Source organism: Gouania willdenowi, chromosome 22, assembly GCF_900634775.1.
Source record: "Gouania willdenowi chromosome 22, fGouWil2.1, whole genome shotgun sequence".
NCBI classification, from domain to species: Eukaryota; Metazoa; Chordata; class Actinopteri; order Blenniiformes; family Gobiesocidae; genus Gouania; species Gouania willdenowi.
Window position 1 is genome coordinate 30,188,709 of NC_041065.1, and position 576,716 is coordinate 30,765,424.

The 576,716-nt window shown below is 35.9% G+C and overlaps 19 protein-coding genes and 2 long non-coding RNA genes across 39 annotated transcripts in view; 11 read left to right on the forward strand and 10 right to left on the reverse strand.

Moving 5' to 3' along the window:
• Positions 1-5,996: 5,996 nt before the first annotated feature.
• On the forward strand, positions 5,997-7,493 carry dio3a (iodothyronine deiodinase 3a). The gene has a single exon (XM_028437893.1). The coding sequence runs from the start codon at positions 6,053-6,055 to the stop codon at positions 6,854-6,856; it is 804 nt and encodes a 267-aa protein (XP_028293694.1). The 5' UTR covers positions 5,997-6,052; the 3' UTR covers positions 6,857-7,493.
• Positions 7,494-22,708: 15,215 nt separating this feature from the next.
• Positions 22,709-41,305, reverse strand: dlk1 (delta like non-canonical Notch ligand 1). The gene is made up of 6 exons (XM_028438110.1): positions 41,180-41,305; positions 40,737-40,825; positions 40,524-40,587; positions 36,799-36,929; positions 34,442-34,583; positions 22,709-23,864 (listed from the first exon to the last, which is right to left on the reverse strand). The coding sequence occupies exons 2-6, from the start codon at positions 40,795-40,797 to the stop codon at positions 23,090-23,092; spliced, it is 1,173 nt and encodes a 390-aa protein (XP_028293911.1). The 5' UTR covers positions 40,798-40,825; positions 41,180-41,305; the 3' UTR covers positions 22,709-23,089.
• A 21,449-nt stretch (positions 41,306-62,754) lies between these two features.
• On the reverse strand, positions 62,755-196,772 carry wdr25 (WD repeat domain 25). Of its 2 annotated transcripts, none has more exons than XM_028438683.1 (7): positions 196,715-196,772; positions 194,361-195,079; positions 181,447-181,594; positions 164,289-164,419; positions 162,623-162,793; positions 161,245-161,385; positions 62,755-62,802 (listed from the first exon to the last, which is right to left on the reverse strand). In XM_028438683.1, the coding sequence occupies exons 2-7, from the start codon at positions 195,057-195,059 to the stop codon at positions 62,791-62,793; spliced, it is 1,302 nt and encodes a 433-aa protein (XP_028294484.1). In that variant the 5' UTR covers positions 195,060-195,079; positions 196,715-196,772; the 3' UTR covers positions 62,755-62,790. The 2 variants fall into 2 exon arrangements, with proteins under 2 accessions (XP_028294484.1, XP_028294483.1); XM_028438682.1 differs by lacking the exon at positions 62,755-62,802 and adding an exon at positions 157,957-158,321.
• begain (brain-enriched guanylate kinase-associated) lies at positions 90,110-154,027 on the forward strand. Of its 4 annotated transcripts, XR_003672874.1 has the most exons (8): positions 90,110-90,202; positions 115,059-115,242; positions 118,957-119,118; positions 120,518-120,584; positions 137,802-137,909; positions 143,649-143,732; positions 149,541-153,784; positions 154,008-154,027. XR_003672874.1 is itself a non-coding variant. In XM_028438679.1 (7 exons), the coding sequence occupies exons 2-7, from the start codon at positions 115,172-115,174 to the stop codon at positions 151,071-151,073; spliced, it is 2,025 nt and encodes a 674-aa protein (XP_028294480.1). In that variant the 5' UTR covers positions 90,110-90,202; positions 115,059-115,171; the 3' UTR covers positions 151,074-153,981. The 4 variants fall into 4 exon arrangements, 3 of the variants coding, with proteins under 3 accessions (XP_028294480.1, XP_028294482.1, XP_028294481.1); XM_028438679.1 differs by lacking the exon at positions 154,008-154,027 and having other exon boundaries at positions 149,541-153,981; XM_028438680.1 differs by lacking the exon at positions 154,008-154,027 and having other exon boundaries at positions 90,131-90,202; positions 115,070-115,242; positions 149,541-153,981.
• A 279-nt stretch (positions 196,773-197,051) lies between the features above and the next one.
• Positions 197,052-207,648, forward strand: wars1 (tryptophanyl-tRNA synthetase 1). Its single transcript, XM_028437740.1, has 11 exons — positions 197,052-197,212; positions 197,324-197,468; positions 198,328-198,541; positions 199,769-199,877; positions 202,103-202,222; positions 202,950-203,132; positions 205,286-205,386; positions 205,497-205,609; positions 205,851-206,024; positions 206,106-206,246; positions 207,402-207,648. Exons 2-11 carry the CDS (start codon positions 197,373-197,375, stop codon positions 207,558-207,560), a joined length of 1,410 nt encoding a protein of 469 aa, XP_028293541.1. The 5' UTR covers positions 197,052-197,212; positions 197,324-197,372; the 3' UTR covers positions 207,561-207,648.
• Positions 207,649-209,563: 1,915 nt separating this feature from the next.
• slc25a29l (solute carrier family 25 member 29-like) lies at positions 209,564-218,950 on the forward strand. Its single transcript, XM_028438870.1, has 4 exons — positions 209,564-209,780; positions 213,140-213,183; positions 215,261-215,344; positions 217,189-218,950. The coding sequence occupies exons 1-4, from the start codon at positions 209,747-209,749 to the stop codon at positions 217,936-217,938; spliced, it is 912 nt and encodes a 303-aa protein (XP_028294671.1). The 5' UTR covers positions 209,564-209,746; the 3' UTR covers positions 217,939-218,950.
• Positions 218,951-220,059: 1,109 nt separating this feature from the next.
• fancm (FA complementation group M) lies at positions 220,060-276,884 on the reverse strand. 2 transcript variants are annotated; one of them, XM_028437671.1, is made up of 24 exons: positions 276,006-276,884; positions 274,743-274,915; positions 273,294-273,371; positions 273,044-273,202; positions 250,157-250,288; positions 248,789-248,921; positions 247,694-247,786; positions 247,499-247,603; positions 246,235-246,413; positions 243,363-243,569; positions 242,362-242,602; positions 242,134-242,282; positions 241,052-241,216; positions 230,228-231,914; positions 230,068-230,150; positions 228,907-228,975; positions 228,633-228,746; positions 227,292-227,457; positions 227,124-227,230; positions 225,945-226,357; positions 224,849-224,942; positions 223,783-224,107; positions 222,335-222,629; positions 220,060-220,374 (listed from the first exon to the last, which is right to left on the reverse strand). In XM_028437671.1, exons 1-24 carry the CDS (start codon positions 276,664-276,666, stop codon positions 220,248-220,250), a joined length of 5,955 nt encoding a protein of 1,984 aa, XP_028293472.1. In that variant the 5' UTR covers positions 276,667-276,884; the 3' UTR covers positions 220,060-220,247. The 2 variants fall into 2 exon arrangements, with proteins under 2 accessions (XP_028293472.1, XP_028293473.1); XM_028437672.1 differs by lacking the exons at positions 230,068-230,150; positions 230,228-231,914 and having other exon boundaries at positions 276,006-276,666.
• On the forward strand, positions 257,889-267,786 carry soul3 (heme-binding protein soul3). Of its 2 annotated transcripts, XR_003672796.1 has the most exons (6): positions 257,889-258,426; positions 261,993-262,084; positions 263,811-263,952; positions 264,028-264,211; positions 264,503-265,590; positions 265,626-267,786. XR_003672796.1 is itself a non-coding variant. In XM_028437674.1 (5 exons), the coding sequence occupies exons 1-5, from the start codon at positions 258,204-258,206 to the stop codon at positions 264,672-264,674; spliced, it is 813 nt and encodes a 270-aa protein (XP_028293475.1). In that variant the 5' UTR covers positions 257,889-258,203; the 3' UTR covers positions 264,675-267,786. The 2 variants fall into 2 exon arrangements, 1 of the variants encoding a protein (XP_028293475.1); XM_028437674.1 differs by having other exon boundaries at positions 264,503-267,786.
• A 75-nt stretch (positions 276,885-276,959) lies between the features above and the next one.
• On the forward strand, positions 276,960-281,847 carry iqcc (IQ motif containing C). The gene is made up of 5 exons (XM_028437706.1): positions 276,960-277,057; positions 277,729-277,872; positions 277,948-278,215; positions 280,491-280,612; positions 281,780-281,847. The coding sequence occupies exons 1-5, from the start codon at positions 277,016-277,018 to the stop codon at positions 281,813-281,815; spliced, it is 612 nt and encodes a 203-aa protein (XP_028293507.1). The 5' UTR covers positions 276,960-277,015; the 3' UTR covers positions 281,816-281,847.
• Positions 281,848-283,253: 1,406 nt separating this feature from the next.
• Positions 283,254-291,066, forward strand: dcdc2b (doublecortin domain containing 2B). Of its 2 annotated transcripts, none has more exons than XM_028437704.1 (13): positions 283,254-283,346; positions 283,448-283,735; positions 283,806-283,860; positions 285,961-286,031; positions 287,401-287,532; positions 287,617-287,751; positions 287,859-287,895; positions 287,993-288,076; positions 288,954-289,092; positions 289,177-289,286; positions 290,209-290,280; positions 290,502-290,579; positions 290,666-291,066. In XM_028437704.1, the coding sequence occupies exons 2-13, from the start codon at positions 283,464-283,466 to the stop codon at positions 290,753-290,755; spliced, it is 1,275 nt and encodes a 424-aa protein (XP_028293505.1). In that variant the 5' UTR covers positions 283,254-283,346; positions 283,448-283,463; the 3' UTR covers positions 290,756-291,066. The 2 variants fall into 2 exon arrangements, with proteins under 2 accessions (XP_028293505.1, XP_028293506.1); XM_028437705.1 differs by having other exon boundaries at positions 287,993-288,058.
• tmem234 (transmembrane protein 234) lies at positions 291,019-294,657 on the reverse strand. Its single transcript, XM_028437708.1, has 6 exons — positions 294,554-294,657; positions 293,146-293,297; positions 292,991-293,057; positions 292,594-292,686; positions 292,375-292,505; positions 291,019-291,404 (listed from the first exon to the last, which is right to left on the reverse strand). The coding sequence occupies exons 1-5, from the start codon at positions 294,564-294,566 to the stop codon at positions 292,423-292,425; spliced, it is 408 nt and encodes a 135-aa protein (XP_028293509.1). The 5' UTR covers positions 294,567-294,657; the 3' UTR covers positions 291,019-291,404; positions 292,375-292,422.
• Positions 294,658-298,254: 3,597 nt separating this feature from the next.
• On the reverse strand, positions 298,255-309,956 carry ncmap (non-compact myelin associated protein). Its single transcript, XM_028437707.1, has 4 exons — positions 309,278-309,956; positions 301,426-301,532; positions 299,833-299,917; positions 298,255-298,992 (listed from the first exon to the last, which is right to left on the reverse strand). The coding sequence occupies exons 2-4, from the start codon at positions 301,517-301,519 to the stop codon at positions 298,719-298,721; spliced, it is 453 nt and encodes a 150-aa protein (XP_028293508.1). The 5' UTR covers positions 301,520-301,532; positions 309,278-309,956; the 3' UTR covers positions 298,255-298,718.
• A 6,476-nt stretch (positions 309,957-316,432) lies between these two features.
• On the reverse strand, positions 316,433-365,029 carry rcan3 (regulator of calcineurin 3). Of its 3 annotated transcripts, none has more exons than XM_028438864.1 (5): positions 364,896-365,029; positions 362,172-362,438; positions 323,103-323,276; positions 321,881-322,052; positions 316,433-318,869 (listed from the first exon to the last, which is right to left on the reverse strand). In XM_028438864.1, the coding sequence occupies exons 2-5, from the start codon at positions 362,379-362,381 to the stop codon at positions 318,715-318,717; spliced, it is 711 nt and encodes a 236-aa protein (XP_028294665.1). In that variant the 5' UTR covers positions 362,382-362,438; positions 364,896-365,029; the 3' UTR covers positions 316,433-318,714. The 3 variants fall into 3 exon arrangements, with proteins under 3 accessions (XP_028294665.1, XP_028294667.1, XP_028294666.1); XM_028438865.1 differs by having other exon boundaries at positions 318,715-318,869; positions 364,901-364,987; XM_028438866.1 differs by lacking the exons at positions 362,172-362,438; positions 364,896-365,029 and adding an exon at positions 344,908-345,170.
• Positions 337,935-342,719, reverse strand: LOC114456840 (uncharacterized). The gene is made up of 3 exons (XR_003672890.1): positions 342,545-342,719; positions 340,407-340,410; positions 337,935-337,947 (listed from the first exon to the last, which is right to left on the reverse strand). It is a non-coding gene; the product is annotated as an uncharacterized LOC114456840 (long non-coding RNA).
• A 2,156-nt stretch (positions 365,030-367,185) lies between the features above and the next one.
• On the reverse strand, positions 367,186-373,988 carry nipal3 (NIPA like domain containing 3). The gene is made up of 11 exons (XM_028438101.1): positions 373,756-373,988; positions 373,197-373,265; positions 372,801-372,972; positions 372,549-372,608; positions 371,429-371,574; positions 370,030-370,126; positions 369,753-369,888; positions 368,809-368,897; positions 368,663-368,726; positions 367,910-368,004; positions 367,186-367,837 (listed from the first exon to the last, which is right to left on the reverse strand). The coding sequence occupies exons 1-11, from the start codon at positions 373,792-373,794 to the stop codon at positions 367,662-367,664; spliced, it is 1,143 nt and encodes a 380-aa protein (XP_028293902.1). The 5' UTR covers positions 373,795-373,988; the 3' UTR covers positions 367,186-367,661.
• A 30,137-nt stretch (positions 373,989-404,125) lies between these two features.
• On the forward strand, positions 404,126-419,911 carry grhl3 (grainyhead-like transcription factor 3). The gene is made up of 15 exons (XM_028438929.1): positions 404,126-404,344; positions 405,659-405,833; positions 405,947-406,002; positions 408,772-409,048; positions 409,785-410,024; positions 411,827-411,938; positions 412,991-413,085; positions 414,459-414,617; positions 414,706-414,781; positions 415,816-415,943; positions 416,592-416,617; positions 416,706-416,791; positions 417,428-417,513; positions 417,593-417,657; positions 418,968-419,911. Exons 1-15 carry the CDS (start codon positions 404,328-404,330, stop codon positions 419,083-419,085), a joined length of 1,716 nt encoding a protein of 571 aa, XP_028294730.1. The 5' UTR covers positions 404,126-404,327; the 3' UTR covers positions 419,086-419,911.
• A 3,038-nt stretch (positions 419,912-422,949) lies between these two features.
• On the forward strand, positions 422,950-429,334 carry cldn23l (claudin 23-like). 4 transcript variants are annotated; one of them, XM_028438432.1, is made up of 3 exons: positions 422,950-423,338; positions 424,461-424,513; positions 428,298-429,334. In XM_028438432.1, exon 3 carries the CDS (start codon positions 428,397-428,399, stop codon positions 429,150-429,152), a length of 756 nt encoding a protein of 251 aa, XP_028294233.1. In that variant the 5' UTR covers positions 422,950-423,338; positions 424,461-424,513; positions 428,298-428,396; the 3' UTR covers positions 429,153-429,334. The 4 variants fall into 4 exon arrangements, with proteins under 4 accessions (XP_028294233.1, XP_028294232.1, XP_028294230.1 ...); XM_028438431.1 differs by having other exon boundaries at positions 428,303-429,334; XM_028438429.1 differs by lacking the exon at positions 424,461-424,513.
• A 2,552-nt stretch (positions 429,335-431,886) lies between these two features.
• cnksr1 (connector enhancer of kinase suppressor of Ras 1) lies at positions 431,887-476,830 on the reverse strand. 3 transcript variants are annotated; one of them, XM_028438757.1, is made up of 21 exons: positions 476,634-476,830; positions 472,612-472,769; positions 467,192-467,394; positions 465,593-465,677; positions 454,247-454,288; positions 454,045-454,164; positions 451,270-451,329; positions 449,794-449,862; positions 449,598-449,720; positions 447,746-447,870; positions 444,437-444,576; positions 442,973-443,115; positions 441,798-441,831; positions 441,216-441,391; positions 440,055-440,128; positions 439,674-439,745; positions 438,459-438,529; positions 435,486-435,547; positions 435,283-435,376; positions 433,963-434,144; positions 431,887-432,691 (listed from the first exon to the last, which is right to left on the reverse strand). In XM_028438757.1, the coding sequence occupies exons 1-21, from the start codon at positions 476,683-476,685 to the stop codon at positions 432,275-432,277; spliced, it is 2,502 nt and encodes an 833-aa protein (XP_028294558.1). In that variant the 5' UTR covers positions 476,686-476,830; the 3' UTR covers positions 431,887-432,274. The 3 variants fall into 3 exon arrangements, with proteins under 3 accessions (XP_028294558.1, XP_028294557.1, XP_028294559.1); XM_028438756.1 differs by having other exon boundaries at positions 442,973-443,118; positions 476,634-476,829; XM_028438758.1 differs by lacking the exons at positions 465,593-465,677; positions 467,192-467,394; positions 472,612-472,769; positions 476,634-476,830 and adding an exon at positions 459,386-459,510 and having other exon boundaries at positions 442,973-443,118.
• LOC114456781 (uncharacterized) lies at positions 459,328-472,920 on the forward strand. Its single transcript, XR_003672880.1, has 2 exons — positions 459,328-459,464; positions 472,538-472,920. It is a non-coding gene; the product is annotated as an uncharacterized LOC114456781 (long non-coding RNA).
• Positions 476,831-481,532: 4,702 nt separating the features above from the next.
• LOC114456777 (TOG array regulator of axonemal microtubules protein 1-like) lies at positions 481,533-489,864 on the reverse strand. Its single transcript, XM_028438755.1, has 18 exons — positions 489,766-489,864; positions 487,711-488,784; positions 486,818-486,878; positions 486,434-486,553; positions 485,893-486,283; positions 485,695-485,783; positions 485,518-485,604; positions 484,823-485,002; positions 484,549-484,660; positions 484,334-484,439; positions 484,015-484,250; positions 483,756-483,914; positions 483,376-483,502; positions 483,152-483,267; positions 482,907-483,078; positions 482,564-482,783; positions 482,392-482,478; positions 481,533-482,032 (listed from the first exon to the last, which is right to left on the reverse strand). The coding sequence occupies exons 2-18, from the start codon at positions 488,752-488,754 to the stop codon at positions 481,812-481,814; spliced, it is 3,528 nt and encodes a 1,175-aa protein (XP_028294556.1). The 5' UTR covers positions 488,755-488,784; positions 489,766-489,864; the 3' UTR covers positions 481,533-481,811.
• Positions 489,865-507,000: 17,136 nt separating this feature from the next.
• Positions 507,001-576,716, forward strand: part of rps6ka1 (ribosomal protein S6 kinase a, polypeptide 1) — a 78,571-nt gene continuing 8,855 nt past the window's right edge. Inside the window, exons 1-14 of one of the 5 annotated variants that reach the window (XM_028438761.1) lie at positions 507,001-507,630; positions 526,929-526,973; positions 561,729-561,782; positions 568,254-568,370; positions 568,459-568,540; positions 570,219-570,299; positions 570,397-570,476; positions 570,558-570,664; positions 572,448-572,485; positions 573,407-573,546; positions 575,758-575,828; positions 575,906-575,994; positions 576,072-576,136; positions 576,211-576,313. In XM_028438761.1, coding sequence (XP_028294562.1) covers positions 507,568-507,630; positions 526,929-526,973; positions 561,729-561,782; positions 568,254-568,370; positions 568,459-568,540; positions 570,219-570,299; positions 570,397-570,476; positions 570,558-570,664; positions 572,448-572,485; positions 573,407-573,546; positions 575,758-575,828; positions 575,906-575,994; positions 576,072-576,136; positions 576,211-576,313 — 1,135 coding nt within the window. In that variant the 5' untranslated portion in view covers positions 507,001-507,567. Of the gene's footprint in view, positions 507,631-526,928; positions 526,974-561,017; positions 561,105-561,728; positions 561,783-564,327; positions 564,564-568,253; positions 568,371-568,458; positions 568,541-570,218; positions 570,300-570,396; positions 570,477-570,557; positions 570,665-572,447; positions 572,486-573,406; positions 573,547-575,757; positions 575,829-575,905; positions 575,995-576,071; positions 576,137-576,210; positions 576,314-576,716 lie in introns of those variants that run through there. The other 4 variants (XM_028438759.1, XM_028438763.1, XM_028438764.1 and 1 more) reach the window with 4 other exon arrangements.

Consider the following 576,716-nt stretch of genomic DNA (forward strand, 5'->3'; position numbering starts at 1 on the left):
AAAGGTCACAGGGGGTCTGCTGGTGTCTGTCTCCAGCTCTTAATAAATTTTCCATGTTGTCTTGTTCAGTAGTTTTTAAATTAATGGCTGCAAAATTACATCCATGGGTTTGTTTAATGTCCTATTTTAATGTATATATAAAGCTCAGATTAGTACCTCATTAAAGTTGAGGAAAAAAAACCTAGAAAAAGTGAGTTAGCGTTGTATTTCTACCATGTGCTGTTTGAGTCATCACTATATGACATCTCTCTGCGTTTGGTTTACTGACACCCTGCAGTCAAATATGGCCTGGATTTACTGTAACAGCAGATTAGTGCTTAACCAATACATCATGTGCTGAAAAGTAGTGGAATGCTTTTGTTGAACAGAGCCCACCACCACAGCAGTGACTGGCTTTTGGCCAGTAATGGCTAATATGAATGAGCAGATGCTGGATCGCTGCAGAGCACAAAGACACTGGGAACATAATGCATGAGCCTGACTCATTATGGTTAATCCCTGTGTTGAAAAACCTCAGATGAAGATGAATGTGATTCTCTTGATCAAACGTTTAGTTTCTAGTCCTGTGTAACCAACCTACGACGCTGGTGATGAAGATCTTTCCAAAAAAAAAAAAGATATGTTTTCCTTTTACATTTGGAATCGATTCTTCACTGAATTCAAAAGTTTAATGAGGTGTATGAATTATTTTGAATTTTAACTCTAATATCAGAGGTGAAAGTAACAGATTACAAGTACTCGTGCTACTGTAATTGAGTTGGTTTTTTTGGATACTCGTTCTTTTTTGAATATATTTCTAAATCAGTAATTTTACTTGTAATTAAAGCTGATATCCGGAGTTTCTGAGAAATCTATGTTTATGTATGATTCTTTTGAAATGTGAAAAAAATACCTAACTAGTTTTTTACTATGGTCTACTGCCGGTGGTCATTCATATACATTAATGTATATAAGTCCCTCCTTCATCCTATAGAGCCCTATACAAATGGAAACGATCGCCGACTGTGCCCAGCCAATGGGCTTTGACTTCCTGTTTTTGAGACTGTCAATCAAAGTGAATGTGGAACTGTGCACGGAAACAAGGCCACACGTCACAACAGCAAACAGGTAAATATGATTTTAGCTTTTACCTGACCCATAGATCTATATTAATGCGACCCGATGCAACCTTGTTATGTTCCGCGATACGTGTGCAGAAAGGTAGAGGCGTGGCTTCTGGTAGATTGCAGAGGCAGGGGGAGGAAGTGAGGATGTTTAGGGCGGGACATCGAGGCACTTCTCAGAAACTCCAGATATCAGCTTTAAGAATGTTTTGAAAGAAATGAAGTCATTTGTTACATTTCTCAGAGGTGAAAGTAATGGATTTTAAGTACTCATGTTACTGTAACTGAGTTGCTTGTATGGGTACTTGTACTTTTTTTTTAATCAATCTCTAAATCATTAATTTTACTTGTACTTAAGTATGTTTTAAAAGATGTAAAGTAATTTGTTACATTTCTACACCCAACCTTTACTGAGTCAATTATTGTTTTTGGTTTTAAAATGATCAACGGACATTGTGAAACTACAAAAAAAAATGACATGACCAGACAACAGCGTTAGGGTTAGTGTTAGCCGACCAATCAGATTAAACCAGGAGTCACCAACACGGTGCCTGTGGGCCCCAGATAGCCCTCATAGATCATGTGAGGTGCCTTCAGGAGCTCTAGTCACCAATGAACTCCATCTAAAATCTGATTTACTCTCCAGGATTCAAACTCACAAATATAAATACATATGAAAGAGATAGTACAGTAAATACGGCTGATAAAGTTTTTATATATATATATATATATTTATAAGTTGTATTTTTTTAAAAAGCAAGTTGGGTTTTCTGTAAAAAGAAATTCATGAAAATTAAACAATTGGAGAAATTAAGTGTTTCATGATGAAATCTCGACATTTTATACCTTTTTAAGTTACTGCTAACCTTCCTTATTATCTTACTATCTAAATACAGTGAAACGATGAAAATGTTTTATTTAAGAAGTGCTTTTCTAACTTGTAGCCCTTTTGGAATATTCAGTAAAATCTCACAGTTTCAGAAAGGTTGGTGACCCCTGGTTTAAACATAATGCACTGCGGCAAAAACAGCATTGAATGGAAGTTATTTTCTCAGTTATAGTTCATAAATGTAGCTGTACTTAGAGGAGGTTTCATGCCAGGGATTTTCAGTTAGTGATTAAAAATCCAGTGAATGCACAAAATGACTCCAAAAGCTCACAAAACAGCAAAAATACACAAAATGAATCAAAAACACCTACAAAGTTGTGAATAAATTGTACAAAATGGCAACAAAAAACTTTAAAATAAAATAAAAAACACTCAAAAAGAAAAACTGACAACACATATTCATAAAATAACTGATAACATACAAAAAACAGCAACAAAAATACACAGAAAGACAAAGAATATACAAAACGACAACACAATGATCTCAAAAACACACACACAAAAAAACAAAAAAATACACATAATAACTCAAAGAACACACAATAACACAAAATGAGAGTTAAATATAAAAAATGACAACAAAAGTACACAAAAACCAACAAAAACAGATTAAACCCTTTATTTTGTAGACCCACATGCTATGATCAACGTTGTCCAATAATAAGTAACACAATGACACCAATAGCTTAACAATGCAGATGTTAAAAATCTTCATACTTTCCTTTTTCTTCTAGAATTAAGTATGAAAATTATTTCCAGTAAGCAACAAAGGAGGACAAACAAAACCAAACCAAGATGTGTTTTTTTAAACGCTCAACTTTTTAGGTCAATTTCTTGTAAAAAAAAAAAACCTGTAACTGACAATGGTAATTTTTCCCATAATCTGAATTGTAGTGGTTTGGTCACGTCTCGTTTCCATAGACGTGAAGCTATCGACGCCTTAAGAAGTAAGAGTTTTGCAAAAATTAAAACTTTTATTTCTTTATAATTCAAAGAAAATAAAAAACATATTACTCAGTATTCATTAGTCACTTTTTTGTTGTCTGAATTAAATCAAAAGGTTGAAGCTCACACTAATGAAGATGTCTGATTTACGTTATAGCGCCACCTAAAGGCTTTAAGCATTTACAACATAGTTTGGTTCTTTGGGACGGTCCTGGTAGAGTTGATAAAGTATAACAGACAAAAGCAACTGGTGGCCCGGGGGCCACATGTGGCCCTGAGGCATTTTTTTGCAGCCTCCAAAGCAAATCGCCAAAAATTGTAATTCAATAAGTTTGAAGGAATATGAAGCCCATCATAATACACTCTCGAAACACACAAATTGTCAGAAAAGTACACAAAAATACACAAAATTACCCATAAAACATAAAATGACAACAAAGACAGACTCAACAACCACTTAAACAAACAAAATGACTACAAAAACACACAAAACGTTACAGAATAGCTCTAAAGACACACAAACTATCAAAAAAATTACACAAAATGCACAAAACAACAACAAAAATACAGAAAGTGACCCCAAATACACACAAATCCACAACAAAAATGCAGAAAATTACAGAAAATACACACAATTTAAAAAAAACACACACATAATGACCCCTTAAACACACAACAATGACTGAGAAACTGAGAAAACATCAAAACCACAAAGTCAAAAAAAGACAAAACCCTTTTTCCCCAGTATTAATGTTCAGATTGGTCATTATTCTAATTGCTGACATGAATGTTGTTATTGTGGCCCTCGGATCAGATATAACCACATTTTCGTGGCCCTCGCTGTGATAGAGTTGCCCATCCCTGATGTATAAGAACAATGCCGAATGGCCTGGAAACTCTTTAGAAACGACTGTCACGTTTCTTTGTGGGTGTAACTTTACTTTGGCATCAGCCATAACTCTCATTTATATCAGTTACATTTTAAAACAAGTCCAAAAACAACTCATATTGTTAAATAAGTAGAGCTTTATCTGATGCAGCTCCCACTATATACTTCTTTGAGTGAAGTCTTTGTATTTCAGATCATTGTTTATCCAGTGATGGAAGTCATTTAGTAAATTACTGGTAGTAATTTCTTGCAGTAACAGAACTGGGTCAAAAGTTTGTTTTTCCAGGTGGTATTGTTGGGAAATGGCCTCAGGCTGAAAGGGTTAAATAAAGTACAGAACAATCAGAACATGTTCCTGCATATCTTTACAGGCTGATTGTTTTCTTCCTGTGTTGATAAAGTACTTCACATCATGTGTAATTATTTTTACAGTCTACGTTGTTTTCTTTGTTGATTTATTGCATTATTATGCTTGTTAAGTTAGGAATAATAACCCTTTTATCTGATTTTTTATTTGTCTAAGTCTGATAAAGACAAGGATTTAAAAAAAACTTGTTTTGGGGGGAAAATGTGTCCGTTCACTTTTCTACATCTTTAAACTTGGAATAAATGAACTGTTTAAGTCATATAATATAATCCATAAAGCACATTTAGATCAGCTTTATTAGCAGTCTAAAAGAGAGATCAATCATTATTTGATTTTTCTCAGGTTATGTAATCGAAACAACGAGCACAATTTTTGCTTTTTAATTGATCAAAGATCATTGGAGCTTTGGCCACCTTTGGCCACCCCTCTGTTCCATCCGTGTTACTGGGATTTTCCTGCTTTCCTGCTCCATTATACAGACGGGTAACTAGTGGCCCCCCGGGGACCTCATTCTATATTTGTGTGTTCCCAAGATTATACACACACAGAAAAAGAATCCAAAAACACACAATGACAGAAAAATACACAAAACAACAGCAAAAAAACCCGCAAAATTACTCCAAATACACACATTATGACAACAAATACACACAAAATTTTACAAAACCACAAAATAAAAAAGAGAAATGCTTTCAAAAATAGAATACAACAACAAAAACGCACGGAATGACTTGCAAAACACAAATTCTGACAGCAAAAATAGACTAAATGATAACAATAATACACTAAATGACACACAAAATGTCAACAAACTTATGCAAAACGATGACAGAAATAAATAAATAAATAAAAAACAACTTCAAAAACCAAATATGACAACAAAAAATGCACAAAACGACAGAAAAATAGACAAAATGATGAAAGAAATACACAGAAATGATTTCAAAATCAGAATACAACAACAAAAAGGCACAAAATGACTAGTGAAACACAAATTGTTACAATTTAAAGGACAAAATGAAAATTTTACAAAATTACAATTCAAACACAAACATTCTTTTTCTTTCCTGTTTAATGCTCAGATACTGACATAAATGTCAATAATGGATTTAAAAATCATATTTTTGTGGCCCTTGTTGTGGTGAAACTTACCCATAGAGAATAAAACCCTTTGGGGCCATTTTGTTGGTTTGATAGAAGCAGAAAATATGAAGTCAGTGGTTTAACAAAAAATATAAGAAGGTTTGTGAGAATCTTCAGCAACAAACAAACGCACAATGAATTAAGACATTAGATATTAAACAGGAGCAAATGTTCAGGTTTGTCCATTTTTATTTTACTTTTTTATTATTTTGCTAATAAGCCAAAAAGCATTTTAAAAGTAATTGTTTTTCCGCTCAATTGTTTCTTTATTTTCTAATTTAATAATAAAACAAGAAGAGACAATGGGTTAAAATGTTCTTCTAAAAGTCAGACTGTGTTTGAGAATCATTGTGTGATATAAACCCAAATATTATTGCCATTCCTGGATGTTTTATGGTATCTTGTGAGTTGATGAATAACTTACTTTATCATTTGGTTTTAAATGGTGTGTAACTAGGATTCCGTGGCTCTGCTGTAGATTGTCACCCTTGGCTTTTGGCTGTGCCTCTCTAAGCTTTTGGAGTTGACAGAAGGTAATCCCCACCATGTGAGGCCTCGGCCCCACTTTGGAGGCGGGGTGTGATTCATTCAAATCTGCCGGTGCTATAAAAAGAGGAGAAGTTGCAAGTAACCCAACTTCAACCCTGCACTGTGCACCGGGGCTGAGCGCACAGGGGCCACCGGCACCGGGGCCACCGCCACTGTATAATAAAGTGATGATGAATAACACTATGAAAGCAGTGAAAAACGCACTCATTTGTCTGGTCCTGTTGCCCCGCTTCATGGTGGCGGCTGTCATGTTCTGGCTGCTGGACTTTTTATGCATCAGGAGACGTGTTTTCATCAGGATGAGGGCGCAGGAGCCATCCGACCCCTCTGATCCAGATCCTCCTGTGTGCATATCAGACTCCAACCGCCTGTTCAGCCTGGAGTCCATGAAGGCGGTGTGGCACGGACACAAGCTGGACTTCCTCAAAGCGGCGCACCTCGGACACGGGGCGCCCAACACGGACGTGGTGGAGCTGCAGGACCGGCGGAGGAGTCGCATCCTGGACTTCGCCAAACGGAACCGACCGCTGGTGCTGAACTTCGGCAGCTGCACCTGACCCCCGTTCATGGCGCGACTCAAGGCGTTCCGCGGGGTCGTGCAGGAGAACGCGGACATCGCAGACTCCGTGCTGGTCTACATCGAGGAAGCGCATCCCACGGACGGCTGGGTGAGCACCGACGCGCCCTATCAGATCCCCACGCACCGGTGTCTGGAGGACCGGCTGAGCGCAGCGCAGCTTATGCGCCTGGAGGTGCCCGGGTGCGCGGTGGTGGCTGACAGCATGGACAACTCTTCCAACGCCGCGTACGGAGCGTATTTCGACCGACTTTACATCCTGTACGAGGGGAAGATAGTTTACCAGGGCGGCAGAGGACCGGAGGGCTACCGGATCTCAGAGCTCAGAGACTGGCTGAACCAGTACAGAGCGACGCTGGAAACATCCAACAACACACGGGTCATTCATGTTTAAATTTATTATTCACAGAGCTGCTATGACAACAACCAGGGTTGGGGTCCATTACATTTTTAAGCGCCCAATTGATAGTTAATTACAGTTATGACGTAATTATAATTGTAATTTAAACTGAAAGTCGATTATCTTCCGATAATCGACTTTCGAATCGAATTGTATAAAAACTATAATTTACATTTCATTTAAACGCAAACCGGAGGATGTTAAAGTTTTATGACTTACAGCAGTGGTTCCCAATATTTTTTGTCCCATGTACCCCCTTTGCATTTTTGTCAAATCACGTGTACCCCCTCTTCATAATTTCATATATTTTTTCATTTGTGGAACAGTGGGCTCACCTAAACTCCTAACTGTGTCTTGAACATTGGTTCCCTATAAGGCTTAATCTACAAATTCCAAACAATGAGTGTAATTCAAAGTATTTATTTTTTAATGACCATGTGATCACTTCAATAGTAAGTTTACGGTCTCCTTTATAAAATGTAACTAATTATTCTCTCCTATTTTTAAATAATGATAAAATGACCTCTACAACATAAAATAATTATGTTTAATTAACTTACTAGAAAATATAGTGTCATATTGAGCAATAGTAGTGATTTTGTGGTGAATTTGTCCAAAAAAAAAAAAAAAAGCCTAAAAAGGAACTCTACTCAGAACATTTCCAGATTATATTAAAATTAATTAAATAATTCAGAGTATACCCTGGAATATATTCATGTACCCTCAGGGGTACACATTCCCATGTTTGGGAACCACTGGCTTACAGCACATGTATCAAAGTCAAGGCCCGGGGACCAAATTTGGTCCTTTGGAGTATCGAATTTGGACCACAGGAGATGGTAAAAAATCAAAGAGAAAATTTGAATCGTGCATGAGGGAAAAATAGTTACCAGTACGGCAGAGGAGCTCAGAGCTCAGAGACTAGAGCAACGCTGGAAACATCCAACAACAAACGGGTCGCTATTATTTTTCCAAGAGCTGCTATGACAAGAACCAGGGTTGGGCTCAATTACAATTGTAATGGGGTAATTGATAATCAATTACAGTTATGATGTAATTAAAACTGTAAATGACATGAAAATTCTATAAAAAAAACTATCATTTACATTTTAACCAAACGCAAACCTGTGGAAATATGTTACAGTTCTATGGCTTTCACATTTGTGTCAAACTTAAGACCCAGGGACCAAATCCGGCCCTTTGGGACATCAATTGGGCCCACAGGAAACAGTAAAACATTACAGAGAAAACATGATTTGTGTGAATGAAGGAAAGATAGTTTACCAGGGTGTTTACAGGTCATTCAGGTTTAGATTGATTCTTTTTCCAAGAGCTGCTATGACAAGAACCAGGGTTGGGGTCCAGTACAATTGTAATGGCGTAATTGATAATAAATTATAATTGTAATTGTAATTGAAATTGAAAAGAGATTATCTTCAGATAATCTAGTTTGTAATTGGAATTTGTCAAGAAAAATCTATAAAAACTAACATTTACATTTTAATCAAATGCAAACCTGTGGGGGACCATGTTACAGTTCTACAGCATATATCAATGTGTCAAACTAGAGGCCCGGGGGCCAAATGCGGCCCTTTGGAGCATTCAATTCGGCTCGCAGGAAATGATCAAAAAATGACAGAGAAAACATGAATTGTGTGAATGAAACTCAATATGAGGGAAAGACGATCGAAACATCCAACAACAAACGGGTCATTCATGTTTAGATCAATTTTCTTTCCAAGAGCTGCTATGACAAGAAATAGGGTTGGGGTCAATTATAATTGTAATCGCGTAATTGATAATTAATTATTTACCTTACATTAATTAATGACATAATTGTAATTGTAAGAAATCTGTTGCTGTTGTTAGAGCTACAGGCGATATGGACCAAAACTCATATCTCGATAGTTTTTCTCAAAATGGCGATATACGATAAAAATCTCGATATTTTTAACTCAATAAAATCTGCAGAAAGACAATTCTGGGTTAAATTTGCTAATGCCAGAAAGCCACACTGGCACATTTATTAACAAACAGCTGCACAATAAGTGCCACTTTTGCCTTTTTCCCCTCTAAGGGACAGCACGTGTGAGTGAGTTCTGTAGTGTGGCTTGTTTATGGGAAGGTCTGTGTTAGGATGCACTCAGAAATCCTTCTAACTGTGCTTTTAATGCTGTTCTGAGACGTAGCGAAAGCAGCAACTCCTAAAATGAGTATTTTAATACAAAACAAGCTATAAGATAAATAAAAAAGATGGATATTCAATGTTGTAATTTTTAATATTGCCAAAATAGAAAACTTGATATATCTTGAATCTCGATTAATTGCCCAGGCCTAGCTGTTGTAATCGCAATTGAATTGTAATTGTCATGAAAATTCTATAAAAACTATTATTTACATTTATTTCACTGCAAACCTGAAGAACCATGTTACAGTTCTATGGCTTACACATACATAGTTTACAATTAACAAAATGTGTTTTTAATATCAACTTTTCTCACTACCTGTCAGTTCTACTGAGAATCATTTTATCATTTTAGAAAAAAAATAATTATTTTCATGGATAAGGAAGAGATGAGAAACAAATGAGGTGATAAATAGTATTTTTAGTGTATTTTACAGCTGATTTAAGACATGGATCTAAACCGTGAGTTGAAGATATGGGTTTGAAGATGTAATTATAATTGAAAAATGTATTTGACCCCAACCCTGACAAGAACCTAACATGCTGCATATTTTCAGTGTTTTAACTTCATTTTAGATAGACCTTTATCCTTCAGTAATGTGTTATATCTATATTTATTATTATTATTTCTATAACGTTGGTTTAAAGTTTTGTCTGATTTTTCTTTTCTCAGTGGAAATGGATTCATGGTTAAAACGTCTATTGATCCTGAGGTTTTGCACATCACTCTGCTCTTCAGTGTTGTTGTGAAGTTCAGTTTCTAAACGGTATTTGGGGAACTGATACTGATGTTTGTCATATACTGAAGATCAGAGTGAAGCTGCTACATTCTCCTCTCTGCTGTGCACACTGCAAAAATGTTTTGTAAATCATTCGTTTTATGGATCTATTTTTCATTATCAAATAAAAATGCTTTGGTTTACTTCTTTTTTTTAAAAAAAAAAAAAAAAAAAAACAAGCATTCGTGGTGAAAGCTTGAACTTGATTGTTTCTTATTTATTATTCCTGCATCTTCTCGAGGTTTCACTGTTTAGAAAGATCAAAAAAGATGGAATGTTCAATATCCTACGCAATAAAGCTCGTCCGACTTCTCCTGAATTCCAGGAATATTCCCCCTTTAAACCTCTCAGTGGGATAAAAGCAGAACTGTTTTAAAGAATACATGCAATAAGTCACCATTTTGTTTCACGTAAATGACTGAAAAGCATTTTAAAATGGCACATATTGGCTCATTTTATGGAGATTGTTTCTATTTTAAAAAATCAATTCATTTTATGGTGTGGAAACAAATGAATCTCCATTAATTTGGGAATTCTTCATTTTTCAGTCTAAATCCATATTATATAGTCATCTTAAAGATGTAAATCATTGTTTTAATCAGAAATAATATGGGTTAAAAGTGACCAAAAATGGTGGAAAAGGTGGTGAAATGTGATTTTAAAAAAACACTGAAATTGGTTAAACATTGCAAATTAGAGTGGCCAAAAAGAGACAAAAAAAAGTTCAAAAATGGGTTCAAAGTGTCAATATATATATAGTGGGAGTGGGAGGTTGGGGTAATGTAATTCAAAAAGTAGGAACAATATTTAAACTGGCAAAAAGTGAGCGACAAATCGTGAATGTGGTTAAATTGGCAAAAAAAAAAGCATGAAATATGGTGAAAAGAGGTTGAAAGTGACAATAATGGGTCACCATGTGTGACATTAGGTGATAAAAGGGTTTTTAAGTGCTGAAAATGTCTTGAAAGTGGAAAAAATGTGCAGAAAAGGCAAAAAAAATTTGATGGAGAAGTGGCAGGGATGGGAGTAATGTAGCAAAAATTCAACAAAAGGAGCAAAAATATGGCAATAAAAAGTGATGAAAATTGTCTAAATCAGGGCAAGTTTGGTGTAGTTGAAAACCAGAAAACGGGTTAAAAAAAAAAAAGAAGCAAAACTGGGCTCAAATTGTACAAAAAATATTCTGTTTCTTGAAAACATCTGGCAACTCCCTCCCTGTGTCTTGTGACCCCAAGATTGAGAACCCCTGGTCTAAATAGTCAATTTTCCCAAGGCTTTGACTCACATTACAGTTTGTGCTGCTTGTCTGCTTAGTCACCAGCCTTTAAAAGTTCACAGTGATTATTGGTGTTTGGTTAATGCTGTAAAAGAGAAGCCCCTTTGACCTCTTAACCTTAAATGAGGATAATCACTCTTATCCTATTATGTTGAGTGAGATGTCCACCTGTAAGGGTCTAAACATGCAAATGTTTTCAGGGCTTAGCGCACCAATCCTAGGAATGAGAAACAACAGTGTTGGGAACTTAAACCCACACAACTCAAGTACCAGCAACTGCTCTTCTGATCTAAGAATGACCAAAAGAGTTCATTATGGAAGCAGATTTGGGCCAATTTTGATGAAGAACTTACTTTGGGCAAATCATGGAATAAAGTTGAAAAGTCGAGAATAAAGTTGAAATGTTGAGATTAAAGTTGAAATTTTGAGAATAAAGTTGAAATATATTGTAATGTTGAGATTAAAGTTGACATTTCAAGAATAAAGTCGAAATGTCAAATTTAAAGTTGGAATTTTGAGATTAAAGTTAAAATTTAATGTCGGAATTAAAGTCGAAATTTCAAGAATAAAGTTGAAATGTCAAGATTAAAGTTGAAATTTTGAGAATAAAGTTAAAATTTAATGTCGGAATTAAAGTCGAAATTTCAAGAATAAAGTTGAAATGTCAAGATTAAAGTTGGAATTTTGAGATTAAAGTTGAAATTTAATGTCGGAATAAAAGTCGAAATTTCAAGAATAAAGTTGAAATGTCAAGATTAAAGTTGAAATTTTAAGAATAAAGTTGAAATATAATGTCGGAATTAAAGTAGAAATTTTGAGAATAAAGTTTAAATATAATATTGAAATTAAAGTTGAATTTTCAAAAATGAACCCCAATATCGCGATAATAGTCGAAGGTCTGCTAATTAAGTCCAATCTACAGAAGCTGACTAGGGCCAATTCACCATATGACAACAAACAGCTGATTGTGGCCGTCTACAAAATGCCGTGTATTGATGAATGCGTTAAACTATACCTCAAATTTGGGTTTAATAACAAAGAGATCATTTTTGTTTTAGCTCATAAACACCGCGTTGTAATCTCTTTAACGATTTTGAAGAGATATTTCCAAAAAATTAATCCGTACAGATGGAAATGACAGTCAAGTTTTGAAGTAGTGGAGCATTCAGTCCCATTTGTGGCTATTGAGGAGCTACGGAAACTGTTTGATGGAGACTGTTGTCGTATATGATGAATTGGCCCTAGTTAACTTCCGTAGATTTGACTATAATGGCAAATTTGTATCACAATATTGTTTTTTGAGTTTATTTTCAAAATTTTGGCTTTAATATTGTCTTTTCGACTTTAATCTCAACATTATATTTCAACTTCATTTTTGACATTTTGACTTGTTCTTGATTTTCCCAAAATTATTTTCTCCATCATAATTGTTCCTAATCCGCTTCCGTACATCCAGTCTAAAAATTATAAAAAATGCAACAAATATGTGTTTGGTTGTTTTTTACTTAATGAATCACAGAAAATACACATCATGTACGCAACAGTCGTTTGGTTGGATGGTGGCTTCTATTCTTGAAAGGTTCTCTGTCTTACTATCACAGTCAAAAACATGAGACAACGGATGCATTTTTTTTTTCGACCTTTGCTGTGCAGGACACCATACAGATACTACGGCACATCTTTTTTAACCACAAGAACAGTGAGTTGAACCTCCATTTGTCCTCCTTCCTCCTCTCTCACACAAGCTGAGAACAGAAGGGCCTGCAGGAATCAACGACTTCACTGTGAGCCTTCCCCCTGCTTGCCAAGAATCAGCCAGAGACTCTGCTTTTGCCCTAAGAATTAACAATGAACATTTTAAAAGTGGACACAGATTTGTGACACAAATATATTTTTTCTTACGCTGTCATTAACTCTTTTATTCACAGGAAACCATGGAAATTCTTAGAATACGGTTACATACAGTAAAGTTACAGTTTAAGTGTTCCTAATGATTATTCCCCAGTAACATTGAAGCAACATATCTTGTTTAGTGTGAAACAAAGCAATCTCGATTGGCTGCCGCAAAAACGTTAACCAATGATAATCGCTTAAACCCATCTACAGTATGTCATCACCATTATAAGACCAGGCACAAAATTAAAAACTTGGGATTTGAACGGTTTGGGTCACTGAGTCACCCCATCGCCAATAGACCTTTTTCACACTTCTGCATTTTAAACCGGAAGTGGTGTGCAACAACTTCCTGTGGCTATAGCTTTAGCGTTAGACAGTAACAAAAATGCACATTCTCGGCGTGATTGTTTTTGTTCTGTTCATGGTTGTTTTTGTTCTGTCCATAGTTGTTTTTGTTCTGTCCATAGTTGTTTTTGTTCTGTCCATGGTTGTTTTTGTTCTGTTCCTGGTTGTTTTTGTTCTGTCCATAGTTGTTTTTGTTCTGTCCATGGTTGTTTTTGTTCTGTTCCTGGTTGTTTTTGTTCTGTTCATGGTTGTTTTTGTTCTGTTCATGGTTGTTTTTGTTCTGTTCATGGTTGTTTTTGTTCTGTTCATGGTTGTTTTTGTTCTGTCCATGGTTGTTTTTGTTCTGTCCATGGTTGTTTTTGTTCTGTTCATGGTTGTTTTTGTTCTGTTCATGGTTGTTTTTGTTCTGTCCATGGTTGTTTTTGTTCTGTTCATGGTTGTTTTTGTTCTCTTTAATAGTTGTTTTTGTTCTGTTCATGGTTGTTTTTGTTCTGTTCATGGTTGTTTTTGTTCTGTTCCTGGTTGTTTTTGTTCTCTTTAATAGTTGTTTTTGTTCTGTTCCTGGTTGTTTTTGTTCTCTTTAATAGTTGTTTTTGTTCTGTTCCTGGTTGTTTTTGTTCTGTTCATGGTTGTTTTTGTTCTGTTGATGGTTGTTTTTGTTCTGTTCCTGGTTGTTTTTGTTCTCTTTAATAGTTGTTTTTGTTCTGTTCATGGTTGTTTTTGTTCTGTTCATGGTTGTTTTTGTTCTGTTCCTGGTTGTTTTTGTTCTGTTCCTGGTTGTTTTTGTTCTCTTTAATAGTTGTTTTTGTTCTGTTCCTGGTTGTTTTTGTTCTGTTCATGGTTGTTTTTGTTCTGTCCATGGTTGTTTTTGTTCTGTTCATGGTTGTTTTTGTTCTGTTCATGGTTGTTTTTGTTCTGTTCCTGGTTGTTTTTGTTCTGTCCATGGTTGTTTTTGTTCTGCTCATGGTTGTTTTTGTTCTGTTCATGGTTGTTTTTGTTCTGTTCATGGTTGTTTTTGTTCTGCTCATGGTTGTTTTTGTTCTGTTCCTGGTTGTTTTTGTTCTGTTCATGGTTGTTTTTGTTCTGTTCATGGTTGTTTTTGTTCTGCTCATGGTTGTTTTTGTTCTGTTCCTGGTTGTTTTTGTTCTGTCCATGGTTGTTTTTGTTCTGTCCATGGTTGTTTTTGTTCTGTTCCTGGTTGTTTTTGTTCTGTTCCTGGTTGTTTTTGTTCTGTCCATGGTTGTTTTTGTTCTGTTCCTGGTTGCTCTTGTGGAGCAAGAAAACAGCCATACCTGTCTAACCACACTTTTCCGACGAACCCAGACCAAAGGAGGCAGTGGATCTAAGCAGTTAGCAGGGATGAGGGTCTGGAATCTTCATTCTACACAACACCGGCACATTTTGTCAGCAGATCCAGTCGTCATCAGACACCTTAAAAGTGGAGCTGTTCCATCTTTCTTTCCCTGGAATAATTTTATCACACCACCGTAGAGCGAGTCCGCCTTCGAGAGGGCTCAGAAACGGCAGCTTGTCCTCTCACAGTAAGCTAGCTATGCTAAAGCTATGGAGCTGCTACGACACATCCACCCACAGATAAATAAGAATGTATCAGAATGTTAAAATATAATTTAAAAGTCTATAACATGCCTCTCTTTAAACATTCCAAATATTTTAGCTGACTAAATTAGGTTTATTGATTACAATGTTTATATTTCATATGTTGTAGATAGCGGTTAGTTCACAAAGCTACTTCTTTTCTTATCTTGTGGATATATTCTTCATGGAAGAACTTATACCCCTTATCAAGTTTATTTGTTCGGGTAGTCGCCGCTGCGATTGCCTCTGCATTAGCGAACGAAAAAGCTGGCAAGTTGAGCAACGCTGTTGAAAAAACAAGAGCCATTTTCCCTTTGAACCGCAATAACAGGAAGTGACTCGGCACCAGGAGGCGCTACTTCCGGTTGTCGTGAGAAAGGTCTATTGGGCCTAAAAGTACATACAGTCACATAGTTCTCATCTCCATATTGATCTTATCATAGTTTTCTCTCACACACACACACACACACACACACACACACACGCATGCACGCACACAATGAAACCGTGCTCTGTTTCATTTCTTTCTCCTACGAACCTTTTACTTTTAAAGTGTATATACTCGAGCATTTATCTTTAGTTTAGTTTAGTTTTAGTTATTGTGTAAATAGGTTTAACTTGTTTGATTAATAAATGTTTATACTTTTACTATTTGTTACTATTTAGGGTGTGAATGACAAGAATTCACACCCTAAATGACAAGTTATTACTTAAGTGACCAAAGACACTTAAATCTCTATCTTTGTTGGCACCTCATTTAAATTTTTCTAATATTAATAACAAATAATATTATAATTCTTATCACTCTTTGTCAACCCTTTACAGCTGCATAAACTGTCTTTAAATAATAAAAATGAATTAACATGAACGTTTTGATGAGTTTTATCATGAGAAACACCCAAAAAGGTTTTTTTTTTTTCTATTGTATTTTGCAGACTTACATGTGCCACTCTGTGAATTCATGAAATAAACTTTTATACATGGCTTGATTTAAAAAAAAAAAAAAAAAAAAAAAAGTAATTGATGTCCAAAATCCAATGTCTGTAATAGAAACTATTCCTTGCACGTAATTGTAATTTCAGCACCTCAATATATACAACAATAGCTATTCTCTATTCAGAATGTGAGTTTATGAAAAACAAAAGGGAAAAATTAACTATTAAAAGGAAGGAAAACTGGCTAATGGGATAACTTTGGCTTCCTGGATGTTTTCTAGGAATTACTAGAACTCAAATCTGGCAACAGAATGGAATTCTTTAGACGAAAGCAGTGATTGCAACTGTTACGACCCATAAAGAGGTCTAGGAGTATGGAAGATGTAGCATAATAAAGCCCAGATGTAAAACAGAGGTTTAATGAATTAAAAGAAAGACTGTAAACTCAAAAGAAACACAAATAACCTTCAGAAACTAAACTAATCCAACTGACTAACACAACTAACGCTAACCGGATAACTCACACACAGAATTAGAATCCTTTAGTGTCATTTATTACATGCAAAAAAGTACAAAGAAACTGTGCAATGAGCAACTATCTCTCTATAAAAGCAAGAAATATCTGTCTGTCTGTGTGTCTGTCTGTGTGTCTGTCTGTATGTCTGTGTGTGTGTGCGTGCGTGTGTCTGTTCCTCAAATATCTCTGCAGATCAGGATCAGACTGACCTGAGAGTTTCAACATGGCTGCTGCTTGGTTCATGGGTGTGCAACTTCGAATTTGTTTGGACGCCCCACCCCCACACCCCACCTCCTGAGTCGATGGACTCAGTGATGATGTCATCAGTCCTACCTCCCACAGTGATGATGTCATCAATCCTACCTCTACAGTGATGATGTCCCACCTTCACACAACCTCAACCAAAAATGATTCTGATAACAATAAAAACACAGGTTTTGTTTCTTGTTTTGTTCATCCAATTACGAGAACTCAAATCTGGCAACATAATGAAATTCTTTAACCAAAAGCAACAAATGCAACTTTGTAAGTGTAAAGGTTTTTTTCCAGAATCTGAATTTTTATATATACATTATACCTAAAAAAAAAAAAAATGTGCAAATCCTATTTTGTGCAATGAGCAACTATAAACATATAATAGCAACAAACTGTACATAAATATAAATAAGTGACAAAATAGGTATAACATGTGAGTATTTACAGTAGCATTTGAAAAAAAATGACGATTATTTTCTCAAGAACCAAACATCAACCAAAAATGATTCTGATAACAAAAGAAACACAGGTTTTGTTCTACTTGTTCTTCCTAGAACTGAAATCTTGCAACAGAATGGAATTCTTTAAGCAAAAGCAGTGAGTGCAGCTTTGTACAATGAAATTGCACGCGCAATTACATATTGTGCAATGAGCAACTATAAATATAAAATAACAACAAACTTTTTTTTATTTATTTATTGAACAAGTACAAATACAAACAAAAAGGCACATTTCACATTAATACAGATTATAGACAAAGCTGAAAGAGAAAACAAAAAAAACAACACAAAAAAAAAAAAAAAAAAAAAATATATATATATATATATATATATATATGTATTTTTTTTCATAAATGAAACAAGTCTAGAGGCATTTCTGCCATAAAAAGATAAATAATTGGCAAAATGTTGAAACAGTCCTCCTGAAAATAATAACAAACTGCATGATAAAAACAAGACAGTTGTACTACCTTGATGTGTACATAAATATAAATAAATATATAAATACAAAATAGGTATAAAAATGTGAGTATTTACAGTAGTGGCCATTACAATGAAAGAAAAATCAAGACAAAGGGTTTTAATGACAAAATAAGTAAAAATACCACCAGTTTTCTTAGTTGTTCTGTTCATCCAAACAAAGGATGAGATTGTACAGAACAAGCTGCAGATTGTACTGTAACCATCATCTGGAAACCATTGAAAACACAAACACAGAGTACTTATGTATAGTGGTGATGTAGGGCCTCCTACCTGACATTACAGTCCCTATAGAACCTTCTGGAGTCTTTCTGAGGGGGGAAACGAATGAAGGACAGATGGGAACAAAAGGTTAAAGGTCGGGAGCGATTGAGGATGGAAGTTTGCTGCTCTGCTTTGTTTTATCATTTCAAAGAAGAAGAAGAAGAAGAAGAAGAAGAAGAAGAAGAAGAAGAAGAAGAAGAAGAAGAAGAAGAAGAAGAAGAAGAATTGGTGCAATGGGGTTTTCTTTTTTTAAGCATCGAAGGTGACATGAGGGACCCCCTTCCTTTCCTTTCCTTTTCCCCCTCAGGGTCATAACTCCATAAATATCTAGTGGTTGTGGTGAGGAACCATGCAGGGGCCCCAGCACACACAATAAGCTTTCTATGAAACCAGCATACCACCCTCTGACACACAGACTCCTTCCTTAGCAATACAAAAAACCTCAAGCTGTCCCCCCCCCAACATGCTCAAAATGTACCTTTTTTTTTACTTAATAAAAATGAAAGAAAGCATCACTTCGAACTCCCAACGTGCTGCATATCATTTTCCTCTGCTTTCTAGAGTCGCCTATAGCTGCTGCCAGACTGTCACAGGTTTGTGCAGGAACACAGCAGGAGTCTCAAACACATTTCCAAGGCTTTCGCTTGAATGAGAAAAGGTGGAAAAACAACTGAAAAAACTGTAGTTTTGAAGCAAATGATGACTGAAATAGCACAGCGAGGATCGAGTGGGAAAAAACTGACTCTTTGCTTGTTATGGTTTGATGAAAAAAACTATAGAAAAGACATGAGGATATAGCTTTACTGATACAAACTGTTCCTATAGGCCACCTGTGTGAAACTCATGGCCCGAGGGCCAAATCCGGCCCTTTGGAGCAACCAATTCGGCCCGCAGTAGAAAGTAAAAATTACAGAGAAAACATGAATATTTGCAGGGGCATGATTACAATCATTTTTTTTTCTAATTGTTAAACAGTTGAAAAGAACACAAAATTCAATTTCCCTGAAATTATGACATAATAAAGCCCTTAAATAGAAATCGATCACAAAATCTAGGAAATTTAAACCCTTGCTATAGGCTTTGTTATTACTTATAAGACAACAGAAAACAATGCATTTCTAAACATTCTGCTAATGTATGTACATGCATGTTCCTGCTAAGATGAGCGTGTATAGAGAGGATCAGACAAGACCTAATGCAGTTTTATTTCTCTCAACTCCATGTAATAATAATGCATCGCCTTAAAGCTTTTCTCTCTCCCAGCTGGAGCAGCTCTTCTCTTTGAGATGTATGACACCCTGTGGTCACATTCTGTGACTACAAAATATATAATAATTTTGTTGAATCATATATATATATATATATATATACATATATATATGATTCAACAAAATTATTTTTAGGTTGGTTCAATATATATATACTGTATATTTGAATATTTTAGATATACTCACTTTTTGATTTTTTTTTTTTTACAAAGAATGCCACAAGATCCCCCAAATTACACCCTATTTGCAGCAGCTGGCATTCTTTCCATCCTTATAAAAATTTAGCAGATTTCAGATGGGAAAAGACTACATTATTGTGCCCTACATTGATCTTCCACGTGCAACATATCAGTCCATTCCGGACCTTCACTTAAAGGTCACATGTCATGCTATTTTTCACCCATCTCCATTTGTTCTAAGAACCCCAAAAACATAGTATTTGATGTTGATTTTCCAAAACTCACCTGTTTTCCAGAGTTTTAGCCTCTGAAAAGTCACTTTCTGAGTAACTCTACACAAACAGGCTGATTTGCGTCCCAATTATGCATATTCATGAGTGGGCGTGTCTATAGACGGGACACGGACTACCTCCTCCCCGCACGGTGACGTAGGGCCAGAGGACGGCCCACCCTCCTACCACCATCTCCATAGCTGAGCTCATGCTGCTTTATAAACATAAGACACAACGTGGGGGCGGGTGTTCACCGGTACATACATAGACTGTAGAAAATACATACAGCGCATTGCGTGAAGGACGCTGACATACTCACCTTCGTGGGCGTGTCTGATTACATGTCAATCAGGGCAGAGAGCTTCCTGGAGGTGTGGCTTCTCCAGCTCAGTGCGCGTCAAATTCGTCATCAAAGTGGGAACGTGTCATCAAATCACCCTCTAACTAACGATTGAGGGAATCAATGAAAAAAACATGTGCATGTGTATGAAGCCCTAATAGCACTTTATGATGTTTAAAGCACAGAAAAGTTGATTTAGCGTATAACATGGGCCCCTTAAAAAAAATTGGGATTTTGTGTAATTTAGGGGAAATTTGTTGTATCAGTGAAAAAAATTTGTATTTTTAAAATATTGAGTATATGTATATTGTTATAGAGAAGGCATCCAATTTTGGCCACAGGAGAAACTAATAAGTGAGAAGACAAGTTTGTGTATTAAGAGGCTCCAAATACACAAATTTATTTAAACTTCCCCATATTTGCAGTGGCTAAAATTCACATGTCATTCATCATTTCTAATCTCAGGACCCTCAATTTGTTCAAAATCCTACAATTTTACTATTCCACGAAAATTCCCCAAATTAAACCAATTATTGCTTAAATATTGTTGAGGCCTTACATACTTTATGCATCATTTATACCAGACATAGGCAACTATAGCGGTCCGGGGGCCACATACGGCCCTCAGTCTAATTTTAATGTGGCCCCCAAAGTAACGTGAAAAATACACAAAACAAAAGCAAGACTACAGAAAGAAATACAAAGAATTACAGTCATTGCAGGAAAATACAGTAAAACACACAAAAAAAAAATAAATACTCCAAAAATGACAAAATTACAGAAAATAACAACAGAAGTACAAAATGCCTCATAACGAGCAAGACAACAAACATACACAGAACGACTGAAAAACACACAAAATTACTATAAAAACTCAATGTTAAAGCTCAGATTGGTCATATTGTTGATAACGTGGTCCTCCGATCGAACAAACATATTTTTGTGGCCCCGCTGTAATCCTACTAATAATCCACAAGGTGGAGACAGAGACTAGAGTTTAGATGAAGTTTTATTGTGGATGGAGTGACAATCATTTATGTGCAAACAATAAGTTCACTGAAGCAGCTTTCTCCATGTAATCACACTTTTATTAGTTATTTTAAAACAACGACTATAGCACGTGTCAAACTCAAGGCCCGGGGGCCAAATCAGGGCCCTTTAGAGCAGCAGAAAGCAAAATAAGTCAGAGAAACCATGAGTCATTGTGTAAACTACCTACTAATTGAATTGTAGACATCTCCAAAATAATACACAAATTCAATGAAACTTATGATGGCAGTCATTTGTAATCTGAAATTGTCAAAAACAACAAAATTTTCTTCAAATTATTTCACAAAATTTTCCCAAATTACATGAAAATTCATCACAAAATCAAATAAATTTAAAGTGATGATCATGCAGGGACTGAAAACGGTCACTTGTTGCTTTGTTATTACTTGAAAATACTCATTTTCCCGCCTAAGATTGCAACCCACTTAAAATAAACTGCTCCGTATTTGGCCCCTGAACTAAAATGAGTTTGACACCCCTGAATTATAGGGTTAAAACTACAATATAGAATAACTTTCAGATTTCACCTGTCAGAAATTGGAATATTTAACATTTGAGTCATTCTAAAAATGTCATTTTATACAAATACACAATATTCCCACCCAGCAGGTGAGTAAAGGTGCATGAATCTCACTGTACCAGCACCACCAGGGACTAGAAGAGACATTATCAAAGGGAAATACATTGTTTTGCACATTGCCAATAATGTATGTGCATGCTGACTCCCACTAACACTATAATAGCTTTAGACAGATGTACAGTATTGATAGAAATGGACTTTCAACCCAAACTGATCGCACGGCCTCATCTCACGCTTGAGAGAAACCAGTAACGACAGCCATTGTCAGAGTAGATGTCATGGTGCACGTGCAGCTGCTTCCACTGTGAAATCTTTATCACACAGGAAGTTGCACCCATAATAGGATACAACCTGAAGAAAAAGCCCAATTGACTTAAAACACAAACATTTAGATCTTTACAAACAAAAGCTTGAATGAGAAGCCACCAGAAAACGCTTCAGATTTAGAATCAAGGAGTTTTACGTTAAAGTTTCATTTATTTACATTTTTTTCAGGAAATTGTCAGTCTTCCTCAGAGGCGTCTGCCAATCCTTTGATGCGTCTTTTGATGAGTTATTTCTGGGCTTGGCCAAATATGTCTGAATAAATGAAAAAGACTGGTTTGTTTTGGCTTTTCACAATAAAACACTGACATAAACCTGTAGAAGCCCATGTGAAAATAAATACTTTAATGTCCAAACGCAATGTTTGAGTTGTCATGGTTTCCTCAGAAAAATACAGATTTATATATATATACATGTATAGATACGTGGAGGGCGTTGAATGTTGGCCAAAAATGATTAAAGTTTAAAGTTAGCAATATGTTCCCTAATAAAAGAAAATTATTTAACACTTTACTTGAAGTTTTAGACACAAGGCTGTCATTGAGTGTCATTGGTTACCCTAACAACACTAGATCCCTCCCCCTAACCTAAAAAATGCCAACATAGCTCCAAACGTGTCATAATTTAGTGAACAGTGTCATAATCTAGCAAACGACACCTAATGATGGCCTTTGTGACACCTTATTCATGCTAATGACAGAGTAATATCAGCCTTATGTATGAAACTTCAATTGTTACCGATTCAATTTTGCAACATGTTCCCCAATAAAAAAAAATAAAAAAAAAATATAATACACACAGCACCTTACGAGTTTAACGTTTACTTTTTATTTTATATAATATGCAGTTCTTCAAATTCAACTCAGAGTTAGATGTGACTTTCTGAGGTAAATAACACTGAAATAATTAACAAAGAGATGAGGTTACAAAAAATGGACGGTTTTTCGGAATGCTTCACTTAATATACATAACATTGGAATGTGAGAGTACATGTTTATTATTATCATTATTATTATCTGCATGTTGGAGACAACATTCACAATCCTGTGTCATATTTTTACATTTGTTTTAACTCATGTCACAGTCAGATTAGTCCAGCAGCGTCACCCGTCCTTTTTTGTTTGTTGTTTATTTATAGGCTCCGCCTCCTTCCACAGGGACTAAAGAACATGGACAGTTGACTCCATCAGATGGAGGTGTAGTGTCTCCCAAAGCTCGTGAGTCTAATCTTTTCCGGTAAGATGATGTGAACCGAGTGTTCCGGCTCTTCCTGGCTGGTGCCGCCGGTTTCTCTCAGCAGGTGTTCTCTCTGCTGCCTAACGAGCTGGTTGTACTTGGCGTTGGCGAGCCACGTTTCACAGCGGCCAAAGAACACGATACCCGTGGTGCCCACGATGACCAGGCAGGTGAGCAGGGCCAGCATGCCAAAGCAGATGAGCTGCCCCCTGCTGACCAGGACCCCCGACGGGTGCACCGTCTCCTTCAGGGTGATCTTCAGCAGGTCTCGCTCCGGTGGTCGGAGGAGTTTGTGGAAGGCGTGAGCGGGTAGGGAGTAGTGCTGAGGGGCCAGGGCCAACACTCGGTGGTCTATGGCCTTGGGTCTGCTCCTCGGTCTGTGCTGCACGGAACACGTGGGGCCCGAGAAGCCTTTCTGGCAAACGCAGCGGAACGTTCCTTCGGGTTGACCAACGCAGGCTGCCTGGTTGGCGCAGGGCCGGCCGGCGCAGGGGGTCAGGGCGCTGGTGTCGTTACAAGTGAAACCAGTAAAGCCCAGGGGACAGACGCAGGTGAAAGCTAGGCCGTGGTCAGTGCAGTTGCCGGCGTTCAGGCAGGGATTAGGTTGGCAGCTGTCAGCGCTGATCTCACAGAAGTCCCCGGAAAATCCACCGGGACATAAACAGGAAATGGAAGCTGCTGAGTCGTCAGAATCCACACAAGTGCCTCCGTTCTGACAAGGAGACCTGGAGGACAGAGCAGCACGGTGAGAATCTACAGCAGATGTAATGGGTAACGTTCCCCATGTGGAGCACTAGCTTAGTAGCCTTTAGCACGTGTCAAACTCAAGGCCCGGGGGCCAAATCCAGCTCTTTAGAGCATCCAATGTGGCCAACAGGAGACAGTAAAAATTACACAGAAAATATGACTGATTGTGTAAATCACCAAATCTTTCAGTTGTTATTGAAATAACTTGTTTTCTCCAAATTTTTCTACAAAATCTCAGCAAATTCAATAAAAATTGGTAAAACAAAATAATAAATCAAGACATTTAAGTCTCTGTCACTTTTTGTTTAGATATTGTTGATACCTTCCCATACTTTGTCTAATTTATAAATGGAAGTGCAAACTTGGGCACAGTAATTGTTCACGTCAATGAGCTTTTATTTTGGTACTTCTGATGAATTTGCATATTAGCTAAATATTAAGCTTCATCCGTGACATTTAGATTTAAAATTTTGATTTTACATTTAGATTTAACATTTAACACAGACACATTTTAATAATAAGAAAAATTATCACAAATATTGCTGTAAATATGGTCAAAAGTGCCATTAAAAAATTCACATACGTTTTTTAAATGTGGTTTGTTGCTAAATGTTGCTATTTATTCTAGCATGCACAACTTTACAATCGGCACCCCATAGAAATTATTAGTTTTCCTGCCTAAAACCTGCGGCCCATATGAAATCAAACTGGTCCGTATTTGGCCCTTTAACTAAAATGAGTTTGACAGCCCAGCTTTAGCATATCTTATTCATGGACTATAACACAGCAGTTTTATACAATGAACCGAGTCAATCCTGCAGGGGTATATTTTAACGTCTTAGTAAGACATTTTTTATACATGCATAAAGGAGTCCTGGCTGTGTGACCTGGTTTTATTCTCAAAGGAACCATTACTCTTTGGATTGGAAGATTTCACACATTTTAGCACACCTTAGTCTCTCTCTCTCTCTCTCCTTTAAAGAAGATTAAAATACCAAAGAAATAAGCTTTTACATCATTTTCTTAGGATGAATTTGAAGGTGCAACCTCTCGATAACTTTTGGATAAACTTCAGGCCACATTTGTCAAACTCATGGCCCGGGGGCCAAATACCGCCCATGGAGCATCCAATTCGACCCACAGGAGAAAGTAAAAATGACAGAGAAAACATAAATCATTGTGTAAATGAAACTCAACACTCCTGGTGCTTATATCGCAATATCTGGCAAACAGGAAATTTGGCACTTGGTGGATGTTTGCGCTCCCTGAGTGTTCTTGATTAAATTAGTTTCACACATCAGCTCTAAAAGACTTCAACGCTCTTAATTTGTCAACACAATTTGATTGTCTTGGCAATCACGATCAGCTACAGAAGGTGACTTTGATGCATTGGTGAGCACACAAACTACCCTTACCAACAACAAGCTAAACGTTACAAATGAGCAATTTTCTACACAAAGATGGAGATTAAGGTCAAGTTATTTGTTTGAGCCTCTGCAGTCACCAGCTAGTGGCCCGAAGGTGCTGTGGTGGTTAAGATAGAAGGTTTAGGGTTGATTCAAGGAGGACTCGTCTGTGTGGCGTTCACCATGAGTCCCCGACATACACATTTTGATAGACTGATTGGAGGTCAAGCCTTGAAGCCCAAAATTTGATGAAGCAATTGTTCATGTTGGAGTTAAACTTGCAAGCGGCAATTTCAACTTTTGTGAGTAAATTCTCCAGTTTTTGAAAGAAATACCTCAGATTTCTTATCTATGAGGCCTACACAGTGGCTGTGTTTGAAATCACATACTAACGTACTACTCATTCTAAGTCTGACTTCAATATATGGGGCAAGTATGCACAGTGGGCACACTAGTCACACTCAACCGCCCCATGATGCATTACAAGCAGAATGTAAAATTGTCCTCCAATCAGCTTCAACCAAAAAACAAGCATCCACTTTTCAAAACAAAAGCATGTCTTGTCTTCCATTATTTTATTATTTTTTTTAACCCTTTTTTAAATAGGGCTCTTGTTTTGAAGTTAACCAAAAATTTGGTCAGTAGCACAATGGAGGGTCTCCGAAAATCTCCAAAATGTCGGCATGAAATGTGTATACGTGAGTTTTATGGATCAAATGAGCACATGTTGATATTGTACTTGGTCACTTTCTCACTTAAAATGTTTTCAGGACTTTCAAAGGTGGAGAATCAACAGATATTTAGCCTCAGTGTGATTCACATTTTTGTCATTGTAGGGTCGAAATAACCTGGCAAGAGCCAGATTGATGTGTAGCCCTCCCTCTAACTCGAGTTCTCCACATCGAGCTGCGTCTGGCAAATCCTTTCAGAACCAGAGAGGGACAAGAACAGAATGCTTGAAGCTGATTGGGCGAAGCACCTGTCCACCATGATTTATTTTAGCCAATCACACGGTAACAAATGATGTCGTCATGCGCCGCAGAGACGCTGCTACAACAACAACAAGGCTCCGCTTTTGCCATCTTCATCATCCAAAAATGCACAAAGCGCCTCTTGCTGTTGTTCTTTCAAAAAAGAAATGCTGGATTTTTCTAAACCTGAGTTTATAGCAACTTCCACACTTTCATCCTCCTGCGTCAACATCTTTCTATTTTGATTCGAAGCTATGCTAATAGTGTTAGCCCAGCTAATTCCTCTCCCCGCAACTGAGCATGCACCAGTTTTGCTACGGCGCTTCTGCCTTCGTCACACCAGGATATCCCGCCCTAAACCACAACACTGCCTCATGATTGGTTCGAATCGGTTTGGTTCGGGTTCGAAAAGCAAAGGCAGGAACAGCACAAGATGGATTCTGGTGTTTGTAAACACCAGAATCCATCTTGCAGGTAAGGTTAGGTTCGAAACATCTTGTGAAACTTGGAAGTATACTTCAGTCATACTAACCATACGTATCATATACAGTAGACAGTATATACTCAGTTTGTAGTGCACAGTACGGAGTGTGGCATTTCAAACACAGCCTATGTCTTTATCTGTGCTTTAAAAACTAAAGTTAGCTATTGCCTCTAGCAGCTTTAACTTCTAGGTTTAACTTGACAATACAACGGTTCTGATAAGTATCTAAGCATTTTTGAAAGCTGAAGATAAAGCTGTGAAAAAGAAGTTTGAAGCCATTGATTCTCTACAGTACATTAAACCTGAAACAAAGGATGGGCTCCAATCAATAAGGCAGCCTCCAAAACAATGTTTATCGACACTGAGACATCGATTTCAGTGTAAAACATGATTGTTCATTAGCTACAGATTTCATTAAAACACAATTAGTAGAGCGTAGTTTTTTTAAGACACTAAATAAGGCTGCAGGAAAGTGGATGCGGTTGGTCCTCCTGTGATAAAAGGTTAAGTTTTTATTTGAAAAGAAAAACAAAATCCAGGCCTCTTAAAGCAGTAAATGGATTTACACAACTGTGTATCTTACAGTCAAAAGAATAATAGCTCCAGGATGGTTTTTGGACATTTCTTTGCCTCGCAGAGCAGCAGATTAATGAAACTGCAGAAAAATCTTTTCATAGGAGATGGTTCCAGTAAAGCAGTGGTTGGCACGTGAGCCACCAATAGAATATTCCACATTAGAAATGTCATTCAAATCCAGAGCACACAGTGGTGAGTTAGAGAAAGTGAAGGAGTCTCTCAATCAGCTGGATCCCTTGAGGATCCCCATCGGCTCATATTCCAGTAACTGTCAGGAGAAGGCTAGCTCCAGGGATCAAACATGTCAGAAGCTCAGTACACAGAGAGATCCATCTGCAGTGTTGTTTCCATTGTTGCCTCATTAAGCAGTTTTTCAGAAAACCGCACTTTACCCGAGACCGTGTGTCAGTTAATACCAAAGTCCCAAAGGCTCGATGTCATGTTAAAGTGTTGCTTAACAACGCAGAAACTGGAACCAGAAAAGTGCCCTCCAGTGGCCCACACCATGATAAATGGTTCCAGTGCTCACGGGTCATGAATAAATCTTCCATTTGACAAATGTATGTAATTTCAACAGTAATGTTCGTCTAAAGACCTGTTGTGATAAATGGCTTTCTCTGGCCGTTACTGAACCTTCATAAAATAGTTACTTCCTAGCATATGATGTTTGCAGAGGTGAGGATTTGGGGAGCTTTTGTGAAAGAAATGAAAGGTTTTTTGTTACAAACTTAACTTTGATGCATATATGTTAAGGTATGTTAAGAAAATCCACTTTGGTGTCCTGACATGTTTCGACTGACAACTGCCAGTCTTCGTCAGAGGCGTCTGCTGATCGCGTTGATGTTTCCTTCAAATTTCACGTGATAGGATTAATTATCTTGCTGGAATTACTTAGTGGAAGTCAGGGAAACTTCAAAAGAAACATCAAAGCAGACGAAGACTGGCAGTTGTCAGTCGAAACATGTCAGGAGACCAAAGTGGATTTTTTAAGTATTCTAAATAAATGTAAACATAGCACATTATTAAAAAAGAAGATACAAAAAAATCTTGTTGGCATTATCTTTGGTGCGTTTGAATAAAAACGAAGAGCACTCGGAGAGCGCAAACCTCCGTCACGTCAAATCTCCTGTTTGCCAGATATTGTCAGTTATCTGGATCAGTGATCTTGATCATGGTCATTCACACTTTTAAGGTTCAGAAGACGTGTCTATCCCCATTGATAACGATACAGTAGGTCCACAATGAATGGACACCCCAAATCGCGATGAAATGCGCAATCCAAATCCAATTGGGATGAAACTCAGTTTGGTCATTGAGGAACCAACTCGACATACCTCAGTAAAATTTGGTCAATTATGAACCGAGAAATGAAATATGGAAATTTTACCATTGATGAGAGAGATTTTTGAAACTGATCCAGAATCAGTTTATTGATCAGAATCCCCTCCAAAATGTAAATCTTCTATGGCCTAATGTCTATCCAGTTATTGTGAGATTGAAAATCATATCACCTTAAAATTTGCCCTAAGAGACAAACAGGACATTTCGATAACCATTAATAACCCATACAGTAGTACCACATGTATGCCCCCCAATTAAAAAAAAAGAATTGAATTGAAATATGCCATTCTTTGGATCTAATCCAAACCCTTACCCTCAGTTGTTTCAGGTTGGTTTCTCTTTTATTCCACTGGATCAAATTTCATGAAGATCAGTCAATTACAAACCAAGATGTACATTTTTGAAATTTTGCCAATGATAAGATTTTTTTCATTTTTCAAACTGATCTTTAATCAGTATATTGATCTGCATCTCTTCCAAAATGTAATGGAATCTTCCATGGCCTAAGGTCTAACTAAAAGTTAAAGTGAGATTTAAAATCATCTTAAAATTTGTCCTAAAAAGACCAAAAAAATGAAGAACTTCTTTCTTCGGTAATTAAATCCTTTTTAAAGGAGAGAGACAATCATAGGCGGAATTTGAGATTCTTGTCGAGGGGGGGCAGCAAAAAATAAATAAAAATAAAATAAAATATATAGAACGTCTCGAGTTTTGCTTCACAAGCGGTAAAATCAGCTAAAGGCTGACCAACCCAGAACTACGCTTTGCTGCTACAGACTCCTCACTGACCACAGACTCAACAGAACTAAGGTACGCTGGATCCCAAAATTCTAATTGGGCCTAATGTAACTACAGCCACATGGTTCATCTCTACTCTGATCTTAGCATAGCTACTGTAGCGCATATACACTAAACCACTGTTTTCTCTTTCTTTTAGTAAGCTTTTAACTTGTAAATTGTATATCCACTTAGCTTAGTGAGCGTAGCGCTCTTTTAGATTTATTGTGCAAGTAGGTTTAACTCTTGATCAATAAATGTTCATACTTTCATATGTGATTCATGTTCCAAAATAATATGGTTTGTTATTAAAGTCTAAATAGTAGAATAGAAGAATTCACAACCCTGGATGACAAAATATTAATAACTAATTAAGTGACTTAGGACACTTTAAACGATCTTAAGTGGCAAATTATGTAATCATAATAGTAATTAATATAAATTATTATCACTCCTTGTCAAAACGGTTCATTGGAAAATTCTATCACCATTAATAACCCATACAGTAGGTCCAAATGTATGGGCAACCCATTCTTTCAAAAATTGTGATGAAATGTGCAAATTCAGATCTGATCCAGATGAAACTCAGTCGAATAATTAAGAAATCAACCGACGTAACTGAGGTAACATTCATAGAAAATAGTCAATTGTGGACTGAGATATTAATATTTTATAACTTGGTCAATAGATGAGAAATAGGGATGTTTTGTATTATTTAAATTGATCTAGAATCAGTAAATTGATCTGGATCCCATCCAAAATATAATAGAAATCCTCCATGGCCTGCGGTCTATCTTTACTTTAGATTTTGTCAAAATATGTTAAGTACTTTAGATGTAATCCAGCTAACAGACGAACATTGAGTGAAAATATTATTACCTCAAGACTTGCATGTGTGAAATAGTTGAAAAATGAACAAAAAATGAATACAAATCAGCATCTATAACCTTTTACATCTGCTTATGGTGTTTATGAGAAGCATAGAGCATGAATTTAAAGGTTGTCAGTCCATCACAGTGAGAAACCACACACACACACACACACTCTTTTAATGGTAACGCCTTGTAGCAACTATGATCTTATCACATCCTGATGGTGGGGGCGTCGCCTTTATGCAGTGTATACACCTGACGGACTAATCTACGTGCTGTGTTTTGTATGGACAGCTTTATCCACCAACAACTCCTATTTTCCACTTTCCTAAGCACATTCCAATACTTTTTATCCTTATCTGCACCTTAATCTCAGCACGGCAGGAAATGAGTGAATTATCAGCTGCAGAAAGATCTAAAGCAGGGGTGTCAAACTCATTTTAGCTCAGGGGCCAACTTGTTTGATCTTAAGTGGGTCACAGATTACAGGCGGAAAAATTTACAATTTCAACATTATTGTGACCAAGTTTGCACTTCCATAAGAATTGTGTAAAATATATAAGGTACCAACAATATCATTGATAAACCTACATTCTCTCTAAATTTCCTCGATTTTTTTGACCATTTTTTATTTAATTTGTAGATATTTTTCAGGATTTTTTTGGGAGGGGGATGGGAGTTCGTTCTTTCTTTCTTCTGACAAACATCTACAGCTGGTTCAGAACGCTGCAGCTCAGGTCTGAACCAGAACAAAGAGATCAGAACACATTAGTCCAGTTTTAAAGTCTTTACACTGGCTCCCAGTCAGCCTCAGAATAGACTTTAAAGTTCTGCTGCTGGTGTATAAATGTGTGAATGGGTTTGGTCCAGAATACATCAGTGACATGTTAGTCAGGTATGAACCCAGCAGGTCTCTCAGATCTATGGACACAGGTCAGATAGTGGAGCCCAGAGCTCACAGTAAACATGATGTTGTTTTTAGTTGTTATGCTGCAAAGAAATGAAACAAAATGCCAGCAGAGGTGAAGTCAGCATCACATGTGAATCCAAGTTAAAGGCTTTTCTTTGTTCTACTGTTTAGGACTGAGAGGGAGATTTTTAATCATATTACTATATGTTTATATGTTTTTACTGCTAATTTTAAATGTTTTCACTGTTGATTTAATGTTCTTATTGATTTTTAAGCTGTGCAATGTTGTCTGTTGGACTTTTTGATCATGTAAAGCACATTGAATTGCCTTGTGTATGAAATGTGCTACACAAATACATTTGCCTTGCAGCCATTTCAGATTAAAAATGACTGCCACCATGTGATAGAATCACGGGAAAAGTCTAAGTCAGGGGTGCCCAACCCTGGTCCTCAAGGGCCTAAAACATGCTGGATAGGGGCCCTTAAGGACCAGGGTTGGGCATCCCTGCAAATATTATAAAAGTTTTGGGAATTTGTTGGTAATTTACACAATATTTAATGTTTTCTTTGTCATTGTTTCTTCTCCTGCGGGGCCAAATTGGGCGTTTTGAAGGGCCAGATGTGAGTTTGACACATGATCTAAACTGAACTCCCTATCTATATATGTTTTTAGAGGCCATTTATGTGTGTAAATCTATTTACCATTTAAAAATGGTAATATGGTACATATTTAAAACATAAAATGGTACATATTTACCATTTAAAAATGGTAAATATGTACAAATAACATTAGAATATATTTGTTTTCATTGTAAACATTTATAAAATAATCCAAAAAGTACCATAAAAAACAACTATTTAATCTAAACTGAACTCCCTATCAATATGTTTTTAAAGCCCATTTATGTGTGTAAATATGTACAAATAACATATTAGAATATCTTTGTTTTCACTGTAAACATTTACAACAAAATCCAAAAAGTAGCATAAAAAACTATATATTTATACACATATTTTTTTGCAGAAGATTCCAAACAACACTTGCGTCTCGCTTGGCAAAAGGAAGAAGAGTTTCACCGTTTTATTCTCCCAACCCTATGAAGTGAAGGGGATGCGTTTGATCTTGACTTTAATAAAAAAAAAAAAAAAAAAGAAAAAGCGACCGTCTCTGCAGTGGGAATCAGCTTATGATGCAGCTCAGGTACAAACTGCTTCCCTGCCTGCTACTCTATAAAGACGTCCATTTGTCAATCAGGGCGGCACAAATAGCAGAGCATAATGTGATACTCTACGTGAAATTCCTGCTCACTACATCAGAGGATTGCTGTGCGTGACACGGGAGTTGAATATATTTAAATTTATTTTACTTGTTTTATGACCGACAAGGATGTTTCATATCAAATGTTGCTTTTATCGAGACATCTGCTTTATCTGAGACTGATGCAGTGTGTGTGGTCTCCACAGTCGACTTTTATTAAACCCTGAGCTCAAAGCCTCGCAGGTGGTGATTTCTTTCTTTTAAACCACAAATGTCAAACTCAAGGCTCGTGGGCCAGGTTCAGCCCACCAGAGCATCTAGTCCGGCCCACAGGAAGTAAAAATATACAGCAAAAAAACAGGACTTTTTGTAAATGACCATATAAATCGTAAATAAAATACAACAAGGCTCATTTACAGTAAAATTTTGTCAAATTACATTGCAAATTTCCAGAAAACTGGATGCAAAGTCAAGGAATTTTGACCAACTGCAAAACATTCAGGATTTTGTTTGAATTTGTGTTTTTTCCTCTCACAAAAACAACATTTTTTTTTTTTGATCCGGCCAAACTGGGTCGTATGTGGGCCTTCCAACTAAAATAAGCTTTAGCCCATCGATTAAAGAGAAAAAGAAAAGCCCACTTCCTGTGTAAAAAGACTTGTTAATGTGTTAATAGGTGGCCGTAGGAAGAAAAAAATTGTGTAATGTGGTGTAAATTCCCCGATGGCGTGACATCATCATCACACATTATATATATCCTTAGGGCATTCTGAATGTATTCATGTGGTGGTAATTAATTATTGCCTGTAATACATACAAGACACACAAATAGACCAATTTATATTCAAAGCATTACATTAATACTGATCACATTTCTAACTTAGGGTGTCAGACTTTCCGTGATCGCAGAAAACAAACGAAAAAAACAAACAAAAATCAATCAGACCCTATTTTCATTTAAAATCAACTTGACATGGGGAAACGCCTCCCATGCATTTTTGGGTCAATATCACATTTAGACGCTATGTTTTTGTTTTTTTTTTTACCGGAAAACAGGTCTTTGAATGTCTAGAAAGTTTGATAAATGGACAAATATGTCAAATTCAACCCATAACTCGTGACCCCATGTATACTACACCATACAGTATATACAACAATATGTATACTACACGATGCACGACACACAATTTAGCCAAGACTTGGCCTGATCCCAAAAACAGACGCACAAGTGAAAAATCAGCTCAAGATGGGCCAAAAATCGCACAGTGTTTGCCCGCCTTAAAGCTGAAGTACTGTATGTAGAATCCTCTCTCCACTCCGTATCAAAAACCGAAACCTAACCTCCCTTACCGGTATCTTTTGTGAACGCTGTTAGTGCCTTTTTTCTCTCAATAGAAACTAGTAACAAATGTAGGGACTTAATCTTGTTTTGTTAGAGATTTTCTGGTGTTTTAAAGGCTGTGTAACTGTTGTGCATAACGCTGCACTGGAGACTTCTGCTGGAACGTCCGTCATTACACTTTTACTACCGATGGTACATGAAAGCGCCTTACTTCAGTCGAGTAGCCAATAGTAATGTCCAAAAACAGCCCATGGAGCAAATGTGTTTGTAGACAGTCATGCTCCTGAATTTCTAAACTTCATTTACAGAGCCAGGAGAAGGAGAATAGAGTCACTGTCCACTCAGAACACTTTGGATTACAATATGCTCAAAGATAATTGATTTTTGATCAAATGACGCCAAAAAAAAAAAAAAAAAAACTTACATACTGCAGCTTTAATGTGACGCAAAAATGTATAAACCCTAAAATGGAATTCGGGGAACTTTAAAACTGAAAATGGGAGACCCAACTGGCTGCAACATGAGACTAATGTGTTAACTTCTAGCCTTAGAAACAACAGTGAATAGTGAGTGAGGTTCTAACAAACCCTTTGAGAGCAAAACAAAAGCCAGGTTTACCCATTGGAGTGGCAGCGCGTCTTCTTTATCTGGCAGTCGTCTCCAGTGTAACCATTAGGGCAGATGCACAGGTAACCACCCTCTCCTGTGTCAATGCACGTGGCATTAGCAGCGCACGGCCTTGCTGAGCACAGGTGAGTGTCTGTTGGTGGCGAGAAAAGGAAAAAAAAGCTGTTTTTAGATTTTCCGTTCTCACTCTACCGTCTTTCTCTGCTTTTCTCTCACTCTCCATCTCTCGCTCTCTCTCTACCACCAAGAAACGATAATGAGAACGTATCCAACAGAGCACATATGCTCCAACATGAGACATGCAGTATGTGTGTCAGGCTCAAACATAATTGCATAATTGATGATTAATTACAATTACGCCATGATTATAATTGAAAAACTATTTTGCTGTTTTAATTGTAATTTAAATGTAATCAAGTTCAGATAATTGACTTTGCAATGGTAATTCTATTAAAAAAACTGTCGATAACAATTTAATTAAATGCAAACCACAGGTTTACGTTTAATTTAATTGAAAATTTACAGTTTTTAAATAATTTCAATTACCATTACAATACAACCTTATTAGAGTTCTATGGCTCACACATATGTAGTTAATTATTAAAATATGTTTCATTTCAAGTTTTCCCACTGCCTGGCAGTTATTTTAAGATTTTTTTTACCATTTAAAAAAAAAAAATTAAATCAATTGGTATACAGAAACATAAAAAGGCTCAGACGCTGCCACAGAAAAGTATTAATACCAATATTTTCATTGATTTGAAAGCCTAACAAGGTAACCGAGAGATTAAAAAACCATTTAGATCAGGGTGTCAAACTTATTTTAGTTCAGGGGCCGAAAACGGACCATTTTGTGGTAAATTCAACATTAATGTGCACTGGTTTGCACTTCCACTAATAAATGATATATAAATCATACATAAGTGATAAAGTATATCAGTCCCTGCAGGATCTTCACTTAAATTTTGGAAATCTGGGGAAAACTTTGTGAAATAATTTGGGGAAAATTGTCAAATAATTTGGGGAAAATTGTCAAATAATTTGAGGAAAATTGTCAAATAATTTGAGGAAAATTGTCAAATAATTTGAGGAAAATTTGTCAGATTTTGGGAAAAATTTAGAGCTCTTTCAACAATTTGAGATTAAACATTTTAATTGAAATTTTGAATTTGGAGGGGGCGAGATATCTACAAATGAATTAGCTGGTAATTTATAAAATGTTTTACGTTTTTCTTTATCATTTTTACTTCCTCGAGTGTGCTGAATTTGATGCTCTAAAGGGCAATAATTGTCCTTTTAATTGCAATTGAAAAAAACTCCTGTCAACGTAATTGAGTTGCATTTGAACATGGATAATTGAAGACGTAGTTGTAATTGAAAAATGTAATTGACCCCAACCCTGACAAGAACCTAACATGCTCAGTAATGTGTTATCTATATATATTTATTCATTATTATTTCTATAACGCTGGTTTAAAGTTTGTCAGATTATTTGAATTAGGGTTAGTTATTAAAGGCTCAGCAATTGGGATTAATTGTAATTGACTTTCAGGGGGGGGTAAAATATATGTACTTTGGTCACCGTAATTGAGTTGCAATTGAACAATTGAAGAATGTAATTGACTCCAACCCTAACAAGAACTTAACAATGCTGCATATTTTTAGTGTTATAACTTCATTTCAGATTGACATTTATCCATCAGTAATGGGTTAACTACATTTATTTCTTATTTTTATTCATATTTCTATAATGCTGGTTTAAAGTTTGTCAAATTTTTTTTTATGGGAATATTTATTAAAGGCTCAGTAATTGCGATTAATTGCAATTTAACTTTTTCAGGGGGAAAAACAATTGTAATTTTAATTGTAAAATCATTCCTGTCAACATGATCATAATTGAGTTGTAATTGAAGACGTAATTGTAATTGACTCTAACCCTGATGTGTGTTTGTGTGGAGTCAAATGTTTCTTTTTCTGTTCAAGTTCTTACTTCAGATTTTAACACGTGCTTTTTAACACTTGGCAACTATTTTCATTCCAAAACTGCAGGAACTGTTAAGGAGCGCCATTCAATCACAGCAGGCACAAACGTTACTTTTACAGCACTCTAATGATTAGGATTTTTGTCAAATATCCATTATTACTATTATTACTACACTAGTTGGCAATTTGCAGCTTCACATCATTTTGTTCACACGTCTACCGTTGCCTGTTTGAAAGACAAAGTTGACTGTTCTTTTCTCCTGAGGCTCCACTTGGAGACAACCCTCTCTTTATTCTGTGACTCACTACAAAGACGGAGAAGTCAGAGGGTGCAGGAGAAGAAGCAGATGTGAGATGACACCCACCTTGGTCACACAGGCTGCCCACCCATCCTTCCTCACACACGCACTGCCAGGCTTTCTCACATGTGCCGTGCAGGCAGCCAGGGAACGTCACGCACCGGTCGCAGTCGTCCCCCTGCCACCCGGGTTTACACCTCAAACAGAAGAAGAAAAAAGTAACACATGTTGCGCCTCCTTTCCTCCTCAGAAAACAATGAATTTTAATCAAAACGACCATGTTATTTTAGTTTGAGTCTAGTTTCAGTTCACTACACTCGACTGAATCCTGTGGATCAGGGGCGTAAAACTCATTTTAGTTTATAGTAAATAAAAACGGACTGGTTTGAGTTTAAGAGGGCCACAGACTTCTGGCAGAACAAAACAAAGCATTTCAACCTTAATGAGCTGCAATTTGCACTTCCACGTAGGGCTGGGCAAAAAAATTGATTTGATTGATATATCGAATTTGTAGATAAAAACAATTTTTATGTTGCAAATTCAAGTTTTTTTTCTGTGCTCGTGGTTTACCATAGCCTACCGTTTGAGTAGGCTATTTGTGTGCCACAGGCATGTTGAATTTTTTATTCGTACTATGCTGAGATGCAAAGGGATGAATGTATTATTTTTTTATACAACAATTGTAATGTTAGATGTTATAAAATACATAGTTGAAATAGTTGAATAACAAAGCCTCATTTACTTTTTATTTAGGGATTGTTCTATTTAAACATTTTAACTCTTGAGGACAATCACAGCAATAAAGCTGCACTTTTGACAATATATCTGATGTCTGCAGTCATTTTTAAGTGCATTATTTTTTTAGGCTAAATCGCCCAGCCCTACTTCCACGTATAAATGATATGTAAAATATGTAAAACATTGACAATAACCAAGTAACAAGTGACAGATATTACTCACTGCAACATCCTATTTCCTTGATTATTTGACCAATATTAATTTAGGGAAATTTGGTGGAATTATTTGGGGAAAATGGCACGATTTTGAAAAAAATTGAGTTAATGAATATGATTCACCTTGAGCTCTATTAATTCTCCCACTGCACAATAGACTGTATATTTGATTTCTCTATCTTTTCTACCTTGCAAATATCTTTATTACTTTTTAAATTATTATAATTATTGTTATTATGCTTTTCTTTGTGTGCACAGCGAAGTAGGAATTTCATTGTACAGTGAAACATGCTTCCTTACTGTGCACGTGACAATAAACACTTTGAATATTTGAATCTTAAAAAAAAAAATGACTGCCACTTCAGGGTTTTTTTTTGGCTTTTCCCTTGGAAAGCCTCTAAAGAGTAGGGATTTTTAAATAGTGCATAAATATATACATTTTTAGACATGTTTTTTTTTAAGAAAGTAAATGTCTATTGAACATTCGGACATTTTTTTTTAAATATTCCAGTAGCCTTTACTTTTCAAAAAAGTACAACAGAGTAATTAGCCCTTCAAATAAAACATGCATTCCAAAAACAACTAAAGTACATTAAAGGGGAGGTATGATGAAAAAAAAAAAATCACTTTATAATGGTTTTGTTACAGTGATATACATCTCTTTAGCCTCATTCAGAGGGACAAAGTTGAAAAAGTTCTGTTTCCTCCTCCCTTGTTATTCCACATGTTGTAAAAAGTCCGCTTTAAATGGGCGAGTTGGATTTTGCCCACGATGGCAGGTGACGTCACCTAACACACCTCCTAGAATGTGAGCTCCTCCCTCTCCAACTATCTAACAGCTAAAACAAACACTGCTGTTTAATATAGAATATAAATATTATACTATATTGCCATATACCTGTATGTAAAAGCCATATATGTGCACACCCAAACTGCACTACTTTTTCTGCTGCCGATCGTGTTGGGAGTCACTGCTTGGAGCCACGGACCAATTGTTTACACACATCAGCTGTTAGCACTCCATGCTAATGCTACACCAGCCTATGCAGCGAGACCCGGTGTAGTGTAAGGAGGAAACAATGGGGATGTTTACGGATTTGTGGCTCACAGCGTTAACAACGGACTCCGTTGGGGAATTAGACGGCTTCCAACTTTTACGCGGTGACGGACGATGGTAAGGAGAGAGTCTGGCTGTGTTTGTGTGCGGAAAGGAGGAGCTGCTACTGCTGCTGCTGCTGCTGCTGCTCTGGTTCTGCAGCAAAGCAGACACTTTTCTGACTCAAAATCACTGCATGTTGTTTGATTGCGTCACTGAGCCACACGCTACTATTAGGCCTTGTTTTTAACTCACTCCAACGGAAGCCGAATGTGGCTTTTTTTGCAATATTCGGCCGAATATATTCGTTTACTGAATATTCGGTGCATCCCAACTAAAGTGTGGGGGGGGGGGGTAAACTGGATGCACTAAAGGGCCGAACTTGGCACCCCGGGCCTCAAATTTGACACCTGTGTGTAGATCGAGGATGGATTGAGAAAACAAAACAATATCCAAGTGAATTTGCAGTTTTCAAAGGGTTTAAAACATGTCATCTATAATACAATTCTACTTTGTAAAAACAGTGGAAGCATTTTTGTAACACCTCAACGTTAACAACTATTTGAATTTAGTCTTCATTGAGTTGTATTAAAATTAAAATGGTTGAAACATAACATGTTTGATAAAGCAGGGTCTGTGCTTTCAGTAAAATTGGGTTAGATTGAACAGAACAAGCAGATGGAGATGATGGATAGAGTGCAAGAATTTAATCATTTTTTCAAATTAAAATACATTTCACTGCTCAGGCAAGGTCACCCTAACACAATCAAATGTTTCAATAAAACTTGTTCTGGGTTGTAATTGTGTTTCCGTGATGGTTGTAACATGATCATTTCATGCTCTGATGATTTCATGGAAATAAATAAGGTTAAAGAAGCCCACAGGACACGCCTCCATCACAGATCTGTATACCCTAGACAACAACATTTTGCCCTATATAGAGCATAATTATTAAATGAATGAGCGATTAATCATAACACACGTTTTAAAGAATCTCATTATGTTAATATGTTGAATGAAACAGTATTGAGTGCCTCCTGAATGGATTTATTAATAAAGTTTTATTTGTCATTTTTTCAGTTCCTGTTCTAATACAAATAATTTCCATCTTTATTGTGTGTGTTTTGTGTGTTTTGTTATTTATTTTTATTATTCAGTATATTTTCTCTCATTATGTGTGTTTTTGTTGTCATTTGGTATTATTTAAATTATTCTATCTCAGTGTGTGTGTTTTTGGTGTCGTTTGGTTGTTTCTTATGTTGTTTTGTATGTTTCTGTGTTATTTTTTTATGTATTTTGTAGTGATCTTGTGTGTTTTTCTCATTAAGTGCGTCTTTGTTGTCGTTTTTTTTGTGTTGCTGGTAATAGTAGATCCTTTTCTCTTCCAGTGTGTGTTTTTGGTGTCATTTTGTTGTCTGTTCTTTTTATTATTCAGTTTATCTTGTCTTATTTTTGTGTTGTTGTTGGTATTATTTAAATTATTCTATGTCAGTGTGTGTGTGTGTGTTTGGTTGTTTATGTCGTTTTGTATGTTTCTGTGTTATCTTTGCATATTTTGAAGTGACCTTGTGTGTTTTTCCCTCATTTATTGTGTCTTTCATTTTGTGTGTTGCTGGTAATATTGAGTATTACTATCATTTTTAACTAAAAATAAACATGAAACCACATTTTTAATGGATTCATTTGTGATTTTTCCCCCCTCTCTAGTGTACTGCTATTTGAGAAACACTGCCTTTGTATACCTGCACTTCCCTGGTTTCTCACAAAACCCATTTTCAGAGCTGCACCCTGGGCTGCATTCCCAACCTTTGGGAGAAAGAAAGAGAGGAAAGAACAAGAGGAACAACCATCATGTTTGGATCCACAAAGAAATGAAAAATGTATCCATGAAGAGTTTTGCTCGTCATCATCAGCTGAGTCATATCTGATTTTGTCATTGCAGTGACTCGTCTTACCTTGAACGATTCCTGCAAAAAGCAGCAGCAGGATTAGGAGCACGGTGTGAGGGAGATGCATCGTAATGTGGAGAAAGACGCTCTTTGTCCTGCAAAAAAAAAAAAATGTGGATCAGTGTAAATAAGACGCGCGCACAAAGGGATACTCATGGAAAGAAGATGCGACATGTGATTTCTATCTCATTACAGTCTAAAAGTTTAATTTGCACACACACAAACAATAAATCTAAGGTTGGATTTCAAAGTAAAGTCCATAAAGTGCTGCTTTCATCAATCATTATCAGACTAAAACACAAAGTGAACCCTCGTGCAAACCAAAGCCAGTTCGATAATTGCGCAAACTGGCACACCTGAGCCATCTGCGTTTGGTGCCCATTACGCACAGACAGACGTTTTAAAAATGCAGCCCATTTGCAGACCAAGTTGATTAAAGATCAGATCACCTTTAAGTGGAAGTCTCTCCCGCGCTCTGAGTCCAAACAGCTGTGCTCATGTTGAAGTGAGGAGGTTCTTTGTTTAAATCCGTGGAGGAGCTGATGTGGACGGGACTGGAACTGAAACTGGGAATGCTTCTGCTGCTGCTGCATCGTCCGTCGTCCCAGCCGCACGCGCACGCTCACGCTCCTCCCACCCAATAATAAAGCACAATGCACGCGCAACAGTAGTGTGACCCCACAGGAGACGTGTGCATGTGCAGGAGCACTGGACTGGATTTAGATTTACACTAAGAAGACTTAAAACAACACCGAAATATTGGAGTTCCAGTAATTTAATATTAATTTGATATCAATTTAATTTACTGTAATTTAATTTAATTTACTGTAATTTAATTTTATTTAATTTAATTTTATTTATGGAAGCCAATTTCTACCAGTAATTTAAAAAAAACTAGGAAAATATTAATATTAATAAAATAAAATAACATAAAATAGTTAAGTCATTATTATTAGATACTAAGTGAGATAATATACTAAGTCATAATTGTGACAATTATCACAATAATTTCGACATAAATCATAATAATTGTCATTCATATGACAAGTACCTAAATTACAAATTACAATTATCATAAGCATTATGACACTTATCACAATAATTGTCATAATTATGATGAGTATCATAATTATGAATCTCATAATTATGACTTAGTATCTCTTAATTATGACTTAAGAATGTATTATTATTATTATTTTATTTTATTTTCCTATCTTATTGTTTTCAGTTTATTTCTAAGTCATAATTGTGAGATACAAACTCATAATTATGATTAGTTATTATACTTGTCATAATTATGACTTAGTATCTCATAATTATGAGACAGTATTTCATAATCATGACTATATTATATTATAATTATGAGATACTATCTCATTATTATGAGATAATAAGTCATAAGAATGACAATTATCATAGTAATTGTCATAATTATGACAAGTATCATAACAAATCTCACAATTATGACTTAGTAGTCTCATAATTATGAGATACTATCTCATGATTATAATTTAAGATTAAGACTAATTGTTCCTTGGTGCTTCCGGAGAATAACGACAAAGATAGTGTGTAAGAACGTGGCCTATTTCTAAGGGAAAATTCCCCAAACTTCCTCAGACCAACCTGTCATATATAATAATAACCTGCTCTATTTTTAGTCCACTCTTTGCTGCCCACAGTTTCTTTTCAGACAACTGCGTCTCCCTCTCTTCTGAGAAAGTACGTGACTTTATCTGAGAGCCTAAGATCACACCTCATCTGATTGTTCTTCAGCTTTACACAGCGTCACCAGTAAATTGTGCATCGGTGTTTGAAATAGTCTCCAAGAGAATAATGAGCGTGCACAGGATGCAGCATGAGCTCAGACGCCGACGTGTCCGCCAAAGACAAATCGAGCTTGAGTGTTGCTTTTTTTTTTGGATAATTAACTGCAGCACAAAAATAAACCCAGAGTCGTTATTCCAGAAGCTGATTCTCTTTTCTCATCATAGACTATAAGCCCTGTTCTCAAAAAGATGAATGTTAGGAGAATTTGGGGGCAACAGTGGGGAACCAAGCTTATTTAGTCAACTTGGGTATACAGTATATGCTGATTCAGAATATCAATGTTCCCATGTTGTATTTTGAGCCCTTTACCTCTTAAATTAGAAATCAGTAACAAAAATCTTAAAACCAAAAAACACAATGTGCAAATAACACAATAGAATTATATAGAACAGAACAAGAATTACTCCATGAGCAAAAATGCAATGTAACGTTGTGGCTGCAAATACCTTCTCCTTTCATCTGGATAATTGTAAATTGTATACATTAATTTAACTGGATAATGGGTTACATTACAGGCAACAGCCTTGGTAACATTAAACTTATATTTTAAGCTATAACTTTTTCACCTCCCATGCATTCTTATACGTGTTTCTGTTTTATATATTCTCTTGTTTTCACGCTGCTCCCAACTTGTCTCTCTCTCTCAGCAGGCATAGTTACAGATTTTAATATTAATATTTGATTAAGAGAAAACATGCAGTGATTTAAAAGGGTGTGGTTTAAATATATTATACCTTTTTAAATTATTATTATTACTATTATTATTATTATTATTAATATTTGGTACCCCTCCAGAAGATGGCGCCCTAGGCGGCCGCCCGGGTTGCATAGCAGCAAGGCCGGCCCTGCATAAGCAGTTTTAAATGGTAAATTTGAGCATGAATGTCTTGAAATTCAGCTTGGGAACATAGATGTTCAGAATCAACACTAAAACCAACACATTTCCTGCTTTTATCCCAATTTGACGCCACCCGCTATAGTTCCAGCAATATTTTTGAGAATCAGGCCTAGTCTGTAAGCCAGACACGGTGTAACTAAACCAGGTGGATGGATTTGAGACTTAAGAGTGGAAGTGTGTGCATACATGACTGCAGATAGGCACCAAATCAATGTTTTTTCCTCCAGTTGAACAGAATGGAAAGAATAAACACAAAGCTGCAGCCACTGGCTGGATGAAAACAAGGATTTATGGCCACAAGCTGCCACAGACACAGAGCACAATTGAGAGGAAGAAAAATGGACGACTCTGCTCGGATCCGATTTAAACTTTGGAAAGGTCTCTGGCCTCATATTCTTCAGCTGACTTTAGCTGCTGCGTTAATTCTCCAAAGCCTCCGGAGACAGAGCTCACGGCTATGGTTGAACATTACAGTGGTGGTCATGTCACGTGTGTCCCATTACGCTGTTACCAATAAGCTCCTCAGACCTTTTAGATGAAATGTTTTCTGTATTAAAGTGATGGAGGATTCATTGATTCATCCTTTTCAGCTCATCTCTGATCTGATCTGATATCTGCTCCCCTTCAAGGTGCACTGAGTTTAAATTGAACAATATAGACATAAGAGCGTGAGTGACTCCATGTGTTGCCTTGGTACTGGAACACAGAGATTTATACTTAGAGTAAATATAAATTTGTAGCTGCTGCACTATTTTTCCCTAAAACTCACAGCCCTCAACACCAAAACACATTATATGGTTTCAATTAATCAGACAAACATTTTTTAGGAAGTGTATTTTGATCTCCTGACATGTTTCAAATGTCAACTCCCAGCTTTCTTCAGAGGTGTCTGCTGATCGCTTTGATCTGCCTTTGATTTCCGAGTAATAATTTCCGAGTAATAAGTTCTTTTTGTCTTCTTTTTTAATAATATGTTTAGGTTTCATTTATTCAGACAACTTCTTTTCAGGAAATTTTTGATCTCCTGACATATTTTGATTGTCAACTGACAGTCTTCTTCAGCGGTGTCTGCTAAGCTAATCACTTTGATGTTTTCTTGACTTCTGCGTCATAATTCTAGCAAGTTTATTTTGTCTTCCTTTTGAATAATATGTTAAGGTTTCATTTATTTGGACAACTTCTTTCAGGAAATTTACTTTGATCTCCTGACGTGTTTCAACTGTCCACTGCCAGTCCTCGTCAGCTTTGATGTTTCCTTTGAAGTTTCCTTGACTTCCACTTAGTAATTCCAGCAAGATTATTAATTTTTATTATGTGAAATTTGAAGAAATTTACAAGGAAACATCAAAGCGATCAGCAGACGCCTCTGACGAAGACTGGCAGTTGTCAGTCGAAACAGGTCAGGAGATCAAAGTAAACGTTGATGTGTCCTTGACTTCCTGAAAAAAATTTGTCTGAATAACTGAAAGCTTAACATATTATTCAAAAGGAACTTGCGGGAATTATTATGCGAAAGTCAAGGACACATCAAAGCAATCAGCAGATGCCTCTGAAGAAGACTGGCAGTTAACAGTTGAAACATGTCAGGAGATCAAAGTACATTTCCTGAAAAAATGTATGTGAATAAATAAGCCCATTTCATATTCAAAAAGAAGGCTAAAATAACTGGCTGGAATTATTACGCGAAAGTCAAGGACACATTAAAGCAATCAGCAGACGCCTCTGAAGAAGACTGGCAGTTGGCAGTTGAGACATGTCAGGAGATCAAAGTAAATTTCCTGAAAAACATACATCTGAATGAAATCTTAATATATTATTGAAAAATAAGACAAAAACAACTTGCTTGAATTACCAAGAATCATTCTCTATCTCACTGAGTAGCTTCACTAATTGACTAAGCCTGTGTGCAAGTCAGCAGCTGTTAGCATTTATAGGCAGATTTCAAACTGCTGTCAAAAAAAAAATTCAGTTATTAAGACAAAAAGTCCAAAAATACACATTTTGCATATAGACAGTATGGACATGTTGGTAATAAACAATTATGTTTTAAAATGACATTTTTACCTTTACTGATTGTTCGGACAAATGCAAAATTCAAAATGTAATTTTTTAGATAAAATTCTAATATTTTTCAAATTTCATGCCTCCAAAATTTTAGTCATTCTTTTATATGAACTTTGAAAATGTATTTAAGCCAGCCATACCTGGCCCCTATACAGTATATGTTCCATTCACTCGTTAAATGCTTCTATGTCTTTGATGTCTTGTCTACTAAACTAAAATACCCATGTGGTATTTACTTTTGTCTACATTTGCATTTTTATGGCAGGCAGATTTTTTTTTTATGTCCTGTATTTAAAATTAATTTCCGTTGTGCAGCTCATGCATGAACAGGGAAGGGGAATTTCCCTCGGTGCGCTGCATTGAATAACATGAGTCTGAAATGTAGAAACATTACACGCTGTGGAGCCGCATTATGGGCATCGGTATTACCACTATGCCTCATTTTATTTCCCAGCCACTTGAGACTAAAATAATTCAATCATCATTCCCAGCACGTGTGTGCACACAGCGAGGCAAAGTCCATCTGCAGAGTTAGAAATCCATGTTTACACCAGACAATGCTGCACATTTTGGACACGAATCATTTGATCGCAGCGTTCAGCAGACAAATGTTGAGTAGAACAACCTGAACACAGCTGCAAAGAAAAACGACACGATGTACCTCCACATCCACCAACATTTAGCTGGATCATTAGACCCCAAGGATCATTAGGCTTTGAGTTCATGCCAGGTGGAGACAAAGCTGAGTTGTTATGCGTCAGGAGTCCAAATCTCAATATGTCACGCAGCAAGTAAAACACCTGCTAAAGAACATGAGAACAATAGCAGGTGGAGGATTTATCCAAATTGTTGTCTCTGATCATTTATGGCAACAAGAAATCCATCCATCATCATATCTTCTGCATTATTTCACAGAGGGTTCATCAATGCTGGGCAAATGCTTAGCTAATGCTAGGTTAATGCTTAGCTAATGCTAAGTTAATGCTTTGGTAATGCAATTGCTAGGATAATGCTAATGCAAGTCAAATGTTAAGCTAATGCTAGGTTAATGCTTAGCTAATGCTAAGTTAATGCTTAGCTAATGCTAAGTTAATGCTTAGGTAATGCAATTGCTTAGCTAATGCTAGGTTAATGCATAGTTAATGCAATTGCTAGGATAATACTAATGCAAGTCAAATGTTAAGCTAATGCTAGGTTAATGCTTAGCTATTGCTAGCTTAATGCTTAGTTAAGACAATTGCTTGGCTAATGCTAACACTAAGTAAATGCTAGACTAATGCTAACACTAAGTAAATGCTAGGCTAATGCGAGTTGGTGTTATTGCTAGGTTAATGCTAGGCTAATGCTAGATTCAAGCTAGGTAATGCTAGGTAATGCTAGCTAATGCTAATATTAGGCTAACGCTAGGCAAATGCTCGCAAATGCTAGCAAATGCTAATGTTAATGCAAGGTTAAAGCTAATGTTCGCTAGTGTTAATGTTAGATTAATGCTAATGCTAGCTGTTAGGTATTTGCAAGTTTCTTTTTGTTATATTATATATTTATGACTTTAAGACATTGTTCTTTTTATTTATTGGTTATAAGGTAGTTTTTGTTGTGATTAAATTACCTCTTCTTTATTTTTGTTACTGTTTTCCAATTTGGGGATTTATTTTTCAGGCGCTTGAAAAGCCTACGGCTCCGCCTATAAATAGGCTGGGCCTGGAGTGCACTCTCTCTCTCATTCACTTGCAGACGCGGAGCTGGGCGGAGGTCTGTTCCTGCTCCTCCACCTGCGCTTCTCTTTTTGGGGGTTTAGGTATGTTTTGTTTGTTTCTGATGGGACCGGCTGTCCTGTTTTCGTTTTCAGTTGATTTTCAGGAGTAGATTGGGTTTTTTTCTTTCTTAGTTTGGATGTGGTACTGGCTTCTACGGCCCTGTATAGGGTTGGCCCAGTACCGCATCTTTTTCTTCTTTTTGGCCGGCCCACCAGGTAAACTTAATGCTAATGCTTATGCTAGCTAATGCTAGTTTGTGCTAATGCTAGGCTAATGCTAATGCAGTGTTCAATGACGTGACCTGCATCCTCACTTGCATTTTCTTCAAGAAATGCAAATATTTCTCCTTGCATTTATTTTCCATTAACAACAACAATAATATATAATTCATTTATATGAGGATATATGCGCTGCAGTTTGCACAGCGACAAGTACTAAATCATGTTTAGAAATTTCAGGAAAATCCATTAAATATAAGACACTAGCTATTTGTTTCTGTCTGTTTGGGCTCTGTGTGTAATTTCCCAAACTTCTAAACACAGACACTAATGAGCATCTAAGGAGAAGTGTGTGTGTGCTTTCAAGGCTGAGTGGTTGGTTTAACTGCACAGCGAGGTCAAAGGTCAATGCTAAAATCATGCTCCAGCTTCCGTGGGGGATTTGGAACCTCATTTTTCTTCAGCATGAGCATCACTTATTAATGGTGGCTGCAGCTAGAGAGGAGACTGTGTTTCCTGCCCTGGGATAGCACAACAACCTGGGATAGCCCAACAAAGACCAAGACCGGACCACCTCAGCCTTCAATCATTACAGACAAACACAAAAACACACATAAAAAGGTCTAACAGTCCATTTTTAAAAGACATTTATACCAGTGCTTCCAGAGCTGAGATGTGCAGCGAGTGACACTGTTTGCAATGTTGACCAGTAGAAGCACATTGTCATTTTAAGAGTCATTTAGCAAACGAATAAACCTATACAATAAAGATTAGAGCCTGACATTTTTAATTATTTTATTGAATTCATTGGTGTCATTTTATTTATTTTTGTTTAATGTACATTTTGAAAAATCTTTAATTTTATACAGATGCCTTTGTGGAAAATAAATGAAGTTCCAATAGGCACAGGACATGAAAGAGGGCAGATACCAGTGAAACTGAAAAAATGAATTCCCCATGCTGGACAATTTACCTCATGTTCTCCTATGTGCAATACAGTATGTAAATTCATCTCAGGTTATATTTATTTATTTATCTTTTTGCTGAGTGTACCTGTTCTTTCCTTGTTTTGCACCTTCACTAATAAAGTTTTGGCTAATTTGTTTTTGTTTAATTTTATTTCATTCAATCTGACTCTGAGACAAGCACAAGAATTCCATTGTAAATGTTCTTTTTAACGTGTACTTATGGCAATAAACTCTATTCTATTCAATTCTATTCAGTAGTGCAAGTGACATGAGATGTTTACTGAATTTATTACAAAAAAATAAGCGCGGGGGGTGAAACTAACTCGTAACTTTTACTTTGAGTACTATTTAATTGCGCTACTTTTTACTTGTACTTGATTCATTTATGCATGACTTACTGGTACTTGTACTTGAGTGCAACTTCAATCAACTAACAGTACTATATGTGAGTGCTCCTTCCACGCCTGAGCAACACGTGACCAGGAATGGCTGGCGAAGAGGATTTAATACGATGGCATTATGGGAAGGCTGCAGCGATAACCTTTGAGGAAGATAAAGAAAAAAGACGTAACTAATTCATTCCTTTTTTTTTTTCATTTTGTGTTTCACTAATCAGTGTTTACACTGTTCAGTATCTCTGGTTTTATGTGTTTGACTGTTGGATGTTGTCATAATTACACTTGTATAAATGAAAGAGGTTGCGTTGCACAAATTAGCTTCTTGGGTACAGTAAAGAGTTAATAGAGATTAACATGATGGGCCAAATTAACACTGAGCCATCTATCGTAAATCAAGCTTATCCCTAATTAAATACCTTTCTAGGTCTTTTTTACTCTTGCATTACTTCTGTACTATGTTGTGTAAATGCATTAGATTATAACCTAATATTCATTGTTAACTTTCTGCTGGAGAAAAAGAGTGCTAATGTTGCTGTCTTTCAATAAACTACTCTTCCAGTTCAAAAGGGAGCTTTTTGTTATTGTGCAGCAACCCTCAACTTAGCTTTTACCATTCACCAAAAAGAAGAAAAACCTTTTTTACCTCGAGGGTCTTGGAGCAGAAGTAGGCTTGTCTAGTCTGTGTTTGTTTTTTTCTTTCTTTCTTCTTCTTCTTTTAACAGCAGCCTTTAAAAAACATTTTTGAGAAAAACAAGTTCCCAAGCCAAAGAGAAGGAGTCACATTTAAACCTTAAAGTAATAAACCCTAATGAACCCTATTTGGAGGCTCTGTTAAACGATGGTGTATGATAGGTTTAGTCAGATAATGTTTATCATAAGTCAGACTTGGGCAAGTGGCAGTCCCTAAAGTAAAGACACAAAACGACACCAAAAACATCCAAAAATTACAAAAAAAAACGACACAAAAATGGCTCAAAGGAACAACACAAATACATTTACGACAAAAACACCTAAGATGACTACAAACCAGTGGTTCCCAACCCTTTTTGGGTCATGACCCCATTTTTATTTCACAAATGTCTGCTGACCCCAGGGACTTTTTTTCTTCTCTAAAATGACTTATTTTGATCATATTTGTTATACGGTGTTACAAATACACAGTAGCAAGGATTAGTGCACAAAGTCACAATGTGCGCCAGCTGAGATGTTTTTATACTGCATTTTATTTGAACTAGATTTATTAATGAGAAAGTGAAAGTGTAGAATACAGTTGTTTTGAGATTGTGCGTGGTGTTTTAATTGAAAATTAAATATTATTATTTAAGCTCTTTGAGTTTCCTGCCTCTTCCTGCACTGTATGTACATTTCTGTGATTTTATATATTGTTTTATAATTGTGCAAAATAGATAAATAAATAAAAAATACAAATAAATACATTTAAAATAAAAAAATATAATCTTAATCAGTATTTTTTAATTTATTTTATTATTGCTAGACATTTCAGGTGACCTTAAGGTTAAAACAAAATTCTGCTATAAATGTACACAAACATAACAGAAAAATAAACAAAATGAAAACAAAAATCCACTAAATGGATCACAACATACAATGCAACAAAAATACATAGAATTTAAAAAATAACTATGTACAAAACAATCAGCAGCCAGTGAAAATAAACTGCATTATGAGTGCCACTATATACATTTAAGTATTCATGTTTCTTTAAAAAGTTTTTATTTTAGTTGACTGCAGAAATACATTAAAATGGTAAAAATATGAACATTTAATTTAAAAACAATGTTGTAACAATGCCTAAAAGGTACAATATGGAACTTTGGGTGTGTCGGAGAAGTATATATATATATAAAGTATATTCTCATAACTTAATAAATAAACTTAACTCAGATGAAAATTGGATTCCTGGAACTGTTTGAAAATTAGAAAGAATAGCGACCCGATATCCATTTAGTATTAAAAACTCCTCAATTTCTTCTTCTTTTCAGATACTCTTTCATCTTCATTTCCCCTGAGTCAGCAGCAGCTTTCCTTTTGTGCAGTTCAGGTTTTTCAACACCCGATAAATATCTCCATGTTTGTTTGTTTTTTCCTAACTCATTTTACAACTTCATTTCAGCTCCTATTGTCTGTTTTGCGCCATTTTGTTTGTCTTCTCCAATACCAAACCATAGCAATCACGCTAACGTAAGCACGTAGCCAATTGTTGTATGACACGTCACAACATAGTGTTCATGGGAAATGTAGGATTAATACAACCAGCAGCGTTGCCAGATATGCATTACGTTTCAAAATCAAAACACACACAAAACCCCTCAAATTTCTTGAAGTAAAAACAGCCCAATCTGGCAACAATGACTCGTCGCATCGTTTCTCAAGCCTGTCGATTCAAACAGACGCAGTGGTATTTGTTTAGTTTTTCACCAGCTGCAATTAACAGGTTGGTGGGTGTTAACATAAAGCCCTGGATGGCAGGCACAAAGTAAATATCTAGATTCTGTTTGCCTGGCTGTTTTCTTACTGTGATGTATCGCCCTGAGGGAAACACTGCACGGCCTTTGTTGCAGCACAAACACAAGTTTTTTTCTCCCACATACAGTAACTATGCTCACACTATCTGAGATCTGCTGGGGACCAAAACTAAGTGATGACATTTGTGGAATCTGCCATCTGCTTCTCCAGAGGGGAGCCACTATAGATATGTTAACTAAATTTCAGTAATGGTGATAGCCTTGCCATTATCTCCATAGCAACCACAGCCTCATTAGCAGTGCAGCGCAGAGGTCAAGTCTGATGGGCAGCAGCGATCACTCAAACAAAGAAGGAAAGAAAGAAAAAAGAAAGGGAGCGGCAGAGGAAGAGACGGGAATCAGGGGGTAATGGTGAATTTAGAGGAAGTGCTTTACCTGTTTCCATCTGCACCTGATGTCAAGTTATTCCTGTCTTGTTACCACGGTAACTGTAAAATGACACCAACGCCTCCTGCTGTTGTCCTTCGCTATAGCTTTGTCTCATAATATCAACGTAAAAAGATTTTTCTGGGCACTATGATTTCCTTTCACAGTGTGTATACAGTGTGGATGCGTGTGTGCTGTCTTCCACCCTTTGTATGTAAAAAAAACAAAAACAAGACTATAGAGTGCTATACACAAAAATTCTTTTCCAAAAAAAATTAGAGCAAATCAGAAATCACGCATGATCAAATGAGATCTAACAAAAACAAAGAAGAAGAAACGTATTGAAGTTTGACGTCAAAATGAGTATTATTGGGATTTATCATGAGACAGTATGAAAAGATGGAGTACTTGAACACTTTAATGTGTCACTTTAGCAAAGCATGTCAAACTTTCTCTCTTCTGTCCACCATAACAACAACTTTTTGTCATAAAGCCATATCACTCCGCTAGCTGTTACCACGAGCAGCCTTAAAGGGAAAAATGAGCCATAAAATATTGTATAGTAGGGTATAGTTTTAACCTCAAAAGATGGACGCATTGAAAACAACGCAAACAAAAACTCTTAATTACCTTACATGGTAAAAAGAAAAACTGTATTTACCAAAATAAATGTCATTTTACCCACTTTTTTTTCCATTAGATGAAATGTTCTCATTTTAAACACTAAAAAACTAGACTATATCTTACCACAAAATAAAACAACAGGAAAATGCACACACAACATCACCAATGATGGTACTCGTGGAACTATATTTGACGGAAACATCCATCCTGAACCAAAAAAATCGACTTCTTTGGTCCTCTTTCAGCTCACGTCTTGATTGGCTACATTTTGTTCCAGGTCACAATTCACAGATGAGTCATGAGTCGTCAGCTTTCCCCACACACACACACACCAGGAGCTTTGAACACAATAACGTCCCAGACCTGTTTCATAACAGATTATCAAATTCACTCTGAAAAAATCTCAGACCACAGCATCATCTGATAGGATAATCTTATAAAACAGAAGATAATCTGGTGTTTGCCATCCTTTGGTCAGGAAAGGGGAAAAAAGTGGCAAAAACAGCCCAACTGCCTAACATGTCCCTTAACTTTTAACAGAATAGTACCTAGTTTATAACATGAACGCATGGATCGGTTCAAAAACAAAGATGACAGTTACTTTGCAATCTCAACCAAGTTTTATAAATCCACATGAAGAAATCTATGAAGAAATCCTCCTGGATATGCTAAAAGATTTATACCTTTTGCTCAGGTCAATTATTTGACTTTTCCTCTACATATTCATGTTTTTTTTTATACAAGACAAGTGAAGCCCTCAGCTTCCTCCTGTGTGTGTGTGTGTGTGTGTGTGTGTGTGTGTGTGTGTGTGTGTGTGTGTGTGTGTGTGTGTGTGTGTGTGTGTGTGTGCGTGTGTGTGTGTGTGTGTGGGAGAGAGAGACTCTGGGGAAAATGAAGCTTTTGTTTTTGATGACACGAGGCTCAGAGGAAAACGGTCCAGGCGTTCCTGAGCGCCGACAGCGTGGAGGTATAAACTAATAAACACCTGACAGACACGTTAGGTAAACAGCTTCTAACATGTGCCAGTTTCATTCATTCATCCGTGTGTTTGTTTTCCCCATGCAGGCACGGGTTAAACACACAACTCTGCTCTACAAAACAAACGCTCCCATTTCAGTCACACATGCTCTTTGCTTCAATGTGAAGCTTCTTCATGTGTTGTGTTGTGGAGTTTATTATTGACACAGTTGTGTATTTATTTACAGATATTTGCTGGATAGGATGATGGAGATTACTGTGAAAGCAGTGTTTGTTCACACCACTCTTTGATTCCCATCCATTAGCCTCCTCTTCTTTTCCCTTTGCCAAGCTTATGACGAGTAACGGAGGAAGAAAAATAAATCCAAATCAGGAATGATTACAGATAATCCACTATTTTTCTGTCTCTACCCAGAAAGCATAAGTCGTCACAAATGTTTTCCTGACTTCGTTCTCTGTTTATTCACTGATGTTTGCTCCATCCTTGGAGGCTCTATTCACTGCTTCTTCTTTGTTGTATTTCTGCTTTTGTTTTAGCTTTCCCTGCTTGACTCACACACTCTATTCTCTATTCTCCTTTTTTGACATCCAAGACAATATATACAGTATGATAATATGTACAGTATATAATAAACACCTGAGCTCTTTCTGTATGAAGATTGCATGTATCCTTGCTTGTGTGGTTTAAAGATAGAAAAGGTAACCACTAGAATGCAATAATAGACACATTTCAGAATAATCAGGGTTAAAAACATACACTATCTTTACACTTTTAGTAATAATTGCTGATTAACAAAAATAGATTAGATTAGATTATGTTTTATTAATTCCACAACGGGGAAAATTTCACTTTCAGCAGCAGAGGATAAAGATTAGAAGCGAGAATTAACAATAGTGCAATAGAGTAATGTTTAACAGGAAAAATGAATGAATAATATCACATGTGATAAGAATGAATATGTGATGGTTTTTTTTGTTTTCAACAAAACGTCGGATAATATTGCACATGATAAGAGCTGTTTTGTATGCGGAAATAATTGTTTAGTGATCCTTTTTATAATACTGTAAGTGTGTGCGTGTGCGTGTGCGTGTGTGTGTGTGTGTGTGTGTGTGTGTGTGTGTGTGTGTGTGTGTGTGTGTGTGTGTGTGTGATAGGGGGATGGAGTAGAGGAGAGGGGAAGAGAATGAACAGCAATGACTGTTATAATTATAATAGTTACAATGATGGTTTTGTGCTAATAATAGACAAATACGTGGGGGAAAGGAACAATATACAGTATTTATATGCAAATTAAATATTAGAATAAAACTGACAGAAGAGAGGAAAAAAAAAAAAGTAAATGCAGTTTCTAATATTTATATTTTACCCAGAAATACACATTTACACATTTGTTCCGACTTTAGCCATCTTTGGTTTCTTATCTTCAAAGCAAGCAATCTAAACCCTAAGTGTCACCCAAAGGTTCAATCAGTAATCAGTAAAGTAGCATATTTTATTGGTCTTGGCACAAATTGACCATAATTTACTAGCAGGGGTTCACAAGTGTTGTTCATCATTGCTTGTCAATCTTCTGAGTGTCTGAGTGTTTCCTCAGATGTTCAGCTGTGCTCGTTGGCTCATGTCTGCCTGCGTGTTTATTCTCATCTATTTCAGTTCTCCCCACGAAACACAGACATTTAGAAAAGGCAAGGCCAATGTATTTGTAGAGCGCATTTCATGCACAAGGCAACTCAATGTGCTTTACATGATCAAAAAGTGCAACAGAAAATATTCAACAGCTTAAAATCTATAAGAACAATAAAGTCGGCAACAAAAAAAAAAAAAAAAAAAAAACATTTAAAATCATCAACAAACATATTACATCAACAACAAGGTTAGATGTTTTTGCATTGGATAGAAATTCCAACCCACTGGAAAAAATAAAGTGAAATGATAACGATGATATTATGCTGATCTATGAGTAATTCATGTGTGAAACTCATGGCCCGGGGGCCAAATCCAGCCCTTTGAAGCATCCAATTTGGCCCGCAGGAGAAAGTAAAAAATCTATAGAAAACATGAATCATTGTGTAAATGAAACTCAATACGCCTGGTGCTTATATCAAATATTTGTAGTCATTTTTAGTGTTAAACTGTTGAAAAAACTCAAAACTCTTACAAAAATCCTTCAATTTACCTCAAATTGTTACATTATATTTCACTTAATTAAATAGAAATTGGTCACAAAATCTAGGAAATTTAAAGTAAAGACCCTGTTGGGAGTGATATCTGCCGCTTATTGTTTGGATATTGTCAGTTTCTTACGTATTTTGTATTTTATGTATACGTAGAAGTACAAACTAAAGCATAAAATCTGTGGCCCACTTGAGATCAAACTGCTAAATGATTGGCCAATAAAAGGTCAATAAATCAAATGTGCATCTTTTAATCTTTGCGTGTGAAGAATAATGTAGCAAAAATACATTAAAAGGAGCAAAAATATGGCAAAAAATGTGTTGAAAATAGGTTGAAAAAATGTTTGGTGTAGTTGCAGAAAAAAGTTAAAAATAAGCAACAATGGGCTCAAATTGTTCAAAAATATTGTTAGTTTCTTTAAGCAACTGGGCGACCCATTGTTCTATGAATCTGTGAAAAACACATTTATTTATTTATCTGAATAATATCCACTGTTATCTAGGAAGTTTATTATGATTTGCTCCATAGTATATAGTCATCTTATATATGTAAATCAGAAATAAAATGGAATTAAAGTGACCAGAAATGGTGGAAGATGTGATAAAATGGGATTTTAAAAACTTCAAAAAATTAAAAAATGAAAATTAGAGTGGGCAAAAATGGACAGAAAATGTGGTTTAAAAAAAGGTTCAAAGTGTCAATATTGGAACAATTAGTTTAAACTGGCAAATAATGGTTATGACAAATCATGAATGTGGTTAAATTGGCAAAAAATAAGCATGAAATATGGTGAAAAGAGGTTAAAAGTGACAATAATGGGTTAAGATAGTGACGTTAGGTGGAAAAAGTGATGGAAAGAGTTTATAAGTGATGAAAATGTTTGATTGATGAAATATGCAGAAAAGCATTGAAATTTAATGGAGAAGTGGCAGAAATGGGAGTAATGTAGCATAAATACATAAAAAAGGAGCAAAAATATGTCAAAAAAAAATTAGGAAAATAGGTTAAAATATGACAAGTTTGGTATAGTTGCAGAAGAATTTTCTCAAAATGTTTAAAAAATATATTAGTTTCTTAGAGGCATTTGGCGACCCCCTCCTAGTGTCTTACGACCCCAAGGTTGAGAACCCCTGATGTATAGGACATAATTAATAATTTTTTATTTTCTTTAATTAAAATATTCAATGGATGGAACATTTCTAACAATTATCAAAAATAATTAACATTTGAGGTTTTGATTAACAGTGTTCTTGCCTTCTCATCCGTCCTAGTGCAATCTATTGATAAATGTATTGATACTGGCCAAGAGTCGTCCTTTAATCATTGATTATCTGCTGTGAAGATGACCTTTACATTGGCTCCGTGCTCTGCATTGAGCTGCTGACAAAGGAGGTGATGGAATTATTCCTCCCCTCAAAAATAATTGAATTTGGCCTCAACAGGAACCTGTGGCTGCCTCCTCAAGGTTAGGGTTGTGTTGATATTGCTTCTCTGCAGTGGCTCTGACTACATCCATTCAATGAATTATTCATATTCACACACACAGCTAAAGAGGCTGGAGCTGGGAGAGATCAACTCTGCCAACCCTGATCAAGCTACAGTAAATAAAGTGTTATTTAGAAAAAGCGGTGCTGCTTGTTGAGGATTCACTTATATTCACTGGCTTTTCTTTTTTTTTTTTCCTTTTTACTAAATACGCAATAAATTCCCCTTCTGACAGATTTGCACCTAAAGTAGTGAAGTTTGTCGACATTTAAAGATCACAGTCGTGACCTTTGTAGACGTTTCCATCTCACACAGCGAGGATGAAAGTGTGTTCATGTAACAAGCTCTCCCGTCATGTAACAAGATGACTTTTGCAGCATTTAAAGCACAAGTATCAAACTCAAGGCCTGGGGGCCAAATCTGACCGCTTTAGAGCATCCAATCCGGCCCACAGCAGAAAGCAACAAAAGTCAAAGAAATCTTGAATTATTGTGTAAATTAACAACTAATTTAATTCAGTTATAGATATCTCAACTAGATTACGCATTTCCAATCTGAAATTGTTAAAAGAACTCTTAATTCTTCCAAAATCCAGCAATTTTCTTCACATTATATTCACAAATGAAATCTAAATGTTAAATCTAAATCTAAATATTAAATCTAATCTAAATGTTAAATCTAAATCTAAATGTTAAATCTAATCTCAATCTTAATTTAATATTTAACATTTACATTTGGATTTAATATTTAACCTTTAGATTTAACATTTAGATTTAACATTGACATTACAGTTAATTTCACAAATTTTGCTGTAAATCTGGTCAAGAGATCAATGTTAAATCTAAATTTTAATTTAATATTTAACATTTACTGTACATTTAGACTCAACATTTCAATTTGGATTTAACATTTAGGTTTAACATTTAGATTATATTTTTATGAGAAAAGAAAATATCACAATTTTTACAAATATTGCTGTAAATCTAGTCACAAGTAAGCAAAAAGTTGCTGTTTATTTTAACATGCGCAACTTTACAACGGGTGCCCCATAACGCCATTTAAACTCAAGTTCTGGGGGCCAAAGTCAACCTTTTAGAGCATTCAGTTTGGTCCACAGCAGAAAGGAAAAAAGTCAGAGAAACCATGAATTATTGTGTAAATTACAGTTGGTAATTCAGTTGTAGATATCTCAGATATGTCCAAAATAATATACAAATTCAATGAAACTACACAATATTATCACAAACTCCCCATGCTTATATCACAATAGCAGTCATTTTTTTAATTTAAATTGTTAAAAGAACTCTAAATTCTTCCAAAATCCTGCAATTTTCTTCACATTATTCCACAAAATGTCCCCAAATTAAATTAAAATGTTAAATCTACTGTAAATGTTGAATCTAAATATTAAATATAAATGTTAAGTGTAAATGTTTATTGGATATTAAATATTTAGATGTAACATTTACATTTAGATTTAATAATTAACATTTAGCTGTAACATTGACAATACATTTTTATGAAAAAAGCAAACTTTGCAAATTGTGCTGTAAATCTGGTCAAAAGATTTATTTATTTATTTCTTTATTTAAGAAATAAATAAATAAATCTTTGCAAATTTTGCTGTAAATCTGGTCAAAAGATCAATGTTAAATCTAAATTTTAATGATATATTCAAATGTTGTATCTAAATGTTAAACCTAAATCTAATTGTTAACTCTAAATGTTAAATCTAAATGCTAAATGTTAAATCTAAATGTTAAATGTTAAATCTCAATTTTGAATCTAAATCCAAATGTTATATCTAAATCTAAATGTGAAATCTAAATCTAATTGTTCAATCTAAATGATAAAAATCTAAATCCAAATGTTAAATCTAAATCTAAATGTTAAATTTAAATGTTAATTTGATATTTAAGATTTAGATTTAGACTGTTATAAAGATGTATTAATTTATTTATTAGATTACTAATTTTCCTGCATAAAATCTGTGGCCCACTTAAAATAAACTGCTCTGTATTTGCCCCCTGAACTAAAATGAGTATGACTCCCCTGCTACAAAGGCTGTAAAAAAGAATTAAGGTAATCCAAAATATGATAGAAACACAATTTTGTACAATCATGCATCTATCTAATCATATTATTTCAGTCTGATTATAAAACTACAAACAAGTCCTTCATGTCGAGTCTTCAAAATGTTAAAACCAGAACAAGTTTTTTAAGGATGGTGAAGATTAGGTTTCAGGAGACCACAGACTTGTTTTAAATTCAAAGTAAAAGCTGCAGCAGACGAAGAAAATTCCCCCTGAATCTGAGCTTATGCTCAATGTCAGTCGCTACCTCTCAGGAATTTTCTCTCTCCAACAATTCCTCTCAGACGTGCCAAGAAATCCAAAAGATGATAAAAAAAAAAGGGGGATGTGCATGATAAAAACAGGAGGATGGCTCAGGATGTGAGGAACTGACAAACGACAAAAGGAAGTAGATGAGATGAGGATGAAGGAGAGGACGAGGAAGAGGACACAGTGTGTGTTAGCCTAGTTTATTAAAGCAGAGCTGCACGGATTGCAGTGAAAATCCTACAGCTAACAATCCAGAGGCAGCAGCAGAAACTCACGTATAACCCAGACAGTGCAACATACTGTAAATAACTCACATTAGTGGATCTCAGTCTTTTCCTGCTGTACCACAGTTTTAAAAATGTAACATTCCCAGGGTAAAAATGGACTATTCTTCTTCAAAACTCACAAAAATAGCATAAAATGTTATAAATGTTAAACTTGTATTTTATTTTTCAAGCTCAATGTTCAGTATGGGGTGTCAATTGTAAAGTTGCACATGCAATAAAGTGTTGCAACTTTTTACAACATTTGGCAACAAACCTGGTTTAAAAAACGTGTGAAATTTCTTATGTTATTTTTGACCAGATTTATAACAATTTTTTCGTGAAAATGTGTATGTCAACGTAATGTTACTGTTAAATCTAAATGTTAAATGTTAAATCTAAATGTTGAATCTAAATGTTAAATCTGAATCCAAAAATGAAATATAAATCTGAATGTTAAATCGAATACCAAATATTAAATGTAAATCTAAATCTGAATTTTATATTTAAAATTCAGATTTAGACTTAACATTTAGATTTAACATTGACATTACATTTTCACAAGAAAAGTAAATATCACAAATTTCCGTGACGAAAAAAATTCACATGACACATGTTTTTAAAATGTGGTTTGTTGCTAAATGTTGCAAAAATTTGCTGTTTATTTTAGCATTCACAACTTTACAATCAGCACACCATAAGGCCGTTCCCTGTTTCATTTAGCTTTGTGCTCATACTTATTATTTCCCTTTAGAAAAGGTGGGACGATATATTCAGAAATGTTGCGTGGAAAATACCCTTTCCAAAAATATCATATTGTATCGTTATCGCGAGCCCATGTAGCATCTATTGTATCGTATCGTCCCACCCCTACCTTTTAAACATGCTTATGGAAAAAGCGTGAATTAATTAATGAATTTGCCTCATAAACTACAGTTAGCTTGAATAATTGCTGGTTTTCAATTTGACAAAAACAGTAAGCTTTACCATTAAATAAATTCCTATTTCCTATTGTTACAAAATGTTTTATCAAGTTTAATTAAAATGTATTTAGTTAATTTTTGGCATGAGAGATCCACATTCATTCCAAAAAAGCCGAACCACTATTAAAAACACTGTAATGGATTTAAAAAAGAACAGATTGAGGTTTCTTCCTGTTGAAGGGAATGTTTTCCTTCTAATTGCTCATGCGGACATATGTTACATTTTAATTTTTCAATCTTGCCTTAATGTATTTCTGTGCGGTAATGTAAAAGGAAAACTGTGAACGGAGAAAGCCAAACTCCTCAGCTATCTTTCTTCTTCGTCGGTTTCCATGTGGGTTGATTGCACGTATTTATGGATCATTTGCGACGTGCAGATGAAGTGCTTCATACTTAATGTGACTTTTCTTCCTTAAACGCTTCCTTCAAATCAAGAAGAGTGATCAACCCCAATTTAGGAAAAACTTTTATCCCCTAGAGACGATGGGAAACGTGTTTCATGAAGAGATTTTGGACGTTTGTATCCTGTACATCTTCCTTAACAGAGGACTTGTTGGGCCAAAACCCAATCACAAATGTCATAGAAAATGACAGAGAAACACACGAAACTGTAAGAAATACACAGAAAATAATAATAATAATCATACATTTTATTGAAATCAGCGCCTTTCAGGTCACTTTACAGTGCATAATAAAACCACAACAGTACATAGTAATAAAACGAATGAGTGGGTTTTGAGTCCGGCTTTGAATTGTGAGAATGAGTCCATGTTCCTGAGATCCAGAGGTGGTGAGTTCCAGAGCAGGGGAGCAGAGTGGCTGAAAGCTCTGCTCCCCATGGAGGTAAGGCGGGCTGGGGGAGTGGACAGAGGAATGGAGGAAGAGGATCTGAGGGAGCGAGATGGAGTGTGGACGTGGATGAAATCGGGCGACACGCAAACCGACAGAAAACACTAAAATGACTCCTAAAAACACGCAAAAGGGCAACAAAAACAAAAAAAAATTACTCCAATGACACAAATTCTGACAGAATAATCAGAACAAAATGACTCCAATAACAAACAAAACTACAATAAAAAAAAAAACCACAGACAACAGAAATGAAAAAAAAATGACTACAATAACAAACAGAAATATATTCGCAAGCGGCGGTAAACTGCAAATCAAAGTTTGTATGTGCAAATGGCAGCATTTTTAAAAAATTAAAATTTTCAAAAGGTTTTGGCCAAAATGCAAGTTATCAAAAATCTCTAGATAACTTTTGATGTCTCACTTGTCTGGATGATCTCCAGCGATTTAAAGATAGTCAGTGAAACGCCCTAGGAGGAGTGCGTTAAAATACGTTTGCCCCATATTTAATTCTCTTCACGCAAACGCGTCAATGTCCGTTTTTCCACGTTGAGCTGGTTTAGGGCCGGGAGTTTATTAACGGAGTCACGTTTGACGCAAATCCGACTTCGTATGTGCAAATGGGAGCATTTCAAATAAAAAAAAAATTAGGCCAAGATTCATGGCTCCGCCCTGCAAACACCGTAAAAGTTATCAAAAATCCATGGCTAACTTTTAACGCCCTACGAAAAGTTTCCTGTGACATTTGTCTCATATTAAATTCTCTTTACTCTGTAGGGGGCAATAACGCGCCAATGTCCGTTTTTCCACGTTGAGCTGGTTTAGGGCCAGGAGTTTATTAACTGAGTCACAAATCTGACTTCGTATGTGCAAATGGGAGCATTTTTCAAAAATTTTATATTTTGTCATTTTTGCCCAAAATTCACAGCTCCGCCCTGCAAACACTGTAAAAGTTATCAAAAATTCATGGATCGCTTTCAGTGTCCCACTTAATTTTTTCGTGTATTTCTATTGTGCTTTTGTGTGTGTCATTTTGTGTGTTTTTCCAAGTCATATTGTGCATTCTCTTTTGGGGCCTCACAAAATTACACCCAGGACCACAAGATGCCCATGCTTGGTCTATTACAAACCCTAGTTTTGCCATGATATTGAAATCATTTTGGCAGAAAGAACACTTATACACATACGTATATACTGTATGTTAGAGGACCATGAGGCTTTGTGGTTATTTTCTACTGCTCTGCAATCATGTTTTCCTCACAGTGAGGGGTGTGTATCTGTGCCAGTGCCTCCCACTGGGTGGTCTTTGAATGCTGCTTCAGTGCTGGTGCTGAAACAGGCAGAATCAAATACAAATGTTAACAAACTTGTGTCAACAGACAAAAATTAACCAACATGTCGCTTCATCTATAGCTCAAATGTTTAAAAAACAAAACCCTCTCACATCCTTACTGCACTGAAAATAATGTGTTTTTCTTAATAGCTGTATTAATTTAAGCCTCATTTTATAGTACCCATAATGCTTTTCTCTGGGTTTTTTATATAGTCCATATATCATAATTAATACGACCAGATTGCTTTGTATGCATGACGTTTGAAGTCGGCTTTACAATGCAAATCATTTCCTTTAGGTTCACGTGTTGCGATTAGATGGAGAAGCTTAGATTGACATGTGATCTAATTAGATTTTCTGTAAAGTTCTGTTGCTTAGAAACAAGCAGCCTTGTGTGCAAACGCCTTGTCAACCCCAATAATAAGATAGTACAGCCGAGACGGTCGTGCTGGGTTTAAATCATACCTGTGAGAGAGAGAAAGGTGTCGGAGCGCCAAGGGATTAATTACAAACCCTGCTTATAGATTTAAATTAAATAATATTTTCTTTTTTCATTCACACAGTGATGAATACGTCTTATAAGAGTATGAACTGTAAACAAGTTAGCCTAAAATTCAGAGTGCAAGCAATACTGCTGTAAAGAATAAAGAACAATGAAAAGGTATTGTGATTGTTAGATAGGAATGAGTCTTGTTTTTATATAGTGTAGGCCTCAAAAGATATACAGTATAAAAAGAAGAATTTTCTTCTGAAAAATAGAATTTACTCACAAACAAAGGTTGAAATTGCTGCTCACGAGATTGTCTTTCACAAACAATGGGTTTCTTGACAAATGGTCATGTGACTTGAACTTTGGAAAATTTTCCTGCATTGCATTGTGGGATTGGGAATCAAGTAGAAGAACGCAAAGACAGCGACTTCATTATTTACCGTGATTTCTTGTGTTTCATCGCCCGACAAGAAAGACAGTGATTTGCCTGATGCCTTTTTTTTTTTTAGTTCTGGTTAGTTTATCGCGTTTCCTGTGATATGGCATCTCTCTGTGAGGCATTCAATTTCAGCCACAATATCAACATCCACCATTGTTTTGGCACAACTTTCAATCCATGAAAACACCAGAAACATATATTTATACATATTCATCAGCCTGAAACTGTGAAATACAACTTGCTATACAACTAATGACAAGGCTGAGATTGAGATGATGCACATAACTCTGCAATGTTGCAATGGACAGTCTAACAAAGGCCAATGTGTGATTTGTGGCAATGCATGGAGGCTCCTGACTTCTGGTCTATTTATGTTCTTGTTTCCAATGTTGTCATGCTGTTTTAAGATTTTTTCACGTACCCCCTCTGACATTTTGTGTACCTCTGTGTACCCTGAGTATAGGTTGATGGCAGGTGGAGCATTGCCCCCCCCCCCCTCTAAGTGGCCAAAAAGTTTTCATTACAGTAATGTACATGTACTGCTTTGATTGTAACATATTGCTGTTAGTTTCATGTCACAGATGTTAGTTCTATCTCAGGTGTGTAGTATCAGTTTTCAGTGAAATGGTCCCAAACTTTTGAGACTTTAGGTTGGTTCTTCTTCTGTTGTGCAATTCTTCTACACAATGTAAATGGTGAAGCGACACTGCACCCAGCAGTTCATGCATGGTACTGCAGCAAAAATGAAGCAGAAAGCGGTCTGACTTTATCATGAATTTACAACATTAAACGACACGTCAACTCAAATTTTTGGACTCAACATCATCAATTATGTTACTCATCATTTTTGCATTATTGTATATGTTACACACATTGTGATTGGTGCGAATCTCGAGACGGTCTATATATTAAATTCTATTTTTTCTTTTGACCCCTCCCTGGCAAGAATCTCAAATTCTGCCTATGCCCGTACCCCACTTTGGGAACCTTGGCTTTAGATGAAATACAGGAACAGTTTCAAAAAAAAAAAAAACTAAAATTTGTTATTATATATTCAGCTTTAAATAGATTACGCATTATTGATTTGTTACATACACAGTACAGTTTTGATGAAGCTCAGATTTTTTAAGTACACACTGTGCTGTTTGCTACTATTTATCTATCTATCTATAAAGCAAGAAACCTCTGTGTGTGTGTGTGTGTGTGTGTGTGTGCGTGCGTGCGTGCGTGCGTGCGTGCGTGCGTGCGTGTGTGTCTCAAACATCTCTGCGAATCAGGCTCAGATTGACCTGAGACTTTCAACATGGCTGCTGCTTGGTTCAAGGGCGTGCAACGTCAAATTTGTTTGGTATGTGTGTGTGTATGTAATTCAGAACTAAATTTACATTAGGAATTGAGTGTTTATAAGGTCAGTATAAAAAGGATTTAACTTTTATTCTGAATTGAAGAGGAATTAAAGTTCCCATGTAAACCATCCATGAAAAAGCTACTTAACCTATAACTTCTCTATAGCAAGGCATACCTTCTACGGGCACTGCACTAGTGTAGTCAGTCAGGAAATGTGATTACATCCCAAATATATCTTTATTATCACATCATCACTAACAATCTCCACGTCTCTGAGCTTCACTGTGTTAAACTGGATTTTTCCTGGAAACATGAGCACATGATGACCCCTTTCTACTGCTGCTGCTTTTATTCCACAGTAACACCACTGTTATAATCCGATGGGAAGGATGTCAAAGATATGTCTTCACTCTCCATGTAGATGTTACTCTCATTTCAGCACGGGGATGTCTAAAAAGTAGGTTACATGATAGCTCTTTCCTGTGTCTTTGAGCTTCTATTCGGGCTCTTGAGGTTTTGTCCAATTATGTTTGTGCACGCTCCGAGGACTTGAGCTGTTGAAGGCAAAAGGGAAAAAAAGCTGCTGCACCGTGACACGTCCTTGTAGAATAAATATGACTTGTTTTTATCGAGAGTTTCATCAGAATCAATCGAACAGGGAAGCTACTCGTGCACGTACAGGGATTTGCTGTGAGGTGTTACTGTGTGTTACTGGTTGTGTGTCACTTCTGTTCCAGGTCATCTCTGCAAAAATGACCTTAAAGGAAGTATCCCACCTCCTCTGATTAATCAAAGCATCCACATGTGCTGTGATGAAGAGCCCCGGAGTAATTTGAAGAAAAAGGTCAGAGTTCTGAGCGTGTTTCTCAGTGGGATCTACATTAAAGGAAAGATTAATGATCTGCAGCAGAAAAATCCCACCTACAACACCATTTCATCCTGACTCCGCAGTGTGAAGGCTGAAAAAAACTAAATGGAATGATTGGATTTTTGTTTGAGGGAGTGTTTTCTAGCTCTATTCAGCAAAACAGAACCGTGTTAGCAACAATGTACCTCTAATTTGAGACGTGACATGGCCCAGAGCCCAGTGGTGCATCTGTTCTTCCAGATGGTTAACAAGATAACAGCATGGACTTTTCTCTCTTTTTTTTTTTTTTTTTTTATCTGGGGACTCCCATTATTGTTGCTGGTTCTGCAGTTGAATCCTCAGGTCATCATTCTAAGGCAATCCCATTCTTTGGCCTTTGACCAAAACCCAACCAAGCAAATCTGCAGCCTCACCCCAATCATACAGTCTGATCTACAATGGCACAGGTGTCAAACTCAAGACCAGGGGGCCAAATATGACCGTTTAGTGCATCAAATCCGGCTTGCTCAAGAAATGAGAAATGATGGAAAAACATGAAACATTTAAAATTAGGGTTGGGCATCGGTTGGGTTTTATCCGATACCGGTGCCTACTTGGTATTTTTTAAATGGTTCCAGTGCTAAACGGGTACTTGAAAAAATGAAACCTCACACTTTGTCAAAAAACAAAACCCTTTTATTTTCAAGGCCAAATTGAACACAATATTAACTTCAAGAATATCTCTCCAAATAGGGCGACCGTGGCTCAGGTGGTAGAGGGTCGTCTTCTGATCGAGAGGTTGGGGGTTCAATCCCAGTACCTGACTATGTGTCAAAGTGTCCTTTGGCAAGAGACTAAACCCTAAGATGCTCCCAGTGGTCGACTAGCGCCTTGCATGGCAGTCCTGTCCCATTGGTGTGTGAATGTGAGAGTGATTGGGTGAATGACCTGATATGTAAGGCGATTTGGGACTGCTTCAGTGTGGGGATAAAGCGCTATATAAATCAAGTCCATTTTTACCAAATAACATATGGGAATAATAAATAAACAACATTTGAATAATATAATATAAAATAAAACAATACACTATCAAACAATATAATACTGGGGATGAATATTGTTATATCATGATTTTATTTGTCAAGAATCATTAATAGCCCCTGTAAAAAAAAATAAAAAATTATTTCAATAGTTTTTTAAAGCTATAGGGAGCCATTGTAAAAGAGTCAAAAAGCCACAGGTCACAGCAGACCCCTGAGCTAGCCTGCAATAAAGCTGCATAAGCTAAGCTTGTGTAAATGCAAAACTGTGCCTTTTAAATCTGATGTTAAAACTTAGGTTCTGTCAACAAACACAACTTGTTATGAGCTTAACATTAAGCAGAAAGTCAGCAGACACTGAGTTGAAGGACATAACTTATATGTTGTTGGCACACGTTGAATGGCAATGGTGTTTGCTAGCTTGCCTAGTTGATATGCAACATTTACAGTTGGCATTAATTTACTAGACTTACCCGAAGATGAAAGTCTGCTGTCGTCATCTGTGATGATGTCCGTCGTACTCACTGGCAGGGCTGAGAGCGGGACTCAATTTGTCCGGGTGGGCCGACACCGGCTGTTGTTGACCCGCTTAGCTCCGGGTCACGTAGGTTATCAAACACGGTGCATTGTTCGACTTCAAAGTAAACTCCATGTGTGCCTTTTTATCCTCTCGCTATCAGTTATGAGCAACAGGTGTGCTGAATCTGTTGATGAGTAACGGCACTGATGTCACGATCAACAGCCGGTGGGGGCGGGGCACCCAAATGTTCGTTCTTATTCGGTCTGGTTAGTACCGTTTACATCGGAACCGGTGCCATATTGGTACCCAACCCTATTTAAAATGGTAAATGGGCTTTTCACCCATTAACAGTCTAATGGGACTGAGCTGCCATGCAAGGCGCTAGTTGACTACTGGGAGCAATTTAGGGCTCAGTGTCCTTATCAAGGACACTTCGGCACATAGACGGGTATAGACTGGGATTGAACGCCAAACCTCAAATTTCCTCTCTTTGTAGCACAATCCAAAAGAATACGCATATCTCTTTGACAGCTGTGTGTTGGATCAAAAAGACCAACAGATGCAAGGAAAAAAAAGTCTGCACAACTAGGAAGTTAGCTCCCAATTTTAATTTAACTTACACCCAAAAATGTGACGTTTCGGGCTGGACGCCCTTCATCAGACATGAATGTAGCATTAGGTCACCTGTTTTTGTAGTGTGCTTGATTAAACAAGGCAGTCACATGATACATATCGGCGTTAATAAATGGACATTTGTTTACACATATTTACAATTGCCATTTATACTTACTATATACACAATATATATATTTTATCTTTCAATCTGATTTTTACATCCAGTTGTCCGACACCAGCATGGGGTCCAAGTCATGTCTTCCCTTTTCGTTGGAAATTTGGAACACAACATCATCTTCAATGAAAGTTTGAACCCACACCGCGTGAACATTATGAACTGGAGGAAGTACATCGATGATATTTTTTTTGTCTACTCAACAGCTTAAGGATTTCCACAGTTTTATAAACACAAACAATTATAACCTTAAATTCACCATGGAACACAATGCCAATCAAAAGAGGGGAACACAGTTGGCTCTAACCTATTCAGAAAAAGTACTGACAGGAACTCTATTCTTCATGGACGCTCTTTCCAGCCAGTGCCCTGGTCAGACGCTTCAAGGAAATACAACATATGGACGAATGGATTTCCAGAGCCCGTAAAAAATTTGACTCCGTTTCTCAAATGGATCGCTTACAGCATATAAAAAATTAAAAAAAACAGACTCCAAAGTTACCTGCATTATTGAATATTCCCCTCTAAGCAAATACTTCAAATGCATAATCAATAAACACTGGCATGTCATTCAATCAGATCCAAACTTGAAAGATCTCTCCAAACCGCATCGCATTGTCTTAAAAAGACCACCCAATTTAAAGAATATGCTGGTAAGAGCGGATTTAGCTTCACTCACCCAACCTGATTTTCTTTCACAAGTACCACAAGGAAATTATTGCTGTGGCCACTGCACTCAATGCAATTTCACTCAAAAAACAAAAACGTTCAACCATTACAGGACGAGAAAAAACTTTTCATATCAGAGGGGCTATCACATGGAGTACCAGCAATGTAATATATACACTGAAGTGCCCTTGTGGCCTCGCAATCATCAGAAAAACAACAAGAGCTTTAAAAAATCAGAATCTCCGAACACCCCTCAAATATCCACAATCAAGATCAAAGAAGTCCTGTGGCAATCCATTTCACCCAAGCGCAACATAATGCCAGTACTTAAATACACTGGTATCGAACAAGTCTACTTTCCCAAAAGAGGTGGTGACATCAACGCTCTCCTGTGTCACGGCAAATTTGCGGTTGACCTCATTTGGAGACATGATTTATTGCTCTGGTTGAGTGATGGAGTCCAAGCGAGGCATTGATGATTTTATAAAAAAGGTTTATTATAAAACTAAGTAAAAAAGAGTACAAAGATGGACAAAAATTAGTGACCGCCCGGCCAGGCGATCCGAAGACAGAGACCCGCTCTGTCTAACAGTTTCACAGCTTAAGCTTTTATACAGATAACATAAGAAGTTCCACCCTGAGATAAGGAGAAGGAGGGAGTCAGATGCCCAACAGTGGAAATATTTGAGGATGATGAAGACGTGTATATTATGAGGAAGATTGGGCGCCACTCTTATCTATCCTTGATAGTGTGTGTGTTCGTGTATATCTGCATGTGAGTTTGAGTTTTGGCCTTCAGCAGAGACTCTGTGTTGCACTGAGTACAATACGATCTGTACTGTTTAATCTAACATGATTCAGCTGTTCAAAAGTGCAAAGAGTAATGGAGTCATCATGTATTAAAACATGACAAATTGTACACATGAACATACATTTGACGATATGATGATGAATATAAAAATTGCCATAACACCTGTTAAGGAGAGAAGCATTCTGGATCTTCACCTTAGATGTTCTCAATCCTAAGGGTCTCAATGAAGAATTCGACTTGGGACCTTTCTTATAATCTACGTTCATTGTAAGCATTCATACTCCTGTGTTATGTTGTCTCTTTTCTGGTGGACCATCACTGCAGTGTTTATGTTTATATTGTAATTCACTCATCTGTTTCTGTATTTTTAACTATGGTCCCCACATTGGTCACTACACCATATTAAGATCAGTCTAGGACACGCCTACATAACAAAATATAACATTTCCATACTATATGATGGATACCCTGCTAACTGCTAACTACGCAGTTGTGCAAATTTGCTCTCTTTCCCACAAAAAAATCTTTGGTCCACTTAAGCTCAAACTGCTCGTTATTTGGCCCCTGAACTAAAATAAGTTGAACACCTCTGTACTATGGTGATGTTTCTCTAACGCTCAACATCAAATATTGTCCATCATAAGTTTGAACCCAAGATCGAGGCTGTGTTGTAAATGTCATAGTAACATACTACTCATACTAAGTCTGACGTCAACATTACTATGTAGTGCGTACACATTAGATAGTATGAAAAGATTGAGTATGCGAGAAATACATAGATGTAGTATTTTAGGACATTTTTTAAGTATGCACAGTGGGCACACTAGTCATACTCAACCGCCCCATGATGCGTTGCGACTGCAATGTAAAATGGAACTGGGACCAGCTTCAAGCTAAAAGTCAAACATCCCCTTTTCAAAACAAAAGCATCTCTTCTGGTGTTCCATTAGTTTTTAACACTTTTATAAATAGGGCTCTTGTTTTGAAGTTAACCGGAAGTTTGGTCATGGGAGGGTCACAATGGGGTCCTACACACTGTTGTTCTCGGGCCCTAATTATCTGACCTCAGTTGTAAATCAACTATGATTACAACAGCAATTACAATTATAATTGACCCCAACCTTGACTGAAATCAATGGAAAATATCAAAAACATTTGAGTGAACTGATTATTCTGTCTCTTTTTTCTACCCGTGTCCACTTGAAGGACGTTTAACACTGCTTTGATGAGGTGCAGAAAACAAAGCCTCTTCCTCCTCAATTATTAATCATCACACATTTTTCAAAACATCATCATTCAACAACTGTTTTTCTAATTTGTACAATCACAACATATAAAGTCTATTTTAGACAGAGCCCTGCCCACTCACAGTATATGAAACAAGATAATTGGTCCCGTGTGGCTTCACATAGCCGTAATACACCATATGCACACAGAGACTCGTCTGTAGCCATGGTAACTGGGAGTTTTCACCAATACCCCAATTTTTATTTGAGCCAACATACGTCGATAAAGCCATAGAGCTACGTGATCCCAGTGTGAGTCCATTATCCACTTCCCCTGAAAGCTCCCCCTGCTCATGGTGTCATTCTTCCCTTTGTCCAATAAAGCTTTTATGAGGAACTCACCTCTGTACACGTCCATGCACAAAGCAAATAGGCACCAAAGAAAGCTATTTATTTCTAGAATGTTAGTGGAAAGTAACATGGACATGAATGAAGACTGATGGCTTCAGATGGAAAGCAGAGCACGGAGATATCAGGCTTCAAAGCAAAAGATTGATGATAGACATGTACAAAGCCCAGTCTGCAGTGGAAAAAAGAGGCAAAGCAAAACAGATATAAACAGAAATAAAAAGAAAGTTATGGAAAAATAAAAAATAAAACATGGTTGATTTTTACGTTTTCTTTTTATTTCTTTGTTTTTGTTTTTTTTTTTTGCTTTTTGATAAATGTATTTATTTGTTCAAAACAAAATTAAGTGTTTTCTTTTGTTTTTTGTTTATTCATTTATTTGTTTCTTAATACATTTATTTATTTGTTCAGAACAAAATCATGCATTAATAGTATGTTTTCTTTTCTTTTCGTTTATTTAGTCATTTGCTTTTTGTTAAATTGTTCGTTACGACAGATTTTCTGGGGTTGACTGTGACTATTTTTTAACCCACAACCTAAACCATACAGTACATGCCACAGAACATTTAAGTTATTTATTTCATTGCAATAAAAAAAAATTGCTCTACATGTAGTTTTGACCTTCGAAATGATGTGCAGACAAGCTGAAAAAAAACAAAAAAAACCAGAATGTCTCGTCCACTTACTGATTCTTTTGTTTGCAGAAAATAAAGTTTGTGTAATTCATGAAAAGAACAATGAAACTTTTATTTCTTTGAAAGGCAGTGAACTGTCTTCTGCTTTGTTGAGCTCGCACTCACTCATGCATCGTCTATGAATACTCCCACTGCCTCCAAAATGAGACAATTTGTCTCCTCTAGATTCTCATCACAACGTTTTCATCACCACCCTTCATTTATTTCCCTCTTCTTAATGCACGGAGATTCAAAAATCATGTTCAGGCATATGAATGAACCGTTACGGCACCCAAACACTGATTGCAATGTACATTCGTTATCACGCCACATTTACTTTTCCATCTAACAAAGATGAATTCCCCGGCTATCAAGTGTGCTGTCTCTCCTACATTATGTCAACAGCCTTTCTCCCTCTCTGAGTGACAGCACCATATATGGCGACAATATACTGAAGACAAAACAACACCAAGGGGTTGCTAGGTTCACTGAATATATTGTTTTAGATGTCATGCATTTTGAAAAGCCCTCGTTCACTGTAAAAGTGTGGGTGGAACACACGCATGCATGGCCTCAACCTGCAACAATGATGAGTTTTTTTGTAGCATGTGTAACCTTGTGCACACATTCATCCTTTAAACAGATCGAAGATGTAGATTCCATCACATACACAAGTTAGGTCTGCAATGTGTCATATTGTGAACACGTCTACACTAAAAATACTGACTGTTCTTATGAGGAAATTCAACCACATGCATGAAAAATCATAAGGTTATGCACAAAGGTCCATTCCCATGCCAGATTGGCTCAGGTGCAAAAACAGGCAAATAGTCCTGAAGGTGGCACTACAGCCTCTGAAGTGCCATATTTTTTTTGAAAATTTATGAAAAAATCAATGAAATTTGAACATTTAAATTGTAAGTCCACTCTAAAACGACTTTTTTCAACTAAATACATATGATTAGGTATTATATGGCATAATGTAATTCATTGATCCTTGTCCCACTTTTCAAATTTTAGTCAAAGTATTTAAATTTAGCGTTTTTAGTTGTAAAATGTCAGAGTGATCAAAACCTTTTGGACCAAATTATTAATCATGCTTAATCTTTTTGAAGCTGCACGGTATAATGAGAAAAATCAATAAATAAACTGTACTTGTATTTCATATAAAGGTTGTTCTCATTCACATACTGATGCAGAAGTGACATTTCTAATGTTTTCATGGATTAAAAGTTGTGACAAAACAATGGTTTTTCATGGAAACATCTGAATACAACAGAAATGTAATGCCTATCGCCGTGACGTCAAATCACGGGCAACGCGATAAACTAACCACAACTAAAAAATTCATCAAGTATAAATCACTGTCCTCCTCGTGTGCCAAAAAAAACACATGAAATAACGGTAAAGAATGACGTAAAAGCACAAGTACAGCCTAAACCAAGTTTTTTCTGCTGAATCCACATATGATTAAATATGAAGTAATGTATAGTTTATTAATCCTAGTCACACTCTTCAAATTATAGTCAAAGTATTTAAATTTAGCGTTTTTAGTTGTAAAATGTCAGACTGCCCTCTATGGGTTGAATGCTGCTATTACACGTTCATTTTGCTATTGGCTGAGAGTAGATCAGTGATGTCACTAACCGTCACTTTTGGCCCCGCCCCTCCTATAAAAGATGGGAGGAGGGACTAGGTTTCCTCCTCTCCGTTAGCATTGATTGACAGCGCCAGTGCAGAACAGTGCAGCACTTTGGGGGTGGGGCTGCTGTGACTGGGCGTGTCTTAACTACTCTAGGAGCCACGCCCATAATCAAGGCATTTTTACTCTTGATTTTTACCCTAGTGACAGATCAGCAAAAAAACCTGGGTGTGTACCTACTTTAAGCTCATTGTAAATTATGACGTCCATCACTTTGTTTATTCAAAAACTGTTAAACTTATTAAAACTTCTCTGACAATTTTTTTTTACTCAATTGACACCAAAGTAATTTTTGATTTATTGAAAATTTAATTTACACAGCATCAAAATAGTATTGTAAATATATACTATCCACTTTCTTTGCTAAATACATTTTCAATGTTCATTTTAAAAACATGACAACATTTTGGAGTCATTATACACTGTAAAAAAAGATACCACATATTTATTCAATAAAACTGATCAATATTATTAAATCTAACTATGTTAAAAGTTGAGTTAATATTACTCAAATTAGACTCTTTAAAATGAGAAGATTTATATAAAGCAATAATAATAAGAAAACAAAATATTAGGTATATAAATAAAAGAAATGACCAAATGACTAAAAGGTAGTGACGTAAATATTTAAATGTAATGAATAAAAACATATAATTGAGTAATATTGAACTTTATATTCAGTATATATATATATATATATATATATATATTTTTTTTTTTTTTTAATTATTCCTTAATAAAGTTAATTAAATGCTTGGGAAATAGAATTTTATTTCAAAACCTGGATTTTTTTTTACATCATTTTGAATTTTGCTCTTTTGGGAACAGTTGGAGTCAATGCAAAAATGGCATTTTTAAACATCAGTTTTTTTTTCCTCATGGAGCAAATTAATTATTTATTTTAAAAAAAAAATCCATGCTGTCTTGATGCAATTTGTGTATTTTCACATTTTTGGCTGTTTATAATCTTCTTTTAAACACTAACAGCTGCTGTCTTGAACACAGGTGACTGACTTGTGATGCTGCACATGACGTTTCCATGTATTCATTAATACAGTAAAATAGAGCATTATCTCTTTGCCAGAAACTGATGTAAAATTCACATTATGATGGCATATTTTTTGCTCCTCCATCTTCCCACACTCTCCTTGTTGCTCAGAATTGCCTAATGTTGCCTAAAATTGCCTATTGCACCTGTTTTTTTTATCACCAGTTGCTCAAACCAACCATGTCAGTGCAAAGGCAGCTTGTTTATATGCTAATAAATGGCCTGACAGACGGATTATTGAAAAACACAGAGATAAAGAAACTTTAAACCAATTACGTGTGTGTTTTGTGGCGTTGGTGCCTTTGGGTTATTAATTTCTAATGAAGGTCTGACAGAAACACACCTGACCATAAAATATAACATTTTAAAGGTAGAAAAAAGCCCCACAGGGCAGAGATGGATTTTTAAGTAAAGAACTGGTTTTATTTATGGATGTGTTTGCAGGAGTTCCCCCTGAGCTCAGCTCTGAGTTATACAGGTTTTGTGATAAACCTCACTCATCTTTATTATTGTTTAAACATTTTCTAAGCTGTAGAACATCACATAGCAGCAAATGGATGTGTGTAAAAACAGAAAATATTCTCTTTAGGCTTCATTTCTCTTGGACATTTTGAATCAAAATGTCTCCTAAAAGACACTTAGAGGATGTTGTGGAACAGGACTTTCACATCACGTAAGAGCAGGTGATGTATGTGCAGTAAACGTGTCATATCATCTTTTAGGTGCAGCATAATCTCTGAGAATGATTCCATAAGCACTGAGTTGAATTCACAAAGCAATTCAACCTAGTGAAGGATATACAGTATCCTCAGTCTAATTGTGCTTCAACATTATTGAACAAAAAAGACCAATAATACACAACACAACAGCAAAAAATAACAAAATTACTCACAAAATACACAAAAAGACTACAGGAATATACAAAATGACAACAAACAGACGTAAAATGATTAAAAATTACAGAACGACAAACCAAAAAAACAAATATAACACAAAAAAATGAACAAAATGACGAAAAAAAACACACAAAATTACTCAAAATAAAACGTACAAAAGGACAAAAACAAGACAATAGAACGACGACCAAAATAAACAAAAATAACATGTACAAAATGACAACACAAACACGGCAACTGTAATGCACAAAATGACTTCAAAAACACACACCAAAAAAACCCAAAACACACAAAAATGACTCCAAATCACATAAAATAACAACAAAAGCAAAGTTGTTCATTCCTGTATTAATGTTTGTTTTAAATGTTGACATGAATGTTGATTACTGTATGTGGCCCTCGGATCAGAAAATCACATTTTAAGGGAAACATGTTTCGTTACTGTGCACATGATAATAAACACTTTGAATCTCTTGAATTTCAAAAAATAAATGTAAAATTTTACATGAAATTTAAAAAGAAAAGATAAAGATAGTGACTTTTTTTTTTTTTTTCAAAGAAATCTTTCATTAACAGCAAGATGAACCAAGTCAGTTTCTACAGTTTGATTCGATTTAAACTAAATGCAAAACATTGAGGATGTGAATTAAAACACGACGCAGTGGCTTTACCTCAAACAGCCACTAGAGGGAGGTATTGCATACATAAACAGCAGACGTTGTACAGTATGTGCAGATGTATGGACACATGATTGTAATTAAAGTGCAGCTCAGCACCTAAAACATCATTTATTCCAATGTATCTGCCTCTAGCCTTCTTTTATCCACTCTTTCAATTAAAAATGATTTTCCATCAGGACCAGTGTTGACATAGAGATGAAAAAAAAAAGATGAGTTGTCTTTTCTGTCAGGTTTAATACAACAACACTCCTGTAAGGTCGGATCCTGCTGCTGACAATATTTCTATAGGTGTCTGTTTTATTGCCTTGGCATTTTGAAGAAGACAAATATATTATATATATATATATATATATATACAGATCACTCTCCTCCACACCAATGGATTCAGACGACACACACACACCACAGTTTCCATGACAACATCATCTTGTTGACAGCAATTAGATACATGGGTCATCAAATGCTCATCTGAAAGCCAATTAATCAAAAAGTTAAAGAAATATCACTGCGGCTCTAAAACAAAAAAGCCGTTTTGACATGAAGTGAAATTATTTACAAGTATTTATTTATTTTTCATAAACAGTGATGGAGGGAGGGGGGGGTGGGGGGGGGGGGTCATTCTGCCCCCGGCCAGGTTAATATATGGAGGGTAGGCTTTAAATATGTATGGCCTACAGCCAGAGGTGAAAGTAATGGATTACAAGTACTCACGTTACTGTAATTTAGGCGCTTTTATGGGTACTCATACTATTTTGAGTATATTTCTAAATCAGTAATATTACTTTTTAGAACAGCAAAAACACAAAAAAAAAAAAAAAAAACCTACAAAATAGGAGAAAAATATTAAAATAACAAATGAATCACTTAAAATGACGGAAAAAAAATACATAAAACAACAAAAACTCAAAAATTACTCCATAAACACACAAAACAACATAAAACAGACACAAATATAATATATATATAAATAATTGTACATTTTGACAAACCTTTTATTTTATACCGATGCCTTTGTGGAAAATAAAAGAAGTTCAAATTGTGAAATAATTGGCCACATTCGGCCCTCGGTCTAATTTTATTCGGCCCCCAAAGTAAACATATACAAAATGACAGAAAATACACAAACAAGAGCAAGAATACATTAAAAAAACACAATGAATTACAACATTGCAGGAAAATACAGTTTAAAGGCAAGAGGAATCTCCAAAAAACACACAAAACTGCTACAAAAATGAAATTATGAAATTAAAGTAAAATGACAACAAAAAGACAAGAAAAACATGAAAAATGACTCCACAAACAAGCAAAACGACAACAAAAATACACAAAAATTACTCCAAAAAACATATTTTACAGGAAAAATACACAAAACGACTACAGAAAATCACAAAATGCCTCACGTCAAGCAAACCAACAACAAACATACACAGAATGACAGAAAAACACACAAAATTACTGTTTAAAACTATTTTTTCTTTCCTGTATCAATGCTCAGATCGCTCATTATTCTAAGTGCAGACATGAATGTTGATCATGTGACCCCTCCGATCAAACAAACACATTTTTGTGGCCCCGCTGAGATAAAAGTTGCAAGGTTTGAAGACAATATTGTTATGATCAGCAGGTCTAAAGCTTACAGTAGACATCTTCATATCTATAAAGTTTATATAGAAAGTTGAAAGGATTAAAATGAGGCATCTGAAATCTTTTACATCAGATATGAAAGCTCTGGGTGAATCAGACGATACTGCCAGAATATATTTGGTGGGCAGGAATGTGCATTATTCAAAGAGCTGAAGGATGCTTGTGCTGCTGCATATGATTAAAGTTATTGAATTATATTAGTTTGACTGCCAGAAAAAATCAGAAATGCTGTGAATCTTTTCTTTTTGAATGCAACGTGTGAAGATGAAAGAAACGTATCTCTTTTGGTGGTTGAATGAATGAAAAGGAAAGAAGCAAACTTGCATTTGACGTTGCAAGACTTTTTTTTATGTAATATACAACGACATATTATTCAATCTAATGCTGACATTATTCCTTTTAAATTCATCAATTTAGCCTATTTTCAATGCTGATATGGTTGTTTCAAACTAAAAACAGCTTTTGACATTTAGACAAAAACCTAAAAAGAACCTAAAACAGGAGCATCAAACTGATTTTAATCCCAAATACAGAGCAGTTTGATAGTTTGATAATGGGCCACAGACTAAAGACGGGAAAACGAGTAATTTCAACATTATAGTGGTCTAGTTTACACCTCTACGTATACGTCAAATGTAAAATATGTAAGAAATCATCAATATCCAAACAATAAGTGACCAATATTAAAGGGCAAATATTGTTGTGTTTCATTTACACAATAATTTACTTTCTCTTGTAGGCCGAATTGGATGATCCAAAGGGCCAGATCTGGCCCCTGGGCCTTGAGTTTGACACATATGACCTAAAGTAGTGGTTCTCAAACTTTTTTAGCTCAAGTACCCCCTTTCTCTCATGTCTGAATCCAAGTACCCCGTTTGTCCGTCTACAATGTTTTGCTTAAAAACAATTATAGAGCATAATGATGGAATGAACGAGTGATAACACACATTTTAAATAATCTCATTTAGTAAATAAGTGGAAAAAAAAACAATATTTCGTGCAGTGGTTTTGGATCATGACCCCATTTTGATATCAAGAATTTCTGGAGACCCTAAAGAAAAGAAAGGAAAAAAAAAAAAAAAAAGGACAATTAGAACATTTAAAAGATCAATTTTAATTTCTCAGAAATTTCAGGTGATCCAAACACCCCACATGGGGTCCCAACCCCAAGGTTGAAAAACACTGATTTAGTGGCTACTGAATAAATGTATTCTATAGTTTGTATCATTTCCGGTCATAAAACGCCTGGTGTGGGACCAAGACTGATACTTTATTTGTTAATTTTCCACTCTCTCTCTTTCAAGTAACCCCTGTAGTGCCGCCGCGTACCCCTAGGGGTACACCGACCCCCATTTGAGAAACACTGACCTAAAGGACAAGCAATCCACAGATGTTTCATATGTGACCAACTGATCTTTGGCCACGTTGGCTGGCTGCTGCGTCAATATCTCTGACCTGGTTTTCCAGCTGATGTCCAACACTAGAGTCAATAAACAAAGTCATTATAGATGATGCTCACAGCCACACCACTGGTGTTGTTCTATATACTGTTTTAAAATGCAAACATTTCAACTGACATAATCAATAACTAGTTATCTGGTCAACTTGTAAATGACTATCAGGCTCTGGCCTCTTTAGAGGCTCACTGTCTGCTCAGCTGGAGCAGTTTAAGTGTGTCACCGTCCGACAGCTCGGCTCCACGGTTGGGGGGTACGACAACTAGGGCAAACCACTGAAACTGGGCATAGCCAGACAGGAAACCATTGAAGTGAGCCTGACATGGTTCACTTGTGTGTGTCCGTGTCAGACAATGGTCTCAGGCTCGAGTCTGTCCAGAAAGGATCACCGAGGACTGCGAGGCAGAAAGCAAAAGGTATGGCTACTTTGGAGCGCAGGTCAAGATCGCGAGTGGTATTAAGTCGACAGGATCGCGGCTCGTGCTCTTCAACTTCGTCTTGCCCTGTGTTCTCAGGATCCTACAGCGACCACGAGGAAGAGCCTCAAATGCGTCGTAAATCGTCTCCTTTACTCCAAGGCTCTCTTAGCAGCCTCCTCACGAACAAAGGTTCTCCATCCAGCCTTCAGGGTTCTCTTCCTTCACTGTTAAGTCTCCAAGGATCTGCGTCAAGCCTTCGAAGAGCATCAGCCAACAATAAGGAATCGGTTACTCACATGAAGAGACGGTCAATAGCCAGTCTGGATGATTACACCAGAGATCAAAGTGTAAGTCCTGGTCTACTAAGCCGCAATGGCAGCTCTAGTGATGACGATGGCAGTTGGGATACAAATAGCTGGAGTTCAGGAGCCACTTGTCTATTTCGAAGCCCAATAAAGAAGGACACCAATGAAGAAACTGATGGATCAAATGAAAAAACTCCAAAAGCTGAAGAAGAAGAAGTAATATATCAAAATCTTATGTTCTTACACCCTGGTAGTAAAAATGAATGCAACAAAGACTTTGACCCCAGCAAGACATGCAACCCACCAAGGAAAGAGTCAAAATTAAAGAGTGCATTCAAATCCTTGAGCAGGAACATTTCTTCCATTTCACCTCAAGACCAGGATGAAAAGACTGAGGACAGACGCAAGTTCTCCCAGTTTTTGAACGAGGTTACTTGTAGAGTGGTAAAGTTTAATGACACATTCACTTCTGGTCAAAAACATTCTACTCTTCGTCATCAGCCTTTGTCTCCTCCACCGCCACCACCACCCCCATCAACACCAGCTCAACTACCACGACGTTTAGTTCCCAAAAAAGCTTCTGCACCATTTACGCCAGCGACAAACTTGTGGAGCAGCCCAACCAACTCAAATATCAGGACCGTCAAGGAGCAGAACTTAACAGATTTTACCATGTCCATCCACCAATGGGCGAGGACGTTGCCCAGCTGCAAGATCATAGAGCCTGAAGATGTGTTGGGGAACGTAGAAAGCTGCTTATACTTAGAACAAAACCTACAGCCATGCACTCAGATTCAGTTGCAGTCATCCACTGGGAGAGTTTATCTCGAGACTGACATCGATAGGCTGAGAAAACTTGACGAACTGGTGGCCAATGGCACCCTTGGAAAACACAGGAATGAAAAAGTACAGGATAAAAGTATGGACAAGGCTAACGATACAGAAAATAGGATTTTGTGGGAGAGGAATGGTGGTGTGGTATTGGAAAACAAAACTACCAGAAAAGGGAACCAATGGGAAAGGGACAGACTGGATTTTAAAGTGAAGGAAAAGGACAATGGGAGAAAAGAAACGCCTTGCTGGGAAAAAGAGAGAAAGTTGCAAAGAGGGAGGGAGAAGGAAAAGAAGACGGTTCCTCAAAGTAACGAGACCCTTCCTTCCGTAGCGACAATGGCTACAAGTAGATGGAATGATCCCTGCCCCGTTCCTAACTGGCAAGAAGGAAACCCTAGAATGTCCTTTAGATCATCCTCATTACCCAGATCTGCTAACATCACTGTGAGTATACTACTGTCCATTCTTATAAAAGATAGTCAGAGGTTAAATTCAAACATCTGGAAAGACACACAACATATCACCCCAGTCCTCAGAGAGACCTGGGAGATACCAAAACAGAAATTCTGCCCCATACTGCATGCACAGGCTGAAGTGTATCATTTTACCGGTTGTTAGAGCTACTATCTATACCAAGGAGCAAATATTTATTCCTAGTTATCCTTTTTTGGAGTTTAATATTTATTTATTTCCTACTGCTTATTTACAAGTTTATAAATATTGTTTTTTAATTATGCATAGCTCCTGTTATGAACATATACATAGGCTACATCTGAATGAGGTAACCTTTTAAAAATTATTAATCAAACAATAAATAAATAATAAAAATACAACTGGTTTCCATGTGTTTCTGAGCAGTGGGAACTAATCACTGGTAAATAAAGCCCAATAAAACTCTGTAAAACAATAACCAGCAATACATAAACAAAGAATAACAGCACTGCCAGAAAATACAGTAAAAGACGAGAGTAAAACACAGAAAACGCTCCAAAAACACACAAAGCCACCACAAAAAAGAACAAAATGAAAACAAAAGTACACAAAAAGACACAAAAAACATGAAAAATAACTTCCTAACACACAGTACAAACAAAGAAGCAAAGTTAAAATAAAAATACACAAAAATAACTCCCAAAAAATACAAAAGGACAATAGAAATGCACGAAATGCCTCACAACAAGCAATACAACAACAAACATACACAGAATGAGAGAAAAACACACAAAATGACTGTAAAAACGTATATTTGTTCTTTCCTGTATTAATGCTCAGATCGCTCATTATTCCAAATGCTGACATGAATGTTGATCACGTGACCCCTCCGATCAAACAAACACGTGATAAAAGTTGCCTACCTCTGGTCTGTGTAGAGTTTGATGTTAAAAATATGCACTATTGCACAGAATATACTCCACTTTTATGTCATTTGGGAGATCAGAGCAATGTGCAGTTGAAGAAATACATTCATTGAGGAGCAGAATATAAAGGCTTTCTGCATCTATGTGTCATGTTTCCTCATCCTGCAGCACGAGTAGACGGAGATCACTGGAAACGAGGAACCAAATGAATAAGATTAGACAATCCTCTGATAATTTCACTCGGGCTTTGATACATCAGATTGCATCACACTCTTCCTCGTCAGTTGAATATTACCATTCTCCGACCTATTAGATGTGAATCATTCATGTTTGATGTTTTGCCTAATCCCATTCGGCACATCCGTCAATTGCCATACACACAACAAAGTCTACGCGCACCATGTTGAGGAAGATGTGAGTAAGTGATGTGCACTATAGTCTGTTGAATGTGCACAGCACATCAATGCTAAAAATGATTTTTTTCAAGTATAGACTCCAAATCAAAGCATGACCTTTAAGATGAATTACTCCTTTTACACTGAATGTATGGTTTCATCAGAGGGATGTTTTGAAAGGAGAGAGCTGCGGTACCGGCCTATAGTACTGCTCATTTAAATGCATTAGCATCTTTGTGCCCCCGACACATTCAACAACGAAACTGCAAGAGGAAAGCGTTTGTCCCTTTTGGCACTTGAAATTAAATACATTTTCACCTTATTTACTGCTTATGTGATGGCAGTGAAAAACTGAAATTTGGCCAGGGTCTGAAAATGACGACCTTGTCCGACTATGAAGGGTAGCTAATACATAAATAATTTAAACATATTTCCTTTATCCTCCCCTTTTTGAGTGTGCTCTGCTCTTGAGCCCGAGGCTTGAAAAATGACGCGGTACCACATCCTTTCACAACCTCCTGGTCTGCTGAGCTCATACCTGAGGCTCATTTATACTGCATTTACAAACGGAAATGAATGTTCAAACCTTTTAGTTCTGCCCTCGTGCCTCTGCATGTCTCTTATACACAGTATGTACTGCTGTTATACAAATATCTAACCTGGAGACGTTTGTTGCAAAACTCTGGACGGTAGGTAGAGATGTAACGATTCACTCAACTCCCGATACGATTCGATTCACGATACTGGGTTCACGATACAATTCTCTCACGATTTATTTTACAAAATGGGACTGTAGACAAATTTTTTTTTTTAGGAAAAAAACTAGAAAATACTGTATTATTTTCCTTTTATATTTCATTGTCAAAAGAATCCCTTGATAAACTATTCAAAACAATGCAATTTAACTAAAAATAAATCTTGAATGAAATAAATAAAGGAATAATACAAATGAAAATGAAGCCTATTAATTTAAATTCTGGTTCTATAATAAACAATGCAAAACTGCATAATAGTTATTTTTCTTTTTAAAAGTGCAACTGAAAATGTATTTTGTGCCTTAACAATTGGACTTTAAAAAAAAAAAAACCGTGATTACACTGATTTATGTCATATTTGTTTAAACCAGCAGAGGGCGCTGGTAACACAGTGGTCGGTTGGCATGCAGAAATTCTTGCAGTGAAGAAGAGAAGCTATGCTAGCAGACAGAGCTAATAGAAAAACCTGACTTTTACATATATTCAAGTAATATTACAGATATTCTTTCGGTGCTAAAGGGGCAATGAATCATTTATTAACATATTTAAGAGTAGAAGGCGGCCAGAAAGAAAGTATAAGCAGACTCCGCCCGCCGCCTACTCTTGTGGAAAAAAGTACTGCGATTCAATTTTCAGAAAATCGATATCAACCGTGACACCTATGAATCGATTTTTAACTGCCTTACGATTAATCGTTACATCCCTAACGGTAGGGTATACCCTATTATTGATTAGCATCGATATTAACATTATGATGGGCAAAATTGTGGTCTCCATAAACCAGTGCTTCTCAATCTATCCATAAAGTCATCAAAAATAATGGTCAATTGTTCTATGAATCTGTGATAACCACATTTATTTATTTGGAGAATATCCACTGTTATCCAGGATGTTTATTATAATTTGCACAATAGTATATAGTCATCTTAAAGATGTAAACACTTGTTTTAATCAGAAATAAAATGGGTTAACTGACAAAAAATGGCAGAAAAGATTTTAAAAACCACAGAAATTGGTTAAAAGTTGCAAATTAGAGTGGCCAAAAACAGACAGAAAAAGTGGTAAAAAGGGTTCAAAGTGTTAGAAATAGCAGAAATAGGATAATGTAATTTAAAAAGTGGGAACAATTACTTTAAACTGGCAAATAATTGGGCATGACAAATCATGAATGTGGTTAAATTGGCAAAAAAATAAGCATGAAATATGTTGGAAAGAGGTTAAAAGTGACAATAATGGGTAACATATGTGACATTGGGTGAGAAAAGGGTTTATAAGTGCTGAAAATGTCTTGAAAGTGGAAAAAATTAGCAGAAAAGCCATTGAAATTTGACAAAGAAGTGGCAGAAATGGAAGAAGTTTGGTGTAGTTGCAGAAAATGGATCAAATAAAGCAAAAATGTGCTCGCATTGTTAAAAAAAATTCTTAGTGTCTTGAAAGCATCTGGTCAGTGTCTTGCGACCCCAAAGGGGTCCTGACACTAAGGTTGAGAACCCCTGCCCGAGGCTAAAGTCAGTCTTCAAAAAGTTTGTATGAAGTGAATTCAGAGAGTGGACAAAAGGCTGCGTTCATGTTTGTGTCCTATTTAACTTGGAGCCAAGAAGGCAAACATCATTTCAAAGTAAAGTAGTCGTGAGCATCCAACGCTTTCCTCCCACAGTCCAAATAATAGCTTTACTAGTGTTTCATAATTGGGCAAAACAGAGAAAACTGGTTTCTAGGACAGCCATTGACTTACTGCATATATGAGGATTAGCCAGAGGAATGCACCTTTAAAGAATATCCAGAATATTTATCTTTTTTATTAAAAAAAAAAAAAAAAAAGAAGAAGAAAAAAGGAGACTGTGTTACAGAAACAACTATAGGATGACAGGATGGAAAGGGCTGCAGGGCGAGATATTTCATCATTAGCAAACCATCCTTTTTTTCTTCTTTACAGTATTCTCAGAGCCGAGAACTATGGCTCTTGTTTCTATCATGAATTATTTGACATAAGTCTTTGATGCATGAGACCCTTATTGTAAATAAAACCCATTTGAATGTAGTGGGTGATGATTATTGTGACAGAGCATACACAATATTTCATGTATTGCAGAGGCACTAAAACTAGTGGTAAAATGTCAGATTTCTTTCCAGGGAAAATGTTTTGCTGTAATATATTTATATTGCTCTGGTGTTAGGAACACAACTTTATTTTTGAAGTAAATTTAAGCTTTTCTGAGTTCAAACTGTTCATTCTTACCCTCGTCAAGGAGGTAATATTTTCACTGACATCCGAAGCACTAAAGACCAACTTTTAACCAAAGATAAACCTTAGGCCATATAAGATTATATTAAATATTGGAGGGCATCCGGATCAATATACAGATTCTAGATCAGTTTGTAATTGACCGAGATATATAACATTTTAATCAGTTGTGTTGGGTTGATTCATCAATTAGTCCACTCAGTTTCACCTGAAACGGATCAAACCTTTAAAGCAGACATGGGCAACTGGTGGCCCAGGGGCCACATGAGGCCCTTGGTCTAATTGTGTGCGGCCCTCAAGACAAAATTGTAATTCATGAGGTTGTAAGTTATATGTAAACAAAGGAAACACAGAAAATGACAGCAAAATGCACAAAATGCCAACAAAATTGCATAAATGACGACAATAAAACAAAAGATATACTAAAACACACATAATGACTTGAAAAACACACAAAAGGTCAACAAAAATGTGCCATATTGACAAGAAAAAAGACTAAATGAATGAAAAAACACCAAGAAAACCCACACAAAAGAATTTTCCTTTTTTTTCTGTATTATGATTAATACATTGCGCCATCACTGCGTTAATTACGCATCTGATCAGCTAAGTCTGGCCTGACATCAATGCTACATGAGAGTTTGACAGCGAAAACATGGAGAGAAAGACACAGTAGCTCACTGTAGCTGTGCGTCTGAAGCGACATCCATGGAGGTCCGTGCACAACGACCCTCTGGCTCTGCACCACAGCGGACACACGTACAGTACCAGACTACACACAGGCTTCAGACATACAGCTTTTTCTCTCCCTCACACACACTTTATTTTCTCATTCAATTATCTGAACTAAATTACAATTCAGTTACAACAGCAACTAATAGAATAGATAATTTTCAACAATAGATCACAAGGTTGGCTGGAGCTGTTTGAAAGCACACTCAAACATGCATGCACACACACACACACACACACACACACACACACACACACACACGATTGTTTCTAACTTTGTAAAGTTCCTGATGATGAGCATGTGTATTTGTTGGCTGCAAAGAGTGCACGTGCATGCTTGCTCGTGTCGATTTCGTAGAAGGGAGTGAGTGCACACAGGGTAATTGGTTCTGCATCAAAGAATTAGGCCTCAGTGAGAAATGTAAATGTTAAATCCTCCAGTGAAAACATTACCATGCAAATTGCATGTGTAACAAACCAACATGCCCAAACAAGGCACGATCCTCGCCCTTTAATCTGCACGGGCGTGTTTGCACATGAAGCAACAAAACAGAAGTGGAATGAAATCCTTACTTAATTTCTGAATTTTCTGTAATATTTTATAAATCAGAATCAGAATCTGAAATATTTTATTAATCCCAGGGGCAAATTACTTAAATAAATTATTCATGAAATAATCACAAACAGGCTTCTTCACTTTTCTCTGATGTTTAAACAGCAAAGTGGTAGATTAGATTAAATTAAATTAAATTAAATTAAATTAAATTAAATTAAATTAAATTAGATTAGATTAGATTAGATTAGATTAAATTAAATTAAATTAAATTAGATTAGATTGTACTTTATTAATCCCACAACAGGGAAATTACCTTGTTATAGCTGTGAAGAAATCAAACAAATAAAGAAATACACAATTTACCTAATATGCAGAAAAGAATACACATGCACAACCAGTTCATACATACAAAGAGTCAAGAGATTATATTTTTTGACATTGTTTTGTTTCTTCATTACAGTATATGTGTTTTAAACTCTGGGACTCAGTGTAGCCTCGTCCCTGAAAACTATCACTAAAATTAATAACATCATCACTATCGCCGGGTGATTTATACCCAATATACAGTATTATACCCAATAAAAAGTTATTATTATCAAAATATGACAATGCATGACAAATTACAGTATTTTATTTTCAACTATGCCATGCCTAACAAATAGAAAAAATACCATAGGTTGACTTTAATGATAATAATCAAAATTACTGAAAAATTAGGAACGTAAGAAGAACAATTTAGAAAAAAAAATAATAACAATGAAACTGTAAACCTGGTCTTTGGTACACCCAATTCTCCATTTTTCATAAAATATGACTAAAATATTTGTATCACCACGCAAATTTCCTTGGAAATCACCACTTTGTGATATTTATTTACAACCACTGGACTAAATAAAAATAGCATGGAAACTTTTACTGACTTTATTCCTTAGATGCAGTCATTACAAACAGTGTAATAATGGGACACTATCACTATCATGTGTGCCTTTAGTTCAGGGGCCAAACGCAGGGCAGTTTCATCTCAAGTGGGGCATAGATTTTATGCGAGAAAACAATTAATTTCAACATTATTGTGCCCTAGTTTACACTTCTTTGTATACATAAAATACAAAACGTGTAAGAAACTGACAATATCCAAGCAAAAAGTGACAGATCGCAGTCCCAACACGATATTCACTTTAAATTTCCTAGATTTTGTGACCAATTTCTGTTTAGTCAAGGGAAATTTAGATTTTTATCAATAGTTTAACATTAAAAATGACCGCAATCGTGCAATATAAGCACCAGGAAAACTATGGGTAAGGGAATTTCCACATCTTCTAAAACATCAGAGAAGATGCTGAAGCTACTGTACAGCGGACTTTTCTGATGCATATCCTGAGTTTTGTTGAAATGCACAATGTCTGGTCAAATATTAACCCAATATACATCATCAAGACAATATATTGTACAAGGATACAAACAATATTTTGATTTTGTCATGTCTGTGTTCTATAAATGATATGGAGGTGGGGTGGCACTATTCATAAAATAAAACATTGAGATGGAGATTATAGAATCGATGAGTTTAACCGTGGAAGAAGTGATGGAATGTATAACAGTGAAAATTATAAATCCAGAGGGACGTAAGATAATAATCTGTTGTTTGTATCGTGCACCTGACTGTAAAATAGACATATTTAATGAGAAACTAACTAAAATGATAGAAGAAATTAAAAATAAGAGATTACTGATATGTGGAGACTGCAATATAAACATTTTAAACCCTTTAAAAAATACACACATTGAAGACTTTACTAATTACATGTACACAAATGGATTAAAACCTCTCATAACGAAACCAACCAGAATTAATAAACACAGCTCAACACTGATAGACAACATCTTCACAAACATACAAAACACAGATCTAACGAGTGGTATATTAATAAATGACATCTCTGATCACCATACAATGTGGTGTGCCACAGGGTTCAATTTTAGGGCCAAAACTGTTCATTTTATACATAAACGACATTTTCAAAGTCTCAAATTGCCTCAAACTAAACCTTGCTATGAGCATTGCTGTGTTTTGGCCACGGTGGAAAGGAGCAACAGCTGTCAGACAGTCCATCAAACACAATCCTGGATCTGATCGGTTCTTTTTGCTCGGTCACGGTGTATTCTGGCAATGTGCCAAAGGCTGCAGGAGCAGCAGGGGGTGGGGCTCAATGAGTCTGTTTTTTTTCACACAAACTTAGTTTCCTGTAACGCTGTCCTTACATAGTGACAGCATTAGCAAATATGTCAAAAAGTCACTTTTATACAAGTTACGGACTGCACCTTTAAGTGTATGGCATTTCTGGATGTGTGATATATATTGATTGCATATATCCCTCAAAGCCATATCTTGACTCTGGAACTGCATCCATAATATGCATAAGAAAATATGAAAGTATAACCTCAACTTTCTCAATAAACTTCATTTTCATCCCATTCATATTTCTGTTAACCTCCATTGCCTCCCACCCATTCACTCCATTTCTGCAGTACACAGCGTTTTCCCATCGCACTGTTAATCTGTCATTCCTTTGCTCTGCACATACACCCTCCCCCCCAACCCCATCCGCCTTGTTTCACTTAATGCTCTCGATACTGATATGGTAGGGAGCAGGAAATAATGGATATATTTGTTCACGCTCAGAGTGTGTAAACAGCAGATAAGAAGCCCTCCACAACACGCTGATAAATCTGTGTGATAAACATAATCTAATCATTTCACCCGCTTTTCTTTTCATCCCACCAGGAGTCTGATGGAGAAATGCCTCATCACAAGAGGTAAGGCTTATATCCCATCACACCTTTTCTCTCCCTCTCCCCCTCTCTCGCTCTTTCCCTCCGTCACTATCAAACTCCTCCTCTTCCCACACACCTCCTCCAGCTTCATTCAATCCCCAGCTCCATCTCTCATATATTCTCCCCCCCCCCTCTCTCTCTCTCTCTCTAACTCCCTCTGCCTCCTCCTCTTCTAGTCTCCAGTCAGAATTACAGTCCTTTTTCTTAGAGGATGCACAGGCACACGAGTGTAGTGAGTCTATCTTCTGAAAAATGAGGCGAAAAGCGTATAAACGGTAAGGAAAAGCAAGAAGAAAGGAAAAGTGCATGCCATGTATTTACCAGTGTGTTACAGTTGGTTTTTTCCCACTACTATTGTGTGGTTTTCTTGTTCTCTCTGTGTTGTTGTTGTGGCATCGTTGACAGCTGTGCTCCCAACAGTACAGTGTGTTTGGATGGCACAGGTTGTGCAGCGTGTTTGAGTAAAACTGAGCCGATGCTTGTGTGTCGGTGACTCACTGCAGAGGAAAGATGTGAGCATGTGATCGAGCTTGGGTCGTATCAGCTGTCATTTAGATTTTTACTACTGTCGACAACAGAAAAATGAGTTGTCAAATCCTTTCCTTCCAAATTCATTCATGGAGTGAGATGATAGAACAGAGGCAAATATCGCTGAGCAAGCAGATTAAGAGAAAGTACAGTAAGTTGTTCTGGTTTTTAAAACTTTTCTTTTATAGATTCAAAGGAAAAGAGTTAGTAAGAAAGTCAAATTCATTGTGATTATAACATGATCAAAATCTGAAGCATTCATTAGATCAGAGGTTCTCAACCTTGGGGTCGCCAGACTAAGAATATTTTTGAACAATTTGAGCCCATTTTTTGCTCATTGATTTTTATCACTTTTTCTTGCCATATTTTTGCTCTTTTTAATGCATTTTTTCTACATTACTCTCATTTCTGCACATTTTTCCACTTTCAAGACATTTTCAGCACTAATAAACCCTTTCCACCACTTTTCCCACCTAATGTCGCATATGTTGACCCATTATTGTCACTTTTAATCTCTTTCACCATATTTAATTTGTCAACTTAACCACATTTACGATTTGTCATGCCCGTTATTTGCCCATTTCTGTCATCTTTAATATAATGTTGACATTTTGAACTCTTCTTACAACTTTTTGCATCTGTTTTTGGCCTCACTAAATTGCAACTTTTTAACCCATTTCTGTGGGTTTTTAAAAATCCCATTTCACCAACTTATTACCCATTTTATTTCTAATTAAAACAAGGATTTGCATCTTTAAGATGACTATATACTATGGCGCAAATAATAATCAACTTCCTGGATAACAGTGGATATTATTCAAATTCAAATAAATAAATAAATAAATAAATAAATAAATAAATAAATAAATAAATAAATAAATGTGGTTATAACACATTGATATAACAATGGACCCTCATCAAGGTTGAGAACCTCTGCTTTAGATCTCTAAGTGAAGCTTCAAATAAGAAGGAAAAACATTGATTTTTTGACGTGATTCTTTCTTTCCTGCTAAAAGCTAACTGCAGCTCAGATAAGGTTCGTGTCCAGAGGGAAACTTTAATGCCTTTGAGGTTTCACACTTCCTGTAGCAAAGAGAGGGAGTTTTAATTAATGTTTTCTTTTTTAAGGAAAAGTTGACAATATTAGCTAACCCCTTCAGGCATGATTAGTCATGTGAGCTTGTTATTAATGCATCCTTTCTTCAACCATTGTTTCCAAAATGTTTGTGTGTGACTTTGTGAACACACAAATCATCCAGAAAATGAAAATAATTAAATCCTGATCCTAAGGGCAACTCAAACTCTAGCTGGAGCAACTTGGCAGAACATAATGTACTATTATAGATAATTACAGGCTGTTGGGTTCATTGGCTTATTGAAATAATAAGTAAACTACTCAAATTTATTCAGCTTGTGTTTATTTTTTGAGCTTTTAACATCTTTTTATAATTAGTATATGTGACATGATGCTTTTAGGAATTTATCGTGTGTTTTGTCAGCATTGAGTGCAAATGTCAGCGTAAAGTACGTGTTATGATTGTTGATTTTTGCAATTTCGAGCCATAGACTTCCTCTTTAAAAAGGCGTAAAACTTCTTTCTGTAAAGAGATATTGTTCCCCTCCCCCCATTACACTGTCAGATTATTTCCGAGGTGCATTCTGGGATACACTGGCACTAACCCACGTGTCAAACTCATGGCCCGGGGGCCAAATCCGGCCCATTGGCGCATCCAAGTCGGCCCGCAGGAGAAAGTAAAAATGACAGAGAAAACATAAATCGTGAATAGTTGCAGGGAGTCACAGTTTTGGCTTAAATCACATGATTGCAGTCATTTTTAATGTGAAACAGTTGAAAAAACTCAAAATTCTTACAAAATCCTTCAACTTTCCTCAAATGATGGCATAATATTTCCCTTAATTAAATAGAAATCGGTCACAAACTCTAGTAAATTTAAAGTGAAGATCCTGTTGGGACTCTTATTTATCACTTATTGCTTGAATATTGTCATATCATATCCTATTAAGTATTTAAACCACCTAACTAGTATGACAGCTGATTAGCTGTTCCTTGCTTGTTTTTCAATCTGATTCATACAATGTATGTATTTTGTGTTTGTTTCAGCTGCTGCAACAGCTTAATTTCCTGAAAAGGCTTATTTAATCCATCCATCCATCCATCATCTATCTATCTATCTATCTATCTACCTCTCCATCCATCTATCCATCCTCTATCCATCATCCATCTATCCATCATCTATCTATCCATCATCTATCCATCCATCTATCCATCATCTATCTATCTGTCATCTATCTATCTATCTATCTATCTATCTATCTATCCATCATCTATCTATCTATCCATCATCTATCCATCCATCTATCCATCATCTATCTATCTATCTATCTATCTATCTATCTATCTATCTATCTATCCATCATCTATCTATCTATCTATCTATCTATCTATCTATCTATCTATCCATCATCTATCTATCCATCATCTATCTATCTATCTATCTCTTACTATTTTTAAGCAAACCAGTTGAATGTAGATGATGAAGTTGCAATTTTTCTCCTTTAAAAGCTCTTTTGAAGACATTTTTTAAAAATCAGCTTCTGTTGGTGAAACAGAAGGATTAGAAGTTTATCAGTTTAGAGCACAACCCTTATTTTAAGAAAAGTAATGTTTTTTGAATCTGTACAAAAGTGCTGCCTATAGAAGACGTATTAGACTCAATCTACGATGACCTTTACCTGTCTTATTTTAATGCTACTGGCTTAAATCTCTATGTAACTTTACCAGTTTGCCCAAAGATGAACAGACTGAGCAGAATATACCTCAAGTTACTTTGCTTATTTTTCCTTTTTTGTTCCATACACTGAGCACGTCGCCTTCAGAAGCAGATGCTGTTCAAAGTCTCCCTTCAGGTTAGCCCAGAGCAGTTTACAACCTCCCTGCTCTTCCATTCTTCTCCCCTAATTATGTCCAAGACAGCAGGATGAGGGATTTACGCAGACGTCGTTGATAAGGGATGGACGACACATACAGGTAGAAGATGAGGGATGTGCTTCCCAGCTCAAGGGGTTCGCTTTTGTCGAGAGAGCGCCAGCGTATCTCTGTTCTTAAATGACGCCCCTGTGAATCACTTATCTGAATCCCAAGACTCTTCCCTACACTCTCTGACGTCCCACCTCAGCGCCCTCGTTGCTCCCTGGACTATTGGTGATACGGCTGTCTGCCACCATCACCGCTACGTCAGCTCAGCCGAGTAGCACCGCAGCGGCATTCCACAGAGGGAATGGGAAGTCTGTTTCATGCAGTCCTGTTTGTTTCTTAGTTATAATTCAGAAAATTAAGCCTAATCTTAGGTTTAACCCTTTAACACCTGTAATATTAACATCTCCACATAGGCATTTTTGTTTATTTTGTCTATAAAATGATAAATGTCTTATGATGAAGTGATTTTACACTTTAGACTTCCAATATTTGGCAGGATTTTTATGTTTTATCAATGTAATATCAAGAAGAATGAAGAAAAAAACAAAAATTAAATAGAATTTTTGAGATTAAGTAGGAAAAAAACTATGAAAGCTCATAGATTTTTTTCAACAAATACAGAAAATTTAAAATGTATAAAACTATTTACAATAAATAAAAAAAAAAGCTGAAACACTTCCTTTGCGGGCTTTTTTTTTTTACAAAGTAGGAAACGTGAATACCGTAATGTTTGTAGGTTGTCAGTAAAGCGCCACAATGTTAGCTTTCAGAAACAGAATAAAATTTCTCGCGACGTGGTCGGTGTTAAAGGGTCGAACATAAAACTTCGCTCAATTGACTTCATTCGTCAAGATTTATTATCGTTATACTAATTTTTCTTGGTGTTTGGCTGCGTTGTAAATGTCCCACTAACGTACTACTCATACTAAGTCTGACGTCAAAATGAGTATGTAGTGCGTTCACATTAGATAGTATGCAAAGATTGAGTATGCGAGAAGTAACCCACTATATACTATATCTGGACATTTTTGAAGTATGCACGGTGGGCACATTAGTCATATTGTGTATTATATACTATAAGTGTGATTAGTATGATAAGCGTTCCCACTGTAGTGTACTCCCAAGTTTCCCAAGATGCATTTGGAACCTACAACGTTAAAAACCTGAATCACACTGAGGCTAAATATATCTGTTGATTCTCCACCTTTGAAAGTTCTGAAAACATTTTAAGTAGAATATCAACATGTGCTCATTTGATTCATAAAACTTGCGGAAAGACATTTTATATCGACATTTCAGAGATTTTCAAAGACTCGCCATTGGTAGACAAGAAGTGATGCTTTTATTTTGAAAAGGGATGTTTGACTTTTCGCTGGAAGCCGGTACCAGGACGATTTTACATTTTGTTCGCAATGCATCATGGGACGGTTGAGTATGACTAGTGTGCCCACCGTGCATATTTAAAAAATGTCTTATTATAGTATATAATCTAATATATATATAGATTCAAGCTAAATCAAGTTTTCCATTTTGGCAATATAGAAAATTATGATATTGCCTATATATATATATATATATATATATATATATATATATATATATATATATATATATATATATATATATATATATATATATATATATATATATAATCACTTATTATGTTTTAAAACACTTAACACTTTAAGGAATAGCTTCTTTCACTACTTCTCAGAACAGCATTAAAATCACAGTTAGATGTATTACTGAGTGCATCCTAACCCAGACCTTCCCCTAAACAAGCCACAGTACAGAACTCACTCACACGTGCTGTCCTTTATGGGAGAAAAAGCCAAAAGTGGCACATTTTGTGCAGCTGTTTGTTAATAAATGTGCCTGTGTGGCATTTTGCATCAGCAAATTTAACCCACAATTGTTTTTCTGGTCAGACTTGATTTGAATTAAAATTATCGAGATTAATATCGTAAATCACCGTTTTGAGAAAATGACTTTTTGCCCAGCCCTAACAATATATCCGAGTATTTATGGCATACTCAGTCTTTCCATACTATCTGATGTGAACGCACTAAATGCTAATTAAGTAGTCTTTGTCTTGGTCTCAGAGCATTCTTGTCTCGAGCAGGTCTTGGCCTTGGATGGTTTGGTCTTGATTCCAACACTACAAAATACATTTTCCGATGTTAATAGCTACATGTTAGCCAACTGTAGACCTCCTGCACCCAATACACCTCAATAAATATTTCATCACACCCTGGAGTGGCGTGCACGTTGCGCCGCTGTAGGTTCAGCCGCTCCGAGCCCCCCTAGCTCCTCACCTCCTGCCGTGTCATGCATGGTAAAATTCCAGATGAATCTGCTCTGTGACGATAAAGAGAAAAGGCTTGAAGGTGAAATTCTCTTCTTTTCAAAGGGACGTCATGGCTGATTATTTGCCTTTGTGCTCTAAATTATATGCTTTCATTGAACCACTGTACCACAGAACAGAGACGGTTTTGTTTTATTTTGAAGGTAAAACTACTATTTCCTTAACGTCCTAATCCAAATCAGTGGGGGTCGTTTTTAACAGTAATGTAATTGAATTCCTCCCATTTAATGAATGGTTTGATTTATGAATTTAATCTGAAAACAATATGATTTCCTGGACGATCAAATCAAATCAAATCAAACGCTGTCAAAGACCTGCATAGTAATGCAAGCAAGCTCACAATTAAATATGCATGATTACTATTCCTGTAGTTTAATCAATCACCTTAATAGAGAGACAATGTTGTATTTGTCCATTGTCTTGTTAACGGCTGTCCTTTAATATATGGTAGTTGTAAAAGTGTTTTACTTTAATTACCGCAGAGCAATCAGTCAGCTGCACACACAACTGTATTCTGGATTATTCAACTCCGTAATCTGTAACACATTGTTAGGTATTTGCAAGTTTCTTTGTGTTTATTATATTATACATTTATATGACTTTAAGACATTGTTCTTTTTATTTCTTGGTTCTACGGTAGTTTTTGGTGTGATTAAATTACCTTTTTTATTTTTATACTGTTTTCCAATTTGGGGATTTTTTGTTTCAGGCGCTTGAAAAGCCTACGGCTCCGCCTATAAATAGGCTGGGCCTGGAGTGCACGCTCTCTCTCTTTTTGGGGTTTAGGTATGTTTTGTTTGTTTCTGATGGGACCGGCTGTCCTGTTTTCAGGAGTAGATTGGGTTTTCTTTCTTAGTTTGGATGTGGTACTGGCTTCTACGGCCCTGTATAGGGTTGGCCCAGTACTGCATCTTTTTCTTCTTTTTGGCCGGCCCACCAGGTAAACTTTGTTTAAAGTTCATTAGTTTAAGGATATGGGATGGTTTGGGATTTTTTGTGTCCTTTATTTGTGTTTAACATTATTCTGTTCTTCAGGTTCCTGAGCTTTCTTCTTTTTTTTTTTTTTTTTTTTTATTTTTTTTGTATTTATTTTATTTTAAAAAGAATTGTACATTTTGACAAACCTTTTATTTTATACAGATGCCTTTGTGGAAAATAAATTAAGTTTCAATTGTGCAATATTTTGTCTCTTCCTTTTTAAGTTTATACATGAGATGTTTACTGTATGCAAGGCAACCGTGGCAACAACATTTATTACCATGGGGGGGGTAACTAGCAACTTTTACTTTGAGTATTTTTTAATTGAGCTACTTTTTACGTGTAGTTGAGTATTTTATGTACAGTATGGGCGATCCCATCTTGTTTTCATCCTGGTTTTAAGTCCACGTATTTGACTCCTGTTGTCGTGGCAACCACTGTAGGGATTGAACTCCTTCTTCTTCTCCTGACTTTTATGAACAGAAATGCTTAAAACTCAGGCTGTGCTTGCAGCACACAAAGGTAATGTAAAAGATCTCTTCATTTTTCTTCTACAGTCTGACCCTGGTTGGTCATTTTCTGTGTAATAAAAAGGTGGAGAACACAAAGAGCTGCTTTAGCTGCAAAGACATAAACACCATCGTCTGTTTATTGCTAGAAAAATTGGTCAAAAGGGAGAGAGAGGTAGTTGTTTTAAAACCTCTTTAACTGTAAAATAGGTTTTGCAAAAATAAATAAATACAGTAGGAAGGTTCTGGGAAATTTTAGTGCTAAAAAAAAGTAGATTTTCAGTTAATATTTTTAAAATATTCTTTGTTGCCTTTTCCCACCTGTACTAAAGCACCTCCAATTAAAACTAAAGTTTGATCCAAATAATTTATTCCATCAGTTATTAGGTTGTAAAATGTTGGCTTTCTTAAATACCTAATTTTAACAACATATAGGATTACTAATTTCTGGGAATTTTCAAAGTTGGAAACTTTACATGAGAAATTAACAGGAATTTATGGAAATAAATTGGAATAAATGTGGAATTTACAAAATTAAAGGTTGGCCTTTAATTGTTAAATATGGTTTGGAGAATATATTTTGAGAATAGGAAAAGGCCGGAAAGGGTTTAAAACAGGACTTCTGTTGTTTTTAAAGGTGGGTTCTGTCATTTTATTACATTTTTAAATCAGGATTCAAGCACGAGTAATATTTTATTCAACATTGACAGATTTTTTTTTGTTAAAGAATTGATTTTTCAATCAAATAATTTAAGTTCTACTTTCAAATACTGTAAATCTGTTGAAATGTGGATTATTTGGCATTGATGATAATATTTTTTGGGCATAATACAGTCATTTAAAATAACTCCAAATTTCCAGTTGTTTTCCCACAAAAAGTTTGTATTTTTGAATATTTCTATTTTTTTGTCGCTTATACGTTCCTGTGGAAATTTACCAGAAACAACCTAAATATTTTACGGTAACTTTTCTGCTCCTTTGCAACCCAAAGGTTTTTTTTGTTTTTTATTTGTTTGAAGAGGACGGTGCACATCGATGAACTAATGTAAAAATAACATATGGTAAATGGGTCAGAGTTAGCAAAAATGCTCATTTTCATCTGTTGTCCCTGAGCAGGTCACAAAACAAACATTATTCACAAGGCTTAAAGTACATAAATACAATACAATCACTCAATCAACAATACAAAGTGCATGAATATTATATATATATATAAGAGTTACAGTTAAAGTGCTTAAGTTAAGGTGTGTATGAGTTATTGTGCACAAGTGATGTAATGATTATACTTTTACCAATGTTTTTTTTTTCTAAAAGTTGCTCATTCTTTGATTAATTGTCTTTGCTGATCCCTGTTGACGACTGTGATGATTTAATACAACTTTAATTGACGTGATTGATAGATTTAGTCTATAACACATCAACAAAAACGTTTTACTGAAAATAATTGAGGGCTACAATATATAGCCATTTGTAAAATGTTTAATCCTTTATAAAAATGTTTGCTCAAGACGTTAAAAAGCTTTTAGAAGTAACCGTCACTACACGTTGTTACATTTTCTGTTACTTACAAGAAACGTCCAATTTAGGGCAAACAAAGAGTTTAAGCTCTACCTACTGTGCACTGCTAAAGCTTAGCGTCTTCCTTTTTGTATGTAAAAAAAAAAAAAAAAAGCTAATTTTCTCTCTTTTTCTAAACCAGAAAATGTGCAACTTGGAGTTAATCTGAAGAGCTTGTTAAAAAAAGCACAGTAACGTCAAGCTCTTCTCTCAGGGGAATGAAGTCTTCGTAGAAAACCTTTTTTTTTTCTTTTCTTTTATTGGATTGACTTTTGTAGCCTGATGATTTTTGTTGAGTTTTACCTCCATGAAACTTTAAATGCGTTGTAGCTTGAGGGCACCAAGTTTTCAGCGGCGCTCACTGCATTCATTTTTTACCCAGAAAGAATGCAAACAAATCCAATGTTTAACTTGAAACCAGTGAGATTTTGGTATTTCTTTAGGCAGAGCAGAATGTAAGAAATCTACATGTAGAATTTGCTGGATTTGTGCTATAAAAAAAACACACTGAGGTTAAATATTTACTGTACTGTACTGTGTTTTTTTTCACCGGTTTGATAAGACACCAGTGAACACAGCATTAAATAAAGGCAGTTGCTATCCGTACAGTTGCCCCATCAATATACTGACATTCTATCCGTACGCAGCGCCCCTATTTGACCAGTTTAGGTCATGTGATAGGTCAGTCATTGGCCAGTTTAGGTTACGTAACTAAGACTAAACCTTACCCTAAAACCAATCCTAACCCTAAAAAATTGTTAACACACTACGTACTTGTACTTCGGTAACCGTCCCAATAGCACTGAGGGTTGTCTGTACGACAACCATACAAATAGACACTTGTGGATTTGATCTGGCAACAAATGGTAAATGGTAAATGGACTTTATCCCCACACTGAAGCAGTCCCAAATCGCCTTACATATCAGGTCATTCACCCAATCACTCTCACATTCACACACCAATGGGACAGGACTGCCATGCAAGGCGCTAGTCGACCACTGGGAGCAACTTAGGGTTCAGAGTCTTGCCCAAGGACACTTCGACACATAGTCAGATACTGGGATCGAACCCCCAACCTCTCGATCAGAAGATGACCTACTACCACCTGAGCCACGGTCGCCCGTAACAAGGAAAAAACAAGTAACAAGGAAAAAGCAGAATCCAAAACTTTACGAGTGAAATTGTCAAAAGGCCCATGCATAGAAAAGGCTAAACCTTAAATAAATAAAGAAGATCATTTAGATAATCTGAAGTTAATGATCTCGATCAGGGCTGGCAAACTCCAGTCCTCGAGGGCCAGATTCCTGAGACTTTTAGAAGTGTCCCTGCTCCAACACGCCTGAATCAAATGAATGCCTCGTAATGCTTCTGCAGAGCTTGATGACAATGCATTGGTTTCATCCAGGTGTGTTGGAGACATCTACAAGTCTCAGAAATCCTGGCCCCGAGGACTGGAGTTCGCCAGCCCTGATCTAGATTAATTATTTCAATTATGAGATCACAAGATGTTGGAAGTTCACGAGTATACACAAACTTCAGCCATAGGAACAACTAGAACCAGCAGAATATGACACATTTAGTCTGGACACGATTTGTGTCACAACACCTCATACGACTTTAACACTGACAATGAGCTGAGGAAATGACAAATCCTGACTGCTCTTAAATGGCTTTTAAATAATGTAACTCAAACAAAACCCTTAGTATTATGTGATTTTTTGATAGAGTTTGCAATTACAATTAAATGTAGTGTGTGGAATTGTGAGACTGGAATGGAAACAACAATGATTTCCCCCCTCCACTCCCTGACTGTTTTAAATCCACTGGCTGTAGAGAAATTGATAACACTTTACTTGTTTTACACATAAGGCTGACATTACGCTGTCATTAGCATAAATAAGGTGTCATGAAGGCTGTCATTAAGTGTCGTTCACTAAATCATGACACCTTTGGAGCTATGTTGGCATTTTTTGGTTTAGGTGGAAGGATTGAGTGGGTTATGATTAGGTGCATTGATAATTTATCTCGATGAAACCCCCTGAATGGTGATAGGACCGATCCAGTTTGGAATAGGGAATCAAAGGCAGGACACGGGCCTACGCATGTCATTCAAAGTTTCTCCATACCGTGCACATTCATCAAAAAAGTTTGTGAAAGTGTATCAGTACAGAGTGTGTGTAGTGTGTGTGTGTAATATGTCCAGAGACCAATAGTAGTGGGTAGACGGACTGCAGTCGGTCACCACCGTGCCCGGTTGACAAGCCCTGAAGATCGACTATGTGGAGGTAAAATGGGAATGAGTATGGGGTGTGAGTGTGTGGTGTGCAGTAATCAGTAATGTGATGTGTCAGCAGTGTGGTGAATGTGGGACAAGGGGTCAGTGTTGTTCGCTGAATTATGACACCTTTGGAGCTATGTTGGCATGTTTTGGGTTAGGTGGAGGGATCTAGGGTTACGGGTTACGGGTTAGGGGTTATGTATGGTTAAGGATAGGGTTCGGGCCTGATTTTATCATGAATTTACAACAATAAACGGTGCGTTGACGCTAATTTTTGTAGTCAATATGATCAATTATGTTACTAATCATTTTTGCATTACTGACGTGAAAAAAATGTAAAAAAAAAAAAAACTTACATACTGCAGCTTTAGGAGATTAAAAAGTGTTGCATAATATTAAAAAAGAGATCATGTCAGAGTCCCATATCTCCAGAATTACTGTAAGTTTGTATTCATGAGGACACTCATTAATAGTTTGGGAAAAAGCTGGTTGAGTTTGTTGAACAATCTAAACTTTTTCAACGGCCTTCCCTCGCAAGCGTTCTTCTGCTGAAGTCCAAATCTGATGTATAGCTCTTATCAAAAGTGGAATGCTTAGATCTAAGTCTTTTCTCTTGTGACAGACGATGACCTAGCAAATGCAAAGATAGATTGGTCGCTGCAGCATGACAAAGATGGATCGGACTTTGCAGAACTATTAGCTGCTCGAATCACAAAGTAGTGAGAGCAGTTTGGCAGCAGCGACTAACAGATGGGGCTAAAATGTACTTCCCTTTATAGGTGAAGTTTGTTGCCTTTAAAATTAGGCTTAAAGCTCCATTAACTAATGGAATATATAAAAATGTGTGGTTTTTACCTGTTAGATCTGTTAAGGCAATAATGCAAAAAATCTACCACTATGTTATGACTGCAGACATGTGAAATGAGAGTCATTATTGATTAACATTTCTCAAAACAAGAAGAAGGGAACTGGTGAAAGTGTCATTCTCACTGGTTAAATTGGTTCTATTCAGGTCAGGTGGTTTTTACGCCACATGCTCCCGGTAACATGTAATCCAGTATAACCTGTCTCATGGTTGGGTAATCAGCGACTAAACCGACACCCAACTACCCGACACATGGTGACTAGTGAGGAGGGCTACTGGGAGTCATGGCAGAATGAAATAAAAATCTGTCTTTAAGGTCTGTGGTGGACCATCCCTAGAGAAGATACGCGACACCCACAAGAGCGAAGGTAAATATACCTACCTACCGGTCAGCCGCTGCAACAAGCAAGATGACAGCATGTCTCAGCTAGTCCTTGCCCGCTGGCTAACACCTTACTTGTCGAGAAAGTGTTTCCAGTAACTGCAAAAGCTGGTCTCACTTCAAACCAATTGCACGTAATTCCTATGAAATAAGGTCACAGAAAGCTGCAGGAACGACTCTAGAACAACCATCATGTGTCAACCAGAGTGAAGGCAAAGGTTTACTCTGCAATAGTGTTGTCAACTCTGCTATACGGCGCCGAGACCTGGACTATCTACCTTACACAAGTGATCAGGCTACATGGATACATGTTGAGACACCTGTACTATGCATATAATGGGAAGATAGAAATGAAATGTACAGCACTACCATTTATGGCCGACATCCTGATACAGAAAAATCTAAGGTGACTTGGCCATGTGCAGAGGATGGACCGGTGCCGCCTTCCAAGACAGCTAATGTACTCTCAAAGATGTGAAGAAAAAAGAAATCAAGGGAGGCCCTGACTGAGATTCAAGGATACAGTAAAAAGAAACATGAAACATGAAAATATAAACACAGACAGATGGCAAGCACACGGCACAGGACCGGCCTGCCTGGAGGAGAAGTATCGTGACGAGACCTCAACCACAGGACAGTCATCGTCGACCCACCGACAAACTGCAATGATGATTCTAGAGGTGGATGAAATGAATGTTTGTACAAAGCTGATCAAAGATTACACCAGGCAGTAAAATGGAGACACAGATGGTACTGTGTAGATCTATAGTGATATTGAGGTTTTGAAATCAAGCACCTTTACATCAACCTGGCAATGAACTAAAAAGGCTAGGATGAAAAATGTACATAAATGTTCATGAATATGTATTGTCCCTTTTATTAATAAATAAACATGAAATACATTAAATTGTGCCTCACAAACCCACATTTCCTGAGGTATAAACACCCAACACAATCTTATGAAGAAACATGACGCTGTCACAAAAAAAAATTCTACTTTTGTGCATGTCGACCATTGTTAATTTTGATAGGAAATTTGATTTAGTTTTAGTCTTTTGACTATAACACCCCTAAATTTTAGTAGTCATCAATGTAGTCATCCGGACTATTTCAGTTATAGTCTTGTTTTAGTCAACTAAATGACTTTAATATTTTAGACAACAAAATTTAGGGCTCTATTCTCCCATGTGCGTAAGTCCAAAAAGCTGCGCAGTTTTTGTTTGTGGCTGTGTGCTATTCTCCCCCTGTACTTAAGTCAGACACTACGCGCCTCCATCTCAGTTGCGCACTCTGGGTGGAGCAGCCCTGAAATGTGGGTGTTCCCATTCAAATCTGGCTTTACGCGCATTCTCCGGTGTGCGTAAGTCCTTTTCCTCTTACACGCTTCTAACCCTGGAATAAGTGCAGAGCACCGATAAAGTGAAACATTACATTGCACTAGAAATATGGACTTCGTTACATTTGAAGCCACGCGGACTCGTGCGTCATGCAGCAGCAGCTGTGATCACTCAGCTGCTGCTGCACGATTAATGAAAACTCTGACAGACGCAGACTTCTGTCCACGTTGGTCACAGTGTTTCAACTATTTTCATACTATGTCCAAATTAAAGTCACAGTTTGATCCAATACAGAATGAAACAAACTGTCATACACGGATGAGGATGGACCAGAAACTGTTCCCACGCATATCTTAATGAGGCTCAGCTTTAAACTATTTATATTTAAAACTGCTGATTATGGAAGCTAATAGTTCTGTTTCACTGCAAACATCCCTGTATTAAAACAGGACGCTCTGCGGCCACGTTATTTCCTCATATCTCGAGCGCATCTAACTCAGTCACGCTTTACAGCAATGATGATGATCAAGGAGGGAGATTTTAACTGTGACTCGGACAGAAGAATGGACGCATCAGGAGCCTGGACTGCAGAATACACGCAAGAGAGAAGTGCGTAACTGCAAGCGCTCAAAACAACGCTTAAGTCCAGACGGAAGAATAAAGCCCTCAATGAGTAGTGATTAACCTGATATTGGATGGTACTAATATTTGTGAATACGCGCTAGCCAGATTTTATTGTGATCAAGTTCTGATTGGATGGTTTTTTTATAGTCAACAAAAACATCATTGTAATTAGATTTTGTTTCTTTAATTATTCATAGTCTAATTATTGTCACAAAAACTATAACGAACATTTTTAGTCAACAAATTTAACAGAATTTACACATTTTTTCGTGCTGTGGGATGCGATTTTAAAACTTGTGCGACTGGAAGGTATTTCCTACAATTACAATTACTTACTAGAACATTTCATAATATAATATAGTTAAGGTGATAAATCACACTGACATATATTGGTTTGAAACTAGTAAAGTAAGAAAAATAAAATGTATCATGAACACGAAAAATATGAGGAAATCGTGTTGGTATTTTGTCACAATTTCCCATGAGTCTGGGCTGAAATACTAAAATAGTGACTTTTACTGTGGTGTGCCTTTTGTATCCAATCAGTGAAAATCAAGACTGAATCTCAAATTTTCAAGCATATGAACACACACATCTATTATATGACTGTTACTGCTTTGACTGACGCGCTGCTCAAAAGACCAGGTATACACGAGTAGCATGACGAAGCTCCATGTGTGCTTATGCGACAGGGGACCTCATTCGGTCTCCGTTAATTTATCCCCATGAGCTTTTTGTAGTTGTTACAAGCACTGACTTCCAACCAATTAACTCGAAAGACTGTGTTGACTTCAACCTGCAACTTCCATGTCAAACTTGTCACTGACGCATAACAAACACTGCAGTTGTGTGTGAAGCTTGCGACCCGTGTTTTGTTCATCAGTTACAAGGCCAACATGACCTAGCTTCCTGCCTCCCACTTAAGGTTGATTTTCTTTTGATATGCAGATAGAAATCCCCCCCTTCAGTTTGGCGCACACGCCTTCAGGCTCCAAATTGTGTTGACGAGTCATCATTGCTCTGGTGGCGTATTCCACAGAGCTGCTCTGTGGCCGCTGGTGGTGGAGCATGCTCAAGAGAATGTCGTATTTCTGCAGTCTTGCATCAGAAAATAAACACACACAAGTTATGGTTTGTGTTGTGTTGTGAAAACCAAATTAAAAGAAACTCGCTCATGTCAGGTCATTTTGGGCTTTTAGGTTATTAAAAACCAAACTACCGGAACATAGCTGCTACTTACAAAGTGGTCAATTTAAACTCATCAAAGGCCAAACTTAATGGAGTAACTGTTATTCAACTACCCTGTGACCTGTGTGCACGCCACTTACACTAGGCTTGATTATCTAAAAGATTGCCGGAACTAGCGGTTAGCTAAAACAGATAACATGTTGGTTTTAGACAATTTTGATGTCACAGTTTGAAACTGCTCATGAACATGGTTAGCTTAGAGATTATTTAATACTCGTGCCAACAACTGTGCAGAACCTTGTCGGAAAACTCAACTATGATGTACAGCACTATGCAGGTGTAAAAAACTGAGTAATATCAGTAAACAACCTGTCTCCATGAACACAAATGAATGATTTTATTCACAAGAATTACTAATATCATTAATGATTACCTTTGCACAATACTGTATGTTGCATTGTGGGGGTATGTGCTCCGCAGAGTTTTTTTCTGTAATGTAATGTAATGCACTTTAAGGACATTTGAAATTGATTTGACAAAAATTTTACCAAATAAAGTGACATTATCACACTGAATATCACCTGTTTGTTTCTAAAATACTGAAGATTGGCCAAAATCTACTGTTTTGTCAGCAATTTTGATTTTCAATTTAAAAGATGCTCAAGTTACAGCTTGGTAACATTGATATTCTGAATCAGCATATATACTGTATACCCAAGTTGACCAAACTTGTTTCCCCACTTTTGCACCCAAATGCTCCTAACTTTCACCTTTTTGAGAATAGGGCCTAGTCTATCTCTTGGATAAGTAAAGCTAATAAAAGTGCACTAATGATATTAAAGCTGATATCCGGAGTTTCTGAGAAATCTATGTTTATTAATGATTATTTTGAAATGCGCAAAAAATATCTAACTAGTCTTTTACTGTGGTCTACTGCTGGTGGTCATTCATATACATTAATGTATATAAGTCCCTCCTTCATCCTACAGACCCCTATATAAATGGAAACGATCGCCGAGTGCACCCAGCCAATAGGCTTTGACTTGATGTTTTTGAGAGTAAATATGATTTTGGCTCTCACCTGACGCATAGATCTATATCAATGTGACACGATGTGACCTTGCTATGTTCCGCGATGCGTGTGTAGAAAAGTAGAGGCGTGGCTTCTGGTAGATTGGCAGAGGCAGTGGGAGGAAGTGGAGCTGTTTAGGGCGGGACATTGAGACGTTTCTCAGAAACTCCGGATATCAGCTTTAAAGAACTAAATTACAGATCGGAATCTCACCACATTCGGAGAACATCAACCAAAGTTTTAATGGTGAGGGAAAGCAGATTAAGCAATTGTAAACAGATGAAAGAATGAGGAGAACACGTAAACTCCACCACAAAAGATCTTTTAGTTCAACCCTTGCCATCAAATTTAGGGGCTTCATGGAAGGAGCCAGAAGAGCAGACCATTACACTGCCAGTGCTTTGGATACATTGGCTTTCTGCTCAAACTGAAGCATACTGTAACCTTTCCCACTGTGATACGTCGATAAGAAATTACCTGGATTTCATGCTTCCATATAACTTAGAAATACAAAGAGTGTTTACAAAGTGTGCTTCTACGGAAACACCCGAATATGGCCAAAAACGTAGTAAGGTCATATATTGGAAAAACAGCGAAACAAACAGGAAAACAAAGCAAAAAAAAAATCAGAGTAAGAATGAAATAAAAACACTTATTGAATAAATTTTTCCACTTCACATTCTTCTACGTGATTCCAACAGAATGCACAAAATCAAGTATTTGTTGAACTGCCACTAGGAGGGAAATTAAAAAAAAGCCTTGACTATAGGCGTTACTGAGGTAACAGTGAGACACGCCCAGCTACTTTCAGTAACCGCCCCCTCCCCTGCTACCCCGCACACAGAATTAAAACCCATCACAACTGCTAAGCTAACGAGCTAAACATGAGCGAGTCCGACAGTACGTACACTTTAGCCCACAGAGAGGTCATTTGAGGTGTCAATCCAACCTACGTGCTACAGTTTTCAAGGAGGCAAGGTTTTATAGGAGAGGCGGGGCCAACAGTTAAAGTGATGACGCAGGGGTTCCAAGAGCTTATCGTTCAACCAATAGCAAAATTCCGTTTTAGTCGCCGGCATTCAACCCTTAAGGCTGGGATACACTGTACGATTTTTTTCAATCGTTGCACTCAGCTCCAGCTCAAACTGTGCAACTCATGTGCAGAGCCCGAATGTGCGCAGCTCACGATTCATGTTCTCACACTGTACGGACCGACACTCTGACCCAATCTGACTGCTCACACTGTACGTTCATACACGACACGTCGGGGTCTGGTTTCCGGAGATGCAACGTACAAATTAGAAGAAGAAAAATAACTCTGAAGTGTGGCCATTAAAACAGACGAAGAAGAAAAACCCAGAAGTGGAGAGACACTCGCAAATCTCAGCAAAAAAGAGCTTTAAAAAAGGAAAGACGGTGATGTGATGAACCAGGAGCTGGTTGGACAGACGTGGGCTGTACAGTCCGTCTGTTCTACAGTGGTCCTACAGTGTTCGCGCATGCGCAGTGTGAGAGTTTACGGTAAGCCAGTCCGTGGCACTGCTTCAACTGTGAGGTATACCCTCACGAGGAGCTCACGAGGAGCGACTGGATTTCAAACATGTTTGATTTCCTTACGACCTACGATTGCTGATCGGGAGCTGGTTGTGAGGTGTTAATCGCTTCTCGTGACCGCATGTACAGTATACTACACGATGCAAGACACACGATTTAGCAGAGACTAACACGATCCCACAAAATAGACGCACAAGCCAAAAATCACACAGTGTATGCCCGCCTTTAGTGGACAGTATACTGGACATTTTACAGTTAAATAAAAAATTAAAATACTTTATGTACTACTTAATACCCAAATACTCATGTATTCAGCAGAAAAAAAGTGTACTTACTCTTTAAGTCTATTCTAAGTATTTGCTTTCACTTGGAATCTTTCACTTTACACTGGGAGCTGCTTTGTTGTCCTTTGTGTGCTGCTTTCCACACCAAAGAATAAATGTGGTTATTAATGTTTAATATCTTTATTTGGTCTGTGTGAATAGTTCCAGGCAGACAGTAGTTATTTATGGCTCATGGTCTTATGCTCATTACTAATAAATCAATCTATGATGTAAATCACAGCTGGTTGTGACCTTTACTGGTTTTCTGCATTAAGGGTTTGGTTTAATATTTAACTTTAACAGATAGTTTGTGCCTGTGGTTTTAGAATGGACGTCAGCGTTGACAAATACATTTGATGTAGATTCTCCAAAAATGATTAACGTTAGTTAATGCATTATTAAGCATTAATAAACAGTTTAATAATGTGTAATTTATTATTATTATTATTACCTAGCATTAATTTAACAGATCCGGTAAAAATAATGAATATGCAGTTAATTAATGGCTACTGGGCTAAAACAATATCAGATATTAATAAAAGTTACTTTACGTAATTAGTTATCCTTATGTATGCATTAAATAACATAGGACAGTTTGCCAATGGAAATTAAAGAGTGTATAGATATCAAGGAATTTAAAATTAAATCAAAAGAAAATATCTTTAAGTTGTATAACAATTTTAAAAGTGTGTAATATGTCTTTGTGTGTGTGTGTGTGTGTGTGTATTTAATCAAAATCAACAATATGATAAATTAATATATTACCAGCAGCAATGGCTGGAAAACAGGATGTTGAAAATTGGTTATTTGTAACTGTAATCAATAAGTTTATACTTCCACCCACTTCCGTTCGAACACAAAAATGTATGTAGTAATATTTGTAATTGTTTATTGTAATATTGCTTTTTACATTATTGCATTTGTGTTAAATAAAACAGTATATCAATATTAGTAAAATGTAATAACGTCTCAAGTAATCATTTACTTGTGGTGTTTATTAAGTAAGGCGTTACATAACATTAGCGACCTGACAAAAACCATAATATATGTATCGGAGCGCCTGATACGCATTATTTAATATAGTTAATTAATACTTAATAATGCATTAACTAACCTGAATAACGGGTCCCTTATTGTTAAGTGTTACTGAAATGAATAATCATTTGTTTATTTTATTTATTTAGTTGTTCAGTGGATCCCCATTTGCTTCCACCGTGGGGTCCATAAAAAAAAGATTCTAGTACATATAAGAACAGAAAAATTAAAGACAGTTAAAAATATACAGAAACATTACATAAAAAAGTACATCACGACATATGTTTATTACACCAACAAATACATTAAAAAGACATGATATACACTTTAAGATTGGTAAAAATATAATTTTTAAAGATTTTTTAAATATACGTAAAGTTGACATGTCTTTCATGTCAATTGTTGCATAAGTTAAAAGCTAATAATAATAATAATAGTAATTGCGAAAATTGCTGCAAAAACTTTTGAGTCGGTATATTCTTTAAAGTGTTAAAGTGGATTAAATATGTAATACTTATGTAAGATTGCTGAATAAAGGAAAGTAGGTTTATTTTACATCTCTGTAGCAGTTTGTATGTTTCCTTTTCATTAAAAAAGCAGCAGTAACTGCATATGAAACGCTTCTGCGAGCATTTAGATTCAGCTCTTCTTCTGGATTGTGTTGATTTTGATAAGCAACACTTGAATCAGCCAGATCTGTTGTTTATCCCCCCCACCCCCAACCCCCCGGGTGGTTTTTGGGATATGGTACAGATGCATCGGCCCAGTGGACACACACTGTGTGTGTGTGTGCGTGTGTGTGTGGATACACTTGATAGAGCCACTCCTCCTTAAAAAAAAACCCAAGTGACTATTTCTGTCTCTTTTCTCACTCTTTCCTTCTGTTAGTTGCTGATAAGAAGCAACAGCCACCGTGCTAACACGGTTTCCACCAACTGCCATTGTTTCCCCAGCCAATGGGGGACTAAATGGAAGAAGTCGTGCAACCATTAGGAAATGCGACAGGCTACAAAACATTCATTCTGGTTTACTTTTAAATGCTACCCTGACACTTTTTTATTTATTTCTTCTACAAAGTCACACATTTGCACTGTTGGTGACCCCAGTATATATTTACACAATGGTGCTTATGTGGTTCTAAAGAATCCGTGTATCATTCGTTCATTCGTTTTTCATTATGTAACAAAAACATGAAAAACTAAAAAAAACACTCATTATTTGATATTTGTTTCCAAAACCAAAATGAAAAAACTGAAAATGCATTTTTTGTACCGAAGCAAAAGAGCTTGAATTTGAAAAACAAGGCGTTTTCCGTTTTTCATTTTGATTTTGGAAAGAAAAATCAAATAATGAGTGTTTTTTTTTGTTTTTCATGTTTTTGTTACATAATGAAAAACAAATGAACGAATGATACACGGATTGTAAAGGGTGAGTGGCTTCAGGTATTGAAACGTTTGTCCTCTAAATGCCGTTGTGAGGATCTGCTGGAAAAGATAACATCTTTTAAACTGTACCCATATTTCATCTAATAGTTGTTCCCCTCCACCACTGATGTCAGTGCGACCCCAAAGACGCGTCCCAAGTCACCGATTGAAAGGTGGGCCAAAATCATGGCAAATGATGGTTTTGTGGAAAACACCCAAAGCTGGTAAAAATGTCTAGTCCCACAGAACCAAAATGGCGTTGAGCGAATCACGAGCAGTTTCGCAAAAAATAAAAGCGATATTTCTAAATGTCGACAAAGCATAATTGCGTTTTGAACGTGTTTCCATTGAATGTTGTTTTGGGGAAATGTCATCGCTGCAGAAAGACGGACGCTCAGAGCTTCCTGTTGTCAGAGTGTGTGCATGTGTGTGTGCGTGTGTGTGTGTGTGTGCATGTGTGTGTGTGTATGTGTGTGTGTGAGTGTGTGTGTGGCCCTTTAACTGCGAATAAATGCACTGCAACCTGCGGCTCTGGACTCATGTGGCTCTTTGTAAAAAAATAAATAAATAATGAATTGTTATTTCTTACAGAGGGTGTTGATGATTAATGACATTAACATCAAATAAAATTATGATAAAACAATTGGTTAACCTAAAAATAAATCACATTGTGCAATAACTCTGTCACCTTCCTACTTCAACTCCTACAACCTCTACTGACCATCAACTTTCCTGCACCTGTGGCTAACCTTAAGTTTTATATCCCTTGTAAGATAACTAAAGTAACAAAAAGACTGTTTTGGAAGAAAATAAAGATTGCATTTGTGTGGGGAAAGATGTATTTAATTGCCGACATGCCGCCTTAATATGCATGCTTGATATGTTGCAAGAAATTAGCAATTAACATTATTTTAACTGTATAGAATTTTATACACTGTATTGTCTTCATTCCGGAAGGATTTTAATCCAGGCGAGATGAGGCAAAACGGCTCTATTGAGAGTAAAGGTTACAGACCCCTGCGCTAGCCGCTTGACCAGTGTGCGGAGTGCAGATCGATTATAAGCTGTATGTCGTTTTGAATGATGAAAGTAAAAGTTGACGCTGTTGAATTAAATCAATGACTGCTGTGAAATAAGGGAGTTAACCCCGAAGCTAAGGATAGCTTCAGCCCCGAGAGCGAAGTTAGACTCCCCTGTGTCTTCTGACCACGGTCTGAAGACGAGACACAGGAAAGGTTAACGTTTCTTAGAACACTTTGTATTCTTTTATTGTTTCACGTCTAATGTGGCAGTAATCATTTTAAAGTATAATGCAAAGACATGGTTGGACCTGGACCAGGTACGTCACGTTCTGTGATGTCTGTTTGCAAAAAATATCGCTTTTGCGACACATTTCAACATCTAAAATTTCAGCACATGAAAGAGTGAAACCTTTTTAGCGATATTTGAGTGTTTCTGTTGCTTCCATTATCAGTTTTTATTGCGCTATTTAGTTTTTGCGTATTTACAGGGGTAATGCAAACACAGCTACTGTCTTTCTTGTTTCCATTACCCTTGGAAATGGGCAAAATCTAAATAGTGCAATAAAAACTTATAATGGAATCATCTAAATTTTGAAAAGGCACTCAAATATCGCTACGCTTTCGTGAGGAGGAATTTCAGACATTTCGATGTTCAAATGTGTCGCAAAAGCGCTATGGAAACAACTTTTCCGCAAATACATGTCACAGAACGTGACGTAGCTGGTCACATGACCACTGCTCTCCGAGTAAACATGACGCGGTACGTGTAGACAGAAGGGGACCCAGACAATTCTTAGCGTTACACTTAAAAATTATTCCTGCGACATTAAACGTGAAACAACAAAGGAATGCGGAGTGTCATAAGGAGGTTTGGAGCGTCCGTGTTCCTCGCGAAGAATGAGATTTTACTGGAGTTACGAGACTCCTCCCCAAAACAACCTTCAAAGTGCAATAATACTTTTTCGACATTTAGAAATATTGCTTTTATTTTGCGAAAATCTGTAATGGAAACCCAGTGACTGTCTGAAGGAATGGTTTTCCTTTATTACGGTACTTCCTTCTTGCGTCCTCTGCAGTTAACTTTTCACAAACAGAAAACCAGCCCCCCCACTGTTGGATCGAACCATTAGCTGCTAATGTGGTGCACAGAAAAAGCCCAGCGCGTCTCCAGTCAGTGGGAGCATCTGAACCGGCGAGAAAACAATACAGTAATTGTTGAGTAAATTACAAATTGATTCAGTTGTAAATATCTCAGTCCTTCCAAACTCACCCGTTTAATCAAACTCCACAGTATTTGCACAGACTTGCTATTTTCCTGTGCTTTTATCAGACGACTGCATTCATTTTGAATTTCAAATTGTGAAAAGCACCAAATTATTTTCTAAAATCCTGTTATTTCTCACTAAAAATCCCACAAAAGAACTAAAAATCATGCAGGGATTGGGCTAACAACTACTGTACATCTGTTGGACTCATGATCATTCTAAACATTTAGTTAATGTCCTCCCAGGTGCTAAAATATGGCAGTATGGTCGATATAATTATCAATAAAAGGCATCTAATGCTCACTGGTGGCATGTTATTAAGTTTCTTGAAGAGCAGGGGAGCAGAGTTCAAGCCCCCGTGTTGCAGAGCGGTGATGAGGGATGGAATTGGAAACACACACACTTTGATCATAACACTGATTTATTGAGCTAAAACCTCTGGCGGGCAGCTGCTCAATAACTCACTGTTCCATACGCTCCTTCGGGCTGTGCCGGCCGCTTTTATTGGTGGCCAATGAAATGGAGACATGAACAATTACACGATGAAGGCTGTTCTTATGATAATGATCATGGTTTAATTTATCCGTACGTCGTTTTCTTTCATTTGTATTCACGGGTTTATTTTTTATTTTTATGTAGAAAATCATGCAATATTTATTAGACTGTTTTTGCATTTTTCAACCATATGGTTTGTACGTTGAAATGAAGGTGCACGGACTCAGACAACGTGATTAAATTAATAAAAGACCAAAGTTTTTCTGGCTTCACACCAAACAGACTGATTTCTTAACGTGGACAAAATCGCAGCTTTTTACTCAACTAAATGCACGGTTGGGGTCAATTACAGTATAATTGTAATTGCATCATTGATAGTTATTGTTCAATTATGGCGTAGTCATAATTGAAATTGGAAAATTCCGTTGTTAAATTGTAATTGAGTTCAGATAGTTGACTTTGTAATTGTAAATTCCATGAAAAGTCTTTAAAAATTGTCAATTATAATTCAACACAAAACTGAGGAACCATGTTACAGTTCTATGTACAGTTCTACACATTTGAATTTGAATTTAATGATTACATAAAAGGGACAATGCACATTAATTAACAAACATTCTGTAAATGAGCCAGATTTACACAAAAGAGGCTAGTTTTCATCTCATTCTAAAATGTAACTAGAATATAAAAAAGTATTAAAAACAGAGAGAATACAACAAATAACAATATTTACTGTTAAAACAAAGCACCAGGGAATATTATAAGTTCAGACAAAATGTACAAAAACATAAATAAAATAATAATAAAATAAACGGCTTAGTTAAATAAAATACATCTGGAGTTAACAATTATTAAAATACGTTTTATATCAAGATTTTCCATATTTGACCATTCAAAAAAACTGAAATCTAGGTGTATACTGACAGAAAAAAGGCTGAAACACCAACACCAAAACATATTAGGAAGCCTAACAAGATAACCAAGAGATAGGGAATAAATTAGATGATAAATATTTGTTTTTAGTGTATTTTACACTTTTATTACGTTATTTATTTCAGGCTCAGTAATTGTGATTAATTGTAATTTAACTTTAGTAACTGACAACATTATTATAATTGACTTTCTAAGGATAAAAAAAACAAAAAACAATTGTAATTTAATTTTAATTGTAAAAAAAATGCTGGCCACTGTAATCAAACATGGATAATTGAATGTAATTGTAACTAAAAATTGTAATTGACCCCCCTCCAGCCCTGACTAAATGTGGCAACAAAATCTGTGGAACTTCAAAGCTGTTTTTTTTTTTTTTTATCCCTCTGTTCTCTTGCCAGGGTCGTCACAGATAGCCAACTATCTGTCTCCCCCAGGCCAGACCTAATGCCCTGAGTATTGGCTTGTGGTTAGAGTTCAAGCTTCAGCCGCAGCGTTCAGCCGTCGAGAAAATATGAAAAAAATATATATTGGCAAAACTGCCCTCAAATCCCAGAGAAATGGTTGCAAACATCCAAAAAGAAGGTAAGATGAGTTAAACCCTGCAGCGTGTCAATTATAAACATCTTCCTCCATTGATTCCACCTTTATTTTAGTGAGTTTTAAACAATAATGTGCATGAGATTCGTGTTTTAAAAGCATTCTGTGCAAGCATTCATCTTCATTTCCTCTCATATTTCAGCAAATCAAATACTGTGTGTCCTGAAAACAGAACAATGTGCACTCAGACTTCATTAAAGTAGCCTTACCTAATGTTAAGAATTCAAAACAATGTCTACATTTTAGATACCCTGAATGAAATGGCAAAAAATTACAAAAAATACACAAAATGACAGAAAAATAAACAGAAAGACTCTAAAAACAAACAAAACTGCAACAAAAATACACAAAACAACAAGAAAATCACACGGAATTACTCCAGAAATGCACAACACAGAAAATGACACAAAACTGCAGTACACAAAATGATAACAAAATTACTCTAAAAACACACAAGATAGCCAAGAAAAAAAGACAAAAAACACACACACAAAATGACAGAAAAAATAAACAAAACAGCAAAAAAAATACACAAAACAAGAAAACCATACGCAATTACTCCAAATATGCACAAAACTATGAAAAAAAATAACATAAAAACACAAAACAAAAAATATATAAATGGAAGTAACAGAAAATACATTAAAAATGTCTATATATATATATATATATATATATATATATATATATATATATATATATATATATATATATACAGTATATACGGCTAATAACACACTAAACAACAAATAAAATACACTGAATAACAGAAAAACATACATGACAAAAAATACACAAAACAACAAAAATATACAAAAAAAACAGGTAATAACAGAACACAAACTAAAATACACAGAACGGCAATAAAAATATATGAAATAAAAACAAACAATAGACAAAATGATGACATAAATAAAGAAAACGACAACAAAAACCCACAAAAAAAGTTGTTATTTCCTGTATTAATTAAGAAGTTATTTATTTATTCTAAATGTTGATAATGTGGCCCTCGAATCAAACAATGACATTTTTGTCTGTGTTGAATAACACGAGTCAGGCTATTAACAGCTTTTATCGTCAGCAAATTTAGTTTGTAAGTTATGTATTAATTAATATGGTAGCATATGTGTATTTCTGACTGACTTTAACACGTTAGTCGTTTAAATCTGTTTGTATTTTGTTAAATAGTCAATGATGCGTAGCTACAGTATGTACACAGCTTGTCATGCAATAGCAGGAAAAGGAACAATAAGTGATCATTAAAGTATATATTGAACATTAGAGTCTGTGAAGCTTTCAGTGAGTAAAATGTTCAGTCTATTCCAGAGCTGAGAGGAAGTTGCAGTCTACACTCACTAGTCACTAAAGCCATAGGCTGTCTGTGTGGATCTATTGACCCATAGTGTGATCATCCATCTGCTGTTGTGCTGAATCCCCTCAGAGCTCACGCTACATCGTCTCATGCCTTTCATTAGCATCTGTTGCTATGGCCAACACTGTGAGTGATGTTATGCTCCATAGACGAGGCTGCATCTCACATCTAAAGAATCCGTGTCTCATTCATTCATTCGTTTTTCATTATGTAACAAAAACATGAAAAACGAAAAAAAAAACACTCATTATTTGATATTTGTTTCCAAAACCGGACGTGTACTCTCATCCGACGCTAACAGCTATGCTAACGGCAGTTCGGCATGAACTGTGCATCCGAAACGTGTCCTTTTCACTTTAGCTGGTGTTGGGCACAGAACCTCCTCATGGACATTTCAGAGGATTTAGAGACTCCGACGTGTTGCAAAGCTAAAGATACTGTATCTCGGAATGTGTAACGCTTCACTTCCGGGTCACGTATTTTGGAGAAAACAAATAAAGGTGTTCGTTTTTCGTTTTCTGTACCGAAGCAAAAGGGCTTGAATTAGAAAAACAAGGCATTTTCATTTTTTTCATTTTGGTTTTGGAAACAAATATCGGATGAGTGTTTTTTTATGTTTTTGTTACATAATGAAAAACAAATGAACGAATGATACACGCATTCTAAAGCCAGAGTCTGCATGATGTTGGCTACTGTTGTGAACTCGTGGAACTATGCTGTGCTTCGTTTAAAGCAAGGGTTCTCAACCTTGGGGTCAGGAGACACTGGGAGGGGGTCGCCAGATGCTTTCAAGAAACTAAGAATGTTTTTTTATAACAATTTGATCCCATTTTTGTTTATTTTCACCCTTTTTCTGCAACGACACCAAACTTCCCATTTTTTTAACCTATTTTCATCACTTTTTCTTGCCATATTTTTGCTCCTTTTAATGTATTTTTGCAACATTACTCCCATTTCTGCCACTTCTTCATCACATTTCACTGCCTTTTCTGCACATTTTTTCAACTTTCAAGACATTTTTTCAGCACTTATAAACCCTTTCCACCACTTTTCCACCTAATGTCACACATGTTGACCCATTATTGTCACTTTTAACCTTTTTTCGCCATATTTCATTCTTATTTTTTGCCAATTTAACCACAAAAAACCTTTGTCATGCCCAGTTTAAACTATGTAGTCCTACTTTTTAACTTACATTACCCCATTTCTGCCACTTTTAAGCCAACACTGACACTTTGAACTCTTTTTTCTGTCTGTTTTTGGTCAATATAGCCCATGTTATTTCTGATAAAAACAAGGATTTACATCTTTAAGATGACTATAAACTATGGCCCAAATAATAATAAACTTCCTGGACAATAGTGGACATTATTCAGATAAATAAATAAATGTGATTATTACAGATTCATAGAACAATGGACCATCATTTTGTTGACTTCATGGATGGACCCAGAAAATCTCTCCCCTTCATTCCCCATTTCTGCCACTTTTAATCCAATATTGACACTTTGAACCCTTTTTTTAACACTTTTTTTGTCCGTTTTGTCCACTCTAATTTTGCAACTTTTTTTAGTCACTTTTAACCCATTTAATGTCTGATTAAAACAAGGATTTACATCTTTAAGATGACTATAAACTATGGCCTAAATAATAATGAACTTGCTGGATAACAGTGGATATTATTCACATAAATGTGGTTATCACAGATTCATAGAACATAGAACCCTTTATTCCCCCTTACAGATGGCCCTGTCTCCACATGACTGTTCTTCAATGTTTACGTCTATGTTTAACCACCTTCAGCTACAGTGGGGGGTCCCCGGTTTCTGGAACCTTTATTTTGGGGGTTGCGAGCTGAAAAAGGTTGAGAACCACTGGTTTAAAGTAGCCACTTGTCCAGCTTTAGTCTCGCACAAAAGACACACTTCATTCTACATTCTCACCTCTTCTTTCTGAGAGTTGGTCAGGGTCTGTGTCTGGGGGGCAAAAATCTCTTCCTGCTCTTTCACAGATTCAATAAGTGGTTGTGTAATGAAATTCACCATTACACTAATGGGAGTTCCTTTATCCAGCGGTCCCCTGCTTCTCTGAATGCCAAATGATTAGTATTCCATCTCCATCCATCTCTCCCCCGCCTCCCCTCCCCACTGGGATCTCAGCCTCCCGTTCCTTTGAACCTCTCTTGAATCAAACTCCGACTCTATTTGATTCCCTTTTTCTCCCACTCATAAAACCTCACCTCACCTGGGGAAAGTTTCTTTAAGTCCCTGTGCATGTGTTCAACTTTGAAAGTAACCAATGATGTGTTTGTTCAAATCCTGTCGCAGCTCATTCCACGACCACAAAGACGAGCTGCGTAAACGCCTGTCGTACACCGCCCACAAACTAGAGATGGTAGAGACAGAGTTTGACTCCACGAGGCAGTATCTGGAGACGGAGCTGCGCCGGGCCAAGGAGGAGCTGGACAAATTCACCGAGAAGTTACGCAGGTGTGTATTAGTTACATGAGGATATGATACTCTCTTGCCCTGCCTCCAAACTTTCCAAAGTCTCCCACACTAGATCATAACTCACGTAATCTTAAGCATTGATCACATCAGATCTGTCTGTGTTTATTTACAAACATTAATACCATCCAATGGGTTAATCAATGGTAATTGAATGTTTAAAAAATGCAAAATGCATGCTTTATATTTGACTATATCTGTAACACATTAAGTCAACTAAAATCTTAAATTGTATCATTTAGTTCAGCGGTCCCAAACCTTTTTTGGGTTTAATGTCGGACAATATTTTCTCGGACCGGCCTTTAAGATGTGGCCAAAAACAAAAAAAAAAAACTGTTATTTTCTAAATATAATAATTAACGTGAATCCACCGTGTATACAACTTTATTAGTAGCGTCAAGGTTAAACATGCCTTCAACATAAGATATGCCACAAAAACAAATATAAAGTGAATGAAAAATACAGCTCACTATAAATGCTAAATCAGTGGGAGCTCTGCAACGAGACGGTCCCATCGCAGGCATGGTGCGTGGGAATTACCTGTCGCAATAAATCCATATTTCAGGTAGGACTCCTAGCATTGTCTGTTAAATGCAGCTTTATTTTTCTGTCTCCTGACTAGTTCTTTTACCCTGCGCAAAGACGCTTGTTTTATGTTAATTTTGCTATCTCGAAGGTTCCACTTTAGCAGTAATTTACCGGCCGGAACATCCCCTTTAAGATGTGCTTAAAGGGGTTGCCCCGGGCGGTGACCGTCAAGAGTGAGGATAAATAGATATAGCAGAGAGAATCCGGTAATTTATAATAATAATAAAAACAATAAATACAATGGAAATAATGTAAATTATGTATTCTTTCTTTGCGACCCGGTACCAATTGACCCACGGACCGGTACAGGTCCGCGGCCCGGGGGTTGGGGACCTCTGATTTAGTTGACTAAAATGAACACAGTTGTGGGTCCTCAGGTAGGTGTGTCAGAATAGTTATTCTACAGCAAGAAACGGCGAGTAAAAAAGAACAATGTTATCAACCTGAATGCTAATTATTTTTAGATTTAAAACATGCTGTGATTCGTTTCTAATCGCTCATCTTCCCTTTGCAGTCAGACATAAACACAACATGAATGTTTTCTTAATATTTCAGCTCAGCAGAATTGGTTTCACTGTCATCCTCAAGTCTGAGTCAGACCTTAAAATATCCCACAAATCCCCTCTGAGACTCTCCGTCAGTGCCCTTATCCTCTAAATAATTCATTTCTTCTTCTAAATTTATGCAGCGATTTCCGGTGCTCGAGGTTCCTGAGCAGTAAAACACTCTTCCTTCGTCATGTGTTGTGTCACCTAAACAGTTGTCACACGTCACCTTTCTTTTTTTTTTTCAGGATCCAGAGTAGTTACGCGGCACTTCAGAGGATCAACCAGGATTTGGAGGAAAAGATGCACAGGACGGTAAGAATACGTCACTGGAGTCAGGGGTGGACTGGCATCTGGCATAACGGGCATCGTCCCGGTGGGCCGTCGACCAAAAACAGTCCGCTACGGTTTTTTTGACGAGTGAGTAAAGGCAGATATGGTAACAGGAGGCCCAAAATGGTCCAAAAGTGCCAAGAAAAAAGTGTAAAGTGACTAAAATGGACCAAAATCAGTAAAGAGTCGTCAAAAAATTGGGAAATAACGAGGAACCAGGTGGTATGTAATGGAAAAGGGTAACTTAAATGGGCAAAATGTGGCTAACAATAGAGAATAAGGGCAAAAATGTGGAACAAAAAGAGGCAAAATGTAGGAAGAAAGGAAGCAAGTGGTATTTACTGGACAAAAGTTGGCTTATTTGGTTGAAAAGTGGGGAAAAAAAATAAAGAAAGGGCAAAAATTGGAACAAAGTGTCAAAAAAAAAGGAATATTTATTGGCAAAAGGAAGCACATCACTAATAATTTGTCACATATATGCATTGGTTCTTGGGTGACACGCTTTTTAAACCCACATACATAACTGTATGTGGGAATGTAAAAAAAAAAACCTGATCTCTGTTTTAATTTAAGGTATAAAGATTATTCTTTCTTGGGATATAAAACCATTTTTCTTTATGAGACTTCTTCATTTTTATTTTGGACCGCAACTTTGGGTCACTTCACCACTTGTGAATATTCAAACTTCTTTACACGAGGCCATGTAGCTAACCTCTACATCATTTATTGTTTATTTGTTTTTCACTAGTAACATAAAAAAAAAACAAACATTTATTTTTGATTTATTATGAACAAATTTCTCATGTTTTAAAAATTCTCTTTTTTTAGTTTTCGGAAATATTTGAGAATGAAGTGCATGGGATGACCTGAAAATATGTTGAAATGAGATGGAATGACCCATTTGAAAAAAAACAACCATGCTTTTATTCGACTTTAACTCTGAACATACTTAATTACTTTCAGTTTGACCTTTTCAATGCAGTAGGAATATAAAAATAAGATAAACAGTAGCATAAATAGAACCAATCTTTCCTATTTAAAGTGCAAATAGAACGTCACAACAATCAAAGCCATTCTAAAATCTAAACCAAATCATTGCATCATCATCATGACATTCTCCAAAAAAATATCTGTGCGTGAACTTTGCATAAACAGTTATTTTTACAATACATATAAATAACTTTTGCTCCTTTTTCTGAGCGTGTGACATTTATTTAGAAAAAGACATTTACAGTGACATTTATTTATGTTTGTTATCATCAAACAAAGCCACATAAAGACCTTGCATTTTCTCCTCTGAATATAAACACTCTGGTGACCTTCATTCAAAGCTCTGTTGCTGCGTTTCCAGCCTCTACGTGGGAATATTAGCAGAATTCTAAAGCGTCACAGAGTCCTCACTAAACACTCGTTATGAAAAATGCAGAAAGGTCAGAAAAACACACAAACACAAACTGCCACACGAAGCTTGACCTCAAACATGACTTTTTCTAGGAAATCTTCAATCAAGGTTGTTTTTTTTTTTTCCTTCTTTGAATCAAGTCGTGTTTGCTGAACATTTGCTTTGCAACACGACAAAGACAACCTGGTTGTCGTGGCAACAGCTGCTCTGAACTCCGTCCACATACATGTACCCAGATCGTAAGTTTCAAATTCAACATAGTGATTAACGACAAAATGTGAGCAAAAAGAAGTCGAGCGGAATCAACAAAGACTTAAACACATTAGATCTGAACATCTGTATCCTTTTGAATGAATTCATCATTATCTAGGTTTTGTTGCTACGAATGTCGTTTGCTTCCGATGTTTTATTTGACAAATTAAATATTGCTTTGTGTCGACCTGTCATGGCCAGAAATGCTAAACCTCCAGGAACATCAGTCACTGTTGCTATGGAGATAAAGTCAAGGCTTTACCACAGACCTTTACTCTGTACATCAGGATTTATTCAACATCGACTCAAGCCATGAGAGCAAATTTCATATTTTCTAAGCAGATGTGGATCGTGTTTAAAGAGTTTGAGGAAGTGTTTAGGATCAAACAACATCCAGAACACAGATCTAAGTTTGTAATAAATCATCATCCAATTAATGACAAAATAATAATAGTGTAATTCCATGTAATTTCAATACATTTTCAGGACATTCCACGCACTTTGCTCTCAAAACATTCTTAAAGGGGCATAGGGCAGGATCTACAAATCAGACTTGATAGTGACACATGGTGGTTAGGGTAACTGCAGTCATCAGCCCAGAGCCACGGGGGTGCGCATCAACTGTTTACAACTGATAGGACTGTGACAAGACGATGGATACCCGACCAAAGCCTGACGGGATCCGACGGCACCGGAAGACTCGGGTTCGGACAGATATTTAGAACTGGTGGTCGAGTTCGGTCACGTAGTGTTGTTTGCGCGCAGCGTTCTTTCTTTCCCGCTGCAGCAGCTGATGTAGCCCTGAAGAACGCAGCTTTAACTGAAACAGTGAGAGCTGTGATCCACGGTGCAGGGAGGACAATCGTAAAGGAATACACCGTTTTTGCACAATAACATGGATTATCCTTATCTTTGATATATGGATTATGTACATAGATACGACGGGTCTCTTGCGTGCACGGCGCCACTGTTTGTGTTTCACTTTCTCTACCCGTGCGCTGATCTGATGTTGACATTAATAAAATTGGTGGTTACCACTAAAGCAAACGTAAATATGTCATTTCTGGTGCAAGAATGCGTATCAGCATCATTTGACGTCACATCCGCAGAACTGCGCGGGAAATTTGTGCCCAGAACAGCAGTGCAAAATGTATCACACAATCTGTTCAAGGCAATGTGTGGGCTCGTTCTCTTTGGTTTAGGGCGCATCATCGTCCATTAGCATTAAAAGACTTCAAATGAATATTCATTTTTTCTGAAATCCTGCCCTACGCTCCTTTAAATCTTTACCACTTATTCAATAGGCTCTACATTTTTTATCTGATCGGACACAAGTGAAAAAGAAATAAATAATAAAAGATTATAGTACACAGAGGAAAGCTACAATGGCCTCATGTAAAGAAGTTTAAATATTCACAAGTGGTGAAATGACCCAAAGTTGAGGCCCAAAATAAAAATGAAGAAGTTTTTTTTACATTCCCACATACAGTTATGGGACAATGAAAACAGTAAAATAATTTTTTTTTTTTTTTTTTGGATCACCCAAGAACCAATGCATATATGTGACTAATAATTAGTGATGTGAACAGTCTATGTTCATAGCTCTAAGCTGATCTAATCACAGGGAGCTGAGGCATATGCTAAGTTGTTTACTAAAGGACCAAACATGTTCCAGACCTACATCACAAAAAACGTTTTCCAATTTTGAGGATGTATAGCAGATATTTTTATATATTCTGAGAGAGTATATACAGTATATAGGGCTGTATTACTATGCCACATTTCACTTTCCAATGTGATGTAGTTCCTGAGATATTGGAAGCTGAAAATGAAAAAAAAATAAGAACGCACGACTATCAACACATACAGTACCCCCCCTCGCTAAATTGGCCATATCTCGAAAAGTATTCAAACGATCAAGCTAGAAATGTACAGTGTTCCTATTGAATAATTAGGAAATACTTGATAAGAATGTTTTAGCCTGAAGTGCGTGGGCAATTTGTTGAAATGTAAAATGACCCAATAACAAGAGAACTCATAGAGCGCAAAACTCTGCCAAATGGCAAATCTCGTCTTTGGCGTCTGGATCAGTGACCCTGATCCTGGTACCATTCACACTTTAAAGGTGCAGTCTGCAACTCTTATAAAAGTGACTTCTTGTCATATTAGCTAAAGCTGTCACTATGTAAGGACAGCTTTACATGAAACTCGTAGTTTGTGTGAAAAAACAGGCTCATTGAGCCCCGCCCCCTGCTGCTTCTGCAGCTTTTGGCAGATTGCCAGAATGCACCGTGACCGAGCAAAAAGAACCAATCAGAGCCAGGATTGCATTTGGTGGGCTGTCTAACAGCTGTTGCTCACAAGCCCCGCCCCTTTCCCGGAGCTAGAGCGCCGTCTTTTATACAGTGTATGGTCTGGAGGAATAGAAGATGGAATTGGTGACTTTTCTGCTTGAGAGATAATTACTGCTGCTTGATTTACATTATGTTTGATTTGGAATTGTTACACTAGAACTCTGTAGTCCATGTGTTTGTTCATGTGCGCGTAGCAGACTCCGTGTGGCTGCTGTGAGTGACACTGAGTTGTTGTTGCTGCTGTTGAGGCTTGTGCACATAGAGAGAGAGATGCGCTGCAGCATGTTATATTACTGTGATGTTGCTGTCGGACTAACGTTAGCTTGTTAGCTCCTCTGAGGGAGGGACTTTGGTAAGTTTGGAGACAGGGCAAGAGAGCAGCGGGGAGGGAGGGGGAGAGAGGGATCTGACAGTTGCGGACTGCACCTTTAAATGCTTGGAAGAAATTCATATCCCTATTAATAACCATACAGTAGGTCTAAATGTACAGTATATGCATGGACATCCCTATTCTTTCTGAAAAAAAAAGCAATACAATTCCAAATTTGGATCCAATTGAAGTAATTGAGGAACTAACTCAACTCTGAGTCCAATTTCATAAAGGTCGGTCAATCACGAACAAGAATATGAATTGTTTGATTTCTCCAATGACGAGAGATATGGATTTTTAGATTCTTTAAAACTAATCCAGAATCAGTATATTGATCAGGATTCCTTCTGAAATGTGTTGGAATCTTCCATGGAGTAATGTATATCTTTAATTAAAATCTGTTAAGTACTAAACAAATAAAAAAAAAAAAAACGTCTGAAGATTTGACCTCCTTGGTGTAGGTAATAAATGATTTTGATGGACACAGGTAAACCACACTCTCAGTTTTTTTCTCAATAATCGATTTCACTGCACAGATCTGCTTTCAATTCTCTCAAAGCAATCACATGATCAGCAGCACGCAGCTCGATCAATGTTCAAAGTAATTCGTCCACGCTGTCATATACGAAGCTGTTAGAAAACTGTTAGAGTTAAACGCCGTCCTGGTCCCTTTAGCAATCACACCAGACTCTGAGCTATTTCACATCACATCTCCTACCTGATCAGAGCCGAGGATCAGTTACAGTTTGGCTCTCCCTCGTCACTAGTGCTGCACTCCCAACAAATTAAATCATTCAGTAAAAAGTAGGAAAAAATGCCTGGTCATAATTCTGGAAGGCAAACCATTTGGGGTTGCGAGACACTGGGAGGGTGTCACCAGAGGCCTTCAAGAAACTAAGAATATTTTTTTAACATTTTGAGCCCATTTTTGCTTATTTTTTTTTACCTTTTTTCTGCAACTACACCAAACTCGCCATATTTTAACCTATTTTCTTCACTTTTTATTGCCCAATTTTTGCTCCTTTTAATGCATTTTTGCGACACTATTCCCATTGCTGACACTTCTCCATCAAATTTCAATACCTTTTCTGCACATTTTTGCACTTTAAAGACATTTTCAGCACCTATAAACCCTTTAAATCACTTTTTTCACCTAATGTCACATATGTTGACCCATTATTATCACTTTTAACCTATTTTCACCATATTTCATGCTTATTTTTGCCCGATTAACCACGTTCACCATTTGTCATGCCCATTATTTTCCATTTTAAATGAATTGTTCCTACTTTTTAAATAACAATACCCAAACCCCCCTTCCCCAGTTCTGCCACTTTAAACCATTTCTGTGGTTTTTAAAATCCCATTTCACCACCATTTTCACAATTTTTGGTCACTTTTAACCCCTTTTATTTCTAATTAAAACAATAATTTACATCTTTAATATGACTATATACTATTTTACAAATAATAAGTACAAGTAAAATTACTGATTTAGAAATATACTCAAAAAAGTAGCCATAAAGCAACACAATTAAAGTGACGTGAGTACTTATAATCCATTACTTTCAACTACAGACATTGTAAAAATACAGAAATATTCCTTCACTTCACATAATGTATAAAACAGTGTTCAGCACGACTAAAGATCACCTGTCTCTGATTATTATGATGTTTGATGTGCGATTCTTTGACTCTGGTCACGTGGGATTAGAATCTGAGAGGTTGTCTTTGTGGTAGAGAGTTGGTTCATCATATTAGTTGTCATGGCAGTCAAGAGTACGTGTGAAGTTTTTTTTATTCACTCAGACTTCATTGAGACTTCCATTCCTTTTGATGTTGTGTCATGCAATGCCATTACAAGGTCTGGCAGGGGGAGGTGGGGTAGGTGGGCTTAGAATGTCTCTTTGTAGAAGACAGCGCAGGCACTGTCATAGGCAGCTCCAATCAAATCAGACAAGTAATTAAAAGTACTAAGAGCGCATGAAGGGCCCATTTCTCTCATCTGGACTTAAGCGCTTAATTCTCTGGTCCAGGCTCCTGACACGCCCACTGCACGTAAATCAACCAAAAGCACTTAGTCTGTGAATGAAGGCGGTCTGAAGCAAAGGACAATCACGGAACATGGAGTTTCCCCAACGTTTGTAAATGTCATTGATAAAGCACACTTTTAATTTGGAAGGCCTTCGTTGATAAACAATGTAACAGGTTGATTTGATCAGATTATTGATCAGATTACTGCAGTGTGAGGATCGGACACATTTTTCTGTCTGAGCCACAGTTATATATTAATGCCAGATTAATGTTTGTTTGTGTGGAAAGCCTGATTTTATTAACTTCGTACATTCCTGCATTCAGAAATGACCAGTGTGCATTAGTCATCATCATCAATGTTTCACTTGTTATTTACTCTTGTAGTGTGATCAAACTATGGCTTTACGTTGTACACAGTGTTAAAATAGTTGAGCATCAGTCTTACGTCTGTCAGAGTTTCATTGTAATGAGCTGCAGCAGCTGACGCGCACACCGCAGCACACAGCTGATCAGCTCCGCGACGCTGCTCTCACCCCCTCCCAAGAAAAGTAGTGGATAAAACAGATCAAATATAATGAAATAACCTCAATCTAAAAAAAGTGGATGAAGAGAAAAAATGTTTATCTTGTTAGGATGACGTTATATTGACAGAATAATGCAAATATTGACAAGAAAATGTGCTCAATAACACGTAATCACTCACAAACCACACAAAATGATGCAAAAGACATACAAAACAACCACGTAAACACACAAAAATAACGAATAAAAACACACAAAACAACATAGGTACAAAATAACTCCTGACAACTATCAACTAAATTAAATAAAATGATAAAAAAATACAAAAAACAACAACAAAATTACACAACAGAACAGAGAATTACACAAATCGACAACAAATATACACAAAATGACAGAATATTACAAAAATATTAAAAAAAAAAAAAATACACTCATAAATCACACAAAATGACGCAAAAGCTAAACAAATCCACCACTTAAACACACAAAATGACTACAAAAAACACACAAAACAACAAGACAGGTTCAAAATAACCCCTAAGACATAAAACATATCAACTAAATTACATAAAATGACAGAAAAATACACAAATCAACAACAAAAATGCAGAGAACGAGAGTAAAATGCACAAAATGACAACAACACATCAAATAATAAAAAACAGAAATTACAACAAAAATTCCCAAAATACAACAAAATGCTCAGAATAGTCATTATTCTAAATGCTGCCATGCATGTTGATATTGTGGCCCATGGATTAGATACAACCACATTATTGTGACCCACTGTAACAAAAGTTGTGCGGGCCAAAGCATTTTAATTTGTTATTACGGGTAAACATTGCCATGAAATATAATAAAAACATAACATAAAAGTTTGAGCAACAATAAAAGTATTTAGTTGTTCCATCAGTGTTTGTAGAGGGGATTTTATATGTGCTTGTTTAAAGCATAAAGCAGCAGGAAAGGCTTTGTGTGTTTTTGTTTTTTAATGAAATAAAGTGGGAGCAAATTTACAGCTTTCCTTTAATTTACTGCAGACGTACAGCTTCATCAGGCTGTTTAGCGTTCAGAGGATTTTACCAACACAACGCTGACGCAAGCAGGAAATATACATTTACATTTAACTGTGAGTCAGAGAAGCTTTTTTTATGGAGGCGCTGCAGAAATGATGAAACTCAAAGATCAGAGTGAGCACATGATCGCAATGAATAAGAAATAATAAGAAATCATTGATCCTCTTCAATATTAATACTACTGCATTAGTAAGTGCACATCTATCCTTTACTGGATTGATTTGGTTTTCTTGTGCAATTATACAAACACGTTTTATTTTATTTTTACACAAATAGACAGAGTTGGACACCAGGTGCATTTAACGCTCCAGGCGCTGTCCGTGGTGCTGGAGGTCTTTATCTTTGCTCTTCTCATACTGTACATCTCATCGACAGTGTTGGCTAATGATTAACTAACAGCTGCCAGAAACTAAATATCTCATTGAATAACTATTTTTCTAATTTAGATAATGACCTTAAAAACAGCCCAGTTTTGGATTTTTAATGATTCAACCAGCTGCTACTAGCACTAGCTGTAAATGTACGCCAGATTATGAGTCAGAAACCATGATCATTCACATTTTAAAGGCTTGGAAAATATTTATATCCGCATTAATATATATAAATATAACATATAAGTTATTGCATTAATAAGCAGTTAATTCATGTCTAGCACAGAGTTAATTAAAACATCATTAAAGGTCACATGTCATGCTATTTTTCATCCAAATCCATTTGTTCTAAGAACCACAAAAAGTAAGTAAGTAAGTAAGTAATATTTATTTATATAGCACCTTTTACAGACAGGAGTCACAAAGTGCTTCACAATGCATACAGTGCATACAATACAATACAAATTACAGTTGCAGTCACAAAAATATGATGGTCATAAAACAACCCTTTATCACTGGAATTTTTTAAATGCTTTCTGAAACAGATAGGTTTTCAGTTGGCTCTTAAAAGCATCAACGGAATCAAGCAGACGCAGCGAAAACGGAAGATCGTTCCAGAGCGTTGGCGCGACCGCCTGGAAGGAGCGATCTCCTCTGGTCTTGTAACGGGTACGGGGGACCATGAGCAGGTTCTGATCCTGGGACCTCAGCCTCCGGGAGGGGGTATAAGGACACAACAAGTCTCTAATGTAGGAGGGAGCCTGACCATGCAAGGCTCTGAAGGTCAGCACCAGAATTTTAAAATTGAAACGGAAAGTGACTGGAAGCCAATGAAGGGCTTTTAGAATGGGAGTAATATGGGCCCTTAGTATTTGAGGTTTATTTTCCCAAAATCGCCTGTTTTCCAGAGTTTTAGCCTCTGAAAAGTCACTTTCTGAGCAACTTCGCGTCCTACTTATGCATATTCATGAGTGGGCGTGTCCATAGACAGGACACTGACTTCCTCCTCCCCGCACGGTGACGTAGGGCCCGAGGACGGCCCGCCTTGCTATTCTGGCATAAAAATATATACACGTAGTGCATGTGGAAGATCATTAATAAATCATTAATAATCCAAAACAGCAGGTATTTACCAAACCTTGTCAAGGAGACGTGTGAGAAAAGCAAAGCTAAAGACCTTCAGCACCATGGAGAGCACCCACAGCAGTAGATGTAAGTCCAATAAAGTATTGATATGCACTTACTCATGTAGAAGCATTAATATTAACTGGGATCAGTACATTTACCTCATGTTATGTATTACTCAAAGGAGTAATATTTTCACCAACATTTATTTATTTGTTTGTCTGTCTGTTAGGAGGATTATGTCAAAAATACTAAACAAATTTTGACAATATTTTAGCTAAAGATTGGAATTATTCATTACATTTTTGAGGGGATTGGGATCAATATACACTTTCTGGATCAGTTTCCGAAATTCAAAAGTATAATTTATTACTAAAGGGAAAAAAAAAAGCTGAATGAAAGTTTTTTTTCTTCTTGCATATGGTAAAATAATGTATATTTTTGGCACCACATCAACATCAAACAACTCCAAAAACATACAAAAAATAGAAAAATATATACATGATTCATAAAACACACAAATCGACAACAAAAATTCAGAAAATGACAAAAAAAAAATGCCTCGGTGTGTTGGAGCGTGTGTTCTTCGCTCCAACAGTCAAACTAAATTCCTTGTGCTGTTTTTAAAGTGTAGTGGGTGAATATAATCCTTTATGATTCTGAATAATATATGAAAAGCATTAGAAAACTTGTAATCACATACAAAGCAACCACTTAAACACACAACATGACTACAGAAAACACACAAAACAACAACACAGGTTCCAAATAATTCCTAAGGCACACAAAATTACCCCAAAAATGACAGAAAATGACAGAAAAATACAGTAAACAACAACAAAATTACAGAAAATGGTAAAGAAATAGACAAATCGACATCAATAATAAAGAAAATGACAGAGAAATACATAAATCGGCAACAAAAGTACAGGAAATGACAGTAAAATGCACAAAATCAAATGATGATAAAATCACACTAAAGAAAACACAAATGACAATAAAAATTCCCAAAATATAATAGAAAACCATTTGTTCTTTCCTGTATAAATGCTCGGTTTTGTCATTATTGTAATTGCTGCCATGAATGTCAATATTTATATTTTTATTGGTTATTATGGGTGACGTTGTCAGGAAATAATATCATTAAAGCATAACATAAGTTTATTATTAGGTGTTACATTAGTGTTTTTAGAAAGGACTTTAATACATGCTTGTTTATACCATAAAGCATTGCTCATTTACATATTGATAAATAATGACATCATAAAGAAAATCTGAACGTTTCATAATGAAAATGACTTTTAGGGACGATAAAAAGTGACACCAAAGCCTGAGTTAGAGCAGAATTTATTGTTAGATTTTTTTTTATGAGTTGCTTTCATAATGAAAACATTTGGCAGTGACGATATAATGAACAAAGTCCTGTTTAATCTTTGTTTGTCACTGGAAACAGCGTTAGATGAATTACAGCGCTGAGTCACAGACGTGTGCGGTGAAGCCTGTTGTGTGTGTGTGTGTAAGACACACCTCTTCACTGAGCTGCACACAGCCAGCCTGTCTGATGTGCACTAATTACAGCTATTAACAATGCACTAAATCATAGCTCCTCAGTATGGAGTGCAACTCACTCAGAGGAGGCGGAAAAACACTAAAAACAACTATAAACATACAGTATATTATTTAAAAAGTGGCACTATTGATAAATTGTAAAAATACAAATGGATGTCCAACAGATACAAGGTTTACATTGAAATAAATCAAATTATTTACATGAATTTCAAATCAAATAGAATATAATAAAATGATCACAAATAAAAAAACAATTTTGAAATTAATCAGAAATGTATATTACATGAAATACAAATAAATTACAATTCATAAATGTATTATTAGTGGGATAATTAAACAGAATTAACATTTTAAGGAACTACCGCATTTTTTGTAAATGAATGAATTATTCATAGGAATGTAAAATTAAATAGAATTGACTGAAATAATTACAAATCAAAAAAATAATTTAGAAATTCATCAGAAATGTAGATTTGCATAAAATACAAATAAATTACAATTATTGTCAAATTAAATAGAATTTATTTAAATAATTAAAAATTTAAATAGTTTAGAATTTTTTCAGAAATGTAGATTTACATGAAATACAAGTACATTACAATTAATAAATGCATTATTAGTGGGAAAAGTAAACAGAACAATTTATGGAACTATTTTTTGTAAATGAATGAATAATTCATATGAATGTATAATTAGATACAATTTATAAAAAATAATCACAAATAAAAATAATTTTTAAATGTATCAGAAATACAAATACAATTACAATTAGTACATTCATTAGTGGGATAATTAAACAGACAAATAAATTTTTTGTAAATTAATTAATTATTAATATGAATGGAAAATTAAATCGATTTTTTTTAAATAATCACAAATAAAAAATATTTTATGAATTCATCAGAAATTAAGATTTGTATAAAATACAAATACATTAAAATTAATTATTAATGGGATAATTAAACAGAACAATTATTCATATGTAAAATTAAATAGAATTGGTTAAAATAATCAGGAATAAAAATATTTCAGAAATTTATCAGAAATGTAGATTTATATGAACTACAAATACATTACAATTAATAAATACATTATTAGTGGGATAATTAATCAGAAAAAAATTAAGGAACTATTTTTGTAAATGTATGAATTATATTATTCTTATAAACATAACAAATTAAATAGAATTTATAAAAAATAATCACAAATAAAAATACTTTGGAAATTCATCATAAATGTGGATTTACATGAGATACAAAAACATTACAATTAGAATCATTAAATGCATCATTAGTGGGATAATTAAATGTAAGGAACTATTTTTCTCAATGAATGAATGAATGAAGGAACTGGGATGTTGTAAATAGTTAAATTTGATATACAGTATGGCTGCTAATGCAGCAGATGGTTTATTTTATTTTATTTTTTATTTATTTCTTTATTTAAGTAGGGACAGTACATATTAATGAACATTCAAAAAAATGTAAATATGCCAGATTATAATTTCCATCATTTATCCTCTTCATTGATAAACGGAGGGAAACTGTTGTTCCTCCTTTAACAATAGAATAATGTTTGTAACAGAAAAGCGTTTGTTTTCTGCTTTTTTTTTTTTTTTGTTTCTCTTCCTTCTGTGAAACTTTTTCCTCAGTAATTGCATCTCAAGGGGTTCAGACTTTGTTTGTTGCCCGGTAAGAACAGAGAAAACCGTGGGAAAAAGAGGTAAACAAACTATGTTGGCTTTTTCCTTCTAGGATTAGTAAAATCACAATCAGAAAAAAAATAAATCCATAATATAGTGCACTGTACACAGTGTCAGACGGTATCATAATTAAATTACATATACTATCTACTGGTAGAAAACAAATGGTAAATAAACATGTAATTTAAGATGAGAAATCTCAAATAAAATGGCCAGGTAATTAAAATGAAAGGTTTTCTTTTCTTATTCACGTTCATTACCGTTAGGTGTGTTTTGTGTTTGCCTGTATGTAAATGTAACACTAGAAGAGTAAGTGCACAGCTGTGTGTGTGTGTGTGTGTGTGTGTGTGTGTGTGTGTGTGTGTACCATATCACTGCAATTAAAGTTCAAGTTCATCACTTAAAGCCTATCAGGACAAACTCATTTCTGTTCCTTTTAATTCATTAGGTATGAATTATCCTCTAAGTGCTGTGTGACAGCTCGGGAAATAATAAATGGGGGAAAACACATGAAATATTTACACTGTTTTCCTCATAATGAAGAGAATAATTATCACAGCCGAATAGAAATGTCACATATGGAAATGTTCTATGAATCTGTGATAACCACATTTACTTATTTATCTGAATAATATCCACTGTTATCCAGGAAGTTCATTATTATTTGCTCCATAGTATATAGTCATCTTAAAGATGTAAATAATTATAATAATTGTTTTAATTAGAAATAAAATGGGTTAAAAGTGACCAAAAACGATGGAAAAGGTGGTGAAATGGGATTTTAAAAACCCACAGAAGGTGGTTAAAAGTATCAAATCATAGTGGACAAAAATGGACATAAAAAGTGGTTTAAAAAAAAAAAAAAAGGGGTTCAAAGTGTCAATATTGGCTTAAAAGTGGTAGAAATGGGGGGATGGGGGTAATTTAAAAAGTAGGAACAATAGTTTAAACTGGCAAATAACGGACATGACAAACAGTGAATATGGTTGAATTGGCAAAAATAAGCTTGAAATATGGTGAAAAGAGGTTAAAAGTGACAATAATGGGTCAACAAATGTGACATTAGGTGGAAAAGGCTTTGAAATGTGATGGAGAAGTGTCAGAAATGGGAGTAATGTAGCAAAAAATGCATTAAAAGGTGCAAAAATATGGCAAGAAAAAGTGATGGTGTAGTTTGGTGTGGTTGCAGAAAAATGGGTAAAAAAAATTTGCAAAAATGGGCTCAAATTGTCATAAAAAGCAATTACCGTACTTAAAAATGGTCGTGTGATTAGGTGATGTACTACATAATGACAGTGTGTTGAATCAGCAATATCATCCGCTTTTAACAGCTTTTTTTTGTAAACTTGTACATATGTTTTTTTATAATTACACTATATATTTGCAATTTCATTTATCAAATCAGTTCATTTAACATTTTTGTGATTTTCACAGTGAAAAAGACCCATTTTTTTTTCTACTTTGGTGTTTTTGTGATATTTTAAGTCCAGATTATGTTTATACAGTATGTTATAATGAACAGTTAAAAGGGAATTCATACAGCTGAAGTTGTGCTGAAGAAAACAACACCAAAAAAGGCAAGTGAAACAGTTTTTATGGTGAGCTATGAAAATAATTAAGTAAATGCACTGCATATTTGAGTTAAATTATGGTTGATATCACTGATATTACATATGTTTTTTAACATCTTTCCCTAGCTAACAGTCTCAGCTCCTGTTCACTTAGTTTATTAAAAACTGCTGCAAATCTTTTTATTTGTGCACACCAGCCCAACACTGTATACGTATCATTAGTTGCAATATAATCTACTGACTGAGATGTGGTCCCCAATACATTTTTTTAGTGAATCAAATTAAAATATAAGTGTGACAGACTTTTATTTGAGCTATTAAAAAAAAAGGCCAGCGTTGACGAGGTTGTCAGCTTAGTCGGAGTGAAAACACAAAATAATGAGCTTGAAAAAAAGAAAGCAGCGGGAGGGGAGCGATAAATCTCAACAGCTGATTAATGAGGCCATAACAGAACTGGATTTGAAAATGCCGAACTGTTGCTTAAACTGACAATAATTGCCAGCTATTAGATTGTCACTGTGCGACTGTGTCTCCCAACAATCACTGACGTTGAAAGATGGGGAGAAAGAACAGATGCGTGGGAGGGAGAGCGAGGGCGTCATTTATCAGCCAGAACTTTAGGTCAGTTACTACAATTAACTTTGGTCACAGCAGGGGCCACAACGACGTGATTTCATCTTATCTGAGGGGCCACATTATCAACATGTATGTCAGCATTGAAATTAAATTATCATTTTGTGTATTTTTGCTGTCATTTTGTGTGTTTTTGAGTCATTTTGTGTATCATTGTTGTCATTTAGGTATTATTGATGTTATTTTGTGTGTATTTGAGTCATTTTGTGTATTATTATTGTAATTTTGTGTGCTTTTGAGTCATTTTGTGTATTATTGTCATTTTGAGTATTTTTGAGTCATTCTGTGTGTTTCTGAGTCATTTTGTGTATTATTGTCATTTTGAGTATTTTTGAGTCATTCTGTGTGTTTCTGAGTCATTTTGTGTATTATTGTTGCCATTTTGTATATTTTCGTTGTCATTTTGTGTGTTTCTGAGTCATTTTGTGTATAATCATTGTCATTTGGATACATTATCATTGTCATTTGAGTATTATTGTTTTCATTTTGTGCGTTTTTGAGCAATTTTGCCCATTATTGTTCTCGTTTTGTGTATTTTTGTTGTCATTGTGTTTGTTTTTGGAGTAATTTTTGTTGTTTGTTGCATTTTTTTTGTCAATTTGTTTATTTATTTCTGTTTTTTATGTTACAAAACAGTGAGTGGAGGGTCCTTGAAAAGTTTTCTACCCTGCAATGGGTTTCTCCCTGGATCCAAAAGTTTTCAGTTTGATACATTGTGTACGTTGTATAGAACACTTCCTCAAATGTCAGACTATGACCTGATATTTATTAAAGTCCTCATCTCTTACGGCGAGTTTAGCAATAACGCTGCAGTAAATCTGATGCTCAGTTGCCATTAACAACCAACTCATAGCAATGACATTTCTAAAAACCTATGAAATCATTATAAAATATATGAAGAAGATTTATAATAAAGGTATCCTCCACTGTTTTTACAAATGTGGCCTAAAAACTTTGACATGACCTTATTAGAAGATCTAACAAAACGCATTATTCTGCACCATATTCATATTATTAACTTTAAAAAAAGCGTTTTTAAAAGTTTTCCTGATTATTTACAGCAACTAAAAATCTGCTAAATGATGTAAAAATCAGGCTGAATGTTTCACTCCAATAGAAAATATTGGGACGTTTACAGGCAGTGGGGCCGTGTGACATCATCAGTCACGTGATTTCAAGATGGCGGAACACAGGCTTTAAAACCCATTTTTAAAAGTTAAAAAATAAAAACAAATATGGTGCAAAATAATGCGTTTTGTTAGGCAGAGATTAAATATATTTCAAAGATTTTAGGCCACATTTGTAAAAACAGTGGAGGATCCTTTTAACACTTTATTAACGTCGAATACAAAACTCAATACTTTTAATATGCATGATGACTAACACATTCCTTACTGGAAAAAAACATGTTCTGTTTGGTTATACTGTACATTAACTTGTGGTTTCAAAGTGGAACTAAAAGAGAATTGGGTTTTAATCCAAACATTTTCTTTACTTATATTTTTCTTAATTCAAATCATAATTCCTCTGAAGTCAATGTTGACTTCACTGGCGTTCGTTCAATATGCAGATTAATTCTCAGGGACAGAACGAACTGCCTGCTTTGCACACAGAGCCATGAAAGAACATTAGTCTCATTTCACAGCATTGACATGTGCATTATAAAAGCATTGAAAACCAGTTTGTTGGAGGGGCTTTTTTTTTGATGTTAAAGATTGGAAATGTCAGGTACGAAGCCAGATATTCATTGTTGGGAAATCATTAAATATCCACTACACGTGTCCATACACTCTATTAATCCCTTCAACAGTCAATTTATATTTTTTTGATAATAATGACGAAAAATAAGGAAATATTTCTCCTGGTTTTTCTTTCTTTTTTCCATCCTCTCTCTCTCTCTGTATGTCACTTTCCCTTCCTGCCAGGGTAATTGATATGATATGAGCTGGAGCAAGTGTAATCTTCTTTTAATTAAGACCTGCCACTGGCACCAGCTTTAGACTGATAGTGACTTACAGCTCCCTTCATCTCATTCTCTGCTCCTCCTCTATCATCTTTGTTTTTACCGCCGTTGTTTCTGCAACTTTAGATTCTTTATCCTCGTCCTCAATAATACGGTCCTCCTCTGGACCGCATTATAATACCACCGACTGTCGCACTGGCCCATAGTAATGTTGCTAATATTATTTTGTCAAATCGTTCTCTTCCTCTGCAGTCCCAGCATCATGAAGACGAGAAACGAGCCCTTAGTCGGGAAATCATTGTCCTCAACAACCACGTCATGGAGGCCAAGATCACCATCAATAAACTCAGAGAGGACAATGTGAGTATCTGTGAACTTTGGACATATTTCTGCTCACTGCTGTTCTTGGACTCAAATGAAGGATGTTGTTGTTAATTAAAATGTCGCTGCCCTTTTCTTCTTCTTCTTCTGAGGAAATACTACTTTCCATGCGCGAACAATCAACAAATTTTGCACAAAGTTCTTGTCCCATCCCAGACTGAATTAGCTGCAAAAACAGGCCAACAGTTCTAAAGGTGGCGCTACAGCAAACCTCTGAAGTACATCATTTTGAAAATTCACAACAAATCAACCATATGTGCTACAGCTTTGGAACATTCACCAAAATTTAGCCCAAATACCAAATGCCACTTTTTATATTTAAACCTATTACAAATTCTGAAATCCTTCACTGTTTTTTTTCCATAAAATTTCTCTTGCTCAGTGTAAACAAACATGTACTGAATTCAATGTTTATTTTAAAAACTACAAAAAAAAAAAATATATATATATATATATATATATATAATGGTAAGATTGTTTGAAAAAAATTTAAAAATTTGAACTCAAAAATTTAAATTTTTTACAGAATTTTGAATTTCACTCTCAAGTGAACAATGTTAAAATAGAATTTTTTTATTTTATTTTTTTTTTTTAAAACATCAGTTTTTCTCTTATGGTGCCAATAAATCATTGTTGAAGACATAAAAATGTAGCACCGACACTAAAGATACATTTGTATACTGTATATATTGCAAATTCTTAAATCCATCACTGTTTTTTTTCTCCCAAAAACTGTAAAACTTCTACATGTTTTTTTTAATTGACACCAAACTTGCTACAGCTCATCTTCAAACTGTCCTACACAAACCATCCACACAGATTTTATCCTACAGTGCATCAAAATGTTTCAAATTGTAAGATGATGTTTGGAAAATATCTGAATTTTATCTCAAAAACTGAATTTTACAGCATTTTGAATTTTACTCACATGTGAACAAATGCAGCCAATGTAAAAATGACATTTCATTTTTAAACATCAGTTTTTTTTTTTTTTTATGGAGCCAATAAATCATTGTTAAAAAAAAATAAATAAATTGCATCTAACAACATGGAGATGTTGGTAATTTAATTATTTTCTTCTTAATAACTGAATTTGAACTAATTTTTAAACGCTAACAGCTGCCGTCTTGCACACAGGCTTTGTCCCTTTGTGAAGCTACATGTAACATTTCAATTTGCTTGTCTCTTGTAACAAAAAATGCAAGTTAAAGCCTTAACTCTGGGTTTTTCAACCTTGGGGTTGTGACCCCATGTGGCGTAGCCTGAATTGTCTAGTAATAATAAAATGTAAAAAATTACCAATTTAAATGATATACTGTATATATACAGTATATATATTTGTTTTTTTTTTTTGGTTTTTTTTAATTTGCACAATTAAAAAATAACAGTCTGACTAAATCTGGTATATTTTCTGTATTTATATTAATGTACACTGCCCCCGTAAAATAATCCAATAAATAAAAAATAAATAAATAAATCTAAAAAGAACTGTACTGTATACTTTCAATTTCTCAAATATAAATCTAGTTAAAATAAAATGTAGTATAGAAATATCTGAGCTTGTGCATATTGTCACTTTGTGCACTAATACTTATTCATCTGTATTTGTAACACAGTATTACAAATATGATTTTTTTTAAACTAATTTCAGAGAAAAAAGTGTATAATATAAATACGGGGTCACGACCTAAAAAAAGTTAGGAACCACTGCTTTAACTGATGTAAAATGCACATTAGAATGCCATTGTTTTTTCATCTTCCTACACTTGATTTGCCTAAAAATGCCTGGCAACAACCATTGCTAAAATTTGGCCTCTGTTTCAACATTCCTGTGCAATGTGAATTATGAGGTTAATTTTTACCTTTTTTACAGTTTGACTAAATGTGTTTGTAGCCTAAGGCTTGAAGGCACAGCCTGCAGCACTTTCACACTTTTCTTCTTTTCTTAGATGGAACAACACTCAGTTTTAGAAGTCAAAATAACTTTTCCACCCAATGAGTGTTTCCTCGTGGGGGAAACATGCGTTCCTGTCACTTTGGCAGCTTTCTGACTTCACTCTATCTTGCTAAAAGTGGCACTGATTGTATTCCTGTAACATCCTGGATATTTGTGCTTCCAGGTGCCACAGTAGATAGAGGCATTAGCTCTAAGCCAGCGGCTGTTTAACAGTGATTATGGTGAAATCAATGGAACTCCCTGGGGCGGCCGGGCTGAGCTCAGGGGTGGCGTCGGTCGGCTGCGTCACTTTCTTTGAAGTGATTTGAGAGGTTTTTTTTACATTTTTTTGCAAAGATTCGTGTTGGGGACATTATCATTCCGTGGTTGACGGCAGCGCTGAGCGGTTCAGAGCTTGAAGAACATTTTGACATCTGGAAGGTCTTATTGGAGCCAAAGTTCAGAGCCAGCAAGTTACTGGTTAAACATGCACATGCACTATTCTGAATAGGAAATACAGTGTTTTTGGTTTTGCAGTTAAGGAATAAACTATAGGGCTGTCACTTTAACACGTTAATTGTGATTATTGTAATTAATGACAGGAAAAAATAACATGCGGAAAAAAATAACGCTGTTAGTCTGGTTTTTTTTGCACTCCACCCCCCCACCCTCCCCTCCTTTTAAAAAGGTCTCCGAGAGGCTCTCGACATCCGCTCATAGAATATCCATGTCAAATTACCGCCCGATTCAACGAGCATTAACGTAGGAGCAGTCATTTGAAGAATGGGGCCCCCGGGGGCCGCCTGCTGTCACCGTGGCACATATGGAGTAATGGGCCCCATTCATATATTGATATGTGTCAATGATTTGGTACCACCAACTGTTGCAATATTTGACCCACAAATAAATGAGAAAACAACTTTAATGGAAATTGCCTAAAATGGGGGATGGGCACCCGGGCCCCTCATCAAATAATGTGAGGCATAATCGTAATCTACGTTGAAATAGCTTTGAAATGATATATCACATGACTATGTTGCCTATGTTCCCATAAATTTGGAAATTACCAGTATTTCAAAAAAAAGGGCTCCGAGCGTTTCCTCATATGAATTCATAGAGTATTTATACCAAACTGCATTATGATCTAACGAGAACTAACGGAGGAGTAGTCATTTGAAAAATGGGGTCGACCTGGTACGCCCCTGACACGTACGGGGTAATGGGCCCCATTTATATATTGGTATGTGCCAATGATTCGGTACCACAACCGTCGTAATATTTGACTCACAAATAAATGAGAAAGACTTTTGTTTTTTTCTTTTCAAATCAAAAACCAGGCTCTGAGCGTCAATGCGTACACATCTATAGATTATAGCTACCAAATATCAGAGGAGTAGTGATTTGAACTAGTGTACACATCAACGAAAAGAAGAAGAACAATGTGAGGGCGTTTTGAGTCTGGTAGCCCGGCCTAAAAACAAGAGCACATCGAGCCCAAACCCCTTCTTTACCGGATATCGTCAGTTCTGTAGTTCAGTGATTCTGATCATGGTATTATGGTCATTCACACTTTAAAACCTTCTATCCCCATTAATAACCATACAATAGGTCAGCCCAATTTTTGTTGTGCAATTTAAATTATTGAAAAACCAATTTGACATAATTGAGTCAAATTTAATCAGTGAAACAAGAACCAAAATATGAATTTTTGAAATTTCACCAATGATGAAAGACAGGGATTTTTTTTTAAGATAATTAAAACTGATCCAGATTGAGTATATTGAAGGAATCTTCGATGGACAAAGATCTATCTTTGGTTAAAATGTTGTCAAAATCCATTAAGTACTTTTGACGTAATTCAGCTAACAGCCAAACAAACAAATAAATAAATAAACGGCAGTAAAAATGTATTACCTCCAACTTCACATCTCTGTAAAATAATCTATTCTTCCCCACCCTTTCTATTTCCTACCTTGAGTCTCTCCTCCCTGCTCCCTTTCCCCTCCCCCTCCACCTAGGTGTAACACTGCTCTCCCTTTTTATATCCTCCCTATAATAAAAGATTTCTTACCCTTCCTTAGGGAGGGCTGGTGATGGTCACAATTAAGCAATAAAATAAATCAATTTATTTTATTGCAATAACAAAACATACATTGTTGTCTCATAATGGTTGCACTTCTTGCAGTGTTGACCTTTGACAGCATGTGCAGAGAAGTAAAAAAATTAAATTACCTCCAGAGCAAAAGTTTACCTCAGCAAACATTATTTTTCATCTGGAATGGAGCAGTTAAGGCATCACATATTACCATACGATGCTAATTAAAACGTCTCCCGTCAACACATCCAAAATTCAATTTCTCACATTTTTTTTTTCCCAACTTAAACTAAACTCAGCTGTAATTTCACTTTCCGATTGAACCAAATGACACGTTACGCACAAAATAAGACATCACAAAGGCCTGTGAGGTCTGTTTTTAGGGGCTGCCTTTAGATCCACAGGGGGTCCCCAGTGACTGCAGGATGAAAATGAAACGATCAAAAAGCAGTCGCTGCAAACTGCCAGGGGAGCAAAAACTGTCAACCAACAGCCTTTAATGTGGAGAGAAGTGCTGTCTGTGCTCTGACGGAAAGAAGGGAGAGGATAATTAATCTAAACCAGCTGGAAAACAACACACACCCACACACACACGAGAAAACAACTAAACCAAAATGCTGTACACCTGTAGAGCCGCCTGAATTGATGGCTAATGGGAAAAAGGATTTAGGAAAAGAGTTAAATCAACCTTAAATAACTCTTTTAGCTGAAAGTTCAGACAGATCAACGTACTACAAACCAGCACAGCCTGGAAAGGGCAGATAATACAGAAAAAAAGTCCATATATACCAACAGCAAAGATCCAAAATAAGCCTTTATATCATAGAGGTATAACATGTATATACAGTGTAGCTTCTACAAATGGGATCCTTTCATTGCAGTTATATTTTGTTGTCATTAAGGCTCCTCAGCCTGTAGATTTATCTCAATGTGCGACAGAAAAAATCAAAAGGTTGTTTTTTTATCTGCGCTTTTTAAATCATATGATTATTCTTCAAAGTGAACACACAAGATGACTCAAAAACACACAAAAACACAGAAAAAATACACAAATTTACTCAAAAAACAAACAACACCTACAAATACACACAAAAAAAATTAAATACATATAAAATTCCACAATGAATACACATTAATGACTCCAAAATGGCTACAATTACGCACAAAAAGGGGGAAGAAGCACAAAACTAAAGAGAAATTTACAAAATAACTACAAAAATACACAAAACTGCAAAGATATACAAATGTACTCAAAAAACACAAATCACACCTACAAAAAGAAATACTTTAAAAATAAATGAAATGACACTAAAAAGACACATAAAAGATGTCAAAAACACATACAATGGCTGCATAAGCACAAAACTAGAGAAAAACCAAAACCACACAAAATGACTACAAAAAACACAAAAAAAAACCAACAAAAATACACTAAACTACTCCGAAAAACACACACAATAGCTCATAAAGCACAAAACTAAAAACAAATATATACAAAATGACTCCAAAAACACATAAAACAACAACAAAATTATAGAAAAATATACAAAGACCCTTTGTGCTTTTGGTCATTATTCTAAACGCTGACATGAATGTTGGTCATGTGACCCTCGGATCAGACGATCACATTTTTGTGACCTCGCTGTGATAAAAGTGTCCCATTTCTGCCTTACATTTTCTCTTCCAGGACCTTTACAGGAAAGACTGTAACCTGGCAGCGCAGCTACTTCAATGCTCCAAATCTCACTACAGGACACACAAAATGTCTGAGGTGAGCGCACCAACATCACTGATTGATTAATATGCTTTCTATCATATGAGGGAGCATCTGGAATTCATGTCCCAGCAGCATTTTAGTGAAGAAATGGATCTCAGCCATTAAAAACACTGCATAGATTTAATTAGGTGGCTATTTTAGTTCAGGCTGTGAATAAATTATTATTTAATTGAACATTTTTACAGTGAATTATTAGGACAACATGTTTTTAATTGAATGTGTTTTTCCTATTTGTAAGCAAGTCTCAAGCTATTTATCCACAAAAATAAATGTGTTAATGCACACGCTACCATTAGCATTATTTATATGGCCCTTAGCCATAGAAATAAAGCCACCAAACCACTTATCAGGGAAACTTAATTAGTGCTCTAATGAAGTTCCAACTTTTTTGATCTATTCCTTCTGTTACGGCGTGAGATAGTGTGCTATTAAAAGCCTGGGTGAGAGGTTGTCACAATAAGACGGAGCCTTGGAGCTCTTCAGTCAGACTGATGAAGGTCTGCTGTCTGAAGTGCCATCTGTCTCCGTCCTCTGCATAATGAATGAAAGGAGCACCTGATGCACGCAGGAGAAAAACAACACTCAACACACGCCTAATTGAACGTAGATGGATAAATCCAAACTTCGACTTACATCATTACTACCCCTTCATGTGCCACAACAAGCTAAGGACAACACTGCATAGATCACGCTGACACATGTGCGTAATTAGAGACTGAACAAGCTTAAAAGCAAAAGATGTAAGAGCCACTAATGTGTTCTTTATCTGAATAATATCCACTGTTATTCAGGACAGTCGTTATTATTTGTGCAATATTAAATAGTCATCTTAAAGATGTAAATCATTGTTTTAATCAGAAATTAGTGACCAAAAACGGTGGAAAAGGCAGAGAAATGGGATTTTGTTTAAAAAAAACACAGAAATTGGCTAAAAGTTGCAAAGTAGAGTGGACAAAACATACAGAAAAGTGGTAACAAGGGTTCAAAATGTAAATATTGGAACTATTAGTTTAAACTAATAATTGGCATGATAAATCATGAAATAAAGCATGAAATAGGGTGAAAAGTAACAATAATGGGTCAAAATATTTGGCATTAGGTGGAAAAAGTGGTGGAAAGGGTTTAAAAGTGCTGAAAATGTCTTGAAAAATGTGCAGAAAAGGTAATGAAATCAAAGTGGCAAAGTGGCACTTTGATGGCCACTTCAAAGTGGCCATCAAAGGAGCATAAAAGGAGCACTTTGCTCCTTTTAATGTAACAAAAATGCATTAAAAGGAGCAAAAATATGGAAAGAAAATGTGATGAAAATAGGTTAAAATATGACAAGTTTAGTACAGTTGCAGAAAAAGGGTAAACATAAGCAAAAAGGGTCTGAAATTGTTTACAAAAATCTTGATTAATGTTAATGCTAAAGGCTTAGCAGGACACTTGCTGTGCTAATGTGGTAAAGCTTAGAAACTGAAAACAATAAATTGCTCTTTACATTCAAAGCTGTGCAAACAAACCTTAAGGATCAGATTTTATGAAATTTCAAAAGAAGAAAAGAAGGAATGTGATATAATCTGTTCATTGTGTAATAACTGGAGTTTGCTTCCACAGAAAAGAATATACCTGCGATTTCAAATGAGTTCACAAAAATGTCAAATGGTACTTGTTCCATTTTGCTGAAAATCAATTTCCACTCATGTTAAAAAGATCCTTCAGCAAAAAAACCCGCATCTACTGTATGTTTAATGGGCAAATAGTAAAACCTTTAGTACTGGATGGGGACAGTAGTTTACCTTCATAGTGAGGATAGTAGAGGGAAAACGAGAGTGACGAACATCACAGACTAACCTTGTTACATGAATTTAATTTAATGAGATAATATGAGACATTTTATATCGTTTGTGTCAGTAAAGGCTTCACCTATCCTTGCCGAATCTGTCATGAAACCTTTCCCACAATGCAATGCACAGACTTTCCCAAAGTTGAAGTCATTTAACCATTTGTCGTGGAGGTGAAAACAATCTTGCGAGAGGCAATTTCAACCTTCAGTAAGGTGTGGATTTATCATTGAAACTTTTTTTTGATCAAAATAATCTTTTTGTATTTGGGTCATATTATGGGGAGGGAATTTGTGTCTTTATTATTAAATCCCAACAATACTAATGTTTTTAAAGAAAAAAAAAAAAAACTCCAATCAAAAAAGTATTTTTGGGGTGTCAAATATTTGTTTACATTTAAACCCTTTTTTCCTTGATTATTAAGTAATTAATACATTTTTTTAATTGAAGGTGATCAAACTCCATAAATTCCTCCCATTTTGCAGAAAAAAAATCTTTGATTTATTGATCTATGTCACAGTGGTTCCCAAACTGGGGTACACGCGTTCAAGTACCCCTAGGGGTACTTGAACGCCTCTCAGGCGGTACACAGAAACATTTGTCAGTTTATTTTATAGATAGATAGATAGATAGATAGATAGATAGATAGATAGATAGATAGATAGATAGATAGATCTTAAATTACATTTTCCTTCTCCTAATTTAAAAAGTGATATAATTAGAGGAAGTCTTTTATTTCTTACTCAGAATAAAATTCTTTTTTACTTTTTTAACCTTACTACATCCATATGTTTACAAACAACTTCAGACATTACAAGTACAACTCAATTACAATAACGTGAGTAATTGTAATCAATTACTTTCACCTCTGCTGAGGTATACAGGTATTAATCTGCATAAAACAGACCAACCAACACCTGTTTACTGCAGAAAAGCCAACAACTAGAGCCTGGGGCGATAGAAAGTGGTGTCCCAGCCTGATGGTTTCTCTGTCATATCACATGGATGGCTGGGCCTGGGGGGGGGGGGGGGGGGGGTCACTTACCTGGGGAACAGATGGCACCAGGCGCCACTTTGGAATGAAGACAGAGACAGTTTAATGCTTTGGGGCAGCGTTGTACTGAGACACCTTTGATCCAGACATCCACGCGGAACTTACTCTGACACGTACCCCCGACCCAAGCTCTTTGCTGCAGGCCATGTGCTCTTTTTCAGTGGCCTCTTCCAGCATGATAATGCCCAAATCCTAAATATATCAGGAACGATCCGAGTACAACTATACATTGTTTGAGGTTTGGATTTTGAGGACCGTTGAGATGAGCTATACAAAATAATCTGAACCATGTAGACTGCATTCAGTTCTCGGTATACCCTTAATACTGTTGCACAGACGACAGTACAAGAGACGCAAGACTGCGGAGTTTCTTAGCTTTGTTGGCGTTAATTTTAGTTTAAATAAAAACACCGGATGGAAAACTAAAGCCCAGTTGTGCACACATTGTCCAAGAAAGAGCTTGCCGATCACCGTAGCTTTTACAGCCTCCGCTACCACCTCTATGCTAAACATGTAGCAGCTAGTTATCTGCCACAATAATGTAATTAATTTAAATTAAAATAGCTCAAGTTGAGGACTTTTCTCAGCAATTTTTTGGTGAGATTAAAAAAGAAATTCATTAGATTAATCAATTACAGAGTATAATAATATTGGTTTTTTTGTTAAATCTCTTGACAGCACTAATTGAAACCATCATTGACTCAACCCGATTCTCAAAAAGATTGCTTGAACTAGCGGTTAGCAGCAAAACAGTAGATTTTGGTCAGTCTTTAGCATTTTACAAACAAACATGGCCTGATTCTCAAAAAGATTTTTAGAACTAACGGTTAGCGGCAAATTAGGGTAAAAGCAGGAAACATGTTGGTTTCAGACCCTTTTGATGTGCTAATTCCTAATATCCATGTTCCCAAGCTGAATTTCAAGTCCTTGATACTCAAATTCACCGTTTAAAATTGATTATGGACAAATATTGAACAAAATCTGCTGTTTTGGCAGCAATTTTAATTTTCAGTTTAAGAGGTAAAGGGCTCAAGTTACAGCTTGAAAACATTGATATTCTGAATCAGTATATATACACAATATCACCATTTTTACCCCCAAATGCTCCTAACATTCACCTTTTAGAGAATCACGCCAAGTCTATCAGGGGATTTTATTCTTCATTAATAACAGGTTTCTTCTAATTCCTCAGGATATCTACGATGTAAAACATCATGTTGGAATTTGTAGCATTTAGAAGAAAAAAGCATTTCAGGCAGGTGATTAAAAAGTGCCCGATCAAGCATTACATGAAATGACTTCTGTGCATGAAACGGATTTTGTAGATGCGTGGAATGTCACGTGGATTCGCGCTGCAGGACTATGTGACTGCTAATTAAGATCTGCCGCTGATAGCAGCTAATGCTGAGCTAGCGTACTCCAAGCAAACACTGTAAATTATCTCACACTCTCACAGCCTCACCTACTTTCCATTTCTATTCCCTCCGGAGAGAGAAGAGCTGCTATAAATAGCCCAGACTTAAAATATGCAGGTTATTATATGCAAAGGCGAGTTTCTATTTCTTAACAAGCCAAACTGGTTTTCTTTTCTTTTTAAAAGCTTTCTTTTTTCCCCTCCCAGCTGGAGACATGGAGCACTTGTTTAATTTTAATCCAAGTTGCTCCCTGCAGACTTCGTTTGTGTTTGATGATAGACAGAAGAAAGCGAGGCTGAATAAAATAGAGTTAGCGGGCGAGAGGTTTTGGGTTACGAAAGAAGCGACGCAAAGATGGAAAGATAAAAGAAAAGGAGAAGAAAGAGATCCCAGTGTGGCAGAGACATTTTCTACTAACCCCAAGCAGCCTTAATAAGCCCCAAAAAGCATCTTTTGACGAACGAGAATCGTTTCTCCAGTTTCCACAAATATCAGTCAATTAATGAAATTACGCATTTTAGAAATAAACTATTGGAATGCGGGAAAAAAAAGAGAAAAAACATGAGACTGAATTGGGTGCAATGGGATGAATTAATAGCTTGTGTTTAGGCGTGATAATCTATTATGTACAGTGGACCGTGTTGACTGCAAACTGGTGAAAATTTGTCCTTTTTTATTTTTCCTACAAATTGCACGTGGTGTGACGCATAGAAAATTAGATACTGTAAGACAAAAGATCCAGAGGCAACGTCTGAAAGCATTCCCAGAGGTGACAAATCACACAAAATAAAATCAAATATACAGATTTAAACTAAATGTCTTAGCCACAATTTAACGTAACAAATGTGATACAAATGCAAATATAGACTGGAATAGATATACCTTTACTACCATCTGCCTTATAATGTCTAGGTCCCACTTTTTCCTTTTAATCTGACTTAAAGCTACAGGGGATGATAATTCATTTTATCAGATAAAGTGCAAATTAGAGTGGCCAAAACAGACAGAAAAAGTGGTTAAAAGGGTTAAAAGTGTCAATATTGGGAAAAATTGTAGAAACAATTAGTTTAAACCTGCAAATAATTGACAAATTGTGAATGTGGTTGAATTGGCAAATTATGAGATAGAAAGTTACAATTTTGAGATAGTAATAATAATGAAAAAGGAGAAAGAAAGTCATAGTTATGAGATAAAGTCACAATTATGAGATAGAAAGTCATTATTATGAGAAAGGAGAAAGAAATTCTTAATTATGAGAAAAAAAATTTATAGAAAATGACTCATGTAACAAACACAAAAACACACAAAATGAGAGAAAAATAAACAAAACAGCAACAAAACACACAAATAAACTCCAAAAATACAAAATAACATAAATAGAGAAAATGACTGATGTAACACAAATCAAACACAAAATGAGAGAAAAATATACAAAACCACAACAAAAACACACAAACCCTTCGTCAAGCTCATTTCAAATCTATCTATTTTTCTTTCTTTCATTCAGCTGCCGTTGGAGTTTCAGGAACGCATCAGTTCCCACATGGACAAGCACAGCCAGAATAGTGGTGTCACGATGGCAATGTGTCACTCCAATTACTCCGACACCGTGCCCACAACCATAATTGCCAAGGTCTTGGAAAAGCCTGAACCGGAAAGCAGTCGCCCTTTAACACGAACACCCAGCCCTCAGACGCAGGAAGTGGACTTTCTGAGTGGAAGAGGAAGCACAGATCAACTGAACCGCCGTGTTGCATACAAGACCTCCGACCTGTACTGCAGCGACACGGCTCTCTACTGCCCTGAGCGATGGCAGGATACCGACCGCAGGCAGAGTGTCGACCTCCACGGCCCTGCTCTGCTCCAGCTTCACGCCCAAAACTCTACCGACAGCAACCCTGATGAAGAAGCATTTCCTTCTGGAAGCTTCTCGCATCACGAACCCCCATCCTCTTTCCAACACCTTGAAGAGTTTGGCACGTGTAGCCTCCCGTTCTCCAGCTCCTACTCAAGCTTCAGCCTCGCATCAGATGACAAGGGGGTGATCGGTAGCGAGGGTGGACGCACTGCCATGAGCACCTTATCCTCCTCCCATCAGGGTCTTTACATGGACTGGCGAGAAGGTAGCTGCGGGGACTATGGACAAAAAAGTATGTCTTCTTATGATAAAGACAGCCCAAGGTTCTCCAAGTCCCTCAGTATCCAGCACATGGTGAGTCCTAAGAGCCCCCAAAAGGGCAACTCGCCCTCGTACACAAGGACAGCGTCATGCTTCAGTGACCCATACCAGTCCAGCACCCCTCGCCTGGCCTCCTCACGGAGCATGGGCTCCACAACTGGCCTGGCCCAGGTTCACCACCCAGCCGTGGATAGCCGAGACGAGGTTAACATCACTGAGGATGACCTGAGCAGCCGCTGGAGGCAGCTCAGCGTAGAAGACATCAACACGTTCTCATCCTCTTACCAAAACCTCCCAGGCCGGGTCTCTCCATACAGTTTCTCAGAACGACACTTCGCCATGGGTCCCCCGAGTAAACTCAAGGGCTCACACTACAGCAGCTTCCAAGAAGGAGATGACGTCTTCCACAGCCGTGCTTTGGACCCGTGTTTCACTGTGAGCTCCCCGTCAAGCAGCCACAGCCCCAAACCCAAACCTAAGGATAAAACCTCCGCGCTGTATCGAGCTAAGAATGGCAGCCCGGACCCTGAATGCGGTCTGTTCCTCTCAGGGAGCTCTAAAGACAAGGAGGTCAGCGAGGGCGCCTCGGCCTCAACCATTGCCAAGAAGGAATACGGGAACCTGAGCGTGGACAGCTCACCCGAGTCCTTACAACAAAGCTCACTGGAAGCTTCAAGTCTACAACACTACCCAAGCCCGAGACCGAGCGTCCGACCTCGCCCAAGCTCCAGCTCCGCCCTTTGCGTGGGTCCAGCACTCCCAAAGAAGAACTCTCCAAGATACCAAAAATTTGGCAGCACAGGACTAACGAGGAAGGACAGTTTGACCAAGGCACAGCTCTACGGGACACTGCTTAACTGAGAGCGTTCTAATGTTCTGCATGCTGAAAACTACTCCTAACCTATTGTACAGGATCGTTTGTCTCCTTTCAACGACAAACAAACACAAAACTAATGTGATAGAATGTTCAAGTATCGTTGTTTTATGTATCTTAGCCAAGGCACGTTTCATGGAGTCTGCAAAAAATCTGTTATTCTACGTCTCAATACAGTGTAGCCATCTGAAAACATTCCCTGACCCAAATATTAACAAATACCCAGTTACTGGCTTTTCTTTTCTTTTCTGTTACTGGTGGTTACGTTCTACTGGAACTCTGCTGCTCTGATATATTCCGTACTAATGAGAGACTGAATCGGGTACAATGGGATGAATTAATAGCTTGTGTTTAGGCGTGATAATCTATTATGTACAGTGGACCGTGTTGACTGCAAACTGGTGAAAATTTGTCCTTTTTTATTTTTCCTACAAATTGCACGTGGTGTGACGCATAGAAAATTAGATACTGTAAGACAAAAGATCCAGAGGCAACGTCTGAAAGCATTCCCAGAGGTGACAAATCACACAAAATAAAATCAAATATACAGATTTAAACTAAATGTCTTAGCCACAATTTAACGTAACAAATGTGATACATATGCAAATATAGACTGGAATAGATATACCTTTACTACCATCTGCCTTATAATGTCTAGGTCCCACTTTTTCCTTTTAATCTGACTTAAAGCTACAGGGGATGATAATTCATTTTATCAGATAAAGTGCAAATTAGAGTGGCCAAAACAGACAGAAAAAGTGGTTAAAAGGGTTAAAAGTGTCAATATTGGGAAAAATAGTAGTTAGTTTAAACCTGCAAATAACAGGCATGACAAATTGTGAATGTGGTTGAATTGGCAAAAATAAGCATGTAATATGGTAAAAAGAGGTTAAAAGTGACAATAATGGGTCAACATATGTAACATTAGATGGGAAAAGTGGTGGAAAGGGTTTATAAGTGCCAAAAATGTCTTGAAAGTGGAAATTATTTGCAGTAAAGGCATTGAAATTTGATGGCGAAGTGCCAGAAATGGGAGTAATTAAGCAAAAATGCATTAAAAGCATGGTGAGAAAAGGTAATGTAAATAGGTTAAACATGGCACATTGTGTGTAGTAAAAATAAGCAAAAATTGGCTCAAATTGTTCAGAAAATATTCTTAGTTTCTTGGAGGCATCTGGCGACCCCCTCCCAGTGTCTCGTGACCCTGGGTCTAAACCATTAAACACTAAAACCTGCTTCAGATTCATTGCCCGGGAGCCAAATCTGCATCAAACTCGGCCCATATAACAGGTAAAAGTAAATATTGTGTAAATTACCAACTAATTCGGTTTCTCAGACCTCCAAAATCACAAATTTAATGAAACTCTACAACATATGCAGGGCTTACAGTTTTATATGCTTTTATTACATTAATACATTAAGTCATTTATAATCAAAACTGTACATTTTTCATAAATCCTGCAATTTCTCACGAACAATCTCACAAAATTCCCCTAAAAATTTGAGAAGAACAAAGAATTTAGAAGTGAAGGGACTGATACCTGCCATTTATCGCTTGATATATGGAAGGGGAACTTATGGCACAATAACGTTTAAAAAGCTTTTTCTCCGTCTTAAAATATTTGGTCATAATGGTAAGGCTGATAGGTATAAAGTAGACAATAAATACTAACGGTAGATTAAATTACAAAATAGAATAGTTGGAAAAAATAGACAATTACTGGGCATTATCATTCACATTCAGCACAAACTGTACACAAACAAGTTACTCTTACAATAACGTGCAATAACTTTAGCTGGAGTATTTTTGTATTATTATTATTATTAAAGGTAGATTAAAAAACTTCAGGGTTGTTTGCGTCAACGGTAGCTGCTGTTAAACACGGACACTGCTAACATTTGCCTTAATCTCATTCAGAGGTCTCCACAGCATCTAAAAGCCATCCGTGTACATACTGTGTTTCGATGGTATAGATACTGTGCGTGCACACGCTACTGCTCCTGTCGTGTCCGATAACGTGTGCGACTTCACGCACACAATCACAGGCTGTTCCGTGCGGACAAGTATCGACGTGGTTTTGCAGTAGTCGGAAAACTTGACGCGTGCAATTGAATTCCCACCTTGATTAGAAATAATAACATTAACTTGGAATGTAGGAACTATATTAAAAAACTACCAAAATAAAAGCATTTTTTAATAATTAATTAAAACTTCTCAAAGACCCTTTTGTGTATGAAACCATTTCTGCCACTATGAAAAAAAAACCTCCACGGCAAGTCAACATTATGAGTTAGTAAATTCATAATTATGAGAAAGAAAGTCACAAATATGAGTTAGAAAGCGGTAATATTTGATAAAAAAGTCACACTTATGAGATAGAAAATTATGATTATGAGAAAGAAAGTCATAGGTATAAAAAAAGAATGTCAAAATTATGAGAAAGGAGAAAGAAAGTCTTAATTGTGACAAAGAAAGTCATAATTTTGAGATAGAAAAACCATAATGAGATTGAAAGTCACAATTATGAGGTAGAAAGTCATAATTATGAGAAAGAAGAAAGAAAGTCTCAATTATGAGAAAGAAAGTCATAATTATGAGAAAGGAGAAAGAAAGTCATAATTATGAAAAAGAAAGTCATAATTTTGAGATAGAAAAGCCATAATTATGAGATTGAAAGTTACAATTATGAAGTAGAAAGTCATAATTATGAGAAAGAAGAAAGAAAGTCTTAATTATGACAAAGAAAGTCTTAATTATGACAAAGAAAGTCTTAATTTTGAGATAGAAAGTCATAATTATGAGAAAGGAGAAATAAAGTCATAATTATGAAAAAGAAAGTCATAATTTTGAGATAGAAAAGCCATAATTTTGAGATAGAAAAGCCATAATTATGAGATTAAAAATCACAATTATGAGATAGAAAGTCATAATTATGAGAAAGGAGAAATAAATTAAAAATGATGAGAACAAGAACAAGTCATAATTATGAGAGAATTTTGAGATAGTCATAATAATGAGAAAGAAAGTCAATATTATGAGAGAGAAAGTCATAATTATGAGCTACAAACAGCATTTGCAGCAGTCTACTGACCATTCTTAAACTTTGAAAAAAACATATTTTGGCTGTTTTTCCAGTTCTTCTGTCACAATTTTGTATGTTTCTTTGCAAATTTACATTAAAAATAATTTTCTCATAATTATGAGTTTCTTTTTTCAGTGGCGGAAACGGGCTTCCATACATTTGAGAGTACTTAGAAAAAAAAAAAAGAAAAGACAAACATAGGCTAACTGCTAATTACGAACAGAAATGTACATTCACTGTGTTGATTTAGACGAGCATGCATAATAGTAATGGTTGTAAGCACTGTGAGAAGCATGTATATCAAACATACACAGGTACGGCTAAAGCCTGTCCTCCTGTTGAATGCTGACTTTTATATACTATTTATTCTGGTGAGACACTATATAATTTATATAAGGGGGGGAGGGGGGGTCTGTAGCCCTGCCCTCCTGCTGCCATCTGCTACTCCAGCATGAAATGGTAGAAAATAATGATTTTGTTTTTGTGCAGCCGTGTGGTTTCCTTCAGCCTCTGTTGAATCAGGATCCTGGTTTTTGTTTTCCCCAATGCTGTAACTCTACCTCCTCCATTCCTGCAGATACTGTATGTGACATAATCAGGCTATATAATGGTGTTCAGTGCAGGTATTAACAGGGTAAATACATGAAATGTATAACAATGGGAGATACTAACGTATGGTGTTTTTTTAGTTGAATGGGCACAATATATAAAGAAATATAGAAATAAATGAACACATTTATCAAAATATGACTATTTTCAATCTAATTTGAGTTGATGACATAATTATTGAAGGTTTTTACCCTGAATGATGATGACGATGATGATGATGATCCATCCCACCCTACCTTCAGTCCAGGGCAGATGTTTAGATGTCCACACATTTGTCTGATGCATGGTTGTATAATTTTACTGTATGTTTAGTTACTGAATAAAGGACGCCATTGGGAAATACGTTATTATATTTATCTATCTATTCATCTAACTTGTGATCATTAATGGCTCTTTTGTAGATACCAGAAATGGGGGGGGGGGTGGGGGGTACATTAATGAAAAAAAGACCATCTTAACATTAATACAGGAACAAACAAAGGGTTTGTGTATTTTTGGAGTAATTTTGTGTTTTAGTTGTTGTTTTGTTTATGTGCTTTTTGTCAGTTTTTGTTGTTGTTTTGTGTTTTCAGTCTTGTTTTGTGTTTTTCTTTCCTTTGTATTTTTTGTTCTCCTTTTGGTGTCTCTCACTGTATATTTTTGGTGTTTTGTGTACTTTTGTTGTCGTTTTGCATATTTTTGTTGTCGTTTTGTGTTTTTCTGTCATTTTTGTTGCTGATTTGTGTTTTTTTCTGTCATTTTTGTATATTTGTGTTGTCAATGTGTGTATTTTTTCTTGTTGTATTGTTAGTTTTTTTGTATATTTTTTGTCTTTTTGTGTTTTTTTATTATTGTTTTCTAGTTTTTTGTAATTTTTTGCTGTTGCTTTGTGTTCTCAATCTTGTTTTGTGTGTTTCTGTATTCAATGTTAGGTATTTTTGTTTCTGTAAGAATGTATTTGTGCTGTTTTGTGTATTTTTGTTGTATTTTTGTATCTTTTTGTTACTGATTTGTGTGTTTTTCTGTATTTTTTGTTAATTTCAATTGTCGTTTTGTGTATTTTTTCTTGATGCATTGTGAGTTTTTCTGTCATATTTGTATGTTTTTGTCATTTTGTGTTTTTTTGTGCTTTTTGTGTATTTTTGTCACTTTTTGTTGATGCTTTGCGTGTTTCCGTTCTTGTTTTGTTATATTTTTGTGTATTTATGTTGTCCTTTTTGCATATTTTTCTGTAATTTGCATTTTCTTTGCTGTTTTGTGCGTGTGGTTTTTTTTCTACAGTTTTTTGTGTATTTTTCTGTTGATTTGTGTGTTTTTTCCAAGTAATTATTGTGCATTTTTTGGGGGGGCCGCAAAGAATTAGATCGAGGGCTCACGTTCAGAGTTGTGGTTTCTGTTTTCTCAGGACAGAAGCAAAGTAAGTAAAAAAGAACAGTTCCCATTAATCTAGGACCTCAGTGACGTATGATCCCCAATATCAAAAAGAACTATTAGAAATGAATAAAATATGATTTTTTTTTTGTTTGTTTGTTTTTGAGCCTTTTTTCTGTTTAAACTGAACTCTTTCTTCAACACATCGTTCTTCTGAATAGTTTGTATTTGTGTTTTCCATCCTAGTGTTTCTGTAAATACTGTAGTAATTCTGTACGGAGGTCACATACTCAGACTGTGCCATTAGAAAATTACCAGGGTTTTTTTCTTTTTTTATCTATGGAGCCTCAGTGTTTCATTGCAACAAAAAAAAAACATCCAACAAACAGCACTGGTTTTCAAGAGAATGTGTATTGAAGCAATTATTTTGCTTCTAATATTGCCTTGCGGCTCTTTGGAGGAAGTTAAACAGTAAATCTCAGTTAATAGCCAAGGTACAAACAACTCTAGGGGAAGAAAAAACTACTCATCCACCAGATTTTCTCTCTAAAATAATCAGCAGTGTATTTTAAGGGCCTTGCCAGATGCAGAATAAAGATCCGACGTAGTGTTTGACAGTCCTCTGTGGTTGACGGCTTGGATTTTTGGAAGAACCTGGCAACGCTTTGACAGAGAGTGTCATTTTTTTTCTCCCTAGGCTGACAGTGTGAAAGGAAATGTCATAACGGAGCCAGAGAGAACAAAACGTGGGAAAGAGAAAAGTGACGCGTGTGCAGAATGTGGAATAAAAGTGCTTTTGATTAGTTCATGCCCACAGAGATTGTTTCATTTTGTTTTGACAAAAAAAATATAAAAAACTTTAAAAGCTCGGGATGATGACAAAGCTTGAAGATTTATTTTGAGTAGAATGATGAAGGGCTTTGTCACGCACATCATTTGGATGAGTGTCTCATCTGATTTGAACTCATTTACTTGATTTTATTTTATTTTTTTTTTAAAAACCTGCTTTTCCTACTTTTAAACCCTGTCTCACAGGTGTCAAACTCAAGACGCACGGGCCAAATCCAGCTCACCAAATCCGTGTATCATTTATTTGATATTTGTTTCCAAAACCAAAATGAAAAAACGGAAAATGCCTTGTTTTTCAAATTCAAATCTCTTTTGCGTTGGTACAGAAAACAAAAAATGGAAAACGAACACCTTTATTCATTTTCTCCATTACCGATTTGCCAAAGTACGTGACCTGGAAGTGAAGCGTTACACATTCAGAGATATCTTTAGCTCTGCAACACTTAGGAGTCTCCAAATCCTACGAAATGTCCGTGAGGAGGTTCTGTGCCCAACACCAGCTAAAGTGAAAAGGAAACGTTTCGGATGCACAGTTGGAAGCAGCGATCTTGTCATGCCGAACTGCCGTTAGCATAGCCGTTAGCGTCGGATGAGAGTACACTTCCAGTTTACATAATTCCAGTTTTCCCAGTCATTTTATCTTTCAAATTAGCAAACTTAAGATGCTGTGATGGGTTAAAAATGGACCACAGGCCTTATCTTTGACACATGCATTAGTCAGTTGGTATTTTAACACATAACTCCAAATCATCATCTATTACACCTTGATGAATGTATATACAGTCATTTACACATGGAAGTGTCAAAAATAGGACACAATAATACAGTATTTTCTGGTTCACTAGAGGTTGAACTGGGTCCTTTGTGGCTTTTGAACTAAAATGACTTTGACACAACGGCTCGATTTGATCAGCACTGACCAAAACAAACCAACAGGAGTTACTGATCTGGATATAATCTGATAAAATCCACTGAAAAGTTTCAACTTTTTTTATTCTTTCCTGCTTCTAATACATCAAAAAAACAGATTAAAGCTTATTCCCTCTTGTATTCCACTACATAGAGAGAGTCTTCCTGCAGGTGATTCTAATGTTATGGTTGATGAGTTTGAAAGTCTCTCGGTTAGTGCCAAACCTTGACCTCACCAGACCAGTCGCAGGTTGCTACAGTGGCAGGCAGGACGGGATGCTGACACACACACAGACACGGCTGGCTGTGGGCGTGCAGCGTGTGCAGCGAGCGAGCGTTGTTGTAGTCATAGAAGTGGGCGGAGCCACCGGAGCTCCCCGAGGCCAGGACAGTGCCATCCAGAGAGAAGCCACATTGCACCGCGTATCCCTCCACCTGACACAGAACCATAGCAACCGCTATATCAACCATTCCCAACCATTTGGAAGCATTACAACACAACTGGTGGCGAGGGGGTCTAACCACATTTCCAATTTTAACTTGTGATTTCAATCAACTATTATTAAAAAAAAAAAAAAAAAAAAAAAGAGGCCACATGTATCAAGATTTGCCTGGAAAATAAATCCAGAAACGTTCCACGCACAAGCATATTGAGATGTAGGATATACAAAATATTACTGAAAAATTATAATAATTAGGCCAATTGAGCAACATGCAAAACAGAGATGATACAATACACAGGGGATATATACTGTACAAACATACACAATATGCAAATGTATTAAATATTTATAATTAGTAATAATATTGGCAAAATAGAATTAGCAGCAACTAGGATAGTCCAAAACAAGCATGTGGTGCGTTTTCATTGGTCGGAGGTGAAGACGTGGATGACTCAGATTACCCCAAGACAAATATAAATTGACTGTATATGTAACTCATAACAAAGCTGTATTTTCACATCTGTCACAGATGCGTACATGCTTGTAAATGTAAGAGTGGTATTTTATGGATAGCAACAAACATTTTACATTTAAATTCAAACATGCAAGTAAATAAAAGAGGATATCAAAGAATTTGACTGATGTTTAAGTATCTTTTTAATGTTTTAAATGACACAATGAGACAGGAGAAGATATGTGGCATGTGTCAGTCACCACGAATTGGTGCCAAAAGCATCAATGGAGTAGAAACGTAGAAACTTTGCATTGGAAAAGGGTGTTTTTGTTTATAACTGACAGCACACACCTTGAATGTTCTAATCTTATTTTATTGTAAAACACTGACAAACCATGAAACATTACAAACGTGTTGTTTTAACTGCATATGAGGGAGTCATGTCAAGTATAAATAAGCCGTTTAGAACATTGCTGTCCAAAATACTAAATCATATCGGTTCCTTTAGTCTTTCATTTTTCACATTTTAAAAACAAACTCAACTTGTGCAACAGGTTACACTGCAGAGTTGTTTAGAGCTAAAGTGCACAGCAGTATTTTGGTTTCACAAATAAAGACAAGGTTTGAGGTAGATGATAGAAAATAAAAAAATAAAAATCTACAGGACAAATAAACGAAACATTTTTAGAGTTTTAGGTCTCCATGTTGTGCAAAAAGAAAAAAAAATGTCTAAATGCAGCAGCTTTGTGGATATTTAAACGTAAAAAAAAAAAAAATCAACCTTCCAACAGCTTACAGGATCAAAACTCCTAAAAGTCAAACATTCTTAAAAAAACAAAAAGTAAAGTGCATGATTGAAAAGAATGAACATGTCACAGGTAAGTTGTTCTCAGACTTATTGCAGTCACTTTGCAGTTTTTTCTTCATATCCAATGCCATGAATGCCATCATTTTCCTTATAGTCGCTTTGCTGCGGACCACTGGCTCTTTGCTTTTTGCTCAGCTAGCTTTAGCTTTAGCTTGATTGCTAGCTCAAAATGCTGCATACTCAGCGGTGTGGTGGTTTCTTAAATTGTGAATGAGGTCACGTTTTGTTTGCAGCTCCACCACGACTTATTTCCGCGTTACACAAATTACAAACCTTTGCTCTCTTTTTTTGTGTCCTACTGCCAAACTGTGGACATGCTAGGTTGATAATGCTCCGGTGTTGTTAAGCCACCAGTAGGAGACGCATATGCACACATGACCTGGTGGGTGGGCGGGGCCTGTCAGTCATCTCACAGCACAAGGAGACAGTGGTCGACTTTAAGACCTTTGCAGAGGTGGAAAACATCAGCGTAAAAGATCGGTTTCATATGAAAGGATCGGCCGATCCCCCAAAATCAGGGAAATCGGCGCCGTGCATCCTTAGTCATACATGTGGCCTCTGGACTTAAAGACAAAAAGTATTTTTATTCCGTCACACACAAAGTTTTACTGTTGAGTACTCAGATTTTATTTTTACATAAAGCTCTGATTCCAAAGTTGTTCTCATTGTAAATATGTCGGTTGTGTGTATTTTTTGCTGACTGTCTTTTTCCCTCAAATAGGAAAAACAGGGGTTGCAGAAAATTTCAAGCTGCATTTTGGATATAATTTGGCATGGCCAAAATGCCGCTTTCTAAACTTTTATTTTACAAAAATGAGAAATAATAATAATTAAAAAAAAAAATAATATTGATGCATTTGTTTTCATTCTTTATTTGTGAAGCAAAAACACTCCCACACACAGTTTTGCGGTCAAATAGTTTTTCATCAACAAAGATTTGTCACACATTTGTTACTCTTCAATGTGAATTTTTGTCATTTTTGATATCATAAGTATTTCGCATCGTGAGCCCTATATCGTATTTCATATTGTATCGTGGGTTTTTATTCCTACTGTTAGGTATTTTAATGTAAAGCTATTCCAAAGTTGCTTTCATTGTAAATAGGTCAGTTTTTTCCCTCCAGTAGGAAAACGCCACCATGGTGAAATGTATCTTTTGTAACGTTTGATTTGTACAACTGTCTCAGAGTGTCGGTTTAAATCGCTGACACATGAAAACACTGCGTAGTGAAGAGTTGTGACTTACGGGTTTGCTCCACGTCTATGCTTTCAATCAATAACTTAGATGTCACCCGATCAGCTATGGACCCTCCCCTCTCCCAGTGTTTGTGTGTAATCTATGGCCATATAGTGCTCTGTTTACCTCCCTCATGGAAATATTGGATTACACTTAAAGTGTTAGTTTTTGAGGGGCTGATGACGGCTACAGACGTTCCACTGCTGATTGTGAATTCATATGAACGCTTTGGTTCCATACATGCTTTCAAACAGCACTGTGAAATTTGGTCAATTAATTCCCGACGTGTCTGCACATACAAACGCTTTACTCTGAAAGGATTACCGTAAATCCCGGGGCTCCCTGAGGGTACTGACCTTGTGTCCTTCAAAGCGCCGTCTCTTGTTCATTCTATACGGCTGCTGGGAGGAGAACATGGCAACGTAGTTCCCATTGGTCTGAGCAACAAAGGCGTCCTGCTGCGGGTGGAGAGCCAGGCTCGGGCACGTGTAACGCTCCTGGTGGTCCAATGAGTGGAAAAAATATATTCATTTATTGACCTTTTCCTGCCTTTTCAACCCACATAGGCAGCTGCATGCTAACGATTCAACTCTTCCAAACGTCTCTGGAGAGACTGACAGCTTTGATCAAAAAATATTGCAAAATTAAACACAATTATTCAAATTTCTGTTCCAAATGAAAAGCTAAGGTTATACAGAAGTGTGGAAATGTCTGTAAATAGACTCAACCATATATAAGACACATGTGTCAAACTCAAATCTGGCTCTTTGGAGCATGCAATTTAGCCCTGAGCAGAAAGTTAAAAAAAATAAAAGAGAAAACATGAATCATTGTGGAAACTACCAAACAATTTAATTGTAGATATCTCAGTCTTTTCACATAGAAAAATATACAATATTTGCAGGACTCACATTATTCAATTATTTTTAATTGTTGGATCAACTCTTCATTTTTCCAAAATCCTGCAATTTCCTGCAAAATTTCCCCAAATTAAAGAAAAAATTGTCACAAAATCAAAGAAGAAGTTAAGTGAAGATCCTGCAGAGACTGATATCTGTCACTTATTGCTTGGATATTGTCAGTATCTCCACTCCGTTACCACAAAAAGGTAACGGAGTGGAGAAAACATGACAGTCATCACACACTGAGGTACAACTCAATGCTTCCTATTCTAATACCTAATGTCCTACATTGTTACTTTAAAAATTGACATCAAAAAGTTGTTCTGGGGTTTCCATGGATACCTTTGATGATAACAGAGTGGAAAGCAAAAGGAAAAGTGTGGAAAATCGTCAGTCAAACCTACAGAACTACAAAGCTAGGATTTTTCTATTTTATTAAGCAATACACACTTGATTTTTTGTGAAAACAATACGTTAAAAAGTATCGGACCACAACATATTTTTCCCCAAATGTGCCCCTAATGAGAATTTTGCCCAAAATCCATTTAGAATTGAAAAAAGCATGATGTTGTTTGTATCTGCCATACTAGGTTTGGTTAATTACTTTATCTAAGATTGAAGAGCTTGCCTTTGTACCAGTAAGAACTAAATATTGCCATTCATTGATTCAATTCAGATTTGATTAATACTATATGCATCAATTATGTCAATAAAAATGAACAATTGCTATTTAAAAGTTTTCTCACTTTATGGTATTTTGCAAAGCTCCCTTAAACGTATTCTCAGTGCACACTACGTGTGTGTTAGCTCATCTTGCACACAGAGTTCTTACATGGTAGATCTGGTTGGAGAGCTTTGCGGTGGTCTGGAAGTCCCAGGCGATGAGTGTGCGGTCTGCAGAGTCCATGCTCACGCAGTCAGAGCTGGTGATGAAGTCAACACCGCCTCTCAAAAACAGGATGTCCAAGGTTTGCTGGATCGGTGCTTTGTAAACTTTCACCGTCTGTAAACACGTGCAGAATTTAGCATTTACATACAAAAAGCCACACATTTGCATCATTAGTGAGAATACAGGAGGCATCTTCACTATTGTCATCCGTTTTTTCTTTAGTCTACGTTAACTCCTTCTACAGTGTTTGTCCAATTTTGACAAATAAGCTATCAAAACGTTCAGGAAGGTTCCGAGATTTATGCTTATACTTTTAAAATTTAATGCTATTGCTAGGCGACTGTTATTGCGAGGATAATGCTAAGGCTCGGCCAATGTTAATGCTAGGTTAGTGCTAATGCTAAGCTATTGCTATTGCTAGGCTAATGTTAGGTTAGTGCTAATGCTAGCCTAATGCTCCTGCTAGGCTAATGCTAATAGTATGTTAGTGTTAATGCTAGGCTAATGCTAGGTTAATGCTAATAGAGGGTTAGTGTTAATGCAAGGGTAATGATAGGTTAATGCTAGGCTAATGCTAGGTTAATGCTAATAGAGGGTTAGTGTTAATGCAAGGGTAATGATAGGTTAATGCTAATATTAGACTAATGCTAAAGCTAGTTAATACTATGCTATGCTATGCTATGCTATGCTATGCTATGCTATGCTATGCTTATTTATTGCTAATGCTAGTTAATGCTAATCCAAGCTAATGCTAAGCTAATGCAGTGCAACGAGGACCAACACCTGCATCCTCACTTGCATTTTCTTCAGGAAATGCAAATATTCTACTTTGTTTTAACTTTACTTTAATATTATCAATATCAAAACTAAAACACACTTTTGGAGGCACCTAAAAAGCACCTACAGAGCCAGAAATGTGACTTTTAAACTCCTTCTCTTGTTTGGCTTTAAATGCAGAGAAAAGTTGCAAATGAATGATTCCTGCACTTCTTCACGAGTCCATTTTATTGCTAAGAGTGATTTAGTGCTTGATGAGCATGTCTGGGTTTGCGGTGAGATTTAGTCACACCTCAGAGTATCACAGCAGCTGTCTGGTATCAGCAAGAAACATTAGGCAGGAGCATTTAACGAAAGGACTGTTTTACACTTCGCACAAAGAGCAAAGACACTTCGAGTGCCTGAAAAGTATTAAATCTCTAAACCTGCCGGGAATCCAAGGCTCTCTGGCTCGTTACTAACGGAACAGGATTATAATTTTTAAAAGTCCATTAAGCTTAATAGCGTATTAGGTGGCAGCTCCTTGGAACAATTTAGGCAGCATGAAGGAAATTTTAATTAGCTTCAAGCGTTTACTGATAAAAACCAGCAGTGTTACTTCAGCGGGCTAATCGAGGGAAATATAACATGGGGTTTGTTTTGCAAAGCAAAATGTAGAGTTGTTTTACACATCGGTCTCTAAATACTGGATGAAGAAAACGAAGAAGAAGATGACGACGAAGAAGACTAGAGCAAAGACGTACTGTTTGGATTTATTGAGGTCAAATCCCAGCGGGTGAACCAGAGTCAATAAAAATGAAGTATGTACAGTAGTGAGGTTAATTAGTTTGACCTTGCAGCTGCGTGAGTCCCAGGCCTTCACTGCTGAACTGTAGCCTCCGCACAGGAAAACGTCAGGGCTGCTGGGGTGCAGGGCCACACACATCACCTTGAACTGGTTGTCCAGTTTCACCACCTGTTGCCCTGGAGACGACAAGACATGAAGAGAGGAAAAAAAACCTGATGATCACCCAAAAAAAAAGATTACATTCCAACCACAGACGACAAACTGTATCTACCGTAATTTCCGCTCCATAAGCCGCTACTTTTTTCCCACGCTTTGAATCCTGGAGCTTAAACAATGACTCGGCTAATTTGTGGACTTTTTTCTGGTTTTCAAGCTTCACGTCACCATAAAAATTGAGCTCCGTCACATTAGACCAGGTGGACTAATGAAAATGTCATTTTGTCACACACAGCCTCATCATGGCAGAGACAGAGAAATGTAGCGTGGATGAAGTAAAAGTCAGCTGTTCTGATCTATGCTCTGTCTACAGTAAAAGTCAGTCAGTTTGTAACTGAAAGAAGCAATAATCACCACGTTAGATTTGTTTGGAAGCGATCGCGTCCGTATTCTGACTCAGAGTCCAGACTCAGTGCGATCGCGGTAGTTCACGGTAAGAAAAACAGAGGGAGCCAAATACATTTAAAATAAACAAATTGATTGAGATTCACTACTTTATTGTCATATATACTTCAGTGCACACAGCCAGGGTCTGGAACACACAGACATCATCAGTTCTCAGATGAATATACAGTATGTGCTATTAGTTTAACTTTACAATAACGCTACAATGATTTGGTCAGCTGACATGAATCTGAGTCACTGCACCATCTACATTTATGTCACCGACGTCAAGTTCTGGGCAGTAACCCGGATCCACGGCCATGATGGCGGTAATCGGAGGTAAACAATACATGTTGTAGGCAATCAGAGGTAAGCACTGTGATATATAAACCACATAAAAGCTCCTCAAAATGTGCTATAGATGCAAAGGCATACAGGGAAGTACTTGGTCCACAGGAAAGGGCACGATATTTGGAAAAGTGTAATGGTGGTGCAGATCCATGAGTCGGCTCCCTTGTTCCTGGATCAATGACATATTTCTGTGCCATATTTCCTCCTTGTTTCTGTCATTAGACTGTAAATGTACTCGTCTGCTGCTGCCATGGCTGTATGTTGCTGCATGGAGCGATCGGAAAACCTCTTTACTCCACGACCACTAGCCTGCCTGAAAAGTAACTTCCGTGAATGTGAACCATTGTTGATTAGGCCTAAAATTAATCAGAAATCAGAAAGGATTTTATTCGCCAGGTACCGTTTAAAAATGCGACCGCCTTCATCGAGTAGCAGAAGAGAATTAAGTTAAAGTCCAAATTACACGTAATAGCCTACGTGTGTCAAAATCATTTCCCAAATTATTCATAAGGAATTTATAAATTGTGCAAAATATATTTAATTGGCCACATTGTTTTAACTTATTATTATTTTTTTATTTTCATTTAAATATCTTTTTTATTATTCTTTATCCCTCTTTTCTTTCAATTTTATTGACGCACGCACGCACGCACGCACGCACGCACGCACGCACGCACGCACACACGCACACACGCACACACGCACACACGCACACACGCACACACACACACACACACACACACACACACACACACACACTATTATAATGTGATTGTCTCTAGAAAGAAAAACAGAAGAACAAAAAAAAAAGTATGTTCATGTTGTTTACTAAAACATGCCAGTTAAAAAATAAATAAATAAATAATAGGCTGCTTTTTTTTTTTTTTAATCTCCCTCTCGCCACTGGAGGGTGCTGAAGCAGAGTGTGTGTGTGTGTGTGTGTGTGTGCGTGTGTGTGTGTGTGTGCGTGTGTGTGTGTGTGTGTGTCCCAAGACCGTCTTAGCTAATCATCTCAGCTACACAATAATTTTCCTGGGTATGTTTACTTTTCCATAACCTTTAACTAGCCACACCTTTTTAATTGCACAAATTTTATCTGGACATGCCCACATATACAGCCAGTGCCAAGACATTCCTGCACGTACACATAGTTTGATGCCAGAAACATTCCTGACCAAATATTTTCTCCAACAGAGTGAGGAGGAGACTTCATGTGGAGAAGGAAACTCATCAGTTGAACCACGGAAATCTCCAGCAAACGTAATTTAAGTCTAGCAGCCCGCATGCCTGCCCATTCTGATTGGCAGAGTCGTCTGAAAGCCACCCTCATCAGCCAATAGAGTGCAGCCTATGTTAAGATGTGGCCTTTGTATGGATTGGAATACGGTCAATATAGTGGTGCGCTTTATAGTCCAGAAATTACGGTACTGGCTGTGAATGAGCGTGAGGTTTTGGTGGTTTTTTGAGTAGCTAGTTAATAGTATGGATTACATGCTACCACTCAGAAATACCATCACACAACATAACATCAACTATTATTTATTTGCTGATGACTTTCTTTCCCAAGACCGTCTTAGCTAATCAACTTAGTTACACAATAATTTTCCTGGATATGTTTGCTTTTCCATAACCTTTAACCAGCCACACCTTTTTAATTGCACAACTTTTATCTGGACATGCCCACATATACAGCCAGTGCCAAGACATTCCTGCATGTACATGTAGTTTGGTACCAGAAACATTCCTATCCCATAGACCAGTGGTGTCCAACCCGTCGATCGCAATCGACCGGTCGATCTTTGAAACATTCCCTGTAGATCGCTTCTCCCGTGTGTGAAAGTAGGTGATTGCTGAGACACCTCATCCACACAGTTGCGCCGGTCAGAGAGCACACAGCCACAGCATGATAACATTGATGAACTGTTCATTAGTTCACGAATGTAAATGATAAACGATGTGATGAGATGGTATTTTCCATATGAGCGTCGAACATTTGCGGGGTGTGACCTTAGATTTCCATTGGAATGCGTAGCTGCACCGAAACTGCTCCACTGCGTGACTTCAGCGCAATCTGCAGTCCAGAAATCCCCACCGCCTCCGGTTCTGCTGCGCATCTGTTGCTGCAAGCAGAAGGCAGCAAGGACTCAGGAGTTCCCACTGATTCACGTGTAATCACGCGATACATGTGTGATTAAACCATGTATAAATGCAATATTTATATGTGAAAAACAATTTTAAAAGTGCTTGGATCGGGCCAACCATGGCATCAACAGAAAGGTCTGGTCCCCCGTAGTCCGAATATGTGCTTAGTTTTCGGGTAGAATCCGAATTATGTCCGCGAGAGCCAAAACGCATAAATTTATTGCCGAATAAAAGAATGTTAATTTTTTCGAAAATGTGGTATCAGCGGACAGGTTTTAACCCCCTGAGTCTGAATATGTGCTCGGTTTTCGGACAGAGTCCAAAATGGGCCCGTTAGAGGTCCCGAAAGGTCGGTGTTTACCCCCTTGAACACGAAGTATTTTATTTTGAAAATAATCCAGATATTTTATTCTCTGTCTATGTACTACTCTCTGTCCCGCACAGGCTTATTTTGTTAACTTGCTGCAGCACAGCTCCAGCATGTGTGCTGCGTGATTGCTGCAGAGGGCAGCAGCGTGACTCAGCAGTGATGGTGCTGTGCTGTGCTGGAACAGATTCGCATGCGGTGGAAATTGACACATTGATCAGCTGCGTTGCTGTTTCTTAGCAGTTACGGTGCCGTTACGCATCCAGTGGAAATCCAGGGTGACAGAAAATATTATCACCCGTACATTCCGCGGTGGGCGCACGGTTGCTTAGTGGTTAGCACGTCCGCCTCACAGCAAGAAGGTCCTGGGTTCAAGCCCTGGGGTGGACTTGGGTCCTTTCTGTGTGGAGTTTGCATGTTCTCCCCGTGCTGCGTGGGTTTCCTCCGGGTACTCCGGCTTCTTCCCACAATCCAAAAACATGACCGTAAGGTTGATTGGAGTCTCTAAATTGCCCATAGGAGTGAATGAGAGAGTGAATGGTTGTCTGTGTTGCCCTGTGATGGACTGGCGCCCTGTGAGAGCCAGAAATTGGCACCGGCAGACCCCCGCGACCCTGTTAAACGGGAATAAGCGGGTATGAAAATGGATGGATGGATGGACCTTCCCGCGGTCAGGACCCCTTAGCGGCTGAACACAACGATGTAAAAAACAATAAGATGCCTGAACGAAATCACCGGAACACAAATGAAACATAGGAAATGTATAATAATTGCAAAAAGATAAATAAATAAATAAATAAAAAACACAAATACATTATGGCTGATTAATGTTTCTGTCGATCCAGTCCTTGTATTCTTTCAGCGTAACAGGCACAATAAATTGACCAATAGGATCAAATGATACAGCCAGTTTAATATGCTAGTTACAGATAGCATTTTGGATTCATTATTTTTAAATGTTAGACCAAAGCATTTTATGTATAATAAAAAGCATTTTTTTACACTTCATTGGGTAGATCTTGCCATCATAACGGGACACACTTTATTACAGCACCATTTTTAATCCAACAGCCCAGAAACATTAAAAAAGTATGTGTAATGTATGTGATTTTTGTTTTAAATCCCAACTGTCTAATCTTTTCTTCCACTGCAGCTACTTTAGTGTGCAAAAACAACAACAACAACAAAAAAAACGCCTCCTCGAACACACACGTCTTTAAGTGCAGCAGGCTGTGTGACTAACAGCCAGCGTGTGTGTGCTTTTTAATCAGAGAGAACAGGTTGACAGTGTAATAAATTAAGGCTAAATGTAACGTGCAAAGACAGAGGCTTGATTAAAGGTTTGGGCTCCTGCAGCTATTAGGACTAAAGTTAACACAGCATGAAACTTATCTTTTGTCAATAATGGAACACACAGTGAGGATCCTATATCGACGCGTGGCAAACACTGCATGAAATTAAAGTGTGCAGTCGACTTTAGTGATTGGAATAAAAAGTAAATGACACAAAAAGATCATTTTACAATTTACAACTTTATTAAATCCAAACTAATTAACCTGAAAGAAATCCGTCTTTTTCCCAAGATGGAAAGTATAACCTTTTTGTGACTTATCTAAATCTGTGTAACGATGTTAAGAATAAAGATTGGGGTATAAAACAATGCATTGGCTGAAGGCTGCTTAGCCAAAAAAAAAAAAAATTTTAAAATGTTGCACTGTAACACAAAATGAGAACACAGAGGGGCTTCCAGTTAAAAAGGCCCGACATGTTGTGACTAAAAACGACTTCCCGAGGAGAACAACGCAGTCAGACTATTAACCAGACACTCAATCACAGGAGAAACCTTACTGTTGTACAGCTTTTTATTTTAATTTATCCAACAAACAATTATTGTAGTAAACACAAACTTTACAACAAAGATATGATCATACAAACACTTGTTTCTTACAAGTGATTTATTGTTTTAAAGCTGCTAACTGATGATAAAGATACAGGCCCACATTTATCAACCGATCGCACATTCAGATCTGAGCGTACGACGTGTTTTACGACGTATTTATCAATTCTGACGCGAGTGTCAGATCTCGCGTCAGGTCTGACCTTGTGTACTCAAATCTGATTGTGTGGATTTATGGTATAGCACAGCCTAATGTGACTGAGACTGAAAATAATTATTAAACAAACCTCAGCTGTCATTGAAGCATAACCAGAGACACTTTCAGGACAGATCTAAATGGATTATATAAAAAATTTTTTTAAAAAAAGCCCACGTTATTACTAATACCACTTTATTGGAATACTGCATAACCCCACTGGTAACTGCTACCGTCCAAGCAGGAGCGTATGGGTTCACCCAGTGCGCACACACGCACACGCATAATCGGTAATGTGATGAATTATAGGTGAAATTGGCTGATGGCAAAATAAACAGAGAAGGAACAAATTTAGTCATTTCTTCGATCATTAATTTATTTTAATGTGATATTTACTGCCTCAAGCATGCGTACAACTGAGGTTGATATAAACGTTATAATTCTGTGTCTTTCCAGGATCTCTGCTGTGAAGTTGTTCTCAGTGCACACAGGGGGGCAGACGTCACATGCTAAGTAGCTGATTATCTTCCACAGAGCGTTTAAATAAGCTCCTTTAAGATGGCGCCGCGGATGGCTGCTGTGGTGTGTTGGTGCGCACTTTTTTGTCTTGTTTTTGTTGTAAAATCCGCAACTGGCTTCTCTTATTCAAGAGAAGAGCTCTTGAATGTCAGGGCAACAACCCCGAGAGATTTATTCCCCACTTTCATCGCTTCCTCTGTGGATTTACTGGACATTTTACTCAAAGGTGCGCTCACCTTTGCTCACGCAGTGAAGCGCCGGAGGAGAGGAAAAAGAGCCGGTGCGCTTGTGCGCCTCCGCCAGCGCGGCCGACGCACACCGTTACCGGGGATATTCGTCTCTAACGTGCGCTCACTGTGTAACAAAGTGGACGAACTCCAGCTGCTGTTGGGTAGAAACAGAGACTTCTCCTCATCTTCTGTTCTGTGCTTCACGGAAACGTGGCTGTGTGGAGCGGTACCGGACTCTGCGCTGCAGTTGGCCGGCTTCCAACTTCACAGAGCGGACCGAGACGCGGAGCTCACCGGGAAGAAGAAAGGTGGAGGAATCTGCTTTTATGTGAACAGTAACTGGTGTAACGACGTGACAGTGATCCTCCAGCACTGCTCTCCTCACCTGGAATCCTTTATTATCAACAGCAAACCCTTCTATTCTCCCCGTGAGTTCGCTTCATTCATCCTGGTTGGCGTGTACATCCCACCGTCAGCTGATGTGCGCGAGGCACAGCGCACACTCGCCGACCAGATCCTGTGCATGGAGCGGACCTACCCGGACTCTTTTATCATTGTGCTTGGTGACTTTAATAAAGGGGACCTCTCACACCAGCTCCCCAAATATAGACAATTAATTAAATGTCCGACCAGAGAGGAGAAGACACTGGATCACTGTTACACCACACTAAGCAGTGCTTATCACGCCGTTTCCCGTGCTGCACTGGGCCAATCGGACCATTTGATGGTCCATCTGATTCCTTCATACAGACAGAGGCTGAAGCTCTGTAAACCTGTGGTGAAGGAATCTAAACAATGGACCAGTGAAGCAGTGGAGAAACTCCAGGAGTGTTTGGACTGGACTGACTGGGATGTTTTCAGGTCTGCGAACAGTTCTCTGGATGAGTTTACAGACGCTGTGACGTCCTACATCAGCTTCTGTGAGGACAGCTGTATTCCATCAAAGACCAGGGTGAGTTATAACAATGACAAACCCTGGTTCACAGCTAAGCTCAGAGGGCTGAGGACAGACAAAGAGGTCGCTTTCAGGAGTGGAGACAGAGCCAGGTACAGAGAGTCGAAGTACACGTTTGAAAAGGAGGTGAGAAAAGCCAAACGTTTGTACTCAGAGAAGCTACAATATCAGTTCTCTGCAAATGACTCGGCTTCTGTCTGGAGAGGGCTCAGGCAAATTACAAACTACAAGCCCAGAGCCCCTGCTGCTGCTAACGACCTCTGCCTGGCCAACAGTCTGAATGAGTTCTATTGTAGATTTGACAGACAATGGGACAGACCTGACTCCAACCCCCCTCACACCTCTGACCAGCCTCACTCCAACACCTTCACCCCCCACATCAAAGCTACAGTTTCACCCCAGCTGCCTACAGAGGCTCTCTCCCCTATCTTCCCCCCCTCCTCCCCCCCTCCTACAGAGACACCTTTCTCCATCAAAGAGAGAGATGTGAATAGACTTTTCAGGAGACAAAACCCCCGTAAGGCTTGTGGACCGGACTCTGTCTCTCCCTCTACCTTGAAGCACTGTGCTGATCAGCTGTCTCCAGTGTTCACAGACATTTTTAACACCTCACTGGAGACATGCACCGTACCAGCCTGTTTTAAGGCCTCCACCATCGTTCCTGTCCCTAAAAAGCTGAGGATCACAGGACTTAATGACTACAGACCCATCGCTCTGACATCTGTGGTCATGAAGTCCTTTGAACGCCTCATGCTCTCCCACATCAAGGACATCACCGACCCCCACCTGGACCCCCTGCAGTTTGCCTATAGATCCAACAGGTCAGTAGACGATGCTGTAAACCTGGCTCTCCACTTCATCCTCCAGCACCTGGACTCCCCAGGCTCCTACGCCAGGATCCTGTTTGTGGACTTCAGCTCTGCTTTTAATACAATAATCCCAGCTCTCCTTCAGGACAAGCTTTCCCAGCTGAACGTGCCAGACTCCACCTGCAGGTGGATCACAGACTTCCTGTCTGACAGGAAGCAGCACGTGAAGCTGGGAAAAACCATCTCTGCTCCCCGGACCATCAGCACTGGATCTCCTCAGGGCTGTGTTCTTTCTCCTCTGCTCTTCTCCCTGTACACCAACAGCTGCACCTCCTCTCACCAGTCGGTCAAACTCCTGAAGTTTGCAGACGACACGACCATCATCGGTCTCATCGCTGATGGAGACGAGTCCGACTACAGGTGGGAGACAGACCGGCTGGTGTCCTGGTGCAGCCAGAACAACCTGGAGCTCAATGCTTTAAAGACAGTGGAGATGATAGCAGACTTCAGGAAGAACCCAGCCCCCCTCACCCCCCTCACCCTGGGAGACTCTACAGTGAGCTCTGTAGAGTACTTCTGCTTCCTGGGGACCATCATCACTCAGGACCTCAAGTGGGAGCTGAACATCAGCTCCCTTATCAAAAAAGCTCAGCAGAGGATGTACTTTTTGCGGCAGCTGAAGAAGTTCAGTCTGCCAACAAAGATGATGGTGAACTTCTACAGCTCCATCATCCAGTCCATCCTCTGCTCCTCCATCACCATCTGGTACGCTGCAGCTACGGCCAAGGACAAGGCCAGACTGCAGCGTATCATCCACTCTGCAGAGAAGGTCATCGGCTGCAATCTGCCCTCCCTCCAGGACCTGTACGCCTCCAGGATTTTGAGGCGTGCAGGAAAGATTGTGGCCGACCCCTCCCACCCCGGTCATAAACTGTTTCAATCTCTCCCTTCTGGTAGGAGGTTTCGGTCCATCAGGACCAGAACCTCCAGACACAAAAACAGCTTCTTTCCCTCTGCCACCATCCACATGAACACACCCCAAGTCACCCACTGAACCCCCCCCCCCCCCCCCCCCACCCGATCACCACCTCCACCAGCTTGATACCTGCTGCACTGTATATATATATATTTATATTTATCCTATTTATCCTTTATTCTCTATCTATCCTTTATTTATCCCTCATCCTTTATATTTATCATTATTATTATTATTATTGTTGCTGGGTTGTGCTTTGTTGTTCTGTTTTTATTTCTTTTATTTCTTTTTGTTGCTTGTTTTGTGCACCAACCACCAAGTCAAATTCCTTGTACTGTCCTCAAAACTGTACATGGCAAATAAAACATTTCTGATTTCTGATTCTGATTAATTCCAGTTTCCACACATTGAAAAAGTACATCTTTGTTTTGCTCCACCTCAGATGAGACGATGCTGGTTTTCATCTCTGAAAAGCTGGTTTCCTTGTTTTACCTCAGTGGGCGGGGCCTCCAAAACAGGAGCAAGTAACATGTTAATAACAATCGAATTCAGCCGTTGCATTTATCGACACCCGTTCATTTGTATACTGGGATTGGTCAGACACAAATGTTTCATAAATCACACGTTGGTCTTGTCGCATGACCAAATGTTAGCTCAAATTTGCACTTGTTTTGTCACAAAGTTGATAAATGAGGGCCATAGTGTAATGCATCATAGATCATTGAATGAAAGATGTGAAAGGTTAAAATTGACAATTACATTTTTGTTATGATCTTCACTGTAAACACTCTTTCTGACATTGTTGGAAACGTTTTACCCCTTGCATTGTGGGATGTGGAGTCCCATAGACTGATGCATAGATGTGTTTTTACTTCATTCTTTCCATTCTTACTAATATGTATTATTTCATAACTATAATAAATTATTGTCGCCAGTAGCTTTAATTTGAGTCATTTTCGCCTCCTTCCTCCAGATAAACTGGTATGAACTCATGTGGACCAGCACACTGTGTGGTTGCTGCATCCATTGTCTCATGAAGTGCTTAAAACTTTTCAGATTAAACAGCCACACAGCGACCAGCACTCAGCGCCCCGACAGGCAGAGGGACGGTTCTAAAGACAGGAGCTGTGTGAAATCCTGCACGGGGTGCCAGACTAAGATGGAGACAGATGGGCTAAAGCACAAAAGCAGCAATGCAGATATTATTGTAGGTTATCAACACTTTCAATTAGGGATGTAACGATTAATCGTAAGGCAGTTAAAAATTGAATCATAGGTATCATGGTTCACATCGATACTGTGAAAATTGAATCGCAGTACTTTTTCTAAACAGCAGAGGGCTGTTTAATAATATATATATATATATATATATATATATATATATATATATATATATATATATATATATATATATATATATATATATTTATCCTTCTCTTGTCCAGAAGTGTAGGCGGTGGGCGGAATCTGCTACTACTTTCTTTCTGGCCGCCTTCTACTCTTAAACATGATCATAAATCATTTCTTACCCCTTTAGCACCGAAAGAATATCTGTAATATTACGTGAATATCTGTAAAAGTCACATTTTTCTATTAGCTCTGTCTGCTAGCACATAGCATCTCTTCTTCACTGCAAGAATATCTGCATGCACACACACACACACACACACACACACAAGACGACTACATATAATGGTAGATAAGTGAAAAATATCTAAACCGACAACCAAAATACACAAAAAAAACTCCAAAAAGAAGCAAAACGACATATAACACACAAAACAAAATATACAGAATAACAGAAAAACACACAAAAAACAACATAAAATAAAGAAATGACCAAAAAACATATAGTTTACACAAAACAAAAACAATTAAAACTGTGAAAAACCCTTTGATCTTTCCTGTATTAATGCTCAAATTGGTCATTATTCCAAATGCTGACACAAATCTCTGATCTATAAAATATATTCTCAGTTTCTTAATATTTTTCTACTTCATTGTGATGCACCTGTGTATGTATATTACACACAGACAACACTGGGCCCTTCGAGTTCACACAATTCTCTTCTCGTGTCCGACTTCCATCTTTCTGCCGTCTTCTCATCACCGAGCTGCATAATATAAATGTATAGAAATTGGATTTTCCTCCTCCAAACTGACAATCCACTTTCCTAAGAACAGTCATGAGACTGGAATCACAGCGACTTCACACAAAGGTCATCGAGATACAATTACTTTGCTTTCCTTCTCGATACGTCTTCTGTCTATGATTTTCTCTTCTCACAATCATCCGCTGTTTTTTTTCTTCTATAAACCTTCTCCATATGCAGCCATCAGCCATTGCTATTCAACTGTGACAGCCTGCGTGTGGCCATGTGGGAGTCAGTGGGTATAAGACTGTAGGAATTGATTTAAACAGAGAAACAACTGCAAAGACGAGGATAAAAAGTAGGTCCTGCATACCATTGTGAATGCATGAGCATTAGGGGTGTAAGGATTCATCCATTAGATCGGTGAATCGATTTATATGCCTTCAATCCAACTACATTGATCTGTGCTCGGCTAGTTAGCCTTCCTGATGACACTAATCAATCTAAAGGTAATCAATTGATTGTATTGATAAAAGGAAATAAAGTATCATTAGCGTTAGCTCTGCAGAAGCCTCAGCCATCATGTTAAAAGGAAAAGAATCAATTTGGTTGTAGGGCTGCACAATTAATTGAGTTTTAATCGCGATTACGATTTTGGTTGCAACGATTAAACAGATCTGATCATCTGCCATATTTACATTTGAAATATGGGTTCTGTAATAATGTATTTATTTTTATTAGCCTTTGGTCCATTTTAAATTCTGTGGTTATTTTTTTTATCATTTCTTTAGAATAATTCTTATTTAAAGCTTAATTTTAATAAACTGTACACACATTGTTTGTTTAAAATTACTGTAATATAAACAAGATTTTTTTCCCCTAACATGAAAAATAATTGTGATTATAATCATGATTACAATATTGATCAAAATAATCGTGATTATCATTTTGGCCATAATCGTGCAGCCCTACTTGGTTGCACTTCGTTGTTTTATATTAATATTGTATTATTCTTAAGTTGAAAAAACAAAGCAGAAGAGTCAGGTAAAGCTGTTTATTGAAAATGTATTGAGTATTGAAAATCAGACAATAAAAAGTGTTGGATGGACTTTATTCAAATAAAATGTGAATACATTTGACATTAAATGTTGTTTGCTTGTTTGTTTATGTCCATAATTAATTTATAGATGATTAACTTACGAGAAACAACAGGAATCTATTAAACCTCAACTGTATCCAATAGGGCTGGGCAAAAATCTATTTGATCGATTAATCGAATTTGTAGGTAAAAACGATTTTTATTTTGCAAATTTGAGTTTAAAAAAAATATGATTTATTTATTTGTTTTGTGTTCACCCTTTGAGTACACTATATGTGTGCCACAGACATGTTAAATTTTTTATTCGCACTATGCTGAGATGCTCAGGGAAGAGTTTATTATTTTGTTAATTATAATGTTATATGCTATAAAATATGTAGTTATCTGATTTCTTAATCAGAAAATCTACGCTACTGTGAAGTTGCTGTTGCACTTTTGCTTAAATCTGGTTAAAGCTTGAAATTGTTGAATGACAGAACATAATTTACTTATTATTTTGGAATCGTTCTATGCATTTCAACTCTTGAGGACAATCACAGCAATTACGTTGCACTTTGACAATATATCTGATGTCTGCAGTCATTTTTAAGTGCATTAAAAAAAAAAAAATTGTAAATTGAATTGAAAATCGAAATTTTTTTTTTTTTTTTTTTTTTTTTTTTTTTAAAGGCAAAATCGCTCAGCCCTAGTATCCAGGTATTTATTTCCCTCACACTGGTTGAACTATGATTTTGGCAAAAAAGTTACTGAATCGATTTCAAGTTCTAAATGAACCAATTTCATCCATGAATCAAATCGGCTACAACGAATCACGATTCGATTTGTTGCTAAAATGAATCTTTACACCCCTAATCAGAGGTGAAAGTAATGGATTACAAGTACTCACGTTACTGTAATTGAGTTGTTTTGAAAGAAGTAATTTGTTACATTTCTCCATCCAACCGTTACTGAGTAAATTAAAGTTTTTTTTAATTTCCGTTTCATGGTCTCTTCATAAGTTTATAACGGCACATTGAGCATCATCCGTGTATTCTTAGTCGTGCCTTTTCTGATCAACTCTCAGCCACTCTCTTGAGCTATGGTTGTGCTTTTATCTATACTGTTTTAGAGTTCATAAATGTAGCTATATTTAGAGGCTGAGAATTTTTTTTTTTTTAATTTTAAATTAAATTAATTGCTGTTATTTTATTTATTATGACAAACCTTTTATTTTATACAGATGTCTTTGTGAGAAAAAAAAAATTCCAATTGTGCAAGATTTGGTCTTTTCCTTTTGTAGCTTATAGATATTTACTGTATGCAAGGGAACTGCGTCAAGATTTATAACCAAAAATAAGCATGAGTACTAATTAATTGAGCTACTTTTTACTTATACTTCAGTATTTTATGTAGGACTAATTTATACTTGTACTTTAGTGCAATTTCTATCAAATAATAGTACTTCTACTTGAGTAAGATATATCAGTACTCTTTATACCTCTGTCCCTAATGAGCACAGATACCATCTCAATATGTTTTCTCAAAATGGTGATATAGGATATAAATCTCGATATTTTGAACTCAAAGTATTACCAGAAAGACAGTTCTGGCTTAAATTTGCTGATGAAAAAAGCCACAATTATTAACACAAAAAGCTGCACAATATGTGCCACTTTTGGCCTTTTCTCCTCTAAGGGACAGCACGTGTGAGTGAGTTCTGTAGTGTAGCTTGTTTAGGGGAAGGTCTGGGTTAGGACGTACCCAGAAATCCATCTAACTGTGCTTTTCATACTCGTCTGAGAAGTAATGAAAGCAGCGACTCCTAAAACAAGTATTTTAATACAAAACAACCTATAAAAATATACATCACTGTTTGACTGTACTCTATGAATAATATTGAATACTTGTATAATGTGATTTGTACTGTGTGATTGTATGAATTAAAACAAGTTAAAAAAAAATATTGATGTGTCTCGACATAGGCAATAATGTCATTTTCTATATCGCCAAAATAGAAAACTTGATATATCTTGAATCACGATACATCGCCCAGCACTAATAGAGACATTCTATTTCTCTGTAAACACAACAATTAGCGCAGCAGCTGTTGAGGTCACATGTTCGACTAGACTCTCAGTCATCATTAAAAAGGCTGCACAACACAGCTACAAGCCGAGCTCAATTAAACAACAGGAGTTCAGCAGCTTCTCAATTAAAGCGAAGAGGCTGGAGACAACAACAACAACAACAACTGTGGAGAAGATAAAGATCTGGGGTCTGACATGACAAACACTACACTCGTTTCAGCATCTCATCGCCTTGTGTAAACCTACACGCGGCTCCAATGGTGTGTGTGCTTCATTAACTATTCAAACCTCCATGTCATAACTCTGCTAACGCTCCGGCGTAGCCATGTTGTGTCACATAAATCCCCTGGAAACGCGGCTCCTGACCATTTCTGTGTTATGATCTGGGGTCCATACCCGTAATTATGTCAGTTCTTCTTTAAGGAACCATGAGGGTGATTATGCATGCAGCTTATTCCTCATGCACTTTTCAATATGAGAGGATAATTGGTTTTTAGCTCTGGGACGTTAAATCTGGGCTGAAAAATTCCCAACTTGGAATATAACGTGGAGCCAAATGGAACTAGTTTATTTCACAAAAGGAATGCGGCTTTATTGGTTTCCAAGTGTGCACACATGAACACAGACGTTTGAGGAGAAATTATGCAAAATATATATAAGGCATACAAGTGTGTTTTTTTTCTTTGAAAATGTCCTTCTGCCAAAAGTAATAATGCATTAAACTAAATTCTACAATAAATTAATGACACGGTCAAGGCTGTAACATTTTAATCAAAAATATTTAACTTTTTCTCTCATTTTAGTAAATACTGCATATTTACTGTTTTTCCTGCTGAAAAAAAATCGAGGTTCTCGTGATAAAAAAGTCCATACAAACATAAAAAGGGTTTGAAACTATTGAAAATATAATAATACTCTTTATGTATTATACTGTATGGATAGGTCTGAATTAGTTGAAAAGATCTGATGCGGTGGGAAGAAAAAAATAAATAAAAAATCATGGAGTACATTTTTATTGCACTTTTATGAGACAGACCATTTGTGTACACGAGGTTTACAAGTGTATGTACATTTAAATCAGTGTACAAGGATTAAAATCATCCCAGTCCATTCCAAATGTCAGTTAATTTTCCTTTTTTTCAATGTTGTCAAAAAATTAAGGGGTAATGTTAGTTGGGGGACTATAGTCGCACAAAAATTGTTTCTTTTTGCCAAAAGTTGTATTTTATGAGGTTGGGGAATGGACTGGCATGGTTCTAAGACCTTAAATAAAAGTCTGCCATGTATATTGATGATGCTATGGACAATCTTGAGCAAAATTATTATTAATCCGTAAGTCAAAATATTTTTGACTGCTATTTTGTCACTTTTTGTCATCTTGATGGCTAAAATAGATTTAGACAAATTGTTTTTTTTTTAAGATGTCTCACATCATTGTCAACATTTTGGAATCAGACATGATATAAACAAATGTTTTGACGTAAAGTTATTTGACAATTATGTGTTTTCGGTAAATCGCTAAAATCTTCATCACTAAAATGCACTCAAAAACACCCCTGTCACTAATTCCGGTGACCACAAGAATCATTTTCTTACTTCTTATAAATCATACTTTGATAAAAAATACAGTTGTGTTTTGTTCTACCATGTGGAGGGTTATCTCCCCATATAAGGCCCTTTTGAGGTATGTCTGTTAACCCATGAGGGCTACATGTGAGACCAACGCTTCTACATATGGATAGTCCCAGTTTAATGAAGCCCAATGAAGCTCAGAAGCTAATAAAGTATACGACCCAACAGAAACTGTGTTTGGTTATGGGCTAGCCAAAGCTCCAGTATAAGGTCATTGCAGCTGCTCCCGTTACGTATCCGTTATTGATCCTCTTCCCTAAGCCGCCTGTGTGTTTAATGGGCTCACCCAGCTATTATCCCCAGGCCGTATTGGCAATATTGACGGGCGTGCTGAGAGGGGAAGTGCAAACAACAGCAAGTCATCACTGCTGAAGATGTAGCCGCTATGGGAGCTTAAAAGTAATGTCTTTTTTTGTTTTGTTTTTTTTGGTATGTCGATTTGTGGGCTAAAAGAGAAAGAATCTCTTTGTTATTAAACCCAACTTTGAAGTGTAGTTTAAAACACGATCTGCTGTTTGTTGTCATGTGGTGAATTGGCCCTCTTCAGCTTCCATAGATTGGACTTTATTAGCAAACCTCGGACTTTTATCACGATATTGTATTTTGAGTTAAATTTTTAAATTTCGACTTTAATCTCGACATTATATTTCAATTTTATTCTCCATCTTTAACCTTATTTTCTCCATCACAATTGGCTGTAATCTGCTTCTGTAGTAGTATCACCCAAAAAGGGTGGGGCAAAAAAAAATCCCAAAAATGTGATAAACAGTGCCGTAAAACATGGTAATGTATGCTACAGATGCTCGTTTCCGATAAAGACGTAGGGGTTCAAGACAAAAACAGAAACAAACAGAAACAGATCGAAAAAGCCGAATGTGGACATGCGGTCATGTGACAGGAATTTGCTGAAAAAAGTTGAACAAAAATGGCGTCAAACAAAGAAACATAAGAAATCACGGTAACAAGTAAGGAAAAAACACTTTTCCATTTCGGTGCCGTCTTCTCGTTCTTCTTCAGGACTTCAAATCCCATAATGCAATGTGCAATTTCAATTCCTACACCAAAACTGATCTAATTTGTCCAACTGAGGCTCAGACACTAAAACTGCGGGGGGGGTTTTGTGCACAAAGAAATACAGTATATCTAACAAAATTGAATACAAATTTGTGGAAAATGATGTTACCTGCTCACCATAGATACACAAGAAGAAAAGTGAGTTTACAGCAAATTCCAATGAAACAGAGTCTTTCAAAGCAGGTATTGTGACTCACCCGTCTCCGCATCAGTGATCACAACCGTGTTGTCAAAAGAGCCAGTGAGGAAGCGTCTCCCACAGGGGGTCCAACAGGCATCACGCACGGCTCCCGAATGGCAGGTGTAAGCCCTGAGGCATCGCCCGCTCTCAGCTCCGTCCCACACCTGCCAAACAGAAAAAAATTTCAATGCCAAACAGGCTTTCTAACTTCTATTATTAAAGTGTGATATAGGACATCAAATATATTCTAATCATTTAAAAAGTCTGTCAAAAGAAAGTGCAGAGTTTTGCTTGAAAAACCCATCAGTGGGAGACGATTTTAGAGTTCATCAGAACCACAGTTTGTATTTGTATTATTTTGATCTCCATTAGCTGTAACAAGCACAGCTACTCTTCCTATTGTCAACCCAGCATGCTGCTTACAAAACAATATTTACACCAGTTTTTAAAGCACCACAAAGTGATATAATTTCAATTAAAACCCCCACACACGCACACAAAAGTACAAATGTACAAAGGACCGAGTATATACAGTACTAACATTGCATATAAGTACATGAGAGATGACCTAACACCTTGTGGTAGTTTATTGTCTTGGACAAATTGTCCTGGACTAATTAAAACAACAGCCTCCTTCACAAGGAAACAATTGACCCAAGTTTGTATTAAAACAACAATAACACTAAAAAGCAACCGAGAGTAACTAAACCCCTGCTTTCTGCTGAGCTGCCATTAAAAGGGAAACACACAGCCTTACAGACACCACTCAGGGGCAAACAGCCCTGCTCTCCCACCACCTCACGCACATAACGATAGGACGTACACACACGTAAAGACAGAAGGGAATACACACATAGAATAGATGTGTCTGTAAATACACACATAGCTTGATGAACCCTCTGATCAGACCAGAATCTGCTCTTTATAGAAGCACAGAGTCAAAAACATCACCGCTACAGCAGCTGTTTCACACGGAACACAGTGGACTTCCTCATTGAGGCTGTCAATCAATGCTCACAGAGGGCTGTGATTGGAGGAAACCATCCTCCCTCCTCTCAGTTTTTATGGGAAGGGCGGGGCCAACAGTGAAAGTGATGACTCAAGGGAATCCAAATAATATGTTTCAGCCAATAGCAAAATTAAAATGTAATAGTCAGCATTCAAACCTTAGAGGTCAGTAACTGACATTTTACAACTAAATGCGCAAAATTTTAAAAATATTTTTACTAAAATGTTATGAGTGGGACTAGGATTAAAGGTGCAGTCTGCAACTCTCATAAAAGTGACCTTTTGTCATATTTGTTAAGCTGTCACTATGTAAGGACAGCTTTACATGAAACAAGTAGTTTGTGAGAAAAAAACAGGCTCATTGTTTTCACCTTTATTTTGGTTAGGATAGATAGGAACTAATCACCAGTAAAAAGCCCAGTAAAAGTCTGGAAAACAATCACCATGAATAAATAGTTGTTCCCTGGTAAAGATATGTAGTTCTAACAACAGATAAAATAATAAACTGGTGATATTACAGCCTGTGAATGCAGTACGGGAACGCATTGACTCCGCCTCCGGGTCCTAGTGCCAGCCGTCCAGTGAAGCCTGTTCTGTTTACCGAGGTCTGTAGTCTGCATGTTTATGCCTCCGTCCATACACTCTTTTCATTATATCCATGTCTTTTAAGGCTCTTATTAAATAGTGTAGGCTGGAGTCCGGGCCACCGCCATCTTGGATTATGTCGTCAACAGCGCATCATCGCCGCAAGTCGCGCAAGTGCAAAATGATCTGAATTAACTTAAAGCGGCTTTAACCAAGTTAAGTGTTTACAAGAAAGAGGAATGATCTAATTCGGAATTAATAAACCAGCCACCTGATTTGGAATTAACTTTAATTCGGAATAAAATTAGCATTAGGAATTGTGTGTTTACAAGTTCAGGTTGAAGAGGAATTAACTTTTATTCCACTTTAAAGAGGAATTAAAGCTCACATGTAAACATGGTCAGTATACTTTAGCTTAGAAAAGACTTACCAAATGGAAAAGCTTTTGTTTTTTTTACCCTAATATTTTCTTTTAAATATTACCCTGATAAAAACAAAGAATTGTGCACATTTTATCTAGAGGCTGTATTGTAGATGTTTCAATGGCCACTACTTCCTCTATGATGGAAAAGGTAGCAAATGGTGTGCTAATAACAAACTTTTTTCTTTCAAGAAAAAAGACAAACCACCTTTATTTTTAATCTAACAAAGCTGTTATTCTTTTTGTACTTCATTCTACAGGAAATTGCACCGATAACCAGGATATAATAATGAGCTGGATGAGGTGTTAAGCCAAGCATGATCTTTCATTTTTAACATGTTTTTTTTTAAAGCTGGCATAAATTCTGTCAAAATTTAAAAGTGAAGCTTTGAAACCCAGTAAGTGGTTTTCTCACAGACTGCTGGGGTTTAGCTTGTCTCTAATGATGAGCGAAGGTTCCCTGCCATTGCCACAGCTTGAGGTGGAAAATGAAAAGATCTGCAGGACAGTGCGGATCCCTCTCTTCTTGTCTTTGTGTTGCATTATTAAACATGACTCCTACACACAGCATTGAACATACACCAAAAAGGCACTTGGATGTAGCTGCCATAAAGACTGTGGTGAAGAGACGGACACGGGTAAGTGAAATCCATGGAAAAGCAGTTTATGTGACTGGATTAGGGTTGCAAAGGGGCATTTAACTGATGCTGATATATTATTATATTTTTTCTCCAACTAGATTTAACATCCCTTTTAATTGCCAACCTTCAATTTTGAAAGTTTCATGTTAATTCCCATGAAAAGTTTGAGAACTCCCAGAATTTTGCAAACCTCGTTGAAATGTTATGTTTTTTTTTTTTTGTTTTTTTTTTATTGTGTCACTTTGAATGAATGCTATTATTTGTGTTTGGGTATGATACAGTTATTTAAAATTACTCCCAAGTTCCCTTTAGTTCCAATAAATAATTCTATTAATAATAATTAGTATATTTACCTCCACCAAGGAGGTAATATTTTAACCAAAGATTAGACCTTACATTATGGAAGATTCCAATACATTTTGGAGAGATATGGGATCAATATACTGATTCTAAAGCAATCTGAAAAATACCTCAGTTTGTAACTGACTGATGGTTATGATATTTGACTATATTGGATTGGTTTCTCAATTCTCCACCACATTTAATCTTGATGGGAACCCCCTGCATATTTCATCGCAATTTTTCCCATGGGGGTGCCCAAATATTTGTATCTGTATGGTTATTAATCGTAGGGATGTCCCGATACAACTTTTTTACTTCCGATACGATACCAATATTGCAGCCTTGCTTATTGGCCGATATCTATGCGATACGATATCAGCACAAATTATTTTTCACTGTCAGTATATGGTGGGAACAACGGAGGGTGGGGACAAAAACAACAAAAACTTATGAGATTTTAGATGCAGTTCGGTAAAATCCGATATTCGTTTTCTGGACCGATATCCAATATCAATATCGGATCGGGACACCCCTTAATGGGGTTAGAAATGTCTTCCAAGCCTTTGAAGTGTGAATCACTGATCCAGATAACTGCCAACATCTGGCAAAAAGGAGATTTGAAGCTTGGTGGAGGTTTGCACTCTCTGGTGCTCTTGTTTTAAATATTTCCAAAATTCCAGAGCTTAAAGGTGCTTTCACACCTATAATCCGGTGGTCTCCGGTGTGCGCTTCAGGCGGTGAATCTGCAACATTGTTGCATTTTATTTTGGTCCGGTCCACTTTCACACATGCTCTTTGCCAAGCGCACCAAACTTTCCAAACAACGTCATGCAAAACGGTTGGTCACCTATTGGACAGAATACAACTCTTCTGTCAGAAAAATGCATTTTCCAAAGGAAATCCTCAAACAAACCCCCCAAAAACGTAATTAATAATATTTCAAAATGACCCATAAACACAATGGGTGTGGAAATGTTTGTGATGTGTATGTATGCGTGTTGCTGCAGGACGGAGGAACACTGGCTGTGTGAGTATGTGTGTTCGTGTGTGCATGCTCGTTGTCGTGACAACAGTTTGTGTGACTGCTGTGTGCCGGATGTAAAATGTGTGAAGATGTGAGAATGAATGCACAGGTGAAACATAGAGCAGTCAGGTGTGCAGCCATTGCTGACTATGTGAACAGTTTGGGGAAGAGAGAGAAGTGAAATAAATGAATGATGTGAAAGTAATACGGAAGAGAGTGGGGAATTGTTTGTGACGTGTTAGTTTGTGTGCTGACAAAGTGGGTCTGAAAATGGATGGATGGATTGATGGATGGATGTTTGTGTGTGTGCTGCCTGCTGGAGTGCCGGGTTGCGAGTGTGCGCGTGGCTGTTGCCGCAACGACAGTTTGTGTGACTGTTGTGTTCCGCTGCTGCCCAGTCACTGATGGAGTTGCTCCATCACAATTGCGCTTCCACGTAAAGTCCTATATTTGGTCCTGGTTTGCTTTCTCACATGGTTAAAAACCGCACCATGCTTCACTTGAGGCGAACCGAGACCCACATTTTATAGAGGACCAGAGTTTGCTTGTTTGCTCCGCACCCGACTTTGAGTGAGCTTTCACATATCGCAAAAAGGCCAGACTATCCGAGGAAGCGACGCATGGTGCGGATCAAAGAGGTACATTGTGTGTAAACACCCTAAGTTTCCGTGGAAATTTACTGGAAATGTTCCAGACCTTTTGCAACCATAAACTAGATGAGGAGATGACAAAAAAGTGTGGAGGATTAAAAGCAGAAAATCACTCTCACTTCACAATATTTATTTCCTCCCTGTGATTAGTGGCTTGGGGAAACACTACCATCTTAAGGTATTGGAATTTCAAACTAACAAAAAAAAAAAAAATTACAAAAATGGACTTAAGAAGAAAAACGTAAAAGTAAATTGTCTATACATGTTAATACAAAACTGTTTAATCTATATTGCACACAAAGTTGCCGTAAACTAACCCAAAACAGGACTTATGGATTCACTGTTAAAAAAAAAAAAGTGCAAGTGTTTTTGCATCCCCTTTAATTTCACTGGCCACTACACAGACATGCCGAGCGGATCCGTGCAAACAACTCATGGGGGTAATCGGCTTCTTGAATGACTCTGGGTAATTAAAAATAAATTGGTATTCGTGTTATCAACCTGAAACTGCTGCTTTACACCTGCTGTAGCTATGGAGACAACAGCCACACACAGGAAGGCATAATAATGGCCTGACAGACAGGGTGAAGTCGGAAGCCTGAAGGATGTCGCGAAGAAGCACAAGCACAAAGCAGCGCGCATCAGGGCTTTATTGATTATGGCCCTTCAGTGTCTGCAGCCACAGAGAAGAACAATAGCTGCAGTCAGCCTGAGTGCCAACACCTATAATGGAAACAGCCATAGTGGATGTGACAGGATGTCATAATTCAAGAAATGAAACAATGCCACACTAGCTAAAATGAGAGGGATTTTCACATCCGGAGTTAGGGTCAAATACATTTTTCAGTTACAATTACGTTTTCAATTACCCATGTTCAGTTACAACTCAATTACGATTACAGTAACCAGCACTTCTTTAAATTACAATAAAATAAAAAAAATAAAAAATGTATCCTCAAAAAGTCAATTACAAGTACGTTAGCAACTACTAAAGTTCAATCACATTTACCAACACAAAAAAAAATAACCTAACAAAAGTGAAAGCTGATATCCGGAGTTTCTGAGAAACGTCTCGATGTCCCGCCCTCAACAGCTCCACTTCCTCCCCTGCCTCTGCCAATCTACGGCTCTACTTTTCTACATGCGCATCGCAGAACAAAACGAGGTCGCATCGGGTCCCATTGACATAGATCTATGGGTCAGGTAAGAGCCAAAATCCTATTTACCTGTTTTCTCTTGTGACTGCAAACTGTTTCCGTGTACAGTTCTGCATTCACTTTGATTGACAGTCTTCGCTACAGGAAGTCGAAGCCTATTGGCTGGGCAATCACAGGGCTTTTTTACATTTGTATAGGGGTCTGTAGGACAAATGCGGGACTTATATACATTAATGTACAGTATATGAATGACTATCGGTAGTAAACCATCGTAAAAGACTAGTTGGGTAGTCTTGTGTGAGCATCTCAGGTCCTAAATCAGCTGTAAAACACACAAAAAGATATCTATCATCTTTCCTATCTGTTGGTTACTTTGTTAGGGTTGCTATTCAATGAAAATGTAGGTTTTCATATTTTTGGTGTGGGCATCATTATATGTGTCAGTATACCCATATATATATATATATATATAAAAAATGTTTTTTAAATGCTCAAATGTGGAAAAGCTTGATATGAAACACATATGTGTAGAACTGTATTATGATTCCCCAGTATTGTGTTAAATTACACACTTTTGTGTGTGAACACAGCACAACTGCCAAAAATAATAATAAAATAGGATGCAGGATTATTTGTTTTATTTTTTAAATAAAAGTAGATAATACAATTAATAATGCAGCATCCATCATTCAGCATTCATGTGGCTTCAATTGTAATCGATTCAAAACTTCCAGGGCAACATAATGTTTCACCTTCTCGTGGCGCTGCACTTATTCCAGGTTCAGAAGCGCGTAAGAGGAAAATAACTTAAGTCACCGGGGGCAGGACAGCGCACAGCCAGAAACAGCGCCACCTCACAGCTTTTTTGACTTGCGCGCATGGGGGGAAAAAAGCCCAGTATCAATACAGTGGTTCTCAAACCTTTTCTGTTCTGTGGAGACATCGAAGAGGGTGACGCAACACTCAGCATAAGTATAATCATGGTGGCCGCGAACAAAGGGAATGGGTGACTGCTCACACCTAGAACTGATATTTGGGATCAACATATCTAAGCTTAAGCTCAATACGAGCTTATCTCAAAGCCTAAGGCATGCCAGTGCATCCACAACCAATGTGTATGCAAGAGCCGCTATTGTGAACTCAGGCACCACCCCAGGCCCCAAAGGTAAGCCAGGCTGGCAGCAGTAATAGGAGCTAAGGAGGCCCAGGCCACCACACCCTTCCGAGATTCCAGGCCGAGAAGCAGCAAGCACTCCCACACACCAAAGAAAGCCCCAGAGAGTCGTTGGGCCCAACGAACCCCGCCACTATTCCAACTCCCCCACCCCGAGGCCCCCGTCAAGTGCAATAAAAAGAAAGGGGATGGACTGGGAGCTACTCTCATGGATATAGGTGTATGTGATGTATGTGGTGCATTGATTTGAAAAATAAGGATCTTCTCATGGATGAAAGTCTACGGACTATTACAGAAATAAGGAACACTCTCAAGAAGGTGGAGGAGGACCTTAAAACCAAGACAGACCAGTGCACCCAACTGGTGAAGGAGAAAGCTGAAGATTTGAAAGTAATTAAGGCATTAGAGGAAACTCACAAAGAGCGATCAACTGACCCTGCTACAGACCGCCCTGGATGAAGCAGAGAAAAAGCTTAAAGCCCAAAATCTGCAAATGGAACAAGAGCGGTGTGAGCACACAAACCAGTGCACCCGACTGGTGATGGAGAAGACTAAAGCTGTCAAAGTCACTGAGGATTTAAAGGAAGCTGTCTGCCAAAAAAAAAGCCAATTCCAACAACAACTGACCCTGTTACAGACTTCCCAGGATAGAACTGTGAAAGAACTTCACGCCCAAAATGTGCAAATGAAAAAAGAGCAGTCTGAGAACGCCAAGACTATTTCTACCCTGATGGTCGCCCTCGCTCAGACAAAGAAAGCCTTAAAGGACGCACAAGCCAATGCTGGCCAGCAGGAGCACAGCCTCTTAAAGAACACACACAAATCCAAGGACAAGGAGGAGGACAAGAAAAAGGAGGAAGCTTCAAGTACGAAAGCACGGTGGAAAAAATTCAAGCCCTGGCTAAAAGATTTAAGAATCTGAAGAACAAAAAACTAAACAATCCAACATTTTTGCAACCTGAAGCACATAGCACCACAATTTACACACTCCAGTACAGTATGTGGTGATATGCACCTATTCAAGTTGGATGCAACACGCCAATAACCAAGAAAGAAGAAGAAGAAAACAAACCATCACCACATGTTAAGGCAAGGCAGGCAAGGCAAATTTATTTGCATAGCGCATTTCATACACAAGGCAACTAACTCAATGTGCTTTACATGATAAAACATTCAATTGTTTAAAATCAATAAGAACTTTTAAAATTATCAGTCAAATCATCAACAAACACATTACATCAACAACATAACCAAAAATCTCCCTCTCAATCATATGCAGTAGAGAAAAAAAGTGCCTTTAACTTTGATTTAAAAATGTTCACATGTGATGCTGACTTCAGCTCTGCTGCAGTTTGTTCCACTTCTTTGCAGCATAACAACTAAAAGCAGCATCACCATGTTTATTGTGAGCTCTGGGCTCCACTATCTGACCTGTGTCTATAGATCTGAGAGACCTGCTGGGTTCATACCTGACTAACATGTCACTGATGTATTCTGGACCAAACCCATTCACAGATTTATACACCAGCAGCAGAACTTTAAAGTCTATTCTGAGGCTGACTGGGAGCCAGTGTAAAGACTTTAAAACTGGACTAATGTGCTCTGACACCAGAACCACCTCCGTTTACATGCTGATGCTTTAACATGATGCCCTCTAAACCTCTCTATACTATGGAAAATGCACTAATAAATACATTAAATGAGGATGAATTGAATTGTACTGTGTTGAAATGAGTTATTGATTGTTATTATTCTATAAATACTGACAATTCCAACTTTGTTTTTTGTTAAATGAGTAACATGTTTAGAAAAGGTTTGCATTTATCAAAGTGTCATGTTAGCTGCACTGGAAATGACCCTAATGATGTCAACAATAATGGTAATACAAAACTTTGACAAAGAAAAAACATTTGTATATTTAATGAGTGGTTCAGTCCTGAAATTGTGGGTTAATGACGTTTCTGGGCATAGCTGGTATAGGGTACCTTGGGCACCATCTTCATTTGTTACCTCAACCTCGTAGGTTATGTTTTGTGATTAATTTGTCTGTAAAGAGTCTTAGTCAAAAACTAAAGGACACATTTTTGGATAGATTTTGATAGAATTTATAGGAAATATCCAACATAAGATAAGGAACATGTGATTTGATTATGGGGATGATCTGAATCAATCACTGATGCTGCAGCAGTTCCAAAAAATATGATAAATCTCTGTCCCTATAGACATTAAAATCTACATATAGTCAAACTTCAATGAGTTGGTTCCTTGGGATATTCCATATTCTAATAGTATTTTTAAAACACACAAAAATAATTGGCAGTAGCTATCTGTACTAGGGATCGACCGATACCGATTTTTTGCACTTAACACTGTCAGCTGGCTCGGCTCAGCCGGGGAGATTGAAGCTGAGAAGAGTTTGATGAAATGGTAAACCTGTAAAAGTACTTTTTGCTTCATTAAAAAAACAAGTATGGGTCCTAATTGAGGTAAATAATTCTAAGTTGATGATATTAATATAAATTATTAAATAATTGTTTTACGAAAACAAAAATATTTTAAATAATTTTCTTTGATCACTTAATTAACCTCTTGGTTACAGATTAGAGTAAGATTGGATTAAAGAAGCGGAGAAGAAATGGCCCATCTCTGCTGCTCTCCACCATCTGGTCCAAACAGTCCGGCCTTCTTCCCAGGTGCATCCTTGCTGTGGCACTTGTATGATATGCAAATAAACTCATTCATATTTAAATCACTAATTATTCAAAGCTCTCAAAGGATATTGGTGGAGCATACGAGTCTATACTGGGGGGGGTAATATTTCAGCATCTGGCCGACAGACAGATAACAGAATTGTTTGACCTTTCCAATATAAAACGAAGAAATTGTTTTCCAGGTGGGGAAGAGGAGGAGAAAGAAAAAAAGAAAGAGGCAAGGTTAAGAAGCCCCAGGGGTCCTGACATACATTCAACTGACATTGACAGATTTGATTCTTAAGAGAGTGGCTTGTAGTACATTTATAAATGGAGACTGCAGGGTGAATATCATGTCCCAACACTATGTCATTTACACTGAGCGTCAGGTGGATGGTTATCGCTTCCACGACTCCCTCCACGTACTGTACTTACTTAGAAGCTGTCAAAAACAGCACTGATACATTCTGTTTTAAACAGTTAGATGAGCAGTACACCATCTGTTAACAAGTGCACTCAGAGAGCACGAACCTCAGCCCAGCCACAGCTGATTTAAGTCTGTTTAAAACTAAGACCAATTTAACCAGCCACAAATCAGGAGTGGACAGCTTTGTAAACTGGTGTGATGCTCACCAACAGTAGAGATGCTGGTGGATCCCAGGTCTATTAGGAACCATAGGCCAGTAGCTACACATGGCAGTAACATTGAGCAGGTGAACTCACAAATATCTAGGCGTTCACATTGACGGTGATTTAAGATGGCACACCAAGTAGAAAGCGTTTGTGCCCGTATCCACCAGCGGATGCACTTTCTCCGAGTGTTTGGTGTATGCCAGAATATTACAATGATTTTTCATCATTAAATCTGTTTTACGGTGTGGCGTCACCAGCTGGTTCAACAAATTAACCGTTAAACTGAAAACAATACTAAACCTGTCAATGCAGGCAAGATCATTGGCAGGGCAGTACCTGTTACCCCACAAGTCTTGTTTGAACAATCAGTCAGACTAGCAAACAATGTTGTAAGTGTCTATTTGTACGGTTGCCGTACGGACAACCCCCGGTGCTACACAGTTACCGAAGTACATGTACGGAGCATTTTAGGGTTAGGGTTAGGATTAGGTTTAGGGTAAGGTTTAGTCTTAGTCATGTGACCCAAACTGACCAATGACTGACCTATCACGTGACCTAAATGGGTCAAATAGGGGCGCTGCGTACGGATAGAATGTCGGTATATTGATACGGCAACCGTACAGATAGCCACTGCCAACGATGTTTTAGTAGATAGTTCTCATGTACTACACTTAGAAGATGTCTTACTTAACTCAGGTAGTAGGTACAGAGTTTCTATCTGTAAACACAGTCAGTACAAACATTATTTTATCCCACTGTCAGTGAAGCTTATGAATGAGCAGATTTCCCAGGATGGGCAGAAGTCAGGCATTACTGTATTGTACTGTACTGAGTACTTGTATGCACTTTATCTGTTTCTTGGCAATGTAATTTAATGTATATTAATTCCTTTTATTGTTTTTTTTTTTTTTTACTATGTGAATGATTGAATGTTTTAATTGTGCAGTAGACCCTCTGTCCAACACAAATTTGTCCCTATGGAGATAAAGACACTTGACGCTCTAAATCTCCCCTTTGCCAGACATTGTCAGTTATCTGGATCAGTGATCCTGATCCTGGTACCATGATCATTCACATGTTAAAGGCTTGGAAGAAGTGATTGAATTAGGTTGAACAGTTGTTGAAGGAGCAGTCGAGATATTAGAAGTTCATGAAATATCGGCAGAACGTATTTTCAAAATGTTAAAGTCTTGCAATAATGATGTCGGCTCCGAGGTACTTAGCGTACTAATAGTATTTTTTTTTTCTAGTAGCTTGAAGATTTACACACTACACAAGTACAATAGGTAATGATTATGGCTGAATGATTAATTGCATTCGCGACAATATCGCAATATGATCAAATTAGATCTCCTAACCACAAAGACTGCATTTTTGGAAAAGATTAAAAAAAGTTCTGGCCATGTGACTTGCAGGCGGATGGAAATGTAAACGCTGCTTTAACCTGTTGTGCAATGGGCTCAGGCTTGACAGACACCGACACCGCACAGGGTTTAGTACCAAAGAGGAGCAGCACGTCAGGTGTGTGGAATTATTTTGGCTATAAAAAGAAGAAGATGCTGCGCTCCCCCGTTAGGCGACGTGTCTCGCTCCAAGGGCCACAACCAATTTGCGGTGTGCGCGCTTGTGGAGGGGCTGCGGGGTCCGTCGCTCAGAACCTAAATACCACCCTGCACCGGCGGATGCGGTGGTGTGGACCCTGGCCCCCCTAAAAAACAATCCTGTTTCAATAACTTACAAGAAAATATAGTTTGTTATTGAGCAATTGTAATATTACTTTGTGGTGAATGTGTCCAAAAAAAATATCTTAAAAGAGAACTAGGAACATTTCCCGATTATTTTTTCAATGAATTGTTAAATCATACTGAGAACCCGCTGCAATGTGCTCCTGTACCCCTAGGGGTATGCGTACCCGTGTTTGGAAACCACTGTCTGTCACAGAATAATAAATAAATAAATGTATAAATAAAATAAATATGTACCTTTCTTGACAGAGCTAGGGCTGCACAATTAATCAAACTGTAATCATGATCACAATTTTGATTGCCGCGATTAAATTAACCTGATCATCGGCGATATTTACATTTAAAATGTGGGCCCTGCTGCATATGTAATGAAGCACTTTCTTAACCATTAGTCAGTGACAGCTTTGAATAATTTGGTGGATTGATGAGAGCTGTAATTGTTTCCAATGAGTTGCATTTCATGATAGCTCTCTGTAATAGTGTATTTATTCAGTTAACCCTTGGTACATTTTAAATTATTGAGTTAATTTCTTTATACATATATATAATTTTTATTTAACTTTGCACTGTAAACTGTTCATACATTGTTTTGTTTTTTTAAAGTCGTGCAAAAGAAATACAGAATTTACCCTAACATGATAAATAGTTACTATAATTGTGATTACAATATTGATAAAATATAATCGTGATTATCATTTTGGCCATAATCGTGCATCTCTAGGCGAAGGTCATAAAAATATTTCTAAAAACAACTTCAATTCCAAAATACCAAATGAAATATTTTGAACTAATAGGGCCAAATACCTTTGTTTTCAATGCATTTAGAAATTCACAGTGAATGGTTTTGGAGCTGCTATTACCTTAAAAGTCTTATCCATGGAGGCAGACAGCAGCAAATGGCTGAGATGGGGCACTGGACACCACTGTATTGTGTTGACTGGGCCATGATGGCCTCCCAGGCTCATCAGAAGCCTCCTAGGAAGCTCTGCTGTGGCGGCGCTGGACTTTTGATCAAGGTATGGCTTCAGTCTTGGCGATGCCTCCAAAAGCACTGGGCTCTCCCTGGTCTGACCCCCTTCATGCTGTGGCTCCTGTAACTCCAATGTAGCTGAAAGTCTTTGTCTCTTAGGTATGTACGGTCTGACAACAGATGAGGAGGCAGATGTGTGTCTTTTTACGAGGTTCGACCCCTGTGGCGTCCATCCGTGTGCCTGCAGATGCACATTATTTCCCTCAGGTGAAGGTAGACATGCTGCTGCACTCTCTTCATCAACATTAGAACATTTCCTCTCTACATCAACACAACTGCTTTGCTGGAAGTCAAGACATGAGCTAGCCATGCTTCTTCCAGTAATAACTCCAAGTGGTCCAAACACAGCTGGATCAGGGGCAGAAATCCAGGGATCTGATGTTGTGTTGGAGTCATTACACACTGTAATGCTTCTTTGGTTAGCTTGGCAGGTCACATTTTGAACAGTTGCTAATAATGTCTCATGTCTTGCACTCAAGGAATCATCTTCTGACTCTTCTGAATCCTCATAGGCAACTAATGAAGACATGTTCAGAACTTCATCTCTCACTGGGAAAAGGAGACAAGCAGCAGGTTTAGTGAATGAAACACAATACTGACATCTAGTGGTTCATTAATTCCATACATCTAATGATGTTTAAAAAAAACACACACACACACACTTTCACCTACAGGAATAACACCCAGTTACAATTTTTATTAAAAACAATAATTTTGTATAACAGCATCAGTGATATAATGCAATGCATTGAGCCCTGATTGCAATGCATTGTGGGATGTGGAGTCCACGTCCATAGACAACATAGAAGTGTTTTTTTTTACTTCATTCTTATTGAGATTTCTTCACCAGACAGAGGACAGTGATTCTCTTGACACCATTTTTTTTCCCTTCTCATTTGTTCCCTGTATTCCCCGCAAAATATTTGCACTCCCCGAGACATTTAATTTAGGGATACACCGATGTGGTTTTTTAGGGCCGATACCAATTTTTTTTCTCATCAGCTTTAGCCGATGACCGAGACGGACTGACGATTTTCTTGAGCCGATACTACTTTTGCTCCCTCAATTTACATCATAAAAATTACATGATTATAACAAATGGGATGTCTCAATTTTTTTTAAAAAAAGAAACATTTATTGAAATGAACAAAGGTGAGGTAGAACGACAACAAGTAAAAAATATTTAACAAATATTAAAAACAGGTGATGTAGAACAAGAACAAGTAAAAAATGTTTCTGCTCTCTGTTTGAAGAACAGATATGTAGCGACAGGGCCATCTATAAAGGGGGATAAAGGGGAGAGTTGTATTTATCCATAAAGTCAACAAAATGATGGTCCATTGTTCTATGAACCAGTGATAACCACATTTATTTTTCATCTAAATAATATCTAGTTATCCAGGATGTTTATTATTGTGTACAATAGTATAGTCATCATAAAGATGTAAATCTTTTTTAATCAGAAATAAAATGAGTTAAAAGTAACCATTTCCCAACTAAAATGGTGGGAAATGTGGTGAAATGGGATTTTAAAAACCACAAAAATTGGTTAAAAGCAAATTAGTGGCCAAAAATAGAAACGGTGGTAAAAAGGGTTCAAAGTGTCAATATTGGCTTAAAAGTAGGAACAATTAGTTTAAACTGGCAAATAATGGAGATGACAAAGCGTGAATGTGATTAAATTGGCAAAAAAAAAGCATGAATTATGGTTAAAGAGGTTAGAAGTGACAATAATGGGTCAACATATGGAACATTAGGTGGTGGTGGAAATGGATTATAAGTGCTGAGAATGTCTTGACATTGGAAAAATGTGGAGAAAATAAATTGAAATTTGATGGAGACGTGTCAGAAAAGGGAGTAATGCAGCAAAAATGCATTAAAAGGAGCAAAATTGTGGAATGAAAAAGTGATAATAGGTTAAAATAAGGAAAGTTTTGTGTAGTTGCAGAAAAAGGGTTAAAAAGTGACAGTAACAGCCTGTTAGTTAACAGTTAAAAGGAAAACCTTTGAAAAAAAAGCGGATATTTTGCGAAATACTGGTGTCACAAATTAGCTAAAAACAAAAAACACAATTACGATGTCTGTTTTGAAGCCGGATACAGACTATAAACAGAGTAAACGCTAACAAAGCAGTTCGCATTGTTTTAAGCATCCAAATACCGTAAAAGTAATGTATTTATTTACCTAGTCCATGTTTGCCTTTATTTGTGCTTCAGCTTCTCTGACCCGCGCTACTTTAAAATGTCTCCTTTCAGAATAAGATTTTTATCACGGTTCAGGCGCGCGTTCTTCAATGAGTTTAGCGCCTACGCGCTTTTATTTCGAAACCACCGGCAAATAGAGTATTGACAGTTTCCTGCGTTCGGTCCTTAGCGTGTATGTGTATAAAAACATATGCGAGTTAGTCAATTATGTTGAAATTTAATTGATAAATAAGTAATATATATTATTTTCTGTTTATATTCACTCCAAGTAATTCCTTTCGGTGTTGTGTTTTTGTGATTAGTCATTTTGTTTCTAGGAACCCTCGAACGACTAGAGTTTCCGGGGGAGGGATTTGGAGGATACAGGACAACCCACACAGGCTGATGCAAGTATAGTGAGTAGTGTCTGTCGTAGCACATTTTTACAGCAAAACGAGCACGCAGCACATCTCTTTCTGAACTAAACTGGATATATAAGGTAAATACCACCTTTTTTATTTTCATTATTATTGTCTATGAGTTGTGGCAGCGTAAAGTTCATGAATATAAATATAGATAAGGGTTGTCTCACACATGGGAGTCTTCACAGGTGCTGTGGTGTACTTTCGATTTGTGACTGTTTTCCTGGAGCAGTGAAGATGACAGCATCGACCAAGACTCCGATGGAGCTTTACCAGAGCCTGAATGAAGTGGGAGAAAAAATCAGGACTCTGAAAACAGCTAATGCTGAAAAGGTGGGTGAGCTTAAAACACACTATTTATTTTTTTTATTTTTTAATAAACATGTACTGAAATGTGTCCAGGGTGTCACATTTAAATAAATCAATTGTGTGAATGAAACTCATCATTTGCAAGGGGCTCACAGTTTTGCCAGTGTTTATAATGCATGATTGTAGTCATTTTTTTTTTTTTTTTTTTTTTTTATGTTAAGTTATTGAGAAAAAACCCCTCAGAATTCTTACAAAATCTTTCAATTTTCCTCAAATTATGACATAATATTTCCCTTAATTAAATAGAAATTGGTCACAAAATTCTAGGAAATATAAAGTAAAGACCCTGCTCGCACTGATACATCACTGATAACTTGGGCGTTGTCAGTTTCTTACATAGAAGCGCTATCGTGTCACTATTGAGTCTTATTTTTATTCTGCTCTAAGGTCCTTTAATCATATCTGAAAAAATCTAATTTTACTTAAATATAATAGTTTTTTTTAGGATTTTTTTCCCCTCTCCTCTTTGTCAACCATTGTGTCCAGTTAAAGCTACGAGGACCGTATTAATATTATTATTATTATCGGATAAAAACATTGTTAGCCTCATACATCAATAAACTAAAGATCATTTACTTGGGGGGGGCAAAAAAAAAAGGTTGAAAGTAATTCCAGCAAGATTCTTTTTTGAATAATATGTTAAGGTATAGGTTTCATTTACAACAGTTGTCTGAATAAATGAAACCATAACATATCAAGGTTGTTAATGCAGGTAAGAATGAAAGTAAAAGCACTTCTCTGACAGTGGAGATCAAAACTAACTTTCATTTGGCGTTTCAACATTTTTTTATCTGCTGAGTGACATCTGTGTTTGATTCGCCAGGCTGAAATTGAAGCTGCTCTTCAGCTTTTGCTGAAGTTGAAAGTGGACTACAAAGGGGCGACGGGTCAGGATTACCAAGCAGGGAGTCCACCAGCAGAAAACATGGACGAATCTGGCAACCGGTCGATCGCGGACGGAGCCGACGATGACACGGTCGATCCGTGGAACGTTTCCACCACCAGCGCCAAAGGAGTAGATTACGACAAACTCATCGGTAGGGCTGGGCGATAGGGACCAAAACTCATATCTCAATTTTTTTTTCTCAAAATGGCAATATACGGTATAAATCTTGATATTTTTAACTTAAAGTCTGACCAGAAAGACAATTCTGGGTTAAATTTGCTGATGAAAATCCCCACACAGGCACATTTATTAACAAACCGCTGCACGATATTTGGCTTTTTCTCCTTTAAAGGACACATAAGTGAAATACAATTTTTATTTTATATCTGAAGGACAATAAATTGAAAAAGTGTCCTATGAACAGTGACACTATTTTAGTGCAACATTTCTGTAAATAAGTGTCAACATACCAATGCAAATTAATCTGTAATAGTGCTTTCTGTAAACAAAAAATAAGGTCTTTCTTACCAGTGACATCATTATAGTGTAATATTCCAGTAAACAAAATATTGGTTCCTTCAACAAACAGTGACAACATTTCTGTGAAGACGTACCTTCACATTTTAGTGAAAAAGCAGAAAAGGTTTTGGAAAAAAAAAAAAATCGATACTTAGCGGGAGCATATCAATAATCGATCGTGCGGAAAAATATCGCGATATATCGCCGTATCGAGATGTTGTCACACTCCTATTCAATAAGTTAACCACTTTAAGTTGCAGCTGCAGCCGTGTCACTGTGGCGGAGAGGAAGAGGCTACTACCTCGGCTCTTCACTCAGCGAGGGACAGGGCAGGGAAGGGGGAGGTCTATGCAAATCTAGGGACCCCCCCAAAAAAAACAAAAAAAAACAGAGCGCTCTCACATAACTAATTTTTACAGGGTATTAAACCTCTTCTGTTGCTTAAATCATGTTTTGTTTTGAACAAAAACCAGCACAGATATGTCATTTAGACCAGAGGGAACTGTTTTAAAAGGTGAAAATGTTTCATAATGTGATTGAATGAATGACAAGTTAAAAAATATATATGATATAGTCATTTTCTATATCGCCAAAATACGATTTATTGCCCAGCCCTATTCATTGCTAAAGATTATTTCACCTTAATTTTCTCTATAGGATAATTTTGCCTTGAAAAATCAACGTTAGACATGTTGTTGAAAGTGTGTGTGTGTGTGGGTGTGTGTGGGTGGGTGGGTGTGTGTTTGTGGGTGTGTGTGTTTGTGTGTGGGTGTGTGGGTGTGTGTGTGTGTGTGTGTGTGTGTGTGTGTGTGTGTGTGTGTGTGTGTGTGTGTGTGTGTGTGTGTGTGTGTGTTTTTAGTGAGGTTTGGCAGCAGCAAAATTGACAAGGAGCTGGTGGACAGGATAGAAAAAGTCTTGGGACAGAAACCTCATCGCTTCCTGAGAAGAGGAATCTTCTTCTCTCACAGGTCGGTTTTCAGGAAATGATGTCATCTTGATCTTGTCATACTTCTAAGTAATTTCAGTTTTACTGCATTCTACAGAATAGATGACTTACAGATGATTATTCATAGGGTTGCACAATTCCTTCTTTAGAATTAACAAGAATTCACACATTTGAAGGTTGACCATTAACAGGAATGTTAAATATACTTGGGGAAACCGTATTTTAAACTTAAAAAAAACCATTTAATGCAAATATACATGTCTCACTACGGACCAGCAGATACAGCCTAAGACATCAATTTAAAGTTTATTTGACCAAAAGCAAGATTATTAGTTAAACGAAGATGTCTGTGTGTTTTAAGGGTTAAATTATGGAATACTGTTGATAAAGAAATAAAAATAAGTGACACACTATTTAATTAAAAAAAAAATGTTGTTAAATGTTGTATATAAAAGAAAGTACATGTGAAACTAAATAAACTGAAAATTGAAACTAAAAAATCGGCGGAGGTCATTCTGAAACTGAAAGGGTTTTGAACAGGAATTATGTTATTTTTATAGGTGATTGCATCATTTTATTTCATTTGCAAATAAAGGCAAGGCGAATTTATTTGTATTGCGCATGTCATACACAAGTATCAGGATCCTTTTATTGTCATTGTACATAGTACAACAAAATTGCTCATGCACCCACACAACATTCAAGTACAGTTAAAGATTCAAGCCAGAACGGACACAGTTATCATAAAAACAAGATAAGATGTAGTAAAAGTCTGTCAATAAAAGGTTAATCAGTATAAAAGTTAATCATCATAAAAGTGAATCACAATAAAAATTAATCAGCATAGAAGTGCATTGGTATAAAAAGTTAATCAATATAAAAGTGAATGAGGTATAAAAAGTTCATCAGTATAAAAGTGCATGGTATAAAATAAACACACACAGGTTCAAAATGCCGCTTTAATGACAAGTGGCTTTAAAACCCAGTCTAGTTATTTACATTTTCTTTTAGATCAAAGCTCACATGTTCCAGTCAATTTTGATTTCTGGATTATTGTCCACTGTTATTAAATGTTGTTAGAATTGTGTTACAATAAATTTAGGACTATGTTGATATTTTTGTTTTCTTTCCACATTAATAAACACATTTGAAGAATGTTCTTGATTATTATAAATTTTTTCCTTATTGTGCATTAATAACTGACATCAATGCCTTTAATTGTAAAATAATATATTTTCCCTTTGGTCTGTATTTCCATCATAAGTTTAGTCTTAAATTGTATTTAAGGTGGTATTAAAAAGGTCTTAAAAAGTCTTAAATATAACTTCCTTCTACCTGTAGTCACCCTGGAGTAATATTTGAGCCAACATTGATGTCCAATCAAATAATTGAAGTTAAATTGAAATAATTGTAAAGTTCTACTTACATTTTTTTTTTTTTTTTTTTATTGGAATATTTTGCATGGGTACTAATATTTATGTTTGGATGTGGTATAGTTATTTCAATGATATATAATATCATGTTTCTATGTAGTTAAAGTGTTACTGCATTCTACAGAATAGTTGACTAAATAATAGATATAGGATCATTTTTCATAGGGTTGCAAAATTTTAAGGAATTTTCTGAATTTGGAAACTTTCTTTAGAATATATGGGAATAAACAGGACATTGGCCATTAACAGGAATGTTAAATATACTTGGGGAAACCATATTTTAGCATAATTTTAACAAGTATACATAAGAATAGTAGGAGGTGATTCTGAAGCTGAAAGGAACGTTTTGTTGTTTTTAAAGGTGAATTATGTCATTTTATTTTCATTTTTAAATAAAGGATGAACCGGATGAGTAATATTTCAGTCTACATTGATGTTCAATCAAATAATTCATTGTAGTTAAATTTTAATCATTTTAAAGTTATTCTTACAAAAAAAATCAGTTTTTATTAAACATGATGTTTTTTTTAATTGTATTATTCTGCGTTGGTACCAATATTTATGTTTGTTTGTGCTACAGTTATTTCAGATTACTCACAATTTCTGGTCAATTCTAGTCAACATTTCTCATGACAAGATTCTATTTTTGATTATTACCCAAATTTCTGCCCTATTGCAACTTTAATTGTGAAATACCTCGTAGGAATTCCTTCACTAAATATGACTGGGTGTTGAATTACTTGAGTCACAACTTGGTGAGGTTCCCACTAAGAGTGACGCACCTAACCAACCATCATGTTTGTCCCTCTGACAGAGACATGCACCAGGTGTTGGATGCGTACGAGAAGCAAAAGGCTTTTTATCTCTATACTGGCAGAGGTCCGTCATCAGAGGCCATGCACATGGGTCACCTCATTCCCTTCATTTTTACAAAGTAAGTCCAATAAACAAATCCCACTACAGAACCAACTGAGTATTCACATAGAAGCTTCACTGCTAACCAGAAGGTCAAAAAAACTAGAACTAATCTCTACCAGCAAGTTCATTTTGTCTTTTTTTGTTTTTTATAGTATGTTAAGGTTTCTTTTATTCAGACAACTTTTTTCAGGAAATATACTTAAACTGTCAACTGCCAGTCTTCTTCACAGGCATCTGCTGATCGCTTTGAAGTTTTCTTTGATGTTTTTTCTGACTTCTGTATAATAATTCCCAACAAGTTCATTTTGTCAATATGTTAAGATGTTAATATATTATTAACATATTATTCAAAAAAAACAAAATCAAGCAATCAACTGCCCATCTTCTTCAAAGGGGTCTGCTGATCACTTTGATGTTTTTTTTGATGTTTTTTTGACTTTCGTGTAATAATGCCAGCAAGTTAATTTTGTCTATAATATGTTAAGATGTTAATATGTCAACATATTATTCAAAAAGAAGACAAAATGAATTTGCTGGAATTATTACGCAGAAGTCAAGCAAACATAAACGCGATTAGCTTAGCAGATGCCTCTGAGGAAGACTGATAGTGATCAAACATCGAAGCAATCATCAGACACTTCTGAAGAAAACTGGCAGATGGCAGTCGAATTATGTCAGGAGATCAAACCGTAACATATTAGAACTAATCCCGAGTGTTTCCAATTATCTCACTTTTTGTCCAGGTGGCTCCAGGATGTGTTCGACATCCCACTCGTGATCCAGATGACCGACGATGAGAAGTATCTGTGGAAGGATCTCACGCTGGAGCAGTGTCACCACTACGCCGTAGAAAACGCCAAGGACATCATCGCATGTGGCTTCGACATCAACAAAACATTCATCTTCTCAGACCTCGACTACATGGGGTAAAAAATCTAACTGTGAACTGTCTTCGTCCTGTCACTCTCTGGAAAACCCATATGTTTGAAAACACATCGTGAGAAAGAGACAAGTTATTATTGTTATCCTTTTTTCCTTCCGTCACAGAATTTTGGCGCGTTTTAACTCCTTCAGCGTTTGACCAATTTTGACAATTAAAGATCTCAAAACGCGTCAAAAAGTCAGCACAGCGACGCTTGTACTTTTGTGATTTGTAACTTTTATCAGTTTAGTTTAATACATTTTTTTTGTTTAAAAATGTCCACATTAATTTCCATTGGGAATTTCAGCGTTTTAAGATTTAATGGCTTCAACTTTGAACTTCAGCTGTTTAGCCATTCTTCATCGGATTTCAACCATTCAGCTTTTAGAATATTTAGGCTGTCTCTAGGCTAATGCTAATGTTACTTAATGCCAGGCTAATTTTAATGCTAATACTTGCTAATACTAATTCTAGCCAATTATAACGCTGAGTTAATGCTAATATTAACTAGTGCTAATGCTAGCTAGTGTTAATGCTAGGTTAAGGGTAGCTAGTGCTGATATTTGGTTAATGCTATCAAATTGAAATGCTAGGCTAATGTTAAGGCTAATGTTAATGCTCGGTTAATGTCAATGCTAGGCTAATGCTAGGTAATGTTATTGTTAGGATAATGCTAGGTTAATGCTAGCTAATGTTAATGTTAGTTCATGATAATGCTAGCTAATGTCATTGATAGTTTAATGCTATTGTTAGTTAATGCTAGTTAGTGCTAATGCTAGCTAGTGCTAATGCTACGTTAATGATAGCTAGTGCTGATGTTAATGCTAGGTTAATGTTAATGCTAGCTAATGTAATTACTAGGTTAATGTTAGACTAATGCTAGATTATTGCTAATTCTAGTGAATGTTAATTTTATTTTAATGCTAGGCTAATTTTGTCCTCACTTACATTTTCTTCAGGAAATGCAAATATTCTAGTTGCACTGGTTTCAAACCGTTTTGGGATCGTGACCCCATTTTGATATCACAAGTTTCTAGGGATGTAACGATTAATCGTAAGGCAGTTAAAAATTGATTCATAGGTATCATGGTTCACATCGATGCTGTGAAAATGGAATCGCAGTACTTTTCTTATCCAGAAGTGTTGGCGGCGGACGAAATCTACTAATACTTTCTTTCTGGCCGCCTTCTACTCTTAAACATATTCATAAATGATTCCTTACCCCTTTAGCACCGAAAGAATATCTGTAATATTACGTGAATATCTGTAAAAGTCACGTTTTTCTATTAGCTCTGTCTGCTAGCATAGCATCTCTTCTTCACTGCAAGATATCTGCATGCCAACCGACCACTGGGTTACCAGCGCCCTCTGCTGGTCCAAACAAATATCGGACGCAAATACAGTGCAAACTGTTTTTTTTTTTTTTAAAAAAAAGTACAATTGTTAAGGCACAAAATACATTTTCAGTTGCACTTTTAAAAATAGAAAGAACTATTATACAGTTTTGTATTGTTTACTATAGAACCGGAATTTAAATTAATAGGCTTCTTCTTCATTCATATTATTTTTTTATTTATTTAATTCAAGATTTATTTTTAGTTAAATTGCATTGTTTTGAATAGTTTATCAAGGGATTCTTTTGACAATGAAAAATAAAAGGAAAAATAGTACAGTATTTTCCCAAAATTTTCATTTTTGTACAGTCCCATTTTGTAAAATAAATCATGAGAGAATCGTATCGTGAATCGTATCGGGAGTTGAGTGAATCGTTACATCCCTACAAGTTTCTGATGACCCCCCCCCCCCCCCCCCAAAAAAAACTGCTTTTTTCCTTTCGAGAATTAGTTTTTGATTATGTCTGTAGCCAGGATTAGTTAACAAGTTGTCAGCTCAGATATGTTTTACATTTTACATGCATTTAATTTGAACAAAATTTATATTTGAGAAAGTGAAAGTACGTAATACAGTTGTTTAAGACTTTGTTGTTTTCAATTGAAAAGTAATAATAATTTACAAATTAAGTTAAACATGATTTAATAATTATTGTTGTATCAATTACCAGACATTTCCAGGTGATCCCACATGGGGTCACAACCTCAACGTTGAAAAACACCGAGTTAATGGATGGCACACAACTGACTTAATGATTTTTCTCAGATCATCTCCTGAGTTCTACAGGAACGTGGTGAAGATTCAGAAGCATGTAACGTTTAACCAGGTCAAAGGCATATTCGGCTTCACCGAGAGCGACTGCATTGGTAAGAAGAAGTGAAAACATTCTGATCTGTTTTCTTTTCTTTTCACTGACTCTCGAGTTTAACTGTTTGAATTCTTCCTGATTCTTTTCTTTTCTTTTTCCTCTGCTTAGGAAAGATCAGCTTCCCAGCCATCCAAGCAGCTCCATCCTTCAGTAACTCTTTCCCACAGATATTCGGAGGCAAACAGGATGTGCAGTGTCTGATTCCCTGTGCCATAGACCAGGTCAGAACACCATACCGCAAGTGTTTTTCAACCTTGGGGTTGGGTCCCCAAAAAGAAATGCAGATAGACAGAAAATGTGTCACAACTTTGACCCAATACGGTAAAACAAACATGATTGTGGAATTCTTGATATCAAAATGGGGTCATGATCCAAAAGAAAGTTGGAAGCCACTGCCATACCGTGTTCAGACGAAATGTTTTTGCAGTGTCCAATTTCACGTTCCCTTGTCCCCCAAACCAGGACCCGTACTTCCGAATGACCCGCGACGTCGCTCCGAGGATCGGCTACCCCAAACCAGCCTTACTGCACTCTACCTTCTTCCCCGCCCTGCAGGGGGCGCAGACAAAAATGAGCGCCAGCGATGCCAACTCCTCCATCTTTCTCACGGACACACCCAAACAGATCAAAAACAAGGTGCCTCTGATTTAACTCCTCCCCAATACGTCCTTTCTCATTTGGTACTTAACTAACCTGGTTTGGTAACAATCCTCACAGGTTAACAAGCACGCGTTCTCTGGTGGGAAGGACACCGTGGAGGAGCACAGGCAGCACGGTGGAGACCCAGACGTGGACGTCTCCTTCATGTACTTGACCTTCTTCCTCGAGGACGATGAACAGTTGGAAAAGATCAAGCAGGTAAGGACGATGAGAGGAACGGATTTTACAAACCTTACATCAGTTCATTCTGTTTCTTATCCTTTTTGTTTTTTATTTTTTACAGGAATCCTCCACTGTTTTTTTCAAATGTGGCCTAAAACCTTTGAAATGTACTCATTAGGAGATATATGTCAAACTAAACACATTACTTTACACAATATTTGTTTCGTTAACTTTTAAAAATGGGACTACTTTATAGTTTTAGAGCGTGTGTTCCGCCATCTTGAAATCACATGGTTGATGATGTCACACGGCCCCACTTCCTGTAAACATCCCATTGTTTCCTATTGGAGTAAAAGATTTAGCAGCTTTTTAGATCATTTAGCAGCTTAGCAGGGAGATTTAAGGTCCCTTAGGCAAGGGCAAGGCAAATGTATTTGCATAGCACATTTCATACACAAGACAATTCAATGTGCTTTACATGATTACATGGATTAATGATTTAAAAATCACAAAATGAATCACAACGTTCTTCACATTTGGTTATTCTTCCTCCTCAATGTGAAAGACTTTGCCAGCCAGGTCTGGTACTGTTTCATTAGGTAAGCAGATCACTTTAGGAGAGCTCTTCTTCTCTGCTTCATTGTCTAGTACCAAACCGCAGAGTTGGAACTGCCGCCCCCTGCGATCATAAATTATTTTTGGGGTTACAACTGTTTTTATCCTTAAATAAGAGAGGGTAACATCGGCATCTTTAACTTTTCATGATTATTTAGAGCAACCAAAAGCAGCACAAGTTGTCATTTTGACTGAAAAAGTTTCTCAATGATCTAAAAAGCAACTAAATTATGTAAAAAGTTGCTCAGTGATCTTAAAAAGCAGGATGAATGCTTCACTCCAGTAGAAAACAATGGGATGTTTACAGGCAGTTGAGCCGTGTGACATCATCAATCACGTGATTTCAAAATGGAGGAACACAGGCTCTAAAACTGTAAAGTAGGCACTAAAACGAATATGGTGCAAAAATAATGCATATTGTTATGCATTGATTTTCTAATAAGTACATTTCAAAGGTTTTAGGCCACATTTGTAAAAACAGTTGAGGATCCCTTTAACATAACTTCTGATCTAAAGCTACTTTAGAGTTTTTCTGCTCTTAACCTAATCTTAACCATTCCTTTCCGTCCGCTGCAGGACTACAGAAGTGGGGCCCTTTTGACCGGAGAACTGAAGAAAATTTTGATCGACACTCTGCAGCCGATGATCTCCGAGCACCAGGAACGACGCACACAAGTCACAGACGAGATGGTGCAGCAGTTCATGACCCCCCGACCTTTAAACTTCCGTTATTAGCTAGCTTACCCACATCTTTAAATGTTCTGTGATTAATGTCAGTACAAGAGCAGATTAACAAATTAAATGAATCCAGTGTTGTCCATTATCAAATAATCAAGAATAATGACGTGCTATTAAATGTGTATGTGGGTTTTTTTGTTGGCTTTTTTTCAGTTTGCAGCTTTCCATGAAATAAGCCTTCAATAAATACATTTATGAGACATTTGTACATTGTACATTTTTATAAAATAATCACATGATTATTATCACAGTAAACTGTTTTGTAAACAGATTAAATGTTACTGCATAATCATCACTTGATAGATTTATAATTTATCAGCAATAGTAGTTGGATGATTAAATATTTAAACAGGCCAAGGTGACGCAATATAGGATGGAAATGATGCAATTACAGTAAGTGTTTAGACATAAGGGATTTTTGCATCAGGGTGTTTCTACAAAGTTGACATATGAATATTTTGAAAGTATTTCACAACTACAGCGAATTTAAGCTGCACTGTTAAGGTTTATCTGACACAATCATCAAAATCAAATGGCGTTTTCCTTGAGGAAGACTTACAGTTTATCCATGAGGCTTTTTTATTTTTGATCTGACTAATAAGTTAATTATTCAAGATTTTTCAAAGTTCCTTTTTCAACTGGAGGAAACTGAAACCAACAATATTAGTAATGACTTGTTGCAGTTTCTTAGCTTTACAAACAATGTTTTTTTTTTTGTTTTTTTTAAATAATGAATATTCTATACAAGTAAACTATCTGTTTGTGGTGTTTAAATGTTGCATTATATTGATTTATACATTAAAATAGAGAATAAAGTCAAAACGTTGAGATTTAAGTTAAAATTTTGAGAATAAAGGTAAAATAATGATGAGATTCAAGTCAAAATGCCAAATATAAAGTATTAAAGTCGAAATTTCGAGGATAAAGTTGGAATAAAATTTCGAGGTTAAAGTCGAAATGTCAAGATTTATTTAGAAATTTTGAGAATAAAGTTGAAATCTAATGTCGAGATTAATGTTGAAATTTTGAAAATAAAGTTTAAATCTAATGTTGAGATTAAAGTCGAAATCTCGAGAATAAAGTTTAAATATAAAATGGACTTGATTTACTGTATATAGCGCCTAATCCCTACACTGAAATAGTCCCAAAGCACTTTACATATCAGCTCATTCACACTCCAATGGGACAGATTACGTTTAAATAATGTCAAGATTAAAGTTGAAAATTCGAGAAGAAAGTTGAAATATAATGTAAAGATTAAAGACGAAGCGTCGAGAATAAAGTTGAAATGTCGAGATTGAAATTGAAATTTCGAGAATAAAGTTGAAATGTCGAAATTAAAGTTGAAATATAATGTCGAGATTAAAGTGGAAATTTCAAGACTAAAATTGAAATATGTTGAGATCAAAGTTGAAATTTTGTGATTAAAGTTGAAATTTCGAGAATAAAGTTCAAATACCAGTATGTTAAGATTAAAGTCAAAATGTCAAGATTAAAGTTGAAATATAATTTCAATATTAAAGTCGAAATTTGGAAAATTAACTCAAAATTTCGACTTCAGTCTCTACTTTATGTTTCAACTTGTATTATCGACATTATACTTCAACTTTATTCTCCAAATTTCAATTTTATTCTCGACATTTCCGTTATTCTTGATTCCCCCAAAATAATTTTCCCCATCATCCGCTTCCGTAGTATTTAATTCTGTACATAATCAAGAGAGGTGAACTTGGCGTGAGGTCGTGGAATCACAACGTGTGGAAACGCAGCAGCAGCAGCAGCAGCAGCAGCAGCAGCAGCAGAGACGGTGACGATAACATTGTTGATTTTGACGGTGGCGGAGGGGGGCTGACCCCCCCTCCCTAGAGAAGCAGCCAATGAGCGTGAGGGGTGGACGGCCGCGACTGGGGGCGTTGTCCGCCTCCGTCTCTTCCTATTGGTCCTCCTGAAATGGAGAAACTCTGTTTGCTCAGCTCTAGTTGGAGCCCCGCCCCCCAAGCAGCACAGAAATAGAAAAGTTTGGAAGAAAGAGCGCCTGGCTGCACGTTAGCTTCATCTGTTACCAGGAGAACACCGACTAAAACACGGTCGTTGTGAATAATATATATTTATATATAAACAAAACCTTGGACAACTCTGCCTAAATCTGTGAGAAACCCGTTTAACGAGTCTTCTTTGAGGGAATGGCACTGGACTTCGCTGCAGGTTGTATTGGAGGTGAGTGATGTGGCGTTTAGCATTAGCATTAGCTACCTCCCTGCTTGTTTCAGTCGTCAAGAGTGTCAACTTTAACCATTATTTCATTACTTTACACTTAATTAAACACGCACAAAAAACTGTCCAGAATTACGCATTTATAACCAGGAATGAGAAAATGTGACTTTTTTTAAAAAAAATTTTTAAGTTGAAGTGGGAAGTATCCCGTCACATTTCCATGTTTACGCTGATGAACATTCATCATTCCAGTGCAGGGAGGGGTCACCCTAAAGGCATGTGATTAATTTAAGTCAACACACTAACGAGTTAGCTTTAGCTTTAGGATCCATGCGATAAAACTTTTAAAAAGTCAGCTTTTTAGTCTCACACCAAGGCCAGAACATCACAGATGGTAGAATTATAGTGACCTCATCACACACACTATGTATTATTAATAATAATATACAAACCTCTACCCCTGTATCATAAATACAGTAGTAGGGATGTGCATTGCCATTGATCTGACGATAGGATTCACGATTTGCATGTCACGATACGAGATATCCCGATGTTACCACAATGAATCACATCCACAGTCTAGTCACAAAGGGAAATATCATATTACATTCTGTGGAAGTCACTATTTTTTGTCATTCAGTTTTTAAAATATTGCTGAATAGAAAAAGTCCATTTGTTAGATTTTTCTCTGACCAAAATAATGCAAATCATCACGTCATTTCTGCATATATTTGCACTTAAAATTGAGTATAATTAATATGTTAAGAAACTAGGGGTGTACGTTGCCATTAATCTGAACGATACGGTTCACGATTTGCATGTCATGATGATATATCCCGATACAATATATGTCGCAATATCAATAAGTACAAAATGGTATGAAACACAATTTATATTAGTTTTTTTTAACCTGTGTGAACAAGTTATAACAAAGACCTCCTACATTACACCCAATTACTTAGTGCCCCCCTTTGTTTAATTAATGCCACCATGATTACAATCCACGTGTAATATGCATGTTTGTATTTGTATGTGTGTTTTAAGTTTGTATTTCTTGTTTGATTTTGAATATTTTCATTTGTCTTTTGATATAGTTTTTTGTGTATGTTTTCCGGCTGATATCGGGCCGATATTTTTTTTGTGCTAAATAAATAAATGGTAACTAACTGTAATTCAAGAACCAATATAAAAAACAAGTATATTTATTAAACTACCAACTTACATTTTTTCAAAAAAAAAGTTAAACTTTTGCTTCTACAACAGATTCTGATTTTAAGTTGTTTAATTCTTTTTTTTTTTTTTTAAAAGTAATCACATACATCTATAAAAGTGCCCAGTATGTTTCATGAAAATATAATGCGATTGACTTTCAGCTAAAATGCATTGAGGACTGAGGTAGTTTAATAAGGTCTACGTGCTATGCATATGTTAGCGCAAGATTATTCCCAATTTTGGTTAATTCCAATAAATAAATCCCATTAAAAGTTTCTATTTTTGAAGCATACGTTCCTGTGGAAATGTAACTACTGAATCTTTGTTCTAATCCCAACCAAACTCAGTGTAAAATTTAACTGACCTTTCTCACCGTAGCATGAAGAACAGACACGACTGTTATTGCTTTAGTCACTTTTTTCCAGAAGAGGTTAAGCCTAAACTAAATTATGAACTAAATGCAAATCACAAATGATGTTCCAGGCTGGACTAAAGTCCTTTTTTATGTTCCTAAGCTACCAACAGGGTCATCACCCCCGGTCGAGTTTGTGAAGTAAACGCAACAAGTGATACCAAAAAAAAAGTCCAAAAACACTTAAAATGTGAGAAAGATATAGAAAATGACAAAAATACACGCAAAACACAGAACAGAAATACACAAATTCCCCCGATTTCTTGTCGTTATTCAAAATGCTGACATTAATGTTGATAATTAGGGGTGTTGAAAAAAAAATCAATTCAGCGATATATCGCGATATTACATCGCACGATTCTATTTTTTTTTAAAAAAACAATCTAAAAAAAAAAAGTAGTAACTTTCTGCATTTATTTGTTGTTCTAAGCACATACCTCAGTTAAGTTGCACTAAAGTCAAAGTTGGCTTAAAAGCCACAGGCAGGTTATGTTATTTTTTTATTTTAAGTTGTTGGCACATGGCACGTTAAAGCCATTGTTTTGAGTGTAAAATATATTTTATACATAATATTCTCATGAAGGTGTACACATTTACATATTAGTTGTTCCTTAAGTCATATATAAAAAAAAGTAAATCGCAATAATCGCCTTATACACTAATATCGAGATGTATTGTATTGTATCGGAATACGAATCGTATCGCCAGATGTCAGGCAATATATACACCCCTGTTGATAATATATCACGTTTGATAAGTTCTTCCATCATGTTTCCAGAATGTTTGAGGGTACTGATGTGGAAGTGGAATCAGAGCAAGTAATAACGAAAGTGAGAAGAGAAGTTCAAGAAGAAGCAGAATCACATCATGCCACCAAGCATATGATATCGTTTTAGTTCCTGCAGTCAGGTGGTGAGACTGTTGTACAATGTACGTGGTTGTGGACTCAATGGCATAAGTCAAGGTCGGGGACCAGTGAAGCTTTCGTCACTGAATATCAGTGCAGTGACCAAACCAATATTTAGCTGTGACTGTTTAGGAGTCTGATTTCATGGCAGATCAATGATGGAACTGCTTTGTATTCATTCCCTCAAGTAAACACACAAAATGACTACAAAATTACACAAGAGGACTACAGAAATAGACAAAGATAATGAGAAAATACACAAAAGGACAGCAAGAATACACAGGATGACTCCAAAATATTCAAAGATAACAGAACGACTGAAAAACATTGCATTAGAAAACACACCAAATGAGAAGAAGTAAACAGAATGACAAAAATACAAAAAGTACTCAAAAACACAAAATGACTTCAGCAATGCATAGGGTGACTACAAAATATACAAAAATATCAGCAAACAAAAAAAACTCACAGAATGACAGAAAAATATACAATATGACAACAAAATAACCTAAAACGATGTAGAAATCACTTCAACCACACAAAACCACAACAAAAAAACGAGGAAATAATACACAGAATATCAAAAGTACTCAAAAAAACAAAACAAATGAGGAACAAATATACAAAACAATGAGGAAATAAAACAAACGGAACAACAAGAAGAATACACAGACTGATAGAAAAAATTTAATGATTTTAAAAACTCAAAACTACAACAAAAACTGTCTCGTGATAATGCTCAGATTGGTCATTATTTTAATTTCTAAATGAGTCACTGTTCACAGTAATTCAATTGTGTATTTTATTTTGTTTTTTTTTTTTTTTCCCAAGGTGCTGCTGGTGTTTTAGTTGGACATCCATTTGACACTGTCAAGGTTGGTTCTAGTTTCTCTGCATTTTCCTCTTGTTTCAGTGACAAAGGTTACAATTATTACATTATTCAATAGAATTTGGATGCTATGATGACAATAATAAACTAATAATGAGCTGAATGATGCATGTGTGTTATTTTCTGTGGATAAACATGATTTTGTTGATTTAAATGTAATAATCTAAATACGGCAGGGGGAAAAATCTCTCTCTCTCTCTCTCTCTCTATATATATATATATATATATATATATACACGCACACACACACAGTAGAGCGACATAGTAATCAATGTCAATGCACAAACAATTGACAAAAATAAAGTTGAAGTTTGAATGGAATATGGTTCTATTATCTGCATATGGCAAGAAACAGCCGGAGGGAATCGACTAAACATTATTTTTAGGTATTTTAGTGATCAACAGTTTGAGTTATATTAGAAGTATTAGTTAATAATGACCTGTACATCTGGGATCTCTCCTTTAGCTGGCTTCACCTAACCACATATTCTCCGTCAGAGAGCACCTGTACTACGAAGCAGGATATAAACATGTTCACTTAAGCGTCAGACCAATCACAATCATGGGGAAACTTACGTCACAATTGATTAATAATTCTTTAAAAATAGGAAAAATGAAAATCCATAATTCAGAGCAAAAACAATGGGCAGTTCATTTTCCAAGAGAGCTGATTTGGTGTTAAGCCTAAGTTACCATGGTGATTTATCCCTGTAAGAAGTTAGCCAGCGTTGTTGCACAAACTGAATAAATTTCAGGGGCGGCGGCGTCTTTAACAGCTACAGTGACGCTGTGTTTTTAGATGAGGGAGAAATAAAATTAAAAAAAAACCTCCATGGAAATGTGACCTAAGTAAGTACGGTCATGGTCTTTCTTTTCTCTCACTCTCTTTGGTTCTAGTACCAAAGCTAAAAGATCTCATGGTTGTTGTAATATTATTATTAGTTTTTTACTTTATTTTGATTGTTTCAGATCCTTCAACATATTTCAACAATTTTCATCATATCTTCTGCATGATTTCACAGAGGGTTCTTTGGCTAGGCTAGTGCTAATGCTAGGCAAATGCTAAGCTATTGCTTGTTAATGCTTGTAAATTGTTATGTTAGCAGCTAGGATAATGCTAATGCTAAACTAATGCTAGCAAATATGGATGCTAGCAAATAATTAATGCTAGTTAATGTTTAGCTAATTTTAGGTTAATGTAATTGCTAGGTTAATGATAATATTAAATTAGTGCTTGCACATTTTAATGCTAAGCTAATGCTAAAGTTGGCTGATGCTAGCTTGTGTTGATGCTAGACTAATGTTGGTTAATACTAATGCAAGCTAATATTAGTTAATGCTATTTAGTGGTAATGCTAGCTAATGCTGATATGAGCTCATGCTTGGTAGTGTTAGGTTAATGCTAAATTGAATCTAGTAAAAACTAATGCTAGCTAATGCTTACTTTATTGTTAGGTTAAAGGTTTAGTGTTAATGCGAGGCTAATGCTAGTGAATACTCATGCTAGTTAAGTCTTGTTATTTTAATGTTGTGTTAATGCTAGCTAGTGCTAATGGTAATTCATGGTAATGCTAGAGTAATGCTAGCTAATGCTAATGTTAGGTTAATGCTAGCAAATTTTAATGTTAGCTAATTCTAGCTAGTGCCAATGCTAGGTTTTGCTGATGTTAGGTTAATGTTAGCTAATGCTAGCTAGTGTCAATGCTAGGTTTTGCTAGCTAGTGCTAATGCTGATATAAGGTTAATGCTCGCAAATTCTAGTGTTAGGTTAATGTTAGCTAATGCTAGCTAATGCTGATCTTAGGTTAATGCTAGCTAATTCAATTAAACTTTATTTATGTACCGCAAAATACAACAGTCATCTCAAAGCGCTGAACAAAATCTAAAGTCCAGAGTAAGAAAGAAAGAACCCAACAAGATCCACATTAGCTAATGCAGCGTTGAAGGACCCCGGCCAGCACCTGCCCCCTCATTTGTATTTTCTAGAGGAAATGAAAACGTCTCAGTGAGACTTGGTGTTTGTTTGTTTTCTGTGACTGAAACACGAGCTCTGTCGTCCACAGGTGAGGCTTCAGGTTCAGAATGTGGACAGGCCTTTGTACCGCGGAACGTTCCACTGCTTCCAGTCCATTGTACGGCAGGAGTCGGTAAGACCATGACTCATCTAATTGTGTTGCTTTATTTCTCTTATTAAGCAAGACTTTACGCTTGAAGTTTTCACAATGCACCGACTGTTGCTCAATGGTTAAACAACAGCTTGCTTAATAAAGCGGTTGGAGTTCCATTCCAGAACAAGAGCCAACCGGTTCCTAACACGGTGTGTAGGGGGTGGCAGCACGTTGGAGGCGTGTCTCTCGTTCAGGGTCAGAGCGGTTCTATTTCCTGTGGGGGCTAAATAAAGCTGTGGACACAGTGTCGTGTGTCTGTGGCCTTCACGTGTTGGATTTTAGTCCACGCACATTTAGATGTTAGCGCAGGAAGTCGAGAACATAAGAAACAAAATGTTATGGACAATAAACATTAAGACAAGGACAATGTGGGATTTCAAAGCAGTTTATGCTCTGTTTTTAATGTTTTTTTCTTTAATAAGATTCAGGTTTTGGCTTCAATTTACAATTATTTTCTCTTTCTTTTGAATGAATTAGAGCAGACATAGGCAACTGGCTGCCCAAGGGCCACATTCGGCCCTCGGTCTAATTTTATGCGGCCCCTAAAAAAGTAAATGTACAAAATGACACAAAATGACACAAAAACAAAAGCAAGAATACACTAAAAAAAATCAAAGAATTACAAAATTGCAGGAAAACAGAGTAAAAGACAAGAAAGAAAAAAACACACAAAACCGCTACAAAACGACAACACTAACACACACAATTACACCAAAAACTGCAAATTGACAACACAAATACACAATATGACTCCAAAAGGACTACAGAAATACACAATGCCTCACAACAAGCAATACATCAACAAACATACACAGAATGACAGAAAAACACACAATTACTGTAAAAATGTTTTATTCTTTCCTGTATTAATGCACAGCTTGGTCATTAATCTGAATGCTGACATGAATGTTGATCATGTGACCCTGCTGTAATAAAAGTTGTCTAACACTAAAGTATTTATTTTGGAAGATGTGAACAAGTAAAGTTATTATCTCTTCATTTTAATTATGTAAGCATTGTTGGGTTCAATTACATTTTAAAATTATGTCATCAATTATCCATGCTCAATTACATTCCAATTACGATCACGTTGACCAGCATTTTTTCTAAAAGCAATTAAAATAACAAATTATTTTCCCCCTGATATCAATTGCAATTACGTTCTCAATGACTAAAGTCCAATTACAATTATTGAGCCATTAATAAATAAAGCCATAACACCTATGCTTCCTGTTGTGTTAGCTTTCTGTTAGCATTTCTCATGTTGAACAGGTTGGTTTTTGAGCCGCTTTTTAAATAATCTGTAAAATGCACTAAAAAAAATCTGATTTGTTTTTAATCTATTGGTTTCCTTGTTAGACTTCCTAATTAATGAAAATATTGGTATTAATATTTTTGGTTTGGGCATCTGAGCCTTTGTCCTTTCAGTACAGTATAACCCCTAGATTAAAATTTGAAATAGAAAAATTATCGTCAACAGGTAAACTTGATATGAAACATATTTGAATAATAATTTACTACGTATTTTATGTGTAAGCCATAGAACTGTAACATAATTCCCCAGTTTTACATTTAATTACATTATAAATGAGAGTTTTTAGAAAACATTTACACCAATTACAATTATATAACTGTCACTTTGAAATGTTTTGGTGTCTTTTGATGATTTGAAAAATAAAACGTGACAATATGAATATTGATCTGATCAGGGAATGAGCATTTATGCTTATTTACACTGTATATGAACACATTTATACTCAATTTTAATTGCAAAAATGAATGAAATTATCATTTGAAATGTCTAAAAAGTATCTACTCTCCAGGGTCTCGGTCTCTACAAAGGCATCGGTTCTCCTATGATGGGACTGACTTTCATCAACGCCATCGTGTTTGGCGTCCAGGGCAACGCGATGCGTAAACTGGGCAAAGACACTCCCCTCAACCAGTTCCTGGCCGGAGCGTCGGCCGGAGCCATCCAGTGCGTGATCTGCTGCCCCATGGAACTGGCCAAGACACGCATGCAGATGCAGGGAACCGGGGAGAAGAAGTCCAAGAGGAAACTCTACAAGAACTCTCTGGACTGCCTGGTGCGGATCTACCGCAGGGAGGGGATCCGTGGGATCAACCGCGGGATGGTCACCACGCTGCTGCGCGAGACCCCGGGTTTCGGCGTCTACTTCCTGGCGTACGACATTCTGACGCGTTCGCTGGGCTGCGAGCCCGATGACCCCTACATGATCCCCAAGCTGCTGTTCGCCGGCGGCATGTCGGGCATCGCCTCGTGGCTCTCCACGTACCCCGTGGACGTGATCAAGTCACGCCTGCAGGCGGATGGGGTGGGCGGGGTCAACCAGTACAGCAGCATCATGGACTGCATCAGGCAGAGTTTAAAAAAGGAGGGGTGGAGGGTGTTCACGCGCGGACTCACGTCCACGCTGCTGCGCGCGTTCCCCGTCAATGCCACCACCTTCGCCACCGTGACTTTGTTCCTGCTGTACATGCGCGAGGGGGAGGAGTGTAGGATCCAGGACTGTGAGACGCAGTCTGTGCAGCTGCAGCCCACCAGCCTGTGAGAATCTAATCCTCCCTCCAAAATATATACATGTGTGTTAACGTACAAAAATCAGGAACGGGAAAATAGGTTTTTACCGCACTGTAGCACCAGCGAAAGGTTCACGCACCTATGTGGTATTTAAATATTATATATATATATATTCTAAAGATAAAGCTGCACTTGTAAATATTGGACTGTTTTTAAACAACGTGTGTGTGTGTTTTATGTAATTATGGTAAAATAAGAGTCGTCAGTTACTGTATCAAAGCGATGGTTACAATACAAACGTCCCTTAGAAGTCCAAGATTAAAGAAATATGCCAAACCTCCACTTATTATTATTTTATAAACTGAATGAATCTCACTTGCTCGTGCTTTTGCACTTTAATTCTCTGTAATCGGTTTGTTATTATGGTGCATTTCAAAGTCAACACTGCAGTTTGTTTTGTGTGTGCAACGGTTACAGTTCTAAAAGGAAAATGCCCTACATATCTGCATTACTGAGCGTTACGTTGTCTTTGAGCTTTAAACAAACAAAAGGATTGTAATTTCACTTGTTATTCCCTGTCCAAAAATATTTTGTTGCTGCTGCTGTGATGTCATGAAACGGACGAATACGTTACAGATCAATGAGTCCACGTGTTTTTAGTGCTTTAACTATTTACTGCTGATGGAAGTGAAAAACCTCGTGTCCAGAAAAAGCACCTTATGGTTTGACAGTGAGTGCAAGTATACTAAACATTATGTATTTAGATTAATGTTACATTTGAGGGTTTTAATATCATGAAATACCTTAAATAATTCAACATTTTCAGGCTTTTTTTTAAAACCATATCTTGAGTACTATAGTTGAGTATCATTTTTGTCCACAAGGGGGTGCAACACGACCAGTATTTAACACTTCCCAGGCTAAACTGCCCTCTTATACCACTGTTGCACGTGTGTTTGAAATTTCCTATGTTCCCTGAACGGTGCACATCTCTACTGTTATGCTGCAGGCTTTGGTCCTGCAGCATTGTGTACATACTGTGAATGTTGGGTTTTTTTTTTTTTTTTTGTAGGTTTAAACCTTTAGATTTACTTTAATTTCAAAACTGTATTATGGGTTTGTCTTTTATTTGTCACATAATTCTTTGTCAGAAATACTGCTTGATGATTTGTTTTCTGTACAGTTTACTGCATTAAAATATTGAATATATGAAAGACTCCTTTTTAAATATATTCTCTATATATATACACACACACATTAAAATGCTTATGTATTTAGTGATCAAGTAACCTAAACTTCTAAGTAACAAGAACATAAAAAAAACAAGTGAAAAATGTTTTTAAAACCACCTGAATGTAAGAAATCTGCCAAATCTGGCAACAACATTGTGGTATGCAATAGAAAATAGTAATATGTTTGACAGAATGGTATTAAAATTTTACTATTTTAGTTCATACATTATTTAATTTAAAGCAGAGGCGTCAAATTTATCTTCGTTCATAAAACCACCCAGTTCGATCTCAAGTTTAAACCAACAATGCATTTCATTTTTCAGAGCAAAGGGAGCCAATTACATTACAATTACTTCTATCCCAAATTTGATTTTCAGAATAAAAGTCAAAAACCTTTAAAACATCCCCGATGTTAAGCAATTAATCAAAACTCAATGATTTTGCAAAATTTGCCAGATTTCTGTGCGATAATTTGAGGGAATTTTCCTGGTTTTAGAAAAATAATTAGCGATAAGTGTCTTAAAAGTATTAACATTTCAAGCAATAGTTAATCTAGTTTTTGTTCCTAAACAGACATTTTTGAGAGCAAAGGTAGTTTTATTCACTTTACGAGCCAAAGTAACACAAATTATATCTTCTATCCCAAGTTTGATTTTCAGAATAAAAGTCAAAAACCTTTGTTAGTTGTTTATGGATGAATAAATACTGTATTTGTTAATAACACTATAATAAATACTGACCTCTTGTGGATGTTTGAGGAAGATAACGAGATACACAACAATTTAGAAAAATAGGTGTTTATTAACAAAAGAAATGACAAATATTACAGGTTTGTATGTTACATTTAATCATAATTACAGTTATAGTGGTGTAAATCAATAATTGATTGACATCTTATGATAATAACTTAATGCACTGATGCAACTGGTGAGTTGAAATGAATTACGCATAATTTAAGTATTTATAATACTTAAATTTTAGCGGCATGTTATTTATTTTAAATTGTTTGTACCAGTACTTTAACTGGGAAAAAAGGGATGGAGTGTAAAAAGCTGCTAAAGTGAATATAGTGCAGATGGATGGATGGATGGATGGATGGATGCGTGCACTAACTGGTTTTTGCAGCCTTTGGCGTGCTGATGAGGAACGAGTCACACGAGTAGCGCAGAAAACGGTACATTTCTTCAGCTCTGGATCGACTCATACGTCCTCGTTGCTGGATCTCTTCTACAGAGCTGCAGAAAATAAAGTAGAGGATGTAAATTAAAAAAAAATCATAAATGTTTTCCCTGCTTCGTTCACTGAATAAAAATCATTCAACTTCCAAAAGAAATATGTGTTCAAAGACAAATAGGGACAAGTTGAGACATGTTTTATCAAAATTCACTTTTTACTATTGTAATTATAAACTAGGCAAAACCTGTATTCACAAGGGGAATACGTGTGTGGCAATTGATAATTGGCAAAAATGACAACCTGTATGCTGATTTGTTGACAAGTTATATAATGCATGAAAAACAGAGGACTGACCTCGACCTTAAATATGACCTTGAGCAAAGTTCAAGGTCACACATTAAAAGGAAATGATGTTCAATGGTACCAGTCTGAGCACTGTATCTTAATTTGTGGACAAGTAACAGGGTAAAAAGTGTTTTTTTTTTGTGACATCATAAACTTTGACCTCTACCGATATTTTTTACTGGTAGGTCACACATTGAAAGGAAATGTTGTTCAATGGTACCAGTCTGAGCACTGTAAATTGTGGCCAATTTGTAAGGAAAAAAGCATTTTTGTAGTTTTTTTTTTACCTTGAGCAAAAGTCAAGGTCACACATTGAAAGGAAATGTTGTTCAATGGTACCAGTCTGAGCACTGTAAATTGTGGCCAATTTATAAGGAAAAAAGCATTTTTTTAGTTTTTTTTTTTTACCTTGAGCAAAAGTCAAGGTCACACATTGAAAGGAAATGTTGTTCAATGGTACCAGTCTGAGCACTGTTTCTCAATTTGTGGCCAAGTTACTGGAGAAAAGTTTTTTTTTTTTTTTTTTTGAGCTTGAGCAAAGATCAAGGTCACAAATTGAAATGGTCTTTTTTTTTTTTTTTTTGTGACGTCATGAACTTTGACCCCATTGATCTTTTTACTGGTAGGTCGTACAGCTTCGGTCCAATTAAATAAAATACTCCACTTGAGATGAGCTTTTCATAAATGTAAGTTTTGAACATGTACGATAAATATTGTTTGAAAAATGGAACATTTGGCTTTTGACACTTGATGCAACCTTGACCTTGACCTTGACATTTTGGCTCTAAAATGGTCGACTGCACATCTTTGACATTGCCCTTATGAGATGACATACGTGTCATTAATGCTGCATTAATAGCGTAGGAGGAGACCCAGGACAAACGAGCTGCGGAACAAAAATAATAAAAACTCCAACAATAACAATGTGAAAATTGCTGGAAATTTCTTTTATTTATTTTAGATCAATAAATTTAACATCATTTGCTCAGGAAAAATGTCACTAAATGTTAAATTTGCTCCTCTTAAGTTTAATATATATCCACTGTTACTTAAGAACATTATTTTTATTTGCTCCATAGTATATAGTCATCTTAAAGATGTAAATCCTTGTTTTAATTAGAAAAATGGGTTAAAAGTGACCAAATGGTAGCAAAGGTGGTAAAATTGGATTTTAAAAACCACAGGAATTGGTTAAAAGTTGCAAATTAGAGTGGACAAAAACAGACAGAAAATGTGGTAAAAAGGGTTCAACAAAATGTCAATATTGGCTTAAAGTGGCAGAAATAGGGTGTGTGGGTAATGTCATTTAACTGGCAAATAATGGGCATGACAAATCATGAATGTGGTTAAATTGGCAAAAAAAGGCATGAAATATGGTGAAAAGAGGTTAAAAGTGACAATAATGGAAAAACATATGTGACATGTGCCAAAAATGTCTGGATAGTCGAAAAAATGCACAGAAAAGGTATTGAAATTTGATGGAAAAGTGGCAGAAATAGATTAAAAGTGATGAAAAAAGGTTAAAATATGGTACGTTTGGTGTAGTTGCTGAAAAAGGGTCAAAATAATAAAACATGACATGACCTAGTGTCTCGCGATGAAGTAAAAACACTTCTATGCATTAGTCTATGGGAGTGAACTCCACATCCCACAATGCATTGCTGTGCAGCGTACCTGTTGATGAGCTGAGCCACTGACAGGAAGTTGTGGCTCATGTTGAGCGCTTGAATGTAGTTGATGGAGGGCAGGCTGAGATAGAGCTGCAGGGCCTGCTGCCTGTGCTGACCTTTGACCTGTAGCGGCACAGCGATGCCCTGACCTTTCCTCTGCTCCAGCCGAGCCAGCTCCACCAGCAGGGCGGCGCTCTGCTCCTCGCCGTCGCTCCACAGCAGACGCACGCCCGCGCTCACCAGCGCCGCCACAGTGCTGTCGTAGAAACGCGTGGGCTGGAACGGTCGTGACGCGCCTCCTAAACGGGTCACCATCGTAGAATATCAGCACGTTATTAAAAATATCACTGGAACCAGCGATTAGCGGCACATTGGGGAAAAAGCAGGAAACATGTTGGTTTTATTAAAATGTAGTATTTTTAGAAAATACTAAATGAAAGAAAAATATCCAAAATGGCAACAGAAATACACAAAACGCCAAAAATGTTGAACAGTAAAAATGCAAAAAAATTAACAAAAGCTCACAAAATAGGACAAAAATACAAATATAAGAACCAAAACACTCAAAATGACAACAAAAATACATAAAACAAAAAATATAAGACTATAAAAATGACTACATACACACAGAATGACTTGCACATTTAAGAATTGGACATTTTGACAAACCTTTTATTTTTACAGACTTTTTTTGAGTCTATTTCTTAATCAGTCATTTCACTTGTACTTAAGTACATTTTAAAAGAAGTCATTCATTACATTTCTACACCCAACCTATTACTGATTAAATTGTTATTTTTTGTATTAAATTCATCAACGGACATTGTGAAACTACAAAAAAATCAAATAAACAGACAACAATCAAATGCATTACATCATAGCCGACCAATCAGATTAAACGTGTATGTGTACGACACTAAAACAGCATTGAATGATGGGTATTTTCTCAGTTTTACAGTTAATAAATGTAGCCATACTTTTTTTTTTATTTTTTTATTTTGAATTAAATGTATTGGTGTTTTGTTTTATTAAAAAAAAGAATTGTACATTTTGACAAACCTTTTATTTTGTACAAATGCCTTTTTGGAAAATAAATTAAGTTTCAATTGTAGTAGATTTGGTCTCTTCCTTTTTAATTTTATACATGAGATGTTTACTGTATGCAAGGGAACCATGGCAACAACATTTATTACCAAAAATAAACATGTAGGGGTGAAAGTAACTATTAACTTTTACTTTGAGTTCTATTTAATTGAGCTACTTTTTACTTGTACTTGACTATTTTATGTATGACTTACTTGTACTTGAGTACAATTTCAATCAAGTAACAGTACTTGTACTTGGTTCCCCACTTTTACCCCCAAATGCTTTTAACTTTCACCTTTTTGTGAATCAGTTTGAATTTTTTACAGTAATTCTGCTGTTACGTCACTTTGCTTTGATCACTCGTACCTGTTTTGTTGCGCTCTCTCTCCACTATGAGGCACACCCGGTCGAACGAGGCCTGCAGGGCGCTGACTCGCTCCGACAGGCGCTTACGGTTCTGCGCGGCCGCCAGAGCCGCCTGGCTGTGCCGCTCCACCGCCATGCGGCTGCTGACGATGAAGTAGCTGCCGTCCAGCGAGCAAACGTGCACTGAGGCGCCGTGGCGCTGCCGCAGACTCGTCATCAGGTCCACGGCGCTGCTGAGACAACGGCTGTCCACCAGGATACAAACAGTAGAAGAAGAAGAGGACGATGACTCGCTGACTGACGCTGAGGAGGTCGTCGGGATTTCCTGAAAAAACACATTTATGTAATAAAAATTCATTTTGTTTTCTTTTTGAATAATATGTTAAGGTTTCATTTATTCAGACAACTTTCAATTTCAGGAATTTGACTTTGATCCTTTCTCATTCTCTTTTCATCAAAGCGATAAGCAGACGCCTCTGAGGAAGACCGACAGTTGACAGTCGAAACATGTCAGGAGATCAAAGTAAACTTCCTGAAAAAAGTTGTCTGAATAAATTAAACCATAACATATTAAACAGGAACTTGTTGCCCAACTAGAGAAAGAGTTGGAGTTTAGGAAAAGTTAATAACTATTTGTATATAAATCATCAGTTACATTACTATGTAAAATTGTATTGTTCCTTGTATTCCTTTTCCTTATGTTTGATCCCAACTCTAACACACTCACTTTTACCACCTGTATGGGTGTAAAATTCATTAACAGAAAAACCTGATGTGAAACATATTGTGTTAATTGTTAACTACATACTGTATGTGTAAGTCATAGAACTGTAACATGCATCCACAGTAAATTGTAATTTACTTTTCTTTTTTTTTAAATAGAATTTCAATGTCAATTGCAATTACAAAGTCAATTATTTGAACTCAATTGCAATTCAATTACGATTATAACGGCAACAGGTATTTTCAACTACAATTAAAAATGAGTTTTTTTATGTCCTTGGTTGCTAAGAAGCTTTTATCTTACTTGATGACTCGTTGAGGAATGCGTGCACTCTGTTCATACCTGAGGCGGTTTCTTCGAGGAAAGACATTTGTCTGATTCTGCAAAATCCAGCTCGTTGGAGAGCGAGTGCTGATTTTCCAACGCGTAACGACACCTGTGGGAGGAGAACACGTTCAGTGCTGGTGTCTGTGGCTGTGTTGTAAATGTCATACTAACGTACTACTCACACTAAGTCTGACCTCAAAATTAGTTTATAGTTCACATTACATAGATTGAGTACATGTGCAATACAGTTGGCACACTAGACATATTCAACTGTCCCATGATGCATTGTGAGCGGAAAGTAAATTTGTCCTGGGACCGGCTTCAAGCTAAAAAATCAAACATCCCCCTTTCAAAATAAAAGCATCTCTTTTTGTCTTCCATTAGTTTTTTAACGCTTTTGTAAATAGGGCTCTTGTTTTGAAGTTATCTGAAAGTTTTGTCAGTTGCACAATGGAGGGTCTGCGAAAATCTATTAAATGTGTTTACGTGAGTTTTATGGATGAAATGAGCACATGTTGATATTCTACTTGGTCACTTTGTCACTTTAAATGTTTTCAGAACTTTCAAAGATGGAGAAACCACAGAAATATTTAGCCTTAGTGTGATTCAGGTAGTATATATATATATATATTTCAGTGGGAACAGTCAAACCATCCACTTTTATAAATGTATTTGGTTCCTTTTTTTCAAGAATTTAAGAACTTAGAATCAGAATCTGTTGTAGAACCAAAAGTTGAAAAATCTAATTTGACACTTTGATAAACATATTCCACTTGTCTTTTGATATTGGTACTTGTATTACAGTTAGTTACAATTACTTGTTCTCGCAAGTTGAAAAAAAAAAAAAAAAAAAAGAAAGAAATTGTATTTCATACTTTGTTTTTTACTGTGAAATTTCTAATGATTGATATTGCGATATATCGCAATGCATATCGCATTGTTTAGTATCGGGATATATAGCATTGTGAATCATATCGTATCTTCAGCTTCATGGTAATGCACACCCCTAATAGCAGACAGTATATACTCATTGAGTTTGTAGTGTATAGTACGTTAGTGTGACATTTCCAACACAGCCTGTGTGTTTTGGTTTCTATGACGATGTTTTTACCTTTCATTTATCTGCACTTCTCTCCTCGTGTGTATCTGTGCTTCAGTGATCAAACACAATTTGGATGATGCTGAAGAAGCAGCTTCCTGTTGTTGTGCGAGTCTTTTCTCCTTCCCGCTTCCTTCCGTCTCGTCTTCACTGGAGTCATGGATGTGAATGATGCGGCTACGTTTGACTGCAGCTTTCTGCTGCGGCTCGCGTTCAGCGCCTGCTCTGTCGTTAGTTCTGGCGTTAGTTCTGACTCTGTGGAGGAAAACGCGGCGTCGGGTTGCGTATTGCTTCCTGCCATCGGCGTCCGAGGCCTCGGGCATGAGTTCCACGGCTTCAGGCTCTGTCTCGCTAATGTTCGGCTCCTCCTCATCGCTGCCGACCACGAAGCTGTCCTCTGCGTACGTCTCATCCAACTCCAGCACCTGATGCCATCAAATCACTGATTAGCCTCAAAAGACTTGTTTTTAAAATCAAAGGGTACCTTGTTGTGAAATAGTTATTTAACAAAAAACATGTTTAATGTATTACCAATATTATTACTTTTTTATTTTATAAAAAAAACACATTAAAAGGACTTTTTAGAACAATTTCACACGTAATCACTACTACATTTCTCCTAACAGGGGATGCTATGGTACAAACCGCATCCCCACCAAGTTGTTCCCTCTTGTTAGAACGCCGTTGTCAGTGGCGCATCATCCTGTTCTTTCACACAGCTTTCTGTGCAATAGATAACCATATTTTTGCACTCCCGACTACTCAGCCATGGCTCGTTTCTGCTGCTGACAACAGACCTGTCTTTTAGGCTAATTCTGCATGCTGAGTCAGCACAGGGACGCATACAAGAAGCAGGCAGTTACTGAGAAATGTGATATTTAATCCTCTCATAAACTGGATGCTGCATTTTTATCACTGAGGGAGGGGTTACACACGGCTGCTTCACGCCAAGAGCCAACAGAAAAACTACACTTCCCATAATGTAAACAGACCTGTTATGCCTCCCACAATGCACCATGCCGATCAACGAAAAGTACGTCATATCCTGTCCAAAATGGCGGCTCTCCATAGTTTATGCCCCATGGTTTTTTTTTTTTTTTATAAAAAGGTGTACATATTTGTTTATTGGTAATACATCAAACACATTTTTGTTATATACATTTTCACTACAGGTATCCTTTTTTTTCATACCTGTGAGAAAACGTCCATTCTGTGATGGTTTCTGTACGACATTTTGTATTTGCCGTGGCCTGCAGGGCTTCTCACTGACTTCAGGTAGACCCCATGCATCTCCGAGTCTGACGCAGAGGGGATGATTACTCAACTTTCACAGTATGTGTGTGTGTGTGTGTGTCCTACCGTTCAGTCCTTGCGAGAGGTGCGTGTTGTTGTCGACAACGAAGCCTTTGAGGAAGCGCTCGTGTTCTTCTTTCTCCTCTTCATCAGATGAAACATCAGCTCCGTCCTCATCCTCAGACAGAACCGCTTCCTCATCCAGGAACTCACGGCCTTTCCCGCACACAGTCTATCGACACAGCAACCATGGAAACAGACTCAAAGGACAGGAAACAACTGAAACAGTCGACTCTTGTACACATTCATGCAGAAATTCATTTGCAGCAGATGAATTTGCAACTTAATGGATTTCAGAATGAAGACGATTCAAAGGTTGGAGAACTGACGCAACGTCAGAATCTAAAATGAACATGTTTGTGCGCCTTTATTTTTTCATACAGATCTAAGGAAGCTAAAGTATAAAAAATATCTACAGAGAGCTCAGCTTGTTTCCTCCTTCCTGAGCTTTTTAGAATCAAATCAGTTTAACAATATTTACAGAGCAGCGTATCCAAATATTGCTGATTACATCCATTAAATTATGATCATAGTTTACCCAAAAAATAATGATTTCATTTAATTAAGACTATGGTTATAATTTGATGAACATATTCAGCAATACTTGGATTAAATTAATTAAATTTAAAAAAATATAATTTATTTTATTTTATTATAACTATGGTCATAATTAGATGGCCATAATCAGCAATTAGATTAAACTAGATATATTAAAATGTATTTAATTTGATGTTATTTATTTTATTTTAATTATAAACTATAATCATATGATAGACATAATCAACAATACTTGGATTCAATTAATTTCATTTAAATGTATTTAATTCAATTATATTAATTAAATTTAAATGTAATTAATTGATATAATTAAATTACATTTGATTTATTTTATTTCATTTTAATTTATTTTTATTTTATTTTTGTATGACTATGGTCATAATTTGATGGACATAATCAGCAATACTTGGATTCAATTAATTACATTTAAATGTATTTAATTTAACAATTTAATTAAATTTATTTTATTTTACTTTATTTTATTTATGGCTATGGTCATAATTTGATGGACATAATCAACAATACTTGGATTAAATTATTTACATTAAAATAAGTAATTTATTTAATTTGCACTATATTCTCATGGCATTTTCCATAATAAATTTAAGAGTTAAAAACAAAAAACCCTGTCCAACAATGAGAACCCTCCAGCTATAACATACACTTTCCCTACATGTATCTAATAAAGTGGCCAACAAAGAGAATACCTGATTGAGATAAAACAAAAACAAAATGACAGTAACACAATAGACAGCGTCGTCACCACATGTATCCTGTGGCCTCACAGACCTTGGCCTGGGCTGTTTGCTGCTGTTCCCCTCTGTGTGTCCGTCTTCTACGTGTGAACGTGGACTCGTTTTGGAAATCATCATCAGAATCCGCCTCCGCCTCGGTTTCCTCGGACTGCAACAGAGAAGAATTAATAAGTCCAACACTGTACTCCATCAATTAAATAATGAGCGCCTGCAGAAAGCGTTATAACTATAAGTAATGCAAGAAGCAAAAACACGTAATGGCATTATGAGAAGAAAACCAAGTGAGTGTTAAAAAGGAAAAAGCCTACTGTGTTGAGCGCTGTGGTGCGTTTCCTGCTCACTGCCACTGGGGAGTCCAGGTCACTGGTGAGCTTGGACTAAAGGAGAACCACACATTAACAATGAGACGTGTTTACAAAACCACTGAGAGATTCTATTTGTGCATTTATGATGTCGTTTTGTATGTCTTTCTGTCTTTATGTTGTCATGTTGTATATTTTTCTGTCATTTTGTGTATTTATGTTGTTGTTTTGTATATTTCTCTTTCAATTTGTGCATTTATGTTGTCATTTTTGCATATTTTTCTGTAATTTTGAGTATTTGTATTGTAATTTCGTCTCTTTTTTTCTTATTTTGTGTGTATTTGAAGCTTTTTTTTTGTTTTTTTTGAGTCAGTAACTGTGCCTGTTGTCGCATTGTCATTTTATTCCGTATTTTTGTTGTATTTTATATTTTTCCATCATTTCGGTTTTTTTGCATTTGTCTTGTGTATTTTGTGAGTGTTTTTGTGCATTTTTTTTTGTCATTTTTGTGTATTTTTCTCTCATTTTGTGTGTTTGTTGAAGTTTTTGTGTTTTTTGAGTCAATATGTGTGTTTCTGTTGTCGTATTGTGTGTTTGCGGAGTCATTCTCCATATTTTTGTTGTGTTTTATAGTTTTCTATCATTCTGGGTCTTTTTGTATTCATCTTCTGTGCTTTGCGATTAATTCTGTGCATTTTTGCTGTCATACTGTGTTTTTGGAGTAATTTTTGTGTATTTTCTATGTCATTTTGTGTGTTTGTTGTTGTTTTGAATATCTTTCTGACATTTTGTTTATTTTTGCTGTTGCTTTGTGTTCTTTCCTTCCATTTTGTGTATTTTTTTGAATAGTTTTTTTTTGCATTTAACCTTGGGGTGCACAAAATGTAAGACTGAAGGCTGCATGTGGCCCCTGGAGCTGCCAGTTGCCTTTGTCTGCTGTAGCTGATACATGCAGTTACTGTAAATGTCACTGATCTCTAGTTATGGTACAAGTTTATTTCCACAAAGAATAAATATAAACACAAAAGTTTAGTTCTATCTAAAGATTCTGGACAATAAAACTGAGCTTTCGTCCACCGATTTGAACAACTCTGTCGTCTTGTAGCTTTAGTTTTGTGACAAACCTTGAACATGTTGACGATTATGAAGCTATACACCATCGCTTACCACTTCGGGTGATGATAAGAGGTTGTTCTTGTTCCAATGTCTTCTTTTATGACGCACCTCATCTTCACTGTCACTCTTGCATTCTTTTAAGAAAGAGAGTGAGAATCAAGAGCAAGGGACAATAAAAAAGAAAAGAGAAGAACTGAGAGCAGAACCAGACCTGTAGGACAAGGTGAGTCTTTCACCTCGATCGTCTCTCCTCTCCCTGTGCTTGAGCCACTTTCTGATTGTCTTCCTTCAAAGCTGGTACAAGCATGTCTATCATGCCTGGTCATAAGTGCCCGTTTTACTCCAGCTGTTGTAATCGGAGATGGTAGTGACACCCCACAATCTGACGGAACGGTCCCACTGGCCGGTCGAGGTATCCTTGGTCGTGGAAGACCGATACAGGGCGTGGAGGAGTTTGTGGCAACTGGTAAAAACAAAGATGAAATATCTTCCTCTTTATCGAGTGCAGACACTGTGAGAACCTTAGCAGGAACTTCTTCAACCTCAGCTTCTTCTTCCTCCTTTTCTTCTTCTTCAGAGTCCTCCAGTAAGTAGCCAAGGTCAAAGTTGACAGAAAACAAGTCATGTGAGGCATCAGACGACCTTGACGGGCCTTTAAGACGTTTGTCTATCTCTGATTGGTGCATCACAGTTTTAATATGTAAATCAGGTTTTGCCTTTGAGGAGTAATCAGTCGAATCAGCGTTTGATGTTGTGTTTCTTGCGCATGCCACTTCCTTATCTTGACTTGTGTTTGACCTGTGTGTCCTAAACTCTGGCTCAGCGGTGCTGTGCGAGTCTGTGTTGTTGTGTCTGTGTAAAGTGATATCATCTTTAACTTTTGCATTAGGGGAACTACTGGGTGTGGGGACATCTGGAATGGTCATCTGCAGGAATACTTCGTCATCTCCGAATAGGTCAATGCTTTCATCCATGCAAACTGGAGAGAGCTGCTTTTCAGGTTCTTCAACCTTTATATTTTCACTGCTGTTGTTGTTCTCCTTTGTTATGCAATCATTGGGTCTCTTGATGGTAATGTGTTCATCGGTTTCATGTGTAATGCGCTCTTTGTTGTTTATCTCCCTGATGGCATCCACTTCCTCCTCCTCATCAAAAACCTCGTCCCATGTCGGACTGTTGGCACAATCGGAAGACACTTTGTGGCTTTTCTCGTGTGAATTCGGCCCAACAGGATCTACAATCATCTCTGCTTCATCATCGTCGTCTTCGTCACACAAGTCAAAGCTGACTGGGAACAGCTGATGGTGCGGCCGAGGAGAGGCCAGAACCGCTTCATCCATGTCTAAGATGTCGGCGAGAGGCGGTGGAGAACGGGACAGGAGTTCCTCCACGTTGGCCAGAATGAGTTTTACACTCTCGCTTCCTTCTTGGAGGAGTTTGTCAGGGCAAGACTGCGATGCTAAGTCCCATTTTGGAAGGTAGAACATTGCATTTAGCTCACCATCTTCTTCTGCGACAGAATACTCTTTAGTTTTAATCCTCTTTGCACTTTCATCATGGATTCCCTGCCAGTCTGTGTTTAACAGAGACGTACAGATGTCTTTCGGTGATAGATGCGTTGTCATATCTTGATGTGTTCTTTCAAAATCATCTTCAGCAAGCGTACAGTCTTTCGTCGTTGCTGATGGAGATGTTATCTTGGCTATTTGTGCATTTTCTTGATCTTTTTCCTCTTCAATACTCAATAGTTCCGTCCAAGAGTGATGAGAAGGTTTTAGTTGGTTCTTCTTAATTGACTTAAGCCTAATTTTTGTGGCTTTCAGCTTCTTTTGTCCACTTGTCAAGGAGTTGTCTTTGTTCCGATAGCGAAGAAGCTCTTGTTCGTAACGGCACTCTCCCTTAACACAAAGACCAGGTTGCATAAGTGAAAAAAAAACTAAAACTAAGTGTTAGTAAGTACTATTCAAACCACCTGGGATGAGTAATTCATTTTATAACAGATGTAGCATTACAGGGGCCACTTTACGGTTCACACAGGCAAACTAATCAGGATATGCCCGACGACACGCAAGAAAAGAAAACAGAAAACTACAAACTAATTTCTCCCCAGGAAGGCAACTTTTAAGGGCAGACGCTTGAGTTTAATCCCCCAAAATTAAAACATTCTTCAATAAGCCCTTTGATCCACCTCTACCAACAAGCGCACACACGTCGGAACAATCGAAGCACCTGTCATGTGGGGGAAGCGCAGCAGGCTTGAAGTGATTCATCTAAAGTGGCATCCAGCATGGGTCGACAGGGTGCCATCGAGCCTAGAACATGTTCACTGAACCAAAAGCAGAGAGAAGGAACACATGCTCCACGCTGGGGGATGAGATAAAAGCCGCGGTTCCGCTCGGTCACACACAAAAGCAGAACTTATCGCTTTGCTTTTAAAGCTGTGCACTTGAGGTTGGAATGAATTTTCAAATCCACTGTCAGAGTTTTTCATGGCCTGTAATTCCAGGCTTTTATAATATTTGCTGTATTATTAATGAAAGGACACAGACTTTAAGATAGTCAGCGTTTTACCCTAATTAGCCTGCAATAGAAGGAAAAAGCTTTAACCTTTTATAAGACATTACATTACATGGAATTAAAGTGAATCACTGCTCTTTCATAAAATACACTTAAAGTTTCCAGCTTAATGTGCCGAACAACAAAGGGAATACACTCACTGGTGTCAATTAATGCTTTTATAATCTTTGATTGTTCGGTTCGGTACCCATAAACCAGTCTAGTTATTCAGGTCTGATCTCTGGTAGGAACAAGATATTTTCACCACAGACAATATCTGCCTTGATCACCTTGACATTCTCGCTGATTCCTCGCCACTGTTCGTCTGATAATAAGAAGATTCTAATACAAAGGCATCTTTCATTTTGTTTTTCTTTGAAAGAAGGAGGGAAAGGACAGAAAAAAACAGGGAAAAATACAAAAACAAAAAACAAAACTAAAGCATCTAAATTTAATTCCAAGAAGAAGAAAAAAAAAAGAAAACAGAAAAAGAAAAAACTATGAAAAATAAAAGTAAAGGATTCAAGTGAAATAAATAATAATGAGAACATTAGGGGGAAAAAAAACAAAGAATACTGATTCTTCGTCACCATTTGTCTGGTATTAAAAAGAATCTAATACAAAAGTTACTTTCATTTCATTAAAAAAATAAATAAATTTACACACATACATATATATATATGAAAAAAATAAAATAAAAAACACAATTTAAAATAAACATAAGGAAAATAAAAGAATCTAAATTCAGTTAAAAGAAAAGAAAAAGAAAAAAACTATGAAAAATAAGAAAAAGCAATTAAAATTAAATATAAATAATGAAAAAATAAGGGTAAAATAACAACAAAAAAAAAACACAAAAGCATCTAAATGCAGTTCAAAGAAAAAAAAAAAGAAAGAGAAAAAACTATTTCAAACAAAAATGATGAAAAATAACACAAAAATAAGGATCAACAGTTGAACAGTATATTGATCCGAATCCCAACCAATATTCAATGGAATCTTCCATAGAATAAAGTCTATCTTTGACGAGATCCTGCTAATAAACAAACGCATGTATAAATATTACATCAATGGAGGCGGAACTACAAAAAGTTCTTTATGTACATTTTAAAGAAAAGTTTTTAAGAAACTGACAATAGTTTTCCTCCAGCTATCCTTTATAACTTTATTTTGAAATAAGATTCCAATGCAAGCCAGCAGTAGATTTTTTTGGGGGGGAAAAAAACAACAACCTAATAACAGGGAATTTCAGAGTTCACAATAATGTTTTTGTTTTGTTGCCAAAAATGAATAAATGGGACTTGATTCTCTCAGGATTAACCTTAATCCCTGCTGTTAATACCCATTGTTCACAATCTAGTGACTGCACACAATAAAATAACCTTTACTGTCTGAGTGGAGACAATGCTGCTGATCCTGATGATACACATGTCTCAGGTATATTTTTAAATTACACATTAAGACAAAGAAAGAGTGTGACAGTTCCTCCCACGATAGTTACAGGATTTTGATGCTTGGAAACACAAGGAAAGCCTCACAGAATCTACTTCCTGACGCCCATAATTACACAGTAAACAACTTATGACCATGTGGTATTTTCACTTCTTTTCTACATCTGTTTTCTGATCTGCTGATTAGATCTTCCAAGTCTAGTTGCAGTACATCTAGGTCATCATGACCTGACCAACTTCAAGCTTCCTGGTCTTATGTAACGGTTCCCTCAACCGTTACATAAGACCGTGGAATGAGGCCTGCGCTCAAGTCTGCACGCTGTAAAGAAACAGAAGCAGTGAGTAGAAAAATATAGGTATTCAATAGATAATTGCCTTGAGAAGTAAAAGCTTATTAAAAAAAACTGACAAAGGTGTTTGAAAAGCTCAAGCGAAATTATGTTGGGGCCGTCATTTATGAGGTTTTTTTCTCTAATGTCTGTGATGGAGAGACAGACAGAGTGAGGTCAAAGGTCGTCTGTGCTGCTCTCCAACAGAATAAAGCCAATGATCTTGGAGGCAACACATTCAATTATATTAAGAGAAAAATCTCAAAAACACATAATTACAACTCCTCATTAATAATTTATTGTACTTTGAAAAAAAGGCCAAATCAAAACTTATGAAATTTAAAGATATTGATTATTATACAATAACACAGATAATGATCAAAGCAAAAAGAAATACTCTTCCAGAAGGCGTACAAAAATACTTCTCACTGCAGACCAGCAAATACAGCCGAAAAGATCAATTTATGTTTATTCAACCAAAAGCAAGATTAGTAGTTAAACAAAGATGTCCGTCTGTTCTAGAGGCTAGTTTGTGTGTAAATGTATTGTTGTTTTGTATGTTTTTGATGTAATATTGTGCATTTTAGTTTTCCTTTTGTGTGGAATTGGAGTCATTTTGTAAATTTTTAATGTTATTTTGTGCAATTTTGTGTTTTTGTTGTCGTTTTGTGAGTTTTTGACATAATTTCATGCATTTTAGTAGTCATTTTGTGTATTTCTGATGTAATTCTGTGTGTTTTTGAAAGAATTTTTAAATTTTTATCTAATTTGATGTTTTTTGTTGGTGTTTTGTGTTTTTTGGAGTCAATCCGTGTATTTTAGTTGTCCTTTTGTGTGTAATTGGAGTAATTTTGTATATTTTCAATGTTGTTCTGTGAGATTTTGGGGTCATGGGGTAATTTAATGTGTTTTTGTTGTTGTTTTGTGTTTTAACGTAATTCTGTGTATTTTAGTTGTCATTGTGTGTGGAATTTGAGTAATTTTGTATATTGTCAATGTTATTTTGTGCAATTTTGGGGTCATGGGCTAATTTTGTGTGTTTTTGTTGTCGTTTAGTGAGTTTTTGATATAATGTCATGCATTTTAGTAGTCGTTTTGTGTATTTCTGATGTAATTCTGTGTGTTTTTGAAAGCATTTTTAAATTTTTATCTAATTTGATAGTTTTTGTTGCTGTTTTGTGTTTTTTTGGAGTCAATCCGTGTATTTTAGTTGTCGTTTTGAGTAAAATTAATTTGGTATTTTTTCAATGTTGTTCTGTGAGATTTTCGGGTCATGGGGTGATTTCATGTGTTTTTGTTCTTGTTTGATGTTTTTAATGTAATGGTGTGTGGAATTTGAGTGATTTTGTATATTTTCAATATTGTTTTGTCCAATTTTGTGATCATTTTGTGTATTTCTGATGTAATTTTGTGTGTTTTTGGAGGTATTTTGTGTACTGTTCTCTAATTTTATGTTTTTTTGTTGCCATTTTGAAGTTATTCTGTCTATTTTGTGTATTTTAGTTGTCATTTTGTGTAGAATTGTAGTAATTTTGTACATTTTCAGTGTTGTTTTAAGGCATTTCTGATGTAAATCTATGTGTTTTTGAAAGCGTTTTGTAAACATTTCTGTAATTTAATGTTTTTTTGTTGCTGTGTTGTGTTTTTTGGAGTCAATCCGTGTATTTTAGTTGTCCTCTTGTGTGTCCTCTGATGTCATTTTGTGGTTTGTTGGAATCTTTTTGTGTTTTTAGAGGCATTACATATATAAATTAATAAAACAGTATGATTGAGTGTTTTTGGTGTCATTTTGTATGTTTTTTCAGTCATTTTATGTATATTTGTAGTCATCTTGTGTGTTTTTGCATTGAATTTGTGCATTTTTGCTGTTCATTTGTGTATTTTTCTGCCATTTCTCAACAATGGACTCCACAGGATCTCTGAAGGTGTGCACTGGTATCTGGAACTAATGTTAACATCTTTTAGGACAAAGATCTGAAGACATGTTGGGCTTGAATGAGATACAGGTTTTCGGAAGTCATTTCTGCACTTCGAGTTGTTTTATTTTCCAATCATCAAGTCATTCTTCAAACATTTCTGCTTTGAGTCACAAAGACACACATAATGCAAAGCATCAGATACTATAGCCTTGGGCAGCTTTCTGTCTTCTCTTAGCACACTGTGGTGCAGTTAAGTAAAGGAACACATGACTTGTGATCAAAATAGGCTTTTGTGGTTTCGTTATGATACAAACAAAACCTAAAATTGCCAAATTAGCCTCACAGCAGCAAGGACGTCCTTCCAGGCCTGCAGCGGTTCAGGCCCAACTGCAACCAAACTACAATGTACCTTTTATTCTGATGCTGCTCTAACAGGACGAGAAGAATAACTGCTCAGATATTTGAAGGGGGTAAACATCTCGCAGTGTTTCTCAAACTTTTTCAGACCAAGGACCACTTAACCAATTAAAGGACGATCCCGGACCTAACACTGACTTTCAAAAATCGGTGTATTTCATGCTCGCCTGTTTTTCCTCTTTACCGCATATTCAAAGGACAAATGCCTAAGAGTGGAAATAGTGTAATGGATCTTAGCTATAAAACTGTTCAAACCAGACAACATGGTTTAAAACAGAAATAGGCAACGGGGACCACACGCGGCTTACACTCTAATATTGTGCGGCCCACAATGTAAATGCGCAATATAACTCCAAAAGCACACAAAATGACAGAGAAACACAACAAACTAAAACAAAAATACACAAAAAGCAACAAGTATAACAGGAAAGAAAAGAAAAATACGCAAAACGATCACAGAAATACATAAAACGGCAACAGAAATGCACAAAAACAACTAATAACACGCTAAACACCAACTAAAATATACAGAATGGCAGAAAAAACAACTGAACACAAAAATAACAGAAAAATACACAAAAAACAAGGTACACAAAAATTAAACAATAAAAAAAAGCAAAAAAACAAAAGATACAGAAAATAACTGAAAAATACACAAAAGGACAACAAAAATACACAAAAATAACTAAGAACAAACTAAACGCCAACCAAAATATACAGAATGGCAGAAAAATATACAAAGCTGAACACAACAACAAAAACACACAAAATGACTCCAAAAACACACAAAATGTTAACATGACACACAAACAAACACAAAAATACACAAAAAACAACAAAATACACGAAAATCAAACAATATAAAAAGCAAAAACTAAAATACAAAAAACAATAGAGATACAGAAAATAACAGAAAAATATACAAAACAACAACAGAAATACACAAAACGAAAACAAAAATATACAAAAATTACTAAAAACAAACACCAACCAAAATAAAGAAAATGGCAGAAAAACATAAAACTGAACACAACAACAAAATACTGTACACAAAATTACTCTAAAAATACACAAAAAGACAACATAATTACAGAAAAATAGACAAAAAAACAACAAACACAAAAATAAAATAAAATATAAAAAAACAAAACCAAAAATACACATAACAACAAAGATACATAAAATAACAGGAAAAATATACAAAAGAACAACAGAAGTACACAAAATGACTTCAAAAACTCACAAAAACATAACAAAAACACAAAATCACAACAAAAAGAGGCAAAAATTGCTGATAAATCTACACAAAACAACAGATACATAAAATAACAGAAAAATATACAAAACAACAATAGAAATACACAAAAATTACTAATAATTTAATAAAACACTTTAGCCTAAATACAAAGAATGGCAGATAAATACATAAAATGACAACAAAAACCGTTTTCTTAAAGTATTAATGCTCAGATTGGTCATTATTCTAAATACTGACTTATTGAATCTCAGATCAAACAAATCATGTTTTTGTGGCCCCTGCTGTGATAAAACTTGTCTGTGTCTGGTTATAAAAAGACTTCATGAACCTGCATGATTTACACAAACACTAAAGTGAAGCAGGAGTTACGACACACATCGAGGACGTAAAAGTGAAATCTCATAAACTGTCTGTGCTTTTCCCAAAAGTGTAGAAGTTTAAACAATAGAATTCTCTAGTAATTCTCCCTAAAGGCTGTTTGATGACCTTGATTCTTCTACTGAATCATGTGAGACATGAGTTCCACCGTACCCACTAATCCTATTTGGTTTTGTTCCAGGTGGGATAATTCCAGAGTTCAGTCATGACCTCAGAATGGAAGAAAAAAGTAAGACACTGGCTATTGTAAAAAAAACAGGGCAACATTAATAACATGCTGTATAGCTGGGGCTGATAATTAGAATACTTTATTCTCGTGAAGAATGTGGTCTATTCATTATACCACGTGTCAAACTCAAGGCCCGGGGGCCAAATCTGGCCCTTTAAACCATCAAAATTTCAAAATGTTTAAAGAACTGATTTTTGACGAAATTATAATCACATAATTTCGGCAAATTAAATAAAATAAATGTAATTTAAAAAGAAAAAACCCGCAGAGACTGATGTCTTTCACTTATTACCTGAATAATATCAGCACTTTACACACTTATACATCATGCCTAAAATCTGCGATCCACTTAATATCAAACTATTTCATATTTAGCTCACGAACTAAGAGGAGTTTGACACCCCTGTATTACACCTAAAATCATAGAATTGCTTCAAATTTGGGCACAAACGACGACTCAGCAGAAGGTAAAGCCCCGCCCCTGAGAGGACTGTAAAGAAGATTCCAAATCAGCGGTTCAGGTATAGGACATCCCTGTGCTCAAAGCTGATTCCTCCTCTTACAGAGCATTTATTATTAAAAAAAAATATGAGAACATTTAGAAAGGCTGTAGAGATTTCTATAAAATGAGTCGAGCAGATTGATCACACTTACTCACACTCAGACTATTTCTCTCCATTTGCTGACCCACATTTTATTGATAAAGCTGCAAAAGACAAGATTTTTTTTTAATCAGATAAAGACAGTCTGAGTTGGAAATGTCACACTAACAAACTAAATACTACAAACTCAATGAGTATATACTGTAGTATAGTAGTATCTACCATAAGGTTGACTAGGATGATGAGTGTTCCCATTGAAGTATACTGCCAAGTTCCCCAAGATGCATTTGGAACCTACAATAGCACAAACCTGAAGCACACTGAGGTAGGGCTGGGCGATATACTATATGCAGTGTCAAGATATATTGAGTTTTCGCTTTTGGCGATATAGAAAATTAATTACAGGAAAAAATAACGCGTTAAAAAAATGTATTGCTTCTTTTTTTTTTTTTGCACCGCAAACAGCACGAAACCGTTCTCCATTGCACGCGTTCCCTGGTATACCCATAATACTGATGCACCGAGTACAACAGTAGAACCTGATGGGAAGTCTTTGTGGGCGTTAATTTTAGTTAAAAAAAAAAAAAAAAACACCGGATGGGAAACTAAAGCCCAGTTGTGTGCAAATTGTGCAAGAAAGAGTTTGTGGGTCACCGAAGGTCTTCTAGCCTCCAGTGGAGCTTTTCCACCTCAATGCTAACTATGTAGCAGCTAGTACTGACAGCGGTCCTTCGGACAGTACACATGACCGAGCAGACAGAGTGGCCCATACAATCCACACTGGACAATCAGACTGGGTTCAGAACCAAAACAAATAAATCAATGAGTGACAAATGAACAAAGTCAGTGGATAAATGATTGTAGTGGACAGTCGACCACTCACGGTGGTAGAGGATGTGGGCGGGGCTACTACAACTAGAAGTGATTACAGTACTTTACTTTGTGATGAACAATGTTATATTTGATGTGCTAATTTACAGCAGTGATTGATCGCCCGTTTTATTTATTATATATTATCTGAAGGAGCGAAAAAGCAACAAGTTTGGTGTTCAATAACTGTATTGATCATAAAAGTGTTCTTACTGTTGATGATCGCACAATATTTTTGATCTATTGATAGCACTAATTACTCAAAGTCAAACAGTGTCGTGTAATTACGTAAAAAGTGTTTCCATTGAGCTTTTGCGATACATTTTAATATTGAAACGTCTGAAAAACCTCCTTATGAAAGCATAAAAACTTTTTTGCAATATTTGAGTGTTTTCTTCAAAAGTGTCCATTGTCAGTTTTTATTGCGCTGTTTAGATTGTTTGCATTTCCAAAGGTAATGAAAATATAGCTAATGTCAATAAACATAGTGTTTACAGTGGGGATTAAGACAAACTTTAGAGCGACAATTTCAACTTTTTACATTTTTAGCAGCTTTAATAAAAGCCACGTTAATTGATTTCCTAAAATACTGAAAACCAGATTCAGAAGGCCAACTGTTTGAGTCTTTCTGGCCTTTTTTATTTAACATACTGGTTTCCTCTTTGTCAAACTGTCAGCATTGTCGTCAGTTTATCAAACATCCATAGAACAGTGTGTGGTCAGATCATTATTTTATCTTCCATTCACACAGAAGCAGCTCAACTGCCTGGATCACAATTCCCTTCATTACTCAGTGTTGTTGGAATGAAACTAATCACTGACATTTGATGCACATTAATCACTATAAACATGGTGATGGTGCTTCGTGCTATTTGTGTCTTGTTACTTTTTAAATGCTTGTGAATCACCAACTGGTTTGTTGAAATATTTTCCTTCCTGCATCAGAACTAAAACATAACATTTGACTTCATTCTTCTGCTTTACACACCCATAAAAACAACTCGCACTAGTTGTTCCGTCTCTTACCTCATTTTCCTCCTTCATGCCGTCTATGAGCTTCATCACTTGGACGAAGTGGCTGCAGCGAAGGGAATGATCCACGGCGTTGGTAGGAAGTGGTTTGTGCTGCCAAAGTCTCCATTCCCACAGAGACAGCTCCCTGGATGGCGCTTGGCCTTTGGAAACTTCCTCCTACGAGTGAAATAAAAACCAACTTTACAAGCAGGTCAGTGAAAAGTGATGCACGTGTGTTTTTGCAGATGTGGGTCAGTGGTTGTTGTTCCAGAAACATTTAAAAACCACTAAAAAAAACTGTTTTTGTTTAAATGAATTGTTTATAATTAATTTCATGGTTTAATCCAGTGTTTATCAAACTTTTCAGGCCCCAAAATAAAGGTTCCAGAGACCGAAAACCCCCACTGTACCTGAAGGTGGTTGAACACAGACATGAACATTAGAGAACAGACATATGGAGACAGGTTCATCTATAAGGGGGGATAAAGGGGAGATCTTTTTGGGGCCCATCCATAAAGTCAGCAAAATGATGGTCCAATGTTCTATAAATCTGTGATAACCACATTTATATATATCTGAATAATATCCACTGTTATCCAGGAAGTTTACTATTATTTGCTCTATAGTGGAGCTAACAATCATCTTAAAGATGTAAACGTGACCAAAAATGGCAGTGAAATGGGATTTTCAAAAAGTTACAAATTAGAGTGGCCAAAAACGGTTCAAAGTGTCAATATTGGCTTAAAAGTAGGAACAATTAGTTTAAACAGGCAAACAATGGGCATAACAAATCATGAATGTGAATAAAGTGGCAAAAATAAGCATGAATTATGATGAAAAAAGGTTAAAAGTGACAATAATCGGTCAACATATGCGTGCAGGTTCATAAAGTGCTGAAAATGTCTTGAAAGTGGAAAAAATGACGTTGCAGAAATGGGATTAATGTAGCAAAAAACACATTAAAAAAAGCAAAAATATGGCAAGTTTGGTGTAGTTGCAAAAAAAGTGTAAAAATAAGCAAAAATGGGCTCAAATTGTTCAGAAAATATTATTAGATTCTGAGATAAGACAGAGATGCTGAGTAAGAGAAATACCTGAGGTGAGAGGGCATCAGGTATGGACAGGAAGCGACTTTGCTTTAGTGTGGGCTGAGCTTCCTGTTCATCCAGTCTCATGGTGGAGGCCCACAGGGAGTACTCGGTGCTGCTCAGGAACCCGTCTGATGTGGCCCTGCTCTGTTGAACTGCCTCACATTCAAAACAAACAAGTTTAGTCTGGAATTAGAAATATGCTTCTTCATCTCCATCCATTTTGACACTCACACAGGTTGTGAGGGTGGATGAGAGACGCCCGTCCTTCAGCGTGGGACCGTCGACCCCTGGATGAGCGCCTGCCGCTCTCACCGTGATCAAACTGCCCACAGGTGATGTGCATCTTGTGAAGGACGGGGTTCACCCCGTCGGGGATCATGCGGGGACTGTTCTGGTACATGTGGAACCCGTTTCTGTTGCTAGTGATGGATTTGTACACGCTGCGCTTGTTGCTCTGGCTCTGATTGTACGTCTGTGGGCGGAGAAGACGCTCAGGGTTCCACACTAGAGCTTACTCTACGGTGGATGGCAGGTGTCAGACCATTCGCAAATACAAAAACACAAGGGGAAATGAGAAAAACACAAATGCAAACAAAAAAAAACTAATGCAAATGAGAAAAACCCAAATGCAAACGGCACAACACGAATGCAAAAATGTTTTTACCATTAGAATTTGTGTTTTTACCATTAGAATTTGTGTTTTTACCATTAGAATTTGTGTTTTTACATTAGAATTTGTGTTTTTACCATTAGAATTTGTGTTTTTACCATTAGAATTTGTGTTTTTACTGTTAGCATTTGTGTTTTTACCATTAGATTTTGTGTTTTTACCATTAGAATTTGTGTTTTTACATTAGATTTTGTGTTTTTACCATTAGAATTTGTGTTTTTACCGTTAGCATTTGTGTTTTTACCATTAGAATTTGTGTTTTTACCATTAGAATTTGTGTTTTTACCATTAGAATTTGTGTTTTTACATTAGATTTTGTGTTTTTACCATTAGAATTTGTGTTTTTACCGTTAGCATTTGTGTTTTTACCATTAGAATTTGTGTTTTTACCATTAGAATTTGTGTTTTTACCTTTAACATTTGTGTTTTTACCTTTAACATTTGTGTTTATACCTTTAACATTTGTGTTTTCACCATTGCAAACCTACCAGCCACTGTATTACGGTCTCTAGTTTGTGTCAGAAAAACATGCACCACGGTAGAATCTGTGGCTGTCACTCACCCGCTCTTCTTTACCTTCAGCTAAAACGACCACGATACGCCCCTGCCTTTTACGCCCAGTGCGTCCCATTCGCTGCACCAGCCTGATGGGGTTCTTCTGGGCGTCGAAGCAGGCGATGAGATCCACCTCTCCGATGTCGAGACCCTCTTCCCCAACACATGTGGACACTAGGGTGTTAAAGCCCCCCTGTCTGAAGCGGTGCACCACCTGAAAAACCACAGGACAAAGAAGTCATGTGAGGACATCAGGGTTCACATTTTTATTTTGTTGTAGTCGTAGTTTTGTGACTATAACAGACAGAATTTTGACTAAAACTTAGTTGCATTTTAGTCTAGTTTTAGTCAACTAACATAAGATTTTAGTCGACTAAATCTGTTGGTTTAAGTCAAATAAAATGTAAAGCATTTTTTTAATTTATATTTCATAAAGAGGAAAGTGCACGAACAGACAGCACTGTGAAAATGCAATGTTATAAAACTGAAAGCATAGGTTTGTTTGTTTGTTTTTTAAGAAAATAAAGTTTGTTACAACAGCAAAAAGAGTCAAAGGAAACAACACTTCACACAATGATGATAAATAAATTAAACACACATAACAAGGTGTTAAGGACCAAGTCCTATGTCATATCCTTTGTAAGAAGAAGGTTTTATAAGGTAGTCATCCCCATTAACCATATTCCAAGAAATCAAACAATATAAGTGATTTAAAGTGTAATTACTTGACGCAAAAAGAGAAATTTTAGCATTGGCTGCTGCCATGGCAACGTGTCAGAAAGCCAACAAAGGATCATCATTTTGATACACAAATGTTAAAAGGTAAAAGGAAAATGGAAAAATCCTTCTTTTCAGAGACACATTTTACAACCAAACTGAACTTGTTAAGATGTTAATTTCAATCAAACTAAATAAAAATTAAATCAAGCACTATTTAAACTATTTAATAAAAGCAGGGAAGGTCAACTATCACAACAGGGGCCACAAAAATGTGACTAATGCAGAAGGAAAAAGTTTTGTCTTTGTCTGTGGTTTTGTCAGTTTTTACATGAATATGTGGTTTTTGTTATTTTTTGTGTTCTTGTTGCAATTTTGTCATTTTCTCCATTTTTGTAGTCGATTAGTGAGTTTTTGGGGTCACTTTTGTTATTTGGGCGACCGTGGCTCAGTGGTAGAGTGGGTCGTCTAGTAACCGAAGGGTTGGGGGTTTGAATCCCGCTCTATCAAGTCATTGTTGTTGTGTCCTTGGGCAAGGCACTTTACCCACATTGCCTCGTATGAATGGGTATGAATTGTGTATGAATGTTGGTGGTGGTCAGAGGGGCCGTAGGCATGAAATGGCAGCCACGCCTCTGTCAGTCTGCCCCAGGGCAGTGATGGCTACATTGTAGCTTAACACCATCGGTATGACTGTGTGAGTGACTGGTGTGAATGAATAATGATTTATAAATCCAAGCCATTATTATTATTTTTGTCATTGTTTTCTGTATTTTCCTGTCATTATGTGTAATTCTGTTGACAGTTTGTGTGTTTTTGGAGCTATTCTGTAGTGTGTAAAGGTTTTTTTAGTAATATTGTGTTTCATGAGTCATTTTAAGTAATTTTTTTAATTTTCTGTGTAATTCTTTTGAATTTTTTGCGTGTTTTTGTGTACTTTGTTCATTTTGTTGTCGATGTGTGTGTTTTTGGGGTCACTTTCTGTTTTTTTTGTTGTTGTTTTTTGTGTAATTTTGTTGACAGTTTGTGTGTCTTTGGAGCTATTCTGTAATGTTTTTCAGAGTCAATTTGTGTATTATTTGTTGGTTTTTTTTGTGTTTTTGTGTGCTTGGTGCATTTTGCTGTCGACTAGTGTGTTTTGGGAGTTAATTGGTGTATTATGTTGGGCTTCACATTCCTTCCAACTTCTTCAATTACAATTTTTGGGGATTTGTTTTGGAGGCCGCAAAAAATTAGACTGAGCGCCACATGTGGCCCCCGGGCCATCAGTTGCCCATGTCTGGTTTAAAGGATGTGCAATAAGAGGTAATCTAGATTTGTAACATACCCCCTTTGTGTTTTATGAGTCATTTTGTGTAATTTAGGGAATTTTTGGTGTGTTTTCATGTCCTCTGTGCATTTTGCTGTCGATTTGAGTATTTTTGTCATCGCTTTCTATATTTTCCTGTCATTTTGTGTGATTTTGTTGACAGTCTGTGTGTCTTTGGAGCTATTCTGTTGATGTTTATCCAATGTTTTTTTGTCATTTTGAATTTTTGTGTACTTTGCATTGTGCTGTCAATTTGTGTGTTTTTGGGGTCACTTTCTGTATTTCTGTTGTCGTTTTCTGTACTTTCCTGTCATTTGGTTGACAGTATGTGTGTCTTTGGAGCGATTCTGTAATGTGTTGATGTTTTTGTAGTAATGTTTTAATGAGTCATTTTGAGCATTCTTGGAATATTTTGTGTGTTTTTGTGTACTTTGTACGTTTTGCTGTGGATTTTTTGTGTTTTAGGAGTTATTTGGTGTATTACTGTATGTTGGGCTTTACCTTCCTTCTAACTGCTTGAATTCAAATTTTTGGGGCTTTGCTTTGGGGGCCACAAAAATGTAATTGTGTAATATCATTAATTCCAGAGATGACTCCTTTTTCCTTCCCGCTGGGGGTTTTCTGGTACATTTGGTGCCAAATCATTCAGCGTGGATAAAACCTCCTAAAATAGTTATTTTGGTGTCAAGCTGCTTTTCAGTGGGAATTTATGCAACTTCCTCCATCTCTCCGAATAGAGAATATTGACTTTAGAAAACCAAAAATAAAAATAAAAAAAAATAAAAAAAGTGAATGTAACCATGTCGGAAATAAACTGAATAAATAAAAAAAAAAAATAAAAAAAATCCTGTACCTCCAGTTGCTCCTTTTGCGTGAAGCCTTTGACCCCCTTCCCGGCCGAGGCTTGGCCCATGAAGGTCATAACCCTTATCAGCGGGGCGTGGCGGTTCAACATGACAGCGATCTCCTGTACGCTCTCCCGAAACGATGAAAAGATCATCACGCGCGTGCTAACTTCTTCAGGGCTTGAACCTTCACATTAAACAGACAGAGACACTCATTCATTAACAGTCTCTGAGAAACAAACGACTCATCACACTGGAATGACATCTTTAAATGGTCAAAAAAAAACACTCAATTTGGAGAGAGATATATTGGTTGCTTTAAACCAATTTATTTAAGTAGGTTCCTTTTGGAAAACATAAAAAAAAAGTTAACCTACAATTTTTCATTATGTATTATTATTATTATTATGAAATAAATGTCTTTCCTCATATAACAAAATTGCCGAAGTCTTTGTTTGGCTGTTTTGGGATTTTATTTGGGAGTCGGTTTGTTTTTTAGATAATAATAATAATAATTATTATTATTGTTATTATTATTATAAAATAAAAAATATATATTTAAAAAATGAGTTAGGCATAAAATCTCTAAATGGGTGAAAAAAATGACTTTTTATATATACATTTTTATATATAATTTATTAATATGAATAATATTACAATAAAAAAAACTTATAATATAAAAATAAAATAGTTAGGCATAAAATCCCCAAATGGCCAAAAAAATTACTTATATATATAATTTTTTTTTTTATAAATAATTTGTCTTAATATTAATATTATCAAAAAATATTTCATAATGTAAAAAACAAGAGTTAGGCATAAAATCCCCAAATGGCAAAAAAAAAATTGTTTATATATATATATATATATATATATATATATATTATATAATTATTCTAAACTGTGTTTTATTATTACTATTTTTTTAACTAAAAAATATTTCAAAATATAAAAATATATGAGTTATCCCCAAATTAGCCAAAAAATGACTGAGGTGCTTTTGTTGTGAGGGTGACAATATATGAAATGCTGTATTAGGTGAAAAAAACATGCTTAAACCAACAAATACAACCCATATAAATAGCACATAAATATCCAAATAAAAATGTTGTCCATGCACTTCACTTGAATCTAACATTAATAAATGAAAGTTTAATTAATCTGGATGCAACACAAATTTACAAAAGAATAATGGTTTGTTTTTGCTTTTTTTTGTTGCTGTGTTTCATATACTGTGTGTACAGTATAAGTCACAATGTAAAACTTCTATACCCCTGTTCTCTGCTGAGCTCTCTTTCCACCGTCTGAAGTGCTGCAGCACAACCTCTTCCAATTTTTCCAGTTTAGGGTGACTATAAATGAATGAGTCATCTGGACCTGGAAATACCAAATACAGAGCAGAATAAGGCTGCAGCTGGTGAAAGGAAACATGACTTCATAATGTTGTGTGTCCTATGTGACGTTTACCTGCAGATGACTGCACAAACATCGCCTCCATCTCCTGGTAAAGATCCATAAACGTGGGCGTTCGTTGAAGCTCATTCTTGGCTCTGGAATTCTCTGAGTAAAAGAAGCATAGAACGTAAATATAGTGAGAGTTCATGATGGGAATTTTTGAAAGCTAAAAAGCATTTTTTTTAAAAATAGAAATAATAAAGGGGAATAAAGGGAAGAGCTTTTTGGGGCCCATTCATAAAGTCAGCAAAATGATGGTCCATTTTTCTATGAATCTGTGATAACCACATTTATTTATTCATCTGAATAATATCCAGTGTTATCCGGGAAGTTTATTATTATTTGTGCCATAGTATATAGTCATCTTAAAAAAGAAAATCAGGAATACATAGGATTTAAAAGTGACCAAAAAGGTGGTGAAATGGGATTTAAAAACTACAGAAATTGATTAAAAGTTGCAGATTGGAGAGGCCAGAGAGTGGTAAAAAGGGTTTAAAGTGTCCATATTGGCTTAAAAGTAGAAATAATTAGTTTAAACTGGCAAAAATGGGCATGGTAAACTGTGAATGTGGTTAAATTGGCAAAAATAAGCATGAAATATGGTGAAAAGAGGTTAAAAGTGACAATAATGGGTCAACATATGTGACATTAGGTGGAAAAGTGGTGGACAGGGTTTATAAGTGTAGAAAATGTCTTGAAAGTGGAAAAAATGAGCAGAAAAGGTATTAAAATTTGATGGAAAAGTGGCAGAAATTGGAGTAATGTAACAAAAATGCATTAAAAGGAGCAAAAATATGGCAAGAAAAAGTGATGGAAATAGGTTGAAATATGGCAAGTTTGGTGTAGTTGCAGAAAAATGGGGCAAATAAGGAAAAATGGGCTAAAAATGTTCATCTGGCGACCCCTTCCCAGTGTCTCCCGACCCCAAGGTTGAGAATCGCTGTTATAAACACAACCTGTCTGTAGATATTGGATTAGAAAACCATGAATAAACTATATATAATAATGGATCTATAGCCATAGTTGTCACTAGGGGCAGTAATAAAATGATAATTGCATCCTTCTGGTATTTTTACAACTTTCACTACCTCTAGATAAACGACTGACCTCTGGATCCGTCCACAATGCTTTGGATGTAAAAGAAGAGCGAGCGGAGGCCCATCTGCATCAGCAGCTCGTAGCCGTGGTAAAGGCTGATGCAGAGGGCAAAGTCGCCTTCCAGCATCCCCAGTTGATAGCCCTGCAGAGTGCACAACACATGAGTTATGATTCCAAAAAAACATCCAAATAACATAATCTGTGCAGATTTAGGGCTTAAAATTAAACTTGTATTTGATGTCCAACATAATGTGTAGCCTTTAAAAAACAGGAATCATTTGATTTTTAACTTTCAAATTATTAACAAAACATAAAAAAAGAACAGATGATTTATTATGCATTGCATTGTGGGATGTGGAGTCTCATAGACCGATGGATAGAAGTGTTATTTCATTCTTTCTTATGCTTGGTGTTTTGGGAAACTAAGAATATTTTTTTTTAACAATTTGAGCAGATTTTTGCTTATTTTTACAATTTCTCTACAACTATAACCTATTCTAATCACTTTTTTATGTCATATTTTTGCTCCTTTTAATGTATTTTTGCAACATTATTCCCATTTCTGCCACTTCTTCCTCAAATTTTAACGCCTTTTCTGCACCTTTTTTATCTTTCAAGACATTTTTGGAACTTATAAACCCTTTACAACACTTTTCCACCTAATGTCCTATATGTTGACCCACTATTGTCACTTTAAACCTCTTTTCACCATATTTCATGCTTATTTTTGCCAATTTCACCTTATTCACAATTTGTCATGCCAATTATTTGCCAGTTTAAACTAATTGTTCCTACTTTTTAAATTACATTACCCCAAACCCCTTTCTTTGCCTTATTTCTGCCACTTTTAGGCCAATATTGACACTTTTAATCCTTTTTACCAATTTTTCTGTCTTTTTTTGGCCACTGTAATTTGCAACCAGTTTCAATGATTCTTTTGACTATAATACCTTTTTGCCAATTTAATCACATTATTTTGCCAGTTTAAACTAATTGTTCCCACTTTTAAGCCAATGTTGACACTTTGAACCCCTTTTTACTACTTCTTCTGTCCATTTTTGGTCCCTTTTAATCCATTTTATTTCTAATTAAACAAGGATTTACATCTTTAAGATTATATACTATGGCACAAATAATAAACTGCCTGGATAACAGTGGATATTATTCAGATAAATAAACGTGGTTATCACAGATTCATAGAACAATGGACCATCATTTTGCTGACTTTATGGATGGACCCCAAAAAGTTCTCTTTTATAAGTTTTCTTTGCGTAAATGATCTTGGATGTATTGATCTATGAGGCCTGAACTCTGTCTTTAGCTGATATTTATTAAAAAAACAAAAAAAACAATGACATAATAATGACAGTTTCATGCCTTGATGGAAGGTGGTGGATTCTTCCGGAACTGATCCCTGGCCAGAATGAGCTGGTACTTGCAGAGAGTTCTCAGGTCTTTGTGTGCCATCACCCGGTACTGGACCAGACGTGACATGAATTTCTCCAGCACCTATACCACATTGTGTAACAAGTACATAAAAAAATGGGCAATCACCACCATTACTGGGACAATTCCAGGTTCACTCATGCAACAGAAAGAACTCTAACCATCATTCTGACATGATGATTGACGGTGCACTAAAGTGATGTGTGAGCTGTCGGTTCTAGATAGAGCTTCATCACTTCCAATGGAAGCTGTATGTTTGAGCAGCACTCGTGTTGAAGAGGCTTTCATCTTTTCCCTGACCTTGTTTCTGAACGATGGAAAAACGGAAAACATTCAACCTGGGCTGAGGGACAATTCGCCAACAACTTCCATCCAGCCTCTAAATGACATAATGGCAGCCTGAACCATTACTGACTCAATTTGAGCTGCAGCAGGAACAAAAAAAAAAAAAAACGTTTTTTAAAGGATCAGAAAATGAATGTCATCACAAACGCAGCAGGAAGTTGTACCTTTTGGGAGATTTTCAAACAATAAAATCACTTAAATTAAAAAAAAAACAGCAAAATCACCCATGGAGAGGATATTAGGGCTGGGACGACATGCTTTTATCTCGTTTAGATTTTATCACAATACTTTGGTACTGATTTGTTTTATATTGCTTACTAGGGATGTGAAGATTAATCGTGAGGCAGTTAAAAATCAAATTCAAAGGTGTCACGGTTCACGTCAATACTCTAAAATTGAATCGCAATTTAGAATTTGAAATTCAGGACGCAGCACCTTGTTTTAAATCAGAAGTGTGGAAGCATTTTGGCTTTTTTTAAAAAAAAAAAGAACTATTATGCAGTTTCACATACTGTAGTTTACTGTAGAGCCAGAATTTAAATGAATAGGCTTCTTCATTTGTACTATTTCTTTATTTCATTCAGGATTTATTTTTAATTAAATTGCATCATTTTGCATAGTTTATCGAGAGATTCTTTTGACAATGAAAAATAAAAGAAAATAGTACAGTTTTTCTTTCGAAGAAAAAAAATGAATAAAGTATTTTTCAGTCATTTGTCTACAGTCTCATTTTGTAAAATAAATCATGAGAAAATCGTATAGTGAACCCAGTATCGTAAATCGTATCGGGAGCTGAGTGAATCGTTACATCCCTAAAGCTTACATAATATATATATATATATTTCTTCTTTTTTTTTAACTTTGTCTGCACATGCTGTTTACAACAACTACGCATGTTTTGTTATTGCAATTAAATGAATGAATTAATTTTATTGCATAATTGTGACCATCACCAGCCCTCCCGAAGGAAGGGTAAGAAACACTTGATTAAAGGGAGAATATAAAAAGATAATATATATTTCTTATTTTTATTATCCAAACACAAAAGTTGAATTATCACAAATTTGTACTGAAGTGAAACATCGGTGTTCAATATTGTGGCAAAAAATTTGCAATATATTGTAAATCAATATTTTTCCCCTAGAGGATATTATGAATATATAAACATTAGGGCTCGGAGTTTAACGCATTAACTGCAATTAATTAATTACAGAAAAATAGTGCACTATGCACAATAGTGTACCTTTTTGGGGATCTTTAAACAACAAAATCCCCCATATAAAAATAAGAGCAGAATCACCCATGGAGAGGATATTAGGGCTGGGACGATATGCTTTAGTCTCATTTTGATTACATCACAATACTTTGATGCTGATTTGTTTTATATTGCTTACATAATATATATACGGTGGATATAAAAAGTCTACACACCCCTGTTCAAATGCCAGGTTTTTGTGATGTAAAAAAAATGACGCCAAGACAAATAATTTCACAACTTCTAGAGAAATGTGTTCTAGGGAGAAACATCGGTTTTTGATATTGCGGCAAAAAAAATAAAATAACACAAAATAAAAATAAAAAATCGTAATATATTGTAAATTTATATTTTTTCTCACCCATAAAGGATGCTATAAATATATAATTATTAGGGCTGGGACTTTAAAGCGTTAATTGCGATTAATTAATTACAGAAAAATATTTGACCATTATTTTTACCATCCAAACACAAAAGTTGAATCTTTTTTTTTTTTTTGTGGAGAACAAAATGAAAAATTAGATTTTAATGAAAAAATTATTTTTATTTTTTATATTATTATCCAAACACAAAAGTTGAATCATTGTTTTGTGGGGGAAAAAAATAATTATAATAAAAAATCGCAAAATCTTTTCTCACTCATATAGGACATTGTACTATATATATATATACAAGAAATTTATTGTTATGCAAGTAAACCCTCACCTAACACATGTACAAATCCAATTTCTATTAGCACTAGAAAATTCTATATAGAAGTCGGTTTAAAAAGAAGAAAAGATGAAGCCTGTGCAGCTGCTAAATATCATCGTTCATCTCAGAGACTAAAAGACAGAGAGCTCCGAAGCTCACGAAGACAAAAGCACAGAGTTAAATAACAACCATTAATTCCAGTGACCTTTTAGGAAGAAAACCAACAATGAAATCACCTGGCACTGAACGTTGTTTTTCAGAGGTGTGCTAAAGAGGCCGGCCCATCTGCTTGGGTTTTTGCCTGATCGCACAGAGCCGCTCAAATCCCACAACAAACAACCAGAGAACATGGATAGGCAAACACTGAAGATTTTTATTAAGAACTTTAAAAACAAACAAAATTAATTTGTTTCAATCAAAACAAGTTTATACATTCCTATAGAATCTATCAATCTGATCAATTCAAAACCAACAATTTCCATGGGGAGCAGATTGTAAATGCTAAAATAAACGGTCACATTTAGCAATGAACCACATTTAAAAAACGTATGTGAATTTAAATATTAAATCAAAATATTAAATCTAAATGCTAAATCTAAATTTTAAATATTAAATCTAAATGCTAAATCTCAATGCTAAATGTTAAATCTAATTGTTAATCCTAAATGTAAAATATTAAATCTAAATGCTAAATCTAAATTTTAAATCTAAAATCGAAACGCTAAATGCTAAATCTAAATGCTAAATGTAAATGTTAAATGTAAATCTTTAATGTTAAATCTAAATGTCATGGATAAAATTAAAATGTTTGCACTCCCAGTTCTAAATTAGACAAAGTACGAAAGCCATCAACAACATCAAAGCAAAAAGTTACAGATATTTAAATGTCTTTTCATTTTTTTTTATTTCTTGTTACCAATTTTTATTTAATTTGAGGAGATTTTGTGGAATGACTTGAGAAAAATTGCCGGATTTTCGAAAAAATTTGGTTCTTTAAACAACAATTTACACAATGAGTCCTGTTTTCTCTGTCATTTTCACTTTCAGCTGTGGGCCAAATCAGATGCTGTGAAGGGCCAGATTTGGCCCCCTGGCCTTGAGTTTGAGCTGGTAAAATGCTACGTAGTTGTGAGAAGTATTTAAAAGTAATTATAGAAGAAATCTGATTTGTTAATGCTGTTTTTTAAGTATTCACCCAAAAAAAACACGATATCTCAGGCTTCTGACCTTCACGCACACCCACACTCATTTTTAGACACACAAGCACACGCACAGGTGATTTAATGCTACGTGTGAACGTACGTGCAGCCGTCAAGTTCAGATTAAGAGATTACACAGAGCCAGATTAGTGCCATCTCTGTTTTATTCAGACTGGAATGTGACGTGGATCCTTGCAGAGAGGTGACAGCTCTGCAGTAACTATAGCGACCATCAGTATTTATTCTGCAGTGTGAAACTTTAATACATTTTACAAGTCGTATATATATTTTGTATTTGAATACCTTTGGTGAGGACTTGAGGAATAGACTTACAATAAAGTACATGCACAAAGGAGATCATTCAGTGTTTTACGGATAAATCAATTCGGTGATAAATCACAATATTTCACCACACGATTATACATATACATATATATATATACATATATATATTAGCGATGTAACGATTAATCGTAAGGCAGTTAAAAATTGATTCATAGGTATCACGGTTGATAGCGATTTTTTGAAAATTGAATCGCAGTACTTTTTTTAACCAGCAGAGGGCGTTATCCACAAGTGTAGGCGGCGGGCGGAGTCTGCTAATACTTTCTTTCTGGCTGCCTTCTACTTTGAAATATGTTAATGGACTTGGTAAATGGTAAATGGACTTGATTTTATATAGCGCTTTATCACCACACTGAAGCAGTCTCAAAGCACTTTCCATATCAGCTCATTCACCCAGTCACTCTCACGTTCACACACCAGTGGGACAGGACTGCCATGCAAGGCGCTAGTCAACCACTGGGAGCAACTTAGGGTTCAGTGTCTTGCCCAAGGACTCTTCGACACATAGTCAGGTACTGGGATCGAACCCCCAACCTCTCGATCAGAAGACGACCCTCTACCACCTGAGCCACGGTCGCCATCATTAATAAATGATTCATTACCCCTTTAGCACCGAAAGAATATCTGTAATATTACTTGAATATCTGTAAAAGTCACGTTTTTCTATTAGCTCTGTCTGCTAGCATAACTTCTCTTCTTCACTGCAAGATATCTGCATGCCAACCGACCACTGTGTTACCAGCGCCCTCTGCTGGTCCAAACAAATATGACGTAAATCAGTGTAATCACGTTTTTTTTTTTTTTAAAGTCCAATTGTTAAGGCACAAAATACATTTTCAGTTGCACTTTTAAAAGAAAAAGAACTATTATGCAGTTTTGCATTGTTTATTATAGAACCAGAATTTAAATTAATAGGCTTCATTTTCATTTCTATTATTCCTTTATTTATTTCATTCAAGATTTATTTTTAGTTAAATTACATTGTTTTGAATAGTCCATCAAGGGATTCTTTTGACAATGAAAAATAAAAGGAAAATAATACAGTATTTTCTAGTTTTTTTCCCAAAAATTTTTTTTGTCTACAGTCCCATTTTGTAAAATAAATCGTGAGAGAATCGTATCGTGAATCGAATCGTATCGGGAGTTGAGTGAATCGTTACATCCCTAGTATATATATCGTAAGGTTTAGTATCGAGATATATCGTATTGTGACATTCAAATCGTGACAAAGTATTGTAAATATCCCTTTAGTTTGTGTAAAATGTCAGAAAAACAGAGAAATATTATCACACAATTATTCAAATTTAACCACCAAGTGTATTTTTTTCCACATCTTTGTGTCTTTTATTAATTCATTTAGTTATGCATCATGTCACATGTTAAAACCTGACTCTGATAGGAAATGGTTAAAGAAAATCTGATATTCTTTATGATGTTGAATGCCACTTTATAAATCATACTTCTTAGGACTAAAAGCAATAAAATAGAAAGTAGGGTTACGTTTATAATCTGTGTGAAGTGTTTTATGGGGTCATGAGAGGAGAGCACGTGGGCCAAATGATTCCTGCCTCTCTGAGCACACGTAGCGGGGAGCCATTAGCTGATTGGCTGTAAGGCATTGAGCTAAGTGACGCGACGAATGAATCAGTGAAAAAGCCTGTCTGTAGACAGAGATTAATAAACGGATCTACTCTGAGCTCAACTCTTACTGCAGGGATGGGCAACTCTATCACAGCGGTGATCGTATCTGTTCCGACGGCCACATTATCAACATTCATGTCAGCATTTAAAATAATGACATTCATAAAAGGGGGGGGGGGGGGGAGACAGGGTTTGTATTTTTTTTGTTTCTTTGTCTTTGGTTTTGTGAGTTTTTACTTGAGAGTTTTTATTTGTTGTGTTCTTGTTGCAGTTGTGTGTAATTTTCTGCCTTTTTTTATGTCGATTTGTGCATTTTTGGGTTGAACTTTCTGTATTTTTGTTGTCATTTTCTGTATTTTCCTGTCATTTTGTGCAATTTTGTTGACAGCTTGTGGGTCTTTAGAGCTATTCTGTAATGTGTTACTGTTTTCTTTTCTGCGTGTGTGTTTTTGTAGTCATTTTGTTTGTTTAAGTGGTTAAGTTGGTGGTTTCTCTTCGTTGCAATTTGGTGTTTTATGAGTCATTTTGTGTGTTTTTGTTATTTGTTGTGTTCTCATTGTAATTGTGTGCATTTTCTGTCATTTTCTGCATCTTTGTTGTCGATTTGTGCGTTTAAGGGGGGACTTTCTGTATTTATGTTGTTTTTCTATATTTTCCTGTCATTTTGTGCGTCTTTGGACCTATTCTGTAATGTGTTTTTTTGGTGTATTTTTAAAAAAAATTGTCTACTTTGTGTATTTTACTGTCAATATGTGTGCTTTGGGAGTTACTTTGTGTATCATGTTGGGCTTTATATTCCTTCCAACTTCTTGAAATACAATTTTTGGGGATTTTTTTTTTTGCCCAAGGGTCACCAGTTGCCTATGTCGGTCTTACTGAGTGTGTGCGTGTGTGTGTGTGTGTAGGATTTGCTTTAGCATCACTATCTCTATAGCTGTTAATAAATGTGAAAGTTATGATGAATTAAACAACACATCTGTGTGTCTCTGAAAACCAAAACTCTAATTATGATGTTGTCGACGAGCTTCGAGCTGTGGATAAAGTCTATTAAGTGCGATCAGCTCAGTGAGAGTGTTGACAGTGTGTTTGTGCATTTAAAAACACACACACACACACAGAATACAGTGGATTATATAATCCCCTCTCTCTACGTGTCTGTCGAAGGGTGCAACATGGTGGCTGAGCAGAGGAAATCCTGCCTTCTCCGCCTCTTGGTTCATGTTTGTTCATAATCCTCTGCCTGAAAAGGATCTCTAAATGAATTTTGATTAATAAAAAAATAATAATAAATCAATTTTTTTTGTTTTTAAATATAATTGCCCAAAAAATGATTTCAGCCTAACCACTGAATTCCACTTTTAGAAAGGACTTTTATGCAGCCACACGATGTGTAATCAACCATGGAAATGATGGTCGACCAAGACTATGGCTCACGTAGCGATTAGTCGACCAAAAAATAAAAAATAAATAAACTAAAAAAATGAATGAATGCACTCACTCACACACAGCTGTTGCTAGACACAGCATCATGTTTAGGCAATAAATAAATAATATTTGATATTTAATCCTTATCACCTATATAAGTGAAACGCATTTTTTTTTGTAAACGGTATTGAAACTGATACCATTTCTGACGACGGCATCGACCAATTAGTCAACTAAACAACCAAAGTTAGCAGCCCTCGTAATTACAATGCTGATTTATATAGTCAAGTTTATTTGTGTAGCACGTTTCATGTACAGAACAATTCAAAGTGCTTTACACGAAACAAACATCACAGTAGGGCTAGCACAACATAAAAATTACATTTAAAAGTGAGGAAAAATCAAAACATGTAATGCAATATCAATCAATAAAACTTGTCTTTAACCTGGATTTAAAAGAGCTGAGAGAGACTGGCAGTTTGCTGGGAGTTTACAGTTTTCCATGTTTGGTTTTTGCATAGCCAGCATTGCACTAATGTCTTGTAAAATTACTACTGAATCTACAAAGAGAAACTCACAAATACAATCCATACAAATCCCATATAAATATCCAAAGTCAAAGACTGAATAAACAAACATGTTGTAAACAAATAAACAAAAAGGTCTGGCCCTGGCAGGAGTGGGAGGGGCTATTGGTCATATGACGCGTGTAGCTCCGCCCCCTCCGCTAACACCCTCCACCTCCTGCTCGGCGGAGGAAGTGTCACGTTGCAGTGCACGGGCGGACCACACGGCCACTTTTCCTCTTGTTTTCCGCGGCATTAAAAGGTCTGTCCAGGCTGACGGTAACGACCCTCAGCACGGCTAGAGCAAACATGACTAGAAACGTCGGCTAAACACTCATTCGCGCCTGGTTTATTGGCCAGAAAGTCACATTATTAAGTGGACAAACCGAGCGCAGCAGTCCGAAGAAAGAAAAAAGAACGAGACTTCAACTGAGCGTCAAATCTGTCGCATTTTTTAGCCTCTTATTGTGTTTAAATATTTAAAAAAGCAGCTGATATTTTGAGGAAAAATGGACCGAGGTGGCTGTCAGATGAGCGGCGGCGGCGGCGGTGGTGAAGGAGGCGGCGGGATGATCACCCTGGAGGACCTGGAGACTTTCTCGGAGGACCAGCTGTCCGATTCGGGCAACGGTAGCCTGCAGGAGGAGGCAGAGACCATGGAGGAGGACGAGAACCGGCTGCTGCAATACTGGCAGGACGTGGCCCGGGGACATCAAGTGGAAGTTTCTCAAGGTAAATAAATACAATCAATGTAAATAAAGTGGCCTGGGTTTGGTTTGTTTACGTACTGAGCACAACATTTAGAACCTCAAAAACACATCAAAATATAGTGTTTAGACAGATCTAGGTTCACCGGTGTGAACACTGACCTAGTTTCTAGTGAGACAGAGAAACCAGTTTTAGCTGGGACTGTTTGTTCCCTCAGATTGCCAGTTTTACCCTCTAAATCAGATTATTATTATTATTATTATTATTATTATTATTATTGTAAATAAAAGACTAATGTGAAGTTGTAAAGCTTACTTGAGGAAGTTTGGGCTACATGTGTCTCTGCTTGTTGCTCTCAGGGTTCAAAAAAACTTTTAACAAAATAGGAATAATAATCATTTTATTTAAAAGCGCCTTTCAGGCCACCTAATTAAACTTAACCATAAAAACAGTGCAATACATTATAAAACAGAATAATACAAAAAATAAAAGGTTTTGTTTTCACCTCCTTTCCATATTCTTGTTAATATTCGTCTATTTACGACTATAAATGTCAAATTCTAAACCAAACTTTCTTAACCAATCACCTCTTTTATGATCACAGTAACAGCAATACAAAGAAATAAATATGGAATTAAACAATATGCATGTTGACATTTCAGTGCAAAGTATAAGTATAATCTGGTTTATTTATTCTAAAATTAATAAATAGAAATTGGCATCTTGGATGTCAATTATTGTTTCCTAGTATCAAAAAAAAACATTTTCATTACAAATATATTTTAAAAGGTGTTTTGCGTCTCAGCCTAAAGGTTAAATTATGATTTTCTTTAATAGGAAATTGGGAATATTATAAAAAAATAATAATATTTTGTTGCTACAAATTGTGGACTATAAAAATAGACCATTTCTGGTCATTGCATACCTATTTATTAAAGTGTCTTAAAACAAGTGATAAAACAAGGTACTTAGATTTAAAAGCAATGGTTTTCCATCACAATAATATTATACCTGTTGATAAATATAATTATGTTCAGGTGCGACAACTTTACCAAGTTCTCGTTTAAAAAAACTAATGAAAAAGTTGAGAAAACCGTGTTTTAATGACCTAATAGAGAGAAAAGGAGACAGAAAAGCTGGTTTTCATCAATAAGTTAAATGCTTTGTGTTTTGATGAGATATTTAATTTGACTCTCTTTCAGCAGTTATGGGCCTGTACATTTATTATTTAATGTACAATATTTAATTTTATTTTATATTGTGCATGGAATGTCACTGCTAAATAAATACCGTATTTTTTTCTTCATTGACATTTTATTTTATGATTATTTATGTATAATTTCATATTTCTTCATCAACGAAAGACCAACGAAAGACCAAAAAAGGTAATTTATAAATAAAATGTATTCATTAAAAAGCAGATTCCAAATGAACTAAGAGTGTTTTCATACATAAAATAACTAATTACCTGTGAAACTATTGTCCACAGTGCTAAAATTGTGAATATGTATCCAAAGTAATATGACAGCAGGTGGCTTAACGCCTTTCAACCAATATACTATCTGTAGGTATAAGGTTATACCAACAAAGGTGCTCGATAGTGCAAATACACTCAATACACATTACATTTTACAGTGCAACATTAATCTCTGCTCTTTATCTGTGTTTATACAGGTAGTTGGACATATGTAAAAAAAAAAAAATACCATAAAACATCAACACAAAAAAAATCTGAGCCTGGAGCACACATTAATTACTCATGATATAGTATTGTCATTTAAAAAATGACAATAAACTAACTATTAATTCATTTAATTTCAAACATGTATAAAAATAATAAGGTCAAGTATACAATATACACCTTTTTAACTATTTTCTCATTTTACATGATGGCTAATTATATTATATGTACACAAATATCCATATAAATATATTTTGCTACATAAATGTCCCATATAAACATACTGTATAGCTATATGTACACTACTTAAATATATAGTATATATATACATCCACATGTATAAATATCTATATTAATATGTATTAAATATATATTTTGTGTGTGTTCAAGTGTGTGCTAGTCTTATTGCATGTTCCTTTACTACACAATCATTTTGCCGCTTTATTTTTAAAACCTTCACTACAGTGGTAAATTGTAAATCGAGCTGAATTCGTAAAGTGAAGATAGTTTTGTGACCTGATCTAGATCAAAGCTTTTTGATGATTAGTTTTTAGACGTTAATGGAAAGATTAAATGAAAGGCCTTAGCAGAGGTTAGTGGAACAGACAGAAAGTAGGACGTGAATGTAGAGCTTTAAGTGGTTACAAAGTCCAGCTTTGAAAAACAAGCATGCGTCTAATGCCTTTGCGTCAACACTGAGCGGCGGCGGCACCGGTGATGCTGCCATAGAAACGGAAAAAGGTTTTTCTCAGTGTGTGTGTGTGTGTATTGTATTGTATACATTATTCTATTTATTTAGTATATATTTTATATTATTATCAAGAACGTATTATTGCATACCTTGTTTTTATTTTATTTTTATTTAATCTATTCTAGTGTTTGCCATTGCACCTTTTTTAAGCACTTGTAAGCCAAAGCAAATTCCTAGTTGTGAATTCTGTTCATCAACAATGACAATAAAACATTCCGATTCTGATGGAGTTAAAGTTAAAAGTTACCAGCCAACCAGATTTTCCACCAGTCAAATTTTTTTCCAGTGAAAATAAACTACATTATGAGAGCCACGGAATAGATTTAAGCATTCATGTTTCTTTTAATAGTTTTTATTTTAGTTGATTGCAGAAATACATTGAAATGGTAAAAATGGAAACATTCAATTTAAAAACAATGTTGTAACTAGAGGTGTCCCGATCCGATATCGGATTTTATCGGACTACATCTAAAATCACTGATATAGGCACTCCGATAAAATGTTCCGCTCCATCACTTCTATCCATAGGTGACTGTGGTTCACACTCCAACAAAGTAACCTGTTGCTGACTATTGTTCTCTGTTTGAGTAAACATCACTTGATCGAGCCTTTTCTAACATTCCACACTACAAATTAAGTGATAAAAGTATGTATGATTCGTGCCGATATCGTATCGGATCAATATCGGTATCGACTGATACGCAAGGCTGCAATATCGGTATCATATTGGAAGTGAAAAAGTTGTATCGGGACATCCTTAGTTGTAACAATGCCTAAAAGGTGCAATATGGAACTTTGGGTGTGTTGGAGAAGTGAACCTTTTATAAAGTATATTCTCATAACTTAATAAACAAACATAACTCAGATGAAAATTGAATCCCTGGAACACTGAAGTTAGAAAGAATAGAAGTAATCAGTACTAAAAATGACTGTAGAGAAAAAATGTTTTACTAACATGCATGCTCTTCAGATGTAAACAAATCCCACTCCCCACAAACTGTATATAGCGACATTTTAACACACAGGAAATAAACATGTACATTTTGGGATGTAAACACAAGTATCTCAAAAACACACCAACCTTTAGTCCATTGGAGCTCAAGATAATGTGTGTTTAATGTGTTTTCAGAACATTCTGTGTTTGATTCTGTTTCCCAGATATGGCAGAACCCATCCAGCAGCTCACTAGCAACCAAGGACGCAGTCAGAGAGAACCGGTTCCCTTCACCCTCCTCTCTCGCAAAGAGAAGGTATTAATCTGAATAAAATTACTTAGAAGAGCCTTAAGCAGCTGCACAAAAGCAGAAGGAAATTGTATTTTTTTAATGTCTGTAATTAAAAGTTAACTATTTACCTTTTGTTAGATATAATTTAATCCTGCCATTAATTTACATCATTAATGTTGTTAAATTAAGCATTAAGGAGTGACATTGCAAACTATCACAGCTGTCAGGACTTGTTTTCTTGGGTTTTTTTATTCTCGCTGTTCTAAGTTAGTTAATAGGAATCAAGGTCAGGCCTCAAAAGACAAGCATGAGCAGCGACACAAACCGTCCACCTATGGTCTGAGTCGGGGACTTTGTCCCGCTTTGTGTGGGTCGGCTAATTATCCCTGACAAGATGATCACGTCATCCAATTCAAAATGCTGTTTCATCTCCTTGAGGGACAGTATAAATAAAGAGGGCTAATTGGTTTAACTTGATTTAATTAGTTTGTCAAAACCTGGCATGAGCCACAAAGGCCTTTCATGGCTCTCTATTCCTAGTCTCTTTCTTTAGCAGGTTTTAGGTTAGCAGCACATTAAGGGTGAGCATATGTTTGAACAGCCTGTGAATACAAATATAATCAGAAGTAAATCCAAAAACTGCTCCTTTTTTTCAGTTATGAAATCCAAGCCCTTAAAACAAGTCTTTCCAATGAATCTGCTGTTGACGACTGTAGGGATGGATACGAGTTCTGTACTTTTTTCGGTATCGACCAAATTTCTTTGGTACTACCTGGTACAGATTCACGTAAAAAAAGTCAAACGGTACCATGTTTTGGTACCTAAACTCATCCTTGTGACTGTGAGGGAGTGGAAGAGTGGGCGATTTCCCGTGCAGTACCTGAACCAGGTTTGGGGTCAATTATAATATTGCATAATTGATAAATAATTACAAATGTATATAAAGTATAATAGTAATTGTAATTGCATTCAGATAATTTAAATTTGTAATTGTCATGGAAATTCTATGAACGCTGTCATCAACAATTTAAACGCAAACCTGGGTAAAACGCAAACACCAGAAATATTCATACCAATACTTGACTGATTGGAGGATAAATAATGTTTTAGTGTATTTTACAGCTGATTTAAGACATGGGTCAAAACATAACAGATGCTAACAGAAAGCTAACACACAAGAGGAAGGTTAATTTTTTAAAGAGCAGAGCGCCTCGCTCTGCTCTTTAATCAGACTCTCCCTTCTCCTCCACTGGCCCAATAAACAAAACAAGCTCCTCGGCTCACACGTTCTTAGGTTAAACTGGATTAGAACCAACTAAGCTCCAGCACTAGCAATCGTACTGAATGAAAACTTGCAATATAGAGCCTTGTCACATAGAGCTGCTTTTTAATTGTGTGCATTATTAAAAAAAAAACTGCGTAGTTGTGGTTTAGGGTTTTCATGATGAAGAAATTTGTGAAACAAATGCTGCTACAATACAAACAGTTGGATGTTGGTTTGATATATTTGTTAACATTTGTTCATATTATTATTATAAGAAATAAATATGTTAAATTGGAACATTTTGAGATTGTATTATTTACTATTTATTACCACACAAAAGTACAGAAAATTGGTACTGTTGAGTAGCGATACGAATTCCCAGGCACTGAGTATTGGTTTAAATATGAAAGGTACCGATCCATAGCTACAGTAGATGACTGAGTGAACTTGTTTAAAGTGCTATAACTCGTGGTCTTTTCCTCTCAGTGTGGGGAGCTGCTCTATGAGAAGCGCCACTATGAAAAGGGCCACTGGGCTTGTATAACGATGCGTGAGGAAACGTACGAGCAAAGCATCTGCTACGGTTTCATGAAGCTGATGAGATACATCTGCCAGCAGAACTCCACAGGTGAGGCCTTGAGACACAAATACTTTAACAATGAACCAGTTCCTTGTTAACGTACAGTTGTGATTTTTCATCAAGGCGACTACTTGGGCATGACACTGCCCATATTGACGGTAGTTCGGACCAATGAGAACCCTCCGGGGTTCTCCCATGACATCACAGTGGCGTACTACCTTCCTGTGGAGCACCAAGCTCAGCCCCCACAACCTACTGACAGTGAGATCGTGGTGGAGCTCTGGCCTGCCACCATTGTGTACACGAGGTCAGCTGAGAGGAGATCATCCTTTTTTTTCCCTACATGATCTAAACCAGGTGTCCAAATAGACTAGGCCCGGTTTTAAAGAATATTGCTGGAACTAGCGGTTAGCGGCAATTGGGGTAAAAGCAGGGAACATGTGGGTTTTAGACCATTTTAATGTGCTGATTCAGAATATCCATGTTTCCAAGTGCTTCATGTTCAAATTATCTGTTTAAAACTGCGTAAGGACAGCATTACGGAAACGTTTGCACCACTAAATCTTATGTTTACATAATTGTGCCTCTGCTCTTCCAGGCCATTCACTGGTCCCACCAATGAAGTGACCATCATGAACCAGGTCCACGCCCTGGCCGAGGTGCTGGACCGTCCGAACGTCTGCGCCAGCGACTCCTTCATTGTGGCTGGCTACACCAACCCAGCTCACAGGAACCGCCAGAACGAGATCTGGTTTCTGGAGCGACGTTGAAGAAAATCCTACCTTTGACCCCGCCCCCCGAGCCTCATAAAGAATCCCTTGACACTACCCCCAGCTTAGCTACTACAGCCTCAGGTGCAACGTAGTCTACCTGAAACGACCACCAGCCTAGCACACTCCATCACAGTCTTGGATCTCACGACTAAACGTTAGAATCCGGTCCTCACTCTGACCTCAGTGAGTCTTTTCTGTTCCGTTTTGACTCAGAGCTAAACCACTGCCACCCTCTAGTGGACACAACTCAGACACAAAGACATAGCATAGCATTCACCCCCTGCTTTAAGCTGTTTATATAGCTCCTCCCCCAACGCCGTCGTGTTAAAAGATGACAATAGTCACACTTTGTGCTCTGTGAACATTGTGACTCCTGATCTGCAGCGGTAATTAGCTCCCTGTACACACAGCGCTAGTGTTCTTCATTTGACTTTTGTCTGTATAGAGCGACATCTTCATACTTTATCGTATTTGGAATTATTTCTATTCTCTCACTATTGATTCACTCTTTTCTAAGATCTGGAATCCAGGAGGCACTAGATTATACACATACATGTGATGCCACCCTACACAATACGTGCAATATTTAGTAGCAAACCTCAACCTCAACGTACCAGTTCCTGGGCTGCTAACCTAACCCAACCTAAGGGCGGTGGTTAGTCGCCCGTTTGGTGACCTACAAAATAAAACATCCAGACCAGAACTAGTGTCTTATAAAATATCACCACCATACTTAATATTTAGTAGGGGTGTCCCGATGCAACTTTCCCACTTCTGTTATGATACTGATATTGCAACCTTGGATATTTTAGTTTCTTGCGTTCCTACCCTCACCTATGGTCGTGAACTTTGGGTCATGACCAAAAGAACAAGATCGCAGCTACAAGCGGCCCAAATAAGTTTCCTCCATATGGTGGAGATTGGGTGAATTGCTCAGTCATCCAGGAGGGGCTCAGAGTAGAACCGCTGCTCCTCCACATTGACAAGAGCCAGATGACGTGGTTCGGGCACCTGATTAGGATGTCCCCCCGGACGCCTCCCTGTTGAGGCATTCAGGGCACATCCCTCCAGAAGGAGACCGCGAAGAAGTCCCTGGAGAGACTATGGCTGTGTTCAAAATCGCATACTAATGTACTATACAAAACACAGTGAATGAGTATATACTGTCCACTATATACTAGTAGATTAGGATGATAAGCGTTCCCACTGTAGTATACTTCCAAGTCACCCAAGATGCATTTGAAACCTTCAACGACAAAAACCTGAATCACACTGAGGCTAAATATCTGTTGATTCTCCACCTTTGAAAGTTCTGAAAACATTTTAAGTGAGAAAGTGACCAAGTAGAATATCAACATGTGCTCATTTCATCCATAAAACTCACATACACACATTTCATGCCGACATTTTGGAGATTGCGATATTGTCCGCCATTGTGCGACTGACTAAACTTATGTGGAACGTCAAAACAAGAGCCCTATTTACACAAGCGTTATAAACTAATGGAACAAAAGAAGAGATGCTTTTGTTTTGAAAAGAGGATGTTTAATTTTTAGTTTGAAGCCAGTCCCAGGACCGTTTTACATTCTACTGGCATCATGGGACCGTGCATACTTAAAAAATGTCCCAATATAGTATACATCTGGGTATTTCTCGCATATTCACTATTTTCGTACTATCTAAGGTGAACGCACTACATACTAATTTGTCAGTCTTAGTATGAGTAGTACGTTAGTATGACATTTATAACATGGATGGCGTATTGGCCGATACCAACATTGATCTGATACGAAACCAGCGCAAATCACACAAACTTTTATTACTTATTTTGTAGTTTGGAATGTTAGAAAAGTGCTTTTATCTGAGGTTTTAGATGCAGGCCGATATAACCTGATACTCAATCTTGTTTCCTGATATCGGACCAATATCGGATCGGGACACCCCAACATTTAATCGTCAAACTCCTATGGAAGTGATCAAATGTGTTTATGAATGTAAAAGCCTTTGAGTGAGGGTGAAGAAGAAGAAAAAGTGACACTTCAACAAAACCAAAATGCTGAAAATCTTGCTGTTTTTTTTTTTTTTCTTTGTTTTTTTCTTTTTCTTTCTGCTGAACGACAATCACAAAGTAAATCTGGATTTATTCTTTACTGGTGTAGCACGATGCATTCCTCACAAGCAGAAGTTAGATACCTGTCTACCTGTTGTTATTGGTCACGCTTTTTCCAAGTGCTACTCTGTGTCGATGTCATGAAGCGTTCATTAATAATAATACTGCAAACACTACTGCTGCTGCTGAGTAGATACGGTGTAACCAGGAATAGAAGTCGTCATTTACTGTGATTCATACACATGAGAAAACTTATTTTGTGTTAGTTCAGAAATGTTTCTAAATATTCTGTCTCAACTAAAAAAAAAACTATTCTATACATTAATAGAAGCCTTCATTTATAGTGTTTTTTTTTTTTCTCTTTTCTTTTTTACGATTAAACATACAAATGAGTTGTTATGTTTATTAAAGATATAATGCCAGCTAACCATAATAAAATTCACATTTAGGGACAGATCTGGTGTATAGATGTCATAGAGAACATGGTAAACTAGCCAAAATCATCACTGTGTAAAAATATTTAATAAGACAGATTCAAAATAAGGTTAAAAAAAGCTTCTAAAGCTTGAATTTGATGCGAAAAAATCTAAAATGTAATTTTATCCCAAACTGAAGCTGCTTTGGCCTTATTTTTAACGATTAATAACAAACTCTTCTGACGTAAAGACAGTGGAGAAAGTGAATATTAGGGTTGGGAAGTTAGCATTAACTACTTCTGTTGGCATCGGACGTCCAAAGACTTATTTTCAATGATTGTAGCGTCGATAAGATGTGATAAATCCCGTGTGTCGACACTTGCAAAGCCATGAAATGTCTACAATGACTTTCCCTTTAAGAGCATGGTCATCTTTTTTTATTTTTTTTCGGGGGGGGGGGGGGTCTTTTTTTGTGTTTTGCAAACGTGTGATGATGTACTGTGAATATTCAAAGTGCAAGAGTAAAAGCTACTGTGGTTTTTGTTTGTTCAATAAAATGTGCTCGTCTCCTGTGTTTTTCAAATCTAATAATTACGACATGATTGTGTCTGTTTGAAACACAAAAACACATCTTTGAACTTCTATCGTTACAATTAGAGCTGGGCGATATGGACCAAAATTCATGTTTCAATATTTTTTCTCAAAATGACGATATAAAGCTCAATCATTTTAATTCCAAAAAATTGCTGATGCAATATGCCACAAAGCTGAAATAACATCAGGGTGATTTAAGATTAAAAAATTACATTAACTAAGCACCTCTGAACCTGGTTCTGCTGGAGATTTCCACCTGTTCAAAGAGTTTTTTTCTTCCCACTGTTGCTGATGTTTGTTCATGGGGATTTGTTGGGTTTTTTTTCCTTTTTATTACAAATTTTATATTTTGATAGCGCTTTGAGATAAATTTTTTGCAATTAGCGCTATATAAATAAAGTTGATTTACAGAGAAATACACAAAAGAACACATATTTAGCAGGACAACAAAATACACAAGAGAAAAAAACTGCACAATGGGACAACAAAGAACAACAAAAAATAAACAAACGGAGAAATACACAAAAGAACAAAACAAAAACACAAAAAGAGGAAAAAATGTATAATGGGAGAACATAAACAAAAATCTAAGAACAACATACCATAAGAATACACCAAACGACTAAGAAAAACATCCAAAATGACCAAAAAAATACACAAAAGAACAACAAAAATACACAAAAGAAGTTGAAAAAAAATACACAATGGGACATTTATTAACAAACAGCACAATGTGTACCACTTTAGTCTTTTTCTCCTGTAAGGGACAGCACGTGTGAGTAGTGAAAGCAGTGACTCCTAAAATCAGTATTTTAATACGAAATAAGCTAAGAAAAAAAATGAAAATATGTTGGCAATATTGTAAGTTTCTATATTGCCAAAATAGAAAACTTGATATATCTTGAATCTTGATATATTGCCCCGCTATTCTTACAATGCAGAACATTACATTATATTTATAATTTATTGTCTACAATTGCATCACTGATGTAAAAACTGAAAACAATACCTGACCATACAGTATGCTAGTCTATGTTGTTGTTTTTCTGACATTTTACACCCTCCAAAACCCCCCACGGGTGTTTCCCTCCTTTTCAAATGAATCAAAGGTGTGAACGTAAAGGTGTCACACCGTGCTTAGTTCACAAATCTATAACATAATGCATCTCACAGGATGAACTGGTGCTGAGTTACTGGAGCGCAGTAACATGATGAGCTCTAACAAAGAAGACACTGACACTCATATGAGCATTTAGCTAATGGAAATTAACATTCTCACTTCGCTTATAACACATTTTAAACCCATTTTGTCCTCTCCTAATGTTACTGCTCATGATGACTAATATGAGCATTAATACAGAAAAGAACATAGGGTTTGTGTATTTTTTAGAGTCATTTTGTTAAGTTTTCCTAATTTTTAAAAAATACATTTTGATTGTTTTATGTGTTTTTGTTGTGTTTTGTAGTCATTTTGTGTATATTTGTGGTCAGTTTGCGTATTTTTGTTTTACTTTTTAGTATTTTTCTGTCATTTTTGTTGTTTTGCGTATTTGTGTTGTTTTGTTTGAAGTTGTTTTGTGTATTTTTAAGTATTGTGATAACTGTTTTCTCTCATTTTGTGTATTTGTTTTTGTAAATTTGTGTATATTTGTTAGAATTTTGTGTATTTTTACTGTAATTTCATGTATATTTGTTAGAATTTTGTGTATTTTTACTGTAATTTCATGTATATTTGTTGTCATTTTGCATATTATTGTTTCAGTTTTGAGTATTTTTGTTGTTGTTTTGTGTATTTCTGTTGTTTTGTTTTAAAGTCATTTTGTGTATTTATCTAAAACCTAAACAAAAATGCTTCAAAGGCAACCTGTCACTGCCCCAACAAGTTAAATGATACAATCTGAAGTAACGTTAGTCGTTATTGTACTCTTGTGTAATTTTTTGTATAATTGTCATTTTTTTTTAACTATTGAGTCTTTCTTTCTTATTTTTGTTGTTGTTTTGTGTATTTTTCTAAAAACAGGACAAAAATGCTTCAAAGGCTTCCTTTCACTGCCCCTTATAATTTTATATTAATTAATATAATATGTAGTATTTCTAATTAGTGGTACATTTTAATCTATTCAAAAATATGACTAAATTGGGTTTCATTAGAAAATATCCATCAGAAAACTAAAAATCAGAATTGAATGAAAAAGCAATAAATTACACAGTAATAAGTTGTTCAATGATGCCAAACACGAGAAATTAAAAGACCTAAACTTATTTGCAAATACATAAAAAAAAAATCATTGGTTACAAAAAAGTTATGAAACTGAGCTTGACCGTTTTAAATTTGAGTTAATGATTAAATTATGCTTTTATGACGCCATTAATCCTCATTTCATCATGTCATACAACGTCACATTCACGTTTGTGGTGGAAAAAGAAAAAAAAAGAAACGAGCAGGAAAAGACGATGGAAAAGGCAACAAAAATAAAAACTGCCAAACGCATCATCTCAGTTTTACAAGAGACGGGATTCTGAAAAGAAAATCAAGTTGAGACCAGGCTTAACTTTCAAACGTAGGTGTCACATTCCAGCTGTCCACATAGGTTTGACACATCAAGTGTTGCTGCACAATTACAGCCCTGTAGTCTGTAGTGTACACATAGAGAGAGACCAGAGGACAAACTAAGAATCCCAAACAGTCGGGCAGAAACTAAAAACATCAATAATAACAGCCAAGTGATCCACAAAGACAGAAGAGACTAGAAGTGTGATGCTGACATCACAGCTGAGGATTCCTTTTCTTTTTTTTTTTTTTTTTTTTACATCAAAGCATGTCAACAATAGCCACAAGGTGGCATCATAGACCCAAAACGTCACCATGTTTTACTAGACTAACATCAATCACTGATAACAACTAAAAAAAATTAAAAAAGTGCTTAATATTCACGTGTGCATCATCACAACCGCATTTTGTTTTCTCCCCTGCATGCACTGACTGTGTCCGCCAACACTTTTCTATAGTGTGATGTTTTTGTTCACTTTTATACTGAAAAAACTAATATGAGCATTAATACAGGAAAGAACAAACGGTTTGTGTGTTTTTATCAGTCATTTTGTTAATTTTCCCTAATTTCTTTTATACATTTTGGTTGTTTTGTGTATATTTGTTGTCATTTTGCGTATTATTGTTTTACTTTTGAGTCTTTTGCTGTCATATTTTTGTTGTTTTGTGTATTTATGCTGTGTTTTTAAGTCATTTTGTGTGTTTTTAAGTATTCTTTTAATACTTTACTCTAGTTTTGTGTATTTTTTTGTAATTTTGTGTATATTTGTTGTCATTTTGTATGTTATTGTTTTAGTATGAGTATTTTTCCATCATATTTTTGTTGTTGTTTTGTGTATTTATGTTGTTTGGTTTTAAAGTCAATTTGTGTATTTTGGTTTTTGTAACTGTGTCATGTTGTTGTTGTTGTTTTGTGTATTTTTCTAAAATCTGAACAAAAATGCTTCAAAGGCTGTTTTGTTCATTTTTATACTAAAAAAAAAAAATCCAGAAAAAGGTGCACTGAAGGGGAAACATTTTATTATAATTTTGTATGTTTTGCAGAGGTAAAAGTAATGGATTGTAACTGAGCTGCTTTTATGGGTATTTGTACTTTTTTGAGTATATTTCTAAATCAGTAATTTTCCTTTTAAAAGAAGTAAAGTCATTTGTTACATTTCTACACCCAACTTATTACTGAGTAAATTATTATTTTCCTGTTTTAAAATGATCAACGGACATTGTGAAAGTACAAAAAAAGAAATAACCAAACAACAATCAAATGCATCAGATCATAACCGACCAATCAGATTGAACGTATACTTGAGTAGGAAATATCAATACTAATACACCTCTGATATTTTATAACTTCATACCTAAAAAAAAGTTACTTTTTTGTTGCATTTTGTTAATTTAAGAAAAAAATGCACACGTTTTATTACTCTATTATTGTTTCTGAACAAAAAAAGGTTTATCATAATTATAAAGTATTTTGGGGTCACCTACAAACATTGCCCACATTCTGTCTGAGGTTTTAACAAAATAATTCAACGGGAAAATCGCATTTTGATAATTCATTAACTTTAGATATTAAAAAAATATATCAGATCCGTATCAGTAATACTGGCCCTGGTATTAAATTGATATCAAAAGCAAAGCAAATTAAGTCATTTATGTGTGGATTTTGGTATTTTATTATTCGCCTTTGTAATGTCGAGACAAATTAATAAAATCTCAAATGTTTGAAAAGTTATACCTCGTGTGTTTGGGACCAAATGTATCAAAAAGTCAATATTAAACACTAGTGATGTAACGATTAATCGTAGGGCAGTTAAAAATCGATTCATAGGTATCACGGTTCATATCGATTCTCGGAAAATTGAATCACAGTACTTTTTTTAAACAGCAGAGGGCGCCATATATTTATCCTTCTCTTGTCCAAATGCTGAGGCGGCGGGCGGAATCTGCTATTACTTTCTTTCTGGCCGCCTTCTACTCTTAAACATGTTCATAAATGATTCCTGACCCCTTTATCACCGAAAGAATATCTGTAATATTATGTGAATATCTGTAAAAGTCACTTTTTTTTTATTAGCTCTGTCTGCTAGCTCATAGCATATCTTCTTCACTGCTGGAAAAGCTGCATGCCAACCGACCACTGGGTTACCAGCGCCCTCTGCTGGTCCAAACAAATATCTGACGTAAATACAGTGCAGACTGGGGTTTTTTTTAAGTCCAATTGTTAAGGCACAAAATACCTTTTCAGTTGCACTTTTAAAAAGAAAAAGAACTATTATACAGTTTTGCATTGTTTACTATAGAACCAGAATTTAAATGAACAGGGTTCTTCTTCATTTGTATTATTCCTTTATTTATTTCATGATTGATTTTTAGTCAAATTGCATTGTTTTGAATAGTTTATCAAGGGACTCTTTTGACAATGAAAAATTAAAGGAAAATAATACAGTATTTTCTAGTTTTTTTCCCAAAAAAATAATGGAATATTTTTCAATCATAATTTGTCTACAGTCCCATTTTGTAAAATAAATCGTGAGAGAATCGTATCGTGAATCAAATCGTATCGGGAGTTGAGTGAATCGTTACATCCCTATTAAACATTGATGTAAATAAGAATATGGCTGAAACCTACAGTGGAAAATGTTCAGTAGTGGCTTTGTGACGCGTGTATTAAAATAAATGACTCATTGTCTCATACCTGCAGGTAGCGAGCCTGGTAGGCTGAAAGGACGTCCCCCAGAGGGACCACCACCTTCTCCACGCTGCGCTGGTGTGAGTGGGCCTGGATGTCTGGGCTCTCCTCTGAACGCAGCTCAATGTGTGAGATCAGTAAGTTAGAGATGACGGACTGGACCGACTGCAGGAGTGAAGAAAGTAAACAGATGTTATGTTGTTTCAGAGGAAAATAATGCAAAAAAATAGACAGTGAGAGAAGATTAGTTTCTTACTTTGGTATCTCCTCCAGGAGTGGCGCTAAGAGCCAGGATACGGAACTGTTGGGTATGACTGAGGAGCTGTCGGACCACCTGAGTCAAAGAAACACAAGGAGGAAAGTTATTAGCAATAACCACCTAATAATAATAATATATCATCGTAGTTACTGTTTGAACCACTTTTTTTAAATACAGACTGATGACTTTGGAATTATTCAACCTGCTTAATCACATTAGAACAGGGTTGTCAAACTCATTTTAGTTCAGGGGCCAAATACAGACCAGTTCGATCAAGTGGGCCACAGGTTTTAGGCGGTAAAATGAACAATTTCAACATTAATGTTCCCAAGTTTGCACTTCCAGTCATTAATTAAACATGAAGTATAGGAGGCATCAACAAAATCTAAGCAATATGTGACAGATACTTAAATGTCCTTTGATTTATTTATTTTTTGACCAATTTTTATTTAATTTGACGAGATTTTGTGAAACAACTTGAGAAAAATTGCAGGATTTTGCTTTATCTCTGTCATTTTTACTTTCTCAAGCGAGCCATATTGGATGCTCTGAAGGGTTGATTTTGGCCCCCGGGGATTGATATTGACATCTGTGCATTAAAAAATTACTTAATAATATATTGTCATTATACTTACTAGAGGAAATGACAGCACTAATGTTATTAATACGAAAGTATCCAAATTCTAAACCAAAAACGGACAGAAAAAGTGGTAAAAAGGGTTCCAACCACGTTGTCTATATTGGAACAACTAGTTTAAACTGGCAAATAATGAACAAGACAAATCGTGAATGTGGTTAAATTGGCAAAAAAATAAGCATGAAATATAGTGAAAAAAGGTTAAAAATGACAAAAGTGGAAAAAATGCGCAAAAAAGGCATTCAATTTGATAGAGAAGTGGCAGAAATGGGAGTAATGTGGCAAAAAATGCATTAAAATTAACAAATTTAAGGCAAGAAAAAGTTAAAGTTAAAAGTTGCAAATTTGAGTGGACAAAAACAGATATAAAAAGTAGTAAAAAGGTTTCAAAGTGTCAATATTGGAACAATTAGTTTAAACTGAAAAATAATGGGCATGACAAATCGTGAATGTGGTTAAATTGGCAATAATAAGCATGAAATATGGTGGAAAGAGGTTAAAAGTGACAATAATAGAATGGAAAGGGTTTATAAGTGCTGAAAATGTCTTTAAAGTGGAAAAAAAGTGCAGAAAAGGCATTGAAATTTGATGGCGAAGTGGCAGAAATATGAGTAATTTAGCAAAAATGCAAGAAAAGGAGCAAAAATATGACAAGAAAAGGTGATGAAAGTAGGTTAACATATAGCATGTTTGGTGTAGTTGCAGAAAAAAGGTAAAATAAGCAAAAATGGGCTCAAATTGTTAAAAAAAATGTTCTTAGTTAGAATATAGAAGGCATCTGGTGACGGCCCACAGGAACATCTACACACCTGACAGTAGGCGTGGTTTCCCAGCCCTTTGTGAGCCTCATCGATCACCACACACTTGACCTGTTGGGCGGGGCACGTGTCTCTGGACAGGTCGTTCATCATAACCTGAGGAGTGAGGAAGAACACACGCTTGGTCCGCCACACCTCCTGCCTGTTCTTTGCAGCTACGGTACCTACAAATAACATAAATAAGAAAGAAACAGCCATAAAACAACGATTTGAACACAAATGTGAGCTTGGATTTTGCCTGCTAAAGTTTTTGCAGAGGTGTAAAGAGTACTGATATATCCTACTTAAGTAGAAGTAATGATACTAGATAGTTACTAGGTACTTTCACCCCCCATGTTTATTTTTGGTAATAAATCTTGCCTTGCATACAGTAAACATCTCATGTATAAATTTTAAATGCAAAAGATGAAATCTTGCACAATTGGAACTTAATTTCTTTTCCATAAAGGCATCTGTTTAAAATAAAAGGTTTTTCAAAATGTGAAAATCTTTAAAAAAAATAAATATATACCGGTATGTCTTTTTTTTTTCCCAGACACTTACACTGAAATATCTCATTACCCCAGATTTATTAGTTTTTGTTTACAGACTGACCATTTTAACCCTGATCTCCTCCTGATGTGCCTGTGCTCCGATTTATATAAATATATATATTTATTATTTTATTTTAGTATGCCAAACTCATATGGGAGCCCTGGTGCAACTTATTTGTTGATTTGCAATATTTTGTCTTTTACTTTCCTTTATTTTACCCCATTTTGCTTTGGTTTATTTTTGTTTTGTTTTTTTTTTTTATTCTGAAGAAGTTAGAAGTTCAGTTTATTATCTTCGTCGAAAGTTTGTATTTTTGAAAATGTAGAAAATGAATGTGATTGGTCAGCTATGATGTGATGCATTGATTGATTGTTGTCTGGTCATTTCATTTTTTGTCGTTTGTTGATCATTTTAAAACAAGAAATACATATATAATTTACTCGGTGGGGTGTACAAATTTAATTAATTACTTTTTTTTTTTTTTAAACATACTGAAGTACAAGTAAAATGACTGATTTAGAAATATACTCCAAAAAAAAAGGACACGTACCCATAGAAGCAACTCAGTTACAGCAACATGACTACTTGTAATCCCTTACTTTCACCTCTGGTTTAAATGGAAGCAATTAATTAATTTAAACATAATTCTTGAAGCTTGCTGCATTCTTATTCATACTTTTAATCCATGATATTCATCTCTGAGTTTGCTTTCCCCCTCACCTGTCAGCTCAGCCATGTGTGACTGTGGGATCCCCATCACTTTATAACAGGCTTCAATCTGCTGGGCCACCAGAGGTTTGGTTGGAGCCATGAAAACTATCTTCCCACATGGATACCATCGGTAGAAGTTATACATGACAACAGCAGCTATGAAAGTCTTCCCCAGACCAGTGGGGAGACACACCAGTGTGTTCTGGAACAGGGCAGCCTCTGACATCTTCAGCTGGTACTCCCTGACCGGGTAGTTGGTTGGGTAGATCCATACTTTAGCTGAGGAGCTATCAAAGCCTGGGAAGTCTGGGTAATATGTCTGCACACCTGATGGAGGTGGAGACAGGCCAGGGTCTGTAGTTCTCACACCTGATTCTGATTGTAAACTCTTTTCAGCTTCATAGACAGCAACAAGCATCAGATCATCATCATCATCGTCTTCTTCAGTCCGCACACTGGTACCTGGTGTGGGTCTGTGACCCACTTCAGTCCACAGAGGGTTTGGAGCAGGATTATGAGGAGGAACACCTGGAGCTACCCGAGCCCTGATGCTGCTGCTGCTGCGTCCAGCGGCTGCTTTAACGTCCCTCCGCGGCTCAGCGACTTTACTTTGTGATAATGACGAGCCCCACGTTTGAAATAAAGTCCTTTGGTTGGAGTTGCCACTCATTTCTACACTTTAAAACGACTTTTAGCCATATATTAACTATGTGACGGGCGTTAACTCTGCAAACGGAACACAAACACCGGCCTGCTTCCGTATTTTTTCAAAATATAACGATGCTTTAGTAATATTGCCTTTACTTAAACACTCGTGGATAACTTAGTTTAAAAAAAACAAATATATTATCATATCATCGCCCGTTTTTAAATGTTTTACCAATAGTCGCGTTGAATAAACGTCACTTCCCCTGTCATTATAAAAAAGTTTGACTTTTATTTTTATAGTTTCACAGCGGAAGTAAATAAACCGCTTACACTGTAAACTCCCGCTCGTGCGGCTCTAGTCGCTACAGGAAATGGATGTCTGCAAATTAGAGCAGAAAATAGCGCAATTTCAGGTAAAAGATCTTGTTTTAATTAATTTTTTTCCTCCCGTGCTCCAGTTATTTGATACTCTTCTTTATGTGTTGCCAAACTACTACTATTATCATCCGCAATGTTAGCCTGTGTCAAACTCATGGCCCGGGGCCCAAAAACGGTCCTTAGGAGCATCCAATTCGGCCCGCATGAGAAAGTAATAATGACAGAGAAAACAAGAATCGTTGTGGAAATGAACATTATTTTCAGGGGCTTACAAATGCCTTCAAGGAACTAAGAATATTTTTTTTGAACAATTTGAGTCCAATTTTGCACATTTGTAGCCTTTTTTATGTTAAACAGTTGAAAGAACTAAATTCTTACAAAATGCTTAAATCTTCCTAAAATTATGACATATTATTTCCCTTAATTTAATAGAAATTAGTCACAAAATCTTGGAAATTTAAAGCGGAGATCCTGTTGGGACTGATATTTATCACTTATTGCTTCGATGTTTTTTTTATTTTTTTTTTTTACATATTTTGTATTTATACGTACAAGGGCACAATAAAGTTAAAATGAAATTACTTGTTTTCCTGTATAAAATCTGTGGCCCACTTGAGATCAAACTGCTCCGTATTTGGCCCTTGGATTAAAATTAGTTTGACACCGCTGTTTGTATATGATCCTGTCGCTATGGTTACAATCTCAGGCGCGTGCACGTGGATACCTGGTGAGGAAAGAAGTGCGTCTTGCACGAGAAGATTTTGAAGAGATTGTCGCTGAGATTGATGGTGATTTGAAGCATTTAAGGTGGAGAGAAACAGTCATTTCCAACCCTGACTTCACTGATACTGTAAGAAAACATTATATTACATGATGATGACACATCCACTATTTGCTAAGACTCTTTTTCTTTGTGTTTCCCCAGTGTTTACAACCTAGCAGCTCCACATGGAGACCTCCAGATCCAGAAGTTGGAGTTGGAGTGTTTTCCCAGAGATCTGAAGCCTCATCTGAGGAAGGAGGAGATAATCTTGTAATTTCAGGAAAGATGGAAGCAGAAAGAGATTATTCACACACCTGTAGCACTGTTAGGGAGAAGCAGAGAGGAGGCTCTGTGACGGAGGGTACAGAGGAGTCACGATCAACATGGAACCTCTCAGATAGAGACTTGAACTATGATCGACCGTACAAAGGTAAGGCTCTCTGATTTTGGTGAAGATTACTGCAAAAACACCCCAATATATAGAAAAAATACACAAAAATGTGATCAAAGGGACGGTCACATTATTAACATTCATGTCAGCATTTAGAATAATGAACAATCTGAGCATTAAAGATCCAGTATCATGCTGTTTTTCACCCATCTCCATTTGTCCTAAGAACCCTAACAGCAAAGTATTTGAGGTTTATTTTCCCAAACTCCTCTGTTTTCTGGGGTTTTAGCCCCAGAAAAGGCACTTTCAGAGCGCTCCTAAAAACAGGCTGTTTTTGGGCTTTCATGCATATGCATGAGTGGGCGTAAACTAACCAGGGGTCGACCCATAATGGATTTTTTAGGGCCGATATCGATTTTTTTTTTCCACCAGCCAGAGCCGATGACCGATATGGACTGCTGATTTTTTTTGAGCCGATATTTGGAGCCGATACTACTTTTGCTCCCTCTCAATTTACATCTTAAAAATTGCACAAAGATGATAACAAATGGTACGAGTCTCAATTTTTTTTTAAAAAGGAACACATATAGAAAGACAACAAGTAAAAATATTTAACAAATATTAAAAACAGGTGATGTAGAACAATAACAAGTAAAAAAACATTAAACAAATATTAAAAACAGGTGATGTAGAACAATAACAAGTAAAAAAATATTTAACAAATATTAAAAACAGGTGATGTAGAACAAGAACAAGTAAAAAAATATTTAACAAATATTAAAAACAGGTGATGTAGAGCAAGAACAATTAAAAAATATTTAACAAATATTAAAAACAGGTGATGTAGAACAATAACAAGTAAAAATATTTAACAAATATTAAAAACAGGTGATGTAGAACAATAACAAGTAAAAAATATTTAACAAATATTAAAAACAGGTGATGTAGAACAATAACAAGTAAAATATTTAACAAATATTAAAAACAGGTGATGTAGAACAATAACAAGTAAAAAATATTTAACAAATATTAAAAACAGGTGATGTAGAACAATAACAAGTAAAAAATATTAAACAAATATTAAAAACAGGTGATGTAGAGCAAGAACAATTAAAAAATATTTCTGCTCTCTGTAAATAATGCGGATCGGCGAACGCATCAGCCCGCATCGTCCGATGCCGATACATGTAAAAAATGCAAAAATTGTCCGATAATATCAGCCGGCCCATGTATCGATCAATCACTAGCGTGTGTGTTTATCACAGCAGCAGTAAATCATTAATAGTCTTTCTTCTCCTCCATTTAAAACGATAGTCCATTGTTTTGTCCGACCGCTGCGTCGCATTGGGTCATAAACGCGTCACAAACGTGTCAGATCATTTATGTTACCTCTGAGATAGTTTGAGAGGGAGGAGCTCACTTTCTTATGTAGGATAGGAGGAGCCAGGATTGTCAGGAGGAGGAGTTTCCATGATGTGATGTCACAACAGGAGTAAAATCCAACTGACCTGTTTGGAGCTGACTTTTTACAAAATGTGGAATAACAAGGGAGGGAGGAAACATAATAAGTTATTCAACTTCTGAATGAGGCTAAAGGAACATATATTACTGTAGCAAAACCATTATAAAGTGATTTTTTTTCATAATACTGCCCCTATAATACAGGAAAGAACAAAGGGTTTCTGTGTATTTTTGGAGTCATTATGTGTATTTTCTCTAATTTGTCTTGTACGATGGCGTATTAGGGCCACATTAAAATAAAAACCAATCTGGGCACTACAAGATTAAAATTGTAATATTTCAAGAATAAACTTGTAATTTTATGAGAATAAAGTCATAATATTTCAAGATAAAAATCGTAATATTTCGGGAATAAAGTCATAATTTAATGAGAATATAATTGAAATACAAACAGGATCTTGTTAGTTTTTTAAGATACGGCTTTTTTCTCATAAAATTACGACTTATTCTCAAATTATTACAACTTTAATCTAATAAATTTACGACTTTGTTCTCAAAATATTACGACTATACTCATAGTGCTTATATTTCTTTTTATTCTAATATATCATAGTCTTGTTTTTATATTCATATTGTGTATTATTCATGTCATTTTGTGTGTTTTTGGAATAATTTTGTGATTTTTTTTTTTTTTAATCTTGTCATTTGAACAACATTTATTAATTTATACTCCCCAACTGAAAGCAATGCATTATGTATTATTATTATGTAAGTTATAGTCATTCAGCTGGTGCCAGTGTGGTGCCAACTTCAGGTTTAAGAAGCATCTAAGTCTTAAAAACTCCTCCTTCAGGTGTGCAGCAGTACTGCTTGGCTCAGGATGTAGCCAGTACCCCTGAGGCGCTGCGTCTCCATAGAAACACACTGACCATGGAGCTACTGTGGCTCCAACAGGCCATCGACAGCAGGAAAAAGGTAAGTAAAGGTGGAGGTGGTGGGCTTCTAACAGCCTTCAGTCTTTGCAAAGGCAGTGAACGTAACAAAAAAGTTCAAATAAAATGCGCACACACAAAAAGACAGGATAGGAAACAAAACAACAGCAAAAATACACCAAATTACACCAAAAACAAATTACGTGACATCAACAAATACACAAAATGACAGATAAATACACAAAAGTGACCCCCAAGCCACAATATAATAGCATAAAATGACACGCAAAACACACAAGACGACAACTAAAATACACAAAATGATCGAAAAATGTAGAATACGACAACAAAAAACACACTGATTGATCTAACCATAACAAATACACACAAAATTAGAGAAAAATATACAAAATGACAATAAATAATACAAAATTATGCTAAAAACACTCAAAACTGCAAAAATAAATACATAACAAACATACAGAAAATCACACAGCTACAACAAACTCTTCATTATTTCCTGTATTAATGCTCAGATTGGTCATAATTTTAATTGCTGACATGAATGTTGATTATCACATTATTGATGCTGTGATAACATAACAGTTGCCCATCTTGGATTTATGACCAATCTGAGCAACAATACATGTTTTGTATATTTTTCTGTAATTTGTTCTTGTTTTTTTGTGTTTTTGGAGTATAGTTTTGTGTATTTTGCTGTCATTTTTGTAAATATTTCCAGTGGTTTTGGGAGCAAATTTGTTTGCATTTTTTGTGTAATTTTGTTGTACATGTTTTTCTGTAAATTTATGTGATTTTTTTGAGTCATTTTGTGCATATGCGTTTGATAGTTGCATACAGTATGTCTGGATTTAGCCAGACTAGTAATAAAATAAAGAATAATTCTGCTGAGCTACCTACTGTATATTAGTGGTCATTTAGATTTTTATCATCTATATTTATCATGATCTGTAAAATTATGTTGACGAATTACAACAAAATTAGGAAAACACTCAGAATATTCACACTGTAGTCTTGATTCGTGGACACAAATCTACTCCTCGTGTGTGTTTGGTTTACTTTCTTCTCAAGTTACACTAAAAAATACATTTATATTAATTATGGAAGGAAATGAAAATACCTGGTTGTGACAAAAAGTGATTTAATATTTTTTTAATACTGATTATTGTTTCCTCTTCTTTCTTTACAGTATTTATCACTGAAGGACAGACTGAGTGTTTCCTGACGCTGGATTCATAAGAACTGGATTGTAATTATTCAACTGAATGATTGATGTGTTGATTAAATGTTTAAAAAATATAACTATAGTTTTTGTGTTTGAGAAAACTGAATAAAGTACATTTTTTATATCATGTTGCTTTGTTGCAGGTTTATTTAATTGTGACGTATCAGAATCATACATAACATACTTTTATGAATTATTTTGTCGTGTGGAATGTTAGAAAATGTCTGATAAAGTGTTTTTTTTAAAACAGAAACAGTTATTATTATTAACCAATGGTTTACAGACATTTTAACCTCAAACAGAACAATATTCTACAACTTAATAACGTGAAAAAAAAATAACTAGTTCGAAGTTCCTGGAAATTAACCTCAATAAATCTAATAAAACAATATTTTAACAGAGATTTAAGATGCAGACCAATATAATCTGATACTTTATTGTATTAGAAGCTCCCAGATTACGATTATGTTTACCGGCATTTATTGCAATTACAATTATTATTTTCCCCCTAAAAGTCATTTGCAATTACATTCTTAATTACTGAAGTTCAAATTCAAATAAGCACAATTACTGAGAAATAAATAACCCCATAAAACGTAACCGTAACCCAGTTTGGTGTTTAAATTGTATATATATATATATATATTAATTATTTCAATGCCAATTACAATTACATAGTGAATGATCAGAAAAATACATTTAAGAACAACAAAAATGACTCAAAAGCACAGCATGAACAGAAGAATACATACAAGGACAATAAAAATACACAAAATAAAAGAAAAATTATATATGAAGACAACAAAAACAGAGAATTACATCAAGATACATGTAAGGACAACAAAAATGCACAAGATGACAGAAGAATTACATACGAGGACAACAAAATGACAGAAAAGATACAGAGAATAACAGAAAAAATACAGAGAATAACAGAAAAAATACATAAAAGGAGAACAAAAATTACTCCGAAAATGCTCAAGAGGACAGAAGAATACACAAAATTACATATGACAACACAAATACACAAAATGACTTCAAAAACACAAGAATGACAGAAAAAATACATAACAATTACTAAAAAACAAGATGACAGAAGAATACACAAAATTATGTCATAATTGTAATTAATTGTCAACCCTGGTTAAACTAAATGTTATTGTTATGCAGTGAAAACTGACCTTGTATGTCAGGGTATTTATTACCCGAGCAGGAACCACCTGTTTCTTTCACACCCCATCATGCTTTTGGTATTTTTTAATTTCTATTTTTAATATTTAAGGATATGAAGCATCTTATCTTATTATTTCAGTGATAAACACATGGACCCACCCATATCCCTTCTCTAACTCAGCTTTTGTTGTGGTTTCTGCCAATGGTTTGGCCCACAAAACCAGTCATTGCTGGCCCTGCTGCTATGGCAACCAGGAAATACTCACACCACCTTCAGTGGAGTGGTGTCTGTGTAAGTGTGTGTGTGTGTGTGTAAGTGTGTGTGAGAGTGAGGTGGTCACGGCAGCGGCAGAAAGTGGTGAGTTGGAGTCAGGAGCCAATCATTTTTATTCTCATTTGGATGTTTTGTTGTTTTAAACCACTCGTACAATGTGTGTGTGTGTGTGTGTGTGTGTGTAGAGCAGTGTGCTGGGTCATGGCAGCTCCATCTCTCCTACCTCCAGTGAAGAGCGTACTGGTCTACAGGAATGGAGACCCCTTCTACAGTGGGAGGAGGTTTGTGGTGAACCAGCGTCAGGTGACCACCATGGAGGTGTTCCTGAACGAGGTGACCCAGAGCATCGGAGCCCGTCTGGCCGTCAGGACTCTGTACACGCCCCGGCAGGGTCACCGGGTCACCGACCTGCAGCAGCTGCAGACGGGGGCTCAGTATGTGGCAGCTGGCTCTGAAAGGTTCAAGAAACTGGAGTGAGTATTTTAGCCTAGAACATTAATTTAAACAATAATTAATATATAACATCTGGTACCTTTCATGCAGTTATTTAAACGTCGGTGCCAAAAAACAGGCCGTCAACAACCGCGAAGAAACACAGGTGAGTTTACGTTTTATCTCCATATTAAACTAAACAGAATTAAAGATCATTTTTTATCAACACCAAAGGCAAGGTCATTTGTTCTCATGTATGTGAGAACAGGGGTTCTCAACCTTGGGGTGGCGAGACACATGGAGGGGGTCACCAAATGCGTTCAAGAAACAATTCATATATTTTTTTTTAACAATTGGAGTTCATTTTTGCTTTTTTTTTTAACCATTTTTCTGCAAATACACCAAACTTGCCATATTTTAACCTATTTTCATCACTCCTACATTACTCCTATTTCTGCCACTTCTCCATCACATTTCAATGCCTTCTCTGCACATTTTCAGCACTTATAAACCCTTTCAACCACTTTTTCCACCTAATGTTGCATATTTTGTCCCCTTATTGTCACTTTTAACCTCTTTTCACCATATTGCATGCTTTTTTTTGCCAGTTTAATCACATTCACAATTTGTCAATTTAAACTAATTGTTCTTACTTTTTAAATTACATTACCCAGCAGTACCATAACTCTGAGCTGTTGGAACAATCAATTAACATGAAGTTTGGTAAAAGGATTGTGGATAGTGAGCATTAAACTAATTGTTCCTATAGTTAACCAATTTCTGTGATTTTTAAAATCCTATTTCATCACCTTTTCCACTATTTTTGGTCTACAGAAAACTTGCCATATTTTAAACTATTTTCATCACTTTTTGTTGCCATATTTTTTTTGCCCCTTTTAATTTTTAATTTCAACGCCTTTTCTGCACATTTTTTTCCACTTTCAAGACATTTTCAGCACCTATAAACCCTTTCCACCACTTTTCCACCTAAAGTCACATATGTTGACCTATATGTTGTCACTTTTTACCTCTTTTCACCATATTTCATGCTTATGTTTTGCCAATTTACCACATTCACAATTTGTCATGTCCATTATTTGCCAGCTTAAACTTATCGTTCCTACTTTTTAAATTATATTACCCTAACAAAAATACAGAAAAATTACATGAGCACAACAAAAATACACAAATGAATCAAAACACACAGAATGACAGAAAAATTACATTTGAGGACAACAAAAATTATTCCAAAAACGCACAAGATAACAGAAGAATACACAAAATAACAGACAAATTACATACAAGGACAACAAAATTCCTCAACATTTACTCCAAAAATGCACAAGATGACAGAATACACAAAATGGCAGAAGACTTAAACACAAGGACAACAAAACAATACAAAATGACTCTAAAAACACACAGAATCACAGAAAAACACATTTAAGAAAAACTAAAATGTACAACAAAACTCAAAAAATGCAAAATAACAGAAAAGTTACATATGAGGACAACAAAAATACACAAAATTAATCCAAAAACACAGTATACGAGAGAAAAATCTTTAAATGCTGACATGAATGATGATGATGATCAGACAATCACATTTGTGATAAAAGTCTCTTTGTGTTCGTCTTCTTAATCTTTTCCTATGTTGTCAAACTGTTAATAAGAACGCAGTGGAAGCTGGTGTGTGTGTTGAATGTCAGCCAATCGGAAGCAGCAGCTTAGAAAGTCCTTTGTGTTGTTGTTGTTGTTGCTGTGGAGCAGTGAAGGAAAGCTGTCTGTATGTGGGTGTGTGTGTGTTTCTGTGTCTGTGTGAGAAACAATGACGTTCGTCTGCAGTGTTATTGAGGTTGTGTGCATGTCCAGGCAGGCCTGACGATCACACTGATGTAAGAAAATGAAGGAAATCCCCAGAAAAGCAATAATAATAATAATAATAATAATAATAATAATGAGGGGTTCCCAGGGACTGCCTGTTTTTAAATGAATCCAGTGACGCCATCGGTGATATTAGTTCTAGCAGCTTTCATTAAAAGGGCTGTAAGAGCTGACCTGAGATCAGCCATCACGAGTCAACGTGACGTCCAAGGACTCTTGGAGTAACTGTCGTCTCCATGGCTACAGATCTTAGAATAGTTAGACATTCATTTCAAACTGAGGGATGGGTCATTTACAGTATCTGTGATGGACCGTGACGTGCCATAATGTAATGCATGGTGTAACATTTTTAGGATTGATTGTCTGAATGTTACTCCTTTAGGCCAAAGGCATCCAGAGGCCCAACGTCTCAGCTAAGTGGAGGAAGTTCATCCCCCTGCCGTGTATTCTACAGTGAGTTTGACCTCTTTGTAATCTGAGATTAACTCTTTATCTTTGCTTCTCCAGAATCACTGAAAAAGTAAGAATATCTGGACATTCCATCTAGTGACGCACGATACTGGATTTTGTGTCGGTTATCATTTGGCCGATAACTAATATGCCGATATTTCACGACTCATTTAGCCAATAACTGATATTTTACAACTCATTTGATCGATAACCAATATTTTACAACTGATTTGGCCGATATGCCGATTTTTTTACAACTCATTTGGCCGATAACCGATATGCTGAAATTTTACAAGTCATTTGGCCAATAATCAATGTCAATAGTAACCAATATTTTTTCCCCTTCACACTTAATTGCAGAGATCATCTTGTTTCTGTAGTAGAATTAACAAACAGAATAATTATGTGATACGGTGTACATATTAGCACATCCTCAGGTCTCAGAGTGAGCGATCAGGAAAACCTCGATCATTTGTCAGACCAAATGGACTAATTTGTCAAACCAAACGCCATCAAATGAAACGGTCTCAGGCTTCAAAATAAAAGTCATCAGAATAAACGGCCTCAAATGAAAGCGCATCAGGCCGTAAAACACGACACGACGTCATCAATATGTGCTGCTTTGGATACGAGAGTAAGCGTTTACTTTCTATTCATTTTTAATGGTTAAGATGTATCAACGTTTCATTTAAATATTGATCATATACGTTGATATGTTAACTTTTTAATAATAAAAGGAAAGAACGGCTTTTCAACTTACTTTGTCAAGTGTATTTAAGGTAATCCGATATATCGATACGATATATCGATGGAATGGTTGATATCCGCTACTCATTTAAATGCGATATCGGCTGATCCCAACATTATCGTGCATCCCTAATTCCATCATTAATTCAATGACCCGTGGGTTTCATTTCAAGCCAATGGATTTTAAGTTATTTGCTACACTGTATACAGTATAACACAATTTGCTAATAAATACATTAATATGATAAACAGAGAAATAATCAACAAATACAAAAGATTGGCAACTAAACACACAAATCACAATATGATATGGTTGCTAATGGGGTGGGACGGTAAAATAGATGATAATGGGCTCGGCATAACACTACAATACAGTACATGACTTTTGGAAAGGAAAAAAAGACCAAAGTAATTGTTCCAAAGAAAAACCATGTTTTTATTGAACATTAACTGTGGACATGCCTACGTTTCATTATCGCGGTATCTTGTGGCACGATATATCGTTCCAACTTTAGCTGCCATTGTTGTTCAGATTTGAATAAACTACATTTTAAAGCTCCCACGTGCATGTGACTACCATCAGATTTTGTTAACGCAAGCTTTCTTATTAAATATTTTCGTTCAGCGTTTTCCGTAACGGCGATCTACTCTGTCCACCGTTCCGATTCATCATCCCTCGGACCATGCTGCAGGACCTGGAGCAGGTCTTAAGTCTCGTCACGGAGAAGGTGAACCTACGGACCGGAGCGGTGCGCAGGTCAAAGACTGTTTAAGTGTCTGATACAAAGTTTCCACTGAACCAAACGCACAAAGTGACGAGAAAACCTCTCGGCCTGTCCAGGTTGTGCTCTATGGAGGGAGTGGCTGTGTCATCGGCTGCAGAGCTGGAAACCGGGCATTGCTACGTTGCCGTGGGAACCGAGAGGTTCAAGAAACTTCCATATGTAGAGTTGTTGGTTTCAAAAGCAACGGAGAGGTATTGTTGCACAACGCCTTCTGCTCGCAGACAGAAACAAGTCTTTCTTTTCATGATGTTCAATCACTGGTCTTCACATCAACCTTCACTGGTTTGTTTCTTCTTAGATTCCTTCCTGGAAAAAGAAGGCAGAGGAGGGCTGAGGTAAATGTTTAGCTTCCTAAATGTTTAAATCATTGAGCAACAACACGACGACGAATGGACACGTGTGTGTGTGTGTGTGTGTTTTTTTTAATCTCAGAACAGAAAAGCAGGAAGTGGCCCAGACGACCAGTACAGTGACTCAGCTCTCCTTGAATCTCCAGAGGTGAAAAGATGTTCAAAGGTGGTCATTGACAGTGGTTCTCAACCTTTTTAGCCCGCAACCTCCAAAGACATGAACATTGAAGAACAGTCATGTGGAGACAGGTCCATCTATAAGAGAGAATAAAGGGGGGAGCCTTTTGGTGCCCATCCATAAAGATGGTCCATTGTTCTATGAATCTGTGATAACCACATTTATTTATTGATCTGAATAATATCCACTGTTATCCAAGAAGTTTATTATTATTTGGGCCATAGTGTATAGTCATCTTACAGATGTAAACCCTTGTTTTAATCAGAAATAAAATGGGTTAAAAGTGGCGTACAGGGACCATTATTAATTGACACCAGTCATACCCGTGGTGGTAAGCTACATTTTAGCCACAGCTGCCCTGGGGTATACTGACAGAAGTGTGGCTGCCATTTCACAACCATCATTCATGCACTATTCATACCTGTTCATACGAGGCAATGTGGGCAAAGTGCCTTGCCGAAAGACACAACAACAACTTGGATAGAGCGGGATTCGAAGCTCCAACCCTTCGGTTATTGGACGACTCGCTACCACTGAGCCATGCTCACCTAGAAATTGGTTACAAGTTGTAAATTAGAGTAGCAAAAAACAGACTTCAAAACAGGTTCAAAGTGTAAATAAGGTGACAAATAGTTTAAACTGGCATGACAAATGGTGAATGTGGTTAAATTGGCATAAAATAACCATAAAATAGGATGAAAATGGGTTAAAAGCGACAATAATGGGTCAATATATGTGACATTAGGTGGAAAAGTGGTGGAAAGGGTTTATAAGTGCTGAAAATGTCGTAAATTGTTGTGACTGCCGTTGGTATTTTTGCCTGAAATGATTGTTGATTTGGTTTGAACGTTTGAAAACCTCCCAGTCAGATGGTAGGAGAGTGAAATCGACAGGAGACGAGGCTGCAGCTTCACAGAAGAACAGGAGACAAGCAGCAGAGCTGACATCAGCGTTTTTTGCCAAACCGGTCAAGATCAGGAAGAACCGAGTGAAGACGAGACCTGGTCAGGATTCCTGTTAAATCCAAATATCACGTTGTATGAACGAATGCACGAGGCAGGAGCTTTAATGGTGTTTGTTTCCATCAGACCAGCCCAGCGTGTTTAAAAGAGCAGCACGGAAGAGGAGGGAAGAGGTGCGAGGAGCTGTGGAGGTTCAGGAGGATGAAAACACAGCCACAGAGATTCCTGTGGATCAGGTTAGAGCCAAAGCCTTTTATCAAAGAATGGGCAACTTTTATCACAAAAATGTGATCGTTTGATCCGAGAGCCACATTTTTAGAATGCAAGTTAGCATTTAGAATAATGACCAATCTGAGCATTAACATAGGAGAGAAATTTTTTTGTTGTTTTGTATATTTTTTCCATCATTTGAACAGTCCTAAGTTTTTGTTGTTGTTGCTGTTTTGTGTGTTTTTGTTGTAATTTTGTGTATTTTAGTTGCTGTTTTGTGTTTTTGGAGTTATTTTGTGTGTTTTTGTTACAGTTTTCTGTTTTTGGATTTATTTTGTGCATTTTTGTTGCTGTTTTGTGTATTTTCAAAGTTATTTTGTTACAATTTTGTGCGTTTTTGGAGTTATTTTGTGTTTTTGTTGCCGTTTTTGTGCATTTTTTTTGTCATTTTGTGCATTTTAGTTGAAATTTTGTGTGTTTTTGTTGTCATTTTGTGTTTTTGTTGCCAGATTGTGCATTTTGTTGCTGTTTTGTGTATTTTCTGAGTCATTTTGTTGTAATTTTGTGTTTTTTGAGTTATTTTGTGTTTTTGTTGTTTCAAAGACATTTTGTTATAATTTTGTGTTTTTGTTGCCGTTTTGTGCATTTTTTGTCATTTTTTTTTTTAATTTTGTGTTTTTGTTGCCAGATTGTGCATTTTTGTTGCTGTTTTGTGTATTTTCTGAGTCATTTTGTGCATTTTTTAAAATTTAGTGAGTTTTTGTTGCTATTTAGTATATTGTTAGTCATTTTATGCATTTTTGTTGTAATTTTGTGCATTTTTTGAGTCATTTTGTGTTTTTGATGCAGTTTTCTTTTTTGGTCATTACCTGCAGTTGCTTTGAGGCTCACATGTTTGCCAAAGTCTGATCTATTTACTTTGATGACACTTGTGTTCCCCGTGTTTAGAGAGTTGCAGAAACGGTAGAAGCTGAGGAGCTCAACGACACACAGGACTCTCGTCTTCACGGCAGCCAGCAGGTAAACTTCCATTTCTATCTTAAAACAAACACGGGAAGAGAGAAACGATTTCGTGCAAAAGTTTGAGGCGGGAACAATCGAGTAAAAAGCAGTGAATAGGACTTTGTCTGTAAAACAACACTGAGGTTTATCTTTCTAAGTCGATGTCATTTAAACTAGAGAAGAAACCAAAAAAAAACAAACATATTAAATAAACTCACCATCTTGTCTGATTTTAAAAGGAGTCCCAACAAGATGAATCCCCATCAGAGATGAGACCGTTATCGTCAAACTCTCAGGGATCCAACGGGAAAGAAAAGGCAAGTTTTACCAATTTTACAACATAAAACAGTGCAACAGAATATTGTTTGTCAGCAGTGATATTTTTGTGTGTTTGGTTTGACAGGATTTTCAGCAGGAAAATGGACCAGGCATTGCACAGCAGGACCATCATCATCATCATCATCATCAGGAGTGCACGACAGCATCGCAATGAAAGACACTACATCACTAAACCAGCGCCATTAATAATGAGCAAATTCACATATATTTTATCTTTTAAAAATAAGATTAAGTACAAGAAAGATGAGATTATTAGAGAAAATAACCCTAAACTATACCAGAAATGGAAAAAGTTTCCCATTAAGTGTTTTTTGTTTTAGTGAAATGTTTGTTATTGTGTTTGTCCAGTTTGAAAAGAAACTTTTATCGAAAGCTGTTTCAGTTTTATGAATGTGAAACAAAAAAAAAAAAACAATGTTAAGTTGCCAACAATTTATTCAGCACAAGAATAAAATGACAAGATGATTCACGTGTTGTACAATGTCATGAAACTCTTCTTTTTCTTTCTTCTTTTCTTTTTTTCCCCCTAATTAATTTGAACAATAAAACACATTTATTACGATAACTTCTGCATCACTTTTTGACCACATTTTCGTGTAATGGGCACAGTTGATAAGTGTTGGATTGAAGAAACTCTTAAAAACCTGCAGCTTTTATCCCAGCACCGTAACTCTGAGCTGAACCCTACGTGAACCCTCTTCATCTTCATCTTCTTCATCACGCTGAGTTCATTCAGGTACAAACAGTTCCAACTGCTCTGAGAAACCAGGAGCAGAATCTCTGTCTCCGTGTCACGTTCCAACCTGCAGAGAAGGAGGAGGAGGAAGTCATACAAAATCACAGAAAAAAAAAAAAACAACATAAAAATTACTCCATCATATTTAGGAAATAGAGAAAGACAAAAATGACTCCAAAAGACACACAAAACAACAAAATGTGAAGAAAAAAAACCCTTAAAATATACGCAAAATGACTCCAAGGACACACGAAACAACCACAAAAATGACTCCACCGTAATTAAAAAAATGACTCCAAAAACATACAAGATGACTAGAAAAAAATAAATGAAAAATAATAGAAAAAGACAACAAAAAAATACACAAAATGACACCAAAAAACAAACAAAATATACTCATACACACAAAACAACAAAAATGTGAAAAATGATAGAAAAAACACAACAAAAAAAACCCTAAAAACAGAAGCAAAATGACTGCAAGGACGACAAATGACTCAAACACAAAAGACGACAAAAAATACACAAAAATGACTCCAAAAAAACATAAAACAACAAAGATATGAAGAAAGACAAACAAAACAACAACAAAATACGCAAAAAGACTCATAAACCACACAAAAATTATAGGAAAAAAAAACACAAAAATAACAGGAAAAAAAAGCACAAAAATGAGTCATACACACAAAACAAAAATGTGAAGGATATATATATATATATACACAGTACATATATGCAAAATGACTCCAAGGACACACAAAAAAACCACAAAACAGAAACAAAAACTACTCCATCGTAGACAAAAGACAACAAGAAACACACAAAAATGACTAAAAAAAAACACAAAGCAACAAAAATGTGAAGAATGATAGAAAAAATACAAAACCACAAACAATATACACAAAATGATTCAAAGGACACACAAGATGACTAAAGAAATAAATACATGAAAATATAGAAATAGACAACAAAAAAAAAAAACACAAAATGCACTTCTAAACAGAAAACAACCCAAATGGTACAAATGACGTCCTTACTCTCTGCAGAGCGGATATCCACCAGTCCATCGGACACTTTATGTTCTGCTAACTGGGATCTTTGTCATGGAAGGAGCTCACGACACACAAAGTGATTCCGCTCATTGTGAGAATCATTCCCAGCAAGGCCTCTGCACACACAGTGAACACGATCACGGTTGGAGGTAATCTCCATTTTTTTTGTGTCTTAAATATTTGTCAAAAACACGAATGACTCACGCTTGCCACCGATGTCTTCACCCAGTAGCTTTCCCGTGAGCACCGTGCAGAGGAAGGTGAGTGAGTTGGCCACGGGGACAGCAAGGGTTAAATCTGCATTACAAAGTTATCAGTTCAAGGAGTGTTTTTTTATTGTCATTCCTGACAGAAAGAATAGAAAACAACAACAAAAAATACACACAATGACTCCAAAGACATTACGTTACGTTCCATAAAACCTGCCAGCGAGCAGGTTTAGTTCATGGACAATGTTGCCATGGTAACATACTCAGAGAAGAACATACCTCGCGTTTAGGAATGGGATACTCAAGAGTTTCCCTCATTTGAGAGTTTGAACATGAGCCGCTTTATGAAACACCCCTCGCTCTAGTCATGTGTTGTGTGTCTTCAGTCTTACCTGTGGTAGACAGTGTGTAATAGTAAACCAATGAGCCGCTCTGGTTGAGGAGGAAAGGGACGAGGTACTGGTGGAAAAGGGAAGGAATTTCAATCAAATACAGAGTGGGATTTGAAATGAAATGTAAGATTAGATGTTTCTTTTCTGTTTTTTACCTTGAGGTTCAGAAAAAGAAACTGGACCTCTGCCAGCAGCTGCAGGATTTTGTTGGTTTGGCTCACGTTTTCAATCCCCTCGGTGCCTTTTTTCAGGAAAGGGTTGGTGCAGCCCCACAGCATGGAAACCAGCAGGAGACTCAGCAACTCTACTGTTATTATGACACAATCACACTTATACTGTCACGAGAACACACCCACCGTCCGTCACTGGCTGACAATATACAAGCAATAAGTGACAGATATCACTCTGAGTCTGTGCAGGATCTTCACTTTACATTTCCTGGGTTGTGTGACCATTTTTTACATTTAGTTTGGGGAAAAATTTGCAAAAAATATTTAAACATTGACCAATCTCTGAACAATTTGAGAATAAAAATTACTGCCATCATGTGATATAAGCATAGGGGAAAAATGTGAGCCCCTGCAAATATTGTGGAGTTTCTTTGAATGTGTGTATTTGGAGAGAGTGATATATCCACAACTGAGTGAGCTGTAATTTACATCATGTTTTATCTGTTATTTTTACTTTCTCCCACGGGGTGAAATGGATGCTCAGGCCCTCGGTCTGATTATGTGTAAAAGAACAAAATTATTAAAAAATAAAAAGAGAAAAAAAAAAACATTACAAATTTTTAGACAACAGGAAAACAACTAAAAAAATATAAAAACGGCAAAAAAAAATACACAAAACTAAACAAAAAAAACATGACATGAAAAAATACAGAAAAAAACTGCAAAATTTCCAAAATTACAACAATAATACACAAAATAACAGAACCCCCACTTACCACACACACACATTGACACAGATATAATATTTATATTATATATATTTAACCCTATTATTGTGTATATATCCTTGTTATACATGTTTCATTTATTTATTTTAATTGTGTGAAGTGTTACTATCCTTTATTTTTCTGTAAAAAACAAATGTCCCCTCTGTGGGACAAATAAATATGACATTTATGCATGTAAGCTTTTTATTAATTTGTGGCATCTGTATTAAATATTTTTGGCTGCTCGGTTACCACAGTAACCAGCAGGACCACAACACCGGTGTTCCGAGTTAATTTGGCATCAATTAAAATTGTGACCGACGTTATTATTGCTACTAAACACCATCATATGTTCAGTTTCCATTGTAAACTGAAATTGATATTAGTTCACCAGTTAAAATGGACACAATTTCAATGATAACACTGCACCGAGCATCTTTATTCCACATTGCTAACTTCCTTAGCATCGATATTGTAGCTTCCGGTTGAGACATTTTTAACTTGTTTAAAACCAAGCGTTTACAGAGTAATGCCGTTGTTAAACACTACATCAAAAACAGTTTTACTTTAACTCTGACTGTATATAAAAACGTAAGAACAAAGTTAGACAGTTAACCACCACTTACCCACGGTAACCATTTTTGCTACTGCCACCCTCACTGAGCAGCAGCGACTTCCGGTTTTGTTCAAGAATAAAGTTTACAGATCAAATTTTGGATCCAGTAAACCCTTTATTCACTCTTGGTGTATATAGGGGGAAAAAAGCAAAACAGCGGAATACATTATTTTTATTTTTGTGATTAAATAGTTATTCGTTTAAGGTATCTTTAATGAAGCCGTATGAAGTCGACAGCAGAGGGCGCCAAAACTCACTCTAGTGTTTTTTCTTTTGCTCTAAAAATTTCTCTAAAAATATTTTATGATAACATTTGTTTCATATTAAAGAAAATGAAAGTTTTTAACTAACTAAAACAAAGATAGGCAAATTTTAGTACAACAGGGACCTTGGCCATATTCTTTAAAAAAAAAAAAAAAAAAAAAATGAGTAATGAGTATTGAGTAATGAAAAATGAGTATTCTAAAAACATGAAAGGCACTTTGAGTGATAAGTGTTCTAAAAATATCAGAGCCTGCTCAGTGTGACTTTGATATCATTGAGGGTAGAAGTGTTCTCAGAGACAGAGTCATTACAAGTTAAACTGCATTGAGTTTATATCCTTTAACGAGAAGGCAGCGATTCTTGTGGAAAGACCCAGCAGGACATTGAGTGTGTATCAGATTTACTGCTTGACTGCACAAAGGACTGTTAGAAGTCTTCTTAGAGAGGAAGGTTTGGAGAGTGGATCAGAATCATGGATAACATGGTCAGAGATGAAGGTGGATGGCAGGGGGTCTGCAGTAAGAAGGAAAAAAAGAAGAACGAGACGAGCAGCTCAATGAGCAAAGTTGAGTTTGAGTTCAACGGCATCTTGGATGATATCGTGTCTCAGATGAGTGCATGGGAGAAGAAGATGAGGACTAAGATGGAAATGAAAGATGAGGTGATTCTCTCTTTAAAGAAAGATCTCCAACAGGCCGACAGTAGAGTGGAGAACATGGAGCGTGAAGTGTGTAGACTCAACAGCTACCATCAGGATACTGTGTCTCAGATGGAAGCAGACTGGGAGAAGAAGATGAGCACAGAGATGGAGAAGAAAGATGATGAGAACCTCTCTTTAAGGAAAGCTCTCCAACAGGCCGACAGTGACCTGGAGCAAGTAGAGCATGAAGTGCGTAAGCTCCACCGCGACCATCAAGATACTGTGTCTCAGATAAAAGCAGAATGGGAGAAGAAGATGAACATTGAGATGGAGAAGAAAGATGAAGAGAACCTCTCTTTAAAGAAAGCTCTCCAACAGGCAGACAGTAAACTCAAGCACGTAGAAATTAAACTGTGTGAGTTCAACAGCATCTTTGATGATGATGTGTCTCTGAATAGAGCAGAAAGGCAGAAGACGAGCACTGAGCTGGAGAAGAAAGATGAGGAGATCCTCTCTTTAATGGATGTTCAACACCACGACGGCATTGTAGCGAACCTCAGAGCCAAATGTGAGAAGAAGTGCTCTGCCCTGGAGGAGGACACAGTGGATAGAATGATCAACCTTCAGAAAGAAGATGAGGAAAAGATGAGTCTGCTCACTGACGAACGCCAGGAAACAAAAAAACAAGTTCCAGCCCTGACGAATGAGAACTGTGAGCTCCTGACACAGAATTCCACCTTGGGGAACAGAGACGCTGAGTGGGCCACTCAGTGTGGAGTTCTTCAGAACCAACATCTCACTCAGGGGAAGGAGAAAAAGACACTTGAAATTGAGTTTCTGGTGAAGGAGAACACTGAGCTGATGGTGTTCACCGCCACAAGCGAAAGTCCAAAAAACAGAAGGAGCAGGACAAAGAAGAAGAATAAGAAGAAGAACGGGAAGATGGAGTGAAACTCTTCAGCTGTTTAAATCAGCGCAAAATGTGAGAAGATCCACTGCAGACTGTGTTCTTTTCTACTGATGTTTCCCCGGATTCTCCCACCACAATAAAACTTCCTTAAAGCAAAACAAGGCAGATGTATTTGTTTAGGGAATTCAACGTGCTTTACATGATTAGAAAAAATAAAATTATGAAAAGTATTTCTGAGTTTTTTTATTTGGATTTTAAAATTGGATTCTGACTTCAGCAGTTCAACACCATACTTCAAAAGTAGAAATATCAAATGAAATTCACATCTTTCCATTTTGCAAAAATCCACAAAGAACATGTATACAGAATAATACAAATAAAGTGCAAAAATGTTGGCTTTGAATTAAAATTCATGACAGATGTTTAGCAAAAATATCTCAGCAACTCTAAACACATTTCTATGCTATATTATAAAAAATAAACTGAGCATATTTGTGAGCAGATGACCGACCAAATGCAGCAAGATTTGATTATTTATGTCAAAATATATCTGCATATTCAAATATTTCCTCAGTCACCCATTAAAAATGCTAGTCCTTCATGATGTCTTATTCATTTAACTCCATGGTTCCTTATGACAGTGGTTCTCAACCTTGGTGGTTGAACACAGACATGAACACTGAGGAACAGTCATCTGGAAACAGGTTCATCTCAAGGGGAAATAAAGGGGAGATATTTTTGGGGCCCATTCATAAAGTCAGCAAAATGATGGTCCATTGTTCTATGAATCTGTGATATTTAACTGAATAATATCCACTGTTATCCAGGAAGTTCATTATTATTTGGGCCATAGTAAATAGTCATCTTAAAGATGTAAATCCTTGTTTTAATCAGAAATAAAATGGGCTAAAACCAAAATGGTGGAAAAGGTGGTGAAATGGGATTTTAAGAACCACAGAAATTGGTTAAAAGTTGCAAGTTCGAGTGGCCAAAAACAAAAAAATAGTTTAAACTGGCAAATAATGGACATGACAAATCATGAATGTGGGTAAATTGGCAAAATAAGCATGAAATATGGTGAAAAGAGGTTAAAAGTGACAATAATGGGTCAACATATATGACGATAGGTGGAAAAGTGGTGGAAAGGGATTATAAGTGCTGAAAATGTCTTTTAAGTGGAAAACATTTGCAAAAAAGACAAAAGTGTCAGAAATGGGAGTAATGGAGCAAAAATGCATTCAAAACAGCAAAAATATGGCAAGAAAAGTGATTTAATTTGGATAAAATATGGCAAGCTTGGTGTAGCTGCACAAAAAGGGTAAAAATAATCAAAATCGGGCTCACATTTTTAGGAAAATATTCTGAGTTTCTTGAAAGCATTTGACAACCCCCTCCCCAAATAGGGTCCTGACCCCAATGTTGAGAACCTGTGCCTTATCATTCAGGACTGAATCATAACATAATGTAATCGATAGAGCGGACGTGGGCTCATCTGTAAACGGTCGCATTTACAGACCTTGGAGTCGCTGTTAGCTTCCCAATAAACGGAAAGAAATGTGTCACTTTTATAATAAGTGTTGACTTAGGCCACTGGGAGTGAGGCCCAAGGCCAAGACTGACTTGATAATAATGTATCATGTTTTTCTGCAGACAGTGTCTTCTCCTCGTCCTTCTCTCTCTGCTGTTTCAGGTGTCGTGAAGCTGATGATGTCACTTCCTGATCTGTGGTTCACGGCTCAACTCGTCTGAGACACTCTGATGTTCTATCTCTCCATCCTGTTCTGTTGGTCCTTCTGTCCACTAACCCCAACCAGTCAACGCAGATGGCTGCCACCTCTGAACCTGGTTCTGCTGGACACTGATTCCTGTTCAAAGGGAGTTGTTTCTTCCCACTGTCGCTAAATACTTGTTCATGTGGATCTTGTTGGGTTTTTTCTTTCTTATTATGAATTTTATATTTTGATAAGAGCATTGAGATGACTTTGTTTTAATTAAGCTATAGAAATAAAGTTGAGTTGAGAAATGTACACACGTCCATAATTCGGTACTTATTACTTCATAATATTTCTGTGATGGTTTTTCGGAGATTTTTTTTGAACAGAAAAGGATTTAACAAAAATAAATCTGAGTAATGGTTTCCATTTTTTCTTTTTTCGTGACAATTCTGCCAGTTCTTAGAGATTTTATTTATTTAAAGTGTCCCTTTGTAAATGTGCTGTACTATTCCTTAGTCAGCAAAAAAGTGTCTCATTTCTATATATATAATGAGTGGCAGAAGAAACAGCATAGTCCACAGGATTCAGTCAGTTTAGAGTTCTCACACACACACACACACACACACACACACACACACACACACTGCTATGTGTTCTCTACAGATGGAGGTCCATGTATGGTGACCACGGTGGATCCACTGTTGGTGCTGAACTGCTCTATGTGGTTCCCCTCCATCATGCTGAGCTCAGCGTTGGGCAGCCTGAAGCCGTTCTCTGAGGCCGGCCGTGATTGGCTGATGCTGTCGGACACGGAGCTCACGTGCACGTCTGTGAGCGGCACGGTGCTCTGAGACATGGACTGAGTCTTGGGACGAGGTTTGGAGCTACCGGCCCCCAGGACTCTGGACGCATGTGTGTACCTAAATAAGAGGAGATCAAAGGGTTAAACAAGATGCTTTTATTTTGAAAGAACACAGGGTTTTGTTAATCACACTGGGTCTAGTTGTAACAATTTTTGAGCTCCAGATGAAAAACACAGATGCAAAAAACACACACGTTGTCTATTATAAAATGGGGGAGTTGTAACAGTTCAACATGAGAACTTCTTCCCCTTTTAAGGAGGAAAAACTCTCAGGGCCGTAACCATGGCAACACAATTTAGGAAAAAACCCGACTTTTTTTTAGAAAAAAAAAAAAAATTGGATGATTCTTCTTCAAATCTTATAAAAATAACGTCAAATTTGCAATCACATATTTTAGAACAGTAACAAAGCTCTTCATTAATAAAGAGTAAGTTGTAATTAATCAATAATGATTAATTAGTGAATTAATCACAATTAATCAAGAGATTATGCTTATGTTATGCTTCATTCTTAGTGTGATGTAAGGGGATGATTGTAACACTTTTAAAATAGATGTTACAATGCTGTCAGCCATTGTTTTGCTAGCTGCTTGTTAGCATTTTGGTTTGAAAAATGCTAACAAAAAACTAAAGTTGGAAAAAAATGACTTTCACACACTGAAGTGATCACCTGACTTCTAGCTCATCTCTGATTGGTGGAACTGCTACTGTTCCGGTTCTTCCCGTCACAACAAGTAACAGTACTTCTGTGTGAGTAGGACATACTGTATATCTGATAATATCTCCGTTGGACATCAGTGATCCATGTTTAAATTGCGTCAGGTGTCACTCACTTTGATTGTCAGTGTACATGAATTGCGTCTCGTCTTTAACAGGAATCAAAGGAATGTGATCCCACCTGTTGTACGTCTTCAGGATGATCAGAAGAACGGCAAGAATGAGGATGATGCCCACGACGATGAGTGCGATCATGGCTCCAGAACCTGAGACACAAAGAAACACCGGTAGCTGATTGGTTCAATAGTCATTCCCTTTGTTGTTTAGCGACGACACTAGTCACTAGAGCATGAAGAATCCTCGTACTGTATTTACACTCCAACGTGTCTGATCACGACTGTTATCACAGTGAGGGCCGAAGGAATATGGTTGTTGGATCCAAGGGCACAGATTAGAATAACAATCAATCAGAGTTATTATGGGATAGAACCGAGGTTTTATTTTGTGTTATTTTCTGTATTTCCTTTTCTTTTCATGTGTTTACTGTTGATTTTAAATGTTTTTACTGCTGATTGTAAATTAATTTGCCCTGCCTTGCCTTCATTTTTGTATTTTTTGTTGTAATTTTGCATATTCTTCTTCCTATTTGTGTATTGTCAGTAATGTTGTGTATTTTAGTTGTCATTTTTATGTGTTTTTTTTCGTAATTTTCTGTATTGCTCTGACTCTATACAGTTATTTTGTTCTGTATACGGAGTTATTTTCTGTATTTTCCTTTCATTTGTGTGCTTTTTGTTGTCATTTTACATATTTGTGTATTATTAGTGATTTTATGTATTTTTGTTGTCATTTTGAGTCATTTTTTGCATTCCTCTGACTCTACGCTGTTATTTTGTTCTGTGTATGAAGTTATGTTCTGTATTTTCCTTTCATTTTATGTGATTTTTGATGTCATTTTGCATATTTTTCTGCCTATTTGTGTATTTTTTAGTCATTTTGTGTGTTTTTGTTGTCGTTTTGTGTGTTTTTGTTGTCGTTTTGTGTGTTTTTAGAGTCATTTTTTGCATTCCTCTGACTCTATACAGTTATTGTGTCCTGTGTATGGTGTCATTTTCTTTATTTTACTTTAATTCTTGTGTTTTTTGTTGTCATTTTGCATATTTGTGTATTATTAGTAATTTTCTGTATCTCTCTGACTCTACACTGTAATTTTGTTCTGTGTACGGAGTTATTTTTTGTATTTTCCTTTCATTTTTGTGTATTTTGTTGTCATTTTGCGTATTTGTGTATTATTAGTGATTTTATGTATATTTGTTGTCGTTTTGAGTCATTTTTTGTATTTCTCTGACTCTACACACTTATTTTGTTCTGGGTATAAAGTTATGTTCTGTATTTTCCTTTCATTTTTTTGTGATTTTTGATGTCATTTTGCATATTTTTCTGCCTATTTGTGTATTTTTTAGTCATATTGTGTGTTTTTGTTGTCGTTTTAAGTGTTTTTAGAGTCATTTTCTGTGTGTCTGGACCTTTTTGTGATTTTTGTTGTTCATTTTCTGTTTTTTGTTTTGTCGTCATGTTTTGTATGTGTATTAGGGGCTGCACAAATGTAGGCCGAGGGCCACGTTTGCCCCGCGGCTGCCATGTTTTTAATAATTAATGAAGGCGAAAAGAAATACGAGTCCTGCTCTGATTGAGTTTGAGGCAGTTTATGACAGACTTTTGAATGAAGATGAATAAAATGATGAATAAAAATGTATGAACAAAGCAGCCTTACTCTGAATGAGGATTTGTTCGGTGGTCTTGGTGACGCTGGTGCTGTTTGAAAAGACTGTTGTGTTGGTCACTGGTGACACGGTTGAATCTTGCATCTTCAGCAATAACCTGGGAGTCAACAAAGTTAGTTACATATTATATAACAAAATATAGATCATTTTACAAGTGCACATTTCTCAGAAAAACATACAAAATTTAGAGAAAAATACACAAAATTACAAAAAACACACAAAATTACAAAAAATACACAAAATTACAAAAAAAAAATACAGAAATTAACATTAAATATTTGCAAAATTACTCCATGAACACAAGATAATTACAAAAACAAAATAATAGTAATAGAAGCATACAAAATGGCAACCAGAAATACGCAAAAATGATTCATCGCACACAAAACAACAACAGAGATAAAAGAGAAAAATACAAAAAGACAACAGAAATACCCCAAATAATGGAAAAACATACACAACAATAACAATAATAATAATAGAGGCATACAAACTGACAACAAAAATACACAAAACAAGTACCTTTTAAAATAATTTCATCTATTTCTATTTTTAAATATTTGCTCTAATACATTATGCATATGAGGATGAGAAAAATACTCATTTTTGTGTAGTTTTTATGACATTTTTTGACATAAGCGTCAGTTTAAAAAACAAATTCAATAATTTCTGAAGACGAATCTCACATGAAAATATGTATCATGATGACGTTTTCTTTGAAATTTAAATTTCTTTGAAATTTCAAAGTAAATTTCCTGAAAAAAGTTGTCTGAATAAATGAAAAGCATAGCATACAAAAGCATAAAATGGCTGCAATGATGATGTATTATGCAATAAACATCATTGACACATGTTCTATTGTGTGTTCTGTTCACTTCTTTTCTTTTATCTGCATTTTGTCCTGTAATGTATGGAGAAACACAGTGGCTTGTGTGCACAGCGTTCACCATAAACTGTGTTTACATTTCACCCACTTATCTGTACATATCCTGGAGACATGATATACAGTAGGTGGACCATTCAGGTGTCAACGCTACACGTATGACGTCAAGTGCAGCGGCAGTAAAACATCAGGCGTGATGTCACTGATGAAGAATGATTCGAACATTAAAATGCATTTTTTTTTTTCCTTATAAAAAAATGCTTCCCAGACTCAGGTGGAGGTTTTCCTGAGTGATGACGCTAACTCTCTCTCTGCTGTAAATCTGACCCTCAACAGTAAATATTACACAACTGTAGATGTTGACATTGAGCATTGAGATAGATAATGGTATAAATTAGGTTTGCTGTTTGTTTATCTGACAGGTTCTGATTCGTGAAAAACCAACGTCTGATGTTAAACACCAGTCGTTTTTTTTTTTACTGTATTGAATTCTCCTTGTCATAAAACTGAACAATATTACAGATCATAGTAGAATATGTCTTGATATAAATAAATAAAAAGTGTAATATGCACTAGACAAATTAAGATTCTTTGTCAAGAACTTCAAGAAACTTTGAATATTTTTTAAACAATTTGAGCCCATTTTTCCTTTTTTTTTTTTTTACTTTTTCTACAACTACACACAACTTTCATTAATTTAACCTGTTTTTATCACTTTTTATTGCCATATTTTTGCCCCTTTTATTGTATTTTTTCAACATTACTCCCATTTCTGACACTTCTCTATCAAATTTCAACGCTTTTTCTGCACATTTTTTTCCACTTGCAAGATATTTTCACCACTTATAAACCCTTTCCACCACTTTTTTAACCTAATGTCGCATATGTTGACCCATTATTGTCACTTTTTTGCCAATTTAAACATATTCACCATGTGTCATGCCCATTATTGGCTAGTTTGACTAATTGTTTCTCATTTTTAAATTAAATTACCCCAAAATTGACACTTTAAACCCTTTTTTTTTGTTTTTGTCTTTGTTTTTGGCCATTCTAATTTGCAACTTTTTAACCAATTTCTGTGGTTTCACCACATTTTCCACCATTTTTTGGTCACTTTTAACCCACTTTATTTCTGATTAAAACAAGGATTTACATCTTTAAGATGAAAACTGCTGCAAAGGTCGAGAACCACTGCTTTAAAGCATCCAATTTCGACCCAAAGGAGAAAATGAAAATGAATCATTGTGTAAATGATCAAATATTGCAGCACCTCCACATACGCAAATTCAATCAAACTCCAAAATATTTGCCAGGATTTTTGCCATGCTTGTATCACATGATGGCAGACGTGTAGTCTCAAATTGTAAAAAAAAAAAAAAAAAGTGCAATTTTCCTCAAAATTACCCCAAATTAAACAAAAATGAGTCACAAAATTAAGGTAATTTAGGTGAAGATCCTGCATGGACTTACTGTATATCTGTCTCTTATTGCTTAGACATTGTCAATACTTTACATACCAGTACTTTATATGTCATTTATACATGGGAATGCAAACTAAGGCACATTAATGATGAAATACTGACGTCAAACTGCTTTGTACTTGGTTCCGTGATTTAAAATGAGTTTGTTTTACATTTTCAATGAAAGGACATGAAGGGCGTGAACAAAGGACTAATGTTTAAAATACTGTAGATGTAGCAGTGGATGGTGGTGTTAGGTTTGTGTGTGTGTGTGTGTGTGTGTTTGTGCTTTAGCTGGAAGCGTTGTGCAGACTGATATGTGTAATGAATCAGCCCAAAAGTAGGCTAGGCTGAACCAAAGCGTCTCATGGTTAAAGGTCGTGTAAGGATGAGCAAAGTTACTGATTCACACACAAACATCACGTATCCTGCTCCCATCCTCTTCCTCATCCTGCTCAACATCCTAAACGTGGTTGATTATTGTCGGGAGTCGAATGTTGATCCATGGAAAACAGACGGAAAACACAGAATTCATGTTGCGAAAAGGAAAAATCAATCTGAGTAATTTGTTAAATTTCAAATCAAACCCCACTGTGACACGGAAATACCTAACGTGCATGTTATGGGTCAATTTCATTCATTTACTCTGTATTTTCCCCTAAAAAATGTGTGCTTGAAAGTCTAAAATTGTACTTGTTTCAAATCTTGCGCTATGTAATCACGGCTGCGGGAAAATAGAAATATAATAGGAATACCTACATTATACGACATGGATTAAACCCTCAGTGGCATCTTAAGGACCACATTATGCATTTATATGGTATTTTCCATGTGAAATGAGTGGCTAAGCTAATCTAGCCGCTTAGCTAACGGATATTTTTGTGACATAATCTTGCGTGATTTCAGCGCATTCAGCGATTTAACACACACAGTAAATAACTTAGCATATGTCTCAGTTTCCTGTAATTTGATCACTTTTGAGCTACGTACATACAGTAGATGATTAGTCACATATAAACATTGGTTCTTGGGTTGAAATCTGAAAAAATACTTGTTTTACTATTTTCATTGGCCTACATGTGGGAATGAAAGACAAAATCTGGTCTCTGTTTTAATTTATAGTATAAATGTGACTCTTTCTTGGGATATAAAGTTATTTTTTATTCGAGTGAGTTCTTTATTTTTGTTTTGGACCCAAACTTTGGGTTATTTCACCACTCGCTCGCTATTGAAACTCTTTTACAGGAGGTCATTGTAGCTTGACTCACATACAGTATTTAACCAGGCACACACACATACAGTACATACTGTACCATAATGATTTTAAGTACTACATCATTAAAGTCCAATGCAGAAATGTGGTTAGAAATGTGTTATAGATCAGTGGTTCTAGAACTTTTTTTTGGCTAACGTTCCCCCTTATGTCCGACTACATCATTTAGCTCAGAATTCTGTGGAAAAAAAACAACTATAGAACATAATGATGGAATGAATGAGTGATAACACACATTTTAAATCATCTCATTTTGTAAATAAGTGAATGAAACAGTATTTAGTGCCTCATGAATAGATTTATTTCTATAGTTTCGTTCATTTCTGGTCATTTTGTGTGTTTTATGTGTCATTTTTGTGTATTTTGTTGTCCTTTATCTGTTCTTTTTATTATTCAGTATATTTTTCTCTTATTTTGTGTGTTTTTGTTGACATTTTTGTGTGTTGTTGGTAATATTTAAATGATTCTCTCTCAGTGTGTGCGTTTTTTGTGTATTTTGCATTGATCTTGTGTCTTTCATTTAGTGTTTAGTCTGTTGTCGTTTTGTGTATTTTGTTGCTGTTTGTTTGTTCTTTTTGTTATTCAGTATGTTTTTCTCTTATTTTGTGTGTTTTTGTTGTTTGTTTTTCTGTGTTTTGTTTAAGTAAAACAAAAAACAAAAAACATTATAAAACCCCATATTTTTAATGCTTTCATTTGTTAGTTTCCCTCTCTCTCTCTCTCTGTAGTTCCTTTATTTTAGAAACACTGTTTATGGCTGATAATACTTAGCGGTAAGGGAGGAAAAGATGTGATTTGTGCTCGTAATAAAAGCTATTGTAACATTTACAGGTTGTTCATAATGTGTAAGCAGAGCAACGGGTGACGTAGACGATCTCATTGTTTCCCTCTGACGTCAGTATTTCCTCATCTATAGGGGAAGTGTTGTTATTATTCCTCCTCTTTCAACTGTTTCTTTGTTTTTCCTCCAACAGCAACACTCAATATAATCCTCTATTCCACCCTCAGTAAACATACATATATACAGTATATATATACATATTTATTAAGAGGATGAACTCATTCCAGAACAAGACACTCGTAAATAAAATAACAAAATGCAGAATCAAAGAAGGATTCAGACCTCATATCTGTCACACAACAAAAGCGTTTACACAGCACTTTTATTGACCTCGTCGAGTACATAAAAGGGTTTGACAACGACAACGCAGACTGTGGTGATGAATGGACGGAGAAAATTCTAAAACAAACACGTGCATCTCAAATAAAAAGTGGATATTGTTACATAATATTAGATTGAACTAAAGTAGAAGTAACCCTGAAGCAATAACAGTGATTCTATGAAACTTTATTGTTTTATTCAAAGGTGATTTTAGATAAATTGTTGGAAACATCTGTCACGATGGATGTGATAGTTTTCTTTCTTCATAAGAAGAACAGGCAAGAAAATAAATGAATTTATAGGAATATGTACAAAAGGAACAACAAAAATAACAGAAACAAATATGAAATGGCCAAAGAAAAAGATAAAAAGAAACCCAAAAAAAACAGACAAGACGACTAAAAATATACAAAAGTAAAAAAGAATCACAACAAAAATACGCAAAATGAATGAAAAAAATACACAAACGACAAACAACCTTACACAATTAGAGAAAAATACACGAAAGCAAACAAAATTACATGAAAGGACAACAACAAAATAAAAAATAACACAAAAATATTTACCTAAACCCGACAAGATCTCTAAAAATACACAGAAATAATCACTTTTACAAAATGACAAAAAAAGCAACACAAAATAAATAAAAAAAACATTCAAAATTTCAGAAAAATGCACAAAAGGAGAAAGAAATATACAAAATGTCCTAAAAATACACAAAATGACAAAGAAAACTTTTACAAAATTAGAGAAAAATATGCAAAAGGAAACAAAATTACATGAAAGGACCACAAACCCCCAAAAAATATTTAAAGTGAGAACAAAAATTCACAAAATTAGAAAAAACAGACAAAATGACAAAAACCCCACAAAAATGTTAAAAATGACACGTTACACAAAATAACAACAAAAATAGAAAAAATTACTCAAAAAACTTGAAAAAATTACAGAAAATACACAACACGACAACAAAAAGATAACATAAATGTATTAAAAGAAAACAAAAATACACAAGATTAACCAAAAGTTGCACAATATGACTAAAATACACAAAAATAACTGAAACACTCACAAAATGACAACAAATAAACACAAAATGACAACAAAAACAAACAAAATGAGAACAGAAACCCTGTGTTAATGCACCGATTGGTCAGTAGTCTAATGCTGACATGTATGTGACATGTGAGCATTAGTGTTTGTAACTTCATCCATCAGCGTTCTTATTGTTATGTCTTATCGCTGTAGATGATGTACAGTACATGACTGACTGCTGCTCACACAGTGTGTTCATAGAGTAGCAGTGACTAAACATTAAGAACATGTGCCACATGTGACCCTCGGTCTGATTTAGTTGCAGCCCCCAAAACAAATCTCCCAATAATTGTCATTCAAGAAGTTAGAATGAATATTAAACGCACCATAATATGTAAAATAACTCTAAAAATACTCTAAAAAATATCATCCAAAATGTTACGCAAAGGAAATAAAATACGACATATTAAAAATTTATTTTGAAAATACACAAAAAGATTTTAAAAATACAGAAAAATACAAAAAAATGACTCCAAAAACACAGAAAAATACATGTAAACAACTAATGACAGCTAAAACTGCTCCATCAGTCTGTATCATTTAGCTCACGTGTCCAACTCGCGGCCTGAGGCCCACATGTGGCCCTCGGTCTGATTTTGTTGCGGCCCCCAAAACAAAACCCCCAATAATGAAATGGAATGAATATTAAACCCAACACAAAACATAAAATAATAATAATATCAAAAATATGTCACCAAATATAGTTACGCAAAGGAAACAAAACACAACAAATTTAAAATTATTATTGTAAATACACAAAAAGATTTCAAAAGTACACAAAATGACAGAAAAATACCAAAAAAATGACTCCAAAAACTCAGAAAATGACAGAAAAATAAATATAAATAACGAATGACAGTGAAAACCTCTCCATCAGTCTGATTTTTTAGCCCAGACATGTGCAACTGGCAGACCCGGGACCCACATGCGGCCCTCGGTCTGATTTAGTTGCGGCCCCCAAAACAAATTCCCCAATTATTGTAATTAAAAAAGTTGTAATGAATATGAAACCCAACATAACACACAAAATAACTCTAAAAACACTAAATGTCAACAAAATAGTTAAACAGAAACAAAATACAACAAATTCACTCTTATTATTGAAAATGCACAAAAAGATTAAGAAGAAATAGAAAAAAAAACAACAAAATTAAAACAACAACAAAAAAGACATAAAACTCTTTTTGCTCAGGTTGGTCATTATCACATTAGACAATGACATTTCTGAATCCTCCGCTGTGAAAATGGTTTAGTCCACATTTGTCAAACTCAAGGCCCGCGGGCCAAATTCGGCCCTTCAGAGCATCTAGTCCGGCCCACGGGAAGATTTTGTTTAGAATAAAAAATAAAACAAAAACAGGGCTTTTTGTAAATTACCATAATTTGTATAAATACAATATGATGGAGATTGCAGAACTACATTATTTACTGTAATATTAAATCACAATTATTTACAAAAACCTGGAAAATTCACGCAAATTATCCCACAGAATTCCAGAAAATTAGTTGCAAAGTCAAGTAATTTTGACCAATTGCTTAACATTCAGGATTTTGTTTGAATTTTAATTTCCTTCACAAAAACAGGAATTATTGTGTAAATTTTTAAATCATTCAGTAGCAAATTGTTGGTAAAAGAACTGTAAATGTAATTTTTTTTTTGTTGATGCCGTCCGTACGTTGTGTGTGTGTGTGTGTGTGTGTGTGTGTGTGTGTGTTTTCCTTTCTTTGGGCTTCCCCTGTTGTACAGTAACTATAATAGATATTTGGTATGTGAGCTATTGCTTTAATCTGAGGCTAACCATGTTGCCCCCCTCACACACACACACACACACACACACACACACTGTACGCACACACACACTGTACACACACACACTGTACACACACATACACATTAAAGAGACAGAGACGAGTCTGACTGCAGCTCTAAATCAAACTAAAGCAGTGAAATAAGAGCAGTAGGACTCACCGATGCGTTCCTCTGTGATCTCAGAGCTTCTCCAGATGGAAATTATGGAACGCTCAGTCCCCTCCCTCACCTGACTGAGGGGGGCATAGTCCACCTGTGCGGGTGTGTGTGTGAAAATATCACTGATCTGGACCTGAGAAGTCAAAAAAAAGCACGAGTGCTGCAGCTGCAGGTGTAAACAGAGTGGATGATGTCTCTGTGTGTCTGTGTGTGTGTGTGTGTGTGGGAATCACAGTGAAGAAGAGGAGGAGGAGACAACACACACACACACACACACACGCACACGCACACACACTGGTATAGTAATAATGTGAGGCAGCCGGTTTTTCAGGTCCTTCCACCCAAGCCTTTAGGCGTGACACGTTCACTGATCATCATAATATAAGAATCCTCACCATTCACTCCATCATCACTAAATATGTCCTTCCTCCTTCCACGCCTCAGCGGATGCTTTACGCTTTACGTCTAAAACAAGTCAACAGGGTGTGTCTCTAGTTTATTTGTCAGTATTTTTAGGACAATGCCGTTACACTTGTACACTATGTGCACGTTTCTATATTTGTGTCACTGGAGTTATGAAATCCCTTAGTTCATTTTCGTCATAGTTTTTGTCATCAATGTTTTTAAAGTGAAGATTCATTTTAAAATTTAAAATGTTATTTAATTTTTTCATTTTGATTTAAAACATTTTTAAATTAAATTTTAAATTCGAAATTTTTAAAATAAACATTTTTAAATTTAAATTTTTTTAATTCAAAATTTTTAGATTCAAATGTAATTTTTAAAAAATTTAAAACGAAATTTTATTTTTTAATGTATTCTTTTTAAATTAAATTTTTAAGTGAAATTTTTTTAGTTTACATTTTAAAATTTCAAAATTACTGATTTTTATTACATTTAAAATTTAATTTGTTTAAATTCAAAATTTTTAGATATTAACTGAAATAGTCTTGATGACAAAATTTTTATTAAAAATAAGTTTCACTTAGTCAAAAGACTGACAAAAACTGAATAAAAAATTTGCTGTCAAAATTAACACTGGTTAGAGTAACACATTTATCATTGAGAGTGAAAACTAAATTTTTGCAGACTAAAATTTTTTGTCATTGTTTTTTAGTGACAATAAATTTAAACTTAAAATTTTAAAATGTTGTTTTCATTCAAAATTAATTTATCATTCATTTAAACATTTTTAAATTTAAAATTTACAATTTTTTTACATTTAAATTTTAAATGTGTTTTTTTAAATTTTAAATACACAATACAATGGAATATTTTTATATAATTAATTTTTTTTAGTAGACACATTTTTTTCGGACTACATTTTTTAAAGTGACAATAAATTTGAATTTATAAAGATTTTGTTAAATTTAAGAATTTTTTTAATTTAAATTAAAATTTGAAATTTAAAATGTTAATTCTTTTATTTAAAATGTTAATTCTTTTTTAAAATGTTAATTCTTTTATTTAAAATTTGAAATTTTTAATTTAAAATTGGCAATTTTTAATTTTTAATTTGAAATTTTTAATTTAAAATTTGAAATTTTTCATTTGAAATGGAAATGTTTTAAATTCTTGATTAAAATTTTTACATTTAGATTTTTTTATTTAATTTTTTATTCCTAAATTAAATTAAAATATTTTACATTTTAAAATTTTTGATTTTTAATTTCTAAATGTAAAATTTTGTTTAATTTACTAAAATTTTAAATGTAAATTATTTTTCTAATTAATTTAAATTTTAAATTCTAATACATTTCCCATTTTAAATACATGTTAACAAAACATAAATAAAAATATATATATTTCTATTTTCACCGACTAATAAAACCAATATAATTTTGTCACATGGAATGAAATCCAATCAGAACTCATGTACCTATTGATCATATCAAATGTGTCTGTGTTTATTTACAAACATTATTACTATCCCATATTAAGTTGATCAATGGTAATTGAACTGTTTAATTTTCGTCGACTAAAATCTTCTAATGTCATTTTTAAATGTGACTTTAACTGGAATACTCCTGATGACTAAATTCTGCCACTAAAAAGAAAAGTTCAGAGAGTAATAAATGTGTGTTTCAGAGTGCAGACTATTGTTATTGCTGAGCTTTTTTATGTGCGCGTAGTTGAAAATTAACTGCTCGTTCAAAGGTTGTTGGGTGTGTTGTTGGTAACAATGAAAATGTCAAAGTCGTCGTCTATCGCAGGTCAATCTAAAAACTACAACAAACGATTCAAAACAGAGGGAAGAGGAGAACATGTAAACTGCACACACATTTCAACGTTCAGAGCGTGCAAGCGCTTGTTTTCCTGTTGCAATAAAACACTGAAGATAGAGACTCTGGTTACCGCGGCCTCAGGTTAAGGTGGTGCCTTTCACAATAAAAGGAAGTCAGTGTGTGTGTGTATTTTTCCTTTTGTGTGAAAGTGTAACTTTAGCCTCATTTGATCTGAAAACACTCGAACTGTGTCTCTGCTCCACTTCCTGGTCCTCTAGTGGCTGAAACTCTTACATAACAGCTGAAAGACACGTTTAAAAGACAATAATACCTCTTTTAAAATGGTTTCTGATTGTTTTAAGTTAAGCTATTTGTCTGTTTGGCATCATTTTGTTTATTTTTGAGTAGATTTTTTTTCTTTTTTATGCATTTTTTTTGTTTTTGGAGACATTTTTATTGTTAGTGTTATTTGGTTTGGTCTGATATTTTTTTTGTCATTTTGTGAATTTTTGCTGTTCTTTTGTGTATTTTGTTGTAATTTTGTATGATTTTGGATTAAATTTTTTTTTTTTTTTTTACCAATTTGAGGTTCTCTTGAGTATTTTTCTTGTTTTTATGTGCATTTTTGTCTTTCATTTTGCGTATTTTTGTTGTCATTTTGTGCATTTGTTATTCTTTTGTATATTTTATTGTCATTTTGTATAAATTTTGGAGTGATTTTGTAGATTTATTTGTCAATTTGGGTTCTTTTGAGAATTTTTATTGTCCTTTTGTATATTTTTGTTGTCATTTTATCTTTTTTTGTCATTCTTTTGTAATTGCTATTGTAATTTTTATGGTGTTGAAGTAATTTAATTTTTTTTTTTTTGGTCAATTTGGGTTCTCTTGAGTATTCTTATTGTCCTCGAGTATATATTTGTTGTCCTTTTGTTTGAATTTTTTGTATTTTGTTGTTCTTTTTGTATATTTCATTGTAATTTTGTTTTGTTTTGGAGTTATTTTGCAGATTGTTTTTATCAATCTGGGTTCTCTCGATTATTTTTATTGTCCTTTTGTATAATTTATTGTCATTTTGTATGGTTTTGGAGTCAGTTTGTAGATTTTTTAAATTTATTTCTCAATTTCGATTCTTTTGAGTAATTTTATTGTCCTCCTGTGTATTTTTGTCATTCTTTTGCAATTTTTTTATGGTGTTGGAGTCGTTTTTTATTGTCCTCTTGTGTATTTTTATTGTCCTTTTGTATAATTTATTGTTATTTTGTATAATTTATTGTTATTTTGTATGGTTTTGCAGCCATTCTTTCATTTTTTTTTCAATTTGGGTTCTTTTGAGTATTTCTATTGTCCTTTTGTGTATATTTGGTGTCCTTTTGTATATTTTATTGTATCTATTGTTATTTTGTATGGTTTTGTAGCCAGTTTTATAAATGTCTTTTGTCAATCTGGGTTTTCTTGAGTATTTTTTAATGTCCTTTTGTGTATTTTTATGTAATTTTCTTGTCCTTTTGTGTATTTTTCAGTAATATTTCTATATATTTTTTTGAATTAATTTTGTATGTTTACTTTGAGGGCTGAACAAAATGTATCCAAGTCGCCAGCTGCTTGCATCTGATACGTAGATTCTTTGAAATCTAAAGTCTGATTATGAATGAATGACTTTTAACTTGTGGAAAAGGTCTGAGGTGGATCTGATGTGGAGCTCCTGCTCTCACTGTGAACCTGATCCTTCTCTCTGAGATGAACTCACATCTTTACATTACACAGTGAGAGTCATTGTGGGGAGGAATTCCCCCTTTTGGCTGCACCGTGAACAGTGAAGAGAGGCCTTTTTGTGCCACGCACAGGTTTAGAACACAGATGTTCCTCAGCACTTTAAAACATAACAGCTGTGACATCAGCAACATCAGCCATTTCTTTGTTTAATCAGCAAACGTGGAAACTTTAATATGGAGAGGCTGTCGACATAAATCTGCTATAATTTTAGTTCCTATTGTTGGAAAGCTTTTTGCAGCAGTTATTCATGGATCCGAACACATTTAAACACTGAAAAATATTCTAAAAAATGAGTTTCTGGCTGAACATAATAAAATTGTGTAAAGCATTTCCATTCAAATCAAATGCATTGATTAAACGGGGGTAAAAAAAAAAACATTGTTTAGTGAACTCAGGTATGTAATTTATGCCTAAATAATCACATTAATCATGTTGATGCATCAATAATATTACTTTCTTCTAAATCAACACATTTGCTTTAGATCACGTGTCAAACTCATGGCCCGAGGGTCAAATCTGGCCCTTTGGAGCATCCAATTCGGCCCACAGGAGAAAGTAAAAAATCAAGAGAAAACATGAATCATTGTGTAAATGAAAGTCAACAAAAGCTCACAGATTTCCTGGTGCTTAAATCACATGATTGCAGTCATTTTTAATTATACGCTGTTGAAAAAAAATCCTCAAAATCCTTACAAAATCTTATAATTTTACTCAAATTATGATATAAAATGTCCCTTAGTTAGAAATTGGTCACAAATGTAGGAGATTTAAAGTGTAGGCCATGTTGGGACTAATGTTTATCACTTATTGCTTGAATATTGTAAATATTTTAATGTGAATAAGTGTAAACTAGGGCACAATAAAGTTAAAATGACTAGTTTTTCGACATAAAACCTGTGTCCCACTTAAGATCAAACTTCTCAGTATTTGGGCCCTGAATTAAAACAGCCCTGCTTTATATGGAAAGGTTTTATTTAGCCAACAAGTTACTTTTTTATTCCAGTGTTTTATGCTAAAACGACATGATTTCAACCAGTTTAACCTCCAAATAGAATTTTTAATTCATCAAAGCTATATTTTGTATTCTTTAGAGCAACAAATCTCTTGGTTGGTTTTTTATGTACCCTGCATCCTCTCATAGTTTTTGATCTACATTTTTCTCCGTAAATTCATGTTTTTATGCAGATATGATTTTGTTGGCTTCATATGTGAAAAACTGATGTTTAAAAAGGAAATTCAAAATACTGTAAAAAATTAAGTTTTCAAGAAAAAATTCTGATATTTTCTGAAACATCATCTACAATGACTGAATTTAAAGAGAAAAAAAAAGAAAAATGAACATAGAAAAAGTATTTAGCAAGAATTTACAAGGATGTTAACATTGTTTAGTACTGTATAGAATTAAATTTTCAATAAATCAGGACAGTCTGACGATGTGTTCGGTGTCAATACAGCAAAAACTGTTATGGTTTTTGAATAAAAAGAGTGATGACGTTATAATTTGCAATAAGTTTAAATTGACAAAAGTTTCTTCAGTATCGGAGCAACATTTTGGTTAAAGTTGCAAATCTGTCGCACAGATGGTAGATTTGTTGTGAATTTTCCAATATTTGAACTGTAGAGGCTCCCTGTAGCGCCACCTTTAGGACGATTGGCCTGCTTTTGCAGCTGAGACAATCTGGGATGGCACTGAACCTTTGTGCAAAATTTTGCCATTTTTTGCACATGGGAAGTAGGATTTCCTCAGAATTAAAAGAACACGTAGCAATATGAAATAAATGTGCCTTTAGCGTCCTACAGCCTGCCTGACTTCCTTTTCCATGATGCATTAACTCGCCATTCTGAAGAAATGAAGACATATTATTAACATTGTATAAAAAAAAAAGTTGGGCAAAGGTGCCAAAAGGTTGTCAGTTGAAATCTGTGGACCGGTGGATATATGGAGGGTGTTGACTCAGTGAAAACACTCTGGGCAGATGTCACACATTGAAAGCTATAAATTTAACCTAATGTTGCTCACAGTAAAATGAATATTAAGCCAACCTTGTCGGCTCAATCGACTGGATCTCACTGGATATGGGAGGAATTTCCATTCGTGGCACATTGTTGAAAATCATGGAATTTAAAGGTTGCAGGAGCTCAACTTCCATTTTGCCTAAATTTTCTTTAACATGGGCTTGAATGATGAAGGTCATTCCACTTTTTGTGGTAACGGAGTGGAGTGGAAAACATGAAGGTTGGTCACAGTCATCACACACTGAGGTACAACTCAATGGTTCCTGTTCTAATACCTAATGTCCTCCATTATCTTTCAAAGAATTGAAATCAAAGAGTTGTTCTGGGGTTTCCATGGATACGGTTGATGGTAACGGAGTGAAGAGGAAAAGGAAAAGTGCTGAAAATGAATCAATCAAACGTGCATTACAAAAAAAAAAAACGCAAAAAACTAGTGGAACGAGAAAGCTAGGATTTTCTGCTTTTATTAAGCAGTATATAGACATTTTTCCTTCCTGAAAACAATATGTTAAAAAGTATCTGAGCTGGACATATTTTTTCCCAAATAATGAACATTTTGCCTATATAATGTGAAATATTAGATCATGTGGGGTTGCCTGAAATGACTACAGTAGTAATAAAATTAAAAAGAAAAAACTGATTCAAATCATATATATATATATACTGTATATATATACACAGTATTATTTTTTTTAGTTGTATCTATTTTATTTTTTCTTTATTTTTGCCCAATTAAAAAGAAAAAACACTCCATAATATCACAGAAATAGATATACAGTGCTCAAAGAGCTTAAATAATTATTATTCTTTTTCAAAATAAAACACCACACACAAACTGTATTCCTATACTTTCATTTTCTCAAATATAAATCTAGTTCAAATAAAATGTAGTATAAAAACATCTGAGCTGGTGTATATTGTCACTTTGTGCACTAATACTGGCTACTCTGTGTTTATTTATTTATTTTTAAATCTTTATTTAACCAGGACAAAACCAGAAATTTGTGAATTATTAAATATGGGGTCATGACAAGATAAAAGGTTGGAAACCACTGGATTAGATAATAATAATAATAATAATAATAATAATAATAATAATAATAATAATAATAAAGGAAAGAAATAAATCACACTGAACCTGTATTTTTAAGAATAAGTCTGTATTTTCCCGTGTGAAACCAATGACTTTTATATTATACTACACAAATAGAAGCAGATACTGTTAAAGAGACAGAGACCATCTCTGAGAAATCAGTACAGAACATTGAAACACACTGCGTATCATCCGACTGTAAATTATTGCTTGTTTTTGCTACTTTTCCTCAATTTCTACATTACGAGACACAATATCCAGATTTCAACAGAACCAGTTCAACAGTGACAAACAATATTATTTCTGGTTTTTTTTTTTGTTTTTTTTTTTTGAAGTCCATGATGAACACAACACGATGGCAGTCATTTTTTCCCCACCCCGATCGTCTGCACATTTTTTTTATATTTATATTTCTAAAAACGTTGCTGAAAGAAGCCCAAAAACAACAGAAAATACACTTGGCGTATGTACATGAATTTACAACGTCTCGACTACAACCACCAGGTTTAAAACACATTTTTAAAAATGAAAATTAAATGACTGTTTTTTTTTCTCTCTGTGGCGCCAATAAAACGTTCACCGTCTGAAAACAACAAAACGGCTTCTTTCCGACAGCGGCACCTTTGCAGTCACGCTAAAACAACACACACACACACACACACACACACACACACGCAAAAGGCTTAAAAAGGTTTGCACAAGCAAAAAAAAAAAAAAACGACAGTTGGAGTGGATCACTCACAGCGACGTGCTGGTGAAAAAAAGGCTCTGCAGGTGTTTCGCTTGAAAGAGAAATAAAATAAATAAATAAAAAAACAGGTAAAATCTCACATCCAGAGTAAAGTGCTCGTATGCACACAGAGAAAAAGCTTTTAATTTAAATCACTATCGATGATACCCAAAGGCTTTTTTTTGTTTTGTTTTTTTAAAAAAAAAGGTTCATGAGTAGTAAAACAAACAACAACAAAAAAGCAATGGGATCAAATGGAGAATTTCCTTTGATGTTTTTCCTTCTTATTCTAACAAAAGCATCAGCATCTCGTGCCGTGGTGAAGATATGTCGTTTACTGCTTTGGTTGTCGTCTCAATGCAACCATTTCATCCCTTTTTTTTTTTTTTCAAATTTTCTCAAGCAAAAATGCTTCCGAAGTGAATATTTACATGTAGCGCTCAGCTATTTACACCAAGAAGAAGAAGAAGAAGAACCGAGAAGCAGGAGACAAACAGGAGAGCCTGGCGACTGCTTATCCCGGAGATCCTTCGTGCAAAACAAGCAGCGTTTTCGGTTTCGAAAGAGAAACCTATAGTCCTCAAAAAGTGAGGAATATGAAGCGGAAATGAAAGGTGAGATAAGCGTCCCAAACATCTTCAAATCAGAGGCTTCACTCATTAACTGTCTCTGCTTCACACACGATGAGCAAAAATCACTCATTTCCCTTCATGCTCCGTGTCAAAAACGCACATAAAAACTCTTTAATTCGCTCCATTTCTTCATCGTTTTCCCCCCCGCGGACGTCAAGTCACATGGTCACAGGAGACCGCACGGTAGAAAGCATCAGCGTCATCGCAAAACGACAATAAAAAAAGAACACCTCAGCTCTTGGTCTAAGCATGCACAAAGTGTATCGAACACACGTTTAGGAATACACAGCTAGGTAGTTCAGCAGAAAAACATCACCTGGTCCAAAAAAAAGACAAAATAGTGGAAAACAAAGGAAGTCAAAACACCACCACGACACTTTTTGTTAGTCACATGTGGCGCTTCTCGCAGTGTGTGTGAGTCCAGTTTCTGAGTGTGTGTGCGTCGTTAGTTTCAGTGTTTTGTGTAGTTGTGGTGTAGTATATTTATATTGTACATGCAGACAAAAGTGGGCACCTCACACACTCGTAAGCTAGCAGATGTAATAAAAGAGAGAGAGAAAAAAGGGAGGTTTTGTTAGAGATGATGGGAGCGTTACGGTGGAAAAACGAGCGACTGCTAAATCTACGACACAGGACGAGGCGACGCGAGCTGAGTGTGTGATGGGTGGATCCTTCCCCCCCCCCGTGCCAAACAGGAGGGTCCCCACGCTGTGGGCAGAATGTGATGAGTGTGTGTGTGTGCGCGTCTCATCCATCCCCCCTGTGAGCCACCGCGTTCGTCGCCGTGCTCCCCACAACGTCTACGAGCAATGCTTGTCGGTTGGTTTCTGCTTTGCTAGTTAAACTGAAATGAGGGGCGTCGGCGCTCTCTGTGAAAGAGAGAGAGGACGGGTGTGTTGCAGGTTTAAGAGAAGGGGGCGGAGCCCGGGGGGCCCCCGCCCCCCCACTGACGAGGGGGTTAAGCGTCTCTAGTTGAACACTTTGGGAGGTCCGTCGGGACGTCGGGTCTGGACGATCTGCTGCTTTGGCCGCGCCCCCTCGTCCTCCTCAGTCTCGCTTTCGCAGACGTGGACGACGACGCTGGGCGTGGACTCGGTTCCTGCGTGGAGCTCGTATTTCTCCCCTGGATGGGACGGAAGCAACAGAGAGGACCAACGTTTGAACAAAAAGAGAATGAGAGAGGTTTCACACACTTTACTCAGCAGCACAGACTGACGACAAAGGGGCGGGGCTTCCCTGTAGCACTAACACTGCCTAAGATCTCATATTGAGTAAGATGACTTTTTATCTTTGATCTGGAGCAAAGACGTCTCCTCTTCTGGTCCTGAGGGTTTACAGTAAACGTGCACTGTACATGTTGAATGATAACGAACGAATGAGGCTGATCATGTACTTGATGGTCAGACGTGCACGCTGCTGATTGGTCAGGGGATCCACCCATCTGACCCCTGGCCTAAACTGTGTGTTTTCAGTTACTGGTAGTTCTTAATATTGTCTTTTTAAATTTCTAAATTTTTACAGTGTTTTTATATCAGTGAGTGTTGGTGCTGGTGGGAGGGGCCAATGGCGCACTATGGCAGCCTCGCTTCCGTCAGTCTGCCCCAGGGCAGCTGTGGCTACAATAGTAGCTTACCACCACTAAGTGTGGAGTGAAAGAATAATCCCTTAATTCTGTAAAGCGACTTTGAGTGTCTATGATAAAGCGCTACATAAAATGTATTAATTATTATTATTATATGTGTTTTATATATTTTACATGTCACTGTGTACAGCACTTTGCTCTCCACCCAGGGTTTATTTAAGCTGCTTTATAAATACAGATGGATTGGTTAAAGCCATATACTAAAGTCACTAAGGTAACTGACAAAAAAACAGGGTTTTTCAACCTTGGGGTCGTGGCCCCTTGTGGGGTCACCTGGAAATTAAATAGGGTTTTGCCTAAAATGTCGAGTAACAATAAAATAAAAATATTACTGATGATTAAAAATATATTTTAGCTTTTTTTTTTAAGTGTATTAATTATTTTATTTGTATTTATCTATTGTGCACAATTAAATAATAAATACATAATATCACAGAAATAGATTATTATTATTATCCTTTTTCAAATTAAAACACCACATACAATCCCAAATCTGAGCTGGTGCTTATTGTCACTCTGTGCACTAATACTGGTGACTCAGTATTTGTAACACAGTATAACACACATAATGAAAAAAGTCTCTGAGGGTCACCAGAGATTTGTGATATAAAAATGGGGTCACGACCCAAAAAAAGGTTGGGAACCACTGGACTAAAGGCATTAATATCCCAACGTCAGTTTTCATCTCTTTTCACAGAAGGTGTTTTTTTGTGCTCTGTCCTGTGTTCCTTCCATGTTGCCATGGAGATGAGATCAGACAGGCGGATGGATGGCTGTTGTTGCAGCGGGGAGCGGACAGAGGGAGTCAAAGCGCTGCTGCCACGGCCTTGAACACAATCTGATGTTAGGGGACAAAGCCATTTCCTGAAGCCTCCTGTTACTATGGTTACCACAGTGTCTATCAGAGAATGTGTGTGTGTGTGTGTGTGAGAATGTGGAAAGTTTCATCTTGGATTTGTTGATAATTAAAAAGATAGCTGCACCCAGAGCCAACGGGCAGCGCTATCTAACACACACACACACACACACACGGGACACGGTGTGGACACGTTGAGCTTTTAGTGTGTTGATGACATTTTCCAAAGGTTGCTGCAGTCTTAGATGCTTTCAGAAGATCACCGTGACACCAACACTTGGAGTCTGTGTCTGACCTTAAACCAAAAAAACACTGATGTAGTGTCGGAGAATTACTGAGATTACAGGTTTTTCACATGCAAACCCAGGATATCCGCTAGTGCTGGGCAATATATCGACTTTTCCATTTGGGCAATATAGAAAAATGACAATATCACCTACTGTATATCTCACATCATACAAGTCTTTAATAAGATTCATAGAGTACAGTCAAACAGTGTCCTTTTTTACAATATTTATGAGATATATATTTTTCGAGCTTATTTTGTATTAAAATATTCCATTTACGAGTCGCTGCTTTCGTTACTTCTCAGACCAGCATGAAAAGCTCAGTTAGATGATTACTGAGTGCGTCTTAACCCAGACCTTCCCCTAAACAAGCCACACTACAGAACTCACTCACACATGCTGTCCCTGAGAGGAGAAACAGTCAAAAGAGGCACATATTGTGCAGCTGTTTGTTAATAAATGCAGCAAATATAACCCATAATTGTCTTTCTGGTCAGACTTTATTGAGTTAAAAATATCAAGATTTATATTGCATATTGGCATTTTAAGAGTTTTGGTCCATATCGGCCAGCCCTAATATCAGTTTGACTCCAGTAAAGGATGCATGGAAATAGCGTCACATACACTTTTTGGTGGTGTTTCTCAACAAACTCTGTTAAAGTTCATGCAAAGTTAACTATAAGGCTGGTCTTCTGCTGACATTTGGGTCATTCCGTGATAATGACATCTGAGAGTATCACCATTTTTAAACGTAAGCTAAAAACCTACTTATTCAGTATGTGGTGCTTTATGAGTTTTTATACATTTTAGGGTTCTTAATACTAATTTTAAAGGTGCATTATGTAGAAAATTCAACTTTGAAATATGTATTAAATACCTAAAATAAAAATTAAGAAACATGTCCTTAGCCATATGTGATTTTTTTAGACTACATAGTTATATATACATTAATAAATATTGCTGGTAAATAAGCCTATTTACAGCAGAGCTGTCCCTGAACTAGGCCATCTCTGGTAACAAACAGCCATCGGACAGATAAACGGTGCACTAACTGTGAGGTTTACAACTAACAAACAACAAAAACGTTTGCGGGATGAAGCAGAGAATATTGTCACCTGTACATTCAGTGGTCAGGACCGGATATGACAGAAGTGTCGGTTTTATTCAGTAAAATGCCACCTAGTGGTGGCAGACAAAAAATGTTCCCTTCTCTGCTTTGTTTTAATTTCCTATTTTATCATATTTTTTAATACATTTATTAAATTACTTGTGTGTGCATTAGTCTCTGAACCTTTTTTTTTAATCATTTTTAAGTTCTGTGAAGCACGTTGATCTATCGAAGTACTGACCAGGTCCTAGTTTGGCGACGGCACACAGCAGGTCGTAGTTGATGACGGGCGTGGCGTCTTCGCTCTGACTCCAGCCCACAGGAGGAGAGGCGGGCGGAGAGATGAGGAACTGTTTGACCGGCTGAGGAGGAGCCAAATACGACTTATCGATGTCCTCGTCACCATTCTGGATCTGCAGGAGAGAACGTAAGCGTTAAAAACGTGAATGTCTGTTAATAACCAGAGCATGCACAAAGAGAGGGGATTATTATTTTAATAACTGCGTTTTAGGAGTCATTTTGTGCATTTTTGTTGTCACAGATTTTTTGATTTATTTTTGTTGTCATTTAGTATATCTGTATCTCAGTGCATGTGTTTTTGGAGTCATTTTGTTTTTTGTTTTTTTTTTGTCATTTCTGGGTTTTTTTTAGTCTTTCTTGGAGTTTGTTGTTTTCATTTTGTGTATTTTTGTTGTATATTTATTTGTATTGTTTCTTTTTGTTGTTTTTTTTTAATTTTCTCTTATTTTAGGTCATTTTCTTATCATTTTGTGTATTTTTGTTGCATATGTATTTGTATTGAGCATTTTGTGCAGAGTAATTATGTGCTTTTCTCTTTCTCATTATATGAGTTTTTGTCATATTGTGTTTTCTTTGGTCATTTTTGGGAGTTTTTGTTGTCATTTTGTGTATTTTGTTGTAATTTTTGTGGTTATTTTTGATCATATTTTGTGTTTTTGTTGTCATTCTGTACATCTTTCTCTTAACGTATGTGTTTTTGGAGTAATTTCGAGAATTTTGAAGTTATATTTGGTGTTTATTGAGTCATTTTTGAGTGTTTCTGTTGTCATTTAATATATTGTTTGTTTATTATATGTGTTTTTGAGGTCTTTTGTGTATTATTGTTGTCATTTGTGTGTTATTCTGTCATTTTGCATGTTTTCTTTTTCTTTTTTGTGGATTTACTTTGGCAACCCCTTATGAATGATGTAGCTCCAAATATTGAAAGTTTATTTGAAATAACTTTTTTCATTTTACATTTACGTTTTATCGGATGGAAACAGAATTATAACGAAAAAAACTAAAACGCATTTCATAGACACCCCCACACCCTATCTGAGAATGCAAGCCAAGTATTTGTGTGTATTTTTGACTACACGTCCTGTTTATACACGTTATTCTTGGTCACATGATCTCAGCCCATCACCCTGCCCTTTCCCACGCCCCTTTTAAGTGGCACTCACTTGAGCAAAGTAAAGTTTGAGCTTTTTCCCGTTGAATTCCGACTCGTGCAGCTCGATGCGGGCTCGGGCCGCTGCCTCTGGGGTGCTGAAGTTGATGCGAACTCTCCGGAAGCTTTTGAACATCTGAAAGTTGACCTGCTGGTCGTAGATACTGAACAACGCCTCAAACCTCTCCTGTTGAAGAAAGAAAGACAAAAGGAAGCAGATATGATTAGTGTTTTTATTTATTTTTGTAGATTCTTTGACTTTTAGACGCTTTTGTCCTGTAAGCTGTATTTTTACATTTGAATATCAACAAACCTGCTGCATTTTGACATTTTTTCTTTTTGCACTACAAGGAAACCTAAAACTCAGGACACGTTATTGGTGCTTTAAGATGTTTTGTTAGTTTTGCTGTAGATTATTATTTCATTATTAACCTGAAACCATGGGATTTTCTTTATTTGTAAAAGCAAAATGTGCAACGTTCTAATCATTCTATACTCAAAGTGCATTTCATATTTTATCTGTGTATACCTCACGATACGATATCTCATGATATTTTTTCCCACAATATTATCACGATACGGCGATTATCGATATATTGTGGGAATTTTCAACCACGATACATCACGATATCTGTGTCTCACACACACACACACACACACACACACACACACACACACACACACACACACACACACACACACACACACACACACACACACACACACACACACACACAGTGTAAATATATCCACTCCTCACCCATTGTCTCATTGTACTGTGTATGTACTGCATTATCTCTGTGTATCATGTATATACTGTATATATTGTTTTCGTCATGTCTTGTATGTTGCGATTAAAAAAAAAAATCGAATCGATAACGTATTGCGAGACAAAACCTTGCGATATATCGTTGTATCAATATTTTGGCACAGCCCTAGTGTTGGACTTTCAACTCCTAGCTCCCCGTGTCACATTCTAGACTTTGGTGGATTCCTCATCTGTTTGCTGCTGAGAGAGACATAAAACTCTGATCCTACTTTATCACCTGAATTACTGCGCTGACACAGCAGCTATGGCCGCGAAGGGAAAAATGTGATTGGTACCTGAAGGGATGCAACCACTGTGAGAACTAGCGCTGAACTGTAAAGGCACAGGAATGACTGGACACATTTCTTTCTGTTAGTGTGTGCTGTCAGCAAACCCTGCTCTTGCTCTTTAAATCTTCTTTTATATCCAACACCATCACTATGGCAACCAGTTACCTACATACACTATAGTAGGTATGTAACTTTTACTTTTTGAATTTCAGATTCATATTCAGACAGTTCTCTTTACGTGAATCTTATATAATATGTTAAGTTTCATTTATTCACTGTTTTTCAGAATATTTACATTGATCTCCTGACATGTTTCAACTGCCAACTGCCAGTCTTTTTCAGAAAAGTCTGCCGATGTTTTGATGTTTCCGAGACTCCCACATAATAATTCCAGCAAGTTATTTTGTCTTCTCTATGAATAATATGTCATTATTTCATTTCATTCTCGACATTCTCAAATGTTTTTCAGGAAATCCCAGAAAGAGCAGACTCCTCTGAGGAACACTGGCAGATGACAGTCTGCTGATCACTTTGATGTTTCCTTGACTTCTGTGTAATAATTCTAGCAAGTATTTTTTGTCTTCTTTTTGAATAATATGTTAGGATTTCATTTCTTCAGACAACTGGTTTTCCAGGAAATTTACTTTGATCTCCTGACATGTTTCGACAGACAACTGCCAGTTTTCTTCAGAGCCGTCTGCTCTTTCCTGAAAAACAGTTGTCAGAATGAATGAAACCATAACATATTATTCAAAAAGAAGACAAAAAGAACTATCAAAAAGCTATCAGCAGATGCCTATAAAGATGAATGGCAGTTGACACTCGAAACATGTCAGGAGATCAAAGTACATTTCTTGAAAAACAGTTGTCTGAATAAATGAAGCCTCAACATAAAGAACTCGGGGCAATTATTAAGCGGAAGTCAAGGAAAGGTCAAAGCGATTGGCAGACACCTCTGAAGAATACTGGCAGTTGACAGTCGAAACAGGTCGGCAGATCAAAGTAAATTTCCTGAAAAAAAACATTTGCCTGAATAAATGAAACCTCAACATATCATTCACAAAGAACTTGCTGGAAATATTACGCGGAAGTCACGGAAACTTCAAAGCGATCAGCAGACGCCTCTGAAGAAGACTGGCAGTTGAAAACATATCAGGAGATCAGATGAATCAAATAAACAGTTGTCTGAATATTTGAAACCTTAACATATTACTCAAAAAGAAGAACGACTAGCACGAAATAAGTTGGCAGCCATCCAAAGTATTTTCACGTTTTTATTTTTATTTAGAAGTAAAAACGGCTGAAATGATTTTTCTTCAGATAAAGACAGTGTAGGCATCATAGTCAATAAATCAAAGATAATTTGCTCAAAAATATGATGTAAAAGGGTGAAATTGGTGCTCGAAAGAAAGTTTGTTTTGATCTCCACTGTACACACTAGTTTTTTTTTTACATTGTTAGGAAAGTTTCCCACATTGCATTGCAATTTAAACCTTTTACATCTTTTTTTTTTCTAGCAAATGATCTTCAATTTATTTCTTTTTTTTCCTATGGACTTACCATATATATATATATATATATATATAGTCTCCAGAACCTTTAATTCAAAATCTGAAAAACAAACACACGCTGTATGCAGTTTGCAGTAAAATCCCATCCATCCTCTGTCTGACGCATGCAGAGCTGGAAATTATTCTTCCAAGCTGTGGAAGCAGTTTTGTTCACTGTGGCCAAACACGTTGGATTTTCAAACTAAAACACATTGGCACTTTATATCACACCCGTCCCACCTGTTGTTTGTGTTTTTGTTTTCATGGCTTCTCTCCGTCTGAGTGCGTCTGGCATTCACGCTGACTTGGTCTCTGAGCTTTTTCATACCATTCTTTTAATATGTTTTCAGTTCACCCATGAAGGCGCAAAACAAGCCAAAGTGTTGAAGTACTTTTGAGTCCTTTCATGCATTTTAATTAATCTCTAAGAGTGAAAAAAAAATTACAATACTTCTCGAGGATGCTGATCTTCATCTATCTGAAATAAAGTCTAACTTCTCATCTTGTAAAAGTATTTTTTTCCAAACGACAAATAATAATTCATCATGAACTTTACCTTCCTTGGTGTGTCTATGTCGGACATTTGCGCTCATTCTCTACGACTGCCTCACATGTAGCACCTTTGAATAAATCACCGCATTTCACAACTCAAATCTGGTGAGATTTTTTACTCAATGTTTTCATCAAATCTGCTTTTAGATCAGATCAGCAATCACGTTTGAACACACCTTTTTAACACCATCTAACAGGGGTTGAACGACTACATCATTTTAAAGGTCGACGAGTCGACGTTGACGAGTCGATGACATCACCAAGAGCCGAAGCTGAGCCGAGTGGCAGCCGAGTGCCGGTGCTGTGCCAAAATCTGTGACCGCAGGTGGCGACAGCTCCAACCCCTGTGGCTTCTCGGTGGACATTTACCGCCAGCCCCTGGGACATGGGACATGCTATAGAAGCTTAGTAAACGGTAACTGTTAAGCCCCAAGGCTTCCTCAGAACCGGGCGTTTAGACTTTGTTTGGGCTGTTTTTACGATAGCTTCGGCTTCGTTCACCGAAGCCGGTGTTGTGCCAATGTCTGTGACCCGAAAAAATCTGTGACCGCCGTGGTTTCTTGGCGGTAGAGAAGAAGCGTGATAAATCTCTTCGTAGCTATTTACTCCCCCTTAAACATGACGCTCCAGTGGGTGAAGTAAATGTAGACTGGAGAAGAATAACAAACGTGTTTAAGGGGGAGTAAATGTCCGTCCATGACCAGTTTTTTATGCGCTATTTACATTTTGCGCATTTCCAAGAGAAATGGAAACGCAGCTCGTGTCAGTCTTGGCAGTTCAACATAGATTTAACTCATACTGTGCATTGTTTCTACATCTTTTATCCCATTATTATTTGGATTGTCCTGTCAAAAGTATAATTAAATCCCACACATCTGTAAATATCTCAGTGCTCTTACGATTTGTATTTGATTTGGTGACAGGGCCGAACCCTGAACTCGAATCCTAAGCTCATGCTTAAATATGAAATAATGACATATTTCACTACAAACTACAATAAGGGTTGTGATTGGTTAGGTGTTTGATGAAAAGAAATAAAAAGTATAAGTGGGATTTTGTCCACTTAGGGGCATCCAGTTCAACCTGTAGGAGAAAGCAAATATGGCAGATACAAGCAGAAACTAAAATTTCCTAGTTTTTCTGTGCTTACCTCACATACTGGCAGTATCTTTTAATTGCAATTTGTAAAAAGAAAGAATTTTTTTCCAAAATCTGGCAATTTTCCTTAAAATACTCCACGTTACTTTTATCGTCTTTCCCTTTACTTACAAAAACTTCACAAAATTGTGCCAAACATGCTAAATAGTGTTGTTACATTTCACTTGACATTTTATGCTAAAATCAGACAAGATTACACTGCCCAAGCTTGAACATGTCTGTTCGTGACACTTTTGAGCTTCAATCACTCATTTCATGGGAAAAATTCCAAGGAAATGTGAGAAATGACATTGTTTGTGAATCTTTTATTACAAAGGCTCACCCTCATGTCTTCTACAAAATCCAGCACAGACGTGTGATTGAATGTGTAATGCTTCTGCCGTGACGTGTCACTCATAACTAGTTGAACTGCTACATCATCTGCTAATCCTGACTTTGTACCAGAGCCTTTTCTGATTTGAATTCATTGCAATACATTAAAAAAAAACTGTTCAGATGATGCCCTGCATTTATTTTTAGGCACAGGACAACATGGTCACTACTCGACCCATAACACCTAGCGCAAAATTTTGAACAGGATTACATGTGGAACAGGACATATTGGTTCGTTGGTTACAGTTGCTAGATATTCAGTCACCTGTTTTCTGACGGGAAATAGTGTGTAAATGTAAATCTTCTCCCTAAGCATGCATGTCATGCAGTTTTCCTGTCATACTGGGGTAAAAGCTAGAGAAAAACCTGGTTCTCCAGATTGCTTTTTTGGTTTCAGAACGGGAATTTTGCATTGTCTGTCATCACATAATACTGGAGGCTTCTAAATTAACATTACACCTATTTGTAATTGAGCAAATTCAGTTTAAAAGCAACTTGGAACACTAATAGAAAAAATAATCCTGTCACAAATGAGATGATTAACCCTATTAGTGGTAATGCATTTACCCCCCAAATAAAACTTCCCTGTTACTTCGTTACAGTGAGTGCTAGAACATGAAGTCCAACAGGAATGAAAGAAGAGCATGTTCCCTTTTTCTAATTTCCAAGAGAATAACAAGATTCCCTGAATGAGTTTTAAAAGAAAGGGAGAACACGGTAATCAGCCATTACATTATTACTATCCACTGGAGTCAAAAACACTCTTTTGATAATGAAACAAAACTAATAGGTGACGTTTTTAGGGGGAGTATAAATGTGTTAATAGAGATAAAATCAGGAAAAGTTGGCAAGTCTGATGAATTGAGGGAGTTAGACTGAGGCCTAATAGTGATGGCTTGATCCAGTACGTCTTTAAAGATGCAGATATTGAATGTTCTACTGATCTAGTGGACAGTATGCATCAAAAGTGATTTTTTACATTTTTATATATGTATTTTATTACTTAAGTTTGTTGTGTACTTTTTTTTTTTAAAACCTTGTTACCAATAGTAGATTTAGGCTGAGCAATATTGTTGAGGGTTTGTTTCAGGCTGGGGTGGACTGTCCATCTGGCATAGCGGGAATCGTCCCAGTGGGCCATCGACCCAAAGTGGGCCATCGACCCAAAGTGGGCCCGTCCTGTGCAATATGTTTTTTTTTTTTTGACGAACGAGTGGAGGCAGACACGGTAACAGGTGGTCCAAAAGAGGCAAAAATGTGGAAGAAAAGAATGTAGAGTGAATTAAATGGGCCAAAAGCAGTCTAGAGTGGCCAAAAAATGGACAAATAAAGAGGAAAAATGTGGTATGCATTGGCAAAAGGTAGCTTAAATGGGCAAAATGTGGCAAACAATAATGAAAAAAAGCGAAATGCGGAAAAAAAGAGCCAAAACGTAGGGGAAAAAACAAAACAGTATTTACTGAGTAAAAGTTGCCTTATTTGTATGAAAAGTAGCCAAAAAAAAGAGGAAAGTAATTTACTAGCAAAAGGAGCTAAAATCTGAAAAAAATGTCAGAACTTTTTGAAAAGGGGCAAAAATGAGACAAAAGAAGTTGTAAGATAAAAAAAGGATTTAAAAAGTTTCCCTTTTTTTTTAGGTTTTCTGGGGAAATAATAATTAAAAATAAGACATTAAGAACAATATGTTAAGCATCACTGACATAATAACGGCTTCTACATGGTGTCCACCGATAATGCAGAGTAGGGTAGCATTATTGATCCCACAGTGGGGATATTACTATGTAGTGGGCTGGTCTGGACGGAAAATGGCAGTGCTAAATTTTTGTCCCAGTCCACCCCTCGTTCCAGGTGTGAAAACATACGTGTGAATAATTACACTGGCTGTGTGTTTCTCCAGGCCACCTTTACGTAACGCCCAGAACGCCCGTCCTTCCCCTGTCACCGTCTCTAACTATGACCTGCTGTTGCACAACTCTGCATTGTTGTCCTCTGAGCTGCAGCTGCTCAGTGAGATTCTTCACTGATTCACCTCCAGAAATCTACATTAATGTGACCAAGAAACTATTATTCATTTACAAGCTGCATCCTGATGAGCCATGTGACCAAGCAGAGAAATATCTACATAAAAATGAAAATTAGAATCCAAAATAGATATTTTTGCCTGACCTTTTAGCGTCAACTTGAAGCTGTAGTGTTACTGTAGAAAAGGCCTTGTGAACTGGCAACAAAATGACTCAAACAACACAAATAAATGACCCAAAAAATACATAGAAATACACCAAAAATACATCAAAATGATTCCAAACACACAAAAATCACAGAAAAATACAATCAAGAACAACAAAAATACACAAAAACAAATGAAAAATACATAATATACAAAAATGATTCCAAATAACCAAAATGACAACAAAAATGCACAAAAATCAGTTCAAAAACAGATAGAATATCAGAAAAATACATGAAAGAACAACAAATACACACAATAAGGACTCCAAGAAACCAAAATAACAACAAAAATGCCCAAAATCATCCCAAAGTCAGACAGCGTGACAGAAAAATACAAAACAAACAACAAAAACACAAAGCAACAACCAATATACACATAACAACCACAAAAACATACAAAATGAAAGTATAACATCTACAAAATGACAACAAAAAAACACGACACCAAAAACACACGAAATGACCACAAAAACACACAAAAATGACTCCAAAAACACAAAATGACCACAAAAAAAAACACAAAACAAGAGAAATATACCACATAAATGCACAAAATGACTGCAAACACACACACAAACCCGTCTTTGTTGGTTGAATCAGACAATCATATTTTTGTGATAACAGTTGCCCATGACTAGTGTAGATATCACAATATGTCGGAAAAAGCTCCAGCTGTAGATTTTGCCCCACATTAGTGAAAAAAACGACTATATTTTATTTTCTATTTGACAAATGAATGGAGCGTACGAGGGCTTTGCTTGTGAAGTGGCCGTAGGTCATTGTCCTCCATGGGTGAGGAGGCAGTTATGTTCCTGGTGGTAATGGAAAGGCTGTCATCCCAGTGGCTATGGGACATGACTCACACTCACACAATAATCCCCACAAAGGATCAGTGGCCGAACAATAAATAGAAAGGATTGACATCAGAGCAACACTGAGGGGAAAAGAGGAAGGCAGGCATGTGACATCCAAGTTCTGCTAAACATCTTCCTCCAATATATTGTAACCTTGTGACAGAAGAGAACGACCTTGGAACCTTCCCATCTTACGTAAAAGGTCTGATTAGGTTTCGTAAAAGTGCTGGGATCGCTGATGGCAGAGAAACCTGCAGCTACGCTAGATAGTTTTAGCTTGGCACCGATAAAAAGAGAAAGAATTGTGGTGACATTATTGGAAAGTCACACATTGTGATGTTCAATAAAAGCTCTTACAAGCTGTCAGCTAGCGTTGTTGTGTTCCGTCAGTTAATTGTGCAGCTTGGGGAATTTCAATAGGGTCTGTGTAAAGCTGTGTTTTGGCTGCCAGTGGTGAGACTGAGTGAGACTCGTCTGCTGAAACTGTGCCCTATTGTTCCTTTCATCATTGATGAGAGAGAAAACGCACAAAGCACACGGAAAAAAGTCACAAAACAAAAGATTTCACAACTCTTAGATGAAAAATTATTAAACAGACAATGCAAGTTAAGACTGCATTGACTAATAAATACTAAAATTGATATTATAACTGTTGCTCAGCAATGGTTGGGGCCAGGCCATTTTAGGCAACACAGAGAATTTTGAGTTTCGAACAATACTTGAACTCACAATTTCTGGCACAAAAGACAATCAGTGATTCTCAACTGGTGGGTTGTGTCCACCTTCACACTGAGGTCGCATTGAAACAAATCAGATCTGCATCTGATTCAGGACCACATTAAAAAGTGGTCTAAATTTGATTTGAAAAAATCAGATATGGGCCAAATAAAATAATGCATTTAATCGCCTTCTTTTTTGCACTCTCAAAAATATGGTGGACATAAAAGCTAACAACACAACACAGAACGACGAATGCTCACAACACAAATACCAACTCCACAACACAACACGAACGCTCACAATACAACACAAAAGCAGTCCGGTAAAAATCCACGGAGAAGAGTGTCGGAAAAAATCAGGCCGTGAAAGGATCGGGCACTGCCACCAACGTTAATGTCACTCTTCTTCGTGGATTTTTTTTAATGCACCAACATTAACGTCACTCTTCTTTGTGGATTTTTATATGTACCAACGTTAACGTCACTCTTCTTCGTGGATTTTTTTATGTACCAACGTTAACGTCTCTCTTCTTCGTGGACTTTTGTATGTACCAACGTTAACGTCACTCTTCTTCGTGGATTTTTTTATGCAACAAAGTTAACGTCATTCTTCTTCGCAGATTTTTTTATATACCAACGTTAACGTCTCTCTTCCTCGTGCATTTTTTTATTTACCAACGTTAACGTCACTCTTCTTTGTGGATTTTTTTATGTACCAACGTTAACTTCTCTCTTCCTCGTGCATTTTTTATGTACCAACGTTAACGTCACTCTTCTTCGTGGATTTTTTTATGCAAAGTTAACGTCATTCTTCTTCGCAGATTTTTTTTTATCTACCAACGTTAACGTCACTCGTGCATTTTTTATGCATTTTTTTTAATGGATTTTTTTATGTACCAATGTTAACTTCTCTCTTCCTCGTGCATTTTTTAATGCACCAACGTTGTTATCGTCACTCTTCTTCGTGGATTTTTACCGGACTGCTTTCATGTCGTGTTGTGGAGTTTCTATTTGTGTGCGCTTTTGTTTTGTGTTGCGTTGTGGCGTTCGTCATTCTGTGTTGTGTTGTGAGCTCTCAGGGCGTTTTTTGTTGTGTTGTGGGGTTCTTCATTTTGTGTTGTGTTGTGAACTTTTACGACCAGCATACCGAAAAAGTGTGGAACCTTTCTCATTGCATGACTTCCTGGTATATCCATAATGCTGATGCACAGACCACAACTCAAGAAATCGGAGAACCCGAGAAGAAGTAGTTCCTGTGCTTCGTGGACGTTAATTTCAGCTGAAAAAAATCCCCCAAAAACAAACACCGGATGTAAAACAAAAGCCCAGTTGTGTGCAAATTGTGCAAGAAAGAGTTGCAGCTTGGGTGGATAAATAATAATACAAAATTATTATATTATATTGCTTTTAAATTGAAAAACGTTGCTTTTCCTGTCAAATATTGTTAGGCGATTAATTAATTAATAATTACAGTCTTTTTTTTTTTAATCAACTCCCACAACTACTGAGTTTTAAAACTTTTTAAACTGTGATTTTCTTCATAATTTGCAATAGCTTTAAATGTACATGGCTACATTTTGGTGATTGTTCCAAATCTGTGGCACATATGGTTGATTTGTTGAGAATTTTCAAAAATGTAAACTTTAGAGAAGCTTCCTGTAGCGCCACCTTCAGGACGATTGGCCTATTGTTGCAGCTGAGGTGATCTGGTATACGATTTGAACTTTGCGCAAAATTTGGTGATTTTCCGCACATGGCATGTAGGAATTCCTCAGAAGAAAGGATAACAATACATTCAATGACCGAGTTACATTGTTCTATTTTCACCTGGATTTAGTATTTAGGTTTTAAAGTATTTCAATCAAGGGCATTTGTGTCACGATCCACAAGTGTAATCCTTGCTCATCTGAATTACAATGTTTGTTGTTTTAGATCAAAATGAAAAGATTACCAGAGCCTAGTCCGAGAACAAAGAACTCTTACTCTCTGTTATTTTTTTCCCTTCTTTTCTGAGGATCACTGATCTTCCTCTGTGACACGTGCACAGCAGCATTAGTGCATTCTAATCCCAACGCTTGTTTGGGTGAAAAACCAACAAAACTAGGTCATGAAGTCCTGAGTTAAAACAGGAACTGTCTTCACCTAAAAATAGACCATACTAAAATGTTTGAAAAATTTGAACTTTGATCTTAAGTGCGCCGCAAACCTTTGGCGGGAAAACTAGCAACTCTGCCCTATAAATATATGTAAAGTAATGGAAGTTACAAGCAATATCTAATCTTTAAATTTCTTTGAGTTTGTGACCAATTTCTATTCAATTTGGGCAAAATTTGTGGAATAATTTTAATAAAATTGCAGGATTTTGGAAAAGATAAAGTTTTCTTTTTCAAAAATTTGCGATAAAAAAAATTACTGCAATCTTGTGATGAAACTGGAAAAACTGTGGGCCCTGCAAATATTGTGGACTTACATTGAATTTATGTATTTGGAAGGGCTGTGATAACTACAATTGAATTACTTGGTGTTTCTACACAATGATTCGTGTTTTCTGTATTTTCAACTTTATCCTTTGGGCCAAACTTGATGCTCTAAAGGACCAAATTTGGTCCTCGGGCCTTGTGTTTGGAACATGTGCTTTATAATATCATCTGCACAATGCCAATGTTCTATGTCTGAGCCTGCGGCACAGGGTGTACACGTTAGTCAAAGACCACGAGGTCGGCATTCTCAAACGCCACATAGTTGGCACACGACCAGAACAATAAACCTCACACAAGCCCTATTGTTCTAAAGCACCTGCTAAGGATGATGTCAGCTTTTGCGTTCACTGCTGAGAAATAATAATACAGGGACAAACCTAAGGCCTCGGACTTTCTGTGACTACGGAAAGCGGACAAAAAAACAACAAATTTGACTTTCTGAAAAAGAAATGGCAACATTAGTATTTATCTTTTAAATATTTTTACTATTTTCTCAAACATTTGCAGAAATTGCAATATGACAATAATTAAAACATATCAAGCGATGTACCGCGCAACGTCCAAACCCGACCCGTGCCCGTGGTATAACGATCGGAATTAAGCCCGAACCATCGGCACAGAGCGACGCACACACACACCTCTCAAGAAAAATATGTTAATTCCAGGCCAGGAACATGAGAAAACTTTTCTTGCATGTTTTTTCTTTTAATAATATCTATTAGTGTTTAACTTTGCATTCTGATAAGTGAAGAAATGTGCAGTTTATTTTGGTTTAAGAGTTCAAACGGTTTGTAAGAAGCTTATGAGAAAAAAAGTAATTAACAATTTAAATAAAAGAATAAGTATCTACTGCATATTTTGATTAATCTGATTTTTTTTTACCAAAATATGATCTTTATGTATTCATATGTAATCAAATATTTGGTTGAGTGCATCCTTACACCCTATTCCTCAACATCTCTTGAAGCAACACAAATATTCACCTGCAAATTCAGAGTTGGCAGAAAACAGGAAGTTATTTGGTTCGCTAAAAGCTCAGCTCATATGTTACATGTGTGAAGTCACAGAAGACGAGATGAAAACAGCCATAAGCAATAATGTGAGGAGCATGTATTGCTGAGTAAAACCTACATGTAAATCCCGCCGTAGAGGTTTTCATATAACAGTCATGAGAAAGAGGGCAAACGCAATCAATAGCTTAATGTGCGGAATTGACACGGACCGACGTCAAGGGGCTACGTTGCAACTCCCTTGAGGGAGATGTGTCCACGACAGGGAGTTGTATTTTTTTTTATTATCTATTTTCAAGGCAAGTGAAAACACACACGCACAACTTTCTTACATCACACACTCTCAATTTACAATGACGGTACATTCATGAGGCTGCAACTCAGATTCAAACTGAGTGGATGTGTTACACAGTATTACATATGAGTTACTACCACAGCACACTTTAAAAGCAGCTTTACTAGGAAACACAATCCTGTTTTTAACTCAGCATCATAATTATGTTCTACTGTTTAACTTAGTTTGAGATTGTTGCCAGGGGAAGCAAAATAAAAAATGTAAGTACATATAAAGACCGTATTGAGATTCGAGCCAACAAGAATGTAACACATACAATAATGCAAAAATGATTAGTAACATCATTGATAATGTTGACCACTGTTGGGGTAAATTATAATTGTAATCGCATAATTGATAATTAATTACAATAATGGTATAATAATTATAATTTTAATTGTAATTTTAAAAAGCTGTTGCTGTCGTAATTGTAATTAAATTGTAATTTAGTTTAAATCATTTACTTTGTAAGTGTAATTGCCATAATAATTCTATAAAATTGGCAATTATAATTTAACGCTAAACTAGGGAACCATGTTACAGTTCTACGTACACTTCAACACATATTATTAAAATAACTTAAAAAAAACTAATCGAGGGGTATACTGACAGAAAAAAGACTCACACCAAAAATATTAAAACACATATTTTCATTGTTTAGGAAGACTAAAAGGTAACCAAGAGATAGGAAAGAAATTAGATGATAGATATTTGTTTTTAGTGTATTTTACAGCTGATTTAGGACCCTTATCATTAAGAGATGCTAACAGAAAGCTAACACAAGAGGAAGATTAACTTTTATTAGGTTATTTATTTCAGGCTGAGTAATTGTGATTTATTGTTATTCAACTTTAGTTATTGAGAACATAATTGTAATCTACTTTCTGAGGATGAAAATAATTGTAATTTAATTGCAATTGGAAAAAATGCTGTTCACTGTAATCATAATTGAATTGTCATTGAACATGGGTAATTAAAAATGTAATTGTAACTGAAAAATTTGTAATTGACCCCAATCCTTAAGTTGACTACAAAAATGTGCATCGAAATCAGACCGGCGGTGCCTTTCTGCTTCGTTTTCGCTGCAGTACCATAACATGAACTGCTGGGCGCACTGTCGCTTCACCATTTACATTATGAAGAAGAATTGAGCAACAGAAGAAGAACCAACCTAAAGTCTCAAACGATTGGGATTTTTTCACTGAAAACTCATACTGAGATACATTCATATTCCTCATGTACAATCATACATGACATAGAACTAACATCTGTGCCAAGAAACGAACAGTAATATGTTCGAATCAAAGCAGCAGAAAACTATTTTATTTAAAAAAAAATCTCAATAACGTAGCCTTGAAAGGAAGACAATGGTCACATGACTCGAGCACCAAAAAAGAACTTGTATTTTTAAAACAACAACAAATGAATGCTTATATATTTTGTACAGTAACTGAGTTTTATGGTACTTAAAATATTTGTATATTATGTACATTATATTAGGAATTGTATTTTTTCGAATTCATTTGGTTAAACGGTAATGAAAACTTTTGTCCACAATGCTCCCTGCCCCCGCAAACTCTGCGTATGCCCGACAGTGTTGCTAAAGTTAAAAAAGATTTAGATTTCATCATAACTTTGCTATGTTTTGAAAATGCATCAGTGTTTTAAGTTTGATGTTTGTTGCAATTCAAACATTAATTTGATGAATATATTTACACATTTTTCCTAAGCTGTGTACAGTATGTACATGCCAAGCAGCAGCAGTAACAGTGTTGATGCAACACTTTGAAGTACTAATCTATTTTTCCATAGGCATGTTTTTGGCAAATGCTATTTCAGGAGTTACAAGTGTGTTCTCTATTTGTGGCCAATTGTGTTGGAAATTCAATCGGAAAGTCTACGGTGAAAATAAGCTTCTATAAGTGGCTTGAATAATGTCATGTGATTTATCTTCCTTTGTGCTCAGCTGTGAGTCGGGACATTCCACTGTGTGATCCTTTACTTTGCGTCTAAACTTAACGCCTTACAGTGGTGCAGTCTTAGCCACATGGTAACCCGAGTCTTTTGTTCTGCATCAGGCTAGCGGGCACAGCTCTAACTTTCAGCTGACACCTGAGACCAATAGCTCCTCTTGGGTTGCAGGCCCAGCTTCATCCATGTAGTGTCTGGATCATTGAGGAGGGGGAAGTGGGCTCACCTGAGCCGAACACTCGGACTATGGTTTGTTCAACCTTGCAATGCTCAGATCTGGTTTCCTACTGGTACAAAATATGATACGGTCACAGTCTACATTAGCATTGTCAGCTTGTCGGGAGGCAAGGTAACAGCAAACATAGTATTTTAGTTTTCTCCTGCAAATAATTTGAGTTTCTAAACTGAAGAAGTGTGTGTAACTTTATTTGTTTCTGAGCGTTAGAGTGATCAATGAGGATATTTAGATAACAGATACTAAAGGTGGGACAACAGCTTGTGTGTTGACATATGGTGACATTAACTCATTCACTGCCATCCATTCTCAGAACGGCTACTCCCCTCACTGTCGGCCATTTTTAAAGACCCACATAATATTTTGTACTATGACACACTATCTGAAATTTGAAACCAGATTCTGAAAGAAAAAAAATAGTTTTTAGCTAGCTTTGTTCTTCCGTAATCAGCAGGTGAATAGAGGCAAGTTTCACACAAAATGCCAGTTTCTGACAAAAACCTGAGAAAAAAGGCTTTTTCTGAAAAAAACCTGTCGGTGACTTAGAAACTATGTTTTTTTTTTTTGCTATAGGGATACCTCAACATTGGTTTCCTTCTATAAAACTACAAAAACAACACTGAGACCGGGCTTTTGATGGCAATATGATTATTATTTTGTTATCTGGGTCAGAATTGAATGGATTTCTTCCTCTTCTTTGGCCATTCTCCAAGTCTCTCCCCCCTCCGTTCCCACACACGCCATTTCCTCCTCCGCCCGGATATGCAGATTTGACTCGCTTGCCCCGGTTTGCAGATTGTTTTGTCTCACGATCGCAACACACTCAATAGTCCAGTTAGTTTCACACATGCTCTGGTCGAGTGTGAGCTGCTGTGAGCTGGTGGTAGCTGTGTGTGCCTCCCAATCGATGGTGTTAATCACAGCTAATCTCTCATCCAAAGGTGTGCTGCTGCCACCTACATGCCTCCAGTTGGGTCACTACACCACAGTACAAGCCTTATATTCACAGGAAAACGCCATCACACTGTCTCCTAGCAACGCCAGCTAAAAAACACAACTGACGCGTATATACGTCAATGGCAATGAGTGAGTTAAAATGTCACAAGATCTATCATTGATGGTACGAGTGGTATCGCAAGAAAACCAATGGTACTAATAACTGGTATAATCATTTAGTTCGGTGTTTCAGTATTCGGCCTTGGTTTTCTCATTTTTTGTTTTTCGTTTCAGCCAAGGATTTTAATTTCGGTGCATCCCTAATTTTAACTAAAGGTGGGACGATATCTCATGTGACGATATATTGTGACATTAAAACACCTCAAGATCTATCGTCGATGGTACGAGTGGAATCGCGATACATATGCTAATATTGTTGAAAAAAAAAAACATGTCCGTTTCTTGAATCTAAGCTGTCGACTATTCTAGTTTGATGTTTTAAAGAACTTGCTATGCAAAGTTCATGCACAGATAAGAATATTTGTTTAAAGAATGTAATGATGACATGATTTGGTTTTAATTGTAGATTGACATAAATTGTCAGTCTGTTTTTTTTTTGTTCCATTTGCAAAATTTAAATTTTTGCACTTTACATAGGAAAAATATTAGAGGTAAGGGCAGGGCATTAACTTACATTTAAGTTAAAAAAGGTTCTACTTGAAAGTTCAAGTGCCAGTGTAGCTCTAAGATACAAGAGTATCCAGGTCTCATTAAGGAAAGTAGTCATCGAAACACCTTGTTGGTAATTGCTACAAATGTAAAGAAGATCCGGTTCAACTTTAAAGACAATATATCACCTTTTGATGAATATTGGAAGGCAGAATATTTATTCTGAAATCACGAGAAATTACATTGCGGGAAAATTTGACATGTCCGCTTGCCACGCTTGCTGGTTTTACAAGATGCGTGATATAGTCCATTTCATTTTGAGCAAAATACTGTTAAACGAGACCCTCAAGTTGTGCACAAAATCCTCCGGAGCCTTGTGACTCCATAGCGTGAATTTTTTAAAAAGAGATTATAAGGAAAATTTGACATTTTGCTACAATCAGTCAACCACTTTCGAGGGAAAAATAGAATGAAAATGCGTGATATTGTCCCTAAACATACATATGAGTTACTTCTGTCTTGCACTGGGGCCTGACTTTGATCCAAAGAAAACCAAAAGATGTTTGGACAAACTCCAATAGTTAAGATTGTTTTGAAGTTGGCGTTTCTGCGCTGATGCTAGAAATAACCTTCATAAATCAAGTGGAATGACAACATGTTATGTAAGGCTTGGAGTCTAAAAAGTCAGTGGGAAAGAATGAGAACATCACATATGTTTAAAAAATATATAAATAAATAAATCTATTTAAGTGAGCTCCAAATGACAGATTAGTCATCAAATCTCTAATGTGACCTTAAACCAGCATATTTAGGGTCAACCTGAAGCCTGAGAAACATGTTCACAGTGCGTGACAGACAGATGGAAACAATGGAAAATGACAACTTTTTTTTCCATTTCCTGAAGACAGAGATTGTTTGCTAACAGAGATGTTAGTGTGTGGGTCTGCTGACTCATTGTTATGGTTAGAGTGTGTCTGTGTTACTATTGAGTTAGTGGGGGTGGGGGTGGGGGGGTGAAAGCAGGTTTTTCTATTTAGCTTGCATTGTAGCCATTGTTTTGTATTCTTCATGATGATTTTGCAAATCATCGATCATTTAAATTACATTTTTACCTCTGAAATTATCGTAGCGCCTCACAATCATAATTAACCTGTCTCGTTTGGGAAAATGGTAAACATATATTGGCGCTCAATAAAACAAAATGCAACAATTATATATACACACATAAAAATTCCAACACAACTGGGAATATAGATCAATAAATTAGATGGAAAAAACGGTCCTAAATCAAACCTTTAACATCACCAAAGGGTTGAATCGCTCTGCCCTGTGAAACATTAATAACCAGCTCTGACCTTCACTGTGTGTCCTGTGCAATCATCTGCTGATGCTGCGAGATTTTCTAGGTAAAAATAGCCGCGTGACTAAAGCACACGCACAACAATGGGTGCGTTCAAGCTAAGGGTGTAAGAAAAAAACGGTCAGTGATATATCGCAATATTTCATTGCACGATTATTGTATCAACCCAAAAAAAAATGTCCAGATTGATTTTTTAAATCATGTTTTTAACGAAAAAAGAACATTTAATTGCACTAACATATAGATAACACTTAAACCCCCGGCCACTAGGTGTCAGTGAACCACATCAGACCTTGTTAAACTACCTCACTCCTCAATGCATTTTAGCTGGAAGTTAATTGCACTTTATTTTCACTAAGCATATTTGACATTCTAATAGATTTGTTTTTTTTTTTTAAATAATTTAAGAACTTAACAAAATCAGAATCTGTTGTAGAAGCAAAAGTTAAACTTTTCTGAAAAATGTAATTTGACAGTTTGATATACATACCACTTGTTTTTAAAATTGGTACGTGAATTATAGTTAGTCACTATTTACTTGTTTTGGCAAGTTTAAATTTTTTTTTAAGTATTGATATCGCGATATGTCGAGATGCATATAGTATTGTTTAGTAGAGGGATGTATCGTAACGTGAATCGCATCGTATTGTCAGATTCATGACAATGCACATTCCTATTTCAAGCCATAGATGTGAGCTTAGTTAAAAACAAACAGTCTTTTTGAATCCTTAATCCTTAATAATAATAAAGAAAAATACGAACCAGCACTAGGCCTGGGCAATATATGGAGAGTTAAGATATATCAGGTTTTCTATTTTGGCGATATGGAAAATTACAATATCACCTACTGTACATCGATATATTTTTATTTTATAGCTTATTTTGTATTAAAACACTTGTTTTAAGAGTTGCTGCTTTTGTGACTTCTCAGAACAGCATGAAAAGCACCGTTAGATGGATAACTGAGTGTGTCCTAACCAAGATCTTCATGAAAACAAGCCACACTATAGCACTCACTCATACGTGCTGTCTTTTATAGGAGAAAAAGCCAAAAGTGGCACATATTGTGGAGATTTTTTGTTAATAAAGGTCCCTGTGTGGAATTTTTACCAACAAGTTTAACCTACAATTGTTTTTCACTTTATTGAGTTAAAAAATATGGAGATTTATATCGTATATCGCCATTTTGAGAAAACATATTGAGATATGAATTTTTTGTCCATATCGCCCAGCAATAATCAGCACCCATTGCTCAGCACTTTAATCTCAGCACCTGTCCTGTTGGATGTTTGCCTTCACCATGAACATCAGCCCTTCGACCATTTTCCAAAGCCAATCCGATCTTTCCCTGGAGAGGCTTATAAATAGCACAGATTCCAATTCTAAGTTACCCGAAGTGGACGTCTGTTTCTAATCTTCAGATCTGAGTACATTAGTCAAGACAAAAGCCTGTAACAGACGCAGATCTCAGTGAGTAAAAAAAAAACAACAGATGACTGACTGGTAAGCTCGATCAGAGATTAATGTGTTCTTTCAGAAAGTCAGCCTTCTGTCTGCTCTTTGGGAAAACTTTAGAGAACAAGAAGGTTTAGTGAAGCCAGAACTTCATGGCTGTAGATACTGTGATCTCGTGAACATGAATCACTAGGATGTAAGGTTATGATAGTTATGATAATGAGAGAACAGCGGTTCATTTACATACTGTTGTGTTTGCAGTTGATCACAAGGTGAGTCAGTGGTCATCAATTTTGTCTGGGAACAAAAGTCTAAAATGTTTTTCAAGAAATCACATGCATACTCAGACAGAAACTATAGACTATTACTTGATCTTCCTTCAAGCTGCTTGGCATTTTCTATCCATACTCCTGGGCTTTTGAATTGGGCAGCAACGGATCGCTTCTTGGGTAAAAATCTGGGCTTTATCACACCAAAGACATCAATTGTGTTTTTCAGCTGTGGTTGCTAGGAGACAGTTTGACAAAGCTCTCCCGTGAATATCAAGCTTGTACCATGATGCAATGACCAACTGGTGACATGTAGGTGGCAGCAGCCCACCTATGGATGAGTGATAACCCGTGATGGGCAGAGCTCAGAGGAAGAGGAAAAGAGAGCCTGGTCTCAGTCTTGTTTTTGTAGTTTTATAGATGGAAACCAATGTTGAGGTGTCCCTAAAGCAAAAAAAAGTCACTAATAGGTTTTTTTTTCAGAAAAAGACGTTTTTCCTCAGCTTTTTGTCATAAACTACCAATTTGTGTGAAACTTGCCTCTATTCAGCTGCTGATTACGGAAGAAGGAAACCAGAAAGACCAGTGGTTCTCAAACTTTTTTGGCTCAAGTACCCCATTTCTCTCATTTCTGAATTCAACTACCCCCTTTGACTGACTACAACATTTTGCTTAGAAAACTATTTCGAAACAACTATAGAGCATAATGATGGAATGAATGAGTGATAACACATTCTAAAGAATCTCATTTAGTAAATAAGTGGAAAGAAACAATTTAGTCATTTGCGTTTGAATAGATTTATTTCTATAGTTTTTATCATTTACGGTCATCTCACACCTGGGGTGGGACCAAGACTGACACTTTAGTTGGTAGTTTTCCACTATCTCTCTCTCAAGTGCCCCCTGTAGTGCCATTGCGTACCCCTAGGGGCATACGCGGAGTTTGCGGGAGTAGGGGGGCATTGCCCCCCCAGTGATCAAAAGTTTTCATTCAAGTTTTCCCAAATTCATTCCAAAAAATAAAATTCCAATATGATGTACATAATATACACATACAGTACGTTAACTTGTTAAGTTCCAAAAACACAGTGACTAGGAAATTGTAAAAAATGGCGACATAAAATTCAAATGTTCACAAACTAAAACCAAGTTTTAAAGGACCAGCAGCTGATGACATTTGACCCTCCTGCTTCCCGTAGCAGCTCAGAGCTTTGTTTGTTTACAACACGGCGGACACCGTGAGTGATCTGTAGACCCATAAGTCTGTTGTTTATCGTGATGCACAGAGAAAACAAGTGGCTGGAACAGAGAACAAGCAAACCCTGCACTCAGTGCGCACTTGTCTGGATATAAAGCGGTGGATTGAGCGGTTGTTGTTGTGAGAATCTACTTGCCCGTCTCCCCGTGACAAAATCGGCGTCCACCGGCCACGGGAGCACATAGACAATCAGCGAAGGTGGAGTTACGTTGTTAGAAACTTTGAATGCCATAATCTACATTGTTGGACTTTTAAATGCTTTTAATTCAAATGGATCCTTTTATTCTCTCCTGCCTGTTGTTTAACTTAGTGATTTACAACTGACAGCAAGTCTCCATGTTAAAGTGTATCTCCCACATTAAAGCACGTGTATCAAGTGTAAATAATAACACTGCTTAATTTGAGCAACTTTACTCTCTCATTCTTTAAGTTACAGTGGGTGCTGAACATTTCAAGCTGCATTTTGGATTTATTTTGGCAGGTCTATAATACAGCTTTCAAAACTCATGTTACAGAAATGAAAAATAATAATAAAAACAGTTAGATTGGTACATTTGTTTTCATTCCGTATTTGTGAAGCGAAACTCGAGACTCTCTTTCTCTCTCTCTATATATATATATATATATATATTTTTTTTTACCCAGCAAGAATCTCAAACTCAGCCTATGCCTAGGGATACACGTACCCCCATTTGAGAAACACTGCACTGATGGTATGCCCTACACCTATGGTTTGATACTGGAGCAACATACAGGAAGAGTTTCAGATGACACGAAAAGGCTTATCATGCTTTACTTTATTAGAAAGTTGTCAAATGGTATGAAAAGCATCTTGGGCAGAAACTCTTCCCATGTGGTTCCAGTATCAAAGCGTAGGTGTAGGACATCTGCATTGCTGATTCAAATATCTATGTGCCTCTCTTCCCTCCTGTATCTGTCCTACATGCTCATGAGAACCCATCATCATCCCTTCATTACCACATCGTCCACATTCCCATCACCTCATCTTATCGATGCTGATTCATTTACCAGGACAGCGATAACATAAGCTGGGAGGTTACATTACTTAGGGCGATTTTTTTTTTTGTTTTGTTTTTTTTGTGGCTCTTTTTGCATTCAGTCCGCGGCGTGTCGATCAAAGCGCGTTGCGCACGCTGCGTGCGTGTTGGAGAACTGCGGGTCCCATTGATAAAAATCCCCGCCGTGGCACGTCAGCGCGCTGCGACGTGCAAAAAGCGAAACAAAAAAACAACACATAATATAAAAAATAAAAAAAGAAAGAAAAAAAACGCCCAAAGCGATGCTTTACCTGCATTTTGTCTGACGTAAACACCTCCGTGTCCACTTCACAGGCGATGATGGTGACCATCTCTAGTTTCATGTTTATCGATGGCATTCCCGTGGCGTGCGTGAGAAAAGGAGTGCGTAAATGGTGGAGAGAGCGTGCGCGTTGAGGCTGAGGTTGACGGTTAAAGTCCGGTGCACTGCTGAGGTTCTGCTGCCGGTGCCTGGCTCTGCTCTGAGTCTGCTCTGCACTGACACTGATGCTGCAGCAGCCACACACGCACACACTCAGCCCCTCCGCCCCTGGCTCCACATTGACGTCATCACCTCACGTTCGTCTTGTTTTACGCCATACACTACGGAGCCCGACGAGCCACTGCAGAACTCACACTCCGGTTTATTCCGCTTTTACTTTGGATTTATCCTCTTTTAACTGTGTCTGATTTTCTCCCAAACCATTATTTCACATCACTGCTGGCTCCAGTCACTCTTTATCACTCTGCGTTGTCCTGAATTAGTTCATCTACCTCTGATTACAGTCATATTATTACACTTTAGGTCAGAGATGAACAAAAATGTGATTGTCATTTATGTTGTGTGTGTTTCAATTTTGAAAGCAAATAATTTGTGCGCATTTGTTATCTATTTAGTATGGTTTTCACTTATTTAGTGCATTTATCTGTTGTTTGCAATTATTTTGTGTGTTTTTGTTATAATTTTTTTGTGTATTTGGGCTTGTTTGTGTATTGTTGGTATTATTTAGTATTTTTGACTATTTTTGTGGGTTTTGTTTTTGTAAATTTGACTATTATGTGAGTTTTTGTTGTTGTTTTGTGTGTTTTTGGAGTGACTTTTTGTGTTTTTCGTATCATTTTGTAAATTTGACTCTTATTTTGGGTGTTTTTGGAGTCATGTTGTTGTCATTTTGTGTGTTTCGGTCTAATTTTGTTGTCCTAAGTGTATATTTTTGTCATATTTTTGTAGTCATCTTTTGTAATTTTCAGTAATTTTGAGTGTTTGAGTCATTCTGTGCATTTACTTTGGGGGCTGCACACAATTAGACCGAGGGCCGCCAGTTTTCCATGTCTGTTGAAGTTTATCACAACATCCTGCCATGCACAACACTGTGCGTGAAATCAGGATTTTATCCTCCGTGCTATGCAAAATGCATTATAATGAATTCTTGAATCACAGAAGACTCTGGAATTCAAGTACATATAAGACTAAAAGCCTATTTTAAGCAAAGGAGTGATAGGAAACTTATTTTTAAATAGCAAGAATACAACAGAATTTACCTGGGATGAGCACAATTCAAACCACCACTTTCTTTTTGTTCTTTATTGACACACCTTTCTCTTCAGTGAGCAGGAAAGTCCCACACATTGCATTCAACCTCACTTAAAAGTTGAATCATTTTGTACATTCTTCTCTTATTTAGTTTGTTTCTGGAGTCATGTTGTTGTCCTATGTGTTTTTTGTTGTTGTATTACATGTTTTTCTGATATATTTTTGCCATTTTGAGTGTTTTTTGGATCATTTTATGTGTTTTTGTTACTATTTTGTGTGTTTTTGCGGTTGTTTGTTGTTAGCATCAATTATTATTTTTTCTCATTTTGTGTGTTTGTGTTGTGATTTTGGACATTTTTGTTGTTTTTTGTGTGTTTTCATTTTTATTTTGTACATTTTTCTCTAATTTTGAGCGTTCCCGTTGTTGTTTTCGAGTAGTTTTGTTGTCCTATGTGCGATTAATAAACTGACTTTCCATCATTTCAAAAAATTCCTAAGACATTATGTCATTGCATAATATGCAAACACGCCACATCTTTTTTTAACATCACCCATCTCCCCACGCTGCGTTTCATAATGATTACTGCTGGTCCAGCTGAGACAGCGAAATCTACCATAAGCCATTAATATTAAGGCGCTATGCAGCGAGGGCTATTTATGTCTCGGCATGTCAGAAGCTGTCCCACACAGAACAGACAGAGAACACCAGGAATATATGTGTGGATGACACTGACATTCTTCCATCGGACAACCTTAGCACATCGTTCAGACTGGAAAAATCAGTCAGTAAATATATAAAACCATGACGGAAAAGCACCGTAGCTGCTTTGTTTCACCAAATCTAACTATTCAACCTCATATTACCCTTAAATAATGCATTAAAGTATACAAAAATGCATCAATCTCACTGTATTTTTTACTTGCATTATATTTCAAAATCTATAATTAAAGAGGATTCAGTGCATTCAGCTGCAGAGAACAGCTTTCGAGCCATTACTGTGCTCACATTACAGAATGCAATAAAAGTTGAGGTGTTTTTTTTTTTTACTCTCTAGTGATGAGTCGCCGAGGATGATGAAGCACTTTTCTTCCCTCTTGGTCTTGCACTGCTGCTTTGCCCCCTCCTCCTACGTCTTGCTCCCTCTCCTTCGACTCATTCTCAAATCGCTCGTCGTCCTCATTCACAATTCTCTCAGTTACATTTTGCAGCAGCCAGTGCTCACCAGAAGAACACTAAGCTTTGCAAAACAGTGAGAAGGGAAAGTCAATCTGAAATGACAAAAGTGCCTGATTCCTCACCTAATGCTGCAAATGCTTTCATATCTGAAACATTTGGTAACGCTGTACTTAAGGTTTAATACATAAGGCTGTCATTATCTGTCATTAGCATGAATAATGTGTCATGAAGGCATTAAATTATGCCACCTTTGGAGCTATGTTGGCATTTTTTGGGTTAGGTGGAGGGATCTAGTGGGGTTAGGGTAACGAACAACACTTAATGGCAGCCTTCATGACACATTATTCATGCTAATGACAGCGTAATGTCAGCGAAATGTCAGCCTTTATGTATAAAACGTCAAGTAAAGGCTGGGATACACTGTGCGATTTTTTTCAGTCGTTGCACTCAGCTCCAGCTCAAACTGTGCGACTCAGACGCAGATCCCGAATGTGCGCAGCTCACGATTCATGTTCTCACACTGTACGGACCGACACTCTGACCCGATCTGACTGTTCATACTGTTCGTTCATACACGACACGTCGGGGTCTGGTTTCCGGAGATGCAACGTACAAAATAGAAGAAGAAGAACTCTGGAGCGTCGCCATTAAAACAGATGAAGAAGAAAAACCCGAAAGTGGAGAGACACTCGCAAATCTCAGCAAAAAAGAGCTTTAAAAAAGAAAAGACGGTGATGTGATGAACCAGGAGCTGGTTGGACAGACGTGGGCTGTACAGTCCGTCTGTTCTACAGTGTTCGCGCATGCGTAGTGTGAGAGTTTACGGTAAGCCAGTCCGTGGCACTGCTTCAACTGTGAGGTATACCCTCACGAGGAGCTCACGAGGAGCGACTGGATTTCAAACATGTTTGATTTCCTTATGACCTACGATTGCTGATCGGGAGCTGGTCGTGAGGTGTTCATCGCTTCTCGTGACCCCATGTATACTACACGATGCAAGACACACGATTTAGCAGAGACTAACACGATCCCACAAAATAGACGTACAAGTCAAAAATCTGTTCAAAATAAGCCAAAAATTGCACAGTGTATGCTCGCCTTAAAGTTAACAAACCTTTGTCTTCTCACTGTGTTTCCTTTCATAAACACTTCAATTTCTCATTTTGACACTTTGCCTTAAAGCTGATATCTGGAGTTTCTGAGAAATCTATGTTTATGTATGATTCTTTTGAAATGCGAAAAAAAATCCCTAACTAGTCTTTTACTATGGTCTACTGCCGGTGGTCATTCATATACGTCAATGTATATACTGTAAGTCCAGCCTTTGTCCATAGACCTCTGTACAAATGCAAGAAAGCACCGACTTCGCCCAGCCAATGGGCTTCGACTTCCTGGAGCGGGCCACTGTCAATCAAAGTGAATACGTGTGCACCGTCACAACAGAAAACAGGTATCACTGAGTAGCGAAGCGTCATGGAGGAGCGCTCCGAAACTCGTTACCCATTCCACGATTGCCAACGTATAAAGCTTCTACTATAAAAGAACAGAAAAGTCCGGGTACAAAGCTTGTGGATAAACGTCTGCGTGACCACAACAGAATTTATGTCGGAGCTGCTTTTCAAAGGGGGAGGGACTTGCTGCTCTTAAAAGGATTTCGAACGGACCAGGATTTGGCGACATTTCTCATGGACAGTTAAGTAATAAACATGTTTTAATGAAAAGTTATGGCACTCTAACAATAAATGTGTAGTTTTTGTAGTTATGAGACTTTGTTATGTTTTGCAATGCGTGTGCACAAACGTAGAGGCGGAGCTTTTGGTAGATTGGCAGAGGCAGAGGAGGAAAGTAGAGCTGTTGAGGGCGGGACATCGAGACGCTTCTCAGAAACTCCGGAAAGCAGCTTTAAGTGTCGGATTAGGAACTTTGATTTTCCATGATCATGAAAAACAGACGGAAAATGCAGAATTCACGTTATGAAATAGAAAAGGTAATTGTGATTGTAATTGTGGGTTTCTGTTGTTGTTTCGGAGTGATTTTGTTGTCCTGTGTGTTTTTTGTTGTAATTTTTGCAGTCATGTAATGTCTTTTCATTTTGAGTGTTTTTTGAGTCATTTTGTTTTCTTGTTATCATTTTTGGTGCCTTTGGGTTTGTTTGTGTATTGTTAGCCTAATTTAGTTTTTTTTCTCTCAATTAGTGTGTTTTTGTTGTCATTTTGTATATTTTTGCTGCAGTTTGTGTTGTCGGTATAATTTTCTACATTCTTCTCCATTTTTTTTTTGTTGTTGTTTCGGAGTGATTTTGTTGTCCTATGTGTTTTCTGTTGGCGTATATTATATGTTTTTTTTATATACTGTATATATATTTTTGTGTATTTTTGTAGTCATGTGTATTTTCCAGTCATTTTGAGTTTTCTTTGGATTTGTTTGTGTGTTGTTGGCCTAATTACTTATTTTTTCTCTTATTTTGTGTGTTTTTGTTGTTTTTCTGTATATTTTCCGCTGTAGTTTGTGTTATCGATATCATTTTGTACAGTTTTCTCTAATGTTGTGGGGTTTTTTGTTATTTTGGAGTAATTTTGCTATACTATGTGTTTTTTGTTTTCATATTACACCTGGGAATAGTTTTTCATCATACAAAAAAAATCACCATATTTACACTGTAATTATAATCACGTTGCATGTTTTCTTTATAATGATTTCCACTAACAAATACATGGATGGGAGATGATGCGGAGCAAGTACCGTATGTCCCCCCCCCCCCTTTTTCCTTATAATCCATCCAATTATAACCAGCCCCCAAAAATAGCACACAAGCATAAAATTCAAATCCTCATATCAGGTGCATCAAAAAAATGGAGGTGCTGCAGAGTCTCTGCCACACATGATAAGTTTCATGCAGGAGAGGAGAAGTAGCAGCAGCAGAGAGGCGGAACCAATGCTTAAAGGCCGAGACGCTGCGTCTGCGAATCACTGATGAGACAAATTTGTATTCACGAGAGTTGCTCCGCAGAGCAGCACGAGGTGGGGTGGGGGTGGGGGGTGTGGGGGAATCAGGGCAGTAGATCATTATGGTGGGATCATGTGTGCATGATCGTAACACACATGGAAACACAAGCATGCACAGAAAAAAGAAAAACCCACACAATTATAATTCAGAACACCATTCCTCTGACCTACGCACAGGCTCCGTCCCATCCCAGTGATGCCAACCTCTCTCTACAGCAGCCTACCTCACTCGGCCAGTGCCAAAACCAACGCACGGTGCCAGCACGAATGCAGAAGCTCTAATCTAGGCCAAGCTATTTATAACCCAGGCGGCCAAGTACAGACACTGAGAAAGGATGGGAGGATAAAAGAATGTCTACAGGGTGAACACAAGCTGATCTTTACATTAGAGGAGAGGGGAAAGAGGGGTGAACGTATGACGCAAGAATGGGCCGAAAGTCGCACACATAGATTAAAAGTGTTTTTAGAAAAAGACTTTATTCAACAGAATAATTCCATTGAGCTTTAAAAAATTTGCAAAAAACAAACGGAAAAACTATAACCAAAATAAAAGTGAATGTAGTAATTATTATGTGGCTTACGTTTATGTTGGAGCCAAAAACAAAAAGATTTGTGTTTTTCCCGATAGACGTGAATACGTCACGTTCTCCCCCCCGTCCAATCAGAACCCTTCCCAACCCCTCAGACCTAAAGTTAAAATTGAATAAAGGCAAATAAATAAACCTGTTTCCATGTAAACCTCAATTCAGAATGACTATTTCTATGTAAACACAATGCAGAATTGTTTAATTCCGATTTATATAATTCTGAATTTAAAAAAAAACATGTAACCGTGACCACTGAAATAAAACACATGCATGTTTTGGGACAATATTCCACAATTACATGCAACTTTTCCCCCTGGAAAATCGGTTTTTGAATGTCTAGCAAAAGTAGAAAAATGACAAAAAAAAGGTAAAAATTTCGCTCCTAATCTCATACAAAATCTTGCAATAAATAATCCCAAGGCTGTGCTGGATTTTGTGCAAATTAAAATGGAAAAAGCTGTAAATTCATTTATATTTTTACTATACAATAAGTAGCAGTGTAGCCAACTTGCGATGTAATCTTGCATGATTTCAGAGTAAACTTCCCAGCAAACGTAAGTTACCTGAAGCATAAAAATATATAATTAATAACTATTAACTCTATTTAGCATGTTTGGTATCATTTCAGGAAGTTTAATAACAAGTAAGAAATTGGTAAGAAAATGAAATGAAAGCGAAGCAGAAAAGTGTACAATGATGACGCAGAAATGGGTAAATTGTTAATTCTAAAATGAAATTGGGAACATTTTTAAATGGAAAATCAGAGTCCTTAGAACAGTAGTTCCCAACCTTTTTTTTGGATTGTGACCCTGTTTTTATATCATAACTTTTTTTCTCTTTTTCCTTTTCTTTATACTGCATTTTATTTCAACTAGATTTATATTTGAGTGAAAGTGAAAGAACAGAAGTACAGTTGCTTAACATTGTGTGTTGTGTTTTATTTTAAAAAAATATTATTTTTAATTAAATAATAAATATATTTTTATTCAGTAATTAATTGTATTAATTACTAGACATTTAAACCCCATGGTGGGGGTCATGATGACCCTAAGGAGAAAAAACATAGCCTTAAAAAGTCAAAAGCAAAAATACAACAAACACACGTACAACTAGGTAAAACACCAGAATCAGAATCAAAATAATTGTTATTACTAGGGGTGCTAAAAAAAAAAAATGATTCGGCAATATAACGCAAAATGCATCCATATCATTTTTTTTTTACCTTTATTTAACCAGGAAAGTCTTTTCCACTACAGGAGCCATTGTAACTACACAAAGAAGTGCTCTGAAACCTGGACATGTTGACCAGCTTGTGTTTTTTCAATGAAATCTAAAAAGAAAGTAGTAACTTTCTGCATTTATTTGTTGTTCTAGGCATAAATACCTCAGTTAAGTTGCACTACAGTCAAAGTTGGTTTTAAAGCCACAGGCAGATTATATGTTATTATTTTATTTTAAGTTGTTGGCACATGGCATGTTAAAGCCAATGTTTTCAGTGTAAAATATATTTCATACATAATGTTCTTATGAAGGTGTACACATTTACAGATTAGTTGTTTCTTAAGTCATATATATACATATAAAAAATCACAATAATCACCTTATACTTTAATATTGGGATATATCGTATCGTATTGTGACCTATTATGTATCGGGATACAAATCGTATCGCCAGATGTCAGGCAATACGCACCCCTAGTTATTACCAAGTTTAGTTTTTCACAACAAAATGAATTTGTTTTGGTGGTTGGTCTGAAAACAACAACAGTAATAATAATAATAATAATAATAATAATAATAATAATAATAATAATAATAGGGAAGAAAAAGATAGACGAAGAAAAAAGACAGAGGAAGAAATATGAACATCTATACATGTAGTGCAGGAAACATAAATGACAACAAATGAATATATTAAATTGAAGACCACATAGGAAAAGCACAAATGATGGAATGAGTCAGCAGTTGTCTCCAGTGAGTGGAAAAAGGAGGACAGAGAAGGTTGGAGGGTTGCCAGGTGCAGAGGACAGCATGAATGAGTGAAGACGAGCAGAGATTAGCCGTGGACTGGACATGACAATCTGAAGGGTCCTCAACGCAAACGCTTTCATCACATTCTGCAGAACATTGAAGTGAAGCTGCCACAGGACGTGGAGATGAGTTTATAGCAAACCACATTTTAATTAGCGACAGAGTTTGTCCTGGTGAACACAAATGATTGTGTTCACCATGGCGACATGAAACTGTGCAAACATCATTACAGCATTAACACTAGTAGTGGTGGGAACCTCGGGGTAGCTCACGATACGATACGATACGCAATACAAAGCTCGCGATGACAATTATCTCACGATATGACGATACTGCGATTATCGATATATTGGTCAGAAATCAATCTACGATAATCTATGACATAAGAAAAAAAAAGATTAAGTGAAAAAATACATTTTTTATTTTATATCACTGAAAGACAATAAATTGAAAAAGTGTCCTATGAACAGTGACACTATTTTAGTGCAACATTTCTGTAAAATAAGTGTCAACATACCAATGCAAAAGAATAAGTATCTCCAATAGTGCTTTCTGTAAAATCTGAGTTTTTGGAGTAATTTGGTGTATTTTTTGTAGTTTTGTGTAATTTTCTCTCATTTTGTGTGCGTTTGTTGTTGTTTTGTGTTTTTTGGATTCATTCTGTGTATTTTTCTTGTCGTTTTGTGTGTTCATGGAGTAATTGTTTATAATTATAATTAAGTATATGTTTCTGCCATTTAGTGTATTTTCATTGTCATTTTGTTGTTTTCCTTCTTTTTTTTGAGTCATTAAGTGTGTTTTTGTTGTAAATGTGTGTTTTTGAGTCAATTAGTCTATTTCTGCTGTCGCTTAGTGTGTTTTTGGAGTCACTTTGCATATTTCTGCTCTTGTTTTGTATATTTTTCGGTCATTAAGGGTATTTTTGTAGTCGTCTTGTGTGTTTTGTGACAAATTTTGTGCTTTTTTGTTGTCATAGTGTGGTTTTGAAATAATTTTTCAGAATTTTTCTTGTCATTTTATATATTTCTAGGATTTTTTTTGAGAAATTTGGTGTATTTTTGTGTTGTTTCCTGTCATTTTGTGTTTTTTTTGGAGTTATTTTTTGCATTTACACTTAGAGTCGCATTATATTAGACTGGTGGTCACATGTGACCCCTGAGCCGCCAGTTGTCCATGTCTAAAATAAAAATAGAAACAAAAAAGCTTTAGAATAAAGAATAAGTCATTACAGATCTATAAATAAAACACATAGAGAAGTAAAATAAGGTATCTCATAGGGTGAGTCATCACAGTCGATTGTACTTTTCTATAAATGACAAGCGGCAGATATTGACTTCAAGCTGTTCTTTCAAAATGACAACAAATACACACAACAACCACTTAAACTATGAAAACACAAGAAACAACAACACATTACAGAATAGCTTCAAAGACACACAAACTTTCAACTAAATCAGCGATTCTCAACTGGTGGGTTGGGACTAGGAACCCAAAAGTTGGTCGTGGACCTGTACTGGGTGGGTCGCTGATAGCTAGTCAAAAATATAGACATACTTAATATGCCTTTTATTTTTTAAAGACACTTTTCTTTTAACAGGTGTGCAGTGAAATGCATGTTGCACAGGAAAATATATAGATTTGTGTTTTAAAAAAGATTACATATTTGTGTTTTCAACAGCTATTTTTGAAAAACTAAATTTGGTTGGCTGAATTCTCAAAGTGACCCCAAAAACGCACAAATCAACAACATAAATGAAGAAAATGACAGAAAAATACACAAAATTACAACAAGAACACATAATGACTCCAAAAACATACAAAATCGCTACAAACTGACAAAACCACAGATAGAGATCAAAAAAGAAATAATGTTGATAACGTGGCCCTCGGTTCTGATACAATCACATTTTTGTGACCCCTGCTATGATAGAGTCCCTGCTGTAGTGTATCCACTTTAATCCGCTCTTATTTGCATTGATTTTTATCTGATTTAGGATATATCCTTACATCATGGGTTGCTACACAACAAACACAAAATGAAACGGATCCAAAAATGAACTACTTAAAGATGGTTTCCCACAATCAGCTTAACTAAGCTTCCTATTGGCTGTGGGCAGATTTCAGCTCTTTAACGTTACGCTTTCATGATGCAAACTGAAAGCAATCACATGCTAAACGTGTTTTTTTCATGAACTGCATGAATTGCCTTCATGGGCTCTTTTATGCTGGGGTTAAATAGGACATCATGCTCTACTGTTGCACTGTCGCTGCTATTTTTTGAAAGAAATTGTCTTTTTATAGCCCGACTGCATGAGAAAACAATGTGGATTTAAATAGATTCACTGCATACTAGCAGCACATGGGTGCCTGCGTTGTACTGTTTCGTAACCAACTGTTTGTGTGCAGCAGGTGGAGGCGGGGTCACAGCTGTTTGTTATCAAAGCATTTCTACAACAAGGAACAACAGACACTGTTGCTGTTAAGCTCTCGAAATAAAAAGGTATTCAGATGATGAAATGTGGACATTTTATATCATAGCCCTGTAAAACCAACACTTTTAACCGTCTATTTTATGACATCATCGAGGAAAATAAATTCTATCACCTTATAAAGCTGCTACAGTACAGGTTAAATGGCTGTGCTTTGCAGCCCTTAAGGGCAAACATAATATTTTACGAGAGTTAAATTTAGAAAAAAAATAGAGATTATTGAATTAAAGCGAAAACCAACCAATCGCATGAATGTATTTTAGATTACGCTCTAAAACAGAATAAAACAACAAATTTGTGTCAAATTAAATGAGTCATTTATTTCAACTTTATATGTGGACGTCAGTGCTCATATATCATGTTTCCACTCCCCATAGAGTCTATGTAGTAGATTAGTACTTAGTTACGTGTCATCCAGTTCCTCATATGTTATGACATTATTCCTAAGAAGACCAGGAACATTACGGTGGACAGATTTTCCAATTATTTCCTAGATTTACGTACTAGGAAAGGAGAAATGGGACATTGAAATGACGGTCGGCGTAGAATATGGAAGAGTCTTTAAAGCTGAGAAAGGAAAAAAAGAGAGAGAATGTAAGAAAGGGAAAAAAAAGAAATAAAGAGAGAGAAGAAAAGAAAAGGAAAAAAAGAGAACAAAAAAAGCAAGAAAAAGAGGGGGAAAAGGAAAAAAAGAGACAAAAGCACTAAAAAAAAAAAAAAGCTGCAAAACAAAATGTCAAAGGTTGAAATTGCCACAAACAAGTTGTTGACAAATACCCATGTGATTTGGACTTCGGAAAAATTTTGCGCATTGAATTGTGGGATTTGGAGTCTCGTTGAAAAAAGCAAAAATGGCACAAAAGCAGAAAAGTTCCTTTAAAGGGATCCTCCTCTGTTTTTACAAATGTGGCTTAAAACATTTGAAATGTCCTTAGAAGATCTATACCTAACAAATACACTATATTGCACCATATTTGTTTTATGAACTTTTAAAAATGGGACTACTTTACTGTTTTCGAGTCTGTGCGCCGCCATGTTGAAATGACGCCATGCTGCTCAGAGCACCAGTATAAGTGATGGTGTCACCAAGAGCTCAGAGAGAAACAGCAGAGTTGGAACTGTCGCCCCCTGCGGTCACAGAATTTTTTGGCTCACGGATTTTATTTATCAAATTTTGGTAAACAAAAGAGGTTTACGTGGACTTTTTTTTTTTTTACTTTGACTGATTTTTAGAGCAACCCAAAGCAGCACAAGTTGTCATTTTGACTGAAAAAGCTGCTAAATGATCCTGAATGTTTCACCTCATATAGAACTCAATGGACTAAAAGGGGCGATTCGCGTCATCAATGACGTCATTTCAACATGGCAGCGCACAGGGTAAAGTTGTCCCATTTTAAACAGTTAATGAAACAAATATGGTGCAAAATAATGATAAATGTGCCTGTGTGGCATTTTGCATCAGCAAATTTAACCCAGAATTGTCTTTCTGGTAAGACTATTGAGTTCAAAATACTAAGATTTTAATAGTGTACTATTGTCATTTTGAGAAAATATATTGAAATGTGAGTTTTGTCTAAAACGCCTTTGTATGCACGAGTGTGTGCAACAGAACCTCAATGAAGTCATTTGCAGTGAGGTGTCAATATCTCTGACACCTGATCTTCATCAGTCCTAATTACAGTCTTTAATCATCTGCCCATAATTACAACACAGTTCATGTGTGCATAAACCTGAGCAGACTCACTAATTTCACCAAAAAGAAATGAAATTGCTGATTAAAAAAAAACAAACAAACAAAAACAACATATGAATGACACACTTCCAGTATCTTTGTTCCCTTGTTTTACGCTGGTCAGATGAAACAAACAAAAACAATCCTGACTAGTTCTGTGCACTGCATCATCCCTGACCTTCAGCCCAACCAGCCCCACACAGCACTAACATTCACCCCCAAGGATCCACACCCAAAAATAGACTGCAGTCTGTCGCATGCAAGCATATCAGTAGCACATGCACGTAAGCATGTATACATTATATGAGCAGATCAAACACACACTTTGTTGTGTTATTTTAAGTCTGCTGGGATTCAGACGCACACTGAACAAAGGTCCACTTACTCTGTCTAAGAAAACACATGACATGGAAATGATACAAAAATGAACTAAAAGTAAAAACTTCTCCTGTTTGTGCTAAATTAGTTTAGTTGAAAAGAACCGAGTTGAAAAAGAACCAAAATGGTTCAATAATGACGTCAATTTCAACGTAAGCCAACCCAGCTTCACTATGAAGCAGGCATTGGCAACTGGCGGTCCAAGAGCCACGTGCGTCCCTTACTATGTGTGGCAAAAAAAAAAAATTCCAAAAACATACAAAATAACAGGAAAATATGCAAATCAACGGCAAAAATACACCAAAGTAAACTCCAAAAAACATGAAATAACAAAATACACAAAATGACAGACATACAAAAAAATAACAGAAATACCCAAAAGGACAAAAAAAATATACAAAAGTATATTTAAAATACACATAAAAAATAGAAATATACAAAACTACATTTAAAATACACATAAAAAATACAAATATACAAAACAACCTTTTAAATATACAAAATGATAGAAAAATCTACATTTGAATGAAAATTAAATCAAAATAAATAAAAATTAAAAAATGAAATAAAATGACCCCAAAAACACACACACACACACAAAAAAAAACCACAAAATAAATCCAAACACACAAAAAAACAGAACGCACACAGAAATAGAAACAAAAATATACAAAATCACAACAAAAAGAGACAAACCCTTAGTTTTTTTCCCTGTATTAATGCTCAGATTGGTCATGAATATTAATAACGTGGCCCCTCGGTTCAGATGATATCACATTTTTATGGCCCACGCTGTGATAATAGTTGTACTTCTATAAAGTACTTTAAACAAACACAGTGACCAAATAAAAAACAAAAATTAATCACATCATATGCAATATACATAAAAAGTAATAAAGAATAATAATAAATCAATAAATATATAAAAATGTGGGGCATGTTCCAGGTTGATCAATGTAGATAAATGTTTCCATGGTTTTGCCGTGCTGTCTGCAGCTGCTCTGTGCTTGGTTGCTCTGCTTATGAATTGAGGGCAGTTGTGTGACGGTCTGACAGCTGCAGAAGAAGAAGAAGAAGCAGCTCTGAAAGCTGGGCTCGGTGCTGATTAGGACTGATGTGCAACTAGACGTGATGAGGGAACACTCGTAATGGTTTCTTTGACCTTTGCCTCGACGAGCACAGAAACCCCTATACCTTTGTCCTTTCACACACACACACACACACACACACACACACACACACACACACACACACACACACACACACACACACACACACACACACACACACACACACACACACACACACACACACACACACACACACACACACACACACATTTTTAACTCTAACTGTCATGTTGTGTGCAATCATTGTGTGCAGGGAACAATTGGGCTAATCACGCCAAATGTCAGAGCAGAAGCAGCCTGCGGAGGCTGAGGAACACAAGTCTGAGGATATGTAACGCAGGGGTTCTCAACCTTGGAGTCAGGACCTCATTTGGGGTCACTTTTAACCTCTTTTCACCATATTTCATGCTTATTTTTGGCCAATTTAACAACATCAACTATTTGTCAAGCCCATTATTTGCTAGTTTAAACTAATTGTTCTAATATTGACGCTTTCAACCCTTTTTACTACTTTTTCCGTCTGTTTTTGGCCACTGTCATTTGCAACGTTTAACCAATTTCTGTGGTTTCGCCACCTATTCCACCATTTTGGTCACTTTTAACCCATTTTGTTTCCAATTGAAACAAAGATTTACATCTTTAATATGACTATATACTATGGAGCGAATAACAAACTTCCTGGATAACGGCAGACATTATTCAGATCAATAAATAAATAAATAAATAATAAATATATAAATGTGGGTATCACAGATTCATAAAACAATGAACCATCATTTTGCTGACTTTATGGATGGACCCCAGCAATCTCTCCCCTTCATTCCCCATTTTTGGTTGCATTGTTTCTCTCTCTCCGACCCAAATTTTTCATGTTTAAACAAATGCCAAAAGTTCTATAATTAGCACGATGTGCTTATTTGAGAACACGTCATTCAGATGCGCTGACTGACGGGGTGTGTGGGAGTTTATTTCCACCTCAAAGCTGGATTGTAAATTGTAACGAATTGAAGAGGAGGAGAAAAAAAACCAAAGGGAGGGAAAGGAGGCGGACTCTTTTTGCTCGGAGCGATGGCTTTACAAACAGCCATCGTACAAAGCACGAGTGATTCATTTAAAAAGGATTTTCTGGATGTGCCAAATTTAGCCTCCCTGCTTTGCATTTACATACATCCAGGATAAAAAGAGCTGGCCGAGAAAAACGAGAGAGAAAGAGGGAGAATAATGAGATGAAGAAGAGAGGATGCTAATGAGGAAGTGTGCATGGATGGTAGAGAGGAAGAGGATGGTGATGATGGGATGTAGGGCTGGGCGATACGGACCAAAACTCCTATCTTAATATTTTTTTCTCAAAATAGCGATATACGATAAATCTCGATAATTTTATTTCGGATACCAAAAAGACAATTCTGGGTTAAATTTGCTGATGCAAAATGTCACACAGACAAATTTAATAATTAACAGCTGCACAATATGTGCCACTCTTGGCTTTTTGTCCTCTAAGGCAGTGGTTCCCCCTCTTTCTCTTATTTCTGAATCTAACTACCCCCTCTGTCCAACTACAACCTTTTGCTTAGAAACAACTATAAATCATAACTATTTAATGTTTTCTGTCACACATTTCAGTTATAGGTACACAGAAACATCTGTCAGCTTAATTTTGAACATTATACATTTTTTTTCACATGCACACATACTTTTTTCCTCATCCATCAATAATAATTTGTGGCGCAACTGTTTAAAATACACCAAAAAGTAAAGTTCAAAGTCTAAAACGAGCAAAACATCAGAAATAATGGAATAAAAAAGCCTATTTTCAAGGTTCATGTTGTACGAGACACGGGAAAAAGTGTAGACAAGACTGCAGACAAATAAATAAAGTATAACATGAGTTAAGGGGGTACATGGGGCAATAAAGCTTGGGAAACACTGATGTAAAGCACATTGAAAAACCTACTGTTTAATGAATAACCAACAATGGTTGTTTTTTCTTCTGTTCTTTGTTGTTATTTTGCTTGACTTTTGATTTTGATGTAAATGGTTTTCTTTTTCCTGTTTGTTTTCTGCGTCGTTTCAAAGTTTTGCCCTTATTTGGTCTTGATTTTATTCTATTATTAATTATTCATTCTCTTTAGTTAAAGTTAAATGTTATATCTCTAGCCCTCTTCTTCAAGCCCCTTGAGGGTTTTTTGGGTTTTCCCTGGCATGCCTCTAAAGTGTATTGATTTCTGTCAATGTCTGTCCACTGTTGATATCATTATGTTTTGTTGTATTTTAAACTTAGCCAAAAAAAAGAAAATGTAACTCGGCAAGACCTGTATTCGCAAGAGGAATACGTATTTGGCAATTGAAAATTGAAAGAATTGGCAAAAATGACAACCTGTATCTGCATTTGTTGACAAGTTAGTTCTTTTTACTAATTAAATTGAAAATAACTGTTGTTCAATGGTACCAGTCTGAGCACTGGATCTCAATTTGTGGCCAAGTTAGAGGGAATAAAGCTTTTTTTGTTGTTTTGGCTGAGTTTCGTTGTCCTGAGAGCGTTGAGGTCACACTTTGTTCAGTTTTCTGAGGAGTTCTTGACCTTAAATATGACCTTGAACAAAGGCCAAGGTCACACATTGAAAGGAAATGTTCTTCAATGGAACCAGTGGCAATGTTTTTTTTTTTGTTTTTTTTTGGTGACGTCATGAATTTTGACCCCTACCAATCTTTTTACTGGTAGGTCGTACAGCTTTGGTCCAATCAAATAAAATACTCCACTTGAGATGAGTGTTTCATAAATGTAAGTATTGAACTTGTACGCTAAATATTTGTAAAGATATAGAAATTTTTGGTTTTAGACACTTGATGCGACCTTGACCTTGCCCCTATGAGATGATGTGTCATTAGTGCTGCATTAATAGCCTAGGAGGAGTACCACGACAAAGGAGTTACGGAAGAAAAATAATAATAGGAACTCCGATGAGAACAATGTATTTGGCAATTTTCAATTGCCAAATACAATAAGAAGTGTATAAATACAATTACTGACAGTTGTTGATTTATTAATGATTTCCGGAAGTCATCTAAACAGGGGAAGATGATGAAACGGAAACAAAAAGGGAAAGTGTAAAGTGATGTGGTAATGGGTAAACCCTGTGAAAGTGAATTTGGGATACTTTGAAACGGACAATTAGAGGCCGTAGGAAGGGAAGAGACACTGAAATAGAGAGGCAAACTATTTTAATGACTTAGATGTAGCAGGTACCACACAATTAGCTCAGATTGTGTGTGTGTGCGTGTGTGTGTGTGTGTGTTCACTGCTTCTGCTTCTTTAACACACACAAGATGCTGCTTTTGAAGTCTTAGGTGAGCTGACGTATCCAGGAACATGACTCAAGCAATGACGCACCTCGATACAAACACACACGCACACACACACAGACACAACCTGAGTAACTAAAGTATAAATCCACAAAGTGAAGCATCTCACCCTGTGTACGTCCTCCTCAAACACAGCCTCGTGGACGCTACAGGCAAACAGAGCCGTGGGGAGGTCACTCAGGTCCATCATCTCCTCAGCGACGCCATCCTGGTCACTCTCTCCAAACACCATGTCCTCTTCTTCCTCCTCGTCTTCCTCGGGATCACTGCTGTAGGCCTCGGAGCCGTTGCTCCACGCCTTGGAGCTCTCACGCAGCATTTTAAAGTCCTTTTTAGAGGCTGCTGACCGGCAGGTGGAAATCACAGAGAACAGGAACTGCAGAGAATGGAGGTGGAATGTTTAGAAACAGGACGACATTGACACAATTTGAGTAAAAGATGTGTGTAACCAAGTAAAATAACTGTATTCAATACATTTCTCCTCAAAATTCACCTCTTTACTTTCAATTATTCCTCCAAAAACTGCGATCTTCGAAGTCTTTCTTTCGAAAAAGTTTGCGTCATCGGCAAAACAGTCATACTTAAGGTGCCAATTGTTACTGTAATAGACTTAAACATGAAGACTTGATAAAAATGTAAAAAATGGTATTATGTAATGTGATATATTATTATGTAGCTACAGTATTCACTGTATATTTTATTGTATATTTTCTATCATTTGTATTCTGTTGGGGTGATGACATTTGAACATTCTGCCCAGGGACTACTGATGAAAAATAGCCTTCTGGCTAAATCTGGTACATTTTCTATGTGGATATTAATGTACACTGTCCCTGTTAAATAAACTAATAAATAAATACATAAATAAACTGTGTTTCCAAATACTAGCTCTATTTTTTTGGATTTGAACTCAAGTTTATGTGCCCATTTTTATTTATTTTTTTGTTAAAAATCTAATCTTTTAGGCTAGTTTTGCACGGCGGACATGAAGAAATTGCCTGAATGGATGGATGTAGCATGTTAACCGTAAGTTTGATGCATGTGACTTACATTGTTTGAAGGATGTTCCTTTTTTTAAAAATTGAGACTCGTACCATTTGTTATTATCATTGTGTAATTTTTATGATATAAATTGAGAGGGAGCTAAAGTAGTATCGGCTCCAAAAATCGGCTCAAGAAAATTGGCAGTCCGTATCGGTCGTCGGCTAAGGCTGATGGAAAAAAAAAAAATCGATATCGGCTCTAAAAAAATCCCTATCGGTCGATCCCTAATTCAAAGTGTCAATATCGGAACACTTAGTTTAAAGTGGCAAATATTGGCATTAAAAATCAGAAAATGGGGTTAAATTGGCAAAAAAAAGAAATAAGCATTGAATATGATGAAAAGAGATTAAAAGTGACAATAATGGGTCAACATTTGCGACATTAGGTGCGAAAAGTGGTGGAAAGTGCCAAAAATTAGGGATGTAACAATTCACTCAACTCCCCATACGATTCGATTCACAATACTGGGTTCACGATACGATTCTCTCATGATTTATTTTACAAAATGAGACTGTAGACAAATGATGAACGAAAAATATACCATTATTTTTTCCGGGTAAAAACTAGAAAATACTGTACTATTTTCTTTTTATTTTTCATTGTGAAAAGAAACCCTTGATAAACTATTCAAAACAATGCAATTTAACTAAAAATCAATCCTGAATGAAATAAATAAACTGCATAATAGTTCTTTCTCTTTTTAAAAGTGCAACTGAAAATGTATTTTGTGCCTTAACAATTGGACTTTAAAAAAACCAGTAATTGCACTGTATTTACATCAGATATTTGTTTGGACCAGCAGGGGGCGCTGGTAACCCAGTGGTCGGTTGGCATGCAGTTATTCTAGCAGTGAAGAAGAGATGCTTCGCTAGCAGACAGAGCTAATAAAAAAAAACTTGACTTTTACAGATATTCACGTAATATTACAAATATTCTTTCGATGCTAAAGGGGTAAGGAATCATTTATGAACATGTTTAAGAGTAGTAGGTGATTCTGCCCAACGCCTACACTTCTGGACAATAGAAGGATAAATAGATAAATAGGTAGCGCCCTCTGTTGTTTAAAAAAAGTACTGTGATTCAGTTTTCAGAGTATCAATATGAACCGTGATAACTATGAATCAATTTTTAACTGCCTTACGATTAACTGTTACATCCCTACCGAAAATGTCTTGAAAGTGGAAAAAATGTGGAGAAAAGGCATTGAAATTTGATGAAGTGACAGAAATGAGAATAATGTAGCAAAAATGCATTAAAAAGAGCAAAAATATGACAAGAAAAAGTGATGAAAATAGGTTAAAATATTGCAAGTTTGGTGTAGTTGCAGAAAAAGGGCAAAAATTGCTTAAAATTTTGAAGAAAATGTTTTTATAATAAATCTTCTGAGTTTCTTGAAGGCATCTGGCGACCCCAAGGTTGAGAACCTCTTTATATGTAACGTGTATTTGAGACTTGAGAGCATCATCATCTTTAAAAATTAAATGTAGACAGGTCGCCATCTAGCGGCTAAAATAGGAAAGACGTGAGAGGTCGACATTTATTGAAGAATAACGTGAAAAAACGAGAATATTTGGCACTAATCCAGCTTTTAAAATCTATTAAATTCATTTAAAGAGTTGTACTCTGTTGAATATTTAAACAGCCCCTGACATGTCTTGTAACCACCGACGGTCGTGACATCAGCAGGAAATCCCTTGATTTTACGTAAATGAAATGTACACACGCTTTTCTCACAAAAGCCCTTCGATTAATAGTCTTTTCTGATTTAATTCACATAGACGGTGCTCACCTGACCGTGTCAGTGAAAGCAGCCGAGGCTTCCCATCGCCCTGGAGGTGACTTTATTCAATCGTTTTTAGTTTTCTTGATGATGGATTATCTGACGCAGCCTAACCCAGCAGCACCGGGACTCACAGGTGCGACCAATCAGAAAAGAGTGCAGACGTGAAGTGACCAATCACAATGCAGGAAGAGGGAGAAGGTGGGGCTTCAAGGTTGGTGGTGATCCATCAAGAGAGACGAAACTCTACCGTGTGATGTACCGACGGACGAGAGGTCAAGGACGTCTGACAGGTCACAGCATAACATGCACTAATAATCTGTCTGTGTGTGCGTTACAGACAATAGTACATTAAGGGATTTTACATGGATTAAAAATGGGTTTTCTTCATCCACCTGTTGCAATTACACCGCCTTATATTCGCCTATTGCAGACATGGGCAACAGGCGGCTCAGGAAATGCAAAAAAAAAAAAAATACATCTAAAACACACTAAATGACAGGAAAATACAAAAAAACAGCAGTAACAGCAATTATAAAATACAACTAAGATTAAAAAAAATCACACAAAGTGACAACAGAAACGTATTTAATGACAGAATGAAAAACAATGAAAAATACACAAATAAACAAAACACATTAAACAACAGCAGAAAATAACAAAATAATAATTAAAAAAAAACACACACACACAGAGAAAACAAAATGACAGATAAACATACCAAACAGCAGAAACGTCACCAAAAACACAAATTGACAGCTATTAACACAATTACTCGCCAAACACACACAAATGGCCAAAATGACAAATATAAAATATGCCAACAAAGATACAGAAAATGACTCCAAAATCACACAAAATTACAACAAAAAAAAAAATCAACCAGAAAACAAGAAAAAACTAAATGAGCAAAAAATATATAAATGACAACAAAAATGCACAAAATTACTCACAAAACACACGTTACAGCAACAAAAATAGCCAATATGACAGACAAATGTAAAATGCGATAACAAAAATGTACTAAATGACTCTAAAATCACACAAAACAACAGAAAAATATATAGAAAGACAAGAAAAATAAACAAAATGATGGGAAAATATATAAATCAACAATTACAATGCACAAAACATGAAAAATACATAAAATCAATACCAAAAAAAACCACACAAAACAACAAATGCACACAAAATGGGGGAAAATATCACACAAGAACACACAGAGTAAATTATTAGTTATCAACAAAAAATGAACAAGAATGAAGGCAAAAGTTTTATTGGACCAACAAAATTCAAAGACACAACAAAAAAGGAAACAGAACAATACAGTACAGACACTTTAACCAGCTCAAAAAAACATGTTACTTCCCTTTTTATCATATAAATAATATGTGGCTGTTTAATAACACGTACAAACCACAGTGAGTTATTATTTACCAACTAGCTTAATGAAATACAACTTTTTAACTTTATCCAGTCTGAATGTACTTTCTAAAGTCGAATAAAGAGAAAGAAAAATAATAAATAACTTAATAAATTAAATCATTGTAACAAATATTTGGTCACTTGTGTTGTATTTGAAAGAAAATCCCCCCAAACATGAGGCAATGATTTTAAGATTATAAAACACTTGGTGGTGATTTCTCTGAAAAATTATTCTGTTAAATCAAACTAAGACAGAAACGTCATTAATACAAATAAAAAAATAAAAAAAAACAGACTGACAGGAATTCCTAAAAACTGCTGCGCAAAGACATCGCTTACTAATGAACATCAGTTTGCAGCAGCATGTTTCATAAAGGACAGCTCAGGGTGAAAAAGGCAGGTCAGAAGCCTCAAGGCACAACACTGTGTGTATAGTATATATATATATATATATATATATATAGCATCGTCATTATGAAGAAAAGTCAGAAATCTACGCCACTTCAGATAATCTTACTTCTGATATACATTAAAGCTCATGTTTTGGTTTAAAAGACTCAGAAATAGGAAATCTCAGATAAGATTAAGGCAAATAAAGAGGATATAATAAGAAATAGGCAACTTTTATCACAGCGACAGCCACAAAAATGTGATTCGAGGGTCACATGATCAACAGTCATGTCAGCATTAGAATGATGACCAATCTTTGAGCATTAATACAGGAAAAAACAAAGGGTTTAAGGGGTGATACAGATTTTTTTTTGTCATTTTATGTTTTTTGGGTGATTTTGCACATTTATTGGCATTTTGCATATTTTCCTTCCTTTTTGTGTATTTTAGATGTCGTTTTTTTCTCTCTCTCATTTTGAGTGTCTTTTTTTTGTTGGAGTCAATAAACATGTTTTTGTTGTTGATTTGTTTATTTTTGGAGTCATTTTGTTATCATGTTTTTTTTCTGTCATTTTGGTCCTTTTTGCAGTTGACTTGTGCATCTTGCGAGTGATTTTGTGCATTTTTGTTGTCATATTGTGATGATTTTAGAGTCTTTTTTGTCATTTTACATTGTTTCTGTCATTTTGTGTATATACGTTGTCGTATTTTACATTTTTCTGTAATTTGTGGTAATTTTTGTAGTTGACTTTTGTTGTCGCTTGGGGTGTTTTTGTCATCTTTTGTATTATTTCTGTTGGTTTGTGTTTTTACAAGTAATTTTTTGTATTTCTTCTTGTTATTTTTGCAGTTTTTTGGAATCCCTTTAACTTGGGGGTGAACAAAATAAGACTTAGAGCCAGTTGCCAATGCCTGAATGTGAAACTGGGCTTAAACGTTGCTTCTCTAATGTATCAATCATCATTGCTTTTTCAGATCGAGCTGTTCCTGAGATGTTTTGCTGCTTCTGCTGTCGACCGGTGGCTCCTCCAGCTTCCTATCAGCTGGTGGAGCTCCATCATTGTTGACCAAAGCCCCATAAGAGAAAGAACCACTGAACTCTGCCTGAATCTCCTTGTTGTGAATTGTGGGGACGCCTGAAAAAACAAAAAGTTTTTGGAGCATCTCTTATTAATGATACTTCATTTTCTTGTGAAGACGATACGAACCGTTGGTCATGTCCATGGTGACGTACGGCTCAAAGCTTTTAGTCTTCTTCTTAGTTTTGGTGATGAGAAACACTCCGAGGAAACAAATGGCGATCCTGCAGAAAACACATAATAATCAGTTCCAGCTTTTAATAAAAACACATTTTTAATTGCTCTCCATAGCCTCATTTTCAATTGTCGTGTGTGTTTTGTGCAATTTTTGTTGTCATATTGCAATTTTGGAGTAATTTTTATTGTTGTTTTGAATTTTTTCTGTAATATGTATTTTTTCTGTAACTTTGTGTATTTATGTTGTCGTATTTTACATTTTTCTGTAATTTTAGAGTCATTTTTGTTGGTGTTTTGTATTTTTTTCTGTCAATTTGTGTATTTATGTGCTTGTATTTTGTATTTTTCTATCATTTTGTGTATTTACGTGGTCGTATTTTATATTTTTCTGTCTTTTTGGGAATTTATGCAGTTGACTTGTGTGTTTTGTGAGTAATTGTGTAAGTTTTGTTGTCATATTGTGTTTTTAGAGATATTTGTTGTTTTGTTTTAGGTCATCATTTCTATTTTTTCTGTCAGTATGTGTTTTTAAAGCCACATTTTCTACTCAAACATTTGACTCATCGACAGCGAAGCTTAAGTTAAGCTTGTCCAAGCATTTGCATTCATTAGATTTTCAAAGCAAGCTATCTACATGAAGCCTGAGTTGTTTTAGCTTTCTCCAGTCGTACCTAGTGGGACTGAAACATGAAACCATGCACTCACCCCAGCAGAAACAGGCAGATGTGAAGGACGTCCTCGTTTCTAAACTCCACGTAAAACACAGCTCCTGAAAACCACAGAATAATAATAAAAAACATTCTTTAGGACTGCTCTGACATCATGAAGATGAAAATAAACACAAAACTCACCAGCGGTCACAGCAGAAAAAGTGGACAGAATGTAGTTGACGCTGGCGATCAAAGACGAGTCGTGTAAATTACAAGCTTGGGAGAGAAATCTAGAGAGAAACAAATATGAAATGACTTTGTGAAACAGGTATTCATTACTAGTGATGCATCAACATTTTTTGGTCTCAACAAAATATTAATTATTAATATTTACTACATAAATTTCATCAATTAATATTTAAATACAACATATAGAGTGGCAATATTTAAATTAATATTATTCTCTATCACAATATAGATATTTTATTATGTTTATTAAGTATTTATATATTTTATACCATTATATACTTACTAACGATATTTAATTTGACCCTTTTCCAGCAGCCCAGTCAGTTATAGGCTTGTACAATATTATTTAATGTATGAGTGGGTACAAGTTGAAGACTTTATTATTATTATATACATTTATTTTATATTGTGCATTGTTGGAATGTCACTGTAACCTCAGCTTGATTGTTGTAAATATCTGTATCATATTTGTATATTTGTTTTATTATTAGTAGTATTATCTATCCTACTTTATTTTTTACTACTGTAATGTGTGTGTTTCTGATCCCTATTTTTAACAGTCTTTTAATTAATTATACACTTATTTAACGTTTATTCTTTCTTACGTCTTTGTTAAACGTTTTTATCCTTTTATTTGTGATTTTTTTCCTTAAATGGTTGTAATAAAAGCAATTTCCGCCTGGGATTAATAAAGAAATTCTGATTCTGAAATAAATATTATGAATGTATTTATTCTTTGAAGCATTAATTCCTACAATTGCAATGTTTTAATTTTAGTGAGGTTAGTACACATTCAGAGCCATAAATGCAACGAGACTAATCATTTGCATAATCATTTCTCTGTGTTTCCATTTTGGGCCTTGGCTTTTTCTTATAATATTCATTGTTGGACTCACCTGCCCTGAAATATCACTGAAGCAACCATGCACACAAACATGACACTAAAGATTGGGAAGTCGAGCTGCATGCTGCCTTCGATGGTGATCACCAGCATGGCCGACACCGCCTTCACTGCAATGACTGTGACGGAGCCTGTGCACCAAAGTCAAAAGTACGAGAAAACGTCATCACAACGCATTCTAAATACTCAAAGCGGAGCCGTCTATTCTGATGAAATGTGGTAAATTGCCTGACTAGACAGGAGGTGGTGACTGAATGACTCAGCAGACTCACCCAGCAGAGCCACCAGCAGCAGGATAACAACGAGGTAGTTAGCGTTCCGCTGTTTGTAGAAATACAAAAGGACGCAGAAGGCGATGATCTCCAGGAACTGTAAGAACATTAAATAACAAATGACTTTTATAAAAAGTCCAACACTTCAGAAAGATGAATCATCACTATGGAGTAATTATAGAGCACAAATAAATTACACACAACTGACTCTGCAAAGACGCAACAACACTGCAGGAAGTATAATATAGACCAGATATGGATGACTGGATAAATCGGACCGAGGTCTGCCACATGCAGACCTTGCGCACAAAATGACTCCAAAAACTCACAAAACGACAGCAAAAACACACAAAAGAAATTAGATAAAAACATGGAAAGTTGTAGAAGAATTTTAAACAATGAGAAGCAAAATGCACAAAATGACTCTAAAAACATACAAAACAACAAAAGTACATGAAATGACTGAAAAATACACAAAACAACAACACAAAAATGCACAAAAGAACTCCAAAACAGACAGTAAAATAACAGAAATACACAAAAACAAAAGGACAACAAAAACACACAATATGACAGTAAAATATACAAAAAACTGAAATACACAAAATAACTCTCAAAACACATAAAAAAACAACAGAAAAATATACAAAACAACAGAAAACACACATAAGAGCAACAGCATTACACAAAAACATGCATTTATAGAAAAACTGAAAAAAAATGAAATACAAAACACCATACAAACACATAAAGGAACAACGAAAATATGCAAAATGACTCCAAAAGTGCACAAAACAACATAAAAACACAGAGTGACTCCAAAAACACAAAACAACAACAGAAATACACAAAATGACTCTGAAAACAGAAAAAACTACAGAAAATGACACAAAAGAAACAGAAAACACATAAAAAATGACAACAAAATTACACAAAAACAACCAAGTAAACACACAAAACAATCATGACTCATAAACCACAAAAAAAACACAAAAAACGGGATCATGACTTTGTTTTTTTCTGTTTTAATGTTCACATCTGTGCTCTAATTCTTTCTTTCTTTCTGTGCAACATTAAAATGCCTATCCTTTATGTGTTAAAGTAGAAATGACATGTCAGACAATTGCTTTCTTCTATAATAGAACTGATGGTGTTTACTGTCATGCAGGCTTTCAGTTTGGATCCTGGGGCTTTTGCCTTTATGGGTTGAACAAATATTAACAGAGCACAGTGTAAAAAGATGACAATTCAATACATGCTCCTATTACTAACCTATAGCTACATAATGAGCAGATTAACATCCACTTTGCTTCAGTCCTGTTTGACGTTTTCATTTTTTTTCTAGATTTGCACAGTGACAGTTGGATGGAAAGTAAAATACAACAAATAATAAAAATACCAGATAGAGCAGAACGGGCCATCCAACCAGATGCAGGACAACGATCTCTGCATAGAGTTTTTCATGAGTGTTTGGTCCAAACGCTACAAACAGATAAGTCCCGCCCACAGTGAGGATGTAGCCCAGGAACGTCAGCACGTTTTGTTCTTGAAAAAACATAAATCACAGCAGAAAAAATTAAAGAATTCATATATATATATATCTCAAAACTCATAGATTTCTTATATTTATTTGAGTACATGAAATTATATTTTTGCACTAGGGCTGGGCGCCATGGACCAAAACTCATATCCCTATATTTTTTCTCAAAATGGTGATATATGACATTAATCTTTCTAATTTCTAACTCAATAAAGTCTGACTAGAAAGATAATTCTGGGTTAAATTTCAAAATCAGAATTGCTTTCGTGACAGCCACTTAAGAAAAAAAAATCACAAATAAAAGAATAAAATGTTTAACGAAAACAAAAAAAAGAATAAACGTTAAATAAGTTTATAATTAAGAAAAGACTGTTAAAAATAAAGATCAGATACTCACACTACAGTAGTAAAAATAAAGTAAGATTATTAATAATAATAATAATATACAAAATATATACAAATATAATACAGATATTTACAAACAAAAACAAAAATTGCCACACAGGCAAACAGCTGCACAATATGTGACTCTTTAATCTTTTGCTCCTCTAAGGGACAGCACGTGTGAGTGAGTTCAGTAATGTGGCTTGTTTTGATGAAGGACTGGGTTAGGACGCACTCAGAAATCCCTCTAACTGTGATTTTTATGCTGTTCTGAGAAGTAACGAAAACAGCGACTCCTAAAACGACTATTTCATTACAAAATAAACTATAAAATATGTCACAAAAATATCAAAAAATTGTAAAAAAAAAAAAAAAAAAAAAAGGACACTGTTTGACTGTACTCTAACAATAATAATAGATACTTGCATGATGCTAATTGTACTGTGTGATTGTAGAAATAAAAACAAGTTAAAAAAAAGAAGCTATATCTCGATATCGGCGATATTGTCATTTTCTATATCAATAAAATAGAAAAGTCGATATATCTTGAATCTCGATATATTTGCACAGATACCCCATACTGTAATAAACTTACTTGCAAAGTCCTTTAATTTAGATTTCTCTCGCTGAAAGATGAAACCCAAAATTGAGCTCGCTAAAAAATAAAGATATAACACACACACAGACACACACACACACACACACACACAGATGTTAAAACAAAGACAAATATCCTAACACACCTGAATGTCTCGCTTGTGTTGAACACACACCAATGAGAGTAATTATTCTGTAAACAATGTGACTGCTGATGTGTTTCAGATAAGGTTTGTTTTTAGAAACTCACCGAGCACGGACACGGCGTTAAGCGGCGCTACTACAGCCAGCGGAGCAAACGCGTACGACACAAAGTTTCCTCCTTCTCCGACACAAATGAGAACAAACCCAAACCACCAGGTTTTAGTGCGGAAGAAAGACCTCTGGTCCTTCCTTCCAGCTAACTTTACATGGCTGTATTTCTGTAAAAAAAAAAAAGAAAAAGAGGGGAAACAGATATGGCAAAGTAAAGAGAATATTTTACTTTTTTTTTTTTTTAACACAATAATAACAAAGATACATCATCACAAAAGAATAAAATGTGTATTATTAACGTCAGATTAAGTGCATCAAAAAGCTTTGTGGCTAAGTATTATTTGCATAAAGTTTCCCACATGAAACATAATAATATGAATTATAACCGTACCTGTATACAAACAGCAATGCTGACCAGCAAATTTCCAAATAGGGCAAGTAAAGTCCCGATGAGGTTGTCCTGCAAAAAATAAATATTGGTCTTTAATTTTGCATAAGCAGAATTACACACAATCACATTGTATTTGGTTTATGTTAGAAAGATTTTAATATTTATATTTTAATTCATTTCATTTATTACATTTTTTCAAAGTTTTCCCACTAATTTCAAAGTAAAATATTTGAAATATGTATTCCAAAATGTATTTTCTATGTGAAATTACTCAGAGAAGACTCACTAAAATTATTTAAAAATGATGAATTATCATATTTTAAGTTTAGATATCTATAGATGAACACAATGGGAAGTGAAATAAAAATAAAACAAGATAATAAAATACATTTTAAAAAAGCAAAACAAAAAAAAATAATTGCTACTTTTGTGCTATTTATCAATTTATAAAACGTCTATAGTCAAACTCTATGACTTTATAGCAGCATAGTAAAGTAAAGTACACGTTAGCAGAAAAAGAGAAATTAAAGTATTGTAAATAAAGTGTCACATGTCTCACCCGGTAGGACTCCGCCACTACTCGACTTAGATCCAACATTTTCCCCTTCAATAACAGCTTTAATGCCTTCTACACAACACTCACACATTCACAAACCACTAAACACTTTCCCTCATTTAGCTTTAGATCAAATCCGAACCATCTATAGTTCATTTTCTGCCTATTTTTTAAGCTAAACTACAGGCGAACACAACAACGTCCGAGGACGATGAACATCTCATTTCCGGGTTTGTCCCCTGTACGCCAGAAAGCGTGATGACGTCAGACGTATTAGATACGTAGTAATGGCGGCGGCAGAGTTTGAGTGTTGGTTTTGAACTACAGAGGAGGGTGAGTGAAATCCAGCCAGTTTGGCTCTTTGGAAAAAGAAAGTAATCATTCAAACTGCGTTCCTAATGTTTTTTATACTTCTTGCTTTATTTTTGCGACATCACTTCCATTTCTGACACTTCTCCATCGAATTTTAATGCCTTTTTTTGCACAACTTTTCCCACTTTCAAGACATTTTTGGACGTATAAACCCCTTTTTCACCACTTTTCCACCTAATGTCACCCATTTATGTTACTTTTAACCTCTTTCCACCATATTTCATGCTTATTTTTTTGCCAATTAGCCACATTCATGATTTGTCATGCACATTATTTGCCAGTTTAAACTAATTGTTTCAATATTGACACTTTAAAACCATAACCACTTTTTCTGTCCAATTTTGACCCTTATAATTTGCAAATTGCCATTTAAAAAAATTATTTGTATGCTTTTCTTTTCTTCCTCTTTTTTTTTTTTTTTTGTTTTTTCTTGTTTTTGGTGGAATTTTGTGTATTTTTTCTTTTCCTTTTGTGTATTTTTGTTGTTTTGCTGTGTTTTTACTGTCATTTTGTGTTTCTGGAGGTATTGTTTGCATTTTTGTTGTTTTTTCTGTGTGTTTTTGTTGTTGTTTTGTGTTTTTTGAGTAATTTTGTGTATTTTTTTTTTTTTTTTGCCATTTTGTGTTTTTACAGTCATTTTGGGCTTTTACTTTGCACAAAATCAGGGCCACATGTGGCCCCCGCGCCGCCTGTTGCCTGTCCCACTCTAATTTGCAATTTTAACTAATTTCTGAGGTTGTTTAAAACCCCATTTCACCACTTTTTCCACCATTTTTGGTCACTTTTAACCCATTTCATTTCTAATTAAAACAAGGATTTACATCTTAAAGATGGATATATACTATGGAGCAAATAATAGTAAACTTCCTGGATAACAGCGGATATTATTCAGACATTATTTGGAAAGGCACACACCTGTCTATAAAATAAGTCAAAGGAATTGTTTGTAGAAAATTACAAACAATATATACAGACAATACATTTAGTTTTTACAACAAAATCACCAAAATATTCATAATATTTATCAAGGAAATATTAACCTTTATTATTATTATTATTATTATTAGTGTTAGTATTTTTGTTGATAACTAAACCTCTGACCATTTAAATCTGTTTTAGCCTTTCTGTTGCAGTATTGTGCTAAAAAGGCAATCATAATGTACCTTTATTGTTTGTTGTGCACTTACTGGATATTATTCAATATATTTTACTGTAAAAAAAAAAAAAAAAAACAGACAAAAGAAAATGACATTGTAAACACACAAAACAACTAGAGAAATATACATACCAACATAAAACACAGACAAAAGGACAACAAAATTACACAAACACATTTGTTAGAGAACAAGTAAGAGAAATTACAAACAAAATCCACAAAATTACTGTAAAAACATACAAAACAACAGAAAAATACACAAAACAACTACAAAAATACACAAAAGTAGTCCTAAAACTCACTAAACAACAGAAATACAAAAAATACACTGAAATAACACAAAACATCGACAGAAATTCACAAAATGAAACAAAATTACACAAAAACATACATTTAAAAAAAATCCACAAATTGACTCTGAAAACGACAGAAAAATACACAAAACAACTACAAAAGTAGTCCAAAAACACACAAATCAACAACAGAAATACACAAAATGACTCCAAATATACATTAGAAAACAACAGAAAAATACACAAAACATGAAACGACAACAACATTACAGAACAATTAAAAAAAGACATACAAAATGCCCAAAAAACGAATAATTTATCGTATTTATTTATTATAATGTATTTTTTCAGCTACAGTCTCCAGTTATAACCCAGGGGTGATTTTTTTAATGAATCCATTCAGTAGTATACACTGTATATAGTTTAAACAGGAAACATTGTTGTGAAAGGTGACAAAAGTTGTTTTAATACAGTTATAATTTCAAGTTTCCTAAGAGTCATCATGACTGTTTAAAGATGGCATCATATCATTATGTTGACTAACACCAGTGGTATGTACCCTGTGCTCTTTCACAACTAAAGCCTCTAATAATAATGACACAAGTGGAAAAATAAAACACACAAAGGGAATTCAATGGAGGGTGTGAGCAGTTGTTCTAGGAGTTGGTTTCTTAAAAGCTTTTCTAAAAGGTGAATAGAAATCATGTGAGTAACGGATGAGTTTTATTAGCAACACATTAAAAAAAAAAAAAAAAACCAAAGACTTAGATTTAGCGGCTTTATTCATGTTTTTATTTTTAATTTTTTTAAATGTCAACTAAAATGACAAAAGAAAAATCTTATATCCTGGTAGAGAAAGTCATAAAGTGTGAAAATAATGAAGGATAGAATGACATATAGTAACAAAAATATTAAATTTCTATCTATACACTTTCTATTTTTTCTATCAATTTTTTTTTGTAATCAATTACTCGACATCGCAATTTAAACACCCGATGACCCCACATGGGGTCCCGACCCCAAGTTTGAAAAACTTGGGGTCACTAGATGTCAGCTATAGGCTTTAACGACAAGTAATGGTTCATAGTGAGCGCTTTATTTTGTATTTATTTATACGACTTGTTTGTAAGTTGTGTTGTTTGAAGTCAACATGTTTTTGTTGCATGTTTGTAGCTAAAACTGTTAACTGTAATAGCATCGATCCACCAGCAGAGGGAGAAAAACACCACATTTATTAGTTAATAGCCTCCTCTCCTATAACACTAACCCAGCACTTAATTTAACAAAGCTTAATGCTTTTTTAAATACATTTTATTTTCTTATTTAAAATCTGGGAATACTACGGAGCCCGGCAATGGTCAGGGGTAAAAAAAAAAAATCCGGTGATAATCCGTGTCCACGGTTTAATAATCTGTGGGCACGGATTGCAAAACCGGATTTTTTTTTTTTTTTTTACCCCTGACCCTTGCCGGGCTCCGTAGAATACTAACATTAAACATAAAATGATCACACAATGATAGAATTTTGAAGATAAGATCCATCACTGACATCTTTTACTAATTTCTTAGATATTTAGATATATCTGTTTATAGATATCTGTTTATAGATATAGTCTGTTTCGTACACTGGAAAAATCAGTTATACGTGGAAAAATCTGGTATAAAATGTTTTGTTTATCAACAAAATACCTTTTGTGTATTTTCCTCCTATTTTGTAAGTTTTTGGGGTCATTTGGTGGGTTTTTTTTTGCTGATATTTGTGTATTTTTGTTGTCCTTTTGTGTATTTTTTTGTCATTGTGTGTATCCTTGCCACAAATGACAATTAAGGAATGGTTTGTGTGTGTTTTTGCAGTCGTTTTGTGCATTAATGTTGTAAATTTTTGTAATCCTTTTCTGTTTTCCTGTGATTTTCTAAGTTTTTGGCGTTATTTAATGTGTTTTTGCAGTTTTTTGTGTAATTTTTGTTCTCTTTTTGTGCATTTTTCTTTATTTCTGTATGTTTTCGGGGTCATTTTCATGTATTTTGTATCCTTTTGTGTATTTTTCTGTAATTTTGTATATTTTTGGAGTCAGTTTGTGTGTTTTCGCTCTTTTAATGTGTATATTGGCAGTCTTTTGTGTATTTTTCCGTAATTTTGTGTATCCTTGTCACAAATGACAAATAAGGAATAGTTTTGTGCATTTATGTTGTTTGTGTTTTTGTCATTCTTTTCTGTATTTTCCTGTGAATTTGTAAGTTTTTGGGGTCATTTTATGTATTTTAGCATTTTTCTTTTTCTGTACGTTTTAGGGGTCATTTTCACGTATTTTTGTTGTCCTTTTGTGTATTTTTCTGTAATCTTATGTATCCTTGCCACAAATAACCAACAAAGATGGGTTTGTGTGTGTTCTTGCAGTCATTTTGTGCATTTATGTTGTACATTTTTGTTGTTTTGTGTATTTTTGCCCTCCTTTTCTATATTTTCCTGTAATTTTGCAAGTTTATGGGGACGTTTTGTGTGTTTTTGGTGTCATTTTGTACTCTTTTTGTGTATTTGTATTCATTTATGTACGTTTTGGGGGCAATTTTATGTATTTTTGTTGTCCTTGTGTGTATTTTTCAGTATCCTTGCCACAAATGACCAACAAAGTGTGTTTTTGGAGTCATTTTGTGATATTGTCGGTGCCTTATACTGTAAATATAAGTTGTACGTTGAAAAATGAGTTTGCTTATTTTGTTTCTGTTTTAGAAGCTCTGTTATAAAAAGTTTGTTTAATTAACAAAGCAACGTTTCACTCCAACACACACCCGGCCCTGATCTTGACAATTTCTTGGAAGAGCCATGTCGTGATTGAGCGTCGCTATTAATAGCTCTTATTACAGTCACAGGTGCTTCGGGGTGTGAACAGGTGTATGGAGGTATGCAGTTTACACCCATATGTGAGGTACACATTAAGAAATACTTTTTGATAAAAATCTGACTCAATAGGTGTGAATGCTCATGCTCTACAAAGACCAAGCTTACTGTTATTATTCATATAAATTCAATCAATATCTACCATATTTTACAGCAAACATCGGCAATTTAAATCATGGGTTTGTGTTATTTATTTGTTGTCTGCTTGTGTGTTTTTGCAGTCAATCTGTGTATTTTTGCTGCCTTTTGTGTATTTTTCTCTCATTTTGTTGATTCTTGCCGCGAATGACCAACAAAGAAGCAATTTTGTGTGTTTATGTTGCATAGTTTTGTTTTGTGCATTTCTGTTGTCCTTTTTCTGAATTTTCCTTTAATTTTGTAAAGTTTTTTTGGGTCATTTGATGTGTTTTTGCATTATTTTGTGTATTTTTTTTCCTTTAGTGTATTTTTACTGTGATTGTGTATGTTTTTGGAGTCATTTTATGTATTTTAGTTTTTTTTATTGTGTATATTTGCAGTCTTTTGTCTATTTTTCTGTAATGTTGTATTTCTATTGTCCTTTTCTGAATTTTCCTGTAATTTTGTAATGTTTTGGGGGTCATTTTATGTATTTCTGTTGTTTTTTGTGTAATTCTTTATTATTCTTTTTATGTTTTTTTCTTTATTTCTGTATGTTTTCGGGGTCATTTTTTTTGTATTTTTGTTCTCATCTTGTGTATTTTTTCTCTAATTTTGCTATTTATTGTGTATAATGACCATCTTTTGTGTAATTTTGTGTATTCTTGCCACAAATGACCAACAAAGAAGGGTTTGTGTGTTTTTGGAGTCATTCTGTGTGTTTATGTTGCATATTTTTGTTGTTTTGTGTATTTCTGTTGTCCTTTTTTTGTATTTTCCTGTGAATTTGTAAGTTTTTGGGGTCATTTTATGTATTTTTGCAATTTTTTTGTGCATTTTTCTTTTTCTGTACATTTTAGGGGTCATTTTCATGTATTATTGTTGTTGTTTTTTCTGTAATTTTGTGTATCCTTGCCACAAATAACCAACAAAGATGGGTTTGTGTGTGTTCTTGCAGTCATTTTGTGCATTTACATATGTTGTACATTTTGTTGTTTTGTGTATTTTTGCCCTCCTTTCCTATATTTTCCTGTAATTTTGTAAGTTTATGGGGACGTTTAATGTGTTTTTGGTGTCATTTTGTACTGTTTTTGTGTATTTGTATTCATTTATGTATGTTTTGGGGGTAATTTTATGTATTTCTGTTGTCAAAAAAGAAGGGTTTATGTGTGTTTTTGGAGTCAAATCTTGAGCCGTTGCATTTAAATGTCAGCCTGTTTTAAACCTTGCTGATACGTTGACCATCTTCACTCCAACTCCTCCTGCTGTGCTTAGCGTTGCCACGATGTGACCTATGACCTCTGATATAAAACGTTCCAGTGGCGTTTGACCGTTTCTTGGTCTCCAAGCTGTTTCTGTTAAAGTTAATGACTATATTTAACTTACACATAAATAAGATAATTGTGTTGAACTGTTAGGTGTAATTAGTTAAACACCACTCATTTAACTGTACTCCTACTCTTTGAATTTGCTCGAGCAAACGGAGATTAAACTAAACTGTTGGAAACATATTACACAAGTAAAAATTTAATTTCTGGTCTTTCCACCGTTTTTTATATTTTGGGAAACTTTAAAAACAAACACAGTTTTTTACAATTTAAAAACACTTTGAACGTGGGCCGCATTGAGGTGTAGTTACAGTATTAGAACTTATGCCTCACAGCTGGACGCTTCTGGGTGTTGGTGTGATTCCCGGGCAGGGCATCGTAGTGTTTGCATGTTCTCCCTATGCCTCTGTAGTTTTCTCTGGTAACTCTTCCAGGGTCTACCGTCATCAATGCTGCACAAAATGGTTTCAAAAAGAGTGAAAATAATGAGTATTTTCATTAAAAATATGCATTTCTTCAAGTAAATTCCATAATTTATTCAGTATTTAGCAAGATCTAGTTTTAAATCATATTTATTGATTTTACCATACGAGGATGCTCAGGAAACACATTTAAAATGCAATATTTTATGATCACATTACGTCTGCATTCAACATTTTTTTTAAAAAAGGATGTCAAACGTGAAAGAGTTTTCACCTTTTAGGTCATTTAGATATAAATCATTGCAGTATTGATAGATTTTGTTCCCTTTGGAGTCATTTTTGTTGACGTTTACTTTTTTTCCTGCACTAACAATTTACACGAAATCTTATGATATTTGACCTCTTGAGAGAAATGCACGATAACCCCAGAAGGACAAAGACTCAATCCTTTCTCAGGGCATTATTTAATGCTGCTGCATAGTGGACGGACCTGTTCACTGCTGGCTACCTGTCTGTGTCTGTGTCTGTCTGCACCTGTGTTTCTATGTCCTCAAGGAAAGCCTTTGAAGACCTGTGGAGGAAGATTTAAAAGGCACCATTTAAATTTCATCAATCAAAAAGCATCAGCAGAGCTGCATAATAATCATCGTGCTTACTTCTGTTATATTGGATTAAGAAAACTCACTGAAATTCTCTGTGATTTTAGATCTTTCAACTGCTTTTATTTGTGGAAATAGTCTTTTTTTTTTTTAAATTGTTTCCAAAATTCCAGCTATTCTTTTATTCCATTGTGCTTCTTCTCTTAATGGCAGAACGCATAAACAGCTTTTAGCTCTAAAACTGCTGCAATCTTGTGTTTTTTTTTTCTGCTGTTTCTTCACAGCCTGCACCATGGTAGAGGTGTAAACAGATTAGAAGGGTCAGGTGTTTAGGTTTAAGGTGGAAGGCAGACATTTTCAGTGCATTAAAAAGTGAAAAATATGCAGAGACAGACTAAGTAACAGCGTTGAAGAAGTGAATCCTTATGGACGTTGAAAGTTTGAGCTTTTAGAATCTGTAGGACGTCGATATTCCGTGGACGCCAAAAACTCCAAATTCACTTTCTTAGACAGAAGACGCAAAATGAACCAATTTTTTAAAATTATTATTATTTTAAGTTAGGATCAAATATGACACGGAAATGGTTTGGGACAATATTACACATTTAGACCATTTTTCTTCCTGGAAAATGTGTGTTTCTCTTGTCTTTTTCTGTATTTTCCTCTAGTTTTATGTTTGTGGGGTCATTAAATGTATTTTTGCTGTTTTTTGTGTCTTTTTATTGTCCTTTTGTATATTTTTCTGTATTTCTGTATGAGTTTGAGGTCATTTTATGTATTTTTGTTGTCCTTTGGTGTATTTTTCTGTAATTTTGTATCTTTTGGGAGTAATGTTTTCTAGCTTTGGTGTTTATTTTGGTTTCCTGTTGCAGTTTTTTTGTATTTCTCTGTCATTTTGTGTGTTTTCATGCATGTTTTACCACACATTTATTTACTTATCTGTTTTAATAAAATGGGTTAAAAGTGACCAAAAATGCTGGAAGAGGTGGTGAACTGGGGTTTTAAAAACCACAGAAATTGGTTAAAAGTTGCGAATTAGTGGCCAAAAATGGACAGAAAAAGTGTTGAAAAGGGTTTAGATAATGGGCATGACAAATCGTGAATGTGGTTAAATTGGCAAAAATAATCATGAAATATGGCGAAAAGAGGTTAAAAGTGACATTTTGCGTTTTATGTTGCATATTTTTGTTGTTTTGCGTATTTCTATTGTACTTTTTTGTATTTTCTTGTAATTTTGTTTGTTTTGGTGTCATTTGCTCTTTTTGCTGTTATTTGTGTGTTTTTGTTCTCCTTTGGTGTATTTTTTTCTGTAATTTTGTGTTTTCTCAGTCATTTTGTGTATTTTAGCTTTTTTAATGTGTAGATTTGCCATGTTTTGTGTATGTTTGCCACAAATAAACAACAAAGAAGGGTTTGTGTGTTTTTTTGAGTCAAATCTTGAGCCGTTGCATTGAAATCTCTAATGATAAGTTGCAAGTTTGAGTGGCCAAAAACAGATGGAAAGAGTTTTTTAAAAAAAAAGAAAGAAAGAAAGAGTTTTAAGTGTTAATATTGACTTAAAAGGGGCAGAAATGAGGTCATGTAATTTAAAAAGTAGGAATAATTAGTTTAAACTGTCAAATAATGGGCATGACAAATCGTGAATGTGGTTAAATTGGCAAAAATATTCATGAAATATGGTGAAAAGAGGTTAAAAGTGACAATAATGGGTCAACATGGCCGACAATAGGTGGGAAAAGTGGTGGAAAGGGATTATAAGTGCTCAATATGTCTTGAAAGTGGAAAACATTTGCCGAAAAGGTATTGAAATTTGATGAAGAAGTGGCAGAAATGGGAGTAATGTAGCAAAAATACATTAAAAGGAGCAAAAATATGGCAAGAAAAATGAATGAAAATAGGTTTAAATATGGCAAGTTTGGTTTAATGGCAGAACAAGGGTGAACAAATAAACAAAAATTGGCTCAAATTGTCCAAAAATATTCTTAGTTTCTTGAAGGCATCTGGCGATCCCCTCCTAGTGTTTTGCGACCCCAAGGTTGAGAACCTTTGGTCTGACTAATCTAACTGGTCCATATTTGGCCCCTGAACTAAAATGAGTTTGAATAGAAGACGAAGAATATTCAAGGACATTTGCATGTTTTTGTTTTGAATGGCATCTCTAAAGTGTCTGCAACTTTAAATCTTTCCTGCCTGACTTGAAAGTTTTTCTAATGTTGTTGTATAATATCTTTAAACTTTAATACACTTGTCCTCAGTTGGTTTCTCTTCTTCTTTTCTCTCTCTCTCTCTCTCTCTCTTCAGGATGCGTGGGTGCTGTCCACCATCTCCTCAGGAATGTACGAACGTTGGCGACGGGCATTGCTGTATGTATTTAATAACTGCTGCCAGGCCTGTTTTAAAATCCAAACACAACCAGCATCCATTTAGAACGACTGAGGAATGTGAGTACGTTAAAAGGGAAGAAGGGGAATGAAAGGGATGTATTCATGACAATGTGACAGCGATGTAGCAGGAAGTCACTGCTCTATAAGGTAATACTCTTACATGTTAACATGCTGTGGAAGAACAGGATTCTCCTTAATTCCTCTGCAGGCCCCAGCTTGTCCACAGCACCTGTGTCAATGAATCCAAAGCGACAATGACAACTTCACTATGACTGTCGTATCCAATATTTTGCAGTAATTATGTGCTGCTTTATGGCTGCTGATTTGTGCTCACAAGCCGGCTTTTTGGGCACCTCTCCAGAACTTGGGTTTCGATTACATGATCTGGATGGGGACACGTTGTGTGACAAAAGGCATCTTCTTTAAAGCAGTTAAAAGTCAAACGCTGGAAATCACCTACGTGCAAAAAACTAAAAGCAACACATAAGACACAACCATAAAAAAAGCTTAAAAGAAAATCCGACAATGAGTCTATTTAATCCGTGTACCTTTCGTTCTTTGGTTTTTTAAAACCAAATAAAAATAACAAGTAAACCATGTGGTGATTTTGTTTTACTGACTTCAAACCTAAACAGAAACACAGAAAAACCAGACAAGCAGCGTTTTCTTTGTTTTAAGATTAAATCTTGGTCTGTTTGTGTGATATTTGGATGTTTAAGGGAAACTATTGATGAGAGCTTCATGTTTTAATCTCACCACGCACAAGGGACACACGGGGGGGCGGACTTTTGCTCCCTGACAAAAAAAAAAGGCAACGCATAAGTCCCATTACTTATGAACTGGTGAATAGAAGCAAAACAAAAAATAAATGTTTCGAAAAACAGCCACGTGATATGTGATTAAAGGAACCAGAGGTGGTGTAATGAATTTGCTGGTGCTCTTTGTTTCCGTCTGTGTTGAAATATCTCACAAACAGAACAAGGTTTAGCCGTTGATATTTTAATTTTAAAATTGTTTTTTTTTTTTTTGTTTTTTTCTGTTTTGGTTTTAAGTTAGTAAAACAAAATAACCACACTGTTTATTTGTTATTTTGATTTGGTTTTAAAACAAAATAACCAAAGAACGAAGGGTACACAGATTTCTTTACAGATTCATGTTGAGATCTAATGTTGAGACAACACAGGGAGAGAGGGGAGCACAACAGTAATAGCATTGGAAACGTTAATCTCACCTCTGAGTTCAGCCCTGGATTTGTTAGTGTGACATGTCTGCTTTCACAGTTGGAATTACACTGTGCTAATTCCTGTAATTAGCAGCTTTCTTTTGCACAGATGAGCATTTGCAAACATTAAATGGACGTCTCAGTCTTGACTTCGTGACCTACCTTCTTTGAATGTAAATGAAATATGGTATTTGACAAGGTTTTCTTTGTTTTGTTGTACAATCCCTACAGAGAAGTATGGTAGTGGTAGCATCATGCTTTAGAGATGCATCCAAAAAAGACTGATCAGGATTGAGAGAACGATAGAGATACAGTATCTGTAGCATCCTGACACATCAAAGTCAACAAGTAGAAAATCAACATGTGCTCATTTGATCCATAAAACTTGCATATACACATCTCATTCGGACATTTGGGAGATCATTTACTACTGACGAAACCTACGGTTAACTTCAGAATAAGAGCCCTATTTACAGAAGTGTTAAAAAACGAATGGAAGTCAAGAAGAGATGCTTTTATTTTGGAAAGGGGATGTTTGATTTTTAGCTTGAAGCTTGTCCCAGGACCATTTCACATTCTGCTTGCAATGCATCATGGGACAGTTGAGTATGACGAGTGTGCCCACTGTGCATACTTTAAGAAATGTTCCTATATAGTATACATCTGGATATTTCTCACATACTCAGTAAAATATGTAACAGGTTTTAGACAAAAATAAAAACTTAAGTTATTTTATTATACATAATGCCAACGACTGTACTTTAATGATTTTTACAGACATTACATTGTAACAGGTACATTTCATCCTTTGAAGTACTCTGACCTGTGTAGGGACGTGTACCTCATAGCATGTTAATGCCCTAAGTGTCATTTTGTTAAAGTAATTATTTACTTCTTTGTTGCAATTGTATTTCCACCTCAGGCCTCAAACGTGGGTCCCTGTGTTAAGAAGGCAATGGAATTAGCCTTTAGCTATTGGAGTACCTCCAACTATGCATGACATAGTGGGTACTTGAAGTCTCATTTCTGTTTCGACAATAACAAGTGGATATATCAAAGTTCATTTGGCCCTTTTGGAAACATACGGTGCTCTTTAGTGGTTTTTTTTAATATATAAGAAGAAGCATATCATACTTTCTATCATTCAAATGATTGTTTCTCTCTACTTGAACTCTCTCTACTAAACTCTGAGGTTTTTAAGCAGTTTATTTTGACAACCTGCAACACGTTTTACCATTTGACCCAAAGCCTGGATGCTTAACTTGGGTTTCGAGAACATAAAGACGTTGTTATGAGAACCCACATTCACAGTTCAGAGTTTGTAGCGTTTTTCATTCTTTCGGTGCAGTAATGAACGGTGTCGCGTAACAGCCGTGTCTCAACTCTTGACCTTGCACTTATTGCTGTATACATTACACACCTCGAAAGGTTGACTATCTGTAACAATTCAGCTTATATGCAAATTTAGATGCAAAATACCATAAATAATGTTGACGTTTACAATGACAAACAGGAAATAAACCAAATTAATGTAATGGTTTTAGTATAAATGCAACAGATTTGCTATTCTCTGCATACCCACAACAAAAAAAATTTATTTTAATTTTTTTTCACTCAACAAAAACAGCATGAAGAAAACTAATGAAATGCCGCATGAATAAATTGAAAAGATGAAAAGAAATCCACAAACTTGTCCTTTCATTAACCTAATGCATCATCCTGAGTGACATGAGATGAGTTCTTGTTGTGTTTTGGTGCTATATAAATAGAGTTGCATTGAATTGTGTTAAAAAAAAACAGGCAATAATGGTTTAATCTGTGTAATATAGATATTTCTCATTCCTTTTTTCATGAAATCCTATGCAGCTGTGTGCTTACGGAGCAAAATTTGGCATATTTGTCTGTTTGCTACACTTGCTAAACATTCCAGCCAGTGGAAAAATACCATTTTAATGCATGATATTGGCCCAAAACATGCATGTGAGGTGTCATGTTGGGGCCAGGTTTTAAGGAGCGCGAGAGAGTGAGGAAAGTTTATTTAGCATTTTTTGTCCGTTTTCCATTTTCTGCTTTGTAATGCCCGTAGTGCCGTTAACGTTGTCAGTAGGGGGCAGTAGCTAGCACATTGATAATTGTGGTGTTGATTCCTTAATGATTTGCTATTGTACTTGTTTTATTTATAAAGTGAGCTGTGCTTCAGAATAGTTTGGAAAACATACATTTAAAGAGAATTCCTTGTCATTTCAACAAATGTTCCACGCACTAAGGTCTTCAAAAGTTCTGAAATTTTTATCAATTACTTTGTAATTAGATCAGCTTTGAGCTATGAACATAGACTGTTCACATCACTAATGATTAGTCACATCTATGCATTGGTTCTTGGGTGACACGCTCTGGAAATATGAACATATCCTTTTTTTTTTTTTTTTTTTTTACTGTTTTCATTGGCCCATATTTGCATGTCAGAATGTAAGAAAAAAAAAACTGATTTGTTTTAATTTCTAGTATAATTATTACTCTTTCTTGGGTTATAAAACAGCTTTTCTTTATGTAACGTTTTCATTTTTATTTTGGACCCCAACTTTGGGGTATTTCACCTCTCGCAAATATTGAAAATCCTTTACACTGAGGCAAAAAATAATATTTTCTATCTATCTATCTGTCTGTCTGTCTGTCTGTCTGTCTATCTATCTATCTATCTATCTATCTATCTATCTATCTATCTATCTATCTATCTATCTATCTATCTATCTATCTATCTATCTATCTATCTATCTATCTATCTATCTATCTATCTATCTATCTATTTATCTATCTATCTATCTATCATCTGTGTCTTATAATCATTTGTCCTGAAAATTTGCAGGAATGAACCTCTTTGCTTTTTTTTTTTTTTACTTTTCATATTTTGCGTTTTCTTTCATTCATTTAATTTCTTGAAATTTTTTTGTATTGTGAACTTTTGTTTTTTTTAATAGTTTTTCCGTTGATTTCTTAACTTTTTGCTCTTTCTAAGGGATTTATTGATTATATTATATATTTTTTTTAATCTTTGTGTGGATTCTTTAGTTTTAGATTGAGGCTGTGGTTGGTTCTGGGACTGTAACGACAGAGAGAGAGAAACAGAGCGAGCATTTGTCTGAAACCTGAGGAGAGAGAAGGAGAGAGAGCACAGGGAACAAAAGCCAGTGTTTAATTTTCTTTTTTTTTTCCTGTTGTCTTTGGTTGTTCCTTCATATTTTCAGCACCCTGCAATCACGGCATCTTGTTGGCTTTGGATACAGGTTAGACTTGTTGCAGGAGACGACACCTCCCTCCTTCCCTTTCTCCATCTGACTCCCCCTCCCCCCCCATCCTGTCTCCTCCACCCGACTCGTCTGTGGCTCACGTCGTCCCCACTTCTTCCTTTCATACCTCGGCCTTCATTTTTGTGTTTTCTTTCCAAAGGGTGACAAGAGACATTTGTCTTTAAGGCATGAGCGCCTCTCCTTGTTGCCTCCTTTGCTCTTCCTGCCCTTCCCTCTCCTCCTTCCTTCTCCCCCCCCCCCTGCACTTTGCACATCTTTCAGGAGGTATTTCACTCACACAATAGCAGGTGCATGTCGGTTGGAAGTGATTCAAACTGGCTGCGTTTAAAAGGAACTGAACGATGAAATCCAATCGCATTAAATCTATTAACTTAATTCATCCACATTTGTGGGCTTGTCGGTGTAAAACTAGACATTCATGAATGGAAAATAATTTCCAGCAATTACATGGAACGGTGAGTATAGCACAAACAATGCTGGAGATGATCATTATTTATCTGATAGATTCATAGTGTACGTCTAATAGAGCAACGGTTCTCAACCTTGGGGTCGTGAGACACTGGGAGTGAGTTGCCAGATGCCTTCAAGAAACTACAGATTTTTTTTCACAATTTGAGCCAATTTTTGCTTATTTTTACCCCTTTTTTCCTGCAACTACACCAGACTTGCCACATTTTAACCTATTTCCATCCCCTTTTCTCGCCATATTTTTGCTCCTTTTAATGCACTTTTGCTACATTACTCTCATTTCTGCAACTTCTCCATCAAATTTCAATGCCTTTTCTGAATATTTTTTCCACTTTCAAGACGTTTTCGGCACTTATTAACCCTTTCCACCACTTTCCCCACCTAATGTTGCATATGTTGACCCATTATTGTCACTTTTAACCTATTTCCACCATATTACATCCTTATTCTTTGGCCAATTTAACCATTTTCGCGATTTGTCATACCCATTATTTGCCAGTTTAAACTAATTATTCCTACTCGTGTTCCAATATTGACGCTTTGAACCCTTTTTTTTTTTTTTACCACTTTTTATGTCCGTTTTTGTCCACTCTAATTTGCAACTTTTAACTAATTTCTGTGCTTTTTAAAAACCCATGTATCCACCATTTTTGGTCACTTTGAAACCATTTTATTTCTCAAAATATAACAATAATTTACATCTTTAAAATGACTATATACTATGGAGCATATAATAGTAGTAAACTTCCTGTATAACACTGGATATTATTCAGATAAATAAAAAAATGTGATTATCACAGATTCATAGAACAATGGACCATCATTTTGCTGATTAGCAAATATTAGCCATTAGCCTCCAGCTTTATTCATTGTTCCGATTATTGCAGATTTATTTTAAACAATGCTTGGCAATTACAATTCCCACGTATTTGATTCATTTGTAACCAAAAGTAATGTTAAAGTATGTACTTATTAACAACTATTCAAAATGTGCACAGATCCAACCTGTTGGACTGTTGGCTGCTTTAATAATTAATATTAAGCTAATTAATCTGTTTTCACTGAATTTGGCCTGAACGCAGTCATTATCCAAACTTTCCTTTTCATAGTGCAAGAAGTGCATGACAAATATATATATATATAAACCAAAAACACACGTAATGACAAAAAATGCACACAAAATATGAGAAAAAAACATTATAAATGATACCAAGAGGCTAAATGGGAGGAAAACATGACTAAAATAAACCAGGAACTCACAAAATGACAACAAAAACACACAAAATAACAGAACAATATACTAAATGACATCAAGAAAATAATAAAAACACACTCAATGAGAGAAAATTATTCTAAATGATACCAAGAACACTCAAACAACAACAAAATTACACAAAATGACAACAAAAACACTCAAAAGAACAGAAAAATGTACTAAATGACACCAAAAACATAACAAAAACAGACTAAATGGGAGAAAAAATTACTAGATGAAACCAAAAACACACCTAATGACAAAAGACCCACACAATATCAGAGAAACATTTTAAATGATACCAAGAACACATTAACAACAACAAAATGACAAAAAAAACACACAAAATAACAGAAAAATGTACTAAAAAAAATAACCAAAACCGACAAAATGGAAGAACCAATTACTTAATGATACCAAGAACACACTAAATGACACCAAAAACACACAAAACGGGAGAAAAATATTATAAATGACACCAAAAAAACACAAAACGGGAGAAAAATATTAAAAATGACACCAAAAATACCTAAACAACAATCAAAATACACAAAATGACAACAAAAACACACAAAATACCTGAAAAATGTGCTTAAAAGATAACAAAAACAGACAAAATGGGAGAAACAATTACTAAATTAAAGCTGCATGCAGCGTTGATCGGGCTCTCTCAACCACACGCATGTCGGGACGTGGCGCACGTTGAGGTGTGTTGCATGTCGGGGTGTGGCGGAAATGTTTTAATTGTTGTGACGTAGCTGACCAATTTCAAGGATTATATCACAAACTTTTCTGCAATGTTCTGTGCAAATATAATGTCTATAATTTCCTTTTACCAATAGGTGGCGCTATGACTAGCAATGACGGTTGTGTTAAAACCATAACTCGTTTTTTTTTGGCAGGAATATTTCAATCTATATATTTCAATCTGTCATCTCCACAGTGATGATGGCATGACATCATCATCTCCACAAAGGGGGCGCTATTGCACATGTGAAAATATACGTTAAAATTTTCATGCGATCGCTTTTTTGTACGAAGAAGAATAATAAAAACCAGGTGCGTTACAATAGGGTCCTACGCAACGTTGTGCTCGGGCCCTAATGAAACCAAGTACACACAAAATGTCAAAAAACACACTTAAAATGAGGGAATACACAAAATAGCACCAAAAAACACACAAAATGATGAAAAAATAATATCTTATTCAAACACCTGTGCTGCAGTCAGTGTGTAACTAAGGTCACAGGGATTGCACGTCAACATGTCAGTGTTTATGTGTCGGCTGCCAGCCGTGGGGCGCGCCCCGTGGTGGCCCTTGAGCAGGACACGCTGATATTGTTTGGGAGGACTGAGGAGAAAGGTGTGTGTGTTTCCTCTTAGCCTCCGACAAGCCGGGACACGTAGACTGAAACTGGGTGCGAAACGAACTCATTTATCATCGCACATTGTATCACAGGTGAACATTAGGAATGCTCTGCCTCCCAATTACAGATGAATGAGACTTTATGTGAGTGAAAGTTAATGTAAACTGAATCATAGTTATTAAGAGTTTTATTCCAATAGGAAAAAAACAGCAGAAACATCCAGACCAAACATATTCATGGTGGTTATGTAGATGTCAGTGTGTAAAACTACAAGTTGTGTTAATAATAGTTGATTATTTGGACAACAGCTAGAAAAAAAAAAAGAGGTAGAAGAAGAAGATGCTTGGAATCTGCTCGGAATAGTTTCAGTTTGAGAGTTTCATCCCAGAACTAAGACAAGGTGGTCTGAACATGTTCACTGCTTTATTTGAGATGACGAAGCAACAAGTCCTGGAAAGCTCTCCTCCTCCACTATCCCACGGGAATATCATCACTCATCCATAAAAAAAAAAAAAAAAGACGGACAGACAGGGATGATGGGTGAGTGAGAAAAAGGAGGAGGGGACAAGGGGCAATGCAAGGGTAAAAGAGAGAGAGAGATGTTTATCATGGGCGAACAGAGAGACGTACGGACAGGAAAAGCTGTTCTGTTCCCATGCAGCTTGATTTAGGAGAAGCACTTGATTGAATCTACACACGTGTCTGATTTTGTGTGTGTGTGTCGTTTCTGACTCACTTCACCTCATCCTCTGCAGCAGAGATGGGCAACTTTTATCAGGAGCTTCAAAAATGTGATCAACCATCAACAATTCACATCAGCATTTAGAATAATGACCAGTTTGGGCATTTTTATTGTCATTTTTCTATTTTTATTTTTTTCTTTTGCAGTTTTTAGTCTGGTTTTGTCGTTTTCTGTGTGTTTTTCTCTTATTTTGTGTGTTTTTGGTTTCATTTAGTCATTTTTCCCCCCTTTTTTTGTGTCATTTTGTATGTTTTTTGGTGCCATTTTGTGTGTTCTTTCATTTAGTGTTTTTTGTGTCATTTAGTGTGTAGTTTGTGTGGTTTTGTGCATTTTTCTCGTAATTTTGGCGTCTTATTTTGTGTGTTTTTGGTTTCATTTAGTAATTTTTATTTTCCATTTTGTCTGTTTCTCTCATTTAGTCTATTCTTCTCTTATTTTGTGTGTTTTTGTTGTCCTTGTGTGTAATTTATTGTTATTTGCGTGTTCTTGTTATCATTTAGAATATTTTTCTCTCATTGTGTGTGTTTTATCTCATTTGTTTTTATTGTCTTTTTGGTGTTAGATTGATTTTTTTTTTTTTTTTTGTTATTTAGCGTGTTTGTTTCATTTAGTAATTTTTTCTCCAGTTTTGTCTGTTTTTCTGTCATTTAATACATTCTTCTCTTATTTTGTGGGGGTTTTTTTGTCCTTTTGTGTAATTTGTTGTTTGTGTGTTCTTGTTATCATTTAGAATATTTTTCCCTCATTGTGTGTGTTTTATGGTTTCATTTAGTCATTTTTTTCTCCCATTTTGTCTGTATTTGTTGTCTTTTTGCGTTTTTTTGCTGTCATTTTGTGTAATTTGTTGGTGTCTCTGTGTTTGTGATATCATATTATGTCATATTTTTCTCTTATTTTTTGTTGTCATTTTGGTGCCATTTTGTGTATTCTGTCATTTAGTGTTTTTTTTGTATGTTCTTGGTTTCAATTAGTCATTTTTCTCCAATTTTGTGCATTTTTCTCGTCATTTTGACTTCATTTGCTGTATTATTCGGTCATTGTGTGTTTTTGGTTCCAATTTTAATTTTTTTTTTTCTAATTTTGTGCTTTTGTTGTCATTTTTGTGTTTTTGTAGTATGTATATGTTTCCGTCATTTTGTTTTTAAAGTAGATCATTCAGATTTCATATTCATATTCAGATAAATCAGATTTAATTCGGTGCTTTTACTTTTGCGAGCCACACAAAATAAGACAGAGGACCACATGTGGCCCCTGGGCCACTAATTGCCCAATGTCTGCTCTGAAGTTTCCACAATAGAAATGATAGGCCTGTGTTATCACTAACCAAATAAACATTGATATTGACAAACATGGAAACAGAGCTGAAAACATATACACTGAGATCCTGCTCAGACGAACCACAGACGGCTGAATTTTGTCATTTAATTGCTCCAATTACATCACTTTCCGTCGGATAGACGGACCAAAGTGTTGCAAAGCCAGACGGCCAACTATATCATATCTCACAGAAAACCTGAGACGTGCTGTACAGTATCTTCTGTGAAAACCTAAGAAAGCAAATATCACGTTACCACCTGTAAGAAAAAACCTTTATAAATAATCAGATTATATCCTTTAGGGCCTCGAAGGCCTCAGGCTGCAGGGTCTGAAACCCTTTAACAAACTTTATCTGTGTGCTTTTCTTTTAATGCTGCTCAGATTAACATTATTTTAACTTTATTTGCATGCAGAGTCACTTCAACTCAGATCTGATCTAATGTTTCTGAACTAACCAATGATGAAAGACTAAATACATTGGATTCCTTGCGTTCATTCGTTGTGGTTCTAGTTCTAGACTCTTTCTCTCTGTCTTTCTTCAAGTCACTGCCATGTACACATATTATTGAAATCAATGAAAATGATCAACTTTAGAAAAACTTTAGATTAAGATTGAGACTTTGTTGCATTAATTGTGATTAATTAATTAAAATATTATAGCACAAACAATGCTGGGGATGATATTTTTTATCTGATAAATCCATAGTCTAGGTCAGGGGTTCTCAACTGGTTTCACCCTGGGACCCACATTTTGCCACGGTCATTAATTTGCCACCCGATTCATCAGACCAAATTTAGTTTTTCAAAAATAGCTGTTGAAATCACGCATATAAATGTATGTTTTTCTGTGAGAAACATGCATTTCACAGCACGCCTGTCAAAAAAAAGTTTCTTTCAAAATAAAAGACAAGTCCAACATGAGAGACATTTTTGACCGCGACCCACCCAGTTCAGGTCCGTGACCCACTTTTGGGTCCCGACCCACCAGTTGAGAATCACTGGTCTAGGTCTTATAGATTTGTAAATCAAAGATCACCAAAAATGTTTGTTGTAAACACTCTGTTTTTCACTTAATTCTTACCGCGATTTCCTGTGTTTCTAATACAGCTGGGACTTTATCGCGCTAATTGCGATTAATTCATTGCAGTAAAATAACTCAGGTAATCTCTTTTTATTTTTTTCACTCTAAACAGCGTGGAACCCTTGTCATTGCACAAGTTCCCAGTATACCCATAACACTGATGCACAGACCACAACACAATAAACAGTAGAACCCGAGAAGTTGTTATTATTTTAAATAATTAAAAAAAACTTCTCTGTACTGTAATAAGTGCTGTTTTTTTATTTTAATACGCAAAAACCAATGGTTTTTACAAAGTTCACAAAAAATCCGGAAAAGCATGAATATAGCTTACTTAAATTGAAGTTTGTGCGCAATCATAATATTCTTTATTCATATTATACTTTATGTTGGCACTCAGTGATGGAAATAATAAACACAGTGTTAGTTGTTTAAGCTTAATTATTGTCATATACCAAAATCAAATTAAACTGAAAAAACGTTGCTTCTCATGTCAAATATTGCAATTAATTCAGATTAAAGGAGATTAATTAAAACAAATACTCTGATTAATTAGATAATTCTTTTTTAATGGAGTCCCACCTCTATTTTAAATACTTTATCATATTAAAGTCGATGAGGAGGAGTTTTCTCCTTTTCTCTGGCCTTAAGGATGATTCATGAAACCTGATATGCAGATGAGCCTGTGGTTTCAGCTCTGTGTAAGGGTTGGGCTACTTAGCATATGCAAGCTAATCAAGTGGGAATAACAGGGCTGAGGTTTGACAGTACTGTGGCTTTACTATTTACATTATTAAATGCTATTTCTACAACTAAAACCTTTCTTTATTTCTACATTTTTGCACCAAACTGCTTAATATTCCATCAAAAATGCTAAGTATATGCTAAGTATAGCAAGTATACTATGAACCACTTGTACTACTTGTAGCGTACTTGGAAGTATACTAATTTAATACTTCTTCAGACTAAATTGGAACATTTTAAGTTGATAAAAGTATACTTTAAGTCAGGGGTCTGCAACCTTTACATTCAATGGAGCCATTTTGCCTAATCTCACCTGGATTAAAGTCTTTCCGGAGCCAAAAAATACCTTCTCAATAAAGACAACATAGTGTATACGTTTCTATACACTTTCAAATTATATCAAATCATTTTATGTAAACAATATTTTTTTGAGTTAATGTATTTGAGGGGCTACAACACATGATCATGTCGGTCAACACATGCTAAGTGATCATTTCTCGCAACACATCAAGCATGCATATTAAACTAAATTACCTATATTAAAAAAATCTTTCCCCGCACAAATAAAATGTCTATGTTCTTCCAGAATATTATTCTTGTTAGTTTTCTTACCAGGGATTTAAAACCTGTCTCCAGAGGTTTCAGGAAGTGACGTATGTGATTTATTTTTAGGTTAACAAAGTGTTTTATCATAATTCTATTTGATGTTAATGTCATTAGTCATCAATACCGTCTGTAAGAAATAACAATTAATTATTAATATTATTTTTTAAACTATAGGGAGCCGTTGCAAATGAGTCAAAGAGCCACATGAGGCTCCAGAGCTGCAGGTTACAGACCCCTGCTTAAAGTATACTTTATAAGGTAATTTTAAGTTTACAAAAGTACACTTTCAAGTATACAACAGGTATACTCATTTAGATACTGGTAGTATTTATTTTTCATTTGAATTTAAAAGGGGAAATTACTTTTTTTGCTGCTTCACCTTCATTTTTACTATGAAGGCATCGCACCCAGAGCAGTGTTGGGGTTTGGTGCCTTGCTCAAGGTCACCTCGGCAGTACTCCAGTTTACTCCAGTTTAACTACGGTTAACGCATACTGTACGTACACTAGACGGCAATGTATTTACAAAATCACAAGACAGAATGTTGGCAACATCTTGGACATATTTATATAACATTTTAAAACATACCATACAGTGTATTTACAAATACCCGCTTTAATCATTAAAGATGTGCATTTAAAATAAATAAATAAATAAATAAATCAAGTCCTTCTTTGCTGTGAAAGAAATAAAGGAAAAAGTGCACATTTGCATGTAAAAATATAAACATAATAGTCTCTCCAAGATCAAGTCCTTCTTTATCAAAAATGGTGAAGGAACAAGTGTGCGTTTGTTTAATAAACATGGAAATAAAATATAAGTATAAAAGAAAATCTTTGTAATAAAAAATGAATAACTACATAAAGATAAAGCGCAGTTGAGCACACTAACTATTTACTGTAAACTTTTAAACTCCAGCACTGTATGATCTTGAACATGTAAATTAAATGTAAGCACAAGTCAATGACCTGACCTTATCCTGTACTTGATCAAGATTTACTAAATATTAATACTTTGTGGTAAAAAAAAAGTATACTAATGTAAAAGTATAAGCTTTAGCATTAAAGTATAACTGTAAGTCTAAGTATGAATGTATTTAGTCTTAGATTATTCTTTATACTTTTCAGTATAAACTAATATACTTCACTAAACATTTCTTAAGTATATAAAATATAGTAAATAATAAGTACACTTCAAGTATACAACCTCAGTTTTAGTATAAAATAAGTATACTTGCGGTACACTTGAATAAACTACTTTTTGCTGAGGCATAAAAAACATGAAAAAACCTACAAACAAACGTAAATAATGTAAATGTGCATTTTGTTTTAGCTTCATTATGGCTATCTTTGTCATCATTTACTGTAGCTGCAGTACTATCGTAAAAGAACAGAGTTATCAATGATTATTTTGATATACAACGTGTGTAGTAATAGTAAAAAAAATTAAATAGATAAATAAATAATATTTTACCATGCCACATGTACTTCTTACAATGCACATTTTTGGATTATATAAATGCACTTAAAACAAATATCAGCTTTCATTTACTTCTTACAGATTTACAAACAAATGATAAACTATATTCTTACGTTTACAGAGAGTTTAGAAAATATAGCATTGGTTTGTTGTGTATTATTTAAGTGAAACTATAATAAGGGTTGGAATACAATTATGCCTCCGTTTAATTCTCACAACTTCCGTATACAGTATATACACACACATAGATGTCATTCTGCATCATTGCATTCATATTTTCATTTTGAATCAGGTCTGAGGTTTGACATTACTGTGGCTTTACTTTTTACACCATTAGTTGCATTTTTCTAGAATTTAAACCTTTAAAATACACAACATTTTTGCACCACATTGCTTAATATTTCATCAAAAACCATACGTTTGAATGTAAATGTGCATTATGTTACACACATTGACTGTAGCTGCAATACTATCATATATTTTTATTATACTTTGTTTCTTCCCACTTATAAACTTGTAAACACTCATAAAAGCAGAACCTGAAAGGATTTTTAATATACTGATAAAGAAAAAAAAATTCACGTAGAGTTAATTTTTCATGTGAAATTGAATTAGTTTCGTGGATTTTTGTGCGCGTGTGCGTGTGTGTGTGTGTGTGTTACATCTACGTTGTCCTATCTAACAGGCTAATGTCTTGTGTTTAAGGCATTACTGTAATAACAGCGCTACGTCTAAGACAAAAAGAGGGAATTGAAAGAGGAGACATTGTAAACATCCAAGCAGTGACTGTGAACTTAGTGAACTTATAAAATAAACCTGTGGAACGGAGGCAGCAACACATAAAAGACGTACTTTTTTACAGTGACTGGAAATGAAAGAAGAAGAAGAAGGACTCCAGAGATAAACTGAGAGTATTCGGCCATTTTATTTTAGTTTTTTCAGACATGAATGGACTCATCTCACCTATTCACCCCTTAATTCTTATCCCCTCCTCCTCCACCCCCCCCCCCCCCCCCCCTGATGTCCCACTGGGGGCCATGTAGAGTTTCTGGGAGTGGTTGCCTCTCACGTCGGTGGGTGAAATAGTTCAGAGGAGTTAAGGCTGGTGGGGGGGGTGGGGGGGTTTGAAAAAACATTGTCAGACTTTTGGAGCCTCCTCGTCCAGGTCAAACATCCAGGTTTCTTCATCCTTTTCAGAGCCACTGATCGGACGTAGTGTCAACAAATCACACAGACACACAAAGATTAGGATTATTAGGCGTCTGCATTAGGGATTGACTGGAGAACCACAAATCACAAATTAAGAGTGAAAAATACAAACTTTTTTACATTTTTAGTATCAAATAAAGTCCTTGTGGCATGTGAAACATGTTGATTTTAATTAAAAGAACAGTCAACAAAGATCATTTTGATACTAGACGTTTGGTTAAACGTGTGTAGTAAGTAATAGTGAACAATTTAAATAAATAATAATTAAGAAAATATATATTATATGGATTATAACTGCATTTAAAACAAATATAAGGTTTATTTTTAACCACTTACAGATTCACAAACAAAAATGTAAACAATATTCTTATGATTACAGGGGGTTCAAAAAAATTTAGTATTTGTTTATTGCGTATTATATAAGTGAAACTACAATAACTTCAATTTTATTTTATGTGTGAACCGACGGCAAAATTATCAACATTCATAACAGCATTTTAAAAATGGACCAATCTGAGCATTAATATAGGAAATAAAAAAAGGTTTAGAGGGGGTTTTGGATTATTTTTCTTATTATTTTTGTTCATTATTTGAGTCATTTTGTGTATTATTTTGTATATTTTTTTCTCATTTTTGTGTTTTATCATCTTATTTATATTTCCTGTCGTTTTGTATAATTTTAGTGTCATTTTGTGTATTTTTAGTGTTATTTTGTGTATTGTTTTGTATAATTTTCTCTCAGTTTTGTGTTTTATCATCTTATGTATATTTCCTGTCATTTTGTGTTATTTTAGTCTCACTTTTTTATTTTAAGCGTCATTTTGTATATTTTTAGTGTCATTTTGTGCATTTTTAGTGTTATATTGTATATTTTTCTGTCATTTTATAGCTGTCATTTTGTTTGGTGTATTTTTAGTGTTATTTTTTGTATTTTAAGCATCATTTTGTATATTTTTAGTGTCACTTTGTTTATTTTTAGTGTTATTTTTTGTATTTTGATTCATTTTGTGTATTTTTGGTGTTATTTTTTGTATTTTGAGTCATTTTGTGCATGTCAATTGCCCATATTTTACTTAGAGACCTAAAGTGCAGGTTTGTTTAATAGCTTTTTCCAGTAAATAGATTAAATAAATAAAAAACGACCTCTTTAACATCTCAACCAGCAAAAAAAGCGCAGAGTAAATACGCAGCTTTATTCTCTCTGGACTTAATTGTCTTTTACTTTATTTAGTTTTTCCACTTATCTGTTGATCCTTTCCCACCTTCACATTGCTGCTACAAGGATGTTTTTTTTTTCCTGTATATGCATAAACTACTGCATACATTAATTCACATATAGATCTACACTTCCCCTACAAATCATTCGGCTACAGCGTAGGGCACCCTCAACAGGTTAATAACAAGTTTCCTCAAACATTAGATGCTCTTTCTTTACTCTCTACTTATAAACTGTTAAAACGTTTACCACCGACGAGCAGAATAACATCAGGAAGGATGTAGTGCAACAAAAAAGCAAAACAAAGCAATGCCTTACAATAACAGGTTCATATTGTTTTTACAAACAAAGTCTGGCTTTACAGTGAAAAGATCTAAAATAGCAACACGCCCCAGGCTCAGAGCTCAGCACACATTCCTTCATTAGATAAAGATGAGCCTATGTATACATACAGTACATGTATATAATATACTAGGGCTGGGGCTTTCACATGGTAGTTACGATGAATTAATTACAGAAAAATAACACACACAAAAAATGAATAATTATTTTTTGTGCTTTGTGAACAATGCAATTTTAATATTATGTATTCATATTACACATTATGTTAGCACTCAGTGATGGAAATAATAACACAATTTAGTTGTTTAAGCTCATTTATTGTTTTAATTGATTCAGTCTTTTACCAATTTAGTCATTTTTTTTGCCCCTTTTCAAAAAGTTTGGACACTTTTTTTTCACTTTTGGCTCCTTTTGCTAATAATTATTCCTTCTTTTCCTATTTTTTGTCCCTTTAAGCAAGTTCTTTAGGACACTTTTATCCAATTTTTGTCCTTTTTTACATTTTTTGTGGCAACTTCTCCTCCTTCTCCTTGTTCTTTTCCTTCTCCTTGTTCTTTTCCTTCTCCTTCGTCTTCCTCTTCCTCTTCCTCTCCTTCCCCTTCTCCTTCCCCTTCTCCTTCCTCTTCGTCGTCTTCTTCTTCTCTCCACGTCAGCTCAGGCTCAGAGTCTCTAATAATAAAACCAACATGGTGAAAGATCTCTACGGAAGAGGATTTGGGCCAATTTTGATGGAGAAAATGATTTTAGGCAAATCAAGTTGTAAAGTTGAAATGACGAGATTAAAATGGAAATTTTGAAAATGAACTCAAAATACAATATTGTTATAAAAGTTGAAGGTTTGCTAATGAAGTCAAATCTACGGAAGCTGACCAGGGCTTTTATCACGATATTGTATTTTGAGTTTATTTTCAAAATTTCATATTTAATCTCTAGTCTTTTCGACTTTAATCTTCACATTATATTTCAACTTTTTTCTAGAAATGTTTGACTTTAATCTTGACATTTCCACTTTATTCTTGTTTTGACCAAAATTATTTTCTCCATCCAAATCTACCCAGAAATCTCTGACAGATTTGTGTTGACAAACTGAAACAGCCTGTGATTGGTGAGAAAAAAAACTAGTTATGGCATTTTCTGGCATAAAAACTGACATGTAAAAAACACAAAACAACAAGAAAACACACAAAATTACTCCAAACATACACATTATGACAAGAAAAAGGACTCTAACAATAAAATGTGACAACAAACACACACATGATAATTACTGAGAGGCGCAAAATGACAACGAAAACGCTATTACTCCAAAAAAAAAGCAGAAAACAACATGAAACACACAAAAAGTTAGAAAACTATACAAAATAATAATAAAAATACACACATTTATCACAGCAGGGGGCCACAAAACTGTGATTGTATCTGATCCGAGGGCCACATCATTAAAACTCATGTCAACATTTAGAATAATGACCAATATGAGTATTAACACGGGAAACAGCAACATGCTTGTGTGTTTTTAATAGTCATTTTTGTGTAATCTGTTGTCCTTTTGGGCATTTTGTTCATTCTTATTGTAACTTTGGGTTTTCAAAATAATTGTCTGCATTTTTCTTGCCCTTTTTTTGTAGTTTTCTGTCATTTTGTGTATTTTTCTGTCATTTTGTTCATTTTTGTTGTCACTGGGTTTTCAGAATAATTGAATTTTTGTATTTTGTTGTTTTTAGTGCTGGGGGTCATTTTTGTGTGCTTTTGTTGGGTTTTTTTTGTGTATTTTTCTGTCATTTTTTTCATTTTTGTAGTCATTTTGTGTTTTCTGAATTATTTTGTGCATTTTTTTGTTATTTCTGTGTATTTTTCTTGTCGTTTTTAGTTTGGAAGTCATTTTTGTGTGCTTTTGTTTCTCAATGTTTGTATTTTTCTGTGATTTTGTGTGTCACTGTAGTCATTGGAGGCGTTTAGTTTGTGGGTGGCCTCACTGCTGATGGCCTCACATCCACATTTATGTGACAGCTTTACTCTTCACTCGTTCCAATGTTGAGTGTGAAAACTTTGATTTGTTTGGATTAGATTTAGTGATATTGAAGGTGTTCTGTGTGTGTGTGTGTGTGTGCGTGTGTGTGCGCGCGTGTGTGTGTGTGTGTGTGTGTGAATATGTTGACAAGCCACTCAGCACTCTCCCATGTGGGACCACGCCAGATTCCCCCAGGAGGCGCACACACACACGCGCGCACACACACACACTGTGTGTGTAAAGGTTCACTGAGGTGTGCATGAAGGAAAATATTTCATTTGTTTGTTTAGATCATTTGTTAAGTGGTGTGTGTGTGTTTGTGCATGTGTGTGTGTGTGTGTGTCAGATTATTGTGAAAGATTACATTTTATTACTTCTTAAATCTGTCAGTAAATCAGAATCAGAATCAGAATCAGAAATGTTTTATTTGCCATGTACAGTTTTGAGGACAGTACAAGGAATTTGACTTGGTGGTTGGTGCACAAAACAAGCAACAAAAAGAAATAAAAGAAATAAAAACAAAACAACAAAGAACAACCCAGCAACAATAATAATAATAATAATAATGATAAATATAAAGGATGAGGGATAAATAAAGGATAGATAGAGAATAAAGGATAAATAGGATAAATATAAATATAAATATATATATATACAGTGCAGCAGGTATCAAGCTGGTGGAGGTGGTGATCGGGTGGGGGGGGGGGGGGTTCAGTAATGTATAGTTGTTTGTTTATTCCTCAAATATTTTTTACTTATATTTAAGTTTGAGGTTAAGAAGAGGCAACTTTCAGCACAGCGGGGCCACAAAACTGTTATTTTATCTGATCCAAGGGCCACGTTATTCACATTCATGTCAGTGTTTAATATATTGAAACAATCTGAGCATTAATACAGGTAAGACCAGAGTTTGTGTGGTTTTGTTGTCATTTTGTGTATTTTTCTGGTATTTTGTATGTTTTTTTTAATGTATTTTGTGTTTTTGTTGTCGTATTGTGTGTTTTTACTGTCAATTTGTGTATTTTTGTTTTTGTTTGGCATATATTATTGTAAATTTGTTTGTTTTGGGAGTCATTTTGTGTATTTTTCTGTAATTTTTGTATGTTTTTTGGTATTATTTTGTGCATTTACTTTGAAGGCCTAACAAATTTAATCCAAGGGCCTCTTGTGGGCCCCGAGCCACCAGTTGACCATGTTAGATATAGACGAGATAAATGTTCTGTGCATTATAATCTGATTCTGCCTGAGTAAAGTATTCCCAGCCTGGAGAGTCAGAATATGTTTGAAAACAGATTTAACATAGATTTTAAAAATGTGTATTCAAAGACATTATACAGTGATAAATAACTCTGATAGAAAACATGGAACCTGAATTATGACTTTACTGTATTTTATCACTTCAGCATTAGCTCAATAGTCACTTTCTTACCTCATTAACATTTTTAAATCAAAACATTGCAGAGAGAAGTCAGTGGAATCAAACAAATGTATCCCATTCCTGACCATATATATATATATATACATATATATATATATATATGTATATAATTTTGTACTTTTTTGTTGTTTTTTTGTGACCTTATTTTGTGCCTTTTTGTTTCTTTTTTGTGTTTTTGGAGTCATTTTTGTGTATTTTTGCTATTGTTTTGTGCATTTTTCTGTCATTTTGTGTATTTTTGGAGGCGTTATGATACTTTGTTGTCTTTTTCTATTTTTGGAAGCATTTATGTATATTTTTGTTTTCTTTTTCTGTTTTTGGAGTCATTTCTGTTTATTTTTCTGTCATTTTGTTTGTTCTTGGACTCATTTATATGTATTTTTGTTTCCATTTTGTCTTTTTCTGGTTATTTATTATATTTTTGCTGTTGTTTTGTGTATTTTTGCGTCATTTTTTGTTTTGATATTCATTTGTATATTTTTCTGTCATTTTATGTATTTTTGGAGTCATTTTAGTGGCTTCTTTGGGGGCCACGCAAATCTAAACCCATGTGGCCCATGTCTGATTAAACTGCACAGGGAAACACTGCTTTTAATACATCAACTTTATTCCTAAATTGTTCACAAAGCTGGCTGATTTATTCTACAATTGTATAAAGATAACATTTAAGAATGTTTAAATAAAATGTTCTCATCTCCGCCTACAGCAACTCATCATTTAATCCTTTTATTCAATTAAAAGAAACCAAAACTGCTCTCTGACATTAAAATTCATGTCTGCTGGTGAAAAATGATACGAAAAAAAAAAATAGCCATTATCACATCAGAGTGACACTCTCAGGCTATTGTTCTCCTATTTTACATGATGACATGGAAAGATCCCACAGCTTTTGTCACGCGCACATGGCTCTGCTGCATCTACAGACTCATGCATATGACCAGCAGTTTCTCTCCACAGGGAGGGAAGGGTTAAATCCTCCTACACCTGTCCTATCAGACACCTGTTCACAGCTGCTCAGCCAATCAGAGCGAGGAGGGAGACTACAGACGCTGACATGAAATAAATACAGGGCCTGGTTGAGGGAATCACAGAATTTGACTCATCTGTGTGTCACTGCCTCTCCTTCCAAGACTGACACACACTTAGCACACGGAGCAGTTGGAATCAAAAGGAATTGTTGGCTTCGAATCGGCCTGGAGACATGACCAAAGAGACTGAGTAAGAGTTTATTTTCTATCTTTATTTGTAGATGGATGTACATTTATTTACAGGGGATTTATTTCATGTAATTATTGCATTTTGTATGAATTTCCTTCTCGTAAAATACATGTTTTTTTTCTTCTTTAAAACAGCAAATGACTCGTATTAGCTTCCAGTTCTGGATTATTATATCAACTTTCACACCCACCTCCCTTTATTTTTTTCTGCAATGAGACCCCCATGTGAAAAAAGCATGGTTTCTATAATGGGGGGGGGTTAAAAGCTGAAAATTGATACGTACACACACATATAGCTGGGCCTGCAACTGCGTCTTTTTTTGGGCTTGTGTTTGTCACCAACCTGGAACATGGGGGAGGAGGGGGGGAGGGGGGGTGTACCGAGCAACAAAGAGCCATCAGGAAACGAGAATCTCCTCTGGAGGTGTTAGACATGCACATGCAGAAAGCAATGACAGCATGTAATGCATTGAATTACATAATAGGGGGGAACTCTAGACCTCACACCCCCCCTGCCCCCCCTGGAAGAGGGGGCAGGGGGGGTGTGAGGTCTAGAGTTTTGGTAGGCTTTGGTATCAACATGTAAGATTGAGTTTAAAAGTTTTCCAAAGCTGCTAAATATAAAAAAAAGGTAATCAATAAACAATAAATGCACATTTTTAAACCTTAAAAAAAGTCATTTTTTCGAAAGTGAAACATTGCAGGATCAATTCCCTAAACCTGGTTTCTCACATGTGGTCTTCCCCGTCCTGTCAGCACATTTTATTAGCTGTTTGTCCAGGATAAACCCACAGCTTATTTGTTCATTAGCTACTTCAGACAAACTGCAAAGATTTGGCTAATCCTCGGAAGGCTTGAATGTTTACGAGCCGGTGTCGCCGTGAGTCTCGCCAAACAAAAGTGATCCAGAGCAGCTCCAAATGAGATGGAAACCAGAAACCTGCAGAGTGATGGCTTTGGAATTCTGTTTGCAAAGATACGCCTTTAGTATTTATTCAAATAGAAGACATTATTAGAATTAGATGTTCATATCCTGCACATGGAAGACAAAAAAAAGGCGTTAAAGATGTGCATGTGTGGTCCTTATCTGTAGTGAATGTTTTTCTGAGGGAATTCCTGTTGCACGGGGGTTTTGCAATGGAAGCGTTTCCTTAATGCTGAGGGGCAAGTATGTGCAGCGCTCACAGACTCAGGTGCACCTCATGGCTGTGGGCTTTTTTTTTTAACAAAATAGTGAAATATTGACACGTTTGGTGCTTTGTTATTAGAACCAAATAAAAAACTTGTTTATTTTTGGTTTGATTCCCTACTCTAGGACTCTGGGACTGTTTCTTCAGAGCGAGAATTTTAACTATAACAACTACTCTAACCACTTCATGGACGCCTGGTCCTACCTGGAACACCCCATTCCTAAACCAAACCTCTCCAAGCCCAGAATCCACCCAGGAGATGACCTCGCAGCCCTCAGCATGCTGTACGAACAGTGCAAGGTACATATATATATATAGATATTTATAAATAAATGTTATAAAAGGTTTGGCTTTTACATCTGAATTCTGTTTCCTTTTCCTCATCACAAACTTTGCTTTGTTTTCCCATTCAGAACCAGAAAGATCAGAAAAGTGGTGTCAGCAGTCGCTTTGGTAAACCCTCAGAGAGGTGAGTCATGTTTTCTCTGCACAACAAAATAAATAGATTTAACTTAATAAAACTCTAAAAAAAAAAAAATACCTGCACTATAAATGATCATAATCTAGATTCACCTTATTTGGTTTAGAATGGCATTTAATGTGTTATTAGACTTTTACAGACCAGACATGTGGCTCTCGGTCTAACTTTGTGCAGCAACTAAAACAAAGAGACTGCAAAAATACACATAATAACAACAACAATACACATAACAAGAAGAAAAATTCAAAAAAATGACTCCAAAAAGACACAAAACAGCAATGAAAATACGTTAAAAATTACACAAAAAACAAATATAACCAGTTTCATTGTTCAGATTGGTCATCATTTTACAGAAAATAAGATAATTAAATTAAATAAGTTTGGTATGATCAAAAACTTGTTTTTGATTGATTTACTTATTGTACGTTAAGTAATTTCCTTTCGTTTTCTACATATTTATATATATATATATATATATATATATATATATACTTTTTTTTGTTTTTTAAGTTGTGTTGTTTGTGTCTGTTCTTTACTCATTACTATTTAAGTAAAGGCTTCAAATAAGCTCTTTGAGCTTTCTGCCGTTTCCTTCACTGTTTATCCATCTCTTATGTAATAATGTGTATTACTCTGCATCGGTGCAAAATGAAAAAAATAGTAAATTAAAATAGAATAAGATAGATTTTTAGTCGTGTCACAATGAGGAGATTTTGTTTGTGCAGCAGCAGAGGAATAAAGTAGAGTAGCACTTATTTTTGTGGCCCCTGCTGTGATAAAAGTTTCCTATTTCTGCTATAGACTAAATCAGGGGCCAGTCAGAGGTTATAAAACATGAACTAATGTATCCGTGGTGTCAAACGGAGACGGAGAGCTTTAACAGCTCCTGTTTTTCCATCATGTCTGCCTTGATTTAAAGTGTTTCCAACGCTGGTCGTCTCCTTCTTGTCAGGTGAAAGCCATTGCTGGGCCTCTAACGTTGTCCCATCAAACAATTTAAACAGAGAAACTCAAACATAGACAAGAACGAAAGAAAAGAAAAACCAACAGTTCCCACCCACACTCATGCTTTGTCTCACGCTGAGGGTTTTTCACGCAGTAGCTGAGACACAAATACCTTCTTACACAGAAGTGACGTTTGACTAGGACTCACCCAGCTATGTTGGGGTCAATTACAATTGTAATCGCGTAATTTATAATTAATTACAATTATGCCGTTATTATAATTGTGCATAGTTTTGGGACCTGCCTTTCCCCCCCCCCCCCCTCTTCTTACACCCGTTTTCCACTTCTCATCTAAGACATATGGGGCGCCGCCCTTGTGGCGACCCACAGTTCTCCCGCTCCTGTCCTCCCATGTTATATGTGATTGTCTTTTAATTTTTCATGGATGGAATGACACTGAAATGTAATGTCGTTGCTCTGTAGCATGTGCAATGACAAATACATTTACCTTACCTTATCTTGTAATTGTAATTGTCATGAATATTCAATTAAAAAATGGTCAAATATAATATAACACAAAACTACTGGAACCGTGTTACAGTTCTATATACAATTCTACACATATGTAGTTCACAATTATTAAAATGTGTTTCATATCAATCATTCCCACATTTTTCCATTGAAAAAATTGGAATCGAGGGGTTTAGTGACACAGAAAAGGCTCAGACGTCGACACCAAAAATATCAACAACCTAAATTTTCATTGAATAGGAAGCATAACAAGGTAACCAATAGATAGGGAAGAAATTGGGGTCACCAACCTTAGCTTAGCTACTTCATAGGAACTGAATAATCCAAATTTCAAAAGCAAATTTTTAAATACTACATGTTCAGTTTCACTTCAATTACAGGCTAAGATATAAATAAGGAAGGCTAGCAGTAACTTAAAAAGGTAGGAAATGTTTAAGTTTCAACATGAAACACTTTATTTCTTCTGATTTATGCAATTGTATCATTTTTTTCATGATACATGTCATTGAAAATTGTCATCTTCCTATTTTACTGGCTTCTAATAAACAGCTTTTAAGCAATCGTGTAACATAATGTTACAATTATGTCGTATTTTACAAAAATCCACCTTGCGTTTTAAAAAAATATATCTTATATATGTATATATAGAACATACCACTGACCATACACCAAATCTGAAGGATTTAAATACATTTGTCATTTAAGGACGGTTCATTTACTACTCTATCAGGCGCAGCAGTGTTTAACTTTACCAAGTACTAACTACACCTCTCTTATGTATTTATCTGAGTTTAAAACCTGGAAAGTGAACCAGATTTTATATGGAGCTCATTGGTGACTAGAGTTCCTGAGGGCCCCTCACATGGTCCAGGCGTTCTACCTGGTGCCCACGGGCCCCGTGTTGGTGACCCTTGAATTAGATGATATACATTTTTTTTTACAGCTGATTTAGGACGCGTTATCATAAGAGATGCTAACAGAAAGCTAACACAAGAGGAAGGTTTACTTTTATTAGGTTTTTTTTTTTTTTCAGGCTCAGTAATTGTAATTGAAATGGATTTTCTGAGGATAAAAAAAAATTGTAATTTAATTGTAATCGGGAAAAAATGCTGGTCACTGTAACATGAATGAGTTGTAATTGAACATGGATAATTGAAAAGGTAATTGTAATTGACCCCTACCACAAGGCTCTTTTTAGCAGCTTAGGACGTTCTAATCATTCCTCTGTAGATTTGATGAGTCATGATAACCTGTTGTGATGTTCTCCTTCCATCATTCCAGGTGTCTTTCCAACACCAATGATCTTCTCTCACTGGAAACATCCAACAACATCCTGAAGCTTCACCCAGGAAACATCCCCACCACCCACCACCAGGAGGTCCTGGGCTCCAAACAGACCACCTCCATTCCCGTCTCTCTCCCCACCTCCTCCGACACCTACGCCACCCTGACCAGCGTCGTCGCCGATCCCTACGACAAGCAGGACTTAGAGGTCATCTTTGACTCCCTGCTGCAGAAATGGCCTGAATCTGGAGGGTTCGCTGACCCCAGCCATGAGGTGACCCTACAGCCCTACTGTGTCCTCTGCATAAAAATATAGAGATTTCACTTATTAAATCTATCAAAAATATCTGATCATAATCTGGATTTACCTTCTTTGGTTTAGGTTGACATTTATTGTGTTTTTACACTACTATAGAATAGATATCAGAATCAGAAATACATCATTTATTTAAATGACTTGCATTACAGGGGTTCAAAAAATATTATAAATAAAAAGAATAAACACTAAACAATGAAAGAGAAAGAAAGTAAAATGTACATAATTCAGTAAAATACTGTAAATAAGGATTAAATACAAGTGCACACATTACAGTAGAAAAAATAAAATAAGATAAATAATGATAATAATAATGATACACATGTGCAAATATATTACAGACATATACAACAATCAAAGCTGTCAGGTTGGGCAAGTGATGGCCCGGGGGCCACATGTGGCCCTCGATCTAACTTTGTGTTGCTTCTGAAATAAACACACAAAATGTCCCAAAAAAGAAAAGGAAAGACAAAACAACAGCAAAAATACACATAATAATAACAAAAATACACATAATAACAATAAAAATTCCCAAAATGACTCTAAAAACACACAAAGCAACAACAAAAATACATAAAAATGACAGTAAAATATACAAAACGACACAAAAAACCAAGATTAGCTGTATTACCTGTTCAGATTAGTCATTATCTTTCTGGCACTAATCCGTCGTGTCGTGTTGTGTGTATGTCAGCCTCTTCCCTACAGTGATCCTTTCTCTGAACACACGTCCAGCCCCGTCTATTCAGGCTCCCACTCCAACTCTCCATCGGAGAGGCCGAGGAACGAGTTCCAGTTCACCCTGGGAGCTCCCGCAGCGTCCATGTGCAAGTCGGGCCAGCTGCCCTTAGTTTACCTGAACAAGGGTCAGTTTTACCCCATAACTCTGCAGGGGGTGGACAGCACGGCCTGCCTCACCGCCACCAAGGTCAAGGTGAGCGTCACGGACCAAACAACACAAGCACAGGTGTAAAGAGTACCGATACATGCAGGGTTGGGCTCAATTACAGTTTTCAATTACCCATGTTCAATTACAATTCAATTATGATTGCAGTGACCAGCATTTTTTCCCACTTACAATTGAGTTACAATAATTTTTTATCCTCTTAAAGTCGATTATAATTACTTTCTCAATTACTTAAGTTCAATTACAATTAATCACAAATACTGAGGCTGAAATTAATAACCTAATAAAAGTTACCCTTCTTCTCCTGTTAGCTTTCTGTTAGCATTTCTAATGATAACTGGTCCTAAAAAGCTGTATAATACACTAAAAACAAATATTTATCATTGAATGTATTTCCTATCGATTGGTTACCTTGTTATGCTTCCTAATCAATGATAATATAGGTTTTAATATTTCTGTTATGGGCGTCTGAGCCTTTTTTATGTCACTATATTCCACGATTAAATGTTCTTTTACATGGTCAAATGTGGGAAAAAGTTGAAATGAAACATGTTTTAATAATTGTTAACTACATATGTGTAGAACTGTAACATGGTGCCACAGTTTTGCTTTAATTCATAATTGACGATTTTTATAGAATTACAAAGTCAATTATCTGAACTCAATTTCATTACAAGCATGATAGCAACAGATTTTTGCTATAGTTGTAATTAATTATCTAGTATGCGATTACAATTATAATTGATCCTAACCTTAGTATAAATATATATATATATATATATATATATATATATATATATATATATATATATATATATATATAATGTCTTATTCGCTATCAAATTACTGAAATAATTAAAACATTTATTTATTTATTTAATTGCAATAACAAAACATGCATTGCTGTCGTTAAAAGATTACATGTGCACGTGACAAAAAAAAAGCGATTAACAGCGTTATATTTTTTTGTGTGCATTATTTTTTCCTGTGATTAATTAATCAAAATGAACGCGTTAAAGTGACAGCCCTAAATAGAAAGCGTGCACGCAAATTAATCAACAACCGTCGTTAAATAGATTTGAAATAATAAACTATGTGTTGTGTTTGAGAAAAATAGAATAACGTATAAATGGAGCCACATACTGTAGTGTGTGTAGTGTGGCCTTTACAGTGAGTTATTAAATAAATAAATACATCTCTCTTCCCTCTCCTGTGTGCGTGCTTGGGCTTTAAACACTTATTGTCTTTCTATTTTTCTCTGCGAGCTCTTTTATTTTTCTTTTAATGCACATAATGATACACCAAATGATTTGCGTGCCATCAAACCAGCCCTTCCCAAATGTGTGTCCCTCCCTTGGAGCCCGCTCCCTCCCTCAGTGACTAATTACCTGTTGACACCCTGCACACTGTGCTGCTGGCACCTATAAAAAACAAACAAAAAAAAACACCGTCCTGCCTTTTTCTTCCATTAGTTATTCTGCGTAATAAGGCCGGAGCGCAACGGTGGTTCCTCAATGTGACACAAGACGAAAAGGAGTGGACACAGGGGGGGTGTTTGTAGGTGTGGTGTGGTTTACCGCCCTTTTGTCAGACGTCTCAGAGCGTAAGAATATAGACAAACGTGCTTGCACACTGCAAATAGCTGCTGACGCTGTGGAGAAAGGAAGGATTTGATGTGATGAATGAAAGTTTATGAAAGCTGGTTTTTTTCTTAGAAATGTAGGCACGTGTTAAAAGAAAGCACTGGAAAAAAGAGCAAGATACAGTAACTGATTTTAGTTATTATGTTTTTTTTGTTCATTTTTTGCTTATCTGTCCCTTTCCTCCAGACTGTTGTGATGGCTGTGTTCGAGAATGACAAGAGCCCAGAAATGCATCTTCGCTTCTGGAATCACTGGCATGCACGCCAACCAACCGTCAAGCAGAGGGTCATTGACATCGGTATGTTTAATAAAACACATGCACAGCGCCACATGACCTTTGTCACAACTCTTTTAAACCTGTGGTTCTCGCACTTTTTTTGGCTCGAGTTCCCCCCTTTCTCTTTTTTCTGAACCCAAGTCCCCCCTTTGTCTGACTATAACATTTTGCTTATAAAACTACACTGTAAAACCCAAATAAGATATCAGAACTAAAAAAAACAAGTTAATCAATTGCCTCAAATTTTTTAAGTTGATTAACTTAAATTAAAGTGCCATAATTTTTTAATAATCTATATTTCAAACAATAGGACATTGTACTGAAATTATTAGTTAAACTTACTCAAAAAGGAAGAACATGTTACACCAACTTGATGTCATTAAGTTAGTAGAACTTTTTCTAATCTATTTAATTACGTAAGGGTTACAGTGTATTTAAAAACCAATTATAGATCATAATGATGGAATGAAAGAGTGACAACACACATTTTAAGGAATCATATTGTGTAAATAAGTGGAAAGAAACAGTATTTAGTGGTTTCCACCCTTTTTTTTGAGATCGTGAACTTTTTTTGATATCAAACATTTCTGGCAACCCCATACATATATATATATATATATATATATATATATATATATATATATATTAATATATATATATATATATTACTCCATTTTAGTTTAACTAGATTCACAAAGTGAAAGTATAGACATACATTTGTTTAAGATTGTTTTAATTTTCTTTTCTTTTTTTTTTTACAATAATAATTAAAAAAAATTCAAACATCTATTAAAATTTTTCGGAAATTTCAGGCGACCCCACATGGGATCCCGACCCCAAGGTTGAAAAACACTGATTTAGTGGCTCCTGAATAGTTTTTTTTTTTTTTTTTATCATTTCACGTCCGGGGTGTGACCAAGGACTGACACGTTTCTTGTTCATTTTCATTTCTCTCTTTCTCTCTCTTTCTCACATGTAGTGTCATCGCGTACCCCTAAGAGTACACGTACCCCCATTTGAGAAACACTGCCTTAAACGTAAATGCTTTTTTTTTATTTCCCTTCTTTCTACAGCTGACTACAAAGAGGTATTCAGTGGCATTAGCAACATTGAAGAAGTGGCCTTTAACGCCCTCTCATTCGTGTGGAACCCAAATGAAGAGGCCAAGGTAAGCGTGCTCATATAACCTACACATCACTCACACTTCTCTTATAAAACAATCCATAAGTGGGCCTGGAAAGCACGGCTTTGCAAAAGACTTTAAAGGAAGAACAGACAGGTGTAGGTAGGCCAGGGGTTGCCAGAAATGGGAGGGAAGGAATCCCAGAAATGTGTTTGTCCCCGAGGCTTTAGTCAACATGGCAACGAGAGCCAAAACGACTTCTGTCAGGTGGATTTTAATGGGAGGGGCCATTGAGCCAGGGTTTGATGGAGAGAAATCTGACATGTCTTATAAAGTAAGAGGAAGTAGCTCCAATAATGGAAGATTACTCCCTGAAATACAAAGGTGTAAAGAATACGTTTGTTGTTTTGCTGATGACTTCATTGTATTTTCGAAAAAGGGGCAGAGTTGTAAAGAGTACTGATGTATTCAACTCAAGTACAAGAACTGCTACTTGATTGTAATTGTACTCAAGTACAAGTATACATAAAATACTCAAGTACAAGTATAAAGTAGCTCGATTAAATAGTTCTCAAAGTAAAAGTTACTAGTTACTTTCACCCCCCACGTTTATTTTTGATAATAAATGTTGTTGCCATGGTTCCCTTGCATACAGTAAACATCTCATGTATAATCTTAAAAAGGAAGAGACCAAATCTTGCACAATTGGAACTTAATTTATTTTCCACAAAACCATCTGTATAAAATAAAATGTTTGTCAAAATGTACAATTATTTTTTAATATACATTGAATTCAAATTTTAAAAAAAACAAATCTATTTATAGCTACGTTTATGAACTCTAAAACAGTGTAATGCCAAAAATACTCACAAAAAATATGAATTTACTAAGTAACGTTTGGGTGTACAAATGTAACTAATTACTTTAGTGTGTATTTAATCAAAATTATATAAAGATGTTACAAAATTAATTCATTAATAGCAGCAATGCAACGCTGAAAATGCATTATTTGTTACTGTATAATACGAAAAGAGGTGGGGCTAATAAGTTTAGACTTCCACCCACTCCCTTTCTAACACAAAAAGTATGTGTGTGCAGTAGTATATGTAATTATTGTTTTGTTTTGGTTTTTTCTGGAAGGAAGCAATCTGCATCAAATCTTTTGTTTCTTGTAATATTGTTTCTTGTATTATTGCATTTATTTCTAAAACAAAACACTATATCATATCATAAAATGTACTTGAGTACAAGTAAAATTACTGATTACCCTTAAAAGAAACTCAATTACAGTAACATAAGTATTTACTCTGCTGAAGGTCATCACCTACGTCCTAGCTTTGCTAACATTTCCATATCTAACATACAACTTACTGCATAAAAAGAACAATAGACATTGTGTTTTTTTATTTATTTTCCAGGTTTACATTGGGATCAACTCCCTGAGCACAGACTTCTCCTCTCAGAAAGGAGTGAAAGGCGTTCCGCTCAACCTGCAGATTGACACGTACGACTTCAGCTCAGGAAACAACCAACTCATACACAGGGCCGCTTGCCAAGTCAAAATCTTCTGCGATAAGGTATGCTGAGTTCTTCTGTTTACTGTTCTAATTACTCAATCTTAATTACTGAGGTATTATTTTGTAACTGTGCGATTGTGTCCCTCAGGGTGCCGAGAGGAAAATGCGCGACGAGGAGAGGAAGAGGACCAAGAGACGAGGAAAGAGCGCCAACGATGCTCACAGTAAGAGTTCATAAACACTCTTTCTAGAGCTGAAAGTGATAGATTACAAGTACTCACGTTACTGTAATCCAGTTGCTTTTATGGGTACTTATAATGCATCACATCGTAGCCGACCAACCAGATTAAACGTAATGCACCGTGTCAAAACATCATTAAATGGAGGTTATTTTCTCAGTTTTAGAGTTCATGAATATAGCTATACTTAAAGCCTGAGCGTTTTTTCATTGGTGTTATTGTTATTTTATTTAAAAAAAAAAAAAAAAAACTAAATGAAAGATAACTATCCAAAATGGCAACAGAAATACACAAAACGACAAAAATGTAGAACAGCAAAAACATAAAAAATTAACAAAAGCTTACGAAATAGGAGAAAAATGTTTTTTTTAAAAAAACAACAAAAATACATCAAACAAAAAATATAAAACCATAAAAACTCAAAAATTAATTGTACATTTTGACAAACCTTTTATTTTGTACAGATGAAAAAATCATAAAATGAAAGGAAAATATCAAAAATGGCAACAAAAACGCACAAAGATGACAACAAAAATACACAAAGCGACAAAAAAAAGTAGAACAGCAAAAACACAAACGATAACAAAAGCTTACAAAATAGGATGAAAATATAAAAATATCAACCAAAACACTAAATGACAATGAAAATACAACAACAAAAAATGACTCCATAAACACACAAAACGACATAAAACACACACTAAAGACAAATATATTGTCAGTTGTGCATATTTATACATGAGACGTTTACTGTATGCAAGGGCACCATGGCAACAACATTTATTACCAAAAATAAACGTGGGAGGTGAAAGTATCTAGTAACTTTTACTTTGAGTACTATTTAATTGAGCTACTTTTTTACTTGTAGTTGAGTTTTATCTATGACTTACTTACTACATCTAATTGAGTAGGACACATCAGTACTCTTTACACCTCTGCCCCTTTGTAAAATACAATAAAGTCATCAGCAAAACGACACACGTTTGCTTATCTAAATGTGTGATTTTCTTATTTTCTAGCGAGCAAGACCTCGCCGAACAGCTTCATCAGCAACGAGTGCACTTTGTTCCGATCCCTGGACGACCACGTCACCCAGCCGGTGCTCTTCATCCCAGAGACGCACCTCTCCAGCTTACAGCGCATCGTTGTAAGTCCTTTACACTTCTTCTAAATCTTCTATAACCCCCCGTGTTCCTCCGGGCGGTTCAGTGGAAAACAACCAAAAGCAGGGAAAAGATTGTGGGAAAGTATGCAGAGGGGAAAAGTAAGGAGTGGGCTGGGAACTACAGGAGGGAGGGGTGAAAGTGAAAAGAACAACACAAGACCATGGGATCAAATGAGCTAATTAGAATCGAAACCAGGCACAAGCACGAGCACGAGCCTCTGCAGTTTCTGACACTGAGATTAGGCAACGGGGGCTTATCTGACAAAAACTCACACACGAACACAGGGACACACGCTAACAACTCACTGTAAACTCAAGTGCTGTTTGGACAAGTTTGATTAAGACACAAAAACCTTCTTTACAATCTACTGAGTGCCAAATTCCACCTCTGATTGGGCAAAAGGTTTCTTTCTATCACAGTTCTCTCCATTGGCGGTGGCGCTTATGTGGGTTTTTTGCAAAAGGTTATGGGAAATGAAGCCTCGAAGAGATAACATTCCTTTTAAAAGGTGTTTTGCAGAGCAGACAATAGTGGGAATGGGGACATTAGGCAATTCCATTTATCAATGCTGATCTTTCTAATCAGATCTCTGTTCTCCTGTCTGCCTCTCTCTCTCTCTTTCTCTCTAGTCCACTCCCATGGATGAAATCGAAAGGTAAGCATGGAAAATAAACCCAAATGTCATGTTGAAATAGCTGAAGGTGAAGTGTTTTGTCTAATGAGGTTTGCTTTTGTGCTGCCAGGAGTTCTTTGAAGAGGTTGTATCAGGACAGAGACCAGAGCAGCTCCCCGTCTAATAAACAAGCTCGTAAGGACGACCCGCAAAGAGGTAGAAACACAGTAAAAGACTAAACACAATTCTCAAAAAAAATTGCTCAATCTTTAGTGTTTTTCAAACAAAATAAGGTGATATTCAGAGTTTCAAAATGTCGGTTTATTTGTTAAAATTCTAGTCCAATCGATTTTCCTTAAAAACCCCCGTAATGCAACATACTGTACTGTGCAAAGATAATCGTTGATGATATTAGTAATACTTGGGAATGAAATCATTCATTTGTGTTCATGGAGACAAGTTGTTTACTGGTGTTTTTTTACACCTGCATAGTGCGGTACGTCATAGCTGAGTTTTCTGATATTTGCATCACAAGGTTCTACAGAGTTGTTGGCACAAGCATGAGATCATCTCTAAGCTAACCATGTCCATAAGCAGTTTTAAACAATGAATTTGACTTGAAATGCATCTTGGGAAGATGGATATTTTGAATCAACACATCAAAATGCTCTAACACCAATATATTTTGAGTTTTTACCCTAATTTGCCGCTAATCACTAGTTCCACCAATTGTTTTTGAGAATCGGGCCTCGTCTAAGTCATTCGTACGAAAGTGCAACCATTGACAAATCCTGAGTTTTTGTTCTAAACATTTTTGCTTCCTTCTCTCCCTTTTTTTTTTTTTTTTGGTAGTTCTGCTATACGTGAGGACGGAAACCGAAGAGGTGTTTGACGCACTTATGCTCAACTCTCCAACGCTGTCGGGCCTACGAGATGCTGTAAGCATCAAATAACTTTAAATATCTTCAGTATGCACAAACTCATTCTAATTGTCCACACGTTCTTCTCTGTCCTCAGATTTCCGAAAAGTACGGCATGCAAAAAGAAACCATCGGGAAAATCTACAAAAAATGCAAGAGAGGGTGAGGATCTGTTGGTGTCTTTGATATGTTTGGAACCTTGCCGTCGTACAACAGGTGTGACAATAGGTCACGTCGTCAGACCGGGTTGGTAGCTCGGTTAGCTCGACCCTGTGGAATGTGTTAATTGTAGCTTGTGAGATATGAATGATAAAGTATAACAAAGAGTTTGCACGATGTGCTCATGAGTCACGCAAGATTGTTTTCATGCTACATTTCCAAAGCCTCGTCTGATTTTTCCATAACTCGATTTTGGGTAAAGTCTCGTAAGGTCAACCGTCAAGTGACTCTTTGACAAAGTTCAATAGAGTTTCTCAGGCATTTCATCAAAAGTATCAGCTTTAGAAACCCTTTAAATAAAAAACCAACACACCTGATCAGAGAAGAATGCCTAAAACAACTACTGTTGCTTTGCTAAGTTGTTGAACTGGCAATTGTCTAGGTCAGCTCTTTAATAACACCATAAGGTATTAAGAAAGACTCTCTCCTTGAGTCATATTTTGACAGGAGCTGAAGCTTAGCCGCTGTCACCTTTGGGTGATTTTCCTGCTCCTTTGCTGGCAGCAATCACTGCAAAAAAAGGACAGGGAGTAGCTAAGCTAACAGGTTGGGTTACATTCCCGCTGTAGTTTCCTCCCTTCTCTGTTGCTCTTGTCTTCAATCAGCCTTGTCGCCTCTGGCAGAATAGTTGGTTCAGTCATTAAAGCCTTTAAGACTCACAAGATAGCATTAGTGTTGGGTGGAGGGAAATGGTGACCTGATTTATTACGCCGATGAAGGCAATGTACCGCAAAACATGTCCAACACCAATGTAAAAAAACCAAAAAACGTTTGTTTCTAACCTGAACCTTGTATCGAAACAAGTCATCAGGAGATTTGACATCAAAGTCTGGTATTTCTAAGCTTCTGTGATGTCCTAGCTACGTTAAAACAGTCTGGAAAACATTGTCAGATTTAAAGTTGACAGGTTTCAAAATACACCGCCATAGTTGACTTTGTTAGTCTGTAAAGGTTTTTTCTGACCTTTAGGCACATTGAAAACAGTTTCCCTGGCCAAAACCTTTCATAGCAGGTGAACAGCTGTTTTATTAAACAGGATTTTGGCGGTTTTTCAATAGCTATCAGGCAGGAAAACATCATCTGTGTCTGGCGTGAATGCAAATTGCCAATTTTTATGCAAGCTGTATAAGACAGCGCCCCAGTACCGTAATAAGAGTGACACCTTTTTTTTCCCCTTTCTCTTTTAAACTCCCCTTAACCAAAAAAAAAAGGAAAAGAAATTAACAGCCTGTTTTCCATTCCTTTTATTCTAGGATCTTCGTGAACATGGACGATAACATTGTTGAACACTACACCAACCAGGGAGCCTTCCTCATCGAGGTGTCCGAGGCTTCCACTGGTCAGATTCAGGTCACTCTCGCTGAAGTATGAGAAGACGAAGGATAAACAGCAGCTGGTAAACCATCAGTAAAAGCACTGCCCAATGGGAGACAAACTAAGCTATCGGAGGACGAGTCCAGGAACTGGACTGAATGGATGTCTTCAGTTTGTCCGTTTTCACTCTTTTTCTTTTTTTTTTTTTTTTTGTAAATTGCATTCAGTCCAGTTCTTGGGATTTTGTTGTATGAATTTAATAATGTTAAAACGTTAATAATGTACATAGCGAATGTAAATAAATTCATCGTATCAGTGTTTTTCTAAACTAGCCATTTACCAGATTTATCTATGTATTTCAATTTTTTTGTATTCTTTTTTTTTTTTTTACTCTGCTGAAAACATGCTGTGCACACATCACGCACGGAGCATTTTGTCAACGTTTCTGTTTTCGCTGCTTTTTCGTGTTATCCATCATTTCTTCTACATCGGTGCATTTTCTGTATCTTTCTGTCGGTTCCTGTTAGTTTCAGTTCCAGAGTCGCCCATTGCTGGGTTGAATTCAGATCCTAAAAGTCAGACATTTCCACCAAAAAGATAAGAAAAACCACATGAGACCTAGTATTTGCCATCTTTTTTTAGCCTAAAGCTGTGGACATTTCTTGACTGTGCAGCGTAACCACAGAGCTTCCCTAGAATTCTTATCAAACTTTAGACCAGTCAGAGGGCTTTTCACGGTATGCATGTGTACATGTATGTAAAAACTTTGTTGCGCATTTCAAAGCAAATATGTTTCCCTGTATTATTTCACTGATAAACCATGGCACCATGTTGTATTACACGTGTTGCGCTTTTGTAAGAAAATAAAAAGTCATACAAAGAGGTGTGGTCTAGCTTTTGTGCCTGTGAAACCATTACGGAAGTGATTTAGTGTCATTTTTTGTGCTGCGTAACACGATTTATTTTCAGAATCAGAAATGTTTTTAATGGCCATGTACAGTTTCAAGGACAGTACAAGGAATTTGTCTTGGTAGTTGGTGCACAAAACAAACAACAAAAAAAATAAAAAAACAAAGAACAACCCAGCAACAATAATAATAATAATAATAATAATGATAAATATAAAGGATGAGGGATAAATAAAGGATAGATAGAGAATAAAGGATAAATATAAATATATATATATATACAGTGCAGCAGATAATGTCATCATGGAAGTGGTGATCGGGTGGGGGGGGGGGGGGGGTTCAGTGGGTGACTTGGGGTGTGTTCATGTGGATGGTGGCAGAGGGAAAGAAGCTGTTTTTGTGTCTGGAGGTTCTGGTCCTGATGGACCGAAACCTTCTTCCAGAAGGGAGAGATTGAAACAGTTTATGACCGGGGTGGGAGGGGTCGGCCACAATCTTTCCTGCACGCCTCAAAATCCTGGAGGCGTACAGGTCCTGGAGGGAGGGCAGATTGCAGCCGATGACCTTCTCTGCAGAGTGGATGATACGCTGCAGTCTGGCCTTGTCCTTGGCCGTAGCTGCAGCGTACCAGATGGTGATGGAGGAGCAGAGGATGGACTGGATGATGGAGCTGTAGAAGTTCACCATCATCTTTGTTGGCAGACTGAACTTCTTCAGCTGCCGCAGGAAGTACATCCTCTGCTGAGCTTTTTTGATAAGGGAGCTGATGTTCAGCTCCCACTTGAGGTCCTGAGTGATGATGGTCCCCAGGAAGCAGAAGTACTCCACAGAGCTCACTGTAGAGTCTCCCAGGGTGAGGGGGGTGAGGGGGGCTGGGTTCTTCCTGAAGTCTGCTATCATCTCCACTGTCTTTAAAGCGTTGAGCTCCAGGTTGTTCTGGCTGCACCAGGACACCAGCCGGTCTGTCTCCCACCTGTAGTCAGACTCGTCTCCATCAGAGATGAGACCGATGATGGTCGTGTCGTCTGCAAACTTCAGGAGTTTGACCGACTGGTGAGAGGAGGTGCAGCTGTTGGTGTACAGGGAGAAGAGCAGAGGAGAAAGAACACAGCCCTGAGGAGATCCAGTGCTGATGGTCCGGGGAGCAGAGATGGTTTTTCCCAGCTTCACGTGCTGCTTCCTGTCAGACAGGAAGTCTGTGATCCACTTGCAGGTGGAGTCTGGCACGTTCAGCTGGGAAAGCTTGTCCTGAAGGAGAGCTGGGATTATAGTGTTGAAAGCAGAGCTGAAGTCCACAAACAAGATCCTGGCGTAGGAGCCTGGGGAGTCCAGGTGCTGGAGGATGAAGTGGAGAGCCAGGTTTACAGCATCGTCTACAGACCTGTTGGATCTATAGGCAAACTGCAGGGGGTCCAGGTGGGGGTCGGTGATGTCCTTGATGTGGGAGAGCATGAGGCGTTCAAAGGACTTTCGTGTTGCACGGCATGAATTTGTGTCGAGCTGCTTGGAATGAATTGCAAATAAATATATGTCAGTATTTATCACCTTAACCATAAGCTGTGTTGTACTTTCCTAAACTATTAGCATGCTAGCGGGGAAGAATTTTCACAAAAATTACTTTATGGAATTTTTTGTGCGTGGCAACACAATTTCTTTACATTTTTCGTGCTACGAGACAAATTTGTGTCGAGCTATTTGGAATGAATTGCAAACAAATGTATGTCAATGGGATTCATCACTTTAACCATAACCATAGCCCTAAATAAAAAGGAATTGCACAAAATTACTTACAATCAAAATTAGGGGTGTGACGAAGTAGTCAACTCATGATACGATATGAAATATGATATAGGGCTCACGATACAAAATACTCATGATATGATATGAAAATTGGGGGAAAAAATCCTCAAAAAAAGAAGTAACAAAACAATTTGACTGCAAAATGTGGGAAACAGTGTGTGGGAGTGTTTTGCTTCACAAATAATGAATGAAAAGAAATGCACCAATAACTCTTTTTATTTAATATTTCTTATTTTTCAAACATAAAAGTTTTGAAATCTTTTGTCTGAGGGACTTTATACTTTGGACATTAATTAGCTCCTCTTTCAGTACTGCACCAATGTTTTTTACTGTGTGATTCAAATATGGCTGGTGTTTGGAGCACGTAGTTTTTCCATTTTCCAATCATCGTCTCAGTGGTGTGGGCTGTAACTGTTCTGTAGCATGTCTGTAGTGATCTCTACTCTCTCAGCCTTCTCCATGAAGTCTTACTTTACAGTTTTACATTAGCAGACCAAGTACAGTCTTTACGAAACGTGAGAGTGAACTTTTTACAGTTTTCACTCCATGATCCGTCTCAACCTCTGCTTAGAAGAGGCTTAATGCTCTGATGTGTTGAAATAAGGCCGCTTCGCGGACACTTTGGTTTGTTTCCAGACAAGTACCCGCTGACCATGGTATTTGTTTGCTGTTTCATCCGGGTTGTTTTTTGGTGCATCACTACATTATGAGTCGACAGAGCATCCGCCATCTTCAAATGTCATTGCGCCCATTTGCATTCTTGACACTTTTTTTTACTTGATTTTGTTTTGTACACCTTTGAATTTTATATCGCCAATTTTATATTTTGCAAACTTTCGTGCCACGAAATTACATCACGTTCCTAATCGAAATACGTGAGTTTGAAAGTCGTGCTCAGCTACACAAGCAAAAAAGTTCATAAATCATGTTGGCGTGTACAAAAATAGGAACGTTTATGTTTGCAACAGTATCACGTTTCCCAGTGAGATCGCATTGTTTGTTCATGGATCCAATTTCTAAGAAACAAACTGTTTATTCAGCATTGATGGGACAGTTTTTTATTAAAAAAAAGCATGGGTTGATGTGGAAAGATACTCGTCTTTTACGTTCGAATCAACCCTGCGGGAAATTACCAGAATATTCAACATGTGGAAACAGCTCTGCGTCAGATGGTGCGATGCAGATGTTTCCTGATGAGAAAAACTGTCCAATCATCGTGAAAGAAGCAGAACAAGCACGATGAAATGCTTTTCCCAAATCTAAGCTAAAGATAGACAAGGTGTTGGTAAATGCTAGAGCACACTCGTCAGGAAAGTGAGACAGAGAAGCAGACGGAAGGAAGCTGCTGGAAAAAGAAAAGCACGAGTTGGTGGTGGTGGGGGGGGGTGTGTGGGACACATCCAAGGTTAGCAACATGCAGACGAAGAGAAATGATGCGAGGCAGCGAGGATTAAGATGAGGAAAGGAAAGAAGGAGCGTGAATAATCACGAGGTGTCCTCACCATCTGCTGCTAAAGGGGGAGAAACATGTTAGTGGCTCGTTTGGAGGCGCGGAGGCAGTGTGTGGGTCTGCAGTAGGAAGCCAACGTCGTCTGCTGAATGGTGAGTAACCACAGGGCTCCATGCATGTGACTGTGTTTACATTAGCTAAAAAATAAAAACATGTGTATTCATCATTCTGCTCATAATTCCTCACCTGTGATTTCACCATTTCAGCATCCCAGCATCACAACACAGCATTCGTCTCCTTAAAGAACCGTTTTTAATTTATTCCAACAGCCTCATTTTTTTCCCTCCACAATGTGTTTATTGACTTTTTCATTAATATGACGAACAACAACAACAACAAATCACAAAAACCCTCCCACCCACAGCAAAACAAGATTATCAGCAAAAAGAAAGAAAAATATTTTTCATAATCAAACAAAATAAGTGATCATTGATAAGAAGGAATATACAGAAAAAAATGCATAAATAAATAGAAAAAATAAAATAATGTAAAAAGAGTAAGTAAATAAAAAAATATAAATGCATAAATAAATAAATAGAAAAGAAACAAAGAAAGAAAAGTAATCATGATAATAATAATAATAAAATAAAATAATGTTTAAAAATCATAGATTACATTATAGATAAGAAGGAATATACAGAAAATAAAATTAGAAATACATAAATAAATAAATAAATATAAAATAAAGAGAGAAAGAAAAAGGCAAATCACAGGCCTTCTTGTTACGATGATGGTGTTGGCTCCAGTTCTTGTCTAGTCGCAGGAAATTGCATGTTTAGGTCATTCAGAAACCGTAAAAAAGGAGTCCATATCTCATAAAGTTCCTCAGCTTTACCTCTGACTATATAAGTCAGTTTTTTTAATGCTAGATTTCAAGAAATTTCGATAATCCTTCAATATCTTCCCACTTTAAAGCAATCACACGTTTGGCTTGCAACAGACAGAAATTGACAAGTTTACATTTCTTTATATTTGCAAAGATCCATCACTGGAATTAAAGGATAAACGTTCACAAGAAATGCTTGTTCAAACTAACACCGTAAATGTCTGGTCTGTGACACATGTAGTTATTATTTCAGGATTATTATTAATGCACTGAATGACTTTTTGTCTCGGCTTGATATTAAAAAAAACAACTGATGAATGTTCTGACAGTTGAGTGGTATCTCTGATCCTCTTTGCCTTTTATCCTCTTTTGTTTCCTGTCATGCCAGTAAAGCAGCAGAACAGGAAAGTCTTAAACACAAAACATGACACATGACGACAGGTATGTTCTTATCAGGCTGCACCCCAATGATTGCCTTCTCATCAACATCCACACCACTGGCATCCTGGTGGGAAATTTGCAAACCTAAAGCTAGTTCTTACTTTTCTACGAATAAATTCCTGGCATTTACGGGGTTTAACCATCGACTAACTGTTATTAACCAGCTTTATTTGTATTTATTAACTCACAAACAGGCTCTATATTCAACCCAGAACCATAAAAGCTGCAACTGTGAGCTTAACGTTTATTCTATTAATGACTAACATCCAAACTGACTTATTTGTACCAGAAAGAATTGTTAATGCACTTTCAATAAATGGTCATAAATCAGTCAGTTGTACGCAGCAAAGTTATTATTATTATTATTAGTATTGTGCAATTATGGTAAACAGACCTGATTCATGAAGTGCTTTTATCATCACTGGAGGAGTTCCAAGCACTTTGCATAATACGCCACATTCGCCCGATTACTCAACACACCAATCATCCGTCAAGACCCAGCAACGTTTCCCGAGGACATCTACACACAATGCAAAGCTACAACGTTGAAATCCTGGAATTCTTGACTTTAAACATACTTTAAAAGTACGTCAATGATAATAATCATAACATAGAGGAGTAAAGCTCTGAACACTTTGCTTATTGGAGGACAGATTTGGGCTAAACAACGTGAGATGCCTACATTTTTTTTCCGAGTTTATATAGAAAAAACGTGACACTGTCACAAATAGGAATGTTTCCGTTTTCGTGCTTGCTAACACGATTTTCAGCATTCTTTTCATACTGCGGGACACGACTTTCAAACTCAGATATTTTGATTGGAACTCATTTCGTGCACTTTATATCTTCAATAATTCATTCAGGGTTTAGGATTATGGTTCAGGTGATAAATCCCATTGGCATACATCGGCTCCACAAAAATCTGTGTCTCACAGCAAGAAAAATGTGAGGAAATTTTGTTTCCAGGCACGAAAAATCCCATTAAGTAGTTTTCGTGAAACTGGGCAGGACAATTCTTCACGGCGAGCATGCTAATATAGTTTTAGAAAAGTACAACACAGCTTATATTATTGTCCTCTGCTGCTGTGCAAAATACCTTTCATTTGAGAGTAGCGGGACGTAGCCTAGCTAGATATTTACCTCCTTTTCTTGTTGGAGGACAGATTTGGGTTAAACAACATGATACATGTTCAATAGACCCCTTAATGGCCCACGTCACTTGGCAAAAACAGGAATCACCGCTGGCTAAAGCATAGATATAGACAAACACTAGATGATGCAAGCGGGATTCGCCACCGTAGCTTAACGGCGGCCATCTTACCTCAGACAACTGACGTTCTGACATTCTGACGCACTCTACGGTAGCTGTTGGAAGGTGAGTGATCAGCTTAAACAAAAATACCCTTAACGCGATGAAATTTTGACGGATTTACAAACGCTTTGCCTCATTACAAATGTCATCATACGTAGGTGTGACATAGGATGCATGTACATGTTGAAAATACCGCTTGCCGTTTGAAAATTGGTTGAAAATTGAGCAAGTTAGGGTTATTTAAATAGTACATGCACCAGCTGTCTGAGGTAAGATGGCCGCCATGTTTCTACGTCGCTCCCCATTGTCTAACAGCGCGGGTATGTCATATATATATATACAGTATCTATGATGGTTTGCCTCTAGGCTAAGCCCCGCCCAACAAAATATGTCACAATGTTTTCGTGCTTGCCAACACCATTTTTCGCATTCTTTTTGTGCTGCGGGACACGACTTTCAAACAAATGTGTTATGACTGGAAGTCATTTCTTGCAATTTATATCTTCAATATTTCATTCAGGGTCTCGCAGCAAGAAAAATTTGAGGAATTGGTGTTGCCGCGCACAAAAACTTCCATAAAGTCATTTTCGTGAAACTGGGCATGAAATGATTCACTGGCTAGCATGCTAGTAGTTTAGAAAAGCACAACACAGCTTATATCATTGTCCTCGTCCAAACTAAAGAGCATTAAGCTACGTTTTCTGTGCTAACACCAGTTCAACACTGATGCAGATGAGACGTCTGCCAGACAAACTTTTATTGCTACAATAAAACTTCGCTCGTAAGAAGCCGCCGCTCGTAAAAGTGACATGTTCTGTGCTGCTGTGCAAAATACCTTTAATTTAAGAATAACGGAAGGTAGCCTAGCTAGCTATTTACCTCCTGTAGGCTAGCTGGTTTTCTACTACTATCTGATATCTGAACTAAATTAATTTTTTAGAGCTAACTGCTCTGAATAAGATACGTGTCAACACACAGGCTTTAGTGCACAATGTTTGAAATACCCCCTGAAAAACTGACTTACATTTTGCTCATAAATGACAAACTTGATTTGCGTCGTAAGATACGATTTCCTTCAACAAAAGTCTCAGTAAGTTCGGCACTCTGGTTATATCTTATTTGGCAGTTGCTCTTGTTTTTCTCCTGCGCAAAAGTCATCCACACAACTCAACAACAACAACACAACAACAGTGTGTGCTCATCACGCGACATTTCAACATATACACAAATGTCTTCCTTCCTCCACACTTGGCCCTGACAGTGATGTGCAGATTGTCACGTCCATCTTACTTTTTTTTTTTCAGACAGAAATATACCAGACATTGATTAGATATAGTGATAGTCTGAATGGTCACACACACACACACACACACACACACACACACACACACACTCACGCCAGCTTAATCGTGATGTGCTTTCATTTGCACAAACAAGACATTACAAAGGACAAGATCTGAAAAGATGTTATGATACGCACGCACACACACACACACACACACACACGCATGCACGCACGCACGCACGCACGCACGCACACACACACACACACACACACACACACACACACACACGCACACAGTGTCACATTGAGCATGGCCAGGTTATTGTATCCTAGCAACAGACAGAGGGACCGACCATTCTTTTTTATCAGTGTTCAACTCAGAAATAGCACGACCTTCAGTCGCTCTGACTCACTTTATATTCACGTCTTTTTTGCTCATTTAATAAATCACTAATCACTCATTTATTTACTGTCTGTTTTCCAGTAAATAAAGCTTTGTTTTCCTCCAGAAAGTCAAAATATGGTTTTTTAGACACTTTAATTATTTGCGCAGAAATCAAGGAAACTTCAAAGGAAATATCAAAGCGATCAGCAGACACCTCTGACGAAGCCTGGCAGTTGACAGTCGAAACAATGTCAGGAGATCAAAGTGCATTTCCTGAGGAACAGTTGCCTGAATAAATGAAGCCTTAAAGCTGATATGTGGAGTTTCTGAGAAACGTCTCAATGTTCCGCCCCCTAAACAGCTTCACTTCCTCCCACTGCCTCTCTCAGTCTACCAGAAGCCACGCCTCTACTTTTCTGCTCGTGCATCGCGTAACGTAACAAGGTCACATTGATATATGTCTATGGGTCAGGTAGGAGCCAAGGTCATATTTACCTGTTTGCTGTTGTGACGTGTTTCCGTGCACAGTTCTGCATTCACTTTGATTGACAGTCTCAATAACAGGAAGTTGAAGCCTATTGGCTGGGTGCACTCGGCGATCATTTCCATTTGTATAGGGCTCTATAGGATGAAGGCGGGACTTATATACATTAATGTATATGAATGACTACCAGCAGTAGACCATAGTACAAGACTAGTTAAAAGAATCATACATAAACTCTGTATATCAGCTTTAACATATGTTGTTTAGTTGGAATGAACATTCTCTCCATTACAACTGTCTCTTTGCTTTGTTCTCCAGAACAGATTGAGGAGAAGAAGATTCTAAAGTGAAAGCCTCCAAAAATCCTTGTGATGTTTGTCTGCTTTCCATCTTGAAAGTCAAAGCTGTCACTGACCGATGATGCACACTCCAGCCTCCATGGTGACGGGGATAGTGTTCGCCCCGTTGGGACTGGTGTTGGTTTTCACCGCTGCCATCACCCCACAGTGGAGGGAGGGACAGGCGCGTCTGGGAACGGCCGCGCCGGGTTCTCTTCTCCGATTGGGAGCCAAAGGTCAAGTGGTGGGTGGTCGCTCGGGGCCGGTGGAGGCCCTGCTCCTGGTGCGCTCTGATGGGCTGTGGGAGAGCTGTCTGCAGGTGGAGCACTCAGAGCTGAGGCAGTGCTGGCCCGTGGCCGGCCTCTACCAAAGGGACCCCCGTGTTCGTCTGGCCCAGGGCCTGGTGCTCACATCCTTGTTCCTGTGCGGCACCGGCATCGTCCTGGCGTGTATCGGGGTGCGCTGCTGGACAGATATCCCTCTGAGGGGCGTGGCAGCCTCTGGGGGACTGCTGGTGATGATGGCGGGGCTCCTCAGCCTGACCGCGTTGGGGGTGTACACCCACAACCTCGCTAAACTGGGAGTGAATCCTAACTCGAAGGTCACAAACCCCCGGTTGCCTCGCCTCACTTTGCATCCTGCGGGGTCGCTTTATTTTGGCTGGTTGGGGTCATGTCTCCAGGTGCTGGGAGGGGTCGCTTTGCTCTTCAGCTTCAAACGACCACGATGTCACACGTGTCCGTCCCGCCCAGAGCTCCCAGCATGCCCAGCCTGCCGCACGTGCCCAGAAATCAGCAACAAGACAGACATGGATGTTTACGAAGTCAGCTGTTAGAAATGAAAAATTTACATTTTACTTTAGGGAAAAAACTAACGTTTTCTGTGGGATTTGGTTGTCGTTTTGCATTCTTTTCTCCCATTTTGTGTGCGTTTGGTTTTTTTTTTGGAGGGGGGATTTTTTTGGGTGCTTTTGCAGTCATTTTTCCTATTTTTGTTGTCATTTTGTATATTTTCCCATCATTTTGTATATTTTTGTTGTTGTTTTGTTGATTTTCCTATCACTTTGTCTCCTTTTTTTAAAATTGTTGTAATTTTTTGTGTTTTTGCAGTGGTTTTGTGTATTTTTGAAATCATTTTGTGTATTTTTTTGTTGTTTTGTATATTCTCCCATCATTTTGTGTATTTCAGTAGTCGAATTGTGTGTTTTAGTAATAGTTTTGTGCATTTTCATAGTCATTATTATGTGCTTTTGTTGTCCTTTTGTATGTTTTTCTGTCATTTTGTGCATTTTTATTGTCATTCTGTATATTTTCCAATCATTTTGTGTATTTTTGTTGTCGAATTGTGTTTCTTGAGTCATTTTTATGAGCTTTTGTTGTTGTTTTGTGTATTTTTCTATCATTTTGCGTATTTTTGTAGTCGTTTTACGAATACTTTTGTGCCTTTTTGTAGTCATATTTCATTTTTGTGTGCTTTTGTTATCATTTTTTTTGTCATTTTGTGTATTTTTGCTTTTGTTTAGCGTAATCTTCTGTATTTTGGAGTCATTTCTTGCATTCATCTTTGGGGCCAACAAAAAATCAGACTTAGGGCCATATTTGTGCACAATAATTAATAGTGAGCTCCAGATTTCACATAGGCGTGTGTCACATATTTTAAAATAAACATTCATTTTATAGCAGATATATACTGTACGTATATATGTATTATAGAGGAAAGAAGATGAAATTCCTGCTGCCTTTGACTGCCAAGTGTAATAAAACATGACGTTTGCTTTCTGATGCCTTTTACATTACAGCCACATGTTAGCACTGTTAACAACAACATGATATCTTCATGTCTGAACTGAACTGTAAACATTAGGACAGTTTCCTGCAGTCATTTCAAAGTAAAAGTTTTTGGGTTTCACTGATATTTTGTAACGTAAACATCACATGTGAGGTTATGTATAACAGAGATTCAAAATCATTGGTTCAAGTGTTTCATGTCAGTGTTTTTCCTCCAGAAAACAAGTTTTACTCAAGCTTGCAAGTTAAGATGAAAGCTGATGTCATTTTTCACAACTTCTTCAATTCTTTTTCAGCTTTTTTTTTTGTTGCAAACAAAATGTTTCTGACAAGTTACCTTGTTTTTGAACTAATAATAGACATGATAATAGAGATTAGACTGTATCTACATGCATTCTTTGTGTGTGAAGCTATTTGCACTAAACTTATAATGGGACTTTCTGTGTTTTTGGCGTATTTTGACAAAGTCGTTCTGACAATTGCTGCAAATAGTTTAAAAATTGTAAAATGTCTCTGTAGCTCAGCCTTTCATGTTAAACAGTTGTATGATGTTGCCTAGCCTGATTTTTCTGATCAATATTGTATAACAATGAAGGATTTACTGCAGAGTGCTATTTGTTGTCATTTCTAATGTACAGTTATTGCTGTGTGTTCATTGTTTGGTACATTTCACTTTAATAAAGTCTCTAATGTTGTTTTTTGGTGTTTTGGATCAATGTCACTAATACTTAATGTTAATGGTATATACTGTAGATACTTTCATTTAGTTTCCCAACACATTCCTGGACATTTTTGTGTCAAACACAGCATTTTAGACTTGAATCAACATTAGGGTGCTGACCCACTGTAATTGTTTTATATTTAGGATTAATGGCACTAAGGACTATACACACATGTTTTTGGGGTGTTGCAAGAGGAATGTAATTCCCTCATTACATATATGTGAATTTAAGGTGAAATATGCACTAATCTTGAGATATCAGCATCTTTTATCACAGCTTTTGTTGTCATTTTGTATATTGTTCTTTCATTTTCGTTTAAATTTTGTGTTATTTGCTCTCATTTTGGTGTTTATATGTTGTTTTGTGTATTTTGTAGTCATTTTGTGTATTTTTGTAGTCATTTTTTATCGTTTGATATATTTTTGTAATTTAAATGTTATTTGCTCTCATTTTGGTGTTTTTATGTTGTTTGGTGTGTTTTTGTTGTCATTTTGTGTATTTTTGTAGTCATTTTTTATCGTTTGATATATTTTTGTAATTTTGTGTTATTTGCTCTCATTTTGGTGTTTTTATGTTGTTTGGTGTGTTTTTGTTGTCATTTTGTGTATTTTTGTAGTCATTTTTTATTGTTTGATATATTTTTGTAATTTGAATGTTATTTGCTCTCATTTTGGTGTTTTTATGTTGTTTGGTGTGTTTTTAAGGTCATTTTGTGCATTTTTGCTGTTGTTTTGTGCATTTTACTGTATCTACGTGCATTTGTCGCACGTCTTTCATGATATACATCAGCAGAAATAGGTGTAATGTAGCAACAGTGCATTAAAAAGAGCCAAAATATGATGACAAAAAGTAATGAAAATAGGGTAAAATATGACACGTGTGGTGTAGTTGCAGAAGAGAGTAAAAATGGGCTCAAATTGTTCAGAACATATTAGTTTAATAGTTTCTTGATGGCGTCTGGCGACCCCCTCCCAGTATCTCACGACACCAAGGTTGAGAACCACTGCATTAGAGCACAGTTCACTTTTTAGTTGAAATGAAACAGACGAGGAACACTGAGTTCTTTGTGCAAAATGTTTCATATACGTACCTTTATTAAAGGTCAACTCCATAAACAAATACTTTTTATATTCGTGGTAAAAGTCTATTATCCACAGATCACGTGACTTAGATTACAAAATATTATTTAAAATCCAAGAAAAAAAATAAAAAAAAGGCACACACACACACACACACACACACACACACACACACACACACACACACACACACACACACACACACACACACACACACACACACACACACACACACACACACACACACACACACACACACACACACACACAGTACTCAGTCTGACACTCGGCAAATTGATCTCTTTACTCTCGTACAATTGTATAAAAAAACATGATTTTTTTTGCAGTTCTTTTTGTTGTTTTGCGCTCCTAAATATAAAATGAGTAGTTGTCGGGCACGTCTCCGCTCTCGGCCATCTGACTGAGGTGCTGGTTGATGGAATCCTGCAGCGAGCCCAGAGACAGTTCGTACACGCTGCTGCTCTCCGTGTTCGCCTCCGGGACCACGTGGGGAACCGGTGGCGGCTCCGCGTCCACCAACTGCTCTCCGTCGCTGAGTCTGTACGCGCCTTTTGTTTCCTGAGCGACAGTTTCCAGACTGACCTCCCCAGTGGGCGTGTCTTGCGTCATCGCACCGTCCTTGGTTCCGGAGGTCTTGAGCACGGCCAGTCTCTCTATTTCCTGAACCAGTTCCTCGTTGGTCTCCTTCCACTGACGGTACGTGGACGCGCTGAAGTGAGACTCATCCAGGATCTTGTTGATCTGCTGCAGCTCGGCTTCTTTGGCCTGAAGAGAAGAAGACGTTCGCTTTAACCCTCCTATTATCCTCAGACATTACTAACACATTTTACCCTTGGGGTCAATTGTGATAATGAAACCCCTAGCGCCACCATCATGACAAACTTTTAAATTACAATTCATTTATCGTGAATAGTTTTAATCCAAATCTTCTGAAATTTACTGACAACATTAACTCATTGAGTGCCATTCACGTCTATAGACGTGAATTGTGTGTTTCAGCTGGGGTTGCTAGGAGACAGTGTGACAAAGCTCTCCTGTGAAGATCGAGCTTGTACCATGATGTAGTGACCAACTGGTGCCATGTAGGTGGCAGCAGCGCACATATCAATGATAGATCACCCATGATGGGCAGAGCTCAGAGGAAGAGGAAAGGAGTTTATGAGACAGAAAATGGCACTACACAGTTGATGCTGAAGTTCCCACCAGGTCACAGCAGCTCACACTCAACCAGAGCATGTGTGGAACCTAAGTGGATTATTGAGAGTGTGGCGATGGTGAGAAAAAACGATCAGAAAAACAGGGCAAGCAGTGACACATGGTATGTCCAGGAGGAGGAGGAGGAAGTTGCGTGTGTGGAGAATGACGGGGGAGAGACTTGGAGGAATGCCAAAATACAGTAAGAAATCCATTCAACTTTGACCAGATAGCAAAATAAATCAAATGCCTGGTCTTAGTGTTGTTTTTAAGGTTTTATAAAAGGAAACCAATGTTGAGGCGTTGCTAAAGCAAAAAAAAAGTCAATAGATTTTTTCAGAAAGAAAAAGCCTTTTTTCTCAGCTTTTTGTCACAAACTTGCCTCTATTCAACTGCTGATTACGGAAAAAACTAAACAAACTATAAACAAAATAATTTTTTCTGATGGAAGTAGAGTCTAATCTTTCAGATTTCAGATTGTCTGAGGACAAAATATTCTGTGGGTCTTGAAAAATCAGTGAAAATCATCTAAAACGTCTGGCGCTGAGTGGGTTGGCTGCTATGAAATGAGTTGATGATCACAGGAATATGAACCCTGTTCGTTGTGGTGATGGTATGACCTCTCCTGCAGCGCCACAGCTATAACAGCTTGTGGTCAAATTGACCCCATGAGGAACACCATTGCCAGCAATATGTGTCCAGCACATGATCATTTTATAATTAATCATTTGTACCTATTAAATTAGGAAAAGTCATGAAATATGAAGCAAAAAAATAAAATAAATTTTTTTATTTGAATAATAAACATTGAATGGGGTCAAATTGACCCCAAGGGTCCTCACCTTCAGCGTGCTCTGCAGAGCCCGAAGCGTGTGGGCCTTCTCGTTGATGACGGGGTTCTTATTGCGTCGTATGAAGGACCTCCTGAAGTGGTCGTGGGTGAACGGCTGCTCGTGGCCAATCAGAGACACGCCTCCTTCCTTTATATTGTTCAACATCATCCCCATCTCGTCCACAGGACCGCCTTCCCAAAGAAATGAGGACGCAAAATTTAATAAAAATAAAAAGAGCAAGGGAAGTATTAGAATGATGAATATATAAAGATTAAATATTTAGATCAAAACATAACATAGACCTCATAGATTACTTGAAATTACCATTTGAAAGTTTGTTTCAATCTCACTTTTGTTTATTGACATTGTTAGAAAAGTTGTGTGCAAAGAGTTGCATTGTGGGATGTCAAAGTCATTTACGAATGAGTTACATTACATTCATTTTAACCTTAAACAGAGGAATATTCTACAATTAAATTAAATATAACCTCAATAAATCCTGAATAAAAACAAAAATATATATTTTAAAGTGCAAAATAATAACATAAACACATTCTACAATTAAATAGAATATATAACATTAAATTAAATTACCCTGAAAAACAACCTCAATAAAAACTATAATTGATATTTTAAAGTACAAAATAACTAGTTTAACATAATCATATTTTACAATTAAATAGAATATATTAAATTAAATTAAAAGACCCTGTATCAAAAAAAACCTCAATAAAAAAAATTACATTCATTCAACAATTACATTCATTTTAACTTTAAACAGAAGAATATTCTACAATCAAATAAAAATAAATACAAAATAAAGCAGAAGACCCAGAAAAATATCCTCAATAAATCTTGAATAAAAACAAAAATATGTATTTTAAAGTACAAAAAAAACTAGTTTAACATAGACATATTTTACAGTTAAATAGAATATATTACATTAAATTAAAATTCGTTGAACCCAATTAAATTACCGTGAAAAATAAGTCCAATAGTGTTTTAATTGGAGAATTTACGGTAGATGCTGGACAATACAATACCTTTCATCTGTTCTTTTTCTAGAACAAATGATCTTGGATTTATTGATCTGTGAAACCTAAAGTATGTCTTTATCTTATTTAATTTGTCATTTTTTATTGTCTCCAGCAGCTTTAAATAAATAGTTATAAATCAATCATTTGTTACCAGAGAGCAAATCTACAGCATTAACGTTTATTACAGAATTCATTTCACAAATGGAAAAAATCTGTTTTCTCAAATGAAATGAATTATTAATCCTCATTATTGTGATGAAGGAGAATTATTGTTACTGTAGTAAATGTTTACCTGTGACTTTACTGCCCTCTGCTGATGGACTCAGTGGTGGAACCTTGTTGTTGCTTTTTGGTTTGGGGCGAGGAAGAGTGTTGGCCTGAACCTTCTGAGAAACACACACACACACACACACACACACAGAATGATATCAGTGGTTACCCTAACACCAGGAGGAAATACTGTACTGGCCTGTTTTTTTTTTTTAAATATTGAACCTTGTTTCTCCTGCGAGGCGAAGGCGATGATTCACTCTCTGATTCAGTTTCACTGTAACATTCTGTACGAGACACAAACAACGCATCACACACGATGTCAACTTCTCAATCAATCTGTTTTTTATGTGGATGGACGTGAGGGGGAAATCACCTCCCAATCAAAAACTGTTGCTCCTTTGATTCTTTGATGAATTACCTTTGATGTGTGGCACTGAAAAATAACTTTCTCCTAACTGTAAACTAAAAAACCCCAGAAGGACTTTTTCTGAGGGGAATTCTCCTCGTGATCCAGTTTTACTGGTTATTGACGCTCGCTACCCCAGTTTAATGACACACGCTGTTGGTTGATTAGTGTCACTAAATTATCTAAAGGACCGCGTGCGTGTGTGTGTGTGCATGTGTGTGTGTTTGCTTGTGTTTTTAATAGTCATTTTTGTGTAATATGTTGTCCTTCAGTGCATTTCTCTGTCATTTTTGTCGTCACTTTGGATTTTCAACATAATTGTGTGCATTTTGTGTGTTTTTGGAGTAATTTTGTTAATTTTTGTTGTCACTTTGGATTTTCAACATAATTGTGTGCATTTTGTGTGTTTTTGGAGTCATTTTGTTCATTTTTGTCGTCACTTTGGATTTTCAACATAATTGTGTGCATTTTGTGTGTTTTTGGAGTAATTTTGTTCATTTTTGTTGTCACTTTGGATTTTCAACATAATTGTGTGCATTTTGTGTGTTTTTGGAGTCATTTTGTTCATTTTTGTTGTCACTTTGGGCCTGTGTTACAAATCTAAATTGGATTCATCTCCGTTAACTGGCTTCAACTAACCAAACATTCCCTGTCAGACAGAAGCTGTACTACAACTGTTGATCACAACACGCTAATTCAAACCAAGTGATTACAGCCTCGCTACGTGCGTGTGCACAAGAAAGGGGTGGAGATTGTAGCGTCTGACCAATCAGTGGAGAGAACTGGCAGACTGAGCGTCTTTACAATGAATGGAGGAAGTTTATGATCTTAAACAAATATAATGAATATAAAACCATGATGACAGTGAAGAGAAACACACAGCAGGAGGCGGAGCTTTTATACTCGCTCGGATCTGATCCACTTCATAACTTGGTAACGACCAGGTTGCTGAAGTTTAACATGATGAATAATTAAAATCCATAAGTTAAACCAAAGGCAACCCAGAAAAGACAGGAATGAGGGAACTCAGACAGGAAGCTGCTGATACTGTTAATGTGTAACAGCACAAGATGATTTATGATATTAATCCATTGGATGATAAACGGACAGCGCTCTGCAGTTAAACTTTATTACAGCACACACGTGTTTCTATTCAAGTGGACCTCTATCACACACACTGGGATGAGAACACATTGTGCATGTTCCTGCTGATAATGTCAGCACCAGAGTATTAATTAATTAATTAATTACTGACTTCTGCACCAGATCATTAATTAATTAACTAATTAATTAATTGATGACTTCAGCTGTCTGCACACACGTATCGACACAGGCTTCATCAGCTGACTGTAAATCAGTTCATTAGATATAAATCTATATCTTTCCTAAAGGACGTCATCAGTAAATCTATAATTAATAACCTTCTTTATAAACTCAGCCGTCAGATCTGCACCAACCAGGATCATCTAACAATGGGCAGGTCGTTTTCTAAGAGATCTGATTGGTCAGGAGGCGGGGCTTTAGGACTCACCAACATCCAAGCCAGACCAGGTTAGCTGTGCAGCATTAGTTGCCATAGTGATTTAGCTTCTACGAGGTTTGTAGTCCAGCACACACTGATTAAATCCTGGAAGTTAGCGTGATAAGAGGTCATCTAGATTCATAGTACACCCACTTTGGGTTTTCTGAATAATTTTGTGGGTTTTTTTGTCATTTCTGTGTATTTTTGCTGTCGTTTTTAGTTTGGAAGTCAGTTTTGTGTGCTTTTGTTGTCCTTTTTTGTATTTTTCTGTGATTTTGTGTGTCACTGTAGTCATTGGAGGCGTTAGGTTTGTGGGTGGCCTCACATCCACATTTATATGACAGCTTTACTCTTCACTCGTTCCAATGTTGAGTATGAAAACTTTGATTTGTTTGGATTAGATTTCGTGATATTGAAGGTGTTCTGTAAACGAGATCAAATCTTTCTCTCTTTGATTCAACGATGCCTTCTGGGTTTTTTGTGTGTGTGTGTGTGTGTGTGTGTGCGTGTGTGTGTGTTTTACAGTTTTTCCCTGCAACTTTTATAACAGCAGAGCCATAAAAATGTGATTGTATCTGATCTGAGGGTCACATGATCAACATTCATCATGTCAGTATTTAGAATAAAGACCAATCAGAGCATTAATTCTTTATTCATTCTATAGTGTATTTTTGTTGTTATTTGATGTGTTTTGTCGAGTCACTATGTGTGTTGTTGATGTTTTTGCTTGAGTCATCATTTTTTTTGTATTTTTTATTCTCCTTTTGTCTGTTATATCTGTGTTTTTCTCATTGTTTTGTGTGTTTACTGAGTCATTTTCTGTTATTCACGTGTATTACTGTTGTTATTTTGAGTATCATTGTTGTTCTTTTATATATTTCATATATATATATTTGTCCCTAGTAACAGATAGCGCTACATGGGTGTGAAAAGTGTGAAAAGACTAGTTTCTAGAGCTTTCAGGAATCAAATATTCATTCATTTAGCTCTGCCTGTGGATCTTTTGCTGATGTATGTGAAGCCTTTCTCTCTTGTTTTGGATGTCATTGTTTTTGCCAGTGATTTACTGTTGACTAATATTATTTTTATTATTATTATGTCACTCAAACCGGTTGAGGCAGCGCTGTCAACGCTAACTGTGGTACTGCTGCAGGCTTCATCCAGTTAGAGGGAATTTTTCCTCTAAACCAAAGCTTACCTTGGGTTTGACACGATATAGTTGAATTTGCTACAAACTGGTGGAAACATGTAGAATGTATTTGCTCACCTTCTTCACTGTCGGGGTTTTTGGAGAACTTCCTGTGCTTTTGTATGGCAGCAATCAGAGAATTTAGCCATCTGTGCAGAAAACAAGGAAAATAATTAAATTATTTTTTAATGCATTTTGTCATCGTTTTGTGTGTCTTTTGGAGTTATTCTGTGTTTTTGTGTCTGTTATGAGTCAATATTTTGTATCTTTATTCTCTGTTTGTTTGTTTTTCTGTTATTTTTTTAAACATTTGTCATCTTTTGTGTGTTTTTTTCAGTAATTCTTTGTGCTTTTGTTGCCTTTCTTTGTCTTATGAGTCATTCAATGTATGTATGTATGTTTTCTTTATTCATTTAAGTGTAGTTTTGTTGTTTGGTGTGTTTTTTGAGTCATTTTTTGTATTTTATTCTTCGTTCTCTTTTTTTTATTTATTGTCTTGTGTGTTTTTTGAGTCATTCTGTGTGTTTTTCATATTTTTGTGTGTGTTATGAGTCAATATTTCGTATTTTTATTCTCCGTTTGTTTGTTTTTCTGTTATTTTTTTGAACATTTATCATCTTTTGTGTGTTTTTGGAGTCATTCTTTGTGTTTTTGTTGCCATTGTTTGTCTTATGAGTCATTCAATGTATGTATGTATGTTTTCTTTATTGATTTAAGTAGAGTTATGTTGTTGTTTGGTGTGTTTTTTGAGTTATTTTGGATATTTTTGATGTTTTTATGAGTCATTTTTTGTATTTTTATTCTTTGTTCGAGTCATTCTGTGTGTTTTTTATGTTTTATGTCAATATTTAGTATTTTTATTCTCTTTTCGTCTGTTTTTCTGGTATTGTTTCTATTTTTGTCATCATTTGTATATTTTTTGTGTCATTATGTGTGTTTTTGATGTTTTTGTGGGTGTTATGAGTCAATCAGGAAATGAAAACAATGTTTTTCTGTTAATTCTATGCATTTTTGTCATTTTTTTGGGGGTTTTTGATGTCAATCTTTGTGCTTTTGTTGCCTTTGTTTGTCTTATCAGTCATTCAAGCAGTGAAAAATAGGTGTTGATGTAATTTTAAAATAAATTTGTTGTTGTTTGTCAATCATTTTCTTTAGTTTTCTTTCCTTTTCTGCATTAATGAGGCTGTTCTCACAGCCTGTAGGGGGCGATGCTGACCAAGAAAGACTAAAAGAGTGAACATAAACTTACACTCTCTACACAGGAAATATCATTCATGATAATTTTCCATTTACCTTCCCATGTCGCTGACGTTATCTGCAGCAAAGATGAAGTTTTGAAATTTCTGATGGCACATTTGGAAAACACTGGTGGAGGAAAAACAGAAAAGCACAAAAAAAAACCCAAAATGAATGAAAATCATGCTGAGATTCTACAAATGATGATCAAAGCTTTTGGTTTGAAAAAGGTGAATTTCCAGGATGAAAAATAGCGTCACACACAGACTATATGCTCCATAAATCCATTACATTATCCATCTCTCACCGTGCAGCGACACAATAAAGCCTGTGTTTCAGACGAGAAGCCTGAAATACCTTTCACTACATCGGTTATAAAGCTGTTATCTACACCTTTAAACTCTGAGGAAAAATGGGGATTTAAAGGTGGTTTCTTACTATTTTCTCTTGTGTTCTCCAGCACTTTCTATGTTATAGCTGGCAATGTTAACCAGACCCTCGGCCTTTTCATCCTGAGGACAACAACAACAAAAAAAACAGAAAACACTTCATTAAGGACAGAAAGGCACTTTGAGAACTTCATATAAAATAAAACACAGGTCAGCATTGTTTAAACTGGTTTCCACTGATTTTTGTTGTTGGGTATGTTTTTTGGAGTGTGTTTGATGTTTTTGTGTTTCTTAAAAGTCTTTTTTTTTTTTTTTTAATATTCTCTTTTTTTCTTGTTATTTTTGTGTGTTTTTATCATTGTTTTGTGTGTTTTTGGAGTTATTCTGTGCATTTTTGTTGCTTTTGTATGTGTTAGAAGACATTTTTTTGTGTTTTTGTTGTCATTTTGTGCGTTTTTGGAGTCGTTCTGTGCTCTTTTGTTTGCGTTAGGAGTCATTTTTTGTATTTTTGATGTTGTTTTGTGTTTTTTGAGTCATTCTGTGTATTTTTGTTGCTTTTGTTTGTGTTGTGTCAGTCTTGTATTTTTATTGTCGTTTTATGTGTTTTTGGAGTTATTCTATGTATTTTTGTTGCTTTTGTTTGTGTTAGAAGTAATTTTTTGTATTTTTTATTGCCATTTTGTGTGTTTTTTGGAGTCATTCTGTGTGTTTTTCTGGCTTTTGTATGTGTTACGAGTCATTTTTTTTTAATGTTTGGTTGCCATTTTGTGTGTTTTTGGAGTTATTCTGTGTATTTTTGTTGCTTTGTTTGTGTTAAGAGTCATTTTTTGTATATTTTTTTGTCCTTTTGTGTATTTTCATTGTTATTCTGTCTATTTTTGCTGTTTTTGTTCACGTTATGAGTCCCTTTTGTATTTTTGTTGTCAATTTGTGTGTTTTCCTGTTATTTTACATTATCAACATTCATGTCAGCATTTAGAACAATGATCAAGCTCAGCATTAGAACAGAACAAAGGGTTTGTGTATTTTTGTTGCTTATTTTGGAGTCATTTTTGCTGTTTCTGTTATTTATGTGTATTGTTGTGGTCATTTTGAGTATTTGTCTTGTTATTTGGTTTATTCTTTTGTAATGATGTATATTTTTGTTTTGTCATTGAGTTTCTATTCTGTGCGTTTACTTTGGGGGCCACCAGGTCACTTCTTCGCTCACCTGTTGGCTGGTGTACCAGTAAAGGGACGGCCCTTTGAGGACAAACCAGAAGCGTTGCCATTTCTGAGGAATGAAAACGCTGCTTTCTTTCCTTTTCTTCCACAGCCAGCCGTCACAGTCGGGATGAGCTAACTCACGACAGGAGATACGGCGCCGACTCATCGCCGTCGTCATTCCTGGGAGGACAGAAATAACTAAGAATTACTTAGCGTTACTTAAATACAGCGGATAATCAGCTGTTTCTAGAATTTACACTACATTTACATTTATACAATTTACAAAGGGCATTTATAAAAATTGCACACAATTATTATTTTTAATAAAGCCTAGTTTTATTGTGATTCCCCAATGGATGTATTCCACATAAAACATAATCCGTGCTAAATAATAATGTTTCAAGAAAAACATGCATATTTGACAGGAAAAGATTACGCTACATGTAGTGTCAATGGATGCAGACGAGTGGGGGGAAGAATAAATAAATGACTAAATTAAAAAAGGAATATACGATTTTAAAAATAAAAATATAGGAAAACCGATAAGATTGCCCATCTCTATTTCACACACGAGTCCATTTCTTACCTTTTGTGGGGCTCTTTTTTGTGTCCTTATTCCCCTGAAAATACAAGAGAATATCTTCTGTCAAATTTACTGAAATTGATTGTTAATGGTCCTATGTTATAGAAATGTCACTTTTTTAATGGTTTTATATCAGTAATATACAGTATAACTTCATGGTCTCATTATGAGGCTCCAAAAGTTAAAATAAATGATTCCGCCACCGTTTGCCGTCATAAGAGGAATAACTCCTCCTACTCCCCGCCCTCTCGCCTTCCCACAGGGAGATAAGCTCCGCCCTCACCATTTAATTTGCACTAAACACACGTGAAGAAGACAAGACGAGCCTCAGCTTAGCCTCTTAGGATCCAGTGGATGGATTTTATCTGCTGGTTGTTACCAAACATGCTTTGGAAACATGGGTCTGTAGCTTAACTTAGCTTAGCTTAGCTTAGCTTAAGAACTCTGGATAAAGCTTGACGCGCTTTGCTTTGTGAAGATGTAAGTTCATATCATTTTGTGTTTCTTTCACTGCATAAGCCTAACTAGCATGATAAGCTGTTAAAATGTCAGTGTAGCTTTAGCACAGAAGCTAACATGACTCGGCTACTGCTACTAAAGCTAGATACTTCTGAGACCTGTGTGAAATGGTATAAAAAGCAGTAGATAGGGTGACAAGATTTTTAAAACTCAAAACCAGGAGAGTAATTTAACCAAAGAAGACGACAGATTTTTAAAAGAAACAATTTTGCACGCATGCTTTTATTTGTGAAGGAAAAAGGTCACATAAATTACATTTTTTAAAATTTCTTCCTTTTGGATGAAATGTATTATTGCAACGGCTGAACCAAATTTAAAGTGGCCATCAGTACAAAACAAAACAAAAAGCACCATTTTAAGTTATCATAAAATAGTTTTAAATAATTTATTTTTCTGTGTTTTTATCATTGTGTGTGTATTTTTGGTGTCATTCTGTGTGTTTTTGGAATTATTCTGTGTTCTTTTGTTTGTGTTAGAAGTCATTTTTTTGTATTTTTTTGTCTTTTTATGTGTTTTTGGAGTTATTCTATGTATTTTTTGGTGCTTTTGTTTGTGTTAGGAGTAACTTTTTGTAATTTTTATTGCCATTTAGTGTGTTTTTGGAGTCATTGTGTGTATTTTTGTAGCTTTTGTTTGTGTTAGGATTGTTCTCCTCTCACCGTGTGTCCTCCCATCTCAGGGCAGGAGCTGACGCTGGCTCTCTCCTGAAAGAACGGGTGCGGTGACGGCGTCCTCGGTGAAGGGGAGCGGTCTCTTCTCAGTCCTGGGGAAAGTCTGGCACCTTCTAAACTGAGAAGATCCCCTGCTGCGCAGAAACAACAACACAAATGTACCTATTATTATCATTCTGATTATTATTTTATAAGAAGACATCACAACAGAGATATGCATTGGTGATCTTTCTTTCTTTTCATTATTTAAGTATTTCATTTTTGGTAGCGTATGATAAGGTGTTTGTATGACAAAGACCTAAAACTGAGCTGAATTTAGCCAATGTATAAACTTCCTGGTTGGCGTTAAACACATTTTAGTTCTGGGGCTCAAATACAAGCCAGTTTTATTTTAAATAACTGCAGATTATAGGCATAGAAAATGCATTATTTCAACATTATTTTGCCCTATAGTTTGCACTTCTACGTATAAATGACGATTTCCAAGCACTAACTGACTGATCTCAAGATTTCCTTGATATTGTGCCTATTTTTTATTCAATTTATGGAATAATTTGTTGAAAGAACTCCTTTTTCTTTCCAAACAGCCTGTAATTTTCTTCAATTCGAGACTAAAAATGACTGCATTCAAGTTGTGAGAAACTTGGGAAATCTGTGAGCCCAGCAAATATTGTGGCGTTTCATTGACCTTGTGTATTTGGAGAGGCCGAGGAATTGGAGGCCATAAGACTTGGAATTTGGCCCCTGGGCCTTGAGTTTGACCCGTGTGCTGTAGAGGTTTATTCCCACTCAGTATGTTGTGATAAAATATTGCAATCTAAAGTAAAAACCTAAAAAATGTTGTTTTATAGGAGGTTGTCGAGTCTGGGAAACAATATTAATTAAAGATTAAAGATTACTGAAACCAACTTCCTGTTGAAAGGGAGTTTTTTTTCTTCCCACTGTAGCTGATGCATGTTCATGTGGATTTTTCTCGTTTTTTCCTCTTAAGAATTTCATATTTTGAGCGCACTGAGATGACTACTGTTGTAATTTACGCTATATAAATAAAGTTGAATTGAATTGGAATTAGGTGGAAAAATAAGATGGTTATTGATCTGTTTTTACTGTGAGTTAAAGTCAAACAAATTGAAGTTCATTTTTGATGTGTCTCTCATGTAAATCTAAAATTACTGCTATAATAAAATAATAACATAAAAATGATTATGATTATTTAACACAACGCTGACTGGTGTGTAATTAATAACAGCTGACGATCTCTTAAAAAAAAAAAAAAAAAAACCCCAAAAAAACAGATTTCTTCTAAAAATGTTACTTCATGTTTTTAGCATTTCAAAATAAAATGTATTTCCTTTCAGGGTGAGATAGGCTGCCTCTTAGTAAAGCTTTCTGTGCGGTTTTTTTTTTCCTGTTCTACACAGCGCTGCCAGAAGAAGGAAAACGTCGTCTCACCTGAGGCTGAACGAGGCGACAGCGTCCCCTGTTGGTTGTGCTCTGCAGTCGGACTTCCTGTCGCCTCCTTGTCAGGAGAAAGCTCTGATTCCTCCTGTCCCATAGGCTGCTGCTGTACCTCTGGCCCCTGTATCGCTCTCCTGTAGCAGAACACACACAGGTACAGATCAACCTGAGTGTGTGTGTGTGTGTGTGTGAGGCTGCAGTACATAGGCGGAGTTTGAAAAAATAGAATTAAACATATCCCACCCAGAAAAATATGGTTAAAAAGACGTTTTTGCCACACGTCTAAACGTCAATAAAAGGTGAAGCGCCATCTTTTTCTGGTCGTATACTATACACTCAATATGAATTTAGTTAGTTAGTTAATGAATTAATTCAAAGTTTTATATCTTATCTTCCCAGGATGTAAGGATCAGATTTGGGCTGTTATGTTTTGTGTTAAGTGTTGTTACAATACCTTTTCTTCTTATTTTTTGGCTAATTTGGTCCAGATTATCCCAAATAAAAGGGTTAAAATTGTTGAGCTACTTACCCAGAATAAGAACTTCCTATTTGGGCCACGCTTGGACCAAATGTGCCAAATCTGTCCAATAACAAACCATTTTCAACAACTACTGTATATTGTGGATAAACGTGGACCTAGTTGGACGACTTGAGAGCAACTCAATTTCTGCAAAGCTAAATTTGGACCAATTCTGATGGTCAAAAATGACTAAATAAGGGCTAAAATTCAACTGTGTTGGACGGTCCAAAAAAACCAAACTCAATTTCAACGACTGTGTTTGGGTTAAATCAATAAAGCTAAAACAGACCAACCACATTTAGCCCAAAAAAAGAGCGACTAATTGACGTTGGGTGGGATAGACCGTCCTGAGATTCACGCCAACCAAAATGTGTGTAACATACATAATAATGCAAAAATTATTAGTTCCATAATTGATAATGTTGACGACAAAAATGAGCATTGACGAGTCGTTTAATAATGTCTACGGTCCTGAATGCGGGTCAACATACATGTTCTCACACTTTCACGCTCGTAAAGGATGAAATACGTCTCAAATACAGTACAGCAGCGTATCACAAGTATCATATAGCGTTTGAAAGCTTAGAATCTTTAGTTTTTAGCCATGCAAACCATAACAAAAAATGGAGACAAAAAAAAGCCAGCCCTCCTCACCTTTATCAAAAGTAGTCTCAAAATTTTCCAAAAACATTCAAAAATCCAACGATACCAAGCATTTGGTCCAAAACACAGTAAAACTGCTACAAACAAATAACATGTTACGTCCTATTGACAAGAAGAAAGAAGCTCCGCCCTGATTTCTTATTACGTTTTTTTCTCTGAGTGTCATTAAAAATCCTCATTTTTAGATTCATGTTGTAAATTCATGATAAAATCAGGCCAGCGGCCGCTTTCTGCTTCATTTTTGCTGCGGTAACCGTAACATGAACTGCTTACATTGTATGGAATGATTGCGCAACAGAAGAAGAACCAAGTCACATGATTCGCGCGACCAAAAAAAATAACTAGTATTTGTATATTATGTACATTATATTAAGAATTGTGTTTTTTTCAGATTAATTTGAAACTCTGCATGTGCTGTAGTACATCTATGATACAGACAGACAGACAGACAGACAGACAGAAACCTACAGGCTCTCATTTACAGACAGAATCCATTCCACCCACAAAGCAGAAGCAACAACACCCACTCGCTTCATTTATCAAAGTCCACCTGTTCTCCATCACATCTCATCCTCCCTTCTGCCATGTTTAATCCACCTCTTTTATGTCATTCCTAATCTTTCCAAGTCCCGTCATATCTTATCTTCTCCCACATCTCCTTCACCTCGTAGCTGTGGGTGTGATGAGTCTTTTACAGAATGACCTCGTGGTAAACCCAGCATTTACTGGCAGATTAACCATGTCAAAGGGGTCGAGGGTTTGCTGGTAATCCAGTGGATTAACGTTCGATGTGACTTGATCTGTCATTGAGGTGCAGAGAGAGCACTGATGATTATATCAGCGTTATTTAACATCCACCTTCAATTAATAACAGGACGAGGAAGAGTTTGAATAAACGTTATTTCACGCGTTTTACATCTATATGTGGTGTGTATTGGGGTGGGGGCGATGGACAGAGTTCACGATACGATGCAAACGACGATAATGGACTCACGATGTATGGACGGACACCACCAGTTTAGTTTTTCTCCAAAAATCTAAATGAAATGATCCGGAGTCTGAAATGAAAAACAAATTAGCCTTTTCACGCTCTCGGAAATCTCGCGCGCGTTCAGTTCTCACGCATGAGGTCAAAGGTCAAGAGGGATAAACTCGCCATATCTGACGTAAACAGCGAGTCTGACAGAGATTTAGATCATTTTTTTTCCCTGTTGGAGCATTGATTCTTTGACAAAAAATAGGCAGTGGCTATCCGTACGGGTGCCGTATTAATATACCGACATTCTATTCGTACACAGCGCCCCTCATTGGCCAGTTTAGGCCGCGTGACTAAGACTAAACTTAACCGTAAACCTAACTCTATATAGGGTGATAACCTAAACCAAACCTAACCCTAACCCTAAGACGCTACGTACGTGTACTTCGGTAAACGAACCAATAGCTATTCGTACGATACGGTAACCGTACGAATAGACACTTTCTATTATGTATGAGGTGCAGAAGGTGTTTTAGGTGCATTCAAAAAAAAAAAAGTCAATAAGTGAAATAGTTATTAAATGGTTTGCTGTTTTCAAGGTATTCACTATTTGCATGTCACAATACAATATATCGAGATATATTGTATTGTATATTCTGATCCCGACAATACAATATATCCCGATACTAAACAATACTATATATATATATTGCAATATTGATAATTACAAATTTTACCTTTACAAGTACAAAATGGTATGAAATGTGATTTATTTCATTTCTAGAACAATTAAAGTGTAACTAACTGTAATTCAAGTACCAATATCAAAAACAGGTGACATGTTTATCAAACTGTCAAATTACATTTTTCAATAAAAAAGTTTAACTTTTGCTTCTCCAACAGATTGTGATTCTGTTAAGTTCTTAAATTATTTAAAAAACGTAACCATATAATCTATAAAAATGTCCAGTATGTTTTATCAAAATAAAGTGTGATCAACGTCCAGTTAAAATGTCGAAGTTTATGTACTATGCGTATATTGGCGCAATAAAATGAGGTTTTTTGTTGTTAAAAAACATTGATTTGGACTTTTTTTTTGGGATAAACGTGTAGTTGTTCGACACAAAGTAATTCAAGTTCTCACCTAAAAGACAAGGACCTGACAGACGCTGCTACTCTCTCAAACAGGGAGTGCCTTGGATTCCTGTCCTCCTCTTCGTCCTCGTCCTCCTCCTCAGACCTTTGGTTTCTCTCTTCCTCTTCCTCCTTCTGAAAACCCCACGAGGAAAAAATAAACAACAACAAACTGAGTCTGAGTTTGTGTCTGTGAAACAAGCGTTAGTTCCGTTATTATGAGCTGTGATTAGCATGGTGTGTTCACGTTCAGTGTGGTTTTAAGATGAGAGACGGTCGTCATAGCGACCATTGAGGAAGTGTTGGTGGAAACAGACCCCAGGGGGCGTGGTTGGTCCGTGTCCAAAGGGGAATGTGATGGAAAACATCACTGATGTGAGGAAACATCTCATGTACAGTAATAGTAAATAAAAACTGTCTGCTCAGGCTTTAAGAAAAAAATACATGAAATATGATTCAAATGTTTAACCTTAATCTTTCATTTCTTGAATTTCATATGAAAAAAAGTTGTTAAATGGTTGACCTGCAAAATAATCCCACTTTTATAAAGTTTATAAACTTTTATAAATTTTTTTTTTTCTTTTTTTTTTAAATCACAAATTAAAAAAAAAAAAAAACAAGCTTAAAAATATGTAACAATGTGAGTTAAACTATAATCGGTGGTTATTCTATGTTTCTTTCATTTCATTTTGGACTAACATTTAATAGGCTGTGATGTTTCCTCTTTAGAATTCATTAGATAAGAAAATATTGGTGAATCCCAAAAAATCAAAAGCGACAAACAAAATCCCATTTTTCTCTTATTTTTGTTCTTCTATGGCTTTGTGCATATTGTTGTTTTTATATCATTTCACATTTTGTGTGTGTGTTGTGGTTTTAAATGTTTTTTGAGTCATTTCGGGTATTTTTGGTGCCTATTTCAGCACATTTTCTGGATCTTTTTTGTTGTCTTGTTAAATTTTTGTCTATTTTTGTGTATTTTTGCTGCCAATTGGTGCAACTTATCATTTTGTGTATTTTAGTTCTCATTTGCTATATTTTTGTTGTCATTTTGTGTATTTTTGTTGGCAATTGGTGTAACTTATAATTTTGTGTATTTGAGTTCTCATTTTCTATATTTTTGTTGTAATTTTGTGTATTTTTGGTGTCATTTTGTGTATTTGTTGTCATTTTGTGTATTTTTGTTGTAATTTTGTCTATTTGAGTTCTCATTTTCTATATTTTTGTTTTCATTTTATGTATTTTTGTTGCCAATTGGTGTAACTTATCATTCTCTGTATTTATGTTGTTGGTTCTGTATGTTTTTGTCTATTTTTATCGTCATTTTGTGTATTTTTGTTTTCAATTGGTGTAACTTAGCAACATTTCGTGTATTGTTTTCACATTTTCTGTACTTTTGTTGTTCTGTATAATTTTGTCTGTTTTTGTTTTTTTTTTAATTTTGTTTATTTTTGTTGACAATTTGAGTAACTTATCATCATTTTGTGTATTTAAGTTTTCATTTTCTATATTTTTATTGTTGTTTTTGTATGATGATTTTGTCTCTTTTTGTGTATTTTGTTGCAGATTAGTGAAACTTTTTGAAATCTTGTATATTTGTGTTCTCGTTTTTTTTATTTTTTATTATTTTATTGATATATTTCAGGCACAAGCTCGTCCTGCACTAGTATGATAATTGTTTTTGGAAGAATCATAAGGTTTTTACCTCCAGTCATTCCTGTGAAATCTAAAAAAAAAGCTGACTGTGCAGAAGGAATGTTTTTGTAGGCGTTAACATCCTGAATCCAGTGCGTGTCTTTGTTGTTGTTGTTTTTAGGTGCACGTGTGTGTGTGTGTGTGACGTGGAGGAGGTTCAGACTCACCTTAGTGGAGCTAATCTGAGAGTCTCTGTGTCGCAGTGATCCAGGGATCTTCTTCAACACCAGAGTGACTCCATTAGAGTTCTCCCTCAGCTTCTTCACCAGGTTAGCTCTGCTCCAGCCCACCTAGTGCAGTCACACGTCTGTTAGTTACATCACCAAACTCACGATAGCTGTCATTCTACAAAATAAAACTCACCACAATCTGATCGTTGACTTTGATCACCTCATCACCAGCCAGGACTTTTAAAAACACATCATTTGACTGCTGTGAGGGTGAAAAACCATGTTAACACAACAAGTCCCCCCCTTATGTCTGACTGCTACATTTTATTTAAAAAATAACTTTGGAGCGTAATGATGGAATGAATGAGTGATAAATAAATCAGTATTTAGTGCCTTTATTTCTATAGTTTTTATTATTTCTGGTGATCTCCCTCCTCACGTGGAACCAAGACTGACCTTTGTATTTTAAGTTCTAATCAAGCTCATTTCTATTATTGTTTTTTATGTGTGTGTATTTTGTGTGTATTTTGTTGTCTGTTCTTTTTTTATTATTATTCAGTATCTTTTTCTCTTATTTTGTGTATTTTTGTTGTCATTTTCTGTGTGTTGTTGGTATTATTTAAACTTTTCTATTTCAGTGTGTGTGTTTTTGGTGCTGTTTGGTTGTTTTTCTATGTTGTTTCTTATGTTTCTCTGTTATTTTTGTGTGTTTTGTAGTGATTGTGTGTTTTTCTCTCACAGTGTGTGTGTTTTTGGTGTCATTTATGTCGTTTTCTGTGATATTTTTGTGTATTTTGTAGTGATTGTGTGTATTTTTCTCTCATTTAATGTGTCTCTGTTGTTGTTGTGTGTGTGTGTGGCTGGTAATAGTATTTTTCACTCTTACTGCATGTGCTTTTGGTGTCATTTTGTCGTTGTTCGTCTGTTCTTTGTATTAATTATTATTATACATCATTTTATTTTGTGTTTTTGTTGTCGTTTTGTGAATCTAAATACTGTTTCATTCAAATTATTTCCAAAATGAGATTCTTTAAAATGTGTGTTATCACTTATTTATTCCATCATTTTGCTCTAAAGTTATTTAAGATGTGTATAAATGATATAATAGTGTACGTAGAGTATATAAGGCACCAAAATATCCAAACAATAGGTGACAGTTGGTGAATATATTTATTTAGTCAAATAATTTGAGGATTGAGCAGGATTTTGGGGAAAAAATTAGGTTTCTTTCAACAATTTCAGAGTGAAAAACACTTCCATCATGTTAGAAAATTATGCGAAAACAGCCAAAGCATTGGATTTATGACTCTTCTACTTCTACATTCATTTGTTGAAATGTTATCATTTTTTTTAAGTTTTAGATATGATAGTTTCTGGTTAATTTCAATCAGTAATTCCCATGAAAAGTTTCTATTTTTTTAATATTGTCCAAATATTTTACGCTCCTTTGCAACAGTACTGAGATATCCACAACTTAATAATTATTTGGTCATTTACACAATGATTCATGTTTTCTCAGTTATTTTGACTTTGCTCTGCAGGCCGATGTGGATGTTTTGAAGGGCCGTATTTGGCCACCGAGCCTCGAGTTTGACACGTGGTCTAAACGGTAGTGTTGAATGTTTAAAATATGAAAATAAACAGTTTAACGTGATTGAAGGCGTCTGACCTCGGCAGCGGTTCCCGTCACGTAGTGGTTACTGGAGCTGGTGGAGGTGATCTCAATTCCCTGAAAAAAATGATAAACAAACAAACATGATATTTGATCATTTTCTGTTTTAATTCTATTAAATCATCACTATGATAGATATAAATGGGTAAAACTATTCACTCTCCAGAAAGCCAACAGTACGTCTATAACGTCTTTAAATTGTTTAACACACATTTCTCCTTAATATTTACCTTGTGATTTTACGTCAAAAAAATGAAAATGTTATGAAAACAAACCTTAATAACTTATAATAAAAAAATAATAATAATAATTCACACTATATATATAATGGCTGACAACAAACAAAAACTTTTTAAAAAGCTATAATAGAATATTATATATTTAATTAAAACATATGAAATTTCCAAGAATGGGAAAAACTGGAAGTTGTTTTTATAATCCCAACTAATTAATCACACAAACAATAATGTTTTATTGGTTTTTGTTATTATAATTACATTTTTACAGCTGTTTTGTGACAATGAGAAGAGAAAACCAAATATTTTTCACCCTACAGTCATACTGGTGGAGGTAAGCTAATCTGTAGCCATAGTGCAGAAAAATATGAAAAGAATTCATATATATATTTAGTTCCTTTCCCCGACATATTTGCCTATTATTAACTTGTTATTGTCTCCTCCCCTCATCCCCTAATAGCACAATTCCATAATTATAATTATTACATCACACACAACCACTTACTTACTGTATCATAATGTATAAGATTTGTAAATATTGTCTATAGTAGCCTGTCAGCAGTTTTTTGTTGTGTTGAATGTGGCAAAAAATAAATAAAAAGCTATAATGTGTCTAAATTGTAACGGAAAAATAATTATTGTAATAATTTTCTTTACAATTTGTTTTAAAAAGAAGAATTGTACGTTTTGCAGCTTTTTTTTTATTGTGCAACTGTTTGCATGCAAAATAATACACGTTTAGTTACTTTCACATGTGAAACATTATAGTTGTCAGTCCTACACATAATGTCTAAGCTGCTTCATGCACAAAACGTGTAAATATAACAGAGTAATAGTTTACTAGTTGGGATAAATATAGATTAGGCTTTAACTCAGGAAGATCATTACTGTACACAAGCTGCAGCCATGGGTAACAACAAACTAATATCGTGTACCATAGCAACAATATCAGCATATTTGTCTGAGAGACATCACACAGGAGAAGAAGGACAGGTACAGAAACACACAATAGAAAAAAAAAAAAACAGGAAATAAGGTAAAATGTGCAGCACTGAGCATAAAGAGATACTGTATAAAGCCTTATAAAGAACGCTGGTACATGAAGAACCAACGCGGTCGCATCAAAGAAGTCATGAATGTAGTCGTATAATAACAGATATCTCTCAGTGATGGAGAATTACAGAAGCCGACTGACGGGGAAATGGATTTCCTAGTGAAAGGATGTGAGATTTCTTTATGATCTCAGTGGAAATGGAAACCGCAGAGATGAGACGAATGCAGACAACATTTCAAAAACAGGATTGACCAAAATAAAATGATTGAAATAACTCAACGGCATGCAAAATGACAAGAAATGCACAAAATAAAATGACAAAAATACACAAAAAGGTAGAAAATACACAAAATGAGAACAAAAAACAAAAGAATTACACAAAATAACTGCAAAAACACAACTAAAATACACAAAATGGCTACAAAAAACTACAAAATTACACACAAAAAATGAAACTCTTAAAAACAAAACAAAATGACATCAAGAATACACAAAATTAGTCAAAAAACTCATAAAGTGACTTAACATACACCAAATAACAACAAAAATACAAGAAATGACTCTAAAAATCACACAAAACTGCAAAATAAGAACCCACAAAGAGGCAGAAAAATACACAAATAATAAATAATTATTGAATAATTCAAAAAACAAAACAAAATTACACAAACTTACTCCAAAAACATACAAAAAAATGTAACATACATGAAACAACAGAAATACACAAAAAGGCAGAAAAATCCACAAAATAACAACAAAAACCCTAAAAAACAACAAAATTACATAAAATAACTACAAACTGAAAAAACACAGTGAAAATACTCAAAATGACTCCAAAAACACAGAAAAAACAACTAAATTACACAAAAAACTAAAACTGAATTTTTTTTTTAAAAAAATAACTCTAAAAACAAAACAAAGTGACAACAAAAATACACAAAATTAGTCCAACAACACACAAAGTAACTTACATACACAAAATAACAACAAAAATAGAAGAAATGACTCCAAAAACCACACGAAAAAACAACAAAAATATACAAAATAACCACAAAAACCCTAAAAAACAACAAAATAACCGCACAAAAAAACACAAAATAAAGAAACATTTAAAAATCATCTCCAAAAACACAACAAAATGAAAACACAAAATACACAAAATGACTCAACATGCGTGAAATAACCAACAACAATAACAAAACAAAAAATTAAAAAAAAGGCAGAAAATACATAGAATGATGACAAAAAACAACTAAATGGCACAAAATTACCGCAAAAAACACAATATGAAAACATTGTTATAAAATAAATAAATAAACATAACAAAATGACTGAAAACACACAAACTGTTATTTCTTATATGAATGTTTTGATTGATCATTATTATATTCTTTTATAAAAGTTCTCCATCACATTGGTCTCAAAATTCCACCTTCTATCACATACTGTATGGATAAAACTGTAAAAATAACCAGTAGTTACCAGCTGGTCTCCAGGCAACACAGGCACGAGGTCGACACTCTCTAGCTGAGCAGTGTGAGATAGAACCGTGTCTGAGCTGGACCTCAAGATATCATCACACACAGCCACCAGCAGACGGCACTGAAACAGACAGAAGCAATGGATCCACGTCACACAGGCCACACAGTGCGGGAAAGACTTGTAGTTCAGTTTAAAAACTCACAATGGAGATGATGTCTTTTTCTTTATCGTAGACCGTGGTGTCCTGGTGGATAAAAGAAGATGAAGTGAGAAAAGCCTCTGTAGTGCAGACGCTATTGATTAGTGGAAACGGGACATAGATTCTCTGAGCGCTGCCCTATTTCCTCTTCACAGCATGAGACAGGAAGTTGAAGGCCGCAGGTTTCCACAATCAAAAGACAGATAATCCGTTTTTTTTTTTTTTGGGGGGGGGCCTTTTTCACTAGCACACCTTATTAATAACTATGAATGCATATGTTTGTTTATCAATACGTTTCCACAGCATTTGTTTTTATTTCCAAAAATCATTTCTTTGCGTCATCAAGGTTATCAGGGCCACATTTGGCACAAATGTTCACCACATTTTCAGAGCAAAAACGATGATAACGTCTTATATTCATGAAGACGATGCTATGAACAGCCCTTTTTTCACACTTCTAAAAATTATAAGTGATAATTTAATTTTTTTTTCACAATGTAAAGCAAAAAAACTTGCAATATTTACTTGATAAGAATCTGCAGCACAATATTCACATGTTTTATACACAGTTTTCATCAGATAAAGACATGTGGCTGTGTTGGAAATGTCCCACTGACGTACTACACACTACAAACTCATCGAGTATATACTATAGTAGGATTAGGAAGATGAGCATTCCCACTAGGGTTGAGCACCTAACGTCTGGTTCCGGAACCGCTACAAATGTTTGAATTTCAATAATTTTTTTTGATTCCAAAATGCCCGCACTAGTTTGTTTTGTTGCTCTGTTTATATAAGGTGCATTCAGAACACTACTGTAGTGACTGCAGTGTTTGTCTGTCTGTCTGTCTGTCTCTGTCTGCGGAGCCGCTAACCAAAGGCTGTCAGGGGAGAGAGAGAGAGCGCTGATCACTTCTTCTCCGGCTGTATCATAAACATCTCAGCTTCTATGGTTTAAATGATCAACTTATGGAGTTACGAAAGGATGAGTTCACCCAGAATGTAGGCGTGTTCCAGAAGTTAACAGCTTTAATTTAGCCTCACTAAATGAGGAAGTGTAGGACAGTCCTCTGCTGCTGCTGTCTCTCTGTAGCGGGGGAGGGGCTGCTGCCTCGGAATTACAGACAGTGACGGCCAGTTGTGGCTTTTTTTATTGATACGTGCACTCCATACAACTATTACAATATATACAATTCACACATTTACCTATTTATGTAAAACATGTAAATTATTTACAGTCATATACAATTTACATAGTACATAAATAAAAAAATACTTGGGGTACTTTTACTTTAATCAACAGATTTAAGGATTCAAGACTCCAATTACATTTATGTATATAAAATCTTCCCTACAATATAAAGTTCAAAATATAACTATTTTTTATAGTTTCTGTTTACACTTTATCCAGAATAATAATAATATTTCTCAACAAGAACTGTTAATTGATTTGTCACATGACTGTTCCAGGGTTTGAGTTTGTTTTATTTTATTTCACATCTACCTGTAGCTCTTTGTTTTTTAGACGCTGACAACTTGTTTGTCGTTTTATTTCAGCAAGTTTCACTTTTGCAGTTACAGTTGGGAACCTTTGCAATTGAATATCCTAATTACAGTTCAGCAAACAAATTAAACTGTATCAACTAAATGAATTATTAAAAATGGCTTGTGTAAAGGCTTTTACACATGAAAAAAACCTGTGACCTGTTTACCTGCACAACTCAAAAAGAATCGGAATTCGAGAATCGTTCTGAGCAGGAATCAAATTTGAGAATCGGAATCAGAATCGTTAAAATCCAAACGATGCCCAACCCCAGTTCCCACTAAAGTATACTGTCAAGTTACCCAAGATGCATTTGGAACCTACAACTGAAAAAAACCTAAATATCTTTGTTGTTTCTCCATCACATTTTAAGTAAAAAAGTGACCCAGTAAAAGACTGGTGTCAAACTCAAGGCCCGGGGGCCAAATTCGGCCCGTTAGACCATCATATTTGGCCTGCAAGAGAAAGTAAAAAATGTTTTTATCACGACTGAAGTCATTTTAAATCTCAAATTGTTCAAAGGACTCAATTTTCCTGAAACGATTTGTAAAATTAGTCAAAAAGTGTATGAAATTTAAAAGAGAAAATCCTGCAGGGACTGAAATTTCTCACTTATTGCTTGGATATTGTCGTCAAAGTGCAAATTTGGGGAAATTATTGTTAAAAATTGCTAGTTTTTCCACCTAAAATGTGTGGCCCATTTAAGATCAGATTACTTTGGCCCCTGAACTAAAATAGTACACGACACATAGTCGCTTTGTGTTAATGCAAAACCTAATTGTTTACCCTAATCTCCATCACAGAGACAAATAATCCTAATCTAGAAGATACACAATACGCTAACAAACAGTCCGTTCGTCACTGACCCAGTTATTATATCTTCTCTGGTTTTTGATCAAACTTTGTCTAAACGTGTCACTGTTATAATGCTGAGTCATGAATACACCAGACACAGGTATTTATTTACTGATTTTTTTCCATAACACAGCCACACGCCGAGTGCAGCTAGCGGAGCTAATCTGGGACGTGTGACGATGTGAGGAGTTACGTAAAGAGCTAAAAACTAATCCCTGTGAAATGTAGCAAAGGGATCAAGACGGTACGCGGCTGGATTCCTGGGCTAATTAAAGGCTGTGACACAACGCTGCTGCTGCTGCTGCTGGGAAGGGAAGGACACATAGGTCCACTATAGTCTGGATTAGTTGGCGTGATGAGTCAGCAAAAAAACAAGCGGGAGTGAAGAACCAATAAAACAACACAGATTAATAAGACGCTCAGAGAAATCATTCGTCCTTATCCGGCAGGTTAGCATTAGCTAGGCTTAGCATGTTAGCATAACGCAAAGGTAGAAAACTGGTGTGTTTTCAAATTTAGCTACTAGGCTAACGTTAGCTTTGTTAGCTCACAGTGGGTGAGTTTATGGCAGCTCACCCACTGTTCTTCTACTGGGACCTACATTTTAGGGCCTTAGTTTAGTATTAAAGCTACTTTTTAAGTATAGTGCAACATCCCAACATTAGAAAATTCAAGAATCTGCCTGACAACATTTTTTCGATTTTAAAATAAACTAACAAAAACAAAATCCCAATAAATACGTGTACCCTTCGTTCTTTAGTTATTCCGTTTTAAAACCAAATCAAAATAACAAACAGTGTGGTTATTTTGTTTTTCTGATTTAAAACCAAAGCAGAAATACAGAAAAACCAGATAAGCAGCGTTTTTTGTTTTTTTTAACTTGCTCTGTTTGTGTGATATTTGGATATTTACGGTGAAATTAGAGCGAGAACTGAATTCCGCTGCACCTGGTTTCCCTCCTCAGGTCCTGGACCAGGTCACCTCACACAATAGGACTGTTTAGGATTTATTGCAGCAGTTTTCTGCTCATGTTTGTGGATGTTTTAGCTCATATAAAGCTGCTCACGTTTATGTGTTACGATCCAAATAGTATCCAAATAAACTGGTGACTGACTATTGACTGTGGTGGTGTGATGAACAATAGATGTTAGAACTTCTGCTGTTTAACAGTTTTGCAAAAAAAAAAAAAAACAAAATGCAGCTTTTTTGAGGGCAGTAAAATGTTTATTTTGCACGTTATAAATACCGCTAACAGCAGCCGTCAACACACACGGAAGTTGATCACAAGAAACGATACATTACATCACCTCTGGTTCCACATGTTTTAAGTAACATCCATTTTTTGGTTTTGATTTATTTATGTATTAATAACGTTTCAATTCACCAGTAATGTGACTTATGCGTTGCTTCTTTTTATGTCCGGACCGGGAGCAAAAGTTCGCCCAAATCCGTGTATCATTTGTTCATTGGTTTTTCATTATGTAACAAAAACATGAAAAATGAAAAAAAAAAACACTAATTTTTTGATATTTGTTTCCAAAACCAAAATGAAAAAACGGAAAACGCCTTGATTTTCAAATTCAAGCTCTTTTGCTTCGGTAAAGAAAACGGAAAACTAACACCTTTATTCGTTTTCTCCATTACCGATTTGCCAAAGTAATGAGTTTTGACTGATCAGAATCAGAAAAAGTCTTATTACCAAAGGAATTTCTTTTAGTGGCAGGTGCCACAGAAACAGTATAATAATAATATTAGTAATAATAATAAAAATAAAGAATTTATAAGTAAGACAGGTGATATTTTATAAATTCTCATATGATGCAGATGCTCCCAATGGTGTGTTACTTGTTGATATATATATATATATAGAAGATACTAGGGCTGGGAATTTATTGCGATTAATTAATTACAGAAAAATAACGCAGCTTTTGGAAGTCCAAACAGCACAGAACCTTTCTTATAGCACAAGTTCCCAGTATACCCATATTATGTAATAGGTATACCCATTTATTTAACACTTATTAAGCTTACATTTACAGCACTTTGTCATTTTTTACCTCCTGTGTTAAAAATACAGCGCTCAAAAATGTGAATAATTTCCTGTGTCCATGACGAGATTTTTAGTTATTTCCATTTCTTTACAAACTCGTCCCTTTAAAACATAGACAACTTTAATAACAGGATCCAAACTCAAAGCTTGAATTATCTAACAATGTTCTCACTGTTCAGTTTCATTTCTGCCTGAAATACAGTAGAAATCAAAGAATGGAAGCAATCGTAGTCGTACTATTAATGACTGATGTAAATATAGCAACAGATCAACCCAGTCATAATCAAACAACAACAATTATGAAAAGTAGAATAAGCTAAATTCCAAAAGCAGCTAAACAGCAACACAATGGTTTATTATTCAAGTAGCTACAGTACTTAGCGCTGACCTCAAATATCAACAGTTACAGACCAGCCATGGAGTTCATTTAAATAAAGATGTCATTTAATGAATGGTTTCCAGTACCAATCTGTGCATGAAAGCTGGTTTCTGTGGTAGTTGTCGTGGTAACAAAGCCCCACTATCACGTGTATGCAACACAATGACACACGCACACTTTCACAGTCGGATTCCCCCTGCAGAGAAGTTCTGTTTACCATCTATTTAAAGACTGGAGCACATGGTCACATCAGATCTCTTTCACACCAGCTGCTTTGATCAATTTCAATCTTTCTAATATTATCAACACATTTACCTTCATCGTGCCTTAACTTTAGCTTCTTTAATTCTTGTTTTCTTTTCTCCAGCTACAATTCATCTGATATCTGTTATCTGTAAGTATAACTAATGCATTTTTCAGCTTCTTCCTGATTTTTCTTGTCTGCGATGCAACTGAGCCTCTGAGATGTTATTCCCTCCTGCTTCTTTACTAGGTCATCCAATAGCAGTGTAGTTCCACACTCAGAACAGAGCGTTCCCTGCTCACAGCCCCAATCTGTGCTGGAACTTTTACAGCAAAGTTGGTCATATATTAATCGTACGATACATCATAGTGTATTTTAGTTAATTTATAAGTGAGAATATTGGATTTTATAAAACAAAAGTAGGTTTTTGTGTTTTTAATGGCCACAGTTGGTCCCAGAAAGAAGGAAGTTGTTCTAATAAAAAGTTAAAAATTAAAGAGACGTGAAGTATTTTCACCTTGACGTCGTCTTTAACAGGAGGTTATATTATAAATGCAAAGCCCTCGCTCTATTTTTGGTGCAGCAAAAAAACTAAATATGTAAAAAAAAAAATTTTTACAAAATTACAGAAAGATAAAGACGAGAAAACATAAATACACAAAATGACAACAGAAAGACATGATTCCATAAACCATGAATACAACTCAAAATGAGAGAAAATGATTTAAAAAATGACTGAGAAATTTACAAAAACACAGGAAAATTACTCAAAAAAAACACAAAATGACTCATAACATACAAACAAAATGACAAGAAAATACAGTAAATGACTTGAAAAACACACAAAACAACAGAAAAACACATGACACCAATTACACGCAAAACCATGAATAAAACACAAAATGAGAGATAAATAAATACAAAATGAGAGATAAATAAATACAAAATGAGAGATAAATAAATACAAAATGACAGAGAAATTTACAAAAAAACCCACACAAAACAACCACAAATACACACAAAAACTACTCCATACAGCCAAAATAACAACAAATACACATAAAAAATGAGTAAAAAAACACAAAATGATGGCAAAAATGCACAAAATGACTCATGACATACAAAACAACAAAAACAAACAAACAAAATGACTTAAACTTGAAAAAAAAAAACACAAGACACCAACGAAAAATCACAAAATGAGAGATTTGCACAAAAACAACCACAAAACAACACAAAATGACACCGAAAACAGACGAAAAACGCTTTGTTCTTTCCTGTGTTCATGCTACGTATATTATTCTTAACGCTGACATGAATCTTGATAAATAATGATCAGATGAATAATGTAATAAACCTCTGCTCTATGAGATCAGAACTAAAACTGTGAAAATTTTCTATCCATGTCACATACCGTCTTTTATTCCGTCTCACTTCATATCTTTACGATCTTCTCAGAGCTCCTTCTTAAGCTCTCTGTCCCTCCCTTGGGCTTTCCTTATGGGTTCAAAGCAAAGTGAGCCAGTGCAGCACAGGATCCCACCATTAGCACCACCATTAGCACCAGCTGACCTTGATCTCCTCCAGGGTGTGAGAAAACAGATCAACTGCCACAGTTACACGCTATTGTAGAAGAAGAGTCCTTTTCTTTGGTGTAAACGGCGCGGAGCGGCTTCTCCAGAGGCATGAGAGGCCGTGACCAACGTTAAGGAGGGAGGGGCCACTTGTCCCAATTAGCTCCTCTAGGCTAGGTTACTTTAAGCAGCCATGACCAGGCTAAGCTCTATGAATTAAGGCTATGGTAACACTAAGCTGATGACGTGATCGCTGTGTCACACACACACATGCACGACCACAGGTTAATGTTGGCATGATGACAGCTGGTAGATCAACATGACTCTCATACATCAGTAAGTCAGATATTAATGTATTAATGTAGCAGCTGTGAGTGACCTCTGACCTGTTCCCTTAAAGCATAATAATAAACATAACATGCATTATATCAGAGATGGACGACTTTTATCACACAAAATAGCGATTCTATCTAATCCCCAGGGTCACATGATGAGCATTAACACAGGAAGTGTTTTTATTGTCGTTTTGTATATATTTTTTGTTTTTTTTTGTTTGTGATGTATTTTTAATTGTACTTTTGTAATTTTCTATGTAATTTTTCTGTATTTTAGTAGGTTTTAGTAGGTCATTTCTATTGTTATTGTGTGTGTTATGAATCATTTTGTGTATTTTTGTTGTAGTTTTATATATTTCTCTGCCATTTTGTCATTTTTTTGTCTATATTTTTATATTTCCATCATTGTTGCTGTTATTTAGTGTTATGAATCTTTTTTTTTCATTACTAAATAATTAACATACACCTTTCCCACTTACATTGTTATTTATTACATTTTCAGAATTGCCCGTTATGGTGTGCAAATGTCCCACTAATCGTAAAAGAACTTTTTCTAAAGTTTAAAGACGTCAAAACGTCTTAAAAGAAAATCCCAGCTTTAATTTTTTAAAAAAAAGAGTTGCTGTATTTTTACTTTAATGATCCTTAAACAAAATAAGCACAAAAACTGATTTTCCTTTGCTTAGAATAGCTAAATATGGTGTTTCAAATCAACCTCAGGTACAACAAATATTACATTTTAAATTGTTTTAACTTGAAATAAACTATAGCTTATCAAATATAAACCATTTAAAAAAAATTAAAAAAAATGGTGGATATTTAAAATGTTGTTTTATTTAAATTTGTCATACAATTTCATAGCATGACACTGCAGAAACGCAGCGTTGCCAGATGAAGTAGTTTATTGGTGTTAGTCAGTAAATAAAACAAACAGCTTATATATGTTTAGACTGATATCACACAACATTATCAGCTTCATCTGCACCAAACAAATAGAAATATCACTTATAATTTAATGTATAAACTAATTCACTGACTGTGGATAATTTGTAAAAAAAAATAAATTAAAAAAAAGGGGCGAATTAAACAGAAATATAGACGATAAAACAAGGCTAAAAGCTCTAAAATCTACTTTTCCATTTTTCACTCTGTTATAAATTACACGTGCAGCTTATTTCTCCTTTAGTTGCACCAAAAACCAGATGTGAAAACAATTACAAATACTCAAGTTACTGTAATTGATTAGCTTTTTTAGTATATTTCTAAATCAGTCATTTTACTAATTAATTACAATTATGGCATAATTATAAATTATTGTGATTTTAAAAATCTGTTGCTGTTATAATGGTAATAAAATTGTAATTGAGTTCAGATAATAGACTTTGTAATTGCCATGAAAGTTTTATTAAAATATGCAATTATAATTTAACGCTAAACTATTGTACAGTTCTAGTACACATATGTAGTCAATTATTAACATAATTATGTTTCATATCAAGCTTTTCCACATTTTACTATCTAAAAATATATATAAATCAAGGGCGGGGTATATTGACACCAAAAATATTAAAACCTATATTTTCATTGATTAGGAAGCCTAGTATGTTAACCAATAAATAGGAAAGAAATTAGATCATATATTTGAAGTATTTTACAGCTGATTTAGGACCTGTTTTCATAAGAGAGAGTTAACTTTTATTAGCTTATTTATTTCAGGCTCAGTAATTGTGATTAATTTTAATTTAATAATTTAGAGTGCAATTGTAATTGAGTTTTTGAGGATAAAAAAAAAAATGTAATTTAATTCTTATTGGAAAAAATGCTGGTCACTGCAATTGTAATTGAACATGGATAGTTGAAAAAGTAATTGTAACCAACCCTGGTAGGATATATCAGTACTCTTTATACCTCTGCCAATAACAGACTGTAACAGACTGTCTGTCCATTCAAACATTAAAAAGCAGAAACTGGCATTCGTCCTTGTGGTAGCGTGAGTTTAAATGTACTTGTAATAATAATAATAATAATAAAGCATCACCTGGTGGAGGATAATCCAATCACAGAGGTGAGAATTGGGCTGTGATCCAAATGAAGCTCCACTGAGGTTAAATATAAACTTTAATGATCCCTCCTGTCTTGATATCTGCTTATCTCTAATGAGGTAATAGCTGCTCTCGGCCCGTTGCTCGGAGAAATAACACGGGAGTCAAAACGTCACATGAAACTGGAGGTTTAGGTTCCCTCCCTTCGCTTCCCACTCCGCCTCTTAACCCGAACACAACAAACATATCCAGGCCTGTCCTCCCCTCTGTAGCCTCTCTTTCTCTCTCTCTCTCTCCCTCTCACACACACACACACACACACTCCTCAATGTCCACAAATGCATCCCTGGCTGTCAGAACTATTCCAGTTACCACACCCACTGGTTTCAAAGCACACAAGCAGATCAGATCGAAACCCTTGATTTAATAAATCATTTCAGCCCGAGCTTCCTCCAGCTGCAGCTGCCGACAAATATGCCAGGAATGTAAAGATAAAGCATGCGTGAGACGTACGCAGGGAGTGTGTTTGTGCTTCTGCTTTTCTCGTTTCTTCATAAGTGCTGGTTTTAAAGGACAGATAATCACTCTACGGGTTACACTTCCTCATGGGAGAGTGCTGGTAGGTATAGGGTAGTTCCTCTTCACCTTAAAATGGCCATGTTTACATGAGAGCTTTAATTCAGAATTACAATTAAATCCTCTTTAAAATGACCTCATAAACTGACCATATTTTGATTTCTAAGTGTGATTTCTTCAACGTTTTCTGACTTGTAATGACAAAATACTAGAGCTGGGTATCGCCACGTACAGTACCTAACGATACTATCACTATCACAATGTTTTGCCCACAATAACGATAATATCGCGATACAGTGATTCTGCGATAGTCGTTATAGTGCAAGAAATAACGTCCACGATACAGCACGATATCTGTGTCACTGAAGAAATTCAGAATTTATCGACTGCACTGAATCCATTTCACAGGAATAACAGCCAAGTAAAACAAAGTGTATCACACACACGCACACGCACACGCACACGCACACGCACACACACACTCTCCAAATATCCACTCCTCACCTATTGTCTCATTGTACTGTGTATGTACTGCATTATCTCTGTGTATCATGTATGTATTATATATATATATATATATATATATATATATATATATATATATAGTTTTCATCATGTCTTGTATGTTGCAATATTTAAAAAAATAAATTAATTAAAAAAAATCGATAATTGGTGCCAGTGTATTTGATAACGTACGGCAAGACAAAATATTGCATTATATCATAGTATCAATATTTTAGCACACCACTACAAAACACAATATAGTAGATAAATAACTTGTTATTGTCCATAAGGTTTAAATATGAATTTCTCTTTATAACACAGACTTGAAAATGTATTATTTATTATGCATTATAACAATCTTTTTCTTGAAAAAGCTCATATATACCTTCTTAAAATCACTCAATCCTTAAAACAATGAGAAACATCTCCTAGAAATAAAGCTAGTCCTGGTAAATCCAAACGTATCGTCATCCTATTATAAACAAATGAAAATGGCCATTACAAATTAAACTTAAATCCGAAATAAGTTACTGGTTTATTCTGATTTTAATTCCGAATGAAATCATTCCTCGATCTTGTAAACATTTAATTCCGCTTTAAATTAATTCCGGTCGTTCTGCGCATGCTCGGCATGTCGCGATGACGCGCTGGTGACGACATAATCCAACATGGCCGCTAGAGTGGTTCACAATATAATGCTATAAAAAAAAAAGTTTTCCAAATTTTCCCAGATCACATTTTGCCTTGTTTTTATTCACATTTTAAACATGTGTACAGAGAATTGAGCCAATATAATGTCCTTTTTATTGCTCAGTCAAAGAATATGTCATTTTTATTAGACACTTGAACCGAGATAAATGTAAGTATGGTCATTAATAGTTTATTTCTGTATTTATAGTAAATGAGTAAGAACAATAGAACAATTCAAATTGTGTTCCTGAAAATAGAAACAATATCAACATTGTGAAAAGAAAAAGTGTGCCACCCCTAAATGTGCAGCAACTGACTTACAAACGTGTGTTTTCAAAGTAAACCTAGATTCAGAATTACTATTTCCATGTAAACACGAAGCAGAACACTTTAATTCAGAATGATTTAATTCCGAATATTTAATCCTGAATTAAAAAAATACCATGTAAACGTGGCAATGTGACATACTTACAAACAAAATGTCATACATTTAACTGTCACACAGGCATTCCTTTCATTTCATTACGCAGTCATCACTTTAGAACCAACAGCCCTACCTTGTGCACAATCTTTGCCAGCTCTTTGCAGTACGTGAAGATGTCTTTACTGGTGGTGTACCCACTCAGCTGGGTGAACTGATATCTGGAATTAACAATGTAAGGCAAGGCAAGGCAAATTTATTTGTATAGCGCATTTCATACACAAGGCAACTCAATGTGCTTTACATGATAAAACATTCAACTGTTTAAAATCAATAAGAACGTTTAAAATCATCAGTAAAATCAATTCAAATCATCAACAAACACATTACATCAACAACATGACCATAAATCTGTCTCTCAATCATACGCAGTAAAAAAAAAAAAAGTGCCTTTAACTTTGATTTAAAAATGTTCACATGTGATGCTGACTTCAGCTCTGCTGCAGTTTGTTCCACTTCTTTGCAGCATAACAACTAAAAGCAGCATCACCATGTTTACTGTGAACTCTGGGCTCCACTATCTGACCTGTGTCCATAGATCTGAGAGACCTGCTGGGTTCATACCTGACTAACATGTCACTGATGTATTCTGGACCAAACCCATTCACAGATTTATAACCAGCAGCAGAACTTTAAAGTCTATTCTGAGGCTACTACTACTACTACTGCTACTATTACTATTATTACTACTGCTACTGCTACTATAACTACTACTACTACTGCTACTACTACTATTACTATTACTACTACTGCTACTATTACTATTACTACTACTGCTACTACTACTATTACTACTACTACTACTGCTACTATTACTACTACTACTGCTACTATTACTACTACTACTACTATTACTACTACTACTGCTACTATTACTATTACTACTACTGCTACTACTACTACTACTACTGCTACTATTACTACTACTACTACTACTGCTACTATTACTACTACTACTACTATTACTACTACTACTGCTACTATTACTATTATTACTACTGCTACTATTACTACTACTACTACTATTACTACTACTACTGCTACTATTACTATTACTACTACTGCTACTATTACTACTACTACTACTATTACTACTACTACTGCTACTATTACTATTACTACTACTGCTACTACTACTACTACTACTACTACTATTACTACTACTACTACTATTACTACTACTACTGCTACTATTACTACTACTACTACTACTACTACTACTACTGCTACTACTACTACTACTGCTACTATTACTATTACTGCTACTATTACTATTACTGCTACTATTACTATTACTGCTACTATTACTACTACTACAATTACTACTACTACTACTGCTACTACTACTGCTACTATTACTATTACTGCTACTATTACTACTACTACAATTACTACTACTGCTACTACTACTATTACTATTACTACTACTATTACTACTACTACTACTATTACTGCTACTATTACTACTACTACAATTACTACTACTGCTACTATTACTACTACTACAATTACTACTACTGCTACTACTACTATTACTATTACTACTACTACTACTACTACTACTATTACTACTACTACTATTACTATTACTGCTACTATTACTACTACTACTACTATTACTATTACTACTACTGCTACTATAACTACTACTACTACTACTACTACTGCTACGTACCTGTTGAGTAAAGAGAAAAGGCCTTTGGCTGAGGTGATGAGATCAACAACGTTTTTCAGTGTAGCAGCTGATAGCTTGGTGGTGATGCGTCCATCGTAGCCATTGTAGCGCCAGTGGCTCTGGATGCCCATCTGAAGAGTGTGAGCGACGGCTCGCAGCTTCTCCGTCAGGCCGCGCAGGTTCTCCCCACCCATACCGTACGTCTGGAGCACATACACACCATTAAGATAACACACCATTTGGGTTGTGAAACACTGTGAGGTGGTCGCCAGATACCTTTAGGGAAACTAAGAACATTTTCTGAACATTTTGAGCCCATTGTTGCTTATTTTTATCAGCAACTACACCAAACTTACCTATTTTCATCACTTTTTCTTGTCATACTTTTGCTCCTTTTAAAGCATTTTTGCTACATTACTCCCATTTCTGCCACTTCTCCATCACATTCCAATGGCTTTTCCACACATTTTTTCCACTTTTTAGTATTTATAAACACTTTCCACCACTTTTCCCCTAATGTCACATATGTCTACCCATTATTGTCACTTTTAACCTCTTTTCACCATATTTCATACTTATTTTTGCCAATTTAACCCCATTCACAATTTTTCATGCCCATTATTTGCCAGTTTAAAATAATCGTTACAACTTTTAAGCCAATATTGACCTTTTGAACCCTTTTACTTCACTTTTAACCCATTTTATATCTGATTAGAACAAGGATTTACATATTTAAGATGACTATATGTCGAAAATAATAATAAACTTCCTGGATAACAGTGGCTATTATTCAGATAATTAGATACATGTGGTTATCACAGATTCATAGAACAATGGACCATCAACTTTGACTTTATGGATTCCCCCGTAAAATGAAATGTATCAAAATTAAAACATGAAATTTCAAAGAATGGAAAAAACTGGAAGTTGAGTCAATCCTATGTTTTTATATTCTCAACTAATTAAAATCCAAGAAAACGTGATAATCCAGCCTGTAAACCATCATTTACTCACAGACTGTATCTGAATGTTGATGAATCACAGAAAAGACATTTTTCACTGTCACTGTTGGAAGCTCAAGGTCAGAAATGGGCAACTTTTATCACAGCGAGGCCACAAAAATGTGATTGTATCTGATTCAAAGGTCACATTATTATCTGAGGGTCACATGATCAACATTCATGTCAGTATTTAGAATTAAGTATTTGAGCTTTAACACTGTAGAGAACAAAGAGTTTTGTTTATTTGTCTCTTAATTTGCGTGTGTTTGTTGTTTGTGTTGTTGTGTTGTGGTTTTTAGTCATTGTGTGTATTTAAATTGTCATTTTGTATATTTTTCTTCTCATTTTGTGTGCGCTTGTTGTTCTGGGTTTTTTTATTCGATTGTATGCATTGTATTGTATGGTTTTTTTTTCTTGTCATTTTGTGTGTTTTTGGAGTAATTTAGCTTTTTTCTTTGTACATTTTTCTGATTATTTATTTATATAATGAGTATATTTTTATTTAATTTAGTGTGATTTTGTTGTTGTTTTGTCAATGTCATGTACATTTTCTGAATTTTTGTTCTCAATGTGTGCTTTTGGAGTAGTTTTGCATATTTTTGTGATCAATTTGTGTGTTTTTGGAGTAATTTAGCTTTTTTTTTTTTTGTATATTTTTCTGATTATGTATTTGTTGTCATTGTGTATATTTTTCTTTCATTTAGTGAGATTTGGTTGTCGTTTTGTAAATTTTACATACATTTTGTGTATTTTTGTTGTCATAATGTGGGCTTTTGGAGTAGTTTTGCATACTTTTATGACCAGTTTGTGTGTTTTTGGAGTAATTTAGCTTTTTCCTTTGTATATTTTTTCTGAATATGTATTTACGCTATCCTTGTGTATTTTTCTCTTTCATTTTGTGTGATTTTGTTATGGTTTTGATGTTGTTTTGTCAAATTTACTTGCATTTTGTGTATTTTTGTTTTTTTGGAGTAATTTCGTGATTTTCTTTTTACATTTTTCTGATTATGTATCTACGTCGTCATTATGTATATTTTTCCTTCATTTTGTGTGAATTTGTTGTCATTTTTATCAATTTCACTTTCATTTCGTGTATTTTTGTTGTCTTAATGTGAGTTTTTGGAGTAGTTTTGTGTATTTTTTGTGGTCATTTTGCGTGTTTTTACTGAGGTTTTGTGTATTTTTCTGTCATTTTGTATTTCAGAGGGATTTTTCCCATGTCTGATTTAAATTATCAACAAAAATATATATATATATATCCAATCTTTTACTGAAGGAGGCAAAACACAAAAGTCAGCAGATAAACACTAAACAATCTCACGATGTTAGCGAGTTTTAAAAGAACTTATCACACTATTTATTACACAGCGTTCTCTAACACACATTTAAACTGTTGTAATTCTTGACTCTTGGGTGAGAAAAGATTCAATCGTAGGTTCGTGAAGGTTTCAACAACACTTTTCTTGTGGAAAATCAGTCGCTACTTAATTTCAAGGTTGTTTAAAGACGAAGTCATTGCCTTCGGAAAAGAAAAAAGCTGATGATAAAACTGAGAAGGAAAAATATTGTGTGTTCTGACCTTCGGTTGAATTAAAAGTGCTTCAGCAGATCTATTTTAACACTGATGTCCCATTCATGAATATATTATATTTCCAATGCAACATTGACAACTTAGAAGTATTTTGCCAAACAACACAGCATTATCTCGGCAGACATGTAGCAATATTAGGCTAAGATGGGATTTTTAATGGGATCCACAATAGAAAACCAATGGTTCACACTTAAAATACAGAAATCCAAGATGGCCGCCATCTATATTGCTAATTTGGATATTTTGTCATAACTTTGGTTCTTTTTGACATAGAAACATGATCTCAGTGGCAAATTATAGGTTTTCGGGGTCAAGGAATTCAATATTATATCTTAAAATACCTTAAATTGTGCTCGGAGCAAAATACAAGATGGCCACCATCCGTATTGCATATTTTAATCTTACCATAACTTTGGTTCTGTTAGATGCGGAAACATGATCTTTGTGGCAAAATGTAGGTTTTTGGGGAGAAAGATTGTCATGAAATAGCTTAAAATACTGTAAATTGCACCCAGAGCCAGGTATGAAATGGTCACCACAATGTTTTACATGTGAAAAGGGTGAAATTGGGACTTTTTCAATTTATTATCTTTCAGAGATATAAAATAAAAACTATTTTTTCACTTAATCTTTTTTTTTTTCTTATGTCATAGATTATCGTAGATTGATTTCTGACCAATATATTGATAATCGCTAGCGTGAGCTTTGTATCGCGTTGCCACCCCTAAAAACTCGTACCGTACTTTTTTTTTTTTTTAGCAAAATTCCAAAAAAACTGCTAGACTTGCGTCACTACAAGGGCACATTACTCCAGTTTTAAAGTCTTTACACTGGCTCCCAGTCAGCCTCAGAATAGACTGTAAAGTTCTGCTGCTGGTGTATAAATGTGTGAATGGGTTTGGTCCAGAATACATCAGTGAGATGTTAGTCAGGTATGAACCCAGCAGGTCTCTCAGATCTATGGACACAGGTCAGATAGTGGAGCCCAGAGCTCACAGTAAACATGGTGATGCTGCTTTTAGTTGTTATGCTGCAAAGAAGTGGAACAAACTGCAGCAGAGCTGAAGTCAGCATCACATGTGAACATTTTTAAATCAAAGTTAAAGGCACTTTTTTTCTCTACTGCATATGATTGAGAGAGATTTTTAGTCATGTTGTTGATGTAATGATGATTTTACTGATGATTTTAATTGATTTTACTGATGATTTTAAATGTTCTTATTGATTTTAAACAATTGAATGTTTTATCATGTAAAGCACATTGAGTTGCCTTGAGTATGAAATGCGCTATACAAATAAATTTGCCTTGCCTAGCCGTACAATGAATAGCGAACTACACACACTTTTCCCATTGATCACAAACGACCCACGGTCTTTCTTGTACAGTATTCTCACAGTAAATGAATTAAAATGCAAAGGTTTCTTAGGAAGAACAAGAAGCGACTTTCACACATGATTAGTTTCAGGTCTATCATTACTTTTCTGTGCCAAGGGCCACAAAGTGTGATCATCTCACTAAGAAAGGAGCATCAGTTTTCTGTGATCATCAGTGAAATGGGTTGAACGCGTTTGGTTATGTTGATGCACGTCAACCAACGCGAACCTTTCGTGACCTTTCACAGTGTTTGTAGTCGATAATAAATGTGTGTGTGCTTGGTTTGATTCATGTGTTCAGTGTTTCTACTTCAGAGACACACATGGGTTTTTTTTTTTTTTTTTTTTTTAAATTGATTCTACTTCAAATGTTGGCGTAATATTGTAATGACAAATTAAAAACATGTTACAGTGTTTTTAAACTCCATTAGGAAATGATGAGACTGGAGGATAATTAGGTACCAAGGGATGAAGTGGTTTTATTTAACTGTAACACTTGCTGTGTTGGTATGCACAGTATTAAGCACATATGATAAATCTGCTTTGGTAACATTACTGGTTATTTGTTAGTCCCGCCCTTGATCGCATCTTAAAATAAAAGCAAAAAATGACAACAGAAATCAACAAAATTAAGTAAAAATACTAAAAAAAAACACAAAAGAAATTTACAAAACAACAAAAATACACAAAATCACTCAAAAAACAAAAAAACAAAATTAAAGATAAATGCACATAAATAATACAATAAATATTTAATGACAACATAATAAACAAAAAAAACCACACAAAAGTAAGAGAATTATACAAAATGACTACAAAAATCAAAAATGGATACACATAATTAAGTTACACAAAACAGAAGAAATAGGGAAAAAAAGACAACAAAATAAGACCAAAAACAACAACAGAAATCAACAAAATTAATTAAAAAGAAGAAAAAAAAACACAAAAATAACAGATGTTAATAAAACAACAACAAAAATACACAACATGACAGATAAAATGCATCAAAATAACAATAATAAGTAATATATAATGACAACGGAAATACACAATATTAACTAACACTTGCACAAGATGACTAAAATACATGTACACTGAAATAATAGACCAAAACAATTACGCATGACTAGAAAAATAACAGAAAGGAAAGTAGCACAAAAACACACAAAACCTTTTGTTCTTTCCTGCATTAATAATCAGATAATTATATTTTTTTGTGGCCCACGCTGTGAAAAATGCTGTCCATATCTGGCTTATACAAACTAAGCTGTTATTCTGTTATAATGTGTGTTTTTGTGTGCGATTAGTGTTGCTAAACTCTCAGAGCAAAGCAGGTCATGTGGGGAGTTCTGATTGGCTGCTTGTTTGTCCTGGCAGGGTTTACTGAAAGGAATCCACAGATATTACATGAATACAGAAGAAAGAAATACAGCAAGTGTTGACTGACTCACCAGAGAGCACAGCTTCTCCACTGCCTCCAGGATGAGCTCCTGGTGTCCGATCTTATGAACCCCCAACCTCTCCAGATCGTGAGAGGTGACCTGCAGCAGATCCATGCCAGATAAATGCCAGTCTGAGACTGAGTACTGATGCAGGGGGGCATCCAGACCTGCACATGGGCCACAGAAGCACAAAGGAAAGCCCATTTGTAAAAACTACATACAAAGTGGCAGAAAAATGCACAATAATAGCACAAGAAATATATATAAGATTGACAGAAATACACATAATTAAGCAAAAGTTGCAGAAGAAAAAAAAAAATCAAATTACAACAAAAAAGACAAAAAGACAACAGAAATCAACAAAATTAAGTAAAAAAAATACACAAAATAAAGAAATTTACAAAACAACAACAAAATTACTAAAAAAAAATTTAGATAAATGCACATAAATAACACAAGAAATATATGACAAGAGAAATACACAAAATTAACCAAAAGTTGCACAAAACAGAAATAACAGAGAAAAAAACAAAACAAAATAACAGAAATCAACAAAAATAAGTAGATACGCAAAAAAAGGTGAAATTTACAAAATAAAACAAATATACACAAAATTACTCAAAAGAAATAGATACATGCATAATAATAATAACACAAGAAGAATATAGTGAAGACAGAAATCAACAAAATCAAGTAAAAATATGCAAAATAACAGAGAAATGTACAAATAACAAAAATACACAAAATGACTAAAAGAAAAACATACACAATGATAGATAAATGCACATACATAACACAAGAAACATATGATAACAGAAATACACAAACATAACCAAAAAAAATAGACAAATTCAAATGACAAAAAAGCACACAAAAATAACAGATGTGTTAGTAAAACCACAACACAAATACACAGAAATGATTTTAAAATCAAATAAAATTGGATTTTTTGGATTAAAGAGGAAGTTTCACTAATATGTTAAGGTTTCATTTATTCAGACATCTGTTTTTCAGAAAATCTACATGTTTTGTCAACTGCCAGCCTTCTTCAGAGGCGTCTGCTGATCGCTTGTCAGGAGATCAAAGTAAATCTCCTGAAAACAGTTAAACTGAATAAATGAAAGTAACTAAACTTTTATTACATCATGATTCATGTTTTGTATAAAAGCAAAATCATGTAGAAAACTGTTAAATTAGTGTTTATGTATCCGTACACTAAAGAGTTAGAATTATACCAGATATTATTCAGGATTATATTGAGGTTTATGGGCTCTCGGTCCTGACACACCCATACCTGCTTGAAAGGATGTAATATGTCATTAGTAATTATTAATAAATGTCTATTGGATTTGTAATAACATAAACAATGAGAAATCATATGCTTTATCTTCAGATTTGACTACAGTCCAATTGGAAACAGTTATTTTAGTCAAAGTTGCAAACTCATGATGTCAGGTGATAATGTGAATTATTATTAAAAAAAAACTATAATTACACAAACAAATTGAACATTTGTTTATCTTGTGATAGAATATTAATAATTCAGTGCCATGGCAACAAAATCTGAGGTCAAACCACTTAGAACTGGGGCGTCAAACTCATATTAGTTCAGATTTTATGCAGAAAAAATGAGTTATTTAAACAATATTGTGCCCTATGTTGTGCTTCTACGTAGACGTAAAAAACTAAATATGTAAGAAACTGACGATATTCAATCAATAAGTGACAAATATCAGACACAACAGGATCTTAATATTACATTTCTTAGATTTTGTGACCAGTTTTTATTTAATTAAGGAAAATGTTACGTAATAATTTGAGGAAAATTAAAAGATTTTGTAAGAGTTTTGAGTTTTTCTTTTTTTTCCTCCAACAATTAAACATTAAAAATGACTGTAATCATCATGTGATATAAGCACCAGGAGTGTTGACTTTCATTCACACAATGATTCATGTTTTCGTTTTCACTTTCTCCTGCGGGCTGAATGGAATGCTCCACAGGGCCAGATTTGGCCCCCGCGCCTCGAGTTTAACAAATCAAAATGACAACAAAAAAAGTAACAAAATGAAAACAGAAATCAACAAAATTAAGTAAAGATACGCAAAAATAACAGTGAAATTTACAAAATGACAACAAATACACACAAAATGACTAAAAAAAACATAGATAAATGCATAATAATAAATAATAAAAGAAATATATAATGATGACAGAAATAGACAATATGATAACAAAAAATAACATAAATCAACAAAATTAAGTAAAAATACACAAAAATAACTGAAAAACATACAAAACGACAACAAAAATACACAAAATGACTAAAAAATAAACATTCAAAATGATTGATAAATGCACTAAATATGTAAGAAACTGACGATATTCAATCAATAAGTGACAAATATCAGACACAACAGGATCTTAATATTACATTTCTTTGATTTTGTGACCAATTTCTATTTAATTAAGGAAAATGTTACGCAAAAAATTTGAGGAAAATGAAAAGATCTTGTAAAAGTTTTGAGTTTTTTTTTTTTCCTCCAACAATTAAACATTAAAAATGATTAATCATCATGTGATATAAGCACCAGGAGTGTTGACTTTCATTTCCACAATGATTCATGTTTTCATTTTCACTTTCTCCTGCGGGCTGAATGGGATGCTCCACAGGGCCAGATTTGGCCCCCGAGCCTCGAGTTTGAAACATGTGACTAAGAATGTGCGCTGACATTAGAAAATCACTGTTAAGTGAATGAATGTTTTTGAAATAGAAAATAAACCATAAAAGATAAATGTGGAGTTAGTTGTTTTAGTTTTTGTCACATGCTCTAATGTATTTAGTAACAGTGGATTAGAAGGAATTAAGTCCTAATGAGTTCAAATGAGTTTGACAGCATTGCTTTCAATAACAGGTGAGACATGTTTGTGTTCGAATCCCATAAACCAGGGGGTGTCAAATACAGAGCAGTCACAGTTTGGGCCTCGTTTGACCTCCCAGTTATAAATGACATGTAAAATATGTAAAGCACCGACTCTATCCAAGCATTACATGACAAATATTTTACATTTCCTTGATTTTGTGACCAATTTTCTACTTAATTTGGCAAATATTTGCAAGATTTGGGAAAAATTGAGATTTCTTTCAACATTTTGCATTTAGAAATGACCGCCATCATCTGATATAAGTTTTGGAAAACTGTGAGCCATGTAAATTTGTGTATGTTTGGCAAACATGTCAAACTTAAGGCCCGGGGGCCAAATCCGGTCCTTTGGAGCATCCAATTCGGCCCGCAGGATTAAGTATAAAAATGAAAGAGAAAACATGAATCATTGTGTAAATGAAAGTCAACAATATTTGCAGTGGCTCACAGTTTCCCCGGTACTTATATCGCATGATTACAGTCACTTTTAATGTTAAACTATTGAGAAAAAAAAAAAATAGTAATTATCAAATTATATTTCCTATAATTAAATAGAAATTGGTCACTAATCTAGGAAATTTAAAGTGGAGATCCTGTTGAGACTGATATTTGTCACTTATTGCTTTAATATTGTGTTGGTTTCCTACATATTTAATATTCTATGTTTACGTAAAAGTGCAAACTAAGGCATAAAATCTGTGGCCCACTTGAGATCAACAAACTGCTCCGTATTTGGCTCCTGAACTAAAATAAGTTTTACACCCTGGATTAATAGGAATCAGTTCAAATGAGTTCAAATGAGTTTGACAGCATTGCTTTTTAATAAACAGGTGAGAAATGTTTGGGTTCGAATCCACAAACTGTGCGTAAATCAATGTGCGCAACGGATACGGAGACTCCTGGATCAGGTTTGAGTTTATTAGTTGTTGTTATGGACTCTGATCGTTGTGTAGTAGTGTGTGTACCTGTGTTATGTTGTGTTTTCTCTAAAGCACCACCACAGGTCACTTCCTCATTCCACCTTCCAGGAGGATTTGTGAAGCGCGTCTATTTCAGCCTCTACCCACAGTAAAAATAAAGGCTTATCCACGGAACCACATGTTGCTCACCTCTCAGCCACTCACTGACTCTGTGCTCACTCCACGACGTGATCGGCTCCATGCTGGGAGTACTGGTGCAGTCCCTGGTTCAGCTCCAGGCCCTGCTGGTGGACTTGTACCTCTCTGAGCTGCTGCTGGAGGGGGAGAAAAAGACTGTTGATCCTGATCCTGGTTCGGACGATGAGGGTTGGCACTCCTTCTCTCAGGTACAGGTAAGAGCAGGCTACCCCCACCACCTGCTGCTGTCAGCCAATAGAAAGCCACTGTCAGCAGAGACCCCTCCCCCCAACCCCTTCTCTCTACCTGGAGAAACGCGTAAAGGCGCAGCTGCGTCTTTAAGGATCCATACACCTCTGTCAGAGCTGCACGAGAGCTAAGGTGCGTCATCTGCGTAAAAACCCAGGGGCGTGCACGACTACGCACACTCCTGTGCAGTGCAGTGTGTGCATGGTACTACCACCACACACCAGGGGCCCACTAGTGCAGGTGTAGGCAACTGGTGGCCCGGGGGCCACATGCGACCCTCGATCTAATTTTATGTGGCCTCCCCAATGTAAATGTACAAACATTACAGAAAAACACACAAAATAAAAGCAAGAATACATTTTTAAAAAAATACAAAGAATTACTACATTGCAGAAAAATACAAGAAAAAAACAGAAAAGACTCAAAAAACACACAAAACGACTACAAGATGAACAAAAAGACAATAGTAATACACAAAATTACTCTGAAAACTATATAAAATTACAGAACGCAAAAACAAAAGTACACAAAAAGACAAGAACAACACAAAAAATGACTTTGCCAACCCATAGCACTAACAAACAACACAAAATGGCAGCACAAATACACAACATGACTCCAAAAAACATGTATTTCACAGGAAAAACACACTAAAAGACTACACATGCCTCACAATGAGCAAGACAACAACAAACACACACACAATGACAAAAAAACACAACTACGCACACTCCTGTGCAGTGCAGTGTGTGCATGGTACTACCACCACCCACCAGGGGCCCATTAGTGCAGGCATAGGCATCTGGCGGCCCGGGGGCCACATGCGACCCTCGATCTAATTTTATGCGGCCTCCCCAATGTAAATGCACAAACATTACAGAAAAACACACAAAACAAAAGCAAGAATACATTAAAAAAGCCAAATTACAACATTACAGAAAAATGCAAAAGAAAAACACAGAAAAGACAAAAAACACACAAAACGACTCCAAAATGAACAAAACGACAACAGCAATACACAAAATCACTCAAAAAAATACAAAATTAACAAAAACTACAACAAAATTGCACAAAAAGACAGAAAAAACATGAAAAATGACTCCGCAAAGGTTTTATTTTGAATAAATAACTTCTAAACATCATCAGTTTAACATATCTATAGAGGCCCTCTGCTCCCCCAATAAGATCCACATCCTCCTACTCACCCTTTAAAATCTATTAAGAGATGGAGATAAAGACGGCAACGCGTCAGTGAGCCGTGAGCCACATTTCATCCCCAATCGGTGCCTTTTATTTGTTTTTTGTTAAATTTTCTATTTCTTTTCTAATTCTGCGGTCTTTAAAGATGAATCTTCAATAAACGAACATTTAGTCTGAATTAAGAATCAAGTGAAATGAGCAGTGGCGGCCGCTCCGTGACGCGTGTCTGATCCGGTGAGTCTCATTTGTTTATTCCATCAATGATTGTTGTGTTTCTACGTCCTTTGATCATGTGTTACTTCGTCCTTTGATCATGTGTTACTACGTCCTTTGATCATAGCGTCGTTTTAAACTCATGATCCGCTGCCAACGCGTTGTTTATACTTCAAAATGTGTGTGTGTGTGTGTGTGTGTGTGTTTCTTTGAAATATTGCGATAAAAAAATATTTTATATTTCACAAAGATTGTTCAGTTACGAACCAAGATATTAATTACAATTTTTTCCCCAATAACAAGTTTTTTTTTACTTTTGGAGCCGATCCTGAATCAGTACATTGATCCAAACCCCCTTTAAAAATGTAATGGAATCTTCCATGGGGTATTGTCTATCTTTGGTTCAAATATAATCAAAATCCATAAATTACTTTTGAAGTAATCCTGTTAAAAAACAAAATAAACGCTGATGAAAATCACAGATAAAATAAGATATTGAAGAATAAGAAGTTTATACTGTTTAGTCTTTTTTGCAAATTTTCCAGTGGTCTTAGTCCTTTTAATGTGCTTTAAAGTGTCATACCATGGCTCAAATAGTTTCTTAGACGTGTGTTTATTACATTCATTTAAAAAATTTAAAATGAACACATTTGAGTTGAAAAGCTAATTTTAAGCATGTTTGTAAACCTTATATCAAGCACACTGAGGTTTCTGTTACAGAAATAGAAGTTTATTCATATATATATATATATATATATATTCCTCTCTCATTTACAAACAAGTTCAATGATATTTAATTTCAATTAATTTAAATTAATTTTAATTAATTTCAAAGGCTACTCCTAGAAGACAGGGCACTACATCAAGACAGAATCAGACCATAGCCTTCACTGTTTCTCATTGAGCTATAAACTTCTTTTCCTTCCAAGCTGTCATTCAACTGGGAGCATCAGTTGGAAGCCAACTGCAAGTGAGGCAACTGTGTTCATATTTATATTTATATATATATATATACAGTATATCAACAAAAAATAAAAACAACTACCTAGTGTTGTGTTCAAGACCACACTATCCGAGACCAAGACTTGCCCGAGACCAGAATGCACCAAGACCAAGACAAGACCAAGACTTTCAGGAGCCGAGACCGAGTCAAGACCAAGACCGAGACAAGCCGAGACCAAGACCAAGACCGAGACCATAAACATTTTTTTTTCAATTTAAAAAAACATAAATAAATAAAATTATGGCAAGGTTCAACAGTTAAATAACATTCTCTCTTTAATTTTAGTTTGTTTTAAATACATTTGACGGACAAAAAAGGTTCCTGCAAAAAATGTACTAAAATATTAAAACTACTACTGCTACTGATAAATTCACAATTATTCTACATATTTGAAAACAAGATTTTTATGTCAGCTGAATGTACAGCAAGTGTTTAAAAGCATTTCTGCCAAGAAATAATGATTCTTGATTCTGATTCTTTGAGTTGTTCAGGTTTAACAGGTCACAGAGTTCACAAGATAATTTTTTAGTTTGAAAAATCCTTTACACAGGTTATTTTTATTAATTCACTTAGTTGATATAGTTTAATTTGGTTACTGTAATGTAACTAGGATATTCAATTAACAAAGGTTTCCAACTGTAACTGTAAATGTGAAACTTTCTGAAATAAAACTACAAACAAGTTGTCATCAGTGTAAAAAACATAGAGCTACAGGTAGATGTGAAACTAAATAAAACAAACACTGGAACAGTCATGTGACAAATCAATCAATAGTTCTTGTTGAGAATTATTATTATTCTGGATACAGTGGAAACAGAAACTATAAAAAATAAGTATATTGTGAACCTGTTTATATTGTGGGGAACATATTATATACATACATGTAATTGGAGTCTAAAGACACAAAAAAAAAACACCACTTTAAAAAGAAAATAGACTAATATAAGACCTCTTTACAGTTATTTGACTCATTCTATGCTAGTGCAACTCTGCGGCGATGACGCGCTGGTGACGACATAATCCAAGATGGCGGCGGCCCGGACTACAGCTGACACTATGTAATAAAGCCTTAAAAGACATGGATATAATGAAAAGAGTGGATGGACAGATGCATAAACATGCAGACTTTCACACGGACACACAAGGACTTATTAAACACACACAGACCTCAGTAAACACGGTAAAAGGAACAGGCTTCACCGCTCGGCTGGCACTAGGACCCAGAAGCAGAGTAAGTGCGTCCCCTATCCAGCCTTCACAGGCTGTAATATCATCAGTTTATCATTTTACCAGTTATTAGAGCTACTGTCTTTACCAGGGAGATAATATTTATTACTGCTGATTGTTTTCTGGAGTTTTACTGGGATTTTTACCGGTGATTAGTTCATATCTCCCTTGCGCTCCGCGGTCCAAACTGACACCATAGCCACACACGTATGAGTGTCATACACGTCACTCAGTCACATTAAGGAAGGTTGTGGTCATTATACAGGATGGATTAAATAATGAATAAAGGATTGTTTTATCCCGTTCTTCTCCGTGTTATTATCACATTATAAAAATGTTTAAAAATAGCAGGAATTAGTGCTGGTCTCGAACGGTCTTGACGGAAAATCCCGAGTCCGAGACAAGACCGAGTCAAAATGCTTCAGAGTCCGAGACGAGACCAAGACCTTTAAAATTTGGTCTCGAGACCAAGACCGGTCTTGACCACCACAACACTACAACTACCATCTTTGCAAAAACAAAACCTAAAAGTTATCACTGTACCACCATACAGAATTCAAACAGATGAAGCTAATACTGTGCAAATTCATGTGTGAGCCATACAAAAGTATTTTATACAGTTCTGAATAATCTCAATTCACAAAACTTCGAGACATTAAAAATATCCACCTGCTCCCCGTTTACTCTCTCTTGTTTTTGTGCATTTCATTCTTACATTCTGCAATAGTGTCTCTGATTGGTCAACAATGCAAATCTAGATCATGAAAAAAACAAAAACATAAAAACAATGACAATCATTGGATGATACGTGTTAAATCCTACTTTCAAAGTGCAAACAGAGCAGGTTGGGTTTAGTGAAGGAAGTATGTCAGTAATTGTCCATGCGTCTGTTACCAGAGCAATCTCACTGAGATAAGAATAAATGCTCCTACATTTGAAGGATTCTTTCTTTATTGATCTAAAAGTGCAGCCACTCAAGACATGTGAAACCGTTCCATCTTCAAGTAAGGTCAGTGTGAATGTTGTGATCTCTCTGACTCCAAGCTCGACGATTCCAAACTGTGGCTTACAGAAGAACTGCAGTAGGGCACAGATCTTAGAGAAGATTATATCCTTCTGGTTTTGTTCGACATCTATCCATCCGTCCATTTTCCGACGCACTTGTTCCTTCTTCGTGCCGTGGGGGTATGCTGGTGTTTGTCTTTAGCCATCATTAGGCCGGTGGTACACCCTGGACAGGGCGCCAGTCCATCGCAGGGCAATACACAGTATTGGAAGAAGATGCGGATTGCTCTGATCTATTGTAGAGACGAGAGGATCTTGTTCAAAGTTTGTCTAATTTTTAAAGGCTGAGACATGGCACACTCAGTCAGCTCTGAACCCATCTTGTTGTATAGAGCATTGCACAGGTTGTGAATGCTGCTGCTGTGGGTGGAGATGCCCAAAAGATGCCACAGCAAGGGCAACACTCTCTGCTTCATCATTTGAGGCTTTCGATGGCCGATGTTCGTGACAATAGCTGGACACAGGAAGAGAAAAACAAAAGCCATATTTAGTCAGACAGATTAACTTTGAAATTGCAATCAAAACCAGCAAAATACAGAGTTTATAAGTATCAGTTGAAGAATAAAATCCTCCAAATTGACTGGAGTAGAAAACTAGATATATCTTGAATCTCGATATATATCTCTCAGCCCTACTAACCAAACATGACAGCTAATCAGCTGTTCCTTGTGAGCTCTGAGCTTACACAATTTTGTATTTACGCTTTCAGAGTGAAAATAATATGTGGTTAACTGTAAGGAATAAGACAACAAACAAAAAATGACAGGTGCTGTTCGGATCAAACACCAAATAGGAAATTTCGAAAACACATACCTGCAACCTTGTCAATAAGGTCAGCCTTTGCTTTGCCGTTCAAAAACTTGGCCTTGTTGCAGAAAATCTGAAGCAGGTGAGTGTTGTCTATGGTGGAGAAAGAAATATTGATTAACATTTCTTTTTAAAGAATTTCTACACATCATTCATTTCAAAAGCTTAAACTGTGTACCAAGGTTAGAGATCAGAGCATCAATGGCTCTAACAGCAGCACAGTAGATGGGGTTATTCTTGGAGTTCAGATGATTGTCCACAATAGCTGGGACCAGTGTGTTGACCACTTGGGCCATGTTCTCCTCCAAGACACATATGATCTCTGGCAGGACCATCAAGGCATGCAGGTTGACCTTGCTGTTTGACTCTGTCAGCCTTGCACTTATGGCATCAAACACCTGAAAGAAACGAGAACATAAAACCTTTAATTTCACTGGAAGATGTACTTTTATTAAATAAACAGATTTTAAAAAGTAAAAACTGGCTACAAAGAAATGAATGTGTCATGAGTGAGTACTGACCACATGTATGTTACTGATGATCACTTTTGGGTTGTTTTGAGAGTCAGCAACAATCTGGTTGATGCCCTGGATCCTCACTTTGAAGTCCTTAGACCCCATCAGACCTGAGAGCTGCTCTATATACTGATTCTTATCAGCAACAGTTTGCGTCTGAGCTTTGCTGCTGTAATGGCTGCAGAGAATTCACAATGCATGAAACAAGCTATACCACTTTAAGATTTGGAGTTAAGAGCGTCTAAACCCACCTGTTGGTGTTGTTGACCGGCTCTCTGTTGAGAGTTGGGCCCCTCTGTGTTTCGTTGCCCATCTGCGGCCGTCGGCCTCTGGCTGACCGGGGGTCTATGGGCTCATTATTAAGGCCCTAAAAAGACCCAATCATCTCACATTAGGTTCATGTAAATGCACGTACTTAGTGAAGCTCAACTCAACTATATTCATAGAGCACTTTAACTAAACAACAACACTGTACCTTTGTCATGACTGTGTTCACGATTTTCCTGATCGCTGCCAGTTCTCTGGTAGCAAGGTTATTATCCAGGACTTTGTTAAATTTTGGTTCGGCGGACAAAAACAGCAACATTTTCCGCCCAAAGAACCTGTAAAGAATGACATTTAATAAAGTAGAGCCAGTATGAAAAACAGTTATAAAATAAACTGGAATTGGCAATCTCTCAAGAATGTTCCAATCTAAACAATGTAAAACGTTTTGATCCTTTACAGCTTGTTAAGCTCTAGAAGTGAGTTAAAATATCAAACTGATCATTTCATCAACAATCAGTCAGAGGAGTTGTAATTAAAAAAATAAATAAAACTGATGAAGTAGTGCTGAAGGTTTTTTCTTTGACGTACCTTGCTTCTGGCGATGCGTCCTGTGCCAGTTGGCAAATGGCAGGTATGAGATGTCCCGCGATATCTTTGCCCCCGGACACAATACGGGCGGCACCAATCTTGGTCACAAGATCAGCTAGATGTTGCGCGGTGCAATTCCTCACCACTTTATTCCGATCACTGTCAGAATAAAAATAAAGAAAAATCAAAGTGTTGGAATCTGTTTTGTTTGAACGAGCCCAAGTGCAAAGAACTTAATAAAGTCTGTTTGCATACTCACTTGAGACCCCCTGCGAGTAAAGCATGGAGGCAGCGACTCGGTGTGCAGTGCTGCACCATGGAGTCCAGAGCTGCATCTGCATCCTGTCTGATGAAGGAGTTTGAGTCTGCAGCCTTCTTCAGTAACAGCTTCACAGTCTCCTCCAGCACACAGTCCATGGAATCTTGGAGATGTGTGTACATGTCACCCAGCGTACACAGGGCCAACCTCAACACAACTGATCGGTTATTCTTCATCTAAAAAGAAAAAATGTGACAAATGAAACGTAGAGAACTCAGTTTTGTCCATGACACACGCACTCACTATTCTATTATCTTACCTCTTCCATGACAGACTGACAACACTCGTGAAGCCTGTTACGAATGACATCCGGTTTGTTTTGGATCAGAGAGCAGAGAATTGTCATACCATTCCTTTTCTTCTCCCTGCAAATAAAATAAAAATAAACAAGTAGTTCAGAAATTAAAAAAAGGGTTTATTACATTTCAATTTGTTGAAAACTCTGAAAAGAATTTAAAAATCACTGTTTCTCACCAGTCATCAGAGCTCATCAACTCCAGTGCCATGTCAGGCTTTTGATGATTGGAGTACTCCAAAGACGCCGGGAGAGTCTTGGTTACATCCTTGGTGACATGGGTGAGCTTGTCTAAGTGGTGCACAAAGAAGAACTAGTTTAGTCTCAGTTGTTTCTCTGTCAGCCAGCAAACAAGCAACACGTTGCTGTGCTGCTTAATGCCAACAAAGGCCTGTGAAAAAAACAAACAAACTGCTGAGTAGATGTAAATTTTCTTGTTTAAAATGTACAAACCAGGGCCAGGAGACGGTGACGGCTGGCTCCTACGGCTGTGGCTCCTCCTTAGACGTGATGCGGATTTGTGCTTACTGGGGTGCACTGTGGGAAGGCTTGGTTGGGGAGGTGGGGTTGGGGTGTAGCCATTGATGGGACTGGTGGGGCTGAGAGTGGACTCATCAGACATTGAGTTGCTGTCTACAAATGAAAAGAAAAAAAAATTCTCAATTATGGATACAAATGTCACAATAAATATGGTTTCTCTTATTTCTGGATCCATGTACCCCCTTTGTCAGACTACAACATTTTGCCCAGAATACTATGAAAAAAACAACTATAAAGCATAATGAAGCAATGAATAAGTGTTCACACACATTCCCGTTCATCTCATCCCTGATGTAGGACCAAGACTGACATATATTCTAATCAAGACCATTTTATCTAAAAATCAACATTATAAAACCCCATATTTTTTATGCTTTTATTTGTTAATTTTCCACTCTCTCAAGTACCCCCTATAGTGCCATTGCGTACCCTTAGTAGTACACTTACACCCATTTGAGAAACACTGCTTTAAAACATTGAATTATTAACTAATTGCTTTTTAAAATTACTAAGCTCTAACTTTCTAAAATCCTCCCTTGTTTTTATTAACCGTCGATCTGTCATCGAATAAGACAGCATCTTTTGGACAGAGCGATGAATCTTCTCACGTTTTTGATTCACTTCGGGCAACTGATCATCAAGCTGCTCCAGGATCACTTTCTGCCCCACAACTCCAACATCAAGGGTCACGTCATCTGGTTGGAACAACAAAAACAACAAAACTTTAAAATCACTACAGGAAAATACAGCAGAAAAAAGCGTAACCACTTCCTTTTCCAACCTACCTTGAAGGCTGCTAAAGTCCATGGACACACTCTCCCTCAGCTTTTCAGAGGCCCCATGCATCCTTTCTGATGTGTAAGATTTTCCAGGACTGTTGACAGATGTGACAAGTGAGAAATTATGAGAGGAATCTGCTTAGCACTGTTCCAGATATCATCATACAACAATGAATAAGAATGAACACAATTTAGATCTTCTACCTGGCTTTGAAGCCACTGAAGCTGGAGCTCAGACTGGGCAGTGCACCCTCATTGCCTGAGCTGATGCGCTCTGGGGAAGTGTATGACGAGTCTCCACCAAAGTCAGCCCTCACAGGTGCGTCAAGGCTGTCCAGACCAGCACTGCTAAGGTTTGCCTTAGTAGTGCCAGCCTCCTGCTGGTCCAGACATTCATCATTGAAGCTTTTTGCGTCCTGCAGAGGGCTGCTCTCCCTCTTGTTGGGCCAGGTGCTGGACTTAGAGAGGGAGGATGCTCTTTGAGGAGGGGCCTTTGGTGGGGTTTGCGAGCCCGTTAGGAGTGCAGTGGTAGTATTAAAAGCAAGGGTTTGCTCAACACTGCGGTTTCGGGAGAGTGCAGAACTTTTACTTTCACCTGTGAGACCACACACACACCATTAGAATCATGGGCCAGCTTTGGTCACTGGCTAGAAGGTGACGCTAAGCATTTGTTTTTACACAAATTTGCTTATATGTTAGAGGAAGACGTTAGCATGATTAAAGAGTTGGGGATAAGTCTGCATACCATCATCTTTGTCAGAGAAATTGGACATTTTAGGAACATCTGGGCTCAAGTTGAGATTTCCACTTCTTCGGAGATGTTCAGGAAACTCCCTCCTCCTGGACTTCAGTGGCTCTCCAGAATCTTGAGAAAAAAAAATGCGTCACATTTTTTCCTCCCTTGAAAGCCATGTATTACTAAAGTGACACAGCCTTCATGACATGCACAACTCTAGTGGCTGATCTTATGTGGGGGGTGTGTCACATTAAATTACATTTTAACCGATTAGAAATGTCTCTACATTTAATTCTGGACTGTGAACACAAATGACAGTGTTGAACACAGTTCCAAGCACCAATGTCTAAACATTTACACAAGAGCACTAGCTGGCTCATTCTTACAACTTACCAAAACTTGGTACGTAGGCTTCTGGCTGCCTGGGCTGAACAATCATGTCCCTGCTTTCCACCTGTGAATGGACAGAAAATGATTTCTTTTAATAGCACTACTCCTGTAATTCCATCCACTAACCTGAACAAAGACACGTAGCAGTTAAGCGCAGACAAAGGCCTTTAGTAGACATTCTGCTACTGTAGCTTGACTTCACATCATGCACACACACAACCATGTACTCATCGTTTTGTTTAGACAAAGACCGAGCAATGTTTTTGGATGCATCAGGCTAATGTTACTCTTTTGCAATCGGATCAACATCAACTACTGAGCGCTTGGTGGGAATACTGTTAATATAGAAGCTGTATATACGTAAGCATTGTTTCAAGAGCATGTCCCTGGAATATGAACAATTATGTTCCCAGCCTGCCTCCCTAAGTGAGCGGTTCAGTAATGGGGTTGCTGGAAAACACACGGCACAGTTTATAAATGATGGCTGATAATAACTTCAAGAGCCATGTATGTTCAGGTAGTACTCACTAACCCTAAGCCACCAGGCGAGAAATAAGCAATTAAAAAAAACTCACGATACAGCGTACAGTCTTTTATATTCATTGAATATATCTAAAAAGATTATAGCTGATAGATGTATTAATAGCAAACAGAAGTACAAGTACGGAGCATCTTAATCACGTGACCTATCACATCACCTAAACTGGCCAATGAGTGGCGCGACGTATGGATAGAATGTTGGTATATTGATACGGCTACATACAGATAGCCACTGCTTAAAAAATATGTATAGCGATTAGGCGATATTGTAATTTTGCTATATGGCTCAAATGGAAAACTTGATATATCACCCAGCCCTAGTTTGAATGTGAAATTGTATGAGATGATGGCCTCACCTGTTGAGAGCTTTTTCCACTTGGTGTGTTGCTTGGTTGTGGCTCATTCTCAGTAGAGGAAAGGCTTGACTTCTCCCTGGGGAGTTTGTTCTTCCCTTTCCCTGCGCTGGCGATCCTCGTTTGAGGTGGGAGGTCATCGGTGAGCGAGCCTAAGCTGCCATACCCGTGGAGTCGCTCACTGTCGGGCTTAGACCGATGACTCCTGGCGCTGCTTACTCGCGGCCCATCCATCACCCAGTCCATATCATCTTCAGACGCAAAGTACAGTGAGCCCCGCTGTCTTGGTATGACCAGCACTAGCCCGTACTCAAGGGTCCCATCTGAGGAGAGTTTTGGTAGCGCATGCCTGGCTCGTCTGGCCTCTACAGCTGCCATTAAGCCCTCTGCGTCCTCATTCTTCTCCACCTTCTCCACAGCATTAATGAAGGGAAGCTTTTGTCCTGACCCGAGGCAGTGGTCAAACAGTGCAAACAATTCGAAAGCAAAGTGACGCACTTTCCTTTTGTTGTCTACCAAGCAGGGTGCGACCTCCGAACAAAGCTTGGGGATGTCGAACTCAATCTCAGGATGACTGAGTATCGCTACCATGATGACATTAAGGACATCCTCCCGTACCCAGGGATTTTTGTGCTTCAGGTAACCAATGACCAGGTCCAACACACGCTGTGGTGGAACAGTTTTCATCAGCTGTCGAAACACATTCAGGTATTCATTCTTCGTGATGGTCCGAGGGTCCCCGAGGGCCTTGAGGGACACTAAGATTATGCGCTCGAAATATCTGTTTGCACAGGTGTCCAACTTCTGAACAAGTAAGTTCAACACTTGCAAGGTGCTGAACATCACTTTGAAGTTGCTGTCCTCCAGAAGTCCGGGTAGAAAATTTATAAATTCCTCAATGCTCTCACAGGGAACTGATTTAATGTCCACTTCTGAGAGGACACGTTTGAGCTTTTCCACTCCATATGTGCGGTTCCAGCAGCTCTTCCGGTCCAGAAGCTGCTGGTGCATCTCATGTGAGATTAATGCTGGAATCATCATCGTCATATAGATGAGGGTCACAGGTCAACTGTCAATCTGTGATGAAGAAAACATGGAAATTTTAAAACTATTCAGTCAGAAATCATAAAGCACATAATGGTGAGGGAGGAAGGAGAGTGGAGCATTGATCACTATGTAACAGTAGATTGGTAAGACTGCACTCAACCACTTGTGGCTCACACTGAGAAAGACAGTGGAGCTTACAGGTGGAATTAACCACTGCTGTTGTGCATTCACACGTCAAAGCAAATGTAAAATGCCGTAATCGGACGTTATTGGTGCTTTAGTAACTATATTTCAACAGAAAGTGGGACTGTCAACAATGGATGAACATACACAACACGCAGACTGTTTAGAGACAGAGGTCTGGTGAACAAAAGCACCGGTAATTACTAATAAACTTCAGCTAATTTTGTCGTCACTTTGTGGACAAATAGAGAATACATGTCGCCCACTGTTCCCCCCGCAACGCTGTGGAAGAAGAAACTCCTCCGCTGTCCAAACGCCCGCGTCATGAAGCAGCAGCTCGGCTCGAGGCTCGCTGTCTGCTCGGAGTTCCGCTTTGGAAGACACCGAGTTATTCGCCTCAAAACAGGACAGGCGGACAACAACACAACACAAACACGGTGCCTGCGCCGCAAAAACACACACTCCAAAGGTTTCAAAATGGCGAACACACGTCGCAAACTGAGCGCTTCCATGGTGACGCCGAGTGGGAGGGAGGGTGAGTGGGAACAACTCAGCTCACAGGTCAACACACAGGAAACTTTATTCATACGCCTGGAGAATCATGTTTTGACACTCATCTATCACCGCATGTGGTCGTCAACTTTCTTACTCCTTTTACTCCTGGTTTAAATCCACTACCTCCACCATCTGGACATTATATCACGTTTGTATAATATACTATATTGTTCGTACATTATAAGTATATTGTTTGTACAAAATACTATATTGTTTTCACAAAATAAACATACTGTTCGTATAATATTTTCTGGACAATACTTAAAATATTACCTTTAAAACACTCGAACAAGTCCGTAACAGGTTGGTTCGTGCAGTCGCTTCTTAAAGACTTTGAGAGTCAATGTTCTTTTTCTTCTGGGTTCTATGTCTCGAAAGCCACATTTCATGGCTAAGTGATGTCATAATGACGTCATTTAGTCATGAAACGTGGCTTTGAAAAATCAAATCATCGTGATGAAATAAGCACATATTTGGCTGTGTTGCTATAGGAATAAATTAAGGCAAGACTTGCAATAAAAACAAAGCTGCAAAATGACGGTTTGCAAATCTTGTTGTTACACTGAGGCAAAGAGTGGTGCACAACAACAACAACAACAACAACAACAACAACAACAACAACAACAACAGCTGTTGTGTTAGCTTTCTATTAGCATCTCTTATGATAACAGGTCATTTTGACCCATGTATTAAATCAGATGTAAAATACACAAAAAAACATGATCTATCATCTTATTTGTTTCTCATCTCTTGGTTACCTTAGTCTTCCTAATCAATTAAAATATTGGTCTTAATATTTTTGGTGTGGGCATGTGGTCGTCAACTTTCTTACTCCTTTTACTCCTGGTTTAAATCCACTACCTCCACCATCTGGACATTATATCACGTTTGTATAATAAACTATATTGTTCGTACAATAATATATATATATATATATATATATTAGAGATGTAACGATTCACTCAACTCCCGATACCATTCGATTCATGATCCTGTGTTCACGATACGATTCTCTCACTATTTATTTTACAAAATGGGACTGTATATAAATGACTGAAAAATATTCCTTATTTTCTTTGGGAAAATACTGTTTTTCATTGTCAAAAGAATCCCTTTATAAACTATTCAAAACAATGCAATTTAACTCAAAATAAATCTTGAACGAAATAAATAAAGGAATAATACAACTGTAGAAGAAGCTTATTATTTAAATTCTGGTTCTACAGTAAACAACACAAAACTGCATAATAGTTCTTTTTTCTTTAAAAGTGCAACTAAAAATGTATTTTGTGCCTTAACAATTGGACTTAAAAAAACCCCCAGTCATTTTACTGTATTTAGGTGAGATATTTGTTTGGACCAGCAGAGGGCGCTGGTTACCCAGTGGTCGTTTGGCATGCTGATATCTTGCAGTGAAGAAGAGATGCTATGCTAGCAGACAGAGCTAATAGAAAAACATGACTTTTACAAATAATCACGTTATATTACAAATATTCTTTTGGTGCTAAAGGGGTGAGGAATCATTTATGATTATGTTTAAGAGTAGAAGTCACAAAGTCTCTCTGTTATAAAGAAATATATGTGGTTCTGGATAAGGTTAAATCAGTATTTAGTGCAGTAGTTCCCAATATTTTCTGGACAATACTTAAAATATTACCTTTAAAACACTCGAACAAGTCCGTAACAGGTTGGTTCGTGCAGTCGCTTCTTAAAGACTTTGAGAGTCAATGTTCTTTGTCTTCTGGGTTCTATGTCTCGAAAGCCACATTTCATGGCTAAGTGATGTCATAATGACGTCATTTAGTCATTAAACGTGGCTTTGAAAAATCGAATCATCGTGATAAAATAAGCACATATTTGGCTGTGTTGCTATAGGAATAAATTAAGGCAAGACTTGCAATAAAAACAAAGCTGCAAAATGACGGTTTGCAAATCTTGTTGTTACACTGAGGCAAAGAGTGGTGCACAACAACAACAACAACAACAACAACAACAGCTGTTGTGTTAGCTTTCTATTAGCATCTCTTATGATAACAGGTCATTTTGACCCATGTATTAAATCAAATGTAAAATACACAAAAAAACATGATCTATCATCTTATTTGTTTCTCATCTCTTGGTTACCTTAGTCTTCCTAATCAATTAAAATATTGGTCTTAATATTTTTGGTGTGGGCATGTGGTCGTCAACTTTCTTACTCCTTTTACTCCTGGTTTAAATCCACTACCTCCACCATCTGGACATTATATCACGTTAGTATAATAAACTATATTGTTCGTACAATAATATATATATATATATATATATATATATTAGAGATGTAACGATTCACTCAACTCCCGATACCATTCGATTCATGATCCTGTGTTCACGATACGATTCTCTCACTATTTATTTTACAAAATGGGACTGTATATAAATGACTGAAAAATATTCCTTATTTTCTTTGGGAAAATACTGTTTTTCATTGTCAAAAGAATCCCTTTATAAACTATTCAAAACAATGCAATTTAACTCAAAATAAATCTTGAACGAAATAAATAAAGGAATAATACAACTGTAGAAGAAGCTTATTATTTAAATTCTGGTTCTACAGTAAACAACACAAAACTGCATAATAGTTCTTTTTTCTTTAAAAGTGCAACTAAAAATGTATTTTGTGCCTTAACAATTGGACTTAAAAAAAACCCCAGTCATTTTACTGTATTTAGGTGAGATATTTGTTTGGACCAGCAGAGGGCGCTGGTTACCCAGTGGTCGTTTGGCATGCTGATATCTTGCAGTGAAGAAGAGATGCTATGCTAGCAGACAGAGCTAATAGAAAAACATGACTTTTACAAATAATCACGTTATATTACAAATATTCTTTTGGTGCTAAAGGGGTGAGGAATCATTTATGATTATGTTTAAGAGTAGAAGTCACAAAGTCTCTCTGTTATAAAGAAATATATGTGGTTCTGGATAAGGTTAAATCAGTATTTAGTGCAGTAGTTCCCAATATTTTCTGGACAATACTTAAAATATTACCTTTAAAACACTCGAACAAGTCCGTAACAGGTTGGTTCGTGCAGTCGCTTCTTAAAGACTTTGAGAGTCAATGTTCTTTTTCTTCTGGGTTCTATGTCTCGAAAGCCACATTTCATGGCTAAGTGATGTCATAATGACGTCATTTAGTCATTAAACGTGGCTTTGAAAAATCGAATCATCGTGATAAAATAAGCACATATTTGGCTGTGTTGCTATAGGAATAAATTAAGGCAAGACTTGCAATAAAAACAAAGCTGCAAAATGACGGTTTGCAAATCTTGTTGTTACACTGAGGCAAAGAGTGGTGCACAACAACAACAACAACAACAACAACAACAGCTGTTGTGTTAGCTTTCTATTAGCATCTCTTATGATAACAGGTCATTTTGACCCATGTATTAAATCAGATGTAAAATACACAAAAAAACATGATCTATCATCTTATTTGTTTCTCATCTCTTGGTTACCTTAGTCTTCCTAATCAATTAAAATATTGGTCTTAATATTTTTGGTGTGGGCATGTGGTCGTCAACTTTCTTACTCCTTTTACTCCTGGTATAAATCCACTACCTCCACCATCTGGACATTATATCACGTTAGTATAATAAACTATATTGTTCGTACAATAATATATATATATATATTAGAGATGTAACGATTCACTCAACTCCCGATACCATTCGATTCATGATCCTGTGTTCACGATACGATTCTCTCACTATTTATTTTACAAAATGGGACTGTATATAAATGACTGAAAAATATTCCTTATTTTCTTTGGGAAAATACTGTTTTTCATTGTCAAAAGAATCTCTTGATAAACTATTCAAAACAATGCAATTTAACTCAAAATAAATCTTGAATGAAATAAATAAAGGAATAATACAACTGTAGAAGAAGCTTATTATTTAAATTCTGGTTCTACAGTAAACAACACAAAACTGCATAATAGTTCTTTTTTCTTTAAAAGTGCAACTAAAAATGTATTTTGTGCCTTAACAATTGGACTTAAAAAAAACCCCAGTCATTTTACTGTATTTAGGTCAGATATTTGTTTGGACCAGCAGAGGGCGCTGGTTACCCAGTGGTCGTTTGGCATGCTGATATCTTGCAGTGAAGAAGAGATGCTATGCTAGCAGACAGAGCTAATAGAAAAACATGACTTTTACAAATAATCACGTTATATTACAAATATTCTTTTGGTGCTAAAGGGGTGAGGAATCATTTATGATTATGTTTAAGAGTAGAAGTCACAAAGTCTCTCTGTTATAAAGAAATATATGTGGTTCTGGATAAGGTTAAATCAGTATTTAGTGCAGTAGTTCCCAATATTTTCTGGACAATACTTAAAATATTACCTTTAAAACACTCGAACAAGTCCGTAACAGGTTGGTTCGTGCAGTCGCTTCTTAAAGACTTTGAGAGTCAATGTTCTTTGTCTTCTGGGTTCTATGTCTCGAAAGCCACATTTCATGGCTAAGTGATGTCATAATGACGTCATTTAGTCATGAAACGTGGCTTTGAAAAATCGAATCATCGTGATAAAATAAGCACATATTTGGCTGTGTTGCTATAGGAATAAATTAAGGCAAGACTTGCAATAAAAACAAAGCTGCAAAATGACGGTTTGCAAATCTTGTTGTTACACTGAGGCAAAGAGTGGTGCACAACAACAACAACAACAACAACAACAACAACAACAACAGCTGTTGTGTTAGCTTTCTATTAGCATCTCTTATGATAACAGGTCATTTTGACCCATGTATTAAATCAGATGTAAAATACACAAAAAAACATGATCTATCATCTTATTTGTTTCTCATCTCTTGGTTACCTTAGTCTTCCTAATCAATTAAAATATTGGTCTTAATATTTTTGGTGTGGGCATGTGGTCGTCAACTTTCTTACTCCTTTTACTCCTGGTTTTAAATCCACTACCTCCACCATCTGGACATTATATCACGTTTGTATAATAAACTATATTGTTCGTACAATAATATATATATATATATATATATATTAGAGATGTAACGATTCACTCAACTCCCGATACCATTCGATTCATGATCCTGTGTTCACGATACGATTCTCTCACTATTTATTTTACAAAATGGGACTGTATATAAATGACTGAAAAATATTCCTTATTTTCTTTGGGAAAATACTGTTTTTCATTGTCAAAAGAATCTCTTGATAAACTATTCAAAACAATGCAATTTAACTCAAAATAAATCTTGAACGAAATAAATAAAGGAATAATACAACTGTAGAAGAAGCTTATTATTTAAATTCTGGTTCTACAGTAAACAACACAAAACTGCATAATAGTTCTTTTTTCTTTAAAAGTGCAACTAAAAATGTATTTTGTGCCTTAACAATTGGACTTAAAAAAAACCCCAGTCATTTTACTGTATTTAGGTGAGATATTTGTTTGGACCAGCAGAGGGCGCTGGTTACCCAGTGGTCGTTTGGCATGCTGATATCTTGCAGTGAAGAAGAGATGCTATGCTAGCAGACAGAGCTAATAGAAAAACATGACTTTTACAAATAATCACGTTATATTACAAATATTCTTTTGGTGCTAAAGGGGTGAGGAATCATTTATGATTATGTTTAAGAGTAGAAGTCACAAAGTCTCTCTGTTATAAAGAAATATATGTGGTTCTGGATAAGGTTAAATCAGTATTTAGTGCAGTAGTTCCCAATATTTTCTGGACAATACTTAAAATATTACCTTTAAAACACTCGAACAAGTCCGTAACAGGTTGGTTCGTGCAGTCGCTTCTTAAAGACTTTGAGAGTCAATGTTCTTTTTCTTCTGGGTTCTATGTCTCGAAAGCCACATTTCATGGCTAAGTGATGTCATAATGACGTCATTTAGTCATTAAACGTGGCTTTGAAAAATCGAATCATCGTGATAAAATAAGCACATATTTGGCTGTGTTGCTATAGGAATAAATTAAGGCAAGACTTGCAATAAAAACAAAGCTGCAAAATGACGGTTTGCAAATCTTGTTGTTACACTGAGGCAAAGAGTGGTGCACAACAACAACAACAACAACAACAACAACAACAACAACAACAACAACAGCTGTTGTGTTAGCTTTCTATTAGCATCTCTTATGATAACAGGTCATTTTGACCCATGTATTAAATCAGATGTAAAATACACAAAAAAACATGATCTATCATCTTATTTGTTTCTCATCTCTTGGTTACCTTAGTCTTCCTAATCAATTAAAATATTGGTCTTAATATTTTTGGTGTGGGCATGTGGTCGTCAACTTTCTTACTCCTTTTACTCCTGGTTTAAATCCACTACCTCCACCATCTGGACATTATATCACGTTAGTATAATAAACTATATTGTTCGTACAATAATATATATATATATATTAGAGATGTAACGATTCACTCAACTCCCGATACCATTCGATTCATGATCCTGTGTTCACGATACGATTCTCTCACTATTTATTTTACAAAATGGGACTGTATATAAATGACTGAAAAATATTCCTTATTTTCTTTGGGAAAATACTGTTTTTCATTGTCAAAAGAATCTCTTGATAAACTATTCAAAACAATGCAATTTAACTCAAAATAAATCTTGAATGAAATAAATAAAGGAATAATACAACTGTAGAAGAAGCTTATTATTTAAATTCTGGTTCTACAGTAAACAACACAAAACTGCATAATAGTTCTTTTTTCTTTAAAAGTGCAACTAAAAATGTATTTTGTGCCTTAACAATTGGACTTAAAAAAAACCCCAGTCATTTTACTGTATTTAGGTGAGATATTTGTTTGGACCAGCAGAGGGCGCTGGTTACCCAGTGGTCGTTTGGCATGCTGATATCTTGCAGTGAAGAAGAGATGCTATGCTAGCAGACAGAGCTAATAGAAAAACATGACTTTTACAAATAATCACGTTATATTACAAATATTCTTTTGGTGCTAAAGGGGTGAGGAATCATTTATGATTATGTTTAAGAGTAGAAGTCACAAAGTCTCTCTGTTATAAAGAAATATATGTGGTTCTGGATAAGGTTAAATCAGTATTTAGTGCAGTAGTTCCCAATATTTTCTGGACAATACTTAAAATATTACCTTTAAAACACTAGAACAAGTCCGTAACAGGTTGGTTCGTGCAGTCGCTTCTTAAAGACTTTGAGAGTCAATGTTCTTTGTCTTCTGGGTTCTATGTCTCGAAAGCCACATTTCATGGCTAAGTGATGTCATAATGACGTCATTTAGTCATGAAACGTGGCTTTGAAAAATCGAATCATCGTGATAAAATAAGCACATATTTGGCTGTGTTGCTATAGGAATAAATTAAGGCAAGACTTGCAATAAAAACAAAGCTGCAAAATGACGGTTTGCAAATCTTGTTGTTACACTGAGGCAAAGAGTGGTGCACAACAACAACAACAACAACAACAACAACAACAGCTGTTGTGTTAGCTTTCTATTAGCATCTCTTATGATAACAGGTCATTTTGACCCATGTATTAAATCAGATGTAAAATACACAAAAAAACATGATCTATCATCTTATTTGTTTCTCATCTCTTGGTTACCTTAGTCTTCCTAATCAATTAAAATATTGGTCTTAATATTTTTGGTGTGGGCATGTGGTCGTCAACTTTCTTACTCCTTTTACTCCTGGTTTAAATCCACTACCTCCACCATCTGGACATTATATCACGTTTGTATAATAAACTATATTGTTCGTACAATAATATATATATATATATATATATATATTAGAGATGTAACGATTCACTCAACTCCCGATACCATTCGATTCATGATCCTGTGTTCACGATACGATTCTCTCACTATTTATTTTACAAAATGGGACTGTATATAAATGACTGAAAAATATTCCTTATTTTCTTTGGGAAAATACTGTTTTTCATTGTCAAAAGAATCTCTTGATAAACTATTCAAAACAATGCAATTTAACTCAAAATAAATCTTGAACGAAATAAATAAAGGAATAATACAACTGTAGAAGAAGCTTATTATTTAAATTCTGGTTCTACAGTAAACAACACAAAACTGCATAATAGTTCTTTTTTCTTTAAAAGTGCAACTAAAAATGTATTTTGTGCCTTAACAATTGGACTTAAAAAAAACCCCAGTCATTTTACTGTATTTAGGTGAGATATTTGTTTGGACCAGCAGAGGGCGCTGGTTACCCAGTGGTCGTTTGGCATGCTGATATCTTGCAGTGAAGAAGAGATGCTATGCTAGCAGACAGAGCTAATAGAAAAACATGACTTTTACAAATAATCACGTTATATTACAAATATTCTTTTGGTGCTAAAGGGGTGAGGAATCATTTATGATTATGTTTAAGAGTAGAAGTCACAAAGTCTCTCTGTTATAAAGAAATATATGTGGTTCTGGATAAGGTTAAATCAGTATTTAGTGCAGTAGTTCCCAATATTTTCTGGACAATACTTAAAATATTACCTTTAAAACACTCGAACAAGTCCGTAACAGGTTGGTTCGTGCAGTCGCTTCTTAAAGACTTTGAGAGTCAATGTTCTTTGTCTTCTGGGTTCTATGTCTCGAAAGCCACATTTCATGGCTAAGTGATGTCATAATGACGTCATTTAGTCATTAAACGTGGCTTTGAAAAATCAAATCATCGTGATAAAATAAGCACATATTTGGCTGTGTTGCTATAGGAATAAATTAAGGCAAGACTTGCAATAAAAACAAAGCTGCAAAATGACGGTTTGCAAATCTTGTTGTTACACTGAGGCAAAGAGTGGTGCACAACAACAACAACAACAACAACAACAACAACAACAACAGCTGTTGTGTTAGCTTTCTATTAGCATCTCTTATGATAACAGGTCATTTTGACCCATGTATTAAATCAGATGTAAAATACACAAAAAAACATGATCTATCATCTTATTTGTTTCTCATCTCTTGGTTACCTTAGTCTTCCTAATCAATTAAAATATTGGTCTTAATATTTTTGGTGTGGGCATTTGTGCCTTTTTTGTCAGTATACCAAGATTTACATTATTTAAATGTTAAATTATCCTGAGAAGTGACAGATAGTGGGAAAAGTTAATCTGAAAGGTATTTTAATAATTATTAACTGTATATGTGTAAGCCATAGAACTGTAACATAATTCACCGGGTTTGAGTTTATATTGCAATTGACAGATTTTGTCGAATTATCTGAACTCAATTACAATTCAACTTAAACAACAGCATATTTTTTTCAATCACAATTATAATTACGTCATAATTTGAATTAATTATCAATTATGCAATTTCAATCATAATTGACCCCAATTGTGTCTGATGTTTACTTCCTGTAAACATTTTGAATGTGCTTTTGTTTTGAAATGAATCGGAAGTGAGTGCGCTGTGCTGTGGTCTACTTGAGGTACTAGCGTGTCTGTAGCTGTGAGGCTAGGTTGGTCGATTGTTGGGTAGCTTGGTCCTGGAGGAAGGGAAGCAGGCTGTAAAATCTGTAAAAAAAAAAAAAAAAATGTTAGAGAATATTATTAATGAATAATAAATAAGTAAAAATGATCAGCTCACTGCATCTTTGTGATTTGCATACTTATGATGTATCTAAGATCTGTATTCTTTCATGTTATATGTTCATGTTTACCTTGTGTTTTGTTTATGACCTGAAAAATCAAATGCAAAACAAGCATAAACGTCATTGCATAACACTGCCATCTACAGGGACACACAGGTACTGTCTGCTTCTGTCTGTGGGGTGTTCAGAACAACACACAAAACAGCAACAAAAAAACAAAAAAAAACATTAAAAATACAGAAAAGGACATCAGAAACACACACGACGTCTATAAAATGCACAAACAACTTACGACAAGAATAACAGGTAAATATTCTAACACACAAAATAACACCAAAAACACCCAAGATGACTGCAAAAATAACAGAAAAATATAGAAAACGACTACAAAAATGCCTCCAAAATCGCAAAAATGACAACAAAATTACACAAAATGGAAGAAAAATTTACCAAATGGTCACAAAAATACTCAAAACCACATCAACAACATTTAAAATAACTTCACAAACAACAAAAATGACAAGAAAATACATAAAACAACAGGAAAATACATTAAATGACAGAAAAACACACAAAACAACAAAATTACACAAAATCTCAACAAAATTACTCCAAAAACCACAAAAATTCACCACGCAACAAAAATACACAAAACAAAACAATATTTATACAAAACAAAATAATGCAAAATAACTCCCAAATCAACAAAAATACACACAAAGCAACTAAAATATACAGAAACTCAACACATTTACTGAAATGACTCCAAAAACCACAAAACTACACAAAACAACAAAAATGCATAAACAAATGACGTTTATGCATACAGTATAAACAAAAATACATGCAAAATGACAAAAATTCAACCATATATATAATAATATAATATAAAAATGCACAAGACAAAATGTATTTATTCAAAACAACAACAAAATAATGTACAATAACTCTCATATCAACAAAAAACACACTAAACAACAAAAATACACGAAAAACAACAAAAATACACCAAATAGTGTGTATTATAAGTGTGGCCCTCAGATCAGATATTTTTTGTGGCCCCTGCTGTAATAAAAGTAGTTTATTTCTGATGTAAAGGATAAAGATGATACAGAATGTTTCTCACTGTGTAAAAATTTGCCTTTTCTGTCGACACATCCCTGATTAAAATATATATATTTATTTATTGTAATTATTACACCTCTGTGATGTTTTTCATGTGGTGAATGTTTCCTCTGAGCTCTAAACACATACTGAGCTCCTGTTCCTGACCCAACCTACTGTTATAAACTATAAAGCATTAAAGGTCAAAGTCTGACTTCAATGAGCTGCCCTCTGATATCTGGCACCCCCTGCTGCTGTCATTGTGTTTGAACCTAGAGAACAAGAGCAGGCAGGAGAATAGTCACATACTGTATAGGCTACACCAGGGCTTCTCAACCTTGGGGTCTGGACCCCATTTGTGAGAGTGTCACCAGATGCCTTCAAGAAACTAATGATATTTTTGCTTATTTCTGCAACACACTAAACTCGCTACATTTGAACCTGTTTTCATCACTTTTTCTTGCCACATTTTTTACATTATATTTACATTACTCCCATTTCTGCCACTTCATCAAATTTCAATGTCTTTTCTGCATATTTTTTCCACTTTCAAGACCTTTTTTTGGCACTTATAAAACCACTTTCCCACCACATATTGTGTATGTTGACCTATTATTGTCACTTTTAACCTCTTTTCACCATATTTCATGCATATTTAGACCAATGTAACCACATTCTCGATATGTCATGTCCAATATTTTTTGCCAGTTTAAACCAATTGTTCTCACTTTTTAAATTACACTATATGCAAACCCTTCCTCCCCCTATTTCTGCGTCTTTTAAACCAATATTGAACCACTTTTTATCACTTTTTCTGTTCATTTTCAGCACTTATAAACCCTTTCCACTACTTTTCCACCTAATGTCACGTATGTTGACCCATTATATTTCACTTTTAACCTCTTTTCACAATATTTCATGCTTATTTATTTATTTTTTTTGCCAATTTAACGACATTCACAATTTGTCATGCCCAGTATTTGCCAGTTTAAACTAATTATTATTAAATTACATTTCATCCATCTCCCCCTTTATTCCCCCTTACAGATGGCCCTGTCGCCACATGACTGTTCTTCAATGTCACTGGAGAAATGTAATTGTTGGTCACGCCTTCTTTACAAAAAGAGTTAAAAAAAAATTGTGTGTAAAATCACTTGGTCATGATGATCCGTGTCGTTTTTTGCTGGGTTCAGATGTTGTTCTGCTAAATGTAGAAGCAACTCCTTAAGTGTACAACATTAATCCAGTGTCTGACAAACCGAGGTTGATCTTAGATAATGGAAAAGCACTGGATTGTGAAATTGTTGCTCCTTTTTCTCCCTGAAGCCTTGTGCACTGCAGTTTAAAATGTTAAAAAAACAGTTTCTTCTTACATTTGAATGGATGTTTCCAGTAAGGGAAACATTTGTAATTAACACACAGTTTATTCTCTGTTGTGCCTGTGTGTGTGTGTGTGTGTGTGTGTGTGTGTGTGTGTGTGTGTGTGTGTGTGTGTGTGTGTGTGTGTGTGTGTGTGTGTGTGTGTGTGTGTGTGTGTGTGTGTGTGTGTGGGCCTTATCTCTCCTTTCCTTATACAGACATCTTATTCCACTCTTTGCTCAGAGCCCAAATACCTTTGAATTCATGTCTGTGCATGCTGTGCTTTGCATGACAGCGTTCCCTTTTCTACAGTCAGTTTATGTAACTCAGCAGCAGCAGCAGCAGCATTAGTGTTTAGTTTTGTTTTTAGTGTTAAACTGTTGAAAAAACTGTGAAGTGAAAAGTGAAGATCCAGTTGGGACTGATATTTATCACTTATTCCTAAGATATCATTGGTTTTTTGCATATTTTGTATTTTATGTATTCGTATAAATGCAAACTAGGGCTAAAGTAATGTTGAGATTACTTGTTTTCCCACATAAAACCTGAAGTTTTGTATATTCCTCTATCATTTTTGTGTATTTCTGGTGTAATTTTGTCTGTCTTTGGAGTAGTTTTGCATATTCATGTGGTCATTTTGTGTGTTTTTTTTGTTTTTTTTTTGGTCATTTAGTATTTTGGAGGGATTCTGCCTATCTTGTAACACAAGATAATTATCAAAAATACAGAAATTAACTGGAATATTGTTATATATCTCTATTATTATGTTCTCACCATTGCTTGAAAAGCAATCACACTCTTTGTGTTAAATTAAATTAAATTAAATTAAATTAAATTAAATTGGGCTTTAAGCCTTTATTCGTCATGTATATATGTTGTTACACATACATATTGACATTTGTCCTCTGCAATTTAACCCATCCCTGGGGAGCAGTGTTAAAGTTAGGGTTAGAACAAAGAGTTTTTTGTGTTTTTGTTGAAGTTTTTCATATTTCTTTGTCATTTTTGTCTATTTCTGGTGTCCTTTTGTGTGTTTTTTGGAGTTGTTTTGTGTATTTATGTGGCTGTTTTGTGTGTTTTTGTGCATTTTACTGTCATTTTGTCTTTTGGAGGGATTTTGCTTATCTTGTGACACAAGATAAATGTCGAAAATACGGAAATTAACTGAAATAACGTTATATATCGCTATTATTTATGACCACGTCAGCTTTTTTTCACAGATGACATCCTCACCGCTGCTTGAAAAGCAATAGCACTCAAAGAGTTTTGTATATTTCTCTGTCATTTTTGTGTATTTCTGGTCTCATTTTGTGTGTTTTTTTGGAGTAGTTATGTGGTCATTCTGTGTGTTTTTGGGTATTTTTACCAAAAATAATTGAATAATGTTATATATCTCTTTTATTTATGACCATGCCAGCTTTTTTAAATGTTATTTCACAGATGACATCCTCACTGCTGCTTCTTTGATCATGATTATTGTGTTACGCAGCCAGTCCTGACTCTGGTTCATTACTTCTCTGTAGGCCACGTCCAATAGGCTGGATGATATTAATCACCACTGAGCAGCACAATTAAACCAGTGGATGCTGCTCTCTCTGCATTGCAGATGTGATTTTTTTTTTTTTGGTGCAGGTGAAGCTACATACTGTATGTGCTGCTAATCATGTCATGATTCTATTTACAGTACTCGCTCCTTCTAAACGATCTGATAAAAATGCAATATTTTAAGTCAGTGTTTTTGCTTTAATGACGATAAATAGCTGCAAATTCTGGAGGGAGCGATCGTCAGATCATCACTGTCCAGAGGTGGACTGGCGATGTGGCATATACCGGGCATCGACCCAAATTGGGTTGGTCCGCTACATTTTTTATTTTTACGACGAGCGAGTGGAGGCAGACATTGTGACAGGTGGCCAAAAAATGGTCCAAACGTGACAAGAAAAGAGTGAAAAGTGACTAAAATTGGTCAAAAGCAGTCAAGAGTTGCCAGAAATGGGCAAATAAAGAAAAACCAGGTGGTATGTAATGGCAAAGGGTAGCTTTAAGGGGCAAAATGTGGCAAACAATAGTGAAAATGGGCAAAAATGTGGAACAAAAAGAGGCAAAATGCAGGAAAAAGGAAACAAATGGTATTTTTTGGGCAAAGGTTAAGATAATTGGATGAAAAGTGGTAAAAAAAATTAAAGAAAGGACAAAAAATGTATTAACCTTGCAAACATGGACAAAAAGTAGGAAAAAAAGGGATATTTATTGGCAAAAGGTAGCTAAAATTTGAAAAAAATGTCAGAACTTTTTGAAAAGGGGCAAAAATTGGACAAAGGAAAAAGGTAAAAAGGGGTTAAAAGGTTCCCCCTTTGAAGGTTTCTGGGGAATAATAATTAAAATGAAGACATAAAACTCCACATGTGGAGCATCACTGACTTAATAACGGCTAATACTCTGATAATGTAGTGGTTAGTCTGGACACAAAATGTTAGTGCCCGTTCTCCACTGAGCCATCAGGGTCACAGCTTTGCTCCTATAGATTATTACACCAAGGACAGCTTTGACTGACTCCCATTACCCATAATGCCTCATTCCTCCTGGCTGAGGGTGGGGGTGGGGTATCCTGGGAATCACTGGATGGCAGACACATCTGAGTCACTGGTGTCATTTGTGATGTCACTGGGTTATTAAGTGGATGAAGAGATTCCCACACTGGGACGTGTGCTATGCTACGCTACATTTTGATAGCTTATCTTACTGGTTGTGAGGATGAAAGATGAAGAAGAGCTAGTGAAGTGTCATTAGGGTGCAATAAACTAAACAACAAATAGCAGCACAGTTATTATGAGCCGCCATTCATTTCCCCCCCAAGCAGCATGAAAACAATCAATAGTTTAATGCTTTCATTGGGACAGCAGGGACTGTGTTTAGTCTACAGTCTCTTTGATGGGCCACTTTGATCACAAACATGTGTTTGTGTCGGATCTTAGGGTCACGTGATCAACTTTAATGTCAGCATTTGAATAATAACCAATCTGAGCATTAACACAGGAATTTTCATTGTAATTTAGTGTTTTTTGAGTCATTTTGTGCATTTTTGTTGTCCTTTGATGTGTCTCTTTGTCCGTTGTGTGTTTTTTCTGTAATTTTGTGTGTTTTTAGAGTCATTTTGTGCATTTTTGTTGTGTTTTGACATGTTATTATGGCTCTTTGTGTGTTGTTGGAGTCTTATTGTTATTCTTTTGCATATTTTTTTTCTATAATTTGTGTAATTTTATTGTTCTTTTATGTATTTTTTTCTGTAATTTGTTTATTCTTATTGTTTTTTTATGTATTTATCTGTTGTTTTGTGTGTTTTAGGAGTCATTTTGTGTGTTTTTGTTATTCTTTTGTGCATTTTTGTTGTTTTTCTTGTATTTATTTATCATTTAGTGTGTTTTTGGAGTCATTTTTGTCTTTTTCTGTGTTTTTTTGGAGTTATTTTGTGTGTTTTTGTTATTCTTTTGTGTATTTATGTTGTTCTTTTTGTATTTATTTGTAATTTTGTGCATTTACTTCTGGAGCTGCACAATATCAGACAGAGGGCCACCAGTTGCCCATGTCTGACATACATGATAGGATGAAAATCAATGGGTGGAAAGAGATTTTGTGACCAGTTTTGCTTTATCGTTTTTTTCTGTCCCATTAATGTCAGTATTTCAACAAAGCCACGTCCAAAACAAAAACCAATACGTATCTGTGCGGCTTTATCAATGAAACACAACGCTCTCCTTCTCTATTTTCGATCAAATATGTATCACTTTTTCAAAGCTACACTGTTTCCGTGTCCAGCCGTTGCCAATAGTAACCACATAAGCTTGCCAAGAGCAGAATCTACTCTTCAGTGAATGAAGCAGGGGAGGTGTTGGAGGTAGCAGCATGTATTATATCACTACAGCGCCACAAGGACCTCCACAAGAGCTGTTGTCAATGAAGAGAGGGACGATGTGTGTATTCTGGGCCTAAACACACGTGTGCAGTCACGACACAGGGTCATCTCTATTTATTTCCCTCTAATGCTGTTTTCTTAACATCGTGTTCCAAAATGTTATGTAATTTATTTATTTTTGCAACAATGGGTGTCATTTTTAGACAAAGAGGGTGTGCAGAATGTGGCAACGCACACCAAATACTTTCGTGCTTATCTTGAGTAGACCACACATCCAGATAAGGTGAGACTTTGCACTCACACTTTGTACAGAGGATATCATGTAACCCTGTGTTCCTCCGATGCATCTGCTTTCTAATCATCCACTCAATTGGCTCTGATCGATCACTAATCCTGGACCCACCTGCACCTGCTGCTGCATCATCAAAGGAGACGTGCTGCTCGCTCTCAGTTTAAACCAGGGGTGTCGAACTTATTTTCACTTTAGGAGCCAAATTAAATACAGAGTAGTTTGATTTCTAGTGGGCCGCAGATTTTAAGTGGCGGGAAAAAAGAGCAATTCCAACATTATTGTGTTTTAGTTTTGCACATCCACGTGTAAATGATATCTGCATTCAAGCAATAAGATTTGAGTCTGTGCAGGACCTTCACTTCTAAACTCCTTGATTTTTAGACCAATTTTTGTGTTAGTTTTTAAATTATTTTATTCATTAAAAACAATACAATAAAGAAACAATAATAAAGGAAATACTTAAAATATATGTATTTATCTATTTATCGTGCCATGTCTGCATATGCCATCAAAGGTTCATGCTACATGCAGTGCCATCTTTTTTTTTTTTTTTTTTTTTAATAAAAAAATAAGTACATTTCAATAGTAGGAATAATTAGTTTAAACTGCCAAATAATAAGTATGACAAATCGTGAATGTGGCTAAATTGGCAAAAATAAGCATGAAATATGATGAAAAGAGGTTAAAAGTGACAATATGGGTCAACATATGTGACCTTAGGTGGAAAAGTGGTGAAAAAGGGGTTTATAAGTGTTGAAAATGTGTTTAAAGTGGAAAAAAATGTGCAAAAAAAACAAACATTGGAATTTGATGGAGAAGTGGCAGAAATGGGAGTAATGGAGCAAAACTGTGTCAAGAAAAAGTGATGAAAATAGGTTAAAATGTGGGAATATTGGTCATACGTGGAGTTTACAATTCTTAATATAATGTACAAAATATACAAATATTTTAGGTGCCATAAAACACAGTGACTGTACAAAATATATATGAATTAATTAAAAAAAAACACTTGTGTAAGTTTTCAGTGAAAACGTATTGTTAAAAATATGTAGTTTGTTTCTTGAAAGCATCTGGCGACCCCCTCCCAGTGTCTCGCGACCCTAAATGGGGTCCTGACCTCAAGGTTGAGAACCACTGTTAAGATCAAGCAGCAGGTTTGCTTATGACGTATTTGCAGTTGGTTTGTCGTCCACATGATGGCGCTGTTCAGTCCTGGGGAGGGACTGGCTGTAAAGAGGGGGCTGTCCTAGTCCTAGTGAGTGGAGCTCAGTGCTCGGTACTAGAGCCACGGTGAGGGGCAGAGGACGGTCGGACCGGGGGAACCACAGCCACACTTCCTTCTCTTCTACTGGAGGAACTAAAAAAGCACCAGGAACAGGATTAGATCGCAGACGGCGTCGGACGCGCGGGTTTTTGATCCAATTAATTCCCTCCCGCACGCGCTCCTTCCTTCCTTCAGCGTGTCAAACCAGAGCCTCCTCGCGCTCACCTGAGGAAACACCGCAGTTTGGGTTTCACACTCTGGATCAAAGCCTCATCATCAAAGCCTCATCATCATCATCAAAGCCAACGGATTACTGTTGATTGTAAAAAATAAAAAAAAAATTAAAAAAAAAAGGGTCTGCGCGCGCTTTCTCTTCTTGTGCCCGTGCGCGTGAGGCAAAGTGCTGATAAATCAGCTGGAACTGGACTTGGGACCAGAGGAGGAGGAGGAGGAGGAGGAGGAGGAGCCTCAGAGCTGCACTTGACAGAAGAAGAAAGAGATTAATCTGACCATCATCATCATCATCATCTGCCAACATGCCTCTGGCACAGATCGCAGAGCCATGGCCCACCATGGAACTGGTGCAGCTGGAAACAGAGGTACTGGGATGCTGTTTGTTTGACTTTAGTCACAAATAAGTTGAAACTAAAGCAGTGCAGAAAAGTACAGTGACCTAAGGTTTTTTTTTATTAAAAAAATAAATAAAACTTGTAAATATGTGGTGAACACACTTTAAAGTGAATGAGAACACATTAAAATGTGAAAAACGCCCAAAATCAGAGGTAAGGCTATAATAGGATGGCTATAAAAATGAAAAAAGTTAGATTTTAGTTTAGATTACACTACAGTAAGACCATAAAAACTAGTAAATATGTGGTGAACACACTTTAAAGGGAATGAGAACACATTAAAATGTGAAAAACGCCCAAAATCAGAGGTAAGGCTATAATAGGATGGCTATAAAAATGAAAAAAGTTAGATTTTAGTTTAGATTACACTACAGTAAGACCATAAAAACTAGTAAATATGTGGTGAACACACTTTAACGTTGGACACTTTTAAGAAAAGATTTAAAACTCACCTTTTTACACAAGCTTATTTTAACAGTTAATGCCTCTTATTGGTCCTGTCTTTTTTATTCTACTTATATTTTTAAAAAATTTTTTTTACAGCAAATGCTTGTTTTAGTCCTGTCTTTTAATATATGTTGTGTTTTATTGATTGAATCTTGTAGCACTTTGAGATTTGGTATCAAATGTAAAGTGCATTACAAATAAAAATGTATTATTATTAATATTAAAGGGGATATTACAGGGCACATTAAAATGTAAAAAAAAAAAAATGAGAAAAATCCGACAAACGCCCAAAATCAAGAAGTAAAGCTGTAATATGGCGATATACTAAGGCATAGAAATGAAAAAAGTTGGATTTTTGTTTGTTGAGGTTACATTACTACAGTAAGGCCCTAAAAACTAGTAAATATGTGGTGAACACAGTTTAAAGGGAATGAGAGTGCATTAAAATGTAAAAAATGACAATAAACAAAACAAAAGACTCCACCCGAAACCAGAGGTAAGTCATAAAAATGAAAAAAGTTAGATTTTTGTTGTTGTTGAAAACTAGTGCAAATATGACAAATATCTGTTTTTTTTTTCTTTTTAAACAAGCGCATTTTGTTTGTCTTACTTTATACTGTAATGTTTTAAATGTCAGAGCTTTTCCAAACTATCATATGAATGTGAGAAGACAATAAAATAAAAGTCAACTGAAGTTGTGCCATAAAGTAAACGGACCTGATTTAAGCTTTGATTAAAAAAAAAAAAAAAAAAGCATGACAAATAACAAAGCTGCTTTTTACTAAACAAATATGTTTTGTTCATCTTACTTTATTAATCTGGAATGTTCCAAATGTCAGAGCTTTTTCAAACTATCATCTGAATGTGAGAAAACCATGAACTAAAACTAGTTACCACCAGTAAAAGTTTAAAAGAAAGAAACACTATTTTTGTATTTCTGATGTAATTTTGTGTTATTTTTCTCTCACTTTGTGTGCTTTTGGGACTCATCTTTTGTATTTGTCTTATTATTTTGCAGCATTTTCAGCCATTTTGTTTGTTTTCATCAGTATCTTTGTTATTTTCTTACATTTTTTTGGTCATTTTATATATTTTGGTGTCATATTGTGAATTTATTCCAAAGGTCAGAGCTTTTCCAAACTATCATATGGATGTGAGAAGACAATAAACCAGTCAGAAAACATGGAAGACAAAGTTTGACTTACTTTAATCTTTAAACTTTAAAAATGTAAGACTCAACACTGAGAAATCCAGACAGAGTAAATGTTTAAAGACAAAACACTGACGATAAAGCTTCATCACAGTCTTAAAGGTATCTATAATCAATAATAGGAGTGATAGGAGTGTGTGGAATTCTTCAAATCAATAGATACATATAAGGCTGGTCAGTAGTTGATGGGCTGTTTGAGAATCATAGACTAAAATGCAACTTAATTATAGTCTAGTTTAATTTTTTAAATTTTTTTTAATTCAATAACAATTGATTAACCTGATATTTGGTCTGATATGGTATTAAAAATATTTTTTAAATGCACAGATTTGATGTGATCAATAATAATAATAATAATAATAATAATAATACATTTTATTTAAAAGAGCTTTTGAGACACTCAAAGACACTTTACAGCATAGAAACACACAAGCATCAACTGACTTCCTATTGCAGAGTTTTATCACAGCATTAATACAGAAAAGAACACAGTTTTATAGTGATTTTGTGTGTTTTTCTCTCATTCTGTGTATGTTTGTTGTTGTCTTGCTCATTGTGAGGCATTTTGTGTATTGCTGTAGTTCTTTAGTGTATTTTTCCCTGTAAAATACGTGTTTTTTGGAGTCATATTGTGTATTTGTGTTGTCTTTTTAGGTTTTTTGGAGTGTTCTTTGTGTATTCCTGTTGTCATTTTTGCTTGTTTAGTGCTGCGGGTTTGCGGAGTGATTGGCACAGGCAGACCCCCGCGACCCTGATAAAAAAACGGGAATAAGCGGGTATGAAGATGGATGGATGTTTTTTTGTGTACTTTAGTTGTCATTTTCTGTAAATTTGTATATTTTTCTGAGTTTTTTGTGTTTATTTTTGTGGTCATTTTCTGTGTTTTCATGTATTCTTGTTTGTATTTTTGTAATTTGTTTTTTTTTTAATGTACTCTTGCTTTTGTTTTGTGTATTTTTCTGTATTTTTTGTACATTCACTTTGGAGGCCGCATAAAATTAGACCGAAGGCCACATGTGGCCCCCGGGCCGCCAGTTGCCCATGTCTGTCCTATTGGATCACTTACCTGCTTGTCCCGCCTTCCACGCAACAAAAATAGTTTTGATTGGAACGCATCCAAAAAAAAAAACTTAGTTCTGATTAGATTTCGTTATGTCGTTTGTTTTTATTAGTTAATAAACATAACATTGTGTTTTGGTTTTCTTTCGTATTTAATTAGTCATAATCTAGTCGACGGAAACTATGACGGAGATCTTTTCTATGGCCGTTTAGTCACACGTCCCTTTATCTAACTACATTCTGTCCCTCCCACTAGTGCAGGGGTAGGTTCCTACCTGGGTTGGTCATGGTCAAGGTCTCAAACCGCTGCCGTTATCTGTCTAACTACGTTAAGGTGCAGGTAGACCCAGACCAACCAAGAGAACAGAAATCTAGTCGTCACCAAGACAATAAAGCTGCTCATGATCTTTAAATGAACAATTTTGCCTCTTTTCCTTTTTTTTGTTACTTATTTGGTGCATCTTTGATGAGTTTACCTACACTCTGACACCCCCGGGAATCGAGTCAATGCAATGTGACATGGAATAGTTTGAAAGCTAAATTGTTGCAGGTTTTTTGAGAAGCGTAAAATGCACAAGTAAAGTGGATTTCACTCTGAGGTGTTGATATAAACCAAAAGTAGAAGCTCAGATTTTCAAAATTTCCCCATTTCCGTCTGGTTTCTGTTTTATCAGATGTCTGTACTGGATTTTAAGCTTCCCGAAATCATGCCAAAGTAAATTAATAATACTTAACCAATGCCATTATTTTCATATTTCTCTGCTGTATTTGTGCACACGCTGAAATCACACAAAACCTAAAGGGATCCTTTACTTTTTTTTACAAGGTCTAAAATCTTTGAAATGTCCCTATTAGAAGATCTGTGTCTAACAAAACGCATTATTATGCACTAGGGGTGGGGGAAAAAAATTGATTCACATGAGAATCGTGATTCTAATCATCTACAATTCTGAATCGATTCATAAAATTCAAAAATTTAGTTTAAAAGAAAAAAAAAAAAAAAACTGGTTCAGTAGAACCGCTTAGAGTCTTTACTCAGGGAACACTGTAAACTGAACATACAAATACATATTAGTGTTCTCATAAATAGAAAATACCACTATATTAAAAGTCTATGGGAAAACCCATGTATATGCTCATGCTAACATTTACCGCGATCAGCGGTGATTTATGTAACACACTGTCTATGCTTAACTTTTTCAAACACAATCTTAGGAGTGTTATAAAACAGTACACTTAAACATGTTTAAGTATACTTAAACATACTCACAAGCATATGTTTTTTCAAGACGTAAATACAACAACTTAGTAGAGACTAGTAGACCATGGGCTTTCAAGATGGCGACTTCCGACCACTACGGCAACAGTGTTTGGTCAAAACACACAAACTCACCCAGACCTTTACAGTCTATGACACGATCCCAACAGGAAGCAACAGCGTCCACAACTTGCAATGTATTACATAGACAGCACAATGTGTGTGTGTGTGTGTGTGTGTGTGTGTGTGTGTGTGTGTGTGTGTGTGTGTGTGTGTGTGTGTGTGTGTGTGTGTGTGTGTGTGTGTGTGTGTGTGTGTGTGTGTGTGTGTGTGTGTGTGTGTGTGTGTGTGTTTTTATTTGTATAGCATTAATAAATGTTAACTTGTGTCTTAAGTTTGCCTTTGTGTGATTACATCATTGGAATCAGTTTATGTAAAATGATCTTATACAAACTGTATTGTTTTGATGCCATGATTTGCCTTAACACACAATGCATTGTATCAATGTTTGAATCGAGAATCGTTGGAATTGAGAATCGGTTAAAACGAGAATCTATTTTGAATCGAATCGTGAGACACGCAAAGATTCACATCCCTATAATGCACCATATTAATTTAATTTAGTCCGTGATTACTCGCTAACTCGCACTGTTTAAGGCAGACTAAAGGTCCCTTAGGAGAGCTCTTCTTCTCTGCTTCATTGTCTACTAGTACCAAACTGCAGAGTTGAAACTGTCGCCTCCTGAGGTCCAAACTGTTTTAATCCTATAGGTAAACAAAAGACATTTACATCGAAATCTTTACTTTTCCTGATTTTTTTACAGCATTCAAAAGCATCACAGGTAGTCATTTTGATCTAAAAATCTGTTAAATGATCTAAAAATCTGTTAAATGATCTAAAAATCAGGCTGAATGTTTCTTTCCAATAGAAAACAATGGGATGTTTGCAGGCAGTGGGGCCGTGTGACATCATCAATCACGTGATTTCAAGATGGAGGAACACAGGCTCTAAAATTGTAAAGTTGTCCTATTTTTAAAAGTTAATAAATTAATGTGGTGCAAAATAATGTGTTTTGTTAGGAATGGATCTTCTCATCGCATATGTTGACCCATTATTGTCACTTTTAACCTCTTTTCACCATATTTCATGCTTATTTTTGCCAATTTAACCACATTCGCGACTTGTCATGCCCATTATTTGCCAGTTTAAACTAATTGTCCCTACTTTTTTCAGCCACTTTTAAGCCAATATTGAATATTTTTACCACTTTTTCTGTCTGTTTTGACAGATTAGACCATCTACCATATTGGTCATATTACATAATATTTTGCTTAAGAATTTGTACTTCCTCCCAGTGGGAGGCTGGTGTTCGTCGTACAGATCAAATATTGCACTACTCTCCTGTCATCCTCTCGTAGAATTTCACGCAGCGTTGACAGAGTGTGCTTTTGCAGCATCTGCGCTGGCCGTCACTTATTTCTATGTCCTTGTAGCGTCGTTATTCATGAGCACTGAAGCAGCTCCTCCAACCAACTGGTTGCTTCCTCATGAATATTCATCTGTGTTCATAAGAAACGGCTTCAAATCATCCATTTCAGTTCTTGTACTTGGGCCACACTGTGTGAAAGGAATGTTTTTATATACCAGCAGCTACAATTATTGATTATTAAGAAGAAGAACTATAGAGAAATGAACCATTGTAAATGAGTTTACTCTGTGTAATGATTCTTTATACAATCGGATCCAAACCTGTTTAAAAAAAAAGCTGAGTTATTAAACCCAGGGGTTCTCAACCTTGGGGTCAGGACCCAATTTTGCATTGCAAGACACTGGGAGGGGGTCACCAGATGCCTTCAAGAGACTCAGAATAGTTTTTGCTTATTTTTACACTTTTTCTGCAACTACACCAAAATTGCCATATTGTAACCTATTTTCATCACTTTCTCTTGCCATATTTTTGCTCCTTTTAATGTATTTTTGCTACATTATTCCCATTTCTGCCACTTCTCCATCAAATTTCAACGTCTTTTATGCACATTATTGTCACTTTTACCCTCTTTTCACCATATTTCATGCTTATTTTTTTGCCAGTTTAACCACATTCACACTTTGTCATGCCCATTTTGGCCAGTTTAAACTAATTGTTCCAAGAATGACACTTTGAACCCTTTTTACCACTTTTTTTGTCTTTTTTTTTGCCACTCTAATTCAACCAATTTCTGTGGTTTTTAAAATCAAATATCATCACCTTTTCCCACCAATTTCTTGTCAGTTAACCCGTTTTATATCTGATTAAAACAAGGATTTACATCTTTAAGATGACAATATACTAGAGGGCAAATAAAAATAAATGACCTGGATAACAGTGGATATTATTTAGATAAATAACTAAATGTTATCACAGATTCATAGAACCTCTTTTCACTATATTTCATGCTTAATTTTGCCAATTTGACCACATTCACCATTTTTCATGTCCATTATTTGTCAGTTTAAACTAATTGTTCCAACTTTTTGAATTACATTACCCCCCCACCCTCATTTCTGCCACTTTTAAGCCAATATTGACACTTTAAACCCTTTTTACCCCTTTTTCTGTCGTTTTCGGCCAATTTAATTTGCAACTTTTAACCAATTTCTGTTTTTAAATCCTGTTTCCACCATTTTTGGCCACTTTTAACCCATTTTATTTCTGATTAAAACAAGGATTTCCATTTTTACAATGGACCATCATTTTGCTGACTTTATGGATGGACCCCAAAAATCTCTTCCCTTTATTCCCCCTTATAGATGGCCCTGTCTCCACATGACTGTTCTTCAGTGTTCATGTCTATGTTCAACCACCTTCAGGTACAGTGGGGGTCCCCGGTCTCTGGGACCTTTATTTCAGGGGTCGTGGGCTGAAAAGGGTTGAGGACCACTGCTTTAAAACAGTGCTATCCTGACAGAGTTTGTTCAGCAGACGTCAGTATTTACAGTGTTGGGCTCCATGTGAGTTGGCTGAGTGAGAACCATATCACAGCTCAACAGATGGTGGTGCAGGACCTGTGAAAAGTGTGAAGTTTAATACTTCACACTGACTTGGGTTGGGTACACGTTTTAGCAACGCTGAAACACTCCGGGAGAGGATTTAGTTTCATAATCTATTCCAAAGCAGAGATGATCTTGATTTTTCTTCGTTTTCTCCGACGTACAAGCGAGTCGCACACTTTGATGATCCCTGATGGCAGAGAGACGGACGGCTTTGATCTGACGCTGATTGAGATGTGAGAGTGAAACCTTTTAGTTTAAGGTTAAGTTAGGATTGCCAAGATTTTCAAAGGCCAATTTTAACCATATTCTACTGCAGACATGGGCAACTGGCAGACCACAGTCTAATTATTTGCAGCCCCCAAGGTCGATGCAAAAACATTACTCCAAAACATAGAAAATCAGCAAGAAAACCCACACAAAATGACTCCAAAAACACCCATTATAACAACAAAAATTTACAAAATGACACCAAAAAAACACTATTTGACAACCAAAATGCACAAAATTACTTCAAAACACACACAATGACAGAGAAATACACAAACTATCAGCAAAAATACACAGAATGACACCATTGACATCATTATTCGCAAAACACACATTATGTCCACAAAAATACACAAAATGACGGAAAAATATACAAAACAATGACAAAAACACACAAAGTGCAAAATGACTCGGAGAATTTATGGATGACAGAAAATGACAAAAATATAATCATTTTAAAACACAAAATAAGAGAAAATATTGTATTAAAATATTAAAAATGAGGGAAAAACAAACAAAAAAAAACCAAAAACTGAGTGGTTTCTTTGTTTTAGGGAATAAAGGAATAGGGTTGAAAATTTATTTTGGCATTATTTTGACTTAAAACTGAATTCATGCAAGTATATGTGAGAATTTCTGAGGCCACACCCCCTGCCTCTATTACCTGAAAGGGTTTTGAACAGGATTTTGTGTTGTGGTTTTAAAAGCGATTTTATTTAATTTTCTTTGTTTTTTTTTTCATAAAAGAAAATGAGGAAAAAAGGGGGTAAAGAGATAATTATTTTTTTTTTTTACATTTAATTTTCAAATACAGTCAGGCATGAGTTATATTTCACACAGTTATATTTCACTGTTTTGCTGTGAAAGAATTGATTGTTCATTCACATAATTTTAAGAATAAATTGAATCTAATAATTCCAAACAAACACTGCACTGTTTGTACAGTTATCGGTATCAGTTATTAGTATCGGTGCCTCTGTTTCTGCCGCTGAGATAAAGATCATATTACGGTACTTTCTGCAAGTCCTGAAAAACAAGATGCTTACAAAACGTGAATGATGTTAAAGTTCTATGTAAAAATAAATCTATAGAAATGTTATAATTTGAATTGCATTATTTTTGCATGGTGTTTGCATACAGTTATTTAGTTTTCCTCCAATTTCTGATTTATTCCAATAAATACTATTACCGACCTTATGTTTCTGTGGAGGTTTACCGTTGTTTTTTTTTTTTTTTTTGCAGCTCTATAAAAAAGGACAGCACATAGAAAAGCGTCTTCCACAGCAGATAAAATGCAGCAGCGATCGATCGGCTGTGAAATGGTCCTGATGTAGCCACGGTTTAAACCTCTGTTATTAATGCAGCGCTCGCGTTGGAAGCCAAAAAAGTGACATGAATAAAAAAATCACTTCCAAAATGCCTGGAGCAAAAAATAAATAAAAAGAGCCAAACAAAAAAAGCAGTGAACATTAACCAGTTGAGTTTTTTTATGAATCACTGCACTTCCTGTTTCTGTTACTCCGACCATCACTGCATCAGACACACGTGCACAATAACTTCTATTGATACACAACGTTGTCCTATAAATGTGGTTCCACAATTCCTCAAGATAATACTTTTGTCAAGTTATTTTACTTGCATCACACTAGACTGGTCATCCTTAATTTTATAACATCATTGATAGCCATAAGGATACTTTTATTGATAACAAATCAATAAATAAACAAAAAAGAAGTTGCAGAGAAGCAGAAAAAAATGTCTAAGACATGCAGAACAGGGGGAGTTTATGGGACAAATGTAGGCGTACGCCCGTAAAAATTCAGACGTTTAAATCTGTGCGTAGAAGGGATCCACGCACCTATCCTTTGGACATCTGAATCAGCGCGGATGTTGGCGTACATATGTCCACGCCCCCATTTACACACATATTACAACCAGTAACACAGAACATTATTTTGCTGCGTTCACACCGTACGCTTTTCGGGCGTCAAAATCGTGCCTTGGACGCTTGTGCTCATTGAATCAGACGCTGGTCACCAAGGGTCGAAGACGCTCGATGACAAGCGTCCAAACAAGTTGGGAAGAGAGCGCGTTGAGCGTGTTTTGGGGAGGGGCTTCTATGTTGCCGATGAAAAGTTTAAATAACTTACCCGAGACACCGACTTCCTCACTAATCCTCCTCCAAGCATGGTCCTTTCTTTTCCTGTCTTGATAGTAATAGTCTGCTGGGTTACACAGCTTGGAGCGAGCGAGGCGCATAGTTGTGTTGGCTTCCTGTTGTCATCTCCTGTCACGAAATGTGTCACTACGTCATTATGTCACTATGTCACTGTTGGAGAAAGCTCCTGATTGGTCGACGCGCCGCGATTCCAGTCGAAAGTTCAACAATCCCAACTCTAGCGTCGGCTGCGTTGGAGGCACGGGACGCGCATCAAAAACTTCCGCTCAATGCTTGACTGTGGGTGTGTTAAAAAATGGAAAACAAATTAAGGAAGGGATGGAAAATGCTATATACTAATAACAATAATGATGATAATAATAATAATACATGCAAAATATGACGTTCTGATCACGCACATCAGGCTTAATGTTTCTCTTTGTCTCCATATCGTCAAACAGGCTGTGAATGTGTAACAGATGAATGTGACTCAGTGTAAAACGCTTTGGTCATTTTCCAATACGTGTCAGTCGCCAACCCCACCGCCTCCCGCCTCTGCCCGGTACGATCCCCCGCAACACAAACACGCACAAATGTGGGCGCGAGCGCGCACACAGCACCGGTCTATGGGGGGTGGATCCATTCTAAATTAATGCGCACCAGTCCTTTTCTGTATTTTTGTACACACAATTTGTATTTTGGTTGTGATTTTGCGTACATTTACTGTCATTTTGTGTGTTTTTAATTGTCATTCTGTGTGTTTTTAATTGTCATTCTGTGTAAATGTTTTTCATTTTGTGTGTTTTTAATTGTCATTCTGTGTAATTGTTTTTCATTTTGTGATTTTGGGAGTCGTCTTGTGTATTTGTCTTGTCACTTCGTCATTTTGTGTTTTTATTAGTATTTTGTTTTTTTGGTAGTAACTAGGGATGTAACGATTAATCGTAAGGCAGTTAAAAATCGATTCATAGGTATCACGATTGACATCGATACTTTGAAAATTGAATCTCAGTACCTTTTTTAAACAGCAGAGGGCGCTATATATGTATCCCTTCTCTTGTCCAGCAGTGTACTGACGGGCGGAATCTGCTACTATTTTCTTTCTGGCCGCCTTCTACTCTTACCTGTTAATGTTACATGTTAATAAATGATTCATTACCCCTTTAACTCCAAAAAATATCTGTAATATTACGCGATTATCTGTAAAAGTCACGTTTTTCTATTAGCTCTGTCTGCTAGCATAGCATTTCTTCTTCACTGCAAGATATCTGCATGCCAACCGACCACTAGGTTACCAGCGCCCTCTGCTGGTCCAAACAAATATATGACCAAAATTCAGTGAAATGACTGTTTTTAGTTTTTTTTAAGTCCAATTGTTAAGGCACAAAATACATTTCAGTTGCACTTTTAAAAAGAAAAGGAACTATTATGCAGTTTTGCATTGTTTACTATAGAACCAGAATTTAAATTACCGTAATAGGCTTCTTCTTCAATTGTATTATTCCTTTATTTATTTCATTCAAGATTTATTTTTTAGTTAAATTGCATTGTTTTGAATAGTTTATCAAGGGATTCTTTTGACAATGAAAAAAAAAAGGAAAACAGTAGAGTTTTTTTTTTTTTATAGTTTTTTTCCCCCAAAAAATAAAGAAATATTTTTCAGTCATCATTTTTCTACAGTCCCATTTTGTAAAATAAATCGTGAGAGAATCGTATCGTGAACCCAGTATCGTTACATCGCTAGTAGTAACTGTGGATTTTTTTTGTCATTTTGTGTAATTTGTTGTCATTTTGTGAAATCTTCAGTCATTTTGTTAATATTTTGGAGTAGTTTTGTGTAATTTTAAATTTGCGTGTTTTTTTCTTGTTATTTTGTGAATCTTTAGTCATATTATGTATTCGTTTAAACCACCTGTTGCACCAGTCTGATGTAAATGGTTTACGGATCCTTTCATTATGCAATCAACACTACAACACCCACATGGTGTAACATATAATGGCAGCTGTGTTCTAACACTAGAGGACATCTGTTTAGTTTGTTTATTAATCATTCCATCCTGTAGTCATTTTGAATGTTTTTCAGTTTCTGTGTTATGTAATCTTGGTGGTCGTTTTTTTGTTTTTATTGTCATTTTTTGTTTTTATTGCCATTTTGTATTATGTCATTTGTGTGTTTTTACTGTAATTGTGTGTATTAATTTTCATTTTGTGGGTTTTTATTATTATTTTTGAGAAACCTTAGTCATTTTGTGTTTTTATTGTCATTTTTGCATTATTATTGTCATTTAGTGACATTTTTTGTCATTTTTGTATGTATTTATTTTCATTTTGTGGGTTTTTATTATTATTTTGAGAAACCTTAGTCATTTTGTGTTTTTATCATCATTTTTGCATTATTATTGTCATTTAGTGACATTTTTTGTCATTTTTGTATGTATTTACTGTCATTGTGTGTAGTTATTTTCATTTTGTGGGTTTTTGTTGGTGTTTATTTTCTTTTTGATGTAATTTTGTGTATTTTTCTTGTCGTTTTGTGTGTATTTTGGAGTCATTTTGTCTATTTGTTTATGGCACCCACATGCTTTAATATTAAAGCTGTGCTAAATAATCTCTTTAGTTTGTTGATGAATCACTGGAGCTTGGTTTTCGTTTGATTGAAAAGTGAAAAGTGCTTCCCTGTCAGTGACCAATCGAACAACGTTAACGTACATGTGACGTGTACGATATTCCTCCACATGGAGCAGGTCTGCACCGGCACGGACTTGTAGAGCAGGATCTCAGCGTCTACACGGTGACGCAGCAGCTGGAGAAAAGTGGGGTTAACAGATGGAATGTGTGCCATGTTTGCCTGCCAGGCGTGGTCAGCAGCACACATGCTAACACGTGCACGTGTGTGTGTGTGTGTGTGGTAGTATCCTGTGTGCAGCTGAGATTGTGCATGCAGGGCAGGCTAAGCTGAGGCTAATCAGGGTGTGACCTGTTGAACACCTGAGCACTAGATCTGTGGGCATGTGAGAACATGAGAAAGTGAAGGTTATTGAGTTTCATTCTCAACAACATCTCTGGAACTAGTGGTTAGCAACACATTGGGGTAAAAGCAATGTGTTGGTGTTGTGCTGGTTCTGAATATCCATGTTTCCAAGCTGAATTTCCAAGACCTTCATGCTTAAATTCATCGTTTAAAACTGCTTATGGACATGGTTAGCGGCGTTTGATACGTACAAGTGTAAACGAGGGCACAATAATGTTAAAATGACCTGTTTTCCTGCTTCACATCTGTGGCCCACTTGAGATCAAACTGCTCCAGGGCTCAGGTTGCAGCTTGGGAACGTTGATATTCTGTATCATCATACCCGTTTTGTCATTGTGTGTGTGTCAGTCATTTTGTGTGTTTTAATTGTCAATTTTTTTTTGGTGTATTTATTTTCATTTTGTGTGTTTTCATTGTCATTTTAATTTAGATTGTGTCATATTGTTAGTTTTGTACTAATCTTACGTGTTTTTTGTTTTGTAACCCTAGTCAGTTTGTCAATACCGCTGTCATTTTTTGGAGTCATGTGTGTTTTTACGTAATATTTTGCTTGATTAAATAGAAATTCATCACAAAATTGAGGAAATTCTAAGTGAAGACCCTGTTGGGACTGATATCTGTCACTTATTGCTTGGATATGGTTTCTTACATATTTTGTATTTTATGTATAAGTAGAAGTGTAAACGAGGGCACAATAATGGCCCCTGAACTAAAATGAGTTTGACACCCCTGAGATAAAGGGCTCAGGTTGCAGCTTGGGAACATTGATATTCTGAATAATCATATCCATTGTGTGTATTTTTGTTGTACTTTTAAGAAACCTTCAGTCATTGTGTGTGTTTTAATTGTCATTATGTGTATTTATGTTCTTTTTGTGTGTTTTTATTGTCATTTCGGTTTTGATTCCGTCATATTGTTAGTTTTGTACTAATCTTGTGTATTTTTTGTTTTGTAACCCTAGTCAATTTGTTAATACCGCTGTCGTTTTGTGTCAGTATGTGGGTTTTTACATAATATTTTGCTTGATTAGATAGAAATTCATCATAAAATCTAGGACATTTAAAATGAAGACCCTGTTGGGACTGATATCTGTCACTTATTGCTTGGATATGGTCGGTTTCTTATATATTTAGTATTTTATGTATACGAAGAAGTGTAAACTAGGGTACAATAATGTTGAAATGACCTGTTTTTCCCACATAAAATGTAAATCTGTGGCCCACTTGAGATCAAACTGCTCCGTATGTTACAGGTTGGGAACATTGATATTCTGAATCAGCTTATATACCCAAATTGACCAAATAAGCTTGATTCCATCCCCACTTTTACCCCCAAATGCTCCAAACGTTCCCCTTTTTGAGTATTGTTCCTAGTCTATCATGTGCGTGTTTAGTGGAGCCATCAGTGCAGAAATGTTCCTTCCTTCTGTGTAAACTCTGTTGCTCGTGTTAGAAAGAAACAATTTGGCTTTTCCCTGAAAAAGACACCCAACAGAAAGCCCTGCTGTCCCTTTGCTTTCTCTGGCTCTGACCCCAAGCTGTCGATACTCACTGGCTGATGATGAGATTATGAGAAATTTGGCCAGATAGTATTTCATTCCCCGAAAGGAAAAAAAAAAAGGCTTCAGTGTTTCTTAGTTGCCTGGTTACAGAACAGCGCTCCTCTGATAATACAAGGTTTCCTCTATCAAACTGTTGGAGAGCATCAGAGCTCTGAGTGTTTGCTTTGTTTAATTATATATAAATGCACAGGCCTCTCCATCTGTCTAGGATTAGTTTAAACGGTTGGGCTTTAAATGGGTTAAAGCATGCAGTATGCATACTATGCACCTATATACTGTATCTCTATAAAAGCAAGGAACATGAAACTTTTTGAACCGCATGCACATGTCCCCATAGTGTGCATCCATTATTTTAGACTTATTTGGTGTTGTAAAACGTTTCTTTTCATTTTATTTTGATAGTACGACTCCCAAATTAGATCACGTTGCGGTACTTCCCCTTCCGGTTTGTTGCAGTTTGTTTGCAGGTTTAAAAAAGGTCAATATTCCAAAATGTTTTTGTACTGATGAAAGTTATTTAAGTGTGTTGCAAAATGCTTATTTTTATTTTTCTTTGAACGCTGGTTAGAAGCCGGACGGGAGAAAACAATAGTGCCCGGTAGTTATTGGCGGGTCGGGCAATTCGAAACTATTGATTCCGAGTGATTTAGGTACTTTGTCGACAATAACTGCATTGATTTGCGGATGGGACGTGAGAGTGGGGAGGGACCTCTGAGCCACGCGCACACAGAACCGTTTAGAGAGAGAGAGAGAGAGAGAGAGAGAGAGAGAGAGAGAGAGAGTTGCGACAACGGAAGTTCGAAATAGACTCAATTACACACGTTTGTGTGTAATTAATTTTCCCACTGGTTTGTTTTATGTTTTTCCTGCCGAAGGAGGGTTTAAGGACGGGACGACATTTATTATCCATTTGCTTAAGTTCAGCGAACGTTGGTGCAAACATTATTTATCAATTTATTCCCTTAGAATTAAACCAAATAATTGTACATTTTTGACAAATGTTTTATTTTATACACATGCCTTTGTGGGAAATAAATTAAGTTCCAAATCTGCAATAAGTTTATATATGAGATGTTTACTGTATGCAAGGAAACCGTGGCAACAGCATTTATTACCAAAAATAAACATAGGGAAGTGAAAGAAAATTTTACTTGTACTTGAGTATTTTATGTATAACGTACTTGTAATTGAGTACAATTTCAATCAAGTAACAGTACTTCTACTGGAGTAGGATACATTCAGTACTCTTTACACCTCTGCTAGTAAGTCATACATAAAATACTCAAGTAAAAAGTAGCTCAAATAAATTATTTTTATATATTTTATATTTTTCTATTTTGTGTGTTTTATGTCGTTTTGTGTGTTTTTGGAGTCATTTTATCTTATATTTTGTTGTTTTATATATTTTTGTTGTCATTTTGAGTGTTTTGGTTGTTATTTTTATATTTTTCTCCTATTTTGTAAGTTTTTGATATTTTTTGTGTTTTAGCTGTTCTATATTTTTATTGTTTTGTGTATTTTTGTTGTCATCATTGTTTGCTTTTGTTTTCATTTTAGATATTTTTCTGTTATTTTGTATTTTTTCTTGTCGTTTTGTGTTGTGGGAGTCATTTTTGAGTTTTTTTTGTTCAATATACTTTTTTTTGTTTTGTGTGTTTTTGTCTTTATTTTTGAGTGTTTTTCTGTCATTTTGTGTTTTAGGAGTCGTTTTTGTGTGCTTGTGTTGCCATTTTGTATGTTTTTCTCTCATTTAGTATTTTTTTTTTGTCGTCGTCAAAATGTACAGTACTTTTTAAAATAAAATAACACCGATGAAATCAAATGAAAAAATAAAAACAAATTCTCAAGCTCCATGTGTAGATACATTTATGAACCATTCAATGCTGTTTTGCATTACGTTTAATCTGATTGGTCGGCTATGATGTGATGCATTTTATTGTTGTCTGGTTATTTCATTTTTTTTTGGTAATTTCACGATGTCGATCATTTTAAAACAAAACAAAATAATTTACTCAGTCATGGTTTGATGTAGAACTGTAACTAATTACTTTACTTCTTTGAAAACGTACTATATGTATATATAAATAAGCGTTTGGGTTTTTTTCTTCATGTGTTTAACTTGGAGCGTGTTTGTGTGCATGCACGTTCTCCCATTGGGGGAAAAGGAACCATTAACTGGGCCATTTGGATCAGCCATGCAGAGCTAATGAGGTTGAAATGTGTTAAACGGTGAAGTCCGGAAGACAACACACACACACACACACACACTCATACAGACGCGCGCACGTGCACACATTCAGACAGCTACATTGGATTTGCCTGATTTAAATTTGGTGAATTAAATAAAGCCAATCAAACCAATTTATTAGCAGAGGTTTTCATCATTAGAGGACAAAGTGATGAGGCAACGAGGAAAGACACATTCAAATGTTTTCTGTTTTACTTGATATATGTTTATACCAAACTTTTGCTACTTCACCCCACATTGAAGAATAAAAAAAAATCCCAGGGTGCCCCCATCTCAACAAAATATAAAGATAAAGATAAAACATACGGTCTATTCTTCTTCAAATCTAATAATTTAACATGAAATGTTTTAATGACATGTTTTAATGCAATAATAAAGCTCTTTATTGATAAAAGTGCAAAGAAAAAAACATTTTCTATATTTAATGCCCCATGCGCCGCCTTGTCATCAGTTTGGAACCACCAGTTTATACAATTACTGTGAAAATGTTCTCATCATCTTGTATAAATTATGAAAAGGGCCTTGGATTTTTCAATCATCATGAAAAACTAATGGGAAAAAAAGCTAATTCATGTTCTGAAATAGAGAAAGAAATCTGATCATTTTTTTTTTTCTGTATTTAAAATTGGGCCCCAATAAAATTCAATTACTTCCTTTCAATTCAACTATATTTAAATAGCACCAATTATAACAATAAGTCATTTCATAGAGCTCATCACAAAATATAATATGCCTCACATGCATGTTTTGGGAAAATATCACACATTTACACGCTATTGTTCACTTTAAATCTTGCGTTAGTACATGTAACAGTTTGTCTAGTGATCATGTTATTTTGTGACTGAAAATGAATGCAGAGTAGGGGTGTGGATTACCATTAATCTAAAGATACGATTCAGGATTTGCATTTCACAATACATCTCGATACTAAATGAGTGTGTGCGCGCACCACGAGTGTTTGTGCGTGTTTTACTACGAGTGTTTTTGTGTGCGCACCCAGTGTTTCTGTGTGCTCGTAGGAGTGTTATTGCATGTGACTTGCGTGCGCGAGCGTTTGTGCGTGAGAGACACGTTTATTTCATTTTAATCAGCTTAAGCAGGGTTTAAATGTGCTTTATAGATAAACTGTTTTTAAAAGAAATCTGATTCATTGATTAATCGACTAATTTATTGACCCATTAATCGATTATGACAATAATCGTTAGTTGCAGCTCTACTTTGTTGGTTTGTCTTAATCTCGCATATGATTATCCCTGTACCATTTTTAATCCTGCATCTCTGTGTGTGCAACAGCCTGTTGGGAATCCCTCTGTTAAAAATCCAGCAGCTATAGAAGATGAGTGAAAACATCTGGTTGTCTTCCAGCTGTTTTAATGCATTAATCTGCATCTGTTTCTGAATGTTCACCCATCTGTCTAAATCAGTCCCTTAAAACTGAAGAAAGGAATCTCCATTTCTTGGGAGTTTGTTGTGAGATGTTACAGTGCAGTCAGTCTTCATTTTCCTTTAGCTCACAGGAGGGAATTAAAGTCGTTTTGTGTTGTTTTTTCTTTTTTTCCCCCTCCTCCTCCTGCCTTTTCCTCTTCATGCTCTTTTATTCGAGTATTTTATCCTCCCTGTTTGTCATTGTGTCGACTGCCTGTCACATTTCAGAGGAAGTGGAAGAGGAAGTGAGCAGCATCAGTCGCTGCACTGTAATGAAAAAGAGGAAATGGGGGGAGTAGGGATGTTATTCCGCTTGTTTTCACGTTCCGGACCAGAGGATTAGATCCAGATGTGAATTTTTAAAATATCTTTCTCATCAAGTTTTTTAAACTCTCATTATGTGAGTTCAGGTTTAAAAGCATGTGTGACAAAAAACATTCAGTAAAGCATATAAATGATATAATAGAGGTATAATAAAAATGCACAATGGGAAGTGTTTTGCATTTTGACTCATAAAAGCACCTCTTTAGCATTCAGAACATTTCGTGGCTGAATCATGTAATGTGAGACCAGAAATTGCCTGTATTTTGCAGATATTTTAAGTAACGTCAATACAATGGATTCTTGTTAAGCTCCTGATTTATTTTAGACGCCACGTATTTCTTGGATTCAATGCTAAGTGATTATTTAATGCATCTTAATTAAACATGTCAATGAATTTTGACTCAAAAAACACATAAAATGACAGAAAAATTTGACAAAATGACAACAAAAATGCACAACACTAAAAACTTAAAATGGTCAAAGTATACAGAAAAGTACAACAAAAATACGCAAACGAAACTCAAAATTATACAAAATGAATTTTTTTGAAAGGGCAACAAAAATTAGACTAAAAATACACAAAATGACTCCAGGGTTACAAAACATTAACAAAATGCAAAAAAATATACAACAAAATGACAGAAAAAGCTACAAATTGACAGCAAAAATACACAAAAGAAACTCAAAAACATACAAAATATTTTTTTTTTCTTTAAAAAAAAAAAGAAAAAGAAAATGACAAATATATGACAATACAAAAACTGAATAAAAAATACATTAAATGACAACAAAAACACAAAATGAGAGCAAAAGGTATAAAATAACAACAAAAATACAAAAAAGCCTGAAAAATACATTAAAACAACAACAAAAACACACAAAATCTTTGTTCTTTCTCATAATCTAAAGCTCAGATTGGTCATTGTTCTAAATCTGATAAAATCACGTTTTTCACTGTGATAAAAGTTGCCGTTTCTAATGTGACTACATCTCACTCTGTGCCTCACGCATAAACCATTCCCATGTTGACTTTTACTACAACCAGCAGGAAGCCATTGTTCCACAAGTAACAGTAATAATTATTCATTTCAACAGGATTCACACAGAAAACCTTGGTTTGATATTATTGGGTTGTTCATCTACGCAGATATAAAAAATGTGCCTTTTGTATGTTTGTCCTACACACACACACACACACACACACACACACACACTGAATGTAACGTCTGCTTTCTTCTTTTCACAGAACGGACAAAGTACTGCCGAGGATGGAGACAACACTGCTGTCAAGGTACGTACGTGGAAAACTTGGCGCGGCACTCGTACGCAAACGCAGGATCTAAAGTGCGTTAATGAAGTTGGTTAGCAAAGCCACACAATAGCTAAATGGTTGCTGCACTGACGGCTGTGTGGATTAACCTCTGAGTGACGCTGATGGAGCCTCAGCTGTTCTGTGGAATGACGTGTGTGTTTTGTTTTTGCATCAATGGATCAGAAGCAGTGAATCGTTCACAAAGTGACGCAAGCTGCATGTTGTCCTCATCTGATCTGCTCTGATGCCGCCGTGTCAAACACACGCTGAAAAATCATTGAGTCAGCTCTTTGGCTTCAGTGTCCACTCATGTAGTGTCCACTCATGTAGCTCCCCCCCACCCCCAGGCTTTGATCTCACAGGGAAAAGAGAGAGAGAGAGAGCAATGTGCTGTAACTGAGGGAGAAAGGAGAAGATGGAGCAGAGAGAAATGTAAACATTGAGGGGGGAGGGTGGGGGGGCTACTAATATTTGATCACTCAAAAGAAAGCCAAATGTTGCCTAAAACCTTTTAAATGTCCTTATTAGAAGATCTGTGCCCAACAAAACGCATTACTTTTAAAACTGGGACTAGTTTACCATTTGAAAGCCTGTGCGTCGCCATGTTGAAATGACGTCATTGATGATGTAGGGCTAGGTGAAAAAAAAATCTGAGTTTTTTTAAAGACAAATTCAAGTCTCGATTCGATTTTCAATTATTTATTTTTTTTCCAATGCACTTAAAAATGACTGCAGACATCAGATATTTTGTCAAAAGTGCAACTTTATTGCTGTGATTGTCCTCAGGAGTTAAAATGCGTAGAACAATCCCAAAATAAAATGTAAAAGTAAATGAGGCTCTGTCATTTCAAGCTTATAACATTACAATCAAAAAAATAATAAACTCCTCCCTTAGCATCTCAGCATAGTGCGAATAAAAAAAGAAACATGCCTGTGGCACACTTATAGCGTACTCAAACGGTAAACAAATGTAAACAAAGAGGGGGCGGGCTCACATCGCGCTATGGTAACCCACAAGGACGGAACACCAAAAAGTTCAAAAAAACTGTTGTGGGGAAAACAAAACAAAAAAACTTGAATTTGCAGAATGAAAATAGTTTTTATCTACGAATTTGGTAAATTAATTAAATAAATTTTTTTGCCCAGCCCTATGATGATGCGAATCGCTCTATTTAGTCCATTGAGTTCTATAGGAGTTTAAACATTCAGGATCATTTAGCAGCTGTTTCAGTCAAAATGACATCTTGTGCTGCTTTGAGTTGCTCTAAAAATCAGTAAAAGTTAAAAAAAAAAGTCGATCTAAACCTCTTTTGTTTATCGAAATTTGATAAACAAAATCCGTGACCCCAAAAAATCTGTGATCCGCATTCAGGTCACGAATTTTGTTGATCAATTTTCGGTAAAAACAAAAGAGCCACGCAATATAAAAAAGCCAGAGAAATACACCAAAAAAGTTGTATAACTTGTTGTTTTCCGACGATGAAATCAAACGTAGTCGAATGTTGCTAACATTGGTTGCAAAACCAACGTTGTGACCTCCAACTTTTTCAATAAATCTGAATCTATTGTTTACTGGCAGTGAGACAGACCTTCATCTTATTATCACAATTAGAAGCTCCCACGAGTGGATGCTTATTAATTATCCTGCAGGCCTCTGCAGCTCTGGGAATATATATACGATGTATGCTAAGCTAATTGATCGGGGAGCGCTGCTGCTGTAGCCGGATCATTGATGTTGTCTTTTTAATCACTATGTCCTCTAACCAAGAGGCTCCATCCTCATGTTTCCCAGACAGACTGTGATGTCAGAATATTTAGCATGAAGCTGTAAACTGGCTTACATTGAGAAAATCAGAGCATCTCAACCTCAGGGTAAGACCCTGAAAAATGAAAATATGAATATTTGTTCAACAATTTGAGGACATTTTTACTTATTTTTTACCATTTTTCTTCAACTACACCAAACTTGCCATGTTTTAACCTATTTTTATCACTTTTTCTTGCCATATTTTAATGTTTTTATGCTACATTATTCCCATTTCTGCCACTTCTCCATCAAATTTCAATGCCTTTTCTGCACATTTTTTCCACTTGCAAGACATTTTGGGCACTTTTCACCTCTTCACCCTTATTCTATGCTTATTTTTGCCATTTTAAAGTAAATGTTCCCACTTTTAAGTCAATATTGACACTTGAAATCCCGTTTACCACTTTTTCTCACCATTTTTGGCCACTCTAATTTACAACTTTTAAAATAAAATTTGCTTATTTTTATCCTTTTTCTGCAGCTACGCCAAACTTGCCATATTTTAACCTATTTTCATCACTTTTTCTTGCCATATATTTGCTACTTTTAATGCATTTTGCTACATTACTCCCGCTTTTTTCTATCAAATTCCAATGCCTTTTCTACATATCTTTCCATTTTCAAGACTTCTTTCGGATCTTTTAAACCCTTTACCGACTAATGTTGCATATGTTGACCCATTTATGCCACTTTTAACCTCTTTTCACCATATTCCATGCTTGTTTTCACCAATTTAATTCAAACGTTCACGTTTTGTCATGCCCATTATTTGCTAATTATTCCTACGTTTTCTTTTACCACTTTATCTTTGAACCAATTTCTGTAGTTTTTAAAATCCCATTTCACCTCCTTTTCCACCATTTTTGGTCATTTTTAACCCATTTTTATTTCTGATTAGAAGAACAACTTTTTAAGATGACTATATTCTATGGAGCAAGTAATAATAAACTTCATGGATAACAGTAGATATTATTCAGATTGATTCATCTTTTTTGGGGGGGGGTCGTGGGGCTGAAAAAGGTTGAGAACCAGTAGCGTAGAGGTTTTCTCTCACAGTGATGCTGCTGCTGCTGGTTGTTTCTGTGGTTTAGAGGGAGACCTCCATTGTTGTGGCACTGACTAGCGTGTGGGCAGGGGAGTTGTAACCTGGCTCTGCACGAATCAATGCTGCTGCTGCTGCGGCGGCTGCTGCTGTGTAAATGCTGGGAATGTGATAATGGCTCCTTTCATCCACTCCTTACCAATGGGAGTCACCTGACTCCAGGAGGACTAATGGAAGGAACCGAGGGGAGGGCCAGGGTTCCTCTGTGACTGAGAGAAGGTCAGAGAGGAGGATGATTACCTGTCCTTATGCCCAAAGAAATGCCAAAACAGGCTTTGAAAGACATGTGGAGGAAGTAACCTCAGCTCTAATGAGCTCCTCACTGTCTCTTTGCTGTCTGTGTTTTTGACGCAAAAGGGAGAAATCCTATCCTTTTTTTTCAGGCATATTTAAGGTCACATTAACATCAGTGTAAAGGTGAACAAACGCAGCTTGTTTAGCTTTTGAAGCAAATAAAGCAACACTAAAGATGATTGCAGACTTTGCTCCTGCTTCTCCCTCTTTTCACTAAAATGACTAAAGTTCAGATTTAAGTGGGCGAGTTCAACATGTTGGATGATTTCTTTCATTCTTTGTATCTCATGTTTGCTGAAATGTCAAAAAAAAAAGTTTTAGTCTAAGTTGGGATTACCAATATTTTTAAAATACTCCAAAACACACAAACTGACAGAAAAACACATACAATATCAGCAAAAATACACAAAATGACACCAAAAAACACTAAATGTCTACACAAATGCACTAAATGACTCGCAAAACACCCATTGTGTCTACAAAATACACGAAATGACTCCAAAAACAAAAAATGTATCATCTAAAAACACAAAACGACAACATTAGCACACGAAATGAGAGAAAAATATACGAGATGAGGGAAAAATATTCAAAATGAGAAAAAAATCAAAAAAAAGAGAGAAAAATAAATGAAATGAAAAAACTATAAAAAATGAGAAAAGTGTACAAAATGAGAGAGAAAAATCAACAAAATCAGAGAAAAGTAATTAAAATGAGAAAAATACATCTCAAATGAAAGAAAATCAATGAAATGAGAGAAAAATATAGAAAATGAGTAATAAATACACAAAATAAAAAATATACAAACTAAGACAAAAGTATACGAAATTAGAGAAATATACAAAATGAGAAATATATATATGAAATGAGAGGAAAATATGCAAAATGAGAGAAAATTATACAAAATGAGAAAAAATTATGAAATAAGAGAAAAAAATAGGGAATGAGTGATAAATATATAAAATGAGAAAAATATACAAAATTGGAAGAAAAAAAAGTTTCCCATCTCTATTGTAAAGCAGTTTTACACACCTTGAATAAGGATGTGTATGAACCCACCTTGTGTGTTGTTTACTTTTTATTGTCCTGGTACATAACCACACTGAGCTGTGGCAGCTGCCCAGGAAGGATAATCTCTCCATGGGATCTGAGGTCGACCTTGGAGCCTCATCCCAGTTCTCCCATAAGCTCTAAACAACTTCTCCTTGAATAAAAGCCTTTAATATTCTCACCACTCCATTGTGAGTAGAAGCTACTGTACAAAAAGCTACTTTTTTTTTTCACAAAGTGAATCAGAGCGCCGTCACTTTAAGAGGATATCTGCACTCATCAGTCTTGTAATATTAGCCATTTATTCCCTGGAAAACAGCCAGGCTGTAGTGATCTACTACCACACAAATGTAGCGTTTGGCCTCTGTGCCCTTGAGCAGGATAGGGAGGAAAGAGTTGCTGGAACAATGGATTTTTCAAAGGAAGAAAACACTGATTGTTGGATGTTTGATGTTATCCAGTGCAGGGTTGAAATCAATTATAATTAGTAATTGTAAAAATCTGTTGCAGTCGTAATCGTCGACAGTTGTACACAAATGTAGTTAACAATTATTAAGATATGTTTCATTTCAAGCTTTCCCACATTTTACCATTAAAAAAATAAAATCTAAAAGCTACATTTTCATTGATTAGGAAACCTAACAAATTAAACCAATAGATGGGAAAGAAATTAGATGATAGATATTTGATTTTAGTGTATTTTACAGCTGATTTAGGACCCGATAGCATAAGAGATGCTAACAGAAAGCTAACATTAAGATTATTTATTTTAGGCTCAGTAATTATGATTAATTGTAACTGAACTTTTGTAATTGAGAATGTAATTTAAATGTAATAATAATCAGGATTTACCTTATTTGGTTTAGAATAGCATTTATTGTACATTAGACTGATATTGACCAGACATGGGCAAATGGTGGTCTGGGGGCCACATGGGGCCCTCGATCTAACTTTGTGCGGCCCCTCCAAACAAACACACAAAATGACCCCCGAAAAAGAAAGAAAAGACAAAGCAACAGCAAAAATGCACATTACAACAAAAAATAAACATAATTATTCAGACGCGCACACCAAAACTATTATAAACCAATATTTTCATTGATTAGGAAGCCTAACAAATTAAACCAATATATAGGAAATAAATTAGATGATAGATATTTGTTTTTAGTGTATTTTACAGCTGATTTAGGACACGTTAGCATAAGAGATGCTAACAGAAAGCTAACACAAGAGGAAGGTTAACTTTTATTAGGTTATTTATTTCAGGCTCAGTAATTGTAATTGAGAACGTAATAGTAATTGACTTTCTATGGTTAAAAAATAATTGTAATTAGAAAAAATGCTGGTAACTATAATCGTAATTGAAAACGTAATTGTAACTGACAAATGTAATTGACCCCAAACCTGGACAAGTGTAGCATCTTTTATCATGTGACGTACAATAGAAACAACTGTTGGAGGTGGAGGAATAACTTAGGACCTACTTTGGGGGGATGTACTCTTTTCAGGCTTCCCAAACTATGAGTAAAGGATGATTAAATGAACAATTTCCTTCTTTTTTTTTTTTTTTTTTGGCACCATTCCCTAAATGTGATGGCTTTTTTCTGAATCAGCGATATCTGAATGGCAGCACGTAAGTCATTCAGAGAACAATTGTGCCTCATGAATCATTTCTGACGGAACTAATGGGACATGGAGTTAAATTAATGCAGAGTCACAAAATCCAACTAGCATCACCAAGAGTGAAAAAAGTCATGAGAATTAAAATAAAGGGGATGTTGAAGGGTTTGTGATAATCAAGCACACGCTACGCACGCACTCAGCGGTTCTTTAGACACTGGGAGTGGGTCACAAGATGCCTTCAAGAAACTAAGAATAGTTTATTTTTTACAATTTTAACCTGTTTTTGTTCATTTTTACCCTTTTTCTGCAACTACACCAAACTTGCCATATTTTGATCCATTTTCAACACTTTTCTTGCCATAGTTTTGCTTATTTTGATGCATTTTTGCTATATTACTCCAATTTTTACCACTTCTCTATAAAATGTCAATGCATTGTCTGCACACTTATGCAACTTTCAAGACATTTTTAACACTTTTTCACCTAATGTCACATACGTTGACCCATTATTGTGACTTTTAAACTCTTTTCACCATATTTCATGCTTATTTTAGTCAATTTAGCCAGATTCACGATATGCCATGCCCACTGTATGCCAGTTTAAACTAATTGTTCCAATATTTACACTTTGAACCCATTTTACCACTTTTTCTGTCCATTTTTAGCCATTCTAGTTTGCAACTTTTAACCAATTTCTGTGGTTTTTAAAATTCTATTTCACCGTCTTTTCCACCATTTTTTTTTTTTGTTGTCATTTTTAACCATTTTTATTTTTGATTAAAATAAGGATTTACATCTTTAAGATGACTATATAATATGGCCCAAATAATAATAAACTTCCTGGATAACAATAAATAAATATCACAGATTTATAGAACAATTGAACATTTTTCACCACTTTTCCACCTAATGTCACATATGTTGACCCAATATTGTCACTTTTAACCTATTTTCACCATATTTCATGCTTATTTGTGCCAATTTAACCATATTCACCATTTGTCATGCCCTTTATTTGCCAGTTTAAACTAATTGTTCCCACTTTTAAGCCAATGTTGACACTTTGAACCCTTTTTATCACTTTTAAGCAATTTCTGTGGTTTTTTAAAATTTAATTTCACCACCTTTTCCACCATTTTTCATCACTTTTAACCCATTTTATTTGTGATTAAAACAATGATTTAAATCTTTAAGATGACTATAAGTTATGGGACCAATAATAATACATTCATTTGAAAATCCAGTCACAATAAGCCTTTTATTCGTTTTTTATTAAGCTGAGCGTAAACATACTATTGTGTAACTAATCAAATCTTCTTCCTCCATCGTTGCAGACACAAGACATTAATTGTGAGTGCGGTGCAATCTGAAGGCTGGTCTGGATACAAGAGTTATCTGGGTCATCCATAATAAAACACACTCTTGAAGTAAACCGCTCCGTTTCATAACCAAGATTACACGTGATCTCACTTCATACAGAATAATTTATTCAGTCAAAGACTCGCCCTATGGCTCAACAATGAACACGTTTCTCACCCTTCAGACTCACTTTTTTTAATTCTCACTTTCACACGTGTGTAACATAACGAAACAGAACTTTTTATAAAAGCCTGTTGAACCTTGGCATGTTAAAAAAAAACTACAGATTGGACTTTGTCCTGTGTCATAAATTACAGAAGAAATGCTGACTCAGCTAAAGCCTGAGTAATAGAAACCTGTTGCTGGCATCGATATATATATATATATATATATATATATATATATATATATATATATATATATATATATATATATATATATCCTCTCTGGCCTTCGCCTCAAACTGTTCCCGAAGAATTATTGCCGTCCAACCTCCAGAAGTTGTAAAACTCCTGCAGTGCTTGAAGAGGCGGTTGCCATGGTTACATTCAAAGCACTGACAGTGAGACCAGCAAATACAGAGGCACCGGTTATAATTGATGTTTGGAACGAAGGACAAATGATGAAAAAAGCTGCCGTGTTTGTGGCTATAATTTGGTTAAACGCACGTAATGCAAAACAGAACGTTGTTAAAGGTTAGCATTAGTGACATGGAGAGATAAGTGGCAATTAAAACACACAAACACACACACACACACACACACACACACACACCTGAATGTTGCTCGTGTTTTATTTGTTTTTTTAATGTTTTGTTTTAAGGTCTGAATCTGCATTTAAAGGTCACATGTCATGCTATTTTTCATCCATCTGAATTTGTTCTAAGAACCCCAAAAACATAGTATTTGAGGTTTATTTTCACAAACTCGTCTGTTTTCCAGAGTTTTAGCCTCTGAAAAGTCACTCTGTGAGCAACTCTACACAAACAGGCTGATTTACAGCCTACTTATGCATATTCATAAGTGGGCGTGTCTATAGACAGGACACTGACTTCTCTGCAGGTCTCGCTCTGTTACAAGGGGATCAGTGATCACCAAAGCAATTTAATTTTTTCTATCCACACACAGTTGTGATTGTTTTCTGCCGAAAAATGCACATTACAGTAAAACACATGGCTATTTAAGCTGCTAATGAGTGTGAGTCCATCTCCCCTCCCCGCACGGTGACGTAGGGCCAGAGGACGGCCCGCCCTCCTCCCACCCACGCCGTAGCCGAGCTCCTGCTGCTTTGTAAACACGAGACAGAGCGTGGGGGCGGGGCGTTCACCGGTACATACCTAGACTGTAGAAAATACATACATAGCAATGCGTGAAGGACGCTGAAATGCTCACCTTGGTGGGCGTGTCTGTTTACATGTCATTCACGGCAGAGAGCATCCTGGAGGCGTGGCTTCTCCAGCTCAGTGCGCGTCAAATTCGTCATCAAAGTGGGAACGCGTCATCAAATTGTAGCGAGGTGTTTGGGCTCCCCCTGCAGTAAGAAAGGAGTAAATCACCCTCTAACTAACGATTGATGGAATCAATGAAAAAAACACTTTGGGCATGTGTATGAAGCCCTAATAGACCTTTATCATGTTTATAGCACAGAAAAGTTGATTTAGCGTAACATGGGCCCATTAAAGTAGTTACAATTTTGAAATAACCTACGGTAATAATAAATAATATAATAAATTACATTTGACAATTCAGAATCAGAATCAGAACACTTTATTGAACCTTGAGGGGTAATTAGAATGACATATAAAAAAAAAATTATAATAATTATACAGACTACACAAAAAATTGTGCAAATGAAAGTGCAAAATATTAAAAATAATAATAATAAAAATTAATAGAAATAAAGTATAAATACATATGTAAACAGATTCTTTAGGTCCATGACAGACCGTGGGAGGTTTAAATTCCAGCCCAAAAGTTTGTAAACACTCAGTTTGTTGACATTGTCGGGAAAGTTTTGCGCATTGCATTGTGGGATGTGTAGTCCCGTAGACGAATGCACAGAAGTATTTTTACTTCATTCTTACTGTGATTTCTTTGTTTTTTGGCCAAATAATGATGACGGTTACTAATTTGATACCTATTTTGTTCCCGGTATTCCCCGTGGTATCATCTCACTTTGCAAGACATAACATTTTTTTCCGGATTATACCCCAAATTAAACATAAGTCATTGTTTTGCTGCAATTTTCAGTGCGTTCAAAACACCAGAAATGTGTTGTGAAGTCACTTAGGCAGAGGTTTTGGCATCAAACGCAAGAAATCACAGTATACTAATGAAGTAAAAACACTTCTACGCATTCAGCTGCATGCACGTTTTGCTCATAATCTCATTTAAAATCTTGTGCGACGTAATTGCACTGCTGAGTGGATATATGACGCAGACTAATGAAACGGAAAAAAAAACCAAACAATTGTTTTATTTACTTTTTATTACGTACCTCAGTGGTTCCTAAGCTTTTTCTGCAGCGCCCCCCTTTCAAGAATTAAACAGGGCCCCCCCCAGTGCGACAATTAAAAAACATAACATACAATGCACAATCGCATATTTTAGAGCAGTAATAAAGCATTTTATTAATAAAGTGCAAAGAAAAAAACATTTCCTATTTGTAATGCTCAAAGTTTAATAAGGCCATTCTAGTGCCCCCCGTCATGATGCCACGCCCCCCCAGGCCCATAGCCAGGTTTGTCTAATTAGAAAATGAAAAAGGGGAATTGAGAGAGTTTTGAAATGGAAAATCAGATTCCCTACAGAGGATTGTGAATATTTGCCATTGGTGTTTGTCTTTAACTCATTCAGTGCCGTTAACGTATTGTTACGTCAATTACGTTTTTTTTTAACTAAAAGACACCCTGGCGGAGGTCCTTCATCAATATCTAAACTGTAGTGTGATGTCGTGACCCACTGGTGCCCTGAAGGTGGCAGCAACGCACCTTTAGATGTGAGATTAGCCACTGATGCTACCACTAGGTAAGGAGGAAGAAGCAGGGACGAGGGAGATTATGAAGTGATATTGTGAAGTATCCAGCAGCTCACAGCACCACATACTAACACCTGACCTGAGTGGATTATTGATAATAATCTCCATCGTGACCATGAACCATCAACTAACCGGGCCAAACGGGTCATCTGAGGAAGTTACGTATGTGTAATTGACGGGGGGAGGAGATACAAAATACAGTAAGCAAAACATTCATCTGTGAGCCAGATAGCAAAGTAATAATTTTGCCATCAAAAGCCTTGTCTCAGTGTTGTTGTTGTTGTTTTTTAGAAGGAAACCAATGTTCAGATGTTATAGTTTTCAATAAAGCAAAAAGCTTGTTTTCTCAGCTTTTTGCTCTAAAACTGGTGATTTGTGTAAAACTTGCTCTATTCAACTGCTGATTACGGAAGAACTAAACAAGCTACAAACAATTTTTTGTTGTTGTTGTAATTATGGACCTTAGTCTGTCAGAATCCGGAGTCAGATTTCAGATTGTCATAGGACAAAATATTCTGTGGGTCTTTAAAAAATTTGTCAAAATACTCTAAAACGGCACTGAATGTGTTAATGACCTGCTTTAAGTTTACCAGTGTTGACTGGGTATATACTGGCAGAGAAATGTGGAAGTGAATTGTTGGGAACATGAGGAACTGAGGGAGGAGCTTAGAAACTGATAGAAGAAAAGAAAAGAATGCAGCTGAGCTCCGCCTCTGGTCAGACACATGGACACAGACGCAGGTCGTCCAGGAATGTTCTGTCTGTGCGGGGGGTCTGACGGAAGAAAGTGGGAACAGAACTTGGAGTTACTGAGGCCCTGTTTACACAAGAAAGTTAGTGAACATGCAAAAGTTTTGTTGTGTATTGGTGTTCCATTTACACGTCACTTTAAAAAAAAAAAAAAAAAACTGGCTCCAGAGTGGAAGTTTATGAAAATGCTTCCAGCTCCGTCTCCTTGTAAACAGGGAAACAAAACTTTGGGTTAGAGGTGTCCCGATTCGATATTGATATCAGATATCGGTCCGATATCAGCCAGAAAACAAATATCGGATTTTATCGAACTGTATCTGTAATCACAGATATAAGCGCTCCGATAAAATGTTCCGCTCCAGCTCTTCTATCCATAGGTGACTGTGGTTCACACTCCAACAAAGTAACCTACCGTTGCTGACTATTGTTCTCTGTTTGAGTAACAACACCTGATCAAGCCTTTTCTAACATTCCACACTACAAAATAAATAATAGAAGTATGTATGATTTGTGCTGATATTGTATCGGCTCAATATCGGTATCGGCCGATACGCACGGCTGCAATATCAGTATCATATCGGAAGTGAAAAAGTTGTATTGGGACATCCCTACTTTGGGTGTCACGGGCATGTGCCTGAGACATACCCAGCCCAAGGTCACCAGAACACGGCCCGAACCGGAATAACGCTGATCTCTCTTTAAGCCTGAACCCATTGCTGCTGACGCTATTCTAATCCAAAGCACTGACAGTGAGACCAACAAATAAAGAGGCACCGGTTATAATTGATGTTTGGAACGAAGGACAAATGATAAAAAAAAGCTGCCGTGTTTGTGGCTATAATTTAGATAAACACACGTAATGCAAAACAGAACGTTGTTAAAGGTTAGCATTAGTGACATGGAGAGATAAGAGGCAATTTAAACATACACACACCTGAATGTTGCTCGTGTTTTATTTGTTTTTTTAATGTTTTGTTTTAAGGTCTGAATCTGCATTTAAAGGTCACATGTCATGCTATTTTTCATCCATCTCAATTTGTTCTAAGAACCCCAAAAACATAGTATTTGAGGTTTATTTTCCCAAACTCGTCTGTTTTCCAGAGTTCATGCCGATATTGATCGGTTATTTGAATCTGGAAATTTGAATCCGATATTATTACGTTTTTACTTCTCACCTCTGCAGAGGACAGCCTCCATTCACCTCCTCAGCAAACATTTGTGCGTCTTGAAACACATCACCGACCGGAGTCACGTTAAAAACATAGAAATGATTAATAATTTAACAGTTGGAGAGTCTGTGGGCAGGAGTTGAGCTTTTTGACCTCCGCGCTTCTTCTTCTTCAGCAGACAGGGAAGTGGGCTTTGACGCCCTGTGGCATGTTTGTGTAAGTTTAAGCCTCTGCTTCTGTGTTTATACATGGGTGTTGTCGGCATGGCAACCACGGCACTCGCTCTCCCTACATTCATAGTCGACCTTGCCTTTGATTTATGCCCTGCCTTTCCCCACCCCCGTCACTGAAACACAATTAATTCCTCCTAGTTGACATCAAAGGATCAATTAAACACTTTCATGTTATTAGAGTTTACGTAAGAACTTATTCTGAATTACCAGTGAAGGCACTCACCACTCGTCACATTAATGAAGGCAGAAGCTGTTGTAGAAGTTTCTTTGTACAGTAATTATGCAACAACACCAGGGATTTTTTTTTACCACTGATGTACTGTAAGGAAATTAGCTGCAGCATTTTCAGATTTGTGCTAAATTCAATGGAGGGTGCATTTAACACTCCTCCCTGTCAATAGGTGGCAGTAGCGTGACTTATTAACCATTGACACATTTTTATTATCTTAAAAAGAACAGTTAAGGTTATATATTTTCTTCTTCCCATCAAGTCGGGTGAAATATTTAGTTTTTCATCAACATCAATGTAACAATTAAATGTATTATTTTTTGTTTAATAGATTTGTTTCAATAACATTTTCTCAGATTTATTAAACCAACATTTGTCAATCTGTTCATCCATCTTTTTATCTGTATACAGTTTATTGCTGACATTGGCAAGTGGCGGCCTGGGGGCCACATGTGGCCCTCGGACTGATTTTGTGCTGCCACCGAAGCAGAAGCACAAAATAACTCCAATGAACACAAAAATAACAGAAAAATACACCAACTGACAAAAGACAATCAAAATGACTCCAAAAACACACAAGATGACTACAAAAAACATGTCGAAAAATACACAATAAGAACAAAATGACAATACATTATGCAAAACAGAAACAAACACAAGGAAAAATGACTCCAAATGTACACAAAACAACAGCAAACACGCAAAATGACTCCAGACATGCACAAAATGCTGACAAGAATACGCTGAAATAACAGAAAAATATATAAATTAACAACCAAAATACAAGAAATTAGATTATGCAAAACGGCAACAAAAACAAGAAAAATGACTCCAAAAATACACAAAACAACAACATTCACACAAAGTGACTCAAATAAACTTAGAAAATTACAGGGAAAAAACACCAACTGACAAAAGACAAAAAAAATAATCAAAAAAACTCCAAAAACACACAAGTTGATTACAAAAATATACAAAAATAGCCAAAAAATATACAAAATAACAACACAAATAATCAAAAACTATGAAAATTACTAGAAAAATGCACGAAACAACAACAAACATAAAATGAAAAATAAGAAACCAAACCACAATATAAACATGGATTCCAAAAATACAAAAAAATAACAACAAAAGCACACAAACCCTTTTTGATCATGTGACCCTCCTAACACATGCAGTGTCCCATCTCTGGCCTTTACAGTGTAATGCTCCTCATTCTACTTGTTTTAGTGAAGTCGTCGATTAAAGATTCTATTGAGAAAAACTCCATACTGTGTATATTTATCTTTACTAGTATTCAACATTTCTCCTTTCATTGTTTGTTTTCACACTAAAATATTCCTGAATATCTCGACAGGGCCAGAGATCAGAAATGTTACTGTTTCCCTGCTGTCGCTGTGTGTTTAACAACTTTACAAGACAAATACATTTGCTGTATTTCATTTCCTTGAACATTTGGCAGTTGGTGTCTGTGATCTGAGCAGAGAAACACAAACATTTGTTTGTATTGGTTTTACACTGAAGCCTAAAATCACACCATGTGAAGAGCCAGACCGTTAAAGGATTTCACATGTTTAATGGATAACTTGACACTTTAACTCTGATAGTACTCCGCCGCCATCTGTTTCATCTGCGTACGTTTGCCAAGTTCCAGTAAATGCAGAGAATCGTTCGCAAATACATTTATGATTATTTAAGCAGCCTGGAACGCTTCGAGCACAGATCAGTGATTTGTTTGAGAAGGCGTTGACTCCAAGACCAATATACAGTAAACACAAAATTATAGAAAAATACAAAAAGTGACAACAAATATCTAAGAAAAGAGCAGGAAAATGTCAAAACATCCACAAAATACACAAAACTGGATATAAAATCACAAAAATGGCTCAAGACACACACAATAATAACAAAACTACACAGAATGACTCCAAAAACGACTCCAAAAATACACAAAAATGAATGAATTTATGACTACAAATAAGAAAAAAAGGAAAATACTTTTTTTTTTTTTTTTTTTTTTTAAATGTAAATTAAATAACATTGCTCTCAAATCAGAAAATCCCATTTTGTGGCCCCCACTATGATAAAAGTGGCCCATCTCCTGATTAAGATTATACAGCATTTCCTAAACACTGATGCAAAAGGATGGATTTCTGCATCTTAAAAACACAGTTAGGCAGTTAAGCAACACCAAAAATAAACAATAAAACACACATAAAGAGAGAAAAATATACTAAATGACACGAAAAACACCCAAAACTACAGTAAAAATACACAAGATATATTCAAATAACAACAGACGTACAAAATTATTTAAAAAAATCACAAAATGAGAAAGAAATACACTTTATGATAGCGTTAACACACAAATGACAAAAATAAATACGACAACACCGCTTCCAGTCCTTTTATTTTCATGGTTGGATTTCAGGGTTGTTACAAACTATTTGAGAAGGCATTCACTGATCACCTGATCAACTACTGCATCAATTAGAGCAGACATGAAAAACTGGGACAACAAAAATACACAAATATTACACCAAAAACCCAAAATGACACCAAAAAATTCATAAAAATTGCGCAAAAAGAGAGAGAGAAAATATACTAAATGACACAAAAAACACATAAAACTACTGCAAAAAACCCAAAACAAAACGATAACAAAATGAGAAAAATACACTTAGGGTGTACTACAAATCTAGATCTTATCGCGCTAACTTCCAGGATTTAATCAGTGTGTGCTGGACTACAAACCTCGTAGAAGCTAAATCACTATGGCAACTAATGCTGCACAGCTAACCTGGTCTGGCTTGGATGTTGGTGAGTCCTAAAGCCCCGCCTCCTGACCAATCAGATCTCTTAGAAAACGACCTGCCCGTTGTTAGATGATCCTGGTTGGTGCAGATCTGACGGCTGAGTTTATAAAGAAGGTTATTAATTATAGATTTACTGATGACGTCCTTTAGGAAAGATGATTTACAGTCAGCTGATGAAGCCTGTGTCGATACTTCCTGTCTGAGTTCTCTCATTCCTGTCTTTTCTGGGTTGCCTTTGGTTTGAATTATGGATTTTAATTATTCATCATTTTAAACTTCAGCAACCTGGTCGTTACCAAGTTATGAAGTGGATCAGATCCGAGCGAGTATAAAAGCTCCGCCTCCTGCTGTGTGTTGCTCTTCACTGTCATCATGGTTTTATATTCATTATATTTGTTTAAGATCATAAACTTCCTCCATTCATTGTAAAGACGCTCAGTCTGCCAGTTCTCTCCATTGATTGGTCAGACGCTACAATCTCCACCCCTTTCTTGTGCACACGCACGTAGCGAGGCTGTAATCACTTGGTTTGAATTAGCGTGTTGTGATCAACAGTTGTAGTACAGCTTCTGTCTGACAGGGAATGTTTGGTTAGTTGAAGCCAGTTAACGGAGATGAATCCAATCTAGATTTGTAACACAGGCCCTTAATGATACCAAGAACACACAAATGACACAATTAAATACACAAAAGGACAATAAATCACTCTAATTAACACCAGAAACACACAAAACAACAAGAAACTGCACAAAATACCGTAGAGACACACAAAAACAACATTGACACAGTTTTTTTTTTCTTTTTATGGAAGGGTAGGAAACACTTTATTTTAGTGGGGATATAAAAGAGAGGGCAGTGTTACTCCTCTGGGTGAGGGGGAAGGGAACAGGGAGGAGAGACTCAAGGTAGGAAATGGAAAGGGTGGGGAAGAGTTGATTATTGTAAAGTGAGAGTGAGATGTGAAGTTGTAGTTGTGCATATTGTTTTATTAGTGTACTCAAGCCAGTCTAGTGGTAAGTGTGAAGCTCAGCTATAACCGGTGGTGGCTGTGGACAGAGGGAAGGAGTGAGGAGTGGTAATACCTAGAACAGGTATTTGGGATCAACTGTGTCTAAAGTTAAGCCCAGTACGAGTTTTTCCCACAATCTAAGACATGCCAGTGCATCGTAGACCAATGTTTGTGCAAAAAACCGCTAGTGCAATCCCAAGCCCTGCCCTGGACCCGTAGATGCAGCCAGGCTAGCAGAAAGAGCGGGGGCCAAGGAGCCCCAGGTCACCCCCTCGACCGGGAGGTGGCCTGGGGCTCCTTACAATAATGTAAATTTAAATACTGCACGTATATGAACAAAACAGAAACCCCCTTTAAATGTTTTTATGAATTAAAAACAATGACCGTTCTCATAGAAAGCATCAGCTGAGGGGTAAACCTGCAGTAGAAATGGCTTGTAAAAGTTTACAGCAGCCTGTATGTTAATGGCGTTAAACAGAAGTCTGTATTAATGAGGCTTGGACACACCTTAGAGCTCCACGAACCCAAACACTTCACATTCCACTGCAGGGTTGGAGAGACGACTTAATAACAGGAGGAGAGAAAGAGAAAGAAAGAACACAGCTAATGACACCACTGTGAGCCTGAGCAGGAATGCTAACGTGCACACAGAGGTGCATGTGTTCTCTAAACTCTGTGAAACATCAGGATACCCCTCATGATACTGTCCGTCTTTGGTTATTTCAAATCCTAGCTGCCCACAAGGCTTTATACGTACGTTTTATAAGCATTTCTGTGTTTTTATGAGCGTTTTCCTCCAAAACAACAAAAACAGACTTAAGAGCAGCAGGAGTTGGAGAAAGGAGGAACAATTAAAATGTTCTTGGCAGATGAGACTCCATCATCATGCAGAAATCATTCAGTGCCATTGGAATCCAGAATAAATTGTGTTTGGAATGTTTTTGACACCAAAAGTTATCCAACAGGATTCCTACGCAAGTAAGTATAAATTAAATTAAAAGTAAATTACATTTAAATACCTTTTAATAAAAATAAATTAAAAATAAATTAGAAATAAATTAACATTGTTTTAAATTGAATTAAATTAACATTGTTTTAATTATTTTAAATAATTTAATTATTTTAAATTATTTAAAATTTAAAATGAAATTAAACATTTTAAATGAAATTATTTTACATTCAATTAAAAATATTCAAAATTAAATTAAAATTGAATTAAACTTCACCAAAATTTGAATTAAAAATTAATTAAATTTGAATCAAAATTTAATTAAATTTGAATCAAAATTTAATTAAATTTGAATCAAAATGTAATAAAAATTAAAACCCATTGTTTTTGTTTTTCCATATATTTTTTCTGAACGGAAAATCCATTGACAAAAACATACACTGACATGATATTTATTATTTAAATAATGAAAAACAGAATATTAATTCCATAATTTATTTACATGGGTTTTTTAAATTTTGAAAGTGTTGCAAAAAGGAAATTGTGCACATGCAGAAATCAGCCAGGCTGAGTTTCAGCTTGTGCTGGGTGTGCAGGGCGTGTACGGTGTGCAGGGTGTGGGTGCCGCACTAGCGCTCTTTCTTCTCACTCATTGTTTTGGTGACAGCTCTGTCTTCGTATGGCAACAGTTGATCAAACATGTCTTGAATAACTTAATAACATAAAAGCAGCTTCTAGTCATACACACACACACACACACACATTGATTAAAGTGAACAAAACTTGGTTTAACTGACGTTCTGCAGCTTTTTTTAACTTTGTTTTTTAAGTGATATTAAGTGAAAGTGAAAGGATTTTCATCCTCGAGGATGTTCTGAGCTCATGACCTTTATACGCACACACACACACACACACACACACACACACACACACACACACACACACACACACACACACACACACACACACACACACACACTGCAGAGATATTCACACAGGCCTCAGAGGACAGACTCTCACCGTGAGCCGTGTTTATATTTTTTCCTGAATAGTGCGAATGTTTATGTCAGAGGAAATGTTCGTCATTGCTGACTTCACTACATTTCAGTCCAGTCGAGAATTTTCCTACTCTTCATGTTTCCAAATACTTCTTTAATTACGTGCTGGGTTTTTACTCAGCTCAGTTTTCTTTTCCTATTATTTTGATGTTGTTGTTTCTTAGCTACATGTCTTCTAGCTACGTACATGTCTGCTAGCTACGTACATGTCTGCTAGCTACGTACATGTCTTCTAGCTACGTACATGTCTGCTAGCTACGTGTCTGCTAGCTACGTGTCCGCTAGCTACGTACATGTCTTCTAGCTACGTGTCTGCTAGCTACGTGTCTGCTAGCTATGTGTCTGCTAGCTACGTGTCTGCTAGCTACGTGTCTGCTAGCTACGTGTCTGCTAGCTACGTGTCTGCTAGCTACGTGTCTGCTAGCTACGTGTCCGCTAGCTACATGTCCGTTAGCTACATGTCCGTTAACTATAGGCTATGTCACAAGAACATCTGTGCTTTTTCTAAATTTCGGTGTTTCCGTTACCAGTTTTTATTGCCCTATTTAGATTTTGTGCGTTTTCAAGGGTAATGGAAACACAGCTATTGTTTAATGTGATTGTTGATCATTGGTTGTGATGGTTATTAAATGCAAACAATACTTTTAAAGATGGTGTTTTTCTGTTTTAGAATGTTTTGTGCATAAATGAAGGAAAATAGTGGGTTCCAAACATCTGTTTTTTCAGTTTTGTAGCCATCATTAGCTTCATTAGTATTTTTATTGGCATTTTTATTCCCTTAGTATATTCCTTTTTGTAGGTGATTTATTAAAGTTGACTTAAACCCTTTTTCTTTCATGCTTTGGTTACGCTTTGTGCTCTGGTGTGTTTTACAGAGCAGCTCAGTTTATCTGGAGTGTATTGCTGTGTAAGTCAATTACGGCTGCTTTTCTGCTGCAGCAGATGATCGCATTAAAGCGCGTGGAAAAGCTTTCTAACTGTGCGCTCGTCGTACGCTCTCAATGATGATTTATAGATACCAGCTCCTATCCTGTCCTGATTGTTACTGCTGATAAATAACAATGACGACAATACTGGTGCAGTCACTTGACTCGGTGTGCGCACTATGGACAAATACACACAATCCTGATGCACACACACACACACACACACACACACACACACTTGAGAAATGAGAAAAAGCAGTGAGGCTTGAAGATGCCCTCTTTAAATCTCTTCCTCTCCTCGTTTCACCTGGAACACGTCGGTACATCATCTTCTAAACGACCGCTGCTTAAATCCTGATTCATCAATTTGTCGTTTCATCCAGAGAAAAACTGAATATTTACCTGATTGCAGCTGAACCTGAACCTTTAGATTTAGTTCTCATCGGTCCCTCAAATGCAGCTTTAAACACTGTTGCAGTCCAGTGTTTAGAATGTATTTGACACCAAAAGTCATGGAAATGGATTCCTACATATGGGAATGTGTGGAATTTGATACATTTTCTAGTCTGGAAAAGTATAAAATAATGAAAACTAATGTTTCCAAGACTGTACGCACTGTTTTTCCCCAAAAAACATTAAATTATGAATATCTAAAAATAAATAAATACATTTAAATGGATCGATCAGGTTTTTAAAAGCACTTGCTAGCACTGGGTTGATTTGAAAGTTCTTGACCCTTATAAATAAAAAAAATCCTTGAATTAAATTTAAAAAGAAATTAGAATTAAGTGTTTAAAATTAGAATCATTTGAAATCCACAAAAAATATTTAAAACGAAGCTACATTTGAATTGAAATTAAACACATTTTTAATTCAAAATAAATAGAATTAAAATTAAATTAAATTTGATTTAGTTTGATTTGATGAAATTCAGATTTAAATAAATTGAATTTTAATTGAATTAAAATTGAAATTAAAATTTAATGAAGTTAAATGTGAAATTGAAATGAAAATTTAATTAAATTGAAATTAAAATTTAGATTTAGTTTTAACTTAAAATGAAAATTTAATTAAAATAAATTTGTACAAACATACACTGACCCCTATCTCATATCTCTTGGAAATTGTTTGGTAAAATATGGCAAACTAAAAACTAAATATTAATTCCATAGTTTATTTACATGATACACGTCTGTTTACCCAATTTCCCATTTTAATTTATTTAACGAGACGTTTCCAAATTAGGGTCTGAATTTTTTTAATTCCTAAGTGTTGCAAAAAGGAAATGTGTCCATAAAATCCCTGATTGACTGAATGAGCTGTGTGTGAATAATGTGAGCACTCTGTTATGCATTACCAACTCTTTAATGTTCCTAAAGGTCAGGCAGTTAACACACACACACACACACACACACACGTGTGCAGTGGAAAGTCGTCTTCAATCCTCCAGCTGGACTTTGTACCGACGCACAATAAAAACCTAAATGCAGGCGCACGCACCAACGTTCACACCTTTAACGTCTGAGTCATTGAGTTTGGTTGAGTTGAAGGGCCAATGAAGCCACTTCAGAATGTTTAAACACAAATTAAAACGGCTCCTTATGCTCTGCCTTGATTATCTAACCTTGTTGTACAGTAAGTGCCACGGCAGAACAGTTATAGTAGTGTGTGTGTGTGTGTGTGTGAATATCCTGCTTATAGGAGCAGTTTAGTGTGCATGATCTCACGCTGAGATGGTTTACAGCTCAATTTTACAGCCTGCCACTGTTTGAGAGAGGCTTTAAATCTTGGAGCAGCGTCACCTTCTGTTATTCTTTCAGATTACTGATGATCACACGGCTTCATTTTCTTACAAAATGCTCTAAATCTGATGCTTTCTTTAATCTTTAAGGGCCTGTACTACGAAGCTGGATTTCCTCTTATCGCCCTAACTTGCAGATAACTTCTTACGGAATGAAATCACCATGGTAACTTAGGCTGAACGGCTAGCCTGGTTGGGAGTAGGTATGGTTCTTGCTAGGTTATGAACGAGTATGGAAGTCCCGCCTCCTGATCAATTGGTTCTCTTAGAAAACGACCTGCTCAATAAAATAAGGATAATTCTATGAACACGTGTCTGTGGATCTGATGTGACGCTGACAGGAGATTGAGAATATTTATCCTTTCATTTACCGTTGACATCCTATAAAAACAAGTTCGGATGAATTACAGCCGGACCCGCGGAACGTCTCCGGAGTAGTCATTTGAAAAAAGGGGCCCCCTGGCGCCCCCGCGGCACATACGGAGTAATGGGCCCCATTCATGTATTGGTATGTGTCAATGATTCGGTACCACCAACTATCGTAATATTTCAATCACAAATAAATGAGAACTCGACTTTCGTTTTATTTTTTCATTTGGGGCTCAAATCAAAAATTGTGCTCAGAGTGTCGATGTGTACACATCTATAGATTATAGATGAATATCAGAGGAGTAGTGATTTTAACTAGTGTACACAACAAGAACAGTTAGAGTTTGGTAGCCCGGCCTAAATATTAGGCTTCATGATTAATTGATATAAAATCAAAATTGGATTATTTATTGAGGGTGATTCTTAAAAAATAAAAATCAGAAAAATCTATTTTTTTTATTTTTGAGGGTAAACGTGGCATGAATCTCTCTCCTCTGGGGTGTCTTTGCGCTGTGGTTCTCCAGGCCACCGTTCTGTGTCAGGTTCTTTAATGTCAGTTTTTCTCCGAAAAACATACGTTACAGAAAAATACAACAAATGAAAAAAATATGAAAATTAATTTAAAAAAAACAAAAAAAAAAAACAGGGCAATCACACGCTATTTTACTTTGCACCCACAAATAAACCCCTTAATAACACTACAGAGTACAGTATGTACACCTCTTTGTACATCCAACCTTCAAACATATTCTCATTTGGTCATTATGTTCTGGTAGCTGGAGAGGCTTCTCGAGCACTGCCAAGGTACCCTTGAGCAAGGCATCGAACCCAAACACTGCTCCCTTCATTGTAAAGTGACTTTGAGTACCCAGAAATGCGCTATTTAAAATTATGCGTTATTTAATAACAATAATAATAATAATTATTATTATTATTATTATTGTCAAATCTACTTAAGCTCCCACTATATATATATATATATATTTAAAAAAATGATTTCAGCAACCTGCATTAAGGTCCAGTTTTATTTACTGTAATGTTTGTACATTCCTCTCAGAGGCAAAAACACAAAGTAACGTTATTCATCAGTTAGTGAAAAGCTGAACGTAAGCAATAATTCTGTAATGAAAGAACCAAACTAATGCATAATGTATAATGTATAATGCACCGACATCGGACAAGTAAGGATGTCCCAAAGTGAGTTAGTTTTTACAAGTTAAAACAAAGTTTCTGACTAAAGCAGAGATTGTGTTCTTGTGAGCCGGTTGTAATAAATGATCTGCAGCTCAATGACACTCCACTGGGAACCATTGATGCAAACCTCTTCAGTGCAGATGTAATTGAGCATGCTGTAATCAGACTGTAATCATCACTGTAAGAAAAGACTCGCGCTGAACCCCACAACCCTTAAAAAAACACAGCAGGGAGCCGTGTACGTTCCTGTTTGTCAGATTATCATCATATCAACAGTTTCTTCTTATCTTCTGATGTGAAAACGTCAACGACAAAGCAAATATTGACCAGAACTCATAGCAGACGTCCATCCATTCATGGCTGTTTGTGTGCTTTTATTGTCATTTTGTGTGTTTTTGGTGTCATTTGTTGTGTTTTTCATTTTGTGTATTTTTCTGTCCTTTTGTCTATTTTTGGCATCACTTTGCGTGATTTGGAAGACATTTATTGTGGAGTTTTTGTGTATTTTTGTTGTTTTATGTGTTTTTTCTTTTGTGTGCTTTATTGTAATTTTTTGTGTTCTGTGTGTTTGTTGTAATCTTTTGTGTTTTTGTCATTTTCTGTGATTTCTTGTCATTGTGTTTTTTCATTTTGTGTATTTTTCTGTTTTTTTGTGTATTTTTGGTATCACTTTGCATGTTTTCTGAGACATTTTCTGTGGAGTTTTATGTTTTGTTTGTTGTTTTGTGTGCTTTTAGTGTAATTTTGTGTTTTTTTTTCTTGTCATTTTGTGTTTTTTTTCTTGTCATTTTGTGTTTTTTTCTTGTCATTTTGTGTTTTTTTTCTTGTCATTTTGTGTTTTTTTTCTTGTCATTTTGTGTTTTTTTTCTTGTCATTTTGTGCGTTTTTCTTGTCATTTTGTGCGTTTTTCTTGTCATTTTGTGCGTTTTTCTTGTCATTTTGTGCGTTTTTCTTGTCATTTTGTGTGTTTTTCTTGTCAGCCTCTTCTCATCTTCTGCTGTGAACGACAAAACTAAAACGACCAGAACTCAAAGCAGACGTCCATCCATTCAAAACCATTCTTTCTCCATCCATTCATGGCTGCTGTTGGCCTAGTTGTCATGGTTTCGGTGTCCTTGGCGTCGCTAAGCTCCGATAGCGACTTTGAGCTGAGCGGACAAAAAAAAAAACGAGGTTGATGTAAACGCACTATGCACACGTCCTACCCATCACTAACAGGCGTGATGATGATAGTAGTGATTACGCAGCAAAAGCTCTGACTCCATTAATCACCCTGTGCGTGTGCACTTGAGCGTGCACGTGCGTTCTACTGTGTGCATCCTGAAAGGTCCCTGATATTACACAGTCAAGCTACATTTCCAGCCTTTAAAAGCCATGAAATGTATAATTTCCTGGAGGATCAGTGATGAGTAATCCACTGTGGTGATGTGCACGGATCAAACGTGCACGTTGAGGGTGAAGTGTGGAGGTCTTCAGTGTTGGCCAAGATGAAAACTGTCAAATAGCACCTGTAACCGTGAGGCGGAAACGTGTGTGTGTGTGTGTGTGTGCACGGCCTCAACACACACACACTTTTCTTTGCAAAGAGGATGCAGAGAGAGAGAGGAAACAGTTGCCATAGTTTCACGCTTCTTCCCTTCAGCGTTGATTGAGGATAATATTTAGTTTCCAGGTCCTCACATTCTTTGTTTTCCTCATTATCACAGATGCTGCTTGTGTTCATCCTGCTTTATGAAACCAAACGTTTCTCTCTTTATTGTCTATTAACAGAGAAGGAAAAAAATAGAGGAAAAAGCCTTTTTTTCTTACTTTTTTCCAAGGAAGATCATAATTTCTCGGCAGTTTTTTTTAATTTTCCGCTGCTTCAAATGTCGTAGCCTAGCCGTTCAGGAAATTTAATATGTTAAGTGAGTCAGGGAATATATGGAATGAAAGTCTGAATATATAATAATAGTCCAAATAGATATGAAAGTCTTAATTTATCAATAAGAAAAGTCTGAATATATATATATATATATATATATATATATATATATATATATATATATATGAAAGTCTGAATATATCTATAATAAAAGTTCAAATGTATATATGAAAGTCAGTCAATCAATATATATTTAATTTTCTGAACTGCTTACTATATATACTGTATACTATATATATATGCGTGTATGTAACTAACTTTTCATTTAAAGCTAATTAAGAAATGACTGTCCTTGTAGTAATGACCAAAATGGCTGTGCTATTATTGTTGTCATCCTGTAAAATATTTTTTTTCATGAATGCAACATAATTGGAGAAAGATTTTAGAGCTTTTTCCTATTAATTTTGTGGATTTATAACTTTATAGGTATGAAAAGACTTCGGAATACTGATCATCGATTATTCCATTGATATGGTAATTGGATTAATTAGACTTTTGTTTCATTAAAGCACACATTTTAAATATACATCAGAAAAAGACTAATCACTTAATATTGCCAAACATTTTTTTTTTCATTTTTAAAATGTACATTTATTTATTTTTTTGTAAATTTGTGTTTTTGTGCTTGAAGGATTTTGTTTTGTTTTTAATTTGAAGAAACCTCTCTTTGTGTAAAACATGCCGCATTTGTTTGATCGGTACGTTTCTTATTTGCAAAACCTCCCAAATTAGTTTGTTAATGATGTTTTGCATTTGACAAACCACACTGAGTTTATTTGTTTTTTAGATTGTGGCATGATTTGAACTTCATTTCAACTCCGCAAAGCTGATTGTTTGCTATATCCACTCAAACTGCACAGAAGGTCACAGGATGCTGAAGATTTCTGCTGCTTCCCAGGGGTGGACTGGCTATCTGGCATGCCGGGCATCGTCCCGGAGGGCCATCCACCCAAAGTGGGCCCGTCCGCTACGCTACGCTTTAGTTTTGACGAGCAAGTGGAGGCAGACGTGGTAACTAACGGGTGGCCAAAAATGGCAAGAAAAGAGTGAAAAGTGACTAAAATGGGCCAAAAGCAGTCAAGAGTGTCTAACAAATGGGGAAAAAAGAGGAAGCAGGTGTTATATAATGGCAAATGGTAGCTTTAATTGGCAAAATGTGGCAAACAATAGTAAAAATGGGCAAAACATGGAACAAAAAGAGGAAAAAAGGAAACAAGTGGTATTTATTTGGCAAAAGATTGCTTATTTGGATGAAAAGTGGCCAAAATAAATTAAAGAAAGGACAAAAATTTGATAAGTGTCAAAAAGAACTTGGACGTAAAAAAGGGATATATATTGGCAAAAGGTTGCTAAAATCTGAAGAAAAAAAAAAGTGTTGGACAAAGGAAGTTGCAAAATGGCCAAAGGAAATAGGTAAAAGGTTTTCTGGGGGAATAATAATTAAAATGTATTATTCCTCATTGCAGAAAGTGGAAAAAAAAACTGATTTGTAACCTCTTATTTTCAGGGTTTAACATCTTTTCTCCTTTTCGATCTGATGACATAGTTTTTTTATGGATTAATGACAGTGTTATTTATGACACAGGTTGCTACAGCCTCTTATCAGCTGGATCAAGCCCTGCTCTTCCTATCATCTTACTGATAACTTAGCACGAGCTATTAATATTACAGATGCCAGCGCAGGATTTCCTGTCACATCCAAACTAATCCTGTTACCTCTGCTGCATTTCCTGTCTTTTCCACTTGTCTTCCATCTGTGTCACATCTTTCAACTCCTGTTCACACGACATTCTGTCATTTTGTGTGTTTTTGTAGTCATTTGTTGTGTTTTTATCATCATTTTTTGTGTTTTTATTGTCATTTTGTGTGTTTTTGTTGTCATTTGTTGTGTTTTTACTGTCATTTTGTGTGTTTTTATTGTCATTTGTGTTTTCGTTGTCATTTGTTGTGTTTTTACTGTCATTTTGTGTGTTTTTGTTGTCGCTTTTTGTGTGTTTTTCTTTTGTGTATTTTTGCGTGTTTTGGGAGACGTTTTCTGTGGAGTTTTGTGTATTTGTATTGGTGTTTCTTTCACTCTTTTGTGTGCTTTTATTGTCATTTTGTGTGTTTTTATTATTTGTTGGTAGTTTTTCTCACTTGTTTTGTGTCAATCAAGTACAATTTTTGTTTTAGTGCAATTTTTTTTTTTTAACTTAAGGTAATAATTCCATTAGAAAAAGCTCCTTTCTGCTTGTCTTGAATAAAAGCAGCCACTGGCAAATATTTAAGGATCCGTGTTGAGCGCTGAAGGAGACACATTTTGTTCTTCTTTTTCTGTACAACTTTGATTTCCAACATCCTTGACTTCCACAGCACTTCCATTCTCATTGCAGCTGAGTGGGTGTCTGCCTGCAGGGATCGTCTGCCCGTTTTTGATAGCTTCATGTTTTCAACCAATTGTCACTCATGGCTATAACGGCCAAAACACCATGGAACAGAATAGATGAGAGAAAACAATGGAGAACAGACAGCACAAGTTCCAGAGTGATGAGGTTAAGAAGAGGAAGAGAAAGAGAGAAACTAAGTCATATAAGAATGAATCTAAAAATCCTTTGATTTGCAAAGAAAAACTAAAAATGGTACGAAAACGTCTGCTGATCTACAGGTTATTACCTATTCAGGAAATCAATGAGCTCAGTGAGCTCCATGAGGGTCCTGAGTAATTGTCTGATCTGAGGGTCACGTCATCAGAATTTATATCAACATTTAAAATAATGATCAATAGTGATACAGTATACAGTTTTCTATTATTTGTTGTTTTTGTTTGTTTTTTGGAGCCTTTTGTGTGTTTTTATTGTCATTGTGTGTGTTTTTGTTGTCATTTGTTGTGTGTGGGGTTTTTTTTTTTGTATTTTTGCTTCCACTTTGCATGTTTTTGGGAGACATTTTCTGTGGAGTTTTTTTGTTGTTGTGTTTTTCTTGTCATTTGTTGTTTTCTTGGCATTTTGTGTGTTTTTGTTGTCATTTGTTGTGTTGTTATCATTAGGGATGTAACGATTAATCGTAAGGCAGTTAAAAATCGATTTATAGGTATCACGGTTGATATCGATTTTCTGAAAATTGAATCGCAGTACTTTTTTTTTAACCAGCAGAGGGCGCTATCCACAAGTGTAGGCGGCGGGCGGAGTCTGCTAATACTTTCTTTCTGGCCGCCTTCTACTCTTAAATATGTTAATAAATGATTCATTACCCCTTTAGCACCGAAAGAATATCTGTAATATTACTTGATTATCTGTAAAAGTCACGTTTTTCTATTAGCTCTGTCTACTAGCATAGCTTCTCTTCTTCACTGCAAGATATCTGCATGCCAACCGACCACTGGGTTACCAGCGCCCTCTGCTGGTCCAAACAAATATGTTGTTTTTTTTTTTTTAAAGTCCAATTGTTAAGGCACAAAATACATTTTCAGTTGCACTTTTAAAAAGAAAAATAACTATTATGCAGTTTTACATTGTTTATTATAGAACCAGAATTTAAATTAATAGGCTTCATTTTCATTTGTATTATTCCTTTATTTATTTCATTCAAGATTTATTTTTAGTTAAATAGCATTGTTTTGAATTGTTTATCAAGGAATTCTTTTGACAATGAAAAATAAAAGGAAAATAGTATAGTATTTTCTAGTTTTTTTCCCAAAAAAATTTTTTGTCTACAGTCCTATTTTGTAAAATAAATCGTGAGCGAATCGTATCGTGAACCCAGTATCGTGAATCGAATCGTATCGGGAGTTGAGTGAATCGTTACATCCCTAGTTATCATCATTTTGTGTTTGTATTGTCATTTTGTGTGTTTTTGTTGTCATTTGTTGTTTGTATTGTCATTTTGTGTGTTTTTGTTGTCGTTTGTTGTGTATTTTTGGCATCACTTTGCATGTTTCGGGAGACATTTTATGCAGGTTTTTTGGTCATTTGTTGTGTTTTTATTGTAATTTTGTGTTGTCATTAGCTGTGTGTATTTTCATTTGTGTATTTTTGGCATCACTTTGTGTTCCTTGGGAGACACTTACTGCGGCGTTTTTCTTTTGTGTATTTTTGTTGTTTTATGTGTTTTTTTTTAAAATATTTTGTGTGCTTTCCTTGTCATTTTGTGTGTTTTTGGTTGTTTTTTTTTATTTTGTGTATTTTTGGTTGTTTTTTTTATTTTGTGTATTTTTCAGTCCTTTTGTGTATTTTTGGCATCACTTTGTGTTCTTTGGGAGACATTTTCTTCATATATTCAGTAGAAAAAATAGTAAAACCATGGTGTATTGTGGAAAACTTAAGTCTTAGGATATACTGTTCTTAAACTGTGGTCGATTGTGCAAAAGACGTTACAAAATTGCTTAATCACTGTGTAATAATCCCACATGAGCAAATACACTAGGACACCATCTTAGAACAGCTGCCCTCACCGTTTAATAAGACTCAGCATTGCAAACACTCGACTTGTCTTTTAGCGTAAACAGCCTGTGAGATGTAAAAGCTGTCATCTGTTTCAGTTCAAACCATGTTTTCTGTAGAATTTATAAATAATATTTAAAGTGATTTCTCCTGTGCAGTCACTGCAGTGCAAAGGGCCCCTGAAGTGTGTCCTACTCCCTCTGGTTGTGTTTGCACGGTCGTGCCCTGCAGAGTCCCACTGCTGGGTGTTTGTTTTCACAGTGATGTGCATGATTCTTGGCCACTCCACCTTATTTCCTCTTTGTCTTTGTCTCAGAAAACTTCAAATTTAAAATGACATATAAACATGAATCATTGTGTAAATCAGTGGTTCTCAACCTTGGGGTTGAGACCCCAGATATTGAAAGGGGGTCGCCAGATGCCTGCAAGAAACTAAGATTATATATTTTTAAACAATTTGAGCCTATTTTTGCTTATTTTTATTTACCCTTTTTCTGCAACTACACCAAACTTTACATATTTCAACCTATTTTTAATCACATTTTCTTGCCATATTTTTGCTCCTTTTAATGCATTTTTGCTACGATGCTCCCATTTCTGACACTTCTCCATCAAATTTCTGCACATTTTTTCCACTTTCAGGACATTTTCCACACTTATAAACCCTTTCCACCACTTTTCCACCTAATCTCTCATATGTTGACCCATTATTGTGACTTTTAATCTTGTCTCATCATATTTCATGCTTATTTTTTGCCAATTTAACCACATTCATGATTTGTCATGCCCATTATTTTCCAGTTTAAACTAATTCTTCCAACTTTTTTCCCTGTTTCTGCCTCTTTTAAACCAATATTGACACTTTGAAATCTTTTTACCACTTTTTCCTGTACATTTTTGGCCACTCTAATTTGCAACTTATTTTTCAAAATCCCCGCCCATTTCTTTTCTGATTAACACAAGGATTCACATCTTTAAGATGACTATATATGGAGCAAATAATAATACAGTTCCTGGATAACAGTGGATATTATTCAGATCAATAAATAAATGTGGTTATCAGAGATTCATAGAACATGGATGAACCCCATAACGATCTCCCGTTTATTTCTCCTTATGGATGAGAAATTACCAAATAATTACCAAATAAGTCAATCTGCGATATTTCAGTCCTTCCAGATACACAACTTAAAATGTTCCCGTGCCTATACCGCACTACTGCAATCATTTTTAACCACAAACCCTGAAAAGAACTGTCAATTTTTACTAAAATTCTGTAATTTCTCACAAACAACACCAGCCACACACACACACACACACACACACACACACACACATTAAATCTTTGTCTCTAGCTTTTAGATCAAACTGCTCCAACAAGAATGCCCTTTGGCTTACAGCGCTGGTGTGTCAGTTCAATCTTCTGTGTCCTCGGCTGATATGATTGGACAGTACTGCTGGTGGCTCCTCCCACTTGTCCTTTTCTTTCACCTCTTTGTGTCTTCCCTCATGTAACATCTGTCAGAAAGCAAGTCTTAACTTTTACATGATTGTCTGTACACTCTGAAGACCTGCACTGCCCCCTGGTGGCCAGTAAGGGACATTACATCATGTCTGACATTCTACAATGAAGCTAATTAACAAGAATAATTTTAACTTTGAATAAATATTTATTTGCCGTATGCTTTTATCCAGTGGTTCCCCAACTTTTCACAGTCCCGTACCCCTTCAGACATTTAACCTGAAGCCATGTACCCCCTACCCCTGCACACTTAAAAAAACTCAATAATGTAATGTCATATATAATGTAGCTCTACAGTGAATTGTATCTATCCTGTTGAGGAATAATATATAATAACATATAACTAGAATATTTGCATTTCCTGAAGAAAATGCAAGTGTTGGCCCACTTCTCACTGCATTAGCTTAATATTAGAATTAGCATTAGCCTAGCAATAGCAATAACCTAGCAGTCGCATTAACCTAGCATCAACTTTAGCATAGCAATAGCATTAGCCTAACAATGACATTAGCCTAGCATTAATATTTACCTAGTATTAGCTTTAACATAGCATTATCATTAGCATAGCATTAGCCTGGAAATAGCATTAGCATTAACCTAGCAATAACAATAACCTAGCAATAACATTCACATTAACCTAACATTAGCCTAGCAATAACATTAGCCTGGCAATAGCATTAGCATTAACCTAGCAATAATAATAACCTAGCAATAATAATAACCTAGCATAGCATTAGCCTGACATTGACATTAGCCTGGCATTAATATTGACCTAGTATTAGCTTTAGCATAGCATTAGCCCAACAATAGCATTAGCATTAACCAAGCATTAACAATTACCTAGTAATAGCATTAGCCTAGCATTTGCATTAACCTAGCATTAACCGAGCAATAACAATAACTTACATACTGCAGCTTTAAATTCAAGGCAAGTCAACTTGAAGTGTTCAGTTTTTCCAACTGAATAATTTATATAAGTCATGAGTAAAATACCGCTTCCTTCTAACTTCTTCATTCCTTTCCTTTCTCCAACCTTTGAGGCTGCAACACCGAGGAGGCGTTGGAGTAAAGAGCCTTGCTCAAGGGCACATAGCAATCAACAACTGTGGGTTTCAAACCATGCAGCAACTCTCTGGTTACAACTCCACCTCTAACCTGATTCTGTTGTTTAAATAAAATCCATTTAATTGATTTAAATACATATCATTTATTTAATTACTTCACTAACCTTGACATGAACATTTTGTTTGCTTAATTACAATTTTGAGTTGGCAGAAAATTAAAAAAAAAACTCAACATAAAATCTGATTATTATTTTTTTTCCCATATTACAAATGAAAAGAATAAACTCTAAACAAAGAAAGAAAGAAATAATAACATAATTAAATAAGTCTATTAATTAAATATGGATTTAGATCAATAAATAGAAGATGGTTTATTTGTAAACAAATGTAGAAGGTTGATGAAATAAAAAAGAAAAAATGAAAACGTACATAATTGATTAAAAGAGTCTTAATTAAAATAAGAATGAAATACAAGTGCACACATTAAAGTAGAAAAAGATAAAATAAATAATACAAATATTATACATATTGTATATATACAATAATCAACAAGCTGTCAGGTGTTGGTCGGGCTGCACGATTATGGCCAAAATTAATTAATTCATAATCACAATTATTTTGATCAATATTGTAATCACAATTATTCATCATATTAGGGAAAAATCTCCACTACTTTTAAACAAGCAATATGTGTATAGTTTACAGTGCAAAATTACACTTTAAAATTTAATTATATCAAAAAATTGTTTTAAAAAAATGAACCCAATCATTTAAAATGTACTAAAGGCTAACTGAATAAATACACTATTACAGAGTGCATAGACCGTATATTAAATGTTAATATTGGCGACGATCAGGTTAATTTAACCGTGGCAAACATAATCGTGATCACGGTTAAAATTTGATTAATTGTGCAGCCCTCGGCGTTGGCATATGTTTAAAAGAATATTTACATTTTCAATGTACTTTTTCCACTTTAATTTTTATTTTTTAAATGTTAAGTTAAACAAAAATATGACCTAGTTGTGGTTTTTTTTCGGTTTTTTTTACATTCTCACCACTTTCTATCTGAGTAGTAGTAGTAGTAGTAGTAGTAATAGTAATAGTAATAGTAGTAGTAGTAGTAATAGTAATAGTAATAGTAATAGTAATAGTAGTAATAGTAATAGTAATAGTAATAGTAGTAGTAATAGTAATAGTAATAGTGTAAAAGTACTATAGTAATAGTCGTAGTGTAGTCGTCGTCGTCGTCGTCGTCCTCGTCGCGTCGTCCTCGTCCTCGTCCTCGTCGTCTCGTCGTCGTCGTCGTCGTCGTCGTCTCGTCCTCGTCCTCGTCCTCGTCCTCGTCCTCGTCCTCGTCCTCGTCGTCGTCTCGTCGTCGTCTCGTCGTCCCGTCGTCGCGTCGTCGTCGTCGTCCTTCGTCCTCGTCCTCGTCCTCGTCCCTCGTCTCGTCCTCGTCGTCCTCGTCCTTCTCGTCGTCTCCTCGTCGTCCTCGTCCTTCTCGTCGTCGTCCTCGTCGTCCTCCTCGTCCTCCTCGTCGTCGTCCTCGTCCTCCTCGTCTCCTCGTCTCGTCCTTCTCGTCCTCGTCCTTCTCGTCCTCGTCCTCTCGTCCTCGTCCTCTCGTCCTCGTCGTCTCCTCGTCCTCCTCTCCTCGTCCTTGTCGTCCTCGTCCTCCTCGTCGTCCTCGTCCTCCTCGTCCTCGTCCTCCGTCGCCTCGTCCTCGTCCTCGTCTCCGTCCTCCTCGTCCCTCGTCCTCCTCGTCCTCCCTCGTCCTCCTCGTCATCGTCTCCTCGTCCTCCTCGTCCTCGTCCTCCTCGTCCTCCTCGTCCTCCTCGTCCCTCCTCGTCCTCCTCGTCCTCGTCGTCCTCCTCGTCCTCCTCGTCCTCGTCCTCTCGTCGTCGTCGTCGTCGTCGTCGTCCTCGTCGTCCTCCTCGTCCTCCTCGTCGTCCTCCTCGTCCTGCTCGTCCTCCTCGTAGTCCTCCTCGTCCTCCTCGTCCTCCTCGTCGTCCTCCTCGTCCTCCTCGTCGTCGTCCTCCTCGTCGTCCTCCTCGTCGTCGTCCTCGTCGTCCTCCTCGTCGTCGTCGTCCTCCTCGTCCTCCTCGTCCTCGTCCTCCTCGTCGTCGTCGTCGTCGTCGTCGTCGTCGTAGTAGTAGTATGTAATCTGCTACTTACGGTACAATCATCATTCACTTCCTATTTCTTTGCTGGACATCTTTCACGTTGTATATCTGTCACTGTTGTGGTGACTGCGAGCACACAACAGAACATGGTGGCGGATACTCACTCTAGGCAGAACATTTGTACGTTTTTGAGACAATCAGAGCGTTGCAGACTTCTTTAGCGACTGCATCACTGACATGTGGAGGCTGGTGTTTCGCACACAGCCAACAACCACCACACTGGAGGCAAGTGCTCGCGTTTCTAACTGTTTTTGTGATGTCATGATGTTTTCTGGATGTGTTTGTGTTTAACGTCACTTAACCTAATATCCTTAGTTGGTTTTGTGTGTAATTTCACATTTTAGGGGGAGTGATGAATTTGTATATGAGTGTAAAGGCTTAAAAATAGTTTTTAATTTGTGTTTCAGATTAAAAAAAAACATTGTTCAGAAGTACAATTTAAATGAAACTACGGTCTGTTGAAAATCTTAATTCACTATTTGTTCTTCATACAAATTGTTGTAAATGTGACAATTTATTCTTAGAAGTGGAGACTTTCGTGGAATTCATGTGTGTGTGTGTGTGTGTGTGAGAATTGAAATAGTTTAGCGGTCAGCTTTCAGGGAAGCCCCGCCCCCGGCTTTTACTAGCATGTGAGGGTTATCAAACAGGCAGGAAGTGACATTAGTTCAAGAAAAGAGGAAGAACGACTAAAAGGGAAGAGACGCGTCCTGTCACTAATGATGTGGCAACCGTTGCCCATGTGTTCACGTGTGTGTAAAGGTGATTCAGCTTTAATGTATGTGCTGTAATGATACTATGGAATACAGTGTCTATCTATAATAACTGCTTCATTCTAACACCTCCCAGAACGAGTCTCATATCACCTGGATAGAAAAGGACTTTGCCAATTGTAAATGCCAGGTAAGCTTGCACTGTTGCACAGTCTTTGGTTGTTGTTGTTTCATATTTTAAGTTGGAATTTAAATCCACTCGAGGACTTAAGAATCTGCTACATAAACTAAATACTTCTATATAATAATATTTCTGCCAGTCAGATTTGAAATGCAGACGCGTTTATTTATAATCTGTAAACATGGAATTTTTAGTTGTTTTTTTAATTGCAGCAGATTTTTATTTTTCATAGATCAATAAATAGAAGATGGTTTATTTGGAAATATATGTAGAAGATTGAAATTGTTGCTCACAACTTTGTTTAGGACTCAACCATCAACAGAGGTTTTGTTGACAAATGGTCACATTTTCCCACAATGCATTGTGGGATTAGGAGTCCCGTAGAACAGAAACTAATAATATTTACTGAACATTTTGAGCCCATTTTTGCTTATTTTTACCATTTGTTTTGCAACTACACCAAACTTGCCATATTTTAACCTATTTTCATCATATTTTAGTTTCTTTTAATGCATTTTTGCAACATTACTCCCATTTCTAGCACTTTTACATAAAATTCCAAAGCCTTTTCTGCACAATTTTTCCACTTTCAAGACATTTTCAGAACTCTTTTCACCACTTTCCCCACCTATTATTGTCACTTTTAACCTCTTTTCACCATATTTCATGCTTATTTTTGCCAATTTAACTACATTCATTATTTATCATGCCCAGTATTTGTCAGTTTAAACTAATTGTTCCAATATTGACACTTTGTAACCTCTTTACAACTTTTTCTCTGCATTTTGGCCACTTTAATTTGCAACGTTTAACCAATTTCTGTGGTTTTTAAAATCCCATTTCACCAACTTTTCCACCATTTTTGGTCAACACTATAAACGTGCCATATTTTAACCTATTTCCATCACTTTTTCTTGCCATATTTTTGTTCCTTTTAATGCATTTTTGCTACATTACTCTCATTTCTGCCACTTCGCCTTCAGATTTCAATGCCTTTTCTACACATTTTTTTCACTGTCAAGACATTTTCTACACTTATAAATTTTTTCCACCACTTTTCCACCTAATGTCAATTATGTTGACCCATTATTGTCACTTTAAACCTATTTTGACCATATTTCATGCTTATTTTTCCAATTTAACCACATTCATGATTTGTCATGTCCATTATTTGCCAGTTTAAACTAATTGTTCCTACATTTTGAAATTACATTAACACCCCCCCCCATTTCTGCCACTTTTAAGCCTTTTTTTTTACTGCTTTTTTTGTCTGTTTTGGCCACTCTAATTTGCAACTTTTAACCAATTTCTGTGGTTTTTAAAATCCCATTTTACCACCTTTTCCACCAATTATTTTTGATTAAAACAAAGATTTACATCTTTAAGATGACTATATCGTATCTACTATGGTGCAAATAATAATAATAAACTGTCTGGTTAACAGCGGCTATTATTATATAAATAAATGTGGTTATCACAGATTCATAGAACAATAGACCATGATGACTTTACTGACTTTATGGACGGCAGCATCAACTTTCTACATTGTTTGTGTGGGAATGAAAGTGGATTTAATAATCTATGAGGCCGACACTCTGTCTTTATCTGTTAAAATATTATCGTCTCCTTGAAAAAAGCCATTTACGAGATAAACGTCTTAGATATTAAGATGATAAACTTAACCTTTGGAATGAAATGCAATTTATTTGCCTATTTTTTTATACAACTGCATGATTTTGAGTGCTTGTGTTGCTGAGGCAACAGAATCGATGTCTTTAGGAGGTTAAGTAATGCGTGAATGACAAACCCTAAATCAGGTATTGGCAACTGGCGGCCCGGGTGCCACATGCGGTCCTCAGTCAAATTTGGTGCGGCCCCCAAAACAAAATTGTAATTCATGACGTTATATGAAGCCCAACATAACGCACAAAACTCCAGAAACACAGAAAATGACAGCAAAATGCACAAAAAGACAACAATATCACAAAAAAATATAACAAAAACACACATAATGACTCGAAAAACAGATAAAAAGGCAAAAAAATGTCAGAATTTGACAAGAAAATCGACAAAACGTATTCAAAAACACACTAAATGTCTAAAAACTAAACAAGAAAAACACACTAAAGGACTACAAAGCGTTGTCTTTCCCTGTATTCATGCTCAGATTAGTCTTTAATCTAAATGCTAACATGAATGTTGATAATGTGGCCCTCGGATCTGACAATCACATTTTTGTGGGCGTCGCTCTGATAGAAGTTATCCACCTCTGACCTAAATGTAAGCAGTTATTTTCTGTCATATTTGCTTTTCAAAGTTCCATAAGTTCAGTAATGATGGTGAGCATGGAGAGCTACTTTATCATGGTGCACGTTCTGCTTTGTCTCTTCACCCTTGGCTAAAGTTTTGTGTGTGTGTGTGCGTGTGCGTGTGTGCGTCTGCAGACGTGTGATAACTTTGGGTGCAGGACTGTGAGAAAATGAGCAGCTATCTGCTTCCTTCCTGCTCACTTTGTTTCAGCTCGAGTCAGTCAGTGAAGAGACGCTGATCATAGAGAGATGAGATAGAATGTTGAGCTTTACTGACACTCTAACACAAACGTCTCTGGATGATGCTCCTACCATAGTGAGATGAGGTAAAAGTAACGCTTTGGGAAATGCGGCGCCTGCGATGGATAAGAGAAAGTTCCACCTGAGTCCAGCGTTGTTCCTGTTCCTGTTCAGGAAGAACAAAGGTTTGGTTGGCCGTGGAAGCTCAGTGAAGGTCCCTGCAGTGAGGAGCCGCTGCACGGTAAAGTGACTCCATCTAATGTTGTGAGAGGTCAGATCAATGTTGGGTGTCATCGGCATAGAATGCACTGCAGTGTTAGGGTGACTAAGGGTGGCAGTGATGGCAACGTGAACTCTGGTTTTATGGTTTCCTGTTGACAAAGTCTGAGACTCTGTGGTGTTTCGTATACTCACTAGTGCTGGGAAACATATTAAGATATATCCAGTTTTTTATTTTTGCGCTATAGAAAATGACAACATCTTTGTTTGGAAGTTTATTTTGTATTAAAGTACTCATTTTAGGAGTTGCTACTTCTCAGAACGGTTTTAAAAGCACAGTTAGATGATCACTGAGTACGTCCTAACCCAGACCTTCATCTAAACAAGCCTCACTCACACGTGCTCTCCCTTAGAGGAGAAAAAGCCAAAAGTGGCACTTGTTGTGCAGCAGTTTGTTAATAAATGTCCAAGTCCCATTTTGTATTTTTGTTGATGTTTTGTATATTTGGTTGTCCTATGTATTGTGTTGTTCTTTTGTGTATTTTTCAGTAATTTTGCATGTTTTTCTGACTCAATTTGTGTATTTTTTTGGTTTGTATGTTCTTGGATTTTTGCTGTCCCATTGTGTATTTTTTTCTCCTTTTGTGTATTTTGTTGTCAGTTTGATTATGTTTGTTGTTTGTTCTTTCATTATGTATTTTTTTTTCTCTTTTTGTTGTTGTTTTGTGTATTTCTCTTGTTTATTTTTTCACGATTTTGTTTGTGAATCTTTGCTGTGTCATTGTGCTTTTTTCTCCTTTTGTGTATTTTGTTTTCCTATTAAGTATTTGTGTTTTTTCTTTTGTGTATTTCTCTTTTAATTTGTGTTTTTGTTGTAATTTTGTGTGTTTTTTTGCTGTCGTTTTGTGCATTTGCTTTTTGAGGATTGCTAGTTTTTTAAAACACCAGAATGTTATTTTAGCCTGTGTGGCATTTTGCATTAGCAAATAAAACCCTGAATTGTCTTCCTGATAAGTCTTTATTTGAATTAAAATGATCAAAATCTATATTGTATATTGCCATTTTGAGAAAAAATATCGAAATATGAATCGCCCAGCTCTAATATTCACTACTAGTTAAAAAGTGTTTTGACAGTTGATGTAAATGTTTAATTACAAAGAAATATTTAAATATTATTGGCAGATTAATGCCAACCAGTTGTTCACTAGAGTCGTTGTCTTAAAAGTTTAAACCCACGGAGGTCCGTATACCTGCCTATCTTTGCATCAACAAAGTGGTTCCTTTTTAAAGAAACTAAACAACTTATAGAATAAAAGGCTTTTATTGTCATCATACACAATGTACAACGACAAACTAGATTAAGACAAAAGAAAATTAGGTGAAATTCCGTACATCAGATTTGCTATATAATGCATTTATTAAATATTTAGTGGAAACTTGTTGTAAACACCTGCAACTATTCCAGCTAATTTAGAATGCAAAATGCATTCAGGGAGAACATGCAAGCTCTGCACAGAGAATAAGATCCTGAGGCGGTTCCATATGTTAAACCTTAGCAGTTTGTTTTTTTCTTGTTTTTTTTAAAAAAAGGAGTGCAGCAGTCAGACGACTCTCCCAGTATTTATCTTCATTGTTCTCACTGTTTATTTATTAGTTTATTTATCGTCTTAGTAGCTTCTCTTCTAAACATACACTTACAGTATCTATCTTTCTTCTTATTTTCTCTGTATCTTGAACCATAAGAGTTGTCTTTTTGATTTTGTTGTACCTTGTGTTTAATGACAATAGAAACATTCTATTCTCTTCTATTATATTCATATTATTCAAAAAAGAAGACGACATGAACATGCTGGAATTATTACTATATTATTATCAGTAGGGATGTAACGATTAATCGTAAGGCAGTTAAAAAATGATTCATAGGTATCACGATTCACATCGATTCTCTGAAAATTGAATCACAGTACTTTTTTAAACAGCAGAGGGCGCTATCTATCTATCTTTCTCTTGTCCAAATGCTGAGGCGGTGGGCGGAATCTGCTACTACTTTTTTTCTGTCCGACTTCTACTCTTAAACATGTTCATAAATGATTCCTTACCCCTTTAGCGCCGAAAGAATATTTGTAATATTACGTGAATATCTGTAAAATTCACATTTTTCTATTAGCTCTGTCTGCTAGCATAGCATCTCTTCTTCACTGCACAGAATACCTGCATGCCAACCGACCACTGGGTTACCAAACAAATATCTGACCTAAATACCTTAATTAAAATTTTAAGTCCAATTGTTAAGGCACAAAATACATTTTCAGTTGCACTTTAAAAAAAAAAAAAAAAAATGTATAGGCTTCTTCTTCATTTGTATTATTCCTTTATTTATTTCATTCAAGATTTATTTTTAGTTAATTTGCATTGTTTTGAATAGTTTATCAAGGGATTCTTTTGACAATGAAAAACAAAAGGAAAATAGTACAGTATTTTCTATTTTTTTTCACAAAAAAAAAATAAAGGAATATTTTTCTATCATCATTTGCCTACAGTCTCATTTTGTAAAATAAATTGTGAGAGAATCGTATCGTGAACCCAGTATCGTGAATCGAATCGTATCGGGAGTTGAGTGAATCGTTACATCCCTAATTATCAGTCTTTAGCCTAATTTAAATGTAACATATTTAAACTAATTATTACTTTAATCTCCATCTGAAGAACAAACACAAGCCTTTCTCTATTGAGTTTGATGTTTGTTAAAACTGTTTCTCGTCAGTAAGTGTTGAGTAATTATTGTTTAATCCAGGGGTGTCAGACTTATTTTAGTTCAGGGGCCAAATATGGACCAGATTTTAGGCGGGAAAACAAGCATTTTCAACATTAATGTCCTAAAGTTTGCACTTCACACAACGTATAACTGATACATAAATGACATGAGGCCCGAGGCAATAAGTAACAGATATCAGTCCCTGCAGGATGTTGACTGCAATCATTTGATAAAAGCATGGGAAAAATATTGTGGCGTTTAATTGAATTTGTGTATTTAGAAGGGCTGAGATATGTACTAATAATTTACAAATATTTGGCAATTTGGACAATTATTCATGTTTTTTAGTCTTTTTAACTTTCTTCAGACCAAATTAGAGGGTCTAATGGGCCAGATTTGGCCCTTGGGCCTTGAGTTTGTGGTTTAATCTGTTAATTGTCTGCTTATTTTCCTCATTTTATTGTAGATTTTTTTCATCTGTGTTAATTAGGGCTGGGCAATTTTGCCTAATAAAAAAAAAAATCTTCGATTTTTTTAAAGGGAAATTGGAGTTTCGATTTGATTTTCAGTTTTTTTTCAATACACTTAAAAATGACTGCAGACTTCAGATATATTGTCAAAAATGCAACTTTATTGCTGTGATTGTCCTCAACAGTTAAACTGCATCGAATGATTCTACAACATAAAGTAAATGAGGTTCCGTCATTCAACTATTTCAAGCTTTAAGTCAGGTGTAGAAAGGTGTTAATCTGTGGTTAGCAGCAGCAGCAGCAGCAGCATAGGCTCATGTTGGAGAAACTGGTAATAATAATAATAATAAATATAATAAATAATAATTTAAAACAGACGGCCCATGTTGAGTTTTTCACAAACTTCGTCAGAGTTTCACTACGGTAATTGCTTTGAAAACCGTCTGTTATAAAAAATGTATCTTTTTTATTTTTCTTAATTTTCTAGGATGATGAAGAAATCAAGGAGATTAACATCACCCATGTGGTCAAAGAAGGCGCGGAGAAAGCTGATGCTTCTCAGTTTGAGCTTCTTAAAGTCCTGGGACAGGGATCGTTTGGAAAGGTGGGTCTCATTGTTTCGTTATCTCTCTTCTTTGTTGTTTTAACCTATCACTTCATCATTGTTTTTGTTGATTTTTTTATTTTTTCAGGTGTTCCTGGTGCGAAAGGTGACCCCGCCTGATGCTAACGAACTCTACGCCATGAAGGTCCTGAAGAAGGCCACGCTGAAAGGTGCACAAACACACCTGTAATGTACATGTAATCAATGAATCAAGTTCTCTAGTTGAAATGGTTGAATATTAAAGTGGGCTTTGATATGTTTTCCTAAGCCTGAGCATCAATCTTGAGAGAAACCAACATGTTTGTTAGATCAGGGGTTCTCAACCCCATTTAGGGTCGCGAGACACTGAGAGGGGGTCACCAGACGCCTTCAATAAATATTTGAGCCCATTTTTGCTTATTTTTACCCTTTTTCTGCAACTAAACCAAACTCGCCATATTTTTAACATATTTTCATCACATTTTCTTGCCATATTTTTCATCTTTTAATGTATTTTTTACGGTGGCTGGGAAGTGTCAGGTGAATGCAAAATGGTCACAACACAAATACAAAATGGTCACAACACGAATGCAAAATGGCCACAACGGAAGTGTTTCCGACGGACCGGTATTACAGACGGACACGTTTCTGGTGGATGTTTTTAACCCACCAGAACAGAGAAGAACACATCGAAACACGTATGAAAGTAAGTGAAAGTTGATTAGGATACTCTTATATTTTTCATATTAGGCTATCATATCATAATACCGGTCCGTCGCTAACACTTCCGTTGCGGAAACACTTCCGTTGTGGTCATTTTGCATTCGTGTTTTTCTGCATTCACCTGACACTTCCCAGCCACCGTAATTTTTGCTTCATTACTCCCATTTCTGCCACTTTTCTATCAAATATTTTTGCACATTTTTTCCACTTTCAAGACATTTTTGGCACTTTTAAACCATTTCCACCACTTTTACCACCTAATGTCACATATGTTGACCTATTATTGTCACTTATAACCGCTTTTCACCATATTTCATGCTCATTGGTGCCAATGTAACCACATTCACAATTTGTCATGCCCATTATTTGCCAGTTTAAACTAATTGTTCTAACTTTTTTCTGCCACTTTTAAGCCAATATTGACACTTTGAGCCACTCTCATTTGCAACTTTTAACCAGTTTCTTTTCCACCATTTTTAGTCAGTTTGAACCCATTTTATTTGTAATTAAAACAAGGATTTCCATCTTTAAGATGACTATAATAATAATAAACATTCCTGGATAACAGTGGATATTATTCAGATGAATAAATAAATGTGGTTATCGCACATTTTGCTGACTTTATGGATGAACCCCAAAAATATCTCCCCTTTATTCCCCCTTATAGATGGCCCTGTCTCCACATGATTGTTCTACAATGTTCATGTCTATGTTCTACCACCTTCAGTTACAGTGGGGGGTCTCTGGTCTCTGGGACCTTTATTTTGGGGGTTGCGAGCTGAAAAAGGTTGAGAACCACTGATCTAACATTTTTATGCAAATTTAATGAGATTTGAAGAATAGTCCACATTTTAAATTTTTGCAAAAGTTGTTTGTTTTTTTAGCCTTTTTATTTTAAATTTGTCGCGATGCGTGTGGGCCTGAGAGTTTTTCATTCTTCAAAGGGGGGGTGCTGCAGAAACATTATGGGAACCACTGCAACTATATTAAGAGCGTAATTAAAGTTCTGGTTAAATATTCAAGTGGATTTTGAAGTCTTTTTGCTAAGCCTGAGCCTCATTCTTCATAGGACCCAAAGTGTTTGTTCATCACCATTCTCTCTTTTCATGTTTCATTAATGTGTGTTCATCCATGTGATTGCTTCAGTGAGAGACCGTGTGAGGACAAAGATGGAGAGAAACATCCTCGCTGATGTCAATCACCCGTTTGTGGTCAAACTTCACTACGGTGAGTCCTCGTAACGCTCCTCACACTTACTTTGTCATTATGATGAATTAGCTGAAGCTAAAGTCGACATGAAGCTAATGTGTTGATGTGTTTGTAGCCTTTCAGACGGAGGGGAAGTTGTACCTGATCCTGGACTTCCTCAGAGGAGGAGATCTTTTCACCAGACTTTCTAAAGAGGTCAGAGAGATTCACAAAGCTCTGATGGACTGATTTCATTCCTCGTATTATTGAACATGTGTTTATTTCCATAATTCCCAGGTGATGTTCACAGAGGAGGACGTGAAGTTTTATCTGGCGGAGCTGGCGTTGGGTTTGGATCACCTGCACAGTCTGGGCATCATTTACAGAGACCTGAAACCTGAAAAGTAATCATCATCAGTTCTGTGTGATTTGTAAACATTTACTATGATTAGCACCAAACTAAATAAGCAGCTATGAACTCTGATGTTCTGTTTAAAAAAACCCTCATTTCTGTTTCAGTGTTTTTCCCATTTCTGCATAAGTTTAAACCTGTTCTTCACAGCAGGGGTGTTAAACTCATTTTAGTTCAGGGGCCAAACACGGAGCAGTTTGATCTACAGTGGGCCACAGATTTTATGCAAGAAAACAAGTAATTTCAACATTATTGTGCCCCTTCTACGTACACATAAAATACAAAATATGTAAGAAACCGACCATATCCAAGCAATAAGTGATAAATATCAGTCCCAACAGGGTCTACACTTTAAATTTCTTAGATTTTGTGACCAATTTGTATTTAATTAAGGGAGATATTGTGCAGGTCATTTAGTTCCTAGACTTTGACAAAAGTGGCGCAAAATCCAAAATCAATGCAAAACAGTGTAATCAAAAGTTAAAATGAAATATAAAAGTTTCCGTAGAAGGAAATTTCTACTTTTTTGTTTGGTTTTACCAGTCACTAATACAAATCTTAAAGCCAGAGAACACAATAGAATTATATAGACATATATATAAATAAAATAAATATAAATATGGACAGAAGATTAGCAGGTATAGTTACAGATTATTAATATTAATATTCAATTATGAGAAAACATGTACAGTGATTGTAAATGGTGTGTTTCACATTTATTATACTTTTTTAATTATTTTAAATAAAATAAAATTGGGGAGGGGGTGCAATTTGGCACCCCTCCAGCAGATGGCGCCCTAGGCAGCCGCCTGTGTTGCCTATCGAGAAGGCCGGCCCTGATATTGTGGAATACTTTGTGGAAAATGTAACAGTTTAACATTAAAAATGACCACAATCATGTGATATAAGCATCAGACATGTTAAATTTAATTTACACAGTGGTTCATGTTTTCTCTGTAATTTTTACTTTCTCCTGTGGGCCAGTTTGGATACTCCAAGGGCCGTATTTGGCCCCCGGGCCATGATTTTGACACATGTGCTTTATTGTGTTCGTTTCGTCTTCTTTCCCTGTTTAGATGACTTTACTGACTATTAAACTCCTGCGAATAGTACCAAACATGCTAAATAGTCATCTACATTTATTAATTTCATATTTTTAAGCTTCAGATTACATTACAAGAATGTCCGTTAGCTATAGCTAAACCGCTAGACACTCAGCCGCCCGTTTTACGAGATCAAAAAAACATAAAAATATGTGTCCCAAAACAAGCAAGTGAAAGTTTAATCCGCGTCGAAGCTGTTTCATCTTCAACAAAACCCCAGGTAGTCGTTTGATTGCAAAGTGTGAGATTTTGAAGGAGATTATGAGCAAAATTTGATGCACATTGTTCTGCTTTTTCCCACTAAATCACCCACTTCCTGGATAAAAAATAGTGTGTAAATGTGTGATCTTCTCCTAAAACCTACATATGAGCTATTTATGTGTCATTTTTGGGCCTAATTAAAAAAAAAAAAAAAAAACATTTCTTAAATAACAAAAACAAAATCTGATGACCTGTTCCGCAATTTCTGTGTTTTTTGTGCGTTTTCCGTTCATTTGCTGCGATCTTTGGGAAAATCGAAGTCCCTAGAATTCCCATTAGGCTGTGTTAAATGCTACATGTTTTTTTTTGTAAAGATTACAGCACACAATTGAGTGATATCTGTTATTAAATGATATTTGGACACTTATTTATGAATCATATTTAAATAATTTTAACTTTGTTTTCTCAAAGCATTCTCCTGGATGAAGAGGGACATATCAAGCTTACAGGTGAGCTGTGTTATTTGCAATTAATTTGCCTGAACACACACAGAAAAATCTCCTCCACATCAGACATTTATGACCCTCGTTATGCAAAGAAAATGGATTTTTATAGCGTATTTCACACACAGGGCAATTCAATCTGGTTCCCAAACAGGGGTACGTGTACCCTTGGGTGTACATGAACACATTGCAGAGAATACTTAGAAAGATTTATTTAAATTGAAAATAATCAGGAAATGTAGCTAGTTCCTTGTTAAGCCAATGTTTTGGACAAATTCACCACAAATTGCTCAATAAAATACTATATTTTCTTGTAATTTATTGAAACTGGATTATTTTATGCTGCAGAGTCCATTTTATCACACGTTTGACAATAGGAGACAATAATTTGCTACATTTTACATATGAGACCATATTTACTTACTATTGAACTAATCACATAAAATTAAATCAAAAATACATAAATAAATAAATAATCCACTTTAAATTCCACTCATTGTTTTAAATTTGTACATTAAGATTTCATAGGGAACCGATGTTCCAGACACAGTTGGGGGTTTTAGGAGACCCCACTGTTCCACAGATGACAAAATTATGAGAAGGTACTTACGATATGAAGATATGATTTGACACAAATGCAAAAGGGTAAACGGGACAAAAAAGATTGTGCAACAGAAAACATTTAACAGTTTAAGAATCAATATTAGCATTAAATTCATCAGTAAAAACATTAAATCAACAATAATATGATTAAAAATGTTCCTCTCAGTCATAAGTAGGAGAGAAAAGGAGAGCATCTCCTAACTGTCTCGGGTCAGTGTTGAAAGCAGCCTGTTTTGGTGCTTCTAGAGTAATTATTTCATTTTTTATTTTTATTTTTTTCTGTTTGGATGAAATAAATGTGTGATATTCATATTTTTTTTCCAGACTTTGGATTGTGCAAAGAAGCGATTGATCACAAGAAAGCTTTTTCCTTCTGTGGCACGGTGGAGTACATGGCACCAGAGGTGGTGAACAGACAGGGACACACCCACAGCGCTGACTGGTGGTCGTTTGGGGTACTAATGGTAAGGACGGAAATATCTATCTATATCTTATCTATCTATGGTGCCTGCGGGCACCAGGTCGCCCGCCTGGACCATGTAAGGTGCTTCAAACCCACAACGTTAACTCTGGATGTAGTCGGTGTCTTCGTAGAGTTCCATACTGCTTCACTTTATACAGTTTTGTATTAAATAAACATCTTTCAATGTTTATTTTCACTAAAACATTGTGATAAATGTTTTCAGATTTGGTATCTGGTAGGGCTGGGCAATTTTGCCTAAAAAAATCTCAGATTTTTTAAAAGAAAATTTTGTGTTTTGTGTACCGATATTTGACAATTTGGAAAATTATTCATGTTTTTTCAGTCTTTTTAACTTTCTTCAGACCAAATTAGATGGTCTGAAGGGCCAGATTTGGCCCCTGGGCCTTGAGTTTGTGGTTTCATCTGTTAATTGTCTGCTTATTTTACTCATTTTATTGTAGATTTTTTTCATCTGTGTTAATTAGGGCTGGGCAATTTTGCCTAGAAAAAAAAAAATCTCAGATTTATTTAAGAGAAATTGGAGTTTCAATTCACTTAAAAATGACTGCAGACATCAGATATATTGTCAAAAGTGCAACTTTATTGCTGTGATTGTCCTCAAGAGTTAAAATGCATAGAATAATTCTATAATATAAAGTAAATGAGGTTCTGTCATTCAACTATTTCAAGCTTTAACTCAGGTTTAAGCAAAAGTGCAACAGCAACTTTACAGTAGCTTCAGTTTTCTGATTAATAAATCAGATAACTACATATTTTATAACATATAACATTACAATTAAATAAATAATAAATGCTTCTCTTAGAATCTCAGCATAGTGTGAATAAAAATCAAAACATGCCTGTGGCACACAGATACTGTACTCAAAGGATTAACAAATATAAACAGAGAGGGGGCGGGCTCACATCGTGCTATGGTAACACATAAGGACGGAACGCAAAAAAAGTCCAAAAAAATTTTAATTACATTTTTTTTTTTTTTTTTTAAACTCGAATTTTCAAAATAAAAATTATTTTTATCTGCAAATTCGATAAAGCGATTCAATTATTTTTTTGCCCAGCCCTAGTATCTGGGTTGTGATAGTGGATCTTCTAAAAAATATTACATAATGGTTAAATTGTACAACACGTTACATTTTTTGATTATTTAAAGTTGTTAGTGAATAGCAAAATAGGAACATCGAGTTTTTCTGTGAAACGTAATGATCGATAGTTTTTATTGTCATTGTACAAGACGAGTCATACAACAAAATTGTGGCAGCTTGGAATAGTGTTACGACACATTAAAAAAAGGTGAAAAAAATCCTAATAAATTAAAAGCACATAAATATCTCCATACAGTGCAAATGCTACATATTTCAACATTGCAATGAATATTTATTGTATGTTTATTTCCTTAAGCCATATTCGCACAGGATTAGTTTTACCCAGGGACCACATGTGATTTGTAATAATTACGGAGAATGTCTGTGATGTTAATCTCGTGCGAATCGGCCATGTCAGTAATTTGCAAAGTAAAAATTCCCCTGAAAATGACCTACGATATTTTGCTTAACTCCAAGGTCCTGATAATACTAATCTAATGCGAATAGGCCTCTCTGTGATTTGGACAGAAATGGGCGGGATCTGATTACGCGTTGTTTTGTTTCCGCGACGCATGCTTATTTATTTGTATCGATTAATTTTAAGGTTTCTTCTCACGTCCAGTGCCTACTTTTCTTCTTAGCTCCCGCCATGTTGAAAACTATGTGAGCGAATGTTACGCAATACTCATCCCGTGTGAAAGGGGCTTTAGCGTGTGTTTGGGGGGCAAATGGGGGGAATGGTGCACGTGCAGGTTCAGTGTGGTAACAGCTTATGGGAAGAAGCTGTTTCTGAGTGAAACAGTTGCAGGCATTAGGAGAAATAAAGTGTTGCATTTTGAAACCTAAAGTAAAAACGTGAACATTTAAAACTTAATAACAATTTACGCACAATTCCAGAAAGGTTGGTGACCCCTGATGTAGAGAGCCTTGTTTAGGTTTTTTGTGAGGGATAGGACGTGCATATAAGCTTTTACTTCAACCTACACCCTTTCGGATGAAGCGTTAGACATTTGAGTGTTGTTTATTCTGTTTTTGTTTTTTTGAAGACTGCCGAAATAAAATTTTAATTTAAATCTTTGTTTATTGAGATGCAATGATTTCTCTCCCAGTTTGAGATGTTGACCGGAGCGCTGCCTTTTCAAGGAAAGGACCGCAAAGAAACCATGAATCTGATCCTGAAGTGAGTGATTTCAGCTTCTGGTATCACAGCGTCTGGCTCAGTATTCGGTTGATTGAAAGCTCCGTTTGTCCCTACAGGGCCCGTCTGGGAATGCCTCAGTTCTTAAGTGCAGAGGCCCAATCACTGCTGAGAGCTTTGTTTAAGAGGAACCCTTCCAACAGGCTGGGTTAGTCATCTCAACTGATGCTCGTAATCACTGTTTGTTTCCTGTTGAATTCTCATAACTCACAGTTTTTCACACAGGATCCAACGCTGATGGCGCTGAGGAGATAAAACGCCACTGCTTCTTCTCTACAATAGACTGGAATGTGAGTTTCTGACTAAACGAAATAGACGTTTCCATGTTTCTGAGCGTTTAACAAAGATCATTTATGACTTTCAGAAACTGTTTAGGAAAGAAATGAAGCCTCCCTTCAAACCAGCAGTTTCACGTCCCGACGACACGTTTTACTTTGATTCTGAATTCACGTCCCGCACGCCTAAAGGTAAGAGTAGAAACGGGACCACCGAAGCCTCGGAGCCACTAGATTTTAGAGTTTGACCTCTGTATAATATGTTTAGGTTTCATTTATTCGGACAAACGTTTTTCAGGAAATTTACTTTGTTTCGACTGTCAACTGCCAGTCTTCTTCAGAGGCGTCTGCTGATCGCTTTGATGTTTCCTTGACTTCCGCGTAATAGTTCCAACAAGTTATTTTTGAAAAATATGTCAACCAGTAGTAATAGTACTATTACAGTCATTTAGACAGATTAATACTGTATTTTTCTGGTCGAAACATCAACGTAAACTTCCTGAAAAAACTTTGTCTGAATAAATTAAACCTTGATATATAATTAAAAAAGAAGACAGATGTTTTTCCCTCTAATATTATCTCTACATTTTTAACA

What these genes read in the sequence shown, in the direction of transcription:
- dlk1 (XM_028438110.1), bottom strand. Translation starts at nt 40,797, where the DNA reads ATGCATCTCCCTCACACCGTGCTCCTAATCCTGCTGCTGCTTTTTGCA. An exon ending in GAGAAACCAGGGAAGTGCAG is followed by an intron (nt 36,930 to 40,523) that starts GTATACAAAGGC and finishes CTTCTGTTTGAG; the next exon opens with GTGTAAACCCGGGTGGCAGG. An exon ending in GGGCAGCCTGTGTGACCAAG is followed by an intron (nt 34,584 to 36,798) that starts GTGGGTGTCATC and finishes CGCCACCAACAG; the next exon opens with ACACTCACCTGTGCTCAGCA.
- begain (XM_028438679.1), top strand. Translation starts at nt 115,172, where the DNA reads ATGAAAAAAATATATATTGGCAAAACTGCCCTCAAATCCCAGAGAAAT. An exon ending in AGGAAAAGATGCACAGGACG is followed by an intron (nt 120,585 to 137,801) that starts GTAAGAATACGT and finishes CTTCCTCTGCAG; the next exon opens with TCCCAGCATCATGAAGACGA. An exon ending in ATAAACTCAGAGAGGACAAT is followed by an intron (nt 137,910 to 143,648) that starts GTGAGTATCTGT and finishes TTTCTCTTCCAG; the next exon opens with GACCTTTACAGGAAAGACTG.
- wdr25 (XM_028438682.1), bottom strand. Translation starts at nt 195,059, where the DNA reads ATGTCTTCATTAGTTGCCTATGAGGATTCAGAAGAGTCAGAAGATGAT. An exon ending in GATCACTGATGCGGAGACGG is followed by an intron (nt 164,420 to 181,446) that starts GTGAGTCACAAT and finishes TGTCGTCTCCAG; the next exon opens with GGCAACAGGTGGTGAAACTG. An exon ending in TCTCCAACCAGATCTACCAT is followed by an intron (nt 161,386 to 162,622) that starts GTAAGAACTCTG and finishes TTGGACCACCAG; the next exon opens with GAGCGTTACACGTGCCCGAG.
- wars1 (XM_028437740.1), top strand. Translation starts at nt 197,373, where the DNA reads ATGACAGCATCGACCAAGACTCCGATGGAGCTTTACCAGAGCCTGAAT. An exon ending in CACCGAGAGCGACTGCATTG is followed by an intron (nt 205,387 to 205,496) that starts GTAAGAAGAAGT and finishes TCCTCTGCTTAG; the next exon opens with GAAAGATCAGCTTCCCAGCC. An exon ending in CCAAACAGATCAAAAACAAG is followed by an intron (nt 206,025 to 206,105) that starts GTGCCTCTGATT and finishes CAATCCTCACAG; the next exon opens with GTTAACAAGCACGCGTTCTC.
- slc25a29l (XM_028438870.1), top strand. Translation starts at nt 209,747, where the DNA reads ATGGCACTGGACTTCGCTGCAGGTTGTATTGGAG. An exon ending in CGCTGCAGGTTGTATTGGAG is followed by an intron (nt 209,781 to 213,139) that starts GTGAGTGATGTG and finishes TTTTTTCCCAAG; the next exon opens with GTGCTGCTGGTGTTTTAGTT. An exon ending in ATCCATTTGACACTGTCAAG is followed by an intron (nt 213,184 to 215,260) that starts GTTGGTTCTAGT and finishes TGTCGTCCACAG; the next exon opens with GTGAGGCTTCAGGTTCAGAA.
- soul3 (XM_028437674.1), top strand. Translation starts at nt 258,204, where the DNA reads ATGGACCGAGGTGGCTGTCAGATGAGCGGCGGCGGCGGCGGTGGTGAA. An exon ending in CTGCCAGCAGAACTCCACAG is followed by an intron (nt 263,953 to 264,027) that starts GTGAGGCCTTGA and finishes TTTTTCATCAAG; the next exon opens with GCGACTACTTGGGCATGACA. An exon ending in GCCACCATTGTGTACACGAG is followed by an intron (nt 264,212 to 264,502) that starts GTCAGCTGAGAG and finishes CTGCTCTTCCAG; the next exon opens with GCCATTCACTGGTCCCACCA.
- fancm (XM_028437671.1), bottom strand. Translation starts at nt 276,666, where the DNA reads ATGAGTGGCAACTCCAACCAAAGGACTTTATTTCAAACGTGGGGCTCG. An exon ending in CTGAAGGTAAAGAAGAGCGG is followed by an intron (nt 242,603 to 243,362) that starts GTGAGTGACAGC and finishes CTCCGCCCACAG; the next exon opens with ACGTACAATCAGAGCCAGAG. An exon ending in GAAGTGCAGATAAATGAAAG is followed by an intron (nt 224,943 to 225,944) that starts GTAAAAACATCG and finishes CTCCTCCCACAG; the next exon opens with GTGTCGTTACGCGTTGGAAA.
- iqcc (XM_028437706.1), top strand. Translation starts at nt 277,016, where the DNA reads ATGGATGTCTGCAAATTAGAGCAGAAAATAGCGCAATTTCAG. An exon ending in ACCCTGACTTCACTGATACT is followed by an intron (nt 277,873 to 277,947) that starts GTAAGAAAACAT and finishes GTGTTTCCCCAG; the next exon opens with TGTTTACAACCTAGCAGCTC. An exon ending in CCATCGACAGCAGGAAAAAG is followed by an intron (nt 280,613 to 281,779) that starts GTAAGTAAAGGT and finishes CTTTCTTTACAG; the next exon opens with TATTTATCACTGAAGGACAG.
- dcdc2b (XM_028437704.1), top strand. Translation starts at nt 283,464, where the DNA reads ATGGCAGCTCCATCTCTCCTACCTCCAGTGAAGAGCGTACTGGTCTAC. An exon ending in GAAAGGTTCAAGAAACTGGA is followed by an intron (nt 283,736 to 283,805) that starts GTGAGTATTTTA and finishes CCTTTCATGCAG; the next exon opens with TTATTTAAACGTCGGTGCCA. An exon ending in CAGAGATTCCTGTGGATCAG is followed by an intron (nt 289,287 to 290,208) that starts GTTAGAGCCAAA and finishes CCCCGTGTTTAG; the next exon opens with AGAGTTGCAGAAACGGTAGA.
- tmem234 (XM_028437708.1), bottom strand. An exon ending in TTCTTTTTCTGAACCTCAAG is followed by an intron (nt 293,058 to 293,145) that starts GTAAAAAACAGA and finishes CTTTTCCACCAG; the next exon opens with TACCTCGTCCCTTTCCTCCT. An exon ending in TTACACACTGTCTACCACAG is followed by an intron (nt 292,687 to 292,990) that starts GTAAGACTGAAG and finishes TTTGTAATGCAG; the next exon opens with ATTTAACCCTTGCTGTCCCC.
- ncmap (XM_028437707.1), bottom strand. Translation starts at nt 301,519, where the DNA reads ATGCAAGATTCAACCGTGTCACCAGTGACCAACACAACAGTCTTTTCA. An exon ending in CGAACAAATCCTCATTCAGA is followed by an intron (nt 299,918 to 301,425) that starts GTAAGGCTGCTT and finishes TTTGTGTCTCAG; the next exon opens with GTTCTGGAGCCATGATCGCA. An exon ending in ATCCTGAAGACGTACAACAG is followed by an intron (nt 298,993 to 299,832) that starts GTGGGATCACAT and finishes CCTCTTATTTAG; the next exon opens with GTACACACATGCGTCCAGAG.
- rcan3 (XM_028438864.1), bottom strand. Translation starts at nt 362,381, where the DNA reads ATGCTGCGTGAGAGCTCCAAGGCGTGGAGCAACGGCTCCGAGGCCTAC. An exon ending in TTGAGGAGGACGTACACAGG is followed by an intron (nt 323,277 to 362,171) that starts GTGAGATGCTTC and finishes TTTCTTCAACAG; the next exon opens with GAGAGGTTTGAGGCGTTGTT. An exon ending in TCAAACTTTACTTTGCTCAA is followed by an intron (nt 322,053 to 323,102) that starts GTGAGTGCCACT and finishes TCTCTCCTGCAG; the next exon opens with ATCCAGAATGGTGACGAGGA.
- nipal3 (XM_028438101.1), bottom strand. Translation starts at nt 373,794, where the DNA reads ATGTTGGATCTAAGTCGAGTAGTGGCGGAGTCCTACCGG. An exon ending in TAAATTAAAGGACTTTGCAA is followed by an intron (nt 371,575 to 372,548) that starts GTAAGTTTATTA and finishes TGTTTTTTCAAG; the next exon opens with AACAAAACGTGCTGACGTTC. An exon ending in TTTTTCTGCTGTGACCGCTG is followed by an intron (nt 368,727 to 368,808) that starts GTGAGTTTTGTG and finishes TGTGGTTTTCAG; the next exon opens with GAGCTGTGTTTTACGTGGAG.
- grhl3 (XM_028438929.1), top strand. An exon ending in CCCATGGATGAAATCGAAAG is followed by an intron (nt 416,618 to 416,705) that starts GTAAGCATGGAA and finishes TTGTGCTGCCAG; the next exon opens with GAGTTCTTTGAAGAGGTTGT. An exon ending in TACAAAAAATGCAAGAGAGG is followed by an intron (nt 417,658 to 418,967) that starts GTGAGGATCTGT and finishes CTTTTATTCTAG; the next exon opens with GATCTTCGTGAACATGGACG.
- cldn23l (XM_028438432.1), top strand. Translation starts at nt 428,397, where the DNA reads ATGATGCACACTCCAGCCTCCATGGTGACGGGGATAGTGTTCGCCCCG.
- cnksr1 (XM_028438756.1), bottom strand. Translation starts at nt 476,685, where the DNA reads ATGGAGCCGATCACGTCGTGGAGTGAGCACAGAGTCAGTGAGTGGCTG. An exon ending in TGTTGCCTGGAGACCAGCTG is followed by an intron (nt 451,330 to 454,044) that starts GTAACTACTGGT and finishes CATTTTTTTCAG; the next exon opens with GGAATTGAGATCACCTCCAC. An exon ending in CTCAGATTAGCTCCACTAAG is followed by an intron (nt 447,871 to 449,597) that starts GTGAGTCTGAAC and finishes TGGGGTTTTCAG; the next exon opens with AAGGAGGAAGAGGAAGAGAG.
- LOC114456777 (XM_028438755.1), bottom strand. Translation starts at nt 488,754, where the DNA reads ATGACGATGATGATTCCAGCATTAATCTCACATGAGATGCACCAGCAG. An exon ending in CCGGTCAACAACACCAACAG is followed by an intron (nt 483,079 to 483,151) that starts GTGGGTTTAGAC and finishes AATTCTCTGCAG; the next exon opens with CCATTACAGCAGCAAAGCTC. An exon ending in TCATCAGTAACATACATGTG is followed by an intron (nt 482,784 to 482,906) that starts GTCAGTACTCAC and finishes CGTTTCTTTCAG; the next exon opens with GTGTTTGATGCCATAAGTGC.